Source organism: Stomoxys calcitrans, chromosome 2 (assembly GCF_963082655.1).
Source record: "Stomoxys calcitrans chromosome 2, idStoCalc2.1, whole genome shotgun sequence".
In the NCBI taxonomy this organism is placed as follows: Eukaryota; Metazoa; Arthropoda; class Insecta; order Diptera; family Muscidae; genus Stomoxys; species Stomoxys calcitrans.
The window spans coordinates 81,803,725-82,322,596 of NC_081553.1; the positions used below are offsets into that span (position 1 = coordinate 81,803,725).

Below are 518,872 nucleotides of genomic sequence, written 5' to 3' on the forward strand. Positions count from 1 at the left end.
CAATTCCGAATATAGGACTCAATGAGCTGCAAATCCAGCATTGCCTCCAGGCCTGCCTGCGGTGCCCCTGTGACTCCGTCGAAGGCCAGTCTCTGGACCTTCTCGAACTCCCTCGCACTCGTCCTCTTCTCTATGGCATTCCACCATACCAGTGTTCCATAGGCCAGTACTGGTCTCACGATGGCCGTATACATCCAATAAACCATCTGTGTGCCAAGTGGCGGGTAGGCATTGAACATCCTTCTGCAAGAGTAAAAAACGCACAGTGCCTTAAGGCTTCTTTCCTTGGTGTGCCTCTTCCACGACAGTTTCTAATCTAGGACTGCCTTGATACTTTGCATCCTTTGACACCCGTAGGGTAACCCCGTCCAAGGACGGGAGTCTGAACTCCGTTATCTTCTATCGACGCGTCAAGAGCACCAGCTCCGTCTTCCCTGGGATAGTCTTCAATCCATTTCTGGTAGCCCATCGCGACAACCTCCTCAGTGACCCACGCTTCATAATCTCGCAGATCGTCGACAGAAACCTGCCTCGGACCAGCAGCACGACGTCGTCCGCATAAGCGATAATCCCGTGCGGTCTAGTACGGCGACTATCGATCCTATCAACCACATTATTGAAGGCCCCCTCAATATCTACGAAGGCCGCCAAAGTGTATACCTTCTATCGGAGAGACGTTTTGACTTCCTGTACTACCTCTTGAAGGGCCGCCGTTGATCCGGCGTAAGTCCCCCTCTCACCTTCAGGTCAATTAGTCTTTCCAGTGTTTTCAGCAAAAGCGATGACAGACTAATAGGCTTATAGGTCGAAGGCCTATAATCCCTCCTCGAGATATCGCATAACTAAAACCGAATTCTTTGTAGGTATAGCCAGCAAAAAAAAAAAAAAAAATTGGAAATCGGACCACAAATGACAAAAAAAGTTTCGATATGTCGAGGGGGCCAACTCGGAACCGGCTATTGAAGGCGATCTTAAACACCTCAATTAGTCTTTCCAGTGTTTTCAGCAAAAGCGATGACAGACTAATAGGCTTACAGGTCGAAGGCCTATAATCCCTCCTCGAGATATCGCATAACTCAAACGGACTTCTTTGTAGGGATTTTTGAGCATTAGCCAGCAAAAAAAAGAATTTTGGAAATCGGACCACAAATGACAAAAAAAAATTACGAAATGTCGAGGGGGCCACCTCAGAACCGGCTATTGAAGGCGATCTTAAACACCTTAAGTTGAACAAACTGTTTGTGTATAACACCATAATTCCAGTGAAAACATTGGAAAGACTGATTAACGTGAGGGGGACTAACGCCGGATAATTTCTGTGGGGCACAACACACATACCCCAAAGGCGGCCCTTCAAGAGGTGGTACAGGAAGTCAAAACGTCTCTCGGACAGAAGAAATACACTTTGGCGGCCTTCGTGGATATTGAGGGGGCAGTCGGTTGTACATGGCAGTCGGTTGTACGTACCGGATTGACCCGATGGAGTTATTCATTGGCAAGGGCTGCTCCCTCAGTGTACAACACACTGCTACAACAATCGTTGCCAATCGACATGGTGGTGCAACAAAACCTGAAATGGTTTGGCGAGTGAAGACTTTATTGAGTGAAATCGTAGACACCGTGGCAAACAAATTGCTAAAGAAAGGAAAATATCCCGTGAAAGGATGCAACATATATGGAAAAACAAACTCAAGGTAAAGCCTTAAAAGTTCGAAAAGGCGCACGAGCTTACGCCAAAGCAAAAGCAGTAAAACTCGAAAGAGTAATGGATTTCGTGAGCTTGTACGAATGTAGTGAATTGCCGAACATCGTATTCTCCGATGAAGAAAATTTCGCAATTGAACAAGTCGTAGACTGCCAAAATGAACGTGTTTAAAGAACATCACCCGAAGTAATATTCCATCTCAAGTGATGGCAGATGTGACGCCGCTCTCCAATCGTTTGCATCGAGCCTGGTGTGAAACTAAATGCGACCTATTATCGGGAAAACATTTTGGAAGCTACTTTGGAGCCATGGGTACGACAACATTTCGGTTGTAGAATATGAACGTACCACCAAGACCCGGAATTATAACTTACTTTGTTTTTTTATAAAACCCAGAAGGAATAGGCTGGACCCATTGTAATATGGCTTAGCATTAACACATACAAATGAGTTTTAAGTGAAAGTCAACAACAATCCTGTGTTAAGTAATTTTCTCATTTTAGTATGTTCTAGTTCGAATTTTAAAAAAATCCAGCTTTATCTAGCACCTTTGTACCAAGAGTGACCTTTATGCAAAATTTCATTATCGTAGGTTCAGTCAATTCCTCTGGGTGAATATCGGTCAGTAACACTACTCGTTTATAGTGAAATTCATCCAAATTTGAGTAATATTGTATCAATGGTGTGATTTGTCAACCGAGTGTCAAGAAAATTGGCAAGTATAATTTTCTTATGACTGCAGACATGTATTGTTAAATTTTATCAAAATCGGTTCAGATTTATATTCATATTTATTGGATTGCCCAAAAAGTAATTGCGGATTTTTTAAAAGAAAGTAAATGCATTTTTAATAAAACTTAGAATGAACTTTAATCAAATAGACTTTTTTTACACTTTTTTTCTAAAGCAAGCTAAAAGTATCAGCTGATAACTGACAGAAGAAAGAATGCAATTACAGAGTCACAAGCTGTGAAAAAGTTTGTCAACGCCGACTATATGAAAAATCCGCAATTTGGGCAAGCCAATATTTAGCTTCTGTGTACAGTTATGCCAACCTCATTTGCACATATAGAGCCGTAGTTATTATAATTTTGAACACATTTGCTACAAATGTGATACGGATTGTTTTATAACCCATCTGAAAACCTCCACCGAAGTCCATTAAATTCGCTTCAGAAAAAGATATAGCTCCCAATTTCCGTTTATAGGGTAGGTATAGGGTGTTATATAGCCAGCACCACCCCCCATTTACCTTTCCTTACTTGTTGTCTTTTGAATCAATAAAAAATATTTTCCCACAAAAAAAATGTGGACGTTTGAATTGATAATATTTCGTTTCAGCTTCCCCGTAATGACACTCCTCGATTGCAATTTAAATCTCTGCAAATGTATAATGTGTAAGAATGAATGGGTGGTAAGCAAAATAACACATTTCCCGAGAGTTAAATTAATTTAACGCTTTACGCATTTTCTGTCTAGTTGGACGCTTTGTGTGTGCGACTGTTTATAGTCGGAGAGGCTGAATATGCATAACTGTCAAAATGTGTGTGTATATGTGTTAACCTTTGTGCGGGTAGGTACGTATGCATACAATGGCGCAACATCCGTTTCCGTTTTTTATTCACTATTCGCCATAGAGCAACAGAGACCGGAGGCATGCTTGACACAAACAGAAGCCACACGTCCCCATAACAGGCCCATTGTACAAACACATAATAGGTGCAGATGCAGCAATCTAGTATTATGTAATTACAATATGTGTACCCAAACACAGTCATCATCATGTGGACACACACATATACAAATATGTATATATAATACAATATGTGTATTGGTGTAGAATATTATGTTATGCTACAGCCTCACGTTTCTTTTTGCTATTGATTTAGTATTTAATGGACGGACATTCCGTTTGTCATACAACTTATTGTTGGCATCAGAAAGTGTATTTCCGTTCAATTTGCACTCGATTGTACGGTGTTTGTGAACATATGCGTATATGCGTTAAACCCAGTCATCCATGCACACTAATACACATGAACCCACACAGGCACATGCATTAGACCGTCTCATGCTATAAAGGAGAAACACATTTTTTACAAATAGAGAAACGCATACCCTGCAATTTTTTTCCTTATGATTCCCATAAGCAAAATACTAATATTTTGGCGATCGTTTAACTGTAACCCTTGCCGACATGACTTCCAAAGTTGGATTAAATGCTTTTTAAGGAATTCTGTTAATTATTTTGGTCCTAGAATGAAATTGGTAAACACACCTATTCCGAATTTACTACAAAAACACGAACTTTACCCTGCACCACTATTGTGGCTGTGATAAAATGTCTAGTTTGCCTCAGAAATTGCTCCTGAATTGGCTTAACTTTGTCCGTCTGTCCACATATGGAAAATTTTTCAAAATACTTCTGTAACTGTGAAATGGATAAAAAATACTTAAAATTTTTATACCCTAAACCACCACTGTGGAACAGGGTATTATAACTTAGTGAATTTGTTTATAACACGCAGAAGGAAGAGAGCTAGACCCATTGATAAGCATGACGGTTGACAAAGAATCATTTTTTGATTTGATCTAGCTATGTCCGTCCGTCCATCTTAATTTGTGTACAAAGTACAGTTTGCAATTTGCATTCGATCATCTTCAAATTTGGAATGGGCATCTTTTTAGCCTAGAGACGAAGCCTATTGAATTTGATTAAAACGGTTCAGATTTGGATATAGCTCCCATGTATAAGTTTGTCCGATTTGGACTACTACTGCAATTAGTATCGTCATTAGTGAACCGATTCTCACGAAATTTAGCACAAGGCAGTCTTATATAAGTCTCGATATTACTGGTGAATTGGATAGAAATCGGTACATTTATATCTCTCTCCCGATTTCAACTTCTAGAGCCATTGCAAGCGCATGTATCAACCGATCTTCGCAAAACTTTGCACTTCGCTTTGTTCTACCACTACTTCAAAACGTACGAATTTTGGTCGAAACCTTTTCAGATTTGGATATATCTCTCGTGTATATATTCGTCTAATATACATGAAATTTGGCACAAAGGATTCCCTTATGACTTCCGGAATTGCTGTTGAATTTCATAGACGCCGGTTCATATTTAGCCCCCATCTTATATATACAAAAAATGTGTGTTGAAGGGGGAGCGGATCCTCCCCCCTACCCCAATTTTCAGAAACGCCAGATGGGTGGTGCGATTTAAGCGAAATTTTATGTGCTCTCTTGTAGTAACCTACAAACAAAAAATTGGTATTCAAATTTTGGATGGGGTACATAGAGAGTTGGGGGAGGGGCGCCCCACCCCAAATCCTACCAAATATATATATACACCAATCACGACAATATGGGGCTCAAATTAAAGGTATTTAAGATTAGAAAACGTATCTGATATCCAATTTTCAGTCCAAGTGTTTGGGGAACCACCACAAAACACCCCTAAATCGGACATATTTACTGACCATGGCAATGTGGGACTCAAATGAAAGGTATTTGCGAGTTAAATACTAATCTGCTATCTAAATTTTGGACATAGTTTCTAGGATCCACCCCTTTCCCAAAAACCCCAAACAGGACTTATTTACTGATCATGCCAATATGGGGCTTATTTGTATTTGAGTGTAGAATACGAATCTGATATCCAGATGTGGGGCCAAGTTCTTGGGGGGCCGCCCATCCCCGACAACATACCCCAAAGAAGACAAATTTATGACCATAGCAATATGGGACTCAAATGAAAAGTCTTTGGAAGTAAAGCACGAATCTGATATCATTGTTCGGGAAAAGTGTCTATGGGGCCACCCCAGCCCCATAACACCACCCAAATAGAAAGTATTTGCTGACCATTGCAATATGAAGCTCTAATAAAGTCTATTAGAGTAGAATACGAATCTGATATATACTTTCAAAGCCAAGTCACTGAATGACCGCCCGATCCCACAAAACATCCCCCAAACCCATCATATTTGCCGACTATGGAAAAATGGAGCTCAAATGAAGGGTATTTGGGAGTAGACCATGAATCTGACATCAACATTCGGGACCAACTGTCTAGGGGACGTCCCTCTACCATAACTTCCCCATGTAGGACGTATTTGCACACCAAGACAATTTGGGTCTTCAAGACAGTGGAGCTCGCTATTCATAGTATTTAGGGCCCATACCCCAAACCGGACATATTTGCTGGCTTTTCCAATAAGGGTTTAAAGTGAATGGTATTTGAGATAAGAAAACAAGTTTAATATCCATTTTTAAGGCCAATGGCATTAGGGGGTTCAAGGGTTCAAATATATAAGGATAGAGCACGTTGATGATATATTTCTAGGGCTTAGTGTTTGGGAGACCACCCTACTCCCCAAAACACCCCTAAATCGGGCATATTTACCGACCATGCCAATTAGGGGCTTAAATGAAAGGAACTGGGGTCCACTTTCGGGACCAATTTTCTGGGGGTCTACCCCTTTCCCAAAATACCCCACAAACAGCAATTTTTTACTGACCATCGCAATATGGGGCTCAAATTCATGAGAATATCGGGCTGAATTAAAGTATTTTAAGAATGGAGTACACCTTACATCCAAACTTAAATTCGTAGACCAATAGAGATGGGATTCAGATAAAGGCACTTATATTGTTAAACTGTTTGTCAAGCGATATACTATTTTCGTAGCAAGGTATTTCACTAAAAGCTCTTTAATTGTCGAAAATATATATTCCAAGGAAAATTTTGTTCCATGTAAAGTAAAAGAAGGCGCATCGGAGCGGGCCCTCTCCAGCTAGTATATGTATATGTGTCAACCGATTTTCACTTCTTTTTCATCGTATTTCTTAACAGATTTTCTTTGAATTTTGCACAATGTCTTTTTCTACGATTTTAAATGTGTATGCCAGTTTTGGATAAAACCTATTAAGATTAAGATATTGCTCTCATATATATTTTCGTCTGATTTTGACTAATATTGCAATTATTTGGTCATTTGCAATCCGATCCTCACAAAATATGTCACAGGTTTCTTTTATGAATGTAAGCAAATTTTAGTTTCGATGACTTAACCTGCATACCCAATGCAGTGTAGGGTTTAAAAATGTCGGCTTCGCCTGACATTAGCCCGTACTTACTTGTTTTATGAAAATTTTTTGTCGCTACTGGGTCCAGGGATGAACCCATCGGTAGTCTAATTAGATTTTCTGTACTGATATCTTTGCTTTATAGTAAGATTGAGCTGTTCAATGTGTGTAAAAATTTCATGCAACTAATCGTATTACTCAATATGTCCATATCTAGCATAGTGTCTTCAAAATGTTGCTAATTTTGGTGAAAAACAAAGATGTTAGAACCCAAAAAAAGAAACAGCTGACTAATTGGGTTTAAAAGAAATATCACCAGTTTAAAGCCACTTCCCCATTTGGTTACTTCCCCGTTATGATATCGACAGCTATACTGATTTCCTTCTTATTTCTGTTCAGTAATAGTCTGTTCACGACCTCTTTTTTTATTTTCTACGTACGGGAATAAAAAGAAGTCATTCGGTGCCACGTCAGGACTATACGGCGGATGACTCATCAAATCGATGTTTTGAGTGCTCAAACATGCAGTTATTTGAGCCGATGTGTGAGAATTCACATTGTCGCGGTAAAAAGTGATCCGTCTTCGGCGATTGGTTTTCCTGATTTCTTGGAGGACAACTGGCAAACAAATGATGGTGTACAACTCAGAATTGACTGTTCTGCGTTGTTCTAGTGGTACGATTGTGAAATGTCCAATTTTTCCGAAAAAACAGCCGATCTTTTTTTAGGAAGTGTTTCGTGCGCGATCAACTTTTGTTGGATTTGGCTCATCTTAAACTGCTGTTTACTTTCGGGTTCATACACGTAAATCCTCGATTCATCACCTGTCACGATATCATAGATGTGTTTCCAAGCACAGCGATCGTAATTTTTTGAGCGATTGACAAATTGTGTGGGATCCAACGCGAACAAATTTGGTTGACGGTCAAATGTTCATGCAATATTGAATGTATGCTGGTCCCACTAATGCCTAAGGTTGTCTCACGATACCTCACATGACGATCTTGCAATATCAGTTGGCGCACAGCATCAATGGCTTTTGGAACAACAACTGATTTTGGGACGACTTTCACGAAATTCGTCTTGGAGTGAACTACAACTTCGGTTGAATTCAACATACCATCGATAAACACTGGTCCTTGATGGAGCTGCATCGCCAAAAATTTAATTATGTTCATCGATACGCTGTTGTTGAGTTAATCCACGTCGAAAGTTGTATAAAATAATTGCATGAAAATATTCACGATTTATTTTCCGTTTTTGGACGAGATGAATCTTTTAAGTTATTGTAAACTTTTTGAGTACGTATAACCTCAAAAATGTCAAGCTTTGCGATAGAGCTGTCAGTTGGCAGATTTAACAATATAAGTGCCTTTATCTGAATCCCATATGATTGGGCAGAGGTGGTCCCCCAGATACTTGGCCCTGAAAAAATATCAGCATCGTGATTTTCTTTCAAATACCATTTATTTAAACCCCATATTGCCATTGGCTTAGGGGAGTTTACACGATGAGGCGTTCCCCAAATACATGATTCAAAGTAGGTTATCAAATTCGTTTTCTAATCTCAAATACTTTTCATTTGAGCCACATATTGTCATGGTTGAAAATTTTTTCCCTTTGGGGGTGTTTTGGGAAAGGGGTGATCCCAAAATACATGGGCCTAAATTTGGATATCAAATTCGTATTCTACTCCCAAATACCTTTATTTGAGCCCCATATTGCGATGGTCACTAAAAAACTGTTGGTTGTGGGGTATTTTGACTCCCAGAAAGTTAGTCCCGAAAATGGGTATCGATTCTTGCTCTACCCCCCAATACCTTTCATTTAAGCCCCACATTGTCATGGTCGGTAAATATGCCCGATTTAGGGGTGTTTTGTGGAGTGGGGTGGTCCCCCAAATTCTAAGCCCTGAAAATATATCAGCAATGTGCTCTATTCTCATATATCTATATATCATTTATTAGAACTCCATATTGCCATTGCCCTCAAAATTGGATATCAAATTCGTTTTCTATTCTCATTTAAACTCCTTATTGCAAAAGTCAGCACATATGTCCGGTTTGGGGTATTGGCCCTAAACTAGGAATATTTAGTCCCACTCTCTTTAAGACCCAAATTGTCTTGGTGAGCAAATACGTCCTATTTGGGGGTTGTTGTGATGGTGGGACGTCCGCTAGACAGTTGGCTCCTAGTGTTGATATCAGATACGTGGTCTACTCCCACATACCTTAAATTTGAGCCCCATATTTCCATAGTAGGCAAACAAGACCGGCATGGGTTGGCCTTGAAAATATATATCGGATTCGTGTTCCACTTTAAAACCCCTCTTATTTGAGCCTCATATTGGAATAGTCAGAAAATACTTTCTATTTGGGTGGTGTTGTGGGGGTGGGGTGGCCCCATAGACACTTTTCCCGAATATTGATATCAAATTCGTTCTTTACTCCCAAAGACCTTTCATTTGAGCCCCATATTGCTATTGTCGCAAATTTGTCCCCTTTGGGGGATGTTTTTGGTGAGAGGCGGCCCCAAACACTTGGTCCCATATTTGGATATCAGATTCGTATTCTACATTCAAATACCTTTTATTTAAGCCCCGTGTTCCCATGGTCTTACTGACCATGTCTTGTTTGGAGGGTGTTTTGGGGAAGGGGTGGACCACCAGAAACGTGGTCTCACATTTGGATATCATATTGTATTTTACTCTTAAATACCTTTCTTTTGTGTCCCATATTGCCATGGTCGGTAAATATGTCTGATTTAGGGGTGTTTTGGGGCTTGGGGTGGTCCCCCTAGCACTTGGTCCGACAATTGGATATCAGATACGTTTTCTTATCCTAAATACCTTTCATTTGAGTCCCATATTGTCATGATTGGTCTAAATATATGTTTGGTAGGTGTAGGGTGGGGCAGCCCCCCAAGGTACCCCATCCGAAATTTGAATACCAAATTTTTATTTTTAGAGTACTATAGGAGAGCACACAAAATTTCGCTTAAATCGCACCACCCATCTCCGAGATATGGCGTTTCCGAAAATTAGGGGAGGGTCCGCCCCCCTTCAAATATCAAAAAAATGTTGTACCCTATTTTCACCACGGGGTCATTATGAATCATCAAAATCGTTTCAGCCGTTTCCGAGTCTATAAGGAACACACAAACAAACAAACCTACAATCAAACACAAATTGATTTTTATATATAAGAAGAAGATATTGGGTTGCCAAAAAAGTAATTGCGGATTTTTTAAAAGAAAGTAAATGCATTTTTAATAAAACTTAGAATGAACTTTAATCAAATATACATTTTTGCACTTTTTTTCTAAAGCAAGCTAAAAGTAACAGCTGATAACTGACGGAAGAAAGAATGCAATTACAGAGTCACAAGCTGTGATGAAATATGACGACTATATGAAAAATCCGCAATTACTTTTTGGGCAACCCAATATTTGTTTTCTTTCAACTACCATCATTTTATATTTTGTAAAAAAGATCATTTTCATAAAATTCCTTCGAAATAAGATGTCATAAACGTTTTTGTTAAAATTATATATTTTTTTTTTCTTTTGAAAAAAAATCTTTCACACATAGTTTACAAAAATTGCTGTCATTCCATCTCCAGCAGCGAAGCCATCCATCCATCGTTTACAAATGCCCAAGTGTAAATGTTATTAAGGTTTTATGAGTAATGTATGCATACTCATACAACAATAAGACAGCCTGGGGTAAAATTTAGTTTATTTCTATGTTGTCACTTATAAAAATTTCATCCATTAGTTTAAAATGCAAAAATTAATTTGTGTTGAACAATTAAACAATCAAACAAGGCAAAGCTAAATCAATGTATCAAAACGGCCATATTCAATATGGCATTTATGGACACTTTTTTCATTAGTACATGGCCATGTGGTGGAGGAGATGGATGACAATAGCTAAGAGATGCTCTTTATTAATATTCAGGCTTGCGGTGCAATTAACGATCAAACCGCGTTGTGGTTTTATACATTTTCGCTTGATTTCTATAGGATTTGAATAAACACTAAATGAGTGTGTGTGTGCATATGAGTGTGTGTGTGTATGTGTGCAGTGTGTAAAACAATTAATAAATTTTAAGTGATTTCCATTGTTAGTGGTTATCTATTGTTATAAACTGCGTTAATGTAACTATTGTTGTTACCAGAAACCATCTCCCGAATGAGTGAATGGTCGAACTGACTGACCTACACATAAATGTAAAATCCAAAAATATACGTACCACCACCACCACACATTTGGTCAAATACGGTTGCATGGACATTGGGGAGGAACTTGAGCAGTGGACTTTTACTCGAAATTAAAAAAAAGCTTAAAAAAAGATGTGATCCCCCGGATGACCGGGGAGATTCGCAATATTGGGAAAGAGGTCCGTAGACTTTGTAACAGAGCACGTCGCAAATAAGCGAAAGTTTATTGGGAAAGATAACCAGAGCGGCAAAGCGTGCCTCCTGAAAGCTTTTCTGCGAACAGGTCGAAAAAGTTTCTCTCAAAAACCCATGTTCAAACTGAAACTTTAATAGACGTCATGGGATTGAGAGCAGAGACAACAGAGGATATGTTGAGGCTTTTGATGAAACCCCATTTTCCACAATGTCTCTGAAGATAAATTAGTTTATATCACCTATCTATGACCAGTCCAGCACAGTGGGCCATTATGTTAAATTCAAATATAACTTTTGGGGCGAAATTTCTCCGATCTGAAATATACAATAATTTGAATATGGGGACTTCTGATTCTAAAAGCTCTAGGTAGGGGTTAATTCTGGTAATATTTTGTATCACCTATCTATGACCAGTCCTGCACAGTGGGCCATTATGTTAAATTCAAATATAACTTTTGGGGTGAAATTTCTCCGATCTGAAATATAATTTGAATATGGGGACTTGTGATTCTAAAAGCTCTTGGTAGGGGCTAATTCTGGTATTAGTTTGTATCACCTATCTAAGATAAGTTCGCTGCAATGCCGCTTTAAAAATGGGTCTTATAGGTCTTACAAAAATATTTTTGACATAGAGGTTTGAGGATTTGGTTATTATTAAGCATTTTATAGTTGTGGATAAATTCTTTAGCGAGTGGTTTTAGAAAATATTAGGTGGGAAAATGCTAAAAATTATTTTTTTTATTTAAAATATAAAAGAAAATTATTTAACAGTGCTCTGTTAATCACTTAACATAGCCCTGTTAGAATGTCAGGTTTGTGTCTTGGCTAAGTTATATTCAAATTTATCTTCAAGGACATTTTTCCAAAGGATACGATGCAACTCACAGTGACACCGGAATCTTGGAATAATGAGATTGATCAAGGCTTATCATAACAAAATTTAAAGTCAAGGAAGCCTTGAGGATCTTCAAACCATTTAAGTCATGAAATTGATGTGTAAGAAGTTTGCGTCCGGTCACAGCTGCTTAGACCTCATTCTGCATAGGCGGTATACCATTATCCAGCCAAATCTAAGTTAGAATAGGTTCAAGTGGCTGTCTGCCATCAGACTAGCTAAGACAATATCGTCCATTGTGGTACCAAAGGAATAGAGCAGAAGTGCAGATCACTTTTAAAAAGCCCAAGAAATAGGCACCCAAAGTGGAACACCTTCTGACTGCCTGTGGGGACACTTACGCAGTAGATGTTCTATAGTCTTTTTCTTCCCCGACGTCCTCACAGCATCGGCAACAGTCGCTGTTATTATGATTACCTATAAGACAGTGATCTGTCATGGCGGACACAATGATTAATTCATCTGTTCTTGCAAACGACATCAAAGCGATCTCTTCAAGTCTAAATTGAGTCATATAATTTTATCGTTCTGAAGACTAACATGTCGGAGAAAAATAGACATACATTACGGAGCGTTACAAGAAGGAAAGAAAAACAAAACGAGAGGGTAGGATATCGACAGCCAATTCAGGTCTCTACAGAACTTCAGAATGACAGGAGTTCTGGTGGTAGTCCAGGTACCGAAAGATATGTTCACCCATTATCTTGGCTCTTCTCCTCGCAATGTGTGGAAATAACACAAAAAGTTGCTCGACCGTCTCTAACTCCTCTACGCATAACACGTCCTACAGAGACCTGCTTGTCCTAGCGTCCATTGCGAAGTCCTAGACCTGACGTTGTAATTACCAGTCAGAATGCTTATCAGCGGTTCTAAGCCATAATTTCTCAGCCCCAGAATAAGCGACGCGCTGTTCCGAGAAATATTTGGCCACAGGACCTTTGGGACCACAACCTACATCACCAGCATACGCCTTATTTGCGCGGTCATCGTAGAAGACGTCCACCCTACCGAAGAGCTCGCACAGTGGATGGCTCACGGATAAGCGAAGTGCTGTTCCGCGAAATACTCGGCCACAAGACCTTTAAGATCCTACTACCTACAGCACCAGCCTATGCCTTATTTGCGAAGTCCATCCTACCAAGAATCTCGCACAGTGGAGGGTTTACGGCTTCCGTTGCAAAGTCTGCTGCAATCTGCGATCCATCTTTGGACACTTTGTCCACCGCCTATTTCTCCGTCCGTCCCGTCTCTATCCCAGTTTGGGACCTAGCAGAACCTTACAACCTTTTTCATCGTTCGAAGAAACACTTTGCATCTTCTTACCGATTTCGACTGCCACGGACCGACGCCAGAGCCTTCATCGCAAACTGACTGAGCATGTTTATCGTGACAGTCTGAATAGGCTGCCACTTCCGCCTCTAGAAAGTTTCCAGTGCCTTCAGGATTGCGAAGACCTCCGCCTGAAAGGCGCTGCACCCGTCCATAAGTCTATAGGATTTCCTGATTCCAAGGAATTTAACTCCTACTGCAGCGCCGCATCCAATTTAGATCCATTCGTGCATTCTGTGAGTGCTGGAAACAGCGAGTGCCCAGAGATCCCTTTTAGGAAAACCGCGTCCAACCTATCAACAAGAAAATATAGCCTTTGTATAGAATAAGTCTCGCCGCTTATAGGATGCCAAAAAACCACGCATCACCATACACCCGCAGAACAGAAGAATATCCAATATTAGTGGAGCGCCATCTACAGATGCCCTTAGAATTATGGCGACCTTTATTGCCACACACCAAACATACATACAGTGGATAGGCATAAGATCGATAATGGCTCTAGAGATCTGTACTGGCGCGATACGCTGTACTCTTCGGTCCTCCGGGCACTGTTGTCTAGAGGAATATTTCCGGCGATACTACACAAAGAGGCAAACTATCCGCCACCACACCTTGCCAATAGTTGCTCAGCGTGCCTGGGTCTTGCATATACTCCGAAAGCCTGGCAGGAAGCAAGGGTGGTGCTTATACCCAAGCCCGGCAAGGCAAGTTATGCGAAACCAAAGGCCCACAGGCCAATAAACTTTACGTCTTTTCTACTCAAAACATTGGAACGTATTGCTGACAACATGATAAAGAGTAGGACATCCAGCGAACTGCTTAAATACAAACAGCATGTCTATGTTACAGGAAGTTTGGTGGAGACTGCCCTGAACGAGGTTGTGCATAAAATAGAAGAATCCTTCGATGCTATGACATACAAATTGGCGGTTTGCAATGACATGAAGAGGGCGTTTAACAGGATGCGAACCGACACATTGATCCAATCCTTAGACCTGTACCGGGTGGATCGGGTCCTTAGAGACTGGATAAACCATATGGCAGAAAGTGACACAAGGCATGTCACAGGGGTGACCACCATATCGCCACTTCTATGGGTGACCGCCATATCGCCACTTCTATGAGTGACCACCATAAATTACCTTTTACGGATGCTGACTGAGGAGGGATTTGAGCCAGTCTGCTACGCAGACGATGTTATAATACTTCTAAGGAATAAGGATTCCAACTAGCTATGCAGAAGGGCCAAAAGGGTCTTACCATGGGAGGATCTATATCGTGAGAAGACAAAGCTATTACTTAAAGGAAGTAAGAAGGAGGTCAGTATAGCTTGCGGTATCATAACGGGATATATAGCACTACGAACTCACTTATGTAAAATTGGTATGACAAATAATACGCCCATGTGTAGGGCATGTGGGGAAGATGATGAGATGTTGGAGCATTTTCTTTGTCATTGTCCGGCTTTGCCGTCTAACAGATAGCGACAATTAAGAGGGGACACAATACCAGACATGAACCAAGTTAGGGGAGTGGCATGGAAAACAATTAAGGATTTTCTAAGTAGCACGGCATTGCTAATTTAGATTTTCTTTTTCGAGGCTACTTTTTTGTGTTTAGAGCGAACAACAAGCCGATTACTGGCTTAGGTGTATGTGCATAGTGGCATGGAGCGGATTAATAACTTCACCCCTTTTTCAACCTAACCTACCTTTGACATATTTCTTCGACTTTTTTCAAAGTAGGGGTGTTGGATACCAAGTAGATAACATGTGCTGCGAGTTTCAAAAAGTACAGCAATGGGTCGGTCACATATCTAAAATGATATTAAATAGGATTTTGAGGGTGGATTTGGGATTAGTCCCATATGAAAACATATCATTTACCACCACCCTAATACACGAAACAATATATAAACAGTATGTCTGTGCATAAATTACAACATTTCCGTTAATTGTTTTTAAATTTGTTTAATTACTGAAAATTACAGTTTTGTGGCTACGGGAATTTATGTGTATGTATAAATAATTGAATAAATTGATACACTATGAAGAAACATAAAAACTGCAGCATTTTATTTTTCCTATGGGAGTGGAATTTTATTGTTGCAGCAAAAGTAGCATATGGTTCATGAACTCAATGCATCTTTGCATAACTTCCTGTTTGCATGATTACCACCAGACTACCTTCCATACAGTCTAAACCCTCACCACACCCAACAGTCGAAACTTTGAAGTGAAAAAATAGTGTTTTTAACTCCTACGGTTTGTTCATCATCAAATAACAGCGCTGCAAAGAAATGGCAGGGAAAACATCTACAGCATCCATGGACCTGGTGCTAGTCCTGCTGCTGGTCAAAAAAAAAAAAAACACACACACATAGTAAAACCTGAAAAAGTGCCAAGTAAATCTACACCCACTCGCACACACACACACACACACACATGCACCCAAGTACTCGCTGAAGAAACAATGAATGACCAATGCAAAGGAGTGAAGTACGTAAACCCTTAAAATATGAACGTGTCTAAAATACCTTAAGCTAAGGGCAGTTACTCATCTGACTAATCCTTAATAAATCAACAAGGATCCAAATGAATGAGAAAAACAACAGCAAAGAGAGCAACAAACAATGATGTTGAGGTACTGCCCTCCATTCGACATAAAATGCCGAAGTATATTTTATGTTCTACTTTGAGTTTTTGTTTATATTGCCAAAGCGCTAAGACTCCTATGAAGAAGAGCGACGTTCAAAGCCAAAGGGAAACAAATGACAAGGAGTCAAAATATAAATAGGTCGATCGCGATTTCCACTATATGGCAAACTGCCCACAAGGGATAATTGTGAGTACCACACAAGCAGGTGCCGGATTCTGAGGCACGCGAGTCGCGACATCAAGGAATACATGTGTCCTCCCACAAAACCCAAGCAATTGGGGCGATGGGTCAGTATCCCGCAACCTAAAACTAAAAAATTGCTCTGAGAAATAAGGAAATAGTAAACACAGTTTCCCTTAACGTTCACGACCCACGTAAACGAAAAAAGGGATCTACGGACTCATTATCGAGCAAATGCATTATACGAACTGGTTATGGATATGTGATTCGCTGGAGACTGAAACACTTTGTCCCCAGCTTTACTCCTTATTAGCGCCCATGCCACGACGGAAGACAACGACGAGGAGACCAAGGATATATTTTACGAGCGCCTAGAGAAAGAGAGGAGGCCACCACGCCACCACCTAGACAAAGAGAGGAGGAGGTTAGCATATTTGTCTATGACGCTGAACGCATGGGTTCAAATCCTCCCGAAACCATCAGAACAAAAATAAATTTTCCAGCCGTGGTTTTCCCCTCCTAATGCTGGCAACATTTGTGAGGTACTATGCCATATAAACATTTCTCTCCAAAGAGGTGTCGCACTGCGGCGCGCTGTTCGGACTCTGCTCTAAAAAGGACTGTACTCATTGATACATGAGAAGTTTACCCCTGTTCCTTAGTGAAATGTTCATAGAGAAAGAATGTGGCCTTGCCTCGCCCATGATATTAAAATCGTTTTGGGAGATTTTAATGCGATGATACTGCAGGAAGACATCTTTGGTCCAACAATAGGAAAGTTTAGCCTACACGTGATAAAGTCCGATAATGAGTTGAGGCTAGTTTACAAAAAACATGGTAGTAAGCAGCACCAGATATCAACATAAAAATATTCACAAAGTCACATGGGTTTCCACAGAACAAGAAGTAAGGAACCAAATTGTTTACGTTATAATAACGGTTGAACTTTTAGCTATTATTGTGTCCAACGAGGAAGCTTATTTTTGGCTAAATGGATACGTTAATAAGCAGAATTTTCGAAGAAGATCAGCCAGAAGCATTGCAAGAGCTACCAATGCATCCAGAAAGTCACAGTTTATTGCGGTTTATGAGCTGGCGGCATCATTGGACCGCACTTCTTCAAGGATGATACGAATCGTAACGTAACTGTGAATGGTGAGCGCAGTCGTGAGATGTTATCCATTTTTATTTTTTGCACACAATGCAAGTGCTTGAGTTGCATGACATGTGGTTTCAACAAGACGGTGCCACATGCCACACAGTACGCGTAACAATGACCGGTGAACATTTCACGTTGGGACCGTTCAATTGGACGTCTATATCGTGCGATTTAATGCCATTAGCCTGTTTTTTGTGGGGCTATGTTAAAGCTCATGTCTATACAGACAAGCCCGCTACAATGGACGCATTGGAAGACAACATTGAAGCATTTATTCGTGAGATACCGACCGAAATGATGGAAAGAGTATTTCAAAATTGAACCAAGCGGATGGACCATTTGAGGCGCAGTCACGGTCAACATTTGCAAACATTAAATTATATGGACCGTTCTATCTATCTGTGTGCTTGGGATATAGAAAGAACATTTTTCTCAGCTGCTAATGTTCGAAGATGGCGGCGAAGAGGACACCGCAAATCCAATTCCTGTTGATGGTATACAATGTTTATTCCTAGTCAGAATGAGGTCCAAGTAGCAGTGACTATACTAAAGAATAACAAGGCAGCAGGAGCCAATGGATTGCCCGCAGAACTATTTTAAACCTTAGGAGACACGGTGATATGCGTGTGCATCAGCTCGTCTGCGCGATGTGTCTAGAATAATGCAATCCCGATGATTGGAACATCAACATACTATTGGGTTCTACCAATGTGGCATTAGACCTGTGCTAAATCCTGAAAAGGTCAGATCAACATTGACCTTTTATGTTCGTTGACTACAAAGTCGCTTACGACAGCCCTATACGTTCGAAGGTATTTCAAGCTATGACTTAGTTTGGAATCCCTGAAAAATTAATAAGACTGTAAGATGGCGCTAGCTGATACAAGCTCTTCAGTAAGAATAGGAAAAAATCTCTCCAAACCATTCAATACCAAACAAGGTTTCAGACAGGGAGACAGCTTATGCTTTTTTGGATGAAGCAGTTAAGAAACAAAGCCAACTCCGCACAGACGAAATTTACTCCATACAAGGCTATCAGTGTCTTGTAAAGTGTAATTTTCCCGTGTTGTTATATGGCTTCGAGGCATGGGTACTTTTAAAAGCGGACGAGGACGAGTGTTTGAGAGGAAGATTCTTCATAAAATGTATGCACCAATTCGCATTGATGAAGAATATCGAAGTGGTATAAACCACGAAATATATGAGCGGTATGACGACGTTAACATTTCGAAACGTGTCAAAATACAACGGAATGAAATGAAAATGCTCCAACAAAGAAGTCTTTTGAAGGCAAGCACTATACCGGCGCTTGGAGGCCAAATATCATTCCCTTACTTGCATCTGAGAGGCCAGGTCTCCGCATTCAATTTTTATTATACCCACCACCATATCGAAATCACGATAGCGGTCGCACGCGTAAAGCTAGCCGCTTGTCACCGCAATTTTTGTCCGATTTGGCTGAAATTTTGCACATAGTGTTATGTTATATATTCCAACAACTGTTCCAAGTACGGTACAAATCGGTCTATAACTTGATATAGCTCCCATATAAACCCATTTGACATCTTGAGCCCGTACAAGCCGCATTTTTTGTCCGATTTGGCTGAAATTTTGCATATTGGGTTCTGTTATGACTTTCAGCAACTGTGCCAAATACGGTCCAAATAGGTCTATGATCTAATATAGCTCCCTACATGGGAGGTCTCTCGATGATTCCTATTTGGTTCCGAAAAGCTTTAATTTTTGCTGGTTTGGCAGAAATTTGGTATGTAGAATAAAATTATCCCTTAGCAGAATTCATGGTGGCAATATCCCAAGATTCGGCCCGGCTGAACTTAGCACGCTTCAACTTGTATCTTTTTAACATTGATTGCCATTGTCTGGTTAGTACTAACTTCTCAAATACGAATATGAAGCGCCGCTATCAGGTGGTAAACGCAAACCGGTACGACCTAAATTACTGTAGAAAGTTCAATTGATAAAAGGCATCTCGCCCCAAGGAGCCCAGAAGATCGAGGCGCATGCAAATCTATTCTAAGTTCGTCACATGGGACAAATGTTCTGCCATAGCCAATTAAAGTAAAGTTAAAGCTAATGTCAGGGCAGTCGTCTAACAATCAAATCCTTCTGAACCGATAAGTGTACCGATTGGGATAACATGTGATTGAAATATTGGGTTGCCCAAAAAGTAATTGCGGATTTTTCATATAGTCGGCGTTGAAAAATTTTTTCACAGCTTGTGACTCTGTAATTGCATTCTTTCTTCTGTCAGTTATCAGCTGTTACTTTTAGCTTGCTTTAGAAAAAAAGTGTTCATTCTAAGTTTTATTAAAAATGCATTAACTTTCTTTTAAAAAATCCGCAATTACTTTTTGGGCAATCCAATAATATGCATTTATGAGCAGCAGTACTAACTTAGCACCAAATTTTGGTTCGAAATATCATGCGGTTACACTATTAGGTATTTCGGATTAGTGTACGAATCTGATTTCAAAAACAGTAGACAACTGCCAGCGAGTCTCAGCACTCCATAAACTATAGATATCGATTTTTCTATTCTTCAAGCTAAAAGATGTGATTAATTAATCATAGTGTACCAATTTCTAGCACTTATGTAAAAACTAAGTCACACACTTGCCTTGAAAACCAATATTTCCATGTCTTGCCCATAATGACTTCATGAGAAGATGTTTCCAAATAGAACACCAAATTAAGCTTAGTTTGATTAAAATACCTAAAATCTGTAGCTTTTGTGCTTCCATATGTCATTCAATGTCACCCAAGGACTAAACAAAGACTCTTAAGCCACCATTCACCAACTTAATGTAGGGTATAATGAAAACAATGGAAGGCCAATGGCAAAGCATCATCATTGGCAAGCTAAACGCAAAAAAACAAAAACATCAAGGAACACATAAAATCCTCGTCTAAGACTTTGTCATTGCACCGCAAGATAAATGAGGCAAGTTAAGGTGCAACAAACAAACAACAAACGCCCCTGCCCATTATCCCACATTCAGCACTACCTGCCATTGTGAAGCAGAATGTTGGTTCTTCGGAGTAGTGGACAATGTCGTCTTTCATCTTTGCCTTCAACCGTGTGTAAATTGTTACCTTTGCTAAAGCTGCAGGCGACACACTAAGAGTGACTAAAGACCGAAAGTATTATGCGACCAGAGTAGATTTTTTCGTTCATCATTTTGCTACTGCTGCTCTGCAAGCAACTTCAATATATTCTGCAGTTTTGCTTTTTATGGGGGTGTGCAAAGGCAATGAAGGTACACCGCGAAAAAGGCCAATGTCAATGTTTTATATAACTTAGAGTAGGTTAGGATTATTGCAGGGGAGGATAAAAAATAAAGCAATTTCACTGTGTAACAGATACGTGAGTTGGTATTCTTCCTCCTTTTTACAAAATTTCTTTAACGACTTCAGAGCATATTTTTCACAGTGTATAAAAGTTGTAAGAAAAAAAGTGGTGTTAGCTGGGTAGAATGATTTTTCTGCAAACGGTCGACGGCAACAAAGTTGTTGAAAAATGGTAGCAACATTTTACAAAGTATACCAAAATCTCAGATTAACAACAGAAACAAACAAACGGACAGACAAACAGACAAACACCCAAGCATACACTAAGATCAAGCCAAAGGACTTGCTGCTGCTTGCTACTGGTAATGATGGCTCTCACTCTGTCCTTCTTCTTATTACTCCCATTGTTGTTGTTGGTGGTATTTCTGTTTTCGGGATTGCAAGTAGTGCTTCCTTGTATTGATGCTGTTTTTGGCGATTGTGTGCGCTCTAAAGTCATGCTCCTACTAACTACACATGAGTATTTTTGCTTTTGTCTTCTGGTGCTTTTTGCATAGTACGTAGCAGCATCCTTAGAAAACAAGAGAGCATCATCGTATGCACAGTTACAAGCACATTAACGTTGTTTACACTCTTGCCACTGCAAGGACATTATCCGGTTTTAAGGATACACGAATGACCGAGCAATGACAATCATGCAACTCATGAGTATCCTGCTGAAAAACAGTGGGATCTTCATCCATCTGAGAAAAAGTTGAAAGGATGAGGAAAATTTTAGCCAAAAACAAGCTGAGACGAAATTTAATTAAAACAAAAAGCTCAAGGAGTTATTCAATGAAAATCCAGTTTCGACCGAAATTGGTATAAAAACAAAATTCAAGAGAAATTTTCTGAAAAAACTAAACTTCAAATAAAATATTCATGAAACTAAAAACCTTAGGGGAATTTTTTATAATAATGCTATTGGGACCAAATGTGTTCCAGAAGTTAAATTTAGAAAATATTTTTATATGAAAATAAAATTTCGGCAGTTATTTCTAAAAAATCAAGTTTAGACTAGTATGAATGTACCCCACTCTCCTTACACTCAATCGGACAAGGGAATCGTCTGAGACAATGAGGGCTAAGTGTCCGAATGAAAAGTATGTGGGATTAGAGTACAATCCTGGCTTTCAAAGTATGGTCAAGTGTCACAGGGCAGCAATATGAGTCTTAAATGAAAAACATCTGTCAAGTACGGATCAAATGCCACTGTAAACAAATCCCGAGGAAGTGATCAAGCTTCATCTGATGTATGTGTCGGAGGAAGCTCTTTCATTCCAATGACTCCGAACAGGCATGTTAAACGATCAGGACCAAACCCCACAAAGCGAAAAATGTTGACCGATATGAGACTTAAAAAGCATTCGGATGCTGAGAACGGATTCACTGTCCGCTGAACCCTTCCACCTTAAAGCACCCCGAGAGGGTGTGCATAATTTAGGACAAATATGCCCCTAGCGTGCGGTGAAATTCACCCCAAACCGAGCGGTCTTGTCATTCGATCAGGACCCAATCGAACTTACATGAAAAGCATTTGGTAGCAGAGAAAGGATAAAATGTCGGCGGAATAACACCTCGAAAGCGTAAACTTAATTTTGGCTTATTATCGAAGAAGAGCTGTTCTTCTCAAATCTCCCAAGCGGACGTGTTGACCTATAAGCATAACATGAGGTTTGAATAAAAAGCACATGCAATCAGAGTACAAAGCAAGTTGTGACTGATCAACAACCCGAGTAAGTAACAAAATTTATACTCGAGTGTTCAAATGAAGCTGCCCTCCCTAAATTTTACCAAGCGGACAAATTGATGAGCATGATATGGCACCTTTACCAAATTATATGGACGTAGAGTAGAAATCCTCCACAAATTCCATCAGTGGACATATTGGCCAATAAGGAAAAAATAAGACTTAAATGCAAAAAAAAAAAATAAGACAAAACAAGTAAAAGCGTGCTAAGTGCGGCCGAGCCGAATCTTGGGTACCCACTGCCATGGATTCCTCTAAAAATGAACCCTTATAAGCTGAGTTTGAATTTGAATTATTTTGGTCTCAAGAAGTCATAACGGGATATCGGTACTTAGAGGCGCCTATATCACCATATTGACCGATTTGGATAAAACTTGGCACTGATGTTAAAAGTCATAACATAGGGTATTGGGCTAAATTTCAGTCAAATCAGGTGAAAATTTAAGCTTCTAAGAAATGAAGAAGTCATATCTAGTGATCGGTTTATATGGGGGCTATATATGTTTATAGGCCGACTCAGATCATACTTAGCATGGATGTTGGAAGTCATAACACAAGTCTTTGTTCCATGTCGAATGAAAATTGAGGCTTCTAGGAGCTAAAGAAGTCGAAACCGGTATCGGTATATATGGGCGCTATATCTGTTTATAGGCCTTTTCGGATCATACTTGGCATGGATAACACAAGTCTTTGTTCCAAATTTCAGCCAAATCGGATGAAAATTGAGGCTTCTAAGGGCTCAAAAAGTCAAGTCTAGAGATCGGTTTATACGGGTGCATTATCTGTTTATAAACCGATTCGGATCATACTTGACATAGATGTTGGATGTCATAACTCAAGTCTTTGTTTCACATTTCAGCCACATCGGATGAAAATTGAGGCTTCTTGGGGCTCATGAAGTCAAATCTGAGATCCAGGTAGCAGTAAGCCGAATGAAAAACAACAAGGCAGCAGGAGTCGATGGGTTAAGAGCTGAACTGTTTAAGACCGGAGCTGACACGCTGATAAGCCGCATGCATCAGCTTACCTGCGCAATCTGGCTAGAAAAACGTAAACCCGATGATTGAAACTTTAGCATAGTATGTCCCGTACATAAGAAAGGACACAAGACGGTGTGTGCCAATTACAGAGGAATAAGTCTCCGCCCCATCGCATACAAGATACTACCAAGCGAACTGTGTGAAAGATTTAAGTCTAAAGTCAACGAAATAATTGGGCCATATACGTGTGGCAATAGGCCTGGTAAATCTACAATAGACCAGATATTTATGCTGCGCCAAATATTGGAAAAGACCCGAGAAGGACAAATCAACACCTACCATCACTTTGTTGACTACAAAGCATTCAAGCCATGCCTGTGTTCCGTATTTCTGCAAAACTGATACGACTTTGCAGGATGACGCTTGCTGATACACGTTCCTCAGGTAAGAAGAGGAAAAAACCTCTCCGAGCCGTTAAATACCAAACGAGGTTTCAGACAAGGAGGCAGCTTATCATGTAATTCCTTCAATATCCTGCTGGAGAAGATTATACGAGAAGCAGGTGTGAATGCTACTCGACTATGCCGACGACAACGATTTTTTGGGTCGGTCACCGAAAGAAGCAATTGCAATTGGCAGTAAATGGAGATAAAACAAAATGGATTCTATCAACTACCATAAAGCCCTGTAAATCCGAGCAGATAAGGAAGATGAAGAAAGTTGGGAACTACAACATCGAGATAGTCAGCAACTTTATTTACCTCGGCAACGCCATAACCGAAAAAATTTATACAGGTTTTGAAAAAAAAAAGAAGTATGATATTGGCTTACAAACGCTACTTTGAATTAAGCAAACAGATGGGGAGCAAAACCACCTCACAACAGACGAAAATTACACTATACAAGACACTGATACTTGCGAATGCAGATGCGGCAGTACTTGGAATGTTTGAGAGAAAAATCCTTCGTTAAATATATGGACCAGTTTGCGTTAATGGCGAATGTGGGTGTCGTATGACCCACGAGCTGTATGAACCGACGATAGCATAGTTAAATGCATCAAAATAGAACGTTTGCGGTGGCTAGTCCATGTTGTCAGAATGGATGAAGAAGCTCCCGCAAAGAAGTCTTTAAAAGGCGACCCTAAAAGAAAACGCAAAAGGGGAAGACCAAAAGCCCGATGGAGTGACCAAGTGGAGAGCGATATCTCGAAACTGGGTGTCAGTAATTGGAGAAGAAGTACTCAAGATCAAGGCGCTTCGGCTAGAGGAACAAATTTTCTGTAATGGCCAATTAATTAAAGTATGTTGAAGGGAAGATTCCTTTCCCCAAACCAAGCGGCCATACCGTTGGCTCTTAATCCAAAATCGAACTTTAATTAAGCATGTAAGCATTTGGAAACAGAGAAAGAACAAAATGTCGCACAATGGGAAAAAGCGAAAAAAACTAGTAAAAAACAAGTAAAAGCGTGCTAAGTTCGGCCGGGCCGAATCTTATATACCCTCCACCATGGATCGCATTGGCGAGTTGTTTTCCCGGCATCTCTTCTTAGGCTAAAAAGGATATAAGAAAAGAGTTGCTCTGCTATTAAAACGATATCAAGATATGGTCCGGTTCGGACCACAATTAAATTATGTGTTGGAGACCTGTGTAAAATTTCAGCCAATTCGTATAAGAATTGCGCCCATTGGGGCTCACGAAGTAAAATAGAGAGAACGATTTATATGGGATCTGTATCGGGCTATAGACCGATTCAGAACATAATAAACACGTTTGTTGATCGTCATGAGAGGATACGTCGTACAAAATTTCAGGCATATCGGATAATAATTGCGACCTCTAGGGGTCAAGAAGTCACGATCCCAGATCGGTTTATATGACAGCTATATCCGGTTATGAACCGATTTGAACCCTATTTGACAAAGTTGTTGAAAGTAAAAATAAAATACGTCATGCAAAATGTCAGCCAAATCGGATAGGAATTGCGCCCTCTAGAAGCTCAAGAAGTCAAATCCCCAGATCTGTTTATATGGCAGCTATATCAGGTTATTGACCGATTTCAACCATACTTGGCACAGTTGTTGGATATCATGATACTTCGTGCAAAAACTCATTCAAATCGGATAAGAATTGTGCCCTCTAGAGGCTCAAGAAGTCAAGACCCAAGATCGGTTTATATGGCAGCTATATCAGGTTATGAACCGATTTAAACCATACTTGGCAAAGTTGTTGGGTATAATAACAAAACACGTCGTGCGAAATTCCATTCCAATCGGATAAGAATTGCGCCCTCTAGAGGCTCAAGAAGTCAAGACCCAAGATCGGTTTATATGGCAGCTTATCAGGTTATGTACCGATTTGAACCATACTTGGCACAGTTGTTGGAATAATAACAAAACACGTCGTGCAAAATTTCATTTCATTCGGATAAGAATTGCGCACTCTAGAGGCTCAAGAAGTCAAGACCCAAGATCTGTTTATATGGCAGCTATATCTGGTTATGGACCGATTTGAACCATACTTAGCACAGTTGTTGGAATAATAACAAAACACGTCGTGCAAAATTTCATTCTGATCGGATAAGAATTGCGCACGCTAGAGGCGCAAGAAGTCAAGACCCTAGATCGGTCTATATGGCAGCTATATCAAAACATGGACCGATATGGCCCATGTACAATACCAACTGACCTACACTAATAAGAAGTATTTGTGCAAAATTTCAAGCGGCTAGCTTTACTCCTTCGGAAGTTAGCGTGCTTTCGACAGACAGACGGACGGACGGACAGACGGACCCTCCACCATCTTATGGTGGAGGGTATAAAAATATGCCGTGTGAGAATGGGTAGAGATATCTATTTGATTTGAAATGGTAAACGCTGAGTTGTAAGCGAGATCGTGTGCAAAATGTCAAGGCCCTAGTTTGTCCGGGCGCCTTTTGGCAGGCAACTAAAGTTGGCCAGCTCGGTATTTCAAAAATTTTTTGGAGCTGTTAAATCTACGTTCGTGGTATGATTCTCAAACTGTTTGTTAGTGCTCAAAAATTCCTACAAAAAAGCCCGCTTGTCGGGGATCCCCACTGGTTTCGGGGATATTTGAATTCCAATTTTTTTACAATTTTGCAATTTATAATTTACGAAATCATTCCTGGTTCGATTTTTATTTTTATGCATAAAAAAATTTGTGACAATATTTATAAAGACTTTGCAGCAAAAATTGTGCACATCTTAAGGTCAGGTTAGATTGAAAAGAGGAAAAATACACCTAAGCCAGTAATCGGCTTGTTATAGGCTCTAAATACTACAAAAAGAACCTCGCAAAAAAGAAAATTTAAGTTGAAAAATTCCGTGCTACTAACAGAATCCTTGATTGATGCTACGCCCCTAAGTTGGTTTGTGTCTGGTATTGTGTGCCAACCTTAGTGCTGGTATCTGTTAGACGCGAATGCCGGGCAATTACAAAGGAAATACTCCAACGTATCATCATCTTCCCCGCATGCCTTACATATGCTATCACTTGACGCACCGATTTTACATAAGTGAGCTCGTAGTCCTATGTGTCCCGCTATGATCCCAATAGCTATTCTGACCTCCTTCTTACTTCCTTTCAGTAATAGCTTTGTCTTCTCACGACCTGAATCCCACCATAGGATATTCGCCGTCCTACCGACCGTTTCGCTGTTCCATAGGGTTGCATGCGCATTCATCGCCCACGGTCTTAAATCGGACTGCGTCGACCCGAAAGGCTTCGAGTTAACCAAGTTTATTGACGGCTGTCCTCTGGCCTTCACCGGCAAATCATCTGCCCCAGGCCCAGTCTGTCCTCTAGCTTTGATCCATCCGTGTAATATGAACTTTCAGATGGCAATACTGAGGTTCCGTCAATCCACGACTGTGCCGCTGGCAGCAGTGCCTCGCACTCGACTTCACGGTTCATCTCAGGTATCCGATGGCAAACCTCTTCCCAACCTTCCAGGCTTCCTATCGTTGCCTCGATTATACCACGAAGGTATAAGCTGCTCCCTTCTCCTTTAATCCACTCTCCCATCGCCTTAGACTCATTGCCGCAGTGTCTGCCTCACACTTAATCTGTATGTCGATGGGTCGGATCTCCAGTGCCCTAGTGGGCGTGGTCCTCATAGCTCCTCCTATGCCAAGACAACATGTTCTCTGAACCTGTTGCATTGTCCTTATGTTGCACTTTTTCTTAAAAGCAGTCCACCAAACTACTGAGGCGCAAGTAAGTATTGGCCTAATCACGTTCCTGTAGAGCCAGACTACTATCCTCGGATTCCGGATCCATTTAATTGAGTTTACTGCCTAAATTGACAGTAACAATACCATGATTGAAATAAGAATGCGTTCACAAAATAAATTCAAAGTTATCAAGTCCCTATTGAATAACCCTTTACAAGCTACCAAGGTACGGCTCTTGAAGTCTTTACACCTAAAGATATCCGTTGATGAACTGCTTAACCAAGAGATCTTTTGGCTTTATTTTTCATCGCAAAAAAATCCTTCAATCTTGATTCAAAAGGGAAATTAAATGAAAATCTTGATCGAAGTTTTTATAAAAGAAAATGCCACCCACTGTTCCACCTTCACATTCATTCTCACGGCAAAGTACTTTCACCAAAGCCAGTCAGTCAGTCAAAGCCCAAAAGGACTGCAAAGGCGACCAGCATGATACGTGCAAGGGACACAAACAAAGGATGCAACTTAACGACACTAAAAGCAAAACTGGTTATCGTCTTTTTACGCTTGCCGTGTTATATTCACCAACCCAGAGATCAGCATGCAACTTACGGATAATGCATTAGTATTACTGCGTGTGCGTAAGTGTGTGTGTGTGTATGCGAGTGTTGTGTTGGAGAAAAGTGTTCCAACAAACTATCCAAATACCAAAGGACTTTCATATCTTGCAGCACCTTCCATTATGACTTTTGGTTGTTCTTTGTTGGCATTGCATACATCTCAGGCCAAAGGTTATTGTAAACTAAAAGAATTAAGTTTTTCTTCATATCCAAAAAAATAAACCAAAAACTGAAAAACAAAAACTAAGCAACCAGCGGTTCAAGATTTACTTTTTTGGTTGGTTTTTTTAAAACAATACCATCCCACACTAAAGGGCACTTTGTGCTCTCCAACGATTTTCAAAAGAACGTTCAACAGCGTGAAACGTGCTCTTTAAAGAAGTGGGACAAGGTTACTGATATCATAGGTAATGAACTTTGATTCATGGATTCGTATGTGACAATGAGTTGTCTTAAATTTGTGTTAACAACAGAATTAGGGCAGGGACATGAGCAAGTTGACAAACTTATTAGGTTTAAAGTTTTAATTAAATGTCGAATACAAGCTAAGGAGATAAATACTTTGGTAAAAATTGAAAGGGGGACTATTGCATCGGATATTTTTTTTCTTCCTTTGGTTACATCAGCGGATTTTTTGCAAATAAGTACAGGGTAGCAGACATGAAGAGTTACCAATTCAATTTACCTCATATCTCTTTTTTGTGAAAATATTTTTTATTGATTTAAATCACAAAAAAGTGGAGGAGTAATCAGAATTTCAGAATTCATTCACTTTTGTTCGATATGATCAACTTTTGCCTTGACTATCGCCCTGAGTCGGTCAAACAAGAATAGCAAGCTGTACGAATGTTCCTTTCCATACGCTGTACCATGGCAAAATAATGTATGCCCACGCCTCCAAGCAGCTTGCAAAGTGTTTTCCCTTCAAAGTGTTTTCCCCATATTAAGTCGCTAATAATTTGATGCCACGCTCGATGAAAACTATTGGAGCGGCCAAATAGTGTGCTGAAGACATGGAAGGAACTTTTTACCTAACTGCTAGTGTCCGAGTTTGGCGGCGAAGAGGAAATCGCAGAACCAATCAAAGATGATGGTACAGAATGTTTGCCTCCTGGTCAGAATGAGATCCAAGTAGCGGTAACCCGACTGAAGAACAAGAAGACAGCAGGAGCCGACGGGTTACCCGCTCAACTAGTTAAGACCGGAGGCGACACGCTGATAAGGCATATGCATCTGTGCAATCTGGCTAGAATAACGCATACCCGATGATTGGAACCTCAGCATTCTATATCCCGTACACAAGAATGCAGAAAAGACGGCATGTGCCAACTACATAGGAACAAGTCTCCTCCCCATCGCATATGAAATAACTGGGCCCTATCAATGTGGTCGTAGACCTGGTAAATCCAACCCTAGACCAGATATTCGCACTGTGCCAAATCCTGGAAAAGACCCGAGAAGGACTAATCAACACCTACCATCTCTTTGTTGATTACAAAGGCGCTTCCGATACCCCTTTACGTTCAAAGGTTTTTCAAGCCAGAGTTTGGTATCCCCACAAAATTAATAAGATTCTGCAGGATGACACTTGCTCATACGCGTTTCTTAGAAGAACCTATCGTGTGATCTCTTTAATATCCTGCTGGAGAAGATTATACGAAAAGCAGATGTGAATAATAAGCAGTTTAGAAACAAGGTCACCTCTCGACAGACGAAGATTACGCTATACAAGACACTGATACTACCCGTGTTGTTATATGGTTCTGAGGCATGGATACGTGTGAAAGCTGATAAGGCAGTGCTTGGAGTATTTAAGAGAAAGATTCTTCGTAAAATATATGGACCAGTTTGCGTTAATGGAGAATATAAGCAACGTATGAACCACGAGCTGTATGATGACGATAGCATAGTTACACGCATCAAAATACAACGGCTGCGTTGGCTAGGTTATGTTGTTAGAATGGATGAAGAAGCTCCAGCAAAGAAGTCTTTAGAAGGCAAACACGGTGGTACACGCAAACCGGGAAGACCAAAAGCCCAATGGAAAGATCAAGTGGTGGGAGACAACTCGAAACTTGAGTCAGAGATTTTAAAATGAGCGCAGAAGATCGAGGCGCTTGGAAAGCTATTCTACGTTCGGCTGGAAGAACAAATGTTCTATCATAGCCAATTAAAGAAAAGTTCTTTTCTTTTTCTAATCGTGTGGCTTTTGGATCTTTTAAAGTTTTAACTTGAGCTAATTTTTCAATATATGTTACATACTTTCAGAGATATTTTCAGATTATTCACTCGCCAAACCATAACAGATGTTGTTGCAGTGATTTTGCACCACCACCAAACATTTGGCAATGCTGGTAAATCGTTTGAATATTTATGTCACCCAAACAATTTGTTTACTTCGAGGTGTTTGAGTTCGCCAACAATAGCCGGTTGTGATTATTCAGCCAAATTTAACGCAATCACGCTATATGGTTGAACTCGATAACAAATAATTTTATTCTTAAATAAACTCGGAACAAATAGCTGTCAATGAAGCATATACAGGGTGCGCCAGAGAAACGTACTTATTCTATCAATATCCCATTTTTTTGCATGCTGCCTTGAAAATGACGTCGGGTAAATAGCGACCGCCATTGCGCATACACTGACAAAGTCAATTTGTGTAGATTCCACCATAGGATGGGCACTGTAGCGCAAAGGTTATCGTGTGCGCCTTTGACGCTGAACGCCTGGGTTCGAATCCTAGCGAGATCAGAAACAAATTTTGCAGCGGTGGTTATCCCCTGGCGACATTAGTGAGGTACTTTGGCATGTAAAAACTTTTGCCCAAAGATGTGTCGCTCTACGACACGCCGTTCGGACTCGGCTATAAAAAAAGGAGGCCACTTATCAATGACCTTAAAATTGAATCGGACAGCACTCAGTGATATGTGAGAAGTTTGTCCCTGTTCCTTTGCTTTTGCATTTTTTACCATAGGATGGGTGTATACTAATTTCGTCTAAGACCCCATAATGTATATATATATATTCATGACCATTATGACATTTAAAGTCAATCTAACTATTGTATGTCCGCCCGCCCGTGTGTCTGCCTGCCTGTTCGGTTGTCGAAAGCAAGCTTACATTCGAAGGAGTAAAGCTAGACGCCTGAAATTTTGCAAAAGTACTTCTTATTAATATAGGTCGGTTGGGTTTGTAAATGGGGCACATTGGTCCACGTGTAGGCATAGCTCCCATTTAAACCTATCTCCCGAATATACTTCTTGAGCCTCTAGAGGATGTACTTCTCATCTGATGTGGTCCTTAGTACATCTGTTTGATGGTCCTTAACCTGATATAGCTTCCATAAAACCCGATCTACCGCATATAATTCTTTAGGCTCTAGAGGAAGCGATTATTATCCTACCATATAAAAAAACCCATGGGGATTTCTTGTTATGACCTCCCATTATTCTTTTTCAGTTTCTGCCCATACAGAGAATCCGTCCAAACAATTTGACAGTTGTCATCCATGGTGGAGTCCGACCGGAGTCCGACTGGAGTCTGATATACCTCTTTTATAAACCGATCACCCCAATATACTTCTTAAGCCGCTAAAGACCGCAACTCTAACCCGATTTAGATGAAATTTTGCACGTAGACTTTTCCTATGACATCAAACAGATGTACATCTGTCGGTACTTAACCTGATATAGCTTCCATAAAACCCGATCTCTCGAATATACTTCTTGAGACTCTAGAGGAAGCGATTCTTATCCTAGCATATAAAAAAACCCATGGGGGTTTCTTGTTATGACCTCCCATTATCCTTTTTCAGTTTCTGCCTATAAAGAGTATCCGTCCAAACAATTTGACAGTTGTCATCCATGGTGGAGGGTATATAGGATTCCGCCCGACCGGACTTAGCACGATTTTACTTGTTAAACTTCGGGTCCACTCTTTGCAGCATATCAATCGGTATGTTGATAAGGGCGTCATAATGAAGTGGTTTCTGGTGAAGTACACACAGATTACGGCACTTCAGTAAACCATATTTTGCTTGTTAGAGTAGCCGGAAAGAACTACCGCGTCTTCAGACAGGTTGTCAATCGGCATTTGACATGCATTTTGACGGGCAACAAAATCGAGTTCAGTTAATTCTGCTGCCGGAAATTAGAAAAACCACTTGGAGACTTCCCCCTCTAGATGCGCCCCATCTCTACTCTCACGCCTACAAACTCACCGCTCAGAAATTTTTTCAAATAAGTAAGTTTCTCTGGCCCACCCTGTATCAAGTAGCTATCATTTCTAATTTGACAGATATACCAATACACAGTGTGAACTTGGTAACACTTTGTGTCAGCTACACTATAGCCCTTTGGCAACGGCACACTTACCATTTTTCATGGGATTTTAAGTTGATTTTCCAGTTTGGCCAAGTACCCAGGTATTTTCCGTTTTCACTACTCCTTCTTCTGTTTATGGCAGATTTACGCCTAGGCCATGTTCGGTTGCAGTTCGTAAAGCTTTTTGATGGATGTCTCGAGAGTGCCGGGAAACTTACCCTCAAACATAATAGCCACGTTATCAGCATAAACACCCACTTTTTTCTAAGATAGAAACAGGGATGCCAACTTAGTGCTTCTCGCAATAGATTAGTTGCTTTTTTCTCACCAAAAACCGGAAATGGAATTACCTGGTGCTAAACGAAAAAGACACTAAGTATACGCCTTTTGCATTTCTATTTCAGGTACCATTTTACAAGCCCTATGTCATTTAACATAAAATTTACCACAAACATTCCTCAAGAAACAGAAGACACTTCTCTCATATCCGATTAAATTTATAACCCAATGATAACGGGGCACTCATTGCTGCTTGCTGCTTCACTGCAACTCTTAGCACCCATCCTATAATGCTGGGTATAAAAAGTGTAACACTATGAGAGGGTTGGGGTGTCATTTGCAAAATGTTGTTCCGTAAAAGTGAAGGTCAGGTAAGGCTAGGTTTAAGTGGAAGTCTGCCATCAGACTCACTAAGACGTATTTATCCATTGTGATACCACAGGAACAGAAGAAGGAAGATGCCTTCTGCTTCCTACCGTTGCACCATCCAGATCGCTTTAAAAAGCGCAATAAATTGCAAATGTTCACATTCGCTACATCAGACAGGTTCTCAACGAAATGAGAACCTAATGTTTAACTCCTTCTAACTGCTAGTGCAGGACACACACACAAGGTGTTCTATAGTCTCATCTTCTTCTTCGATATCCTCACAGCTTCTGCAAACTTCGTTGCTGGCAACCTTCAGTCTATCAGCATGTTTTCCGATTAGACAGTGAGCTGTTATGACGGACACAATGACTGACACGTCTGTTCTAGCCAATGACAGCAAAGCTGTAGACCTCTTCAAGGCTAGATTAGGCCACACAATTTTGGAATGCTTACAGCCCCATCTTTGTGACAGTGACCTGTCATGACGGACACAATGACTGAGACGTCTGTTCTAGCTAATGACAGCAAAGCGGTAGACCTCTTCAAGTCTAGATTAGGCCACACAGTTTTGGAATGCTCACAGCCCCATCTTTGTGACCATCTATTATTCGTTGTCCTGCGTGCCTGATCCTGAAAACTTAGCTTACATGTCGCTAGAGGCATAGCCACAGATTCCAGTATCCCTGAAATGTGTAGGGTAGTTCTAAGTCTCGCAAGCTCGTCCGCTTTACAATTCCCTGGGATATCTCTGTGGCCCGGGACCCAGAACAGGTAAATTTTGAACTGTTCAGCCATCTCGTTGAGAGATCTGCGACAGTCGAGGGCGGTTTTTGTATTCAGAAATACGTTCTCCAGGGATTTAATGACCGCCTGGCTGTCTGAGAAGATATTATTGTCAATCGTCATAATGACATTATCCATTTCACCACTTCCTTAATTGCAAGGATCTCCCCTAGATACACACTGCAGTGGTCGGGTAACCTTTTTGGATATTACCAGTTCTAGATCTTTAGAGTACACCCCAAAGCCCACCTGGCGTTTACTTTGAAACCATCCGTATAGAAGTCTGTGTAAAGCCCGTTAACAGGGATATGGTAGTTCCAATCGGTTCTATCAGGAATAGTGGTACAATACTTTTTTATCAAAAAGCGGCTCCACACTGCCTGGAACATCGGATATTGCATCAAAGATAACACAGTGTCCGTAGCCGCCACATGACCTATGAGAAAGCTCCCTTAACCTCACGGCAGTGGTCGCTGCAATTTGTCTAGCCACAATGTCCAGAGGCATAAGATGTAGCATTAATTTCAGTGCATCAGTTGATGTCGTCCTCAGTGCGGCTGTGGTGCACAAACATGCCATCCTTAGATCCGGTTAAGTATTGAGCAGTAGGTGGACTTTTGAAACGTCGTCCACCAGACCACAACACCATATAGCATTATAGGTATGACAACTGCAGTATATACACAATGCATGGCGCGCCGTCTAAACCCCCAATTTTTGCCAATGGCTCTCTTGCAGGTGTATAGGGCAAGAGTTGTCATTCTTGTCCTTTCCAAAATGTTGGATTTGAAGTTCAATTTCCCGTCCAGCAAAAAACCCAGCTTTTTTGCACTTTCTGTAAATGGAACATTCTCTCTCCTTCTCTCCTCCTGCTGAGAAAAACTACTTCTGTCTTACATGGATTTATACCTAGACCACTTTCGGTAGCCCACTTCGCTGTTGCTCGTAAAGGTTCCTGAAGTATATCTATTAGAGTGCTGAGAAACGTTCCCCTAACCGCAATTGCCACGTCATCAGCAAACGCGACCACTTGTATAAGCATATAAGTGTAACATTAGAATAATTTTTTTTGCTGAATTGAAATCACCATAAGAAATCTACACAAAAATATTTAATCGGCAAGCATTACAAAGTTTAGCTTTTGTTGCCACCCCCGATGAGTCTCTCCCTGGACCCATTAATATTTCTATCCATTTAACAGTTAAATAATGATTTTGAGAATTTGTCGAATTCGAACCCCAGAGTGACAACGGCAGTGACTTTTATGCATCCGACTTTGTGATGAAGGGCTGTTTTTATGGACTTGCCCTTGCTGTAAGCGTGCTATTGTCGTGGCATGTTATTTTCATGAATTTATGCCTTAAGATATGTACTTATCACTTCTCTACCTCTCTAACTTCTCTAAAAACGAGGTTCTCTAACTCGAACCATTACTTTCGAATGGTTTGGTTTTAATGTTAATGGAATGACAGTGTCCCTCCAATCCTAGATGCTAATACAAGCAAAGTGAATCTTTGTTAGCTAGCAAGTCAGTAGAAACTGTAGAACACAGCTTCGAATTCAACTGATGATACTTGAATTGAGCTTGGTGACTGACAATTACTCCAAGATTTTGGTCGCCTCTAAGATTTGAGCCTCAGACACAATTTCCTTGTCAATCCCCGACGAACACATTTCAGTGACAACTTCTTCCGACGCCACGTGGTTCGTTGTGATTCTAAAAAACAGCGAAAACTTAGATGTGTATATTGTTTTCCCCAGATCCAGATCTAATACTATCATATGCTCTACAACGGTTTCAGAATTTGCAACTTGCAAAGTTGAGATGGGGAGCAGCTTAAATAATAACCATATTATATCATTTGTATAACTCAATTACTTTTTTCTTATCCTTAATCCTTTCCATATTTGTGGGATGATTTGCATTTGAAAACTTGATTAGACTGTAGCAGTAATTTACCAAACAACTAAAACCTTTTTTTTTTTGTAGACTTTAGAAAACTAAATCCTCATTTTTACAGCGAGGCTATAAACTAACAAAGTATCTCATGTATTGTTAGGATTTATGCAATGAAGCAGTCGTGGACATTAAAATAGCACAAACAATGTAGAGTGAGAAAAATAATGATAAGTTCTACACCGAAATTTTCTTTAACACAAAAACCCCCGCAAAAAATGGAGAAAAGTTTTGTTTATCAAGTTAAGCTCAATAAGAGAATGCCAACTCTCATATAGATTTTTACAAAGAAACAAGTCGCTCGAACATTAGTCCAAGAAAAGCACTCAAACTTCAATTTATCCTTTTCCATGCAAATTTGTCCATGAACATTTAATTAAGGAACGGAAGTAAACTCCCGCATATCAATGACTGCTGTCCGATTCAAGTTTTCAGCTCAATGAAAAGGGACTTCCTTTTAAAGACGATTCCGCTTCGTGGAAAAGTTTTTAGATGGCATAGTACCTCACAAATTTTGCCAGCATTAGGAGTATATAACCGCCGCTGAAAATTTTGTTGCTTTTGCCAGGTTTCGTACCAAGGCGTTCAGCGCCATAGGCGGACATGCTAATTTCTGCACTACGGTGGCCTCCAATATCTTTTTTCATACTGTCTTGAATTCTTAATAAAAACTCTGCTACCTTAACATACCCAACTGTGAAATTACAATGCACTGTACCTAATAATTTTTTCCACGGCAGAAACACCCCCAAAGCCTTGGAATATGAAAATAAACAAAGTCTACGTAACACTCGAGCTGGAATCGAAGAGCACAAATCCTTTTGCCCGGCCACACCACATAAAGTTTTGCATTGCGGCTTTTAGGCCTTTGCAATGGAAAAATGGAAAAAAAAAACTATGGAAAGTCAAAAGAATTCTAAGAAATTGTATAACGAGTTATACACTCTATACAACATAGCAATCAAAGTGATTTTACATTGTAGTGAATTGAAGCATTTTATGACTTCGTGTTAAAAATGAGTCTATGGGCCAAAAGGTGAAAGGGCTGAAACGGAACTGAATGAAATTTAAAAGTGTAAAATGTGTGCAAAATAGGTTAAGAGGAGCGCGCTTGTTCTACAAGAATGTTCGTTCTATTCAAGCGGCTTGCTATTATGCCTTCATTTTTAATGTTGCTTCGTTGTGTGGATACATATCAGGGTGGTATGGAATTTAAAAACAGTAAATTGAAACAAATTTTTAAGAAATATTTAATGAAAATCTATGAAATTTTCTCTAAAAAACAAATTTTGAAACATTTTCTATTGGAAACTAATTTGGAAAAAATTTTCTAATGAAAATTAATTTTGAGATAATTTTTTGCAAAAATTGGATTTATACAAAATCGTATATATGAAAGTCAAAGACTGTTTATTTGGCTGTGTGTCTGAATATCTGTCTGTTTGGTTGTTCCGTGCAGAATCCCAAATGACGGAAATTTCTTGAAATTTTCGCAGATTGTTTAGGATGATTGTTAAGCTATATAATTTTATACCCACCACCATTGGATGGGGGTATACTTATGGTCATTCCGTTTGTAACACCTCAAAATATTGATCTGCGACTCAATAAAGTATATATATTCTGGATCGTCTCGACATTCTGAGTCGAACTAGCTATGTCCGTTCGCCCGTCCATCAGTCGAAATCACGATAGCGGTCGAACGCGTAGAGTTAGCCGCTTGAAATTTTGCACAGATACTTTTTATTGATGTAGGCCATTGGGAATTACAAATGAGCCATATCGGTTTAGATTTGGATATAGCCCCCATATAAACCGATTCCTCGAATTGACTTCTGGAGTCCCTAGAAGCCTCAATTTGCATCCAATTTGGCTGAAATTCGAACAAGGACTTGAATTATGACTTTCAATATACATGTCAAGTATGATCCGAATCGGTCTATGAACAGATATAGCCCCCATATAAACCGATCGCTCGATTTGACTTCTAGAGTCCCTAGAAGGCTCAATTTGCATCCAATTTGGCTGAAATTCGAACAAAAGACTTGAGATATGACTTCCTACATACATGTCAAGTATGATGCGAATCGGTCTATAAACTGATATAGTGCATATATATACCGATCCCCGGATTTGACACCAAAATAGTTCAGATACAAACTCAGTTAATAAAGCTAAATTTTTAGCGGAATCCATGGTGCTGGGTACCCAAGATTCGTCCTGGCCGAATTGAACACGCTTTTACTTGTTTGATATAAAATGGAGGGTGGACCCTCCCCCTCCCCAAAAACCCATCTCAAAACGACATATAGTCCCATTTGGATAATATGGGATTCAAATGAAAGGAAGTTGAACACGTAAAATAAGTAACCCTAAGAGGGCTGCACTTCGCCCCTAAAAACAACCCACCGAACGGAAAATTAAACCAGAAGGAACGGCATGAGAACATTTGGCACTAAGTATCATAGAGCCTCCACTGCCCTAAAAATCTCCATCCATCTTTAAAAGCCCCCAACTGGAAATGTACTCCCATCGGGCCAATATGAGACTCGATCGATAATTGTTAGGGTGTAGAATGAAAACAAGTAAAAACGCATTAAGTTCAGCCGTGCCGAACTATTGATGCCCACCTCCATGGATATATTTATTATCAAAATTTATTATATTATTATTTTTTAATATATCCATATTAATATCCAAATATAGTCCGATCTTAATCATATTTGGTTCAGGTGCCCAGAAGCAACAAGTTCGAAATTTCAGTGAAATCGGGCGATAAGTGCGCTGTTCTTATGATTAAGCCCTAATTCGGTTGATCGATATACATATGACAGCTATATCTAAATATGGTCCTATCTATAGCTGTAATTTCTAAATATAGCCCGGTTTGGACTATTTTCTGGACAGATGTTGGGAGTCATAATACAACTCACTATTCCAAATTTCAGCGAAGTCTGGTAATAAATGCGCCTGTATAAGCCTAAGACCCAAAATTGGCAGATCGGTCTAAATGACAGCCATATCCATATATAAAACTCACTGTACTGAGTTTCAGCAAAATCTGGTAATAAATAAAAGCCCCTTAATCGGCATAGAGGTCTATATGGCAGCTATATGCAAATATGGTCCGATATACACCATATTTGGGTTGAATGTCAACACCCTTTGTGCAACTCACTGTTTCAAATCTCGTCTTTTTATGGCCTTTAGACCTTAAAGCTAAAAATCGGTTTAATGGCAGCTATATCTAAATATAGACCGATCTGGACCATATTCGGACAGATGTTGGGAGTCTTGATACAACTTACTGAGCCTGTTATAGGCCTAAGACCCAAGATCGGCAAATCGGTCTCTACGGCAGCTATATCCAAATATGTTCTGATCTAGACAATTTTTGGTTCGGATATCAACGGGCTAAATAAAAATCACTATGCCAAATTTCAGCGAATATAGGTAATAAATACGCCTGTTATAGGCCTAAGACCCAAAATCGGAAGGTCGGTCTATATGGCAGCTATAACCGCATATGTTCTGATATGGACCATTTTTGTTTCGCATATCGGCGGGCCTAATAAAACTCACTTTGTTAAATTTCAGCGAAAACGGTTAATAAATGCGCCTGTTATAGGCTTAAGTCCCTAAATCGCCAGATCGATCTATATCGCAGCTATATTCAAATATGGTCCGATGTGGCCCATTTAAGAACTTAACCTGCGTATAGAAGAAATACGAGTCTGTGCAAAATTTCAAATCAATATCCCCATTTTTAAAGACTGTAGCGTGATAACAACTGACGGACAGAAACACGGACATCGTTAAATAGTCTTAGAATTCTAAAACGATCCAAAATATATATGCTTTGTGGCGTAGGAAATGGATATTTCGATGTGTGACAAATGGAATGACTAATTAAATATACCTCCTACATATAATATGGTGGGTACAATTGCAAATGCAAATTTTGCCCATGAACATTCAATCAAGGAACAGGGGCAAACTTCTCACATATCAATGAGTGCAGTCCGATTCAAGTTTAAGCTCAATGATAAGGGGCCTTTTTATTGCCGAGTCCGAACGGCGTGCCGTAGTGCGATACCTCTTTGGAGAGAAGTTTTACATGGCATAGTACCTGTTGCCAGCATGAGGAGGGGAAAACCACTGTTGAAATTTTTTTCTGATGGTCTCGCCAGGATTCGAACCCAGGCGTTCAGCGTCATAGGCGGACATGCTAACCTCTGCCCTACGATGGCCTCCGGTGGATACAATTAGGTTTCTAAAATAGGATGCACGAGTGGCATGACCGCATCACCTAAATAACCTTAAAACTACCACAAAAAAAAAACCCACAAGGAATATGACGCTTAGCCGGGAATATAGGGAAATGAAATAAATGGTCTTTGGAAGTAGAATAAGAGTCTAAGAATAAGAATTCTAAAGACCAAGCGTCTGAGGACCGCCAAAAACCCTCTAGCGGACATGCTGCCGATCGGTACAATATTGGACTTTGAGAGTAGAGAAATAATCATACATTGAAATCAGGCATACACAAAACTAAACTAAACCCGGTCGACACGATATAACTGTGAGCATCACACAGGCTAAAATTTTGAGCTCCAACTTGTGTGGTGTTCATCGCTATCACGGAAAGCTTAGCTGTACTACTGGGCGCGTCCACCGGTTGCGGATAGTGGAAAGCTTCGTATTTATGCGGAGGAGCTGCAAATGCGACCGCGGCCAGACAGCGATTTCGAGAGGAGAGTCTCAGTGAGGGGTCAGGCGAAACTGGCTCTTCCTTAAATACTGAGAAAATATGGTACTCGAAATGGCAAGCGAGCTATTGGCGCCTTCAAATAAACAATGGCCATCATCAGCGTCTGTTCCCAGGTTAGAGGTGGCTAGAAGCGAGCGTTGGATCTTGAAATGTCCAGGCTTTTCATAGAGAGTGCCAATGGTACTCGAAATGACAAGGCGAGTTATCGGCGACTTCAAATAACGAATGGCCAACATCAGCGTCTGTTCCCAGGTTAGCTGGAAGCGAACGTCGGATTTTGAAGCAAGCGCCACGCGTCGTCGGGGAATACAGGTTCGATCCAACATAACCCATGCGGTTGGGGCGCTGGGCCAGTAACCGGAAAACTTTAGTAAGTTCTCTGAGAAACAAAAAGATAGTAAAACCGAACTTTTTATAGAGAAGGTGCAGTATACGCACTGGCGCATGTATTGGAGTAGAACAAGGCAGATATTACCGCGTCACATAAACACCAAATGTGACGAACTATTCTATAGCTGCCATAACAAGAGGCATGCATTAGGCTGTGGAGTTGTGGTAAGTTGGAGACTGAAGCACTTTGTGTCCAGGTTAAATCCATTGGATGAGAAGCTACACACAATTCGCATAAAAGGCAAATTATGCAACATCAGCTTTATTAGTGCCCATGTCCCGACGAAAGACAAGAACGAGCAGATCAATGATATTTTCTACGTGCGCTTAGAGAGAGAGAATACGACCGCAGCCCCATCTATTATATTAAAATCGTTCTTTTGTTCGTTCTTAGTACGAAGATAGGGAAGAAAAATGTCTTTGATCCAACAGTCAGAAAATTTAGCCTCCACGAGATAACATCCGATAGTGGGTTGAGGCTTATAGAGTTCGGCGCGGCAAAAAACCAGGTAGTTAGCAGCATCAGATTTCAAATCATAAGGCCACATGGTTATTCACAAATCAAGAAGTTAGGAATCAAATGTATCACGTTGTGGCAGATGGAAGGCGTTCATTCAGCGTGTTAGATGTAGGACCAATCTATGGAGCGGACATAGATTCTGATCATTACTTTGCTGCATCAAAAGTTCCCATCTATCGAGGCTGGACTTTAAAAAGCATCAAACACAAAAGATGGTAAACTCACATTCGACTAATCCACACTCCATTCGACTAATCCAACTGCTTGATGAAATCACTCCTTGTTCTGATGATATATGGAAAATGCAACGATATCCATACTTGGGTACCAGAAGCCTTCCCCAGGAGAGCCATGGAACAACCAAAGGTGTCGAAATACTACTGCAGCCAAGAATGCGGCATACAAAGCAACCCTACAATCAGTAGCAACGCGCATGAAATAAGGAGAGGTATCGGGAGAAAAGGAGAGAGAAGAAACAGGCATTCGGCAAAAAGAACCCTCTACCATGGATCGCATTTGTCGAGTTCTTTCCCGGCATCTCTCCTTAGGCAAAAAAAGGATAAATGAAAAGATTTGCTCTGCTATTAGAGCGATATCAAGATACGATCCGGTTCGGACCACAATTAAATTATATGTTGGCGACCTGTGTAAAATGTCACCCAATTCGAAAGATCACCCTTTGGGGGATCAAAAAGTAAAATAGAGAGATCGATTTATATGGGAGCTGTATCAGGCTATAGACCAATTCAGACCATAATAAACACGTATGTTGGTGGTCATACAAAATTTCAGGTAAATCCGATAATAATTGCGACCTCTAGAGGCTCAAAAAGTCAAGATCCCAGATCGGTTTATATGGCAGCTATATCAGGTTATGAACAGATTTGAACCTTATTTGGCACAGTTATTGAAAGTAACAATAAAAAACGTCTTGCAAAATTTCATTCAAATCGGATAAGAATTGCCCCCTCTAGTGGCTCAGGTGGTCAAGACCCAAGATCGGTTTATATGGCAGTTATATCAGGTTGGGAACCGATTTGAACCATACTTGGCACAGTTGTTGGATATCATAAGAAAACACATTATTCAAAATTTCATTCCAATCGGATAAGAATTGCGCCCTCTAGAGGCTCAAGAAGTCAAGACCCAAGATCGGTTTATATGGCAGCTACATCAAAACATGGACCATTATGGCCCATTTACAATCCCAACCAACCTACACTAATAAGAATTATTTGTGCAAAATTTCAAGCGGCTAGCTTTACTCCTTTCAAAGTTAGAGTGCTTTCGACAGACAGACGGACTGACGGACGGTCGGACATGGCTAAATCGACATAAAATGCCACGACGATCAAGAATAAATGCACTTTATGGGGTGTCAGACGAATATTTCGAGTTGTTACAAACAGAATGACGAAATTAGTATACCCCCATCCTATAGTGTAGGATATAAAAAGGAATTTTCCTTGACGTTACCGTGAGAGAATTGAAATGTACATGAGCCAGAATGAAGTCCGGAAATTTTACCAAAGTAGCAAGTCGTCGGCTTTGCAGTAGGAAAATGCTCCTGCGGAAACAAAGAAGGAAATCTGGAAACCGATACTGATAGTTGCTTAGGATATAGAAAGAATATTTTTCGAAGCTGCTAGTGTCCGACGATAGCGGCGAAGAGGATACCGCGGAACCAATCACTGATGACGGTACAGAATATTAACCTGGTAGTCAAAATGAGCATCATGTAGCAGTGACCCAACTAAAGAACATCAAGGCAGCTGGAGCCGATGTATTGCCCGCTGAACTATTTAAAACCGGAGGCGTCACGTTGGTAAGGCTTATGCATTAGCCCGACTGTGCACTTTGGTGAGAAGAACGCATACCCGATGATTGGAACTTCAGCATACTATGTCCCGTACACAAGAAAGAAGATAAGACGGAATGTGCCAACTGCAAAGGAATAAGTCTCCTCCCCACCGCATAGAAAATACTCTCGAGCGTTCCGTTGTAACCTAAAGATAATTAAGCTCTATCAATGCGGCTTTAGGCCTGATAAATCCACCATTAACCAGATATTCACAAGCGCCAAATCCTGGAAAAGACAAGAAAAGGGCAGGTCGTTTTCTCTCGAAACTTGGTGTTGGAAATTTTAGAAGGAGCTCAGAAGATGGAGACGCTTGTAACGCCTTGAAAAACTACTTAGGATGCAGCGAAACACACTGGACCAGCTACTTTCTCCAAAAAGAAAAACAAATGTGTACGAAATTTCCCGAACAGCATGTTTGAACTAAATGTATTATTAAACTCACATTTTTATACCCTCCACCATAGGATGGGGGGTATACTAATTTCGTCATTCTGTTTGTAACTACTCGAAATATTCGTCTGGGACGCATAAAGTATATATATTCTTGATCGTCGTGACATTTTATGTCGATCTAGCCATGTCCGTCCGTCTGTCCGTCCGTCTGTCCGTCCGTCTTTCCGTCCGTCCGTCTGTCTGTCGAAAGCACGCTAACTTCCGAAGGAGTAAAGCTAGCCGCTTGAAATTTTGCACATTTTGTAAATGGGCCATATCTGTCCATGTTTTGATATAGCTGCCACATAAACCGATCTTGGGTCTTGACTTCTTGAGCCTCTAAAGTGCGCAATTCTTATCCGATTGGAATGAAATTTCGCACGACCTGTTTTGTTATGATACCCAACAAGTGTGCCAAGTATGGTTCAAATCGGTTCATAACCTGATATAGCTGCCACATAACCCAACCTATCTTGGGTCTTGACTTCTTGAGCCTCTAAAGTGCGCAATTCTTATCCGATTGGAATGGATTTTGCACGACATGTTTTGTTATGATATACAACCACTGTGCCAAGTATAGTTCAAATCGGTTCATAACCTGATATATCTGCCATATAAACCGATCTTGGGTCTTGACTTCTTGAGCCTCTAGAGGACACAATTCATACCTGATTGGAATGAAATGCACGACGTGTTTTGTTATGACACCAACAACTGTGCCAAGTATGGTTCAAATCGGTCCAAAACCTGATATAGCTGTCTTATATAAACAGATCTGGGAACTTGACTTCTTGAGCTTCTAGAGGGCGCAATTCCTATCTGATTTGGCTGAAATTTTGCATGACGTATTTTATTGATTCTTTCAACAACTGTGTCAAATAAGGTTTAAATTGGTTCATAACCTGATATAGCTGCCATATAAACCGATCTGATATCTTGACTTCTTGAGCCTCTAGAGGTCGCAATTTTTATCGGATTTGCCTGAAATTTTGTACGACGGGTCCTCTCTTGACCATCAACATACGTGTTTATTATGGTCTGAATCGTTCTATAGCCCGATACAGCTCCCATATAAATCGATCTGTCTATTTTACTTCTTGAGCCCCCAAAGGGCGCAATTCTTATTCGAATTGGCTGACATTTTACACAGGTCTCCAACATAAAATTTATAATCATAAAATTCCGACCACTATATTGATTTAATTTTTGCTCATCTCCTTCCCAATAAACGTTTAAATATTTTGTATACTGTCCAGGATTTCATATAAAATGGCTTATTCTATCCTGAAGATTGTTTTTTTATTTTGTTTTTTTTTTTAGCAATATTATTTTTAGCCATTCATTTAACATTGTGGTGTTTGATAGCGGCTACTGCCAACGAACATAATGTTCCATTGAGGGATTTCATTATGGAACAGTCGCTTTTGTGTGCCTATATGTAACATATGTACATGTGTGTCCACTTCCTTGTAGGTCGTCATCATTTCTTTCAGTTTTTTGTTCCATGTTCCCCCCTTGTCATGGACGGACATTGTCCTTGTTGTTTCTACTGATGCCTTTCTGCTAGAAAGCTGCCAAAGCTGAAGCCAAGACAGGCCAGTGTGTGTTGTTTTGTTTTCGAAAAGTATTTATCGCTTAATATGTCTCACACGTTCCAATTACAAGTAAAATAATGGCGTGCAAAAGAGCCACTTAAGCGTACAACGGAAGTGATTGAAGTTATGTTGGTACACTTGTGTGTGTGTGTGTGTGTAAAAGTGTGCTAAAGCTTTTGTGAAATGAAGTGCTGGTTTGTATTGGTGTCGCCACTTGTACATTGGGAACGTTGTGTGTGTGTGCGTGTGTGTTTGTGTGTCCACATACATACGTGTTATGCTATTGCACGTATGTGTATTTATTGACATATGAACAATGTAAATGTGCTATTAGCCAACAAAAGCCAATACCAAGTCAACATCAGCCATATACACCAACACAGTGCAACTTGGACATTTTTATTTTTTGCACTTAACTCTCAAGAGTCCTTTTAACACCCTCTCCATCTCTGAATTGAGCTTCTGACATGAACTCAGTCATACGTCACAATCCTGGGAACAATAGTTCACAGTGGTACAAGATTTCAATTCAATTGGTTGCAAGGCATACACATTCATTGCTCCCCACCCTCTCAACTTTTAGGATTAGTGCATTGAACTTAAAAATAGTATATCCCCATACATTAAGGACACATAAACAGAAATAAATCTGATAAGTGCAGCTCATCAAAACGAATGTAAGTTATATTGAGAAAAGACATGTGTAAAAATAAATAAAAACTTACCTAAAATTGTGTTGTAAAACCTGCAAAAACAAATAAAATTATTTATGTAAAACAATTTAGTGAGCAAAACACGCTAAATAAATTAAAATAAAAATATTATATAAACACCTTTATCAAAAAAATATAAATTTTAACTAAAAAATTAATATTTACGCACTCATTGGCTGATGATGTTGTCAGCATGGATGAAGAAGCTCCACCAAAGAAGACTTTTGAAGGTTAACACGGTGGTACACGCAAACCTGGACGACCAAAAGCCCGTTGGAAAGATCAAGTGGTGAGAAACATTCTGAAACTTGGTGTCAGAGATTTTAGAGTGTGCGCAGAAGATCGTGGCGCTTGGAACGCTGTTCTACGTTTGGCTAGTGGAACACAAATTCTGCCATAGCCAATAAAAGAAAGTAAGTAAGTAAGGTGGTCGGGGCGCCTTAGGCATTCCAATAAATTAAGTCCTATCGGTATTTCGTTCGGGACGACAAAATTTCATTTGTGTGTCCGATTTCCAAAATTCCCTATTTCTGTGTAGTACTCAAAAGCTCCCTACAAGAAAATATATTAGTGATCTATTGGGTTGCCCAAAAAGTAATTGCGGATTTTTCATATAGTCGGCGTTGACAAATTTTTTCACAGCTTGTGACTCTGTAATTGCATTCTTTCTGCTTTAGAAAAAAAGTGTAAAAAAGTATATTTGATTAAAGTTCATTCAAAGTTTTATTAAAAATGAATTTACTTTCTTTTAAAAAATCCGCAATTACTTTTTGGGCAACCAAATACTTTCGACTTTGTATTTTGCGATTTGCAAAGACATTTGTGCATCAATTTTCACTTTGATGCAGGAGAACGAAAAAATTTATTGGAAAACATTTAAGTGAAGCAAGTAAAAGCGTACTGAGTTCGGCCGAGCCGAATCCTATATGACCTCCACCATGGATCGCATTTGTCAAGTTCTTTGAATGACTTTTTCAATATAAATATGAGTTACATCAAGTTATTTACGGATATTGATCATACTTGTCATGGCTGTTAGAAGTCCTAGAAAAAAAAACACCTCCAAAATTTCAGGCAAATCGAGTAAAAATTGCGCTCTCCAGAGGCTCAAAGTGTCAAATTGGGAGATCGGTTTATGCAAATTGCAAATTATGCCCATGAACATTCCGCTAAGGAACAGGGGCAAATTTCTCACTTATCAATGAGTGCAGTCCGATTCAAGTTTAAGCTCAATGATAAGGGGCCTCCTTTTTAAAGCCGAGTCCGAATGGCGTGCCGACACCTCTTTGGAGAGAAGTTTTACAGGGCATAGTACCTCACAAATGTTGCCAGCATTAGGAGGGGAAAACCACCGCTGAAAATTTGTTCTAATGGTCTCGCAAGGATTCGAACCCAGGCGTCCAGCGTCATAGGCGGACATGCTAACCTCTGCGCTACGGTGGCCTCGGTTTATATGGCAGCTATATCAGGTTATCAACCGATTTAGACCACAGTTGTTGGAAGTCATACCAAAACGATGTATGCAAAATTACAACTAAATTGGATAACAATTGCGCCCTCTAGAAGCTAAAGAAGTCTAATCGGGAGATCGGCTTATATGGCAGCTATATCAGGTTATAAACTTATTTAGACCATACTTGGCACAGCTCTTGGAAGTCTCTCGTGAACGATATGTGCAAAATTTCAGTCAAATCGGGTATGAATTACTCCATCTAGAAGCTCAAGAAGTCAAGACCCTACATCGGTTTATATGGCAGCTATATCAAAACATGGACTGATTTGGCCCATTTACAATTCCAACCAACCTACACTAATAAGATATTTTTGTGCTAAATGTCAAACGTCTAGATTTACTCCTTCGAAAGTTAATGTATTTTCGACAGACGGACGGACAGTCGGACAGACGGACGGACGGACAGACGGCCTAAAATGGCTAGATGGACTTATGTCATGACGATCAAGATGCATATTTCGAGGTTTCACAAACGGAATGACGGCGTAAGTATACCCCCATCCTATGGTAGAGGGTATAAAAATAAATAAAGTAAAGATATCTTAAACTATTTCAGCGTGATTGGCTAATAATTAAGATTTCTTGGCGGTTAAGCAGTCAAATTTGGGCTTAAGATGCTATACAACATTTCAGGGAGCAACAATCGTGGATTCTATTGGTTGCCCAAAAAGTAATTGCGGATTTTTCATATAGTCGGCGTTGACAAATTTTTTCACAGCTTGTGACTCTGTAATTGCATTCTTTCTTCTGTCAGTTATCAGCTTGCTTTAGAAAAAAAGTGTATAAAAAGTATATTTGATTAAAGTTCATTCTGAGTTTTATTAAAAATGCATTTACTTTCTTTTAAAAAATCCGCAATTACTTTTTGGGCTACCCAATAGATACGTTAGAAATCAAAAATACAAATTCACTAAATATTACAGTACCCGACATAGAAATGTCGTGAGAAGCTGTAGGCCATAATTGCGCACAATTACAATACAAAAATTAAAACACATAAAGGGTGATTTTTTAAGAGCTATAGGAAAGTTAAAAAAAAACATATAAAATTCAGAAAAGTGCATGAAATCTTTATTTGAATCGATAGTACGGTCCATATAATTTAATGTTTGAAGATTATTTCATGCAAATGTTGACCGTGACTGCGCCTCAAATGGTCCATCAGCTTAGTCCAATTTTGGCATACTCTTTCCAACATTTTGGACGGCATCTCACAAATAAATGTCTTTCAATGCGTCAATTGATGCGGGTTTGTCTGTATAGATATGAACTTTAATATAGTCCTACAAAAAATAGTCTAAAGCGTCAAATTGCACGATATAGGCGGCCAATTGACCGGTCCCGAACGTGAAATAGAATGTTCATCGAACTCGCCTCTCAATAAGCCCACTATTACGCATGCTATGTGTCATGTGGCACCGTCTTGTTGAAACCACATGTCATGCAAGTCAGGCTGTTGCATTTTGGGCAAACAAAAGTTGGATCTCATCTCACGGTAGCGATCACCATTCACAATTACCTTATGATTCGCATCATCTTTGAAGAAGGACGTCCCAATGATGCCACCAGCCCATAAACCGCACCAAACTTTGACTTTTTTGAATGCATTGTGGCACCGTCTTGTTGAAATCACATGTCCTGCAAGTCAAGCTCATGCATTTTGGGCAAAAAAAGTTAGATATCATCTCACAGTAGCGCTCACCATTCACAGTTACGTTACGATTCCCATCATCTTTGATATGAACGGTCCCATGATGCCACCCATAAACCGCACCAAACTGTGACTTTTTCTGGACATTACATATGACATGTCTGATCGTGTAATGACAGCTTAACAACCACCTTAAGAATTCCAAAACAACTGTCACATGTCATCTTCTCATGCAGTCCTTTAGAAATCACTGTTTCTTAAAAACAACTTAAAAAGGTATGCCTCCCTGTGCTTTAAATTAAACTTATGCTACATTTTGTTTACAACTACAAAATTGAGTGTCAGATGGGTTTATTTGTTGTCCTCGTATTCGTCGTCGTCTCCTTTGTCACACTTCTTGTATTGTTGTAACAACAGTAAAGTGCTAAACAGTGTTGATGGACTGACTGACTATGCTCGTGAAGGTTCGAAATGTAGTGCTTGAAACATCACCACCCATACATGCCAACAGCACTCAAGCTCAGCCGTCTTCTTTTGTTCTATGCTGTTGGCTTTTGTATGCATTTAATAGCTATAATGGGTCACTGGGATCACAAAAGAGTCTACCTGTAGTCCAGAGAAAAGAACAAAACACCCAACGACAACCCCAACTGACTCCCTCAATCCACAGTTAGCCATTTGCTAAGCACAAATGTTACAACTTTTGCTATTGCCGTCCTTTTGTGTTCTGTTTCAATATTCTATACCGGTTAAATTTGCCTCGCTTGGCCAATGTGACCGCTTGCTACAGTTTTGTGGGTTTGGGGGTAATGGTCGACAAATGTTTTCAATTAGCAGCTCTTGAATTTTTAACGAAGAGTTCACCTTAATAAAAATTGAACATATCCATGGATGGACGGATGAATAAATCGACAAAAAAAAGTGGAGGAGCCAGCAGGCTCAGCCAAGTCCATAGATTGGACTTTGTTGGATTTTTTTTTTCGTTTGCACAGAAACAAAAATGGGTTGTTGATATGTTTAAGGAATTACTTGTAATTGCTCTTTTAATTTAATAACTTATTCAGTTAAATGTTTCATGGAGTCCACGGTGGGGCATAAGTTGCAAATTTGGTCATTAAGGAAGATGTGGAAACTTCTCACACATCAGTGATTGCGGTCCGATTTTAGTTAAGCTCCATGATAAGGGGTCTCCTTTTTATAGCCGAAGAGAAGTTTCTACATCGCAAAGTACCTCACAAATGTCGATAACATAAAGAGGGGATATTCAACGCTAAAATTTTTTTTCCTGATGTTCTCAGCAGGATTCGAACCCAAGCGTGCAGGGTCCTAGTCGGACATGTTAACCTCTGCGCTACGGTGGCGCATAGGTTAGAATAATAAAAAAACGGTAGAGTTCTAATCTTGGCGAGACCATTAGAAACAATTAAAAGCGTGCCAAGTTCGGCCGGGCCGAAACTCATATACCCTCCACCATGGATCGCATTTGTCGAGTTTTTTCGCGGTATCGCTTTTTAGACAACCAAAGGATAAAAGAAAAGAAGTTCTATGCTAATTTAATTGAATGTTGGAGACCACAGTAGAAGTCTATGTGTAAAATTTCAGCCAAATCGAATAAGAAATTTGCCTTTTAGGGGCTCAAGAAGTAAAATAGGGAGATCGGTTTATATGGGAGCTGTATCAGGCTAAAGACCGATTCAAACCATATTTGACACATATGTTGAAGGTCGTGGGAGAAGCCGTTAGATAATCAGATAATAATTACGCCCTCTTGAGACTCAAGAAGTCAATATCCCTGATCAGTTTATATGACAGCTATATCTGGTTATGAACCGATTTGATTCATATATGGCACAATCGTTGGAAGCCATAACAAAAGACCTCATGCAAATTTTCAGCCAAATCGGATAGGAATTGCGACCTCTAGTGGATCAAGAAGTCCAGATTCAAGATCGGTTAATATGGCAGCTATATCAGGTTATAGACCGATTTAAACCATACTTGACACAGTTGTTGGAAGTCATAACGAAATATGTCATGTGAAATTTCAGCCAAATCGGATAGAAATTGCGCCATCTAGAGGCTCAAGAAGTCAAGACCCTAGATCGGTTTATATGACAGCAATATCAGGTTATGGACCGATTTAAAATATAATTGGCACAGATTGCGTCCTCCAATGGCTCAAGAAGTCAAGATCCTAGATCGGTTTATATGGCAGTTATATCAAAACATGGACCGGTAAGACCCATTTACAGTCCTACAAATAGACCTACACTAATGAGAAGTATTTATGCAAAATTTCAAGCGGATAGCTTTACTCCTTCGCAAGTTAGCGTGCTTTCGCAGACAGACGGACGGACATGGCTAGATCGACTTAAAATGTCACGACGATCAAAAATATATATATTGGGTTGCCCAAAAAGTAATTGCGGATTTTTCATATAGTCGGCGTTGACAAATTTTTTCAACGGCTTGTGACTCTGTAATTGCATTCTTTCTTCTGTCAGTTATCAGCTGTTACTTTTAGCTTGCTTTAGAAAAAAAGTGCGCGAAATTTTGTTTACATTTGTTTGTTTGGCGTCAATATTAATATGGATCCCACAAAGGAGAATTTTCGTCATATTTTACTTTATTATTTCCGTAAAGGAAAAAACGCGGAGCAGGTTGCTAAAAAGTTACGAGATGTGTATGGTGATAAAGCCCTCAAAGGAAGACAGTCTCAAAATTGGTTTCGCAAATTCTGTTCTGGAGATTTTTCACTTAAAGATGAGCCACGTTCAGGTCGGCCAAAAGAAGTTGATGTTTACCAAATCAAAGCATTAATCGAATTGGATCGTCATGTAACTGAGCGTGAGATAGGAGAGAAGTTAAATATACCAAAATCAACCGATCATTATCACATAAAAAGTCTTGGACTGGTGAAAAAGCTTGATATTTGGGTACCACATGTATTGAAAGAAATTCATTTAACAAACCGAATCAACGCTTGTGACATGCACCTTAAACGCAATGAATTCGATCCGTTTTTAAAACGAATCATAACTGGAGATGAAAAATGGATTGTTTACAACAACGTTAGTGGAAAACGATCATGATCCAAGCATGGTGAACCAGCTCAAACCACTTCAAAGGCTGATATCCACCAAAAGAAGGTTATGCTGTCTGTTTGGTGGGATTGGGCGAATATTTCAAAGTTACAAACAGAATGATGAAATTATTATACCCCCATCCTTTGGTAGAGGGTATAAAAAAATTCCTCTACCGTTATAACTGTGGCGGCTTAATGGACTCTATCATAAGTCACCTGTTCTTTGGCGATTGTTCAACCCGATATTAGTTAGAAGTAATAGAAGCAGAAGAAATAACCTCTGTTTCAATCAATCAAAATACGTTACGGAAATAAATTTTTTTTCAGTGTAGCAATATGATTTACACGCCAGTCTATTAAGTATACTCTGGCAACATTTACGATATGTTGAATACAAAACAGCACAAAAATCACTACAACAAAAAATTGTTGCAAACTAAAATGGATTGTAAAACTGTGAAAATGTCATTGTTGATATTGCCAGTTTTTCAAAAAAAAAAAAAAAAAGTAACAGAATTACATGTGTAAATGAATTTTAATCTTGATTTAATAGTTCTGGGAATTCCTTATTTTCGTATAGAGAGTGGGATTTGTGGGAGTAGCAGGAGTATAGTGTAGTGGTGGCGGGGGCTACAGGGGGTATTTCTAAAGTTTAAATGGACATTTGATTGGTCATACATTATTAAAGACCACTAGGACTATTTAAGGATAACCATGTTGATGGTGTTTTACATGATGGCCATTTTGTAATTAACCGAACTACCATTGAGTCTTCAAATTTCATGAATAGTGTTTTTGTAAACTATTCATGGGCAACTCTTTGGTAAACAAACTATGGGGAATTGTGAGCCATTAACACTAATTGCCGACTAAGAACAGGTATTACAGGGATATACATTGCTGTGGCAAGTTTAAGGATATAAATGGGTAAATGTATATGCCTTGAAAATAATCGGCTTATTGGTTCTGAAAATTGCGAGTTTAAAACGACTAGAAGTTTTTTCGACGCCATCAGTTGGTAAAGCATTTAAGGAGGAATTGTCCATACTATGAATTGCCAGCGCTCTTAGAAAGAGTGGTGCCGTATTTCTTTTAAGTGCGTCTGGATGTGTAAAGAAACTGATCAATGAACGAATCTTGTGAGGATGAACTATAGACGGACTAAGAAGACAGATATAACGCAATAGTGGTAGAAATTCTGAATCTTGACTATGGTCCAGTTTCTGCAGATAAGTCTCCCCTATTGTGAAGCCGCTGCGGTGGCACTATAGGTCCTTCTGATGGCAGGAGGATTTGACGTTGTTCTCACCCAGGAACCATAGGTGTGTGGAGAAGTGGTTCGTGGACTAAGAATTCTTGGATTTAAACTCCTCAATGGTATGGGAAATGAGAGACACAAAGCCTGTATTTTTGCAAAGAGTAGTCTAAATGTTCTATTTCTTGTGTCGCTAGGCACTGAAGATTCAGCAGTAGCCAGCTTTGAAATAAATAAATCTCATTATTGGCTGGCCTCCCCATATACAACGCAAGATTCAGAGATGTTGCATTCAAGCCTAAAATGGCAAGTGATGACAGGTTAGGTTGAAGTGGCAGTTTGACATCAGACTCACTTAGAAGCTTTCGTCCATTGTGATACCATAGGGATAGGAAGGTAACTCCTAGTTCCTACTGTTGAGCCATTATGATCGCTTTAAAAAGCCCAACAACTTGCGAATGTTCATATCCGCTAAATCAGACAAGTTCTCAAAGAAATCAGAAACTAAAGTGGAACTCCTTCTGACTGCCAGTACGGCACACACACAGCAGATGTTCTATAGTCTCTTTTTCCTCAACGTCTTCAATGATGGTAAAAGTCGTTACTGATAAAATTCAATCTTTCAGCAGGTTTTCCAATCAGACAGTGACCTGCCATAATGGACACAATGACTAAGACGTCAGTTCTAGCCGGTGACAACAAAGCGGTAAACCTCTTCAAGTCTAGATTAGGCCAGATTATTTTGGAACGCTCACAGCCCCCTCTTTGTTACCATCTATCATTCGTTGTCCTTCGGGCCTGGTCGCGAAAACTTAGCTTAAATGTCATTAGTGGCTTACCACAGTTTCCAGTATCCCTGGAATGTGAAGGGTAGTTTCTAGTCTCGCAAGCTCGTCTGCTTTACAATTCCTTGGGATATCTCTGTGGTCCGGCACCCAAAACAAGTGAATTTTTAACTGTTCAGCTATCACGTAGAGAGATCTGAGACAGTTGAGGGCTGTTTTTGTGTTCAGAAATACGTTCTCCAGGGATTTAATGGCTGCCTGGTTGTCTGAGAAGATATTTATGCCAGTTGTCATTATGACATTATATGTTGACCATTCCACCACTTCTTTAAATGCAGGATCACCGCTTGATACACACTGTAGTGGTCGGGTAACATTCTCAATATGACCAGCTCTAGATCTTCAGAGTACACCCCAAAGCATACCTGGTCGTCTAGTTTGAAACCATCCGTGTAGAATTCTATGTAACTTTTATAACCTGAGATATGGTAGTTCCAATCTGATCTGTCAGGAATAGTCGTACAGTACTTTTTATCAAAAAGCGGCTCAGGCAGGATGAAATCCCCACTGCTTGGAACATCGGATATTGTATCAAGGATAACACAGTGTCCGTAGCCGCCACATGAGCAAAGAGAAAGCTCTCTTAGCCACACATCAGTAATTGCAGCAATTGGTCTCGCCACATTGTCGCGAGCCATAAGATGTAGCATTAAATTCAGTGTACCAGATGGTGCCGTTCTCAGTGCGGATGTGATGCACAAACAAGCCATCTTTTGGATCCGGTTAAGTATTGAACAGTAGGTGGACTTTTGAAGCGCCGTCCACCAGACCACAACACCATATAACATTATAGGTCTGACAACTGCTGTATATACCTAATGCAGGACGCGCGGTTTAAACCAACTTTTGCCAATGGCCATCTAGCAGGTATATAGGGCAAAAGTTGCCTTTCTTGCCCTTTCCAAATTGTTGGATTTAAACTTAAATTTCCTATTCAGCAAAACACATAGGAATTTTGTCCTTTTTGTGAATGGAACATTATCTCCTCCCAAGGAGACAGGTGCCAATGTAGGCTACTTATATCTCCTGCTGAAAAAACTACTTCTGTCTTGCACGGATTTAAGCCTAAACCAATATCGGTAGTCCATTTTGGTGTGGCATGTAGAGCTTCCTGAAGTATATCTCTAAGAGTGCTGGGAAACTTCCCACTAACCTTTCCACTACACCACCTTCAGATCTTCCTCTGCGGACCCATCCTTTTAGACTCACAGATTCCAAGCCTGCCGTACTGCATCATTTAGTAATTAAGTTATTAATAAACTTTCGTACGATAGTGTTGATGACTAGAAACTACAATACATCTCCTTCATGATTGACGTCGGTTTTACATTATTGAAAGCACCTTCAATGTCAAGAAATGCTACCATTGTATATTCTTTGGCAGCGAGAGAACCTACTTTGTAGTCGACTAGATCGTGAAGGACTGTTTCAGTGGACTTGCCTTTACCATATGTATGCTGCTGCCGAGACTGGCGATCTCTACTGATCTTTGCCCCAAGATATATTTCTATCGACCTCTCAAGAGTCTTCAACATAAAGGATAACAGACTAATAGGAAGAAATCCTTTCACTTTCGCATAGTAAGGTTTGCGTTTGATCTTTGTGTTCCTCCATCCCACAGGTACATCCGACATGCTGATACAAGCAGAGTTTATCTCCCTAAGCCAAGGGGCCAGTCTATCGGACACAACTTGTAATTCAACCGGTGATACATCATCAGGTACTGGCGTCTTAAAGGAGTCGAAACTTCTTATCGAAAATCCCCAAGGATTTTCGGCTCAGACAAAATTTCCCCAATAATCTTCGACGAATGCATACCAGTGAAATAAGTATCAACGGGAAATGTGTACCAACGACTAGCTCTAGTATTCTCTCACTAGACATTGTCCATGCATTCTTCGGCTTCTGAATATGTCCCACCGTAATAGGTCTCGAGGACAAAATCTTCCATAGTCTGGAGGCCTCAGATGTATCCTCCTCGGAGCTGCAGAATTCCACGCAGTATTTGTTATAGAAGGGAGGCCAGTTTCTTTGTCCGGTCAGCCAGTGTGAAACTGAAACCCATCATTTAGTATTTACTCTGTTCTCATACTTTAAAATGAAAGAGCATGGCCCGACCAAATACAGAGTGGGAGAAATGATATCGCGGTGGTGGTTAACTTAGACGACCCAATCGTTTGGTGCCCTTGCGGCTATCGCTCTGTTGAAGAGTTTTTTGTCATCCTTCCTTGGACAAACCAGTTCTTGGTGTCCACCATGAACCTGTTTCCCCCTTGGCTTGGCAGAATAACATGCTAACACAAGCGAGTCATTCAGGGCCTTCGTAATCCGGACCCTAGTCAGGATTCAGAATTTTCACAACGTTAGCCTCTACCCCTAAGTCTGCCACGAGTTCGATTTTGTCATAAAGAGCTTCCTTACGCATTCAGGGGCAGTTGTGAAAGCAATGGAACTACTCATCCTCAGGACACCTCATCTAATCTATTTTTCCAGTCGGTGGTTAAAGCATTGTGACTATAGTTCCTTAGTCCCTCAAGTATGGATTCAGAATCTGAATCCTTGGTATCCAAGCGTGTGTAGCTAAATCCAGTGCTGCGCCTGGCCATATCTCGCCAATCTACCTTAGGGCTCAACGTGCCCCGAGGTTACCGCAGCCTTTTGGCTGACTACGGTGCCATTTTCGAATATAGCTGTGTAGCCTTTGGTGTAGGCAGTTCAGCGAATCTCCGACTCTCTCCTTATCAGTGAGAGTCTTAGGATCATTCGCACCAAGCCAATCAATAAGCCTGAGAGTTATGCGCCTCTTATTATTCCCACCTCTTAAAGAGCGTATTTGTGTGCCAAAGAAGGCCGATGGCCTAGGCAAATTATAGACACGATAAGATAAAATAGGTTCGGACTTATCCTTAAGATTCGAACCGGGTGTCTTCGTTAAAAGCCCCTGCGGACCAGTCATCTGTCGGCTAGTTGAGCCTGGCGCAACAGTTTCACCAGTCGAGGTCTTAGTAACAGACAACATGCCACGGCCTGGTATCACCACCGCAACTGTTGGGTCCATTCTAAGCCTACTCCAGGGCTCTAGATACGGCGGTTCCACTGGATACAGACGCAGATCATCATCAAGACTATCGTAGCTATCTTTGAATGACTAAAAAAAAAAAATTCTCCGAAAATAACAATCCATGCGAGAAGATATAAAAATACGTCCGATCCACTCAAAGGTTCAAACAAGTATCCCAATAGTCGACATGCTTTCCAGGTTCGAGGCCGTGCGATTTCAATATTGGGGTTATTTGAAATCCCCGGTTTTTGTCGATCGACCGCGGACCATAGCACACCTCAAGCACAACATTCCCGACGCCATTGCCAACATACCAATTTATATGCTGCAATGAGTAAACAAGAATTTCAATAACCGATTTAATCAGTTTATGCGTGATGAGGGTCACCTTTAATGCCATTCCAAGACTGCATAAAAAAAATGGGATATTGTATTCTCAAATAAAATAAGCACCCTGTAAAAATTTCTTAATTAAATCAAGATTTTTTCTGCGTAGAGAAGGTTTTAAACATCAGGACCATTGACATGCAGATAAGATGTTAGGGGAATCGTTTTATAATCGATGTGAGCGTAGGGGAGAACGGAATGAAATGGCAGAGGTATCGGACCGAATAAAGCAGACGACAGATGAGGTCAAGTGTAAAACACGAATAACAAGAAACCCTAGCCCAACTGGTAGATATTGCCACACGAATGACTCGAAACAGGGGGAGAAAATGGGTATGAGTACCTACATTAAGATCCAGCGAGAGAGTTCTTCTATCCCGTGCCAGACCCTATAGTCCATCAGGAGAAGATCCGAATGATCACTGAATATGTAAAGTGGTATAATGCTAATACGAGAACAGCACTTTCGCTACAATGTACACCATTCGGTTGTCGGGCCACAGTGGGATAAGGGGAAATAAGGAAGCAAACACCATAGCAATAGGGGTTTGCTACGCGATCTGAGTATATGACATCGGCGATGGACAGCCAATTCCATTCGATTACATGCCAATTTTTGGACACTAATATTAAGCAATAATGTCAAGTGAATAAAGTTCTTGCCGAATATAGTATTTGCTAATGGTACAAGCAAAAAATGTTGTAAATCATTCGACACCATAAGTATTTGGTACCAAACGAATTTGTCCTTATACTTTATGGAAGGAAAAACAATGTCTTTATAAATCCCTAACCACCAACTACCTTGGAATCACTCACTAAACAAAATGAGGGCGTACTTCCCCCTCTCCCACTATCTCTCCCTGTCCCTCTTTCCGTATAGTGAAAATGTAGGTTTTGCTGTCCTTATGGCAATTGCTTATAAATGACTGTTTATTATTTAAATGGCGTGCGAAAGGAAATCCAACTTAAACAATAACAATTTCAAAGGAAATTACATTTAAATTTTATTGTAGCAAATATCAAAGAAGTTACGCCAAGGGTTTCTTAAATCACCTGCGGACAGTAGTAGAACCACCAACCGAGTAGCACTGGAAGCGACGCAAAGAAACTTACATACCAATCTACAATACATATGTTGCCAACCGAAGAAACATTTAGCCTCCTTTGTTACTTGGCTTTGTGTTAACCCATATTTCAAAAAGCATAACAAAATGTTTTACACCTTTTACGAGCATAAATTTTTGAATAAGACAAAAAGGGATTACACCACATGCAAAAATTGTGCAAAAAATGACAAATGGCCCAAATAGAAACTTACACATCGTTACTATTGCTAATGCATTTTATGATTGTCACCTTCTGCCGAACCGTATTTCTGCAAAGGGATCTTCTCTCCTTGTACTTCTTCCACTTTTTGCACTTTGACGATTCAACGATTTGCATAGCCAATTCATAAGTTGAGGCAACAGTAGTAGATGGAGATATTGGTACGACATGGGTGAAGAACCTCGAAAAATTTTTATCAAATATAGACAGGTTTGGTCCGTTTGCAACACATCGAAATATTAATTTCCGACTATATTCCGCATATATTCTTAATCGTGAAATTGGAGGTCGGTCTAGTTCTATCCGTCCGTTTGCTTGTTGTAATCACGCTGCCTTCTTCAGAAACAGAGAATCTGAGCTGAAACTTTCCACACATTCCTTTTTTGTTTATAGACAGGTTAAGTTAGCAGATAGGCTTTATCGGACTATATCTTAATATAGCCCAGAGAGTTTTGTTAGGTCACACCACATTCATGCTGAATACAGTTCAGATCGGTCAATATTTGTATATACAGGGTGCCTCATAGGAACGTACTTATTTTTAAGTTCAATAAAAAACAGAGGAGGTTTCGTTATAGTTTTAATTTTTTTTATATCTGCCACCAAAGGATAGTTTGGAACACATTGAAATATCCATTTCCGACCCTATAAAGTACATATTCTTGATCGTCGTAAAAATCTAAGTTCGGCGGTCTGTCTGTTGAAATCACGCTACAGTGTTTAAAAATAGAGATAGTGAGCTGAAACTTTGCACAGATTCATAGGCAGTATAAGTTCGAAGATGGGTTACATAGGACTATTTTGGCTTACTGTTTCCAACATTTCGGTTGGTAGCTCACGCATAAATGCTTCAATGTTCTCTTCCAATGCATCAATTGAAGCGGACTAGTCTGTATAGACATAAGGTTTAACATAGCCCCACAAAAAATAGTCTAAAGACGTTAAATCGCACGATCTAGGCGACCAATTGACTAGTCCTGCCTACATCTGAGGTAGTGGTTATCCAAAAATCGGCCTTGCCGAAATTAATGCCATTTCGTTTGTTTCCCTTCATTTAAGGCACATTAAACCATTTTTCGCAAAGTGTTATACTGTTATATTATTATGTTATACAATATGATAGTGTGTTTTAATTTGCCATTCTAAAACAGAAGGCACATTCTCAGAAGTGATTTAGAAGAATTCTGCCATAAAACATTCAGCTTCATAATCTTCCCCATTTTGAAATTCCCAGACTGTGGCCGCACACTTAAACCACAGCACACCTTCATGAGTTTGTCCCCACTCACAAATGGTGTATGACAAACTGTGCGCATGGAATGTAGCAAAAAAAGGAGTTTATGAGAAATGTAAGCAAAGTTTTTATGTATTTCTACTTGAACTGTTCGTTCGTTGGTTCGTTTGCATTTTTTTTGCTGTTTGTTTCCACTCTCGATTCGATTTCTTTGGTAGTTTGGTTTGGTGAATGTGAGTGAGTGAGGTACGTGTGTGTTGGTTTCTACATTCGAACATGATTGCCACAAGAACTTTGAACTTTTTTCCGTCTCCACTTCGATTTAAAGGAAGACAAAAGTGACCAGTCACAACTTCCACACAAAGGTTGCAGAGGACGCAAGGGAAGCGATGATGGCAGAGAAAGTTTTGGTGGCAAGAAGCAAAACAACATCCGCAGCAACAATAACAACAATGCCAATAGCAATAGTTGCAACAACTATGCCATTTTAACAGCTTAATGTTGGCAGTAATATGAGCAACAACATCAGAGTGCAACCAAACAAAAATAAGAAGAATAATCCGAAGGAGAAATCCATAAGCCAGAAACCGGATAAAATTCATATTTGAAAAAAAATTCATTTTTAATTTTGATGAATTTTTTAATGAAAATTTAAATTGAAACGAAATTTTTATGAAATAAAATTTCGATGGAATTTTTATGAAAATAAAATTTTAATGTAATTGTCATGAAAATTAATTTTGAAATTTCCTATGAAGAACGAATTTTGACAAAAATTTTAACGAAAATCAAGTGTGGACGAAATTTTCTGAAAAACAAATTTTGTATTTGAAATTTCTTTAAAAAAAATTTGTTCAAAGTTTTTCAAGGAAACTACTGATGGAAGAGGTACATTTTGCAGGCAGCCAGGATAGGATTAGTGATTATGATATCGCAATATCCACAAACCTTGGCTCTACGAAAGATATGATTAAGATTTTCCTTGCTCGAAGGATTTTAGCACAGTAACGAGGCAATGATATTGGGTTGCCCAAAAAGTAATTGCGGATTTTTTAAAAGAAAGTAAATGCATTTTTAATAAAGCTTAGAATGAACTTTAATCAAATATACTTTTTTACACTTTTTTTCTAAAGCAAGCTAAAAGTAACAGCTGATAACTGACAGAAGAAAGAATGCAATTACAGAGTCACATGCTGTGAAAAAATATGTCAACGCCGACTATATGAAAAATCCGCAATTAATTTTGGGCAACACAATATAATGGCGCAGTGGCAAACTATTGCCCACTCCAAGGAAAATGCCGCGAAATCGGTACTTGGGTACCGGAAGCCTCCTCCAAGAAGCCCATGGTACGACCAAGAGTGTCAAGATGCTACTGAAGCTAAGAATGCGGCATATAGAGCAACGCTGCAATCATTAGCAACACCAGATGAAGGAGAGGTGTGAGGAGAAAAGGAGAGAGGAGCAACGCCTATTCCGCAGAAATAAATAGGAACTGGAAATACGTGAGTGTGAGCGAATTGAGATGTACAGGAGTCAAAATGAAGACCGGAAATTCTACCAAAGAATTAAACATCAAACCGATGACTTTGGTGCAGGCACATCCTCCTGCAGAGGCAAAGAAGGAAAACTGGTAACTGACACAGATAGCATGCTGAGGATATGGAAAAAACATTTTACCCAACTGCTAGTGTCCGACGTTGGCGGCGAAGAGGATACCGCAGAACTAATCAATGATGATGGTATAAAATATTTACCTCCTAGTCAGAATGAGGTCCAAGTAGTAGTGACCCGACTAAAGAACAACAAGGCAGCAGGAGCCGACGGGTTACCCGCTGAACTATTTAAGACCGAAAGCGACACGCTGATAAGGCGTAATCTGGCTGGAAGCTCGCATACCCGATGATTGGAACCTCAGTATACTATGTCCCATACACAAGAAAGGAGACAAGACGGAATGTGCCACCTATAGAGGAATAAGTCTACTCCCCATCGCATACAAGATACTCTCGAGCGTACTGGGTGAAAGATTAACACCTAAAGTCAATGAGATAATTGGGCCCTATCAATGCGGCTTTAGACCTGGTAAATACACCCTGGACCAGATATACACACTGCGCCAGATCCTGGAAAAGACCCGAGAAGGGCAAATCAACACCTACCACCTTTTTTGTTGACTACAAAGCTTTCGATACCCCTTTATGTGCAGAGTTTGGATAAAAAAGTTTCTCTCAAAAACCCATGTCCAAATTAAAACTTTAGTAGACAACATGGGAGTGAAAGCAGAGACAGCGAAGGACATGTTAAGGCTTTTAATGGAATCCCACAGGAAATCCACACAGGCACAGGAGACACCGGAATCTTCGAATAATGATGTGGATCGAAGGTTTATAATTAAAGAATTCATGGTGAAGGAATTCTTGAGGAGCTTCAAACCATTTAAGTCATCCGAATCTGATGGAATATTTCCGGCGTTACAGCAGACTATATGGCGTCCCACCTGGCCAATATTTGCACAGCGTGCCTGAGACTTGTATATACTCCGAAAGCCCGGCAGGAGGCAAGGGTGGTATTTATACTCAAGCCTGGCAAGGCAAGTTATGCGACACCAAAGGCCTACAGACCTATAAGCCTTATGTCCTTTCTACTCAAAACCATGGAACGTATTGTGAGCACAATAAAAAAGAGTAGGACATCCAGCGAACTGCTCAAATACAAACAACATGCCTATGCCAAGGGAAGGTCGATGGAGACTGCGCTGCACGAGGTTGTGCATAAAATAGAAGAATCCTTCGATGCCAAAACATACACACTGGTGCATTGACATCGAGGAGGCTTTTAACAATGTGCGGACCGACACACTGATCCAATCCATAGACCGGTACCGGGTGGACCCGGTCCTTAGAGACTGCATAAACCATAGGCTAAGGAACAGGTGGATAAATTGTGTGTTCCATGGTATAAATATAAGGGAGAACGTGGCACAGGGCACGTCACAGGGGGGCATTTAAAAGCTATTTCTATGGGTGACCACCATAAATAACCTGTTACGGATCTTGACTGAGGAGGCATTTGAGTTCGTCTGCCTAAGGGGTAAGGATCCGAACCAACTATGCAGAAGGGCCGAAAGGGTCTTGCATATGGCATATCATTGAGCTAGACGCAGAGGTCTCAATGTTAACCCAGAGAAGACTCAAATAAGCCTGTTCACGAGGAAGACGAAGGTGAATTGTCCCACCTTCGCACCACGTTTCCTCAATAGGACGATTTCGATATCAGACATGCTCAAATACTAAGATGTGATCTTGGACAGGAAACTGAATTGGAAGTGTCACATTCAGGAGCGTACTGGGAAGGCTCACAGATGTTGGGCACTATGCAGACGGGCCGTAGACACGAATGGGGTCTGAGTCCGAGGATATTCCACTTGCTCTACGGGAGCGTGATTAGACCAATTCTTACTTACGCCTCAGTAGTTTGGTGGACTGCTATTGGGAAAAAGTGCAACATAAGGACCATACAACAGGTTCCGAGATGTTGTCTTGGTATAGGCGGAGCGATGAGGACCACGCCCACTAGGACACTGGAGACTATTCTAGATATCCGACCCATTGACATACAGATTAAGTGTGAGGCAGCCACTACGGCTATAAGAATTAAGACGATGGGAGAATGGATTGAGGATGGGAGCAGCTAATACCATCGCGGTATAATCGAGGTGACGATAGGAAATCCAGATGGATTAGAAGAATTTTCCGATCGGATACCTGAGTAGGCACTTGAGGTCGTGTGCGAGACAATGCTGCCAGCGGCACACTCTTGTATTGACGAAACTCTGGTATTGCCATCTGGGAGATCATGTACCAGGGTTAGGTCAAAGCTAAAGGACAGGGACTGAGATCTGTTTGAGACTGCCTGGCCATAATACGGTCCAGCAGGCGGAGATCCGGGCGATGACAGAATGCGTGAGGTAGTGTGGTTCTAACGCGAGGACGTCGAGTGTGAACACATGTACCGACAATAAAATGGTCAAAAGGGATGGTAAGGTCACGAACAGTCTTACAGTGTAAGAAAGAGATTAACACAATCTCTGAAAATGGCAAAATGCGCATCGTTTGGGTGCCGGGCCATAAAGAATTAAGGTGGAATGAAAGGGCAGATGACATTTGACATTTCTCTTCAGTAAGGTTTGTCATTTCATGATGGAAAGATATACGAGCCAACCACGAGTCGAAATTATAAAAATTTACTACCGAAATTCGGAGTCACTGGCCTCATCGTTTTTTATCGAAAAATCATCTTCAGCGATTAGGGTCATTTCTGGCCGAATGGCTTCGTCAGTAAGCAAAATATCCACCCGTACCCCATGTGTCATCATTGCATCCCGAAAAACTTACGGTTCGGTGCGGTTTATGGGCCGGCGGCGTCATTGGGTCGTAGTTCTTCTAAGATGATCAATGCCGACTCGTTACTGTGAATGGGTATCGCTATCGTTTAATGACAACAGAATATATTTGACCCCAATTGTTTGATATGTACTTAGAGGACATGTGGTTCCAACAGAACGGCGCTACAAGCCAAACGGCGTATGTAACAATCAATTTATTGGAAACCAAGTTTGGAGAACGTGTTATCTCACGAAAAGGTTCAGTCGATTGGCCGCCTCGGTTAGACTATTTCCTGTGGCGCTACGTCAAATCTATGGTCTAGTCAACCACGACTGATGAACTTTATACGAGTTTCGAACGCGGAATTAAATCAATATGGGCCGAATTATGCTTGAAAACCGTCGAAAATTGGGTTCAGCGTCTGGACTTCTGCAAGCGTACCAGTTGCACCTCCTAAAACTCGGTTTTTCGATTTACAACCCTATTATTGAGTATGTCAGATTGAAATTGTTGAACGATTTTTGAGTTGCAGCAGAATTGTTAAAGAAACCCCAATGGCAATGTTGGCGAAGCAAACTAAACAATCACATGCTTCGTATACGAGTACGACCCAACAAACGAAAGGACAATCGAAGCAAAAACATGAGATTTATGTCCATACCCGTGAAAGGACATGTACGTGCACATGCATGTATGAGTATGTGTATTTTATGGGTTAGTGTGTGTCTGTTTGCTTAAGTGCGAATAAGTGCATAAGTAAATGTGGCGTATGTTCTTTCAAACACCTGCAGCAATTTCAAAATTGCACCAATAGACAAAGTGCAATGAAGCAAATACTCATCGTAGTAGACATAGCCTGTCACCCTGCCCGCTTACAAATCTGGCTGGCTTTTCATTTGTTTTGCAAGCGACACCGTACAATTTTAAATGGCTGGAGATGGGCGATGGGTAAATACCCGAAAGGCATTTGACTGGTAAATTGGCTAAATACCCGGATAATAAACATTTATGCCCAAAAGATGGGTATTCATAATTTCGCCGATATCCTGGGTAAAAATATATGTTCCAAAAAATTTTTGATGATTTCGAATTCTTTGTATATAAACCAGACTTTCTGATATCATAAAATCAGATTTTAGTTATATATAGCCGAACCAGGCTAGCTACGCTGCGCCTTTTTAAACTCTCTAATATCTTTTTAGGGTGGGGACACTTCGCTCTGAATGTGGATATCGAATTCATGCCATTGTAGCCACCGTAGCGCTGAATCGAATCCTGGCGAAACCATCAGAAAATTTTTCAGCGGTGGTTTTCCCCTCCTAATTTTGGCAACATTTGTGAGGTACTGTGACAGGTGAAACTTCTCTCCAAAGCTGTATCGCACTGCGGCATGCCGGTCGGACTCGGCTATAAAAAGGAGGCCCCTTATCATTGAGCTTAAACTTCAAGCGGACTGCACTCATTGATATGTGAGAAGTTTAGCCCTGTTCCTTAGTGGAATGTTCTTGAGCCAAATTTTCCTGGCGAGAACATCGGTCAAAGCGGTGGTTATCCCCTCTTAATGCTGGCGACAGTTGCGGAGTGCAATGCCATGCATGGTCATTTAAAAAATTTCCCCAAAGAGGTGTCGCACTGCGGGACGCCGTTCGGACTCGGCTATAAGAAAGGACCCTTATCATTGAGTTTAATCTTGAATCGGAAAGCACTCATTGATGTGTGAGAAGTTAGCCAATGCTCGGTTCCTGGTGTTTTTAAAAATTAGGGTAATGAGAAGTGCTTTTAGTGGAGGGATGGCACCTCAAACATTTCGACTCAAGTATGAATATCAAATTCGTGCCGCATTTGCAAATCCCTTTAATTTGAGCCCCATATTGCCATGGTCGGTAAATATGAACGATTTGGAGGGTGTTTTAGGGCTGGTGCGGCCACCGGCACTATGCACTGAAAATAGATATCAAATTCGTTCTTTGTCCCCAAATACCGTTGATTGGAGCTCCATACTGCCATAGTCAAAAATGAAGTTAAGTTTAGGGTGTGCTTTAGGGCGTATCCCAAAACACTTTGCTCCAAAATTGGATATCAAATTCGTTTTATCCTCTCAAATACCTTTCATTTGAGTCCCATATTGTCATATAGTCCTATGAAATCATTTGACGTATCTTTAGGAGGAAAAGCGCCACCTAGACTTGAACGCAAATTTTAAAGTCACATTCGTAATCTACTCCCAAATACCTTTCATTTGAGTCCCATAAAGCCATGGTGGGCTAATATGCCCATTTGGGGGTATTTATTACTTGGACCTACTTTTTTTATGCCATATTTGTAATCTACTGCCTAATACTTTTCATTTAAGTCCCATATTGACAAAAACTTCGAATATATCTGTTTAGAGGAGTTTTGGGGTAGGTACGTGGACCGAAATTTTAATACCACACTCGTTTTCTGGTCCCCAATGCCTTTTATTTGATACCCTTATTGTGCCCATCGGACCACTTTCGGATGTGGGTGGCGTTTTTGGGGTAAGGGGGAGGGTCCACCTTCATCCGTTATCAAAAAATTATACAGCCTATGTTTCCTTGCAGACCAACCTACTCAATCTATGAAAATTTTAAGAAAACCGGTTCAGCCAAGTCACATATATTTATAATGAGTCTTATACCGTTTTTGAGAGGTAGCGTGCCCTCCATACTTCGATCTGATTTTGTATGCCAGATCCGAAATCTACTCCCGAATACCTTTCATTTGAGTCCCATATTGACATGAAGGGTAATATGTCTGTTTGGGGGAGTTTTAGGGGTTGGGGAGGCCCGTTGGGTAATTAGACTCAAACTTAAATACCATATTCGTATTCTACTCTCCAATACCTTTCATTTGATACCTATACTGTCCCGATCGGTCCACTTTTGATTTTGGGTTGTGTTTTGGCATAAGGGGGAGAGTCCGATCCCCTTCCGATATCGAAAAATTATTGTATATACCATATGTTTCCTTGCAGACCAACCTACACAATATGCGAACATTTAGAGAAAATCGGTTCTGCCGTTTTTAAGTCTATACGGAACAAACAAACCGAGTCCTATATATCCGTGATTGGCTAATGTGACCGTTTAGGCGTTTTTGTGGGGGTGGGATGACCCTCTATACTTTGGCATGAATTTGTATGTCAGATTCGTTATCTACTTCCGCATACTTTTCATTTGATACCCATATTGCCCTTATCGGTCCACTTTTGGTGTTTGGTGTTTTTGGGGTACTGTGGAGGGTCCGCCCCCCTTCCGAAATCAATAAATTATAAAGCATATATTCCTACTTCCTGACCATATTCGTAATCTACTCCCGAATACCTTTCATTTGAGTCCCATGTTGTCATGATCGTCAAATAAACCTATTTTAAGGGGTTTTGGGTCTGGGGCGGTCTCCCAGGTACCTGGACCCAACTTTTATTATGAAATTTGTACTCTACTCTTGAATACCTTTCATTTAAATCCCATATTGTCTCGATCGCTGCACTCTTATTTGTGAATAGTACTTTTAGGGTATGGGGGAGGGTCCGCCCCCCTTCCGATATCAAAAAATTATTTAGCCTATGTTTCCTTCCAGAAAAAATTGATAATTTCAAGGTAATTGGTTCAGCCGTTTTTGTGTCTATACGGAACAAACAAACAAACACAAATTAGATTATATATAAGATAGCCGCTATATAGACCGATTTCCAGAATTAAAGTCTTGAGGCAATAAATGGGCTTTTTTTATCCGATTTCAATGATATTTGGCACAGTGAGTTCTGGTAGACCTCTACCCATTTCTGTGATGTAGGTCGTCGGAGATTGCAAATGGACCATAGCGGTTCAGATTTATATATAGCTCCCATATAAACCGATCTCCCGATTTGCCTTCTTGAGCCCCTGGAAGCCGCAATGTTTGTTCGATTTGGCTGAAATTTTGCATGTGGTATTCCGTTATGACTTCCAATAACTGTGTTAAGTACGATCTAAATCGGTTCATAACCTGATATAGCTCCCATATAAACCGATCTCTCGATTTGTCTAATTTGGCTGAAATTTTGTATGCGGTGTTCTATTATGGCTTCCAACAACTGTGCCAAATACGGTCAAAATCAGTCTATAACCTGATATAGCTTCCATATAAACCGATCTCCCGATTTGACTTCTTGAGCCTTTACAAGCCGCAATTTTTGTCCGATTTGGCTGAAATTTTGCATGCGGTGTGCCAAATACTGGCCAAATCAGTCTGTAACCTTATAGGGCTGCCATGTAAACCGGTATCTCGATATTTCCAGCAGAATCCATGGTAGTGGGATTCGGCCCGGCCGAACTTATTTTTTTCTAATTGAAGATCCGCCAGAAGCATTGCAAGAGCTACCAATGCATCCAGAAAAAGTCACAGTTTGGTACGGTTTATGGGCTGGTGGCATCATTGGACCATACTTCTTCAAAGATAATGCGAATTGTAACGTAACTGGGAATGGTGAGCGCTACCGTGAGATGATATCCAACTTTTTTTGCCCAAAATGCAAGAGCTTGACTTGCATGACATGTGGTTTCAATCAGACGGTGCCGCATGCCACAAAGCACGCGTAACAATGGACTTCTTGGGAGGCGAGTTCGGTGAACTATTTATTTTACGTTTGGGATCAGTCAATTGCCTACCTAGATCGTGCGATTTTACGCCTTTAGACTATTTTTTGTGGGGCTATGTTAAAGCTCATGTCCATACAGACAAGCCCGCTTTAATTGACGCATTGGAAGATAACATTGAAGCATTTTTTCGTGATATACCGGCGGAAATGTTGAAAGAGTTGGAAGTGTTGAAAATTGGACTAAGCGGATTGACCATTTGAGGCGCTGTCACGGTCAACATTTGTATGAAATAATCTTTAAACACTTTCGATTCAAATAAAGATTTCATGCATTTTTCTGAATTTTATGTGTTTTTTTTTAACGTTCCTATAGCTCTTAAAATCACCCATTATATAAGATTCTACCAAAATTTGATTATCATAAAAAAAAAAATTGAAAAGTTTGTCAAAAAAAGATTTTAGTCAAAATTTGATGGTCATAGAAAATGCTGTCCCAATTTGAATATTTTCAAAAAAATTTATACAGTTTACTAAAAATTACAACTTTTTCAGCCATGAATCGAATTTTATAGATGTTTCTGTTTTAACCTCCTACCACTTTTTAGTTTGGACATTACAGCCTTTTCTAAACTACACAATTTGAAGTCGGGCACTGGTTTCACAAAAAAAAGAAAACGAAAAACAACGTCGCCATCATCATAGAACACGTAAAAGTTGTTTTGTTTTGTTTCTCTTGGTTTCTGGATACTTGTAAAATAGTTTGGTGCAATTGCAACATAAAAACAAACCTGTAAAAAACTACAGGCCCAACAACTATAAACACTAGACGTGCCAACAACAAACCCATGTACCGGAAATTCATTCGAATGTTAGCTGTTTCCGTTTTCCTTTTAATGACCGGAAACGGTTTTTACAACCTCTGATCTCGTTGGTGTTTAGTTTTTTTCCTTTTGCATTTGTCTTTCAACTTGTTTTGCTTTCCTATGCCAATGGTATTGACGATGTTGGTGTTGTTGTTGTTGTTGTTGCCGGTGGTGGTTGTATTGTATCCAACAATATCCTTTATGCTTAGGAGAGGCGCATTTTAGCACAACAGCAAAAAAAAAACAGGTGAAAGGACTCTTGAATGGAACTTACAATGGTTGAATTCAAGTGTCAATAGTCTAAAAACAAGCAGGCAACAAATGCATATTTTGTTTAACCTAAATTTTAAACAGTAAGCCATGGCACCTCTTTCCAGCTCGGAGGCCAGAGGCTTGGCGGAGTACATACAGTGTGTTTGGGTACCGATAAAGCAAGAAAAAGAAAACAAAACTTTGATTGAGCTGTACACTGGCCATATTGAAATTAGGGGAGGATGGAAGATTGCATTTTCGGGAAACTTTGTTTACCCTACCAAGAGATATTTTGGAAACGTCATTTGAGTTCTCAAAAATGTATCTCTGAGACCGTCAAATTGCCAACGTATTTTTATTGCTCCAGATGAACGCAAGTTTATGTTAGGCCAACTAAACTAAAGAAAGAAAACCTGAAATGTCTACATAATAAATTCCGTTTTTCTCAGATAATCCGTAATCGTTTTCCATTTTATGTCCCTAACTCTGTTTATAGGATTAGGGAAGAGATTTTAGCTGTGACAATATATTCTGAAAATCTAATAGTTGAGGTTTATGATTGGAGAGTCGCCATCAAGCACTCTTTTACGGATCATCGCCACATTAGATTAAGAATAGCACAGGCAGTGTCGAATCCGATAAACTTCCATAATAAGTTGAAAACCAACTGGACCAAACTCGGAAGACAACTCAGAGGAAGACTTGGGCAAGCAACTTTAGATTATCCAAGCATAGAGGACATTGACGACAATGTCAACAGGATTACAACTGCATTCGTGGGGTCTTTCGAAGAAAGTAGTAATCTTTCAGAAAGGAAATCAATTTAAGAAAAACCCTGGATGACCGGAGCACATCGCACCTTATAACAGAGCACATCGCAAAAAGGTGGACATTTATTGGGATGTGTATTATACACGTCTTAAGGAATACAACAAAAAATGATCCCAACGGCAAACCATGCTTCCTGGAAGCCTTTCTGCGAACCGGTCGACAGAGTCAAGATAACAAATTTTCTATCAAAAATCCATGACCAGACTGAAACATTAGTAGATGACATGGCAATGAAAGCAGAGACAACGGATGATATGTTAAGGATTTTGATGAAAACCCATTGTCCACTGGATACGATGGGATTCACGGAAACACTTAACTCTTGGAATAATAAAGTTGATCAAAGGCTTATAATTACAGAATTTCAGTTAATGGAAGCCTTGAGGAGCTTCAAACCATTTAAGTCACCCGAACTTGATGGAAAATTTTGGACGTTACTATAGAAGGAGGCCGACTATCTGGAGCCCCAAACAAACAAACAAATTTTGCCCATTAACATTTCACTAAGGAACAGCGGCAAACTTCTCAAATATCAATGAGTGCAGCCCGATTCAAGTTTTAAGCTCAATGATAAGAGGCCTCCTTCTTATAGCCGAGTCCGAACGGCGTGCCGCAGTGCGACACCTCTTTGGAGAGAAGTTTTACATGGCATAGTACCTCACAAATGTTGCCAGAATTAGGGGGAGAAAACCACCGCTGAAAATTTTTTCTGATGGTCTCGCCTGGACTCGAACCAGGCGTTCAGCGTCATAGGCGGCCATGCTAACCTCTGCGCTACGGTGGCCTCCAGGCGCCCCATCGGAGCACTATTTTCACAGCGTGGCTCAACTATAAGCCCTACGTTCCTTCTACCCAAAACCATGGAGGGTATTGTGGATGCCATGATATAGAGTAGGACATCTAGCGAACTGCTCAAATATAAACAGCATGCCTATATCAAGGGACGGTTGGCGGAGACTTCTCTCCCCGAGGTTTGTGCATACAGTAGAATAATGCATCCAATTTCAAGACGTACACACTGGCATTATTTATTGTCATCAAGGGGGCGTTTAACCAGGTGGACCGGGTCCTTAGAGAATGTATAAACCCTATTCGAAGGTAGATAAATTGTGGGTCCCATATATGACATATATATGAGGAAGAAAGTGGCACAGGGCACGCCGCAGAGAATGCTGACAGTGGAGGGATTTGAACCCGTATCCTACGCAGGCGATGTAATAATACTCCTAAGAAGTAAGGATCTAAATGAGAATGCAGATGGATCGGAGATGGCATGCGACTGGGCTAGACCTAGGGGTTTCGATATTAAACTCGAGAGGACTGAAATCTGCCTGTTTGCAAGGTAGACGAAGGTGGGTGAAGTTGACACACCACGTTTCCTTAACGGAACGATTTGTCCGACCCACAAACATACAGATTTAGTGTGAGGCAGCCACTGCGGCTATGGGAGTAAGGCAATGGAAGAATAGATAGATAATAGGCGCAGGTCACACAAACGGGGTAAAATTGAGGCGACAATAGTAAGCCTCGAAGGAATGAAAGAGGTTTCGGATCAGATACCTGAGCCTACACTTGAGGTCGCGTAAGAGGCGCTGCTGCCAGCGAAAAGTGCGGCTATGGGACGTAAGGCAATAGGAGAATAGATAGAGGATAGGAGCAGGTCGCGTGCGAAGTTCTGCTGCCAGCGGAAAAGTCTTGGTTTGGCAAAACTCTGGTTTTGACACTTGGAAGATCATGCAACCAGATAGATAAAAGATTGATCACATAGTGGGCCTGGGGGCCTACATTTAGCACCCAGGGATTGAGATTTGTTTTCGACTGCCTGACCATAATAAGGTTTTGCAGACGAACATATGGGCAATCACGGAATGCGTGAGGTGGTTTGGTTGGCGTCGTGTGTGATCATCTTTACAATAAAATGGCCGTCAAGGCTGCCAGTGTAAGAAGTTGATTAACGCTTTGTCTGAGCATGACACGATCCGCATCGTTTGGTTGCCGGGCCATAACGGAGAAAGGGGGAGAATGAAAGAGCAGACGATTTGGCAGTGAAGGCCATAGGACTGTCGTCAAAAAACTTGTTAACCCGAATCCTCTCGTTACACTCGGGCATGTTACACTGTGGACCAGAGAAACGGTCAGTAGGACGACGAAAATTCTATGGGGAGCTCCGGAAGATGAGGCTAACTTTTGGTATCATAACGGGACACATAGGACTACCAACTCGCTTATGCAGAATAAGTGCAGCAAATGACAGCATGTGCGAGGCATTGTGGAAAAGATGATGAGAAACTGGAGCATTTCCTATGTCTTTGGAAAACCCGACTTTCGTGGCTAACAGACACCGTCACTTTGGTGGGACACAATATCAGACCTGGGCCCACTCAGGGGCGTTGTATGGTGAACATTTAAGGATTTCGTCATCAGCACGGAATTCCCGACCTAATTTTTTTTTCTTCAAGGTTACCTTTTAGATTTTAGAGCGAACAACAATCCGACTACTGGCTTAGGTGTACGCCTACAGTGGCACAGAGCGGATTGATATCCGCTCCCTCTTTTCAACCCAACATTTTATCTGCGTTGGTGTATGTCTGCTTTTTTATGCGCACCAAAGTGTGGGAAGCTGTTAGCCTCCAAAGCCGGGCATTGACTTTGGAAATGTTTCAACATCTCGTCTTTTTCCACAAACAACTACATCCGCTGTTATTTGCCGCATTTATGGTGAGTTGGTGTGGTTCTAATCCTATGAGTTCCGTAGTAAAACCAAAAGTTTTTCTGCACTTTTACTATCTATCCTTTACTTCGATTCGCATCGATTTATCATGATCCTCGCCGTCCTATCGATCGCTACAATACTCCACAATGCTCCATGCGATGTCAAATCGGGAGATCGGTTTATATGGAAGCTATATTAGGTTATAGACCGATGCCGAACTTGGCACAGTTGTTAAAAGTCATAACAGAACACCACATGCAAAATTTCAGCCAAATCGGACAAAAATTGTGGCTTGTGAGGGCTTAATAAGTCAAATCAGGAGATCGGTTTATGTGGGAGCTATATCAGGTTATAGACCGTTTTGGACCATACTTGGCACAGTTTTTAAAAGTCATAACTGAACACCAAGTGCAAAATTTCAGTCGAATCGGACAAAAATTGCGGCTTGAAAGAGCTCAAAAAGTCAAATCGGGATATCGGTTGGTATGGAAGCTACATCAGGTTATAGACCTATGAGGACTGTACTTGGCGCAGTTGTTGGATCTTGACTTCTTGAGCTTTTAGACGGCAGAATTCTTATACGATTAGGCTGAAATTTCACACCAAGTGTTTTATTTTGACTTCCAACAACTCTGCCAAGTATGGTCTAAGCCGGTTTATAGCCTGATATAGCTCCCATATAAATCTATCTCGGATCTTGACTTCTTGAGCCGCTCGAGGACGCAATTATTATGCGATTTGGCTGAAATTTTGTATGAAGTGTTTTGTTCTAACTTCTAACAACTGCGACAAAGTATGGTTCAAATGGTTTTATTACATGATATAGCTCCATTATAAACCGATTTTTCACTTCATCTCGATAGCACTTTAGCTCAAACCATTCAAAATTGCCAATAGTTATCTCTACCCATTCTCAAATTGAATATTTTTTACCAGTTTTTTCGATTCCATCCCACTATACAAAAATATTTTGTTAATTTTGAGGTGTTTTAGTTCGCCAACAATATCCGGTTATGGTTTTCCAAGCCATCACGAATATCCTTCTTGTTAAATAAACTAAAAAGCAAATGCTTTGTTGGCTGTCATTTCCGGTTCGACAGATAAACCCGTTGCAACTTGGTAACACTTCATGTCACCTACCCTATGTTTCTTCTGGGACCTTCAGTGACCTTGTTACGATCTCCCTAATTATTGACAACAATTTGCCTCTTACCAGCCGCACAACATCCTCGGCATAAGCGATTAATTTTGTGCTTTCGAAATCCATACGGATTTTATTTTCTACGTGGTCCCAGAGAATCGGCAAAGCAAGCCTCTTTGAGCCAATGCGCTTATGACAATAAACCAGGACCTCTAGATCTACAATGTTGACATCCATCCCTATTCTCTCGCCACGAGTAGTTGACTATCGTTGTGCCAAAAACAGGCATTTGACCCAAGGTTTTCCCAATTTATTTTTGTACTCCTGGAACACGTGCTTCATGCTCAACATCAACCCGTTCATCAGGTATCCGTTCAGAGACCTCAAACAGACCGTTTTCCAATCGCTAACTTTGTAAGACGGAAATGGGGCGATCTACATAAAGCTTTAATCCATATATCCATTGCCATTAGGTTCCTACTCTGTTTTCTACATAATCCATATACCTATGGGCTGGACGTCCCGAATCGTATAGTACCCTTACTGGCGTAGTGCTTACAACTCCCACTTATTTTAAGATTTTTTGCCGATTTGACTTTTTTTTTTAACTGACTTCCGCGCAACCAATTGACCATCTTTGAATGCTGTCCTCATTTCGAGCGTATGACTCTTCTGCATAGTGATCAACATACTCACTGTGCATATTCGCTGCCTCTCCTTTTACAGCAATAATAACTCTTGAAAAATGGAATTTTACAAATGAGACTAAGGTAAATGGCTGATGCATCAGTTTGAACCCAAAAAACGAAAAGCAATAACAACCAAAAATAAATAAATAACAAAACAAAGCTTTGTTTGCAAGTGTTACCACAACTGGCAGCCATAGAGTTATGAAAATGTTATAAATGTTCATTTTACATGCATTTCTTTCATTATTCTGCTGCCACTGCGGCTGTCATCTTTTAACCTCGTTTTCAGAGTACCATGTAGAAAGAAAGAAACAAAACGCCCCCTCTCAAAAAGAAGCAGAGAAAAAGAACAAGAAGGAAAGCAACAAAGAAGTGTTACCAACACCACCTCAAAAGAAGACAAGACAAAAAAGATTGAAAATTAAGTTTGTTTACCTTAAAACATGATTTACTTTCTCGAAATCATTGACGGGGGCACGTGTATGTCTTCATCAAATTAAAATTACTCTACCAAAGACACGTACCACAAGACCACATTGCTGTTGTTGCTTCTGCCATCTGTAAGGAAGCTACACCTCACCTTCCTCATAAGGGTTGCCGTTGTTATTACCTAAGGAGAAAGGTTAACTAAAGGTGTTTTTCGGGAAATTGGGAAATTTGGGAAATTTTTACTACAAACAAAATACTTTTATCACAAAGTTTTGCTTTTATTGTAATCGTGTTACGTTTCGCTTCAACATATCAAACGTTAGACATAAACGTGGTATTATTCAAAGTAACTAACTTTGTTTATTGTACAACCTTTAGCAGCTTCGTCTACGGTTAAAGGACATTTCTTTTGTTGTAAAACCAACAACTCTTTAATTGCAAAAGTGCTTCGATAGCTCCAAACTATTATTAGTGTACCGGACGAATAATTAGTTATTCTCTTGTGTATCACCTACTAGAGAAAAACAGTGAGTATTTGAGCGAATAGACTAGTGTTAAAAAAATTACTCACTCTATTACACATTACTTTGTACGTACACAAGAAAATAATCCCGAGCAGACCCATAGGCTTGCAAATAATTTCAATTGTGTGCTCGTCACTGGTATAGACACATTCTTACACACAAAATTTTAATCTTTCTTGTTTTGATTGAGCAAAGAGCAGTATATTGAGCAGCTCGGATGAGTGCTGATGGTAAACTCGGAAAGTGTAAATTTTTAAAGTTTCGGTACTAAACTGCTGGTATGACCAATGACAAAATTCATTAAAGCAACACACAAATGGCTGCCAGGTACAAGAAGCCCCAACAAGAATTCCAAAAACACAAACACTATTTGGTAACATATACACAATAAAGAAATATCCATCATAAAGTAGGTATTTAAATGTGCTAAAACAACAACAATTTGTTGTTTTATGTATAGCATAACGAATACAGTAAATAAATGGAAGGCTTTCAATAAAATGGTGTATCATAGCATCGAAATAAAGGCTGATACTCCGAACGAGTTTGAATTACCAACTGAGATCGGGCTATAGTTCATAAAAACTTGATTTTGACCTATATTACAACATTAAATTGAACTTGGCATAATAGACTGCTTGGTGCCACTTGTGAACATAGATAAATGAGAATTATCTAAAAAGCCATATCAGCTGAAAGATATATATGGAAGCTATATCTAAATCTGATCCGATTTTAACGAAATTTTGCACAGATATTGAGACGTCAATATAACATCTCGTGTTCAATTTTGTAAGGGTCGGACCAAAATTGTGGCTACTACAGCCTTAAAAGATTATATCGGATGAAACATATATATGGGAGCTATAGCTAAATCTGATCTGATTCTGACGAAATATTGCACACTTATTGGGACGTCAAAAATGCACTCCGTGTCAAATTTGGCAAAGATCGTAGCAGAATTGTAGTTTCTACAGCTTTAAAAGCCATATCAGCTGAAAGATGTATATGGAAGCTATATCTAAATATGATCCGATTCTGATGAAATATTGCAGACGTCACAAAAAGCACTTCATGCCAAATTTGGCAAAGATCGGACGAAACTTGTGGCTTCTAAAGGAAGTGATCTAGTCTAGTCGGTCGATCTAGTCATGTCCGTCTGTCGATATTACGACAGCGGTCGAACGCGTAAAGCTAGCCGCTTGAAATTTTGCACAGATACTTAATATTAATGTAGGTCGTCGGGTATTGCAAATGGAACGTATCGGCTTAGATATAGCTTTAATTTAAACTGATCTCCCGATATGACCTCTTGAGCCCTGGAAGCCGCAATTTTGGTCCGCTTTGGCTGAAATTGAGCATATAGTGTTTTGTTATCACTTTCAGCAACTGTGCCAAGTACGGTCCAAATCGGTCTAAAACTTGATATAGCTCCAATATAAACCGATCTCCCGATGTGACTTCTTGAGCCCTCACACGCCACAATTTTTGTCCGATTTGGTTCAAATTGAGCATAAAGTGTATTGTTATGACTTTCAACAACTGTACCAAGTACGATATATATAGCTCCCATATAAACCGATCTCCCGATTTGACTTCTTGAGACCATACAAGCCGCAATGGCTTGGCTGATTTGGCAAAAATTTTGTATGTATGTCCAAATCGGTCTATAATCTGATATAGCTCCCATATAAACCGATCTCCTGATTTGACTTCTTGAGTCATTACAAGCCGCAATTTTTGTTCCCTAACCCCAATTTTCAAATACGCCAGATCTCGGAGATGGGTGCATCGATTTAAGCGAAATTTTATATGCCACCTTATGGTAGCCCAAAAACACGAACTTGGTATAAAATTTTGGGGTGAAATAAGCTGGGGGACGCCCCAGGCATAAAAATGGCACCCTAAGTGTCGGGTAGTCCCCCACTCCTAAAAACACCACAACCTACATGACATTTTTACCGATTTGGGCAGTATGAAAGGTATTTAAAAGTAGAGTACAAATCGAGCATAAAAATGCATTCCTTGGCGTCTGAGGGGCCTTTCATCCACCCGCAGGACATATTTACCGATTCGGACAATATGGGACTCAAATAAAAGGTATTTGGGAGTTAAATACGAATATGACATTAAAAATTGGGTCCAAGTACTTAGGAGGTTGTTCCAGGCATAAAATAAATATAGGTCTCCAATGAAAGGTATTCGGGAGTAGAGTATGAATAAGATATTAAAAATTGGATTTAATAATATAGGGAGCCATTCCAAGCCCAAAACCGTGCCAAAAATACCGCCCAAAATCAAAATGGATCGATCGAGACCATATGGGACTAAAAGAAAAGGTATTTGGGAGTTAAATACGAATATGGTATTAAAAATTGTATCCAAGTACCTAGGAGGCCGCTCCAAGCCCAAAACCACATAAATATAAGACAATACGGGACTCCAATGAAAGGAATTCGAGAATAGTGTACGAATATGATTATCGAATATTAAATATTCGATGTAATTACCAAGGGAGTAGCTCCAAAACCAAAACCGTCCCAAGTCGGCATATTAGACCATCATGACGATATGGGAATCAACTAAAAGGTATTCGGAAATAGTTTAAGTATATGGTATTAAAAATTAGGTACAAATGATGGGAGGTTGCCTACCCCTTAAAACACCTCCCAAAATGTGAATATTTGTCAATCAAGGCTCTGTCAACAAGGCTTTGTCCCTCTCCGTCTCATTTTCTCATTTTCATTGACGATCTATTGAGCCATACTTTGAATCAAATCTACTCATTAGCGGATGACAGCAGCCTTTGTCATTCATACTCATTAGATCATAGGCCAAGTCTTCGGGAAACTGAAGACAGAGGCGTATTATGGATGTGACACTCTGCCAGGGCCTGCTGGCCATTTCCAAGTGGGTTCGAATGAACAGAGTAGATTTTAATGCACGCAAGACGCAGTGTTGTTTGTTATCACCCAAACGATTGGCTGACTCGATCCAATCGTCATTATCTATGGACGGTATAGATGTTGAACAGTCATATTCTCTAGAGGTTCTGGGAATGAAAATACAATGTGATGTCCGTCGGTCAAACCATGTATTTGAAGTGTCGAAAGAAGCATCCAATAATTACTTCACTGCGATTGACCTTCTCAATATCTACACTGCCTACATCAGTCCGAATATGGAATATAATTCACATGTATGGGCTGAAGCTTCCAAATCATCTATGGAACTTCTGAATCGAGTTCAGAAAAGAGCGCAGATGTTGATTGGCGATAGTAGGGTATCCAATTTTATTGTTTTCCTTGTGCATCGACGTAACGTGGTTTGTGTGACGCTTTTGTATCAACACATCCATGGTGTATGATCCACAGACATTAGCCTTCTTATTCCTGAAGTAAGGAGTAATAATAACAAAAAGTAATGTTACACCGTGACCAACCTCAATTCTTTGTACAATTCCATGGCAGCCAGTTGTACGTACCGGATTGACTCGATAGAGTTATCCATCGGCAAGGTCTGCTCCCCAACACACTACTACAACAACAACAATTTTTTGTATTCAGCAATTGATTCCATATTCATTGATTCCCAGAAGTTGTTTTCATACGTATACACTTCTGGCGCGATGAATACAAATGTGACGCCGTCAATTCTTAATAGCCTCCTTTGTCTGGTATTGACTTGATACCAAATGGTATTAAAAATCTTTGCCAATAACGCGAACAAAATAATACCAGGCGGTATTAGCAAAGTACCGTTATTTTTCTATCAGTGTACCACTTCTGCAGAAGCTGGAAAAAAATCAGATCTTCCGATAAGCAGAACAATGGGAAATTGCCTAAAAGAACTGCTGATCAAAATATCGATCTCCCAATCCATCCAGAATACTATGGAGGAATACAATATTGAAATGTTGGCAGCACTGCTTCCAAAGAAACTTCACCTCTACACACACGTGCATAACATTCTAACGGCAAAGATAACAATGCACACTCCCTAACACCTATACTGAAGGATGCACACCATACATATTCATATGCCAAAGAATGATTACAAAAACCATGCACAGGATTTAAAAGGATACACCATTGAGGATTGAGCAAGCATTTGGAATTTTTGGTGTTTTGTTCTTTGTATTTTATATTTGGTATTCAGCATTATGGTTTCACATTTCATCACGTTTAGTGCATAGATGTCGGATGGGGAGACTTTTCATGTGTTTGGTTATGGTTGGTTGTGTGTGTGTCTGTTTCTATGTAGGTGTGTAAATAAATGAAAATAAACGAAATTAAATAAATCGCTTATTGCAATGGATATGGCATGATTCCTTATGGTCTGTCCATAGCTGATGATGTTACAAAACTTGAATGAACCAGAAAAAGCAATACCATACGCTTTTAGTTTGGGAAGCATGTAAAAGACTCAACAGAGTCCAATTTTCCCCCAAAACTGTGGAAAATGGGAAACATAAGGGAAAATCTAAAATATCCACAGATGTATACACCAGGAATGCCATATAGTCACGAACATCATATTCTCTGACTGTAAATGCATTATGTGTTAACAGTTTAAGGTATTTTATTTCGTAAATTAAGTGGTTACATTATCCTTCACCTGTTTGTTTTCAATATGATGTAACATATTTGGCTTTAATCTGTTCTGTAAAAATGCATATTGGGAGTAGAATGAATGAAGAGAATATGAATGATGCACTGCGAATTTACAAGGGCCGAACTTTCTGGTCTAGGTAATACCAAGAGTTACCAGTTGCAATCTGAAATTTTTATTGGAAAGATTGACATTATATAGCATAATCGTACTCAGAACGTTATGATGTACGACCTTTATATTGATACTCATATCCCTTAATATTGCATGTCAAGGTCGGACGTGTTTGAATGGTTGTTTAGTTAGAACTCTTACTTGTACCATACAATGGATAATGAATCAGAAATAAAATTTTGTGTTAAAAGAATTTAATGCGCAACAAAACATAACAAAAGCGGTGGTAAAAAATGGATATTCATGAACAAATCTTTTTTTTTAGGACTGCGTATAATTTGTTCATCCATTGTGGACTCTTTGTCCCAAAGATCCCCAACAACTTTATACGGCTTTTTGTAAAGGTCAACTATCACTTTTTTGGTATTAAAACAACTAAAACGGCCGACACGAGATAACCATGAGCACCACACAGGCTGAAAATTTAAGCTCCGACTTGAGTGGTTTCCATTGTTATCACGGAAAGCATAGTTGAAGGCTACTGGGCGCGTCCACAGGTTGCGGTTTTTGGAAAGTTCCGTTTTAATGCGGAGTAGCTGCAAATGCGGCCGTCAACGATTTTTGAAAAGAGAATCTTAGTGAGAAATCACGTGGCGCTGGCTATTAATTGAATACTAAGTGCCAATGAAACTTGAGATGACAAGGCGAGTTATTGACGCCTTCAAATAATCAATGGACAACATCAGCGCCTGCTCCCAGGTTAGAGGAGGCTGGAGGCGAGCGTCGGATCTTGGATTAAGCGGGATACATGTGCGATGCGGTTGTGGCGCTGGGCTAATAATCCGCCCCCGGAAAACTATAAGAATCTCTCTGAGAAACAAAAGAATAGTAAAAACGGATCCCCTACCGTTGACGATCCACGCAAACGAAAAAAGTACCATGATTTGCGAATCTGCGCCTGGAATGTCCGCACTCTTTATAGAGAAGGTGCAGTATACGCGTTGGCGGATGTATTGGGGAAGTACAAGGCAGATATTACCGCCTTACAGTAAGTGCGATGGACTGGGAATGGCGTCACTACAACACCAAACGGTGACGAACTATACTATAGCTGCCATAACACGGGGCATGAATTTGACTGTGGATTTGTGGTTAGTCAGAGACTAAAACACCTTGTCTCAAGTTTTACTACGGTGGATGAGAGGCTAGCCACAATTCGCATAAGAGCCAAATTCTTCAACATCGGCCTTTTTTGTGCCCATGCACCGACGAAAGATAAGGACGAGCAGACCAAGAATATTTTCTACGAGTGCCTAGAGAGAGAATATGACCGCTGCCCACCCCATGATTTTAAAATCGTTCTGGAAGATTTCAATGCGAAGATAGGGAAGGAAGACATTTTTGGTTCAACAGTCGGAAAGTTTAGCCTCCACGAGATAACGTCCGGCAAAGGGTTAAGGCTGACAAATTTCGCCGCGACAAAAATCATGGTTGTTAGTAGCATCAGATTTCAACATAAAAATATTCACAAAGCCACAAAGGATGCCACCCGATCAAAACACGAGGAACCAAATTGATCACGTTGTGATAGATGGAAAACATTCATCCAGCGTGTTGGATGTACGATCGATCCGGGCAGAGAGTATATATTCGGATCATTATTTTGTTGCAGCAAAGGTTTGCACCCGTTTGACCATGGTGAGGAAATACCGATCTGGCATTGCACGGAAGCTGAACATTGAAAAGCTGCAAACACGGCAGATTGCAACAGCATGCTCCACTCGACTGGGTGCCGGAAGCCTCCCCCAAGAAACCCATGGTATGACCAAGAGTGTCGAGATGCTACTGAAGCGAAGAATTCTGCATACAGAGCAAACCTGCAATCAGTAGCAGCGCGCCAGATGAAGGAGACTGAATAACAACAAGGCAGAGGGAGCCGACGGGTTACACGCTGAACTATATAAACCCGGAGGCAACACGCTGATAAGGCGTATTCATTAGCTTTTCTACGCGATCTGGCAAGAAGAATGCATACCCGTTGATTGGAACCTCAGCATACTAGGTCCATAAGAAAAGAGACAAGACGGAAAGTGCTAACTAAAGAGGAATAAGTCTCCTCCCCAGCGCAAACAAGATACTCTCGAGCGTACTGTGTGAAGGATTAAAACCTAAAGTCATTGAGACAATTGGGCCCTATAAATGGGTTCTTAGACCTGGTTTATCCACCGTAGACTACATATTCACACTGCGCCAAATCCTGAAAAGGACCCGAGAAGGACAAATCAACACGTACCTTTTGCTTGTTGACTACAAAGCCGCTTTCGATAGCGATATACGTTCAAAGGTATTTAAAGTCATGTTTGAGTTTGGTATCACTGCAAAATTATTTAGACCTTGCAGGATGACACCTGCCGGTACACATGTCTCAGTAAGTACAGGAAAGAATCTCTTGGAGCCATTCAATACCAAACGAGGCATCAAACAGCTTATCGTGTGATCTCTTTAATATCCTTCTGGAGAAGATTATACGAAATGGAGATGTGAATAGATACAGTACACTACTCACAAGACAACACATGCTACTCGCCTATGCCGACGACATCGATAATATAGGTCGGTCATCGGATGTAGTAACTGCAGCCTTTGAAAGAATCGAAAGGAAATCAGTGTAAGTGGGTCTGGTAATAAATGGAGATAAGACAAAATGGATGGTATCAACTCCCAAAACGCCTTGTACAACCTAGCTGATAAAGAAAATTGAGAAAGTTGGGAACCACATTTTTGAGATAGTCAACAAGTTTATGTACCTAGGCAGCGCCGTAATCGAAACGAATGACACCAGTTTTGCAATAAAGCGAAGGATAATACTGATGACAGATGCTACTTTGCATTGAGTAAGCAGTTTAGAAACAAAGCCACCTCTCGACAGTCGAAGATCACACTATACAAGACACTGATACTCCCCGTGTTGTAATATGATTTTGAGGCATGGGTACTTGTGAAAGCAGACGAGGCAGTGCTTGAAATTTTTTGAGAAAAAGATTCTTCGTAAAATATATGGACCAGTTTGCATTGATGGAGAGTATTGGCTTCGTATGAACCACGAATTGTATGATCTGTATGACGACGTTAGCATAGTTCAACGTATTTTGGTTGTGTTCTTTTATGTTGATCTCTAAAATCTTTTCGTGATTTTTCGAACATCTTCAAGCTCGAGATCATATTTAATGTTTACAAGTTGAGCAAGTGTATGTTATTATTCAAAACATTTTGACTGGTTAGTGGATCGCGATTTCTGTTACGCAATGTGGCTTCATCAGAAACTTTGTCAAATTGATTTAGGTGCCCTACATATCCAAAGACTATTGAGTGCGCTGTAGATCACTTTTGTTTTAACAGGGCTCGATAAGTTCTCTAACTCGCCTTAGCGCAGCAGGAGAGAAGAAAGCCTTACTTTCCACTATTCCGATACAAACTAATCATCAATGCTAAGAATCAACATTTCCAAACTCTCTTTGTTGCACTAACCGGTCAAAATGTTTTGAATAATAACACACATTTGCTGAACTTTTATAAGTTCTTTGCCATGCTATTCTTTGAATAGAATACGTTTATAAGAACGTTACAGGTGGCGAATTATGGGTCTATGCGTATGAGTCCGAAAGTTGTTCGTGGTTTGAGTAAATGGTCGCCTGTTAATTCGACAAAACTGGTCATGTGACGACTGTTCCACTTGAGCAACGAAGGTGGTCAAATCTGAGAGGTACACTACAATTTGATTGTCTGAAGTCATGGGAGAAATTTGAAAAACCAACAAAAGAAATTGTTCACCCTGACAATGTAGGCTCTCACCTATGGGCTCTAACAAGCGTCTTTTTAAACCCGAAGCCTTTCGTTCAAGTCCGACGCAGTCCATGTTAAGGTCATGGGCAACGAACACTAAGGAATAGCGAAACGGTGGGTAAGACGATGAAATCGACGAATCCTATGGGGAGATTCGGATCATAAGAAGACGAAGCTTCTACTGAAAGAAAGAATGAACGAGGTCAGTATAGATTTCCGTATCATAACGAGACACATAGGATTACGAGTTCACTTATGCAAAATAGGTGCGACAATTGAAAGCAAGTGTAGGTTAGGTTGGGAAGATAATGAAGCTTTAGAGCATTTCTTATGACGTTGCCCGGCTTTCGCGGCTATCAGATACCGTCACTTAGGTTGGCACACAATACTAGACATGAACCGACTTAAGGGCGAGGTATGAAAAAATAGAGTATTTTGGTAGTAGCACAGAATTCTTTTCACACCCTGCACCATAGGATGGGGTTCACTAACTCCGTCACTCCGTTTGTAACATATCGAAATTTTGGTCTAAGACTTCATAATATATATATATTTTTGATCTCCATGACATTTCAAGTCACTCTAGCTATGTCCGTCCATCCGTCCTTATGTCTGTCTGTCTGTGCGAAGCACGCTAACATTCGAAGGAGTAAAGCTAGACGCTTGAAATTTTGAACAAAGACTTCCAATTAGTGAGGGTCGGTTGGGATTGTAAATGGGCCATATCGGTCCATTTTTGTATATAGCTCCCATGATAGCCCCTCTCCCGATTATATTTCTTGAGTCTTCAGAAAGCGCAATTTTTATCCGATTTGATTGAAATTTTGTATTATAACGTTTTCTATGACATTCAAAAAATATGCCAAGTATGGTCCCAGTCAATTCAAAACCTGATATAGCTTCCATATAAACATATCTCCCGATTATTCTTCTTGACCTCTAATCCTTAACACGAAATTTTGAATACATGGTCTGAATGGGTTCATGAGCAGATATAGCTTGCATATAAACCGATCTCCCGGTTTTTCTTCCGATTTGAATCTATGACCTTTAGTTAACCTGACAAATAAGGTAACAATGAGTCCATATCCTGATATAGCTCCCATATAAACCGATCTCCCAATTATACTTCTTGAGCTTGAATCGATTCATAACCTGGTACAGCTCTAATAGCATAGCAATTTCTATTCATTATTCTTTGTTTGCCTATAAAGAGAGACCGGAAAAAGACTTGACAAATGTGATCCATGGTGGAGGGTATATAAGATTCGGCCAGGACGAATTTAGCACGATTTTACTTCATTATACCACCACCTTAGGATGGGGGTATACTAATCTAGTCATTACGTTTGTAACACCTCGAAAAATTCGTTTAAGACCCCATAATGGATATATATTCTTGATCGTCTCAAAGTTCTGGATAGATTTAGCTAAGTCCGTCCGTCCGTCCATATGTCGAAATCACGATAGCGGTCGAACGCGTAAAGCCGCTTGAAATTTTGCACAGATACTTAATATTGATGTAGGTCGATGGAGATGGCAAATGGTTCATATAGGTTCAAATTTAGATATAGCTCCCATAAGCACCGATCTCCCGATTTGATTTCTTGAGCCCCTGGAAGCCGCAATTTTTCTCCGATTTGGCTGAAGTTTAGCATGTGGTGTTCTGTTATAGATCAAATCGGTCTATAACCTGATATAGCTCCCATATAAACCGATCTCCCGATTTGACTTCTTGAGCCCTTACAAGCCGCAATTTTTTATCGATTAGGCCGAAATTTTGCATGTAGTGTTCTACTAAGACTTTCAACAACTATGCTAAGTACGGTCCGAATCAATGTTTAACCTTATATAGCTCCCATTTAAACCAATCCGCAATTTTTGTCCGATTTGGCTGAAATTTTGCATGTGGTGTTCCGTTATGACTTTCAACACCTGTGCAAAGTACGGTCCGAATCGGTCTACAACTTGATATAGCTCCCATCTAAATCGATCTCCCGATTCGACTTCTGGAGTCCTTACAAGTCGCAATTTTTGTCCGATTTGGCTAAAAAAATTCCGTGCTGTGTTCTGTTACGACTTCCAACCACTGTGCCAAATACGGTCCAAATCAGTCCATATCCAGATATAACTCTCATTTTAACCGGTTTCCCGACCATCCTCGTTCGGTACCTATAAGCTTTAAGCCCTTCAACTTTGTATAAATTTTTTGCAGAATCCATGTTGGTGGGTTCCCAAAATTCGGCCCGGCCGAACTTAGCATGCTTTTAGATCGCACAACAAATCGATTACTGGCTTAGGTGTGTGTCCATAGTGGCATGACTAATACCCTAATGGCCGCAGCCTCTTTTCAACCTACCTAACCATCTCAAAATTGCAGTTCGCAACTTTCGCAACTTTCTCCATTTTCGCCTCGGCTGTACAGGGCTTTGCAGAAGTTGATACCATCCACTTTGTCCTAAAGGGTGATTTTTTTGAGATTAGGATTTTCATGCATTAGTATTTGACAGATCACGTGGGATTTCAGACATGGTGTCAAAGAGAAAGATGCTCAGTATGCTTTGACATTTCATCATGAAAAGACTTACTAACGAGCAACGCTTGCAAATCATTGAATTTTATTACCAAAATCAGTGTTCGGTTCGAAATGTGTTCAAATTTTGACAAATTTTGTTCAGCGATGAGGCTCATTTCTGGTTGAATGGCTACGTAAATAAGCAAAATTGCCGCATTTGGAGTGAAGAGCAACCAGAAGCCGTTCAAGAACTGCCCATGCATCCCGAAAAATGCACTGTTTGGTGTGGTTTGTACGCTGGTGGACCGTATTTTTTTCAAAGATGCTGTTGGACGCAACGTTACGGTGAATGAACACATTTCGAACCGAACACTGATTTTGGTAATAAAATTCAATGATTTGCAAGCGTTGCTCGTTAGTAAGTCTATTCATGATGAAATGTCAAAGCATACTGAGCATCTTTCTCTTTGACACCATGTCTGAAATCCCACGTGATCTGTCAAATACTAATGCATGAAAATCCTAACCTCAAAAAAATCACCCTTTATATCCATTTACTGACAGACCCACTTGCTCTGACTCTATGCCGATGTTTTCAAAGGCTGCTAATAAAACTTCCGGTGACCGACTCATAATATCGATGTCGTCGACAAAGACGAGTAGTAATGTTTCGCATTAGCAGCGTGCCATGCCTTTTTGGAGGAACACCGTAGCGCAGAGGTTAGCATGTCCGCCTATGACGCTGAACGCCTGGGTTCGAATCCTGCGAGACCATCAGAAAAATGTTTCGGCGTTGGTTTTCCCCTCCTAATGCTGGCAACATTTGTGAGTTACTATTCCATGTTAAACTTCTCTCCAAAGTGGTGTCGCACTGCGGCACGCCGTTCGGACTCGGCTATAAAAGGGACGTCCATTATCATTGAGCTTAAACTTGAATCGGACTGCACTCATTGATATGTAAGAAGTTTGCCCCCTGTTCCTTAGTGGAATGTTCATGGGCAAAATTTGCAATTTGCAGCGTGCCATGCCTATTAACACCTGCATTTCGTATAATCTTCTTCAACAGGAAATTTATAACGGGGTAAGCTGTCTCCCAGTCTGACAACTTGTTGGGTATTGAATGGCTCGGTAAGTTATCCCACAGAGTAAATAAAATTTTGCAGGGATGCCAAACATAGACATGGCTTGAAATACCTTTGAATGTATAGAGCTGTCGAAGGCGGCTTTGTAGTCAACAAAGAGATGGTAGGTGTTGATTTGTTCTTCTCGGGTTTTTGTCCAGGTTCAGGCGCAATGTGAATATCTGATCTATGGTGGATTTATCAGGCCTTAAGCCTCATTGAAAGGGCCCAACTATTAGGTTGCCCAAAAAGTAATTGCGGATTTTTCATGTAGTCGGCGTTGACAAAAAAAGTATATTGGATTAAAGTTTATTCTAAGTTTTATTAAAAATGCATTTACTTTCTTTTAAAAAATCCGCAATTACTTTTTGGGCAACCCAATATTTCGTTGACTTTAGAATTAAATCTTTGACACAGTAAGCTCGTGAGTTTGATGGGGAGGAGACTTATTTCTCTACAGTTGTCATATACCAGTGACGGGCACATTACCACTGTTGAAAATACCAAACTGTCTATAATCAAACATGAACTAAATAAAATAGCTTCGAAAAAGAGACAGCCGAATAAAACCACACAAAGTTGTTTACTTTGGCATTGTGCTTCAATTCGATTTTCCTATGCCCGCGTGCAAAGAAGTTCATGTGCGAATATGTATGCTGCCCATCTATGGTATATACTGTCTTGTCAGTTTCTTGTGTACTGGATATGGTATGCAGAGATTCTAATTATCGGGTATACGTCCAGGTCGCACATAGTAGGCACTGTGGCGTGCCCTCTCCCACCTCATCCCTTATCCTATTGTCATAAGACCCCTTATTTATAAAACTGATCTTTTGATATGACTTATCCAACGCTTAAGAATCCGGTTCACCCGATAATGGTCTAAGGATTGCATGTAATACTAACTTACCACAAAAACTTCCATACTTCCCTTAAATACTTAAACGTCCATTTAAAACAGCCTTATCTCATTTCAAGTTTCAAGAACTATTTAATCGCATTTAAATTTGTCTCATATGTTGCAATTAGAAAGTTACCTCAAGCAAACATCACCTTGGACATGTTCATAAGTATTTCATAATCCTTTAAATTGCAATTATTAAAACTGCAAAGCAGTTCCTTTTTTGCACAAACAAACTAATTCATAGGTGTCCTACTACTGCAACTCATTGTGGATTTTCAGGAAATCCGTTTGTGGTTTTGACAGCTACCCCTTACTTTTCCAAGAAGATGAGAAGAAGATGAATTTTTGTAATTTTCAGACAAAAACAAGAAGAAGTGATTCAAAAACTAATTTGCTTTTGATTACAAACATTAATGCATAGACTTTTAGGCAAGTGTAGAAGAGAAGAAAAAGGGTATGTATGTATATTTCATGAATTTCCATCGCTCATGTTACTTTCCACTTTTTTGTACTTTTATTTTTCTTTATTCATATGAGCTGAGGCTGACTCACATACACAGTAGATGTCAAAAAAAGAACACAGTCTTTTCGGGGAATTACAATATGGGATTACATGGGGTCTGCTCAACTCCGCAAGGAAATGTGGCTACAACAGCATGGGATCTGCTCATATTGGGGGAAAAGCTATACACAAGCCTTTCAAATCAGATATTTAGATTAAATTTTAATAAATCAAACAATAATAAAAACAAGTAAAAGCGTACCAAGTTCTTGGGAACCCAAATGCTAAAAATGTATACAAAATAAATTTGCTTGAAGGGCAGGGAACATCGATGCGGTCAAGACCCCCGTTATGGGGCCTTAGAGGTGAAACAAACGGAATTACTGTATTAGTATACCCCATCCTATGGTATTGGGTATAAAAAACAAGTAAAAAGGCACGGTCGTGCCGAACTTTTGATACCCACCACCATGGATATATTGGGTTGCCCAAAAAGTAATTGCGGATTTTTTAAAAGAAAGTAAATGCATTTTTAATAAAGCTTAGAATGAACTTTAATCAAATATACTTTTTTTACACTTTTTTTCTAAAGCAAGCTTAAAGTAACAGCTGATAACTGACAGAAGAAAGAATGCAATCACAGAGTCACAAGCTGTAAAAAATTTGTCAACGCCGACTATATGAAAAATCCGCAATTACTTTTGGGGCAACCCAATATTTATTATTATTATTATAACACTACTATATCCATATAAATATCCATATATAGTCCAATCTTTTGTTTGCCCCTGTTGCTTAGTGGAATGTTCATGGGCAAATAAAAAAAAAACTTCCAAATTTGGCGCATGAACATTCCACTAAGAAACAGGGGCAAACTTCTCACATATCAATGAGTGCAGTTCGATTCAAGTTTTAAGCTCAATGATAAGGGACCTCCTTTTTATAGCAGAGTCCGAACGGCGTGCCGCAGAGCGACACCTCTTTGGAGAGAAGTTTTACATGGCATAGTACCTCACAAATGTTGCCAGCATTGGGAGGGAAAAACCACCGCTGAAAATTATTTCTGATGGTCTCGCCAGGATTCGAACACAGGCTTTCAGCGTCCTAGGCGGACATGCTAACCTCTTCGCTACGGTGGCCTCCGGAATGTTCATGGGCAAAACTGGCAAATGCGCCTGTTATAAGCCTAAGACCCAACTCGGCAGATCTTTATGTTCCGATCTGGGCCATTATCGGTTCAAATATGGGCCTAATAAAACTTACTGTTCTGAATTTCAACTAAATCCGGTAATAAATGCGACTGTTATAGACTTAAGACTCTAAATCGGCATATTGGTCTATATGGCAGCTATATGTAAATATGGTCCGATATACACCATTTTCGCGTCGGATGTCGGACCGCTAATGCAAATGCGCAAAATTCATGGTCTTTAGACCCTAAAGCCGAGGATCGCTCTTTATACACTAAATATATGCCGATCTGAACTACATTCGGGTTAGATTTTGGGAGTCTTGTTACAACTCATTGTTCCAAATTTAAGCAAAGTCGGGTTATAAATACGCCTGCTATAGGCTTAAGACCCAAAATCGGCAGATCGGTCTATATGGCAGCTTTATACAAATATTTTCCGATTTTATTCATTTTTGGTTTTGATGTGGGGGTCCTAATAAAACTCACTACGCCAACTTTCAGTGAAATCGGGTAATAAATGCGCCTGTTATAGGCTTAAGACCCTAAATCGTCAGATCGGTCTATATAGTAGTTATATCCAAATATAGTCCGATGTGGCCCATTCAATAATCTGTTCAAAATTTCAACCCAATATCTTATTTTTTTAAGACTGCAGCGTGGTTACAACAGACGGACAGACACACGGACATCGTTAGGTTAGGTAAGAGAGGCAGTCCTTCGATGTCGATGTGTTACAAACGGAATTACTAAATGAATGTGGGTATAAAAAACAAGTAAAACCGTGCCTAGTTCAACCGACCTGAACCTTATATACCCTTTGCCATGGATCGAAATTGTCAAGTTTTTCTCATTATAGGCAAACAAAGGGTAATGGATAAAAATTGCTACACTCAACTAAATGTGTAATTAAAAACAGCAAAAATGTTTGCTAAAACAGCAGTTTTTGTCTGCTGAAAAAAGGAAAGCAGACATTACTGCTGTTTCAACAAACATAAGTCTGCTGCAGTAACAAACATTTCGGTCAGGTTAATCAGCAAACCAAATCTGCTGTTTTAAGTACAAACATTTGCCGAAAAAAAATTGTGCTACTGTTTTATGTTTGCCTGGTACTTGTTTTGATTTTTAGAAATTTTGTTAGAAAAGATTATTTAAATTTGTGGAATATTACTGTAATCTACCTGATCCATGCAGAGGGAGAGAAGTCAAATCGGAAGACCGGTTTATATGGGAGCTATACCTAAATCTGAACCGATATGGCCCATTTGCAATCTCCAACGACCCACGTCAATAGTACGTATCTCTGCAAAATTTCAAGTGGCTAGTTTTATGGGTTCGACCGCTATCGTGATTTCGACACACGGACATGGCTAGATCGACTCGGAACGTCGAGACGATCAAGAATATATACATTTTGTTGGCTATCAGATCAATATCTCGAAGTGTTACAAACGGATTGACTATTGTAGATTAGTATATCCCCATCCTATGGTGGTGTGTATAAAAACACGACAGACGGACTATCAGCACAGAAAGGATATGCGGATAGACGGACATGGCATAGCTGAAACTGTAGGAATTTCTGAGTCGAACTATACGTTTAATCACAGCTAGAGTAGTGGTGCAGGATACATTTTGTGGTTTTGTAATAAATTCCATATTTTTTTGTTCTTTCCAGACGATCTCAATGATTGGAGATGCAAATGGAAATTTTAGATCGATCTCGTCATGTACGTCCGTCTGCCTGTGCATCCGTTCGTCCCTCCGTCTGTCGAAAGCACTCTAACTTTCGAAGGAGTAAAGAAAGACGCTAGGGGGAATAAATTGAAAACCAATTGGACAAAATTCGGAAGGCTACTCAGAAGAAGACTTGGGCAAGATAATTTAGATTGTCCAAGCATAGAAGACATTAACGAAAATGTCAACAGGATTACGACTGCACTGATGGGGTCCTTCGAAGACAGTTGTCCTCTTCGGGAAAGGAAATCAGCCCAAGAAAACCACTGGATGACCCGGGAGATTCGCAATATTGGGAAAGAGGTCCGTAGACTTTTTAAGAGAGCACGTCGTAAAAAAGCGAAAGTTTATTGGGAAGTGTATTACACACGGCTCAAGGAATACAATAAGATTAGTGCCTCCTGGAAGCTTTTCTGCGAACAGGTCGATAGCGTTAGGGCACGACACAGGGGGACATTTTATCGCCACTCCTATGGGTGACCACCATAAATGACCAATTACGGATGCTGATTGAAAAGGGATTTAAACTCTACAGCTACGCAGACGATTTTATAATGCTTCTAAGGGGTAAGGATGCGAACGAGCTATGTAGAAGGGCCAAAAGTGTTTTGCAAATGGCATATGACTGGGCTGGACCCAGAGTCTCAGTCAATGTTAACCCAGTTCAGTCAATGTTAACCCAGAGATGACTGAATATGGCTGTTCACGAGGAAGACGAAGGTGGGCCAATTTAACGCACCACTTTTCCCTCAATAAGACGATTTCGATATATGACAAGGTCATATACTTAGGTGTGATCTTGGATAGGAAACTGAATTATAAGTATCACATTCAGGAGCGTACTGAGAAGACTCACAGATGTTGGGCACTATGTAGGCGGGCCATAGGCTCTAAATGGGGCCTGAATCCGAGGATAGTCCACTGGCTCTACAGGAGCGTGAATAGACCAATACTTGCTTACGCCTCAGTAGTTTGGTGGACTGCTATGGAGAAAAAGTGCAACATAAGGACCATACATCATCAGAACATGTTGTTGTTGGCGGAGCGATAAGGACCACGTCCACTTGGGCACTAGGGACTATACTAGATATCCGACCCATTGACATACAAGTTAAGTTTGAGGCAGCCAATGCGGGTATGAGACTTAAGGCGATGGGAGAATGGATTGAGATGGAAGCAGGTCATACCATCGCGGTATAATCAAGGCGACGATGGGAAACCAGGAAGGAAGGGAAGAGGTTTCCGACCGGATACCTGAGATGAACCTTGAGGTCGAGTGCGAGGCACTGCTGCCATCGGCACAGTCTTGGATTGACGGAACCCTAGTATTGCCATCTGAAAGATCATGTTACACGGATGGATCAAAGCTAGAGGACAGAGTGAGCCTGGGGGTTTACATTGAGAGCCCAGCAACTGAGATCTGTTTTAGACTGCCTGACCATAATACGGTCCTGCAGGCGGAGATCACGGAATGCGTAAAGTGGTGTGGTGCTAACGCGAGGACGTCGTGTGTGAACATCTTTACCGACAGTAAAATTGCCATAAGGGTAATAACCCCCAGGACGGTATGGTCACGGACAATCTTGCAGTGTAAGAAGGAGATTAACGCCTTCTCTGAGGATGGCAAAATCTGCATCGTTTGGGTACCGGGCTATAACGGAGTAAGAGGGAAATGAAAGGGCAGACGATTTGACGGTGAAGGCCAGAGGACTGCCGCAAACCGAGTTAAGGGAGTGGGCAACGAATGCCCATGCAACATTGTGGAACAGCGAAACGGTCGGTAGGACGGCGAAAATCCTATAAGGGGATGCAGATCGTGAAAAGACGAGGATATTACTGAAAGGAGGCAAGAAGGAGGTCAGAATAGCTGTTGGTATCATAACGGGGCACATAGGACTACGAGCTCACATATGAAAAATCGGTGCGGCAAGTTATAGCATGTGTAGGGCATGCGGAGCATTTCCTTTATCATTGCCCGGCTTTCGCGTCCAACAGACGCGACACAATATCAGACATGAACCAACTTAGGGGAGTGGTATTGAAAACAATTAAGGATTTTGTAAGTAGCACGGAATTCCTAACTTAAAATTTTATTTTTAAAGGTTACTTTATATTGGGTTGCCCAAAAAGTAATTGCGGATTTTTTAAAAGAAAGTAAATGCATTTTTAATAAAACTTAGAATGAACTTTAATCAAATATACTTTTTTTACACTTTTTTTCTAAAGCAAGCTAAAAGTAACAGCTGATAAAAGACAGAAGAAAGAATGCAATTACAGAGTCACAAGCTGTGAAAAAATTTGTCAACGCCGACTATATGAAAAAACCGCAATTACTTTTTGGGCAATCCAATAGTTTTTAGAGCGCACAACAAGCCGATTACTGGCTTGGGTGTATGTCCATAGTGGCATGGGGAGGATTCATATCTGCACCCTCTTTTCAACCTAACCTAACCTTAAGCTAGGCGCTTGAAAATTTGCACCAATACTTTTAGTTAGTGTAGGTCAGTTGGGATTGTAAATGGGATAAATCGGTCTATGTTTTGGTATAGCCATATAAACCAATCTTGGGTCTTGACTTCTTGAGCATCTAGAGGGCGCAATTCATATCCGATTTGGCTGAAATTTTGCACGTGATGTTTCATTACTCCCAACAACTATGCTAAGTATGTTTCAAATCGGTTCATAACCTAATGTAAATGCAAATTTACCCATGAACATTCCACTAAGGAACAGGGGCACACTTCTCACATATCAATGAGTGCAGTCCGATTCAAGTTTAAGCTCAATGATAACGGCGTGCCGCAGTGCGACATCTCTTTGGAGAGAAGATTTACATGGCATAGTACCTCGCAAATGTTGCCAGCATTAGGAAGGGAAAACCACCGTTGAAAGTCTCGCCAGGATTCGAACCCAGGCATTCAGCATCATTGGCGGACATGCTAACTTCTGCGCTACGGTGGCGTCCATAACATGATATAGCTGCCATATAAACCGATCTCCCGATTAGACTTCTTGAGCTTCTAGAGGGCGCAATTCTTATCCGATTTGGCTAAAATTTGTCCCATATCGTTGAGATATGACTTGCAACAACTGTGACAAGTATGGTCCAAATCAGTGCATAACCTGATATAATAGTCTTCAAATAAACCGATCTCCTGATCTGACTTCCTGAGCCTCTAGAGGGCGCAATTCTTATCTGATTTGGCTGAAATTTTGCAAATGTCGTTTAGGTATGACTTCAAACAGCCAAGTATGACCTAAATCGGTTGTTAACCTGATAATACTGTCATATAAACCTATTTGACACTGGAGGGCGCAATTTTTAATCGATTTGCCTGAAATTTTGGAGATGGTGTTTTTCTATGACATCTAACAGACATGAAAAGTACGGTCCATATTGGTCTATACCCTGATGGAGACAAATGCGAGCCATGGTGGAGGGTATATAAGATTCGACACGGCCGAATTAAGCAGGCTTTTACTTTTTCTCTCCTTATTTGCTGTCGTGTCGTTCTGTGGTATATGTTTATCTATTTTTTCCATCGTCGACCAAATTTTCCACGAAAATAAATTTTCAAAGAAATGTTCTATGAAAACTAATTTGAAGTGAAAAATTTCATTAATTAAAATATTTGGGGAAAAAAGCTTGTTCATAATTATTAAAGTTTTAATAAGTTTAATTTTTTGGTCATTAAATCTAATTGAGAATCCTTTGCATGATTTAAAAAAAATAAGAATGTAAAAATTAAACATTCCACCCGAAGCCCATACAGTTTAATAACATATTTCCTCTCCCCACAATAATCAAATACCACTTACCTTTTGGTCTTGATTGCTATTCTTTTCCCCACAGCTGTTGACTGGTTTTCGGAGTACTTGTTAATGCCAGAACTTGTTTCCGGTTAGGTTTTTTTTGGGGGGGGGGTGTTCACTTTTTGCCTGATTTTCTTTGTGCCATACCACTTTAATTTCGAATGAGTTTATTCTGCAAAGAAAAACAAACCAGCCACAGATGTGGTCTTGTCATATTGTTGCCCAAAACACAAACAAATAATCATAGATGAGCATAGAAATGACAGGAAAAAGGATGCAGAGGTGGTAGAAGAACAAAAAAACAAAAAACAACAAAGGAGAAGAACATAAAAATACAAAAAGACACGATTTTTGAAAACAAAAATTATAACATTCCTTGTAGAAACCATATTGTCGTAATCCTTTCGTTTGTCATACTTTTGTGTTGTCTTGTTTTTGTTTGTGCTGCAATACAAGTGCGGGTGTACTTTTTCTACAGAGACTGTGAAGAGGAATCATTCCCCCACACACGCACACAAACACATCGTAGTGCTTGCATTTGAGGAAAGGAAACCCATATCTACACATTCATATACGCAGGAGCACGTAAACAAACTCTGAGGAAAATTACAAAAAGTAATTTTCAAAATATTTCACCAGAAATGATAAAACCCTAAGAGTTCGGTGCATATGCTTACAACCTAACTATTCACAGATCCTTTAATAATGAACCCTACATAGCAAAAGGTAGGCAATAGATGACTATTTTGTAAAATGCTAAAGAAATATCAAACCGGCGGTTAAAAAAATCCCGGAAATGAAATAGAATAAGAGAAAACATTCTAAGGGTGTACCAATACCATACTAGCGTACCAGAAGAGTTAACTTTGCGCCCTTGAGAATCTAACCAATGTAGAAACATTACCAATAGCATGTTCGATACTTTCAGAAAAAACACACCTTAATATTTCGACCCTTCTAAAAGATGCTACGAATTTGTGTTATGCATTTTTTATCAGCTGTAATGGACAGAGCAGAAAATTATATGTCGCAATCCAATAAACCACTCACCATTACCAAAAATTAATAAACATATCATACCTCATTCTGACACGTGGTTACGAGTACGTTCTATTGCCGTGGTACCCAGCATAGGGTCACATTGTCCTACAACAATCATAGACTATTTCCACAACGGTGGCAAACCTTAGCCTAGAACTCATCCCATGATTGCCTTTAGCTCCTTCTAACTGTGGCAGAATATACAAATGTCCATATGGTTGATATAAAAAGATATGTATAGTAGACTGAGGATATGGAAATAATGCCTTTCCCAGCAGCTGGTATCCGATGATGGTGGCCACGATTTGTCCTTCTTGGGTCTTTTCCAGGATTTGGCGCAGTGTGAATATCTGGTCCAGGGTAGATTTACCAGGTCTAAAGGCGCATTGATAGGGCCAAATTATCTCATAGACTTTAGGTTTTAATCTTTCACACAGTACGCTCGAGAGAACCTTGTATGCGATGGGGAGGATACTTATTCCTCTATACTTGGCACATTGCGTCTTGTCTCCTTTCTTGTGTACGGGTCATAGTATGCTGAGGTTCCAATCATCGGGTATGCGTTCTTCTAGCCAGATTTCGCAGATAAGCTGATGCATACGCTTTATCAGCGAGTCACCTCCGGTCTTAAATAGTTCAGCGGGTAATCCGTCGGCTCCTGCTGCCTTTTTGTTCTTTAGTCGGGTCACTGCTACTTGGACCTCATTCTGACTAGGAGGTAAACATTCTATACCATCATCAGGGGTTGGTTCTGCGGTATACTCTTCACCGCCAACGCCGGACACTAGCAGTTGGGTAAAATGTTCTTTCCATATCCTCAGCATGCTATCTGTGTCAGTTACCAGATGTCCTTCTTTGTCTCTGCAGGAGGATGTGCCTGTACCAAAGCCATCGATTTGATGTTTAATTCTTTGATAGAATTTCTGGACTGCATTCTGGCTCCTGTACATCTCAATTCGCTCACACTCACGTCTTTCCATTTCCTTTTTCTTTCTGCGGAATAGACGTTTCTCCTCTCTCCTTTTCTCCCGATACCTCTCCTTCATCTGGCGCGTTGCTAGTGATTGCAGTAGCAACTCTTGGTCGTACCATGGGTTTCTTGAAGGAAGCTTTCGGTAACCAAGTATGGATTTCGCGGCATTTGCCACTGCGCCATTATTTCATCGAAACAAGGAGTGCTTTCATCAAGCAGTTGGGTCAGTTGAGTGGAGTATGCTGTTGGCATTTGATGTGTTGCAGCTTTTCAATGTCGTACTTTCCTCACCATGTTTTAACGGGTGCGAACCTTTGCTGCAACAAGGTAATGATCCGAATTCGCTCCACGGATCGAATGCCTGGAACGAACACTGGATAAATGCATGGAACGAACACTGGATAAATGCCTTTGTGAATATTTTTATGTTTAAATCTGGTGCTACTAACTACCAAGTTTTTTGCAGCGGCGAATTCTATCAGCCTCAACCTATTACTGGACGTTATCTCGTGGAGGCTAAACTTTCCGACTGTTGGACCAAAAATGTCTTCCTTCCCTATCTTCGCATTAAAATCTCCCAGAACGATTTTAATATCATGGGCGGGGAAGCAATTATATTCTCTCTCTAGACGCTCGTAGAAAATATCCTTGGTCTGCTTGTCCTTTTCTTCCGTCGGGGCATGGGTACAAATAAGGCTGATGTTGAAGAATTTAGCTTTTATGCGGATTGTGGCTAGCCTCTCATCCACCGGAGTTAAGCTGGAGACAAGGTGTTTCAGTCTCCGACTAACCACAAATCCACAGCCAAATTCATGCCTCGTATTATGGCAGCTATATTATAGTTCGTCATCGTTTGGTGTTGTAATGACGCCATTCCCAGTCCAGCGCACTTCCTGTAAGGCGGTAATATCTGCCTTGTACTTCTCTAATACATCCGCCTGCACCTTTTCTATAAAGAGTGCGGAAATTCTAGGTGCAGATCCGCAAACCATGGTCCTTTTTTCGTTTGCGTGGGTCGTCAAGGTTAGGGGGTCCGTTTTTACTATTCCTTTGTTTCTCAAAGTAGTTCTCATAGTATTCCGGGGGCGGGTTACTGGCCCAGCGCCCCAACCGCATGGATTTTGCGGGATTGCATATATATCCCTCGTTGTGGCGAGCCGCTTGCCTCAAGATCCGACGCTCGCCTCCCCTAACCTGGGAACAGACGCTGATGTTTGCCATTGGTTACTTGAAGGCGCCAATAACTCGCCTTGTCATCTTGAATATCATTGGCACTCAGTATTTAATTAGGAGCCATTGCCACCAGACTGAGACTCTCCTCTCAAAAATCGCTGACTGCCCGCGGCCGCATTTGCAGCTACTCCGCATAAAAACGAAGCTTTCCACCAGAACAAGATCCACGTAGCAATAATCCGACTCAAAAAAATAAGGCAGCAGGAGCCTATGGGTTGCCGGCAGAACTGTTTAAGGCCAGAAGTGACACTCTGATAAGGCGTATGCATCAGCCCTATTGCGTAATTTGGCTAGAAAAACGCATACCCAAAGATTAGAACTACACAAGAAAGGTTATAATACAATAAATCTTCTCCCCATCGCATACAAGATACTTTGAGCGTACTGCGTACGCCTGAATCTAAAATCATCGAAATAATAGGGCCCTATCAGTGCGGCTTATAAATCAACCGTAGACCAGACATTTACGCTGGCCAAATCCTGGAAAAAGGAAACAAACCATCTCCTACCATCTTTTCGTTGACTACAAAGCCGCCTTTGATACGTTCAAATGTAATTTAAGCCATGTTTGAATTTGGTATACCTGCAAAACTGGTACGACTTTGTATGGTGACGCATGCTGATCTCCAAATTATTCAATACCAAACGAGGTTTTAGATAGGAAAATGCAGGTTTGAATAGGCATGGCACACTACTTACAAAAGAATATATACTACTTCCCTATGCCGACGACACAAATATTATGGGTCGATCACCGGAAGAAGCAATAGCAGCCTTTGAAAGTATCGAGGTAGAATTAACAAAATCGTGTCTGGCAATGAATAGAGATAAGACAAAGTGGATGGTATCAACTCTCACAAAGTCCTGTACACCCGAGCACATGAAGGAAATGGAGAAAGTTGGGAACTACAACTTTGAGATAGTAAGCAACTTTATCTACCTCGGCACCGCCGTGATGGAAACAAATGATACAGTTTTTGAAATAAAACAAAGGATAATATTGTCTAACAGATGCCACTATGGACCTCTCGACAGACGAAAATCATACTTTACAAGACACTGATACTACCCGTGCTGTCTATATGACAGCTATGCATACCAATCTCCAAATTAAACTTCTTAAGCTTGATATGCTTCCGTAATTGCTTAAATACAGTAGGTAGAAACAGTGGTTTAGATTTTTATATAGTCAGCTTGATATGCTTCTGTAATTGCTTAAATACAGTAGGTAGAAGCAGTGGTTTAGATTTTTATATAGTCAGCTACGCCAATTTTTTATCTTTCCTTACTTGTTAAGATTCCAGTTCAGCTCACTATCAAGTATTACACCAACAAACTTGGTTACTCCTTACTAATACAGTGCTTCCCCTCACAGTTTCCCCTCTTCGTTTTTTTTACAATTCGCATCTCCCTATAAGATTAGCGTCGACCTTTTGATGGGTTCACTCATCCACAATGACCCTTACTCTTCCAAGCCCCTAAAGATAAGTCGCCTGTCCTCTCATTTCTCCTTCCCTATGGCCCGGCACTAAAATGATGCCAATTGTACCTGCACCTAGAGATGTTCACACTCAAAGTCATCGCATTAACGCCATACCAACCCACACATTCCTTGATCGCCCGAATTTCCGGATGCATGACCGTCAGGCGGCCGGAAACAGATCTCAGTCCCTGGTTCTCCATGTAGAGCCCCAGACCGACTCTGTCCTTTAGGTTTGATCCATCCGTGATGGCAATACTATAGTTCCGATAAAACAAGTAAAAAAAAAATAAGTGTGGCCGTGCTGAACTTTGGATATCCACCACCTCGGGTTTATATGTAAAACACCTTTCGTTATAATCCGGTGAAAAATGCATAATGTATGGTCCCATAGCAGCTTTATCGGTATATGGTCCGATTTGGACCAAATTCTACACGGATATTGAGTGGTTTAATAAGCACAAATCGTTTTTCAATTTTGCAGTCTTTTTGGTAGCCATATCCAAATATAGACCGATATGAACCATATACAACACGGATGTCGAAAAGCCTAACATAAGTAATATTGTCAAATTTGAGCGAAATCGAATTATAAGTGTGTCTTTTATGGGGCCAAAACTTTAAATCGAGAGATCGGTCTATATGGCAGCTATATCCAAATCTTAACCGATCCTAACCAAATTGAAGAAGGATGTCGAAGGGCCTAACACAACTCACTGTCCCAAATTTCATCAAAATCGGATAATAAATGTAGCTTTTATGGGCCTAAAACCCTAAATCGGCGAATCGAATAAAATATGGGGGCTATATCAAGATATAGTCCCATATAGCCCATCTTCGAATTTAACCAGCTTATGGACAAAAAAAATAGAAACTGTGCAAAGTTTCAGCTCAATATCTCTATTTTTAAAGACTGTAGCGTGATTTCAAAAAACAGACGGACGGACATGGCTAGATGGTCTTAGATTTTTAAGCTGATCAAAAATGTATACACTTTATAGGGTTGAAAATGGATATTTCGATGTGTTGCAAACGGAATGACAAAATAAATATATCCCCATCCTTCGGTGTTGGGTATAAAAAATCTAATAACTAAATATTTAATTGTTCTCCATACCACTTCCCTAAGTCGGTTCAAGTCTGGTATTGGTAGTTAATGCCCTGATGGCCAGTTTACTTTCCGTAGAGATGTTCACACTCGACTTACTCGCGATAAAATCATATCCCCATACTCATTCCGTGATCGCCCGGATATCCGGCTGCAGGACTTTATTATGGTCAGGCAGTCGGAAGCAGATCTCAGTTCTCCGGTTCTCAATGAAGATGCCCCGGCTCACTCTGTCCTCTAGCTTTGATCCATACTTCTAGATAGCAATACCAGCAGTGCCTCGCACTCGACCTCAAGTGTCGTCTTAGGTATCCGCTCCGAAACCTCTTCTATTCCCTCCAGGTTTCCTATTGCAGCCACAATTGTACCGCAATGGTGTACCCTGCTCCTATCCCCCATCGCTTTAAGTCTCATACCGCAGTAGCTGACTCACTTAATCTGTGTGTTTATGGGTTAGGTTAGGTTGAAAAGAAGGAGCGAATATAAATCCGCCCATGCCACTAAGGACATACACCTAAGCCAGTAATCGGCTTGTTGTGCGCTCTATGTGTTTACAGGTCGGATATCTAGAATAATATAAAGTGCTCTGGTGGGAGTGGTTCTCATCGCATTGCCTATGCCAAGGAAATATTTTCTCTGAACCTGTTGAATTAACCTTATGTTGCACTTTTTCTCCATCACAGTCCAACAAACTACTGAGACGTAGCTAAGTATTGGTATAATCGCGCTTCTGTAACGCCACTGACAGAAGAAAGAATGCAATTACAGAGTCACAAGCTGTGAACAAATTTGTCAACGCCGACTATATGAAAAATCCGCAATTACTTTTTGGGCATCCCAATACATAGTGCCCAACATCTGTGAACCTTCTTAGTACGTTCCTGAATGTGGCACTTCCAGTCCAGAGGAAACCTGGTGTGTCAAATTGGCCAACCTTCGTTTTCCTTGTGAACAGGCAGATTTCAGTCTTCTCTGGGTTAACGTGGAGACCCCTAAGTCCAGACCGGTGGTATGCTACCCCAAGACCCTTTTGACTTTTCAGCGTAGCATATTCGGATTATTTTTGTAAAGCCAGTGGACTATCCTCGGACTCAAGACTCATATCGAACTTACGGCCCTTCTACATAGTACCCATCATCTGTGAGCCTTCTCAGTACGTTCCTGAATGTAACACTTCCAGTACAGTTCGTTCAATTGAGGAAACCTGGTGCGTTAAATTGGGCAATCTTCGTTTTCCTTGTGAACAGGCAGATTTCAGTCTTCTCTGGGTTAACGTGGAGACCCCTAAGTCCAGACCGATGGTATGCTACCCCAAGACCCTTTTGGCTTTTCAGAGTAGCATATTCGGATTCCGGATGCTCACTCATAGGATTTGTTGATGGTGCTCACTCATAGGATTGGAGATAAAATTCCCCCCTGTGGCGTGTGCTGTACAACTCTTTTTAATCCTTATGTCAAGGGACCCACAATTATTACCCTGTTTCTGAGAATATGGCTTGTTCAGTCTGTAGGGATATGGCCCCCGGTATTTATGATCGTTCCATTTTTTTATGATCGTTCCGTTACGAAACAGGGGACAATATTCTCCCTTCTAATTGAATGAAGTTCAATTGCGAACGGCGTGTCACAGGGCGATACCTCTTTTTACATGGTTTTTACATGGCATAGCACCTCAAAAATATTTCAGAGCATTAGGAGGGGAAAACCACCGCAGAAAAGTTTTCTGATGTTTTCGTCGGAATTCGACCCCTAGATATTCAGCGTAGTAGTCAGACATGAATACCTCTGCGCCGCGGTGGCCACCCATGATATCATGATATCCATGCTTTTTTGATTAAGTTATTTTAAATATACGTCTTAGTGAACTGCCCCTATTTTACGGCGCAAAGTGTTGCATAATCAAAAAAACTTGGAAATAATTCTGGAACTTTTGAACGGGTAGAGATATGGAGACGAAACTAAACACAGTCAATGTTGAGGTGTTTTCCAATAGGCATGTAAAATTTGTGAACCAGAGCCAGGGACCAGTGGGTCCAGCGACTGATCCATGGGGCTTGAAATTGGGTAACCTCGAGCATGTCAAATTTTGAATTGCTTGCCAAACAGTCATTTATGAGCGGACCGGCTCGCTTCTTTTTTAAAAAGTAAGAACTCGTACGCTCACTATGGCATACCTTACCACACCATAATTTTTAACTAGTTAAGGCGAATGATATAATCTATTTGCCTTACTGTAAGGTGCTCTTGCTTATTGAAGAGTGCATTCTCAATTCGCCATAAACTATTCACCCCTTTTTTTGAATTCATGAATGTTTTTTTTTTTTTTTCATTTTCATGACTGATTGTTTTTTATTGTATTTGTCACCCTTTTTACGATTGCAAATAAGTTGCCACAAACAACAGTTACTAAAGTGCGATAGGAAGGGAGAGAGAGAGAGGGCGACAAAAGTATGGAAACAACCCCATAGCTCTTAAAGTAAAACAGACTACACGGAGTAACAAAAATCTTAAGTCATCTTCCCACCCAACCACATGCAGCTCCATTGTACCCATCTACTTGTAGTCAACATCATGTGTTTGGTACGGCAATGTTTTTCCTATAGTATGGAGGGGAAAACTGGCTAGTCAGTATCGCCATGGTAAAGATGATGGCAAAAATATGAATTGTCGTTGTTGCTGCTCTACAACAGGCTTTGTGTGTAAACGACTAGTAGGATATTGTACTTGTATATTTGACTTGAAGAGGTTCTTGGCCATAAGAGAATGTTTATAACAGACACACTCACACACACAGATCCACCACAATCTCTCCCCATACGTTGTCACACAATATGAGTATCATAAAAACAACAAAGGACACAGTTGAAACTACAACCGGCTAAAATCTACAAGTAATCAAACACTCATCTGTGTGAAAATCTTTTGCTTGTAGTGTTACCATAGATCTTCTACTAAGATACACACATGCACCTTAATATTTGCTGCACTTTCTCCTCTTCTCACTCTCTTTTTCGATTACATGTGGTGGTTTACAAGAGCATATTTTGAGGAGGCGCTAACGTCACTTCTTGCCGTTGAAGTTTGTGTGTTTGCTGCTTTACATGCTTCTTAAGTTCAAATTCTTTTGTGTTACATTTTCAAGAATAGTACTCGACTTAACATTTTCCTTTCTCCATACACAAGTCTTACACCATTTCATAATAACAAATATTGGTGCATACATATGATGATGTGGAAAAAACATGTAGTACAATGTAACAAGCAGCTTATACCAAAGTCCTTTAGTGGAGATGGGGTATTTATCATTAAATGCCATCAAATGCATCAAATGTTTAAAAAAATGGAAAATGCCTAAAACTTTAAGACGTATATATAGTCAAAAAGTCAGTAAGGAAGGACAAAAGACGGGCGGTGCCGACTGTATAATACCCTACACCTACCCTATAAGTACAATGTGGGAGTTATATCTAATTTTCAAACAATTTTGATGGACCTCGGCGAGCAAATATGTTCAAACTGTAATAACTACGGTTGACAAATGTCAACATTATTGCAAATTGCCTAAAATCTGACGAACATATATATAGGAGCTATATCTAATACTGAACCAATTTCGAGCAAACTTCTCAGATAATGTGATAATCGTCGAGGAAAGCGTTATGCCAAATTTGGGCAAGACTTGTCAAACAATGCGCTTGCAGTGGCTCAGAAGTGAAAATTGGGCAATATACATATATGACAGCTATGTCAAATTTTCACCGATTTCTATGAAATTCATCAGTAATATCGGGAGTCATAAGAAAATCCTTCCTGCAAAATTTCGACAGAATCATTTAACAAATGAGCACTTTCTTGCAATATTTCTCAAAATCGGAAAAAAATATATATATGTGAGCTATATCTAAATCTGAACCGATTTCGAGCAAACTTCTCAGATACTGTGGCAGTCGTCGAGGAAAGCGTTTTGCAAAATTTTGGCAAGATGGGTCAATAAATGCGCTTGCTGTGACTCCAGAAGTTAAAATCGGGCGATATATTGGGTTGCCCAAAAAGTAATTGCGGATTTTTTAAAAGAAAGTAAATGCATTTTTAATAAAACTTAGAATGAACTTTAATCAAATATACTTTTTTTACACTTTTCTTCTAAAGCAAACTAAAAGTAACAGCTGATAACTGACAGAAGAAAGAATGCAATTACAGAGTCATAAGCTGTGAAAAAATTTGTCAACGCCGACTATATGAAAAATCCGCAATTATGTTTTGGGCAACCCAATATTTATATGAGAGCTATATATAAATCTGAACCAATTTCCATGAAATTCACCAGTAATGTCGAGAGTCAAATCAAAGTCCTTTCTGCCAAATTTAGAGAGAATTGGCTTACAAAGACCATTCTATTGCAATATTACTGCAAATCGGACGAACATACATATGGGAGCTATATCTAAATCTGAACAGATCTCGAGTAAACTTCTCACATACTGTGACAGTCGTCGAGCAAAGCGTTTTACGAAGTTTTGGGATGATTGTTCTATAAATACGCTTGCAGTGGCTCTATGAGTGAAAATCGGGCGATAAATATATATGAGAGCTATATCTAAATCTGAACCGATTTCCATGAAATTCACCAGTAATGTCGAGAGTCATAAAAAAAATCCTTTCTGCCAAATTTCGAGAAAATCCGTTAACAAGTGACCATTTTATTGCATTATTACTGAAAATCGGACGAACATATATATGGAAGCTACTATATCCAAATCTGATCCGATTTTTTCAATATTTCGGATTTCAATAGGCTTCGTCTTTAGACCGAAAAACATGCCTGTACCAAATTTTAAGACGATCGGATGAAAACTGCGTCCTGTACTTTGTACACAAATTAACATGGGCAGACGGACAGACAGACAGACGAACATAGCTAAATCGAATCAGAAAGTGATTTTGAGTCGATCGGTATACTTATCAATGGGTCTATCTCTCTTCCTTTTGTGTGTTACAAACAAATTAACTTAGTTATAATACCCTGTACCACAGTAGTAGTGTAGGGTATAAATATAAAATTTGAAATATTAAACATTTTTACCTTGACCAATTTTTGTCCTTAGTACAGCAGATGGAGACTTGCACAGCTGCGATGTGCACGGAAAGCATTCTAATCTAGTTTGTTGAATTTTTAAAGCGACACATTAGGCTGGATCTTAAATAGTATACCGATTATTCAAACTGACAAACGTTGCACAGTGGGATGGGGTTGGAAAAAAAATTTTCAAATATAAGAATAAATTACTTTTTTTGAATAGATACTAGAGTAGAGGTGCTAACGAGATGATGTTCACAATTTCAAGACCCTTGGTGCTGCGGGGGACTCATGCGAACAAATTTGTGCTGGACACCTCGGTCTTCCGAAAATTTCTTCAAGCTGCTAAATCTTTATTTTTGATCCAACTTCCAAAACACTATGAAAAACATTATGAAACCAGGGAAAAAATTAATTTTTTTTTTAAATTGAAGAATTGCTTTCATCTCTATTTATTCACTTCACTCTTTTAATCACATATCATAATAGTCAAGCTCTTGCATTTGAGGGCAAAAAAAATGTTGGACATCATCTCACGATAGCGATCACCATTCACACTTACGTTACGATTCGCATCATCTTTGAAGAAGTACGGTCCAATGATGCCACCAGCCCATAAACCGCACCAAACTGTCACATTTCCTGGATGTATTGGTACCACTTGTAATGCTTCTAGCTAATCTTCACTCCAAAATCGATAATCCAGCTTATTTACGTACCCATTGAGCCAAAAATAAGCTTCGTCGCGCCAAAAAAAAAGAGCGCGCGATGAGCTTTCTTAATACAGCACACATTTGGATAAATCAATTCAATGATTTGCAAGCGCTGTACGTTTTGTTTTAGAATTTCGCAAATAAAAAAGCATCCAGCTCAATTTATTCACTTCACTCTTTCAACCACATGTCATACTCTTTCACTTCACTCTTTCAACCACATGTCATTTTGCCGCAAGAAAAACTTGGATATCATCTCACTCCACTATTCACTGTTACGTTACGATTCGCATAATCATTGAAGAAGTACGGTCCAATGATGCCACCAGTCCATAAACCGCACCACACTGTGACTTTTTCTGGATGCATTGGTAGCTCTTGTAATGCTTCTGAGTGATCTTCACTCCAAAATCGACAATCCTGCTTGTTTACGTACCCAATGAGCTAAAAATGAGCTTCGTTGCGCCAAAAAAGAGCTCGCGATAAACTTTCTTAACAGAGCACGCACTTTGATAAAAAAATTCAATGATTTTCTAGCGTTACTCGTTTGTAACTCGATTCATGGTTAATTTATGAACCAAACTGAAGATGTTTTTATAGCCGAGTCCGAACGGCGTGCCGCAGTCCGACACCTCTCTGTGGAGAAGTTTTTACATGGCTGCCATACAAAATAGTACGGCACTCAAAAAATATCGCCAGCATTAGTAGGGAATAACCACCACTGAAAATTTCTTCTGATGTTCTCGGCAGGATTCAAAAGCAAGCGTTTAGCGTCATATGCGGACATGTTTACCTCTGCGGTACAGTGGTCTCTGAGTACGGCTGATGTCGTTTCGGCAGAAAACAATTGCGCCCACGTTGGTGAGCCAATTTCGCCTTCCGTTAATTCTCTATGAGAACCTTTTCTTGCCAACTGCAGTAACTGAACTCCCCCTTCTTCTTCTGCTGGTTCCGATCATCGGCCAGCAGTCAGTCTGCAATCCGAATAAGCCGGTGTGAGTGTGAAACTAACTCTCCACTCGGTATTTGCACTGCTTTCATACTTCGAATCGCAGAGCATGGACAGACCAAATATTAAGTAGGAGCAATGATACAATTGGGTGGCTATGAGGTGTGTCATTAACTTACACATTTGAAAATCACAACACGAGCTCACAATTTATACCCGTACGTTGTCAATATTTCAACAACGCCTTTTTATGATAAAGACACCATTGGAGCATGATTTTTGTTTCATTAAATTAAAGCAAACATTTCATAATGCAGACAAGAGTATATGTGCAAAGCTAAACTTAACTTTTGCCACCAAGACAAAACTCTTAACTTGAAGCCGGAGTTCGATTCAGAGTTGCGGAAGTTTTCTCCCACACCGTCTAAATTGTAGTCTGAAATAACAACGTACGTAATGTACAAATTGAAACTAATTGTAGCCGTTGAGTGAAGCGGACGTGTTTTTATTTCGCTCCTCAAAGAAAAAAAATATATCCGTATCTCGGAATAGTTACTGCTTATTACGAAAAAAACATTGCAAGGCCTTTTGGAGTAGGCTATAAATGGACTCCATAGGCTCAACATCTGCGGCGATGGCGTCACACCGTAGCGTGTTGTCCTCCCCTCCTATAGGTATGGGTGCCTTATCATCTGTAGTCGAGAGTAATGAGTCAAGCGCACAACTAGTCGTCAGACTAATTAATGAGGAAGAGACAGATAAAACAGGGGGATGCAAAGTTCGTCCCCAGCCTTTAAGTAAAGGTGGTGTTTCTGACTCGGATGCAGACAAAGACGGTGTCAATAAAACAGTCATCGCAGCAGAATCGAGAGATGAGGGCATCGGGATGACGGCAATGGTGAGCGATGGCTTTGCTAAGCTCACAAGCAGATTGAGAAAGCGATTCGGTGCTTGACGAAGGAGACAGAAGAGTATGTACCGGCAGCATATTCGGGCAAAAGTGCAGGATGCTGGAAGGGATAGAACTGACATTCCAAGCACTTCTTCGGAAGCTAGAAAAAGAATCAGATCTCCCGAAGAGTATAACACTGCTAAAATACTGAAGAAGAAAAAGAGCTCCCCGCTTTCAAGTTTGCTTTAATTGGCTATGACAAACTATTTGCTCCCCTAGCCGAACGTAGCATAGCGTTCCAAGCGCCTCGATCTTCTGCGATCATTCTAAAATCACTAACACCAAGTTTCGAGGTGTCTCCCATCACTTGATCTTTCCATCGGGCTTTTTGTCTTCCCGGTTTGCGTGCTCCACCGTGTTTACCTTCAAAAGACTGCTTTGCTGGAGCTTCTTCATCCATTCTGACAACATGACCTAGCCAGCCGTCGTATTTTGATGCGTGTAACTATACTATCGTCGTCATACAGCTCGTGGTTCATACGTCGCCTATATTCTCCATTAACGCAAACTGGTCCATATATTTTACGAAGAACCTTTCTCTCAAATACTCCAAGTACTGCCTCGTCTACTTTCACAAGTACCCATGCCTCAGAACCATATAACAACACGGGTAGTATCAGTGTCTTGTATAGTGTAATCTTCGTCTGTTGAGAGGTGGCCTTGTTTCTAAACTGCTTACTTAGTCCAAAGTAGCATCTGTTTGCCGGGATTATTCTTCGCTTAATCTCAAAACGGGTGTCATTCGTTTCGGTTACGGCGGTTCCGAGGTAGATAAAGTTACTGACTGTCTCAAAGTTGTGGTTCCCAACTTTCTCCATTTTCTTTATCTGCCCCCGCTTTCAAGTACTCGGGGAAAACCAAGCCAGCCATCCTGCAATGGAGACTCCAGACAGTGTTCTGCATAGGTAGACAAAGTCGAAACCGGAACGAATGATGCGCTCGCGACCCCTGAGTCTTCATGGAAGACTGTGACTTCCAAACTGAGGCCTCAGTCATCACGGAAGGGGAAAATGGTCGCTGAGAATGGTAAGGAGCCGCCCTCTTATTCCAGAGTGGCAAGGAAGCACAACAGAGATGATCTGACTTATGCAGTCATCAATATCGGCTGTGCATCCGGTAGGATTTCACCACATCATCGGTCGATCGATCTGGTTAACGATCGGATTTTCGAACATCTGTGAAACTCTGTAGAGGGTCCACCCATACAAATGATGAGCTGCGAGTATAGAGGGGACATCTTTACGCTACGTTTTGCGTCGACGGAATGTATTCATACCGTCAAACAACTCGTCAGAGGTATTCACGCTCCCTGGGAGGGAGCAAAGCTCGACCTGGTGAGAAAGATGGATATCCCCCAGCTCACAAAGGCGACGGTCTGCATCAAGGCATGGGGCAGTAAATTTGCGACGGAACGCATGTTGGGATTCTTGGGCAAGCAAAAACAAGATTTGGTCGCAGAGAAATGGAAGGTTTTCCACAGGGATCAAAATGAGGAAAGCACTCTCCTTGTGGTTGGCATTGATCAAGTATCTGCGAAGAGTTTGGCCAAGACTAAAGGCATGACGCACAACGGGAGCAAATCTGTCTTTTTCATGATTGGAAAGACTAGGATAGGAGAAATTCTCATTTTGAGACATCAGCCCGTGCTGTGGCAGGTAACTCAACACTGCCCAACAAACAGAGGGCTGAAAACGAGACAATCACGGCCTCTGTCAATATTGGAAAGACTAGGATAAGCAAAGATCCCAATACTAAAATATCAGGCACTTCAGTGGCGAGAGACTCAATACAGCCTAACCAAAAGGGACCCGACGACGGACCCATCACCGACTTCAAGATTCGGAATACTGGGATAGGCAAAGATCCTAATATTGAAACATTAGGCAGCGCAGTGACTGAAGTCTCAATGCAACTCAACGAACAGGGAGCCGATGATGGTACATCACCTACTTCCAAGAAGCCCATTTTCTTAAGATTTTGTAAGAAGCACGGAATTCTTAACTTCAATTTTTTTTTAGAGGTTACTTTGAAGTTTTTAGAGTGCACAACAAGCTGATTATTGGTTTAGTTATATGTCCATAGTGGCATGGGGAGGATTAATATCTGCACCCTCTTTCCAACCTAACCTAATGTAAAACTTATTACAGGTGATTTTAAGTTTAACATTACATCCAACATCTGAGAGACCTTTTAATAATTTTTTTATTGTTGTTCTTTTTATTTGTACTTCCAGGTGGCACACACCGGTGGCATATACAAATATGGCTTTTGTTTTTCCATTAGTTACACAGGAAGAAAGTAAGTAAAAGAGGAAGTTCGCCTGTCTGTTTGATGCAAAAAATAGCAGAAAAACATGATTCAAAAATTCACTAATGAGCTAAGGCGGCTTGCATAAAACTTTTGAAAGCAAAAATAAAATTCACTTTACTCTTTTTTGTTTGTATATAGTTCACCTTACCTCGACGTATCTCAATGTTTCTCTCATACTCATAACTTCCATTTTAGATTAAATGCAAGAGCGGGTGATAGAAAGAGAGAGGGAGCGAGAGGAAGGGAGTAGTATGTGGAGCTGAAACACCTTTTACTCGAGCCTCACCACAAAACGTGTGACAGATTCAGGCAAAGTTGATGTTTATTTGTGTTTGTGGATTTTGTTTCTATGTAAAAGTGTGTGTGTGTGTGTGCGTGTGTTTATGTATGCGTTTGCTAGCTACAAACTAATTGTGCAATTATTTTTACATAAAGTGGCATAAACATGACAGAAGTGGCATTATGAGTAGCTTGACTTATGCAAAATGGGTACCTGTATGGCTCGGTGGTGGGGTGGTTGGCTGGAGGCAAGCAATGGAAGCCGCAGTAGTAACATAAAGATTTGCTGCTTCACTTTCAGTTGCAAGCATGTACCCAACAAAATACAACAATGTATGTAAAAGTTGATGCCATGCAGCAGTAGCTGCAGCTTATTTAAATCTGTGTGTGTAGTAGAAAGATTCAAGTATTCGTAGGTCTCTGAAATCCAATGTTACCACATGTAGACAATTTTTTCTAAGGGAAATTCCTGTAAAACCGTTGAAATAAAAGGTGTTTTTTTAGCTATTATCTTTTTGGCATAACTGGTTTAAACAGCTCACGCACGTTACGTGTTTTGTTTCACTGTCAACCATCTTCAGTTTGGTCCATAATTTAACCATGAATCGTCTTACAAACGAACAACGCTTGCAAACTAAGAAGAAAGTTTATAGCGCGCTTCTTCCATTGAGCGACGAAGCTCATTTTTGGCTCATTGAGTACGTAAATAAGCAGAATTGTCGACTTTGGAGTGAAGATCAGCCAAAAGCATTGTAAGAGCTACCCATGTATCCAGAAAATGTCACAGTTTGGTACGGTTTATGGGCTGGCGGCATCATTGGACCGTACTTCTTCAAAGATGATGCGTATCCTCACGGAACTGTGAATGGTGAGCGCTACCGTGAGATGATATCCAACTTTTTTTTTGTCCAAAATGCAAGAGATTGACTTGCATGACATGTGGTTTCAACAAGACGGTGCCACATGCCACATAGCACGCGTAACAATGGACTTATTGAGTGGAGAGTTCGGTGAACATTTTATTTCACGTTCGGGACCGGTCAAATGGCCACCTAGATCGTGCGATTTAACGCCATTGGACTATTTGTTGTGCGGCTATATTAAAGCTCATGTCTATACAGACAAACCCGATTCAATTGACGCATTGGAAGACAACATTGAAGCATTTATTTGTGGGATTCGTGAGATGAGAAATAATCTTCAAACATTAAATTATATGGACCGTACTATCGATTCAAATGAAGATTTCATTTTATTTATTTATTTTTGAAAAAGTTTCCTACAGCTCTTAAAAAATCACCCTTTGTGTACCTAAAACTAATACTCTATATGATCTGCGACTGTTCTCCACTGACAGTATAGAGAAGAAAATTGAATTGAAGATTTTCCTGAATTAGCGGATATGATCATTCGCAAGTTATCAAGGTTTTTAAAGTGATATGACTTGTTTAACGATAGGAACTACAATAGAAGGCATCTTGGCTGACTTCCAACAAAGGCCTGCGCAAGACCATTAATTTCTGCTTTCAAGACACACTAACAATCATAAAGTATTTCAAGAACTTAAATCTTCGTTTACAAATACAACATTGTATGAGACAATTTATAACTGAGTCAAACAGATAAATAAGGTACCAAGTAATGAGATGAGTGAATACATAAAATGAGCCCTTCACTAAAAAAAGATTGATTCGGATTTTAGTGAGAGCTTTTGTGCAGGCACATCCTTCTGCAGAGACAAAGAAAGAGATCTGGTAACTGATACAGGATACTGCAGAACCAATCCCTCCAATCGAAGAGGATACTGCAGTACCAATCCCTGATGTTGGTATAGAATGTTTACCTCATAGTCAGAATGAGGTCCAAGTAGCAGAGACCCAAATGAAGAACAACAAGGCAGCAGGAGCCGACGGCTTACCCGATGAACTATTTAAGATCGAAGGCGACACGCTGATAAGGCTTATGCATCACCTTGCATGTCCAAGCTGGCTAGAAGAACGCATACCGGAGGAACCTCACCATACTATGTCCCGTACACAAGAAAGGAGACAAGACGGAATGTGCCAACTACAGAGGAATAAGTCTCCTCCCCATCGCATACAAGATACTCTCGAGCGTTTTGTGTGAACGATTAAAACCTAAAGTCAATGAGATAATAGGGCCCTATCAATGCGGCTTTAGACCTAGTAAATGCACTCTAAACCAGATATTCACACTGCGCCAAATCCTGGACAAGACCAGAGAAGGACAAACCGTGTTGACTACAAAGCCGCTTTCGATACCCCTTTACGTTCAAAGTTTTTCCAAGTCATGTCTGAGTTTGGAATCCCTGCAAAATTTATAAGACTCTGTAGTATGACACTTGCTGATAGGCGTTTCTTAGTAAGAATAGGATATCGAACGAGGTTTCACACAAGGATATCTCTTTAATCTCAGTGACCTCTTTAATATCCTGCTGGAGAAGATCATACGAGATGTGAATAGAAATGGCACACTAATCACAAGAGAACACATGCTACTCGCCTATGCCGATGACATCGATATCATAGGTCGTTCACCGAAAGTATTGTAGTAACTGCAGCCTTTGAAAGAATCGAAAGAGAGTCAGTGAAAATGGGTCTGGCAGTAAATGGAGATAAGACGAAATGGATGGTTTCAACTCCCAAAACGCCTTGTACAACTGATCAGATAAAGAAAATGGAGAAAGTTGGCAAACACAACTTTGAGACAGTCAGTAACTTTATCTACCTCGGCAATGCCGTAACCGAAACGAATGACACCAGTTTTGAAATTTACTGCCCTTAACGGCTAAAATGGGAAGTAAAAGGGCATTTCTGGGATCAAGCACGTAAATCGGGAGATAGCTTTATCCAAACTCGGCACGGTTATATTTTGAAATCGGGGCAAAAATACGACACTACCAATTCAATATTTCTTTTCGGAAGATCGGTATAAAGGGTGCTATATCAAGATGCACGCCATCATGAGCATAAAACTGCAGAGTGATTTCAACAAGCCCATGTCTAAATTCTCTAAAAAAAAAGCTACGTCTAGTACTCTGCAGTCTTAAAAACGTATATTTGATGTGTTCCAAATGGAACTGCAAAATGGCCAAGTCTTTTGTGATGCGTATAAAAATATATTCCGCATATTTGGCTTGCAGAACATTTGTTAGGTTTTGGACGGGTTTGGTAGGATTTTTCTTAAATTTTGGTAGAAAATAATTTTCTGGAGTGGCAACACTGGTTCTGAATAATGCACAAAAAACCCACCCACGTTACTCATTCATGCATTCATTTACAACATCTACTATGCAACCAGAACAAAGTGAAGACGTTAATTGAACGCGGCGGTTATGTAAAATTGGTTGTTTTTGTCACTTTTCCGTTATGTTGTAATGTAATTCAAACTCCTATATTTCCTTTAGGGCTTGTCATCCCACTCTCTCTATTGCTCGCTCCCATCTCCAATCATATCTCCTACTCTTATGGCATATGCCAGGTATATTTTCCCCTTTTCATACACATTGGTTGTAGTAGCATAGCCGGCGGCATCTCTAAGCCACAAGGACAGAAAAGGGTGAATGCCGGGAGTATGGTTTATAGCCCCTACCCAATTTAAAGAGAACTATAGTGTGTTCACAAAGTGATTTTAATTAGAACAGGTAAAGAGGCTTTTGACACAGAGACACACATCTACCGACACAGAGACATCGACCACAACGCAGTAATGATGATACAAGCATTTTGCAATTGTTAATTTAACCACATTTTGCAGTGTGGCATTAGTGCGTGTACGAGTGCGTGTGTGTAGGTGAAAGCTGTGCTATTTTCGCAATGATTGTTACCAAGATAATTTGCACAAAAAGGGAAAAACAATTGAAGTTTTAGTGGTTTCTATGAATTTGGAATTTAGTTTATCATCTGCAAATTCAAGTATTCCAGTAAGTGGTTACTGATTCCTGAAAATAAATGATTTGCCTATTCTCTATTCTATATCTTCTTCTATTATATAACAAGTAAGAGCGTGCTAAGTTTGGCGGGGCCGAAACTTATATACCCTCCCTCTTTGCGCGGAATCTCTTTTTAGACCAACAATTCTTTAGGCAAACAATTGAATGCTGAACATTGTAGAAGTCATTGTGTTATATTTCAGTCGGGTAAGAATTGCCCCTTGTAGGGGTTTAAGAAGCAAAATCGGGAGACCGGTTTATATGGGAGCTGTATCAAGCTATATATCGATTAAGACCATATTGAAGCTAATGGGAGAAGCCGTTGTACAAAATTTCAGCCAAATCGGATGAGAATTGCGCCTTGTAGAGGCTCAAGAAGTTAAGATCCCAGATCCGTTTATATGGCAGCTATACCAGGTTATGAACCGATTTGCACCATACTTAATACAGTTGTTGGTAGTTATGTCAGGTTATGAACTAATATGAACCATACTTAGCAAAGTTTTTGGAAACGATACCAAAACACCACGTTCAAAATTTCTGTCAAATCGAACGAGAATTGCGCTCTTCAGAGGCTCAATAAGTCAAGACCCAAGATCGGTTTATATGGCAGCTATACCAGGTTTTAGACCGATTTTAACCATACTTAGCAAAGTTTTTGGAAACGATACCAAAACACCACGTTCAAAATTTCTGTCAAATCGAACGAGAATTGCGCTCTCCAGAGGCTCAATAAGTCAAGACCTAAGATCGGTTTATATAGCAGCTATACCAGGCTTTAGACCGATTTGAACCATACTTAGCACAGTTGTTGGAAGTGATACCAAAACACCACGTGCGAAATTACAGCCAAATCGGAAAAGAATTGCGCCCTCTAAAAGCTGAAGAAGTCAAGACCCAAGATCGGTTTATATGGCAGCTTTATCAGGTTATGAACCAATATACCATATTTACCAAACTGTTTGGAAACGAAATCAAAACACCAAGTGCAAAATTTCTGTCAAATCGAACGAGAATTGTGCTCTCTAGAGGCTTAAGAAGTCAAGACCCAAGATCGGTTAATATGGCAACTATATCAAAACATGGACCGATTTTGCCCATTTACAATACCAACCGACCTACACTAATAAGAAATATTTTTGCAAAATTTCAAGCGGCTAGCTTTACTCCTTCGAAAGTTAGCGTGCTTCCGACAGACAGGACGAACGGGCTAAATCGACTTAAAATGTCATAACGATCAAGAATATATATACTTTATGGGGTCTCAGACACATATTTCGAGGTGCTACAAACAGAATGACGAAATTAGTATACCCCCATCCTATTGTGGAGGGTATAAAAATTAAATTGTTGGGCATTGTTTGTTTGTTTGTTCCGTATAGACTCAAAAACGACTGAAACGATTTTCATGATAGATTTTGAGCCCCCGATGAAAATAGTGTATCTGAAAGGGGGCACAGCCTCCCCCTTACCACCACTTTCAAAAACCAGATCTCGGAGATGGGTGCACCGATTTAAGCGAAATTTTGTATGCCACCTTTCGATGCATGAAATTGGTATAAAATGTTGGGCTCATATAACCTAGGGGGATGCCCCATCCCAAAACCCACCCGAACGGGCATTTTTACCGATAGGGACAATATGGGTATCAAATGAAAGGTATTTAAGAATAGAGTACGAACTTTTCATTGTTGTCGGGGGTCCCCAATCTCCAAAAACACCACCCAACAGGACACTTTCACCGCTTTGGGCAATATGGGTATCAAATGAAAGGTATATAAATTAAGAGTACAAATCTGACACAAAGATGCATTCCTTGGTGTCTGGGAGTCCTCCCCCACCCCCCAAAACCACCAGCAGAACATTTTTACCGATTGGGACAATATGGGACTCAACTGAAAGGTGTTTGGGAGTTAAATACGAATATGGTATTAAAAATTGAGTCGAAGCAGTTAGAAGGCAGCCCCAGGACGAAAACCGCCCTAAAAGTAGCGCCCAAAATCAAAAGTTGGCCGATCGGGACAATACAGGACACCAATGAAAGATATTCCGGAGTAGAGTATGAATATGAAATTTAAAATTTGATCCAAATATTAAGGAAGCCTTCCCAAGCCCAAAACCGCCAAAAATCAAAGTGAACCGATCGGGACAATATGGGACTCAATTGAAAGGTATTCGGTTCTAAAATTTAAATATGATGAAAAATACTTAATCCAAGTAGGATTAAATTTTGTACATGACCAAAACCGCACCAAAAGTACTGTACAAATCAAAAGTGGGTCAGGTACTGCCGTTCAGCAGGAAATGTAGATCGCGAAAATAAAGGACTCAAATAAATTGTCTTTTGGGTCTTTGTCTTTGGGGAGACCGACCCTTTTCTAACAAAAAAAAAAAACCAAGCGTCATGAGGACGACGCAGAATATATTGTGTTCAAATGAAAGGAAGTGTCGGAGCGCAATCCATCCTAACCAAAAAGAAAGGAACTAAAAAAAGTAAAAAGGCGTTAAGTTCGTCCGGGCCGAACTTTGGATACCCACCACCACATATGTACCCGAGATATGTAAAACACCTTTTGTCCCAATCCGGTGAAAAGTGCATAATTTATGCCCTCATAGCAGATATATCGAAGTAAGATCCGATTTTGACCAAATTCGACACGGATATTGAGTGGTTTAATATGTACAAGTCATTGTTGAGTTTTGGAGAACAAAAAATTTTCCTTTTTGGTAGCCGTATTCAAATATAGACTGATCTGAACCATATACGACACGGATGTCGAAAAGCTTAACATAAGTCACTGTGTCACATTTCGGAGAAATCGGATTACAAGTGTGGTTTTTATGGGGTCCAGACATTAAATCAAGAGATCGGTCTATATGGCAGATAAATCTAAATCTGAACCGGTCTGGTCGGGGTGTCGAAGGGCCTAACACAACTCACAGCCCCAAAATTTCGGTGAAATCGGACAATAAATGCGATTTTTATGGACCCAAAACCATAAATCGAGAGATCGGCAGCTATATCCAAATCTGAACCAATCTGGGCCAAATTGCGGAAATTTGTCGATGAACCTAACGCAACTCACTGTCCCAAGTTTCAACGAAATCAGACAATAATTGCGCCTTTTATGGGTCCAAAACCTTAAATCGAAAGATCGGTCTATATGGCAGCTATATCCAAATCTGGACCGATCTGAGCCAAACTGAAGAAGAATATTGAAGGACTTAACAAAACTCACTGTCCCAAATTTCAGCAAATCGGATAATAAATGTGGCTTTTATGGGCCTTAGACCCTAAATCGGAGGATCGGTCTATATGGCAGCTATATCTAAATTTGGACCAATCTGAACCAATTTGAGGAAGGATGTCGAAGGGACTAACACAACTCACTGTTCCAATTTTCAGCGAAATCGGATAATAAATGTGGCTTTTATGGGCCTAAAAGCCTAAATCGGCGGATTGGTCTATATGGGGGCTATATCCAGATAAAGTCCGATATAGCCCATCTGCGAACTTAACCCGCTTATGGACAAAAAATAATCTTTGCAAAGTTTCAGCTCAATATCTCTTTTTTAAAAGGCTGTAGCGTGATTTCAACAGACAGACAGACGGACGGACATGGCTAGATGGTCTTAGATTTTTACAGTGATCAAGAATATATATATACTTTATAAGATCGGAAATGGATATTTCGATGTGTTGCAAACGGAATGACAAAATGAATATACCCCCATCCTTCGGTAGTGGCTATAATAATATATGAAGGCCGGTCAGGATAGAAAAGGACAGCAATAAAAGGTCTTTGTTAGTAGAGCACACGTTTCGGCCTCAAATTGGGATAGACCCAGGAGGACCTGCGGATCTTTAAAAAAGTGGTATCCCCAGTGGTAGTTTGGAAAAAATATTTTGAATGTGCAACCAATACAAAAGAAAATTGATAAGTGTGGATCTGCACGAGACGCGTAGCCCTGAATTTCATTCACCGCCACCTTCAAAATTCTTGATATTATGGGTCTCATACTTGCTCTAACACGATGCTGATATTATTCAAGGGTCCGCCACCTAATCTTCTACCCTCAAACTGGGCATTTTAGCTTACTATGGCAATAAGAGACTCAGATAAAAGGTATTTTATATTAGATAACGAATTTGATATCCAATTTTGACGCCAAGTATTTGGGGGTCGTCTCACTTCATAAACTCCCCCTAAACCAATGGCAATTGGGGTTCAAATAAGGAATATGAGAGAAGAGCACGATGCCCATATTTTTCAGGGCTAAGTGTGTGGATAGCCGCCCCACCCTACATACCCTTTCAACTGTACATATTTGTGGACTATGGCAAAAAGGGGTTCAAATCTAGGTATATGTTTTATGGCCAAGTGTTTCAGGCACGTCTCCCTCACACATATATATCGACTATAGCAATATGCAGCTTAAATGTGGTTTTTGGGAGTAGAATCTGATATCCACTTTCGGGGCAAATGGTATGACTACTCTAATACATCACCAAAATCAATAGAATGAATTAGATCTAACATCCAAACTTTAATGGGCCGACCCTTTCCTTACCTTTCGTTCAAAAAAGCCAGATCTCGGATATGAGTGGGGCAATTTAAGCGAAATTTAGAACAGAAATTTGGTACCCTTATTTAGGGTGGGATATCTAGGGGGGCCGCGCCACCTTCAAAGTCCGTCAACTGGATATATAAAGCAATATATATGGCAATGTGGGGCTCAAATGAAAGGTAATTGAGGCTATAGCAGAAATCTGATATATGGGGATCCACCTCACCCCACAAAAATACACCCATACCGGACATATTTACCGACCACAGCAATATAAGGCTCAAATGAAAGGTATTTGGGAGTAGAGCACTAATAAGATATCCACATTGGGGCGAAATATCTCAAAGGCCGTACCAGCACTTCTACACAGGACTTATTTTCCGACCGTGCGACTCTGACCATATAGGACTCTGATAAAATTAGAGTGGGAAAGAAGGCGCAGTAGAGCGGTCCCATCCAGCTAGTTACGATATAAAATTCTCTTTCAAGAAATGAGGACAAAGTACTCGATTCTTTATAGAGTAGGTGATTATTTAAGAGCTTTTTACGAAACATGGTTTTAAGAAATAAGGGGAACACATCGAATATTTCTGTCTAATTTAAAATCAGTTCAATAATAAAGGATTCCTCTTTAATGATACGTTCATTTCATGACTTTAATAGAAGAAACAAGAAAATAATAAACTAGTGATGGAAAATAATAGACATGTATTTTCCCAACATAACAAATTTGTTTTATTCCCTCACTGACAATGGACTAAGCCTTAGCATTTTTTTTTAACAAAATAAATTATTAATTGTATCAAACTTGGTCTAATTTGTCGAAAGACGACCTTTTATGCTTTAAAAAAATTTGGGATTATTGATATTTTTTATATTTTTATATCACATGCATCAAGGCCTTATAACATTATTTTAATTTTTACTATACATAATTTGTAAGTAGGGCAGGCAACTGCTTTTGCTATATTTTTTAAGTTTTTGTTTTCACAATCATATTCATTAAAGAAACAAAAAAAAACACTACAGCCAAATTCTCTAAAAATATTTTTTTAGAAAACTTTTAACAACCACGTAGCTGACAAAGTTTTTAAGAGTTTTACATGTTTATTGTAAACATGAAAATGAATGTGAAATTTCGCATGTGAGTGTGTGTGTGTGTGTGTGTGTGCGTGCATATAAAAGTGTGAGTGCGCCCGCATGACGATATGTGCATGTGTTGGTGTTTGCAAACTTACTAACATGACTTCATAGTAGTTCACAAAAATTACTTTACACGGATGAGAAAAATCAGTTTCAGTACCATTGTGGCAAGCAGATGCCATGTGGCATCTGCCATCTTCTTTCAGCTGTCGCCAGCCACCAAAACAAGCAAGCAAATGTCTATGTCCTCCTCAATGTATTATTCTACAATTAAATGTTTTTGAGCTTAATGTCGTCTTTTTATCCTCGATAACCTGATACCTTATGTGAAATCTGGTATGTGTGTGCGTATGATGTGGCATACAGGGAGGCACACTGTCAGCCAACCAGCAAGTCTGCCTGGTAACCAAGTCATGTGTATTAAGGTTGAAGCGAGTTAGATTTGAAAAGAGAAAATCAGTTATATTGTGGTTTTCCTGTTGCCTTACAGCTCTTCTTATAGTAGAAGGGGTCGGAATAGCATGTTGTAATGGTAAGAAAAGACATTGGAAGTACGGACAAGTAAACGTTGAGTGGAGCGGACGTGTGTTCATATTGCTTCTCGAAGAAAAAAATTATCCGTATCTTGGAATAGGTAGCCATTACGAAAAATTTTTAAATTTGAAACAGGGAGTTATTTTGAGCCTCCCGACATCCGACTTTAATATGGTTCAAATCGGACTATATTTGGATATAGCTGCCAAATAGACCGATGTCCCGATTAAAAGTCTAAAGCCCATAAAAGCTTAATTTTAATCCGATTTTGCTGAAATTTGAAACTGTGAGTTATTTCTAGCCTCCTAACATCTAATCTAAATATGGTTCAGATCGGACTATATTTGGATATAGCTGTCATATAGACCGATCTTCCGGTAAAGAGTCTGAAGCCCATAAAAGGTTTATTTTTTATCCGATTTCGCAGTAATTTGAAACAGTGAGTAGTTTTAGGCCTCCCGACATACAATCCAAATATGGTTCAGATCGGGCTATATTTAGATATAGTTGCCATATAGACCGATCTCCCGATAAAGGGTCTGAAGCCCATAAAAGCTTTATTTTTATCCGATTTCTCCAAAATTTGAAACGGTTAGTAGTTTTAGGCCTCCCGACATCCGACCTTAATATGGTTCAGATCAGACTATATTTCGATATAGCTGCCATATAGACCGATCTCTCGATAAAGGGTCTGAAGCCCATAAAATCTGCATTTATAACCCGATTTCGATGAAATTTTAAATGGTGAGTTATTTTAAGCTTCCCGACATTTGAAATATGAATAGGATCAGACCCAAATATGAATCAGATCAGACTATACAGATATAGCTATCATGCTATCATTACTTCTCATTTTCGTTTGAAATATAGGTGATGGGAAATTAATGATACTATCGATATTTTTTATTTAAAATATCGAATGTTGTGATTGTCGATAGATTGCCAGCTCTAGTTCTTTGGCACCTGTATTTGAGATTAATGATTCAAACGCTGAACCAGTCGTCAGACCAACACGAGGCGAAGAGAAGGATAAACCAGTGGGATGCACAGTTCGTCCCCAGTCTTTAAGTAAATGTGGTGTTTCCGATTCAGATTCCCACAGAGTCATTGAAACATTCATCGCAGCCGAATCGAGAGATGAGGACAACGGGATGATGACAGAAGTGAGCGTTGGCTCTGCTACGCTCACAAGAAGAGCAATCTGGAGCACGACGAAGGAGACGGAGGAGTATGCACCGGCAGCGCAATTGGGCGAAAGCGCAGGATGCTGGAAGGAATGGAACTGAGACTCCAAGCACTTAGATAGAAGCTGGGAAAAGAATTAGATCTCCCGAAGAACATAACACTGCTAAGACGCTGACGAAGAAAAAGAGCTTCCCGCTTTCAAAGTGTGTCCTGTGGATAGAGACAAAGTCGGAACAGAAACAAAGGAAGCGCGCATGCCCTCTGAGTCCACATAGAAGACTGTGACTTCCAAAAGGAGGCCACAGCCATCACGGAAGGGGAAAATGGTCGCTGAGAATGGTACGGAGCCGCTCTCTTACGCCAGAGTGGCAGGCGTAAGAGGGAGGCTCCTAAAGTTGGTCACCTCGGTATTTAGAATTTTAGTTGAGGCTGCCAAATTTCCGTCTGCGGTCCGATTTGCAAAATTTCTATTGCTACATAGTGTTTAAAATCGCTACAAAATGTGCTCTTGATGTCTAAAATATCTCGCCTCATCTCTGTTTCAGGAATATTTTTGTAAACCCTTCACCATAGGAAGGGGTATACTAATTTCGTTATTCCGCTTGTAAAATCTCGAAATATGCGTCTTAGACCCCATAAAGTGTATATATTCTTGATCGTCATGATATTTTAAGTCGATCTAGCTATGTCCGTCCGCCCGTACGTCTGTCCATTTGTGGAAAGCACGCTTACTTTCGAAGTAGTGAAGCTAGGTGCTTGAAATATTGCACAAATATTTCCTTTAAGTGTAGGTCAGTTGGGATTGTATATGGGCTAAATCGGTTCATGTTTTGATATAGCTGCCATATAAACCGATTTTGGGTTTTGACTTCTTGAGCTTGTAGAGGGCGCAATCTTTATCCGATTTGGCTGAAATTTTGCACGTAGTGTCTTGGTATGACTTCTAACAATTGTGTTAAGTATGGTTCAAATCCGTTCATAACCTGATATAGCTTCCATATAAACCGATCTCCCGATTGACTTCTTGAGCTTGTAGAGGGCGCAATCTTTATCCGATTTAGGTGAAATTTTCCACATATCGTTTTGGCATGACTTCTAACAACAGTTGGAGGTTGATAATCGGTTGATAGCCTGATATAGCTGCCATATAGACCGATCTCCCAATCAGACATTCTGAGTCTATGGAGGGCGCAATTAATACTTGATTTGCCTGAGTTTTTGGAGGTGGGGTTTTTCTATGACTTCTAATAGCCATGGTAAGTGCGATTATATCGGAATGTCTGTCCGCCTATCTGTTGTAATCATGCTACAGGCAGCAAAACTTGAGTTATTGAGCTGAAATTTCGCACAGATACGTCTTTTTGCTAAACGCAGATTAAGTTCTTTAACGGGCCAAATTGTACCATAGGCACGATAGGACCATATAGACCAATCTACCGAATAAATGTTTGAAACATATAAAAGCTGCATTTATTACCCGATTTCGCTGAAATTTTAATCAGTGAGTTGTTTAAAGCCTCCCGACATCCGACTCAAATATGGCTAGGTTAGGTTAGGTTGAAAAGAGGGTGCACATCTCAATCCGTTCCATGCCATTATGGGCAAACACCTTAACCAGTAATCGGCTTGTTGTGCGCTCTAAAAACAATGGTTAAGTCGGTCTGTATTTAGATGTTGCAGCCATATAGACCAATATACAGACTCCCGACATCCGTCACAAATATGGTTCAAATGAGACTATATTTAGATATAGCTGCCATATAGACCGATCTGCCAATCCGGGATTTTAAGCCCATAAAAAAGCTTTATTTATTACACGATTTCGCTGACATTTTAAAGGGTAAGTTTTTTAAGCCTCCCAACATCCCGTCCAAATGCCGCCAAATGTTGCCGAATAAGGGTCTGAAGGCCATAAGCTTTATTTATGATCCGATTTCGCTGAAATTTAAACAGGGAGTTATACATTGAGACTCCCGACATCCGACCAAAATATGGTTCATATCGGACGACATTTAGATATAGCTACTGATCTGCCGACATAGTGTCTAAATCCCGTAAAAAACGCAGTTATTAACCGATATCCCTGGAATTTGACATTTCCCTGGAATTTGACTTGTATTAAGTCTTCCGTCATCCGACCAGAACATGATTCTGGTCATAAAGGGTTATTTTTAGCTGTTATCTTTTTGGCAGCACTGGTTTAAACAGATCACGCACGTTTAGTGTTTTGTTTCTCTGTCAAACATCTTCAGTTTGGTCTATATTTTTACCATGAATTGTCTTACCAACGAACACCGCTTGCAAATTATTGAACTTTATTATAAAAATTCGTGATCTGTTATGAAAGTTAATCGCGCGCTTCTTCCATTTCATCGACGAATCTCATTTTTGGCTCAATGGGTACGTTAATAAGCAGAATTGTCAATTTTGGGGTGAAGATCAGCCAGAAGCATTGCAAAGCTACCAATGAATTCAGAAAAAGTCACAGTTTGGTGCGGTTTATGTGCTGGTGGTATCATTGGACCGTACTTCTTCAAAGATGATACGAATCGTCACGGAACAGTGAATAGTGAGCGCTATCGTGAGATGATATTCTACTTTTTATTTGCCCAAAAAGCAAACGCTTGACTTGCATGACATATGGTTTCGACAAGACGGTACCACATACCACACAGCACGCGTAATAATGGACTTATTGAGAGGCGATTTGGGTGAATATTTTATTTCACATTCGGAACCGGTCAATTGGCCGCCTAGATTGTGCGATTAAACGCCTCTACACAATTTTTTGTGGAGCCCGCTTCAATTGACGCATTGAAAGACAACCCGTGCTCCGAAGCATGGGTACTTGCGAAAGCGTACTTGGAGTATTTGAGAGAAAAATCATTCGTAAAATATATAGACCAGTTTGCGTTAATGGAGAATATAAGCGTCGTATGAATCACGAGCTTTATGACAACGATAGCATAGTTATATGCATCAACATACAACGTTTGCGTTGCCCAGGTCCTGTTGTCAGAATGGATTAAGAAGTTCCAGCAAGGAAGTCTTTCGAAGGCGACCCTAAAAGAAAACGCGAAAGGGGAAGACCAAAACTCCGATGTAGTGACCAATTGGAGAGCGGCATCTTGAAACTGGGTGTCAGAAATCGGAGAAGAAGCGCAGAAGATCGACACACTTGGACATCTATTCTACGTTCGGCTGGAGGAATAAATTTTCTGTAAAAGTCAATTAAAGTAAAGTAAGTAAGAAGACTAACATTTGAGCAGAATCTATTATGGTGGGCCTTTTTTGTACCCACCACCATAGGATAGGGGTATACTAATCTCGACATTCCGTTTGTAACACTTCGAAATATTCGTCTAAGACCTCATAAAGTATAAGTATACATATTCTTGATCGACTCGACGTTCCGAGTCGCTCTAGCCATGTCTGTCCGTATGGCCATCGGTCCGTCTGTCGAAATCACGATAGCGGTCGAACGCGTTAAACTAGCCTCTTGAAATTTTGCACAGATATTTACTATTGATGTAGGTCCTTGGAGACTGTAAACGTGCCATATAGGTTCAGATTTAGATATAGCTCTCATATAAATCGATCTCCAGATTTGACTTCTTGAGCCCCTGGAAGCCGCAATTTTTGTCCGATTTGGCTTCCAATAACAGCGCCAATTATGGTCCAAATCATTCTATAACCTTATATAGCTCGCATATAAACCTATCTCTCGGTATGGCTTCTTGAGCCCCTGGAAACCGCAATTTTTGTCCGATTTCGCTATTCTCTGTTACGACTGGCAACAACTTTGCCATGTACGGTCAAAATCGGTCTATAACCTGATATAGTTCCCATATAACGTCTTTAGTCATTAGAAGCCGCAATTTTTGTCCGATTTGGCTGAAATTTTGCACAAAGTGTTGTGTTATAACTTTCAATAACTGTATCAAATACGGTCCAAATCAGTTTAAAACATGATACTGCTCCTTTCGGTTCCTAAAAGCTTTATATTTTGCTGGTATGTATAATAAAATTATGCCCTCCAACTAAATTATTTTGTATACACTTTTAGCAGAATCCATGGTGGTGGGTTCCCAAGATTCGGCCCGGCCGACATTTTTAAAATTGATGGTCGACCCCGACCTCCAGATATTACAGAGAAAAAAACCAGCTCACCAAAGCATGCTACTGGCTGTTGCATAGTTACACGCATTAACCACAATGTAAAGCATTCGCAATATCCTTCAGCGTACATTTTTAACTTTTTTCAAAAGAACAAAAACGCGAAACACCACAAACTTTTGTGGTTACGGCTAGAGTCGCGGTAATCCTTCTTCTAGCAAGTTGACGATTAGAAAAAGTCTGTCGAGTAAAGTGTCATGATGATTTGAAATTTAGTTTCATATTCTGTTGCCGCCGCCAGTGAAGGTGTTGATGTCCTGTAGGTAGTAAAGCAGCATGTCTATCTTCATATGATCTAAAGTTGTATTACTGCAATTCGTTACCTCAACAAACTGGCATTCACAAGCATCACTGCAGTTCATCGACCCTAAGTAAAGTTTTGTAGTTTTAAAATCAATGTGGCTGTAGTGGCATTACGAATAAGGCCTACCACTGACATGCCTGTGAATTTTCATGACGCATTCGTAGGATGCGCAGTGACAACAATTAACGCTACCTATGCATAATTTCATTCATTTTTACCCTGATTCATTTGTGGTCGGGTAATGTGATGCAAATGATAGCATCAATTATGCAACGATATTATACTCCAAAAAAATTACTATGGAGTTGTAAAGTTGTGCATAATTAAGTGAAACTGTTGCATTTTCTTTTGCAATTTTCTGCATCACAGCAAATGGAAATCGCTGAAGGGTAAAATTGTACAAACTGTGACATTTGAGTGCATCCAACTCAGCAAGTCTTTTATGAGAAGGAAATAAGGGAACCATATTCAACCAATTGTAAGGACAATGCATTGTTTAAGTCTTGTAAAGGAGATATAACCTATAAGTTCATCCATTCCTAAGCTTGAACTGTGGCCGAAATTGAGATAAAAAATTTTGAATTACGGCTCTCAGAGACTTGATGATATAGCCCATGTTAAGCAATATGTGGCATACGATAGAGGTAGGAGACGTGGTATCGCAAGGCACCCCCCTGGGAGAGTTATCCCCACTTCTGTAGATACTTCAATTGAGGACCCACGCCTAGGAGGGACCAGTCTGTTATGTGAACAATATTATCAAACTTCTATGTTCTGCCTATAATGTTAGGATTGGAATATCACTAAGCCATATCGTAGGATCTTAACGTTAACGCGGAGAAGGCGGAGACGTCTGCATTCCACCAGAAAGATATGTTAATACCAGGTTTCAGGCTTTCTAGACAGAACGATCTCAATATTGGATAAAGTACAAAACTTGAGAGTGATCTTGTACAGTATACATACCTAAAGTACCACAGAAGAGCAATATACTCAAAATGGAGGCTGAGTCCCATAATGGTTCACTGGCTATACAAGATTACGTTCAGGCTGATTCTAATATACACATTGGTTGCAAAGCGCAATGGGAAGATGGTCAATACAAGGATCCACGGTCTCTAGACAGAACGATCTCAATATCGGATAGAGTCAAATACCTAAAAGTGATCTTGGAAAAAAAAACTAAACGGATAATACCTCAATGAACACTATGCTTAGGAGTCAAAGGCTTAAAATGCGGATTGAATACCAAGGTGGTTTACTGTAAGACAGCGATTGAAGTGCAACATGCAAATGCAAATTTGCAATTCCATTCAGGAACAGGGTCAAGCTTCTCACATATCATGAACGCAGCCATAGCAAATGACACAGTACCTCACAAATGTCGTCAGCATTAGGAGGGAAAAACTACCGTTGAAAATTCTTTCTGATGTCCTGCTAACCTGCTAGCCTCTGCGTAATATATGAAAACAGATCAATTAACTTGTTTGGATAGTAAATGTGGGGCTAAAGAACGCCCCCAACTTGGTCGAAGAATACCATTTTTGACGCAAGTCCTATATTAGATAACAGACGCTGTTAAGAGATCAAAGGCAATTAATGGACTTATGAAAGATAAAAGTGGGTCATCACCGCCGTATACATGATGTGATGGTACGGCAAAGAGAACGAAAAGAGAATGTTTCGCATTAAATACCTGAGGCAGGAGGTCACCGTAGCGCAGAGGCTCCCATGTGCGCCTATGACGTTGAACACATGGCGAGAAGATCAGACAAACATTTTTCATTTTTCTCCTAATGCTGGCGACATTTGTGAAGAACTACGGTATGTAAAAACTTTACTCCTAAGAGATGTCGCACTGCGGCACGCAGTTCGGACTCGAATAAACCCAAACACAAATGCCACTTGTTGCGTGATAGCTGTTGCAATGCATATGGAATGAAGCTATGTGAAAGAACGGGTATGGGGTTTTACATTATAGATCAAGAAAACGAGCTCATCTATCGCCTGCCGGAACATAAACCGCTCTTGCAAGGGATAAACTGACCGATCAAGTAATGATGGACCTAGATGGAGAGGAAGTACAATAAAAGAATAACACAAGTTAAACAGCCTTATTGGTATTAGAACAATGCAGACAAGGGCGATAAAAATGATTTTGGACGTCAGACCCATAGACATATGCATAATTAATGAATTTGAATGAATTGAATTTGAGGATAGTTTGATGTTGTTGTTGTAGCAGTGTATTGTACACTGAGGCAGCAGCTCTTGCCGATGAAGGAATCCATCGGGTCAATCGGATACCATTATCGGATATTCGAGATGATGATAGGTAAACGTGGTGGAATAGCGGAAGTTTAGTTTCTGACACCTGAGATCGAATGTGGTTGAGTGTAAAAGACAATAATCAAGTGCGCAGAAATAGACGGTATGAAACCTAGCACAAATGCCACCTGGTGAATGTTTCAATGGAGGTATGGGTGTCTTTGCATTGTAGATTTCGAGCATCAGGTCAAATGAGATGATGAAAGAATGGAATGTTGGGAATAGCTCGCAGCTCCGTCGGATTTGGATTGAAAACCGGAGACGCCGATTAAGGTCATGTGTCACTTGAGACTAATTCCGAAGATACAGGAATGGATGGAAGAAACCGTAGCCTACAATGTTGGTTCAGGAACCTAACTCTTCTTTTACCTGCCAGATTAGAATACGCTCCTGCAGGCGAAGGTCTGACCCGCAAAGGAATGCGTATACTGGCAGAATGTCCTGTGTGGACACAATAATATGAAATCAGGGCACGGACATGTTGCTATAAGAAAAATGCCTACAAGGGATAAGATAGGCAGACGATTTTAAGGTAGAATAGGTCGACACGGACACTGTGTTATCCCTGATACAATATCCGATGTTCCAGACACTGTGGATAACACCCTACCAAAGGCGCTTTTTGATAAAAAGTACTGTGCAATTATTCCTGATAGAATCGATTGGAACCACGATATTCCTCGTAATAGAAGTTTCATAGATTGCTTTAGAGATGGTTTCAAACTAGACGACCAAGTGAGCTTTGGGGTGTACTCTAAAGATCTAGAACTGGTCATATCGAAGAGGTTACCCGACCACATATCGAAAAGGTTACCCGACCACTGTCATAACGACGATTGGCATAAATATTATCTCAGATAGCCATTGAAAAAAGTATTTCTGAACACAAAAACCGCCCTCGACTGTCGTAGATCTCTCAACGAGATGGCTGAACAGTTCAAAAATCGCCTGTTCTGGGTGCCAGGTCACAGAGATATCCCAAGGGACTGTAAAGCGGACGAGCTTGCGAGACTAGGAACTACCCTACACATTCCAGGGACACTGGAATCTGTGGGTATGCCTCTAGCGACATGTAAGCTAAGTTTTAAGGACCACGCCCGAAGGATAACGAATGATGGATGGTCACAAAGTGTGGGCTGTAAGCATCCCGAAATTTTGTTGCCTAATGTAGACTTGAAGATGCTGCCATTGGCTCGAACGGACGTTTCAGTCATTGTGTCCGTCATGACAGGACAGTGTGTAATCGGAAAACATGCTGACAGACTGAAGGTTTCCAGCTACGACTTTTGCAGAAACTGTGAGAATATCGAGGAATAAGAGACTATAGAAGATCTTTTGTGTGTATGTGTCCCGCACTAGCAGTCAGAAGGAGTTCCACATTAGGTTCTCATTTCTTTGTGAACCTGCCTGATTTAGCCTATTGAACACTATGTGCAAAATTTCAACCAAATCGTACAAAAATTGCGGCTTCCAGGGGATCAAAGAGTCAAATCGGTAGATCGGTTAATATGGGATCTACATCAGGTTATAGACCGATTGAACCGATAGAACCGTACTTAGCATAGTTGTTGGAAGTTGTAACAGAACACCGCATGCTAAATTTCAGCCAAATCGGACGAAAATTGAAGTCAATCGGAAGAGGGGTTTAAATGGGGACTATATTTAAATCTGAACCGATATGGCCCAACCAACCTACATCAATAGTAGATATCTGTATAGCATTTCAAGCGGCTAGTTTTATGCGTTCGACCGCTATCGTGATTTCGACAGACGGACAGACATGGCTGTATCGATTTAGAATGTCGAGACCATCAAGAATATATATACTTTATGGGGTCTTAGACGAATATTTCGAGGTGTTACAAACGGAATGAATAGATTAGTATACCCCCAATGTGTATTTAAAGGGCTTTAATTTTGCCGGAGCGTAGAGGATTTTGGGGATGGAAACCGCTCCGCTTCGGATTCTAAAAATGACGCTTCCGCTCCAACAAAATTAGGCCTGCTCCGTTTCGCTCTGCTCCGAATCCCTGGTTGACACCAAGTGTTACCAATTCAAACGACAGCATATTTTTGTGTCGTGTGGAAATCATCTAAATTTCAGAATGAACAACTTTTGCCTCGACTTTATCTCTGAGTAGGTCAAAAAACGTGTTGTAAGCTGCACGAATGTAATCTGTCGGTATTTTGGTCAAATTCCCTATAATGGCTTTTTTCACTGCGTGCATACTGCCAAATTTGTTAGTTCGTTGCTTGCCATCTAAAATGGCTCAAATAGAAAAGTCCTTTGTTCTTTCGAGATCATGTGCCTTTTGGATCTGGTAAGGCCTTAACTTGAACTCGTTTTTCTTTATTTGTTGCTTCTTTTCACAGATATTTGGGCATTTGATTGTGGATTTCGTTGAATCCGAACCTTTATATGCCAAACCATCTAAGGTATTGCTGCATTTTTTTACAACCACCGTGCGTTTGGCCGCGACCAGTGTCATTAAAACGATTTATGATTATTCACTTTGAAGTGTTTGAGTTCGCCAACAACAGCCAAATATAATGCAATCACACCATTATTTTTGAACTCAATCACGACTAACTTTCTTTTTATAAAATTTAGCAAGATATGTTTTTATATCCACCATTGAAGGATGGGGGTATATTCATTTTGTCATTCTGTTTGCAACATATCGAAATATTCTTTTCCTAATCCTAAAATGTATATATATTCTTGATCAGCGTAAAAATCTTAGACGATCTAGCCATGTCGGTCCGTCTGTTCGTCTGTCTGTTGAAATCAAGCTACAGTCTTAAAATATAGATATTGAAACTTTGCACAGATTTTTTTTTTGTCCATAAGCAGGTTAAGTTCGAAGATGGGTTATATCGGACTATATCTTGATATAGCCCCATATAGACTTATCCGCCGATTTAGGGTCTTAGGCCCATAAAAGCAACATTTATTATCCGATTTTGCTGAAATTCGGGACAGTCAGTTGTGTTAGGCCACTCGACATCTTTCTTCAATTTGGCCTAGATCGGTCCAGATTTGAATGTAGCTGCCATATAGACCGATCTCTCGACTTAAGGTCTTGCGCCCATAAAAGGCGACATCGGACAATAATTGCGCCTTTTATGGGCCCAAAGCCTTCAATCGGTGGATCGGCAGCGTTTATTGTCCGATTTTGCCATAATTTGGGACAGTGAGTTGTGTTATGCCCGTCGACATCATTCTTCAATTTGGCCCATATCGGTCCAGATTTGGATATAGCTGCCATATAGACCGATCTGTCGATGTAAGGCTTTGGGTCCATAAAAGGCGCAATTATTGTCCGATGTCGCCGAAATTTGGGACAGTGAGTTAAGTTAAGCCCCTCGACATACTTCTGCAATATTGCACAGATCGGTCCAGATTTGGATGTAGGTGCCATATAGACCGATCTCTCGATTTAACGTTTTGAACCCATAAAAGGGGCATTTATTATCCGATATCGCCGAAATTTGAGACAGTGAGTTGTGTTAGGCTCGTCGACATCCTTCCTCAATTTAGCCCAGATCAGTTCAGATTTGAATATAGCTGCCATATAGACCGATCTCTCGATTTAAATATAGACCGATCTCTCGATGAAATATTAAAATTCTTAATCGCATACCCTGCTAATCCTTAAACTAGAAAACTTTTCTTACTCCTTAAGACAAAAAAAATCTCCATCAACATTTTGTTTGCTTTAATACAATATTACAAAATAAAGAGGTTAGGGATTTTTTTTCTAGTGCTCAGCTTAAGGGTCATCGTTGATATGGCTTAAGTTATACTTCTTTTTGGCAATTTATGTCAAAAACAATGTTTTCGCTTGCAGCTAATATGGGACCATGGCCTTAGCTCCTCTGCTCCCAAACATCCGCCCAGAAGACATACAACAAATATGTATTAACTTTCATATCCATCATTTGACTCTAGCATCAGAACCTGGCAAATATCGTATGTTTGTATGTAAATATATCTGGGAGTGTGGGATGGTGTAGTTTATTTGAATTTGTCTAGTGTTACAGAAAGTCGACGGTAAATCGATCCCTGCCGCATGAACGGATATGAAAGCCGAAAGGGGTTTTTATGGACAACATATGCACATCAAAATACCTTGGCTCATCCCGCAAAAGCGTTCAACGTTGAAGGTGGAGCAGAACAAAATTCATTGCAGAGAGAACGACAAAACAAAAACGGAAGTGTGAGGAAGTATGCTTATTTGGATGGATTTCATCCAATAGCCTAAATCTGGTTTTGTTTAGATTACTTTGGGGCCACATTGGCATGACAAACAAATGACGGGGTGGCACGTGTAAATGGGATATTCAAAGAAAAACTAGACAGTACAGATTTTCATGGGAAATATTCGAGACATTCAATTCATTGGTAGTTTTTTTGAAATTTAACCATCATGTCAAAATATTGTTTTCGAGAAAGTTTTAAGGAAATTTTATTTCCTAGAAAATTTGGTCGAAATTTCGTTCTATTGAAAATGTTGTCCAAAAATGGTTTTCATAGGAATTTTTGTTTGGCATAGCAAACGAATGACGGAGTGCCACGTGTAAATGGGATATTTAAAGAAAAACAAGTGAAAGCGTGCCAAGTTTGGCCGGGCCGAATTTTATATACCCTGAACCATGGATCGTATTGGACAAGTTCTTTGGCCGATATCTTTTTATAGACAAACAGAGAAAAGTAGATAAGAAGTACTATGCTATTTCAGCTATAGCAAGTTATAAACCGATTGGAATTGCGCCCTTGAGTGGCTCAAGAAATAAAATTGGGAGATCGTTTTAAATGGGAGATATAGCTATATCAGGTTATGAACCGATTTGGACCATACTTGGTATAGTTGTTGGTGGTCAAACCAAAACACTCATGCAAAATTTCAGCCAAATCGGATAATAGGTGCGCCCTCTATCGGCTAAAGAAGTCCAGATCCGAAATCGGTTTATATGGGAGATATATGAGGTTAAGAACCGGTTTTGACCATACTTGGCACAGCTGTTGGTGGTCAAACCAAAAACTTATGCAAAATTTTAGTCAAATCGTATAATAGTTGCGCCCTCTATAGGCTAAAGGAGTCAAGATGCGAAACCGATTTATATGGGAGCCATATTAGGTTAAGAACCGAGTTGGACCATACTTGGCAGAGTTGTTGAAAGTCAAAATGACACTTATTGCAAAATTTCAACAAAATCGGATAATAGTTGCGCCCTCTATCGGCTAAAGAAGTGAAGATCCGAGATCGGTTTATATGGGAGCTATATGAAGTTATGAAACGATTTCAACCATATTTGGCACAGTTGTTGATGGTCAAACCAAAACATACAACATTTCAGCCAAATCGGATAAGAATTGCGCCCTCTAGCGGCTCAAGAATTCAATATCCGGGATCGGTTTATATAGGAGCTATATCAGGTTATGAATCGATTTTGACCATACTTGGCAGAGTTGTTGGAAGTCAAAATAAAACACTTGGTGCAAAATTTCATAAAAATTTCATTTCATAATCGTATAATAATTTTGCCCACTAGAGACGCAAGAAGTCAAGATCCGATAACGGCTTATATGGTAGCTATACCAAAACATGGACCGATTTGGAGCATTTACAATCCCAACCTACCTGCACTAATAAGAAGTATTAATGCAAACTTTGAAGCACATTTCAAGCACTCCTTCGAAAATTATCGTGCGGACGGACATGGCTAAATCGACAAAGAATGTCAATACGATCAAGAATATATATATACTTTGTTGGGTCTCATATCAATATCTCGATGTGTTACAAACGGAATGACAGAATTAGTATACCCCCATTCTATGGTGAAGGGTATAACTAGACAATATAGATTTTCACGGAAAATATTCGAAACATTCAATTCATTGGTACTTTTGCTTGAAATTTAATAATCATGTCATAAATTATTTACGGGAAAGTTTAGACAAAATTTTATTTCCAAAAAAATTTTATCGGAAATTGGCTTTCCATAAATACCATAATGCTATGGGATAAAAAGGAGTTTTTGGGATGAGGCGTCCTCAAATACTTGGTCCCAAAAATGTGTACTATTTGGGGGGTGTTTTGGAAAAGGGGCAGTGCCCCAAATATGTGGTACTACATTTGGATATCAGATTCGTATTCTACTCCCAAATACCTCTATTTGAGCCCAATATTGCGATGGTCAGTATATAATTGCTGTTTGTGGGGTGTTTTGGGAAAGGGGTAGACAACTAGAAAATTTTCCCTGAAAGTGGGTATCACATTAACGTGGTCGGTAAATATGCCCGATTTAGGGATGTTTTTTGGGGAGTGGGTGGTCCCCCAAACACTTAGCCCTGAAAATATATCAGCATCGTGCTCCACTCTCAAATATCATTTATTTGAACCCCATATTGCGCTTAGTCTCAAAATTGGAAATCAAATTTGTTTTCTATTCTCAAATACCTTTCATTTAAACCTCATACTGCAAAAGTCAGCATATATATCTGGTTTGGGCCCAAAAATAACGAGATCCATTTCCCAAATTGTCATGAACTAATACCTCCTATTTGGGAGTTGTTATGGTGGTAGGACGTCCCATAGACAGTTGGTCACGAATTTTGATATCAGGTGAGCCCCAAATTTCCATAGTCGGCAAACACGATCTTTCATTTGAGCCCCATATTGCTATGGTCGTAAATTTGTCCCCTTAGGGGGATGTTTTTGGTAAGAGGCGACCCCCCAAACACTTGGTCCCCTATTTGGATATCAGATTGGTATTCTATATTCAAATACCTTTTATTTCAACCCCATATGGTGGACCCCCAGAAACGTGGTCCCACATTTGGATATTAGATTTGTATTCTACTCGCAAATATCTTCAATTTGAGTCCCATATTGCCATGGTCGGTAAATATGTCCGATTTAGGGGTGTTTTGTGGGTTGGGATGGTCCCCCTAACACTTGGTTTGATAATTGGATATCAGATACGTTTTCTTATCCTAAATACCTTTCATTTGAGTCCCATATTGTCGGGATTGGTCTAAATATATGTTTAGTAGGTATTGGGGGTGGGGCGGCCCCCTAGGTATCCCATCCGAAATTTGAATACCAAATTTTTATTTTTATGGTACTATAAGATCGCTTAAATCGCACCACCCATCACCGAGAGCTAGCGTTTCTGAAAATTAGGGTAAGGGGAAGGTTCCCATCAAAAAATGTGGTACCCAATGGTCACCACAGGATTATTATGCACCATTAGTGAAAATTTCATGAAAATCCGTTCAGCCGTTTTTGAGTCCGTAAGGAACACACAAACAAACAATCGGACAAAGTCCTGCTTCAGTCTTTCTTTACATTCTAAGTCGAGCTGTCCTCCGTTCGTCGGTTGAAATCGCGATGCCAGAGGAACGAATAAAGATATCCGCTTGAAATTTTGCACAGAGATTTTTTTTTTTCGATGTAGCTCCCATAAAAATATAGTCCTCTCACTTGGTTTGGTGCGCCCCTAGAAGCCGCAATCTCCCCAAAGTGGTGTCGGAGGTCCCTTATCATTGAGCTTGACATTTAATCGGACAGCACTCATTTGTTAAAAGGTTTGCCCCAGTTCCTTAATGGAATGTTCATGGGCAAATTTGGAATTTGCATTACCATGGAATGGGGTATACTAATCTAGACATTCCGTTTGTAGCACCTCGAAATATTGATCTCAGACCCCATAAAGTATATATATTATTGATCATGTCGGCATTCTAAGTCGATATAGCCATGTCCGTCTGTCTGTAGAAATCACGATAGCGATCGAAAGTATAAAGCTAGCCGCTTAAAATGTTGAACAGATACTTACTACTGATGTAGGTTGGTTGGGAGTTGCAAATGGGCCATATCGGTTTAGATTTGGATACAGCTCCCATATAAACCGATCTCCCGATTTGATTCCTTGAGCCCCTGAAAACCGTTATTATTGTCCGATTTGGCTAAAATTGCACATAGTGATCTATAATGACTTCCAACAACTGTGTCAAGTACGGTCCGAATCGGTCTGTAAGCTGATATAGCTCCGATATAAACCAATCTCCCGATTTAACTTCTTGACCTGGAATCTATAATTTTTGTCCGATTTGGTGTTCCGTTATGACTTCTAACAACTGTGCCAAGTACGATCCAAATCGGTCTATATCCTAATATAGCTCCCGTATAAACCGATCTCCCGACGTCACTTCTTGAACCCTTACAAGCGGCAATTTGTGTCCGATTTGGCTGAAATTTTGCTTGTAGTGTTCTGTTGTGACTTTCAACAACTTTGCCAAGTAGGGTCCAAATCGGTCTATAACCTGTTATAGCTCCCTGGAAGAAACTCTCGAGTTCTCAAATTTTAAATTCCAGATCCCCCATTTGGGTTCTTGTTTTTTAACACCATATGTCTCCTAAACCCAAACCCTCTACAGCAAATTTAGTAAAAAATGCCGATTGTCCGAAAAGGGTATTTCTGTAATAAAAATCGGGCAGTTTTTTTTTTTTTTTTGAGTTTTTGAGGACACTTTTGTCTACAAAACTCAGAAAAATTTTTTTTTTATTCATTTTTTTTAGAAAATTTTCAAAATTTTGGAAATTGGATTACAAACGTAGATTTGGTAGCCCCAAACAAATTTCCGAAATACCAAAGTGCCAAAGGGCGCTCGGAGAATCTAAGGTCTTGCTAGAACCTCAGATCTAACCATTCTGAACATCCGAACTTTGCATACCCACCACCTCGGGAGTAGGTGTAAACCCCCTTTCGCCACGATCTAGTGAAAATTGGATAACTTATGCACCCTAAATTCGGCACGGACATTGAGTGGTCTAATAAATATAAGTCACTGTTGAATTTTCTATTGCAAATTTCAGGGAAATCGGATAAAAAATAAAACTTTTATGAGCTTCAGACCCTTTATCGGCAGATCGCTCTGTATGGAAGCTACATCTAAATATTGTCCGATACAAACCATATTTGGGACGGACGTCCCGACGGGAGACCTAAATCTACCCGCTGTTTCAAATTTCAACGAAATCGGGTAATAAATAGAGCTTTTATGGGCTTCAGACCCTTTATCGACAGATCGGTCAATATGGCAGCTATATCTAAATATAGTCCGATCTGAACCATATTTGGGCCCTATGTTGGGAGGCGTAAAACAACTCACTGTTTCAAATTTAAGCGAAATCGGTTAAAAAGTAAAGCTTTTATGGCCTTCAGAACCTTTTTCTGGAGATCGGACTATATGGCAGCTATATCTAAATATAGTCCGATCTGTACCATATTTTGGTCGGATGCTGAGATGCTTAAAACTTCGAACTATTCCAATTTTCAACGAAATCGGCTTTAATGGGCTTCAGACCCTTTATCGGGAGATCGGTCTTTATAACAGCTATATCTAAATATGGACCGATCTAATCCATATTTAGGTCAGATCTCGGGAGGCTTAAAATAACTCACTGTTGCAAATTTCAAAGAAATCGGGTAATAAATAAAGCTTTTATGGTCTTCAGACCCTTTATCGGGAGATCGGTCTATATGGTAGCTATATCCAAATTAGTCCGATCTGAACTTTTTTTGGGCCAGTTGTCGGGAAGCCTTGAACTACTCGCTGTTTCAAATTTCAGCGAAATCGGATACAAAATAAAGTTTTTATGGGCATTAGACCCTTTATCGGAAAATCGGTCTATATAGCAGCTATATCCAAATATGGTTCGATTTGGCCCGTTCAAGAACTTAACCAGCGTGCATCATAAAGACGCATATGTGCCAAATTTCAGCTCAATATCTCAATATTTGAAGGCTCTAGAGTGATTAAATCGTCTTAGAATTTTACGACGATCCGAAATATATATACTTTGTGGGGTCGGAAAATGATATTTCGATGTGTTGCAAACGGAATGACTAAATGAATATACCACCTATCCTACGGTGGTGGGTATAAAAACTATATATTCTCTTGAAATGTTTCATGGAATGCCCCATATCTAAATTGACATAGCTTGTCAATGTCTAAAACAGCATAATCTCTAGGGGAAACGGCAAACCATTGGCGTTTTAGGATTTTTAATATTTAACAACATTTAATACTTGAAAGTTAAATATTAAAGGACAAGAGGATTGTCACAATTACATACTCAATCTAGAAATTTAAGGAAAATCCAAGCAAAACTTTACTAAAAACATATGATATATCCTTTGGCATCTACATAACAGAAACTATTGTGGGGGATTATTTTGGCATTGAAGCAACATTTGGGCAGAAAACGCTTTGAGGGAACGAAAGACCTTCTTTGCATGAAATGATTTACCTTCTAAGATGTGTTGCATAAATTTCAAATTTCCTTTCAACTGCCATTGCCAAACGTTTTCACTCCTTCTCTGGGCTTAGGCCTAAGAAGGATATTGACATCAAAGGAATGTCCTTTGGAATATTTTTAAATAAACTTTTCGGCAGCTTAACAAAAGAGACATTCTTCATGAGATTAATTATTGAAAATTTTAATTAAAATCAATGCAATTCAATGTTAAAGTGTTGATGTTGTGCATGCATTTGACAATGAGGGGAAATTCCTCAAACCAAAAATGAATTAAATTTTCTAATGGCATTCATCACATTCATAATGAGGTTTTCCTTTTTAAATAAGGACTGAATTTTTGATTTAAATTACTTGCTTATGCACACATTCTTCATTATGCTTAATTTGCTTAATTAAGTTACATAACTTTTGTTATGAAGCATCAATCGATTCGAAAATGCCATTATCTGCCAAAAATCTCATATCTAAATGGGCAGTTAAAGGACACGATATTAAGGATAAAGACATCAACAAAAATTATTACTTTACAAGGACACAACAAAATTGGCAGGTTAGAATTGGAAATTTCTATGCAATTTTCCAAGAATATCAAAAAATAAAAGTTTCTAGGAAGTTCTTATTTTGATGATATTTTCTATGATAATAAAATTTTGGAAACATTTTCTATGAAAATAAAATATCGAAAAAAAATCTACAATCGGATCAGGGAACAGTTTAGAGATATAACGCTTGTGACGAATAGAGACTCGGTGGAGATTTTGGACTGAACGTTTGCACCGACTGATCCTTTTCGGATCACTATAGGATATGTTTTCGGGTCGAGCACGAGAGGGGGAGGAGATACCCGAGGAGGACCAACAGGGAGAAATTCGGTGAACAGATGCAGAAATCGAGCCCCCAAGGGGCCCTCTGGGGGACGCAAGGGAACTGCAGACCGCAATCGATCTTGTCACGGGATGCCTGAACGAGGCCTTTATGAAGGCATGTAAAACCAACCAGTCATGGTGGTCACCGGAACTGAAGGTGCTCAGGAGGGAGAGCAGAAGAATTTTTAATAAGGCCAAGAGAGAGAACACGGCAGAGGGCTGGGACGAATGTCGTGACGCCCTTGGCAAGTTCAAGAAGGAGACGAGGAAGGTGAAGAGGAGTTCCTGGGCGACATTTTGTGGGGAATTGGAAAGAACTATTGAGGCATCTGGGTTGCACAAAGTACTCTCAAAGAATCCCATCACACCTAGCTCCCTGAGGAGGGAGGACGGGACTTACACTGAGAGTGGGCAGGGTGGACAGTGGAACTTTTGATGGATACTCATTTCCCAGGTGGCCTAGAAGAGGTGGGCGATCAAGACATCGCAATACCTACACATGTAGCCTTAACGGATAACCTCATCAGGGACATCGTTGACGAGGAGAAGATTATCCCGGTACTGCTGTTGGAGTCCTTTGGAGTCACCCTGCACTGGCTTGAGCTGATCTTTCGAGCGAGCCTGGCATGGTCCTATATACCGAGGAGATGAAGGGAAGTCAAGGTGGTCTTTATCCACAAGGAGGGAAGCATAAACAACAGTACGACGAAGGAGGAGACGAGGAAGGAGAAGAAATGTGGGGAATTGGAAAGCACTAATAAGGCATCTGGGTTGCACAAAGTGCTCTCAAAGAATCCCATCACGTCTAGCTCCCTGAGGAGGGAGGACGGGACTTACACTGAGAGTGGATAGGGTGGACGGTGGAACTTTTGATAGAGGCTCATTTCCCAGGTGGCCTGGAAGAGGTGGGCGATCAAGACATCGCAATACCTACACATGTAGCCTAAACAAATAACCTCATCAGGGACATCGTTGACGAGGAGAATATTATCTGTGGGAGTACCTTGGAGTCACCCTGCCCGGATCTTCCGAGGTAGCCTGGCATGGTCATACATACCGAGGAGATAGAGAGAAGTCAAGGTTGTCTTTATCCCCAAGGCAGCAAGAATAAACCACATTACGACGAAGGATTATAGGCCTATTAGTCTGTCCTAAATTACCTAAGGGTATGAGGGGGACTGACGCCGGAAAACTTCAGTGGGACATAACACGCATAGCTCAAAGGCAGGTCGGTGGAGGCGTCACTTCACGAGGTGGTACAGGAGGTCGAGACGTCTCTCCATCAGAAGGAGTACACTTTGGCGGCCTTCTTGGATATTGAGAGGGTCTTCAATAATGTGGAGATAGGGGCGACAGTCGCCGCACTGGACCGCACAAGGATTCACCCCTTAATCTCCCAGTGGACCAATATGCTAAATGGCAGGATTATTAATGCGAGCCTGGGAGATAGTATGGTCAGAAGGCGGGTGACCAGAGAAACGCCCCAATCAGGGGTGTTCTCGCCGATTCTATGGAACCTCGTGATTAATGAAATCCTGATGGATATGGGTGGGAACGTCACGAGGATTATCGCTTATGCGGACAAAGTCGTGCTGCTTGTCCGAGGCAGGTTGTCGACGATCAGCGAGATCATGGAAGGGTCACAGATGGGCTACTAGAAATGGGAGGAGGACCAATCCAGAGTAGACGGAGCTGGTGCTTATCACTCGTCGAAGGAGGCGAAGTACCTACGCATAGTCCTCGATTCGAAACTGTCCTGGAAGAGGAACACCGAGGAAAGAAGCCGTAAGGCACTGTGCGCTTTTTACTCCTGCAGGTAGATGTTCGGTAAGAAGTGGGGGTTAACTCCCAAGTTGATTTATTGGACGTATACGGCCATCGTGAGATCTGTACTGGCCTATGGAGCATTGGTATGGTGGAATGCCGTAGGGAAGAGGACGCGTGCGAGGGAGTTCGAGAAGGTCCAGAGATCACAGAGGCACTGAGATCCGCACCGCAGGCAGACCTGGATGGCGATGCTGGATATGCAGCCATTGGGGCCTATATTTGGAACTGCGCCGCCAGGGTCGCGCTTAGGCTGAGGGAGCTCAGCATGCTTAAAAAGGATGGTTGCGGCCACAGTTCGATTCTGGGTGTAATGGATGCGGAGGGTAGACTGAGGAGGATCTCCGACTACCTGGCACCAGTGCCGACTGGAGTGAGGGCATTCGCGATTCGATTTCCAGAGAGGGATGAATGCTGTACTTGAAGCGGATGAGACCTCGATTTACGCCGATGGCTCCAAGATGGAATCAGGGACTGGATTGGGCGTTTACTGGACTGGATTGAGGGTCGACTGGATTGGGGGTCTGATGCACTCAATATTACTATGTCTCTGAGACAAGAGTGCGGTCTTTCAGGCAGAGGTCTGTGCAATTGCAGTTGACACAAGAGAAATTCTGGTAAGGGACTTACCACCCTCGAAACTCAGAATTTATGTGGACAACGCCGAACAAGTATGCGCCCTTTTAAGCAGAGGTCTGTGCAATTGCAGTTGCCGCAAGAGAAATTCAGGTAAGGAACTAACCGCCCTCGAAACTCATAATTTATGTAGACAATGCTGTCGGCGCTCAAGGACTTAGAGCGATGATGGTGAGGTCGAGATGGGTGGCGGATTGTTTGAAGTCCCTGGATGGGCTCCAGGCCCATGATGTGAAGCTGACATGGGTTCCTGGGCATGAGGGGATTTCAGCAAATAAGAGGTCTGACCAGAGCGCCAGGAGGGGTTCGTCTGTGCCGGATGGACCAGTCATCGGTCTTGCCAACGTACCTTTTGTCGAACTACTGAACACAGTAGAGGGGATTGCCAGGGCGGCGTCGGTGGGGAGGTGGATGGTTGCCGGACTACAAAGGCGCTATGGCCAGTCATTCACAAGAATAGGACGAGGGAGTTTCTAGCGTTTCTAGCGGGTGGACCAGTCATCGGTCTTGCCTACGTACCATTTGTCGAACTACTGAACACAGTAGAGGGGATTGCCAGGGCGGCTTCGATGGGGAGGTGGATGGTTGCCGGACTACAAAGGCGCTATGGCCAGTCATCCGCCAGAAGAGGACGAAGGAGTTTCTAGCGTTCAATAAGAGGTCGATGAGTACCTTGACAGTGGTCATAACCGGACACCGGCCTCCCACTGAGACTCTCCGCTTGATACCGATGATTGTCCGCGACTGCCGTTGCAACTACTCCGTATAGAGCATTCCACTATCCTCAACCTGTCGACACGCTCGGTAGCTCGCAGCCAAGCTTCTCGTCGCAGTAATGAACACCACACAGATGGGACCTCAATATTCTAGACTGTGTGGTGCTCACTGCTATTCAGAGCCGGGACCAAAGAAGGGTAACCTCACCCAGTGTAAAAACTATAAGGGGATTTCATTGCTAAACGCAAAAAATCTGCAGCGTATTTCGCCTGCACTTGACAGGATTTTGAGGAAGGAACAGGCAGGATTTCGGCCAGGACGTTCTTGTCCCGACCACATGAACTCCCAGCGCATAATAATTGAACAGCCTGCAGAATTTAATACACACCTATACCTTTTATTCATCGATTTCAAGCGTATTTTTGAATAAGGGCATCCCTGAAAAAACCGTGACACTAATTGGGGAGCTGTACAGAAATGCTGAAGTTTCAGTCCGTTTCAATGGAAAAGAGCGCCGATCTTTGGGGATTGACAAAGGAGTGAAGTTGCATTCTGTCACCGACGCTATTTTTAATTTTATTAGACTCCGTATTAGCAGCAACTAATGCTGAGGCATCCTATGACATACGGTGGGGTACGGTATTATATAGTCGACCCCGCCCGAATTTTTCCTTTGCTTACTGGTTTTTATTCTGTGTATTGTAGAAGGGGAGCACGCCTAGATGAGCTAGTATATATAATTCACCCGACTTAGGCGTATAAGGCCGTAGTTACTGCATTTTTTAAGCGATTTGCACGAAATTTAGAACAGAAGATTTTAATACCCTATGCAAAGTTTCATAAAAATTGGTTCCGATTTGGGTATAGCCCCGGCAGCCGAGTGTGATAGTGTGCTTGGATTTCCAGTGCAGGGGTCGTGGGTTCGATTCCCGCCAGAAGCCTTGATCTGTCGCTACTGTAATATTACAATGGACTTAAGTGAATCTGGGAAAGGACTGCCACTCATACCTAACCCAACCTAGGTATAGCACGCGTATAAAGAAAGTAGCCGATGTTCAAATATTGGGCTGCTGTGACTGTAGGTTGAAAACTTCAATGGGAGCCATATCAAGTTTTGCCAAAATTCATAGCGCATCTCTTCGGCTTAAGGATGGAAAAAATCCCGATGAAATTAGGTAACACTCTCAATTTAAAAAAAAATATTTTTTTTTTCATTAAATATAATCATATACTGTCTTTGTATATAGAGCAGTAGTCAACCCTTATCAAAATCTCTTACACTATTTCCCATGTTGTTGTCTCAACTGCAACTAACTTTATTAGTAACACATTACCAATGTTTTTTCTCTCTCTTTTTGTTACAATTTCCTACACACAAGTAGTAGGAGGGCTTTAAATAAATGCTAAAATAAAACTAAAAGCTAAAATAAATTATCCAAAAAGTCTGTATGCCCAACACTCTTTGGGGCTTTTAACTTAATACCGTAATTAGTTTTAATGCACACAAAACACTAATTAATTACAAGGACATTAAATATTTGCAAAAAAAAAAAAACAAAAACAAATATACCCACACCACATTCCCACAACAAAAACAAATAAAACACACTCGTAGAGGAACATTAGCGCAGTTGTAAACGCTAATATGGATTTGAAAGTGGCCTAATAACACAACTGTGCCAAAAAGTGAGCAACATATACTAGTTTCAATGCAAAAAAATAGGAACTATTTTGGGGCATTTCAATGTATTACAGATAAAAGTAAATAAAAAAAACGACAAAAGAGAAAGCTCCCTTAGCCTCATGGCAATGGTGGCAGCAATTTTTTTTTGCCACAACGTCCAGGGGTATTAGATGTAGCATTAAATTCAGTGCATCAGATGGTGTGGTCCTTAGTGCGGCTGTGATGCACAAACAACCCATCCTTTGGACGCGGTTGAGTTTTGAACAGTAGGTGAGCTTTTGAAGCGCCGTCCACCATACCACAACACCATATAGCATTATAGGTCTGACAACTGCAGTATATACCCAGTGCATGATACGCGCTCTAAACCACCAACTATTCTCAATGGCTCTCTTGCAGGTGTATAGGGCAAAAATTGCCTTTCTTGCCCTTTCCAAAATGTTGGACGTAAAGTTCAATTTACTTTCCAACAAAACATCCAGGTTTTCAGTAAATGAAACATTCTCTCCTCCCAAAGAGACAGGTGCTAATGTAGGTAACTTGTATCTCCTGCTAAAAAGAACTATTTCTGTTTTGCACGGATTTATACCTTGACCACTTTCGGTAGCCCACTAAGCTGTTGCACGTAGAGCTTTCTGAAGTATATCTCTTAGAGTGCTGGGAAACTTTCTCCTAACCGCAATAGCCACGTCACCATAAGTGGTCACACATTTTTCCTCCATGGATAATAATATATTGTTTATGGCTATATTCCAAAGTAGAGGAGACAGTACACCTCATGGGAGGTGTCCCTCTGCTGACCCACCTTTTTAGATCCATATATCCCAAGCCTGCAGTAGTGCATCTTTAAGTAAGTAAGTCATTAATAAACTTTCTTACGATAGTGTTGATGCGTAGAAACTCCAAAACTTAGGTGAAAGCGTCTTCAATGTCAAGAAATGCTACAGCCCCATAAGTTCAATAAATATATATAGGAGCTATATATATGGGAGATATATATATATGGGTGCTCTTACACGATATTGATGCAATCTTCCATATATGTTAAGATCAATAAAAAAACAAACCGTGACAAATTTTGTGCATATCGGTTTAAAATTGTAGTTAGTACGGCCATTTAAGTGCAAACTGGACGATACATATATATGTGAGCTATATCTAAATCTGAACCGATTTTTACTAAAATAATAATAGCGTACGTCCATGAGCCAAAAAAGTGACTTGTAAGGAATTTCGTGAAGATTGGACAGCAAATACGACCTGTAAATTGATTACAAGAATACATAGACTCACAGACGGACAGACAGTTATGGCTTAATCGAATAAGAAAGTGATTCTGAGTCGATCGGTATACTTATCAATGGGTCCAGATGCTCTTGCAAATAAATGCACAAACTTATAATACCCTGTACCACAGTGGTGATGTAGGCCAGGTCGAATCTTGAGATCTCACCACCATGGATTCTGCTAAAAATGTTTACAAAATAAATTTAGTTGAAGTACAAAATTTTATTCTACATACTAAATGTCTGTCAAACCGGTTTATATGCGAGCTACTTCAGGTTATAGACCATACTTGGCAAATTTATGCAAAATTTCAGCCAAATCGGACAAAAATTGTGGCTTGTAAGGGCTCGGACTGATACATTTATCCAATCCTTAGACCTGTACCGGGTTGACCGGATCCTTAAAGACTGCCTAAACCATATGCTAAGGAACAGGTAGATAAACTGTGGGTCCCCTGACATAAATATAAGGGAGAAAGTGGCACAAGGCAAGCCACAGGGGGGCATCGCCACTACTTTCGGTGACCACCATAAATAACCAATTACGGATGCTGACTGAGGAGGGATTTGAACCCATCTGCTATGCCGACAATGTTATAATAGGTCTTACGGGTATTGATCCAAACCAGCTATGCAGAAGGGCTGAAAGGGTCTTGCATATGGCATATGACTGGTCTAGACCCACGGATCTCAATGTTAACCCAGAAACTGAAACATGACTGTTCACGAGGAAGGCGAAGGTGGGCTAATTTAACGCACAATGTTTCCTCAGCGAAACGATTTCGATATCTGACAAGGTCAAATTCTTAGGTATGGTCTTCGACAAGAAACTTAATTGAACGTGTCACATTCAGGAGCGTACTGAGAAGGCTCACAGATGTTGGGCACTATGTAGACGGGCCGTAGGCTCGAAATAGGACCTGAATCCACTGGCTCTGCAGCAGCGTGATTAGACCAATGCTCACCAAGGCCTTAGTATACAATTTAAGTATAACGCAGCCTCTGCAGCTGTGAGACTTAAGGAGATGGGAGAATGGATAGGATAAGGGACAGGTCATACCATCGCGCTGAATCGAAGCGACGATAGGAAACCTAGGAGGAAAGGAAGAGGTTTCTAATCGGCCACCGGGGTATTGCCATCTAGAAGATCATGCTAAGCAGATGGATCAATGCTAGAGGACAGAGTAGGCCTGGAGGTCGCCATTGAGAACCCAGGGACTGATATCAGTTTTAGACTGCCTGACCATAATATGGTTCTGCAGGCGGAGACCCCGGCGATCACGGAGTGCGTGAGGTGGTGTGGTGCCAACGCGAGGACGTCGAGTGTGAACATCCTTACGGACAGTAAAAAGGCCATAAGGGCAATAACAACTAGGTAACACGGTAAGGTCACGAACAAACTTGCAGTGTAAGAAGGAGATTAACGCCTTCTATGAGGATGGCACAATCCGCATCGTTTGGGTGTCGGGCCATAACGAAGTAAGGGGGAATGAAAAGGCAGACGATTTGGGATTGAAGGCCAGAGGACAATAATCTTGCCAACAATAAACTTGGTTAACCCGACACCTTTCTGGTCGACGCAATCCGAGTTAAGGGCGTGGGCGACGAACGCATGTAACACTGTGGAACAGCGAAGCAGTCGGTAGAACAGCGAAAATCCTATGAGGTGATCCGGATCGTATAACGACGAGGCTATTACTGAAAGGAAATAAGAAGCCGGTCAGTATAGCTTTCTGTATCATAACGGGACACATTTAACTTAGAGCTCACTTATGCAAATTTGGTGCGGCAAGTGATAGCATGTTAAGGGCATGTGGGGGAGCTGATAAGACGTTGGAGCATTTCCTATGTCATTGCCCGATTTTTGAGGCTAAAAGACACCGGTATTTAGGTGGGGACATAGTACCAGACATGACCCAACTTAGACCCGGCATGTGATAGCTGTGAGCCCCACACAAGCTGAAACATTCAAGTCTGATCTGTGTGGTGTTTATTGCTGTTTACGAGAAGCTTAGTTTCGAGCTACCGGGCGCGTCCACAGGTTGCGGATAGTGGAATGCTCCATACGAAGTAGCTGCAACGCCAGTCGCGGATAAGCAGCGGTATCGAGCGGAGAGTCTCAGTGAGAGGCTGGCGGCACCGGCTCTTGCACAAGTACTGAGTGCCTATGATGCTCGATATGACAAGCCAAGTTAATGGCGCCCTTTAATAACCAACGGCCACCCTGTTCCTGCGGCGATCGGGCATTTGGAGCGGAACAAGCTTGCTCACCTACAGGAGCTTGACGAAGATCGCCACCCCCACATGCAGACGTGGCTAAAACAACAACAACCAACTCAGGGGAATGGTATGAAAACAATTAAGGATTTTGTGAGTACCACAGAATTCCTTACTTAACATTTGCTTTTTCGATGTTACTTTTTTTAATTTTTAGAGCGCACAATAGGCCGAATACTGGCTTAGGTATATGTCCATAGTGGCATGGGGCGGATTAACATACGCACCCTCTTTTATACCTAACCTAACCTCATCTAAGGGCTCACTAAGTCAAATTGGGAGATCGGTCTATATGGGAGCTATATGAGGAAATAGAACGATTTGGACCATACTTCGCACAGTTGTTAGGACAAAAATTGCGGCATCCAGGGGCTCAAGAAAGTCAAATCAGGAGATCGGTTTATATGGAAGCCCAATCAGGTTATAGACCGAATTGGACCACATTTGGCACAGTTTTAAGTCAAATCGGATAAAATTGCGGCTTTCAGGGACTCAAGAAGTCAGATCGGGAGATCGGTTTCTATGGGAGCTATATCCAAATCTAAGCCGATATGGCCCATTGGCAATCTCAACGACTTACATTAAAAGTAAGTATCTGTGAAAAATTTCAAGCAGCTAGCTCTACGCGTTCGACCGCCATAGTGATTCCGGCAAACGAACGGACGGACATGGCTAGATCGACTCATATCGATCTGTCGAGGCGATCAAGAATATGGGGTCTTAGATCAATATTTCGTGGTATTATAAACGGAATGATTAAATTATTATACCCTCATTCTATGGTGAAGGGTATCAAAATATTTTCTACAATTAATAAATTTTTATATTTTCAAATTAAGTCAACTTTGTTTTTAGTATGTTGTCGTCCACTAGCATAAAATATCCAAACTAATTAAAAATTTTGTATTTTTTTTTTAATTTACTTATAATCCTTCATTTTACTTATACATTAAGTTCTCTTTTTATAAAAATGCTTAATGAATTGTAGGGAAGCCATAAAAGACCAAATTGGTTTGGCCAGACCATCTGCGCTGCCTAGATTGAACATCATACTCATTTTTTTTTCTTACAGTTTTGATTTGTCTCCATAATTGAAAATTTATTGAAAAATTATTGAGCCAGTATTGTAAGCATTTTGTTTTGAGTATAATATTCGATAAAATTCATGTTATATTGGGTTGCCCAAAAAGTAATTGCAGATTTTTCATATAGTCGGCATTGACAAATTTTTTCACAGCTTGTGACTCTGTAATTGCATTCTTTCTTCTGTCAGTTATAAGCTGTTACTTTTAGCTTGCTTTAGAAAAAAAATGTAAAAAATGTATATTTGATTAAAGTTCATTCTATGTTTTATTAAAAATGCATTTACTTTCTTTTAAAAAATCCGCAATTACTTTTTGGGCAACCCTAATTTTTTTTTTAAAAAAGCTTCCCCAAAAATATGGATATATGAAATTAAAAATACCTTTTTCTCGCGGAAATTTTTGTAAGGACTGTTTTGTTGCAAAATCGAAACGTTGAAACATTTCACGGAATCCATTCATATGTTGTGCAGGCTACCACTTAGTAAATGTGTGAATAGGGTGGGCAAAAAGGAACTGAAAAGAAAAAAAACTAAAAAATTAAAAAAATGTCAATAATTTAAAATATAATAGTTGTGTTTGTTTGATTTTTCTTTTTAATATCACGAAAGACATGGCTGCACTCAACCAAATTTGTTATTCAAAATAGCAAAAATGTTTGCTAAAACAGCAGTTTTTGTCTGCTAAACTTACTGCTGTTTCAGCAAACATTGTGCTGCTGTATTAGCAAACATTTCGGTCAGCTATATCAGCAACCAAAATCTGATGTTTTATCTATCAAAACACAAAAGTTTCGTTGGCTTGGTCATGTTGTCAGAATGAATGAAAGGGGCTTTTCGTCGTCCCGCAAACCGAAAAGATCAAATAGCGAAAGATATCTTTAAACTTGGTGCCAGAGATTTTAGAAGAACACTATTCTAAGTTCGGCTAATTGGACAAATGTTCTGTCAAAGCCAATTAAAGTAAAGTTAGTATTTTGTGTCGCTCTGCGACTCATCTTTCCATTGACTTTCTTATCATATCTTATCTTATCATTGCTCAGACGTAGTCAAGACTTAATTTAAGGGATGTAATTTCGCAGATTGAAGCGAAGAGTTCTCCAAGGTAACATCTTCAACACCGGTTATCCTACCACAGCTGTCTTCCCAGTTCACATTTGGACTAACTCGATGAGGAGACAAAGATCTCCTCTTCAAATACAAGGTTAGGTTACTTTTGAAACAATGTGATAAAGGACCTGGACACTAGGTTGACAATTTTTTATTTCTTTGTTCCAAACTGTAACCCCTTTCCTACAGAATGCACGCTAAAATTACTTGACCCATGCACACATTTCTTTCCGCACACTTTAATCACACAAACACACTCAAAAGAGCATCGTGGTGGCCCACATTTAGTTGAGGTGAGAATATATTCGTACAATTTGTTGCTGTTAAACTTTTTTCTTCTTATTCATTTTTCGTTGTTTGTTTTTGGGGTTTCATATGAAGGCACACCAACTCACACACACACACACTAGCAAATATGCAGTCGGATTAATAAGTGAAAATTATGGTACTCTGTGGAAACATAAAACATTTACTTTTTTGTGTGTTTGGTCCAGAGATGGCATTTGTTGTTTTTGTTATATTTGCTCCTTCTGTTTGAACACTTTTTGTCGACCAGATGGATATTTTTATGGGTTTGTCACTTTGCCAAGTTATATAAAAATATGAGTGGAGCAGAAACGGCTACAGTGGGAGGGGGGGATAATGGATTTACTTAAATATGACACAAGGAAATAGAAAATAAACGAGAAATTTTTTTAAAAACTTCATAATTAGATTCTGTTTGAAAAATTTCGTCGAACTTTAATTTTTTTAGAAAACTTGCGGAACCGGGCCCACTCTTCTTTAACGTTTGCATTTTATTTGAGCCTTATATTGCAATGGTCGATATATTAGTCGCGTTTTGGTAGTTTTAAGATGGGGACATTTCGCTCCGAATGTGGATATCGAATTCATGTATTTGAAACGCAGAGGTAAGCAAGTCTGCCAATGATGCTAAACGCGTTAATTCGGTTTGAAGTGTATTTCTGGAAGTGAGGTGGCCACCTAAAAACTTGGCCCTTAAAGTAAATATCAGCTTCGTCCTATACTCTCATATTGCCATGGTCGATAAGATGACCTGTTTCATTTCTGCCCTATATTGTGGTGATTGGTCTATATATCCATTTTAGGGGGAGTGCTTTTTGTAGGTGGGATGGTGCTTCAGACATTCTCCCAAAATATGGGTACTCCCAAATACCTTTCATCGCCATGGTCCACAAATACGTACAATTTCTAGCGTGTGTTGGGCTGGGGCTGACACTTCGCCTCATTGCCAAAAAATAGGTATCAAATTCGTTCTATACTCCCAAAAACCTTTCATTTGAGCCCAATATTGCTGTTTGTAAAACAAGCGCTTTGGGGCTTACCCACGAACACTTGGCCTCAAAACTAAATTCCTTTTCAACTCCCAAATACCTACTATTTGAGTCCCATATTGTCATGATCGTCCAAAAAACCTATTTTAGGTGATTTTGGGGTTGGGGCGGCCCGCTCCAGTTACTTGGACCCAACTTTTAATATCAAATTCGTACTCTACTCCTAAATACCTTTCATTTGAGTCCCATATTGTCGCGATCGGTCTACTTTAATGTTTGGGTAGTACTTTTGGGTTAGGGGGGGAGGGTCCGCTCCCCTTCCGATATCAAAAAATTATGTAGCCTATGTCTCCTTCCACAGCAACCTACACAATTTATGAAAAATTCCAGATAATCGGTTCAGCTGTCTTTGAGTCTAAACGGAACAGACAAACACAAATTGATTTTTATATATAAGACTAGCTGGACCGGTGTGCTTCGCTATACCCTTAAGTGTTTCTGGTCTTCTTTTGATATGGTCCAAATTTTAATATAATTTATATTCGCATATAACTCTCAAATACCTTTTGTTGAAATTTCATGTTGTTGCCTTTGGTACACATGACCTTTGGGGTGGTCACCCTACTCGTGGGGAATTGATCCAGAATGACAATTTTCGTATTTTACTCTTAAATACTTTTCGTTTGAGTCCCATATTGTGCCGAACCGTGTGCATGTCCATTTCGGACATAATTTTATAATTGGGTGACCCGCCTCGGAATAGACCCCAAGTTTTTATATAGGTTTTATATTCTACTCTCAAGTAGCTTTCGTTTGAATCTCATATAGTTCCGATTTGCCCACATGTCCGTTGGGGATGGTTTTTGGGTTGGAGCGGCCACCGGGGAATTTTACCCCAAATTTTTATATAAGTTTCGTATTCTACTTCGAATTTCCTTTCAATTGATACCCATATTGCTTCAATCGGTAAATATGTCATTTTTGGTCCAATTTTGGGGTTGGTGCATGCCCCAAACACTTAAGATCAAATTTTTATATCAATTTTGTTATCTATTTTTTAATTCCTTTCATATGAGTTCCATATTATCCCAATCGGTTAACATATCCGTTTGTGTGATTTTTGGGTTGCCATAAGGAGACATTCAATATTTCAATTAAATCGATGCAGCTATCTCCACGATCTGGCATTTTTGAAAATTGCGTTTAAGGGGAGGGTCCGCCCCCTTACGGATATTCACATTTTGGGAGGGGTTTAGGGGAGTAGGAGGGTCCCCATTAATTGAACATATTTTTTAATGTCATACTCGTAATACACTACCGAATACTTTTCCTTTAATGATCGCCAATATGCCAATTTTGGACGGCCCACTATGTACTTGGAGCCAATTTTTAGTTACATATTCATACTTAATTCCCGTATGCCTTTTATTTGAGTCCCATACTGCCGCAATCAGTACAATTTTAATTTCGGACGGTACTTTTGGGGTGGTTTTGTGCTCGTGGCAGACACCTAGACAATTGAATCCAATTTTTACTATCGCATGCGTTCTCTACTCCCGCATACCTTTCCTTTGAGTTCCATATTATCCTGAGCAACCAACTTTTGATTTTGGGCGGCACTTATGGAGCGGGTTTGGGCTTGGGATGGTCCTCTCGGCACCGAATTCGTATTCGTCTACTCCCGGACACCTTTCTTTTGAGTCCCATATCTTCCCTATTGGTCCACTTATATTTTTGGGTGGTGTTTTTGGGGGTTAGAGGGAGGGAATCATAGAAGATTTCGTCAATATTGAATTTTTATAGAAAATTTCGACAAAAAAAGTTTGCTAAAAACAGCAACACTGTCTGCTAAATATTTGTAGTTAATTTTGCTGCTATTATAGCAGTTGTTCTGCTATTACAGCAGTCTGGAGATCGGTCTTTATATCGGCTATATATAACTAAATTACGAACAATTTATGAGATCAAAAGGTCAGGTTTATGTACAGAGAATACGAAATCATCAAAAATTTTTTGGAAAATTTTTTCATTACAGTAAGTAACTGAAATTTTATAAATACCCAAATAATTACCCAAAAAGGTATTCATTGGGTATTTACCTAATATATATCCAATCATTGGGTATTTACCCGGTAGAAACCCATCTCTATAAATGTCTCCAGCAGAAGGAAGAGATAACCACCACTGAAAAATTTGTCTGATGTTCTCACCAAGATTCGAAATGCTAACATCTGCGCAGAAAGAAACGTTACAAAATTTTTTCAATTAAAAAGTTAATTGAAAATAAAAATTATTCAATTAAAACCTTAATTTAATCAATCATTTCCTAACAAAACTTTAATAGTTTACAATTACGATCGTGATTGAAATGTAGGCAATTTTCTATTAAAAAAATAATTGTATCAATCATTTTTTTAATTGAATCAGCACTTTTTCAATTGCAGTCATTATTGAAATTTGTATCATTTCAATCAAAATATTAATTGAGTCAACCATTTACTACCACTTTAGTATAGGGTATTTGAACTTTGTGCATTTATTTTCAACGCCAAGAAGTATAAGAGCTAGACCCATTAATCGGCTTAGAATCACTTCCTGATTTGATTTAGCTATGTCCGTCTGTCTGTCAGTCCACGTATTCCTTTAACCAAGGTACAGGTCGCATTTGTTGTCCGATTGTCATGAAATGTTGCACAAGTCTCTCTCTCTCTCTTAATCCAAGGACGAAAGCTATTAATTTTGAAAAAAAATCGGATCAGATTTAGATATAACTCCCATACATATTTTTCGCCCGATATGTAAAATTTAGCCTAAGATGTTTTACTTGACGTCCTGGTAGGTGTGCTAAATATCATCAAAGTCAGTCCAGATTTAGATAAAGATTTCATCTGATATGGCATTTTAAGGCTGTAGTAGCCACAATTTCGGTCTGATCTTTACAAAATTCAGCACGAGATATTGTATTTGACGTCCCAAAACTTTAAATATACCAAAATCAACCGTTCATTATCACATGAAAAGTCTTGGACTGGTGAAAAAGCTTGATATTTAGGTACCACATGTATTGAAAGAAATTCATTTAACAAACCGAAGAATCAACGCTTGTGATATGCACCTTAAACGCGATGAATTCGATCCGTTTTTAAAACGAATCATAACTGGAGATGAAAAATGGATTGTTTACAACAACGCTAGTCGAAAACGATCATGGTCCAAGCATGGTGAACCAGCTCAAACCACTTCAAAGGCTGATATCCACCAAAAGAAGGTTATGCTGTCTGTTTGGTGGAATTGGAAGGGTGTGGTATATTTTGAGCTGCTTCCAAGGACCCAAACGATTAATTCGGATGTTTACTGTCAACAATTGGACAAATTGAATACAGCCATCAAGGAGAAGCGACCAGAATTGGTCAATCGTAGAGGTGTCATATTCCACCAGGACAACGCTAGACCGCACACATCTTTGGTCACTCGCCAAAAACTGAGTGAGCTTGGCTGGGAACTTTTGATGCATCCACCATATAGCCCTGACCTTGCACCATCAGACTACCATTTATTTCGATCTTTGTAGAACTCCTTAAATGGTAAAACTTTCGGCAATGATAAGGCTATAAAATCGCACTTGGTTCAATAACCTTTTGCCAGGAAGATGGCAAAAGGTTATCGAACAAAATGGCAATTATATATTTGATTAAAGTTCATTCTAAGTTTTATTAAAAATGCATTTACTTTCTTTTAAAAATTCCGCAATTACTTTTTGTGCAACCCAATATTTTATCCGAAACGAGCTTTAACGGCTGTAGTAGCCACAATTTTGGTCCAATCTTTACAAAATTTAGAACGAGATGTTTTATTAGATGTACCAATACGTGTGCGAAACTTCATTAACATCCAATCAGATTTTGATATGGCTCCTATATGTATCTTCCATCCGTTATGGCCCTTTAAGGCTGTAGTAGTCACAACTTAGGTCCTAAGAAATAAGACTTTCTCATTAGAAAATCTTACAAGGTTATATTCAATAATGCAAAAGGTATGCAAAATTCAAGTCCGACTAGATTGCAACATAGGTTCCAAGTATTAAAATTAGGCAAACTCGGTGGTGTAGGGTACTATATAGTCGGCCCGACTTTTTCCTCTTCTTACTGGTTTTTTAAATAGAACCTTAACATTTTGTTAAATTTCTATAATTATGATCATATTCCTATTTTCAATGTCTTCAATTAATTTTTTAGTTGTATCAATTGCCATTTTTTATTTTTTTCTGTGTGTGCAACGGTGGCCTCGATGCCACCCAGTTCATCCATCAGATTAGCCTTTCCCCTAGAGCAATATCCGTTTCTACGCACCTGCCTTTGCATATGGCATAGAGTGATATGCAACCCGGTTTTTGCTGTTATATCCACACATGCAATGTTCAGTGTAATATACCTTCCAATCCTATCTCTGTTGCCATAGATGTAGGTCGCAATATATGGGAATCCCGCGCTATGCTATGAGAGAGAGCGACCACCAACCAACCAACCAATCCACACACATGTATGGTTGGGTTACAAAGTAACCATTTAACATTTTGGTGATGCTGTGTTGTCTTTTTTTTTTTATTCTTGCCCATCTCATCTGATGACCCCATGCTTGGGATAACTACAACAAAGACGCTTTACGCATTAAAACTATTTGCTGTATTTTTTTTTTTTTTTTTTGATGTGAGGGTACTGAACGCGTTAAGTGCGAAACCCCATTTGGTAGAACTTCAAAGCCCGGTTCAGTGAGTTTGAGTTGAGAAATTAAATAAAATAAAAAACTTCATTTTAATTTATATTTATATGAGTGGACAAACGAGGTTGACTACAGGAATTAGGGTACATGTAAAGAAAATTTAGCCGAAATTATCTATGGAAATGAAAAGGATAAGTGCATCGTCAACCATTCTGAAGCCAAACATGACTTGAAACACGAAACTGCCTTTCGAAGCAATAAAGCAAGGGAATTATTTTTCTCATTTAGACTATTTTTGTCTCAGCTTAAAATATTGATGATTGGGTAATTCGTCGAAAAATGCCGCTGAAGAAAGGATGGAATCACAGAAACTGCAGTCCTTTCGACCAAATTTTTGAAAGTATTTTTGATTTTATTAATAAAAAAAACTAATCACTAAGTTAGACAACCATTGGTTTGATAGTTACCCGTGTGGCAAATGCCAGCCAAAAAAAAGCTGATCTTGAACGCATGGACACCAAAAAGAACTATGAGAAAACAAGTAAGAGTGTGCTGAGTTCGGCTGGGCCGAATCTTATATACCCTCCAGCATGGATCGAATTTGACGAGTTCTTTGCGCGGTATCACTTTTTAGGCAACAAAGAATAATGGATAATAATTGTTATGCTATTGGAGTCCGATTCGGACTGGTTAGGTTAGGGCCTTGTAGGGGCTCAAGAAGCATAATCGGTTTATATGGGAGCTGTATGAGGGAAAAGATCGAATCGGACGTATGCTGAAGTTCATGGACGAAGCCGTTGTACAAAATCCCAGATCGATATATATAGCAACTATATCAGATTATGAACCGATTTGAACCATACTTAGGAAGTCATAACAAAACACTTCATGCAAATTTTCAGCCAAATCGATTAAGAATTGCGCCCTCAAGAAGCCTATGAAGTCAAAATCCCAGATCGGTTCACATGGCCGCTATATCAGGTTATGGATTGATTTGAACCATACTTAGCACAGTTGTTGGAAGTCATAACAAAACACTTCATGCTCAATTTCAGCCAAATCGGATAAGAATTGCGCCCTCTAGTGGCTCAAGAAATCAAAAGCCAAGATCGGTTTACATGGCAACTATATCAGGTTATGAATCGATTTGAACCATTCTTAGCACAGTTGATGGAATTCATAACAAAACACCCCATGCAAAATTTCAGCAAAATCGGATGGGAATTTCGCCCTCTGGAGGCTCAAGAAGTCGAGACCCCAGATCGGTTTATATGACAGCTGTATCAGATTATGGACAGATTTTAACCATACCTAGCAAATATGTTAGAAGTCATAACGAAACACTTTATGTAAAATTTCCGCCAGATCGGATATGTATTGCGCCCTCTAGTGGTTTAAGAAACCAAGACCCAAGATGGGTTTATACGGCAGCTATATCAGGTTGTGAACCGATGTCAACCATACCTAGCACATGATAGAAGTCATAACAAAACATCTTAAAAGGCACACCACAGGGGGTATCGCCACTCCTATGGGTGACCACCATAAATGACCTATTACGGCTGCTGACTAAGCAGGGATTTGAACCCGTCTTCTACGCAAACGATCTTATAATACTTCTAAGGGATAAGGATTCGAACCAGCTATGCAAAAGGGCCGAAATGGTCTTGGAGATGGCATATGACTGGGCTAGAACCAGGGGTCTCAATGTTAACCCAGAGTAGACTGAAATCTCCATGTTCACGAGGAGGACGAAGGTGGGCCAATTTGACGCACCACGTTTCCTCATTAGAACGATTTCGATATCTAACAAGGTCAAATACTTAGGAGTGATCTTGGACAGGAAACTGAATTGGAAGTGTCACATTCAGGAGCATACCGAGAAGGCTCACAGACGTTGGGCACTATGTAGGCCCATAGGCTCGAAATGGGGCCAGAATCCGAAGATAGTCCACTGGCGTAGAGCCAGTGTACTATATTCAAGGAGCGTAATTGGAAAAAAAGTACAACGTAAGGACAATACAACAGGTTTAGGGAACATGTTGTCTTGGCATAGGCGGTGAGCGATGAGGACCACAACCACTAAGGCACTGGAGAATATTCTAGATATACGACCCATAAACATACAGATTAAGGGCGAGGCAGCCATTGCGGCCATGAGACTTAAGGGAGATGGAAGAATGGATTGAGGATAGGTGCAGCCCGTACCATCGCGATATAATCGAGGCGACGATGGAAAACCTGGAAGGATTGGAAGAAGATACCTGAAACGACACTTGAGGTGGAGTGCGAGGCACTGCTGCCAGCGGCACAATCTTGGATTGACGGAAACCAAGTATTGCCATCTGGAAGATCATGTTAAACGGATGGATCAAAGCTAGAGGACAGAGTGGGCCTGGGGGTCTTTATTGAGAACCCAGGGACTGAGATCTGTTTAGGACTGCCTGACCAAAAAATGGGCCTGCAGGCGGAGATACGGGCAATCACGGAATGCGTGGGGTGACGTGGTGTTAACGTAAGGACGTCGAGGACAATAAGGGCAATAACAACCAGGATGGTAAGATCACGAATAGTCTTGGAATGTAAAGAGATTAACGGCTTTTCTGAGGATGGCACGATGCGCATCGTTTAGGTTGTTGCTGTTGTTGCCACATTTTCAAGTGGTGGTGGCGATCCTCGTCAAGCTCCATTGGGTGAGCAAGATCTTTCCGGTCCAAAGGATCGATCGCCGAAGGAACAGAGTGGCTATTGAGCCAATAACTCGCCTAGTCATCATAGGCACACAGTATTTGTGCAAGAGCCGGTGCCGCCTGGACTCCCACTGAGACTCTCCGCTCGATACCGCTGATTGTCCGAGATTGCCAATGTAACCACACCGTTTGGAGCATTCCACTATCCATAACCTGTGGACGCACCCGGTCGCTCGCAGCTAAGTTTCTCGTGACAGCAATGAACACCACACAAATTGGAGCCTGTTTGGTGCTCACAGCTATCCGGTGCGTTGGAACATCGTTTGGATGCCGGGCCATAGCGGAGTAACTAGGAATAAGAAAGCAGACGATATGGCAGTGAACGCCAGAGAACTAGAAATGCCATCAATAAACTTGGTTAACCCGAAGCCTTTCAGGTCGACGCAGTCCGAGTTAAGGGCGTGGGCGACGAATGCGCATGTAACCATATGGAATGGCAAAGCAGTCGATAGGACGGCGAAAATCCTAAGGGGGGATCCTGGTCGAGAGAAAACGAAGCTATTACTGAAAGGAAGTAAGAAAGAAGTCAATATAGCTTTCGGTATCATAATAGGACACATAGGACAACGAGCGCACTTATGTTAAATCGGTGCTGCAAGTGATAGCATGCACCCTCTTTTCAACCTATCCTAACCTATCGCACGGTGCCTCGCGGTCACTGAGCTTACCTTGAATCGAGCAGCACTCATTGTTATGTGAGAAGTTTGACCCTGCTACTTAATGAAATGTTCATGGGAATTTGCATTTTATTGCGTCTAGATAATGAATATATGAATTTGATCCAAATCGATTAATGGAATCGAGATTCGGGCGTTAATTAGCTGAAGGAATTAAGAATAGATACTTGGTATTCAATATCCCCGACTTCAGACTACTCAAGCACAACTTAAGGCCTTTAAGAGCTCAACAAGTTAAACTGGATGAAAGGTTAATGTTTTGTACACCAAATCGATCCAAAACTGAACCTTCTAGGGACTTAAGAATTGAAATCGAAGATCTCGGTTTAATTTTGTTAGGGCTATTTACATCCGTTTTGATGTAAATGTTAGAGTTGCTATATATATACTCTATAAACGAAATGACAGGAAAATCAATTAGAAACTGAGGATTCTAAGAGATGAAAAAATCCCGAAATCAAGGATGAGCTTTTATGGGGGATTTATCTTATATAAACCGTTTATCGCACATCTAAGTTCTGAGACCCAACAATCAAGAATATTGTCTTGACTTTCTAAGTCGATTCAGCCGTCCGCCTGTCTTTCGAAAGCATACTAACTTTCGAAGGAGTAAAGCTAGGCGCTTGAAATTTTGCACAAATACTTTCTATTAGTGTAAGTCTGTTGGTAAGGTTCATGATTTTATATAGCTTCCCTTTAAACCGATTTCTAACCTTGAATTCTTGAGCCTCTAGAAGGAGCAGTTCTTGTCCGATTTGGTTGAAATTTTATATGAGGTATTTTGTTTTGACTTCTAACAATTGTGCCAAGTATGATCCAAATCGATTCATAACTTGATTTAGCTACCATATGAAACTATCTTCAGATTTGACTTCTTGAGGGCACAAACCGATTTGCCTGAAAATTTCCACGTAAAGTTTTGCTATGGCTTTCAACAGCCGTATCAAAACGATCCATAACCTGATATAGCTCCTATATAAACCGATCCCCGATTTGACTTCTTGAGCCTTAGAAGGCGCAATTGTTATCCAATTTGGCTGAAATTTTGAAAAATGGCATTCTATTATGACTTCTAATAGTCATATATTTGAAAAAAGTCATTCAAAGAAGGTGTGACGCTTCTCGTGTTAAAATTGAAATACAATCATTTTCATTTAGGACACCTTTTCTTTTTACCCTCGTTTCCTCAATGTTGTTATTTTTTGCCCGTTATCCTTATGCGGTTTGTTAGTTACTTTGTGTTACTGCCACCACCCATCTGGACAGATTAATATTTATGGATTTTTGGCTTTTAGCTAAACTTTGCTTTTGTCCTGAGTTGAGTTGACGCTTGGGATGCGATGCGTTCAGCTACGTTTCTCGCTCTCTCTTTGTTTTTTTTTTTTTTTTGTAATGTGGCTTTCAATTGAACTAATGATCCTTGTTTGAAGTGTATGCGAAAGGACACTGGCAACAACAGTAACAACCAAACAACTTCCACAGCATCAGCGTCAGCATCATCTACAACAAAACGGTAGCCACCAGCCAGAAAGCAGAAAGTTAATAGTGAAAGTGTTTTATAGTTTTGTTTTCAGTTTGGCGTTGATGGTCTATTAAAGTCTTATTATAACATTAAAACTTTTTTTTGGGTTCAGCATTAATGCTGCATGATGGTCCGGGCTCTGGCTTCTCCTTTTTCTCCTCCCCTCTGCACTTAACCAAATGGACTTTGTCCCAGTAAAAAGGGGAGAGAAATTTATTTTAAGCTTAAATCGCATATTAATTTATTAACATTTGGGGAATTCAAAGAGGTGGGGATTTAAATGTGTGTAAACACATACACATTCATAATGGGCTCATATGTCCCATATAGTTTTTTTTTGGTGTTTTGGTTAATATATGCTATTTTCCCTTTTTTACCTCCAAGTTAACACAAACAACAATTTAAGGCTGTAAAAGAGTTAAATTAATTGTCGGAAATTGTAAATTGTGATGTCATAAAAGTCGTAATTGCCCCTATTGCCTAGTTATTTGATTTGTGTTTAAGTTACGTGTTGCAGCACTTGAAGGATATTTTTGGGTGCAAAGTGTAGGGAGAGGGAATGTCATGTAACAAAAACCCCATTTGGACATTAAATACCTTTCTTTGTTTGCTTTCTAAACAATGAGATTTTAATGACCTAGATGACCCACATGTTGAACAACCTACAAAAAAGTAAAAATGTGCCAAGTTTGGTCGGTAGGGGTCTTGGGTATCCAACACCATAGATTTTGCCAAAAATGTTCACTCATTGAGGCTGCTAAAGACTCAAGAAGTCAAATCGGGGTATCGATTCAAACGAGGCTGCACATATTTATGCACCTATCTAGAAAGAATTTGCTTCCAGTAGCTTGGGTTAGGTTATAGTGACAAGTCCTAATGGTGTTTAATGCAGGCACCTGTCGTGTTGGCTCAATCCTGCAGGACTTTTAACCCCGGGTGAATGCTATGCGTCCACCTATGCCCCCACACATAGACTAGATAGTTGCAGAGAAAAGGATGAACAGGGTCTCTGACTACCTAGCCCGAGACCGATTTGAGATTCTCAGCATTCCTTTTCCCGACAGAGGAATTGGGCAGCTAACCCAAATCCGGTCCTTGCATTTGGGGAAAGGGGGTCGAAGTGCGTGGCGAAATGTTTGGAAACCCTGAATTAGAGGACAAATATGCCAAAGGGTTCGGCCTTGGCGAGCGAACCGGCTAAGGGTATCGTATACGAGGCTTGTCTTTTATATTTCAGGATTTGAGAAGAAAAACAATTTTAATCATCTAAAACCGCTTTATTGTTTTCCAAAATATTCCCCATTAAGATCTATACACTTTTGCATGCGTTTGAATCAATTGTCACACCACTTTTACAACTCTGATTGAGGTATCTTCAAAACATACATTTTGAACGCTTCAGCCGCTTCTTCAGATGTCGAAGATTGACCTCTCATTTTATATTTTACGTACGGGAATAAAAAGGAGTCATTCGGTGCCAAGTCAGGACTATACGGCGGATGAGTCATCAATTCGATGTTTTGAGTGCTTAAATATGGAGTTGTTTGGGCCGATGTGTGAGAGCTCGCATTGTTGTGGTGAAGAGTGATCCGTCTTCGGCGGTTAATTTTCCCGATTTCTTGGAAGACAACTGGCAAGCAAATGGTTGTGTACCACTCAGAATTGAGTGGTACGATTCCAGTTTTTCTGAAAAAACAGGCGATCATTTGCTTGGAAGTGCTTCGTGCGCGAGCAACTTTTGTTACATTTGGCTCATCATAAAACACCCATACAGTCGTATTCTGTCTACTTTCGGGCTCATACGCGTAAATCCACGAGTCATCACCTGTCACAATGTCATAGACGTGTTTCGAAGCATCGCGATCGTATTTTTGGAGCATTTCTTTCGACCAATCGACAGGAGCCTTTTTTTTGTGCGATTGACAAATGGTGTGATATCCAATGCTAACAAATTTTTTTGACCATCAAATGTTCATGCAATATTGGTTGTATGATGGTCCCGCTAATGCTTACGGTTGTTTCAATCTTTCGATAGATCACAAGACGATCTTGCAGTGTCAGTTGGCGCACAGCATAAATGGTTTTTGGAACAACAACTGATTTTGGACAACGTTCGTGAAATTCGTCTTTGAGTAAACTAAGACCTGGGTTGGATTCACCATACCATCGATAAAAACTGGTCCTTGTTAGAGCTTCATCACCAAAAATTAAATTAAGTTCATTGATGCATTGTTATTGAGTTAATCCACATTGAAAGTTTTAAAAAATTATCGCACGAAAATGTTCACGATTTAATTCCATTTTTTGGGCGAGATGAATCTTTTAAGTTACTGTAAACAAGACAAATAGCGCTCGTATGTCAAAACGTTCTGTGTACGTATAACCTTATAAATGTCAACCTTTACGACAGAGCTGTCAGTTGGTAGATTGCAACACAAGGGTTGTCCAGTCCCGAAATATAAAAAGCAACCCTCGTATTTGCTATGGCCTATCTACTGAAGGGAAGTCCAGCCGACCGGAAAAGGACAGACGTAGTAAGCAAATTTAGGCAAGAGGTAACTAAGCACCACGACAGGAGTCATAGAGATCAGTACGCTCGGTATGGTGAAGGAGAACGGAGCAAGCTCGGAAGCCCGAGCAAGATCTCATATTTTTCAGGATTCGTCCGTGCAGTAATGACAAAGAACCCTGGACCCTAGTTCTGTTCGGTTTGGCAGAACCGCTTCCATCATCGGCCGTTGTCGATGAGGTGTAAACGGTGCATGATGTGGGTGCCTATCCGTTCTTGCTCTGGCCTTATGTGGGTCGCCTTCTGCGTTCTCGGCCTATGCTATCCTCGCCCTAACAGCCAAAACCCCAAAACATAATGCACACACTCTTTATCTTAGGAGTTCTGGGTTATCTTAAGTAAGGTTGAAGTATAGCGGATGTGAACATTTGCATGTTGTAGGACTTTTTAATTCCATCTGCATGGTGCAACAGTGGGAAGTAGAGGGCATTTTCCGTCTTCTGTTCCTGTGGTATCACCAAGAACGAAAACGTCTGAGTCTGATGGCAGACTGCCACTTAAACTTAACCTAATAATCTGGGCACGATTCACTGAGCGAACTCACCTTGATGGTGGGTTACCCATTTAACCTACACCTGGTTTTAACAGAGAAAATCCTAAAGTTACATTAGCCTGGCTTTAATAGAGAGAGTCCAAACCATTTCACTTTGAATTGTGCAGTCTAAAGGATCGATTTTCTTTTTAGACCCATGAATTCTTCCGCAAAACTTGGTTTGTATTTTTTGGGTCCTTATAAATTGAACCAATCTAAATCACAGGCTCGGTATCATGGTTTATCTGGGTTACATAAAGGTAGGTTATAGGATAAAGGAATAGCTACCATGAAGAAATGAGAAAAAAGACGAAGAATATCGATAGAGAATCCACCATAGTACGGTGTAAGGCAATAGAATAAACGAAGGGTAAACCACGATACAAAAACCAGGATACCAGGCAGATCATAAGGCAGCTTTTATAGGTGAGAGCTTTGTTTAGTCAGCCATTTGAGGTTTCGACAGCAGTCCATTATTGAGTAGCCTAAGTGTCTGAAAGGAATCCAAGTACAGAAAGATGCGTTTACCCACATTCATGTAACTTTTCCTTCCAATCCTCTTCATCGCAACAGGCCCTGCTGAAGCCCGCCACCTTTTTTGTCCAATCTGATGCAAAAGACTTAGCCATACAATGACCAGTCAGGACTCCTATCCTATCTCCCTCAACTTCTTTTCGTCGCAACAGGCCTTGCAGAAGCCTGCCTCCCCCTTTGTCCAATGTGACGCAAAAGACCTAACCACGCAAGGACCAGTCAGGACTCCTATCCGTAGTTCGAGCTCATGCTTGGTCAGCTCTAGGATAAGTGACGTCTTGTTTCGCCACACTGCAACGCACGTCCTCAGGCCACGCCTCATTCATGCTGTTATAGGAAAAAGCGTCCACCCTATCAAAAGCTCGAGTAGGGGATTCGCTGATTCAAAAGCTCGGTCGGCTGTCATCAGCGATACATTCCTGATTAGCTCAACGGCATTCTACCTCTTGACGGCCCGGGAAGCTTCAGCACCAGAAATGCTTTCCCATGGATGGATTGAAATCCACTCATCTCCTAACCAGCCTTGCCATCATATGCCCTGTCGTCGGAGCCTTGAGCGCTTGATAACTATACACGTATATCGTGACAATCCGATCGGGCGGCATTATAAAAAACGCTACGCCTAATTTAGACTATTTGGTGTCCTGCAAATGTTTTACTTACAGATATTCACAAATACATTTACATAACAGCCCCTTCACTCAGTCTTTTATGTGCAGATGCACGGTGAAACTTTTTAGCGCACAATGAAGATAAAAATGGCTGGGTGTCGATCAGTGCTGCTCCGGAGGTGAGTATCGGATAGACGCTTGACCACTTGCCTTTTCTGCTCATTCTTTCTGTCATCTCCAGATCAAATCTTTCTTATTTTCTCATCTTCACTTTTCTAGAATACCGAAACTGGTTAAACTAACCTGGGTTAACAAGATAGGTCACTGTCTGTTAGCAAAACCTGCTGACAGACAGAAGTTTGCCAGTAACGACATTTGCAAAAGCTGTAAGGACTTCGAAGAAGAAAAGACTTATAGAACATCTAGGAGGTGTGTGTCCTGCACTGGGAGTCAGAGTTCCACTTTAGATTTCTTCTTCTTTGAGAACTTGTCTGATTTAGCGGAAGTGAACATTCACAAGTTGTTGGGCTTTTTAAAGTGATCTGGATGGTTCAAGCGTAGGAACCAGAAGACATCTTTCTTCTCCTGTTGCTGTGGTATCACAATGTACGAAAACGTCTATGTGAGCCTGATGTCAGATTGCCACTTTAACCTAACCTAACTGAACCATCTGGGTTCAATTCACCAAGTGAATTCATCTTGATGGTGGGTTTCCCAATTAACCTACACTTGGCTTTAATGGAAACAGTCCTAACAGTAGTATTAACCTGGCTTTAATGAAGAAAGTCCAAACCAATTCATGTTGAATTGTGCAGTCTGAAGGCTCACTAAGTCATATGTGTGGGTGTTATATGGAAAGAAGAGCCAATCTTAACTGACATACATGAATTACAAGTATTTGTACAAAATTGGAAGTAGATGGTTCTCTTCTTTTGAAAGATATTGCTGCATATTTCTGACGGATGACATCGCCAAATAGACGAAAACCTCCAATTATTTTTATTCTTTAATGCTTTTAAATATTTTGCCCACTATTCGACAAAGTTTCACGAAAAATCATGAAAGTTTCCAACATTTACAACTGTTAAAATTACATTAAGAAAATTTTCTCTGACTTTATCATGGGTTAACGAATTCATGTGTGCTTATGTGTTTGTTTGCTCGCATCAATATTTTACCACAAATATGCCAATAGGAAACGATTAACATTATCGACAATGAAAATATCCCGGAGCCAAACGTAATCATGTTAACCAAAATGAAAAGGACAAACGCATGTATGATGGCATGCATAACCAAGGCAAGTCATGGCCTGCCATGGAATGAAATGGAAAAACGTTCGTAGCAAAGAAGGTAAATTATTTCCAATCAATTGATTATTTCCGCTGGCCCATATCGTTTCATTGTTTGGACATGCAAGCTATACGGCCAGGCAGTAAGACAATATGGCAGGCAGACTGTGTATACAGGCCAAAAGTAAGATTTTCGTGTTTGAGCATTAAACCTCTTAAATATTCTAAAGCTAATAACAATCCAATGCACGCTCCTAGACATCCAGCCTCCCAAGATTTTTGTACTATGCGTGGAGTTCATTCTCCAATTATGAAAAGTATTTGCACTTTCTTTAGTGGATATTGTTTCAAGCACAAAAATAACAAATATTTCCAGAGTTACACTTTGAGCAAATAGAAAATGGACAATGGGAAAGTTTTGTTAATTTGTTGGAACAAAAACTTTCTATGTAGAAAATGAAGAGGGTGCAAGTAGGGTCACGTTCAAAATATCAGCCATTTTGGGCAAAAATAAAAGCTTAGAGGACTTTAACAAATCATGTGTGTGTGGGTTCGAGTTATATGGGGACTTGCAATTTCGACAGACGGATGCATATTAGGGTGCAATTTGTGTGGGCCAACAAAAAATCCGCCGAACGTTTATCAATATCAAAATGTACGACGACTAATTAGAAGGTTTTTCCATGAAACCATTGGTCTAGAATCAAATTCGAGCTTTCGGTTTTTAACGACAAAGTCCGTCCATAACTAACTTCGACGCCTAGACGAAACGGCTGAAGGATGCTTAGCTATGTCTGTCTGTTACTGTTGTTATTCCATATCGTTTGTCCGTCCTTCCTTTTTGCAACCAAGTTGGAGGTCCTATTTGTTATTCAATCATCATGAAATTGTGCATATAGCCCTTTTTAGCCTAAAGAAAATCGGTATGAACTTTAATAAAATCGGTTCAGATTAATATATAGCTCCCATATATACAAATCAAATCGCCCGATTTACACGCATAAGTAGGTAGTGGCCACAATTTTTCACCGATTTGGACTAAATTTGTTTTGGAATGTACAAGGGCTGCTAGGCAACACCAAGTTTGTAACATTGTGAAAAACTGGTTTAATTAATTCAGTCGTGGCCGATACTCGTTTGAAGTCGAATTCCGTTAAGGTCGTCCAAAAATGGCCATTGTACCTGAAAACATTGAAATCGAGGACAAATTTATGGTGCACGATCATCTTGCGACATACCATAGAGGCATCCTTGTGCATTTCTCCCATTAGCATACGAGGGTTGCCTTTTATATTTCGGGATAAGAGAACAAAAGCACTTTTGCCACTCAGATTGAGGTATCTTCAAAACATGCATTCTGAACGCATCAACCGCTTCTTCAGGTGTCGAAAAACTTTGATCTCTGATTTTATTTTTTACGTACGACAATAAAAAAATGTCATTCGGTGCCAGGTCAGGACTTAACGGCGGGTGATTCATCAAATCGATGTTTTGAGTGCTCAAAAATTCGGTTGTTGGAGCCGATGTGTGAGAGCTCGCATTGTCGTGGTGAAGAGTGATCCGTCTTCGGTGGTTGGTTTTCCTAATTTCTTGGAAGACAACTCGCAAACAAATGGTTGGGTACCATTTAGCATTGACTGTTCTGCATTGTTCTAGTGGTACGAAAGCGACATATTCAGGAAGTGCTTTGTGCGCTAGCAACTTTTATTGCATTTGGATCATATTGAAACACCCATACAGTCGACTGATGTTACTTTCGAGCTCATACGCGTAAATCCACAATTCATCACCTGTCTCGATGTCATAGACATCTTTTGAAGCACCGCGATCATATTTTTGGAGCATTTCTTTCGACCAACCGACACGAGCCCTATTTGAGTGATTGCCAAGTTGTGTGGGATCCAACGCGAACAAATATTTTTGACAGTCGAATGTTCATGCAATATTGAAGGTATTCTGGCCCACTAATGCTTAAGTTTGTCTCAGTCTCACGATAGGTCCCATGACGATCTTGCAATACACAAACACATCAATGGTTTTTGGAACAATAACTGATTTTAAACGACCTTCACAAAATTTGTCTTGGAGTGAACTAGGATTTCGGTTGAAACACTGGTCCTTGGTTTAGCTTCACCGCCAAAAAATGAATTAAGTACATCGATGCACTGTTGTTGAGTTTATCCACGTCGAAAGTTGTAGAAAATAATCGGACAAAAATTTTCACGATTAAATTCCATTTTTTGGGCTGATGCAAGTCACTTTAAACAACCTAAATAGCTCTCGTATGTCAAAACGGTCTCAGTACGTATAACCTCAAAAATGTCAAGCTTTAGGATGGAGCTGTCAGTTGGCAGATTGCAAAACAAGGGTTAGCCAATCCCGAAATATAAAAAGCAACCCTCGTACAGTCGATATTGCATGACTATCTGGCCGTAAAGCACGTTTGTTCTTTAAGGATTCCCCATAATTTGACAATCGCTCAAAATAAGGCTCGTGACGATAAGTGGGAAATGTTGAAAAAATAATATCGCTGTGCTCCAAAATACATTCATAATATCGTTACAGGTGGCAAATCGTGGATTTATGCGTATGAGCCCGAAACAAAACAACAATGGACCGTGAGAGTCTTTGAAGTAGAGCCAAATCCAACGAAAGTTGTTTGAGGAAGTAGCACTTCGAAGCAAATGGTCGCCTGTTTCTTTGGCAAAACTGGTCATGTGGCGATTGTTCCGCTTGAGCAACGAAGGAATCATTGGCAAATGGTCGCCTGTTTCTTTGGCAAAACTTGTCATGTGGCGATTGTTCCGCTTGTGCAAATTAGGACAGTCAATTCTGAGTGGTGCATCACAATTTACCTGAAGTCTTAAGAGAAACTCGAAAAACGAACAAGAGAAGACGAATCATTGTTTATCATGACAATCGGAGCTCTCACATATCAGCTCTAGCCAGCGCCTTTTTGACCGGCCAAAACGTCGACTTGATGAATCATCGGCTGCGTTGCCTAGGTCATGTTGTCAGAATGGATGAAGAAGCTCCAGCAAAGAAGTCTTTTGAAGGCAAACACGATGGTAAACGCAAACCGGAAAGACCAAAAGCCCGATGAAAAGATCAAGTGGTCGGAGACACCTCGAAACTTAGTGTCAGAGATTTTAGAACGAGCGCAGAAGATCGAGGCGCTTGGAACGCTATTCTACGTTTGGTTAGTGGAACAAATGTTCTGTCACAGCCAATTAAAGTAAGTAAAGTACCCATGGTTTCTTGGGCAAATTTTATGAAATCCAAACCAACTGCATTTTTAGTTAAATAACCCTTAAAAGAGATATCAAGTAATCATTTAAAATATATGTCTATTGCACACATATTCAAAATATAATCCTACCTATTACATTCGTGCATAGTGTACATTTCAGAAGTCAGTTAATGCGTAGTCCATTTCAGGAATGTTACTCCTACTCTTCCAATCATTGTATGCGTAAACGCTTGTTGTTGATGATTGCCAAAGTTTGGTACAATAATTTCCTTTGATTTGTCCAAACAACCGCCTACTTGGCAAAAATACCCAGCACATACACAGGCACACACACGCATATATCGAACAAAGAGCAGAGAAAAAGGAGAAAATGGCTTTTCTATTTCTTTATGTTTTGTTAGCACAAACATAAAAAGAAAGTGATTTGAATCTTTAATTTGCTTTGATTAATTTTATATTTACTCTAGCAGCACACAATGCTAACAATAAAAGCTACAACAGCTACTACACCAACACGAGAAATACACACAAATAAAGTGAAATCTTTGCCAGGATTCAGTATGGGTCAATACTCTGAATGGGAGATTTGGCAGCTATGCTATTGACCCAAGCTAGCAAAAGCTAGTAATTGTTTACACTTAAATGGCCCAAAGAAAAGTATTTCACAGAGTATTATTTGATTTCTTAATGAACTGCTGCTAGCCTACTTCGCCTCCTTGCACACACCACTACACGCATACACCCTTACACTTACCCAAGCCTAAGGGACATAACATGCTCATTATGATAGTGCCAGCGAAGGTACTAAGCAATTGAGATTCTGTGATTTTTGAAAATACCTGGACTATGAAATCAAACATTTTTAGTTCTGCATCCAATTGAAATTGGTTCGTTTTAATTGACCAAACGCCTGTATTGGTATTTCGGTTATGTACATAGCAACTCATTACAGGCTTTTCTAAGAACCAGACACTCGAGAGCATACTACTTGTATGGCTTGCCTTCTCAATTCAGTATTGTTAATTAATATTCAAAATACGCTCTATCGCATTCGCACACAAATGTAAAAGAGGACAGCCTTTACAGACCAATTTTCAATTAACCTTCTGCGATAAGTTACATTTTGCCATAAAGTGTCTGTGCAATTATGATGACAATGTTATCAGAGAAAAGCAAAATTGCAATTATTTGAAACATTTTAACAAAGATATTCAAACAATTAGGGCAAGGCTGGGATTCTAACGTGTTATGTAATTCTTTTGGGCCCAAAATGTCAAAATATTGAATCTGGGTAGAACCCAACATGTGCCCAAAACCTACATTTTTGTGACAAAAAGGAAAAGAAACAGTTGGCGGTAGAAGTATGAAAATTAACACTTTCGTGAAGAGTGGCAATAAAACATATGTTTCAAGTTTCGATCCGCAACGCTGTTTAATTTGTTTTTATTGGAGCACTCAAACGTTAGCGATCACCTTATGCGCCAGATTTAGCTCCATCGCAATCTTTTATTTTCTCGTCTCATCGGAAAAAGGATTCCCAATAATGAAGAAGTGGAAGTTGCGGTTGATTGCGAAGCTATTGAAAGTCGATGGAAAAAGTGTATCGAGCCTTAAGGAGATTATGTTGAGAAATTTTTCCAAATTTGTTGTGTTCTTTGTTAGGTCGTCCACTTTTAAGCAAAGTAATATGGTGACAAACGCATAAGCTTCAGTAGTTTGGTGGACTGCTATGGAGAAAAGGTGCAACATAAGGACCATACAACAGATTCAGAGAACATGTTGTCTTAGCATAGTCGGAGCGATGGACCACGCCCACTAAGGTACTGGAGACAATACCGACCAATTGACATACAGATTAGATACCCGACCCATTGACATAGAGATTAAGTGTGAGGGAGCCACTGCGGCTATGAGACTTAAGGCGATGGGAGAATGGATTGTGGATGGGAGCATCTCATACCGTCGCGGTATAATCGAGGCGACGATGGGAAACACCTGGAAGGTAGGGAAGAGGTTCCATATCGGATACCTGAGATGAACCTTGAGGTCGAGTGCGAGGCACTGCTGCCATTCGTGTAACATGGAAGATCATGTTACACGGATGGATCAAAGCTAGAGGACTGATTTGGCCTGGGGATCTATATTAAGAACCCAGGGACCTGTTTTAGACTGCCTGACCATAATACGGTCCTGCAGGCGGAGATCCGAACGATCACGGAATGCGTAAATGGTGTGGTGCTAACGCGAGGACGTCAAGTGTGAACATCTTTACGGACAGTAAAATTGCCATAAGGGCAATAACAACCAGGACGGTAATGTCACGAACAGTCTTGCATTGTAAGAAGGAGATTAACGCCTACTCTGAGGATGGCAAAATCCGCATCGTCTGGGTAAGGGGAAATGAAAGGGCAGACAATTTGGCGGTGAAGGCCAGAGGACTGCCGTCAATAAACTTGGTTAACACGAAGCTTTTCGGGTCGACGCAGTCCGAGTTAAAGGAGTGGGCGACGAATGCGCATGCAACATTGTGAAACACCGAAACGGACGGTAGGACGGCGAAAACCTATGGGGGACCAAATCGTGAGAAGACGAGGCTATTACTGAAACGAAGTAAGAAGGAGGTCAGTATAGCTATTGGTATTATAACAGGATACATAGGACTCAGCTCACTTCTGTAAAATCTGTGCGGCAAGTGATAGCATGTGTAGGGCATGCGGGGAAGATGATGAGACTTTGGACCATTTCCTTTTTCATTGCCCGGCTTTCGCGTCCAACAGATACCTGCACTTAGGTGGAGAGACAATATCAGACATGAACCAACTTAGGGGAGTGGTATTGAAAACAATTAAGGATTTTGTAAGTAGCATGGAATTCCTAAATTAAAATTTTCTTTTAAGAGGTTACTTTCTAGTTTTTAGAGCGCACAACAAGTCGATAACTGGCTCAGGTGTGTGCCCATAGTGGCATGGGCGGATTAATATATGCACCCTATTTTCAACCTAACCTAAGGTTTAAGCGGCCATCAGACTCACTTGGACATTTTCGTCCATTGTGATACCATAGGAACGGAAGAAGGAATATGCCTTTTAGTTCCTACAGTTGAACTATCCAGATCGCTTTGAAAAGCCCAACAACTTGCGAATGTTCACATCCGCTAAATCAGACGGGTTCTCAAAGAAATGAGAACCTAAAATCGAACTCCTTCTAACTGCTAGTGCGGGACACACACACAGAAGGCGTTCCTAGTATCTTCTATGTCCTCACAACTTCTGTAAAAGTCGTTGCTGGCAAACTTCAGTCTGTCATCACGTTTCCGATTAGACAGTGACATGTCATGATGGACACAATGACTGAGACATTTGTTCTAGCCAGTGACAGTAAAGCGGTAGGCCTCTTCAAGTTTAGATTAGGCCACATAGTCTTGTAATGATCACAGCCCCCTCTTTGTGACCATCTATCATTCGTTCTTCTTCGGGTCTGGTCCTGAAAACTTAGATTACATGTCGGCCGAGACATACCCTCAAATTCCAGTTTCCCTGGAATGTGTAAGGAAGTTCCTAGTCTCGCAAGCTCGTCCGCTTTACAATTCTCTGGGATATCTCTGTGGCCCGGCACCCAGAACAGGAGAATTCTGAACTGTTCAGTCCTCTCGTTGAGAGATCTGCGACAATCGAGGTCGGTTTTTGTGTTCAGAACTATGTTCTCCAAGGATTTAATGGCTGCATGGCTGTCTTGCAAGATATTTATGCCAATCGTCGTTGGGATATTATATCTTAGCCATTCCACCACTTCCTTAAATGAAAGGATCTCAACTTGGTACACACTGCAATGGTCGGGTAACCTTTTCGATATAAACAGTTCTAGATCTTTAGAGAACACCCCAAAGCCCACTGGGTCGTCTAGTTTGGAACCATCCGTGTAGAAGTCTATGTAACTTATATTACCAGGGATATCGTAGTTCCAATCGGTTCTATCAAGAATAGTACGCTAGACAACGAAAGCTAGACAACGGCAAGGGCTCTCGCTATTGCTCCGTGTGCCCAGGTTCGAATCCCGGCCGGGCTCTGCCGAATCGTTTTCATTTTTCAAGTTTTTTACCTGTTAGGGCGAAGATTTTTAAATTTTACAATTATTGTTTGTTTTCTCTTTCCAAACGAGCTCAATGATCGGAGATGCAAATGGGAAAGGAAAACCAAAGACAGCAACACACACCAATCACTATGGCACGCGTTTCGTCTTTGGTTAGAAGACGTAATTTGCCACAGAAAGAATGTCTGTCATTACACAAAAATACATGCATTGGGAAAAGGTACAGCTATTAGACAGGGTCGTCGAGCGTGGTTAATGTGGTAATTGTATCATAGATGCGTTTTCGCTATTAATACGATTCAAATACAACATACCAACGCATGGGCCTTGAAGCCATCACACCTAATATGGCTGAAAAGTCTTCTTACTAAAGTCGAAAAGCATCTCATAGTGGTTGGTGTGCGTTGCTATCTTTGGCTTTCCTTTTCCATTTGCTTCTCCGTTCATAGAGCTCGTCTCGAAAGAGAAAACAAACATGAATTCTAAAATTAAATGATCTTCGCCATAACAGGAAAAAAACCTGAAAATTAAAAAATAATACTTTTTATCAAAAAGCGGCTCAGGTAGGGTGTAATCTACACTGCCTACACTGTATCAAGAAAAACACAGTGTCGGTAGCCTCCACATGACCAAATAGAATGCTCTCTTAGCCTCACGGCAGTGATCGCTATAATTTGTCTAGCCACAAAGCCCAGAGGCATCAGATGTAGCATTAAATTCAGTGCATCAGATGGTGTCGTTCGCAGTGCGGCTGTGATGCACAAACATACCACCTTTGGATCCGGCTGAACATTGAACAATAGGTGAACTTTTGAAGCACCGTCCACCAAACCACAACATCATATAGCATTATAGGTCTGACAACTGCAGTATATACCCAATTCAAATGGCTCATAAGGTCCAGATTAATTTTTTTTCTTAGTACGGACTTTCAAACGGTTCGAAAACTTGCCTTTTTCAAACAACGGGTGGAAGTTTTTAAAATTTGTATGTCCAACCCCACAACTGTCGTACGAGGAAGAGAGAAAGACGCTTAAACAAGCATGTCGATGGACTCGGAATCACTTTCCGAGTCCATGGAAGTCATAACACAAGTCTTTGTTCTGAATTTCAACCAAATCGGATGAAATTTGAGGCTTCCAAGGGCTCAAGAAGTCAAATCCGGGAATGGGTACATATGGGGGCTATAACTGTTTATCCCCGGTAGCCGAGTCGGTAGCGTGGTCGGATTTCCATTGCAGGGGTCGTGGGTTAATTCCCACCAGAGGCTTTGATCTATCGCTACTGTGGTATCACAATGGACTTAAAATTGTCTAAATGAGTCTATAAAGGACTGCCACTCTAACTTAACCTAACCTGTAAGTGTTTATAGACGTATCGGATCATACTTGGCATGGATATAAAAAGTCATAACACAAGTCTTTGTTCCAAATTTCAGTCAAATCGGATGAAAATTGAGGCTTCTAAGAGCTCAAGAAGTCAAATCCTGAGATCGGTTTATATGGGGGCTATATCTGTTTCTAGACCGATTCGGATAATACTTTGCATGGATGTTGGAAGTCATAACACAAACACATCCAAATCGAATGAAAATTTAGGCTTCGAGGGGCTCAAGAAGTCAAATCGGGAGATCGGTTTATATAGGAGCTATAGCCAAATCTGAACCAATAAGGTCCATTTGCAATCCCCAACGATCTACATGAATAAAAAGTATCTGTGCAAAATTTCGATCATTATCCACGCACTTCTATCTTAATGTGTGCAAATAAATAGAAGTCATTGGGTAACAAGTCAGGTCTGTAAGACGGATGACCGTACAGACCTGACGTGGTCGGTCAATCAGGCGCTGGTATGAGAGCTCGCATTGCCATGGTGAACAATGAATCGTCTCCTCTTGTTCGTTGTTTTAATTTCTCCGAAGACTTCAGGCAATCAAATTTTGATGTACCACTCATAATTGACCATTCTATGTTGCTCAAGCGGAACAGTCGCCAAGTGACCAGTTTTGTCGAAGAAACAAGCGGCCATTTGCTAAGAAGAGCTTCTTTCACGAACAACTTTCGATGGATTTGGCTCAATTTTGAAGACCTTCACGGTCGATTGTTGTTTTGTTTTGGGCTCATACGCACAGATTCACGATTTCCCACCTGTGACGATATAATAAACGTATTTTTGCAAATATTTCTTCGCACTTCGCGTTCGCCACGACTGAATTCATTAAACCAGTTTTTACAGTGCTAAAGGATGGTGCTTCATCGCCACACAAAAGTAAAATTCAGCAATGACCTCTTGTTGGGATAATCCACACACTTGCACTGGATAGAACTAAAATAAAACAGCAAATGAATTAATTATAAAAACCATAGGTTTTTCACTGTGTAACATGAGCACTGCTTATATAGTATTGCGTCATTTGATTTCAAACTACGTGGCGCCATCTAGCAGTCAATAGCTGTGAGCAAATACATGCAGTAGCTTAGCAAATATTTCAACCATAAATTTTTAAAGAAATTTCCCATGCATGGAACCAAAACGTCTGAAAACTATAGCCGAAAGGGAAATTCGTGCTCTTGACATTTGTTTAAAGAATATATGTAGTTTAAATGTTACAGCAGGGTGTTTTATATTACTTGGTGGTAAATTCAAACACAAGAACAATATCAAATGGCTTTAAAATCTTACAGTCATGGCTCATGAGAAATGAAGGACGGGTGTATTTTAACTTTGTGCATATGTTTGCTTTGCTAAGAAGGAGATGAGCTAGGCACACTGTTATACCCACCACCATAGGATGGGCGTACACTAATCTAGTCATTCCGTTTGTAACATCTCGAAATATTCGTCTAAGACCTCATAAAGTGTATATATTCATGATCGTCTCGACGTTCTGAGTAGATCTAGCCATGTCCGTCCGTCTGTCGAAATAACAATAGCGGTCGAACACCCCAAAAACATGAATTATTTTCTGACCACCGCTATATAGGGCTCAAATAAAGGTATTTGGGAGTAGAATAGAAATCGGATATCCAAATACAGGACCATGTATTTGGGGCACCATCCCTTCCCCAAAACACCCCCAAAGGGTAAAAATTTAACGACCATGCCAATATGTGGCTCAAATGAAAAGTATTTGATATTAGAAAACAAATTTGATAAACAATTTTTGGACCAGGTGTTTGGCGGACGTCTCATCCTATAAACTCCCCTGAAACCAATGGCAATATGGTATTTGAGAGAAGAGCACGATGTTGATATATTTTTAGGGCCAAGTGTCTGGGGAACCACCTCACCCCCGAAAACACACCTAAATCGGACAAACGTATTTACCGATCAAGGCAATATGGGGTTCACATTGCCAAAATCCCCATGAGAATGTCGGGCTCAAATAAAGTCTTTAAGAATGGAGTACATCTAACATCCAAACTTAGATGACCCTAAAACCGTAGAGCGAAATTACAGACCAATAAAGATCATATGGTATTCAGATGAAGGCATTTATATTGTTATACTGCAAGTCAAGCAAGTCATAGCATGGTATTTCACTAAAACCTCTTTGATTGTCGAAAATAATTATTTCAAGGACAATTTTGTTCCATATAAAGTAAAAGAAGGTGCGGAGGAGCGGCCCCGGTTCAGCTAGTTTTCTATTAAAACAAAGCATGATGAATTTCAATTGTAACAGCTCGAAATATCGGGGTCTTGGGTTGAAAATATTCTTGGTCAAGAAGTAGATAAATTCAAGTTTTGAACAGATACTTCTAATTGATGCTATTCATTGGGAATTGCAAATGGGTTATAATGGTCATAATGCTCATGACGACTTCCGTCATCTTCATTGTCAGAGCTCCGGCTGACATCTTCAGCGACACGAAGCACCGATTTGGAACTACATGCTTGAATTTTGGTACGTAATGTGCATATAAGATGTCTTACATATCTACTCATACGGCCAAATAATAGGACTATAAATGGATGTAGCACAAATATAAGCCGAACAACCGATTTAATTTTAATTTAGGAAGATCCGCCTTACTTACTTTACCATACTTTAATTGGCTATGACAGAACATTTGCTCCACTAGCCGAACGTAGAATAGCGTTCCAAGCACCTCGATCTTCTGCGCTCATTCTAAAATCTTTGACACCAAGTTTCGAAGAGTCTCCCACCACTTGATCTTTCCATCGGGCTTTTGATCGTCCCGGTTTGCGTGTACCACCGTGTTTGCCCTCAAAAGACTTCTTTGCTGGAGCTCTTCATCCATTCTGACAACATGACCTAGCCAACGCAGCTGTTGTATTTTGATACGTGTAACTATGGTAGTGTCGTCATACAGCTCGTGGTTGATACGACGCCTATATTCTCCATTAACGCAAACTGGTCTTTATATTTTACGAAGAATCTTTCTCTCAAATACTCCAAGCACTGCCTCATCTGTTTTCACAAGTACCCATGCCTCAGAACCATATAACAACACGGGTAGTATCAGTGTCATGTATAGTGTAATCTTCGTCTGTCGAGAGGTAGCCTTGTTTCTAAACTGTTAACTTAATCCAAAGTAGCATCTGTTTGCCAGTATTATTCTTCGCTTTATCTCAAAACTGGTGTCATTCGTTTCGGTTACGGCGGTGCGGAGGTAGATAAAGTTGCTGACTATCTCAATGTTGATTTTCTTAAAGTTCTTTCTGTCTTTCTGTGGTTCTTTATCTGCTCGGTTGTACAGGGCGTTTTGGGAGTTGAAACCATCCATTTCATCTTATCTCCATTTACTGACATACCCAATTTTCTCTGACTATCTTTCGATTCTTTCAAAGGATGCAGTAACTACTTCCGGTGATCGACCTACGAGTAGCACGATTTTTCTTGTGATTAGTGTGTCATATCTATCGACATCGGAGGCCACCGTCGCGCAGAGTTTAGCATGTCCGCCTATGACGCTGAACGCCTGGGTTCGAATCCTGGCGAGACCATCAGAAAAAAAAATGTTCAAGTATAATCTTCTTCTCGTATAATCTTCTCCAGCAGAATATTAAAGGGATCACATGATAGGCTGTCTCCTTGTCTAAAACCTCGTTTAGTATTACATGGTTCGGAGAGATTCTTTCTTATTTTTACTGAGGAAGGCGTATCAGAGAGTGTCATCCTGCAGAATCTTGTTAATTTTGCAGGGATACCAAACTCAGACATGGCTTCAAATATCTTTAACCTTATAGGGCTATCGAAAGCGGCTTTGTAGTCAACAAAGGGAAGGTAGTTGTTGATTGGTCCTTCTCGGGTCTTTTCCAGGATTTGGCGCAGTGTGAATATCTGTTCCAGGGCGGATTTATCACGTCTCAAGCCGTATTGATAGGGCCCAATTATCTCATTGACTTAAGGTTTTAATATTTCACACAGTACCCTCAACAGTATCTTGTATGGGGAGCAGACTTATTCCTCTGTAGGAGGCACATTCCGTCTTGTCGCCTTTCTTGTGTACGAGACATAGTATGCAGAGGTTCCAATCATCGCGTATGTGTTCTTCTAGCCAGATTGCGCAGATAAGCTGATGCATACGCCTTATCAGCGTGTCGCCTCCGGTCTTAAATAATTCAGTGCTAACTCGTCGGTTCCTGCTGCCTTGTTGTTCTTCAGTCGGCTCACTGCTACTTAGACCTCATTCTGACTAGGAGGTAAACATTCTATACCTTCATCATTAATTGGTTCTGCGGTATCCTCTTCGCCGCCAGCGTTGGACACCAGCATTGGGTGAAATGTTCTATCCATATCCCCAGCATGCTATCTTTATCAGTTACCAGATTTCCATACTTGTCTCTGCAGGAGGATGTGGCTGCACCAAAGCCATCGGTTTGATTTTTGATTCTTTGTTAGAATTTCCGGCCTTCATTCTGACTCCTTTACATCTCAATTCGCTCACACTCACGTCTTTCCATTTCCTTTTTCTTTCTGCGGAATAGACGTTTCTCCTCTCGCTTTTTTCCCCGAAACCTCTCCCTCATCTGGCGGGTTGCTACTGATTACAGAGTTGCTCTAAATGCCGTATTCTTGGTTCCAGTAGCATCAAGTACGGATTTCACGGCATTTTCCATGGAGTAGATTTTTATAGGGTCTGGCACGGTGCACTACTATCAAAGCTTGTCGCATTTGGTGTCGGTAATGGCTTCGTTCGATTTATTTCGAGCTTTCTCAGAGATCGCACTATTCGAGTCGTTATAGATGGGCTCTCATCCAATGAGCACAAATTGACCACAGGTGTACCCCAGTGCTCTGTTCTATCTCCTTCTCTTTTTCTATTTTCATCAACAATCTGTTGGGTCAGACATCGAATTCGATCTCCCCATTTGAAGATGACAGTAATCTCTGTAATTCGTATACTTTCGACCATAGGCCGAGTCTTCGAGAGATTGAGGACAAGAAACGGGTTATGGACGATACACTCTGCCAGGATTTGCTGGCAATTTCTGAGTGGGGCCGAATGAAACGAGTAGATTTTAATGCACGGAAGACTCAGTGCTGCTTGTTGTCACACAAACGATTCGCTGACCCATTACGATCATCTTCGTCTATCAACGGTGTAGATGTTGAGCAATCAGAAGCTCTTGAGGTTCTGGGCATGAACATACAAAGTGATGTTCGTTGGGCTAAACATGTATTTGAAGTGTCGAAAGAGGCATTCAAGTGTTAGGAAGCCTTAACACTTGAATGCCTCTTTCGACACGGTGTAAGAATTACTTCACTCCGTCTGATCTTCTTAACATCCACACCACTTTCATAAGGCCGAAAATGGAGTGCAACTCACATGTATGGGGTGGAGCTTTAAAATCATCCCTGGAGCCACTGGACCGTGTACAGAGGAGAGCGATAGCGTTGATTGGGGACAGTGGGGTATCCAACTCTTTTGCCTCCCTTCATTATCGTTGCAATGTGGGTTGTTTGGCGATGTTCTATCGGTACTTTCATGGTGTGTGTTCGTCTGATATTCGTCTTCTTATTCCTGATGTAAGGATTTATGTCAGGGATACTAGACATTCCAGGAGCTCACACCCGTTTGTGATTGGCCAGCGGACCGCACAATGCATTACAGAGATTTTTTCAAATTTTTAAGTGCACGTAACTGCTTATATACCTAAATTCTTAAACTATCAAAATATTTGTATGGTCTAAGATATTTAAGTTAATAGTTTCTGCTTTGACCGTAGCTGTTTAGTAATATTTATCATCTTTTTAATTATTTTACTTTTTCTTCAAGATTTTTAATCGCTGACATAATTTTCATTTTTATTTTCATTTTTTTTTGTTTTGATTTAAGAAGTTAATGAACTTTAAATACAGATTTGGCAAACAGATTTTTTTTTTTGCTGAACATAGCAAAAACAAAAAGTTACATCATGATTAAATCAGTAAACAAAAAAACAACAAGAACAGTAACAAGACAAGTTTAAGAACTTAATTCATATCTTTTATTAAATATAAGAGGCAAAAATTGACAATGAGCACGTTTCGCATTTCAATCGCAACCTGAGCTCATACAAAACATCCAAGTGTATTTTTGTTTAGTCTGAATTCCGAAGGGAGAAGATTGTTTCACGTTTTCGTGTTGCAAAAGAAACGCAAAAAAACTAAAACCAAAGATTAACCCAATTATCTAAAGTGTCTAACTATTTGGTCGAGTAAGTAGTAAACTGAAGAGCTATTTACCCAATGCAAGTTCAACAAAATATGAGTATACGAGTAACAAGCACGATGGTATGAAGTGGGAGAGTAGATGATGATAACTAGCAAAATATTTTTCATGCCAACAATGAAAAACGATGATTAACTGCAGTGACTGCTGCACTGTGGTTTATATAGAGCTCTATTATGTGGCGTAACGATAAGAAACACAACTTGATTGCTGTCGGATTCCACTCTATAATGAGGAATCTCCTTTTTTTGGCAAGACGCAGCGCAGCGCGACACATCCAAAGAGGAGTTTTCAAAGCCTAAGGCAGATTTTATCAGCCTATTAACATTAGATCTGTTTGAGCGTAGGTGCGTCATCCTAAAACGCTTCCATCTACGGTATGCAGTGTTTCGGGTCTCAATTGCAACACGAATATCTGCCAAAAATCAAGATTTGGTCGTTGAACAGATTCGTTCCATTCTGACCGGAAGCATAAGATCCTAGAGCACTCACACATTTCTAGATAAAAAGTTCACATGATCGTCTACCGATTCTATATCGCACAGCAAACTCCAATCGATATCAGAAATTAAAGAAGGCAAGGATTCGTAGTCCAGACTATTGAATTCTCTAAATGAATAAGACTCCATCATTCTAAGGATCGTAAGACAGAAAGATCAAATCATGTTTATAGAAGCACGATGCGATACAAGGAAACATTAGAAATCTCACTGACAAAGAACAAATCTTGAAGGGTACTAGAACTGGACGAAAAATGAATTGGCATGGATGTGTTGGATGGTAATAAGCCCAATAAGGACATCTGCTCAGAGAAACTTGTGTCCAAAAGGATGTTCGAAATACTGTCACCTGCTATAATGACATCCGAGTAGCAAATTGTGAGGTGTTCCACTGTTTCCAAGAATCGTCGCTTGTTAATGTTGTTGTTTGGCCTATAGACACATCCAAGTAATAGCTTCCTTATCGCTGCAGATATTTCTTCTGATCTGGCACACATGCGAGACCGTAAACCGGACATAAACCGTTGTGCCGCCTCCTCTGCGTAGTCTATCAGCCCTAAACACCGTATACCCCTCAAGATTAATGAAAGAATCAGGATTTGTCTCCTTCAGCCAAGCCTCTGATACACAAAAAGCATGCTAACCTGAATTCTCAAAAATAAATCGAAGCTCATCAATCTTATTATTTAAACTCTAGGAGTTGATGTGACAAATCCTCAAACTACTTCATTGTCCTGTCAGAACTGTAATCATATTGGTCAATTCAAGTCTCTAGTGGTATGGTTAGCTTGAACCACCATTTTTTGGACCAGGCTAGCACTAGTCCAAACTCCATGATTCGAATCATTTCGTCCAGCATTATAGGGGGATATTTACAAACGCCACCGGTCCCGCCGTTTAAAACTAGAGATCGATTTATATGTCGATGCATCAGCTGAAACAAGCTTATATGAACACGGTGGATTTTTGAGGTCCTCACCTTTTCTATAGTGAGGCCATAAGAAAAACTATACTGAACATAGAACGCATTGAAGTATATTTTTAAGTTTAGTCGTTAAAGTTGGAATTAGACCGAGAAAGCTCAAAATGTAAACGGAGGACAGCTTAGGCCAGAGTTCATTTTTTAAAATGGTACACCAGGAAAAGCTGGTTAAGGCCTCAGACTATCTAAAACCTAGGCCAATTGATAATAGGGAAGTTTACAGGGAAGGAAAGGTTGCTGTTTATGGTATGGGCAGGTAGAGATCTGTACCATAACGATTGCCGCAATCGAAATCCTAGCGAGGAATTTTCCACCTTCAATGCTTAGAACTTGTGTTGAAATCATGGCAGCATTGAAGGCTTTGCTGGAGAAGTATATGAAATGAAATGAGTATCTGATATGGGAGCGGACGAATATGCTGGAAAAATCGATTTCGACCTGTGAAGCAGTGACTACGAGCTTCATATATGATTATTCATACAACTACCATATGTGGGGAGGATGATAACACGTTGAAGCATTTCCTATGTCATTGCCAGGCTTTCGAGGCCAACAGACACCGGCACTTCTGTGAGGGCGCAATATCAGACATGAACCAACATAGGGGCGTGGTATAGAAAACGATTAGGGATTTTGTAAGTAGCACGGAATTCCTGATTTAGATTTGCTTTTTCGAGGTTACTTTTTTAATATGTAGTGTGTACAGTAATGGCACGGATTTATATCCGCACCCTCTTTTCAACCTAACCTCATGGATGAAATTACTAGTGTGGATAGAAAGTTAAGGTGGGAACTATGAAATTACAAGGAAAGTAAAGTCTGACATGAATATTTTAGTGGTCACCTTTGGGTGATTACCTATTACGGATGCTGACTGAGGAGCAATTTGAACTCGTCTACTGTGCAGCCGATCCGAACCAACCATGCAACTATGCATGTGACATATAACTGGGCTAGACCAAGGGGTCTTAATATCAACCCAGAGAAGACAGAAATATGCCTTATTACATGGAAGACGAAGGTGGGCTAGTTTGACGCACCACGTTTCCTCAACAAAACGATTTCAATATCTGACAAGGTCAAATACAAAGCAGTGATCTTGGACAGGAAACTGAATTGGAAGTGTCACACTCAGGAGCGTACTGAGAAGGCTTACAGATCTTGGGCACTATATAGACGGGTCGTAGGCTCGAAAAGGGGTCTGAATCCTAGAATAGTCCAATGGCTCTACAGGAGCGTGATTATACCAATACTTGCTTAAGCCTCATTAGTTTGGTGGACGGTATAATCGAGAAGACCGAAGGAAGAGAAGAAGTTTCCGACCGGATATCTGAGACGACACTTGAGGTCGAGTGCGAAGCATTGCTGTCTGCGTATTGTCATCTGGAAGATCATATTACACGGATGGATCAAATCTAGGGATGGGAATTGGTCGCCAATGTCCAAAGATGATATTAATTTGTAGGACGTCGCCAATAGAGAAGTAGCTCGTGAAAAAATTCATTGGGCAGTGCACACTTTCAGACCTTTTAAATTCGCAGACCCGGATGGCATTTACCCAAAAATGTGGGTGCCTATGTTCTTAGATTTTGAAAGGGGGTTAAGGTGCTTGTTATACCGAAGACAGGAGAAATACAATACAGTTAGGCCAAGGACTTATTTCCTTGTTTAGATGCTGGATAAGATTTTGTATCTCTATATACGAAGAAAGTTAGGAACATCTTACTTCTCCAGCTGCCTGCAAACTACTAACTACTAAATTTCCCATGAGCATTTCACTAAGGAATATAGGACAGTTCTCTCATATCGAAGAGAGCAGTCCTATTTAAGTTTAAGCTCAATGATAAGGAGCCTCCTGTTTTATGCCGATTCCGTACGGCGTGCCGCATAGCAACACCACTTGGTGAGAAGTTTTAACATGGTAAAAAAAAATCGGTTTCAATCTCGAAATTAAATTATCCAAATAAATTTTAAGTTGAAACAGCTATAATCACAAAAACGGCAATATTAATCACCATTTTCCAAAGGTAATTAAACACATTTTCAATAAAAAAAATTGCATATTCAATTAAAACAAGTAAAAACGTATTAAGTTCGGCCGGCCGAATTTTGGATACCCACCACCAAGGATATAATAATCATCCAATTTTATTATAAATCCACTACTATATCCATAGTTATATCTAAATAGGGGCCGGACTCGATCATATTTTATTCAGGTACCGAGAATTCATATACAAGAAACAATTTCAGCGAAATCAGGCAAGAAATCCGCTTTTTCTGGGATTAAGACCCAAAATTAGAAGACAGGTCAGATGTCGAAAGGATTAAAACAACTCACTATTTAAAATTTCAGCGAAATCGGGCAATTAATTAAGCTTTTATGGGCTTTAGACCCTTTATCGGGAGATCGATCTCTATGACAGCTACTTCTAAATATAGTCTGATCTGAACCATATTTGGGTCGGATGTAGGGAATCGGGTAATAAATAAAGCTTTTATGGGTTCCAGACTTTTAATCGGCAGATGGGTCTATATGACAGCTATATCTAAATATAGTCCGATCTGAACCATATTTGGGTCGGGTGTTGGGAGACCTAAAACTACAGACTGTTTTAAATTTCGGCGAAATCGGATAACAAATAAAGCTTTTGTGGGCTTCATACCCTTTATCGGCAGATTGCTCTATATGGCAGCTATATCTAAATATAGTCCGATCTGAATCATATTTAGGTAGGATATCGGGAGGCTTAAAGCTACTCACTGTTTCAAATTTCAGCGAAATCGGATAAAAAATAAAGCTTTTATGGGCTTCAGAACCTTCTTCGGGAGATGGGTCTTTGTGGCAGCTATATCTAAATATAGTCCGATCTTAAAGATATTTGGGTCAGATGTCTTGAGGCTTCAAACAAATATGGTCCGATTTGGCCCATTTAAGAACTTAGCATGCATCAAAAAGACGTATCTGTGCCAAAGCTATGTTGAAAGCTATGTTGCAGTAATTACAAAAGAAGGCCTATAGGGTCTAAGACCAATTCGTAATTAAAATTGTTTCGGTCCAATTAAAAAAATGATTGAAATAATTAATTTTTTATCGTTCGTTTCTCTTTCAGAACGATCGAAAATTTGCAATTAAAAAGGAAAGACGGAGATCTCAACACGGCAACCACTGCGGGGCGCGTTACGTCTTTGCTTCGAAGACTTATTCAACCACATTAGGTGTGGAGACTTCAAGGGCTACACATTGGTAGGTCGTACATATCGAATATACAGCGAAAACGTATCTGCGATGTAAGTAAGACTCTAACCAAGTTTGACACTTTTTACATTAGCTGTTATTTTCCACCGCATTTGTTTTCTTTCTTAAAATTTTAATTGAAGAATATAAAATATCCAATATAAAATATCCAAATATCAGATTCGATTAAAAAAGTGATTGAATCAACTATTTTTTAATTGAAAATTACAAATCTTTCAATGATTGAAAAATTTTTCAAATTAAATAAAAAAAAATTATTGAATCAATCAATTTTTTAATTGAAAAATAAAAAAAAAACTTCAATCACGATTGTAATAGATTATTGTTTCAGATTCAATAAAAAAATTAGTTGAATTAAATAGTTTTTTAATAGGAAAAAAATTCATAATTAAAAAAAAAATTATTTAATCAGTTAGAAACTATTTTATTTTCAATTAAATTTTTAATTGAAAATTATTTCCGTTTTTTTCTATGTATTAAGGGGAAAACCACCTCTGAAATTGTTTCTGATGTTTACGCCGGGATTTGAACGTAGGCGTTCGGCGACGGACATGCTAACCTCTGCGCCACGGTGACCTCCCCAAAATCTGATATAGCTCCCATATAAACCGATCTCACAATTCTACTTTTGAGCATTTAAAAGACGCATTGCTCATCCGATTTGGCTCAAATTTTGCATTAAGACTTCTCCTATGACTTTTATCCTACGTGCAAAGTATGGTCCGAGTCGGTCGAAACCTGATATAGCTCCTAAATAAACTGATCTTCCCTATTATACTTCTTGGGCTTCTAGATGGCACAATATTTATTCTATTTTGCTGAAATTTTGCACAAACTAACTATGACCTTCAATATACGTGCCAAGTAATGAATCACTTTACAGCCTGATGTAGCTTCCATATAAACTGATCTCCCCATTGCACTTCTTGAGCCCCTAGAGGGCGAAGTTCGTGTCTAATTTGTGTGATATATTGCACAACGACTTCTCCCATGACCTTCAACATAAGTGCCATGGTCTCAATTGGTTTATAACCTGATATAGCTCCCATATGAATCGATCTCCCGTTTTTACTTTTTAGGCTCATATAGGTCGGAATCCTTATCCGATTTGGCATAAATTTTGCACAATGGCTTTTACTATGGGGTCCAACATTCAAACCCAGTGTGTCCATAGAAATCGGTCCATAACCTGATATAGCTCCAATAGCTTAGCAATTTTTATCCATTATCCTTTATTTGCCCAAAAAGAGATACCGAGCAAAGAATTTTGATAAATGCGATCTTTTGAGAAGAGTATTTAAGATTTGTCCCGGCCGAACTTTGCATGCTTTTATTTGCTTTTTTTCATTTAAAAATTATGTCAAAATATGATTTTTCTGCATAAAATAAATTTTTGCATCTTTAGAATTGGTCGCACCATGAATTGTTCAAACCACTGTGCAATCAATATTTGACATTACCTTTCACAACTGCCAAAGAAAACCAATAATGGTCGCAGTAGTTTAGGAGTGCGTATACAGAACATCAATTCGCTCAATTGGTGGGAGATTTCTTTTGTGGTTGCAAAAAAGAGAGTATTTAGTGCGGGGGTGAATGTTTAGTCTTCAAGAGATTATGGTTTACAATGGCAATTTGTTGCTTGTTTTCAGCAAAACAAACACACCTTAAGCTCTCACTCTCTCTCTCCCTCCTTATGGTTCTTGTTGATGATGCTGAGCCTAAAGTCAACCACATTGACAACAACCAAACCAGCAGCAAATGAAAACAACTGCAGCAGCAAAAACAAATGCACCAATTAAACTGCATGCGTGTGTATGATGGTTAAAAGGTGTGTTAGTGGAGGCAAATGCAGATACCATAGGTATGCAACTGTAATACTTCCGTATATAACCATTTGATCTTAGAAATATAGCAAACAGTTGCTCAAAGCACTAAATTAGCCCCAGTATTCTCTCGCGCTTCATCGTACCCAGTGGTCGGTCTTGTGGTATTGGTCAACAGATTCGAAACAGACAAAATTCAATAGTAATAGAAAAAAAAACAAAAACACACTACAAATGTTGCAACAACGTTGGCTTATTTACCCATTTGCCCTACTAACGATTTTGTGGTTCCCTTCGGGTAACGCTGGCTATGCTACCAATGAAATCGGCAGCTTTGTGAAAACATGTCCCATTGATGGTGTTCCGGTTTGTGGTGCCCGAGACAGAGATTATTTCCTTTTTCCCAATCAATGTTTGCTGAATGCAGCCAACAAGGATATCTTTATGGGCGGGAGAAGTATGTGAAAGTAGTGGCTTTAAAAAAAACGAACAGTGTTGGTGTTAATTCTGGTTTTTTTGTGCATTTTCTCCTTCTAGATTTCAAACAACTTCCATTGAGATACTGTATACATGGCTGCCTAATATCCTGTCCCAAAGATCACAGGCCCGTGTGTGCTTTAAATCTTCACACCCGTGAAAAGAAAGTGTTTGCAAATCTTTGTGAAGTTACAAAATTCTCTTGCCAAACGAATATGGGTAAGTTTGCAAAAAGGTGGTATTTTAATGCATATTAATTTATAAAATGGAAATATGAAAAAAAACATATTGTGTTTCAAGATTGCGTGAAAACGAAAAAGAAGCGAAATAAAAATTTAATTTTGGTAGAAATTTTATTAAAAATTTAAGTTTTATAGAAAATTTTGTTGAAAATTGCTTTTCAAAGAAATTTTATCATGGAATTTATTTCACACCTCAAATTTTGAATTTAATTTCACAGAAAGTTTTGTCGATGTTTGATAAAAAATATACCGAATTCTTGATTCTATTTAAAAACCAAAACTGTTATAAAAGTCAGACAATATGTGCGGAGGCCACTATAGCGGTTAAGTTGCATGTCCGTCTATGACTCTGAAGGCCTGGGTTCGAATCCTGGCAGGAATATCACTTCTGCCCAAAGAGGTGTCGCGATGCAGCCACCGTTCGAACTCGGCTATAAAAAGAAGGTCACTTGAGCTTTGAACTTAAAACTTGTATCGGACAGCATTCATTGATATGTGAAAAGTTTGCACTGGTTTCTTAGTGTTCATGGGCAGAAAAGCCCATGAACATGCCACAAAGTTCAACAAAAATGTTATTCCTTCCACCATAGGTTAGAGGGTATACTCATTTCGTCATTCAGTTTGTACAACATCGAATTATTGATCTGAGACCCAACAACATATATATATTCATGTTAGTCTTCACATTCAAAGTCGATTTGATCGTGTCCGTCCTTCCGCCTGTCTGTCGAAAGCACGCTCACTTCCGAAGAAATAATGCTATGAAATTTTGAACAAAAACTTTCTATTAGTGTAGGTCGGTGGGGATTGTAAATCGTATAATAATTGGCGTAAGACCCTCAATCGGCAGATCGGTCTATATGGCAGCTATATCTAAATATTATCTTATCTGGACCATAGATGAGGTGTGATGACTGAAGGTTTTAAGTTTCAGCGAAATCGAGCAATAAATGCAGCTTTTATGAGCTCAAGACCATGCAAGGCAGATAGCTCTATATGGCAGCTGTATCTGAATAAAGTCTGATCTAAACCATATTCGATTCGAATATCGGGAAGCTTCAATCAGCTCACTATTTAAAATTTCAGCGAAATTTTTGATCCTCTTGACATTCTGACTCGATTTAGTCCGTCTGTCCGTCGAAAGCAGGCTAATTTCCGAAAAAGTTAAGTTAGACGCTTGAAATTTTGCACAAATAATCCCATTAGTCTAGGTTGGATTGTTAATCGGTCCATATTTTGATATAACTGTGATATAACCGGATATCGGATCTTGACTTCTTGAGCCTTTAGAGGGCGCAATTCCTTTCCAATTTGGCTAAAAAATCGCATGAGAATTTTGGTTTTGACTTCCAAAAACTGTGAAAAGTATGGTGTAAATCGATTAGTAATCATATCGATTCATATAGCTCCCATATAAACCTGTCTTTAGAATTGTCTTCTTGAGCCTCTAGGGGCGAATTACCCAACGATTTAGCTGACATTTTGCACGTAAAGCTTGCTATGGGTTCCAACAGCTGTGCCAAGTAAAGTCCAAATAGGTGTATAACCCTATATTGCTCCCATATAAACCTATCGGCCGATTTGTCATATTGAGCCTCTAGTGGGCACAATTATTTGGCTGAAATTTAAACATGGTACATTCGAACTTCTCTATGATGTAGCACTACGAACCACTACTAAGATTTGGTAGCATGCAAAATTTCTTTTAAATGGCCTGCTGAGAGGCGCCTGGACGGTTTATACATTAACTCTACCCGTTCTCCAAATGCAGATTTTTTACTGTTTTTTTTTATTCTAACCCATTGTAAAGCATCCGAATATGCAGGCATCCTAACATTCTGAAATATACTGGATACAGTAAGCTGTGGATGGCGTTTCCATTTTTAAATACATGAAAGTCCTTCTTTTTGTAGATAAAATAACTACACAACTTATTATACCCACCACCACAATTTATTATACCCACCACCGAAGAATGAGGATATATTAATTTGTCATTCCGTTTGCAACACATAGAAATATTCCGACCCTATTAAGTATGTAAATTATTGATCAGAGTAAAAATCTTAGACGATCAAGCCATGTCCGTCCGTCCGTCTGTCTGTTAAAATCACGCTACAGTCTTTAAAAATAGAGATATTAAGCTGAAACTTTGCACAGATTCTTCTTTTGTCCATAGGCAGATTAAGTTCGAAGATGGCCTATATCGGACTATATCTTGATATAGCCCCCATATAGAGCGATCCGTCTATTTAGGGTCTTAGGCCCATAAAAGCCATATTTATTATCCGATTTTGCTGAAATTTGGGACAGTGACCTATGTTAGGCCCTTTGACATCCTTCTTCAATTTGGCCCAAATCGGCTCAGATTTGGATATAGCTGCCATATAGACCGATCTCTCGATTTAAGGTTTTGGGGCCATAAAAGGCGCATTAATTGTTCGATGTCGCCGAAATTTGGGACAGTGAGTTAAGTTAGGCCCTTCAACATTCTTCTTCAATTTGGCCCAGATCGGTTGAGATTTGGATATAACTGTCATATAGACCGATCTCTCGATTTAAGGTTTTGGGGCCATAAAAGGCGTATTTATTGTCCGATTTCGATGAAATTTGGGACAGTGGGCTGTGTTTGGGCTCTTCGACATTTTTCTGCAACTTTGCCTAAATCGGTCCAGATTTGGATATAGCTGCCATATAAAACCATGTCTCTATTTAAAGTCTTGGCCCCATAAAAGCCGCATTTATAATCCGATTTCACTGAAATTTGACACAGTGACATATGTTAGGCTTTTCGACATCCATATATACTCGAGGTGGTGGGTAAACAAAGTTCGGCCCGGCTGAACTTAACTCCTTTTGACTTGTTTTAAACTGATATTTTTCCATATTTCGTCCGTAATTATCTTATCAGTCATCAGGCCACTACAAAACTTATGTTAAACTTATACATATTACGTTACACACCACTGTTTTGTTTGTTTTTGAACACGCAAAGCTAATACAAAGCTTTGCTCAATCCCATGGCAGCCGGTTGTACGTACCGGATTGACCCGATGGAGTACTTCATCGGCAAGGGCTGCCGCCTCAGTGTACAATACACTGCTACAACAACAACAGAAACTAGGCTAGTAGTCAATGTAAATGTAACGTATTTTATAGCACTTTTTATTTGTTGGCTGTCTGCAAGTGCGTTAATGATAAACAATGGATGAGTTTCGATTTGTTCCACCTTTTTATATGACTTCTAATAGTCATGACAAGTACGGTCCATCTGTATCTGTAGAGCTATATCCTATATATTTAAAAAAGTCACTTATAGAACGTGTCAAATGCGATGCATTGTGAAGGGTATATAAAATTCGGCTCGACCGACGTTAATGCGCTTTTACTCGTTTTATAATGGATTTTTCGAGGGAAATATTTGAATAAAAGTAATTTTGTATACTATATGTATACAACATAAATTTTATGTCTCACAAACATAAATTTTATGTCTCACAAATTTAGGAATTTAAAATCGTTGTGTGCAAATATTCTATATCAATTTTTTTTAATTATATTGTTTTCAGAATTTTTTAAACTAAGAGATTCGGATTGTGAACCTCCCAAAACTGTAAGGCCTTACGGAAGGCGTTCGCATCGCGTTAGAAGAGTGCCGATTCCCTGCACAAATATTTATAGGCCAGTATGTGGTACATATTTAGGTGTCAAATCAACCTTCAGAAACGAATGTCACTTAAATGCGGAAAATGTGAAATACGATAAAGGTTGTAAAAAAAAAACACATCGACAAAAATTGAACGCGGTTGTAGGCAAAATAGGCCAAAAACTCACATAAATAGAAAAATTCAATAAAAATTACATATAAATTTGATTTTTAGTTGAGGGTATATATGATTGATTTTTGTTTTATTGCCCAGACATTAAAATCATATAAATTAAAAATACCAAAAATATTTTGTGGAAATTTTGCTTACAACCCGTTACACCATACCATAAATTTATTAATTTTGGTATTCTTATTTACCTTCAGATTGGCGTGTGGTGAAAAATGATATCTGTGATGAGGACTATTCCAACGCCAGATTACGGCTACCCACTAAATCCCCCAAGTCACATTCCATACGGAAGCGTAGCTATGACAGTGGTAAAAACTATGAGCAATATCAAAATTTAGCTAAGCTTGACGAATACAAATTTCAATCTCCCGCTGCTGCAGCATATAAAGCTCCATCCGAAATGCCAAATATCAATCAGTATTCCAATGATTATACAATGCAAACCCAGCCCTTCCAAACTTCACCTCATGCCACCATAACTTCCGATCTAAAAAGTGTATACACAGAAGAAGATATAGCCAAATTACTTTCAAGTTTGTCACAGTCATCAGGTAATGATCACTCATCCTTGACAGTTGCTGATCAACAATACGAAACAACCGATGCTAAGCCTATGCAGTATGCTGTAGAAAATGATATGGCCTATAGCTATATGCCTCAGATGAAAGCAAATCTCCAACACCAGCAAAATCGTTCCCAAAATCAAGTTTCTTCTAATCAAAGCCCTGCAGTTGAACAGCGTTATGGCGAGAATACTAGTGGCAAAGGACCCTACTATTATCCCTATCATCAAGGGCCACAACCAGGCCAAGCTCCACGACATGAGAGGGAAGAGACATCAAAGGAATCGTCCCCAATGGATAGCGTTATGAATATGATACGCTCCGAACTGAAGCCTATACAACACCAAGAAGAAGAATCACCGAAAAAATCTGCCAAAGAAAAGATCACCAAGAAAATCATTGAATGCAAATATGGTTCAGAGCCAGTTTGTGCGGCTCTCAGCAACGGCACCGTGAAAACTTTTGAAAATCTATGCGAAATGAGGACGACAAATTTGTATCTAAAAAATAGTAAGTATGAGCACAACATTTACAAAGAATCACTATAAAGGGTACGAGTACCTGAATGTTTATCATTGAAAGTATTTGTGTCATCCAAGAACCCCCGAATAACAGAAAAAACATTTTTTTTTATATATTTCATACCAACACCAATGAATGGGGAAAATATTCACATTGTCTCTGGCCAATATTTTCTATGCCGGACTATTTTTGGGTACAGCTGGCCTGCGCAATTTAGACCTCCATATCGACGAAACTATTTATTTTGCTTACATTGATGTCTTTAATATGAAAACAAAGTCCCTTGTCGTTCAAGTAAAAAAATATTGGGGATCCCTCCGATATGGAAAAGTTTTTTGAGTTTCCTGATATAATGTTTATAGGAAACGCCGGGCTCCGTCTTCACGAGCTAAACCCGTTTTTTCCCTCAATGATGGGAAACCTAAGCATCCACGTCTCGCGTCCACTTTTAAGCTTATATCGCTCACTTTCTCTGATAACACACTGACCTATGTAATATGTCATTTTTTCTGGATTACGAAATGTTTAGCTTTTCCAGTCGTATATACTCTAATGTGAATTCCAGTTAAGGAGTCTGCCTAGCGGCATATCAAAATCTACTCTAATGCCTGTAGGTCTCCACATACTGGCAATAACGAGAACTGTGAGTTCAAATATTGTCCGGTAAAACGACGCACAGTGGGCCAAACGGCAAAAAATTGGAAATGAGTCTACAAATTTTTACCTGTTAATCTTAGCGGTACAAAATGTTCTGCACATTTGTAGAGGAGGAAATAGGCTTTCAGGAAAGTGATGTAGGTCATTATCTTTAGTAAAGGGTGTCAAAGTTGACCACTTTTAGCTTTTCCAACCTTTTGGGAGCTATAACTTTTGATCTATTGAACCGATTTGCATGAATTAGGACTCAAGAGAAATATCTTATGCCATCGACTATCGTTAACGAGGTATGAATTGTTTAATTTTAAAATGTCAAAATTTGACTTGGGGGTTTTCAGTATTTTTTTAATAACTTCGTGAGCTATAAATTTTACACAAACTGTGCCAATACATGTATAGACAAAATAAAAAAAGAATCATGTCAATATATTAAGCTGTTTAAAAATGACATCGTTTTCAATATGAAATTTTTTTTGTAAAAAATTTGAAAATTTTTCCAAAAAGATTCTAACATTTCCTTCAAGTTTTCGCAAACTTTGGGAGTGAAAGTATTATCATTTTTTTCCATTTTCACAAAGTAGAGGTATTGAGAATATTTTTAAGTGCTATTTTGAATCATTTTAATATCAAACCACCCCGTTATCCCACCCCGTTTAGGCTTGAATTAATTATTAAATGTTCCTAACAACTTAAGGTATGTCTCGACATATCCTAGCCATAAATGAGTTGGTGGCAGCCAAAATACTAAAAAAAGTATTCGATGCTGCTCTAAGGATTGGATCAGTGTGTCGGTCCGCACATTGTTTAAAGCCCCGTCGATGCCAATGCATACTGTCAGTGTGTATGTTTTGACATTTTATGCACAACCTCGTGCAGGGCAGTCTCCATCGACCTTTGCTTGACATAGACATGCTGTTTGTATTTGAACAGTTCGCTGGATGTACATTAATGATCATGGTGTCCACAATACGTTCCTTGGTTTTGAGTAGAAAGTACGTAATGTTTCTTAGGCTTATAGGTCTGTATGCCTTTGGTGTCGCATAACTTGCCTTGCGGGGCTTGGATATAAATACCACCCTTGTTTCCTGCCAGGCTTTCGGAGTATATGCAAGTCCCAGGCATGCTCTGAAAATATTAGCCAGTTGCAGTGCTGCAGTAACGCCGGAAATATTCCATCAGCTTCGGGTGATTTAAATGGTTGGAAACTCCTCAAGGCTTCCTATAAATTTTGTAATGATAAGCCTTCGGTCAACCTCATTATTCCAAGATTTCGGTGTATTCGTGAGTCCCGTTGTATCCTGTGAAAAAGGCATTTTCATCAAAAGCCTCATCATGTTCTTCGTTGTCTCTGCTCTCACTAGCATGTTGTCTACTAACGTTTCAGTTTGGACGTGGGTTTTTGAGAGAAACTTTTTCATCTTGTCGGCGTCATTAATGTGAATCTCCATCGTCATCCAGGGATTTTCTTGCGCTTATTTCCTTTCTTGAAGAGGACAACTATCTTCGAAATATCTCACTAGTGCAGTCGTAATCCTGTTGACATTGTCGCCAATGTCTTCTATGTTTGGACAATCTAAATTATCTTGCCCAAGTCTTCTTCTGTATAGTCTTCCAAATTTGTCCACTTGGTTTTCAACTGATTACGGAAGCTTATCAGATTCGGAGCTGGCCGTGATATTCTAAACCCAATGTAGTGATGGTCAGAGAAGGAGAACTACCAGGACACCCTCCATCCTCATGGATTAGATTTTCTGAACATATTGTCACATGTTAAACCTCATTCCTAATCCTATTAATAAAGGTAGCGGTGTTACCAATATTAAGTGTTATTAGGTCGTTTGCATTCAAAGAATTCTGCCAGGACTTGACCCCGCTTATTAATGTTAGTACTACCCCACGAAATGTGGTGGGAGTTCGAGTCGCACCCTATTAGTATCTCATTTGCTGTCTGTTTTGTTTTCTCAACAGGCATTGAAGCTCCGACGTGTCTGGCGGTGTCGGAGATTCGAAAGGTAGATAAAGTGATGTCAGCTGTGCTCCACCGTCTCCTGTCTTCCTGTCTCATCACTGTTGCACCCGACGATGACAATTCTGGGGAAAATATATAATTCCAATTTTTATGACAAATAACGTAGGTCCTCGGCCGAGTACCTGTGTTAGCATAGAATAACTGATAGTTGACATGATCCAGTACGGAAACTTTGTTCTGGGTTATCCTTGCTGATTTTCTCCATAGGAGCGTGTGTAGCTGTCTCGATCCGGTGGAGGTATATCTATATGACCCCAACTATTAGTCCTTCAGTAAATGAGCTTCTTGGCAGTGGGTGAAGGTCTCATCTTCTGCTCCCAGTTCTTTAGGCAACTTTGAGTTTACTGTCACTGCACTGTCTAATTTTTCATTATCAAGATTTTTGCCTATCCTAATCTTCCGAATCTTGAGAAAGTCAGTAATGGTTCCATCATCGGGTCCCTAGTCTTCCAAATCTTGTGGGCTTCTTAGGAATAGGTGATGGTCTCTTGCCACTACATTGCCTGATGTCTCAATATGAGAAGCATCGCCTGTCTTAATCTTCCTAATCTTGAAAAAGACTGCCTTGCCTCCGTAGAAGTCTAGTCTAGTCTTGGCCAAACTTGTCACTGACACTTGATCAGTGCCCACCACAAGTAGAGTTTCTTCCTCCTTCTCCTCCCTGTGGAAGACCAGCCATTTCTCCGCCACAAAACCTTGGTTTTTCTTGCCTAAGATACCTTGAATGAAGACCGTCGCCTTTGTGAGCTGGGGGATGTCCACCTTTCTCACCAGGCCGAGCTTTGAACCCTTCCAGGGAATGTGGATTCTTTGAACTATTTATTTTACGGTATCAATGCATTCTACTGACGTAAAGCGCAGCGTTAAGAAGTCCACTCTTCAGAGTTTCACATATGTTTGAAAATCCGCTCGTTAACTAGATCCTCCACTTGGGAACGATGATTTGGTAAAATCCTACCGGATGCTAATCTCTGTTGTGTTTCCTTGCCACTCTGGCGTAAGAGGGTGACTCCTTACCTTTTTCAGCGACCATCTTCCCCTTTCCCCATTGGAAGTCAAAGTCCTCCATGAGACTCAGGGGCTGTGCGCGCTTCATTCGTTTCTGTAGCGACTTTGTATCCGTACGCACGATACTGTCTGGAGTGTCCATTGTGGGAGGGCTGGCTTGGTCTTCTCAGAGTACTTGAAAGCAGGGAGCTCTTTTTTTACCATTTTGGTAGTATTATACTCTTCGGGAGATCTAAATACTCTTTTTAGCTTCCGTTGAAGTGCTTAAAATGTCAGTTCTATCGCTTCCAGCATCTTGCACTTTCGCCCAATTGCGCTGGCGGTGTATTCTCCTCCATCTCCTTTATCATGCCACGGATTGCTTTCTGTAGGTGAGCAAGCTGTTCCGGTCCAAAGGATCGATCGCCGCAGGAACTGGGTGGCCGTTGTTATTTGAAGGCGCCAATAACCCGCCTTGCAATATCGGTATTTATACATGAGCCGGTGCCGCCCGGCCTCTCACTGAGACTCTCAGCTCGGTACCGCTGATTGTCCGCGACTGCCCTTACAGCTACTTCATATGGAGCATTCCACTATCCGCAACCTATTGACGCACCCGGTAGCTCTCAGCTAAGCTTCTGGTGTTCTCAATGTTCCACCCTGTGTGGTGCTCACAGCTATCCCCTGGTCCCGGGGACAACCTTTTATCTTAAGTGTAAGTGCAGAAAATGGCCTTTTCTATCAGATAGCTTTTAAAGTCCCTTCACACCATAGTCAGCAAGACGTCTACCCATCTGAGACTATTGAAAGCGTTTTAAGCATTTAGTGTTGCCCTGGCCCTAGATATTTTGTCAACTTTCAGTCCTGCGACAGCGGTATATGCCTAGAGCCCAACATCTTTCCCGCTGTACCCAGCATAAACGGTTTCCTGTAAAATAATTGGAATCTGATTCTTCTTCACTCTATTTGACCAAAACTAAGCTCTAGAGTTCAAAAAGGTTTTGAGCCCATAAAAAGCGCATTTATTGTCCGATATCGCCAAAATTTAGTACAGAGGGTTGTGTTAGACTCTTCGACATTTTGCTGAAACTTGGTCTAAATCGGTCCAGATTTGGATATATCTGCCATATAGATCGATTTCTCGATTTAGATTGAAATTGGAAAAAATCGGTTCAGATTTGGATGGCTCCAATATATATGTTTGTCCGATTTGCAGTAAAATTGCATTATTACTGCAATTCGGACGAACATAAATGGGAGCTATATCCAAATCTGAGGAGACCGTAGCGCAGAGGTTAGCATGTCCGCCTATGACGCCGAACGCCTGGTTCGAATCCTGGCGAGACCATCAGAAAAAAAATGTCAGCGGTGGTTTTCCCCTCCTAATGGTGGCAACATTTGTGAGGTACTATGCCATGTAAAACTTCTCTCCAAAGAGGTGTCGCACTGCGGCACGCCGTTCGGACTATGCTATAAAAGGGAGACCCCTTATCATTGAGCTTAAAACTTGAATGGGACTGCACTCATTGATATGTGAGAAGTTTGCCCCTGTTCTTTAGTACAATGTTCATGGGCAAAATTTGCATTTTGCATTTGTCAAACATCTTCTGTTTGGTCTATAAGTTAACCAGAAATCGTCTTACAAAGGAACAACGCTTGCAAATTATTGAATTTTATTATCAAAATGCGTGTCTGTTAGGAAAGTTCATCACGCGCTTCTTCCATTTTAACGACGAAGCTCATTTTTGGCTCAAAGCAGAATTGTCGATTTTGGAGTGAAGATTAAACAAAAGCATTGCAAGAGCTACCAATGCATCTAGAAAAAGTCACAGTTTGGTGCGGTTTATAGGCTGGTGGCATCATTGGACCGTACTTCTTCAAAGATTATGCGAATCGTAACGTAATTGTGAATGTTGAGCGCTGCCGTGATATCCAATTTTTTTCGGCCCAAAATGCAAGGGAATGACTTTCATGACATGTGGTTTCAACAAGACGGTGTCACATGCCACACAGCTCGCGTAACAGTGGACTTATTGAGAGGGGAATTCGGTGATCATTTTATTTCACGTTCGGGACCGGTCAGTTGGCCGTCTAGATCGTGCGATTTAACGCTTTTAGACTATTTTTTATTGGGCTATGTTAAAGCTCATGCCTATACAGGCAATCCCGCTTCAATTGGCGTATTGGAAGACAACATTGAAGCATTTATTCGTGAGTTACCGACCGAAATGTTGGAAAGAGTATGTCAAAATTGCATTAAGCGGATGGACCATTTGAGGCGCAGTCACGGTCAACATTTGCATGAAATAATCTTCAAACATTAAATTATATGGACCGTACTATCAATTAAAATAAAGATTTCATGCATTTTTCCGAATTGTATGTGTGTTTTGTTTTTTGAAAAACTTTCCTATAGCTCTTAAAAAATCACCCTTTATTACTTTCCAGTTAAGGATTGTATGGTCCTTATTGCGATATGAGGCCTCTTTAGGTGCTGGAGCAGCCACTCTGAGACTTATTACTAAATTGAGTCTTACATTGCGCCGATCGGTGTAAATGTCCGCTCGAAGGGTTTTTTGGTCGGGCGTTTCCCTCAGTTACTTAATCCATAATTTGTATATAAAATTAACGTGTTTTGGAAAAACTATTTAATTGACTTTTTTCTTTACAGCTTGGGTAAAACTCCATGAAGGCCCCTGCGATAAATGTAAATATGAGTGTTCTCGTGAATATGAACCGATTTGTGTGCAACGTAATGGAGCCAATTATACCATGGTCAATGATTGCTACTTTAATATGGCCATTTGTTTGGATAAGATAAGCAGTAAGTGGTAGACACTTATTGAAGAAAAAAATTAAGCTTTTATAACTTTTTTCTAGACTGGACTAAAATTGCCGATGGAGAATGTCATCGTGCCACACCAGTTATTGATAGATATGCAAATATGAAACCTGGTTTTCAATATACCAGCAGCTATTTTGCGTCTGCACCCACAGAGAAAATGCCTGCCAGTACTACCGAATCGATCACAACCTCCGACGCGAATCAAGGTGGTGAAGTAGAATCCACAACTCCTGCCAACGACAATGATTCATTTGATGATTCTGAAAGTGATGAAGATTATGGAAATCTGGATATTCCAAATCACGTAATCATTAAACGTTCCAGCGATGGCTCAAAGCTTTCAACAAAATCGCATATAATGCACTTAGGGCGATCAAAAGGTAAAGAATCGATAGATGTGATTAAATTTCAGAGCGTGATTTTGATGTTTCTTTCTCTTTTCTAGGTGTTCTTAAACGTGCCCGTTGATTTTGACATGGTTCAATAAATTTTGATATTTAGCTTATATTTTTGTACTTTTTTAAAATTTTTGGGATATTTTTATTAATATCTTGAATTACATTTTTTTATCTTTTAAAAAAAATTTTTTTGGGGTTTTTTTATTATTGCAAGCAACGCATATTTAATATATTGCGTATTTAATATATTGCTATTTACAATCCGGGTTTTTATGCGGTTTCAAAAATGTCGGAACAAAAAACAAATAAGAAGGCATTAAATTCGGCTGGGCCGAACTTTAGATACCCACCACCTCGGGTATACATGTTGTTGCTGTTGTTGTTGTAGCAGTGTGTTGTACACTGAGGCGGCAGCCCTTGCCGATGAAGGACTTCATCGGGTCAATCCGGTACGTACAACCGGCTGTCTTGGGATTGTCGGGTATACATGTAAACCGCCTTTGCTCACAATTCTGTGAAAACTGGATAACTTAAGCACTCAAATTCGTCCGTGCCGAATTGAGTGGTCTAATAAATATAAGTTACTGTACTATAGGACACGTATGGCGAAGAGCCTAACATAAGTCACTGCGTCAAATTTCAACGAAATCGGATAATAACTCCGCTTTTCATAGCGCCACGACTTTAAATCGAGAGATCGTTCTATATGGCACCTATAACTAAATCTGGACCGATCTGTACCAAATTAAAAAATAAACAAGTATATAATAATCATCCTATTTTATCATAACTCCACTACTATATCCGTAGATATATCTTAAAAGTGGCTGGTCTCTATCATATTTTGTTCAGGTCCCGAGTACTTATATACAATTAATATATTCAGACAATCAATCTACTTTTCAAGGGATTAAGACCCTAAATTGGAAGATCGGTCTATATGACAGCTATATCTATATAGTCTGATCTGATTCATATGTGGGGCGGATGTCGGGAGGCTTAAAACAACTCACTGTTTCAAATTTCAGCGAAATCGGATAAAAGTAAAGCTTTTATGGGCCTCAGACCCCTTTTCGGCAGATCGGTCTATATGGCAGCTATATCTAAATATAGTTCGATCTGAACCATATTAAAATCGGATATCAAGAGGTTCAACACAACTCACTGTTTTAAATTTCAGCGAAATCGGGTAATAAATAAAGCTTTTATCGGCTTCAGACACCTTATCGGCAGATATAAATATAATCCGATCAAAACCATATTTAGGTCGGATGTTGGAAAGCCTTAACCTACTCACTGTTTCAAATTTCAGCGAAATCGGGTAATAAATTAAGCTGTTATGGGCCTGAGACCCCTTATCGTAAGATCGGTCTATATGACAGCTATATCTAAATACAGTCCGACCAGAACCATATTTAGGTCCTATATTGGAAGGCCTTAACATACTCACTATTTCAAATTTCAGGGAAATCGGGTAATAAATGAAGCTTCAGACCCTTTATCGGGAGATCAGTCAATATGGCAGCTATATCTAAATATAATCCGATCTGAACCATGTTAGGGTCAGATGTCGCTAGGATTAAATTATCCCACTGTTTCAAATTGCAGAGAAATCAGGTAATAAATAAAGCTTTAATGGGCTTTAGACCCTTTATCTGCAGATCGGTCTATATGGCAGCTATATCTAAATACACTCCGATCTGAACCATATTTGCGTCAGATATCGGGAGGCCTAAAATTACTCACTGTTTCAAATTTCAGCGAAATCGGGTAATAAATAAAGCTTTAATGGGCTTCAGACTCTTTTATCTCCAGATCGGTCTATATGACAGGTATATCTATATATAGTCCGATCTGAACCATATTTGGGTCAGATGTCGGGAGGATTAAAATATTCCACTGTTTCAAATTTCAGCGAAATCGGATAATAAATAAAGATTTAATGGGCTTCAGACCTTTTATCGGCGTATCGGTCTATATGGCAGCTATATCTAAATGTAGTCCAATCTGAACCATATATGTCGGGAGGCCTAAAACTACTCACTGCTTCAAATTGCAGCGAAATCGGGTAATAAATAAAGCTTTAATGGGCTTTAGACCCTTTATCTGCAGATCGGTCTATATGGGAGCTATATCCAAATATGGTCCGATTTGGCCCTTTCAAGAACTTAACCAGCCTGCATCAAAAAACCGTATCTGTGCTAAATTTCAGTTCAATATCTCAATTTTTGTTACAACAGACGGACAGACACACGGACATCGTTAAATCGTCTAAGAATTTTACGACGATCCGAAATATATATACTTTTTAGGGTCGGAAATTTATATTTCGATGTGTTGCAAACGGAATAACTAAATGAATATACCCCCTACCCTACGGTGGTGGGTATAAAAAACGCATTAAGATCGGATACCCACCGACATGTTGGATTGTGGGTATGAATATTATTAATAGCGTGCATGGGGTACAAAGAAGCTCATTGTTGTTCCAAGTTTCTTCGATATAGGAAAGTAAATACGCCTTTTAAGGGCCTAAGAAATTAAATCGGGAAGTCGGCCTATATGCTGCTATAACCAAAAATTGCTTTTCTAGACCATATTGGGTAATGCATTCGTTGGTTAAGAAACAACTCACAATTGTAATTTTAATAGAAATCGGAAGAGCGGTCTATATTGCATCTATATCCAAATACAGCCCGACACGAGATAGCTGTGAGCACAACACGGGCTGGAACTTCGCGGACAACCAGCGGTATTGGCTGGAGAGTCTCACAGAGGCCGGGCGACACCGGCTGTTGATCTATAAAGCTGGCATAGTTAAAGACAGTATTATGTGGACAGCAACATTATTCAGCAACATCGTTCGTCCTTAAGCTTGTAACACTTTTGGCCGATCCATCCTAAAATATGCTCCTGCTCACCCTCCCTCTGCCAATTTGCGGCTACACTAACAACGTGGTGTCATTCCTAGACACCTGATGAATACCAGCATCACAACTATTAGATACTGTCTGTAAGGATGCACATCATCTTCTTACAAGCCAACTTACGCACCAACAATGCATTGAGACGTTAAGCAGCCTAATCACGATAGATTAAGAGAGCGTCGTCGCAAAAAACTTTATATGTCAGATTTGACTTAAGAGAAGAGCTTTGGAATTTGCAAAACATTCAGATGTGGATCCAAGACACCAGTGTTGGAGGTAATAAAGGGGCACTAAAGCAGTTGCACTAACAGCCATTACCTTATAAGGTGTTGAGAATTTCGACAAGCTATTTAAGATGAGGGGATAGATAGCATATTAATATTGTTGTTGTTGTAGTCACATTTACATATGGAAGAAACGATCCCTGACAAGCTCGTTCTGGTCCATAGGAGCAATCGCTACGGGAACACTATGGCGATTGGTTATTTAAAGGCGCCAATAACTCGTTTTGTCATATCGTGTATTATAGCCAATCAGTATTTAAGCAAGAGCCGGTGCCGCCCAGCCTCTAGCTAAGAATCTGCACTACATACCGCTGATCGTCCGCGACTGCAGTCATAGTCATCATGTGCCGGGATTCATCTTCACACAGTGCGCATTCACCTTATAAACCCAGGCAATTCTTTGACTGTCCACCAAAACCGCACAAACACACCACGCTTAATGTCAACATAGCCTTTCATATTTTTCTCTTCCTCTCTCTCTCTCTCTCTTTGGAGCTCGCTCCCTTTATTACGGGCTGCACCAATACCTCGGCCGCAGGAGTGAGCAGTGGGAATACCTGCAGACCTATCCCGATTGTGACCAGGGACCACACGACACACGTCACCTGTTTAACTGCCCAGCCAGAGCCACTCGACTCAGACCCATATCCCTCTGGACGCACCCCATCTTAGTCGAAGAGTTCCTGGATCTGGATAGTCAATAGTATGAAGCAGACAAAAAAAAAGCACAATACAATGCTACAACAACAACAACCTGCAGACCTGCTAAAACGCTCCCTTAAAGATCGTCTCGGACTGTCTCTTATTGCCAAACATCTCCCATCTAGACGAGCAGACCAAGATCCTTAATACTTAAAGATCATTGTGAATTTCTCTCTATAAACGTTTTTCTTGTGCTGCCATCGGAGATATCACACGCATTTTTAACTCACCTAGCTGGACCTATACCGATTGTAACCAGGGACCACACGACAGACGTCACCTGTTTAACTGCCCAGCCAGAGCCACTCGACCAGACTATCCCGATTGTAACCAGGGACCATACGACAGACGTCACCTGTTTAACTGCCCAGCCAGAGCCACTCGACTCAGACCCCATCTTAGTCGAAAAGTTCCTGGATCTGGATAGTGAACAAAGTGAATCAGACAAAAGATAATCACAATACACTGCCACAACAACAACAAACCGCAGACCTGCCAAAACACACCCTAAGGATTGTCTCGGACTGCCTCTTAATGCCAAACATCGACCATTTAGACGAGGAGAGCAAGTCTAATACTTAAAGCTCGTTGTGAACTTCTCTCTAAAAGTTTTTCCTGTGCTGCCATCGGAGATATCACACAAATTTTCAACTCGCCGAGCTGGATCACCCACCGACAAATGTCAGTAAGAGTATCTAGATGTTTAGAGAAGCCTTCAGACACCACGCCGATTCACTTACAACCATCTCATACAGAACGGGCTTGCGGAATATTTAGAAGGATGCTGTAGCCAATTCGACATTATCAAAGCATTCAAATATAGTCCTTGGTCGCCAATAACCACTGCAGATGACAAGAAAGACCACTGCTACAATTGTCCTATTAAGATCCAGTGTGTCAACTGAACTCGAAACTAAACTGAAAAGGGATTGGACGATACCATCCGTGATGTCTGTCATGCATTCAACACAGGACCCCATGGCATCAATCAACTTTTAACATGCAAAATTTCTCATTAAGAAATCGGAGAAAACTTCTCACATATCAATGAGTGCTGTTTGATTGAAATTTAACTTCAACTATTTACTAACCCGTAAAAATCAACTAAAATGACTATGGACCGTCCCAATTGGAACAACCAAATTCCTAGAGCTGGCACGACAAAGGGATTGCAAATGCAAATTTGCCCATAAACATTCCATTAAGGAACAGGGGCAAACACTCGCTGGCAGCACTTGGGGTGCAGACAAAGAAACCTTGTTGACCACGTACAAAGCAATTGGCCGGTCTGTGGTAAGTTATGCAGCGCCAGTGTGGTCACGTCAGCTTTGTGACACGCAGTGGAATAATATTCAGATCTGTCAGAATGCCGCCCTCCGAACTGCGACGGGCTGCCTCCTTAGTTCTCATGTGGACCACCTTCACCAGGAGACAAAGATCCTACCAGTGCGAAGACATAACTACATGCTGTCTAAGCAATACCTTTTGGGCTGTTATCGCAGAAATCATCCAAATCATCATCTTGTGGATAGATACCCACCGCCCAGAAGCCTTAAGGTAGATCTACATGATCTAGAGCGTGAGGTCCAGCGCTACAAGAGAGAACCTCTAGATCAAGCGGCATATCAAGCGGGTCTGAACAACATTCATGCAGACACGGTAGCAGACGCGTTAACTGGCTACCGGGTGAATGTAGTCCTTGGAGTACGACCGCCACCCATTGCACCCGAAGAAATCGACCTCCCCCGGCAAACCAGAGTGATTCTGGCTCAATTACGTTCCGGCAGATGCAGCCGCCTCAATTCCCACAGAGCTAGGATTGATGCCGACGTGCAAGATGTATGTCCCGACTGTAACCAGGGACCGCACGATACACGTCACCTGTTTAACTGCCCGGCCAGACCCACTCGACTCAGACCCAGATCCCTGTGGACGCACCCCATCTTAGTCGCGGAGTTCCTGGGTCTTGACACTCAACAGAATCAAGCAGACGAAAGATAGTACACAATAAACTGCTACAACAACAACAACAACAGGGGCAAACATCTCACATATCAATGACTGCTATCCGATTCAAATTTAAGCTCAATAATAAGGGATCTCCTTTTTATAACCGAGTCCGAACGGCGTGCCGCAGTGTGACACCTCTATGATTTGAAGTTTTTGCATAAGGAGTGAGTTATGGTTTGGTCATAGTATGGTGTCGTGCGTGCCGCCCGTTATGGCATACTACGTCCGTACCATAACTGTTAGCCACCGCTGACAATTTTTTCTGATGTTATCGCCAGGATTCTAACCCAGCTGTTCATTTTCATACACGGACATGCTAACCTCTACGCTGCAGTGGGGATGAATTAAGAAATTTAGAAAAATCATTACGAATTAACGTTTCCGCTTCAAAACAAAATTCTGTACACCCGAGATGACCAACTTAAAGGATCCATTAATAAGTCGTCGAACGCTCTAAAGCCTTAAATAAATGTCTGATGTATCAAGCATTTGTTTTCCCACGGGTGCGTTCAACCAAAAAAACCTATCGAACCTTTTGTTTGAGAACCATACTGCCTATGTTACAGGTAAAATGCAGTTTATAGCGCGAACATCTGATTTTCCCTTTTTTCGTACAAAAAAGAACCTCTTAACCTACATGCGTGCGTTCGACAACAACAATGATCCATATGCAACCGAAAAGTCTGCTGTTGCTGCGATTACATATTTGCATGTGGATTTCTTTCCGGCCCGTAGGACCAATCACCGGGAAAACCTAATAGCAATTAGTTATTAATGACGCCTGTAGCTCACCTTATCATATAAAGTATGACACCATTCAGTATTTTAGTAACAGTCGGTGCTGCCCAGCTTTGCACTAAGACTCTCCATATGAAACAGCTAATTTTTCGCGATAGCAGTTGCAGCTACTCCGCAAACCTATGGTGCATTCCACTTTCCGGAACCTGTGGACGCGCCAGGTAGGTGTGGCGCTACCGTAGTCTTTCCAAAAGCCTATTAAAACTTTGTTTCAAGTATCATACTGTCTAAGTTGGAGGCAAAAAAATACACATTATAGGGCAAATCCCCTTTACTACACCTTTTAATTTTGACCAAAGGAACAGAAATCCGATCTACCTTTCATTTAATACCTGCAAAAGTATATTACATGGATTGGGGCATTTTTCCTCAAGGTCAACTTTCAACACTTATAGATTCAAGGGGTGCCACTGGCATATGCCTAAAAAACGGACTTGGAAAAATACATTACTGGGATCAAGGTAACTGAATTTTTACTTACATGGGTATACTATATCTTTCTATTCTGGGAAATTCCAAACCTGTATAAAACTGCTTTTTGTTATTGTTGTTGTAGCCACATTTTCATGTGGAGGTGGCGATCCTCGTCAAGCCTGTAGTTAAGCAAGTGGTCCAAAGGACCTATCGCAGCGGGAACAGGGCGACCATTGGTTATATAAAGGCGCCATTTACTCGCCTTGTCATATCGAGCATCATAGGCACTTTGTATTTGTGCAAGAGCCAGTGCCGCCCGGCCTCTCACTGAGACTATCCGCTCGATACCACTGATTGTTCGCGACTGCCGTTGCAGCTACTCCGTATGGAGCATTCCACTATCCGCAACCTGTGGACGCGCCCGGTAGCTCGCAGCTAAGCTTCTCGTGACAGCAATGAACACCACACAGATCGCACCTCAATGTTCCGGCCTGTGTGGTGCTTGCTATTTCTAACCATTTTGTAAAACCTTGGTTTTAAGTTTTTTTTCAGCAAATCTTTCAAGAATTAATTTATAAGTAGTTATTTGGAGAAACTTACCTTACTGCGCACATTTTGCAACACTTTTCACACAATTTTCATTAGTTTAATACAAATTTCTTTTTATTTCACCACTTCCCGATTTGTTAATTTTGGCGTTTGTTTATTAACTGAGCTCCGTTATTGGGCTCCAAAAACACTTGGCAGCATTGCCAGATATTAGTTAGCATCAAGTGTTGCCACCGTGATTGCTTATTTGGGATAGCATAAACCGAATTAAGTATTCGGTATGTTGAGATGGTAAAATGATTGTTGGCAACAATAGAACGATTTAAAAATTGCAAAACGTCATTTTAAATTTGAACTTAAATTAATTGTTTGAAAAGTTTAAATGGGTACTAAAAAAACAAATATACAACAACAAATAAATATTATAAACCAAATACAGCTTTCGCTGAATATGTATATACTGAATGAATAACTACAACGGAGCAGAAAATTATGTATGAAAGCATTTATGTAAAACTTAGTTAAACACCAGTATTCACAAAACTTAATGTAGATTTAAAATAGATTTATTTGATAGATTTCCTTTTTTGAACTGTCAAGTCAACCTATTTTAAGGCTTTGCGTAGGAGCGGGGCTACGACCTTGACTACTACTGATCCTGCTGGATAGATCTCAGTATGTAAACCCGACTGAAATGGTGCGTAAACCCGCCTCTTACTATTTATTTTTCCTAATAATTGAGTTTTTTTACCGCCCGTATGGCTTCGTAACGCTTAATCTTGTGGCCAGTGTTTTTCGCCCGTTACACTGTTACCCACCTATTCAAAGTGCTCTTTCCAATCTAACCATCTGGCAAGCCCAATAAATTACATGAGGCCAAACAGCTGTGTTGGTAACATCTGATGTTTGTTTGCCAATCCGTAAAATACCAGCAGCGGATGAAAAACGCAAAATTGTATTTGTTTATTTTTATCTCATTTCTATTGTGTTAAATTGTGCGGAGAGAAAGCTCCCATGCTAGCGGGAAAGAATAGCTGAGGAAAACAAATGAAACAAACCCGAAAAGTGGACGACACCAAAAATGTAAGAGAACGCTAGAATTGGAAGACAAACAATGTCATTGGCAGTGAAGTGAGTGAGTGAGTGATTGCCTGCTTTTCTGTTTAGAACAAGTGGAAGTGTGTCATCGGTGCCGTTTGTGTGTGCGTAAAAAAAATTAAATGACCTGCCTACAATCAGAGTGCATTCTTACCTACAAATAAAATAAATTTCTGTAATAAATTATATAATACGTGTGTAAAGCAAAAGCAACAACGACGACGACGCAACATTTTGGCATATGTCGAACACCGCCATACCACCCCCACCTGCCCCGCCAAATGTCTTTAGATGTGCAAATAAATCCACTACACGCCAAGGCACTCCACTCTTGGAGGGTTGTTTATGGTCTATCGATCATCCGGAGCTGCAAAAAGCTTGTTTTCTGGCACGCATTTGTGCGCTGAAGAAACCCAAATCATGTGCCTTTAATAATATTGACAGCATACTGCAAGTGGGTCCAACTTGTGGTCTTACTGCGGTCAGCATGCTGTTTGGGGGACGACTGTTGCCGCCATGCGTTGTACTAAAAGAAGCTAAAGAAAGAAATTACACCTACAATGGTGAGATGTTTAGTGCTCGCGATTTGTATCAATTGATCTGTGATTATATGCCCCTCATCAACAACAACAACAACAATAATAACAACAACGAAAGCAATGGGGATCAACAATTGTTGCAGCAGTGTGCCAATGGCATAGAAATGAATGGCTGTGGAAAAGAAAGAAAACCACAGCAGACACCAATCGAATGTCAAATACATGAAGGTCGTCTAAATTGTGCCAAGGTTAGAGAAGCTCTGCAGCAGGGAGCATGTGTTTTTGTACCGTATCCTTTTTCAAAAGACCAATGATTTTATTTATAGAATACTTAGCATATGTATGTAAGTATCTGTGCATATATGTATGTGTTTATACATTCGATGTCAAATAGCTAGCAGTTTTTTTTTCGTTGGCAAGAGCGTGCCTGGCGAGTTGCATACAAGCTTCAATAGAAGTGTTTCAAAAATATAAAAATAAGGGTATATTAAGGTCAATATGCGACACACCCCTAATATGATTTTTTTATAAATGGCGCTTGGTTGTCGTATTACATGTCCTGCAAAAATAAATCCTAGCAATGAAATGTGAATAGCGTCTTGAATAGCGCCAATAGGGTCAATATACGATTCTTCTCAAAAACACCCACATCGTATTTTCATATACATACGAGTACTATAGCATTTGAAAATGCTATCAGCTCATAGATTATAAAAACTTGGAGGCGGGCACCAAAAGATGTTTTAATACACCAACAATATGAAATAAAAAAACAACAGACATACCTATGTACATATATCATGGCCAACGCATAGAGTGCAATTTGTGAGGAAAAATCACCAAAACAAATACATATATATTTCTCATACTTTTTAAAATTACCACAAGAATATAAGGCAATATAGCAAAAATGGAGGAAAATGCAAAACATTGTACTGGCAGACTGCCAAAAAGGTTCCCACATAGTTCCACAAGGTAATAACATAGCTACCAGAGCAATCCCATGGCAGCCGGTTGTATGTACCGGATTGACCCGATGAATTCCTTCATCGGCAAGGGCTGCCGCTTCAGTGTACCACACACTGCTACTACAACAACAACAACATAGCTACCAGAGATAATGCATTATTTAAAATCCTAGGCGCTGGCGACATATATGACACCTTCAACCATGTTAAACTTCTCTATGCAGTGGTATTGCAGAACCGCACGAAGTTTGTTCTCGGCTATAAAAATGATATTTTTTTTCTGTCAGCCAACACGAAGGGGATGTCCCCTATGAATGCAGCGCATTGCGTTGGCGAAAGGAAATTAGGACTTAGAGGGGGGAAATGGGTGTAGTGCTTATCGCCATTTGTCTTAAATATCTGGTTGTTATAGTGGGTGGGACAAAAATTAGCCGAAAGTCGATTCCACATACGAACGGTTCGGGTGACATAAGAATTCTCTCTATAATGCAATGTGCGGTCCGCTGGCCATTCAATTACAAACGGGTGTGAGTTCCTAGAATATCTAATATCCCTAACATACATTCTTACATCAGGAATACGAAGACGAATATCAGACGAACACACACCATGAAAGTACCGATAGAATAGCGCCAAACAACCCACATTGCGACGATGATGAAGGGAGGCAATAGAGTTGGATACCCCACTGTCCCCAACTAACGCCATCGCTCTCCCATGTACTCGGTCCAGTAGCTCCAGGAATGATTTTAAAGCTCCAGCCCATGCATGTGACTTGTACTCCATTTTCGGCCTTATGAAATTGCTGTAGATGTTAAGAAGATCAGACGCAGTGAAGTAATTCTTACACCGTTTGCAAATTGCAAATTTTGTCCTTGAACATTCCACTAAGGAACAGGGGCAAACTTCTCACATATCAAGGATGTGCAGTCCGATTCAAGTTTAAGCTCAATGATAAGGGCCTCCTTTTTATAGCCGAGTCCGAACGGCGTGCCGCAGTGCGACACCTCTTTGGAAAGAAGTTTTACATGGCAAAGTACCTCACAAATGTTGCCAGCATTAGGAGGGGAAAACCACCGCTGAAAATGTTTTCTGATGGTCTTGCCAGGATTCGAACCCAGGCGTTCAGCGTCATAGGCGGACATGCTTACCTCTGCGCTACGGCGGCCTCCATACACCTTACACCGTTTAAGGAAGTCTAAACACTTGAATGCTTCTTTCGGCACTTCAAATACATGTTTAGCCCAATGGACATCATTTTGTATTTTCATGCCCAGAACATCAAGAGCTTCTGACTGCTCAACATCTATACCGTTAATAGACAAAGATGATTGTAATGGGTCAGCGAATCGTTTGTGTGACAACAAGCAGCACTGAGTCTTCCGTGCCTTAAAATCGACTCAATTCATTCGACCCCACTCAGAAATGGCCAGCAAATACTGGCAGAGTGTATCGTCCATAACCCGCCTCTTGTCCATAATCTCTGGAAGACTCGGCCTATGGTCGAATGAGAACGAATGAGAGAGATAACTGTCATCCGCAAATGAGTAGATCGGATTCGATGTCTGACCCAACAGATCGTTGATGAAAATAAGAAAAAAAGAGAAGAAGAAAGAATAGAGCCCTGGGGCACACCTGTGGTCAATTTATGCTCATTGGATGAGAACTCATCTATAACGACTCGAATATTACGATCTCTGAGAAAACTTGAAATAAATCGAACGAAGCCTTTACCGACACCAAATGCGACAAGCTTTAATAGTAGTGCACCGTGCCAGACCCTATCAAATGCCTTGGAGATGTCTAGAGGCACAACCTTGCTCTCACCAAACTGGTGGATTGAGCAACTCCAAAGTTCCGACAGAAGTGCCATGAGAACCCACACTGTTGGTCGCTAAGAAGGCCATTAGACTCTAAATACCTTCCTACAACATTAGGAAGATTGTGATTAGAGAAACACCGCAATGACGGTTTTTATTCCCACTTTGGTGACATCTGGTTAACAATAGGATTTTGAAGTCTGTCGAGAGAGAGAGGTTGAAAGTCGTTGCCAACGCGAATAAATGGTCATACTAGAGGGACGACAATGACAACTAACCTTTAACACCTTTGAGTGGATGTTTAAGGAGCTGTCTAGGTTAGCATGGGCTTCCCACCATTTGGCGAAAGCTGGATGTTTGCAGGGATCTGTCCTGGTGGAGCTGCTGTTTTCACAGGAGGCTGAGTACCTGGGGTTGATTATTGGCAGAAAGATAGTCGGGGAAAGGGTCAAAAGAAACTGAATGCGCTCTACTCCTGTCGCAAATCGAAAAGGAGTTGGGGTCAGAAATGATACGCTGACTGTTTACTACGGTTGTTCGGCCGATTCTCACCTATTTATCTGAATTAAAATTCTTCCTGAGTGAGTGAAATCCCGCTCGCGATACTAATCACAACTGCAACAAAATCAGATTCCGGTGCTGATCTCTGGGGAAAGAAGGATTGTCTCGAGATAGGCACCTTTATTGGCCTAAAACTAAGGGAGTCCGAAATATAGCGCTCATTTTACTTTGAGCCATCTTCTGTTTTGCTGGGGAATGGATATGCGGCATGGCGGTATGCTATAGGCGGCACGACGTTTGACAAACAGGTTCGATTTTTTTTTTAAATATTCCCAAGTGGTGGAATGGCTAAGATATAATCTAGACATGCAGAGGTCTACCGCTTTGCTGTGGCTGGCTAGTACTGACGTTTCAGTCATAGTGTCCGTCATGACAGGTCATTGTCTGATCGAAAAACATGCTAAAAGACTGAAGGTTGCCAGTAACAAAGAAGAAGTCGTTACAGAACATCTGCTGTGTGTGTGTCTCACACTGGCAGTCAAAAGGAGTTCCACTTTAGGTTCTCATTTCTTTGAGAACTTATCTCTTTAAAGCGATTTCATGAGTCGGGAGCGTCACTTGAGCCGCGAAGAATCCTAATTCAATCACGGACAGGCACGATCACAGTTCACTGCCTCACACTTCCTCCCATGTCAAATAATCGCTTTACCTCCATGTCTTTCTTCGTTGCCTCACACAATTCTTTGACAGTAACTGGACAATTTTCGATTAAATCCATTTCAATCTGATCCACTTCGCTGATAGTCTTGCTGGTTTCCGGTATGGGCAATCTCGACAATGCGCCGGCATTACCATTGTCTTTCGATCTACGCAGCCGAATCTTGAAATCAAATAATCGCTTTACCTCCATGTCTTTCTTCGTTGCCTCGCATAATCCTTTGATAGTAGCTGGCAAATTTTCCATTAAATCCATTCAATCTTACATAGCAGCAATATTCTATACTTTGTTGTAAAAATTCGGACTTACTCAGATTTACATTCACGTTGTACGTGTCCAATCTTTTTAGTACTTCTTCCAACCGCTCCAAATGAAAAATGTCATCTCTGGCTGTCACCTTCATTTCGTCCAAAAACACTTTAACACCAGCAATGTCGGCCAACACTTGTTCCATCAATCTTTGCCACTGTCTATTGTTGGCAATGGATGTTTATCAACTACTAATACAGGATTGATTGTTATCTTATAATCCCCGCAGATTCGTACTTTATTGTCTTTCTTTCTTACTACCACAATCGGTGTGGCCCACTCACTCTACTTTCTTTAGCAAACCATCCCTCACCTGATTATCTAATAATGGAAATTGCACTCGTCGTTAGTTTATGCATTTCGGAACGGCATTGTCTTTAACGTTTATGCGAGCTTGAAATCCGTGCTTCGAATCGGAGCTTAAATCCAGGGCGTCTCTTTACAGCCGAGTCCAAACAAAGTTCCGCAATGTGACACCTCTTCTGAAAGAAGTTTTTACATGACATAGTACCTCACAAACGTCACCAGCATTAGGAGGGGATAACCACCGCTGAAGTTTTTTCTGATGTTCTCGTCAGAATTCGAATCCAGGCGCTCAGTGTCATAACCAAGCATACTACTTCACAAAATTTCATTGAAAAACATTATTACTGATTCAGGTAGATTCACGAGTGTACCGATACAGTTAAGAGGCGATGAAGGCAGTCACTAGTCATGTTCACTGAACGATTGTTAGGGAAAGCCTCGAGACCACGGAAGCCAAGTTAGTACAATACAAGGGTTATTAATGCGGTGGTCGGGGATTCGAATCCCACCAAAAAATTTGGCCATTTGCTACAAAACTAAGAACTGCAGAATCACAACTTGCTAAAAATGGGAAAAACGTTTTTCCCATTTGTTGTCACATATATCATTCTGACTTATGAAGTTCTCAATTCGCTTTTGGTAACTCTTTTTCCACTCCACTTAAATGTAATTTAAATATAAATTTAACAGTTATACCAAAAAAAATGAGGAATGATTGTTTAGTTAATAAATTTTTAGTTATTTTTGGGAATTAGATATTGTAAATATTTTAAATACCTATATTCGAAATATTTTGTTTTGGAATATACATATATTTTGAATTTAATATGTTGTTTACTCAATACTTTTAATACCTCATATATATCAGTGGTGATATATTATATGTATGTTTTGTTTATAAACAACTGATGCTTGCAAAACTGTTCAAAATATCTATTTTAAATATATGTCTAATAAAGATTAGTCGTTCCTTCATAATAAACGCAAATTACTCAAGTATTCGTTTAAAATTTTGCTCCCGGACAAATATCGGGTGCCATGACAAATGCGTAAATAAATAGCTGCAAGCAAGTTCGAATATACACATTTAAAATCAACGTTCCATTTCTGTATGGCAGTTGGTTTCTTTTCACGAGTGTTTACCCTAGACACCAACCTACAACTTTTTGGTGTTACCATACTTTCTTTTTATCGATTATAGACAGCCCAGCTGTTTCTGACATTCGCACACCGTTTTGTGAGGTTAGGCTTAGCTAGCGTTTGCAAACAAATCGTTTAGCATTTGTGTCACAAAAATTCTTTAAAATTAATAAAAGAACAGTATAAATAATTAAAATAAAATGGCCACAGAAGAAGAACAAGTATGTAATCATTAATAGCATATAAACAAATGAAGAAAAACTAATGTTTGGTGTATTTCCTCGTTTGTATAGACTCAAGTTGTTTTGCCGGTCAAAGAGCCCCTGGATTTGATACGTCTCAGCTTGGATGAAAAAGTTTACGTTAAAATGCGTAATGAACGGGAGCTACGAGGACGTCTACATGTAAGTTTTTATCTAAAATTTAACCTACATATATTTGATGGAAAAAGTTCCCAAATACAATAAGTCTTATGTTGGGAGATACAACAAGTCATAAATGCATACATCTTTGCCAGAGGCAGTTGACTAACACTAGAAACATGAATGATAGGAAATATTAAAGAAAAGAGAAAACAAAAAATGCTATAAGCGGAACCTCTTGCTAAACTACTAAATTTCCCATGAACATTACATTAAGGAACAGGGGATGTAAATTTGTCCAAGAACACTCCATTAACCTTGAAAAGTCATTCTTATTTTGTTAACTATAATAATAGCCGTCGCGCGTTATAGTTTTGACAAAGGATGATTGTCCAGTGCTAAGGAGCAAGGGCAAACTTCTCACATATCAATGATGGCTGTCCGATTCAAGTTTTAATCTTAATGATACGGGGCCTCTTTTTACAGCCGAGTCCGAACGGCGTGCCGCAAAGCGACACCTCTATTGGGAGAAGTTTTTATATGGCTTAGTACCTTACAAGGTCGTCAGGTAGGCCCATCACAGTGGACAAAAGTTAAAGCTATAAGTGTTTCGGATTTACACAAGTTGCGATTTTTGTTGTTGTAGCAGTGTGTTGTACACTGAAAGGCATCCCTTGCCGATGAAATACTCCATCGGATCAATCCGCTCCTCCACCTCCACATACAAATGTGGCAACAGCAACAATTTTGTTACTACCACAATTGAAGCTGCAAGATTTCTGTAGCTACATCTGGGGACTAGAGTTCGTCTTCATCCTGTGATTGAAAAGAACTCCGAACCTTGGTTCTGTTTGGTTTGCCAGAACCGCCTCGCATCATCAGTCGGTGTCAACGAGGTGTAACCGGTACATGGAGTGGGTACATTTCCGTTCTTGCTCTGGTCCTACTTCGCTACTGGAGTATAGTCCCACTGAATATGATGCAAGGTTCCGACTCAACATAGACAGCAGTGGGTCACAAGTGTCGTCGCCTTCTGCGTCCTCGTTGTTGGCCTATGTATCCCCCCGTGCGGCATTATACGCAACAGCAGCATCCCATTCCCAATGTTAACAGGCCAGTGCCAGGACAAGATCGACGAGAATGTGGATTTTATGAGTGGGAAGAACATATTGGTTGCAGCGATCCAGGAAACAAAGGCAACCAACATCTGATGCACAATTGTCACGGATACAATGGGCTACGTAAGAATCACTTATGGAATGGAGGAGGGGGATTGCCCTTCGTGATGCACCATTCCGTGCAGTATAGACCCATCTAGTGACACCAACATGGATTGCATGGGGATAGCAGTCAAGTCCGGTACTGCCGAGATAGAGCTACACAAAGTGTACATTCCGCAGGTTGGTAGTTGTGACCTAGTTAATGGCCAAGCTCACAAGCCCGACATAAGTGGGCTACTGTGTTGCCATAGTCGTCTGGTTCTAGAAGACTTTAATGCGCATCACGTTCCATGGCATTTTCCCCTAGGTAACGACCAGCGGAGCATAGCATTGGAGGAGCAGATTGAAGGCTTCACATTTTGCACGGTGAATGAGGATGCCCCCACTAGGATTACGAGGAGGTGTAGCAGCTCGCCAGACATTTCCATTGCAACCTCTGATCTCCTGAGTGACGTAACCTGGCAAGCCGTCATTTCTTTAGGATCAGATCACCTCCCCATAATTCTCACCACCAAACTTCATAACCAAACTTCATAATCTCTGAACGTCGAACGTTTATCAATCAAAAGAAGGCCGATCGCATCGGCTTCAGAGAGAAAACCAATCGCCGCTTCAGTGAACTGACACCCCTCTCAAATGGGCTAGTTGCCGAGAGAAAATTTCGAGACATCATCAACGCAGCAGCCGCTCGCTTTATATCAGCTGGTCGAATACTCTAAGTGCGGCCCAATTTACCGGCGCAGGCAGTGTTACTCGCAGACGAGCATGATAGGATTCGTTGCATGGACCCCATTTATCCCAGAATTGGCGAGCTGAATAGGGAAATTACCAGGGTAGTCAACTAACATAAGTTTGTAGCTGGAGCAATGTAACTTAGTTACCGATTTAGGCAAGTTGTGGTCTACTGTTAACTCTCTCTTGAACCCCGGTGGACGGGACGACAGGACCTCAGTCACTTTTAGCAACATAACCGTGACTGAACCGAAGAGGTGCGCCAGATTGTTCAACCATCAATTTATTGTCCATCCCGAAAGTGACAGGGCTAAGAGGAGAACCATTCGCCGTTTCCGTGGTCTCCGAGCCGATGGACAGCCATCACAATTTACCGTGGGCGAAGTTACGAATGTCATCCGAGGCACCAAATCATCCAAGGCGTTGAGCCCCGACGGAATCTCTACATTGATGGTTAAGAATCTAGATCAACCTGGAGTCGAGTACCTTACAACGGTCCTCAACCTGTCTTTGAACACTCTTTTTAGTACCCGACATCTGAAAAATCGGGAGAATTATCCCGCTACTGGAATCTGGAAAAGATCCGAGGAAGAGGGAGTCGTAGATCCGAGGAAGAGGGAGGACGCCAAACTCTTTGAGGACATCGCCAATACGTCCCTCCCGCCTGAAACGCTGGGTGGCGAATTATCTGTGTGGTCGCCAGGCATTTGTTGAATTTAGGGATAAAAAATCGAAACACCGTAGAATGAAACGGAGTTCTCAAAGGCGGGGTGCCATCTCCGGCACTGTAGATAGGTATCCAACGGCGAGAAGCTTTATGGTGGATCTACATGACCTACAGCTTGATTTGCAGCGCAACAAGAGAGAACTTGTAGAACAAGAGGGTCTAGACAACGGTAGCAGATGCGGTGAATAGCTACCGGGTGAATGCGGTCCTTGGAGAATAGCCACCTTCCTTTGCACCTGAAGAAATTGACCTCCCTACACGTGTCAAATCCAGATACCTTTGAACACACCGCACCTTAGTCGCAGAGTTGCTGGATCTGGATACACGACAGAATCAAGATGAAAGATACAACAAAACTCACATGGGATAGCTGGGAGCACCACACAGGCCGAAGCATTGAGGCCCAATCTGTGTGGTGCTGTCACAAGATGCTGCGAGCTACCGGGCGGAAGCTCCATACGTAGAAGCTGCAACGGCAGTTGCGGACAATCAGCGGTATCGATCGGAGAGTCTCAGTGAGAGGTCGGGCGGCACCGGCTCTTGCATAAATACTGAGTGCCTATGACAAGGCGAGTTAATGGCGCCTTTAAATAACAAATGACCACAAATGTTCCCGCGACGATAAGTCCTTTGGATTGGAACGAACTTGTTCACCTACAGGAACTTGACGAGGATCGCCACCTCCCCATGAAAATGTGGCTACAACAACAACAACTTCAGATATGTCAGATTGGATCTTTATATTCCAAAACCATCGATACGTAAGAGAAAATGCAAAATAAGCAACATGCCAGGTAGGGTTGAGCAGTATGCATGCAGATAAAGTGTATCGCAGTGCAAGAAAGTAGGGCTAAAACAAGAGAGCTTAGAATGATTGACACATAAAAGCCTTTGTCTTCTCCCTGCTATTGTTGGACAATGACAATGACCCTTGAAGCCCGGGCTTATTTTGACTTAGCCCCAACATAGGGACCCTTCATTTCCGCAAGAAACTCGCCCATAGGGCCTTGGTCCCCCTGCAACACATAGCATCGTTTTATGCTTTATTCGCTTAGCCATTCTAGAATGTGTCTATCTATTAAAGAGATCGCAAAGGGTGTTCATAACAGTCATCAGCAACGCTGCCTAGCTAGACAGCCGCCTTACTTCCCGCCACCATTTGACGGGCCTGGAACTAACAAAGTCGGATAGGCTGTCCCAAGTTGTGGATAGCCCTTGCCGATGAAGGACTCCATCGGCTCAGTCCGGTACGTGCAACCGGTTGGCATGCGTGTCATGGGATTGAGATGTTAACCCCTTAGACCGTTTTTGGCGTTAAGTTTATTTTTTCTATCTAAGATGTAAAGTATACGTCATATAAAACTTTTACAATTTTAATTAACATATAAAAGTTTTATAGCGAAAATATTTCTGTTCTAGGCTTTCGATCAACATTTAAACATGGTGCTAGGTGATGCTGAAGAGACCGTCACAACAGTTGAAATCGATGAAGAAACCTACGAAGAAGTTTACAAAACTACAAAACGAACAATACCCATGTTGTTTGTCAGAGGAGATGGTGTAATTTTAGTATCACCACCCATGAGGGTTGGTTAATAATATGAAAGAGAGTTTTCTAAATAAATATTAAATGATTTTAAATACTCTTATATGAGTTCATTCTTGTTCAAAAATGTTATTTCGGGTAATTTGTTATAATTGATTTTTTTTTATTTTTTGGGGTTTTTATCTAACATGGAATTCTGCAATTTGAGCCGGTCAACCACATTTCTTAGTTAACTTTATTGAACTTCTCTCACTTCCAATCCAATGGTTTTCGTTAAATATTTTCTTACCCCATAAAACTTTAGCTATGATCCGGACTACAATCATTCACCATGCTTAAAATCAGGTCATAAAGCCCACTGGGCTTTAGTAATCGGCTACTTGATTAAGGAAAACGATGAGGTAATTTCAATTGAGTTCTTTCAACAAAAATATCTTTGATTTCTAATACAGCTTCATTTTTTATAGTTCTTCGTAATAGCTCGTCATGGTAAAGCTAAAAATCTTGCCGTTTGGTCTTTACAATCCTTAAGTGATAGCAATGCAAATTTAATTGAATTTGCCCAGCCAAAAGGTTATCCCGATTGTGATTTTCTTTTGCCACCTGGTGGCATAGGTGGTAATTTAGGTTTAAGAGAACGTGCCATTATTGTTAAAGGTCTGCCGTTTAAAGTAACAACGATTAGTTAGAATATGTCTTAATTGTCCTACATATTCGATTTACAACGATTTTAGTTTTTTTGTATACAGTCTCAAGCCATTTGTGTAACTTTAATTTATTTTTTTTTGCTCAAAATTTTTATGTTTTTTATGTCATACCTTGCCATAGCCAAACATGATTAATGTGAAATATTTTTACATGTCTTTTACGTTCGTGGAAAATGGTGTTTGTCATATTTATATAAAAAATAAATATATATATTTTTTTTAATAACAGATCTTTTTCTATGTCATTTTTTAAGCTGTTTAATGACCAGGTGAGACGCTCACATAATTTTCATGGAATTTTTTCTTACCTTATATATGTTTTAATTCTTCAATGTAATGAGGGTCTTTTTTGGAAATGTAACTTACATAGAAAGTTGTCACCAAATTTAAATTTTGACGGATGATTTTTCAAATTGTATCGCTATCTGTTTTTCTTGATCTCTTTCAGGACCTGTGGTATGGTAAGTCAAAATCGTAATCAACGAAAAATTCTAGTTTTTCACATGAAAACATGAGTCTAAAATCAAATCGAGCTTCCGGTTATAAGGAAAAAATCGAAAAACTGACTGATTTGGGAAGAAAAACAGAAATTTATCTACCTATGGAATAGCTGCAACTGCAGTCGTGAACAATCAGCGGTATCGAGTGGAGAGTGTCAGTGAGAGCTCGGACGTCTCGAAAAATTCTAGTTTTTCACTTTAAAACATGAGTCTAACATTAAATCGGTTATAAGGAAAAAATCGAAAAACTGACTGATTTGGGAAGAAAAACAGAAATTTATCTACCTAAGGAATAGCTGCAACTGCAGTCGTGAACAATCAGCGGTATCGAGTGGAGAGTCTCAGTGAGAGCTCGGGCGACATCGGATCTTGCTTAAATAGTGAGTGCCCATGATGCTCGATATGACAAGGCGAGTTATTGGCGCCTTTAAATAACCACTGCGCATCATGTCCTACGAGCTTGCTCACCTCCACATGCTTCACGATCATAGCCACCTCCACATGCTAATGTGGCTAAACAACAACAATAATAGTCTAAAAATTGTCTCTCCCCGATTACATATTAAACTCAGCGAGTGCGATTAGTTGGAGGCTACCGTCACGCTTCCGCCTATAGAAGCTTGGGTTCAAATCTTGAAATGAATAGAAAAAAAAACAAAGCCGTGTTCAACTGGGCGGGGCTGAATCTTCTATACCGCCCACCATGGAACGTATTTGTCACGCTTTTTGCAAGCTTTGGCTGGGAGGTTTCATCAGGCAAATCGGAAAAGAATTGCGCTCTCGAAAGCCTCAAGAGTTACAATCTGTAAATCGGTTTATACGGGAGCTTTATGTAAGCGTGGACAATTCCAAAACGACCTACATTACTTAGTAGTATTTATGCATAAGACGAGGTTAGTATATGCACTGGCGGATGTATTGGAGAAGTACAGGGCAAGGCTCCGGAGACCACCGTTGAGCAGAGGTTAGCCTGTCCGCCTATGACGCTGAACGCCTGGGTTCTAATCCTGGCGAAATATTCAGCCGTGGTTTTCCCCTCCTAATGCTGGCAACATTTGTGAGGTAGTATGCCATGTAAAACTTCTCTCCAAAGAGGTGTCGCACTGCGGCACGCCGTTCGGACTCGGCTATAAAAAGGAGACCCCTTATCGGACTTCACTCATTAATATGTGGAAAGTTTTTCCCTGTTGCTTAGTGGAATGTTCATGGGTAAAATTTGCAATTTTTACATGGCAAGGCTCCACATCAACGCCTATTGATGATGGCAAGGCGGCCGGTTGTACGTACCGGATTAACCCGATGAAGTCCTGCATCGGCAAGGGCTGCCGTCTCAGTGTACAACACACTGCTACAACAACAACAACGCCCCATGTTATAGCTGCCTTGAGACGAAGCATGAATTTGGCTATGGATTTGTGGTACTTTTCTCCAAGTTTACTCCGGTGGAAGAGAAACCAGCCACAATCCGCATAAAGGCCAAATTCTTTAACATCAGCCTTATTTGCGCCCATGCTTCGACAAACAGACAAAGGATACGAGCGCCTAGAAAGGGAATATGACCACTGTCCCGCCCATGATATAAAAATCGTTCTAGGGAACGATTTGTCCCGATGATATTACGACACAGTGGCAATCCATTGCCCACTCCATGGAAAATGCCACGAAATCCGTACTTGGCAAGGCAGCAGGATCCGACGGGTTACCCGTCGAACTCTTTAAGACCAGAGGCGTCAGCTTGTCTGCGCAATCTGGATTGAAGAACGCATACCCTATGATTGGGACCTCATCGTACTATGCCTTGTGTACAAGAAAGCAAGCAAGACGGAATGTGCCAACTATAGAGGAATAAGTCTCCTTCTCATCGCCAAACCCTGGAAAAATTCCGAGAAGCACAAATCAACACCTACCACCAAAGCCGCTTTCCACCAAAATTAAAAAGACTCTGCAGGACGACAAGATGTTACACCCGGCACGGGATTGTTGTGAGCACCACATAAGCTCGGACATTAAGGTCCGATATGTGTGGTGCTTATTACGGCCACGAGAATCTTAGAGATGCGAGCTACCGGGCGCGTCCACAGGATGCGGATAGTGGAATGCTCTATACGGAGTAGCTGCAACGGCAGTCGCGAACAATCAGCGGTATCGAGCGGAGGGACTCAATGGAAGGGCGGGCGGCACTGGCTCTTACGCAAATACTGAGAGCCTATGATGCTCGATATGACAACGCGAACTATTGGCGCCTTTAAATAACCAATGGCCACCTTGTTCCCGCGGCGATCGCTCCTTTGGACCGCTACGAGCTTGACGAGGATCGCCACCTCCACTTGAAAATGTGGCTACAACAACAACAAGTAGTTACAAACTGAATGGCGGCATAGGTATGTTGGAGGTATAAAAAGAAAAATGTGTTAGGCGATGGTTATTCCCTCCTAATCCTGGCGACATTTCTGATGTTTTAAGCATAGTAAAAACATTTTCCTTAAAGAGGTGATGGAATGTTCGTGGGCAAATTCGAAATTCCAATGCCGTTAGTTTGTATCTGCATTTGGTGAGGTGTGGCCCCATGCTATGCTATCCAGACTATGCTGTTTGTGTGTTGTGTCTATATCTAATATATAATATTCAATTTGTGTTTGTCTGTCGGTTCGTTTGTTTGTTCCGTATAGACTAAAAAACGTCTGAACCGATTACCTTGAAATTTTCACAGAATGTGTAGGTTGGTCTGGAAGGAAACTTAGGCTATATAATTTTTTGATGTCGGAAGGGGGCTGACCCTTCCCCAAAAGTACTACCCAAAAATAAAAGTGGACCGATCGGGATAACATGGAATTCAAATGAAACCTTTTCAAGAGTAGAGTACGAAATTCATAATAAAAGTTGGGTCCAAGTACCTGGAGGGCCGCCCCAGCCCCAAAACCCCTTAAAATAGGCTTATTTGACGATCATGTCAATATGGGACTCAAATAAAAGGTATTCGGGAGTAGATTGCGAATATGGTCAGGAAGTAGGAATAGGCTTTATAATTTATTGATAATGGAATGGGGACGGACCCTCTCCCTTATGCCAAAAACACAACCCAAAATCAAAAATGGACCGATCGGGACAATATAGGTATCAAATTAAAGGTATTGGAGAGTAGAATACGTATGTGGTATTAAAATTTGAGTTTAAGTACCCATCGGGCCGCCCCAACACCAAAACTTCTCCCCAAACAGACGTATTGGACGTTCATTTCAATATGGGGCTCAAATGAAAGGTATTTGGGAGTAGATTTCGATCGAAGTATAGGGGGTCACGCCACCCCTAAAAAAACGTCATTAGACCCATTATGACTATATGATACTTGGCTGAGCCGATTTTCTTAAAACTTTCATAGATTGTGTACGTTTTTCTGGAAGAAAACGTAGGCTATATAATTTTTAGATATCTGGTGGAGGTGGACCCTCCCCCTTGCCGCACATGGGCACAATAAGGGTATCAAAGGAAAGGTATTGGAGATTAGAAAACGAATATGGTATTAAAACAATGACTTGAACAATGACTTGTACTTATTAGTATTTGGTCCAGATCGGATCATATTTCGATATAACTGGTATGGGACATAAGGTATGCAATTTTCACCGGATTTTGATGATATGTGATTTACATATATACCGGAGGTGGTGGAGTTCGGCCCGGTCGAACTTAACGCCTTTTTACTTGTTGTCATATGCTTTTTATTTATTTTTTTTTTTTTCATCCATACAAATAAACCCGCCCTATTGTTCAGGCTTTTTGTACGCTTTATCAATTCTAAAATTAATTCCCAATTTGGATTTATGTACTCTGAAAAGGCTATGCCAAGAATTCTTTGCTCTCCCCATACTCCTTAAGTACCATTTTTGCTGTAGCTATGTTACACGTCCCCTTATTGTTGATGGTTAGTCATCACTTATCACTTATTAATGTAGAAGTCACTTTTTTTAGGTAAACTCTAAAGGAACTTCGTATGCGGTAAAGATGAGTATTTTGTGTATAAGGGCCTGTTTGCATTCTATTGATGATGGTCAATGATCAATAAACCCGCCATGATCAATAAATGTCGTATTTTGATAATATGGCCGAGCCAAAGCTTTTATTTTCAGTGTTTATGTCCAATAGACGCCAATTTGGATTCACTATTTATGTCCATGTAGTTTGTTTGGGACAATTGCTGCCATGATCACCATTGATCTAATGATGTGATCAGTGTAATTTCTGTCACATGTACAATATAAGTGCATACAACTATCCTCAAGTCCTAAAATCCCTCCCTTCAAAAATGGACGTTTTAGTTATAGTCCTTTTTTTTAAACAATTTATGTGCTTACAGATACCAATAAGAAGTTTATAACTAATTGAGATAAGCTTTGCACATTTACTTAAGTGCTTGCAGTAAAACCTGAAATTCTGTAGTTCTTCTTTGTTTCTCTTTTTAAAGCTGGTTGGTGATGTAGCATTAGCTTCGTTATCTAGGAATATGTTTTTGTTGGCGATATTATACAAAAACTAAAACTGAAACTACGTGCTACAAATTAATCTGTAATTTGAAATTCCCTCCCCTTCCACATGCTTCATTGAGCGCAACTGGCTGGCTGTGGGAAAACCAATGGACTTACCTTTCGTTTTGACCTTGCCATGCGTTGGTCTCTGGAATTTTCTGCCTCGCCTGGTGGTCTCTTGCCCCAAACGGCTAATGCGATGCGGGTGTAGGTAAAAATAAGCACTGACAGTGGCACAATAAATTGTAGTGTCAGCAGTGCCCATGTGTAGTAACAATTTTGCTCGGCTGTGGGCCACTCTTCTTTACAGATGTATCTGCAATGAGAAATGCACAAAAGATTGTTAGCCACTCAAATGGAAACGACGAAATGAAAAACAGAAACTGATATGAATTATGATAGGGCTTCAGGTTGTATGTTTGTATATAGAAAGCTGTCTAAAGTCAGTCGCTTTATAATGCATTACATGTGTGGTACAAAATAAGCAAAATGAAATCGCTGAAATTTGCAGGTAATTTGCAGAGTAGAAGGTATAGGAAAATAAACAATTAAGCTGTTGATAAGTTCTCGGAAATACTCATTAGAGAGTATGAAAGCCTTTCGTACCCTCCACCCTAAGTGACAAGTTACACTCAAATTAGACCTCAACAACAGTCAGGCCGGGCCTTGCGGAAATAAAACCAGATTAAAACAATCGGTTTGACTGCATGGACAAAAGGAAGCAGTTAATAAAACATCCATAGAATTTTTTACAGAATCCTGCCTTAAAACAACAACTTTTTATTTAAGTTTTTTTTAAATATTTATTATTGTTTATTTTATTTTGTTTTGTTAAATATTAAAAATTCTTTCACACTACATAATAGCAAGCTGAAATATAATTATAATTTATAATTTTAATAATAATTATAATATTTTTGTAATTTTTGTTTTTTCAATATAAATTTACACACAGAGTCCTTTTTTATTTTCTTTTTTTACTTAACGCCTTTTTTAAACAAACAATTAACTCACATTTTTTGCTATTTAGTATACAAATATCATATACGGTCATATAGATATATATATATATATAACTTTATATAGACTCATAATGTTGGTATGTATGTATGGATGTTCGTGTAAATACATTCCTTATGAAATTTGGGGAACGATAGTTTTCAGCATTAAAAGGGGTTTATATTTTTATTCAGTTATAAATTTGTAGGGAAAGTTGTAACTTCCAACATTGCCGACGCAGCTTAAGTCAGTCAATTTATTATTATAGACAACTATTTATTTAGTTTTATTATTTATTACATAAGCATACATATGTAATTTCATTATTTGGTATATTTTATTTGTATGTAAATGGTATGTATACATATGTATGTTGGGTATACTCTTTATTTATATATTATTATTAGTTAAATCACAACAATAAGAGTTAAGAGATGTCTGCTTGCTTCGTTTGCTATAATTTTTTTGTAAATTGTTATGGTATTATTTTTTTTTTGATGAAACGTCCGTCAATTCCATTTATTAAATACTCGTAATAGGGCCTACTCCAATGCTAGATGCGTTAAAAACTCCTTTTTTTTAGTTTAAAACTGTAAAATGCCGAGATTTTCAAAACGCAACAGCCGCTTGCTTTGTATCAGTTGGGCGAAAACTCGTACCTCGGCTAAGACCTAATTTCCTGGTATAGACAAGGTTCTCGCAGCCGAGAGTAGTATATAATTCCAATAATACTTATACTAGAATTGGGGAATACATCAGGAAATCAGAAGGATGGTCAACGAACATTTGTCATTACGGCATTGGAAATCATTTGCTGGTTTTTGATGTTGTAGCAGTGTGTTGTACACTGATGTGGCAGCTTTTGGCGATGAGGAACTTTATCGGGTCAACCCGGTACGTACAGCCGGCTGCCATGGTTTTGCCGGTATTAGTAGGTTGTGACCTCTCAGTTTACTTTCAAGCCGCGGAAGATTCACTGAGTAATCTACAGAGATGCGCCAGGTTGTAAACTCTTAAATTATAGAACATTCCGAGAATGTTCTAGCGATATTAAGGGGTTTTCGTCGCATCTGTGCTTCACCAGCCGATAATCGACCAACATAACTAACGATGGACGAAGTTACAAGTGTCATGCGCAACGGCAAACAATCTATTTCGCTGGATCCCAAAAAAACTCTACTCTAGAGTTTTAGACAGACCGGGATTCAAGCGAGATTAAGGGGTTTTCATCGCATCTGTGCTTCACCAGCCGATAATCTACCAACATAACTAACTGTGGACGAAGTTACAAGTGTCATGAGCAACGCCAAACAATCTATTTCGCTGGATCCCAAAAAACTCTACTCTAGAGTTTTAGACAGACCGGGATTCAAGTACTTGACTAAGGTCCTCAACCATTTTCTGAACACTCTTATAAATCTCGATCTAAACAATAAGTAGCGTGATCCAGCTACTGAAACCAGGAAATAATTGAAATAAAGTAGAATTGTACACACCGATTTCCAATCTTTCCCCAGTAGCCTTGGGGCATTACTCCTTCAAAGTCTTGTTGGAAAATATGCAACTAATTAGCAACAACGTCTGCTTGGCCGACAACGTTATTAGCCGTCATTAGCGGAAGTAAGATGTTGTAGTCACATACGCGTCAGAGAATAGCATGGGACCTAAAGTTTGGTAAAGCCACTTTGGCCAAAGCAAATGTCTGTTACGCATGCCACCTAAAAACAAACACACACATATACACACACACGCCCATATACAATTGAGTGAGAGATGCCCGAACGTTTTTGCAATCGTTCAGTGGATGGGTTTTTCAATTTGGTCGACGGACATCGTGTGTTGTGAGCAAATGAACACCACTCAGATGAGTGGCATGTGAAGCCAAAGCAGGCAGAGGCATGAGACATCAAGTTTTGTTGAGATATACACCGTTGTATTTTGCACTTGTTTTTTTATTTTTGAATGAGAATTGCTTTTATCATTGACTTACGTGTTTTCTATCTCCGCCTGTTAAAAAGTGATAGAATAACCTCCATTTTTTTCTTTACCCAAGCCATTACAAAGCACGCAAATTAATTACACTTCTCATAACTTTGAAGGGTAGGTGGTGTGTGTGTGTCTTCTATTCAGTTACGGTTAATGTGAGCCCTCGTGAGTATTGCTCAAAATGTTAATACGGCCATTTTATGCTAATCAGCAAAAATTCTTACAATAGCTCACCAAATTTAAAGGAGTATTTTATATTGGTCGTTGAGAGTCGTAAGCAACAACAACGATTGCTGGTATACGGTGTGAGCTTACCATTCGCTGCATGTCTACCAAGTACACTCACCCAAAGTGTTATTCAAAACAGCAAAAAATTTTGCTAAAACAGCAGTTTTTGTCTGCTGAAAATGGGAAAGCAGGCATTACTGCTGTTTCAGCCAACATAGGGCTACTGTATTAGCAAACATTTCTTACTGCTATTTCAACTTACAAAATCGGCTGTCTGCTGAAAAAAATTTTATGCTACTTTTTATGGTTGCCTGTTACTTATTTTGATTACTTTGGGCATTTTTTAGAAATTTTGATGGAAGAGATGATTTAAATTTGTGGAATATTACTGTAAAGAAGCTACCTGATCCATCAATTGGTATACATTTCGAAATGTGTTTGTGTGCAAGAATTAACTGAACGAGATTTTGTTGCCTGTCAAAATGCATGTGAAATCCCGATTGACAACCTACCTGGGGTAGTTTTTTTTTCCAGTGACGAGGCTCACTTTTACATTTCCGACTGCGTCAACAAGCAAAACATGCATTATTGGGGTGGTGTAAATCCGATCATGGAACATTTGTTTTTGCCGCCTTTCAAATAAATAAGTTTCTCTGGAGCACCCTGTATGTCATTCAAAGGAAGTTTCCCTTAGCATGACATGAACATGACATATCATAACATGGACATGACGTAGCATGACATGGACATGACATTGCTTTAGATGTGTCTTTGTTAAATGCTTTCAACAAATTGAAATGCGACATATACAGACCATTAGAATTGATGCTGACCAATCGTTTGAAATCAGTGTCCAATGTGTCACAGCAAAACAGAAATCTTTGTGGAAAAACTGAGCAACAATACAAACACTAAATTGATAAAATGCACTTTCGGAATTGGACGATCACAATTTAATAATTGTTGGTTTTGCCTTTATGTGTAACTGTCAATAGTAACTTACTTTAATGATACGTTTTATTTTATTTGTATTCATCATTATTGATTTTTATGTTAATCTATATATGGAAGTTTTTAAAACTTTTTCATGGTTGGGTTGATTTAACATACATATATTAGTTAGTTTCTGTATAAAGATGGGTTAAATGTTAATATTTCATTTGCTAATTGTAATTGCTCTCAGTTGTTATTGTTTCACATACAATAAGGATATATCAAAGGTTTGGATATCCATACACAACAATAATAGTGTTCTCAATCAGAAAAATTTGTGAAATCAGTTATCGGAATTTGCTGTGCAAAGTGGATACCAATCAGTCAATTGATTAAATGCTGAATCCTAAAACTGAAATTTTTGTACGCAACATTTTTTTCTAAATTTTCTAAATCTTGATTAAAAAAAAAGGTTTTAAAATATTTTGCGTAAACAAATTGTGCTTCAAAAAATGTTGCGCGAACATAACATCGCTGGTAAAACATGAATTTTTCACGGCCAAAAATTTCAACAGAAATTTACCAAAAAAATATTTACCCGAATACTTCTCACGCGAATTGTTCACATAGAATTAGGAGGAAGCAGGTAATTTTGTGGTGGCATTGCAAGCCGATGAGGCCCCTAGTAAGGCCGAAATCGCGCTCCTTGTAGTCCGCCCTAGTACATTTCGCACACCACAATTGCTCAGACTCTTTAAAGAGTTTTTGTTGTTTTGTTTTTCTATTTGAAATTTTCCTTGATAAAGTGAAAATTCTAACAACACCTTTTCACGTAGAATCTTGTCACTCGAAAATTTCGAGGAGAAAATTTTCTTGCAAAATTGCTGGAATTTTGAAAATCTAAAAACATTCTGAAATCAGGGAGATCACAAGGAATCATTTGGTATTTGGAAATTTTCGAGCATCCATTTGGATTTTCGAAAATCCAAAAATTGTTCGGATTAGCTTTTCGAAATGCAGTTTATGGCTCAATTATTAAAAATAAAGCGGAAACTAATTTTTTTCATTCAAAAACGCATTCATTTGAAAAGTATTTTTGGTAAAATTTTACTCCGAAAATAACTAACTCATAACTCCCTCAATTCTATGAATTTTGAAAATCTGATAATATCCGCAATTCGGGAGATCACGAGGAATCATTTGCCATTATAAATTTCTTGGAAATCAAACTTTAATTTTTTTTACGAAATATACTTGCTCGAAGTATGGCCTATCGAAATTTTCGATTTTCGAAAATCCAAAAATTGTTCGGATTTGCATTTCGAAGTGCAGTTTATGGTTCAAAATTAAAAACGCAAAATGTTTTGTTTTTGTTAAAAAACAGCCATAAATTTGAAAAAATTTTTTGCTGAGATTTTACTCCGAATATTCCTTAACTCTCTCAAATCTTTGAATTTTGAAAATCTGAAAGCTTTCCGCAATTGGGGAGATCACAAGGAATCATTTGGCATTCACAATTTCTTAGAAATCAAACTTTTAATTTTTTGCAAAATTTTCAAGCAAGGGTATAGCCCATTGAAAATTTCGATTTTCGAAAATCCTAAAATTGTTCGGATTTGCATTCCGAAGTGCAGTTTATGGTTCAATTATACAATTAAAAACGCAAAATGGTTTGTTTTTGTTAAAAAACAGCCAAAAATTTGACAAATTTTTTTGCTGAAATTTTACTCCGAATATTCCTTAACTCTTTCAATTCTTTGAATTTTGAAAATCCGATAGCGTTCCGCAATTAGGGAGATCACAAGGAATCATTGGGCATTCACAATTTTTTAGAAATCAAACTTTTAATTTTTTGTGAAATATTCGAACAAGGGTATAGCCTATTAAAATTTTCGATTTTCGAAAATCCAAAAATTGTTCGGATTTGCATTCCAAAGTACGGTTCATGCCTCAATTAAACAGTTCAGTTTTAATTTTTTGTGAAATTTTCGAACAAGGGTATAGCCCATTGAAATTTTCGATTTTCGAAAATCCAAAAATTGTTCGGATTTGCATTTGGAGTTGAGTTCATGCCTCATGATACACATTAAAGCGGAAACTGACTTGTTTTCGTTGAAAAACAGGCATACATTTGACAATTTTTTTTACTAAAATTTTACTCCGAAAATTCTTTATCTCCGTCAATACCTTGAATTTCGAAAATCTGGAAGCATTTCGCAATTCGGGAGATCACGAGGAATCATTTGCCATTCATAATTTCTTAGAAATTAAACTTTTAATTTTTTGCAAAATTTTCAAGCAGGGTATAGCCCAATGAAAATTTCGATTTTCGAAAATCCAAAAATTGTTCGGATTTGCATTCCAAAGTGCAGTTTATGGCTCAATTATTAAAATTAAAGCGGAAATTAGTTGTTTTCGTTGAAAAACTGGCGTAAATTTTACAATTTTTTTTTTGCTAAAATTTTACTCCGAAAATCCCTCACTCTCTCAATTCTCGGAATTTTGAAAATTTGAAAGCATTCCGCAATTCGGGAGATCACGAGGAATCATTTGCCATTCACAATTTCTTAGAAATCGAACTTTTATTTTTTTGCGAAATTTTCGAGTAAGGGTATAGCCCATTGAAATTTTCGATTTTCGAAAATCCAAAAATGGATCGTATTGCATTCCAAAATGCAGCTCATGCCTCAATTATACGGTTTAAAGCGAAAACTGACTTGTTTTCTTTTAAAAACGTTAAAAATTTGGAAAAAATAATTAAAATGTTTCTTTGAAAATGCCATTACTCACCCAAATTTTAGGATTTCAAAAATCTGAAAGCATAGAGTAATTCCGGAGATCACAGGGAATCATTTGCCATAAATAGTTTCTTGGAAAAATAACTTTAATTTTTTTGCGAAATTTTTCAAAATTCCAGAAAAGTTTTCGGATTTGGACAAAGTGGATTGCCATAGTGTTTTTCGATAACATTTTTTCATTTTATAATTGAAATACTCGTAAATTAAAGATTTACCTTCACAATGTGAACACTAAAATAATTGTGTATAGATATATGCTATACATACATAATAACAACTTCGTTTTAACGGTTAATTTTGTTGTTTTTATTATCATTTATAATATATATATATCATTATTATTGAGTCTATGCCTGTATTTTTTTGTTTGCTCAGTTTTTAGGGCGTAGGCCCAGGGGTTTTGTTTTTGTTTTTTTTTTTTATTGTATTATCATGTGGTATATATATATAATGATACAATTTATAATTATATTATAATTTTTTTTTAAATATTTTTACAATTAATTTCTACTGTTTTACAAAGTAAATTAAAAAATAAAAAGGAAAATTATATGTATATATAAAAAAAATAATACAAAACAAATTAAAATTTTTCAATTCCAATATATATATATATAAAAGTCATCATAATCAGTATCATGAACAAATCATTAAACCCTCGACTTTTAAAAGTGAATAATGTTTGCTTGTACCGTCTTTTTTTCTGTTGTTGTAGTTTTGTTTAGCTTAAATTTGATAAAATATTAACGACGGTCTTGGTTTTGTTTAGTTTTATCAACTTTAGTTTTTATATGGTATTTTTAATATGGGGTTTGTGGTATTCTTCTGTGTTTTTGTTTAGCATTTTAAATTTAGTTTTGTTTTTCCTCACGATGTATAGATGTTTGTATGTTTTATAAATCTATGATATTTACTTAAGAAAATGACTAGGATAATTCCGAACATGACATGGGTGTACAACCAATTAGAGCAATTGGAAAGTTTTTAACATGTGTTTGCCATTGCGATGATAATTGGAAGAATTTAACGCCTGTCCATTCAGTGCCATCAATGTAAACTGGAAGAAAAGAAGAAGAAGAAAGATTAATATATAACATAATTTATAATTTTTAAAGAAAGTGGAATTATTAATAAAAACAGGTAAAAGCGTGCTAAGTTCTGCCGGGCCGAATTTTATATACCCTCCACCATAGATCGCATTTGTCGAGTTCTTTTCCCCATATCTCTTTTTAGGCAAACAAAGGATAAAAGAAAAGAATTGGTATAATTGGTCCGATTCGGACCATAACTGAAATGAATGTTGAAGACCATAGTAAAAGTCATTGTGTAAAATTTCACACAATATGAGTAAGAATTGCGCCCTTTAGGAGCTCAAGAAGTGAAATCAGGAGATCGGTTTATATGGGAGCTGTATCAGGCTATAGACCGATTCAGACCATATTTGACATGCATGTTGAAGGTCATGGGAGAAGCCGTTGTACACAATTTCCGCCAAATACGATAATAATTACGCCTCTGGAGACTCAAGAAGTCAAGATCCCAGATCGGTTTATATGGCAGCTATGTCAGGTTATGGATCGATTTGAACCATATTTGGCACAGTTGTTAGAAGTCATACGTCATGCGCCATTTCAGCCAAATCGGATTAGAATTGCGCACTCTAGTGGCTCAAGAAGTTAAGATTCAAGATGGGTTTATATGGCGGCCATATCATATTATGGACCCATTTAAATCATACTAAGCACAGTTGTTGGAAGGCATAACCTACCCCGTCGTGCAAAATTTCAGCCAAATCGGATGAGAATTGCGCCCTCTAGACGCTCAAGAATTCAAGACCCCAGATAGGTTTATATGACAGCTATATCTGGTTATGGATGGATTTCAACCATACTCAAGACAGTTCTTGGAACTGATAATAAACCACCTCATACAAAATGTAAGTCAAATCGGATAAGAATTGTGCCCTCTAGTGGCTCAAGAAGTCAAGATCCAAGATCGGTTTATATGGCAGCTATATCAAAACATGAACCGATATAGCCCATTTCAAATCCGAACCGACCTACACTAATAAGAAGTGTTTGCTCAAAATTTCAAGTGGCTAGCATTAGTCCTTCTAAAGTTAGCGTGCTTTCGACAGGCAGACGGAAGGACATGGCTATATTTCGAGGAGTTACAAAGAGAATGACGAAATTAGTATACCCCCTTCCTATGGTGGAGGGTATAAAAATGTTTAGACGCAGTTTTTAATTATTTTTTTTTTTCAAAAAAAATTTACAATATCTTTTGCAAAGTAAATCTTACAATAGTTTCAGTCACTCGGTGTCTAATCGACTATCGAAGTGAAGAGAGCTCTTAAGGGAAGAGAGAGGCGACGCCTTCGTCTTGATTGAAGGCATTAAGGATTCTGGTCTAACTGTACTTGGTCTAGTCTAGGTTTACTAGTCAGAGTGTATATCTTTATGGCCTTTCGCACTACCGACAGTCTTTTTTTGACAAAGAACCAGGTGCCGAAATTCTCAATCTCACCAATTTTTGATCAGATCGGAGTTCTCCGACTCAAACCTACATAGCACGTTTCGCGTTTCGTTTCACCCTCAAGCATCTTCAGTTTGGTCTATAATTTAACCATGAATTGTCTTACAAACGAACAACTCTTGCAATTTAATGAATTTTAATGAATGAATCAAAATGCGCGAAATGTTGAAAAAGTTCATCGCATGCTTCTTCCATTTTACGACGAAGCTTCATTTTTGGCTCAATGGGTACGTAAATAAGCAGAATTGTCTATTTTGGAGTGAAGATCCGACAGAAGCATTGTAAGAGCTATCAATGTATCCAGAAAAAGTCATAGTTTGGTGCGGTTTATGGGCTGGTAGCATCATTGGACCGTACTTCTTCAAAGATGATGCGAATCGTAACGCAACTCATTGGTTGGCTAGATTATAAAAAAAAAGTACCGCATAGAGAACTTCGAACCAATAACTGCGCTCCCCCTCAGCAACAAATCTGCAAACATGCCGAGAGGAAATTCCAAAATTAAAGAATACTCCGATACGGCCCAATTTCCCGGCGCAGGCAGTGGTACTCGCAGACGAGCGTGATGGGATTCGTTGTATGGACCCCACTAACCCCAGAATCAGCGAGCTGAATCTGGAAATAAACAGGGTAGTCAACGAACATAGGCGGAATTTGTGGCTGGAACACTTGGAGCAATGTAACTTAGGCACCGGTTTAAGCAAGCCGTGGTCTACTGTTAAGCGAACCCCGGTAGACGGGATGACAGGACCTCAGTCACTTTTGGCGAAGTAACCGTGATTGATTCGAAGAGATGCGTTAGGTTGTTCAACCGTCAATTTATTGTGCATCCCGAGAGTGACAGGTGACATGGTCTCCGAACCGATGGACAGCCATTACAATTTACCGTGGGCGAAGTTACGAATGTCATCCGTGGCGCCAAATCATCCAAGGCGTTGGGTCCCGACGGAATCTCTACATTGATGTTGAAGAATCTGGATTTACCTGGAGTTAAGTACCCATGTCTGGAAAATTGGCAGAGTGATCCCGCTACTGAAACCTTTAAGGACCCGAGTTTCGGGGAGTCGGACAGACCGATCTCCCTTCTCCCACCAGTAGCCAAGACGCTTGAGTTATTACTCCTCCCGAGCCTCGTAGGAGGAGTATTTAACAGTGTGGTAGTCGTGTATTCAATTTACACCAAAGGCTTTGGTCTGTCGCTACTGTGGTATCACAATATCACCAAAGGGTCTATGTTAGTCCGATTCTACCATAGACCATAAACAAGCCTAACCTATGCTGCATGTCCGCCATGAGCTAAGGTTCGAATCTTAGTCTGAATATGAATCAAATGTTTAGGGGTTATTATCTCCTCATTAAGGATAAAGGCACTTGGTGGTAATGGTGGCCAATTAAAACGTCTCTACGAAAAGGTGTCCGTCAAAGTTAAGCAGTGCAAATTTGTCCAAAAATAGGAGGTGTCTGATCATTTTTATTCTAATTGAACTTACCTCTTAATGGCACTGGATGTGATTGCTTAGGTGAGCATATTAAGCGAGCAACTCCCTCGACACATTGCTCCTTTTCGAGATCACGGTCTTTTTCCTTCTTCTTACCCAAACGCATAACTGCAAAAAAAGAAGCAGCAAATTTTAACAAAAAAGTTTTTACACTTAGGTTCTGTGTTTAACTCACTTTGCTTTTGTTTCTTTTCTTTGGTTGCAAACGAAACGGTCAGACCATTCGTTATTTCGCCCAATTGAGCATTTTGTGGCAGACGCCATACCTGTAGACTTCTAAATGTACTCTTTATGCTATTTTTACCACCCTGATCACCGCCTTTGGTGGTGCTCTTGTCTTTGGAACTGGTATGTTCACCGGGTCGTATGACGGGCCAATAGTCCACTTGCAATTCGACAGCTTCGCTAGACATATTGCCCTGTAAATGTTGGGGTGTGGCACTAAAACTATCACCCATACGGCCGCCGCCTTCGCGATGCGATGATGCCGAGGAGGGAGGTGTCTGCAGGGGTGGTGATATGCGGCCACTTTGGGGTGGTGAACCCGAAACAAAACCTCCGCCACTATTGCTAACCACACCTTGTTGAAGGTTGGAGGTTAAATTTTGTGTGGCAATATTTGAGGATATTTGAGAATTCGAGTTGCCAATGGGTATGGCTACACTGGGATTGGGTGACTGTTGTTGTTGTTGTTGCAACTGCTGCTGCGTTAAGCCTAACATGGAGGATTGAGCATAGTTTTCTTCGAGATCGAGGGAGGCCGTGGGACCTTCTAAACAACCAATACGTACATCCTGTTGACAAACAAGAGGGGGAAAGAAAAGTTGAATTATTTTTTTGCTTGTTATAGTCATAGACGAACAGACTTTTGAATGTTATTTTCACTTACACTAACAAATGGCACAAATATTTGACATGAGTCTTCATCTTTATAGTTGACCATAGCCTCGGCTATGGGTATTTGTGTGCAGGGTCCAGCCGCATGCAAATATCGTTGTATACGATTAACTAACTCTACAATATCCGATTTATTTCCTGTAACCGCTGCAGCATCAGCCAATGCTGTGGCTGACAAGGCTGCCGCATTTGCTGCATTTACAGCGCTTACTGCTGCCGCTGTCTGGGCAGCTCTCTCACAAAGTTGATACCAATTGTCTGAACCGAACATGGCCGCATAGGTCTGATCCATTTGACTAAGATGGCGAGCTATGGTGCTGCTACCAATGGGCACAATATAGAAACGCAAATGATTAAGCCAATCGGGAGGTCGTACACCCATCAATTCCACATAATGCCGCAGGGCAGCTCCCTGCAACCAATCACCGCCGATTAATAGGATTTTCACTGTGGTGGGGGGTTTGGCATTTGAATTGCAGCTGTTGGGATAAGAAAAAATGAAAACAAAGTTCCAAGGAATTGCTCTGGTTTCACAGAATACTTACTATTTCTGTATCTTGCCCATGAGGGCTTGTAACACCGCCTTCACCTCGGCCGTATTCTGGGGCACAAAGGCCGGTTTAAAGGAATTCGCAAACAATGTTGTCAATTTGGGTACTAAACTACTACCGCTTAAAGCTTCCGGTGGACTGATTATTGTCACCTCATCGGGTATAACCGAATCCTCACTGGCAAATATGCGGCTCAACTGATCCAGCAGCATTTTACGTGGTTCCACATTGGTGGGCGACAAGCAAGTCTCTAATACTGAGCGTGGTTCTGCACTTAGGCTAAGCGTTTGCTTCTTCTTACCACCGCCCGGTGTACTACTCGAGGAGCGGAATAGACGTGAGCGTTTCTCATTGGATGAGGGTGTTGTGGCGGCGGCGGCGGCATTATTGGCATTTTGTTGTCCCACCATTGAAGCCAATAAATTGGCACTGGTATTGACCGGTGTCAGGGCTGGATGGGCTTGCATGCGCATAAAGTCTTTATCTCCGCGTGGAGGACTATTTTGCGGATCTGAAGTTTGGCCATCAGTGTAGACGGCATTACCTTCATTACCGGAACTATCATTACGATTATCACAAATACGATCTGGAGGGGAGAAAACAAAAATTGAGGAAAAATATAAGAATTTAAAACTAAATTTTGGTAAAAATTTTACGGAAATGATTATGGTAGATTGATAAAATACTATTAGTAAGATAATAATTAAATTGTGTAAAAAATATACACATTGGAAGAATTGGAAGTGTACATAAAAACCAAAGAATTCGATTTTAAAGTGCTGGAGTTATATTTACAAATCAATAAAGGTTCTTAGGTGCTGAAGTTCTAGGTGATGCCAAATTAGTAGAAAATATAAAAATAGCTTGTGGCCTATAAAACGGCCTTCTCATGCTACCTCCTAAAAACGTGTCAAATTTTGGTAATAGTTGGTAAGGAAGTTGGCAGCCCTGGTAGCCGAGTTGGTAGCGTGCTTCGATTACCATTGCAGGGGTCGTGTATTCGATTCCCGCCAAAAGCCTTGGTCTGTCGCTACTGTGGTATCACAATGGACTTAAAATTGTCTAAGTGAGTCTGTAAAGGACTGCCATTCCTTCCTAACCTAACCTAGTAAGGAAGTTAAGCGTCTTGATAGCTGAGTTGGTAGAGAGCTCGGATTATCAGTACGCGAGTCATGGGTTCGATTCCCACCAGAGGATGGGACAAAACATTGTCTATGTGAGCCTGATTTTGAACGAACACCTTAACCTAATCCAACGTAAGAAAGAAGTTTACAAGTTTTTCACACATAGATATAGACAAGAGTGCATTTAGACTACTTCCTTAGAAGGCAAATCAATCTCTTTGACCCAATTTAGATGGATTGAACAAGTAAAAACGTGCATAGATCCGCCGGGCCGAATCTTGGGAACCCCCCACCTTGGATTCTACCTCCAATTTATAACAATTAACTTAACTGAAGGGCAATGAAAATTTGACCATAAACCTTGCATAACGAACAGGAGCAAACTTCTCACATTTCAGTAAGTACTGTCTGATTCAAGTTTCAGCTCAATGATATTTGAAGGGCTCATGTCTACTTTACCTAAAAAATTTCTACCAAATCAGCCAAAAATTTAAGCCATAGCAGACTAATCAAGAGATCGGTTTATATGGGAGCTATTATATCGCGTTATACACCGATTTGGATCATACCTGCCACGCATGTTAGAAGTCATAGCAGAACACTACGTACAAAATTTTAGGCAAATTGGGTAACAATTGCGGCTTCCAGGGGCTCGGGATCTCAAATCGAGAGATCGGTTTATATGAGAACTATATCAGGTTATAGACAGATTTGAACCGTTCTAAGCACGGTAATTGGAAGTCGTAACAGAACTCCACGTGCAAGCTTTTAGCTAAATGGGATTACAATTGCGGGTTTCAGGGGCTCAAGATCCCAAATCAGGAGATTGGTTAATATGGGAGCTACTTCTGAATCTGAACCGATATTGCCCATTTGCAATCCATTACGTCAATTAGAAATATCTGTGCAAAATTTCAAGCGGATGTCTTTATTCGTTCGACCGCTTTCGTGATTTCCACATACAGACGGACAAAAATGACTGGATCGACTTTGAATAGGTATAAAAAAGAGTGAGGATTTAAATCCATCCGATACCACTAAGGGCATACACCCAAGCCAGTCCCGGCACGGAATAGCTGTGAACACCACATAGACTGAAACATTGAGGTCTATTCTGTGTGGTGTTCATTGCTGTCACGATAAGCTTAGCTGCGAGCTACCAGGCGCGTCCACAGGTTGTGGACAGTGGAATGCTCCATACGCAATGTTGCAACGGCAGTCGCAGACAATCAGCGGTATCGAGCGGAGAGTCTCAGTGTGAAGCCGGGCGGCACCGGCTCTTGCAGGGCGGCTGAGAGCCTTTGATGCTCGATATGACAAGGCGAGTTATTGGCGCTTTGAAATAACGAATGGCCATCTTGTTCCCGCAGCGATCGGTCCTTTGGATCGGAACGAGCTTGCTCACATACAGGAGCTTGACGAAGATTGCCACCTCCATACAAAAATGTGGCTACAACAACAACAACCTTAGCCAGTAAATCCCATGGCAGCCAGTTATGCGTCCCCGATTTACCCGATGAAGTCCTCCAACGGCAAGGGGTGCCTCCTTAGTGAACCAACACAGTGCTACAACAACAGCTTAAGACAGTAATCGACTTGTGCGGTCTAAGTAATGAAAAGAAAGCTCGGTACTACTCACATAATATTTTATCGTTTCCGTTTCACCCCTGAAAGTTGGTTCAAGTCTGGTGTCGTATCAACACCTATGTGTCGATACCTGACTTTGAATTAGTAACTCTAAGGTATTTCGCCTGCTGGACTGCTAAAGCTAGCCGAGGAAAATGCCGAAACTAAATGATCTTTGGTAACGTAGACGTGGTCATGATGAAGCGTTTTTTGAGAATGCTGCCAATCGACGCAAGAAGAGCAAAATAATAAGATGGACCCTATGGTTCTCTACCTTCGTTCTATATACTTTTGACTGTACCGCCTGTTTCTATTGCAAACCCTTTCCTATCCCAAAAGTAACTGCGTTACCATTACCCATTTTAGTGTGCAACGTATTCCATGAAATACAGGAATTTGATTCTCTCAGATAAGTAGGTTAGGTTTGGTTGAAAAGAGGATGAAGATATAAATCCGCCTCATATCACTATGGACATACACCTAAGCCAGTAATCGGCTTGTTGTGCGCTCTAAATAAAAGAAAATTTCGAAAAAGAAAATCAAAGTTAGGGATTCCATGCTACCTACAAAATCTCTAATTGTTTTCTATACCATAGCCCTATGTTGGTTCATGTCTGGTATTGTGTCCCCACCTAAAATACCGTTGTCTGTTAGCCGCGAAAGCCGGGCAAAGACATGGGAAATGCTTCAACGACTCATCATCTTCCCCGTATGCCCTACACATGCTATCATTTGCCGCACCGATTTTGCATACATGACCCGTTATGATACCAATAGCTATACTAACCTCCTTCTTACTTCCTTTCAGTAATAGCCTTGTCTTCTTACAATCAGGATCCCCCCATAGCATTTTTGCCGTCCTACCGACCGTTTCGCTGTTCCATCACTGTCCGCACCGATGTTACATAAGTGAGCTCATAGTACTATGTGTCCCGTTATGATACCAATAGCTGGATCACCCCCCATAGGATTTTCGCCGTCCTACCGGTCGTTTCTCTGTTGTAGAGGGTTGCATGAGCATTCATCATCCACGCCCTTAACTCGGACTGCGTCGACCCGAAAGGTTTGTGGTTAACCAAGTTTATTGACGGCAGTCCTCTGGCCTTCGCCGCCAAATCGTCTACTCTTTCATTTCCCTTTACTTCTTTATGGCCCGGCAATCAAACGAAGCGGATTGTGCCATTCCCATTCTTACACTGCAATACTGTTCGTGACCTCACCGTCCTGGTTGTTATTGCCCTTTGGCAATTCTACTGTCCGTAAAGGTGTTCACACTCGACGTCCTCGCGTAAGCTCCACACCTCCTTATAAATTCCGTGATCGCCCGGATCTCTGCCTGTAGGACCGTATTATGATCAGGCAGTCTAAAACAGATTTTAGTCCCTGGGTTCTCAATCTAGACTCCCAGGCCCACTCTGTCCTCTAGCTTTGATCCATCGTTGTAACATGATCTTTCAGATGGCAATACTAGAGTTCCGTCAATCCAAGACTATGAAGCTGGCAGCAGTGCCTCGCACTCGATCTCAAGGTTCATCTCAGGTATCCGATCGGAAACCTCTTCCCTTCCTCCAGGTTTCCTATCGTCGCCTCGATTATACTGCGATGGTATGAGCTGCACCCATCCTCAATCCATTCGCCCATCGCCTTAAGTCTCATAGCCGCAGTGGCTGCCTCACACTTAATCTGTATGTCAATGGGTCTCTGGGCCTCGACCTCAACGTTCATCGCAGATATCCGATCGGAAACCTCTTCCCTTCCTTCCTGGTTTCCTATCGTCGCCTCGGTTATACAGCGATGGTATGAGCTGCACCCATCCTCTATCTATTCTCCCATCGTCTTAAGTCTCATGGCCGCAGTGGCTGCCTCAAACTTAATCTGTATGTCAATGGGTCGGATATCTAGAATAGTCTCCCGTGCCCTAGTGGGCGTGGTCCTCATCTCTCCGCCCATGCCAAGACAACATGTTCTCTGAACCTGTGGAAGGATCCTTATGTTGCACTTTTCGATCGACTTAGAATGGGTATAAGTCGATCGAAAAGAAATTGCCAGACACGCAGGCGGATCAGACACAGAAACAAACACACCATTAGTGGACGTTTCGGCGGTTGGTTGGTTGGCCGCCATCTTTGGCACCATGGTGTTTTCTCTGGGCCCACAGTTCATAACTTGATTTGGTCTGGTATATATGGTTAGAATCGTATCCCTCCCCTTTGGGAGATTATTGAAAAATTTATATTGGTTTTGGGACACTCTAGTGTACATCTGGGTATCGAAGGACTCTTCTATTTTCTGCACTACCTCGTGCCGGGCGGTCACCGCGGACCTACAATTGACATAGACATCGTGATTGTATCTGAACACAACACTTCATTCCATGGTAGTGAATACAAAGGACGTCAGGCTTAGGCCTTTGGTATATACACTATCCTTGCCTTCTGCCAGGCTTTTGAAGTGTGGTTTGAGAACCATGCAGATTAGACCGCTGGACGAACTATGTATGGGGTAGCCCTTCGGTCTGTGACATTTAATACGGTAACGGATTGATGATGATCATAGTCCCGTTAAATTGGGCATTCATACTTCTGAATACGATCGGCAATATTTCTAAAGATGGAGGGTCTTTACAAACTCATTCTAATATTTTTTTATTTTTATCTTTCTGAAATTTTTAGTTATTTAAAAAAAAACCAGACTTATTTTTGCAATATATTCTCTCTGTGTACCACTTGCATGATGAAGGCACACTTTCTACTCGTCCTACATATGTTTAATATTTTTCTCAAGATCATTGCGCACCACACCACACCACCCCCACCATGCAGTTATTACAAATAACGCCGTCTAACAATTCTTTGCAATTTATAGGAACATTGAATTACATTTTTCACACACCATAAATAACAAGAAAATAAATATTGTTCTATGAATTTACCGCATAGAAACAAAATTTTTAAAAGGTAAAATAAGTAAAAAAAAAAATAAAAATAAAATTGTCTTTACTTTGTCTATTTTGGGAGTTCTTAGAAACAATCAACACTTGACTGATATTCAAAACAAATTCTAAATATATGATTGTTTGTTCATAGAAAATTTGGCCAAAAGTTTATATTTTTTTATGTTCTTGAAATTCGATTTGTTTGGTTTTTCAAAAATGTTTTCAAATTTTGATATTCATAGAAAGTTAATGAAAAATTTTATTTTTAAAGAACATTTTTTAAAAATTAAAGGAAGGGCAACAGTCGGGCCGTGCCGTCTGTATAACACCTTACACCTACCCTACAGGCCACCGTAGCATGTCCGCCTATGACGCTGAACGCCTGGGTTAGAATCCTGGCGAGACTATCAGAAAAAATGTTCAGAGATGGTTTTCCCCCCTAATGCTGGCAACATTTGGGAGGTATTATGCCATGTAAAACTTCTTTCCAAAGAGGTGTCGCACTGCGGCACGCCGTTCGGACTCGGCTATAAAAGGGAGGCCCCTTATCATTGAGCTTAAAACTTGAATCAGACTGCATTGATATGTGAGAAGTTTGCCCCTGTCCCTTAGTGGAATGTTCATGGGCAAAATTTGCAATGAAAGCTACGATGTACTATGTGGAAGCTATATCCAATTCTGAAACAATTTTAATGGACCTAGGCGGATGTTTTCAGATGGGTTATTAAACAATCCTTACAAATTTGGAGCAACTATGTTCAATATGTAATAAGTACGGTTGACAAATGACATATGTATGGGAGCTATATCTTAATCTGAACCGATTTCGAGCAAACTCAAATATTGTGGTAGACGTCAAGGAAAGCGTTGTAGAAAATATTGGCAAATTGGTCAATAAATGCGCTTGCAGTGGCTCTAGAAGTGAAAATCGGGAGATGTACATATATGGCAGCTATATCTAAATTTTGACCGATTTCTATAAAATTCACCAGTAGTGTCGAGAGTCATAAGGAATTCCTCCCTGTTAAATTTCGAGACAATCGGCTAACAAATGAGCACTTTATTGCAATATTTCTCAAAATCGGACGAACATATATATGGGAGCTATATCTAAATCTAAACCGATTGCGAGCAAACTTCTCATGTACGGTGGTAGTCGTTGAGGAAAGCGTTGTACAAAAATTTGGGAAGATTGGTCAATAAATGCACTTGCAGTGGCTCTAGAAATGAAAATGGAGCGATATATATGTGGCAGCTATATAAAAATCTGAACCGATTTCTATGAATATCACCAGGAACGTCGAGAGTCAAGAGAAAATCCTTCCCACAAAATTTCAAGAGAATTGGTTAACAAATGACCATTTAATTGCATTATTACTGCAAATCGGACGAACATATATATGTGGGCTATATCTAAATCTGAACCGATTTCGAGCAAACTTTATAGAAATTGTGAAAGTCGTCAAGGAAAACGTTATACAAAGTTTTAGGAAGATTGGACAATAAATGCGCTTGCATTGACCATAGAAGTGAAAATCGAGCGATATATATATAGCAGCTATATCTAAATCTGAACCGATTTCTATGAAATTCACCAGTATTGTCAGGAGTCATAAGAAAATCCTTCCTGCCAAATTTCGAGGGAATTGATTAACAACTGGCCATTTTGTTGCAATATTACTCTAAATCCGACGAACATATATATGGGAGCTATATCCAAATCTGAACCGATTTTTTCCAATTTCAATAGGCTTTGCCTCTAGGCCGCAAAACATGCCTGTACCAAATTTGAAGATGATTGGATGAAATATGTAGTTTGTACACAAATTAACATGGGCAGACGGAAAGACAGACAGACGGACGGACAGACAGACAGACGGACGGACAGACAGACGAACATATCTAAATCGAATCAGAAAGTGATTCTAAGTCGATCTTATCAATGGGTCTATCTCTCTTCCATCTGGTTGGTACAAACAAATTCACTAAGTTATAATACCCTGTACCATAAAAATCGTATAAATTGGAATTTTTAATAAAAATTTTATGGAAATTTAACTTTTATCAGAAATTTTGTTACAATTTCAATTTTATCAAAAATTTGTTAACATTTGATTAATTTTTATACCCTCCACCATTTCGTCATTCAGTTTGTAACGCTTCGAAATATACGCCTAAGACCCCATAAAGTATAAATAATCTTGTTCGTCGTGACATTTTAAGCCGATCTAGCCATGTCGTCCGTCTGTCTGTCAAAAGCACGCTAACTTTAGAAGGAGTAAAGCTAGCTGTTTGAAATTTTTCACAAATACTTCTTATTAGTGTAGGTAGGTTGGAATTGTAGATGGGACATATCGGATCATTTTTTTGATATAGCTGCCATATAAACCGATCTTAGAACTTGATTTCTTGAGCCACTAGAAGGTGCAATTTCTATCCGATTTGGCTGAAATTTAGCATGAGGTATTTCGTTATGATTTTCAGCAACTGTGCTAGGTATGGTTGAAATCGGTTGAAACCTGATATAGCTGTCATATAAACCGATCGGGGGTCTTGACTCCTTGAGTCTCTAGAGGGCGTAATTCCTATCCGATTTGGCATAAAATGTTGCATGAGTTATTTCGTTATGACTTCCAATAAATGTACTAAGTATGGTTCAAATCGGTCCATAACCTGATATAGCTGCCATATAAACCGATCTTGAAACGTGATATCTTAAGCCAATAGAAGGAGAAATTCTTATCTGATTTGGCCGAAAATTTGGCATGACATATTTTGTTATGTCTTCTAAAAAACTGTGCTAATTATGGTTAATTAAGGTCCATAACCTGATATAGCGGTCATATAAACCGATCTGGAATCTTGACTTCTTGAGCCTCTAGAGAGCGCAATTATTATCCGAATGGACTGAAATTTTGTACAACGGCTGTGACCTTCAACATAGTCAAATATGGTTTGAATCGGTCTTTAGCCTGATACGGCTCCCATATAAACCGATCTCCCTATTTTACTTCTTGAGCCCCTAAAGGGCGCAATTCTTATTCGAATTTGTTGAAATATTACACAATGACTTCTACTAAGGTCTGCAATATTCAATTCAATTATGGTCCGAATCGGACCATAACATGATAAAGCTCCAATAGCATAGCAATTCTTTTCTTTTGTCATTTGTTTGCCAAAAAAGATTCGGCCCGAACGAACCTAGCACGCTTTTACTTGTTTTTTGTTAATTTTGATTTTCTTAAAAAATTTCATCGAAATCTGATGTGTGTTTTGAACTGTAGTCTGGTATGATGGATGGATATAATCCACAATGGTGTTTAAAATGATTGTCTAACATGTTAACGAAACGCGTCCACCAGTTGTGTGGTAATTGTGTCCTGATTTGTCTGAAAAAACTCTCAATTTAGTTTTCTTCAAAACTCATTTAAACAATCTCCCATTTGTGGGTAACATTCGATTGGCCATTTGAACTGTAGTCTCGTCTGACGGACGTATAAGATCCACAATGGTGTTTAAAAAGATTATCTAACCAGTTAACAAAACGCGTCCACCAGTTGTGTGGTATTTGTGTTCTGATTTTTCTGAAAAAAACTGTAATATTTCTTTTCCCATTTGTGGGTAACATTCGATTGGCCATTCAACTCGACTAAAACACACGAATATATGAAAAGTTGATTTTAAGGGAAAATTAGCTCTTCATAAAACAAAAATCATCTACATGTAGAAAATTTCACAAAAATTCAATTTTTATTTAAAAATTTCCTCAAAATTTGATTTCCATAAAAAATTTATCGAATTTTTTTCCCACTGCAACACGCTGCCACCTATCACATAAAATATTAAAAAAATGCATCGCATTTTGAAATTGTTGTGGTTTGGCGGCCTCCCCAAATAGTACTTGGTTGCAACAAATAGCTGCTGTGATGATGATGGGTTTTGGGGCGAAGGGCTTTTGTGGCCAACCATGATGTACATATATCGAGGGCCATTTGTTGTGTGACATTGATTTAGATGCTAGCTGCTCTCTTAGCAAATGCATTCGCCTGTCATAAAGCGATAATAATGATAATGGCGGTCGTGGTCGTGGAATACTATGTCATTTTCACACGCCTTGCTATGTGTGGTGAAAAAGCCATAAAAAATTCTTCTTCAATGTCTTATTTTTAGATAATGACGACGATGAACTTTTCAGATAAAAAAATTATGTTGAGTTCAAAGGATGGGTACGGAAATTGGGGGCAACTACTTTGTGTTGAGTGTAACATATTAAGGATGTGAGCCCCAGAATCGGGAAGACGTTTCCTTTAAAATTTAATTTTTAAAGGATAGCATCAGGATGTTTAAAGAGACATTTTTTCAAAGATCTATGCTTGGTAGACCAACAGCTCTAACAGATGGAAGAAATTAAAATTCTCAGATGTGCAAGGATGGCTCTCCACAACTAAGCGCCATCTATGAAAGTAAAGAACTAAAAACGTACTAAGTTTGGGCGGGCCGAATCTTTGAACTATTGGGTTGCCCAAAAAGTTATTGCGGATTTTTTAAAAGAAAGTAAATGCATTTTTAATAAAACTTAGAATGAACTTTAATCAATTATACTTTTTTTCTAAAGCTAGCTAAAAGTAACAGCTGATAACTGACAGAAGAAAGAATGCAATTACAGAGTCACAAGCTGTGAAAAAATTTGCCAACGCTGACTATATGAAAAATCCGCAAATTACTTTTTGGGCAACCCATAAAAACGTACTAAGTTCGGGCGGGCCGAATCTTTGAAACCCACCACCTGCGTAAAATTGCAAAATTAGTTGAAGGGCATAATTTTACTCTTCGTTCCAAATTTCTGCTCAAACTAGGCAAAAATGAAAGCTTGCAGGAACCGAACAAGGATAATCGAGAGATCGGTTTATATCGGCGCTACATCAGGTTAAAGACCTATATGGGCCGTATATGGCTAACTTCTTGTAAGTCGTAACAGAACACCACCTACAAAATTTTAGACAAATCTGATCAAAATTGTGGCTTCCAGGGCATCTAGACGTGAAATCGAAATATCGGTTTATATGGGAGCTATATTAGGTTATAGACAGATTTTAACTATACTTGGTACAGTTGTTGGAAGTAGTACCAGAATACTACATGTACAATTTTAGCCAAATCGGACAAAAATTGCGGCTTCAAGGGGCTGATGATGTCAAATCGGGAGATCGTGTTATATGGGAGCTATATCAGCTTATAGACCGATTTCAACTGTACTTGGTACAGTTATTGGACATAGTAACAGAATACTCCATGCAAAATTTCAGCCTAATCGGAAAACAAAATCCCTAACAAAATATGTCAAATCGAGAGATCGGTTTATATGGGAGCTATATCCAAATCTGAACCGATAAGGCCCATTTGTAATCCCTATGACCTAAATCAGTAAGATGTATCTGTGCAAAATTTTAAACGGTCAACTTAATGTGTTCGACTGCTATTGTAATTTTGACAGACGGACGGTCATGGCTAGATTGACTCAAAATGTCCAGATGATCAAGAATATATATACTTTATGGGGTCGAAGATCAATATTTCGAGGTGTTGCAAACAGAATGACCATGTTAGTATACCAGCCATTCTATGGTGGTGGGTACAAAAACGATTGGGAATTTAAATGTTGTATATCTGTTAAGGCATTTAATGTAGCAGGGTTTTATAAAAAAAAGCGGACTGAAGACAGCTAATCTAATAACAAGCGACATTAAGAATTTGGATAAATCAACGAGTTAGGATTTTATAGGTTAACCGTTAATAATCTGACCATGCCTAACCAATCCTAGTAAATAATTATTTATTTTTTTACAAGTAATTTTTCCTTAAATTATTCAAAAATAAAATTAATTTGTTTTTAAATTTCCATTGAAATAAAACAAACGGTGGACGTTTCCATAGTAAATTTAAATAATTATATAAAGAAATAGTAATAAAAAAAATAAAAAAAAAATATTCATCGTATGATTTGAAAACACTACAAATAGCATTAGCACAGCATGCATTCATACACATACGCAATCAAATTAATATACAAACAAATAAATAAAAACAAATTATTTTCAAGGACAATAAGAAAATAATAATGAAAAAATAAATATATCACATGATTCCTATTTATAACGCTAAGTTCATCACAGACCATTATTTGATAAATAATACTATGCGAGGTCTGATCACACAATAAACCTTATGTTCGATTTTCGCATTTTTATACCCTTCACCATAGGATGAGGGTCTACTGATTTCGTCTTTCTGTTTGTAATACCTCGAAATATGCGTCTGAGTCCCCATAAAGTATAACTATTCTTGATCGTCATTTTAAGTCGATCTAGCCATGCCCGTCCATCTGTCTGTCGTAAGCACTCTAACTTTAGCTAGCCGCTTGAAATTTTGCACAAATACTTTTTATTAGTGTAGGTCGGTTGGGATTGTAAATGGGCCAAATCGGTCCATGTTTTGATATAGCTGCCATATTAACCAGTCTTGGGTCTTGACTTCTTGATCCTCTAGCCACGTGGTGTTTTAGTATAACTTCCAATAACTACGCTAAGTATAGTTCAAATCGGTCCATGTTTTGATGTAGCTGCCATATAAACCGATCTTGGGTCTTGACTTCTTGAGACTCTAGAGGGCACAACTCTCGTCCGATTTGACTGAAAATTGGCACGTAGTGTTTTGGCATCACTTCCAACAACTGTGTTAAGTATGATTCAAATCGGTTCATACTCTGGTATAGCTGTTATATAAACCGATCTTAGATCTTGATTTCATGAGCTAATAGAGCGCGCAATTCTCATCCGATTTGACTGAAATTTTGCATGAGATGTTTTGTTATGACTTTCAATAACTGTGCTAAGTATGGCGCAAATCGGAACATAACGTGAAATAGCTGTCATATAAACCGATCTGGGATCTCGACTTCTTGAGCCTCTAGAGGGCGCAAATATCATCCGATTTGGCAGAAATTTTGTACAACGGCATGACCTTTAACAGAGTTCTATCAAATGATGCAAACATTTAAGCTTCTAGGGGCCGTAGAAGACTAATCGGGATATGGAATATGTATCATCTTATTGACCGATTTAGAAAAATACTTATCATGGATGTTGGAAGTCAGACCTTAGATACCAAATCGGAAGATCAGTTTTTATCGGAGCTATATTAGGTTAATGACCGATTTGGACCGCACTTAGCACGACTATTTCAGCCAAATTGGACAACAACGGCGGCTTCTAGAGGCTCAAGAAGTGAAATCGGGAGATCGGTTTAAATGGGGCTATATCCAAATCTGAAACGATAAGGTCCAAATCTGAAACGATAAGGTCCAAATCTGAAGCGATAAACTAATCCCCAATGACCTACATCAACAATAAGTCCATGTGCAAAATTTCGAGCGGATATCTTTATTCGTTCGACCGCTATCGTGATTTCCACCATCCTATGGTGGTGGGTTTAGACAGTCTTAGCTTCCAATATGTGCATCTTTCTATCTTTTTTTTATTTTTTGTTTCTATTTTATCTAAATTTCATTTTTTTAATTTTCTCGGCAAAGCTGCTTGCTTTGAAGAAATATTTAAATAATTACCGACTCTTATAAGCTTGACATTTGCTGTCAAATTTTGAGAGCACAAAAATGTCTCTGTTATTTCAATCCTCTTTGCTACACAGTGAACTGTGCACTAAGGTGACAGCCCTTGTCGATAAAGGACTCCATTGGGTCAATCCGGTACGAGCAACTGGCTGCCATGGAATTGCACGTCATCCGTGAAAGTGAAAAGTGTTCAGTATACTCTGCTATTTCATCATGATGAAACGCACAAACGAGCAACGACTGCAAATCGTTGACATTTATTATCTGTGACAAATGTGACTGAACAAGGATAATCGAGAGACCGGTTTATATGGGAGCTATGTCAGGTTATAGACCGATTTGAACCATACTTGGCACAGTTGTTGGAAGTCACAACTGAACACTATGTGAAAAATGTTTGACTAAATCGGTCTAAAAATTGTAGCTTCCAGGGGCTCAAGAAGTCGAATCAAGATCGGTTTATACGGGAGCTATATCAGGTTATGGACCGATTTGGACCATTCTTGGCACAGTTATTGGAAGTCATAACAGAACGCTATCTGCAACATTTAAGTCAAATTAAGCAAAAATTGTGGCTTCCAGGGGCTCAAGAAGTCAAATCGGGAGATCAGTTTATATGGAAGCTATATTTATATCTGAACCGATATAGCCCATTCGCAGTCCCCAACGACCTACATCAATATAAAGTATCTGTGCAAAATTTTAAGCGCCTAGCTTCACTCCTTCGAAAGATATCGTGCTTTCTACAGACAGAAGAATCGAGCCAAACATGGTTTCAGTTAAGAAGATATTTCTAATATGCTGATAGTTAAAGTTCTCATCCTTAAAGGCACCAACTAAAATCAAGCCAATGCTGAAGGAAAAGGCGAAGCTAACACTAACTAAGAAGAATCTGTGAACATTGAATGTTGGTAACTACAACTTTGAAATTATCAGAGACTTTACACATACATAAGGCGCCCCGGTAGCCGAGTTGGTAGCGTGCTTGGATTACCAGTGTTGGGGTCGTAAGTTCAATTCCCGCCAGAAGCCTTGGTCTGTCGCTACTGTGGTATCACAATGGACTTAAAATAGATAGAATGTTGCGATCTCCAAAAACGCCACTTCCACCGGACTAAGTAAGAATGTAAAAGCCACCTCTTGACTGACAAACATCTTTCTCTAGAAGACACTGACTATCTTGCCAATTTTCACAGTTCTCAATTTTCACAGTTTTAGTGAAGAAAAGGCTGCATATTTGCAAAGTGTTATACAGTCGAAACTGGATAAACAAAACGCTAAAATTTCGTAAATTTGGTTTCTCTTATCCGCAATTTTCACCATAACGTAATTCGGATAAGTCAAATAAATTTTGAGTTAAGCGATATAACCATAAGTGAAGGCTAAGGATTGGGATTATCAGTGTAACAGTTTCTGTGTATCTGTTATAAAAAAGTTTCTTATTGTACCAAGAAGTTATCAGTTAAACAGTTTCTGTATCACACTTTAAGTTAACTCAAAGCGTATCAAAGTATCAAACTTTAAGTTAACTTAAAGGTTGAGTACAAAATTAAAGTGTTATACTGTTATAAATTAATTAGATTTTTAATTATTCCGTTGGGGAGCTAAAGAAAACTTTAACGTTAAGTAGATGAAGACGACAGATTTACAAAAAAATTTTTTTAATGCCAATAAGACATAATCAATTTCAGTTATAACAGTATAACACTTTGCGTTAATGTGCCTAATGCACGAATTCACCAATTGAATATCTTCCGCTCATACTTCTCTTTTTGATTTCTTATCTTGAATGATGGTAAATTATAAAAGTTGAGTTACTAGACATTTAAAACATTAGGGTGGGACGAGAAATACATAAAACATATTTTTTTAAGACTATAGACACAATGCTACACAAAAACAACACTAAAGGATGATATTGTACAAATATATTTTTAAATAATTATAAACTAATTTTATGATAAAAACTAATATTTAACAACAATTACAACTTAAAAGAAAAGAACTAAACGCAATGAACATGGCACAGAGAAAGTCAGCAAATTAACAAGAATACGGACTTAATTATTGCAGTAAATAAAGAGGCGGGGAGAAAAGTGAATAAAATTTTCGATTTGTTTTTTTTTTTTGGCATTGCGAAGCGTTATCCTTTTTTGTTTCTCTTTTCTTTGAGGGGGAAAAAACATATAACAGTGAAGGGGTGAGAGGCAGTGGATAAAACAATTTAGGTGGTGGTGGTAGTAGCAAATGTTAGAGAAAAAAAAGTAGGAGGATTTTACACAAAAATTGGTTTTGTTGCTGAAATTTTTTTGTTAAATGTTTTTTTTTTCGATTCTATTTTTTGTTTGATTTGTTAAGTTTATTAATTACACAGACCTGGTGTTGTTGCCGAATTGTTATTGTTTGTTAAATGAATGCATTTTTGCTTGTTATTTTCAATTTGAAATGACGAATTTGTCAATTGGTCGCTTTTGTCCGATGATCTGCGCTCAATGTTGCCTGCAAAAGAAATTCCGAATTCAAGCCATGCAATTACAATAAAATTAAAAATCAAATATATTTATAAAAAAATAAACATTTTCAATATATATTAAAAAAAAAAACTTTTTGATAGATATAATTTCAACGAAAATAAAAAAAAATAAATAAAAATAAAATTATAGTTATATAAAACAAAAAAAAAAAAAAAAACTTAAAAACTATGAGTGCTAATTAGTTGTAGATGCAAGTATGAATGTTCTTAAGCAAATTAAAAATAATTATGTATGTAAATGGCAAAATATAACAAATCCAGCACAATGTTACCCAAATAATGAAGGCATTTAAAATAATAAAAAAACAACTATAGAACCTTTTTAGCAATATGTATGGAACATGGACAAAATTTTACAATTCAAACTAAAAAAAAACAAGTAAAAAGGTGTTAAGTTCGGACGGGCTGAACTTTCGATACCGACCACCTCGGGTATATATGTAAACCACCTTTCGTCAAAATAGGTGAAAAATTCATATATTATGCCCCATAGCAGCTATATCGAAATATGTTTCGATTTGGACCAAATACTTATAAGTACAAGTTATTGTTCAATTGTGTATAACAAAATATTGGTTTTTTTATTAGCTATATCTAAAAATAAACAGATCTGAACCATATACGACTCGTATGTCGAAAAGCCTAACATAACTCTTTCAAATTTCAGTGAAATCGGATTCAGCGACATCGAACAATAAAAGCGCCTTTTATGGGTCCAAAACCTTAAATCGATAGATCGGTCTATTTGGCAGCTATATCCAAATCTGGACTGATCTGGGACAATTGAAGAATTTGGAAAAATCGGACAATTAATGTGCCTTTTATGGGCCCAAAACCTTTAATCGAGAGATCGGTCTATATATATTATTAGACCTATTATATTCATATCTGGACCGATTTGCGCCAAATTGCCGAAAGATGTCAAAGGGCCCAATACAACCCACTGTCCCAAATTTCATCAAAATCGGATAATAAATGTGTCGTTATGGGCCTAAGACCCTAAAACGGCGGGCAGGTCTATATGGGGGCTATATCAAGACATAGTCCGATATAGCACATCTTCGAACTTAACCTGCTTATGGGCAAAAAAGAATCTGTGCAAAATTTCAGCTCAATATATTTGTTTTTAAAGACTAGCGTGATTTCAACAGACAGACGGACGAACATGACTAGATCGTCTTAGATTTTTACGCTGATCAAGAATATATATACTTTTTAGGGTCGGAAAAGGGTACTTCGATGAGTTGCAAACGGATTGACAAAATGAATATAACCTCATCCTTCGGTGGTGGGTATAAAAAATAGAGATTATATATGAACATTAAAGTTTTTGATTTAATGCCACTTTTACTATGCTTTAAAAGTGTTGGGAGTTAGCAGGAGGAACTTTTCGTGATGCATAATAACCTAATCTAAATTCACAATTTTACTTTTATAAGAATATGTATTATATAAAATTGAAATTGTTGTGCTTTGTTTGTTAGTTTGTTTGTCTGTTCCGTTTGGACTCAAAAACGGCTGAACCGATTTTCATGAAATTTTTACAGATGGTAGAGGGGTCCATTTTTCGATATCCGAAGGATGGGCGGACCTGCCCTCTTACTCAAATTTTTCAAAATGCCAGATCTCGGAAATGGATCCACCGATTTAAGCGAAATTTTGTATGGAACCCCAAAAACACGAAATTGGTATAAAATTTTAGGGTCATATTACCTGGGGGAACGCCCCATCCCAAAACCTACCCGAACGGACATGTTTAACGACTGCGACAATATGGGTATCAAATGAAAGGTATTTTGGAGTAGAGTAGAGTACGAACTTGGTATAAAAATGTCGCCTTAATTGTTTGGGGAGGTGGGCCTCTTCCCCAAAAAAACCCCCCAACAGGACTCATTCACCGCTTTGGGCAATATGGGTATCAAATGAAAGGTAATTAAAAGTAGAGTACAAATCTGACATTAAAATGTATTCCTTGGTGTCTGAGGTGCCAGTATAGGGCTCAGATAGAATAAGAGAATGAAAGAAGGCGCAGCGGAGAGGGCCTTGTCCAGCTAGTAATTGCTAAAGAGAACCTTATCAGTTTAAATTTAGCGAAAATATTATTTATTTTAGAAAATTAAAAAAAAAATAACGTTCTAATCAAACCATATCCTTAGAGTAAATTGCGTTGCAATTTTGTCTTTAGAAAAAATTCATTAAAATTTCATTTTTGAAGAAATTTTAAATGTTGTCATTCCAGACGTTTTCATAGAATTATTATTGATAGTTGAAATAATTTTCAAATTCTTTTTGCATTACTCATTCAAAACGCCATTATTTCATAAAAAGTAATCAATCATATTTTTAATAAATTACTTCAAATTGAATAAGTCCATTGTTTTCCGAAATTCGAGTAATTCGATTTAAATTCATTTATAGTCTAAAATGACTGTAAGTTTTATTTAAGAAAACTTGTTTGCCCAATGACCGCGAAATGATTTCTTATTTTGTGTATCATTCATAATATTTTTTTTATTATAAATTTTTTGCATATACAAAAAAATACCCTCGAGAGCTCACAAAGTCAATCCCTCATATGAGATTTAAAGTTAAAAAACAATGATTGAATGCATAAAAAATGTTATGATTTGTATTTATTTTGTTGTTTTGGCCATCTGTGTACCAGAAAATGCAAAACAAAAAAATAAAACAAAAAAATGGTGTTGTCAGCACCAAACCGAAAAGATTTTATAAAAGCTGTTTATCTATAAATCCTTAAAATTTAAAAAAAAAATACGTTTGTGAAATGTTTCTTTTTTTTAGATATGGTATTCATTTTTGGCATGATGGAAAAGAAGATAGTGTGGGCGCCTGAATGGCAAATGGAATTGTAGATTTTTTTTACAAGATTAAGTCGACATTTAATTTTTATAGAAAACTAGCTGAAACGAGCCTGCTCCGCTACGACTTTTTTTACAATAAATGGAACAAAATTATCCTTCGAATATATCTGTTCGACAGTTGGATTCGATGGCATTGAAGCAAAATTTCTTAAGGCACTGTTGTCATATATTTTGCCATACATTACCCACATTTTTAATAGTATTTTAACTAGGAGTTCATTTCCGGTCGCATGGAAGAACACTAAGGTTAAACCCTTATCCAAGAATTCCAGGCAATTTCGGCCCTTTTCCATTTTGTGTTTTCTGTCCAAGGTATTTGAAAAAATAATATATAGGCAGATGTTTTCGTATATATATATGAAAACTCTTTTTTTATATAAGAAGCACTCAGGTTCCGACCCAGGCGTAGCTGTATAAGTACTCTCGCAGATGTCGTGGAGGATATTAGAAATAATTTGGAGAATGACGAATTGAACCTCCTTGTTCTCCTCGACCATTCAAAGCCATTCGATATAGTCGATCACAATTTGTTGGCGGCATAGTGAAAACACCTGTTTCGTTTCTCGTCTTCGTCTGTTCGCTTAATTATGTCATATCTCTCCGATCGTACCCAATCCGTGGTTTCGAAGTCAACTGTTTCTAGTCCCTTGCCTGTTATTCAAGGAGTGCCCCAGGGATCAATTTTGGGTCCTATTCTATTTTCTTTATATAACAACGACCTGCCAGACCAGCTCTCATTTTGCAAGGCCCACATGTATGCGGATGATGTGCAGGTCTATATATGTAGTCCTAAGGAATATCTAGAAGACCATGTCGGGATGCTGAACCATCACCTGTCTCGGATTTATGAATGGGCAAATGCTAATGGTTTGTACCTTAATCCAAAGTCCATCACGGCAGTGGACACGGCAAATTTGGGTAGCCACAATGTCCAGAGGCATTAGATGGAGCATTAAATTCAGTGCCTCAGATGGTGTCGTGCTCAGTGCGGCTGTTATGCACAAGCAGGCAAGCCTTTGGATGCGGTTGAGTATTGAACAGTAGGTGGACTTTTGAAGCGCCGACACCAGACCGCAACACCATATAGCATTATAGGTCTGACAACTGCAGCATATACCCAATGACCGGTCTAAACCCCAAACTTTTGCCAATGGCTCTCTTGAAGGTGTATAGGGCAAGAGTGGCTTTTCTTGCCCTTTCCAAAATGTTGGATTTGAAGTTCAGTTTCCTCTCCATCAAAACACCCAGATATTTTGTACTTTCTGTAAATGGAACTCCCAAGGAGACAGGTTCCACTGAAGGCAAATTGTATCTCCTGCTGAAAAGCACAACTTCTGTCTTGCACGGATTTATACCTGGATCACTTTCAGTAGCCCACTTTGCTGTTGCACGTAGAGCTTCCTCAAGTATATCTCTTTGAGCGCTGGGAAACTTTCCCCTAACCGTAATTGCCACGTCATCAGCATACGTGACTACTTTTACGCCTCTTTCTTTCAGAGGCAATAATATATTGTTAATGGCTATATTCCAAAGTGGAGGAGACAGTACACCACCTTGAGGTGTACCTCTGCTGACCCATCTTTTTAGATCCACAGATCCCAAGCCTGCCGTAAGGCATCTTTTAGTAAGTAAGTTATTAATAAACTTGATGCCTGGAAACTCCAACTCCTTCATGATTGACGTCGGTTTAACATTATTGAAAGCACCTTCAATGTCAATAAATGCTTACATTGTACATTTCTTGACAGCGAGAGAACCCTCTATGTAGCCGACTAGGTCGTGAATGGCTGTTTCATTAGATTTGCCTTTAATATATGCATGTTGCTGCCGCGACAGGCGATCTCCAGGGATCTTTGCCCTAAGATATGTTTCTATCAACCTCTCAAGAGTCTTCAGCATAAAGGATGATAGACTAATAGGACGAAAATCTTTAGCCTTCGTGTGGTGGGGTTTTCCTGCTTTTGGAATGAAAATGACCTTCGTGTCCCTCCATTCGTGTCCCTGACATTTTGATACAAGCAGAGTATATCTCTCTAAGCCAGGGAACCAGTCTATCAGACACAGCTTGTAATTCAACCGGTGATCCATCATCAGGGCCTGGTGACTCAAAGGAGTCGAAACTTCTTATCGCCCAAAAGATTTTCGGCTCAGACACAATTTCACTAATGGCCTCCGACGAATGCATATCGAATGGCATCAAAATTGTATATCAAATTCGTTTTCTATTCATAAAAACCTTTCATTTAAGTCCCCCCTATGAGCAAATATTTCCGGTTTGGGGTCGGGTCCTAAAAATTATCAACATCGTGCTACACTCTCTTTGAACCCCAAATTGTTATTTTATTCTTCTTATGGAGGTGCTACTCTACTTGTGTTTTGAAACAGGGCTCAACACTGTACTGAATAGTCTTTGCGTATGTAGGACACCTTAATCAATTTGCCAAAGGTGTTGATGGCGTATCAGAAATCGCGATCCACCATGCCAGTCAAAGTGTTTTGAATGATAACACACACTTGCGCAACTTTTATAAGTTCTTTGCTATGTTATTTTTTGAATAGAAAGCATTGAATATGATATCGAGCTAGAAATGTTAGAAACATCATGAAAAGATTTTAAAGACCAAAATAAAAGAGCGCAAAATTTTATTTGTATGGAAAATTTTGTGAAAATTTTATTCCATAGAAAATGTTGTAAAAATGTTGTTTCTATAGAAAATTTTTCCAGAATTTTATTCCATAGAAAATTTTTTCAAAATTTTATTCCATAGCAAATTTGTTCAAAACTTTACTCTTCACTTTACTACTACAATTAAATATAGGGGGCAGCACAGTAGAAAAATTGGGTATAAACCAGGGCTGTGGAGTCGAGCAATTTTCACTCGACTCCAACTCCAAGACTCCGCAGCCCTGATATAAACGAATAAGACCCCCTTCAAATGTGTATTGACTTGAGTACTTTGCTTGGGGTTATCATAGCAAATGAACCTTTATTCTTTATAAATGTGATACTTTATTTCCCAAAAATAAACTTTAGAGTGCATATTTAACGCCATAATACCTACAAATATTTGTCATGCTCTCTTATCTTAAAAAACATAAAATATTATGGCTTTCTTAATTACATCTCCATCGTCATCGTCATCTTCATAAAAGATAAGAACTAATTATTCAGTCACTCAAATAATGCCTTAATCCTTCAAATTCTCTACTGATAAAATTAATGAATAAAATAAAAAAGGACCCCCTAAAGACCCATTAATAAACACACTTGACTGGCATACAACACAACCATCTATTATGACTCAGGAAACATTAAAATCAAACATTGAAGTTATTGGGTTATGTAAGTGTAGCAAATGAATGCAACTAACAGAAAAAGCATCATAAGATTATTATAAAGGGTGATTTTTTTGAGGTTAGGATTTTCATGCATTAGTATTTGACAGATCACGTGGGATTTCAGACATGGTGTCAAAGAGAAAGATGCTCAGTATGCTTTGACATTTCATCATGAATAGACTTACTAACGAGCAACGCTTGCAAATCATTTTCAGTGAATGGGCCCTAGAAAAGTTGGCAGAAAATCCGCTTTTTTATCGACAAATTTTGTTCAGCGATGAGGCTCATTTCTGGTTGAATGGCTACGTAAATAAGCAAAATTGCCGCATTTGGAGTGAAGAGCAACCAGAAGCCGTTCAAGAACTGCCCATGCATCCCGAAAAATGCACTGTTTGGTGTGGTTTGTACGCTGGTGGAATCATTGGACCGTATTTTTTCAAAGATGCTGTTGGACGCAACGTTACGGTGAATGAACACATTTCGAACCGAACACTGATTTTGGTAATAAAATTCAATGATTTGCAAGCGTTGCTCGTTAGTAAGTCTATTCGTGATGAAATGTCAAAGCATACTGAGCATCTTTCTCTTTGACACCATGTCTGAAATCCCACGTGATCTGTCAAATACTAATGCATGAAAATCCTAACCTCAAAAAAATCACCCTTTATGAACAAAACCAAGTGCATCAGGGGTTTTGTGGCATAATATGGATATAGGGTTATTGAAATGGGGCAGTACTTTTAAAGAAAAATATCATAATTTTTTGATAGGTATTCCATTTTATGTTTATTTTTGATATATAACTTTTATGAGCCACAAAGTTTGCTGGGAAATTTCAAATCATAAAATTCATTAATGGGTTGAAAGGCAGATCTTGGTATAAATCGTAAATGTAAAAACACATGGGTATTCTTTTATCGTTCGACAGTTCCTGGTCTTTAGCTGACGACATTTATAACACTTTGGAGACTTTAAGAAAAATATTGTAGCTTAAAAGTATAGAAAATGTCTTTATGCATTCCAATAGAATTCTGGCTAAATTCTCACATTTAAATAGCGAAGACCGCAACCATATTTATCTCCATTAAGGCCACAGATATGACGATTCAAATCTGTCATATAAACCGATCTTGGATCTTGACTTCTTGAGCCTCTAGAGGGCGCAATTCTCATTCGATTTAGAAGAAATTTTGTACAACGGCTTCTCTCATGATCTTTAACATACGTGTCTAATATGGTCTGAATCGATCAATAACTTGATACAGCTCCCATATAAACCGATCTCCCGATTTTGCTTCTTGAACCCCTACAAGGCGCAATTCTTATCCGAATGAACTGAAATATTACCCAATAACTTCTACAATGTTCAACATTCATTTATGGTCCGAATCAGACTATAACTTGATATAGCTCTAATAGCATAACAGTTCTTATGCAATATTTTTTGTTTGCCTAAAAAGAAATACCGCGCATAGAACTCGACAAATGCGATCCGTGGTGAAGGGTATATAAGATTCGGCCCGGCCGCACCTAGCACGCTCTTACTTGTTTCCTTCTTTCATTGCTGTAGCTCTATTTTAATAACCACCCTATTCGCATGTGTTACCGCTTATAACCCATCGACAATGTACCAAATGAAGACCACCCTCGCTTAAGTTAAACAAATATCATGTACGTATTATTATTTCAAGTAATGGATGATGAACTGGAACGTACATAAATGAATGCATGGTTGGTGGGATGGATGGATGGATAGATGGTTGAATATGTTGTTGTTGTGTTTTTCTTGATTTTGGTTTCTGTTCGAGTTTATACCCACTTTGACTTATCGTTCAAATATGACGTGGCAATGTCATGCATTTATGAATGTGAATCGTTTTTGTTGCTACTGCTGCCAATGGCTATGATGAAATATTCCACTGCCGTTTTGTTGCATCACTAATAGCAATATAGACTTCGGCCATCCCCACTCAATGTAACGGTTTAATAAAGAAATATAAAAATGTCATATTTGTTGTGTCGATAGCTGTCGTAGTAATTGTCATGGAACTATTTTTGTGATATGCTCAACAAATTGCAATTACACTTCGAACTATGGCTGCTAAAACTTTAGCAGGGCAATAGTGTATTAGGGTGTAGAAATTAAAAAAGAAAACTTAGATGGAATTCTTTGTTCTAACTCTAAAGGTGAACTAAAATTCCATGAACACCAATTTTTTTTAAATTTTAAAACATTTTGTAATAGAAAATTTGACCGAAGTAGATTTTATTGAAAATGTTGACGATATTTTTATAGTTTCGACGAAATGTATGACGCATTTGTTTTCTATTGCGTTTGTGAATCAAGTCGTCTTAAAGAGCCCTGTTCAAATTCAGATGTATGCTTTACAATCTACACTAGTTGGGATGGTTGTAAAGCACCATGATCCAATTGACATCGCCCGCTGATGATATTTCTTGGTCGAAATGGAAATCGCGATACGGGTAACCAGTCAAATACTTCTAGCAACACTTTTGCCGACTTTTAAATGCATTTGTTAAGTTTTTTTTCCCGGTATCTCTTTATAGCCAAACAAAGGATAATGGTCTATTGAAGCTTTATCAGGTTATGGACCGATTCGGCCGATACTTGGTTTAGAAGTTGGGGACCAAACTCGGTAAAAATTTCAAAAAATTAAAAATTAATTCGAATATCCTCAAAAAAGTGGAGATATTTTATACTAACCAGACATATTTTATAGATAATTGACCACTAAAAGCAAAAACAGAATTTTAACAAGTAAGAGCATGCTAAATTCCGATTCGGACCATTGTGTAATATTTCGGTGCATTCGGATAAGAAATTCGCGTTATAGGCGCTCAAGAAGCAAAATCGGGAGATCGGTTTATATGGGAGCTGTATCAAGCTATAGATCGATTCAGACCATATTGAACACGCATGTTGAAGGTCATGAGAGAAGCCATTGTATTAAATTTCTGCCAAATCGGATTAGAATTTCGCTCTCTAGAGGCTGAAGAACTCAATATCCAAGATCGGTTTATATGGCAGCAATATATGGTTATGTACCGATTTGCGCCATACTTAGCACAGTTGTTGGAAGTCATAACAAAACACCTCATGCAAAATTTCAGCCAAATCGGATGAGAATTGAGCCCTCTAGCGGCTCAAGAACTCAAGATCCAAGATCGGTTAATATGCTGCCATATACCAGGTTATGAACCGATAGATTCTTACTTAGCACAGTTAATGGAAGTTATACTAGAACACCTCATCCATAATTTCAGCCAAATCGGTTGAGAACTGAGAACCGATTTGGACCAAGTTCGGCTCGGACATTGAGTGGTCTAATAAATATAAGTTACTGGTCAATTTTGTAGATGCCTTTTTGGCAGCTATATATATATAATGGAAGTTATACTAGAACACCTCATCCATAAATTCAGTCAAATCGGTTGAGAACTGAGAACCGATTTGGACCAAGTTCGGCTCGGACATTGAGTGGTCTAATAAATATAAGTTACAGGTTAATTTTGTAGCTGCCTTTTTGGCAGCTATATCCAAATTAAACCGATCTGAACCATATGGGATACGGGTGTCGAAAAGCCTAACATAAGTCAATGCGTAAAATTTCGACGAAATCGGATAATAAATGCGCTTTTTAAAGGGCCAAGATTTTAAATCGAAAGATCGTACTATATGGCACCTATAACCAAATCTGGACCGATCTAGACCAAACTAAATAAAGATATTATAATCATCATATTTTATTATAACTCCACTACTATATCCGTAGTTATATCTTAATATGGGCTGGTCTCGATCATATTTTATTCAGGTCCCGTGAACTCACATACAAGAAACATTCTCAGACAATAAATCAGCTTTTTATGGGATTAAGACCCTAAATTGAAAGATCGGTCTATATGACAGCTATATCTATATAGTCTGATCTGAGCCATATTTGGGTCGAATTTCGGGTAAAAATAAAGCTTTTATGAGCTTCAGACCCTTAATCGACACATCGGTGTAGATGACAGCTATATCTAAATAAAGTCGGATTTTTACCATATTTGGGTCAGATGACGGGTGGCTTAAAATAACTCACTGATTTAAATTTCAGCGAAATTGGGTAATAAATGCAGCTTTTATGGGTTCCAGACCCTCAAACGACAGATCGGTCTATATGGCAGCTATATCTAAATATAGATCGATCTGAAACATATTTGGGGCGGATGTGTGGAGGCTTAAAACAACTCACTGATTTCAGCGAAATCGTGTAATAAATAAAGGTTTTATGGGCTTCAGACACTTTAAATAAAGCTTTTATGGGCTTGAGACCCCTTATCGGCAGATGGAAGCTATATCTAAATATAGTCCCATGCAATCCATATAAAGGCCCAAAGCTGCTCACTGTTTCAAATTTCAGCGGTATTGAATAAAAATAAAGCTTTTATGGTCTTCAGACTCCCTATCTCCCGATTAAGGGAGATCGGTCTATATGGCAGCTACATCCAAATAAAAACCGATCTGAACCATATTTAGGACCGATGTCGGGAGGTTTATAATAACCAGCGTGCATCAAAAGACGTCTCTGTGCCAAATTTCAGCTCAATATCTCGATTTTTGAAGGCTGTAGAGTGATTATAACAGACGGACGGACAGACAGACACACGGACATTGTTAAATCGTCTTAGTCGTTTACGACGATCCGAAATATATATAGGTTCGGAAATTGATGTTTCGATGTGTTACAAACGGAATGACTAAATGAATATACCTCCTATCCTACGGTGCTGGGTATAAAAATATTTCATAAAATTGAAAAAAAAAATGTTTATAGAAAATTTCGACGAAATTTTAGTTTTACTCCTAAGTTTTTTGCCTGTTAGGGCGAAGATCATTAAATTTTACGATTTTTTGTTAGTTTCTCTATCGATACGAGCTCGATGATCGGACTTTTTTTTGCAAATGGAAAAGGAAAACCAGAGACAGCAACATACACCAACTAGTATGGGACGCGTTTCGTCTTTGGTTACAAGACTTTTCAACCATATTAGGTGTGATGGCTTCAAGGTCCTGGCGTTGGTATGTTGTATTTGAATTGAAATTAATAGCGAAAACGCCTCTATGATACAATTACCACAGTAACCACGCTCGACAACCCTGTCTTTAAGCTGTACTTTTTCCCAATGCATGTGTTTTTGTGTAATGACAGACTTTCTTTCTGTGACAATTACACTACTTCCGTGGTACACTTGATTCTGTGCATCTGGTGGAAGTTGTATTGATGGCTTCGAAAGCTAGACAACGTCAACGACTCTCACTGTTGCTCCCTGCGCCCAGGTTTTATTTATTAAAAAAAAATATTTTTATGGAAGTTTGGTAGAGTATGGAAAATATTGTCTAAATTTTATTTTATAGGAAATTTTGTCAAGAATTTTCTCTATACGAAATGTCAATGTGTCAAAATTTCATATAAAATTTCAGCAAAATTGGATTTTTATTTATCCTAATTTATATTTATTTATTTATTATACCCATATTTCTGTTATAAATCAAAAAAAAAAAAAACGCTAAAATCTCTGCTGTTAGTATAGATTTAAAAAAAACAGTATGAAATGTCATTGAATGAGAGCAGATTTGGATAACAAATGCCAAAAAAAAACTATGAGTAGAGCATACGAAGGATGAGGCTGATTCTTGGCAACACCCACCTTTAGTTTTGGAAGTTAAAAACTTTTGTAGAATCTTAACAGACCAAGTTCGGTCGTGGTCGTGTATTGGCGAGGTAGGATGATGTACCATTTCTGAAAAAAGTCAACAATGGTACACAGGAACATAGGTTATAAATATGGCCAAATTGAATGCAACAGATATCTATCAGGTGAACTCTTTGATTTGGTTATTAGCTATCTATTAGTAAGGGCATTTTGCTGAAGTAAGCTCTAGCACTTAAATTAGCTCTAAACTAATTGCTAGGGAATGTTAAGTATGAGCGATCAACAATGGTGGAGCATGTAACTAAACATTTATAGTTCTGTTCCTCATGTTAGTATTTCGTCTACATATGAGGGTTGTTTTGAAGGAGTATCACAAATAAAAGCTGGCTAAGTCTGAAATGAAATAGTAAGTCAAATACATGATTGGCTATATAAAAAAGTTAATCATGATATTTAGAAACCTTTTTTTTTTGCTTTAACATGGTCTAAACACACATTGGTAATGTGGCTATTTGTATCTCATAGGACTTGTTAGCATTAGGTTAAAATAGGTTTGAACATAACAACTTCTACAGAGCAATGATTGATGCCGATTTGCAAGATGTAGGTCCCGATTGTAGCCAGGGACCACACGATACACGTCACCTGTTTAACTGCCCAGCCAGACCCACTCGACTCGAGAACTATTGGGTTGCCCAAAAAGTAATTGCGGATTTTTCATATAGTCGGCGTTGACAAATTTTTTCACAGCTTGTGACTCTTTCTTCTGTCAGTTATCAGCTGTTACTATTAGCTTGCTTTAGAAAAAAAGTGTAAAAAAGTATATTTGATTAAAGTTCATTCTAAGTTTTATTAAAAATGCAATTATGTACTTTCTTTTAAAAAATCCGATTACTTTTTGGGCAACCCAATAGATCCCTGTGGACGCACCCCATCTTAGTCGCAGAGTTTCTGGTTCTTGACGAAAGATAAAAAGCAACAAACTGCTGCAACAACAACAACTGGCAAAAAGATGCTATTTGGATTAAGTAAGCAGTTTAGAAACAAGGCCACCTCTCGATAGACGAAGATCACACTATACAAGACACTGATACTACCCGTGTTATATGGTTCTGAGGCATGGGTACTTGTAAAAGCAGAAAAGGCAGTGCTTGGAGAATTTGAGAGAAAGATACTTCGTAACGTTTGCGTTAATGGGGATTATAGGCGACGTATAAACCACGAGCTGAATGACGACGATAGCATAGTTAAATACATGTATCAAAATAGAACGGCTGCGTTAATGCTCATGTTGTCAAAATGGATGAAGAAGCTCCAGCAAAGAAGTCTTTTGAAGGCAAACATGGTGGTACGCGCAAAGCGGGAAGACCAAAAGCCCGATGGAAAGATCAAGTGGTGGGAGACACCTCGAAACTTGGTGTCAGAGATTTTAGAATGAGCGCAGAAATCGAGGCGCTTGGCACTCTATTCTACGTTCGGCTTGTGGAACAAATGTTCTGTCATAACCAATTAATGTAAGTAAGCCAATCGTTTGAGTGCGAATGTGATATTTCTGCCAACAATTAAAAATGTGAATTTCTTTTCAATTTTCTATACAAATGACTCTTTCAACGTCCAATGGTTTAAGTGCGAATTTTGTTTAACGACCAACAATATCGGATAACTGCCTCCTTTTGGCGGTTAGACACATTAAAGATAAGTGCGAATTGCGCTTTGCTACCATATGTAGGTCAAAACAACTGTATAAGAATAAATGCAAACGAATTTTCACGTCATCGTTCTAATTATGCATGAAATAATTTGAGTTGAAAAACAGCAACGCTCAGTAGAAGGGAGGTCACTGTAACGCAGAGGATAGCATGTCTGCCTATGACGCTTAACACCTGGGTTCGAACCCTGCGAGATCATCAGAAACAATTTTTCATTGGTGGTTTTCCCTTCCTAATGCTGGCAACATTTGTGGGGTACATTGCCATGTAAAACTTCTCTCCAAAGAGGTGTCGCACTGTGACACGCCGTTCGGACTCGGCTATTAAAAGGAGGCCTCTTATCAATGAGCTTAAACTTCATTTGGACTGCACTTATTGATATGTGAGAAGTGTGCCGCTGTTCCTTAGAGGAATGTTCATGGGCAAAATTTGCAAAAATTTGGATTTTATGCTCAGTAGAAAAATCAGAGACAATCATAGACGATGTTTCCAAATTTGTATTTACCAAGCAAATTTATAAAACTCCAGATAGTTTCTCATAGAAATAACTTTTTCATTTAGGCAATTTCAGTTTCATAAAAAAGCGGAATGTGTGGTGTGAAAACTTTTTCTGTTTAGGGGTATTTTCAGTAAAGCGATTTTTACTTAAGCGAATTCAATTGCATTGAATAACACCAAATATGTATGGTACTTTCCATTAAGTTACACTTTAGCGAAATTTTTCACTAAAGCGTATTACTGTTATGCGGTTTCGACTGTACTTAGAGAGCTCTTACCAAATGAATGCAAATAGGTTGCATTCCTGAATTCTTAAAATTTTTATAAATATATTTTTTTCATTTAGCAACCTAAATACCTCAATACAAAACTATTGTATAATATTCCCCGTTCTTTAAATGAAACAAAAAAAATCATTAAATAAAATCCTCAACAAAAAATTCCACAAGTGACCTCAAAAAATCTAAACACCCATTGTTGTGTCATACAAAAATACTGCATATATCAAATATGTGATATGATTAATAATAAATACTTGTTTTAAAAATATTTGACCCATATAAATCTAGCGTTAATTTTACATTTTTTTTTTGCTTTGTATTGTATTTTTGATTTTCAATTCCATGAATGCCAAGAACAAAAACAACAATCATTAACCCAAAAGAGAAAGAATGAATGAGAAAACAACATGAACGTACAATCGAAACCTAATTGTTAACAATGAAAACAAAAGTGAAGAACAATTAAAAATAAGTTGAAATAATAAAACAAAACAAAAATACAACTATAAGTGGCTCTTGGCCATATAAATGGATCAAAGAAACAAATTTAAAAGAGGCGGTATTGCTCTTAATTGTTATCGTAGAAATGTTTTTGTGTGGCATACTAAATTTGAATATTTTGGTTAATAGATTTGCATAGCATGGTTGGTTGACTGTAATTAAAAAAAAATAATGAAGGCTATAATAATTATAAACTCCCTCTCTACGCGATATAACAAAAAAGAACTTTCGCTTTTCAAATTGGATGAAAAAAGTAGATAGTGAAGAAAATTAAGTTAAGTAAGTTAAAGGAGAGGGTCGACATTGTTGTACTCTTCACTATTCGTTACAATAGTAATGTAGAAGAAGATCTGTAGACTTGTATTTAGTCTTTATTTAGTCATAGTAGGTATAAAAAGGAGAATAATATACGCCAATGATTGCTACTATTGACCACGTTAGGTTAGGTTGAAAAGAGCGTACATATATTAATTCGCCCCGTGACATACACCTGAGCCAGTATTCGGCTTATTGCGCGCTCTAAATACAAAAAAAGCAATCTCCAAAAAGAAAATCTAAGTTAGGAATCCCGTGCTACTTACAATATCCTTAAATATTTTCCATGCCACCCCTCTAAGTTGGTTCATGTCTGGTATAGAGTCCGCATCTAAGTGCCGGTATCTGTTAGACACGAAAGCTAGGAAATGCTCCAACGTCGCATCATCTTCCCCGCATGTCTTATTGACTAAGTTACGAGTTTAGGATCGGAGGCCACCGTTGCGCATAGTTTGAATTCTGGCGACAACATCAGAAATAGTATTTAGCGGTAGTATGTAATAAATGTTCCCCCTACTCTTTGATGCAATGTTCGTGGGCAAACTTGTATTTGCGTTTTTACAAGTTTAGGATCAAATCCAAATTACGTTCCGCAGTGCGACACCTCTTTGGAGAGAAGTTTTACATGGCATAGTACCTCACAAATGTTGCCAGCATTACGAGGGGAAACCCACCGCTGAACATTTTTTCTGATGGTCTCGCCAGGTTGCGGATAGAATATTATAAAGGGTGCTTTTTAGCTATTATCGTTTTGGCTACGCTGGTTTAAACAGCTCACGCACGTTTCGTGTTTTGTTTCACTGTCATACATCTCAATGGGTGAAGATCAGCCAGAAGCATTGCAAGAGCTATCAATGCATCCAGAAAAAGTCACAGTTTGGTGCAGTTTATGGGCTGGTGGCTTCATTGGATCGTACTTCTTCAAAGATGTGAATGATGAGCGCTACCGTGGGATGATATCCAACTTTTTTGGACTTGCATGAAATGTGGTTTCAACAAGCCGATGCCACATGACACACAGCACGCGTAACAATGGAACTATTGTGGGGCGAGTTCGGTGAACATTTTTTTTCACATTCAGGACCGGTCAATTGGCCGCCTAGATCGTGCGATTTAACGACTTTAGTCAAATCTTTGTGGGTCTGTGTTAAAGCTCATGTTTATGAAAGCATTGGAAGACAACATTGAAGCATTTATTCGTGAGACACCGACCGAAATGTTGGAAAGAGTATGCCAAAATGTTCCCCTCCTAATGCTTGCAACATGAACTAATCTTCAAACATTAAATTATATGGACCGTACTATCGATTTAAATAAAGTTTTCATGCATGTTTCTGAATTTTATGTGTGCTTTTTTAAACTTTCCTATAGCTGTTAGAAAGATCCCCCTTTTTGTTTCATAAGATGGCTATGCTGAAGTGGAAAAGAATAAACACATCTCAAAACTTGGAGTTGGAAAGTGACGGAGGAGAACCCAAAGCTGAACTTTCATTCAGCTTTCGAATCAAACAACATTTAGCCTGCTAATTTCAGAAGGACATAGAGACACTAATGATGCAGAAGGCAATAACCTTCAAATAAGGTTTTACCTTCAGAAAATAATGCTAGAAAATCTAAAAGACAGTTTGTAATTATTGAAATGTAAGTGTTAATAACGTGTTGGACTTTTTTTTTGAGTTCCTGATTGCTTTCAGATTTACCGAATTCTTTGCTTGCTCACAATACATTTTCCTCAATTAATGTGTTCAGTAGTGAAATTTATGGCTATATTTTGAGGGAAGCAACATATTGTTCTATGAGAATGCCCTTGGTAAAGGCTATAACGATTAGAACATTGACTTATTGAATAAGTTCATGTAAATTCACTCTTTCTTGTATAATGTTGAAAAGTTTTGACAAACCGAAACAAAAGGAGTAGAGGGATCGACTTTGCCAACAAACAGTTTGTTTATATGGTAAAACAAGAACTTTAGTTCTAATACCCAATGCCATAAAAATGCTGTAGGGTATACAGATCTTACTTTTATGTTACAACAGACTATAACTTAAAATGTATTATTATGTGTTATTAAATAAATGTTTTTTCTTAATGCTTTACTTTCATTTTTTCTTCATTCAACAAATGCGCATGAAGCAGTTCAAAAACACAAGTATATGAATGCATATGAATACGATAATTTACGAATTAATATGGATATTAATAATAAGTTACAGCTAATTAAAAAGGTAAATGTAGTAACGTTATACATGAGGTTATATATGTAGATAAATATGTTATGATGCTATGTTATATATGATGAATAAATATGTATGTATCGATAGTATACTCAAAATAAAAAGCTCAGGTGATTAAAAAATAATGGAAAAAAATAGATACATAAATTTATCTAAATCTCTAGCCAAGGATAAATCGAAAAAAGCAAGAAAATTTAAATTTTTTCAACTTACCACCAGCAGCATCGTGCAACATTATGCGTGAGTTGGTAAAGAATGGCCTTAGGGAGGGTTTGGGTGTCGAACCAATCGATAGACTGTCTATATCTGGCCCCGAATCATCACCCTCACAGCATGACAATGATTCGAGCTCTTGAAATAAAGCATCCAAATCACGTTCACCACGTAGAGCGGCTGTGCCGCGATTCACTTCACCTTCCAATTCCTCAGAGGCTTTGAAACGTTTCAGCAAAGCAAAGATTTTTTGCTTAAAATTACGTTGTTGCAAGGAAATAGTCTGTAACAAAAAAAAAACGAGTTTGGGGTGAGTAAGAGATAAATGAAAGCAATGAAGACATTTGTTATGAGTCATGAAAGAAGATTTTGTTTTATTTTCGTTCAGCGGAGAAGTAAATTGAAGTCATTAAGTAAACTGTATTAGGTTGTAAGTAGTCATAACAATTACTCATAGCTTTTTTAAGAATAAAGTAAATCGGAAAAAATTTTCACCCATTCAATGCAAACTATCATGCAATATAGTAAATCGCGAGGTAAATTGTAATTCAAATAAATCATACTTCAAAACACCACACAGAAAAAAATTACTCTAAGGAAACACCAACTACCAAATTTGTATGTGAAACTTCAAATTCTCAACGAATTTTTGCATTGAATTGAAGACATTATTTGTCGAAGTAGTTTTGTAGAGACTTGACAGACAAAATAATTGAAATTTTGTGGATTTTCAACAAATTCTTTAGTTGAGGTAGTTGTTAAAGAAGCCGTAATATCATGTAGCGCACCAAACTCCCATGGTATTCATGACTTGCAGGTACGAATCCCCCGGCCGGTCAAACAAATTTTATTTTAATATTTGTCATGATGTCAGTAGGTTAGAGGATGCGTGAAGACAACCATACAAGAGATCAAGAGTTCAATCCTCAGCGGCGACAAAATTATTAACATTTGTTTTAAAGGGTAATGTTACAGAGAGTGACACAGAAAACACTGAGTGCAGCAATAACGAACGAGAACAAGCAGCGCGTACCGAACAAAGAATCTAGAACTAACAATACACACCGAAGCTGTGCAGCAAAGCAAGCGCATGTGTGGCGTCGTTGGTAAAAGGGTTTTTTGTATTGCTTTTGAATAATATTGTTGTTGCTGTTTTGTTAGCTTGGAAGGCGAGTACATTTCAACAACAAATTTGTACTTTGGGTCGTTGAGATTCATAATAAATTGTTGCAGGAAAATTAACAAATTTCTTCTTTTGCGACAAAAGTTATTGTTTTCAAAATTATTTTTATCTGTGCAGTCTAAATGCTAAGTGGACTAAAATGAACTCAGGGACTCCAAATATTCTTTTGCACAGACAAGTGAAATGACGTGGTACAATGCAAATGCAAATTTGCCCTGGAACTTTCCAATAAAGAACAGAGGCAAACTTCTCACATATCAATGAGTGCTGTCCGATTCAAGATTAAGCTCAATGATAAGGGGCTTCCTTTTTATAGTCGAGTCTGAATGGGGTGCCGCAGTGCGAAACCTTTCTTGAGGAGAAATATTTACATGGCATAGTACCTCAAAAATGTCGCCAGCATTAGAAGGGGAAAAACTACCGGTGAAAATTTTACATTGGCCAGGAATTCAACCCAAGCGGCATAGGCGGACATGCTAACCTCTGCGCTACGGTGGCCTCCTGACGAAATGACGTGTCTGGAGGTTCTCTCTTACAGCGCTGAACCTCACGCTCTATATCATGTATATCCACCTTAAACCTTCTGGGCAGTGGACACCTTTCTACGAGATGACGGTTTGGATGGTCGCGCGATAACAGCACAGAAGGTATTGCTTAGACAGCATATGATTTGGATGGTGTCTGCGATAACAGCCCAGAAGGTATTGCTTAAACAGCATGTCTTCGCACGAGTAGAATCTTTGTCTCTTAATGAAGGTGGCCCACTTGAGAACTGAGGAGACAGTCCGTAGCAGTTCGAAGATCGGCATTCTGATATATCTGAATATTATTCCACTACATTGGCACTGTATAACTTACCACAGACCGAACAATTGCTTTGTTCGTAGTCAACTGTGACTTGAGGACCTTGTTTCTACTTTTGACTTTATAGCAAATTGATGTGGCATGTGAGCAGAATGTGGAGGAGCTGTCAAATATGACACCAAGTGTTTTGGGTGGTCAAATGGTAAGAATCGTTGCTCCATCGACTTTCACTTTCAATTCTTTATTCACCACACGCGTATTTGTATTGAATAATGTGGTTGAAGATTTGGTGGCAGATATCTTCAAATCTCTTGCAGCGAAATAAGCGGAAAGTTCGTTGAAGTAGACGTTTAACCTGTCGCAGATGTCATCAATGGGTGGCGGGCCTAATGCCATGCTAGTACAGTCATCACCTATAGTGATCATATACTATGCCGTCTAGAGGGACGGCATAGGGATCGTGGTCAATTTCTCACATATCAATGAGTGCTGTCCGATTGAGATTTAAGCTCAATGATAAGATGCCTCCTTTTTAAAGTCGAGTCCGAACGGTCTGCCGCTCTGCGACACCTCTTTGGGGAGTAGTTTTTTATATGGCATAGTACCTCACAAATGTCGCCAGAATTAGATAACCACCGCCGGAAAAAAATTCTTGTCTTATGTTCTCACCGATTTCGAACCCAGGCGTTCGGCGTCATATGCGGACATGCTAATCTCTGTGCTACGGTAGCCTCCAGAGGTTAAACAATGTCGGAGCACTATTAGAGTGTTTTAAGGTACTCGACGCCAGTAAGATCCAGGTTCTTTAACATCAGTGTAGAGATTCCGTCAGTACCCAACACCTTGGATGGTTTGGCCCCACAGATGACATTTGTAACATCGTCAGCGGAAAATTGTGATGGCTTTCCATCGGCTTGGAGACTAGGCCTGGCTGGAGAGACATGTTGGCGATGTCCTCAAAGAGTTTGGCATGGCTGATCATCGATCGAATGCCACGAGGGCCCAACGCCTTGGATGGTTTGGCGCCACAGATGACATTTGTAACATCGTCAGCGGTAAATTGTGATGGCTTTCCATCGGTTTGGAGACTAGGCCTGGCTGGAGAGACGTGTTGGCGATGTCCTCAAAGAGTTTGGCATGGCTGATCATCGATCGAATGCCACGAGAACCGCCCTATTACATGACCTGGGCAGATTGAAACCACGGCAAATGTGTGCGGTGATGACATGCAAAGCTGTTGTTGTGCTTTGAAGTCTTCGAAATCTATGCTGATGCTCGGCGAACGAAAATTCTCCAACGAAGCACAGGAGGAGTAGGGCCTCAAGCGTCTTGGCTACTGGTGAGAGAAGGGAGATCCGTCTGTACGACTCCCCCTTACTAGGGACCTTTCCAGGATTCAGTAGAGGGTTCACTGTGCCCATCTTCCAGACGTCGGGCACTATTAGAGTGGTCAAAGACAGTTTGAGGACAATTGTAAGGTACTCGACTCGAGGTATATCCAGATTCTTCGGCAACAGTGTAGAGATTTCGTCGGGGCTCAGCACCTTGGATGACTTGGCGCCACAGATGACATTCGTTACTTAGTCCACGGTAGTAGAGATGGCTTTCCATCAGCTTGGAGACCAAGCCTGGCTTTTTTGCCAGAAAAAAGATTTTAAGATTTTCTCTTTAGAAAAAAATTTAATAAATGTTAGCATTTTACAACACTTTTCTAGAAACATTGCTTTAATATTTTAAATGTTCTCTCTTTTTGTGGAAAAAAGAACACTTTCCAAGTCCTTTTCACCTCTAGAGAGCCATTAAACCATCATAAATCCATTGTTTAATCCTAATTGGCATTTAATGGGCATAAACTTTTAACACCTGTTTTATAATTTTTCACATTTAACCATTAAGCCGACTACTCCCCACCATTCATAACATCCACAAAAAAAGGTGAGAACAAAAAAATGGCTACAGACGTCATCATCATAAGCCAACAACACATCTTCTACGAGTCTAATTTGGAGCAACCAACAACCAAAAGTGTTCAAGTGGGTATTGTACAAAATATAAACTAAATGTCCTCAATTAATTTTGTAAAATTAAAAAAAAAAAAGGAAAAGAAGAAGGAAAGAAACCCATGAACATGCACACACTTCCCCCATACCATACACAGGTAGGTACACCGAAAAGTATCCTACTTCAAGTTGCTGACATGTGGCAACTGGGTAGCTAACACCGGGTATGGTTATACCAGCCTGTTGGCCATCATGCCACAACGCACATCTATTTATGTCCTCACTTTTGTACACATCCGCATACGTCCGTCGGTCCGTCCATGGCTGGCATACTACATGTATACGGATGTAGGTGCTAATTTACCAAAGACACACTGCCACACAATGTGGCATTCATTAATTCATTCATATGTGGTGCATGCATTTCTTATAATAGGTGTGCTTTATACATAACGCATTTTGAAGTAGGTGGTGTATGAGAAGCAAGGAATATTTGGGGAAAAACTACGTCAATAGAAGAGCGTTGCTATTGTGTGTTGAAAACAATGAGTTGTGTGCTTAAAGTTTATAATGATTTTTTAATTGCACCTTAGTTTAAGAGTTAAACGTCGTGGAGGCAAACAAAAATATTTTTTTTAGTTAAAACAAGTAAAACTAAATACTTGTCCGAATCTTATCTTATTCTCCACCATGGATTACATTTGACACATTCTTTAAATGTCTTTTTCATATTTATATGGCTAGGGACCGTATTTTTCCACCCTCCACCACCGGATGGGGGTATACTAAATTCGTCATTCCTTTTGTCACACATCGAAATATTGATCTGCGACTCAACAAAGTATATTAAGGGTGATTTTTTAGCTATTATCTTTTGCGAAACACTGGTTGAAACAGCTCATGCACGTTTCGTGTTTTGTTTCACTGTCAAACATATTCCGGTTGATCAATAATTTAACCAAACGAACAACTCTTGCAATTTATTGAATTTTGTTAACAAAATGCGTGCTCTGCAAGAGGCACGAATGTATCCAGAAAAAGTCACAGTTTGGTGCGGTTTATGGGCTGGTGGCATCATTGGACCGTACTTCTTCAAAGATGATGCGAATCGTAATGTAACTGTAAATGGTGAGCTACCGCCACCGTGAGATGATATGCCACTTTTTTTGCCCAAAATGAAAGAGCTTGACTTGCATGACATGTGGTTTCAACAAGACGGTGCCACATGCGTAACAATGGACTTATTGAGAGGCGAGTTCGGTGAACATTTTATTTCACATTTGGGACCGGTCAATTGGCCGCCTAGATCATGCGATTAAACGACTTTAGACAATTTTTTGTGGAGCTATGTTTAAGCTCATGTCTATACAGATAAGTCCGCTTCAATTGACGAATTGGAGCATTTATTCATGAAATACCGGCCGAAATGTTGGAAAGAGTATGCTAACATTGGACTAAGCAGATGGACCATTTTAAGCGCAGTCATGCTCAACATTTGCATGAAATAGTCTTCAAATATTAAATTAAATGGGCCATACTATCGATTCAAATAAAGATTTCATGTATCTTTCTAAATTTTATGTTTTTTTTTTGAAAATCTTTTCTATAGATCTTAAAAAATCACCCTTTATATACGTTGTGGGACCTCAAGTCTTTATTTAGATGAGTTACAAACAGAATGACGATGTTCGTATAGCCCCATCCTACGATGGGAGGGCATAAAAATTAAATGATAACCTAAAATCTCGCTCATACTAAAATCTCTGACTGAGTGACGATGTTCGTATAGCCCCATCCTACGATTGAGGGTATAAAAATTAAATGATAACCTAAAATCTCGCTAATTCTAAAATCTCTGACACCAAGATTCGAGGTGTCTCTTATCACTTGATCTTTCCATCGGGCTTTTGGTCTTCCCTTTGCGTGTACGAACGTGTTTGCCTTCTAAAGACTGCTTTGCTGGATCTTCTTCATCCATTCTGACATGACCTAGCCAACGCTGTCGTTGTATTTTGATGCGCGTAACTATGCTATCGTCGTTATACAACTCGTGGTTCATGCGTCGCCTATATTATCTATTAACACAAACTGGTCCATATATGTTACGAAGAATCTTTCTCTCAAATACTCCAAGTACTGCCTCATCTGCTTTCACAAGTTACCATGCTTCAGAACCATATAAGAGCACGGGTAGTGCTCGAAAGCGCCACCAGCATTAGGGGGATAAAACCACTGCGAAAAATTTGTTCAGATGTTCTCGCCAGGATTCGAATCCAGGCATTCAGCGTCATAGACGGACATGTTAACCTCTACGCTTAGGTGGCCTCCTGTGTTTAGTCAAATGCAAGTTTGACCATGAATATTCCATTAAGGAACATCCGTTTCGGTTATGGCGGTGCCGAGGTAGATAAAGTTACTGACTGTCTCAAAGTTGTGGTTTCCAACTTTCTCCATTTTTTTTATCTGCTCGGTTGTGCAGGGCTTTTTGGGAGTTGAAACTATCCATTTCGTCTTATCTCCATTTACTGCCAGACCCAGTTTCACTGACTGTCTTTCAATTCTTTCAAAGGCTGCAGTTACTACTTCCGGTGACCGACCTATGATGTCGATGTCATCGGCTTAGCCGAGTAGCATGTGTACTCTTGTGATTGGTGTGCCATATCTATTCACATCTGCATCTCGTAAAATCTTCTCCAGCAGGATATTAAAGAGATTACACGATAGGCTGTCTCCTTGTCTGAAATCTCGTGTATCAGCAAGTGTCATCGTGCAGAGTCATATTAATATGCAGGGATAGAAAACTCAGACATGGCTTGAAATACCTTTGAACGTAAAGGGGTATCGAAAGCGCCACCAGCATTAGGGGGATAAAACCACTGCGAAAAATTTGTTCAGATGTTCTCGCCAGGATTCGAATCCAGGCATTCAGCGTCATAGACGGACATGTTAACCTCTACGCTTAGATGGCCTCCTGTGTTTAGTCAAATGCAAGTTTGACCATGAATATTCCATTAAGGAACAGGGGCAAACTTCTCAAATATCAATGAGTGCTGTGCGATTCAAGTTTAAAGCTCAATTTGTATATTCGGTACCTGTCCTATCAAATGGTACAGTAACCCACAAATGTCCCCAGCATTAGGAGGGGATAACCACCGCTGAAAAATTGTTCGGATGTTCTCGCCAGGATTCGAACCCAGGCATTCAGCGTCATAGGCGGACACACTAAGCCCTGAGCTGCCGTGGCCTCCTGTGTCTGATCACAGACACAAATAATGTGTTGAGCATATGAATATCAAAATTGCCAATGTTGGCCAAAAACAGACCGGAATTTTCAAAAAAAGAGCAGTAATTGGGGCTTTATTTCGATTTGTGGGACTTTTTTATTTGAAAATCAGTAAGGAAAGGTAAAAGTCGGGGGGCTGATTATACAATACTCTACACCATACAATACTCTACAGCCTTAAAAGTCGAAACGCATAAAAGATACATATGGGAACTTTACCTAAATCTGGTTCGATTTTGATAAATATCAAATAAAACATACCCTGTCAAATTTGGCAAAGATCGGACCAAAATTGTGCCTTCTACAGCCTTAAAAGACCATATCGGATGAAAAATATATATGGGAGATATATACATATAAATATGATCCAATTCTGATGAAATTATGCACACATATTGGGACGTCAAAAAAAATACTTCATGCCAAATTTGGTAAAGATCGGATCAAAATTGTGGCTCATACAGCTTTAAAAGGGCATATCGGATGAGAGATATATATGGGAGCTATATCTAAATCGGGGCAGATTTCAATGAAATTTTGCACACATATTGGGATGTCACAAAAAGCACTTCGTGCAAAGTTTGGAAAAGCTCAGACCAAAATTGTGCCTTCCACAGGCTTAATAGGTCAAATCGGATGAAAGTTATATATGGGAGCTACATCTAAATCTGAACCAACTTAGATGAAGACGTCACACGAAACATTTCATGCTAAATTTGGTAAAGATCGGACAAAAATTGTGGCTCCTACAGCTTTAAAGGGGCATATCGGATGAAAGATGTATATGGGAGCTATATCTAAATCTGGACCGTTTTTATTCAAAATCAATAGCGTTCGTCCTTGGATCAAAAAAGAAAGAAAAAAGAGAAGAGGAAAATTTTGTGAAAATCAGACAACAAATGCGACCTGTACCTTGATTACAAGAATACATGGACATACAGACAGACGGACATAGCTAAATCGAATCAAGAAGTTATTCTAAGCCGATCCGTATTTTTAACGATGGGTCTAGCTCTTCTCCTTCTTAGCGTTGCAAACAAATGCTCAAATCTATAACACCCTGTACCACAGTGGTGGTGAAGTGTATAATTAGAGTAAAATTCACAGAAATAAGACTCCTTAGCAACAAACCTAATTTTTATTTCGTTTTACAAACGTTTAAAATAAAACAGAAAGTAGCACATTTCGAAAGATTTACCCGACATCGGTCAATCACCCACTTATTGGGTTTTTATTTCATTTTAAAATTGGGACTACATTTCATTCCCGAAATTGTGGAGCCATATTTAATTTCAATTTGGGGTATTTTTCATTTACGGCCTTATTTCATGTTTACTTTTGGGGTCTTATTTCATTATGAAACAACCCCAATTTTTGGGTTGTTATTTCATTTCTATTCCCCATTTCCATTTCCTAAACTGTGGGGCCATATTTTATTTTAGTTTGGGGTATTTTTCATTTACGGCCTTATTTCATGTTTACTTTTGGGGTCTTATTTCATTTTGAAACAAACCCAATTTTTGGATTTTTATTTCATTTATGGTTTAGGGCTTTATCGCATTGGGGCCTTTTTTGGATTTTTATTTTATTTCCAGTTCAGGCCTTTTTTGCATTGGGGCCTTACCGTCTTCGAAAATATGTATTATTCTTTCTTTAACAATTTTTAAAGACATTTGTTTGTTGTACCTTCTTATATATTAAAGACACTGTTCATTAGGGAAAGGGAGAAAAAGAGAAAAGGGAAGGTTTTCCTACCTCAAGCCCAATATTTTCCCTTCTTTCAGAATATAAAACATGTCTTATATTTTGATTTATTGCCTCCGACTAACCCCCACCTATTTTAGGGGATTAACACAGATGATTATTACGCATTGCGGCATATGAAGGAGTCCAAACGTCTGCCGGTCCACCCGCCAGTCTGCCTACGAATAAACCTCCTATATGTATATTTATAGATTTTTGTTGTTGCTGTTGTAGTAGCTGTTGTTGTTGTTAGTATTATTTTCCCCTGAGACAAGTTCATTAGCTTCTAAAAATAAAACTAAACTAAAATGAACTATTTTGTTGGGGGGGTTTTTAATGTCGGCATATTTTCAAATACACACTACACAAATAATATAAAATATTTTGTGTTTTTCGTTTTGTACATGGATTTTGTCCCTCGATGCATTATGTTGTCTCATTGTGTCAAATTCTACGCATTTGTTGGTGCTAGAACACGGCCCATGTGATTTATGATAGGCACAGAGATAATTTTTTCTAATATACATTTTAAATGTTAACGATCTTGCAGGAGATTTAGAACGATTATTATTACTATTAATAGATAGATGGCGGTAGCATGAAAAAAGTCTTCAATAGTGAATGAACTTTTTTTTTAATTGAATGACTAGCAGCTTTATGGCATGTAAACGTGAACAGTTTATAAGGGAGATTTAGAAATTTAAACTGTATATGAGCTTTGAAAATTCTGACAGGTCACTTATTTTCAATTTGCACTGATGTAGGTCACTGTGGAGATTTTCAAAACTTGTGAAATGTTGTGGTAAATGAATGTTATGCCACAAGGCGCTTAGGTTAATTGTGTAAAACATACCGCTTATCAGTAAAATACAGGGATTATATTCCAATTTGTGATTGGAGGTCATTTACATTATCAGAAGTACAATTTCATAATAGACTTGAAATGGAAAAACAAACAAACAATTTAGAAACAAAAATTTGAAACTTTGGTTGACAAGTCGGAAAGTCTTCAAACCGAAATCTGACAAAGCTAACATTTTAATGAAACTTTTAGAAAACGAAAATGTATTTTAGTTGGATTTCTCTCCAATGTGGAGTTAAGCTGAATGACCGTGAGCATTATGTTAGGCGGAAAAATTGGATTATTTAAAAGTTACTGCAAAGTAACTGGCTGATCGCCAGGTCTTTGGATATAAACATAGCAGCCATTGGTAAATGTTTCGAAAGGTGCCTAGGGTTTCTTGTTCAATACCATCGCTATGCTCATATCTACATGGCTACTGGGGCTCCCGGTTCTGTAGCACATTTTTGTGATACTTATTCAAAATCCTATGAAATTGGCATTTGTGATTCGGACAGACCACAGAGACTACCATCCCCGTTTACCAGCAGATAGAGTTTTACGATCTCGGGAAAATGGGAATTTTTTTCACTTCCCTGGTTCTCGGATATCCTCGGGAATTTTTGTTCTTTTATTTCAATAAATATAAAAACTGAATGGACGTTGAAAAAATTGTGTTTACGTATAAGTCAAAGGTAAAACAACTCACTTTGTCAAATTTCAGCGAAATCAAGTAATAAATACGGCTTTTATAGACTTAAGACCCTAAATAGGCAGACCGGTCTATATGGCAACTTATCTAACTATGATCCGATCTGGGCCATATTCCAGTCGGGTGACGGAAGCAACTCACTGTGTTTAATTTAAGCGAAATCGGGTAATAAATGCGGCCTAAATCAGCAGATTGGTCTATATGGCATCTATATTTATATGTAGTCCGATTTAAGAACTTTACATGCGTGTAGAAAAAATAAGAAACTGTGCCAAATTTCAGCTCAATATTTCAATTTGTGAAGGCTGTAGCGTGAATTCAACAGACAGACAGACCGACGGACGGACTGACACACGGGCGTCGTTCAATCGTCTCAGGCTTCTATGACGATCAAGAATATATATATATATATATACTTTGTAGCGTCAGATATTTCGATGAGTTGCAAACGAAATGACTAAGTGAATATACCCCCTATTCCATGGTGCTAGGTTTAAATTTATAACATGGGATAGCTTGATGTCCATATTTCCTTCTGTCTGTTGGTTTTTGGCCACCGTAGTGCAGAGACAAGCTTGTCCGCCTTTGATCCTGAATGGTTGGGTTCAAATCAGCACAAGAACATCTGAAGATATAATTTCCACAAAATTTTCTCCAAAGATTAAATTTTCCCAAAGACCAAATTTTTACGATTTTTATTCAAGTCAAATTTTATGAGTTTTTTTAAACACACAAAATCTCATTGAAAATTTCTCGCGATCAAATTTCCATAAAATGTTCTCTAAAGACAAAATTTCAATAAAATCTGCTCTAAAGACACATTTTTAATAAAATTTTGTCTAAAGCCAAAATTTAAATCAAATGTAAAGAAAAAATTTCTACAACATATTTCTAAAAACAAGATTTTAATAAAATATTCTCTAAAGACAAAATTTTAAACAAATTTTCGATAAATTGTCAATGACATTTTTTCTAAAGACAAAACTTTAACGATGTTTTTTTTCTTGTAAAGATCAGCGCTTTAGGGGCTCAGTAGAAAGAAAGCTCTGATTAACTGTACGGCGGCAGTGGGTTCGAATCTTACCAGGGTCTTTGGGTAGTTGCTACAGTGGTATAGACTAAAATTGTCTAAATGAGTATGTCATGGACTATCTAAAGACAAAAATGTTCCAATCTCCCTATAGACAAAATGATGTGATCCTAACTTTAATCTGATTTTCTGATTTCTAACGTGCATCGCTGAACGCCACCCAGAGCCATCATTCTAGGGTTTCATGATATGGAGCAAAATATACACTGAAAAAAAAGGCCAAAAATTGAAGAATTTTCCTTATTCGTAGGATTTTAGCAACGAAAACGAGTTAAAGAACCAAAACTCAAAGAAAGGATGCTATCTTTAAATTAAATGTCCAATTTGCCAACGTACCTGACCACCCGTTTCAAATTTTGATCGCTGATTGATTTTTATTTTACTGTATAGATGATTGTCCAGCTACGATTTTTTGAAAAATCTTCTTTTAAACTTGGCATCTTAGCCGCATCTTTAAATACGGAACACGGTTGTCTTGTTCCAAAGTCAATTTCCTTACTTTCAAGGGTATTTTGAACTTCATTTTAGATGATTGTCTTTAATAACAAGCGCAAAGTTAAGTATTTATTGAACTACCATTTAAAATAAGAAATCCTTAATATCAAGGAAAATAAATATCATCTTTAAATTAAGTTAGCTAATCTTTGGCTCGGATGTTTAAAATTAGGGCAACATTTTTTTTCAGTGAATGTTATGTTGAATTTTGATATTATTCCGCCCTATGCTACTTTGGACATACACCTAAACCTATGGTTGGCTTGTTGTGCGCCCTTAATACTATCTATCCTATTTTAAATTCTATACCGATAAAAAAAAAACTTACGATTATTTTAAGAATTAAGAATTTTGTCTTATCTTAATTATCGTCATTGTAATTTTTTTGTTTTCTCATTATTTTTCTCATTTCTATCTTTTATACAATGGCGTTTCAACTTACCCTGCTTATCTTAGCACGTGATGAACTCTTATCCTTCATTTCGAATTCACTATCACTGTCGACGGGATTATTGGAGCCGGCTAATGCCACAACATCTTCAACTTCGGACCGTTGCAATTTGCGATATTTACGCATATCATGCTTGGAAGGATTATAATCGCGTTTCGGATCATAACCGGGTATGCCGAGTTCATCATTAAATTCACCAGAACTAAATTCACCTTCTTCATCCTCATCTGAATATTCAGCGACACGATCTAAAAGAGAGAGAAGAAAACCCAAAGAGATAATTAGTACAAAACTCTCAACACATTTTAATGGCTAATTGTTGTTGTGATTTTTGATTAAATTGTTAGTTTTAACATTTAACAGTAGACCCCTTGCTCTGCGTCACATATGAAATGTTTTTATACCTTTGTTATATTAAAATGAGATGATATAATAAAGAGAGCACCTGAGAGAGAAAAAAATGATGGAGTAGAATCAACAAAATCAATTTTAGTTAGTCTCAATTCAGACTAGGCAAGTACCGCAATTTGAATTTGTATGAGAGAGAGAGAGAGAGATACAAAGATAGCTTTCCTTTTTGAAGGAAAGGCAGATGCCTTCTACAAACTTACAATTGCATTAAATTTGCCTGAAATGAGTTGGGACCTATTTAAGTTACCTAAGCCTTTGACATACAGTGTCATTGTAAGTCTGGCTGTAACTGTAGTTAGCAACAATAATAACAACAATGAAGGCAAACTTTAAACAACACACATTGTCAAAATCAATTTAAGATTGTCTCTATCCAGACTAGGCAAGTACCGCAAGTTTGAATTTGTATGAGAGAAAGAGAGAGAGAGAGAGAGAGAGTGAGAGAGAGAGAGAGAAGTAAAGAGATAGGTTTCCTTCTTGAAGGAGAGAAAGCTACCTCATAATGAATCCCCTTGCTCTGCGCCCCATATAAAATGCTTTTGTACATATGTTATATTAAAATGAAATGATATAATAAAGAGAGCAGAAAGAGAAGAAGAAAGAAATTATGGAGTGGGATCTAGCAAAACCAATTTAAGATAGTCTCTATCTAGACAAGGCATGTACTGCAATTTGAATTTGTATGAGAGAGAGACAAATATAGGTTTCCTGTTTGAAGGAGAGGGAGATGCCCTCTACAAACTTAGAATTGCTTCAAATTTGCCTGTAATGAGTTGGGACCTACTTAAGTTTAAGTTACTTAAGCCTTTGACATATAGTGTCATTGTAAGTCGGGATGTAACTGTAGTTATCAACAATAACAACAACAATGAAAGCAAACTTTAAACACCACACATTGTGGCTAAAGAAAACAAGGGAATAAATCTATTTGTTGTTGACAGCTGCCTTTAATGAAAGGGTAACAAAAATTATATAAAAAAAATTATAAAATAATTAACAAAAAGAAATCTGGGCACATGCCATAAGAACAATAATAATAACACAAAAGAAAGCAATGTCGCAGAACAATTTCTATTTTTATTTAATTGCACAGATGCATTTTAAAGATTATACGTATACATGTGCCTACATACATGCATATGCTTGTAAATTAATTTACGATTTTAATTATTAAACAGAAGCACATGAACGACTGTAAACTTATATATAAAGAATGTTATGTATGTTAAAATTTACATAGATGATGCAAAAGAAAGAAATGTCATTAATAGTTGCGAATCGGGTGTTGAAATTCTTTTTATTTCTATTTTTATTAGTTTTTTATGGTTAGTTTCCTGGTATTCCTTAATCACATTGCGAAAGTTATATAAAAGGAAGTATTCTTATCAAACATTTACTATTAAAAAAAGTACAGTTATCCGCATTAAGTTTGAGTTTTTTTCAGTAAATTTTAAATGAATTAGTTCTAAGAAAAATGTTTTTTTTTTTTTTTTAATTAGTTTAAATCATAAAATGTCTATATTAGCTTTTCGGAAGAAATGTTTCCATTAAAATGTCAACATTAGCGGTTCGGGAGAAATGTTCTTCCTAAAAATCTCATTTAAATGTAATTGTTATTAAAACAAATTTCTTCTAATCATTCTTTAAAACTCAAAGAGTTTTAAAAATTCCGTTTTAGCAGTAAATTGAATAAAGAACTAATAAAAAGGCATTAAGTTCGGCCGGGCCGAACTTTGGAAACCCACCACCTCGAATATATATGTAAACTCCCCTTTGTCACAATCCGGTGAAAATTGGATAACTAAAGCACCCAAATTCGGCACGGATATTGAGGGGTCTAATATATGACACTATTCAATTTTGTAGAACAAAATATAAATCTTTTTGGCAGATATATCCAATTATATACCGTTTTGAACCATATTAAGGTCAGATATCGGGAGACTCAGAAAAACTCACAATTTCAAATTTCAGCGAAATCGGGTAATAAATAAAGCTTTTATGGGCTTCAGTCCCTTTATCGGCAGATCGGTCTATATGGCAGCTATATCTAAATATTGTCCGATCTGATCCATATTTGGGTCAGTTGACGGGAAGCCTTAAACTACTCACTGTTTCAAAAAAATAAAGCATTTATGGGCATTAGACCCTTTATTAGCAGATCGGTCTATATAGCAGCTATATACAAATATGGTCCAATTTGGCCCGTTCAAGAACTTAACCAGCCTGCATCAAAAAGACGCATCTGTGCCAAATTTCAGCTCAATATCTCAATTTTTGAAAGCTCTAGAGTGATTACAACAGACGGACGGGCAGACGGATCGACACACGAGCATCGTTATTCGTCTTAGAATTTTACGACGATCCGAAATACGTATACTTTGTAGGGTCGGACATTGATATTTCGATGTGTTGCAAACGAAATGACTAAATGAATATACCCCCTATCCTACGGTGGTGGGTATAAAAAAGGCAGCTGAAGCCCACGAGTTGCCTTCCAGCCCAGCGGTTTATGGCGAAGTTTTTGCTTATCCATAATGGGCCAACTAATTATGGCGGAATCGAAATCCATTGACCTGAATGAATTATAAGAAGAGTAAAATAGGGTAATGACTGAAACCTATAGAGGCTCAAAATCTCATATCGAGGGATAGGTTTATAGGAGGTTTCAAACTATCTGGGTGATGATTGGTGTGAGTATTGGAAGGTTTAGGTACTAAGTTTCAGCCAAATCATGGCTTAGGTGGTCTCGAAGTTGAATCCATGGACCTATCTGAGTTGCATTTGGAGTTATTGTTAGAGAGCATTTGTGAACATAACGCACTAAATTTCAGCCAGATAGAAGATAAGTAAAGGATTCTAGCGACTCACGAAATCAAATCCGTGGATCGATTTATACTGGGAGAACCCAGGGTCTGAGATCTATTTTAAACTGCCTGACCATAATACGGTCCTGCAAGCAGAGATCCGGGCGATCACGGAATGAGTGAGGTGAGGTATGGTACTAATGCGAGGACGTCGAGTGTGAAGATCTTTATGGACAGTAAAATGGTCATAAAAGCAATAACAAACAGGAGGGTAAGATCACGAACAGTCTTGGAGTGTAAGAAGGAGATAAACGAGGACGGCACAACCCAAATCGTTTGGGTGCCGGGCCATAAAGGACAAAGGGAGAATAAAATGGCAGACTATTTGGCTGTGAAGGCCAGAGAATTGCCGTCGATAAACTTGGTTAACCCGAAGCCTTTCAGGTCGACGCCGTCCGATTTAAGGGCGTGAGCGACGAATGCTCATGCAACTCTGTGGAATAGTGAAACGGTCGGTAGGACGGTGAAAATCCTATGGGCGTGATCCGGATCGTGAGAGGACGAGGCTATTACTGAAAGGAAGTAAGAGGAAGGTCAGTATAGCTTTTGGTGGCATTACGGGACACATAGGACCACGAGCTCACTTATGCAACATCGGTGCGGCAAGAGATGACATGTGAAGGGAACATGATGAGACGTTGGAGCATTCGGCTAACAGACACCGGTACTTAGGTGGGGACACGATACTAGGCATGAACCAACTTAGGGAAATGGTATGAAAGGTTAGGTTAGGTAAGAGTGGCAGTCCTTTACAGACTCACTTAGACAATTTTAAGTCCATTGTGATACCACACGACAGATAAAGGCTTTTGCCGGGAATCGAACCCACGATCCCTGCACTGGTAATCCAAGCACGCTACCAACTCGGCTACCGGTTCGCCCTAAGGTTAGTGTGGGCATAATATCGATGGCACTATCGATATTAAATTTTATGACTGAATATCGATTGATATTCTAAATTTTTTGCAAAACTGAACAAAAATAAGCAATCCGAAAATGAATTAAGATACATTGTGCCTATAGAGGGCGCAGTTTTCATCCGATTAGGCTAACATTTTGTGCAATGATTTTTCTCATGACTTCTAACTGACTTAATACACCTTGGTTTTATTTGGTCAATGCATTGATATTGCTCCTATTTAAATAAATCGATCTACTGATTTTTACTTCTCATTTTTGTTTAAAATATAGGTGATGGGAAATTAATGATAGTATCGGTACTATTGATATTTATTATTAAAACTATAGAAAATATCGAATGTTGCGATTATCGGTGGTTTGCCAGCTCTAATGAAGGTTTCTCTTCTTCTGATGATTGATGAATTTCATAAAAATTAAAAAAAAATGTGTCTACGTTCATTTTTTGCCTTATTTGGCAGAAGTTTGTGTACATAAAGTACATATATGCCCTTGCTTAGTTCTTTTGTCCAAACTTTAAGCATGGAATCAATGGTAAAGGTTTCCCAATATTTGTCACCGCACGTATTTACTTCTATATAACTGCCACAAAATAAGAAGCCTATGACGCTGAACGCCTGGGTTCAAATCCTGGCGAGACCATCAGATAAAATTTTCAGCGCTGGTTTTTCCCTCCTAATGCTGGCAACATTTGTGAGATACTATGCCATGTAAAACTTCTCTCCAAAGAGGCGTCCCACTGCGGCACGCCGTTCGGAATCGGCTATAAAAACGAGACCCCTTATCATTGAGCTTAAAACTCGAATCGGACAGCGCACTCATTGATATGTGAGAAGTTTGAGCTGTTCCTTAGTGGAGTGTTCATAGGCAAAATTTGCATTTGCATAACTCCAGCAACGAACATAGTCGATGGCGAGGAAAACTTCTGTCTCGCCCAAAATTTAAGCATGTCCATAAATTTTCTGCATAGTAGCCACCTTCTTATGGAAAAATACAACTTTGTACAGACATTCCATCGAGAAAAAATTTTACGATGTAACCTCAGATACTCACACCTCCTACTATTTTTGGCTGTGCTATCGGGTATGGTAGAGCTCCCTAAAACCCTGAAGTCCGATTTTGTTTCAAGACCCATGGTTTCTTAGGAAAAATTCTTAAAATTCGTATATTTGGAATTTGACAACTCCCAATATTGACCCACTCTAATGAGTATGGTAATGCACTGGGTAATACAAATTCCCAAATGTCCTCTTTATTTTTTTCTCACACATTGAAGATCAATTACCACTTAAACTCGAAATGTTCATGAATAATTATTATAAGGTTTGATATATCCCAGCAAACTTAGTAAGTTCCATACACATAAGTCGAAAGAAGATAACAATGCAGAATCATTATGTTAGTGCACATGTAGTTTTTACTTTTTAAAAACATTTTAAAATATTTTCATATTTTCTACTGATTATTACTTTTCAAAAAGAAACGCATGAGTTTCGGTGGTTTTATAACTGTTTCCTTCATGTTTAATCTTTTGTAGGTACTTTTTCTAGCCGTATCACAATTTGTTTTCAAACTTTTTCTTTTTTTTTTTTGATGATTCACAATCTACCAAAACACACACCACACACGTTTTAAACTTTTTTTATTTATTTATTATTTTTGTTGTTATTGTTTTGGTAATATTTTGTTTAATTGTTTATTAACTGCTTTGTAATCTTCTTTTTTTGACGAAAAGTAAAACGAAAAAAAAAACATTGACCGCTTTTACGCCTTAATTATTTCTTAACGATTTTTTTTGGTAATTGGTATTTAAAAAACAACGCGCCGCGATGCGCTGCGCTGCGCTTGATATCTGGTTGTGAACTGTTATATCTTGAGGCGCATTCAAAACTGAATACTGATTGCCTGCCTCACTGACTGTATAAGTGAATGAATGAATGCTGATATGACTTTCAATGGATTTTCTCAATTATAAGAAAATACACTTCATTATCTCTTGTTTTTCTGGCCATTACTGCTGCTGCTGCTGACGCCGCTATGATTGTGTCTGTGTGTGCTCGGCCAAGATACTGTGCACAGACGAGAAGGCGGCCAGAGCAGAACACAACCACAGATATAATAGGCAAGCAATAACAGAGAGCCAGCAACCCAACCACAACAACTACTTTCATAGTACAAAGCGTCAAATGAGAATATAATTTGAAATCAATTTATTTTATTTTTTTTTCTGAGCGTAAAATGTATTTGGCTTCGTTGTTATACTCTTGCCGCAGCACGCATTCAAAGAAATGCTCTTCTGCTTCGCTATTCAATCACATAATTATTGAATTGACATCTCTCCCACGTTATGGTGGGAGAAACAACTATCTCACAGTTTGCCTAGTTGAGCAGAAGAAAGACAGGCACATGTTTATTTACTGTGAACAAAGGCGCGAACAGTGTGACCAACTGCATTAGAAGAAAAAAAAAATGAAGAATCTGGTCAGATGACATTTTGTATTGATGGCACCTAGCCAAATGTGCCGTCATTTCAAGAAATGTTGTCATCCAAAGAATGTGAATGTTTTCTTGAATTTGTTTACATCGAACTAAAAGAACACTGTAGCGAAATTTATCAAACTAATTAAAAAATAAAATAAAAAAAAATATTATTTTATAAGAAATTATATGATAATCAAATTTAAAATAACAAAAGGTTACATTAAAACTTCTCCAAAATTTATTTAAAAATTGAACCAACTTTGTAAAAACTAGATTTTATCATTGAATTTTTATAGACATTAGGTTAATCAAAACAAGTAAAAGCATTCGGGTGGGCCGAATCTTATATACCCTCCACCATGGATCGCATTTGTCAAGCATTTGTCCGGTACCGCTATTTAGGCACACAAAGGAAAAAAGAAAAGAATTGCTATGTTATTAGAACTGTATCAAGTTATGGTTCATATCGGACCATAATTGAATTGAATATTGGAGACCATAGAAGAATTCATTGTTTAAATTTAAGCTAGTAAGAATTGCGCCCTTAAGGGGCTGAAGAAGAGATCAGTTTATATGGGAGCTGTATTAGGCTATAAACCGATTCAGACCATATTCGACTCGTATGTTGAAGGTCATGGGAGAAGCCGGTTTACAAAATTTCAGCCAAATCGGATAATAATTGCGCCCTCTAGGCTAAAGAAGTCAAGACCCCAGATCGGTTTATATGGCAGCTATATCAGGTTATGAACCGATTTCCACCATACTTAGCATAGTTGTTGGAAATCATAACAAAACACGTCATTCAGAATTTCTGCCAAATTTATTATGAATTGCGCCCTCTATTGGCTCAAGAAGTCAAGATCTAAGATCGGTTTATATGGCAGCTATATCAAAACATGGACCGATATGGCCTATTTACAGCCCCAACTGACTGATTGGGGAGGTCCTATGAACCAAATTCTTATTACATATACATATGTACTCGACATCCAAATATTTTTCATTTGATATCCATATTGTCCCAATCGGTAAATATGGGCCATATTTGGTTGGTGAGTTTTGTGGGGTGAGGTGACACCCACCACACATTTAGAATTAATTATATGAATCAGATTTGTACCTTTTGCTTCTTACCCATATTAACCCAAGCGGTAAACGTGTCATTTTTGGGGGTTTTTTGGTGGAGGGGAACGCCTTCAACACTTGGGATAAAATTTTTATATCAAGTTGTAATCTATTCTTAGATACCTTTCATTTGATACCCATATTGTCCCAATCGGTAAAGATGTCTGTTGGGTGGGTATTGAGGAAGGGCGTCCCCCCAATAATTTGACCTCCAAGTTTATACCAATTTTGTATTTTTGGGTTACCATAAGGCGGCATACAAAATTTTGCTTAAATCGGTGCACACATCTCCGAGAGTGAATCCGCCCCACCCTTTCGGATACCAAAAATTAAGTACCCTATTTTTAACGGGGGCCAAATTCTATAATCTGTGAAAATTTCATGAAAATCAGTTCAGCCGTTTTTGAGTCTACACAGAACAGACAAACAAACTAACAAACAAATTGAAACAATTTAATTTTTATATAATAGATTTGGCAACATTTTATGTTTATAGATTTTTTTATATATATATAATTTTAATAAAAAATTTAAATTTTTATAGAAAATCTTGTTTAAATTTTATTTTTATAACAAATTTGTTCAAATTGTAATTTTTTAATAAATATGTGAACATAATTTAATATGTGATAATTTTATATCTTATATTTAGTTTTTTTTTTTTAAATTCAAGCTTCTTTGCTTAAATTTTGTTCGCCACAGTTATGCTTGTTTTTCTTTTTATTTCAGTTGGCACACTGTGCATTGATTTACAGCTGTTAACATAGCTCACTAAATTCTGTTTGACAGTTGCATTATGTGTGGGCGAATCATGTGTTAGCTCTCTAACATCTGGCTAAGATATCAAGAGAGAGAGAGAGAGAGAGAGAACGAGCGATACAAGAGAGATCCCACTTGGTTTTTTACTAAAGTAAACAAATGCAGAGTCCGTCCATGTGAAAAGATAAAATTTTTTGAATTTGTTTTTATTTCTTTGGTTTTGGTGTGTGAATTGTATTTTTCAAAAATAAATGAAACACTCATATTTCCTTCAACTACACTCCTACACAGACGCATGCAGCGCCAAACCATGCTCCCAGGCAGTTTCATGAAAATTAAAAATATGTCATCACCCTGAGAGGGTACCCAAGCAAGCACTTGTTGTGGCTGCAGCAATGCAAAGCACTGTTATCAATGGAACGAAATAATTCTTACAATCAGTAATGAAGTGTCTGTGCGCTAATATCGCCTTGTGTATCGTTCGTCACTAAAGGTGCTCCTTCAACAGTTCCCCCATTTCAAATGTCCGCCTACCCGAAACTCTTCAAGACTTTTGGAGTTTTTCTGAAATTCGTTGAAGCTTTGCCCACATCTCCAGAGAAATCGAAAAAGAAATTGTTTACAAAAACAAACTAAGTGAGAATTTATAAAGTGAGAATGATATCTCTTGACTCGCACACAAACACACACACGCACACATTTGCAGCAGCAACAAAGTGTTCTCCACAGAGTTACTAGATTGTATTTGCTTCCCACTTACTAAAGGGTGTTTTTTCTTATCTCTTGTTGTAGCCGGCCGGCCGGCACTCCCTGTGTTAGGGAGGAGAGGAGGTAAGAGGGAGGTTTATAAGTTATGATGTTACTTCATATAATTGATATTTGCTGTAGATAGTGTCAAACGAACCACAATGTTAAACGCATTGGACAATTGAAAAATTAATTATTGGAAAAAAATTGAAGATGTCGTTTTTCTTGAGTGGCCATACTATGACATATCGATTTTCTTTAAACCTTATCTAAGGCGAGGTTATTGCGGCTAGATGTGATAGCAATAATTTACAATTCTTTTTAATTAAAAATTCCCACAGCAGTACAATTTTATGTTATAGGGCGTTAAATCTTAGAAAGAAAGAAGCCTACAACGTATCCTAACTGATGTTTTAATACTCCTAACTGATGTTTTAATACTTCTAGAAGCAATCCCATGGCAGCCGATGTATCGGATTACCCCGATGGAGTCCTTCATTGGGGTTGTCCTTCATAGGGCTGCCGCCACAACAACAACAACTATGCGGAAGCGCCGTAGGTTCTAAGTAAGTTATGAGTCCAAAGATTGTCCACATACTCTACAGCAGCGTGGTTATATCAATTTTAACCTACGCAAAGAAAGCATAGCGAGCTGCTGTGTTAGAGAAGTGCAACATAAAGACATTGCAACATATATTTTGTCTAGGCATAGGCGCAGCGTTAAGAACCACACTTACTGGGGTATTGGAGACAAACCTGGCGACTCCTGAAAAGGTTTCGGATTGAATTACTAAGAAGACACTTGAAGCCAAGTAAGAAAGGGAGTCTGGCAGCGAAACACCCATTGTTTGATGAAGCTCTGGTAATGGTATCTGGTGTTGGTTACGTTTGAATCGTAACTGGGGGTCAGACAACGGAAAGCGTGCAATGTGGCGCCCGAGCAAAGACAGTGAATAGAGAAGATAGAAAACGCATTGAGAACATTCGGGCAACACCGCCCGTTTAAATTCAGCGAATGCAATATAAAGCCTAGATATAGCAGAAAGCGATCGCAGTGGCGCCCGAGCATGAACCGTTGGAAATGACAAGACCGCCATAGGAGCCAACTGAACAGCATATTCTACGTAAAACAGAGTTGGGGAAATTACCTAAACTAGTTAGAGATGAGTTGAGAATTTAGAGATAGGAAAAACTACTTATTAATTAAGACGAGTTAAGACAGTTGCAGCTACCGCTTTACATGTCCTTGGAGCGTTTAAACGAGACCAGAAGTTCAGTATTTCAACCTTGAAAATCTCAGGCAAAACTCATGAACATTCCACTAAGGAACAGGGGCAAACTTCTCACATATCAATGAGTGCAGTCCGATTCAAGTTTAAGCTCAATGATAAGGGGCCTCCTTTTTATAGCCGAGTCCGAACAACGTGCCGCAATGCGACACCTCTTTGGACAGAAGTTTTACATGACAAATGTTGCCAGCATTAGGAGGGAAAACCACCGCTAAAAATTGTTTCTGATGGTCTCGCCAGGATTCGAACCCAGGCGTTCAGCGGACATGCTAATCTCTGCGCTACGGTGGCCTCAGGCACCGACCCGTTTAACGAGAACACCGCTGAGTGTCTCCATCTCGGTCTGCGTCGCAGGTACACGCACCGGTTTCAGCCAGCCACACCGCAGCGGAAGCATCGCCATCTATCACCGCCGTGCAAGCTTACGCCAATCCGTGGCGTTGAAATTTATCTAGAGAGTATGAAAACTGACCTATATGTAAGGCGTTAATCCAAACATCTTGCCAGAAGAACTTGTAAAAGCATCGATTTGGTAACACAACAGCGACGAAACGCGATGCAACCTACCAATAGGCAATTGCCTAAACATTGATGTCTTACCACATTTCTATGTAACATTACTTACTTAAAAGTCAATAACAGGCAGTGAATTTCAAATCTAAATCAACGTCTTTCTCTACTCCAGTCACAGCGTATATACATTTATTACACGTAACAAACACGTTTTAGCCGATACTAGGGTAGAGATAAAAGAGCGTTAACAGTGGCGCCCGTGCACAGACAGTGAGCAGAGAAGACACAAGACCGCCATAAAGGCTAATTGGACGGCACTGGCTGATAAAAATCCAGTGAAAGGTTTCGTCGCCTCATTACGTAGACGAATACCTCATGGGCATATAGCCTTTGGAAAAGTTAATGTCCCAACCCTAACAACGTCAACGCTCACATGATTGTCTGCTCGATGAGAGCTAACCAGTGGTCCTGGGTTTGAATCCTGGCGAGAACATCAGAAAAAAAATTTTCAGCGATGATTTTCTCCTATCCTACCCATCTGCGCGGCTGGGTTCAAACTCCCCTAATGGTACTCGGTAACCTCTTATAAAGGCCTTCATTCTTCTTGGGCTAACACTGGGCAGAGTTCAGTTTGTTCGGTATTTATGAACAGATTCCAACCTAACCAATGCCTGCGCCCTAGCCATCACCTCTACTATGTGCAGGAGTTCGAAAAAAGCGCGTATGCAAGACCGACGACTGGTCCACTCTCAGTGGAAGAGCCCATCCTGTCATATCGTCCTTCTTCTCATTTCCCGAAAGACCATCTTGTACGAAAACTTACAGCATTTTGCGATATCAAACACTACGTCGCGCACTTCGGCCTCACTGTATTCGAACCCAAGGCTCTAAGGGCCGCCATACTGTCCACATACATCTAGAGTTTCGAAGGCGTTCAATCATTTCCCCCCACTTTCCCACTCTCAGTGGAGGAGCCCTTCCTGTCATATTCGTCCTTCTTCTCATTTCTCGACAGAAAATCGTATCAGGGAACTCACGGGATTTATGGATATCAAACACTCCACCACGCACTTTGACCTTACTGTCTTCGAACCCAAGGCTCTGAGGGCCGCCATACTGTTTACATACATCTAGAGTTTCGAAGGCGTTCAATCACTTCCCCAGAGTTTATTTGCGGCTATCATAATGGGGGCGACCTCTGCTTGAGGAACCGTACACTTTTCCGGTAATTTCACCGACCTATCCATGCCAAGTGTCTCGAAAAACATCCCAAATCCCGTCCCTGACTTCATCTTGAAACCATCTGAGAAAACCGAGGTTTCATCCTCCTCCAACAGCATCTACCTCATATTTGTTGGTCGATTATAATTTAGCTCTATTGTGAGAAGGGCACCCGGCAGGTGAGTAAGTTGAGTGCTTGGCTTACTGTGCTGGGTTACTGGGTTCGAATCCCAGCAGAGACCTTGTGACTTACTGTGCTGGGTTACTGGGTTCGAATCTCAGCAGAGGCTTTGTCTAATTAACATAAAACGCATTGAATCAAACTCTTGACAAAAAATTAAAATTTCTGCTCTGGGGAAACTTTGTTGTTAATTTGCAATAAAAAATTAAAATTACATCCAATAGCTATGATGGAAGACATCACGCTAAGATAAGCGTGGGCAAAACAGTTTTTTTTTTGTTTTTTTTTTTTTTTGTTTTAATTGAAAAACCCATTCACAAGTCAATTTTGGCGATAAACACAGCACATTACTCACAACGAAGTAGTGAATTAAAATTATTAATGTTGTGACTACCAGAAGACATCGTGAAAATTTATTGAGATGAATCATTGGCGACGCTTGAATTTTTTCCTCATGCCCATCACCATCCCCACCATTAAGAAAATGAAAAAGAAAACATTTCATATTATTAAAATGATTAAACATGTGAATTTCCATGAATTTTGGTTGATTTTCCCATGACTTAGTCAATATAAATTTTCACGAAAATACATCTACAAACATACATATGTATGCAAAGGCATGTTTGTATGTTGCTTTTATTTAAGCCAAAGATGTGATGTGCGTATCTGTATGGTGTCAGTGATTTAATGAAATTATAAACCATCATCTGCAAATACATACTCGTAGATACAATGTATTGGGGTGTAATGGAAAATATTTAGCGTTTTTGAAAAAAAAAATTAAAAAAAAAATGGAAAAACCCTAAGCGATCACGTGGCGCCTAGATAAGCATTTTCAGATATAACGCTGAATGCCTCGTTTCAGAAACCCTTGCTTTTGTGAAGCTTCCAGCCATATAAAATGTATCTAAAAAATCTGATTGAAAACAGCTGATATAGGGAAATCAGCTGATTTCGTTGAATTTGCGAATTTCAGAGGTTTTAGTAGTTATTTTTAGCTCAAGGGATTGCCGCCGTGATATTGGCAGCAAGATCGGATTACAGATATGACAAAGGTCTCCTCATTATTGGTATGTTCAGAGAAAATTTAACAGTTTGCATTACACCCTATTACACACATTGCATACATTCCAAAAGATATACTGACATTTTGTTTATACAAAGAACAGGAATCAAGATGAACAAAATGTTATAATGAATATTGGTATGTTCAGAGAAAATGTTGCAGTTTGCATTACACCCTATTACACATATTGTATACATTCCAATAGATATACTGACATTTTGTTTATACAAAGAACAGGAATCAAGATGAACAAAATGTTATAATGAATCTTATTGTTATATAAATATATATATTTTTTTTGTTTTATTCTTTTCTTTTCATTATTGTTGTGTATTTAAGTAAAAGAACATTGAGAGCAAATAGACACCCATAAAAACGTGTGTGCTTCGCTGCATGCACATCATATTTGGCTCTACTGGTGTGGTGAGCATGAGAATGTGGGATATTTTTTTTTTTTTTGCTAAACAGCGAAATCTAAACTGAATGATTATCATCAGCAGCCAACAATGCTGCAATAATCACATGCCAACCATTAGACGTCTTTGGAAATAAACAAGAACGAAGAATATGTTGAATTGCGTTGAAACATAGTCCGAGGGGACCTTCATACATATTATAGCGGGTTTAAGGAAAGTCATTATGTCAATAATGATGATGAAATGTTGTCATATGTCAATGAACTTGGACATGAATATTGACAAATACTTCAAGGGCTTCTGTGAGATAAAACGGGGTCATATTTGCACTACGTTAAAGTTTTGAAAAAAAAATTTTTTTTTTTAAATATTTTATTTAGAAAACAATATTAACACAATTTTCGATGGCAAACAAATTTTGACAAAATTTTATAGGAAAAAGTTTGACAAACGTTTAATGGCCCGGGATCCGGCAGAGCTTTGTAGCCTTTCTCATGCTTAGAATAAACAGAATCCTTCACACATCCCACAGTGTTGCCAAATTGAAAAAATAAATAATTCTAGAACTTTTAAACGGGTAGAGATATGTTCATAGTCAATGTTGAGGTGCTTTTCAATAAGTATGCAAAATTAGACCACCCTAGTGGGTCCAGAAGCTGATTCATATGCCTTAAAACAAAATGTTATAATGAATCTTATTGTTATATAAATATATATATTTTTTTTGTTTTATTCTTTTCTTTTCATTATTGTTGTGTATTTAAGTAAAAGAACATTGAGAGCAAATAGACACCCATAAAAACGTGTGTGCTTCGCTGCATGCACATCATATTTGGCTCTACTGGTGTGGTGAGCATGAGAATGTGGGATATTTTTTTTTTTTTTGCTAAACAGCGAAATCTAAACTGAATGATTATCATCAGCAGCCAACAATGCTGCAATAATCACATGCCAACCATTAGACGTCTTTGGAAATAAACAAGAACGAAGAATATGTTGAATTGCGTTGAAACATAGTCCGAGGGGACCTTCATACATATTATAGCGGGTTTAAGGAAAGTCATTATGTCAATAATGATGATGAAATGTTGTCATATGTCAATGAACTTGGACATGAATATTGACAAATACTTCAAGGGCTTCTGTGAGATAAAACGGGGTCATATTTGCACTACGTTAAAGTTTTGAAAAAAAAATTTTTTTTTTTAAATATTTTATTTAGAAAACAATATTAACACAATTTTCGATGGCAAACAAATTTTGACAAAATTTTATAGGAAAAAGTTTGACAAACGTTTAATGGCCCGGGATCCGGCAGAGCTTTGTAGCCTTTCTCATGCTTAGAATAAACAGAATCCTTCACACATCCCACAGTGTTGCCAAATTGAAAAAATAAATAATTCTAGAACTTTTAAACGGGTAGAGATATGTTCATAGTCAATGTTGAGGTGCTTTTCAATAAGTATGCAAAATTAGACCACCCTAGTGGGTCCAGAAGCTGATTCATATGCCTTAAAACTTGGTCACTTCAAGCATGTCAATTTTGAATTCCTTGCCAAACAGTTGTTCATGGGCCGATCGGCTTGATTCGTTTATGAAAAAAAAAGAGTTAGTAAAACCCTGAAGTCGAGTGCAAGGCACTGCTGCCATCGGCATAGTCTTGGATTGACGGAACCCTAGTATTGCCATCTGTAAGATCATGTTACACGGATGGATCAAAGCTAGAGGACAGAGTGGGCCTGGGGGTTTACATTGAGTAACCAGAGACTGAGATCTGTTTTAAACTGCCTGACCATAATACGATCCTGCAGGCGGAGATCCGGGCTATCACGGAATGCGTGAAGTGGTGTGGTGCTAACGTAAGGACATCGAGTGTGAACATCTTTACCGACAGTAAAATAGCCATAAGGGCAATAACAACCAGAACGGTAAGTTCACGAATAGTCTTGCAGTGTAAGAAGGAGATTAAAGCCTTCTCTGAGGATGGCAAAATCCGCATTGTTTGGGTCCGGGCCATAACGGTGTAAGGGGAAATGAAAAAGCAGACGATTTGGCGGTGAAGGCCAGAGGTCTGCCGTCAATAAACTTGGTTAATTCGAAGCCTTTCAGGTCGACGCAGTCCGAGTTAAGGGAGTGGGCAACGAATACGCATGCAACATTGTGGAACAGTGAAACGATCGGTAGGACGGCGAAAATCCTATGGGGGGATCCAGATCGTGAGAAGACGAGGCTATTATTGAAAGGAAGTAAGAAGGAGGTGAGTATAGCTATTGGTATCATAACGGGACACATAGGACTTCGAGCTCACTTATGTAAAATCGGTGCGTCAAGTGATAGCATGTATAGGGCATGCGGGGAAGATGATGAGAAGTTGGAGCATTTCCTTTGTCATTGCCCAGCTTTCGCGTCTAACAGATACCGGCACTTTGGTGAAGACACAATACCAGATATGAACCAACTTAGGGGAGTAGCATTGAAAACAATTAAGAATTTTGTAAGTAGCACGGAATTCCTAACTTAAAATTTTCTTTTTAGAGGTTACTTTATAGTTTTTAGACTGAACAACAAACCGATTACTGGCTTAGGTGTATGTTCATAGTGGCATGGGGACATACATCTCTTTTCAGCATAACCTATATCTTTATATAGCCCCCATATATACAGATCTCCCGATTTAAGGCATTAGACCCATAAAAATCGGATTTATCGCCCGGTTTGGCGGAAATATGGCACAGTGAGTTGTAGTAGGCCCCGCGGTATTCTTGCTGAGTATGTCCTAAGGGGATCCACGTTACGATATTTCTGCCATATATACCGATTTCCCGATTCAAGGCCTTTGGCTCATAAAAGGTGCATTTATTATTCGATTTCACTAAAACTTTACAAAGTGAACTGTGTTAATCCCTTCAAAGTCTGTACTGAGTTTGGTTTGGATATAGCCCTCATGCAGACCGATCATCCGATTAAAGGCCCTTAACCCAAATATGGAGTATTTATTATCCGATTTTGCTGAAATTTAGTACAGTGATATATGCTAAACCACTACATCCCTATGGGTTTAAACCCTTTTTATTGCTTAATACATTACATTTTTCATAGCATTTCGACGAAATGTGGTTAGTATATATACCCGAGGTTGTGGGTATCCAAAGTTCGGCCCTACTGAAATTAATGCCTTTTTAATTGTTAGTTCCTAAATTAAATGTTTTAAGTGCAAACTAACTATGCTAAGTTATAATGTCATAACGACGATTGGCATAACAATCTTCTCAGACAGTCAGTCAGCCATTAAATCTCTGGATAACGGATTTTTGAACATAAAAACCGCCCTCTACTGTCACAGATCTCCCAACCAGATGGCTGGGAGAGAACAGGTGAATTTTAAACTGATTCACCTGTTCTCGGTGCTGGGCCACAGAGATATCCCAGGGAATTGTAAAGCGGATGAGCTTGCGAGACTAGGATGTGGGTATGCCTCTAGCATACCCAGACATGTAAGCCAAGTTTTCAGAACCAGTCCCGAAGGACAACGAATGATGGATGGTCACAAAGAGCGGGCTATGAGCATCCCAATGTTATGTGGCCTAATCAAGACTTGAAGAGGTCTACTGCTTTGCTGTCATTGGCTAGAACAGACGTCTCAGTCATTGTGTCCGTCATGACAGGTCACTGTCTAATCGGTAAACATGTTGACAGACTGCAGGTTACCTGGAACGACTTTTGCAGAAGATGTGAGGTCATCGAAGAAGAAGAGACTATAGAACACCTTCTGTGTGTGTTTCCCGCACTAGCAGTCAGAAGGAGTTCCACTTTAGGTTCTTATATTTTTAAGAACCTGTCTGATATGGCGGATGTGAACATTCGCAACTTGTTGGTCTTTTTAAAGCGACTTGGATGGTTTAACGGTAGGAACAAGAAGGCATCTTCCTTGTGCTGTCCCTATGGTATCACAATGGACGAAAACGTCTAAGCGAGTCTGATGGCAGACTGCCACTCAAACCTAACCTAACCTAACATGGACAGGCAGACAGACAAACCGACGGACATAACTAAATCGAATCAGAAAGTGATTGGTCGATCGGTATACTTATCGATGGGTCTTTCTCTCGTCCTTCTGAATATTACAAACAAATGCACTAAGTTATAATACCCTGTACCACAGCAATGGTGTAGAGTATAAATACGGGAAAATTTTCTTTAACACACAAATTGTAGCAAAAATTGCATTGTATGATAATGAAGACCAGGCCATGTGTTGGCAACATAACAACACTTCAAAATCAGTGGCATCAACAAATTCTCTGTTGTGGATCAGTGCCTATAGATGTTCTACATTGCAAAAGCATCGAAAAAATTTTTGTGTTAACATTACAGCAGCAAATGTGGCATAAACCGAAAAGGAGAGGAAATCAAAGTGAGAAAAAAATAACATTTAAAAAAAAAAGAATGCTTTATGCAAACATTTGCAAGACAACTGTTTTTCGTTCTTTTGCGAGCTATTATTATTGGTGCCACTGTTGGCTGTTGATGCCCCCGGCAGTGGTTGGGTGGCAAAAACAAATTCAAAGTGATTGCTTAAGGAAAACCATATTTTCATGATGCGTCATCAGTTGTTGAATACCATGAGCAAAACTTATGTTCTTCGACGATCCCCACTCAAAATGGGGGAGGGGAGAAGAGCAAGTAGGGACAGGGAATGAAGAAGAATTTACATTGCCAGCCAACAACGTCATAAAATTTTATGGTGTTGTAAAGTGTGCCCGTGGTGTAGTTGGTGCGTAAATTTTTCCCTTCTTTGTGTTGCTATATGGGTATCTGCAACAAATTTCCACACTCACTCACACACTTGCCCGCTGACTGACTCAGTTGCCTTCTCCTTAGCTAGAGGAGTTTTTCATCATTTATACACATACTTCCGGTTACATTTATAGTTTCGATTTGTTGTTGTTATTATTGTGTGTGGAAAATGTATTTAATTTCCTTATGGCAAATACGTGAGCTCGTTATTGCTTTGGCCAGCCAGCTAGGACTGATGTTGCACCAGGAAAAATTAGATTTTGTTAGATGTTCGAGGAGAAATATTTACATGTTTATGGAACAAGATTTTTAAATTTCTTACCAATAATCTTTTAGTAATTGCGAAAACAATGTTCTTAAATTAAGATTTTCTTCTTCGATTATGAAATTCGTTGTTTAGATCATGCGTGCACGAAAGTGACAAAGTGTGAGCGCCAAATAGACAACATTGGTTCACGAAATTAACAAAATACGTGCACAAATGTAACTATCCGCGTGCATGAAAGTGATAACATGTGTGTACAACAATGACAACATGTGTGTAACATCTACACCAAAAGTGACACGAAAATGACAACATATGTGAAAAATAGTGACAACACTTGAGCAAGAATATAAAAAAAACTTAAGTTACAACAAGCGTGCACGAAATTGACTACGGTTGTACAAAGCCAGTAGCTCTAGGTGTCAGGCAAATATATCAACTACCTCCAATAGCCAACCATCTTTCGAGCTTTAAATGGACCATATTAATATTTTTACAGTGTATCTGTAATGTTGATGGTGATGCACCATCATATCCATGACGTTAGCAATGGAAAATTTCATAATAGAAGCAAATAGATATGAACGTTATGGCATTTGAAAGTTTTTTATTCAGGATTTTATTTGTTGCCATAATTACATTGAGAGTATTTATGCTTTATTTGTTTACAAGACATTAAAAAAACTCAGCATGAATTTTTTTGGTTTTGCCATTTGGTAGGTTAGGTCAGGGTGCGTCATGTGTTTATGTGGTAGACCATTTCCTGTTGATAGAAAATGATCTGTGAAAAAATCTCAAATTCTGAGGAAATTTTATTGTAAGTTGTATTTTAAAAATGATTTCCAAGAAAATGGGAAGTCATAAAAAAGTGTGTTAGTGTGGAAATTGATTTAAATGTAAATTACAGATAATCGATATTGGGGTAAGCTAAGAAAAAGTTTTGATTAATATGTAAACAAAAATCGTTTTAGGTAAATTATTGGGTTGCCCAAAAAGTAATTGCGGATTTTTTAAAAGAAAGTAAATGCATTTTTAATAAAACTTAGAATGAACGTTAATCAAATATACTTTTTTACACTTTTTTTCTAAAGCAAGCTAAAAGTAACAGCTGATAACTGACAGAAGAAAGAATGCAATTACAGAGTCACAAGCTGTGAAAAAATTTGTCAACGCCGACTATATGAAAAATCCGCAATTACTTTTTGGGCAACCCAATATATAGAATTTTAGATTTGAAGAATATGTAGACAAAATCGTTTACATGGTTTTAGCGAAATTTTGTTAAAATTTAAATTTTTTTAAAAATTTAAAAAAAAATTTCTAGAAAATTTTATCCAACATTTATTTTACAAAATAAAAAAAAAATTGGAAATTGGGTCGGTGTGCGGTAATATTTCTGAAGTACTATGCCATGAATAGAAGCCACTTAAAACCTTCTCCCCAAAGAGATGTTGCACTGCAGCACGCCACTTGGACTCGGCTATAAAAAGTGATAAGGCGACTCATCACTGAGCATAAAACTTGAAACCGACAGCATTCATTCATGTGTGAGAAGTTTGCACTTCTTCCTTGATGGAATGTTCATGGACGAATTCGCATTTGCACATGATCGTTTAGACATTCTAAGTCGATGTAGTCATGCCAGTACATAACAGGGGTCGAACGAATGAAGATGTTCGTTTGAAATTTACCTCCTATTGCTGTAGTCGGTTTGGGATTGTAAATGGGTCATATTGCTCCAGATTTGGATATAGCACCCACATAAAATGGTCCTTCGACTTGATTTCGTACGCCCCTTAAAATCGCATTTATTACCCAATATGACTAATATTTAGCATAAAGTTTTTTTTATGACTTCAAACATCAATGGCAAGTATGGTGTTAATCGGTCTTTAACCTTATATAGCTCCCATATAAACAGATCTTCCGATTAGTCTTCTAAAGCCGTTAGAAGCTAAAATTTTTGGGTGATTTCCCAGAAGTTTGGTACATAAAGTACACATATTCCCCTCAACTAAGTTAATTTGGGTAAGTTTGTGGTAGAATCGATGTTGGCGGGATCCTAAGACTCGGCACGGTTAAGTTAGCTTTTTGCAAATACAAATTTGCCCATGAACATTCTATTAAGGAACAGGGGCAACTTTGCAGATGTGCTTTCCGATTCAGTGCTAAGAGGCCTTATTTTTATAGCGAAATCCGAACGGCGTGCCGCAGTGCGATACCACTTTGGGTTTTTACATGGCTGCAATACCATATTTATACCCTACACCACACTTTGAAACAGGGTATTATAACTTATTGCTTTTGTTTGTAACAAAGAATGTATAGAGATTGACCGATATACCGATCGACTCACTTTCTGATTTTATTTTTCTATGTCCGTCTGTCTATGCTAACCGTGTACAAACTACATTTCGCAATTTTCATCCCATTATCTTTAAATCGGTTTAGGTTTGGACATATCTCTCATATATATGTACGTCCGGTTTTTAGAAATATTCCAATAAAGTGCTCAGTTGTTAATAGATTCTCTCGAAATTTGAAAAGAAGGATTTTCTTATGACTCTTTATATTACTGATGAATGTCATATAAATCGGTTCACATTTCGATAGAGCTGTCATATATGTATATCGTCCGATTTTCACTTCTAGAGCCACTGCAAGCGCATTTATTGACCAATCTTGCCAAAAAAAAGAAAACACCCGCCGAGGTCCATTAAATTGGTTCAGAATTATATATAGCTCCCACTTTGTACTTATAAGTCGGCACAGCCCGACTTTTGCCTTCCCTTTCTGTTTTCAAATGATACAGTACCTCACAAATGTCGCCAGCAGTAGTGCAGCAGTGCTAACCTCTGAGATTCAAAATATTTTGAAACTTGTGACCGGAGGGTCAAGACTTTTATGGCCATGGGTTCTTGTTGCTTTCTTTCATGTCATAAGATACCACATCGGCTAAAACATTTATGAAGAGTGTTATTTCTAGAAAAATAGCCTTCATGTAAGTCCAATATTGTTGTGATATGTCTACATGGCAGTTTAGGAGGTTCTTGGTGGTAAATATGTCCGGTTTGGGGGAAGTTCTGGGGGTGGGAAATCCCGCCAAACATATGAACCCACATTTAGATATCAGATACGTTTTCTACTCTCAAATACCTTTTATTTGAGTGCTATATTGCCATGATTGATCCATGTATCTCTATGTGGGTCTTGGGTTTGCGGAGGGCCTCCCGATGCCCCACAACAAATTTTGGTACCAAGTTTTTGTTTTTAGATTACCATAAGAGCGCAAATAAAATTTCGCATGAACTGCACTCTTCTTCGATATCAGACATTTTTTTGAAAATTAGGGTAAGGGGGAGGGTCCGCCTATTTTCAGGACCTACACACCTGTGAAAATTTCTACACCTTCTGTGAAAATGTCAAGAAAACAAGTTCAACCGTTAATGAGTCTATACGGAACGAAGAAACAAATACAAATTTATCTTTTTATAAAGGGTGATTTTTTAGCTATTATCTTTTTGGCAACACTGGTTTAATAAGCTCACGCACGTTTCGTGTTTTGTTTCACTGTCAAACATCTTAAGTTGGGCTATAATTTAATCATGAATCGTCTTCCAAACGAACAATGTTTGCAAATTATTGAATTTTATTATCAAAATGCTTGCTATGTTGAGAAAGTTCAAGCGCGCTTCTTCTTCGAAGCTCATTTTTGGCTCAATGGGTACGAAAATTGTCAGCTAGAAGCATTGCAAGACCTACCAATGCATCTAGAAAAAGTCAGAGTTTGGTGCGGTTTATGGGCTGGTAGCATCATTGGACCGTAGTTCTTCAAATATGATGCGAATCGTAACGTAACTGTGAATGGTGAGCGCTACCGTTAGATGATATCCAACTTTTTTTGCCCAAAATGGAAGAGCTTGAATTGCATGATATGTGGTTTCAATAAGACGGTGCCACATGCTACACAGCACACGTAGCAATGGACTCATTGAGAGTCGAGTTCGATGCCTAGTTTGTGCGATTTAACGCCTTTAAACTAATTTTTGTGCGGTTATGTAAAAGCTCATGACTATACAGACAATCCCGCTTCAATTGACGCATTGGAAGATAACATGGCAGCATTTATTCGTGAGATACCGGCCGAAATGCTGGAAAGAGAATGCCAAAATTGGACTAAGGGCATGGGACATTTGAGGCGCAATCAGGGTCTACATTTGCATGAAATAATCTTCAAGCATTAAATTAAATGGACCGTAGTATCGATTCAAATAAAGATTTCATGCATTTTTTTTTGAGTTTTGTGTCTTTTTGAAAAACTTTCCTATAGCTCTTAAAAAATCGCCCTTTATAGGTCTAGCTTATGTGTATATGCTTAGTGGTATGGGTTGGATTAATATTCTGGTCACCCCCATACATACTTACAAGGTGTACCTTTCTCCGAAATTTCAAAACTCTAGCTCGATCAGTAAAGAAAGTACCAAATAGTACCAATTACAGCACTAGAAGTACGTTTTCTAACACTTCTTTGTTACAACATATCGTATTTTTGTCAAGACTTCGATCGTTTTCAACCAATTGCTTAATTCAAGCTATCGCCGTTCGCTGTAGATGAGAAGCTATTTTGTTCTATTTTGCACTTTTTGACAACAATTTCGTGTTCTACTGGTAGATAGCTTTCATTGAAGCCCCATATTGTCATGATCCAAAATTAGTGCGATTCTGTGCGTCTGTCAGCCTGTGGAAAGCACACTAGCTTTCGAAGGGTTACAGCTAGGCGCTTAAAATGTTTTACAAGTACTTCCTATTAGTGTAGGTCGGTTGGGATTGTAAGTGGGTCATATCGGTCCATTTTTAGATATAGCTCCCATATAAAATGATCTGCCGATTATACTTTTTAGACTCTAGAGAGCGCAGTTCTTATCCGATTTGTCTGGAATTTTGTACTATGACATTTTCTATAACATTTAAGAGATGTGTTAAAATACGGTTCGAGTCGGTCCAAAAACTGATAAAGCTCCCATAAAACCCAATCTCCCGATTTTACTTCTTGAGCCTCTTGAGAGAGTACTTCCTTTCCAATTTGGCTGCAATTTTGCAGAGTGGCTTTTTCTATGATCTTCATCAAACTTAGCAAGTATGGTCTGAATCGCTCCATACTCTGATATATTGGGTTGCCCAAAAAGTAATTGCGGATTTTTTAAAAGAAAGTAAATGTATTTTTAATAAGACTTAGAATGAACTTTAATCAAATATACTTTTTTTACACTTTTTTCTAAAGCAAGCTAAAAGTTACAGCTGATAACTGACAGAAGAAAGAATGCAATTACAGAGTCACAAGCTGTGAGAAAATTTGTCAACGCCGACTATATGAAAAATCCGCAATTACTTTTTGGGCAATCCAATAGCTCCCATATAAACTGACCTTCCGATTTTACTTCTGGAGCCTCTAGGCAATTCATATCCTATTTGGCTAAAATTTTGCAGAGTGACTTTCTATGACTTAAAAATAAACGCTAAATATGGTTCATAACCTCCCTACGGGAAATATGTAATCAATTGCCCCAAATATATCGGTTCTAAACTGTTGAACTAGTTACCTGTCACAGGACATATCCACAGGGAATGAAAAGTTTCAATTGTCATACCTTATGATGCTTAAATATTTTTTAAAGAGTCACTTCATTATTGTTCAAAATTGCATATCCGTTATATATATTTGCTAACCAATGCTATCTCCCTTAAAAATACTTGCAAAGTATACTCATCCTTTTCGAAATGTCCCAGGATCTATCCTACGGTATTGGAATGGTGGCAATTCGTCACCTCGAGTGGCGAACCCTTATAAAAGTGATAGGTTTTGTTTATATAAGGGGACGAGAACTGGGACCGGTCCCAATCACAAGAGGACCTATCCCGTGACTGGTTTGGGACCTGTCCAATTTCTCGTAGGGCTTATATAGCTCCCATATAAACCAATATCTCGATTTAACTTCTTAAGCTCCTATAGGGCGCAATTTTCGTCTGATTTGGATGGAATTAAGCACAATTGCCCAAATCGGTTCAAACCCTGATATATTGGGTTGCCCAAAAAGTAATTGCGGATTATTCATATAGTCGGCGTTGACAAATTTTTTCACAGCTTGTGACTCTGTAATTGCATTCTTTCTTCTGTCAGTTATCAGCTGTTACTTTTAGCTTGCTTTAGAAAAAAGTGTAAAAAAGTATATTTGACTAAAGTTCATTCTAAGTTTTATTAAAAATTCATTTACTTTCTTTTAAAAAATCCGCAATTACTTTTTGGGCAACCCAATATATAGCTTCCATATAAACCAATATCTCGCTTCTACTTCTTAAGCCCCTATAGGGCGCAATTCTCGTCTGATTTGGATGGAATTAAGCACAATGGCATCTACTATGGTCCGCAATATCCAAGCCAAGTGTGACCCGAATCGGTTTAAAACCTGATATAGCTCCAATACCATAGCAATTTTTATGAATTATCCTTTATTTGCCTATAACGAGATAACGAGAAAAGAACTTGACTTGACATACGGTGGAGGATATCTAAGATTTGGTCCGGTCGAACTTAGGACGTTTTTACTTGTTAGGTTACTATTATAGTGCAAAGAGAATTTCGCTGAAATGGTCCCACACCCATTTCCGATACCTGGTATTTTTTTAAAATTAGGGTAGGGGTGAAAATCCTTGAAAATTTCGTAAAAATTCAATATTTTTTGAAATTTTATCGAATCTTGATTTCAATAAAAAAAAATTACAAAAATTTTTTCGTGATTTAAATTTAAAATTTTGTTTTTTAAATTTCACATACTTTTTTCTACAAAATTTCCTCAAAATTAAATTTTCCTATAAAATTTCTTTGAAATTTGATCCATGTACAAATAAGTTCCCCAAATTGTATTCCATTAACAAAGGGGGTAATGGAAGAAGTAAATATTTAACCTTTCGTTCTTGCTTTTTTTTTGTCCTCGTGACACATCCTTTCAGAAATTCCAAAGTGGCTATATTTTTGCTTTTTTATCTACTACATGCAAAACATGTGCCACAAGAAGGTCCTTGCTGGGGTGTTTAAAAATAATGTTAAGGAAATGTGCATATAAATTTCAAATGTTATTTTTCCTTCTGTTCATCCTAAGCAAACACAATGTAATAACGAAAAAAAAAAAACACACACACATGACGACTACGACTTTTAGGGCAAATGCATAAAATTCACACATGGGCCAGCAGTGACAGTGTACACATAGAAAAAAAATAACACTGCCGATTGTCATTCAGTGCCTTTTGGCAATTTGGCCATTTGCCAAAATAATTGAAATTCTACTGTAAAAGTACTCGAAAAGCAGGAGGGACAGACTGACAGAGATTCAAACAACCAAGTCTAAAGGCACTGACAGCTTGAGGGTCAATTGTTTCGTTGCACTGAGGCAGGCGGCTTCTCATATGATGAAGGAAAAATAATAGCATAGCGTTTCGTTGTTGTTGTATGGGATAATAGTGGCACATCTTCTATGACTCGGTCACCAACCCTCCGCCAGGTGTTGCGAGTGCGAAAAAAAAAAACAAAACTCAAAAACCCAGAAATGTCGTTCATTGTTCTTAGCGTGCGCTGTCAGTGTCATTCGATTGGCAACTCACTTACACATGAGTGTAAGGTAGCACTCATATATTTTTATTATAGCCCGATTTTTGTTTGTTTCTTTTTCTCAGTTTTTCTTTTCATTGGTTTAGTGGTGTGTTTTTCTGGCGATGAAAAGAAAAAGTGAGACCTTCACTGTTTTATTTGCGTATTTTGAATCGAAACGACAAGGAAAATGTAGGTTAATGTCGCCAGTTTTTGTTTTTAGATGCCTATTAAAAATATGCAAATATTTGCATAGGCAAGTATTAGAAACGGAACGCTGCAATAATTTTCAAATGTCACCAAGGGTCATATCCTGCAAACTCTAGGAAATTTATGTTCATAGCATATTTGCTGGTAAGGCTTTTGGCCTAATGGAATAAAGGGTTAGAGATAATGAGTTACAGTTTTCATTTTAAGAATTTATAATAAGGCCATTGATTTTGTGGTATCACGAAATTCGAACAAAAAATAGGGTGATAAGTTTGGCTGCGACGAATTTTCTACACCCTTCCTAAAGGGGGGTTTTTTGCACGATATCTCTTTGTAGGCAGAAAGTAAAAAAGGATAATGGGAGGTCATAGCAATAAATCCCCATGCAATATGTATATGTTTGGATAAGGAATTGCTTCCAGTAGGTGCTTCAGAGAGATCAGTTTATGTGTGAGCTATATCATGCCAAGACCATACTTGGCACATATGTTGGAGGTCACAATAGAAAATCGAGAAAAATATCAACCAAATAGGTTATGATTGGATTATATGGGAACTATATAAGCTTATGCAACGGTTCAGACCATACTTGATGTAGACGTTGGAGGTCAAAGAGGAAATCATCGTGGAATTTTCAGCAAAATCGGAAAGAAATTGCGCCCTCTAGAGGCTCAAGAATAGAGATAGGTTTCCACCGGGTATGCTTGAGTATTTACTTGGGAATTTATAAACTTTCAGATATCTTGGTAATGAAATCATTTTCCAAAAATTTTTTAATGATTTTGTATTATCTGTATATAAACCTGACCTTCTGATTTCATAAAATCGTAACTAAGTTATATATAGCCGACATATAGACCGAACTCCAGACTTAAAGTCTGGAGGCAATAAATTGGTCACTTTAGATCCGATTTCGATGAAATTTGGCTGAGTGAGTTCTGGTAGATCCCTACGAATTTTTGTGAAGTGTCATCCAGATCGGACCATATTTGGATATAGCTGGCCTTTAGACCGACCGCCCAATCTCCCGATGTGGGGTATTAAGGTCATAAAAGATCCTTTTATTAGCCGATTTCGATGAAAGTTGCAACAGTGAGTTCTGGCAGACCCCTACCCATTCCTGTCAGATGTGGTCCACATCGGACCATATTTGGATATAGGTGCCATATAGACTGATCTCTCGGTATTGTGTAATGAGACTATAAAAGGAACATTTTCATCCGATTTCGATGAAATTTGGCAAATTGAGTTCTGGTAGACCCTTACAACTATTTGTTGAATGTGGTCCAGATCGGACCATATTTGGATATAGCTGCCATATAGACCAATCTCCCGATATATAGTATTGAACTCAGAAGAGGAGCATTATTCATCCGATTTCGAAAAATTTTGGCACAGTGAGTTTAGGATAAAAAATGCTCCTTTTATAGGCTCCATACTCTATACCGGCAGATATATCTAAATTTGGTCCAATATGGACCACACTTCACAAAAATGGGTGTAGGTCTACCAGAATTCGCTGTGCCAGATTTTATCGAAATCAGAAGAAAATTGACCAATTTATAGCCTCAAGACTTTAAGTCGTTCGGAGATCGTTCTATATAGTGGCTATAGGAGGCCACCGTAGCGCAGAGGTTAGCATGTCCGCCTATGACGCTGAACGCCTGGGTTCGAATCCTGGCGAGTATGTTATTTACCCATCGCCCATCTCCACTCAAGAAGTAAAATCTGAAGATAGGTTTATACGGGAGCTATATCTAAACATGGACCGTTGTAGCCCATTTTTCATTCCAAAGGAACTACATCGATGAGAAGTATTTCTGGAAAATTTCAAAAGGCTAGCTTTATTCCATAAGACAGACACATGACTAGACATGGCTAGAACGACTTTAAAGATCATGAGGATCAAAACCATAGACCAATATATCGAGATGTTACAAACGGAATGATGATGTTAGTATACCTCCAACCTATGGTAGAAGTTATAGAAACTAACGACGTGCTTAACAACCAAAGGCTTTAATAAGAACAACATGTAAGAGTGTGCTAAGTTCGGCCGGGCCGAATCTTATATATGCTCCACCATGGATCGCATTTGTCAAGTTCTTTGCGCGGTATTTCTTTTTAGGCAAACAAAGAATAATGGATAAGAATTGTTGTGCTATTGGAGATATATCAAGTTGTAGTCCATTTCGGACCATACGTGAATTGAATGTTGAAGACCATAGTAGAAGTCATTGGGTAATATTTCAGTCCATTCGGATAAGTATTGCGCCTTGTTGGGGCACAAGAAGCATAATCGGGAAATCGGTTTATATGGGAGCTGTATCAGGCTATAGATCGGTTAAGACCATATTGGACATGTATATTGAAGGTCATGGGAGAAGCCGTTGTACAAAATTTGAGCAAAATCGGATAAGAATTGCGCCCTCTTGTGGCTCAAGAAGTCAAGATACAAGATCGGTTTATATGGCAGCTATATTAGGTCATGGACCGATTTGAACCATACTTAGCACAGTTGTTGAAAGTCATAACAAACAAGTTTATGCAACATTTCAGCCAAATCAGATATGAATGGCGCCCTCTAGTGGCTCAAGAAGTCAAGATCCAAGATTAGTTTATATGGCAGCTATATCAGGTTATGAACGGATTACAACCATACTTAGCACAGTTGTTGAAAGTCATAACAAAACACTTCATGCTGAATTTCAGCCAAATTGGATGAAGTTGCGCCCTCTAGTGTCTCAAGAAGTCAAGATCCAAGATCGGTTTATATGACAGTTATATCAGGTTATTCCCCGATTTGATCCATACACACTTGTTGGAAGTCATAACAGAACACCTCATGTAAAATTTCAGTCAAATCGGATGAGAATTGCGCCCTCTATTGGCTCAAGAAGTCAAGGCCCAAGATCGTTTTATATGGCAGCTATATCAGGTTCTGAACCGATACTTAATACAGTTGTTGGAAATGATACCAAAACACTTCAAGCAAAATTTCAGCCAAATCGGACAACAATTGCGCCCTCTAAATGCTCAAGAAGTCAAGACCCAAGATCGGTTTATATGCAAGCTAGATCAAAATATGGACTGATTCGGCCCATTTAGAATCCCAACCGACCAACACTAATAAAAAATATTTGCGCAAAATTTCAATCGTCTACCTTTACTCCTTCGAAAGTTAGCGTGTTTTCGACAGACGGACGGAATTAGTATACCCCCCATCCTATGGTGGTGGGTATTAGAAGAAGTCTCCATGTCCAAATTAGCACAATTTTTTCTTTTTGTATTTTTGAAAACTTGATGCATTTCATGACATTCTTAAAGTGTTGCTTGTGCTAATGCCCATTATTGTCCATGACAATGTTGACGACAAGAACAGCAACAACAGGCGGCAATGAGAATTATGATGATGTTCCACTTCAAATGTCTAATGGAAGATAATGCGTAAACCGTGTCAAGACAAAGATGTAACCAACATTCTTCACTTCTTCATAGTCGACACCACAGCAACATCAACTTGTCATAGTGTCCTTCAAGACCTGTTCTGTTCATTAAACGCCCACAATCAGCCACCCACTACTTGAACACAACTAGGCTTTATGCCATTCGTCTCACATTACCGTGGCAATTGGTGCGGTATTGTTCTCTTGACATTGCCTTTAAGTGATTCTGTTTCTAACTTTCTTATTTTTTTTGGTTTCTTCATCGCCTTTGAATTGTATCGTTGTCGCTTTGTGTTTTCTTTAATTGTCAAGTTTGGTCTCTATCCTTCTATTTTTGTAGCCTTTAACGCTACTTTGAAGGGCAGGGGTATCATATCACTAGTCCATTGGGTTGCAACAAAAAAGTGGAGGTAGAGGAAAAATTCTGCTTCAGCAAATACAAAACTTTGAGGTGTTAGCTTCAATCGAGGTCGTGGAGACACGGATGATGCAGGCCATCGATAACGTCCAAATGAGGCGGAAAAAGCAGGCTCCAAGAAAAAAGGAGATGTAGATGCATATAGAGTTAAACAAGAGATAAATCAGACATGTCATGAATGTGGCTTCAATCGAGGTCGTGGAGACACTGATGATGCAGACTACCAAGAACGTCCAAATGAGGCTGTAAAGGCATATACCAAGAAAGATAAAATAGAATAGAATTCCAACTTCAAGCATGTTCGAGGCGAAACTGAGTAGAAAATCATGAAGGAGGAGCAACTGGCAAGAGATCAGGTAGCATAAGTAGAAGCCGGGGCTCCCCGAGGAGCTTTATCGAGAACCAGGGATATGAAGTCAGCAGCTGGTCTTGTTACGGAGTGTCTGAACGATGTTTTCCCGAAAAAGGATCTCTGGGCGGAGGGTAACCCGTCCTTCCCGGCACCATCTGTATATACAGATGGAAGTGCACATTGAATTGCTTGCAATCAGAGAAGTCTATAGCGGTGGAAGTCATCGCGGTCTAGAAGACACTGGAGACGTTGTCTATGAGAAAGTGGCGACTTGTGATCAGCTTGTGACAGCTTCTTGGTTCGCTGGGCGCTATCTACGATAACCGCGTGAATAGGGCGTGGTATGTAGCTGTGTGTTGAAGGGGGACAAAGACCTTGTGTCCAAATATTTCGCGGAACAGAACGTCGGTTATTCTGGGGCAACGTTAGGTCTTAAACGTTACGCTGGAGGCAGGGTCTTTGACATAACGCTGGACACTTTTGCAGGTGTACAATGACGAGGAGGAATTGGAGACGGTCGAGCACCTTTTGCGCCATTGCCCCGTAATTGTGAGTTAAAGACGGAATAATGAATGCATACCTCTTTCCATGCCTGAATGCCCTTCCGAACTAAGCTCTCTTGTCATTTTAGATTTCTGTAAAAGCTGACTATACTCTCACCTCTAAGAATATCTTTCCAGCCAGCCTGGTTTCATACCTTTTTTGTCATAAGCTTTAGCTTCTGAACTGAGGGTACTTAGGGAAGAAAATAGAAGGGTTTTTAGTTAGACGAAGATATAGAACAGGAAGAGGGCTGGTAGGTGTATCACGAAGCCCTGGGTAGTTTAAAGAAAGATAACGAGGAGGAGTTCTTGGGCGAAATTCTGTGGAGAATTGGAGGGCACAAGTGAGCCATATATGCAGGTTGAGCAAAGTGCTCTCTGAGAATCACAGCACTCCAAACTCCCTGAGGAGAGAGAACATAACACCGAGAGTAACCAGGAGACGTACATTCCAGGCACCCAGGATTAGATCGGCAGTCAAGACACACCCACGGGAGCGGTCTCTGTGGAAGACCTCCTTGGTGACATTGTCAACGAGTAGAAGATAGTGTGGGCTATTCGTATGTACTTACAAATGCAAATTTTCCCATGAACATTCCATTAGGGAACAGGGTTTAACTTCTCACATATCAATGAGTGCTGTCCGATTAAAGTTTAAACTCATTGATAAGGGGCCTTCTTTTTGTAGCCGAGTCCGAATGGCGTAAGATCTCTTTGTGGAGAAGTTTTTACATGGCAGCCATACCAAATGGTACAGTGTCTCACAAATTTCGCCAGCAATAGAAGGGGATAACCACCGCTGGAATTTTTCTGATATTCTTGCTATGATTTGAACTCAGGCGTTCAGCGTCATAGGCTGTCATGCTAACCTCTGGTCTACGGTGTACTTTCCAGTCATTTCAATCTGCCGGACCGGAAGGAATCACCGTGACACTACTGCAGGAATCCCTTGGAGTTTCTTTGCCATAATTGAGTCGAATTTTCAAGTCAAGCTTGGCCCGAGGACATAGAGAAGGGACTCGGTGGTATTTTATTCGCAAAGCGAAACGACTAAACAAGCCAAAGAAGTATAGGCCCATTCGTCTGTTCCTGTTTTCACTTCTACTTGGATACCGAGGGGGGTTTTAACAAAGTTGAGATAACGTGGATAATTGCCACCTCTCGATCGACGAATTATATGCTATGCCAGGATTCGTACTCAGGCATTCAGCGTCATAGGCGGTCATGCTAACCTCTGTCGGACCGGACGTAATCATCGTGACACACTGCAGGGATCCCTTGGAGTTTCTCCGCCATAACTGAGCCGAGCACATAGAGAAAGGATTCGGTGGTACTTCATTCCCCAGGCGAGACGAATAAACAAGCCAAAGGATTAAAAGCCCATTCGTGTGTCCTCATTTTTACTTAAATCACTGGAAAGACTGATAGGCCTGAAGCTGAGGGAGGGAGTGACACTGCAGAACTTCACGAAGTGGTGCGAGAGCTAAAGATTTCTACTTGGATACCGAGGGGGGTTTTAACAAATTTGAGATAAGGTCGATAATTGCTGTCTCTCGATCGACGAATTTATACTAAGCGGCCAGGTTAAAAACCCGGATTTCGGAGAAAGTGTGGTCAAGAAGAAAGTCTCAAAGATAGGTGTTCTCATCGATTATCCGGAACTTGGTATTTTGAAGGTGAAAATACGAGTGGGACTTGGTGGCGATGCCAAAATTGAGGTCTTTATTCGGAATTGTGTCGCCAAGGTTACGCTTAAGCTGAGGAAGCTCGCCAAGCGAAAGGAAGACAAGTGCGACCACGGTTCTATTCTGGGTATTATGGACGCGGAGATTAGATTTAGGAAGGTCTCAGACTACCTGGCACCGATACCGATTCAGGATAGGATCTTCTTAATTTGCTTTCCTGAAAGAGAGCATTGAGATACGTGTGATGTGCTTGAGAATAATGAGGAGTCGAAATGCTGAAGAAAGATGTCTACGGCTACAGTTCTATTTTGGAAAGTTTGGATGCTTAGGGGAGACTGAGAAAGGTGTTGGACTGACGCGACGCACATGGGAATCTCGTAAAATGATAATTGCAAAAGATGTCTTGACGAGGATGAGAGAAGACTTTTGGGCACTTGCTTTGTTAGTCCCAGGGTCTTAAGGGCCTAGATTTTCCATATTAGGCAAGCAGTATATCTGCTGTGTCTGGGATGGTTTTGACGAGGAACGCAATGAAATTCTTACATATCGGAAACACGCTGACTTCCCAGTCTTTTCTTACATTTCTTTATATGACTATGTCGTCTGTTTTTGGCCTTTTATATCAACTTCTCGCTAGGGTGTCACAAAGGGCCATACTGGCCACCGAATGAATTCACCTTTGTAGTGTTTTAGATCAGAACATAGTCGACTTTGCTCCACCGTTTGATCTCATGTTACTACTTGCTCTTTGACAGCAGAACAAAAAAAGAATACGGCGGTGTGAACCCAAAAAAGATGGTAAGTATTTTTAAGTGTTTTTTTTTTGTTCGCTTTATGTTTTTATCGCCTTGAAATACTTGTTGTTACCCCAATGATGATGAAAAGAATCCTTGGCCGAGTTGCTATAGGGCTGAGGTTGCTTTGGGACATTAGTTGCCAAGGCAGTGGCGAGTAAATTGTTGAGTGATTGGTGGTCGTGGGTGGGTGGTATTATGAGTAAAGATGTCACATTATTTCTTGCCTGCTCGCAGCAACGCTAGTGACGGATTAAAGCATGTACTTGTTGGTGAAATTAAAAATAATGGAATTCATTAAAAATTTCATTGGAAATTTGTACTTGAAAAAGTTTATTTCCGTTTTTTCTTGTTTTCGTTGGGTGCTGCCTGTCTACTACAGTTCATTAGCAGGGCAGAGTGGGCAGTGGGGGAAAAACTGTGGGAAAATGTATTTCCGTACTACGCAGTAATGCGATGAGAGTAAAATTCTATTTTTCGATACGCAGCGGAATATAATAATGACATCAATTAGAGCTTATTAAAAGGTTGGGAGTGAGGGAGAAAAGTAAAAATAAATTTATGAAAAAAAAACATTTCCTTGAATTTTTCGTTAAAAACAAATTATAAACAAAAATGATGCAAAACCCCGAGAAATTTTCATGACTTTAACAAAATTCATAAAATATTAAATTTTAAACAAATTTATCTGAAAACAAGTCAAAATACTTTTACTTATGAATTAACATGGGTAAAACTTGTTTATTCTAAAGGTTCTACAAGTTAAATCATAGAGTCTCTCTCACAAAGTCCCTGAAAGGCCACCACTATACCCAAAAACCACCTTTTCCCATAAACCTCACTACCCAATATGAGAATAAATTAAAAGGCATTCGGAAGTGGCATCCAAATTCAGGACCAAGCGAGACAATGTTGTGATAAAAATTCATAGGAAATAGAGTACGAATCTGACATTGAAATTAGGCACTAAGCGCTTGGGCAGCAGCCCGACCCAAGTGCATGTGCATATTTGTTCATGTAAATCAGATGTATACCAAATTTTGACAAAATCTTATATATACAAATCAATTTGTGCTTGTTTGTTTGTTGGTTTGGTTTTCTAATTTGGGTGGGATCCCTAGAGGGCCGACTCACTCTGAAACCCCGCCAAATGGATATAAAGACCAATCATATCAATATGGGACTCAAATGAAAAGTTTTCGAGAGTGGAAAACGAATATGATATCCAAATGTGGCGTCAAGTGCTTGGGGGGCCGCTCCACCCCAAATCACCCCACCAAATCTGATGTATTTAACGAGAATGGCAATTAAAGGTCCTTGGGAGTTGAACACGGAATTAGATTCCACTTTTGGGACCAAGTGTCTGGGTGCCCGTCCTTACCTAAAATACCGACTATGGCAATATAGGTCTCAAAGGCAATATCACCCCCAACAAGACTTATTTACCGACCGTGCCAGTGAAGGGCTATCCCAGGCACGGGAAAGCACCACACATGCTGGAACATTGAGGTCCGATCTGCGTGGTGTTCATTGCTGTCACGTGAAGCTTAGCTGCGAGCTACCGGGGAATGCTCCAAACGGACAAGCTGCAACGACAGTCGCGGACAATCAGCGGCATCGAGCGGAGAGTCTCAGTGAGAGGCGGGGCGGCACCGGCACAAATACTGAGTGCCTATGATGCTCGATATGACAATGCGGGTTATTGGCGCCTTTAAATAACTGATGGCCAAACAGTTCCTGCGGAGATCGGTTCTTTGGACAGGAACGAGTTTGCTCACCTACAGGAACTTGACGAGGATCTCCACATGAAAATGTTGCAACAACAACAACAAGGGCTCAAAAAATGCTTAGGAAAGTGAAAGAAGGCGCAGCAAAGCGATCCCGGTTCAGCTTGTTTTCTTTAAAAACCAAATTTTGATGCAATTCCAATTTTTTTGGTGGAAACTTCAAGATCTTTTTTTTAACAAAAACTTATTTAAGGAAATATTCCATCAAATCCATCAAATTTCAATTCCATTTGGAGCTGGTGTTCAAAGATTTTAGATATGGGATTCCCGATTCCCGTCTTTGGGCTGGACCACTCTGCAGTTGTCAAAGGCCTAGTTCTCGATTTTAAAGAAGACAAAATGCGATGTGCGCCTTCTTTTACTCCTGCAGAAGCATGTTTCGTAGGAAGTGGGAAGTTAGCCCGAAGTTGATATACTGACATATGGAGAGCTTGTTTGTTATAAGACTGTGGAATAGAGGACATAGTTCAAGGCTGGCCTGAATCGGAGTCTGGGGAACGATGAGATCCACACCGCAGGCGGGTTTCGAGGCGATGCTGAAAAAAATTAATAAGCCCAGGATCAGGCAGGATGAATTAGATGGTACCTTTGACCACAGGAAATACTGCAGAAGTGGTCCCTCGGCCAGACACCACAGATTCTGTAGCGGAAAATGCGGAGGACATAGGGTATTTAGAGTTCACAACAAGCTGTTAAGTGGCTTAGGTGTATGTCCATAGTGGCATGGGGCGGATTAATATCCGCACCCTTTTTTCAACCTAACCTAGACCTTGACTCGCTTGTGTCAGCATGCCTTAGAGCCAAGTCAAACAGCGATCGCAGTGGTGGACGCTGGAACTGATTTGTCTAACGAAGAGCTGCAAAAAACTATTCAGCAGGGCGAAGGCCACAAGGGCACCACACGATTGGGACGTCTATAAGGCTGAGCTAAGAAAATACAAGGGCGAGATTAGAAAGGCTAACAACAAATCCTGGGCGGAATTCTGCACCTTCGTGGAAGATACATGAGAGTCCTCTACGCTAAGAACGATCCTATTCTCGAGACCTATTACGGTGGGATATATTCAGAAGTCAGAGAATGTATGGACCGTGTATAAGGAGGAAACACTAGAATTTCTCGTTGATACACATTTCCCGGGAAACTCTACAACGGACGACGTGGCGATAAAAAGTTTCAACTCATTTAAGTCGCCAGGCCCCGATGATGTATCACCGGTTGAATTTCAAGCTATGTCCGACAGACCAGCTCCTTGGATTAGGAAGATTTTCGTCCTATTAGTCTGTCATCTTTACGCTGAAGACTCTTGAAAGGTTGATAGAAACATATCTTAGGGCAAGGATCCCTGGATATCGCCCGTCTCGGCAGCACCATGCATATAGTTAAGGCATGTTCACTGAAACAGCCCTTCACGATCTAGTCGGCTAGGCAACTCTTGTCCTGTAACCCTGCAAGAGAGCCATTGGCAAAAGTTGGGGGGTTTAGATAGCGCGTCATGCTCTGTGTATATACTGCAGTTGTCAGACCTCTAATGCTATATGGTGTTGTGGTCTGGTGGACGGCACTTCAAAAGTCCACCTACTTTCTAATACTCAGCCGGATACAAAGGATGGCTTGTTTGTGCATCAGGACGACAACATCTGATGCACTGAATTTAAAGCTACATTGTATGCCTCTTGACATTGTGGCTACCCAAATTGCAGCGACCACTGCTGTGAGGTTAAGAGAGCTTTCTTATTGGTTATGTGGCGCCTACGGACACTGTGTTATCCTTGATAAAAAATGCGATTGAATCTCCTGTTGCGTTTGAGAGGAAATATACTTAAAGATGGGTCTTTTGAGGTTTCTAACAGAATTGGCAACATGGAAATTGCAATCCACGAAGCGCATCAAATGTTTTGACAACAAGTACACTTTTGAAAAAAAAAAGGTTTTTTGTTATTCTATTTATAATAGAAACTGATAACGCTGAACGCCTGGGTTCGAATCCTGGCGAGAACATCATGATAATTGTCAGCGGTGGTTATCCCCTCCTAATTTGGTATGGCAGCCATGTAAAAACTTCTTCACAAAGAGGTGTCGCACTAAGGCACGCCGTTCGGACTCGGCTATAAAAAGGAGGCGCCTTAGTATTGAGCTTAAACTTGAATTGGGCAGCACTGATTGAATAAATTTAGCGCAGAATGTGTGAAATTTCATTAATATTTTGGATGAATAACGAACGAACGTAAGCAAAACTTTTATTGCCATTATTCGGATATTCAATTTAAGCCTCATGACATCCAATTCATCATTGCAGAGACATTTTTCCCAAGCGCACGTTACTTCATAGCTTTAATTTCATTCAGGTGATGCATATGTTAACAGCTAAACAATTAAATTTTAATTAGACAGACAGTATATTTTTATAGAGCTGCTAATAAATTGTTGGTTGGTTTCATTCTTAATTTTAAGCACTCTTCAGGAACAATGCTTTGAGTTAAGAAGGTTTTGAAAGATTTCACAAATATGTGCCATAAACCAAACCAGACAAAAACGCGTCACTAAGTCAGACCCCGCTACAAATGCGTCACAAAGCCGGCAAAAAAATATGTGTCATGAAACTGGTTTTATTGTTTTGTTCAACGTCAAGCGGAATGACGATGAGTTTAACACTGTTATGGGTCACAACAAATGACTGTATGCTGTAGCCTTACTCATCACCGGGTTGAATATGGGTGGCAAACTGATAACAAAGATCAGAGAAATGACTACTGAACAGTAGTTCCAAATCATATTCAAGTGTATTTTTGAGCCTTGCAATTTGAGTTGAAATGTTGCCAAAATTTTAAATATTTGCATCAGCGCTTAAACGATTTCGCAAAGAAGGGTTGCCTGTAGCTGCCTCAATCAGCTGTTTTAAAAGCTCGAAATGATCTTTTTCACCCAATTACCTTGAAATTTTCACAGATTGTGTAGGTTTATCTGGAAGGAAACATAGGCTATATAATTTCTTGATATCGGGAGGGGGCGGACCCTCCCCTTACCCCAAAAATAAAAGTGAACCAATCGGGACAATATGGGATTCAAATGAAAGTCTTTCGGGAGTAGAGTACGAATTTCGTAATAAAAGTCGGATCCAAGTACTTGGGGGGCCGCCCCAGCCCCAAAACCCCTTAAAATAGGTTTATTTGACGGTCATGATAATATGGGTCTCAAATGAAAGGTATTCGGGAGTAGATTACGAATATGGTCACGAAGTAGGAAAAGGCTTTATAAATTGTTGATAACGGAAGGGGGCGGACCCTTCACCGCTACCCCAAAAACACCACCCAAAATCTAAAATGGACCAATAAGGACAATATGGGTATCAAATGAAAAGTATGCGGGAGTAGATAACAAATCTGGCATACAAATTCATGTCAAAGTATAGGGGCTCACCCCACCCCCACAAAATCGTCCAAAATGGGCACATTAACCAATCACGGATATATGGGACTTGGTTTGTTTGTTCCGTATTGACTGAAAAACGGCTGAACCGATTTTCTCGAAATTTTCGTATATTGCGTAGGTTGGTTTGAAAGGAAACATAGGCCATATAACTTATCGATATCTGACGGGGAACGGACCAATATGTCTGTTTGGGGAAGTTTTTGGCATTAGGGGGAGGTTATGCCGAAAACACAACCCAAAATCAAAAGTGGGTCCATCATGACAATGTAGGTGTCAAATGAAAGGTATTGGAGAGTAGAATACGAATATGGTATTAAAATTAGAGTCAAAGTACCCATCGGGCCGCCCCAACCCCAAAACTTCCCCAAACAGACATATTGGACGTCCATTTCAATATGGGGCTCAAATGAAAGGTATTATGGAGTAGATTTCGAATCTGGCATTCAAAATCAGATCGAAGTATAGGGGGTCACGCCACCCCTCAACAACGCCATAAGACCCATTATGAGTATATGATACCTGGCTGAATCTTAAATTTCCTTAAAATTTTTATAGATTGTGTACGTTTTTCTGGAAGGAAACATAGGCTATATAATTTTTAGATATCGGGTGGAGGCGCACCCTCCCCCTTACCATAAAAACGCCATCCATATCCAAAAGTGATCCGATGGGCACAACAAGGGTATCAAATGAAAGGTATTGGAGACCAGAAAACGAATATGGTATTAAAACTTGGGTCAAAGTAACCAGCGGGTCCCCTCCCCCAACCCTTAAACTCCTCTAAACAGATATATTCGAAGTTCATGTCAATATAGATTACAAATATGACAGATTACAAATATGGCATAAAACATTAGGTCCAAGTAATAGAAGGTCGCCCACCCCCAAATACCCCCAAATGGGCATATTAGGCGACCATGGCTATATGGGACTCAAATGAAAGGTATTTGGAGTAGATTAGGAATATGACATTAAAATTTGCCTTCATGTCTAGGTGGCGCTTTTTCTCCTAAAGATACGTCAAAAGGGGTTTTTGGCCCATTATGACAATATGGGACTCCACTAAAAAGTATTTGAGAGTAGAAAACGAATTTGATATCCAATTTTGGAGCCAAGTGTTTTGGGGTACGCCCAAAAGCACCCCCTAAACAGAACTTCATTTCCGTTGGGAATAAAGAACGAATTTGATATCCAATTTTCGGTGCAAAGTGGCGGTGGCCGCCCCAGGCCCAAAACACCCCCAAACGGTTCATATTTACCGGCCATGGCAATATGGGGCTCAAATTAAAGGGATTTGGAAGTGCAGCACGAATTTGATATCCATATTTGAGTCGAAATTTCTGAGGTGCCATCCCTCCGCTAAAAAGCACTTCTCATTATCCTAATTTTAAAAAACACCAGGAGCCAATGTGGTAAACTTCTCACACATCAATGAGTGCTTTCCGATTCAAGCTTAAACTCAATGATAAGGGACCTTTTTTATAGCGGCGAACGGCGGCCCGCAGTGCGACACCTCTTTGGGGAACATTTTTTAAATGACCATGCATGGCATTGTACCTCGCAAATGTCGTCAACCAAAGCGGGGGTTGGCCCATGTTCTCGCCAGGATTCGAACGCGTTCAGCGTCATAGGCTACAATGGCACGAATTCGATATCCGCATTCAGGGCGAAGTGTCCCCATGGCATTAGAGAGTTGAAGAAGGCACAGCGGAGCGGGCCCGGTTCGGCTAGTACTTTATATTTTGCTTAGATTCGTGTTCTAGAAAATTAAAAATCAAAAAAAATTGGAAAATTTTCATATTTTCCACCGTGTCAAAATTTTTTCCCTACAAACTACCAAATGTTTTCAAGGTTAAATGGATATTAAAAGTTTAATTGCCAAACTAAATATTTTCAAATTTTCTCATCGATACTTGGCGCGATAGAATTAACGATCTCAAAAAGCACCATCATCTATTTCCCCTAAAACATTTACGATACACATAATTTGTGTATATAATAAATGTCTTGAATCGTATGTTGAACGGATACCCCTAAAAATGAAAGTAAAATCCAAAATTCATATAAAAACCAAAGAATTTTTGGTGAAGCATTCTCATTATGTGTGTGTGTGTGTGTTAAAACGAGAAGAAACATTTCAAAAACGATAAAAATTCCATTAAATCGACATTATATTTAGAAAGTTCACATAAATCTGTGTAAGATCACGAAAAGAGAGGCCAAAACCAAACATCCCAAAGAAAGTGTGAAGAATTCTAAAGATACAGCAACGGTGGCAGGGGCCAACAAAAAGAAAGTTCTTATAAAAGGCTTTTGCTGTGTACAAATGGTATATCCAATCCATGTAGCAGCATGTCGCTAGTTGGCCAGTCTGTACTCCATTCATGCATCCAGCCAAACAGTCTTTCAGACAGCCCCCAGTCATCCAGCCAGCCTGCCAGCATGCCTGACAGACAGCCAACACCTAAAATGAGGCATGTGAATGAAAACATCTGTTTTTACTCTTGTCTAACCAAAGAGTCAGGCATTTTTTGCCTTCCATACTCCTTCTCTGCCATCTTTGGTAGCCATGGGCAACATTTAGGGGCCTTCAAAAGCAGTTTAGAGATTTTTTTTTTTAGTTTTGGAAAAACTAAAAAAGAGAAAATCAAATAACTTAAAACACATTTTGATTTATTTCATTTTCCAAATGATTGACTTTGTTGTGGAACAGCAAAAGCTGCTTTTGGCTCTGTGCGTAAGTGTTCCGGCACATGTTTTGGAGAAGCACCTTCATTCGAAATTTATGGGTTTCGTTATATTGCCCCTCCACCACTACCGCCATTTATTTACCACAAAAAATATTTCATTGTTTCCCACTTTTCTGCATGATTTGTATTTTATTTATTGCTTTTGTTTTTCATTTCCATTTTTTGTGTGTGTGTGTCTTTTTTTCGTCATTTTTCCTCTTTTGACGTCAAACTCGTCTAATAATCATTTTAGTCAAGTGGAAAAAAAGGGGAATAAATTAAGTGACTCTTGAGAAGGAAAATGCGTTGAAGAAAATTGAATTTGACAATTTAATTTATCAAAAACGCAGTTTTTTACCTAAAACAAGCTCAAGGGGTGACAACAGAAAAATTTCACAAAAAACGAATTGGAGGCAACATCTTAAATTCAAACAGCATTTTAAAAAAGAAGTTTAATGGAAATTTCAATTCACAGGTGTTTATGCAAATCAGAAAAATTTTATTTTAGTCGAAATTTGATTTTAATCAAAAATTTAGTCAAAATTTGATTTTCTTTCTGCTATTGGCATTGCGACCAGTGTTTTTGTTTCTAAAACGGTTATGGAAAATGTGATGAGCTAAAATCATTGGGTAGGCCACTTTGATCGTGATTTTGGCCTTACCAAGAAACTCATCAGTCCGTTTTGAAACTAAAACAACTAATAGATTACAAAACAGTCTGATGAGACTCTTGGTAAGGCCGAAATCGCAATCATTGTAGCCTGCACAATGTATTTTGCACACCACATTTTGTTAAAAAAAAGAAAAAAAAATTAGACTAAATTAAACAAAATTGAGCTAAAAGCTTGGGTAGACCACTGTGATCGTGATTTCGGCCCTACCAAGGAACTCATCAGACCATTTTGACACTAAAACAACTAAAAGATTTCAAAACAGTCTGATGAGACCCTTGGTAAGGCCGAAATCGCAATCATTGTAGCCTGCCTAATGCATTTTGCACCCCACATTTTGTTTAAAAAAACAAAAATTTGTCTAAATTGAACAAAATTGAGCTAAAAGCATTGGATAGGCCACTGTGATCGTGATTTCGCCTTATCAAGGAACTCATCATACCGTTTTGAGACTAAAACAACTAAAAGATTACAAAACAGTCTGATGAGACCCTTGGTAAGGCCGAAATCGCAAACATTGTAGCCTGCCCAATGTATCTTGCACCCCATATTTTGTTAAAAAAAAAAAACAAAAATTAGTCTAAATTGAACAAAATTGAGCTAAAAGCTTGGGTAGGTCACTGTGTACGTAGTTTTGGCCTTACCAAGGAACTCATCAGACCGTTTTGACACTAAAACAACGAAAGGTTATAAAACAGTCTGATGAGACCCTTGGTAAGGCCGAAATCGTAATTACTGTAGCCTGCTCAATGCATTTTGCACACCAGATTTGGATTAAAAAAAAAAACAAAAATTAGTCTAAATTGAACAAAATTGAGCTAAAATTATTGGATAGGCCACTGTGATCGCGATTTCGCACTGCGGAACGCCTTTGGGACTCGATTATAAAAAGCAGGTCCTTTACTATTCAGCTAAAACTTGAATTGGACAGCACTCATTGAAGTTTGCCCCTGTAGAGAGCAAATTATTGCTCTACTTCATTATACCTTTCTTTGGACTTGTATATTGTAGTGGGTAAAGGTGTCTGGTTTGGGGTGTATTTTGGAAGCGAGGTGGCCACCGAGACACTTTGGCCTTAAAGTTAATATAAGTTTCGTGCTATACTTTCAAATGCTTTTTATATGAGCTTCATATTGCCATAGTCGGTAAATAAGTCCTGTCTGAGTCCTTTATTGTCGTGATTGGTTTATATATCCATTTGACGGGGAGTGATGTTTGGGAGTGGGATGTTACCTCAGGTATATGAATTTCGAATTCCTCCTCTACTCATAAATACCATTACCATTTAAGCCCAAAATTGTCATTGTCGATAAACATGTGTGGTTTCGAGGGCGCTTTGGGGCTAGGGTTGGCGCTGGCACTCTACCACCTTGCCCTAAAATTAGAAAATGTTAAATGTTCGGGAAAAAGTTCAGTTTAGGTGGTGACAAACACTTGGCTCTAAAACTGGATTTCTTTTCTACCCTCAAATACCTTCCATTTGATGTGTCAAATAACCTATTTGAGGTGGTTTAAGGAGCTTTAGCGCCACCTAAAAACCCTTAACAAAAATTTTAATGTAATTTTCCTAATCTACTCCCAAATTGCTTTCATTTGAGTCCCATATAGCCATAATCGGCTAATAAGCCCATTTGGCGGTTTTTGGGGGTGGCTCCCATTTTTTCCTATATTCGTATATCCCATATAGACATGAACGTCCAATATGTCTGCTTGGGAGAGTTTTGGGGTTGAGACTCAAATTTTAATAGCATATTCGTATTCTTTTCTCCAATACCATTCATCTGATACCCATATTATTCCGATCGGTCCACTTTTTGATTTTGCGTGGTATTTTTTGGCGTTAGGGGGAGGGTGCGTACCCTTCCGATATCGAAAAAATTATATAGCCTATGTTTCCTTTATGACCAACCGTTACAATCTGTAAAAATTTCGAGGAAATCGGTTCTGATGTTTTTAAGTCTATACGGAACAAAAAATAAATCGAGTCCCATATACTCGTGATTGGCTAATAAGCCCATTTGGATCGTTTTTGGGGGATGGATGACTCCCTATACTTCGACCACATTTTGTATGCCAGATTGGTAATCTACTCCCTAATACCTTTAATTTGAGCCCCTTATTGATAAGAACGTTCAATTTGTCTGCTTGGAGGAGTTTTGGGGTTAGGGGGACTACCTGGGTACTTAGACCCAATTTTTAATACGATGAGTAAATATCCGGGTATTTACCTATTTATACCCCAAAGCTGGGTTTGTATAATTTTGCAGATATTTTGGGTATAAAAATATTTTCCAAACAATTTTTGATGATTTCGTATTCTTTGTATATAAACCTAATCTTTTGATCTCATAAAATCGGATTTTCGTAATATATAGCCGCTATATAGGACGATCTCCAGACTTAAAGTCTTAAGGCAATAAATTGGTTTTTCATCCGATCTCGATGAAATTTGGCACAGTTTGTTCTGGTAGACCCCCACCTATTTCTGTGAAGTGTGGTTCAGATCGGGCTAAATTTGAACATGGGTGCTCTATAGAGCGACCGCTCGATCTCCCGATATAGGGTATTGAGGCCCTAAAAGACCCATTTATTACACGAATTCGATGAAATTTGCCACAATGTGTTCTGGTAGACCCGTACCCATTACTGTCAAATGTTGTCCAGATCGGACCATATTTGGATATAGCTGCCATATAGACCAATATCCCGATATAGTGTAATGAGCCATTAAAAGGAGCATTTTTCATCCTATTTCGATGAATTTTGGCTCGGCGAGTTTCGGTACCCTTTAAATTCTTTTGTTGAATATGGTCCAGATCATACCATATTTGGATAAGCTGCCATATAGACCGATCACCCGATATAGAGTATTGGGCCTATAAAAGGACCATTTTTCATCCGATTTTGATGAAATTTGAAATAGTGCGTTTTGATAGACCTCTACACCTTTGTGTCGAACATCGTCCAGATCGGACCATATTGGGATATAGCTCCCATGTATACCGATTTCCGATATAGAGTATTGAGACCACAAAAAGGATAATTTTTCATCCGATTTGGATGAAATTTGAAACAGTGTGCTCACACAGAGTTGCATGCGCATTCGTCGCCCACTCCCTTAACTCGGACTGCGTCGACCCGAAAGACTTTGGGTTAACCGAAGGTAAATGTAAAATTTTGGTTTTTTAAATTTGATTTTCATTGAAAATCTCTTCGAAATTTGTTTCTCATAGAAAATTACTTAAAATTTCTTTTTTAATTTTTTTAATCTTGCTAAATTTACTTTAGCTTACAATTGAAAAAAAAAATGCCTTCTTTCTTTCTTACTCCCAAATTAAAAAAATTCGTCTTGGAAATTGAATTAAATCATGTAGTCGATAATATCTCTTTTCTTGTAGCCAACACATCCGCTTCCATTTAGAGTTTTATATTTAAGACATTTGGGTGCTGCCATTTCCTCCCCCCCTTTAACTTTGAATATCAAATTTGCGATTTAAGTTTTGATTAAAATGTCACGAGAACAAAACAAACCCCTTTTTTGCTTTTGTTTTTTCCATTGTGATTATTTTTGCGGCGAAAATTTGCATTTTCACCTTATTCCCCATTAAGAGTCAAACCTCAAACGCCAGGGGTTACCTTACAGGCTTGATGGGTAGCATACTTCTTGAGCGTTTCCTGCTTTAGCGTTTGTGGTTTCTTGGATAAAGCGTTTGTTTTTCCTCTAGGCAACCACATCCGTTTGTCTTAACACTTTGCATTTTGGTGCAGGGCACCGAGAGGCATTCAACGTCGCTATTCGCGCAGGTTAACACTTTTTCTGTCTAAGCTTCCTAACTTCCATCCCCTCCCTAACGTTTTTGTGTGTGTGTGTGTCTTTATCTGTTCTGTTTATGCAAGAACATGTAATGCCAAGGCATTGGTGAGGTTACTTGGGAACTGCTTCTTTTCCTCGTTTTTCTTGTCTCGAGCGCCTACTCCGGCCCAAAACAACCTCAAAGAATTTCTAAACTTTTGCGGTTTACGATGTTCTGAGTTCTTGGGAGAATATTTTATGTAAGTTTTGCCCTGTTGTGGTTTAATTTGGGTTTTACGCGCCTTAATGCAAATATTTGCTGAGGTAGAATTTTGATGACGTGGGACATTTTGCAAATGCCTCTCATAATGGCATACGTTCTGAAATAACCTCAAAAGGAAAGGGCGAGAGAAAATCTCAAAGGCATAATGGGTTTCGTTTTCATGGATGGCGATGGAGAAGGTTGAGTGGTAAATTTTAAAATGAGCAATAGAAAATCTCTGAAAGTAATTCTCATGAACTATAAAAGAAAATACGACTTAATTTGAGTGTAAAGTTTTCGCCCATACTCACACTAGGGTCTAAGCATAAAAAAATACACAAGAAGTTACTTCAGTTTGAAATATTCGAAAAAGATTTGCGAAAATTGTTTACAAAAATTATATTTTAGCAAAACTTCTAAATCAAAAGAAATTTCAACGAAATTCCCAAAAAAAAACAAAATTCAACAAAAAAAAATTTCAACAAAATTTCCTTTAAATATTAAATTTATAGCAATCTTACATATAAAAATCAATTTGTGTTTGTTTGTCTGTGTGTTCCTTATAGACTCAAAACGGCTGAACCGATTTTCTTGAAATTTTCACAGATGGTGCATAATGATCCCGTGGTGAAAATAGGGTACTACATTTTTATACCCTCCACCATAGGATGGGGGATATACTAATTTCGTCATTTCATTTGTAATACCTCGAAATATGCGTCTAAGACCCCATAAGACCCAAAAGTCGATCAAGCCATGTCCGTCCGTCCGTCTGTCGAAAGCATGCTAACTCTCGAAGTAGTAAAGCTAGGCGCTACAAAATTATTAGAGTAGATCGGTTGGGATTGTAAAAAGGCCAAATCGGTCCATGTTTTGATATAGCTGTCATATAAACTGATCTTGGGTCTTGACTTCTTGAGTTTCTAAGGGAAGCAATTCTCGTTCGATTTGGCTGAAAATTTGCGGGTGGTGTTTTGGTATCACTTCCGACAACTGTCCCAGGTATGGTTTAAATCCGTTCATAATCTGATATAGCTGCCATATAAACTGACCTTGGGTCTTGACTTCTAGAGCTTCTAGAGTGCGAAATTCTTATCCGATTTGGCTGAAATTTTGCACGAAGTGTTCTGGTATGACTCCCAAGAACAGTGTCAAGTACAGTCTAAATTAGTCCCTAACCTGATGTAGCCGCCATATAAACCGATCTCCCGATTATACTTCATGAGCCTCTAGAGGGTGCAATTCCTATCCGATTTGTCTGAAATTTTGTATGACGTGTTTCGTTATGACTTTAAACAACTGTGCTAAGTATGGTTTAAATCGGTCTATAAAGTGATATAGCTGCCATATAAACCGTTATTTGGTCTTGACTTCTTGAGCTTCTAGAGGGCGCAATTCTTATCCGAATTACTCGAGGGTCTTGACTTCTAGAGCTTCTAGAGTGCGAAATTCTTATCCGATTTGGCTGAAATTTTGCACGAAGTGTTTTGTTTTGACTTCCAACAACTGTGTCAAGTATTGTCTAAATCAGTCCATATCCTGATATAGCCACCATATAACCAATCTCCCGATCAGACTTCTTGAGATTCTAGAGGGCGCAATACTTATCCAAAATGGTTGAAATTTTGCATATGTATGTATTGGTATGATTTCCAAAAACTGTTCCAAGTATGGTCTTAATCGGTATATAACCTGATATAGCTTAAATACGAACTGATCTCACAGTTTGTCTTTTTGAGCTTCTTAAGTGCGCAGTTATTACTCTATTTGCCTGAAATTTTGGAGGTGGTAATTTTCTATAACTGATGTTTTTATACCCTCCACCATAGGATGGGGATATACTAAATTCGTCATTCTGTTTGTAACACCTCAAAAAATGCTTCTCAGACCTCATAAAGTATATATATTCTTGATCGTCATGTCATTTTAAGTCGATCGAGCCATGTCCATGCGTCTGTCCGTCCGTACGCCCGTCTGTCTGTCGAAAGCACGCTAACTTTCGAAGTATTAAAGCTACGCGCTTCAAATTTTGCACAAATACTTCTTATTAGTGGAGGTCGGTTGGGATAGTAAATGGGCCAAATCGGTCCATGTTTTGATAAAGCTGCCATATAAACCGATCATGGGTCTTGACTTCTTCAGCCTCTAGAGGGCCCAATTCTCGTCCGATTTGACTGAAAGTTTGCACATGGTGTTTTGGTAACACTTCTAACAAGTGCGCTAAGTATGGCTTAAACCGGTCCATGTTTTGATATAGCTGCCATATTAACCGATCTTGGGTCTTGACTTCTTGATCCTTTAGAGGGTGCAATTCTCATCCGATTGGACTGAAATTTTGCACGGAGTGTTTTGATATCACTTTCAACAACTGTACTAAGTATGATTCAAATCGGTTCATAATCTGGTATAGCTGTGATATAAACGGATCTTGGATCTTGAATTCTTGAGCCAATAGAGCGCGCAATTTTGCATGAGGTGTTTTGTTATGACTTCCAATAACTGTGCTAAGTATGGCGCAAATCGGAATATAACCTGATATAGCTGCCATATAAACCGATCTGGGATCTTGACTTCTTGAGCCTCTACTTCTATTTGCAAATGTCATTCAAAGAACTTGTTTGATATCTTAAGGGGGGCGGCGGACCCTCCCCCTTACCCTAATTTTCAGAAACGCCAGATCTCGGAGATGGGTGGTGCGTTTGGGTTATTTAATGGTGCATTTGCAATTTATACTTGAGCAGATAAATTATTAAAACAAATGTTGACCTCTTCTTGTCCAAAACATAAAGACCAATCACGAAACCAAGTTTTTGGCACGTGAGTTTCCCTAAAATTTCTTACTTTCCAATTGATCATTAAAATCTCATGGTAAACAAATTGATAGCTACCATAAAATAATAGTTGCTCTATGGTTGCTCTCTTAAAAATCTGTCAATAATATTTAATTTTCAAAAATCACAATCAACGCAAATACGAGTATCGTTTAGTAATGTCTAGTTATAACTTTATATGGGTTTTTACATTCGCAATACATACCTGCCAATAGGACACTATTATTATTTTTATTGTCATGATCAACGGGAATGGACGAGACACGTTCGGCACGCAGACAGGCTACGGTGGTGCCAGGACGACCATTTTTGCCGGAAGCTGTCAATTCGACAGTCATATCCATTGATTTCTGCAAAACAGCATCCATGCGTATGAATCCTTCGGCCAGTGTTTTATAGCCCAAAATGGTGCGTGACTTATATTTCTTGCGTCGTTGTAGTAGTATAACCAGTCTATGTGGTGGAAAGCGTTGTTTTTGGTCATGTTGGTATTGGTGTTGTTGATAAGGCAGGGAAAAGAAGGAGAAGAAGAAAGGCAATTGATAACCATAACGTGTGCTACAAAATTGACAGGATATTTTTATTGATTTTATTGGTGGATGGATATTTTTGTGGCGGTTTTTTTTTGTTTGTTTCATAATTTACGGTTGTCATTTAGCCCATATCGCGTAGAGAAGGGTTTTTTGTTTGGTGGCAAGCAATAATTCGCAGTAGCATTAAACATTATTGTTGTAGCGAACATAAAACGTAGAGAAAAGCCAAAAAAAAAGAAGAATACCAAAATTAATTGTACTCAGATTCGAAGAGAACTAAATTTGACGGTAGGAAAGAAAAGCTTGGAAGTTTTATATTTTACTATTGGTAAACTGCAATGATAACAAACGGAACAAAAAAAATGTTTCGAAATATTTGAAATAAATTGGTGGTTAAATATTTGGGGGAGATATTTACAGAAACCCTGGTTTCGAAATATTTTGAATAAGCATTCTGAGGGATTTAATAAACAACCCTTGGGTTTACTATTAACAATTCAAATGAAAAACTTTAATATTAACGATAAAAAAAATTTCGGCACAGTTATTGGCAGTGATACCAAAACACCACCAGCAAAATATCAGCTAAATCGGATAAGAATTGCATCTTCTAGAAGCTCAAGAAGTCAAGACCCAACATCGGTTTATATGACAGCTTTATTTAGTTTTACTCCTTCGAAAGTTAGGGTGCTTTCGACAGACAGATGGACGGACGGACATGGCTAGGTCGACTTCAGATGTCATGACGATCAAGATATTTATGGGGTCTTAAACGCATATTTCAAGGTGTAGAAACTGAATGACGAAAATGGTATACCCCCATCCTATGGCGGAGAGTATAACTAGTAAAAGTGCAGCCATGCGAAAACTTCTCCACAAAGAGGCACGACTGGGGCACGACATTCAGACCGGCTATAAAAGGAGGTCCCTCATTATGCTATGAACTTGAATCGGACAGCACTCATTGATATGTGAGTAGTTTGCCCCTGTTCCTTAATGGAATGTTCAAGGAATGTTTGGTTTGTATAGGGACTATATCAGTTTATAGACCGATTCAGATCATTAGGTTGGGTTAGGTTTAAATTGCAATCTTAGACGTTTTTGTCCATTGTGATACCACAGGAATAGAAGAAGGAAGAAGCCTTCTAGGTCCTACCGTTGAACCAACCAGGTCGTTTTAAAAAGCTCAACAACTTGCAAATGTTCACATACGCTAAATTAGACAGTTTCTCAGAATCAAAAGCTTTCTGGCTGCTAGTGCGGAAAACACACACAGAAGGTGTTCTATAGTCTCCTCTTCTTCAATGTCCTCACAGCTTCTGTAAAAATCGTTACTGGAAACCTTCAGTCTGTCAGCATTTTTCCGATTAGACAGTGACCTGTCATGACGGACACAATGACTGAGACGTCTGTTCTAGCCAGTGACAGCAAAGCGGTAGCTCTCTTCCAGTCTAGATTAGGCCACATAGTTTTGAAATGCTTACAGCCCCTTTTTCTGACCATCTTTCATCTGTTTTTCTTCGGGTAGAGGCATACCCACAGATTCCAGTATCCCTAGAATGTGTAGGGTAGTTCCTAGTCTCTTTAGCTCTTCCGCTTTACAATTCCCTGACATATCTGTGGCCCGGCACCCAGAACAGATGAATTTTTAACTATTCAGCCATCTCGTTGAGCGATTTGGGAGATCTGCGACAGTCAAGGGCGGATTGGATCAGTGTGTCCGTCCGCATATTGTTAAAAGCCCCCTCGATGTCGATGCATACCGCAAGTGTGCACGTTTTGGCATCGAATGATTCTTCTATTGTATGCATAAGCTCGTGCCGGTATCTGTTAGTGCCGGTATCAGTTAGACGCGAAAGCCGGGCAATGACAAAGGAAATTCTCCTACGTCTCATCATCCTTCCCTTAAAGCACCGAATTTACATAAGTGAGCTTGTAGTCCTATGTGTCCCGTTATGATACCTTTCACTAAAAGCCTCGTCTTCTCATGATCTGGATCCCCCCATAGGATTTTCGCCTTCCTACTGTTTCGCTGTTCCACAGGGTTGCATGCGCATTCATCGCCCACACCCTTAACTCGGACTGCGGTGACCCACAGTTCTCTGGCATTCATTGCCAAATCGTCTACCCTTTCAATTCCCCTTACTCCGTTATGGCCCGGCACCCAAACGAGAGCCATCCTCAGAGCAGGCGTTAATCTGCTTCTTACACTGCAAGGCTGTTCGTCCGTCTTGCTTGTTATTGCCCTGAAGGCAATTTTAGGCAGTAGGAACTGATGAATTGCCGCTCAAATTGTTTAAGGCCACAAAGTGTACTGGGACTCATGAAGATGACACGGGACCAATTTTTAATGACTGTGTTTAAGGTGTAGACAAACTCGGTTTAAAAAAAATGTGACTAGCCTGCAAAGGCAGTAGGAGCCGATAGACCACCTGCAAAGTTGTGGGCTTAAACAATAAATAAGCCAATACTGTGAGATAACTTATGCCAAGCTGGGGGCAGTAAGAATAATCTGGTTAGAATGAAATAATTATGTATGAATGAATTAACGTGAATTATATCTGCCCCAATATTCACCAAACTAAGAAGCTAATGGCCTTTGTCAACAAAATTGTCGAAATAGACGGTATGTTTGGAACACTAAATGATCATTTCATCGAAACGGTTGAGTCATATTTCCTTACTATTGGGTTGTCCAAAAAGTAATTGCGGATTTTTTAAAAGAAAGTAAATGCATTTTTAATAAAACTTAGAATGAACTTTAATCAAATATACTTTTTTTTACACTTTTTTCTAAAGCAAGCTAAAAGTAACAGCTGATGACTGACAGAAGAAAGAATGCAATTACAAAGTCACAAGCTGTGAAAAAATTTGTCAACGCCGACTATATGAAAAATCCGCAATTACTTTTTGGGCAACCCAATATTTCTCCATTGTAACAGTTTAAATACTTTGCTTCTTATTTCAACAAATTATTATATTTCAAATTAAATCTCAATTCAACTAAGACGTCTTATTTTTAATTGCATCTTTTCACAAAGTCCATTTCATTAATAAGATCTCAAAGACTTTATAGGATATAGTCAATATCCTTTCAAGTTTTCCCCTAGTTTTTCCATCCATTAGGGGAGATTATCAAATTACAAATTAACCAAGTGATAAATTTGCCACCAACTCAGCGGGACGAAGGACGACAAAGTATTACCATAATAAAATCATGTTCTTTAATGCAATATAGGATTGATGCTAATCATCATGAGGACGGAAAGTTACCTTAACTAGCATTCAGGCAATTAAGTAATAACATCATAATGGTAACGCACTCACGCAGGCAGGTTGGTACTAAGGCATCGATGGAGCCGCAGTCAACGAGTTAAATGGGAAAACTTTTGCCAATTAATTAAGGTTGCTATCACTGTTGCTATGTCTACTCTACGGTGCTTCATCAATGAATGCAAGAATAATATTCGCTCTTTGTACAATAATGTTTAACACAACTCGAGATATAACTGTTACCAGCTGTTGGTTGCTGTTAATGTTGCTACTTGTATTACTCGGGCTTTACGAGTTTGAATCAATTTTCCGACAACACAAATGCAAAGAAAGAAAAAAAACCCACAAATGAATGATGAATTACAGGAATAACAGGATGTGTGGTATGATTGTAGTCGAGAGTGATTGGTAATTAAAGGTGAGTATAAGGAAACGAATATATTGACTACGTAAGGGTATTAAGCTACTGTAATGGAAAATATTGTCAGATTTTACCCAGCAAACAATTTTAGGTGGAAATGGCAGCTTCTAAAAACAAGTTCGCAAAAAGAAGCGCGATCGAATTCTTAGCAGTTGCATAGCTGATTGCATTTTTTACTGTGAATTATTTACTTTGGTTTACATTTACATTTGTTTTTATAGTAAAAGAATAATACTTGAAACTGCACTTTTCTTTTTGCTTTTATTTTGCTTGGTGGTTACCAAACCACAACATTAGACACATAAACAAATTTAACTAAATTTTACAACAGACTTATTGTTATCATGTAAATGAATAATTTTTAACTGTAGGAAAAAGATTCTAAAGATATCCCTGGGGTGACATTTCTTGTATCAATATTTCATTTTTTTTTTTTAAATGATGAAAAATTTGATCATCAATAAATTATTTTTTTTATTTTGATGTCCAAATCATTAAATCCTTATTTTTTTCAGTTTAGACCTCTCATTCTTTATACTGACTATGGTATTTGGCATACTGCTATATGCCATCTAAAAATGTTTGCTGGGTTATTTACTATATGTAACATTCACATGGCATATGCAATCATGTTAACTTTATGCTTTTGTCGGCTTTTCTCTTTCTACTCACCTATTGCCATCACGTTTTATGAAATGTGGATATTGAAGACTAAAATTTAAATCCAGCTCAGTTTCGGACAGTGGTAAACTGCCACCCAATAGCATGCCACCACCACCACCATTTGGATTAGTTGCTGTACCAATGCCAGCATTACCAATACTACCCGGTGTGCCAACCATATGTGAGTTGCCACCGCTGCTGATGCCACCACTGCTACCGCCAATGGTTGACTGACCGGAATTCATCATGGATACAGAAATGGGTGAATTACCCTGTTGTTGCATCATGGAAAGATTTCCGACGCCTCCACTAATGTTATTGCTTGCATTGGCAGTGGCACCACTGCCACCACCACCACCACCACTGACACCAAGTGAAGCGGTTGCATTGCTGCTTGAGGTTATTTGCACAAAGCTAGCCCCACTTATGGGTATTTCGTGGGAGCGTAGCGTACGCTTGGAACTTTGCATTTTCACCGCCAGCGATAGCGATGTCATATCGCCAGGCAGGGGTGTTAAAATTGTTAAACGGGTTATTGTCAGCGAACATAATCTGCAAAGATAAATGGAGAGAATAAAAAGAGATGGAAATTAGTATAAAAATTAATTCAGCGGGGTAAATACAAATAAGGGGTAGGTAGGGGGTAAAAGAGTGTCTTAGCAGTCCTTAGAGAACAATTTACGTAAATAACGACAAAGGAAAAAAAAAGCAAAAGAATTTTTCAAAAGGAAATCATAATATTCCATGAAGTTGGTAATTCAGTTATACAAGGTACTTAGTTTCCTGGAAGATTGTCTAGCCGTAAATCTGATGAGAGAACCACCAAAGGGGTCTCAAAAGTAGCAAAAAAATTCACATTCTTGAAAAAGAAAACTTCAAAAAGAATATTTGGGAAAGGGCAAAAAAGACAACACTTATCTTACCCATCTGCTAGGAGGAGGAGGTATAATCCACTTGTTTTTTAGTTGTAAACTGCAGTTGTCAAGTCTATAATGCTCTATTGTATTGTATTATAGTGGACTCGTATACAGCATATACTGCATATGAGTGCAACTTCAGACTTGATCAGGTTCCTCCGATATAGAAAAGCATTAAGGGAGGCATGTCCAACCAGTAGGAAACCCAGACTTAGACCAAAGCCGAAGCTTAGACGGTAATGCTATAACACTGCGCCACGAAGGAACTTTAAAATTTTTATTGAGCTGGCCAACATTCGCAGTAATCCCATCTTCAAGCACTATTGGAATTTCCCTTCAAACACTGTGCACACCAAGGATAGAAAATGCAAATTTAGATATGGTACTAAAACGGTACTTTTTGGACCAAAAGAATACTTTTTAGCTTTTCATAAAGAATTCAAAAGTATGCAAGTGCAAATGTGTAAATTTTGTCTATGAACATCCCATCAATGAACAGCGGGAATACTTTTCTCATATCTAACAAGTCTAAGCTCAATGATAAGGAGCCTCCTTTCTTACGGCCGATTCCGAACGGCTTGCCGTAGAAGAGAACTTTACAGGGCTTATTACCTAAAGTAGTTACTTCACGTATTGCCAGCACTTGAAGAGGAAGCCACCACTAAAACAATTTTTCTATTCACCGTTAGATGCAGACATGCTAAAATCTGAGCTACGGAAATACTTGCCTATAAAGATAAATAGGATTGAAAAACATTGAAAATAGTTCAAAAATTCATTGTGCTTGAAAAGGCTCGAAATCGATCGCGAGGTTACTATGGTATTCCATGGATCAAAAAAGTACTATAGTACTGACTTTTCCATTCCTGGTGCAGACATGTAACTCAAAAGTAGATGAAGCGCGGTTGTACCAAGCCAAGCCTACATCCGCAGAAACGATCCAACATATAGGGAAACCCTCTACCATAGGCAGAGAGGATACAAGAGAGGATCTTCTTCTAACTCAGAACTGTATTGACTTTACTACGCAATACAGGTGCTCCACAAGATACTTAAACACTAAAGAAACCACCATGCATGGTACGTACACCAGAACGAATTCAAGATTCGCTTGACAATTCTTCCTGCTACAGTCATTATTTTCTTATCCCAATCTGTCTGACACAGCAACGCAGAGACATTTCTAGACCAAAACTATGGCTTCATTCCCGCAGGTAGTATTTAACAAAATGTGGAAAAGGAACAGCAGGACATTCCCATATACCCGAGTCTTAAAGAACAGACAAAGGCCTAAATTATAGATCCATTTCGTATATTTGTTTATGGAGCTTAGATGAAGCTCTAAGGGCATCCTCGCTCTTTATCTTACAAACAGCATCTTCAGCGTCAGTAGCAAAAGCATTTATAGTATAGGGCTGTAGCAACATTGTAACTCTGTTGGAATCTCTCCAATACCATAATAAAGTACGACGAATAGGCTGATGCCACAACACCATCTTAGAATGTTCCTTAATCGATTGAATTCAAAAGAACCACAACTCAGGTATATTTCTAGACACTCGGAAAAACGTCGTCTTCTACACTCCGCGTGAACATTTGCGCGACATTATTTATTATGGACTATAAAATGGTTTTACAAATCGTATCGTATCAGTATCGATATAGAATCTTCACGCTTTAAAAACTTGAAAGAAGAACAACCATCTCCACATTATTGGCCTTTTCGTGTTCATCCCTATTACCAAAGTACGTAAGATCTTAAATCGGTAGATCGGTCAATATATAGTCCGACATAGCCCATCTTGGAACTTAACTGCCTATGGAAAAGAAGCTGTGTAAAGCTTCAGCTAATTATCTCCCTTTTAAATATGGTAGAGTGATTTCAGCAGATGTAAGGCCAGATGGACGGGGGTGTTTTGGGGAAGGGGCGGTGCCCCCAAATACATGGTTTGGATATCAGATTCTTATGCTACTCCCAAGTACCTTTATTTGAGCCCCATATTGCGATGGTCTGTAAATGATTGCTGCTGATGGGGTATTTTGGGAAAGAGATAGACCCCCAGAAACTTGGTCCAGAAAATGGGTTTCAATTCGTGCTCTATACCCCAATATCTTTCATTTGAGCCCCACATTGACATGGTCGGTTATTATGCCCGATTCAGGGGTGTTTGGGGTGGTCCCCCAAACGCTAAGCCCTGAAAATATATCAGCATCGTGCTCAATTCTATAATATCTATATATTATTTATTTGAACCCCATAATCTCAAATACCATTTATTTAAACCACTTTTTGCAAAAGCCAGCTAAATTTCGGGCCCTAAAAACTATGAATATCGAACAACACTGTCTTGAAGACCCAAATTGTCTTGGTGAGCAAATACGTCCTATTTGGGAGTTGTTATGGTGCTACGACGTCCCCTGGACAGTTGGTCCCGAAAGTTGATCAGATTCGTGGTCTGCCATAGACGGCAAACATGACCGGTTTGGGGGATATTTTGATGGATGGGGAGGCCACTCAGCGACTTGGCCATAAAAATACATACCAGATTCGTGTTCTACTCTAAAATACTTCTTATTTGAGCTCCATATTGCAATGGTCAGCAAATACTACCCATTTGGATGTTGTTATGGGGGTGGGGTAGCCCCATAGACACTTTTCCCGAATATTGATATCAGATTCATGCTTTACTTCCAAAGACCTTTCATTTGAGCCCCATATTGCTATGGTCGTAAATTTGTCCCCTTTGGGGGATGTTTTTGGGGATGGGTAGCGCCCCAAACACTTGGTCCCACATTTGGATTCGTATTCTACTCGCAAATACCTTTTATTTAAGCCCCTAATTGCCATGGTCAGTAAATAAGTCCTCTTCAGGGGGTGTTTTGGGCAAGGGGTGGAGCCCCAGAAACTTGGTTTCACATTTGGATATCAGATTCCTATTCTACTCGCAAATACCTTTCATTTGAGTCCCTTATTGCCATGGTCGGTATATATGTCCGATTTAGGGGTGTTTTGGGGGTTGGGGTGGTCCCCCAAACACTTGGACATCGGTTACGTTTTCTAATCTTTAATACCTTCAATTTGAGTCCCTTATTGTCGTAATTGGTCTATATATATATTTGGTAGATTTTGGGGGTGGGGCGGCCCCCTTAGGTACCCCATCCAAAATTAGGATACAAAATTTTTTATTTTAGGTTACTCTAAGAGAGCACACAACTTGAATCGCACCATCCATCTCCGATATCGGGCGATTCTTAAAATTAGGATTAGGGGGAGGGTCCACTCCCCCTTCAGATAGCAAAGTTTAGTACCCCATTTTCACCACGGGATCATTATGCACCATCTGTGAAAATTTCATGAAAATCGTTTCAGGCGTTTTTGAGTCTGTAAGGGACACACAATAATAATGAGGGAGTAATTGTCTACAACTGTGGGTTTAGAGGCGCTTATGGATGTCTTGAGCCGCTGGATTTTTTTTTCTTTGACTATATCAACAAATCCACCAACTATTTTTATTGCCTTTTTTCGCTTATTTTTTGCAGTGTACTTCATTACCTCATGTTGTAATGGAATTGCTACCGTCATTATATCACTTCAACAAAACAACTCTCCGCGGTGTGTCATTCGGTATGGTGGCAATGGGTGAGCATTAGGTTGCATATGCATCACAGACCAGACATTGAGTTGCCTCATAAATTAAATAAAACACTTTATTTGAATAGTTTCTCTTCATGCACTTTGTGCACAGATTGTGCTGCCGACTATCACCATGTATGTAAGTATGATACACCTAACCATTATTAGTCACTCACAGGAAATCTTAATTCTATACTTCCACCCAATCTATTCAATGGTATCCCGTAGGGAAGTTCATAGTTATGGGGGCTGAGGGAAAAACTGCAGGCACATTTACAATAGAAAACCACATAAAGACTATGGGAAGGTGTATTGAAAATAAAGGAATAGAATAGGATGGAAAGAAAAAAAAAAGTTTGTTCTTAAGTAAAAACCGTTTTATGCTTACAAAATTTCAATTGTTATTAATTTTTCTAATTACTCTGAAACATCTTGAATTAAGAGTTAGCTTGTTGACACTGAACGCCTGGGTTGACATACTGGCTGGCGGGTATAGGTCACTTCTAAGTTATGATTATAATCAAAATGATTAGAATACAAAACCCCTAATATGGGACATTAAAAAATATGTGTCACCATATTTTACGATTTGTATTCTTCAATAATTTCATTCTCAACCCCAAAGCAATTGACTTGTAATAATTTTCTGTCCACTTAATTACACTCTCAAATTTTAATGGGTTTTCCTGTTTCTTCATCGCTTTCTTTGGATAATAGAAACATTCACAATGTCGTAAAATTTCAAAATTGTCTCGTTAAACTACAAGTTCTATAATTCCATCACATTCAATGCGTCTTGGCACTATGATTCAAATTTAAACAACACCCCATTTACAAATAGTGCCAGCAGCAAGCCATTGAGTGCGGAAAGTGTGATGTTGGCGTAAATGACTTGTAATTGTAATCTTATTACCATCAATCGCGTAAAAGCAAAATGATGTCATAAAATACCAGAGCAGCAGCACACCATGTCTTGGCATTGCTATACATTCTTCAATAATACATTTCTTCAATACAGCATTACTGTTGTACATACATACAATTCAATACAATATTTCAATTAATGGTAATTTTACACTAATTGTTATCAACTTTATTGTCGTCGCCACTGTCACTTATGGATAAGCTTGAGGAAAGGGAACTATTGCGCCCTCCCTTCCCACCATATTGAAATAAATTAATGCCCAAGAATGTTTGGGATTTTATTACATTCAATAGATAATAAGACGATTATACTCTGCTATCCAAATTGGAGCTCTTCAAATCAAGTCCATAGCACACACAAGGGCGCACACTACTTATGTTAAATGTGTCATGTCATATAGACAAGTCCCATGATATATGGAATTTGATAATCCCTTATTTCAAAAGAGCAATATAATCCATGACACATAAGTCAAAATCAAGAGTTCATAAGTAAATATAATGGCAAAAAAATTTAAGAAGAAATTCTTTATAAAAGTTAAAGAATGAAGGAATTTGTCAATTTCAAACAATCAGGATTCAGATTTCACACCATTGGCGTTCCGTAATTTGCTGAATCATGAAGTTAACTGTATTGTTGAACCTCGAGATCTATTTGCAAATAATATAATTAATTAACTATGAAACTGTGGATCCTGAAGGATTACCGACTGAGGTTACCCAATAACAGGCTCCAATTTTATCTGAGTGTTCAATAGGCGCCTTTTTGAAGAATTTTTCTCAACGTATGAAAAAATAAGAGCTATTGCTCATAAGTACGGGCAAATGTGGGAAAACAGGGAAATCCACAATAGAAAACTTTAGAGGTCAAGGTAGTAGAGGATATTAGGCAGAGAAACCACTATTCCAGTCTTATTGTCCCCTTGGCCAACCTGGCAAGGGCTGCCACCTAAGTGTACTACACACTGCTACAACAAGGACATTTGAAGGACATTTGTTTACTTTACATACCAAATTTCTGCCAAAACAGGCGAAAATTTCAGCTTCTAAGGACGATAAAAGACTAATCGGGGGATCGGTTTATATGAGAGCTATATCAGGTTACAGACCAATTTCGACAATACTTACCATAGATATGGAAAGTCAAAATAACTCACTGCGTGCAAAATTTCAGCCCAAATGTATAACAAGTACGGTTTCCAGGGGGCTCAAGATGTCAAATCGAGAGAAACGTTTATATGGGAGCTATATCAGATTATGGTCGGATTTGATACGTACTTGGCACGGTTATTGAAAGTCATAACAAAACACTCTGTTCAAAATTTCAGCCAAATCGGACCAGAATTGAGGATTATAGTAGCTCAATAAATCAAATGTACCACTTTAAGTGGAAGTTATCCAATCTCATGCTATGGTGTGGGGTTTAAAATGATTAACAACTATGTTATTGCAGGCAGATGCAGCAAGTACGAGGGTTGGCTTTTATATTTAGGGATTGGATTGTTGCAATCTGCCAACTGACAGCTCTATCGTAAAGTTTAACATTTTTGAGGTTATATGTAGTCAGAACGTTTTGACATACGAGCGCTATTTGTGTTGTTTACAGTTACTTAAAAGATTCATTTTCGTGCGATTATTCTGTACAACTTTCGGCGTCGATTAACTCAACAACAGTGCATCGATGAACTTAATTCAATTTTTGGCGATGAAGCTTCATCAAGTACCATTGTTTATTGATGTTATGGTGAATTTAACCGAGGTCGTAGCTTACTCTAAGAGAAATTTCGTGAAGGTCATACAAAATTAGTTGTTCTTCCAAAACCCATTGCTGTTCGCCAACTGATATTGCAAGATCGTCATGTAAACTAACGTCAGATTGAGAAAATCTTAGGCATTAGTGGAATCAGCATACATTCAATAGTGCATGAATATTTGGCCGTCAAAAAAATTTGCTCCAGTTGAATCCCACACTATTTGTCAATCGCTCAAAAAAAGGCTCGTGTCGATTGATCGAAAGAAATGTTCCAAAAATACGATCGCGGTGCTTCGTGGATTTATGGGTATGAGCCCGAAAGAAACCAGCAGTCGAATGTATGGGTGTTTCAAGATGAGCCAAATTCAACAAAAGTTGCTCGCGTACACAGCACTTCTAAGCAAATGATCGCCTTTTTTTTGGAAAAACTGGGTATGTCGCAATCGTACCACTAGAACAACACAGAACAGTCAATTCTGAGTGGTACACAACCATTTGTTTGCCAGTTGTTTTCCAAGAAATCAGGAAAACCAACCGCCGAAGACGGATCACTTTTCACCGCGACAATGCGAGCTCTGTCACATCGGCTCCAACAACAGCATTGTGAAGCACTCAAAACATCGAATTGATGAGTCATCCGCCGTATTGTCCTGACTTGGCGCCGAATGACTTCTTTATATTCCCGTACATAAAAATGTTTTTCGACACGTGAAGAAGCGGTTGATGCGATCAAAATGCGTGTTTTGGAGATACCGCAATCAGAGTGTCATAAGTGCTTCGACAATTCTTCTTTTCCCTATTCCCGAAATATAAAAAGCAACCCTCGTACTTTTACAGGTTCAAAAAAAATACTTTTTAAGACTTAAAAATCAAAAAATCTTTTTTGAACAAATTTTTTCCTGATCTACTTAAGTCGTGGAAGTGAATCTCATTCTACGACTTTGTCTTACTAAGTACTTCAGCTTTGGGTAACTATAAATTCCATATCCACGAGCTGTATGACGACAATAGCATACTTACATGCATCAAAATACAACGGCTGCGTTGGCTAGATCATGTTGTCAGAATGGATGAAGAGGCTCCAGCAAAGAAGTCTTTTGAAGGCAAACACGGGGGGGGTACACGTAAACCGGGAAGACCAAAAGTAGTGAAAGTCACCTCGAAACTTGGTGTCAGAGATTTTAGAATGAGCGCAGAAGATCGAGGCGCTTGGAAAGCTATTCTACGTTCGGCTAGTGGAACAAATGTTCTGTCATAGCCAATTAAATTAAAGTAAGTCACATTATTTACATTTCATACTAAACAACTGACTCACTTTTATACCGACCGTTACTTGAAATGTTAAAATTTATGAGAACAGACGCAGTTTTTAATTTTCGTCATTAAACAAGGAAAAAAGGCATAACCAAAAATGATTGGATTTGAACCCGTATATACACAAAACTACTTGACATATTGAAACCAAATTTTACATTTACAGTAAATGGAATCCAAAAACTTTCATTCCAAACATGTTGACTTTAGACATTTTTAGCCACGGCCGTGACACTGTGCACCGTCCTGTTGAAACCACATGTCGTCCAGGTCCATATCTTCCAACTCAGGCCAAAAATAATCAATGAGTATGGTGCGATAGTATTGTCCGTTCACGGTAACGTAACGATTGGCATCGTCAATAAAGAAGTATGGCCCAATGACGCCGCCGGCATGCTTACTGCACCAAACAGTTATTTTTTGTGTTGATTCGTAAAGAACATTTGGATTTTCACCTGACCTGGGGGGAGGGGGGTGGCTAAAACCCTTCGAATAGGAATACAATTTTGCCGAAAACAATGAAATTTTTAAAATTCTGGGGGTGCGTCGCCCCATAGGCCTTTCTACGCTTATGCCAATAACACATATTTTCCTTATTGACGAACCCATTAAGCCAAGAATGAGCTTAGCCACTGAGTTTACGTCACTGGAGTTAACGCTTTTAAAGTAGCTTTCACCGAATCTGAAATTTTATGATTTGCAGACGTTGCTCGTTCGTGTACTTTACAATGATGAAAATGTTGTGTTTACTGAACAAATTAACAGTGGCAATTTGAAGATTAGTGTAAGAGTGAATTCACAAATAAATTCAAAGTTGTCGAGATCCTTTGGGAAAACCCTTTCCTTTATGAGGTCTTAGAACTATATTACAAAAGGAATGACGAAATATGTATAAACTCCCCACCCAATGGTGGAGGATATAAACAACTAAAATATCACATTTTTGAAGATAAGATCGTTTGGGGCCAAAGTTATGCGTATGGTGAACACCACTGAAATCGATAGAGTTGAAATCCTGGCAAAAACCTACAAAATAACTTTAAGTTTCATTCTATGCCAAAAACAAAAAAAAATATTTTTTGAAAATCATGCTTTGATCAGAGTATCGACCTTAAATATTCCCATACCTTCTTTCACATGTAATTGCTCGGTACAAATGTATTTTTTTGCCAACTCATATAAAATTGATAATAATCTGTTTTTTTTTTTTCAAAGAAATTGTTATCAATTAGATCAATAATAACCATTAAAAATTCTTTTAACTGTAACTTTTTTGAACGATCTTTTGCCGAAAAGATTGTAAAAATTGATTGGCTGTTTGTAAACAAGCACTTCAAGTTCAATGAACTAAAATTGAAAAAAAAAACAAAAAAAAAAAAGAAATGCCATATAAAATGAAACAAAAGGTAAAGGTAAACAACAAAAGGTGAAATGAGTTATTTTTTTCTGGTATCAACGAACATTTTGGCTTTGTTCAAAAAGTGGGCATTATCGAATTGCTATAAATTTCCCATACAAAGATTTAAAAATACCGCACAATATACTCGCCCAGCAAGCAATTGGCATAATAATAAGGAGATAATGGGAAACATTATATTTATTATGACATCAAGAATTGAGGTTGAAAAATATTTCTTTGTAAAAAATAAAATAATGGGTGGCGAAAGAAATTGTAATTCAAAAGATTTTAAAGCAATATTTAAAAGGTTTCTCTTAGGTTTAAACTAAAAATAAACTTTGATCACATTTTTTAAATGAAAAAAAGTTCAATAAAAATCCTACGAATATCAAATTAAAAAAAAACAGTAAGGAAGGGCAATAGTCGGGCGGTGCTAACTGTATAATACATTACACCCACCCTATAAATACAATATGGAAGCTATATCCTATTCTGAACCAATTTTGATGCATCTCGACGGATGTTTTCAAATGGGTTAGTAAACAATCCTTATAATATTTCGAGCAAATATGTTCAAACTGCAATAACTACGGTTGACAAATGACAACATTATTGCAAATTACCCAAAATCTGATGAAACACATACATGGGAGCCACATTTAAATATGAACCGATTTCGAGCAAACTTCTCAGATATTGTAGTAGTCGTTGAGGAAAGCGTTGTGCAAAATTTTCGCAAGATTGGTCAATAAATGCGCTTGCAGTGGCTCAAGAAGTACAAATCGGGCAATATATATACGTGACAGCTATATCTAAATCTGGTCCGATTTCCATGAAATTCACCAGTAACATTAAGAGTCGTAAGAAAATCCTTCCTGTCAAATTTCTAGAGAATCGGTTAACACATGAGCACTTTATTTCAATATTTCTCAAAATCGGAGGAAAATATATATATGGGAGCTATATCTAAATCTGAACCGATTTCAAGCAAACTTCTCAAATATTGTGGTAGTCATCGAGGAAATCTTTGTAAAAAATTTTGGCAAGATTGGTCAAAAAATGCGCTAGCAGTGGCTCTAGAAGTGAAAATCGGGAGATACACATATATGATAGCTATATCTAAATCTGAACCGATTTCTATGAAATTCACCAGTAATGTCGGAGGTGATGAGAAAATCCCTCTTGCCATATTACGAGAGAATCGGTTAACAAATGAGCACCTTATTGCAATTTTTCTCAAAATCGTACGAACATATATATGGAAGCTATAGCTTAATATGAACCGATTTTGAGCAAACTTCTCAGATATTGTGGAAGTCGTCACGGAAAGCATTGTGGCAAGATTGGTCAATAAATGGGCTTGCTGTGAGTCTAGAAGTTAAAATCGGGCGATATATATATATATATATATATATATATATATATATATATATATATATATATATATATATATATATATATATATATATATGAGAGCTATATCTAAATCTGCACCGATTTCCTTGAAATTCACCAGAAATGTCAAGAGAAAATCTTTCCTGCCAAAATTCGTGAGAATCGGTTGACAAATAACCATTTTATTGCAATATTACTGCAAATCGGATGAACATACATATGGGAGCTATATCCAAATCTGAACCGATATTACTGCTAATCGGATGAACATATATATGGGAGCTATATCCAAATCTGAACCGATTTTTTCCAATTTCAATAGGCTTCGTCTCTAGGCCCAAGAAAATGCATGTGCCTAGTTTGAAGACGATGGGAAGAAAATTGCGACCTGTACTTTGTATACAAATTAACATGGACAGACGGACAGACAGACGAACAGAAAGACAGATGGACAGACAGACAGACAGACAGACATAGCTTACTCGAATCAGAAAGTGATTCTGAGTCGATCGGTATGCTTATCAAGGGGTTGATCTCTCTTCCTTCTGGTTGTTACAAACAAATGCCCTAAGTTATAATACCTTGTAGCACAGTGTAGAAAGAAGTAAAATTTTTTTTTATAAAAATCAAGGCGTAGCGTTATTTGGGCTTTAAAGCATTAGGTCTTATGACATTAATAATTTTTTGTTTAGTTGGGTTATATCGATTTTCATTAATGGTCCAAAAATCACTTTCAAAAAATGTCATTGTGCCCAAAATAAGGTCATATCGCCCAAATGTGTGCAAAAACAACTAACATTGTCATCGTTGGGGCGATATCACATTTGTCGTTTAGGGCGGAAATGTTTTGGGCGAAATGACGCTATGTCAAAAATCAATAGAGAAATTTGAACAAAAAATAAAATATTGGATTTTTTTACAGACCGAAAATAATTAGGTTAGGTTAGGTAAGAGTGGTAGTCTTTTTTCCAAACAAACTCACTTAGACAATTTTAGTCCATTGCGATGCTACAGTAGCGACAGACCAGGCCTCAGGTCGGAGTCAAATCCGAGCACTCTAGCAACTCGGCTACCGGAACAACCAACAGACTGACAATATTTAAAAACATACAATTTGAATATATTTTTAAGCTGCATTTTTATACCCTCCACCATAGGATGGGGTTATACTAATCTAGTCATTCGGTTTGTAACACCTCGAAATATTGATCTAGGACCTCTAAATTATATATATTCTTGATCGTCTCGACACCTTGAGTTGATCTAACCATGTCCGCCTGTCCGTCCGATTGTCGAAATCATGATAGCGGTCGAGCGAACTAGCCACTTGAAATTTTGCACAAATACTTTATATTGATGTTGGTCGTTGGGGATTGCAAATGGGACATATCGGTTCAGATTTGGATATAGCACCTATATAAACCGATCTCCAGATTTGACTTCTTGAGCCCCTGGAAGCCGCAATTTTTGTCCGATTTGACTGAAATTTTGTTATGACTTCCAACAGCTGTGTTAAATAAGGTTGAAATCATTCCATAACCTGATATAGCTCCCATATAAAACGATCTCCCGATTTGACTTCTTGAGCCTTTAGGTTAGGTTAGGTTGAAAAGAGGGTGCAGATATTAATCCGCCTCATGCCACTATGGACATACACCACAGCATGTAATCGGCTTGTTGTTCGCTCTAAACACTATAAAGTTACCTCTAAAAAGAAAATTTTAAGTTAGGAATTCCGCGCTACTTACAAAATCCTTAATTGTTTTCCATGCCACCCACCTAAGTTGGTTCATGTCTGGTATTGTGTCCCCACCTAAGTGCCGGTATCTGTTAGACGCGAAAGCCGGTCAATGACAAAGGAAATGCTCCAACATCTCATAACCTTCCCCGCATGCCCTACACATGATATCACATGCCACACCGATTTTATATATTGAGCTCGTAGTCCTATGTGTCCCGTTATGATACTAATAGCTATACTGACCTCCTTCTTGCTTCCTTTCAGTAATAGCCTCGTCTTCTCACGATCTGGATCCCCCATAAGATTTTCACCGTCCTACCGACCGTTTCGCTGTTCCACAATGTTGCATGCGCATTCGCATTTGTCCGATTTGGCTGAAATTTTGTACATAGTGATTTGTTATGACTTCCAACAACTGTGTCAAGTACGGTCCGAATCGGTTCATAACCTGATATAGCTCCCATGTAAACCGATCTCCCGATTTGACTTCTTGAGCCCTTACAAGCCGCAATTTATATCCGTTTTTGCTGAAAATTTGCATGCGGTGTTCCGTTACGACTTGCAACAACTGCGCCAAGTAGGTCCATATCGGTCTAAAACCTGAAATAGCTCCAATATAAACTGATCTCCCGATTTGACTCCTTGAGCGCTTACAAGCCGGAATTTTTGTCCGATTTGGCTGAAATTTTGTACTTAGTGTTCTGTTATGGCTTTTCAACAACAATGCTTAGTACGGTTGAAATTGTTCAAGAACCTGATATAGCTCCCATTTAAATTGGTCTCTCCATCATCCTTACTTGGTTCATAGATGCTTTAATTTTTGCTGGTTTGACAGAAGTTTGGCATGTAAAGGGTGATTTTTTTGAGGTTAGGATTTTTATGCATTAGTATTTGACAGATCACGTGGGATTTCAGACATGGTGTCAAAGAGATAGATGCTCAGTATGCTTTGACATTTCATCATGAATAGACTTACTAACGAGCAACGCTTGCAAATCATTGAATATTATTACCAAAATCAGTGTTCGGTTCGAAATGTGTTCATTCACCGTAACGTTGCGTCCAACAGCATCTTTGAAAAAATACGGTCCAATGATTCCACCAGCGTACAAACCACACCAAACAGTGCATTTTTCGGGATGCATGGGCAGTTCTTGAACGGCTTCTGGTTGCTCTTCACTCCAAATGCGGCAATTTTGCTTATTTACGTAGCCATTCAACCAGAAATGAGCCTCATCGCTGAACGGTGAATGAACACATTTCGAACCGAACACTGATTTTGGTAATAAAATTCAATGATTTGCAAGCGTTGCTCGTTAGTAAGTCTATTCATGATGAAATATCAAAGCATACAGAGCATCTTTCTCTTTGACACCATGTCTGAAATCCCACGTGGTCTGTCAAATACTAATGCATGAAAATCCTAACCTCAAAAAAATCACCCTTTACAATAAAATTATGCTCCTCAACTAAATTTATTCTATACATAAATTTTTACCAAAATCCATGTTTTTTTTTTTTACTATAAGGTGCATAGAAGTCAAACAACGATTTTTCTTTGCAAATTATGAAAAATTAAATTTTTCCAAAAATCGTATGTTGGAAAACAAACATTATCGATCAAAATCCAATTTCCCTAAAATTTTCTTTTTAATATATGAAGTTGAACATTTACTGTGTAAATTGTCATAAATAGACCATTAATATGAGTGAATAGGAACTCCCTTTTTGTGATTTCTTTTTTTTTAGTGTTCATTAAATTTTAATGTTCTGGACATATGTATTGTATGTATCACCATTAACATTTTAAATGTCTGCCCATAAAAAATTCTGACGCATTGAACACATTGAGGCAGCATGTGTGTAGTAATCCATATCATCAAATGGGTAGCAACAACGAAGCATTCCAATACAAAATTCGCAATTAATTCATACACATTCTTGTGTATCCAACACATTCCTAACATAATTGCAAAAATTATTTCTCATCTGGCTGGGCATTGTGTGAATATTAATGTGGAGTGATTGTGCAAACCTAATTTGCCATCACAAAACCGGCACACACAACCACGCACAGACCAAATATAATGAAAAGGTTCTTCCTTTTGCGTAAAGTATATGCCATGATTCGTTATCGATTGTGGATGGACGGATGGATGGACATCAAAGCCAACATGGCTTTGAACGGACTGCAGTCATCACATGAAATGACCGAATAACAAACTGAACGACTGGCTGACTGCACTGGACATTGGAGGGAAACTGGCGCAATGGCATTTGAATTAGTCGTCTTTTGCCATTTTCGTCGATATATCCAAGCCGAAGCTCGCAACATTCTGAAATGGCAATTCATTTGCAATTGTTGTATAATTTGCTTAAAGAATTTTATGTAAATTAGCTCAAGCAACGAGTAGAACGCAGCCATACATACATGGATATTCATTAACAAAATTAATTAAGTAAAGGGTAAACGGATAATGGGGTGATGGAATTTGAAGAAGAATAAATTTTAAAAAGGGGCGCTTAAAAGAAAACAAACATGGGTAAGATTAAGAACGGGTCTATAACTGATAAAACACAAGAAGAAGAATGCAATGTTAGCGAAAAATTAAAAAAAGATATAAAAAAAATAAATTAAAAAATATAAAAAAATTAATTAAAAAAATAAAAAAAAATTAAAAAGGAAATAAAAAAATTATTTAAAAAATTATAGCAAATTTAAAAAAATAAACCTAAATAAAATTGAAAAAAAAAATTAAGAAAAAAACGTTAGAATTTAAAAAAGTAAAAAAAAAATTAAAAGAATGCGTAGTTCGTATCTAGGGTACCCACAACCATAGATTCCCCTAAAAATGTAACCTTATTAACTGAGTTTGTATTTGAATTATTTTGGTCTTAAGTAGTCATATCAGGATATCGGTACTTAGGTGGACCTCTATCACCATACTGACCGATTTGAATAAAACTTGGATTTTGGGCCAAATTTCAGTCTAATCAGGTGCAAATTTAGTCTTCTAAGGGCTGAAGAATTCAAATCCGGGGATCGGTTTATATGGGGATTTTATCTGTTTATAGACCGATTCAAATTACACTTAGCATGGATGTTGGAAGTCGTAACTTGAGTCTTTGTTTGAAGACCGATTCTGTTTAAAGACCGATTCGGATCGTACTTGGGATCGATGTTGGAAATCAAGTCTTTGTATCAAATTTCAGCCAAATCGGATGAAAACTGAGGCTTTTAAGGGCTCAAGAATTAAAATCCAGGGATCGGTTTATATGGGGGCTATATCTGTTTATAGACCGATTCGGATAATGGATGTAGGAAATCATAACACAAGTCATTGTTTAAAATTTCAGCGAAATCAAATGGAAATTCGGGTTTATAAGGGCTCAAGAAGTCAAACCCTGCGATCGGTTGATATGGGGGCTATATCTGTTTATAGACCGTTTCGGATCACACTTGGCGTATTAGAATTGGAAGTTATAAGACAAATCTTTCTTCCAAATTTTAGTCAAGGATGATCGAGAGGCCGGTTTACATGGGAGCTATATCAGGTTATAGACTGATTTGGATCTATTTTGCACAGTTGTTGGAAGTCGTAACAGAGCACCGCATTTCATCCAAATCCGACAAAAAATGCGGCCTGTAGGGGCTCAAGAAGTCAAATCGGCAGATCAGTTTATATGGGAGCTATATCAGGTTATAGACCGATTCGGACCGCACTTAAAACCGTTGTTGAAAATCTTAACAGAACAGTATTTGCAAAATTTCAGCCACATCGGACAAAAATGTCGGCTTCCAGAGCTCAAGAAGTCAAATCAGGTTACAGATTGATTTGGACCGTACAGATGTTGGAAGTCTTAACAGAATACTACACGCCAAGTTTTAGACAAATCGGACAAAAATTGCGGCTACCAGCGGCTCAAGAAGTCAAATCGGGACGTCGGTTTATATGGGAGCTATATCAGGTTCATCAGGTCAGAAGTCATAACAAAATACCAAATGCAAAATTTCAGCCAAATCGAACAAACGTTCCAGGGGCTCAAGAATTAAAATCGGGATATCGGTGTATATGGGAGCTATATCTGGTTCTTGACCGATTTAGACCTTGCACAGATGTTGGAAGTCATAACAGAGCACTATGTGCAAATTTTCAGCCAAATCGGACATAAATTGGGCTCAAGATGTACAATCGGGGGATCGGTTGATTTGGGAGCTATGTCTAAATCTGAACTGATATAGCCCTTTTGCATTCCCCAATGACCTACATCAATATAAAGTATCTGTTCAAAATTTCAATCGGGTAGCTTAACGCCTTAACTACTATCGTGATTTCGACACGGCTATATCGGACTATATCTTGAGGTGTATATGGTGTTGTGGTCTGGTGGACAGTACTTTAAAAGTCCACCTACTGCTCAATAGCCCACCTACTGAAAGTCAACCGGATACAAAGGATGGCTTGTTTGTGCATCACAGCCGCACTGAGGATGACACCATCTGATGCCCTGAATTTAATGCTACATCTAATGCCTCTAGACATTGTGGCTATCCAAACAGCTGTGACCATTGCCGCGAGGATAAGGAAGCTTACTCTTTGATCATTTGGAGGCTGCGGACATTGTGTTATTCTTGATACAATGTCCGATGTTCCAGGCAGTGTGGATTACACTCTGCAACAGAAGTTACGTTGATTTCTATACGGATGGTTCCAAACTAAACGACCAGGTGGGTGTATTCTAAAGATCTAGAACTGGTCATATCGACCACTACAGTGTGTATCAAGCGGAGATCCTTGCAATTAAGGAAGTGGTGGAATGGCTAAAATTTCGTTACGACAATTGGCATAAAGATATTCTTAGACAGCCAGGCACCCATTAAATCTCTGGAGAACGTATTTCTGAACACAAAAACCATCCTCGACTGTCGCAGATCTCTCAACGAGATGGCTGAACAGTTCAGAATTCACCTGTTCTGGGTGCCAGGCCACAGAGATATCCCAGGGAATTATAAAGCAGACGAGCTTGCGAGTCTAGAAACTTCGTTACACATTCCAGGGATTCTGGAATCTGTGGGTATGCCTCTAGCGACATGTAAGCTAAGTTTTCAGAACCAGGCCCGAAAGACAACGAATGATAGATGGTCACCAAGAGGGGGCTGTGAGCATTCCAAAACTATATGGCCTAATCTAGACTTGAAGAGGTCTACCGCTTTGCTGTCATTAACTAGAACAGACGTCATGACAGGTCACAGTCTAATCGGAAAACATGCTGACAGACTGAAGGTTGCCAGCAAAGACTTTTGCAGAAGCAGTGAGGACATCGTAGAAGAAGAGACTATAGAACACCTTCTGTATGTGTATCCCGCACTAGCAGTCAGAAGAAGTTCCATTTTAGGTTCTCATTTCTTTGAGAACCTGTCTGATTTAGCGGATGTTAACGTTCGCAAGTTGTTGGGCTTTTTAAAGTGAACTGAATGGTTTAACGGTAGGAATATAAGGCATCATCTTTCTTCTGTTTCTGTGCTATGACAATGAAAGAAATCGTCTAACTGAACCTGATGGCAGTCTACCAGCTAAAATCTAACCGAACCTGTGGCATATATGTTTCAGATCGGTCTATATTTATAAATATAGCTGCCGTTTTGACCAATATTCTGTTCTACCAACTTGAACAGTGAATTGTGGTTATTAGACCACTCAATGCCCCTGCTGAGTTTTGTCCAAATCGGACAATATTTCGATAGATTTGCTATAGGTTCATAAATGATGCATTTTTACCGGACTACGGCGAAAGAATGTTAACTTATATACACGAGGTGGTTGTATCCAAATATATAAATTTTTACTTGTTGTTGTTTTTTTTTTTTACGTGGTACATCCCCTACTCTTGTTGTTAAAAAAAAAACGGAAATATTTTCTGCCATTGTTGTTTATTTCATTAATAAATAAAAATATAAAAACACAATTTAGAACATTACATTGCACTTTATTTGGAGGCTATTTGCAATCGCTCTTCGTTTTGTATTGAAATATTAAATTCAATTGTGTTTTTTATTTTCCACACCGGAAATGTCGATTATGGGAAATGGGAAATAAACCATATCAAGGAAATGATTCTTAAATGGATATGCAACGAAATTTTAAGAGAATCAAGTAAAAACATGCCAAGTTCAGCTGGGCCGAATATTGGGAACAAATCACCATCGATTCTACTAAACATTTACACAAATGAACTTAGATGAAAGAGCACATATGAACTTAGCGTACAAAATTTCTGCTAAATCAGACAAAAATTTGTTCTTCTTAGGCCGAAGAAGTCGAATCAGAAGATCGGTTTATGTGGGATTAATATCAAGTTGCAGACCGATTTAGCCATACCTTCAACGGATGTCGGAAGTCATAGCAAAATTCAAATTTCAGCCATAATTGTACGACAATTGCGCCCGGATGGGGATATAAATCCGTTCACTACATTCAAATACCTTTCATTTGAGCTACATATTGTCATGGTGGGTTAATACGTCCCGTTTGGCTTTAAGTGGTGGATAGAGGTAGCCAGACCCTTCACCCCGAAAGTCGATATTAGATTCGTACTCTTCTCCCTTATATCTTTAGTTGGAGTCTCATATTGCCACGATCAGTACATACTTCCTACATATATGACTGATTTAGGGGGAGTTTATGAGATGAGGCGTCCCCCGAACACTTGGCCCTAAACAGATATCAGATTTCTGTTCTTCTCTTAAGCTTCTTTCATTTGATCCTCCTATTGTCATAGTTGCAATATATGTCCAGTTTGGGAGGTGTTTAGGGAGTTCGACGGCCACCCAGACCCGTAGCCCTTAAAAATATCAGCATTCAGAGTTACTTCCCAATACGTTTTATATGAGCCCCATATTGCCACCGGTTTAGGAGGAGTTTATGAGATGAGGCGTCCCCCAAACACTTGGCCTCAAAATTAGATACCAAGCTCGTTCTCTACTATCAAATCCTTTCATATAAGCTCATTGCTGTCATAGTCAGCAAATATGTTCGGTTTGGGAGGCGTTAAGACGGTGGGTTAGCCCCGAAAAAAATATCAGCATTCAGCTCTACTCCCCAATACGTTTTATATGAGCCCTAATATTGCCATGGGGTTAGGAGGAGTTTATGGGATGAGCCATCCCCCGAACTCATGGCCCAAAATTAGATGCCAAGCTTGTGTTCTATTCTCAAATACCTTTCATATGATCTCCTTGTTGTCATAGCCACCAAATATGACCCGTTTAGGGGTGTTTAGAGGGTGGGACATGAAAAAATATCAGTATTATGCTCTGCTCAAAAACCTTTTATTTAAGCCCCGCTTAGTTCAATTTTGGCATACCCTTTCCATCATTTCGGTCGGTATCTCACGAATAAATGCTTCAATGTTGTCTTCCAATGCGTTAATTAAAGCAGACGTGTCTGTCTGTACAGACATGAGCTTAACCATAGCCCCACAAAAAATAGTCTAAAGACGTTAAGTTGCGCGATCTAGGCGGCCAATTGACCGATCCCGAACGTAAAATAAAATGTTCACCGAACACGCCTCTCAATAAGTTCATTGTTACGCGTGCTGTGTGGCATGTGTCACCGTCTTGTCGAAACCATATGTCATGCAAGTCAAGCTCTTGCATTTTGGGCAAAAAAAAGTTGGATAGCATCTCACGGTAGCGCTTACCATTCACAGTTACGTTACGATTCACATTATCTTTGAAGAAGTACGGTCCAATTATGCCACTAGCCTTTAACCCGCATCACACTGTGTCTTTTTCTGGATGCAATGCTTCTGGCTGATCTTCACTCCAAAGCCAAAAATGAACATCGTCCATTAAATGGAAGAAGCGCGCAATGAAATTTCTTAACAAAGCCGGCAATTTGATAATAAAATTCAATAATTTGCAAGAGTTGTTCGTTTGTAAGGCGATTCATGGTTAAATTATAGACCAAACTGAAGGTGTTTGACTGCGAAACAAAACACGAAACGTGCATGAGATGTTTAAACCAGCGTTGCCAAAAAGTAATAGCTTAAAAAGCAACTCTATTCGGCTCGCCTGCTGCGCCTTCATTAGGACCTCGCCATGATACGGGCATGATTGAAAAATATTCACATTTTGGGAGATGTTTTGAGGTTTGGGCAAACTCCTATCACTTGAACCCCATTTTAACTACCATATTCGTAATCTACTTTCGAATACCTTTTATTTGAGCCCCATATTATTATGATCGTCTAATATGCCTACTGGAGGCCACCTCAGCGCAGAGGTTAGCATGTCCGCCTATGACGCTCAACGCCAGGGTTCGAATCCTGGCGTGACCATCAGAAAAAATTATTACTGATGGTTCTCCCCTCCTAATGCCGGCAACAATTGTGAGGTACTTTGCCACGTAAAACCTCTCTCAAAAGAGGTGTCGCACTGCGGCACGCCGTTCGGACTGGGCTAGTAAATGGAGTCTCCTTATCATTGAACTTGAATCGGACTGCACTCGTTGATATGTGAGAAGGGGAATGTTCATGGGCAAAATTTGCATTTACTAATATGACTACTTGGGACGGTTTTGGGACGGCACCCTGGTTGATATCCGATAACCATATTCGTACTCTACTCTCGAAGTCTTTTCATTTGAGTCCCATATTATCCCGATCGGTCAACTTTGATTTGGTGCTGTACTTTTGAGGCGATTTTGGGCTTCGGACGGCCCCCTAGATACTTTGATCCAATTTTTAATATAATATTCATACTTTACTCCCGAATACCTTTCATTGGAGTCCTACTTTCTCGCGATCGGTCCACTTTTTATTTTAGGCGGTACTGTAGGTACGAAGCCCTAGGGATTTAGATCCAATTTTTGACACCATGTTAGTATTCTACTCTAGAAAACCTTTCATGTGGGTCCCATATTGTCCATATTGTCGATCGGCCCCACTTTTGATTTTGGGTTCTACTTTTGGGGCGGTTGTGGACCTGGGGTGACCATATTCGTATTTAACTCCCAAATATCTTTCATTTGAGTCCCATATTGTCTCAAGCGATAGGAAGGCTCCTCCGATTCAAAGGAATAAATTGTTATCTCAGATTTGTACTCGACTTTTAAACACTTTTCATTTGATACCCATAATGCCCAAAGCGGTAAAATTGTCCTGTTGGGAGGTGTTATCGGGGATTGGGAACCCCCCACATTGGTGTGACATTTTTATACCAAGTTCGTTCTCTACCCTTAATTTAATACCCATATTGTCTCAATCGGTAAACATGTCCGTTCGGGTGGGTTTTGGGACGGGGAGTCGTCCCAGATTATTTAACCACAAAATTTTTGTTTTTGAGGTACCATAGGGGGCATACAAAGTTTCGCCTTAATCGGTCCACCAATCTCCGAGATCTGTCATTTTTGGAAATGGGGTCAAGGGGGAGGGTCCGCCCCATTTTCACCGGGGGCTCAAACTCTACCATCTGTGAAAAGTTCATGAAAATCGGTTCAGCTTTTTTTGAGTCTATACGGAATAGACAAACAAAGTACTACAATTTCATTTTATATAATAGATAGATATAACTATCGTTAAAATTTAGAAAAATTTTGGTCCAAATATCACTTTCGCAGAAATTTTTATCGATATTTTTTCATGTTCTTACCAATTCTATTCCAACATTAATTGCACTTTAAAATTAAGTTATTAACACCTCTATTAATGCATATTGAAAATTAGAAAACGTTTAGACTCTTGAGAATTCTAACTTGTCACCCTTTAATTAGCCACTATCAAATATAATATAACACTAAGGGAATACTAAAATTATTTTTTTCAATAGAACTCAAAGTAATAAATCACTAGAACACGCAACAAAATTGCACTTGCTGCTGTCAACAACTGTCAATTATTTCAGTTTTTCTTCAACGAGAATTATTTCGTTGAAAACTTAATTGCTGTTTGATCAAACAAAGCTGAAAACAAAAAATGCACAAAAAATGTCAAGCATTTTCATCGTGTGTTGACACGTCAACTAAATATTTTATAGCACTAAGTGTGTTAAGAATTTGATGTCGTTTAGAAAGTACAGTGGGAAGCAAAATTGGTCGGAAATAAGATTTTTAATCTTTACAAAATAAAAATTACTATATTAACTTGAAGCCTATATATAAAGAGAAGTCTAAAAAAGCTCTGCTCCAAAGTGCAACGAAGCCGCGTAAAAATATATCTTTGGCAAGTTGAAGAAGTTATCACCTGTTGTGGTCCTTCCCAAAGACCGAGAGGAGGAGCCTCAATAATAATCAAAAATAATATTGAACACCAAGAAGAAGAGAAAATAGAGAATGAAATGTTTCAAATTGCATGTGTATCAGTGAGCTTAAAAAATAATAAGACCTTTAAAATATGTGCTATCTATTCACCTCCAAGGCATAACATTAAAAGCGAACACTACATTGAAGTTTTAAAAGGTTTTCAAAATCACTTTATATTAGGAGGAGATTTCAATGCTAAAAACAAACTCTGGGGTTCTAGATTAACTACACCCAAAGGACACCAACTTCACAAAGCATGCAGAGCTCTAAAATGTGAGATATATTCAGGAAACGAGCCTACGTATTGGCCATCGAATGAGCAACGTATTCCAGATTTAATTGATTTTTTTGTTACTAAAAATATACCTAAAAACTTTATTTACATTGAGAACACAGCTGCATTATCATCATCGGATCATTCTGCAGTGATAATGACCGTCAGTGATAATTTTATCGAAAAAGAAACTCCAAGTTTTCTCTCGAATAATCGTACTAACTGGCAATTTTTCAAATATATATTGTCTGAGAAAATTGAACTAAAGATTCCCCTTAGAACCAAAGATCAAATTGATGAAGAGTTGACAAGCTTCATCAACGCAATACAAACGTCTGCATGGGAAAGTACTCCTACTACAAGTCATACCAACACTACTGGCACATATCCGAAGGAAATTAGAGACCTTTTATCGAAGAAAAGAAAAGCTAGGAAGAAATGGCAAAGAGAAAGAACAATCGAAAATAAAAGAACATTGAACAGGCTTGTTAATGAACTCAAACGCATCACACAGGAGTCAAAAAATAAGGCTATGTCTAGATACTTAGGAAACCTAACAGCAACCAAAGAAACCAACTACAATCTATGGAAGGCCACGCGGCAATTAAATCAAGCTTCCCCAACCATTCCACCACTTAAAAATGTAGATGGATCATGGGTAAAAAAAGCCGAAGAAAAAGTAGATTTGTTTGCAAATTATTTTAGCAACATATTTAAACCACTTGAATGTAGGTCTGACAATGAAGAAACTTATAAATTAGAAAAATGTGACAACCAAGTCATTAAACCAGCTACAATTAAAGAGCTAGAAAATCTCATCGCCAAAGATCTGAGCGCTAAGAAATCTCCAGGTTATGACTTAATAACAACCAAAATACTTAAAAAGCTTCCACATATAGCTGTTAAAAAGCTTTTATTTATAATAAATGCATGTTTTCGTCTGCGACATGTTCCATTAGAATGGAAAGTTGCAGAAGTTATCGTAATCAAGAAACCTGGAAAACCTGATCATGAAATAACATCATACCGTCCGATATCGCTACTACCGGTTATGTCAAAGATATTTGAAAAGTTGCTATTAAAAAGATTGCGTCCCTTATTAACAAGTAGGCTTCTCATACCTGACCATCAGTTTGGATTCCGAAATAATCATTCAACTATACAACAAGTTCACCGAATAGTTGATATAGCCGAAAGAGCCATTGAAAACAAACTCGTCTGCTCTGCCGTGTTTTTAGACGTGGGACAAGCATTTGACAAAGTTTGGCACCAAGGGCTCTTAACCAAACTTCATAACGATCTCCCAAAGGAATTTTATGAAATCTTGGAATCATACTTAACCAACAGACACTTTCGAGTAAAAATAGAAAATAATTATTCAAAACTGAAACCAATAAAGGCTGGAGTACCTCAGGGGAGTGTCCTAGGCCCTGTTTTATACCTTCTTTACACCAGAGATATACCAAACCCGCCTGATGCAACAATTGCAACATTTGCCGATGACACTGCAATTCTTACGACTGCCAATAGTGAAATTGAAGCTACAAATAAACTTCAAGCAGCTCTGTCGGACATTTTACTTTGGATAAACAAATGGAGGATGAATCTAAATGAAAACAAGTCAATCCACATACTTTTCACAAACAAAGAGCTTCGTTATTTACCATTATATCTAAATGGTAAAGTAATACCATTCGCAAACACAGCAAAATATTTGGGAATGACCCTAGACACTAAAATTAAATGGAAAGAGCACGTGAAGAAAAAAAATAAGGAAATAAAAATAAAATTCTCAGAGCTGTACTGGATGCTAGTGGACAATAGAATATCGATTCAAAACAAACTTCTTTTGTATAATCAAATGATTAAACCAATATGGACCTACGGAATACAACTTTGGGGTTGCGCTGCCAAGAATGAAGTAGAAAAGATTCAAAAAACCCAAAATTTAATCCTTCGTACCATTGCTAATGCACCTTGGTACATACGAAACACCGATCTGCACAGAGACTTGGGAGTGAGGACAATATCAGAGGAAATATCCATTCACGCCCTGAAACATGCGAACAAGTTACATAGTCACGTTAACTCTGACTTAAATAATATTGTTCGAAACTATCCAGCCACCAGAAGACTTCAAAGAACTATACCAATGGATCTAGTCCCTTAAGAGGCCCTAAATCCCAAGAACTAGGATGTAGTTACTGAACTATTTCCACAAAATGAATTCGAACTAGGCTAAATTCTCTAGTTTGTATTATTTATCTATACGCTATCTTAAAATTACTAGATGAGTGTAACTCAGTTGTAATGAAAATAAATAAAAAAAAAAAAAAAAAAAAAAAAAAAAAAGTTGAAGAAGTTTAAGCTGCAGATCGATCTATAAGGTAACTTTATGCTTATTATTATTCTTGATCATCTTTACATTCTAAGTAGTTTAAGCCTTGTCCGTCCGTTGGTCCGTCTGTTTAACCGAGGCACTAACAATTATTTACAAATACTTTGTAAATTGGGAGATTTGGAGCGATGTCCCAATTCGAGAGTTAGACCGATTTCCCAATTTGACTTCTTGAGCCTCTAAAAGGTTCAATTATTACCTGAATAGAGTGAAATATCAGTTTAAGGCCGATTAGGATCAAGCTAATACGACTTCCAAGGGCTCAGTATATCAAGTCGGGACATCTGTTTATATAAAAGCTATATTAGGTTATGGACGGACTTGGAACACACTTAGCTCAGTTTTTGAAAGTCGCAACAGAATACTACATGAAAAATTTCAGCCAAATTAGATAACAATTGGGGCTTCCAGGGCCTCAAGACGTCAAATCGGGATATCAGTTTATATGGGTGAAGACATATCTAGTTATAGACCGATTTGGACCAAGAGTGTTGAAAGTCATCAAAAAAAAAAAAAAATACCACGAAGTCAACATGTCCGTGACGATAAAGTTAACTTTAACTAGCAGAGACACAAACCCATTCAATTAGCAGCACTCTGTTACGAGCTTGGCAGAGCTATGCTAACAATTTAACAGAAACGATCTAAAAATTAAATCAAGAAATATAATGAAACAATTCAGAAGAAACAACAAAAAGAGCACTACAGGACCACGAACATTTTGAATTTTGTAAAAAATTAAGTAACAACGTAAAAAAATGCATAACGGACAGATCTACAACACCAACAAGTCTAAAGCGAAAAGTACAAAAATTGAGAGGGATGCGCGGTACCCACTTATTGTAAAGGAAGCTCTCGATGCCTAGGATCTAAATCAGAAAGCAGAATATCCAAAAAGTCTACAGTATTTGAGATATTTAGCATTTAAAGTCAAAGTTAGCATAAACAGAATGGCACACTGTGTAAAACCTAAGAGGGATGCGGGGTACCCACTTATTGTGAAGGAAGCTCTTGATGCCCACAATCCAAATCAATCAATGAGAGAGCTAAAACTTTGGAATTTGGCACAAGCGACTGGCGTTTTCAAATCGAAAATGTTAACCCAGGATTTTGATTCAGAAGTAGAGACCCCCAGAAAATAGATTTGTTGCCTCAACAAATTTTTTGGCCAACCCCAATTTTGCTGTTGTGACAACCAACTTTGGTGTTGAGGTTAATGTCTAGTTTATGTCATGATACAAAAACCAAAAATTGCTTTAAGCCGTGTGTCGTCTTTCGGGTGCGCTGCGCTTATTCGTTCTTTTCTGCTTGCTGGTTTTTCTCTCTCGACTTATTGCGCTTTAAAATTAATTCTATTAGTTTTGTCGGTGGTCGAGGTGATATTTGAACTCACGATGCCATGTTTGGTAGTCTTTGACGCATCCTCTAGCCTACCGACATCATTTTAGTAATGATGATACAGGGCAATAAGCATTGCTGTATAGAAATTAGTTTCTCAATTAAATGAATCTAAAAAGTGTAGAAACCATTTTTTAAAAACATGTTTTATAAGAAATATATATTTTTTTAAGCCGAATTTACTTAAAGTTTAAAATTTAAAGCACAAATTACAAAAACTAGAGGCTCAAGATGTCAAGATCCCAGATCCGTTTAAAAGGCAGCTTTATCAGGTTATGGACCGATTTGAACCATACGTAGTACAGTTGTTGGAAGTCATAACAAAACACGTCATGCCAAATTTCAGCTAAATCGGATAGGAATTACGCCCTCTAGAGGCTGAAGAAGTAAAGTAGGGAGATCGGTTTATATGGGAGGTGTATCAGGCTATAGACCGATTTGAACCATATTTGATATGTATGTTGAAGGTTATGGGAAAAGCCGTTTGTCAAAATTTTAGCCAAATTGGATAATAATTACGGCTTCTAGAGGCTCAAGAAGTCAAGATCCCAGATTGGTTTATATGACAGCTATATCAGATTATTGCCCGAATTTCACCATACTTAGCACAGTTGTTGGAAGTCATACCGAAACACGTCATGGCAAATTTCAACCAAATCGGAAAAGAATTGCGCCCTCTAGAGGCTCAAGAAGTCAAGTCTCCAGATCTGTTTATATGACAGCTATATCAAGTGATGGACCTATTTGAACCGTAATAGGTCCATAACTTGTTGGAAATCGTAAAAAACACCTCATGCAGAATTTCAGCCAAATCGGATGAGAATTGCGTCCTCTAGAGGCTCAAGAAGTCAAGATCCTACATCGGATTATATGGCAGCTATATCAAAACATGGACCGGTATGGCCCATTTACAATCCCAACCGACCTACATTAATAAGAAGTATTTGTGCAAAATTTCAAGCGGATAGCTTTGCACCTTCGAAAGTTAGCATGCTTTCGACAGACAGACGGACGGACATGGCTAGATCGACTTGAAATGCCATGACGATCGAGAATATATATTCTTTATGGGGTCTTAGACGAATATTTCGAGGAGTTACAAACAGAATGACGAAATTAGTATACCCCCATATTATAGTGATAGAAATAAAAAGGCATTCAAAGAACTTGCGAAATGTGATCTCTGGTAGAGGGTATATAACATTTGACCCGGTCGAATGAAAGGCACTTTTACTTTTTTTTATAATCTTTAAAAATCCCTTCATTTTCATAAGATTGACAGTTTACTTAGCAAGTCTCAACAAAGTTTCCAAAATATTTTCATACTTCTAAAAATCCTAATATATTGCTGATAGATTTGCAACAGCTGTTAACTTTCCCGCAGTTTGAATAAATCATGAATATATTTTGCCTATGAATCAGTACAATTATTGTACATACAAAAATAGATTTGTAGCTACTATTATGGGGTTTGTTGTTTAAAGTCATTAAATGCACGCAACCCAAGTGCAGGATCAATGACACTTCAACGTCATATAAGATTATGAATATGAACAGAATTGTTCATAATTCATGTCAATATGAATGAAAATTTTTCTATTGAACCAAAGCGATAACCAAGCCATTTAGTGGTGCACTAAATGACAAAACTTTATAGATGTGCATGTCTAGTAAACATGGCAAAAATCTGAGTATTTGAGACTTTAGGACAGAAGTTCCCCTAAATGGGTGTTCCCCAAGAGTGATGAACGATATCAGTTTATGTTTGAGAATTCCCTTTAAACATTTTCACAAATGTTTCTTGTTTGAATCTTGTAAATTGACTCCTCAAGAATATCACTACACCTAAAGTTCCTTTATTCCCTCCCTTTCATATCAATGAGTGCAGTCTGATGAAAGTTTAAAGGACACCCAATAATAGTTACATATTTACGCAAGAAATTTTACAGTCACTAAATAATATCTACAGTATTATCCTTTAAACAATTGATGATCAACATCTGTCTCCAAGGGAGCGGCAGACCTAGAGCGTGGGTATAGGCTTATAATGTACTCCATATATCCAACAGCTACGGTGGGGGTTGTTGCAGAAAAAAATTTTTTAGAGTGTTGAGATACTTATTACTGTGCAACAGTGCTTTTTGAGTTATTTCATCATAAAGATGATGTCGGTAGGCTAGTGGATGCGTGCAAGACTACCAAACATGAGATCATGAGTTCAATCCTCTGCAGCACCAAAATTATTAAAATTTGTTCTTTAAGGGTAATAGTAGAGAGAGTTAAAGAGAAAAATCCGAGAGCAGCAGTAAAACGAACGAGTCAAAGCAGCGCGAGCCAAAGAAAGAAAATAAAAACACCACCACCCGAAGCAAAGCTCATGTAGGGGTTGGTTGAATGGTTTTTTGGCCTGCTTATGGATATATTGTTGTTGTTGTTATATGTTGGCTTGCAAAGAGTGCCTGTCAACAACAAATTTGTACTTTGGGTCGTTTAGATTCAAAATAAGTTGTTGCAAGAAAATTAACAACTTTCGTAGTTGTTTATTCGACCAAAGTTGTTGTTTTTCAAAATTATTTTTATCTGTGTATGGCAATGATCGAAAAGCTGCAAGTCATATGCAATGTTCGATATGCTGGCTTACGGAAAAAATACTTAGCTTATCTCAGAGTATGTTGGCATAAATCCCCCTATGACGGAAGTTTTTCTTGTCAAAAGAAGACCACGGTAGCACCAGTCTCCTTGGGAGGTGAGAATGATCCAATTACTGAAAACGCAAAATAGCAAGGTGTTTCGTAGGACCGCAAATTAATTTTAAATCGAACATTTTAGAAATGCGAAAATAAACTCAACCAACAATCCAAATTTGTATCAAGCAGAAATCTTTGCAACTAAAGGAGTAATTCAGAGGTTAATATGAAACTCCTATGGTAATGATCGAACAGTTGTAAGTTATAAGAAAGAAATCTCCCCGCTGTTCTTTAATAGAATGTTTGTGACAACATTTTTTAATGGCTATGATGTGTATAATGTAGGGCGGCTTGACTTTTTTTGAATTGCATAGAAAAACTTGGTCTCTCGCTTTTTGAGTATTGGCCGGAACAAAAATCTCAATCTTTGTGTTGGTCATTAAACGGATTAGCTAATATGAAGAGTTACCAAGCTCACACTGATATATCTGTCAAACAAGAAATGGCGCCATATGACATTTGTTTAATTGACATCTTATTACATTGTTAAGAAGCCACCAAAAGCATTTGCTTCTGAGGTTATTTGAAAAGAAAGTCTTTGGTGATGGAGTTCAAGCATGTTATTGTGATTGCGTTATATTTGACTGGACAATCACAACCTGCTATTGTTGGCAAACTCAAACACCTCAAAGTGAACAAAATGTTTATGTGTCGTACCATAAATCGTTATAATCATACTAGTGGTGTTGCCAAACGACATAGTGGTGGTCCAAAAAAATGCAACAACATTCGAAATGGTTCGGCGAGTGAAAGCTCGAATTCAACGAAATCCATGCCGTAGTGGAAATCAAATAGCTAAAAATCTAAAAATATTCAACGAAAGGAAGCAACATATACTGAAAAATGGCATCAAGGGCATGAGTAAACCAAGAATGGCCAAAAGTTATGTTCCCAAATTCTGCCACATGAGTAATGATTTGTGCAGAACCTTTAAGGATGTCGAGGAAGAGAACATATCTGATGCTTGCATATTCAACACTGCCAAGCAGAGGTAGTTTCACTTTAGATTCTTATGTATTTGAAAACAAGTCTAAATTAGAGCATGTGAATATTTACAAGTTATTAGGCCATTTGGCTAGGTATACGGAAGGAACCTTCACCTTTTCCTGTGGGACTCTTTTGTGAAGTGAAATGAGATCCAATCAGCAATCGAAGTAAAAGAATGTTTATACCGACTTGAATTGAAATATATTTATTTAAAGTATTGCTTCATAGACTCGAAATCAAAACCAAAATCATTTAGCCAAAAGAGGACACTGTCTAGACTATTGCAGTTCCATTTGCTAAGAAGAAGTCCAGTCAGAAATACCCTATACTAGACACCACATTGAACGATCTGCAGACGGACTTACAAGTAGAAACGGAAAAAGTGACTCTGACGGAATGGCTGAAGGGTTGTTTTAGTTTTATATAAAGTAATATATTTAAGGATGGATCTAAAATAGAGAATGGGACCGGTTGTGGCATATATTGCGGTGAACTTGGCATAAAGCGAAAAGGTGAAGATAACTAGGGCAGTGGGATTTGTGCTATCCAGATGAATAAATCGATCTGACGTCTTTATCAATAGCGATAGTCAAGCACCATTAAAGGCTTTAATTTGCATAAATATAAGATCTAAAGTGTTGGTTGGGTCGTTGGCGAGAGGTCTTAGATTGTCTACAGAGGTATCATATCCTGGTTAAATGCTGGGTTCCTGGAAATAAGGCTATTTTAGGAAACGAAAAGCGGACATGCCTGCGAGATCGGGTGTAAACCTTGATCATGTGTTAATACTGGACGTACACCCATCACAATCGAAAAGTTTTCATGTAATTAAGGAGCGTTATAAGGATACATGGTCGCTGGAACATAACAGCCAGATGTGAACAAACTAAGCTATTGTGGAACGAACGCTCGAAATCGAACCTAGATAGTCTGCTGTCAGTAGAGAAGGCACATCTGAATATGGTTATCAGAATAATAACAGGTCAGTAATAAGCTAAGAATGATGAAATCTATCAGTGGTGTTATGAGATCGACGCTTTGGAGGACAACTTTCGCTTTCTTTGTCAATGCCCTGCTTTATGATAAAGTAGAAACAGAATACTGGGTTATATTTTCTTTGAGGCACTAGATATCCGTGCAGGATTAAGGCATTTTCCTTTTCAAATGGGTGACACCAGAAAGTACGTCAACGAACGGTTAGCTTTTTGAAGAGAATTCATCGGAGGGAAAAGCGGGAACATCAGGAATCACAATAGGCCTTAATGTAGCCAAAGTGGATGTCTAGTCGACTCTGCCAATCTATCCTTACCTATTCAGCTCAAAAGGATTTTAGTGATGATATGAATTAATTTAACTGCAGGTAAAGACGATCTGCCACTCTATCCTCACCTATATTCAGTCAAAAAGAATTTTGGTAATATTATGAATCATTTTAACTGCAGGTTATTCCTTGGCTAGAAATCTATTTTAAAATGTTCCTATTTTTCTTACAAATTAATTTCAACTACTCATATTTACTAGCTAATAATTAATGTGATTTACATTTTTGAGGTCTAATCAAACTGATGAATAATTTATAGACATTCTAACAATATGTTGTTGTTGTATAACTTCTTGGAAAATATAAATAATCGTTGCTTATAAAAAATTAATGTTAAAGGGGCTTGTTTTTCTTCATTTTCCTATAGTTTAATGACCGTTGGTAGTTACCACCACCTCAATTTTAGGCGAAATCAAGTCAACAGCAACAGGCCTTAATGGTCACAAAAAAAAAATCATCGTTTATCGGTGGTTGGTTGGTCAAATCAAGCCGGGAAGTTTGTAGCTGGCGCTGACTAGGCGCTCACTATGTTAGGAAGGAAGCAGGTAAAGTAATCACGAGCCTAGTTGGTTTTCCGCCCCAACACGAAGAGTTTCTGGTGAATAGTGAGTGTCTTGTGGCGTTGGCGCTTTGGACGCATTTGGCCTAAACCACTATTCCACTCACATACAAAAACACAACACAACGGTAGTGGGCCACCAAATGCATGACTGGTTTATGGAGGAAGTTTCTCCTTCTCGAAAATGTTTCATATGTCAGGTTGGTTGAATATCGTTTTTGGCCAAACAAGTCGTGACTCATGGCCATAGTCTACTGTTGTCGGCCGACCGACCGACCCAGCACGTTCATTTGTTTGGCCGATTAACGATAGATTAATTTTTTTGTTTTAGCTACTTGCAAGCAGCGGGGGGGCCAAGAGCAGATACCTATCTACCTTACCACATTGTATGGGTGTATGTGGGGGCCAATACTACGTTTTTACATTCACTAAATCATTCATTCATTCATTTGTACGGTTTATTCATTCACTTGGACGTATTCACCCTCATCACTCCATGCCAAGTGTCTGTGGTGCCTATGTCTGTGACGCTTAATTCGTTATTGCCTGTTTTGGCGGCAGTGGCTGGCCAGACGACTGACATGCAATGGGCTCGTATTATTTGTCAACAACCACATCTAAGCGAATTTATTTGTTATAGGATTTGTAGTACTCCCCCACTTTCGCAGTGGCATAAAAATACAACTAAATCATGATGAAGCCTTAGAAACAGCAACAACCACAAATACAAAAAACCGAAATCCTTTAATATTTTATGAAGCTCCGAAAGGCGAGTGGAAGGGTTAAGGGTGAATACAATCCAACAAGTAATTAATACGATTTTTTTAATCTTAAAAAAAGGGAAAATCGAAACCCTGTCACAGTTCGTTGATAAAGTTTAGGAGAGTTTGTGACAAATATGACACTCAGAAAAAAGGACACCCACCTTTGGAAGACATTGACAAATGTGGTAATATTGGCACAATTCATTTGAATGAAAAACATTTTGAAAGACCACATTTTATAATTGGAGATTATAAAAATGGGTGTTGGGCTGAAATGAAAGGATTCTATCAAACCTCATTACAAATTAGTTTATTTTTATTCAAAATTTATTTTTCTTAGACATCGCCATGTATATGATACTTCTATGTTATCAAAAAGTGAAATCAGTGGTTCAATTTTTATGGGAGCTAGTATATCTACTTGAGGACCTATGTTAGCAATACTTAGTGTTCTTGGTAGTATACTCCACATGCCACATTTCAGCCAAATCAGATAACATTTTATTTTTCGAAAGGCTAAAGAAGTCAATCATATGGACCTCTCTGTATCATACTTGGTATGAGTATTAAAAGTCATAAGGGCACTTTTCGTATCAAATTTTGGTCTAATAAATAATTTGAGATTTCTGAAGCGGCCATTTGTAAAGGCCCACATACCTTTGCGCATTACCCTTTACGTACACAAGACCTTGGGCTTGAATAATATATGCCCTGCAAACATTTTTGATCGCCAAACAATCTTCCGCGAACCTTCTACATGAAGGTCTGCGTCTGCGGACGAGCTCGTCTAAGAGTCGTAAAGGATTCCCCAGCCATGAGAAGTTGTGTTGTCAAGATGAATCTTCTGGAGGAGTGTTCCGCGAATATTCCAGATGAGTTACTAAAGAGTAGGTCAGGAGGGTCCTGGAACACTCGCACAAAAATCGTGTGGACGAGTAACAAATGAGTGTTTTAAAATCATTATATAATACTCTTCTGGAAGAGTTGCGCATTACTCTCCTGGACTCTCCCCTCCGGAACGTGAGAGGGCGAGGCTATTACTAAAAGGAAGTAAGAAGGAGGTCAGTATAGCTTTTGATGTCTTAACGGCACAAATTTGGTTTCAAAGTTGCATTTTTTCGCAAAATGGGAAACGAGACTTAGGATCAACGATGTCCTACTGAATTTTTTGGCACCCTTAGTAGCTTTCGTCACTTTCCAAACGTGTACGAAGAAAGGGATCTACTTAATGGAAGACATGTTATGATTTTCATTAAATAGTTTGAAACTAAGGAAGACGAGGTCCTCGTTAAATATATGCTGGGGTGCCTATCTTATCCTTGAGGTAGTTATTAAAACTCCCCTGCAGACGTTTTCGTCCAATGTGATACCACAGGAACAGAAGAAGGAAGATGCCTCTTAGTTCCTGCCGTAAAACCATCCAGATCGTTTTCAAAAGTCCAACAAGTGGAACTCCTTCTGACTGCGGTACACACAGGCAGGTGTTCTATAGTCTCATCTTCTTCGATTTTACAGCTTCTGCAAAACTCGTTGCTGGCAACCCTCAGTCTGTCAGCATGTTTTCCGATTAGACAGTGACCTGTCATGACGGACACAATGACTGAGACGTCTGTTCTAGCCAGTGACAGCAAAGCGGTAGACCTCTTCAAGTTTACATTGAGCCACATAGTTTTGGAATGCTTACAGCCCCCTCTTTGTAACCATCTATCATTCGTTGTCCTTCGGACCTGGTCCTAAAAACTTAGCTTACATGTCGCTAGGGGCATACCCACAGATTCCAGTTTCCCCGCAATGTGTAAGGTACTTCCTTGTCTCGCCTGCTTTACAATTCCCTGAGATATTTCTGTGGCCCCGCACCCAGAACAGGTGAATTTTGAACTGTTCAGCCATCTCGTTGAAAGATCTGCGACAGTCGAAGGTGGTTTTTGTGTTCAGAAATACGTTCTCCAGGGATTTAATGGCTGTCTGAGAAGACATTTATGCCAATCGTCGATATGACATTATATTTTAGCCATTCCTACACTTCCTTAAGGATCTCCGCATGATACACACTGCAGTGGTCGGGCAACCTTTTCGATATGACCAGTTCTAAGTATTTAGAGTACACCCCAAAGCCCACCTGGTAATCCAGTTTGGAACGATCCGTATAGAAGTCTTTGTAATTTCTATTATCAAGGGATATTGTAGTTCCAATGCTTCTATCAGGAATAGTGGTAGAGCAGTTTTTATCAAAAAGCGGCTCAGGTAGGTTGTAATCCACACTGCCTAGAACATTGGACATTATATAAGGGATAACACAGTGTCCGTAGCCGCCACATGACCAAAGAGAAGGCTCCCTTAGTGTCACGGCAGTGGTCGCAGCATTTCGTCAAGCCACAATGTCCAGAGGCATTAGATGTAGCTTTAAATTCAGTGCATCCGATGGTGTCGTCCTCAGTGCGGCTGTGACGCACAAACAAGCCATACTTTGGATGCGGCTGAGTATTGAGCAGTAGGTGGACTTTTGAAGCACCGTCCACCAAACCACAACACCATATATACCCAATGCATGAAGGGCGGTCAAAACCCCAACTTTTGCCAATGGCTCTCTTGCAGGTGTATAGGGTAAGAGTTAACTTTTTTACAAATGCAATTGTTGCCCATGAATACAGATGGGTTTCTACAGGTAAATACCCAACGCTTGGGTATTTATTGGGTAAAAACCCCAATAAATATCTCTTTCGGGTATTTATAATTTTGCAGATGTTTGGGGTACAAAAAAAAGTTCCAAACAATTTTTGATGATTTCGTATTCTTTGTATATAAACCTGACCTTCTGATCTCACAAAGTCGGATTTTAGTTATATGTAGCCGCTATTTAGACCGATCTCCAGACTTAAAGTCTTGAGGTAATAAATTGGTAATTTTTCATCCGATTTCGATGAAATTTGGTACAGTTAGTTCTAGTAGACCCTTATTCATTTCTGTGGTGTGCGGTTCAGATCGGACTATATTTGGATATAGCTGCGCTTAGACCGATCACCCGGTATAGGGTATTGAGGCCATAAAAGATCCATTTATTGCCCGAATTCGTTGAAATTTGGTACAGTGTGTTCTGATAGACCCTTTCCCATTCCCATCAAATGTGGTACAGATCGGACCATCTTTGGATATAGCTGCCATATATACCGATCTCCCGATTTTGTGTAATGAGCCTATAAAAGGAGCATTTTTCATCCTATTTCGATAAAATTTGGCACAGCGAGTTCCGGTACCCCTCTAAGCCTTTTTTTTGAATATCGTCCAAATCGGACCCTATTTGGATATAGCTGCCATATAGACCGATCTCCCGATATAGAGTATTGAGCCCATTAAACGAGCATTTTTCATCCGGTTTGGATTGGGTTCGACAAATTTCGGACTTCATAAACATTCAGCCAAACACTTTCCGACAAATTGAGGTATTCATTTTTTCAGGTACGGACGGCTATCATATACATTAAGGTGCGTTTGAGTTTGTTTGCCTTTGATGGATATGGAGCATATCTTCTTAAAACTTCCCAATTTAATTTCGGTCAATTTAAGAGATTTTGGATTCCGCAATAGGTTTCTCAGCAAGTGCCGCATAAATCTAGAGAACAGATCTATAGCGGTGGAAGCAGCAACAAAGGAACACCGCCAAGATCCTCGAGGGGTTTGTAGGTCCTGAGGACGTAGGTCATCAGTCACACTCACAGACAAAGCGTGTCACAAAGGTCAACAACATTTACACAATTGCTCGACACTTGTGGGCAAAAACACAAACAAATAGACATTTTTGGGGCGATAAAATGGTAGGAGAATCACAAAGGGTCTTTTGTCTGTAAGCCCAAGTGAACTAAGCCCATAAGGCTTCATAAACCTTATCTTAAACTCTCCTCTTAAAAAAACCATATTGCCCGCAGAATTTTTCAAGGTGAGAAATTTCACAGAATTTTACTGTCCCCAGTTATTTCCTCGCACCGTAATTTTTACAACGTATGCCATAAAAATGTAACTACAAAACCTAATGGGGCCCAATTGTTGTTTTTGCTTCCCCCCAACGCGCGACGTGTGTTAAAAACACACTTATGTACGCACACACTCTCAAATACGACGACGGCACATGTCAAACACTATAGCAAACTTTAATTAGTTATTCCAATTTTAACACACTGCATACACATACGATTTTTATTATATTTGCTTTAATATGGGGCTGTTCGGTTGGCAGACCGATATGTCTAACCCCCCACAAAAGGGTCCGAAAAAATTTACATACATAAATATTAGAGCATGCCAGGCGACAGGGCAAATATGGAGGCGGCGAAGCTTATTTTGCTTAGATTTTTAGCTTGTGTGGAGTGAATAAATAATTCGAAAGTTTTTATTTTGATTTCCACCCTTAAGCTCATATAGGAAAATTAGCCACCCTAGTGTGTCGATTCGATGGGGGCGTCAATGGGGTGAGGTGATGGGTGGGTGGGTGACTGGATGGGTTGGGATTAAATTGCAAAATGCATTCAAGCGAAGCAATACAAAAATGGGGGGTGCTTGACAGCAGCTTTTGGCTTTATGGTTAATTATTCGAATCACGTTTCAAATTATTTTTTGTATTTACCGTCAATCGAATGTAGTTGCGATCGAATATTCGATATCTCCCGCAATGGAAAAACAATATTTATTCAAAATGACATATTTAAAGATGTCAGGGTTAGATATAATTATAATAAACTTAAACAGATTTGGTAGATTTCAAAATATTGAAGGAGCCTATTTAGGTTTAATAAGAAAAATTTCCCAAAGTTGTTCAGAGATATTTTAAACTAGTGACAACTTTTACTCCCGGCCGACAAGGGATAACAGGGTGGAACTTTGAGCTCCTACTTGTGTGGTATCCTTCGTTATCAAGGGAAGCTTAGCTAAAAGCTACTGGGCGCTTCCAAAGGTTTCGGATAGAGGAAAGCTCTACTCTTATGCAGAGTAGCTGCAAATGCGGCCGCGGGAAGTCAGCGATTTCGAGAGGAGAGTCTCAGTGAGGAGTCAGGTGGCACTGGCTCTTAATTAAATACTGAGTGCCCTTAATACTCGAGATGGCAAGGCGAGTTTTTGGCGCCTTCAAATAACCAATGGTCAGCATCAGCGTATTCCCAGGATAGGGGCGGCTGGAGGCGAGCATCGGATCTTGGAGCAAGCGGCTCGCGACAAAGAGGGATACATGTGCGATCCCACAAAACCCATGCGGTTGGAGCACTGGGCCAGTAACCCGCCCCCGGAAAACTATAAGAATCACCCTGAGAAACAAAGGAATAGTAAAAACGGACCTCCTAACGTTGCCGATCAACGCAAACGAAAAAAGGACCATGATTTGCGAATCTGTACCTGGAATGTCCGCTGGCGGATGTATTGGAGAAGTATAAGGCAGATGTAGCCGCCTTACAGGAAGTGCGATGGACTGGGAATGGCGTCACTACAACATCAAACTGTGACGAACTACGCTATAGCTGCTATAACACGAGACATGAATTTGGCTGTGGATTTGTAGTTAATCGGAGATTAAAACACCTTGTCTCCAGCTTAACTCCGGTGGATGAGAGACTAGACAAGCAGACTAAGGATATTTTCGAGCGCCAAAAGAGAAAATATGACCGCTGCCCCGCCCATGATATTTTAATCATTCTGGGAGATTTTAATGCGAAGATAGGGAAAGAAGACATCTTTGGTCCAATAGCCGGAAAATTTAGCCTCCACGAGATAACGTCCGGCATGAATTTGGCTGTGGATTTGTGGTTAATCGGAGATTGAAACACCTTGTCTCCAGCTTTCCTCCGGTGGATGAGAGGCAAGCCACAACCTTCTTCTTCAAATTCTTCAACATCAGCTTCATTTGTGTCCATGCCCCCGACGAAAGACAAGGACGAGCAGACCAAGGATATTTTCTACGAGCGCCAAGAGAGAGATGTGACCGCTGCCCCGCCAATGATATTAAAATCATTCTGCGAAGATAGGAAAGGAAGACATTTTTGGTCCAAAAGTCGGAAAGTTTAGCCTCCATGAGATAAAGACCCGTAATAGGTTGAGGCTGATAAATTTCGCCGTCTAAGATTTCAACATCAAAATATTCACAAAGCCACATGGCTGTCGCCCGAACAAAACAAGAGGAACCAAATCGATCACGTTGTGATAGATGGAAGGCATTAATCCAGCGTGTTAGATGCACGATCAATCCTTGGAGCGAAGGTAGTCTCGGATCATTACCTTGTTGTAGCAAAGGTTCGCACCCGTTTGAACATGGTGAGGAAAGTACGATCTGACACTTCACGGAAGCTGGACATTGAAAAGCTGCAAACACAACAGATGGCAACGGCATGCTCCACTCGACAGGCCCGATGATATTATGGGGTAATGGTAAACCATTGCCCACTCCATGAAAAATGCCGCGAAATCAGTACTTGAGTACCAAGAAACCCATGGTACGACCAAGAGTGTCGAGATGATACTGAAGCCAATGCGGCATACAGAGCAACCCCGCAATCAGTAGCAACCCTCTTCAGATGAAGGAGAGGTATCGGGAGAAAAGGAGAAAGGAGAAACGTCTATTCTGCAGAAAGAAAAGGAAATGGAAAGACGTGAGTGTGGGTGAATTGAGATGTACAGGAGTGAAAATGAAATCTGAAAATTCTACCAGAGAATTAGACATCAAACCGATGGCTTTGCTGCAGGTACATCCTCCTGCAAAGACAAAGAAGGAAATCTGGTAACTGTAACAGATAGCATGCTGAGGATAGGGAAAGAACATTTTACCCAACTGCTAGTGTTCGACGATGGCGGCGAAGAGGATACCGCAGAACCAGTCAAAGATGATGGTATAGAATGTTTACTTACTAATCAGAATGAGGTCCAAGAAGCAAGGATCCGACTGAAGAACAACAAGGCAGCAGAAGCCGACGGGTTACCCGCTGAACTATTTAAGACCGCAGGCGACACATTGATGAGGTGTATGGATCAGCTTGTCTGCGCAATCGGGCTAGTAGAACGCAAACCCGATTATTGGAACCTCAACATACTGTCCCGTACGCATAATGTCTCGTACGCAAGAAAGGAGACAAGACGGAATGTGCCAACTACAGAGGAATAAGTCTCCTCCCCATCGCATACAAGATCTCTCGAGCGTTCTGTGTGAAAGATTAAAACCTAAAGTCAATGAGATAATTGGGCTATATCAATGCGGCTTTAGACTTGGAATATGTCAGAGGAATAAGTCTCCTCCCCATCGCATACGAGATACTCTTGAGCGCACTGTGTGGAAGATTAAAACCTAAAGTCAATGAGACAATTGGGCCCAATCAATGTGGCTTTATATCTGTTAAATACCCAAATCTTCGAAAAGTCCTCGGGACAAGTCAACACCTACCATCTCTTTGTGACTACAAATCCGCTTTCGATACTCCTTTACGTTCAAAGGTATTTCAAGCCATGTCTGAGTTTGGTAACCCTGGAAAATTAATAAGGCTCTGTAGGATGACACTTGCTGATAACATGTTCCTCTGTAAGAATTAGAAAAAATTTCCCCGAACCATTTAATACCCAAAAAGGTTTCAGACAAGGGGACTGCCTCTCCTTGTGATCTCTTTAATATCCTGCTGGAGAAGATTATACGAGATGCAGATGTGAATAGATATGGCACACTACTCACAAGACAACAAATTCTACTTGCCTATGCTGACGACATCGATATTATAGGTCGGTCACCGGAGGTAATAACTGAAACCTTTAAAAGAATCGAAAGAGAGTCAGTGAAAATGGGTCTGGCAGTATATGAAGTAAAGACGAAATGGATGGTTTGGACTCCCAAAACGGCTAGTAACACCGATCAGATTAAGAAAAAGAAGAAAGTTGGGATGCACAGCTTTGAGATAGACAGCAATTGTATATACCTCGGCACCTCCGTAACCGAAACGAATGACACCAGTTTTGAAATAAAGCAAGGAATAATACTGGAAAACAGATGCTACTTTGGATTAAGTAAGCAGCTGAGAACCAAGGCGACCTCTCGAAAGACGAAGATTACACTATACAAGACACTGATACTACCCATGTTGTTATATAGATCTCATCTATGGGTACTTGTCAAAGCAGACGAGGCTGTGTTTGGAGTGTTTGAGAGAAAGATTATTCGTAAAACAGCTTGCGTTAATGGAGAATATAGGCGTCGTATGAACCACGAACTGTATGAACTGTAAGACGACGAAAGCATAGTTACACGTATCAAAATATAACGGCTGCGTTGGCTAGGTCATGTTGTCAGAATGGATGAAAACAGCTGCAGCAAAGAAGTCTTTTGAAGGCAAACATGGTGGTATACGCAAACTGGGAAGACCAAAAGTCCGGTGGAAAGATCAAGTGGTGGTAGACACCTCGAAAATTGGTGTCAGGGATTATAAAATGAATGCAGAAGATCAAGGAGCTTGGAACGCAATTCTACGTTCGGCTAGCGGAATAAATGTTCTGTCATAGGCAATAAGAGTAAAGTAAGTCAACTATTACTTTATAAGATGTTCTTCTGTGGTTTTCACATTTATATTTCGCTTGAAGAACAGTATTTTACTTTCACATAACTTTCATTAGAGCTTCATATTGTTCTGATGGTATTCACATCCACTTCGGGGGTTCTTAGGGAGAGACGGCCCACCGATCGCTGAGAACAAAATTTTAATATCAAATCCGTACTCTTAGTCCAAATACACTTCATTTGACTCCCATATTGTTATGATCGGTCAACAGGTCCGCTCGGCGGGGTTTGGATGGGGCGATCCCCCCAGTAACTTAATTTCAAATTTTATTGTCAATTTCGTTTTTAAAAATTGGGGAATGGAGGAGGATTTGTTCCACCTTATTTTGCAAGAACTCGAAAATAAAATTTGAATAAAATTTTCTTAAAAAAACAAAATGTCAATGAAATTTTCTCTGAAGAAAAAATTTTGACTTAAGACAAAATTTTTAAAGGAAACCAAGAGTAAAAATTTTTTTTTTGTTTTTAATTTACAATTAAGTGTTCAGATACTTTTCTTTGGTAGAATAAGATATTTTTAAGTAGTATTTTAGTTGGTTTGCTTCCCGTTTTATCCACATTCCCCTTTTTTGGGTTCCAATTCAACCAAGTTCAAGTGTTCATTAAGTCAAATACTGTGTTTGTGTTTTAAGTGTTCGTTCTTAATGCCATATTAGACGCATTTCATTTAAATTTTTCATACGACAACTAAACGAAACTAATTTCAGTAATTAGTTGGCGGTGTTGCCGCAATAGCCCGAGCCGTTGCTTTTGCTGTCATAGCATTTAGTAATCCATACCTGCTCAAACTGAATTAACAAAACGAAGCAAATGGCCCATGAGTATGAGAGACAACAAACAAGTATTCGAGACTGCCTCAACTCAACAACGAACGAGTACAGGGGAGGAGGAATTAGAACAGTGGTTGTGAAAACACACATTTTAACAATCATTTTGGGAATAAAGTAGTAAAACTTTTAAGAAAGGAAGTCATTAAAAATATGGTAACAAACACATTAAATTTCATTTAAAACGCATAAAAAACAACCAATGTATGAATTCTGGAAGTCAAATCGGGGGACCGATCAGATAGGTGAGGATTATATCCAAATTTTTTCTAAGCAGCCAAATTACAAGAAGCTTTTGTAATTCATCAGATAAAAAGAGGATATGAAAATGACTATATGAGAGAATATATCTAAGGGGATTGCATAAGAAAAGAGTATAGAATCTTTCTTCGGTTTTATATGAAAAACAAGTCAAAGCTTGCTAGGTTCGGCCGGGCCGACCACCACCATGAATGCTGCTTAAAAATTTACACCAATGATTTGTACGTTACGTGACACGATTCACGATTGTTGGAAGTCGTAAACACTACGTACAAAATGTCAGCTCAATCGGATAACAAATGCGGCTTTGCGATGGCAAAATGCGAGATCGGTATATATAGGAGCTAAATCAGGTTATAAAATGATTCAAACCATAATTGACGCGATTGTTGGAAGTCGAAACGGAACGCAAAATATCAGCTCAATCGCTTAATAACTACAGCTTCTAGGAGCTCAAGAAGTCAAGTCGAAGGACCACTTTATATGGGAGCTTTATCCGAAACTGAACCGATATGGCGCATTTGCAATCCTCAACGGCCTACATAAATAAGAAGTATCTGTGCAAAATGTGCACTCGACCGCTATTGCCATTTCTACAGGACGGACGGACGGACATGACTAAATCGACTTAGAATGTCAAGACGATCAAGAATATATTGGGTTGCCCAAAAAGTAATTGCGGATTTTTCATATAGTCGGCGTTGACAAATTTTTTCACAGCGTGTGACTCTGTAATTGCATTCTTTCTTCTGTCAGTTATCAGCTGTTACTTTTAGCTTGCTTTAGAAAAAAGTGTAAAAAAGTATATTTGATTAAAGTTCATTCTAAGTTTTATTAAAAATGCATTTACTTTCTTTTAAAAAATCCGCAATTACATTTTGGGCAACCCAATATATACTTTATGGGGTAGCAGTTCAATATTTTAAGGTGTTACAAATGGATTGACTAGATTAGCATACGCCCCATCCTATGGTGGTGCGTAAATTAACCATTTTCTATGAAAAACAATTTCATCCTGAACATTCCACTATGGAACATTACTTTACTCTAATTGGCTATGACAGAACATTTGTTCCACTAGCCAAACATAGAAATTTCAAGCGTCTCGATCTTCTGCAATCATCCCAAAATCTCTGACACCACATGATCTTTCTATTGGGCTTTTGGTCGCCCCGGTTTGCGTGTACCACCGTGTTTGCAATTAAAAGGCTTCTTTGCTGGAGCCCTTTCTCCAATCTGACAACATCGCCAAGCCAAGTCAGCCGTTGAATTTTAAAACGTGTAACTATGCCATCGTTGTCATACAGCTCGTGGTTCATACGACACCTATATTTTCCATTAACACACATATTTTACGAAGAATCTTTCTCTCAAACACTCCAAGCACTGCCTCGTCTGGTTTTACAAGTACCCATGCCTCAGAACAATATAACAACACGGGTAGTATCAGTGTCTTGTATAGTATAGTCATCGACTGTCGAGAAGTGGCCTTGTTTCTAATCTGCATACTTAGTCCAAAGTAGCATCTCATTCGCTTTGGTTACGGCAGTGCCGAGGTAGATAAAGCTGCTGACTATCTCAAAGTTGTAGTTCTCAACTTTCTCCATTTTCTTTATCTGATCGGTTCTATAGGGCGTTTTGGGAGTTGATACCATCCATTTTGTCATATCTCAATTTACTGTCAGATCCATTTTTAACGATTCCTTCAAAGGCTGCAGTTACTACCCCCGGTGATGATATCGTTGTCGTCGGCATAGGCGAGTAATCCATTAAGGAACAGTGGAAATATTTCTCTCATATCAATGAGCGCTGAAGTTAAACCTAATGGTATTTCTATTATTTAAAAGCCATATATGACATGAATACTGTGTTAGGATTCAGTCATTAAAACATCTTCAACCATCTAAGACCACTGTGTGCATTTTCCTTATTTTCCTACAATTTAAGTGTAAACATCTTTCTGCCACAAAGACCATTGAGGTGAAAATTAAGAACAAACAAAGCAACACTTTTTGTATGCCAAAGAATAAAAACAGCTCCATACCTGACGGAAGCTCCTAAAAGATGATACAACGCCATAATACCACAACAAAGTTTAGTATGTTCACCCGGAGTGCATTCATCCGTATTGGATGGATGGATAGAAGTACGGACGGATTGACAGACATATGAACGGTCGTATGGACAATTGTTTTAAGTGTGCTCTTCACTTACTGGCCCTGTTCTTGTTAATCAGCACCACCTTTGGACTATGGTTATTAATATTTTTTTTTTTCTTTTTCTATGTTTTTTCCTTTGCTATACTTTGTGGTGTAATTCTTTGCTATTTTCTATTTGATGTTCTTTTTAATCAGCATAAGCCAGAAATGAAAACAATCAATAATACAATGACCTATACGTACAATGAACTAAACGTTAAAACCCAACATATATGTATGTATATGAAGCGCCATAAAATACTAAACACAGTTCAATTACCGGCAAAATGGAATAATACGAAAGAATATTGAGAAAGCGCTAGCGAGAGGAATGCCTATGACTATACATTAGGTTAGGTTAGGTTGAAGAGAGGGTTCGGATATTAATCCGCCTAATGCCACCATGGACATACATCTAAGCCAGTAATCGGCTTATGGTGCGCTCTAAATACTAAAAAGTAGCCTTCTAAGTCAGGAATTCCGTGCTACTTACAAGATCCCTTTTTGTTTTCCATACCACGCCCCTAAGTTGCTTCATGTCTGATATTGAATCCCCACTTCAGTGCCGGTGTCTGTTAGCCGCGAAAGCCGGGCAAAGATATTGGAAATGCTCCAACGTCTCATCATCTTTCCCACATGCCCTACACATCCCATCACTTGCTTCACCGATTTTGCATAAGTGTACTCGTGGTCCTATGTATCCTGTTATGATACCGAAAGCCATACTGACATCCTTCTTACTTTCTTTCTGTAATAACCTCGCCTTATCACGATCCGGATCATCTCATAGGATTATCGTCGTCATTCAGACAGTTTCGCAATTTCACAGTGTTATATACGTGTTTGTCACCCACGCCCCTAACGCGGACTTCGTCGATCCGAAAGGCAGTCCGAGTTAGGCCTTTACTGCCAATTCGTCTACTTTTTTATTCCCCCTTACTCCGCTATGGCCCGGCACGCAAAACGATGCAGATTGTGACATTCTCTAAGAAGACATTAGTTAATCTCCTTATAACACACCAAGACTGTTCGTGACCTTACCGTCCTGATTGTTATTGCCCTGATGGGCAGTTTACTGTCAATAAAGATGTTCACACTCGACGTCCTCGCATGAACACCACACCACCTCACGCATTCTCTGATCGCCCGGATCTCTGCCTGCAGGATCGCCTATGACCATACGATAACAAAACTTACGCTTAGTGCCACGATTTCGTGGTATGAGCGAGAAAAACCTAAGAAAACCCCGCTGAAAACAAAAATTAACTGGGGGAATGCCGCACTCTAAAACCCTCCAAACGGACATGTAGACCGTCAAGAAAAGTGTAGAACGTGTTTGGAAATAGATCATGTATCTTATATATAAACTTGAAGTAACATGTTTGAAACGCTTCACCGCGTATAACTTCCAAACCGGAGCAGCTGGGACAGTGAGAAACTCAAATGAAAGGTATTCGAAAATTTATTTAAGGCCATGTGTCTGGAGAGCCGTCCGCTTCCGAACTCCATAAACAGGAGTTCGGAGTTCCTGATTAGGACAATAATTGACTGCAATCTAGAGTACAAGGAGAAGGCCGCATACCTTCCAAAAACTCCGAAAAAATTTTAAAACAATTGACAGGAGGTCCGCCCTACCTCAAGATGGTTGTATAAACCGATTAGCATAAAACATAACTCAATTCCAACGTAATTAGAAGAAAATCACAAACTTGAAATCACAATTTGGGACCATTTATAACCAGATTTCGCTGAAATCAGGCACATTGGGTTGCGCAAAGATCCCCAATATTCCTGCCGTCTATGATCTTAATCTGTGGCGCGCAAATGCACACACACTATTACACATATTTGTGCAAGCGAACAAGTACCCAGTAGTCCAGCCCACTAGTTCTAAACCTGTTTATTCACTAGTTCCAAAGTAATCAGGACTAGTTTCACTTTTGTATACTTTCAGTGTAAATAATTGATGAATTTAACATGGGTTTGTCCCCTACGGGATATGGGACAGGTCTCAAACCTGTCACGGGATAGGTGCTCTGGTGATAGGGACCGGTCCCAGTTCTCGTTCCCATACATGGAAAAACCTTTCACTTTTGTAAGGGTTTGTCGCTCGAGATGACAAATTGCCACCATTCTAACACCGTAGGACAGGTCCTGGGACAGTTCGAAAAGGATGAGTATACTTTGCAAATATTTTTAAGAGAGACAACATTGATTAGCAAATATGTTTAGCGGATATGTAATTTTAACAATAATCAAGCGACTCTTTAAAAAATATTTAAGAATCATAAGTTATGAAAATTGAAACTTTTCATTTTCTGTGGGATGTGTCTCGTGACAGGCAACTAATCCTTCAGTTTAGGACCGGTATATTTGGGGTAATTGACTACACATTTCCCGCAGGGTCATTGGAGTAAAAAGTTGACCATGGAACTAGTAATTCTGATAATTCCAACAAACTAGTTCCATAATTCATTTCTTGTCCACTGGTTAATGGCTGGATAAAAGGGAACATAAGTCCATGAGTTTGAAAATATAACGCTCACTAACACATGTGCTTAACGCTGGCGTAGTTCATAGATGGGCAGCATACATAGCCGCAGATAAATTCCTATGCTCGCGGACAGAGGCACACGGACAGTGTAAACAACTTCTTGTGGCTACATTTGGCTGTTTCTATTTCAAAGGTTTTTCATTTGGTTCATGTTTGATGACACTCACAAAAACACAGTTTGATCTGTTCAGCAGTATTCGTGTGCCCATCACTGGTCTAGATCGGATTATATCTTAATATGGCCCCCATATAGACCGACACCCAGTTTTCAGGCCTTAACTTCACAAAAATATCATTTATTGACCGATCTCGCTGAAATTTAACATAGTTAGCTGTGCTTTGCTCTTTGACGTCCGTGCCGAATATGGTTTAGATAGGACCATTTTGGGTATATCCACCATATAGGCCGATCTTCTGGTTGAAAGTCTTTCTCTCATAATTGGGCAATTTATTACCTGATTTTGCTGAAATTTAGTTCAGTGAGCTACCACTACACATCCTTCCCGAAAATTGCGTAGTTAGAATCATAGCTCCCATATGTATTTATCTCCCGATAAACAGTCTTGAAGCCATATAATACCCATTTATTACCCGATTTCACTGCAATTTGGAACAAAGAATTGTGGCGAGTTTGGTTCAGAACAGAGCATATTTCGATATAGCTAATATGGTTTCATAAATGAAGCATATTTCAACGGATTTGGACGAAATGTTGTTTATATAAATACTCAAAGTGTTGGGTGGTATGTTGTTTATATAAATCCTCAAAGTTTCCATGGGTATCCATTTTTATTTGTTTTATTTGACTATTTTGGACCATGGAACATACGGGTAAACAACCGGGTTTTCAAGGTACTTCGTAAGAATCAAACAAGTTATATAACATGTGTCTGATTCTTTATTTACTTACATGTCAAATATATTTCAAAATATTTTGAACTTACCTAAAAAGAGAGAAAAAAATACAATTTTGTTATTTATCAAGAACTTGTGATATATACATATATATTTAACGGATATAAGATACGAAATTTAAAATTTTCAAATTTATAACGAGAGGACAGCAGATGATCGATAAAAACAAAAGTTTTGATAACATCTTAAAAAATTTCTCAAAGAAAATAACATTATATATGTATTAAACAGTCATTCCACCCGCATATAACCCAGCGAAATCTTTGGCAAGAACCTAACAATGAACCTAATATAGACAACCCTAAACATAATATCTTACCTTTTGCTTAAGTCTGGCGCTTTACCATAACGTCGATTGCCCCACATGACGATTTGCCCAAAATTATATTCGCGACCAATTCCTAGGATATTTCAAAATTGATTTTTCCAAAGATTCTTAGGATTACACTTTCAATAAAAAAATTAACAACAACAAAAAACTTTTTACAAAATATTTGCCATGCGTAACACAAGCGATTTCGCCACAAAATCTATTTCACTGACTAAACGATAAATATATTTTTTGGTTTCTGTCAACTAAAATAAGCCCTACGACAAATTTATCATAAGAAAACATCTGAAACAATTGTGGTGTCAACTCGATTCTTATTAATTGTTTCATATTTATTTAGCATATTTACTCGTGCTTTTTTTTTGTTGTTACTCTCTGTTCTATGGAAAAAAGAATAATAAAAAAAAAAACTTGAATGAACCGACAGTTTCTGTTTTCCCATTTTTCAAATGTTTGCTCCGCTTTTTTGCAGCAGTAATTGAAATATTTGGGCAAATTTTAATACATTTTCAAAAGAAATATTATCTTTGTCACTGCGACAGTAGTGAAATTGGGATGATTTCATTCAATATCCAAGAATGATTCATTTAAACTAACAGCAAAAAAAAAACTCATTAACCGCGCAAACATTTGGCGCAGCAAGTTTCCATTTGTATTGCCATTAAATTTAGAGAAATAATTTTTTTTATTATAATTAGCTGGCTGATGGAGTATGAAGAGTAACACGACATAACCACCTTCCCAAAAAAAAATTCAATTATTTTATGGCTGTTTTAAAGCAAGTAATATTGGGTTGCCCAAAAAGTAATTGCGGATTTTTCATATAGTCGGCGTTGACAATTTTTTTCACAGCTTGTGACTCAGTAATTGCATACTTTCTTCTGTCGGTTATCAGCTGTTACTTTTAGCTTGCTTTAGAAAAAAAGTGTAAAAAATTATATTTGATTAAAGTTCATTCTAAGTTTTATTAAAAATGCATTTACTTTCTTTTAAAAAATCCGCAATTACTTTTTGGGCAACCCAATATATGCCAACAATGAATTTCGTTTTAATAATGGGAAAGTTAATAAAAGAGTTAGAAAAAAAGCAAAGTAAAAAAAAATATTATAGAAACTAATAAAGTTGCAATAAAAAAAAACACACACAGTAACAAAGAGACAAAACAATAGTTAAAAAAATGAACAAAATAAAAAAATTACGAAATTATAAAAAAATTTACAAAATGAAGAAAATTAACTTAACAAAAAAGAAGTAAGAAGTAGAAGTAACACCGTGTTAAGTCGTGCTGAATTTGGATATCCACCACCATGAATAAATTAACCATCCTCTTTTATAACAACTCCTCTATCATGTCCATAATAATATACAAGTCACAATTCCAGGGAAATCGGGCAACAAATCCGCTTTCTATAGGTTTAAGACCCTAAATTGAAAGATCGGTCTATATGGCAGCTATATCTAAATATATTCCTATCTGGACCATATGCTGATCGGATGACGAGAGGTTTAAATGAAGCTTTTATGGTCTCTGTGTCTAATTCAAGCGAAACCGGGTAATTAATACAGCTTTCATGGGCTTAAGACTCTTAATCGGCAGATCGGTCTATATGGCAGCTATATCTAAACATAGTCCGATCTAAACCATATTTGCTTCGAATGTCGGGAAGCCTTAATCAACTTACTACTACAAATATCAGCGAAATCGGACAAACATTACGGCTTTTATGGGCTAAAGACCCTAAATCGGCAGATCGCTCTATATGGCAGCTATATCTTAATAAAGTCCGATCTAAACCATATTTGCTTCGGATATCAGGAGGCCTTAATCAACACACTACTTCAAATTTCAACGAAATCGGACAATAATTGCGGCTTTTATGGCCTCAAGGCCCTTAATCGGCAGATCGGTCTATATGGCAGCTATATCTTAATAAAGTCCTATCTGGACCATATTTAAGTGTGATGGCGGAAGGCTTGTAACAACTCACTATTTAAAATTTAAGCGAAATCGGATTATAACAGCGGCTTTTATGGGGTTAAGACCCTCAATCCGCAGATCGGTATATATGGCAGCTATATCTTAATAAAGTCCGATCAGGACCATATTTAAGTGTGATGACGGAAGGCTTGAAACAACATACTGTTTCAAGTTTCTGCGAAATCGGGTTATAAATGCAGCTTTTATGGCTTCAAGGCCCTTAATCGGCAGATCGCTCTATATGGCATCGGACAATCGGACAATAATTGCTGCTTTTTGGGTTTAAGACCCTAAATTTTCAGAACGGTCTATATGGCAGCTATATCTAAATATAGTCCGATCCAAACCATATTTGCTTCGGATATCGGGAGGCCTTCATCAACCCACTACTTCAAAATTCAACGAAATCGGACAATAATTGCGGCTTTTACAGGCTTAAGACCCTAAATAGGCAGATCGCTCTATATGGCAGCTATATCTTAATAAAGTCCGATTTGGACCATATTTAAGTGTGATGACGGAAGGCTTGCAACAACTCACTATTTAAAATTTCAAAGAAATCGGACATTAATTGCGGCTTTTTGGGGTAAGACCCTAAATTCTCAGAACGGTCTATATGGCAGCCATATCTAAATATTGTCCGATCTGGACCATATTTAAGTCGGATGTCGGGAGGCTTACATCCACTTATTGTTTCTAATTTTATCGAAATCGTATAATAAATGCCCCTTTTTACGGGCTTTCACCTGTAAACCGGCATATCAATCTATATGGCAACTTCATATATGTAAATATGGTCCGATATGGGCCATATTCGGTTCCAATATCGGGCAGAGCTGTGGAGTCAAGTTTTTGAGGCCGGAGTCGGACTATTGAGTCGAAGTCGAAGTTTGGTTCGAAGTTGTGGACGCTTGCCCCGACTCCGTCTTAGACTATGACCCGGGATCCGAGTCAAGGGTTAGACTTCGCAGCCCTAATATCGGGGCCCCAAGTACAACCTCCTGCTTCAAATTTCAGCAAAATGGGACAAAAAATTGGTTTTACGGGCTAAACACCCTTAATCGCCAGATGGTAGCTATATCCAAATATAGTTCGATGTGGCCAAGTCAAGGACTTATCTTGCGCATAGAAGAAATACGTGTCTGTGCAAAATTTCAACTCATCATCATATCTCAATATTTAAAGACTGTAGAGTGATTACAACTTATGGACGGACAGATACACAGTCATCGTTAAATCGCCTTAGAATTTTACTACGATAAGAAATATTTATATTCTTTGTAGGGTCGGAAATGGATATTTCGATGTATTGCAAACGGAATGACTAAATGAATGAAAAATGCTCCTGCAAAGGCTCGAGAAGTGAAAATCGGGCGACACATTTACACGGGAGCTGTATCTAAATCTTAACAGATTTCTATGATATTGCAGTGTCAGTCCCAATCGGACGAATATATATGGGGGCTTTACCTAAATTTCATTTCTTCCAATTTCAAAACATAAAGACAGACGGACAGACAATTCTGAGTCGATCGGTATGCTTATGGGTCTATCTATCTTCCTTGTACCACAGTAGTGGCGTAGGGTATAAAAGTATTGCATCAGTGTCTTTAATAAGCTTAATTTTCGAACAGTTTGAAATTCCATACTCAGAAATGTAATACGAAACCAGTTTTTTAGTATTTTTAATTTTTTTTTTTTTCATTTTTTATGAACTAAAAAAAATCAATCTGATCCAAATGACCGATTTGCAAGAGCCAACGACCTACCTCAACAAGAAGTATCTATGAAAAATTTCTATTGGCTATCTGTCTGTTGAATGAACGGACCAAAATGGGTAGACTGATCTAATCCATTCACGACGAATGGGTAGAAAAATACCCAAGAATAAAACTGTCTTAGAAAAATTATAGCACGAGCTAGGAACGAGGTGTCAAAATGAAATTCGGATTGGCGTAAAGTAGAGAACTAGTTAAAAACAAATGTTTCGTCATAAAAGGTCTTCTCGAAAATCGCCCAGTTTTTATAGCTCAAAAAATCTCAAAATTCTTAGCAGAGAGACTTCTGGAAACCACGAATGTCGTGTGCGGAGCACTACCTAAAACTCTTTCTGATCAATGGGTCACGAAGCGTGTATTCATGCCTCCACTAAGTTTTGTCCGTCTCCTAATAAATACTTCCCGGGAAAAGGTGGCCAGCATTGCAACTGTCGTCTCGTCTTCAAGGGCCCTACTGAAATTCCACAATCCACTATCCCAATCACTTCTCAGAACACGCTTCACCGTTGCAGCTACTCCAGTCGTCTTCTCCTTTCCCCGATACAAATTGACCAGGAAACCCATTCTCTCTGAAACAGTCACCTCCCAGATATTTTACAACTGCTACGTTTCTGACAGATCGAATCGGGGGTGGACGATTCCATGACAAGATGCCCTTGAGCAACATTATCGCGGTTTTGTCCTCCGCGACGTCAATACCAACACGTTCGCTCCATTCGCGCACAATGCCCTTGGCCAGCTCGTAGCGAGTTTCCAGCGCAAGTTTCGAATCTCCTTAAACCAGAATTAGCAGGTCATCCACATATGCACTGATTTTGAAAAATTCAGTGAGACGCAGGAGATCCCTGAGGGCAGCCACGCTAAATATCCTTCCAAACCTTATCGCTAGCACCATCCACGCAAGCTCTTCTATTGCAGAAGTAACTACGCCAGAGAGATAGTTCCCAACAACCTACTTCGCCTAATCTCGTAAGTACACTACGCCATGAAAGGTAATCAAATTGACAAATATGTCAAGGACATATTTGGCGATCGAGTCTCTCACAGTTCTGCACATGGAAACAGGCATCCACAAGGCTCTTTTCTCCCCGAAATTCGAACTGGCAGGGAGAAGTACCCTTCTCGTACCCCTCCCTAAGTCTTGTCACTATTACACTATTTTTGAAAAATTCAGTGAGACGCCGCAGCAGGAGTTCCCTGAGGGCAACCACGCTAAATATCCTTCCAAACCTTATCGCTAGTACCAACCACGCAAGCTCTTCTATTGCAGAAGTAACTACGGCAGAGAGAAAGTTCCCAACAACCTACTTCGCCTAATCTCGTAAGTACACTACGTCATGAAAGGCATCAAATTGACAAATATGCCAAGGACATATTTGGCGATCGAGTCTCTCACAGTTCTGCACATTGAAACAGGCATCGACAGTGCTCTTTTCCGCCCGAATTCCGAACTGGCAGGGAGAAGTACCCTTCTCGTACCCCTCCCTAAGTCTTGTCACTATTATCCTCTCCAATTTTTTGCAAGCGCGGGGAGGAGAGTGATGCCCCGATACTATTTTGGATTGTTCCTCAAACGATATGGCGATTTCAGAAGGATTACGACACGGGCACATTTCCACGTACGAGAGAATAACCTACTTGAACATATCGTTTGAGGATCAACTCGACATGGTCATTTATAGCCTTCCAGATGATTTTTCACATCTGTCAAGTCATACCGTCCATGACAGGAGACCTCCCGCTTCTAATCCGGCAGACACTGTCCACTTTCTTTTCAAACTTGGAGGAGGCACGACATCTCCACACTGGGAGCCTGTTCGTGCTCATCCGCATCAGGAGAGAACGTTTCCATAAACACCCTAGCGCACTCATTCCAAGAAGTCAACACATTATCACCCACTCTAAAATCGCGCAGGTCACCCTGAGTAGAACCATGTTGCCCACTGCGCTGGCACGAGCGATATACCTTGATCTCTGTTCCCCTACACAAATCTTCTAAAGTGATCTTCCTTTCGTCTAATCAACAGTTGCTTGTACATCCTCAAATTGATAAGGTAGTCGTTTCGGCGTGAGACAAGATCCTCAGCATTGGAACTTCTGGGCCTTTGGAATTGCTTCCTCAGACGCCTGAAGTTCCGCCGCTTAGTGTTAAACTCACGAGTCTACCACTTGAACTTACTTGATTTCGCCTTTCGATGTTTGCCAAGGAGCACATCATTCACCATGTTCATCCATTCGTCTATCTTGGCAGTTTGACCATCTATAGTCATCTAAAGACAATGCTGATATAGTCTCTCTAAAACTTTCCACATAAAGGTCCCAATTCACGTCTCGATCTTTCCAGCACCAACACCGTTCAGTAATAGCCCGAGTCCGTCGATCTCTGGAAGTGACCATAATCTCTATTGGATTATGGTCACTTGAACCTCATTCGTCACAAACCCTCCATCTAAACTGATTAGAAATAAATGTCGCCCGTTTGCATCTGTAACGTCAATGTAACTAACGCCGAAGGCCCATCAAAGGTATACTCCTCGCGTCATTCAAAGTCAACCATTCGCTGAGCAACTGCCCACGATGATCTTGTTGCACTTGATGGTTTTTATATTAAAAATAACTCCTACTCCGCACATGTTGTCAGTTTTTATGTCAAAGTCATTAATATTCACTTTTCTTCGCTAAATGGTCATCAAATATAAAAAAAAAAATTATTATTTTTTTTTTAATTATTTAAAAAAAAAACTTGCTCATAGTCGACTCCGAAGTCGGAGTCGAGTTCAAATTGCTCGACTTTGCAGCCCTGATAGAACCCCTAGTGAAACTCTTACCTATACTTTGTCCTTATGAAAATTTAATGAAATAAAATATTTATTAACCACCGCACATGTATGGCTGACAAAGCCCCATTTCCCTTCAAATACGGGCGTCTACACAAACACCCACAGGCATTGCATTCCAAGAGAATTACAAGCATTGACCCAAAGTGGAAATGGCTACCCCCTTTTGAGAAGCCAATGAACCAATCTAATTATGGGGAATGTATATCTAAATATAAAAAATGCAAACATTTTCTATGGTTTAAGAATATTTGCGTGTTGTAATTCCAAGAGAATCGATGTGTAGTGGGTATGTACGCTTTGAAATACTGAACCGCCATGCATACATGGGGTTGATGTTAGTTCACCAAAGTGATGAACCAGCAACATTTTACTTGCGAACCCTTCACAATCAGACAACCTGCTGTTTTTTCCCTGCTTTCTTTTAATTGTGTTTCTTGGCCAAGATAATCATGGCAAAACATAGTTAAAGTGCACACTAACATTAAATATGTATATTGAAAGTTTTGCTTACAGTGTTGTAACAGTAAGCAATTCTTGAAATAGGAGAAAAAGGAAATTCCAGTAACAGAAAAATTATATGGAAACCAAGAGACACGATAGATGTACTTTGGGGGCCTAAAGACAAACTGAATTTCTCATAAAAGAACTTACTATACATCTTTTTCAAAATTTCATACAGAATCTCATTTTGTTGAAACAAGTATTTTGACAAACTAATTTTAGCTTGAATTAAACCGATAAAATTTCTAGATTTGGACTTGGTGCAAAGTGTTTTCCATACCACTCCCCTTAGTTCTGATATTGTGTCTCCACCTAAGTATCGGTGTCTTTTAGCCGCGAAAGCCGGGCAATGTCAAAGGAAATGCTCCTATCATCTTCCCGACATGCCCTACACTTGCCGCACCAATTTTGCATACGTGAGCTCTTACTCCTATGTGTCCCGTTATGACACCGAAAGCTATACTGACCTCCTTCTAACTTTCTTTCAGTAATAGCCGTCCAACCGACTGTTTCGCTGATCCACAGTGTTACATGTCATCGTCCAGGACCTTTACTCGGACTGCGTCGACCCGAAAGGCTTCAGGTTAACCAAGTTTATTGACGGCAGTTCTCTGGCCTTCACTGCCAAATCGTCTGCCCTTGCATTCCCCATTACTCCCATATGGCCCGGCACCCAAACTATGCGGATTGTGCCATCCTCAGAGATGGCGTTAATCTCCTTCTTACACTCCAAGACTGATCGTGACCTTACCGTTGTTATTGCCTTATGGTCATTTTACTGTCCGTAATAATGTTCACACTCGATGTCTCGCGTAAGCACCACACCACCTCACGCATTCCGTGATCGCCCGGATCTCCGCCTGCAGGACCGTATTATGGTCAGGCAGTCAAAAGCAGATTTCAGTTCCTGGGTTTTCAATGTAGACCCCCGACCCACTTTGTCCTTTAGCTATGACCCATCCGTGTAACATGATCATCCAGATGGCAATACTAGGGCTCCGTCAGTCCAAGTCTGTGCCGGTGGCAGCAGTGTCTTGCACTCGACCTCAAGTCTCGTCTCAGGTATCCGATCGGAAACCTCTTCCCTTCCTATCAGGTTTTCTATCGTCACCTCGATTATAATGCGATGGTATAGCTGCTCCCATCTTCTATTCATTCTCCCATTGCCCTAAGCCTCATTGCCGCAGTAGCTTTCTCATACTCAATCTGTATGTCAATGGGTCGGATATCTAGAATAGTCTCATGTTCTCTGATCCTGTGGTATTATCCTTATATTGCAATATATCCAATCACGCTCCTGTAGAGCCAGTGAAATATCTTCGGATTCGAGCCTACGGCCTGTCTACGTTGTGCCCAACATCTGTGAACCTCCTGAATGTGATACTTCCAATTAAGTTTCCTATCCAAGAGCACTCCTAAGTATTTGACCCTTTCAAATATTAAAAATTTTGTCCATGAACATTCTACTAAGGAACAGGGACAAACTTCTCAATATCAATGAGTGCAGCCCGATTCAAGTTTAAGCTCAATGATAAGGGCCTTCCTTTTTATAGCCGAGTCCGAATGGCGTGACGCAGTGGGACTCCTCTTTGAAGAGAAGTTTTACATGGCATACAGGGTCACAAATTTTGCCAGCATTAGGAGGGGAAAACCACCGCTGAAAATTTTTTCTGATGGTCTTGCCAGAATTCGAACCCAGCTCATAGGCGAACATGCTATCCAGGTCCGAGTACCATGGTTCAGTCCATAAACATTGTTACGGGTCGTCCATGGGTCCTGAATTAAGGCAATATGAATCTGATTTTCTCCCTCAGAGCGTGAGTAGCTGTCTCGCTCAGGCAGAGTTTTATCTGAATGACCTCACTCATTGGTCCCCCAGTAAATGGACTTCTTGGGAGTAGGTGATGGTCTCATCGTCTGCTCCCCGCTCATTAGGCTCCATTGAATTTCACGTCACTGCACTGCCTGATGTTTTAATATAAGGGTCTTTGCCTATCATGGTCTTCTGAATCTTGAGAAAATCGGTAATGGTTCCATCATAGGGTCCCTGTTCGATAGGCTGTATTGAGCCTACCCTCCCTGCACTGCCTGATGTTCCAATATTAGGATCTTTGCCTATACTAATATTCCAAATCTTGAGCAAATGGTCTTCTTGGTAGTATGTTGTGGTCTAATCGTCAGTTCCCTGTGCGTTAGGCGGCATGAGTTCCCAGTCACTGCACTGCCTGATATTTCAGCATTAGAATCTTTATCCATCCTTATATTCCTGATCCCGAGTAAGTTGTTGATGGTTCCGTCGCCGGGTCCCTGTTCGTTAGGCTGTCTTGGGTCTCTCGCCCCTACACTGCCTGATGTTTCAGTAATAGGATCTTCGCTTATCCTTGTCTCACCAATATTGAGAGAGACGGTGATAGTCTCATCGTTGGCCCCATGTCCGTTAGGCGGTATTGAGTGTTCCGCCACTGCACCGCCTGATGGATCAATATGAGGATATTTATTTGCCAACTGTTGTCTTTCCAATCTTGAAAAAGTATGTCATGCCTTTAGTCTTAGCCAAACTTGTCACGGAGACTTGATCAACGCCCACCACAAGGAGAGTTCCTTCCTCCTTGTCCTCCCTGTGGAAAACCTGTCATTTGTTAAAGACTTTCATCATGCGTTCCGTCGCGATATCGCCGCCCACATCCTTGATGACCATAGCCTTTGTGAGCTGTGGGATGTCCATCTTTCTCACAATGTCGAGCTTTGCGCCCCAGGTAGTGTGGATACTTTCAACGAGCTTTTTGACGGTATCAATAAATTCCGCTGACGCAAAGCGCACCGTTAAGATGTCCTCTCTATACTCACAGCTCATAATTTGTATGGATGGATACCATTCAGAGTTCAATACATGTTCGATAACCCAATCGTTTACCAAATGCCTCACCAGAGACTGACGAACTGGTAGTACCTACCGGATGCACAGCCAATATCGATGATTGCATGTCATCTCATCTCTGTTGTGCTTTCTTTCTACTCCGTCGTAAGAGGGCAGCTCCTTACCTTTCTCATCGACCATCTTCCTCTTCCGTGATGGCTGTGGCATCCTTTTGAAGTCACAGTCCTCCATGAAGACTCTGGGGCCTTGAGCGCTTCCTTTGTTGCTGTTCCCACTTTGTCTCCCTCCACTGTCGGGTGTCTCAATTGCGGGGGGCTGGCTTGATCATTCCAGAGTACTTGAAAGCGGGGAGCTCCTTATCTTCTTCAACACTTTAGCAGTGTTATGCTCTTTCATTAAAAAATTGTTTAAAAATTAATTTTTATTCCAAAATTAGCATTTAGTGGGACTTTATATCTTTATTTCTATATATTTCTGATTAAAATCTCAATTCTATCATTTCGTCTTTAGTGTTTCAATGGCCTCAGACAAAATCGTTTAGTCTGACTATGGCAATGCCCACTTAAGAATTTGCATTTATGCAAATAAGCACCGTTTAATGCATAATTGAAATAGTTAATCAAGCGATGAATCATTATCTTTCCTTCTTCTAGAGAATAGAGCAACAAGTAGCACCTCAACCAGCGACACGACATTAATGCAAAATAAATACATCATCGAGAATAGGTGTGGTGTCCGTCGACAATTCAAATTTCAATATGATTTGCATTTGCAGCTTAATGAGTTGCCAGCAGCAGCATATTGCGTCTTGATGGAGACAGAATAGGCATAGGAACTGCAGCAGCACCTAGGGACCTAGATCACAAAACGACAGGTGCCAAATGAATAACTTTTCTGTGAATTGTCTTCATATTCATGAATCTTTTGGTGTAATTGCTCAACGTCGTGGCGAGCGATGAATGCACAATGCCATAAAACAAACGCAACGTGCCGCCAACAGACGCCAAGCCATATGAATTCCGCATTGACTAATTAAAATTAAGTACAGTTTTTATTCTTGACGAATGTTTATGTTTACACATGTCGTATTGTTGATTAAGATCAACAGTTGAAAAGTATGGTCGTATTTAAAACAACATTAAAAACTTATATGGGAGAAGATAAGAATACAAAATGGAATAAGGACTACCCCAAGAAAAAAAGTATGATGATAGAAATCAAATTACTATTGTTTATTAAAGAGAGGCATAAAACTATGAATCTTGAAACTTACACTTATAGAAAAAAGTTTGCTGAAAATAGCAAATACTGTCTGCTGAATATTAGTTGTTAATTTTGCTGCCATTGTAGCAGTAGTTCTGCTATTACCGCAGTAATTCTGCTATTACAGCAGTAGTTCTGCTATTACAGCTATTACAGCAGTAGTTCAGAGCAGCAGGCTTACTGCTGAAAAGTCTGTTGTTTGCTGAAAGTGACAGCTGCTTAATTATGAAGGGGATGTTAGAAGACAAAATAAAACACAAATGTTAATGCGTGTTTCAGTGGAGGTTTATAATCACCACTAAATGTATACTTTCCATAACCTTTTTTCTTTAAATTTAGATACAAAAGGCCATGGCAGTCAAGTACACATTGGTAGAGCAATAACAAGCGAGCGAACTCAGCCACATTTCCAAATGTATACCAATGGATGGAGAAAGGAAACTTCCTTACAGTAATATTCCACAAATTAAAATCATCTCTTCCTACTAAATTTCTAAAAAATTATTAAAGTAATCCATACAAGTAAGAGGCAAACATAAAAAATAGCATAAACATTTTTTTTTCAACAAATTTTTGTACTTAAAACAGCAGATTTTGTTTGCTGATTTAGCTAACCGAAATGTTTGCTAATGCAGCAGTCCTATGTTTGCTGAAACAGCAGTATTGTCTGCTTTCCCATTTTCAGCAGACAAAAACTGCTGTTTTCACAAGCATATTTCCTGTTTTAAATATCAAATTTGGCAGGGCCAAACTTTTCACATATCAATGAGTGCAGTCCGATTCAAGTTTAAGCTCAATGATAAGGGGCCTCCTTTTTATAGCCGAGTCAAACGGCGTGCCACAGTGCGACACTTCTTCGGACAGAAGTTTTACATGGCATAGTACCTCGCAAATGTTACCAGCATTGGGAAAGGAAAACCACCGCTGAAAATTTTTTCTGATGGTCTCGCCAGGATTTGAACCCAGGCGTTCAGCATCATAGGCGGACATGCTAACCTCTGTACTAAAAAGTATCTGGAGATCGGTTTATATAGGAGCTATATTAGCCAGTGAACCGATTCATGCCATATTTTTCACGTATGTTGAAACATATTTTTCACGTAGTCGTTGTACAAAATTTCACCGAAATCGGATAATAATTCCTTTAGAGGCTCAAAATGTCAAGATCAAAGATAGGTTTATATGGCATTTAAATAAGTTTATGGATAGATTTGGACCATACTTAGCACAGTTGTTGGAAGTTATAACAAAACACCTCATAAAAATTTTCAGCAAAATCGGATAAGAATTGCGCCATTAGAGGCTCAAGAAGTCAAGATCCAATGGCAGCTATATCAAAACATGGACCGATATGGCCCAACCGTCCTTCACTAATAGGAAGTTTTCATGCAAAACTTCAAGCGCCTAGCTTAATTCCTTCGAAATTTAGTTAGCTTTCCACAGACCGACGGGCAAGGCTAAAGCGACTCAGAATGTCGAGGCGATCATGAATATTTATTTAGGTTCGAAAGTCCACCTACTGCTCAATATTTAACCGGATCCAAGGGATGGCTTGTTTGTGCATCACAGCTCCACTGAGGACGACACCATCTGATGGACTGAATTTAATGCCACATCTTATGCCTCTGGACATTGTGGCTAGACAAATTGCAGCGATCACTGCCGTTAGGTTAAGTGAGCTTTCTCATTGGTCGTGTGGCGTCTATGGACACTGTGTTATCCTTGATACAATATCGGATGTTCCAGGCAGTGTGGATTACACCCAACCTGAGTCACTTTTTGATAAAAAGTACTGTACCACTATTCCTGATAGAAGCGATTGGAACTACGATATCCCTGGTAATATAAGTTACATAGAATTCTATATGGACGGTTCCAAACTAAATGACCAGGTGGGCTTTGGGGTGTACTCTAAAGATCTAGAACAAGTCATATCGATGAGGTTACCCGACCACTGCAGTGTGTATTGAGCGGAGATCCTTGCAATTAAGGTAGTGGTGGAATGGCTAAGATATAATGTCATTACGACAATTCGCATAAATATCTTCTCAGACAGCCAGGCAGCCATTAAATCCCTGGAGAACGTATTTCTGAACACAAAAACCGCCCTTGACTGTCGCAGATCTCTCAACGAGATGATTGAACAGTTCAAAATTCACCTGTTCTGGGTGCCGGGCCACAGAGATATTCCAGGGAATTCTAAATCAGACGAGCTTAAGAGAATAGGAAGTACCCTACACTTTCCACAGATACTGGAATGTGTGGGTAAGCCTTTAGCGACATGTAAGCTATGTTTTCAGGACCAGGCCCGAAGGACAACGAATGATAGATGTTCACAAAGAGGGGGCTGTGAGCATTCCTAAACAATGTGGCCTAATCTAGACTTAAAGAGGTCTACTGCTTTGCTGTCATTGGCTAGAACAGATGTCTGTGTCATTGTGTTCGTCATGACAGATCACTGCCTAATCGGAAAACAAGCTGACAGACTGAAGGTTGCCAGCAACGACTTTTGCAGAAGAAGTGAGGACATCGAAAAAGAAGAGACTATAGAACATCTTCTGTGTATGTGTCCAGCACTGGCAGTCAGAAGGAGTTCCACTTTAGGTTCTCATTTCTTTAAGAATTTGTCTGATTTAGTGGATGTGAACGTTCGCAATTTATTAGGCTTTTTAAAGCGATCTGGATGTTTCAACGGTAGGAACAAGAAGGCATCTTCCTTCTTCTGTTCCTGTGGTATCAATATGGACGAAAACGTCTAAGTGAGTCTGATGGCAGACTGCCACTTAAACTTAACCTAAAATCAAACAAATGATGGTCACACGTCAAAACGTTCTGAGTACGATTATGCTAGAAAATGTCAAGGTTTCCAATTGAAATGTCAGATTGCACCTGGCAACACTTGGTGTTGCCTAGGTCAGAAACTTTTATAGCAGCCTTCGTGCAGAAACATGTGCTAATGATGTGATGTCTTTAAGTTAAAATTCATTGCATCCTATAACCAAATTAGGATTTTATAACAAAAATTTAAAATCTCCAACAGCCCTTATTTGCTTTTATTATGACCCATAACAATATAATTCAAAAACAAAATAAAAATGAACTAAACTACGTCTGACTCACATTTCCCTTGCATTATAAAATTGTTTCAAAACAAATTGTTTATGATTTGTACGTCGACTAGAAACGTCGACTAAACTAAGAAGAATGAAGCTAAATTCAAAACAAGAAAACAACATATTATCGCATTTATTATTAACACTACAAAAATGAATCAAAGCAAAAAAGACAAATTGCAATGCCAATAGATGTTGGATCCATAATAGGCCTGAGACAAAATTTCCGCGCACTCTCACTGAGGTTAATGCCGCCGCAAATTCATATGACGTGAATTGCCTTGTTGTTTGGCTCTTCACCAATCCAACTTTTACTATAAATTATGCAGGAACTAAACTAAATTGTCGAGCAGTAGGAAATTTTTATAGTAAACAGCAAAAAGGAATAGAAAAAACATGCCGGCAATAACAAAAGTTTCAGATTGCTAATAAATAGCAAAGTATTTACAACAAACAAGAAAAAAAAAACATTTTTCCATTAATACACATTGCCAATAAGGAAAAAGTATTTTGTATCATTACAAGCTGAACCGGGTCCGCTCCGCTGTGCCTTCTTTTACTTTATATGGAACAAAATTATCCTTTAAATATTTATTTTCTACAATTAAAGAGCTTTTAGTGAAATACCATGCTACGAAAATAGTATTTGTATGCACATCGCTTGGCTAACAGTTAACAAATTTTAATGCCTTTATCTGAATCCCTTTGGCAATTTATGAATTTGCTCAACGGGTTTAGGGTCATTTGATTTTGGATGTTAGATGTACTCCATTCTTAAGAGACTTTATTTGAGCCCGATATTCTCATGGGGATTATGGGAGTAACAAGGCTCTCAGGGTGGCGGTTGGTGTGTTTAGGGGGTGGTGTGGACCTCCAGAAACGTGGCCCCGCAAGTGGGTATGAATTTCGTGACCCACTTCCAAATATCTTTCATTTGAGTCCCATATTGCCTTGACCCGCAAATATGTATGTCCGATTTATGGGTGTTTTCGGGGTGAGTTGGTCCCCAGACACATGGCCGTGAAAAAAATATCCACATCATGCACTTTTCTCAAATACCACAAAATTGGTTATCATATTTGTTTTCTAATCTTGAATACCTTTCATTTGGTGGGTAAATTTGTACTCTTGGGGAAGGGGAGGTGCCCCAAATAATTGTCCCACATTTGGATATCAGATTCGTATTCTACTCCCAAATACCTTTACTTGAGCCCCATATTACGATGGTCAGTAAATAATTGCTGTTTGCGGGGTGTTTTTAGGAAGGGCTAGACCCCAGAAAATTTGTCCCAAAAATGGGTGCCAATTTCGAGCTGTACTCTTAAAACTTTGCATTGAAGCCCCACATTGACCTGGTCGTTAAATATATCCAATTTAGGTGTGTTTTGGGGATTGCGGTTGTCCCCCAAAAACTTAACCCTGAAAATAAATCAGTATCGTTCTCTACTCGCAAATATCATTTAATTGAACCCCATTTTGCCAATCGACTCAAAGTTGCATATCAAATTCGTTTTCTAATCTCAAAAATAGCTTTCATTTAAACCTCTTATTGCAAAAGTCCGCTTTGTGGAGAGCTCAACTCTCTTTAAGACCCAAATTGCCATTGTGAGCTAATACGGCCTATTAGGGTGTTGTTATGGGGATGGGACGTCCCCTAGACAGTTGGTCCCAAATGTTGATATCAGATTCGTGGTCTACTCTAAAATACCTTTCGTCTGCAGCCCATATTTGCATAGTCGGCAAACATGTCCGGTTTGGGGGGGTGTTCTTGGGGATGGGGCGGCCATCCAGTGACTTTCTCTGAAAATATATATCAGCTTCGTATTCTACTCTAAAGTACCTCTTATTGGAGCCCCTTATTGGAGTAGTCAGCAAATACTTAATATTTGGTTGGTGTTATGGGGTGGGTTAGTCTCATAGAAACTTTCTGCCGAATATTGATATCAGATTGGTGGGGTAATTCCATAGACATTTCATTTGAGCCCCATATTGCTATGCTTGTAAATTTGTGCTGTTTGGGGGGTGTTTTTGGGGAGGGGCGGCATCCAAAACACTAGGTTCCACATTTGGATATCATATTCGTATTCTACACTTAAATACCTTCAATTTGAGCCCTACATTGCGATGGTCAGTAAATAAATTCTATTTCGGGATGTTTTTAGGGAGGGGCGCCCCCCAACACTTGGTCGCACATTTTGATATCATATTCGTATTCTACTCGTAAATATAGGGTTGCCCAAAAAGTAATTGTGGATTTTTCATATAGTCGGCGTTGAAAAATTTTTTCACAGCTTGTGACTCTGTAATTGCATTCTTTCTTCTGTCAGTTATCAGCAGTTACTTTTAGCTTGCTTTAGAAAAAAAGTCTAAAAAAAGTATATTTGATTAAAGTTCATTCTAAGTTTTATTAAAAATGCACTTTCTTTTAAAAAAACCGCAATTACTTTTTGGGCAACCCAATACCTTTCATTTGAGTCCCACATTGCTATGGAGGGTAAATATGTCTGATTATAGGGGTGTTTTGGGGGTTGGGGTGGTCTCCCAAACACTTAGTCCGACAATTAGATATCAGATACGTTTTCTAATTTTAAATAACTTTCATTTGAATCCATCATTTGATTGGTCTATATATATATATTTGGTAAGTTTTGGGAGTGGGGCGGCCCCCCTAGGTACCCCATCCGAAATTTGGACAACAAATTTTTGTTTTTAGCTTACTATAAGAGAGCACACAAAATTTGGGTTATATCGCACCACCCATTTCCATGGTCTGGCGTTTCTGAAAATTAGGGTAAGGGGGAGGGTCCGCCCCCCCTTCAAATATCAAAAAGTGTAGTACCGTATTATCACCACGGGATCATTATGCACCATCTGTGAAAATTTGAAGAAAATCGGTTCAGCCGCTTTTGAGTCTATAAGGAACACACAAACAAACCTACAAACAAACCAAATTGATTTTTATATGTATAGAAGATTCTTTTATATATGATACCAAACTACACGCAGCAACTGTATGCAACCAAGAATGCAACATACTTATACTCGTATATGTATTCGTATGCCGGGGTCATATGATTTGTGCCGGCTACATGCAGTTCTCTTCAGAATTAAATTAGAAAGCCCCAAAAAGGGGCTGTCATTTTCTTGTGTTTTGCGACAGGTATAATTGCAATGACCATTTTGTGATTATTTTGTTATTGTTATTCGTTTTCAATCAATAACATTGTAATCTGAATAATTGAACCAACTACAGTTTACAAAAAATTAAAACTAAGAAGTGGAAAGTAGAAATGTTTTCGAAATTATTAATAGTTTCTTCGGAGTACTAACAAATACAACATCAACTTTCAAGAACTGAACACAAGAACTTTTCACTTATTTACTAGTATTTATCGAAACATAACCTTGTTCAGCAATTTAAATAGCTGAACAACACAAATATAAAATAAATGATGCAATAAACGAATCAATTGCAGCAATCTAAATTCATAATTTTGTTACTAATTAAAAATATTAAATTCAAGTTGACTTTAGTTCATTAAGCATCAGTAAATTAAAAATTAAATTTCGTGACTAAAAGTAATTTCTGATTATTATTTTTACATGCCATATATATAAAAAACTTTTTATACAAAAGTTCATTTTTTGTTTATTTTTAAATACAAAATAGAAAAAAAAAAACTTTTTAAATGAAATATCTATTGTCACGAAGAGTCATATGAGAAAATTGTGTCACATATCTTGTCACTTCAATGGGCGACAATGGTGACCTTAACTGAACACAAAATTGAATAAATTTGAATTTCAAACAAAGGCAAAAAAAAAAGAAGGAAAACAACATTACCATACATTGTGAACTTTACATGGCAATGCATCACTATGCATCACTAACATAGTGATTTTATGGATGGCAATGGCGGCATAATTTCAATAAAATTCATTGTGGTATAAGTACTTAATTCAGAAAGCAAATGCATTGCCTTCAAATTCAAAGCAAAAAAAAAAATTATGGAAACATGAATTTTTATTAAACTAAAAAAAATTAAAAAATATTAATAATAATAAATCTGGTAAAAATACACAAAAAATAATTAGATTAGAAATCAAAAAAATAATAGAAAAAATTCAAAATATTATAATGGGGTGCCCAAAAAGTGATTGTCGGTAATATAGTAGTAATTTAGTCGGCGTTGACAAATTTTTTCAACGGCTTGTGACTCTGTAATTGCATTCTTTCTTCTGTCAGTTATCAGCTGTAGCTTGCTTTAGAAAAAAAGTGCGCGAAATTTTGTTTACATTTGTTTGTTTGGAGTCAATTTTAATATGGGTACCACATGTATTGAAAGAAATTCATTTAACAAACCGAATCAACGCTTGTGATATGCACCTTAAACGCAATGAATTCGATCCGTTTTTAAAACGAATCATGACTGGAGATGAAAAATGGATTATTTACAACAACGTTAGTCGAAAACGATCATGGTCCAAGCATGGTGAACCAGCTCAAACCACTTCAAAGACTGATATCCACCAAAAGAAGGTTATGCTGTCTGTTTGGTGGGATTGGAAGGGTGTGGTATATTTTGAGCTGCTTCCAAGGAACCAAAGGATTAATTCGGATGTTTACTATAAACAATTGGACAAATTGAATACATCCATCAAGGAGAAGCGACCAGAATTGGTCAATCGTGTCATATGTGTCATATTCCACCAATGTCAATGGTGTCATATTCCACCAGGACAACGCTAGACCGCACACATCTTTGGTCACTCGCCAAAAACTGAGTGAGCTTAGCTGGGAACTTTTGATGCATCCACCATATAGCCCTGACCTTGCACCATCAGACTACCATTTATTTCGATCTTTGCAGAACTCCTTAAGTGGTAAAACTTTCGGCAATTATGAGGCTATAAAATCGCACTTGGTTCAGTTTTTTGCAGATAAAGGCCAGAAGTTCTATGAGCATGGAATACTAAATTTGCCAGGAAGATGGCAAAAGGTAATCGAACAAAATGGCAATTATATATTTGATTAAAGTTCATTCTAAGTTTTATTAGAAGAAATAAATGGATTTTACTTTCTTTTTTCTTTAAAAAATCCGCAATTACATTTTAGGCAACCCAATATGTAACAAATAAAAAATCAAAAAACTATCTATATTATTAAAAAAAATAAAAATCTTAAAATTAAATCAAAACAATTATTAAATAATTTTTTTAAACAGTATTAAATCAAATTTAAATTAAACAAGTAAAAATGCATTAAGATTGGCCGGCCCGAACTTTGGATACCATCATATCGGATATATATGTTAGCCACCTTTCGAGATAATCCGTGGTGAAAAATGCATTATTTATGCACCCATAGCAGCTATATCGAAATATGGTCCGATTTGGACCAAACTCGCCACGGTCATTGTGTGGTCTAATAAGTACAAGTCACTGTTCAATTTTGTAGAACAAAATATTAGTCTATCCAAATATAGACCAATCTGAGCCATATAGGATACGGAAATAAATGCGCCTTCTATGGGGCCAAGTCTTTAAATCGAGAGATCGGTATATGGCAGCTATATCAAATATGGACCGATCTGAGCCAAGTTAAAAAGGATGTTTAACACAACTCACTCTCCCAAATTTCGGCGAAATTGCACAATAAATGAGCCTTTTATGGCCCAAAACCTTAAATAGAGCGATAGGTCTATATGGCAGCTATATCCAAATCTGGAACGATCTGGGCCAAATTGAAGAAGGATGTCGGGGGTCCTAACACTACTCACTGTCCCAAATTTCGGCGAAATCGGACAATAAATGCACCTTTTATGGGCCCAAAACCTTTAAACCTCAGATCGGTCAATATGGCAGCTATATGCAAATCTTAATCGATCTAGGCCAAATTGCATAGATATATAGAGGGGCTTAACTTAACTCACTATCCCAAATTTCGGCGACATCGGACAATAAATGCGCCTTTTATGGGCTCAAGACCTTAAATAGAGCGATCGGCGATATGGCAGCTATATCCAAATCTGGACCGATCTGGGCCATATTAAAGAAGGTTGTCGACTGGCCTAACACAACTCACTGTCTCAAATTTCAGCAAATTCGCATAATAAATGTGGCTTTTATGGGTCTAATTGAAAATAACACAATTTTCAATCATTTTTTTAATTGAAACTATTTTTAATCACATTTTTCAAAAACTGTGATTGATATTATCATTTTCATGATTGGAGCAGTTTCAATTAAAAAATTAATTGTATCAATTAATTTCGTGATTGAAACCGATTTTTAAGGATGGCAACTCTGAAAGTTGAACTTTTTGTGTCATACCAGCGAAACATTTAATATGATAAATAAATTTGGAATAATATACAACTCTTTCGATTAAAGCGAGCTTTTATTTTACAGAACATACATACATGTCTATAAATACAAAGTACAATACGTATGAGAATACATGCTAATAAAAGCGCAGTCTATTCGCATTTGATGTATGTAAGGAAAGGCATATGCAATAAAAATCTTTCAGATTTTATAAGTTAGTCACTTTTGCTTTTTTACCTAATCAAATGACTGATGAGCTTTACTTGCATCCACCACGCTACAGCAAAGATAGATATTCGAGTACCATTGCAGTGATTCGAGTGCCAAACAACCGCAAAGTTGATGTATTGTTCTTCGCATACGTACAAACGTTACATGACAAGCGTAACACGAATAACCCTCGATACAATATAGCGAATGGGGGTGGGGGCATTTCTATGGACAAGGGACGACATATGGAAATGATTCGCTACACATAACAATGGGGCTACCCATAAAATAATACCTAGAATTTTATTTTTTAGATTTTTCTTTGAAGTGTTTTGTTTTGCAAATTACATGAACCTACTCTGGTCTAGGTGGAATGAATGGTTGATTTGAACGGCATGTTGCCCCAGTGACTGATTGTCGGAACTCATGGCTGCCGGTTTGATATTTTTTCCTATATTTTTGTAAGTGACATAACAAATTATTGCAGAGTTAAAAATGTATGGTGCTTCTCAAATTTCCGACAAAACTAAACAACTAAGTGTGCTATTGGAACTAAACCACCACCACCATTATTAAGGTGGCAGCAGTAGATATGATAAATATGATGTTCGGCATTATCCAATTAATCAACGTTTTCATCATGATGAATTATTATTTTGAGTGCTTGTAAAATATTATTTTTTTACTTATCTGGAGGTCAAGGTGTAGCTATGGCTGAGGAGATTCATGACCAACTTTTTTAATTAAGTCAAGTAATTTTTGAAAAATCATCCCATCGTTGTGGCGGCAAGGTTAAAAATATTTGTATTCTTAAGCGTAATAGCTTAAATAAGTTGCGCTATGTTTATTACTATCGAGGTGCAAAAGTAAGCATGAATGCCTTCTTTTTTTCATACCTCATCTCAACAGATTCTTTTAATTAAAATAGGTGCCAAATAGTTTTTAGTTCTTAGTATTCTATGACATGTCATATTGTGAGTGTGTTTTTAGGTCATTTGCCTCCAAAAATTACACATTGCATGCTATGGGGGCATATTTTTCTCGTATATCCATTGTTGTTCCTTTATATCTGCTGAACACAATGTTTTTAAATGCAGTGCAAATAAAATTATTTAGAGAAAATGAAGATAAATGTTAATGCCAGTGTGATACACTATATTGTTGAGAGATAAAGAGAAAAATTACAGGGTTAAAAAGTTTATTTCTATGGGCAATTTTAATTCTATGTAGAAAATATTGACGCAATTTAATTTTTAAGAAGAACTCGACAAGCACTTGTGACACAGTGGCGAAAAATTTAAAATAAATCCAAAAAATTTTATGATCCGAGCGGTAAAAATGGTTTTAGACATTTGTAGAGGAGAAAAACTTTCAGGAAAATAGAGTCCTTGGTCTATATCTTTGATACAGGGTGTCAAGTGGCCCATTTTCGATTTATCCAACCTTCTAGGATCTATAACATTTGATCTACTGAACCGATTTGCATGATTTAGGTCTCTGGGCGACAAAAACAATCGTATATTTTCATCGAGCACTGTTTGCTGAAATTTGGAACAAAAATTTATAATACAAACCATTATGATCCCAATCGGCCCGTATTTCGATACAGCTACCATATAGCAGGGATGGAAAAGACAGTACTATAGTATTTTTATACCCTCCACCATAGGATGGGGGTATACTAATTTCGTCATACTGTTTGTAACACCTCGAAATATGTGTCTGAGACCCCATAAAGTATATATATATATTCTTGATCGTTATGTCATTTGTCATTTTAAGTCGATCTAGCCGTCCGTCCGTCTGTCTGTCGAAACCACGCTAACTTTGAACGAGTAAAGCTAGCCGCTTGAAATTTTGCACAAATACTTTTTACAAGTGTAGGTCGGATGGGATTGTAATGGGCCAAATCGGTCCATGTTTGGATATAGCTGCCATATAAACCGATCTTGGGTCTTGGCTTCTTAAGCCTCTAGAGGGCCCAGTTTTCGACCGATTTGACTGAAGTTTTCCATATAGGGTTTTGGTATCACTTCCAACAACTGTGCCAAGTATGATTTAAATCGGTTCATAATTTGGTATAGCTGTCATATTAACCGGTCTGGGATCTTGACTTTTTGAGCCAATATAGCGCGCAATTCTCCTCCGAATTTCGCATGAGGTGTTTTGTTATAACTTCCAATAACTGTGCTAAGTATGGCGCAAATCGGTACATAACCTGATATAGCTGCTTCATAATGTACAATATTACCTTAAACAGAAATCGCGAAAAAATTCCTCATTTCCGTCCCACTATAGAAGTTGCATTACGCATGTCGTTTGAGGATTGCGATTTCCCACTTTCTCGGCTTATGTCTAGACAAAGATTCAATATACATGAGTCATATTATTTGACTTATTGATCCCCTACAATGCTTAACTATTATCGAAATTTCCATTGAAATTGGCAACGGGAAGTCTTTTGGTGCCTTCCCACATTCACCCTCAATAGATTACCCATGGATCCAGAAGAAGGCGCATATTTTAAGCTAATTCACCGAAATGGTAAAGTACTCTTATACCATGTAATTGGTAAACGTACCTGGTTTGAAATTATTAAGAGTAAAACAAGTAAAAAAGTTCAGCTCGACCGAATCTTGGGTACCCACCACTAAAAATGTACCCTTATTAACTGAGTTTGTATTTGAATTATCGGGCTATCGGTACTGAGGGGGCCTATATCACCATTTTGACCGATTCGTATAAAACCTGACATTAATGTTCATAAGATAGGGGTTTGGGCCAAATTTCAGCCAAATCAGTCGAAAAAGAGGCTTCTAAGAGCTCAAGACAGCAATACAAACAGCATGCCTATGTCAAGGGAAGGTTGGTGGTAACTGCCCTACACGAGGTTTTGCATAAAATAGAAGAATCCTTCGATGCCAAAATGTACACCCTGGCGGTATGCATTGACATCGAGGGAGCTTTTAACAATGTGCGGACCGACACACTGATCCAATCCTTAGACCAGTACCGGGTGGACCCGATCCTTAGAGACTGGATAAACCATATGCTAAGGAACAGGTAGACAAATTGTGTGTCCCATGGCATAAATATAAGGGAGACTGTGGCACAAGGCACGCCACAGGGGGGGCATTTTATCGCCACTCCCATGGGTGACCACCATAAATGACCTATTACGGATGCTGACTGAGAAGGGATTTGAACCCGTCTACTACGCAGACGATGTTATAATACATCTAGGGGGTAAGGTCGAACGAGCTATGCAGAAGGGCCGAAAGGGTCTTGTATATGGCATATGACTGGGCTAGTCCCAGAGGTCTCAATTTTAACCCAGAGAAGACTGAAATATCTCTGTTCACGAGGAAGACGAAGGTGGGCCAATTTAACGCACCATTTCTCAATAAGACGATTTCGATATCTGACAAGGTGAAATACTTAGGTGTGATCTTGGACAGGAAACTGAATTGGAAATGTGACATTCAGGAGCGTACTGAGAAGGCTCATAGATGTTGGGCACTATGTAGACGGGCCGTAGTTTCGAAATGGGGCCTGAATCCGAGGATAGTCCACTGGCTCTACAGGAGCGTGATTAGACCAATACTTATTTACGCTTCAGTAGTTTGGTGGACTGCTATGGGACCATACAGAGAACATGTTCTCTTGGCACAGGCGGAGCGATGAGGACCACGCTGCAGCAGCTGCCTCACACAGAGACGAACCTTGAAGTCGAGTGCGAGGCACTGCTGCCATCGGCACAGTCTTGGAATGACGGAACCCTAGTATTGCCATGTGGAAGATCATGTTACACGGATGGATCAAAGCTAGAGGACAGAGTGAGCCTGGGGATCTACATTGAGAATCTAGGGACTGAGATATGTTTTGGACTGTCTGACCATAATACGGTCCTGCAGGTGAAGATCCGGGCACGGAATGCGTGAGGTGGTGTGGTGCTAACGCGAGGACGTCGAGTGTGAGCATCTTTACTGACAGTAAAATTGCCATAAGGGCAATAACAACCAGGACGGTAAGATCACAAACTGTCTTGCAGTGTAAGAAGGAGATTAACGCTTTCTCTGAGGTTGGCAAAATCCGCATCGTATGGGTGCCGGACCATAGCGGAGTAAGGGAAAATGAAAGGGCAGACGATTTGGCGGTGAAGACCAGAGGACTGCCGTCAGTAAACTTGGTTAACCCGAAGCCTTTCGGGTCGACGCAGTCCGAGTTAAGGGTGTGGGCGACGAATGCGCATGCAACATTGTGGAACACCGAAACGGTCGGTAGGACGGCGATAATCTTATGGGGGGATCCAGATCGTGAGAAGACGAGGCTATTGCTGAAAGGAAGTAAAAAGAAGGCCAGTATAGCTATTGGTATCATAATGGAACACATAGAACTACGAGCTCACTTATATAAAACCGCATGCCATGCTGGGAAGATGATGAGACGTTGGAGCATTTCCTTCGCCATTTCCCGGCTTTCGCTTCTAACAGATACCGCCACTTAGGTGGAGGCACAATACCAGACATGAACCAACTTAGGGGCGTGGCATGGAAAACAATTAAGGGTTTTGTAAGTAGCACGGAATTCATAACTTAAAATTTTCTTTTTAGAGGTTATTTTATAGTTTTTAGAGCGCAAAATAAGCCGATTACTGGCTTAGGTGTATGTCCATAGTGGCATGGGGTGAATTAATATCTCACAAATGTTGCCAGCATAAGGAGGGGAAAATCACCGCTGAAAATTTTTTCTGATGGTCTCGCCAGGATTCGAATCCAGGCATTCAGCGTCATAGGCGGACATGCTAACTTCTGCGCTATGGTGGCCTCCATAGTAAGTCCTACCAATGAAAGTAAGTATTACCAATTTTGGTAGAAAAAGCCCAAAACGGCTATGCTGACGGCGACGTGAAAATTCATTTTTACTTTTGTGCTATCGCTAAACTGGAAATTAATTTTGCTTATACGGATCACGCTTAATTGCAAACTGCGGGTAAGTGAAGCAAAATATACGCATTATTGATGTTTCACTTATTCGGAATTATTCTAGCGAAATTCAATGGTGGTGGTCACCCAAGATTAGGCCCAGGCAAACTAAGCACGTTTTTAATTGTCGATTTTTTCCTCATTGAAAAGTTTACTTTTCAGTTTCACACATTCAATGTGAAATCCTTGATAGATAAAATTTAAATATTTTTGAGTTTAAAAATAGCATAGCTTCAGTACTTCCTTCTTCTTGATTTATCAAATCCCTGTAATAAAATCGATCTAATATTTCAAAACTTTGAAGGTAAAGCTGCGATTGCTTGTCCTTGTCAAATTTCTAAATTGTAATGAAGGTTGGGAAATTTAAAACTTTGAAACAGTAATAATAGCAATTTTAGTTTACCAATTTACCCAAAAGGCATTAAACAAAGTCTTTCTTTGTTCACCTCTGCCCCCCAACCCTATGGATACATGCAATGCTGGTTCGATTAGTAACCAAAAAGCTTGAAAGTGTTGCCTTTGGAAAAATGTTTATCTACATAGTACATGCGATATCCTTTCAATGAAACAAACGTTTCAACACTTTAACCACTCCCAGTTTGTTTATAGACAAAAGCAATCCTACAACCATTCATTTACTCACCCCTCCCCCCCCTCCAACAACAACTGGCCAATGAGTTGGAAACCTCTTACACAAACTTTCTTTATGGTATGGAAACTTTTAAAATTTTAATCGCATTTGTTAATGGAACACAAGCATAGCCATCACCATCATCATCATCATGACCATCACCAACTTCTTGGCTTGCCGCCTGCCGCCTGCTACTAAAAATATAAGCTTAAGAAAATAGCATTTAGAAACATTTGGGCTTTTGATAGCCGTCATTCATTCAATACAGCACCCAACAGCAGGCAATTGCCATTTTGTTATTTGATAGGCTCCAGCACACAACAAATTAAGACCGACGAGTGGGAGTAACAACAGATATTGATTAAACGAAAAATTCCTTGTCTGGTTGAATAGAGTTGAAGAAAAATAAAAACCAAGAGAGAAAAAACACCAAATAATTTGGTATAATTAAAAATCTCTTCCTTTCAATGGTTCGTATTACATTACAGCAATGCTATTAAATAGCACAGGACATTTTAGTTTTATGGGTTTTGGAAAATGACTTGAAGACCCATTAACCATACCAGTCCTGTGTTAACAAAACAAATATGTAATCACCAACAGAATTAACAACAATTACCAAAGGGGACAACCCCTACAGCTACTTCTAGTCCACAAAATCTGATTTGTTTAGTGTCCTTTTTTTGAGATATTTTTGTATGAGGAAAAGGTTTCCATTACCTGTATTTTATTATTGATAGTTATTAGAGTCAATTGAAAACTAGGAGTTGGACAAATGATATATGATTGCCACTGGACGTCAGCGAATGAAGACGCCATTGTCAGCAGTTGAGGAAATTGACATTAATTATAAGAACGTGCCAAATATTTGAGGGGTGACTCACACTCATCATCAAATAAAGTGATTGAAAATCATTTTTGTTTAGATAGTGATATGAGAATGACTTGTCATAACGGAATTTAGGAAATAGGCCATGGAAAGAAGACAAAATTTGAGTGAATTTTTCCTTAAAAAATTCGATGAATTTTCTCCAAACAAAAAATGTCAATAAATTTTTTGTAAATTCATTATTTCTATGAAATTTTCTCTAAAGGACCAAACTACAATCGAAATTCACCTAAAGTTAGGTTAGATTAGATAACCATTTGAGAGCGGATAGAGCAATCTCTATGAAATTGTTAAAGCCGATCATTATCAAGATCATAATCAAGATTACAAGGCCTTAGGCAGTCCAGACGCCTCTTAGCATGCCCCTAAAGTTGATCACCTCGACATGTGGAAAAATTGTTCGGGCTGCCAATTCTTCATTTATGATACGATTTCCAATTTTCTTGCTGAATAGTACTCAAAATTCGAAAAAAAATCTTTGTTGGTTTTTTTCTTAGAGTTTTTTCTTCAATTTGAGTATTCCTTTAAAAAAAAATTATCGTACTTCGTGACCACATTTCTCAAAGCGGATTTTTTAAAAAATCTGTTCACAGAGATATTTTTTTGTCTATGAACATTGAAGTTCTCAAATAATTTTATGGGTAATAAAAAGTTTGGACTACTTTAAGTCGCCAGGCCCTGATAATGTATCACCGGTTGAATTACAAGCAATGTCCGACAGAAAGTAATTGCGGATTTTTTAAAAGAATGTAAATGCATTTTTAATAATACTTAGAGTGAACTTTAATCAAATATACTTTTTTTACATTTTTTTCTAAAGCAAGCTAAAAGTAACAGCTGATAACTGACAGAAGAAAGAATGCAATTTACAGAGTCTCAAGCTGTGAAAAAATTTGTCAACGCCACTATATGAAAAATCCGCAATTACTTTTTGGGCAACGCAATATAATCTTCATGCATCACCATGTCATATACACCTGTGAGCTGGAGGGACAAAAGGGTAATTATCATTTCAAAAGCAGGAATTTTCATTCCATACGAAAGCGAAAGATTTTCGCCTTATTAGTATGTCATACTTCATGCTGAAGACTCTAGGGAGGTTAATAGAAACATATCGAAGATTTCTGGAGATTACTGGAGATTACTGGAGATTACTGGAGATCGCCTAACTCCGCAGCAGGATGCATATACCAAAGGCAAATCCACTGAAACAGCCCTTCACGATCTAGTCGGCTATATAGAGGGTTCTCTCGCTGTCAAGGAATATACAATGGTAGTATTTCTTGACATTGAAGGTGCTTTCAATAATGTAAAACTGATTTCAATCATGAAGGAGTTGGAGTTTCTAGGCATTAACGCTACCGAAAGAAAGTTCATTAATAACTTACTTACTAAAAGATTCATTACGACAGGCTTGTGATCTGTGGATCTAAAAAGATGGGTCAGCAGAGGGAAATCTCAAGGAGGTGTACTGTCTCCTCTACTTTGGAATATAGCCATTAACCATAAATTATTGTCTCTGGAAGAAAAAGAGGTAAAAGTGGTCGCGCATGCTGATGACGTTCCGGTTAGAGTAAAGTTTTCCAGCACTCTTAGAGATACACTTCAGGAAACCCTACGTGCGACAGCGAAGTGGGCTACCAAAAGTGGTCTAGGCGAAAATCCGTGAAAGACAAAAGTAGATCTTTTCAGTAGGAGCGCCCCGGTAGCCGAGTTGGTAGCGTGCATCGTCGGTTCGATTCCCGCCAGAAGTCTTGGTCTATCCCTACTGTGGTATCACAATGGAGTTAAAATTGTCTAAGTGAGTCTATCAAAGGACTGTCACTCTCACGTAACCTAACACAACCAGTAGGAGATATAAATTGGCGACAGTGGCACCTGTCCCTTTGGGAGGAAAGAATCTTCCATTTACTGAAAGCGCAAAATACCTGGGTGTTTTGCTGGACAGGAAATTGAACTTAAAATCCAAAATTTTGGATAGGTCAAGAAAGGCAACTCTTGCCCTATACACCTGCAAGAGAGCCATTGACAAAAATCGAAATCAGATCTCGTCCCTGGGTTCTCAATGTAGACCCCCAGGCCCACTCTGTTCTTTAACTTTCATCCATCTGTGTAGCATGAATTTCCAGGAGGTCTATCCAAGACTGCGCCGCTGGCAGCAGTGCCTCGCACTCGACCTCAAGTGTCATCGGAAATCACTTCCATTCCTTTCGGGTTTCGTATCGTCGGCTCGATTGTTCAGCGATAGTATGATCTGCTCCTATCCTCTATCCATATCCATCTAGCCGCAGTGGCTGCCTCACACTTAATCTACATGTCCACGGGTCGGATATCTACAATAATCTCAAGTACCTTAGTCATTGTCCTCATCACTCAGGACAATGCCAAGACAATATGTTACCTGAACCTGTTGCATTATCCTTACATTACACATTTTCGCCAACAAAGTCCACCAAACTATTGAGGCGCATGTAAGTTTTGGTCTAATCACGCTCCTGTAGAGCCAGTGGACTTTCTTCAGGTTCAGGTCCCTTTTCAAGCCTACGAACCGTCTACATACTGCCCAACATCTGTGAGCTTTCTCGGAACGTTCCTGGACACTTCCAATTCAGTTTCCTTTCCAAGATCACTTCTAAGTAGAGATGTGCACGTGAGTCATGAGTAGTTGTGTCTCACGCGTGTAGTCGTGTCACGTGATTCATGTGTGAGATCCAAATCTAATTATGTGATGGTGCGTGAGTGTGATTGATTAAAAATTCTTCATGAGTGATCGTGTATCACAACTGACAACGTTAATCACGACTCACAACGATAATCACGACTCACAAGGAAACCACGAACCACGAAAAATCACTACTCAAAAAACTATTTTTCGCTTCATGGAAAAATATTTTTTCAGCCACGATTGGCAAGTTTTTCGTGATATTTAATTTTTTGTGAGCGTGCTTGAGTAAAATGTTTGTATCGTGAGTGTGCGTGAACGTGAGTCGACATAAAAAAGTCGTGCGTCAGCATGCATGAATATTTTTTTTCTCTCCTGAGCGTGCGTGAGTGAAAAATCACTCACTCAAAATCGCTCAGGAGAGACGCTCAAGAGAGACGCTTAGGAGAGACGCTCAGGAGAGACGCTCAGAAGAGACGCATGCTGACGCACGACTATCAAAGTGAAAATTCACTCACGTGCACATTTCTACTTTTAAGCATTTGACCTTGTCAGATCTCCAAATCGTTCTATAGAGAAAACGTAATGCGTCGAATTGGTCCACCTTCGTCTTTCTCGTAAACAGACCGATTTCAGTATTTTCTAGGTTAACATTGAGACCCTTAGGTCTAGCCCAGTCATATGCGATCCCCAAGAAACGTTGGTCATTTCTACATAGCTGATTTGGATCCCTACCTCTTAAAAGTATTATAACATCGCCCGCATAGCAGACGGGTTCAAATGCCTTCACAGTTACCATCCGTAAAAGGTTATTTATAGTGGCCACCCATAGGAGTAGCGATTAAATGCCTCCCTGTGACACCTTTTCCCTAATATTTATGTCATGGGACCCACAATTTATCCACTTGTTAGTAAGCAAATGGTTTATACAGTTTCTAAGGACCGGGTGCACCATGCGCTGGTCTAAGGATTGGATCATAGTGCCTGTCCGCACATTGTTAAATGTTCCCTCGATGTCAATGCATACCACCAATGTGTACGTCTTGGTACCGTAGGATTCTTCTATTTTATCCACCTCGTGCAGGGCAGTCTTTACCGACCTTCGCTTGACATAGGCATGCCATTTGTATTTGAATAGTTCGTTGGATGTCGTACTCTTTATCATAGTATCCACAATACGTTCCATGGTTTTGAGTAGAAAGGACGTAGGTTAGGTTAGGTTGAAAAGAAGGTGCAAATATTAATCCGACCCATGCCACTATGGACATACACCTAAGCCAGTAGTCGATTTTTTTAGAAAGGACCTGAGACATTTGAGTTTCTTGGCGTTTGGTGTCGCATTACTTGCCTTTCCGGGCTTGGGTATAAATACCACCCATGCTTCCTGCTAGGCTTTCGGAGTATATGCAAGTCCTAGGCACGCTGCGAACATAGTGGCCAGATGGGGCGTCATAAAGTCGCCCTCCATCGGGTGCTGGTGACTTATATATTGGGTTGCCCAAAAAGTAATTGCGGATTTTTCATATAGTCGGCGTTGACAAATTTTTTCACAGCTTGTGACTCTGTAATTGCATACTTTCTTCTGTCAGTTATCAGCTGTTACTTTTAGCTTGCTTTAGAAAAAAAGTGTAAAAAAAGTATATTTGATTAAAGTTCATTCTAAGCTTTATTAAAAATGCATTTACTTTCTTTTAAAAAAATCCGCAATTACTTTTTGGGCAACCCAATAGTTGCAACAAGCTCCTCAAGGCTTAATGATAAGTCTTCGATCAACCGACTTATTCTAAAATTCCATTGTCTCCCTGATTCCCGTCGTATTTTGTGGAAAAGGCTTTTTCATCCCAAGCCTTAACATGCCCTCCTAGTCTCTGCTGTCATCTTAAGTTAAAATTCCAATAAAATTATGCCTAAAGACAAAATTTTTGGAAAAATTTCTCTTAAGATAAAATGTCAATGATTTATTTTCTCCTTCCCATATAGCTCTTAAAAGCAAACCCCTAATCTATCTATAGTAGCAATATTATTTTAAGTGTATAGCAAAAAACGCAAACATTGTCTAAAACCAGTTAATCCTCATTGTCTAATAAAATAAAAAAAAAAATCCCCTTAAAAGTACCACCCCTCTTTCTATAAACGTTAAGTGTAATGAACCATTTTCGCCACATGGTTCAAATATTTGGAATATGTTGTAGGGCCGCAAAAAAAAAAATAAAGAAAAATGTGCCGCTCCCTGCCGTGCTATTGAACATTAACGTTTATTTTTTTCAAGTCATGGAGAGTTTACCACCACCCTGTCTGCTGTTTCCCATTAGCAATTCAAACCTTTTACAAAAAATAAGAGAAAAAACGGCAAGTCTTATTGTGATCTTATCCTGCTGGATATGTAAGATACAAGAAATAGATTATTTAGAAACTTTTTACGCCCCCAGATGCCTTTCCCTCATGCAGAGAGTGAGTGTGCGAATGAGTGAAAGGTAACATGGTTGGGGCTTTTATTTTTGGCACTGTAAGAAATGTGTAATTGATAGTTACAGGAAGACCACAGCCAGCCAGCCAGCCGGTTTCGACTGTCTTCTTTTGGCTTGTTTCTGGAAATGGAAATGAAAATGAAAATGTTTACAGCCAAGGCCATGAAGTAACTCATTGCAGAATTAAATTGCAATTCATATCCAGCTGCGCCGTTTTTTTTTTTCCCCGAAAGACAAAAAAACCCACGTATCTGTGTTCTTGCCGTAGGATAATTTATTTTGGAACCTTAATGATGAATGAATTGTTTTGAATCACTTTTGTTTATGGCAAACGAAAATGAAACTAACGATATACACTTAGAGAAAAATAAAGCTTAAAAGTGAGAGACACGAGTTTTATGAAAAAAAAACCATAATATTATTTTAATTAAATAAGAAACCCTTCAAAACTAAGTTCAAAGCCACGTATTTCAATTATAAAATATTCGACATGCTAACTTCAAACTTGGTTCCACAGATACTGAAGTTGCAGGACACAGTGGAATCTCAAATAAAACGTTAGCACCAGAAAATATTGAATATATTCAACATTGATTTTAAATAATCCAAAATTCATGTTGCTTGCATTATTTGACATTAGTGAGTGAGATAGAGGGAATGTGATACTGACCTAAATGTGGTGTCACCATGCGTAGTTACCCTTAACATCCGTTAGGTTGGGGTGGTGTGTTCTGTGTTTGACTTTCACATATCCCCTCAACTTAGTGTGTTCTTATCACGTGAATGAAGTGTAAAAATTTCATAAGTTTTTAGCTTGAGATTTTTAAATAAAACCAAAAAAGTATCTCATCCCAAAAATTAATTGGATGTTTATGATACAAATAAATTGGTCTGAAGGGAGAGTGAAACTCCAAACATACACAATTAGAGTAGGAATGTACCAATCATAGCAACAATTTATCGAACCCACGACTCCCCACTGGTAATCATATCACGCTTCCAGCTCGACTGCTGGGAGGCTCAAGTTCCAATATAAAGACTCTTAAAACATGGTTGAGGCGTCGGCCTAGTACACACCTTTATAAAAGAGCAAAAATTCTTTGATGTTGCAAAGTAAAATTGGGTCACCCTATTGTTGGTGAACCTAGCAACTCATTTCAGGACTATTTCCGAATTATTTGAAAATCTACACCAGGAATGCCCGAACTCTAAACAAAGAAGTACTGCAACTTCATCGCACTGGCGGATATATGGAAAGGTGCAAGATCCCCATTACCGCCTTACAGCAAGTGCGATGGATTGGGAGAGGCGTCCGAACCGAAACGTTTTTGGGATGCCTTTTCTGTCCTTACTTAGGATAGAATTAGTTCTTAGGTGCTTAATGTACGTTTCGTTTCACCCTAAAATGGAGTCCTACTTTGGCCCGATCGGGTTCTTTAGGAGTTTCTTCAAAGCCCATTCGAATATTAGATACGTTCGCTACTTTCATGGCCATTTCATTGGAGTACCTATTCATCCGATCGGCCTTCCTGTCCGGTTGGTAGTTGTTTTGGAATAAAGCGGCCTCCTAACACTAAGTCCTAAATATTAATAACAAATTTGTATTTTACTCTCAAAAACCTTACATTCGAGACCGATGGAAGGTTTTTAAGGGTCGGGTGAATCCGCGGATACTTATTGCTAATATAATATCATATTCGTATATGACTGTACGTCCGTTTGGGTTTTTTGTGGGTTGAGCGACCCCTGATTTTTGAATTCCAGTTTTTTTTTATCAGATTCCTTTTCTAAACCGATATACCATTTATTTAAACAAATATTATCCCAATCTGTCCTTTTAGGGGTTTTTTGGTGTGGGGTTATTAATATCAAATTCGCATTGGCTTTATATGGCACTCATCTGAATGATGTTCATTTGCAAACAACACCCGATGTCCGTCGACCAAATTGAAAATAACATCCACTGAACGATTATAAAACGTTCGCGCATCTTTTGATGTATTGTATTTGTGCGTGAGTTTCTAGCTTTGTTTTTATGTGGCATGCGACACAGACAATTGCTTTGGTCAAAGTGGCTATTAAGTGCCAAATTTTGGGTCTCATGCAGTTCTCTAACTCGAACCAGTTACAGTCAATATTAAAACTTTATCATTTCAGAGATCAGAACTTTTTCTTCGAGATTTGAAACAGTGAGACCCCTTGTAACCGTATAGGACCCCCGACATCCATGGTTTTATTCTGTAGTATAAATGAATACACAGTGGCGACAAGAAGTGAAATAATTTAATTTATCCCCGACGATTTGTTCAGTAATTCGCTTGGTATTTATACGTTGGTGAAACCTACCAAAATATGAGGTCAGCCTACCAACCTACCAAGAGAATAAAAACCTATCAATTTTGGCAGGAACCTACCAAAAACGGCAACACTGGTCACAAATGCTGATGACATGGCTATCACTATGTGAGACAACGGAGTATATCGATGCCGCTTGACAAAACTTGATGTCTCACTCCTCTCCTTGCTTTGGCTTTATATGGCACTCATCTGAACGATGTTCATTTGCAAACAACACACGATGTCCGTCGACCAAATTGAAAATAACATCCACTGAACGATTATAAAACGTTCGCGCATCTTTCAATCTATTGTTTTTGTGCGAGTGTTTCTAGCTTTGTTTTTATGTGGCATGCGACACAGACAATTGCTTCGGCCAAAATGGCTATTAAGTGCCAAATTTTGGGTCTCATGCGGTTCTCTAACTCGTACCAGTTATAGTCAATATTAAAATTTTATCATTTCAGAGATCAGAAGTTTTTCTCTGAGATTTGAAACAGTGACACGCCTTGTAATAGTATAGGACCCTCGGCATCCATGGTTTTATTCTGCAGTGGCGACAAGAAGTAAAATAATTTAGTTTATCCCCGACGATTTTTTCAGTAATTAACTTGGTATTTATATGTTGGCGAAACCTACCAAAACCTATCAATTTTGGTAGGAACCTACCAAAAATGGCAACACTGGCCACAAATGCTGATGACATGGCTATCACTATGTTAATCTGTGAGTTTCGAGGTTCCAATGGTGACAACTGTCTCCTGCATTGAACTTCAAATCCAACTTCAAACTGCAAGTCCTGGCTTGCCCTAAACCGAGTGTCATGCATTAGCTGTATACCACAGTTGTCAGACCTATAAAGCCATATGGTGATTTGGTCTGGTTGACGGCGGCCAAAGATTCACATACTGTTCCATACTCAGCCTGTTCCAAGGGATTGCGTTCTTGAGCTTCACAGCCACATTGATGACGACGCCATCTGATGCACTGAATGCTTCACTTAATGCCTCTGGACATTATGGATAGACAAAACGCTACGAACACTACCTCGAGTATAAGATACTGGGCATTATGTCAAGCTTAACGCAATGTCTAATATCCCACGCAGTGTGGACTACACATTGTCCAAGTCGCTATCTGTTAGGAAGAGGAAACCATAGAATATTTGCGGTGTGCCTGTTCATCACTGGCAAAAAAAAAAGAATTCCTATTTTAGGTTTTTCTTTCTCCGAGGACTTGGAATTACTGAATGTAAACTTTAGGAAGTTATTAGGCTTTTAAAAGACAGCGATTTGTATAACCATCACATTATGGCTAGACAAATCGCTACGAACACTGCCTCGAGTATAAGTCGAGTATAAGAGAACGAACACTGCCTCGTTCTTAGGAACTTCATTAGAAAGTAATTACGGGTTTTAAAGCCATCTGGCTGGTTCAACGGTAGAAAGTAGAAGGCATCCCTTTCTGCTGTTGCTATGCTATCACGTTAAATTAAAATTCCCAAAATATTTCCGAAATTTTCATTCAATGTTTAGTGAATTTAAGATTCAAATTTAAATATATACCCGCAAACAATCACTTAGTCAATCACGCACCTCTTTCACATCACATACGTATAAAACAAAATAAATCGATTTGAGTATTGCAATATTTCTATACAAACACAATAATGTTTATTGACGTCTTTAGTTTGAATGCGTTCAATTGTTCGATTACTATGGATACAATAAACAAAACCCCCATAACGCAATTTGGGTTGAGGCAATTGCAGAACATTAAAAAGATGAAAACGAAATGTAGTTTGGCAAAATACAAGAAACAACTTACCATCCAAGTGAAAATAAACAAAGAATGAATGAATGGGAAGATTTCTTACCTGAAAAGAGATCAAAGAAAAGAAAACATATTAGACATAAAAAACCTTAGTTTATAAATACAACAGCAAATATGGTTTATGGGGGGGAAGGACGGACATAATCTCATCTCACTTCATAAATCAGCTTTAACATAAGAAAATAAAATTAAAAAACTCAGCAAATCATGGACCACATTATCCATGCCAATTATAACTAAGAGAAAAGAAGAATTAAAACCAAACGCTCTTAACATAACATTAAATTTAAGTCTTGGGGAGACCAAAGAAAAAAAAACAAACGAACGTCAAGAAAATGCTACAAAAAGACTAGAGATAAATCACCAGAAGTTTGTTATTTGACCGCATTACTGTCTCATATTTTGTTGGTCTGTTTCAAAAGTGACCATCACCTTTTCTTGTTAATTCCCAGCCCTATGCTACCATCATTCACGGCACATGGAAACATGAAACAAAAACAAAATAGATTTTTAAATTCTTCCTTATCGGGGAGTATTCATTGTGGAACAAAACTTGATATTTTAATGGACCTTTTAATACTGATTTCATGGGTATTTAATTTTAATTAAAATTCCCAATTTTGTGGGCAATAACTTAGAATTATGGGTAATCGGAAGCCAAGATTAACGATTTGAAATTACAAAACATATATTTTGTTTTATAGAGGAAGCTATACATATAAACAATATAAAAATGATATATTGAACAATAACTACGAATGTTGACCTAGGGGTTGGTGATTTATTTGCCTCAATTTTTCCATTGTATAACGAAATCCTAATACTTTAGCTAAGATCCACCAACCCTACATATCAATGGCAGTAATTTGTCTTTAATATAAGGCATATCTATACATAATACATTCCAATTGTTAATAAAGGACATATACAATCAAATAAATTAACGTGCACTTGTGCAATGCGAGCATCCTATTGATCTCGTGTAAGTAGTGTGCCTATACCTATTACTTCTGCATCTCGTATAACCTCCTTCAGCAGGATATTAATGCGTTCAGACCTCGTTTGTTATTGAATGGTTGGGAGAGGTTCTTACCGAGGAACGTGCATCACCAAGTGACATCCTTCAGAGTCTATTCAATATCAGGGAACTCAGATTGAAATACATTTGAGCGTATAGAGCTGTCGAAAACGGCTTTTAGTCGAGGCAAAGGTGGTAAATGTCGATCTGTTTTTCGAAGATCGTTTACAGATCTGGCGAAATTCGAATAGCTGGTCTATGGTAGATTAACAAGCCGCATTGAGGTCCTAAGTGCCCAACCATCTGGTTGATTTCAGTCTCCCATACTGTACACTCGAAAGAATCTTGTACGCTATGGGAAGGGTACTTTTACACTGTCTTGCCGACTTTCTTGTATACGGAACTTAGTATGCTGAGGTTCATGTCGTTCAGGATGTCTTTTCTAGCCAAATCGAGCATACGACCTGATGCAAATGGTAACTTTGCCCATGAACATTCCACTAAGGAACAGGGGCAAATTTCTCACATATCAACGAGTGCAGTCCGATTCAAGTTTAAGCTCAATGATAAGGGGCCGGCGTTTTATAGCCGAGTCCGAACGGCGTGCCGCAATGCGTCACCTCTTTGGAGAGAAGATTTACAGGGCGTTGTACCTCACAAATGTTGCTAGCTTTAGGAGGGAAAACCACCGCTGAAAATTTTTCTGATGGTCTCGCCATAGCGTCATAGGCTGACATGCTAACCTCTGAGCTACGGTGGCCTTCTTATACGACCTGATATAAACGCTTAATCATAGTGTCGCTTCCAGCCTTAAATAGTTCAGTCGGCAACTCATCGGCTCCTGCTAGCTTGTAGCCGGGTAACTGCTAAGTAGATCTTATTCTGATTTGGCGGTATAAATTTCTATGCCATCATCTGAGTAACTGCTAAGTAGAACTTATTCTGATTAGGCGGTATATATTTCTATATCATTGTCGGACAAGAAGTGCTTTCTTCAAGCAATTGGATCAGTCAAGTGAAGTATACCATTTTCAATTTCTGTACAGTTTCAGAACGTTCGTTTCTCGCTACGCTACGTCTGATGCGAACTTTTGCTGTAACATCTAAGACGCAGGATTTATGCCCGTCCCCTATAACAACGTGATCAATTTGGCTTATCACTTGTTGATCGGGGATATTCAGGGGGCCTTTAAGAATATGTATGTGTCTGCGATAGAGAGACCTTTACGTGAGGCAGGTGTGGATGATAACGTGATAGTTTAATTAATGACAATGCTGCATGGATCATGGCTAATATTGGTCAAACGTTAGTATGACGTCATATATAAATATATATATATATATATATATATATATATATATATATATATATATATATATATATATATATATATATATATATATATATATATATATATATATAACTGCTAAGTAGATCTTATTATCGTAGTATATCTTACATATCGTAAAAATTTGAGACGATCTAGCCCTGTCTGTCTGTTGAAATCACGCTACAGTCTTCAAAAATAGAGATATTAAGCTGAAATAGATTTTTTTTTTGTCCAAAGGCCGGTTAAGTTCGAACATAGGCTATATCGGACTATATCTTGATATAGCCCCCATATAGACCGATCTCTAAATTTAAGGTCTTGGGCCCATAAAAGGCGCGTTTAATGTTCGATTTCGCTAAACTTTGGGACATTGAGTTGTGTTAGGCCCTTCGACTTTTCTTTTTTCAATTTGACCCAGATCTGTCTAGATTTGCTTTGCCATAAAAGCCGCATTTATTGTCCGATTTCGCTGAAATTTGAGCCTCTACAGGGCAAACCTGGTCTATAACCTGATATAGCTCCCATTGAAACCGATCTCTCGAATGCACTTCTTGAGACCATAGAGGGCGCAGTTCTTGTCTGATTTTGCTGACATTTTGCACCACAACAACTTCACTTATGACCTTCGATATACATGCCATATATGGTTTGAATCGGTTCAAAACCAGATACAGCTCCCATGTAAACCGATCTCCAGATTTTATTTCTTGAGCCTCTAGAGGGCGTAATTCTTATACAATTTGGCTGAAATTTTGCAAGTGACTGTAACTATTACCTTTAACATACGTGCCAAATATGGCCTGAATTGGTCTATTACCTGACAGCTTCTATGACCAAAAAACTTGTCAAATAGGGTTTGATTCCGATCACAAGCTGATATATCTCCAATTTCCAAGTTTACCACCCACTCATCACTTTTTATACCCAGCACCATAAGATGGGGTTTACTAATCTAGTCATTCAGTTTGTAACACCTCGAAATATTGATCTAGGACCCCTAAAGTATATATATTCTTGATCGTCTCGACATTCTGAGTCGATCTAGCCATGTCCGTCCGTCTGTCGAAATCAAGAGAGCGGTCAAACGTGTACGGCTAGCCGCTTGAATGAAACTAAATATTGATGTAGGTCATTGGGGATTGCAAATGGGCCATATCGTTTCAGATTTGGATACAGCTTCCATATAAACCGATTTTCTGATTTGGCTTCTTGAGCCCTTACAAACCGCAATTTTGTCCGATTTGCCTGAAATTTTGCACATAGTGACTTGAGCCTCAGTGACTTATGACTTCCAACAACTATGCCAAGTACGGTCCAAATCCATCAAGAACCTGATATATTAGGTTGCCCAAAAAGTAATTGCGGATTTTTTAAAAGAAAGTAAATGCATTTTTAATAAAACTTAGAATGAACTTTAATCAAATATACTTTTTTTACACTTTTTTTCTAAAGCAAGCTAAAAGTAACAGCTGATAACTGACAGAAGAAATAATGCTATTACAGAGTCACAAGCTGTGAAAAAATTTGTCAACGCCGACTATAGCTCCCATGTAAACCGGTCTCTTATCATCAAACTTGTTCGGTTTCTTGAGCTTTCATTTTTGTTGAATAAAATTATTTGCCTCAACTATTGTAAATTTATTTTGTATAAATTTTTAGCAGGTTCCCTTTTACTTGTTATCCATCACTGGTCTATACGCTTAAATACCCACTCTCTTTCTCTTTATTAGAAGAGACACAAGAGAATAATTATTGGTCCGGTAAATGAATAATCGTTTGAGGCTATCGAAACACTTTTGCCGTTAAAGAGTTTTTGGTTTTATAACGAAAGAAAGTATTTTTACCGTAGGCGTAGTTACTAAAGGGTTTAGAATTAGCAAAGTTAGTTATATTCAATAATGCTACTTTTAAGGCCAACGTTTGATATGTTGAAGCGAAATGTTAAATGGTTACAATAAAAGAAAAACTTTGTAATAAAAGTATTTTTGTTTCTCTCGTTAATGTCTCAAACATTTTATGGCGTCGCAAACTGGCGAAAGTTCAGGATGTTCCTAGGGATATAATAGCCACTTCTACAGAAGCTGGTAAGAGGATCAGGTAGGTCTCCCTATGAGCAGAACTCTGGGAAGCCGCCGTACAGGTAATCTTCTTGTGGTAAGCCTTGACCAAGTCTCCATGACAAGTTTGGTTAATACTGAATACATGGCGTTCTAGGTGCCTTAATCTGTCTTTTTCAAAATTGACAACCAGCGGCATTAGGCACTACAACGGCAGGATGTATTATTATTGCCTCAACCATATTTGTATAGTTTACTGAATGAGGCATCCCAAGATCTGTCGACTGTTCAAATTTCGAACAACCATCAAAAGGATTATAGTCATTTATCTTAAAACAAAATTGATTTTAATTTAGTCTATAGGAATTAAGTTCACAATTGCACATCAGGAGGGATTTTGGCTTCTGTCTCGGCTGTTTACATTCATTTTTAAATTTACACATATCTTCATGGGCTCGAATTTTATAATGTAATATAAAATATTATGCAGACAATTGTTTCCTCTACTACTCAAAGTGTAGTTGTCATTAAATAGAAAGGAAATACATTTCATTTCTATTACCCTTAAGTATATTTCTAATACTTCATTACTTGAGAAATTAAAATAGTGTCTTCTTTCCTTCTATGTAGAAAAACAAACAATCAAGTTCTTTGTTAAGATTGTCTTGATATCTGCCTTTAAATAACTATATCTACCATTATTACGAGAGCTTTTGTTGAGGTCTTCTCTTTATGTTGTAATGCTCACAAGAAGAAAAAAAAAGAGTAACCAACTAAACTCAAGTCATAACTGAGAGTACCTATGCCCATACTTACGAGTAAACATACAGTCATTCATTCATTCCTTGTTGAAACTCGTTTCAAATGTAAGGTTCAATGGGTGATTGGTAGGTTGAATGCTGCTTGGGGTTTCTTTGTTCATTGTGATGACTGCGTTTTTGGGGGGGGGGGACGAATTCATTTGGCTTTGTTGTTACTTACCATGGTTGAGGCGCTTTTGTCGTGTCTTTGTCTCGTCTCTTCTGTTTGCATAAATGATGGTTATGACCACACAACACAGACAAAGGAATATCGGGAAACATTATTACAAATTGCTTCATTCTTAACAAAGTGGTATTTTATTTTATTTTCCCATTTTGTTTGGGCTCAAAGGCAAATGATTTAAGTTATTGAGTATATAATAAATATACTTCAGATTTATTTCAAAATTATGCAGGCGGCATTTGTATATGCAATGTATTGTATAAACAAATATGACAAACATAATGCAAGACGGATCGGAGTTTTGATAGCTACCACCATGGATGGAAAGCTTACTTATCAATTTTTCTTTTAAGTTAGAAATTAAAGAATACCGACAATCTGGGTTTTAAAGTTATAACGAATTTCGATGACAACTTAACCAACAACCAAACTTTTTCAAAATATTGAACTGTATCAATAGCAGCATATGGACTAGGTTAGGTAGAAAAGAGGGTACAGATATTAATCCGCCCCATGTCACTATGGACATACACCACAGCCTGTAATCGGCTTGTTGTGCGCTCTAAAAACTAAAAATTAACCTCGAAGAAGAAAATTTTTAGTTAGGAATTCCGTGCTACTTACAAACCAAACCATACACATAAGTTGGTTTATGTCTGGTATCGAGTTCTCACCTAAGTACCGGTGTCTGTTAGCCGCGAAAGCCGGTCAATGAAATAGGAAATGCTCCAACGTCTCATCATCATCCCCACATGCCCTACACAGGCTATTACTTGCCGCACCGATTTTGCATAAATGAGCTCGTTGTCCTATGTGTCCCGTTATGACACCAAAAGCTATACAGATCTCCTTCTTACGTCGTTTCAGTAATAGCCTCGTCCTCTCACGATCCGTATCACCCTATAGGATTTGCGCCGTCCTACCGACTGTTTCGCTGTTCCACAGTGTCGTTTGTCACCCACTCCCTTAAATCGGACTGCGTCGACCCGAAAGGCTTCGGGTTAACCAAGTTGATTGACAGCAGTTTTCTGACCTTCAATGCCAAATCGTCTGCCCTTTTCTTTCCCCCTTATTCCGTTATGGCGCGTTACCCAAACGATGCGGATTTTGCGATCCTCAGAGAAGACGTTAATGTATTGGGTTGCCCAAAAAAGTAATTGCGGGTTTTTCATATAGTCGGCGTTGACAAATTTTTGCACAGCTTGTGACTCTGTAATTGCATTCTTTCTTCTGTCAGTTATCAGCTGTTACTTTTAGCTTGCTTTAGAAAAAAAGTGTAAAAAAAGTATATTTAATTAAAGTTCATTCTAAGTTTTATTAAAAATGCATTTACTTTCTGTTAAAAAAATCCGCAATAACTTTTTGGGCAACTGCAAAGACTGCAAGACTGTTCGTGACCTTACCGCCGAGCTTGTTATTGTTCTTATGGCCATTTTACTGTCCGTAAAGATGTTCACACTCGACGTCCTCGCGTTAATACCACACCACCTCACGCATTCCGTGATCGCCCGGATCTCTGCTTGCATACCGTATTATGGTCAGACAGTCTAAAACAAATCTTAGTCCCTGAGTTCTCAATGTAGACCACCAGGCCCTCTCTGTCTTCCAGCTTTGATCCATCCGTATAACATGATATTCCAGTTGGCAATGTTAGGGTTCTGTCAAACCAAGACTGTGCCGCTGGTAGCAGTGCCTCGCAATCGACTTCAAGATTCATCTCAGGTATCCGATCGAAAAACTCTTCCCTTCCTTCCAGGTTTCCTATCGTCGCCTTGATTATACCGCGATGGTATGAGCTGCTCCCATCTTCAATCTTTCATAGCCACAGTGACCTCACATTTAATCTGTATGTCTATAGGTCGGATATCTAGAATAGTCGCCAGTACCCTAATGGATCCTCATCGCTCCGCCTATAGCAAGGCAATTGTTTCCTGAACCTGTAGTGGTCCTTATGTTGCACTTTTTCGCCATAGCAGTCCACCAAACTACTGAGTCGTAAGTAAGTATTGGTCCTAACACGCTTCTGTAGAACCAGTGGATTATCCTCGGATTTGGGCCACATTTTGAGGCTACGGCCCGTCTACATAGTGCCCAACATCAATGAGCCTTCTCAGTATGCTCCTGAATGCGACACTTTCAATCCCATGGCAGCCGGTTGTACGTACCGGATTGACCCGATGAAGTCCTTCATCGGCAAGGGCTGCCGCTTCCAAATATATACAACAACACTTCCAAATATATTTCCTATCCAAGATCAATCCTAAGTATTTGACCTTGTCAGATATCGAAATCGTTTTATTGAGGGAACGTAGTGCGTCAAAATGGCCCACCTTCGTTTTCCTCGTGAACAGGCATATTTCTGCCTTCTTCGGGTTAACACTGAGACCCCTGGGTATAGCCCAGTCATATGCCATATGCAAGGCCCTTTCGGCCCTTCCGCATAGCTAACATCGTCTGAATAGTAGACGGGTTCTAATCCCTCCTCAGTCAACATCCGTAATAGGTTATTTATGGTGGTTACCCAAAGAAGTGCCGATAAAATGCCCCCCTGTGCCACTTTCTCCCTTATTTTTATTTTATGGGACTCGCAATTTACCCACGTGTTCCTTAGCATCTGGTTTATCCAGTCTCTAAGGACCGGTTCCACCCGGTACTGGTCTTAGGATTGGATCAATGTGTCGGATTGGACTAACTTCCTTTTTAGGCTTTAACGCCTCGAACTATTTACCTATCATCCTAATAAGTTTATAAAAAAATGCTAGAAATAATAGATTTTTCCAAGGAGAGAAGCGCGGATTAGGGTTTTGATTTTAGATCCATGGTTTTTTCGGAGAATTTTCTTATATACGTTTTTGCTATACTGTTTTTAATTTTTTTTCATCCATACAATTCAACCCGCCTTAATGTATAGTCTTGTTCGTTATGAAACTTTATGTGGTATCTCGTGACGTATGTCCTTCCATCTGCCTATCCAAACGAATAAAACTAGCCGCTCGAATTTTCCACAATAAAATTTTACGGAGATCACCGTGGCGCAGAGGTTAGCGTGTCCGCCCATGACGTCGAACTCCTGGGTTCAAAGCCCGGCGTGAACATGAGAAAATTTTTCAGCGGTGGTTTTGCCCTTACTAATGCTGGCTACATTTGTGAGGTATTCTGTCATGTTAAAACTTCTCTACCAAGTAATGTTGCTATGAGGGTCGCCGTTTGAAATCGGCAATTAAAAGGAGGCCCCTTATCATTGAGCTTAAACATTAATCAGACTGCACTCATTGATATGAGAGAAGTATGACCTGTACATTAATGGAATGTTCGTGGAGGTAGATAGCAATCCGGACCGATTTTGATGAAATTTGCACACATATTGGGACGTCAAATAGAACTCCTTATACAAAATTTTGCAAAGATTGGACCAAAATTGTGGCTTCTCCCACCTTAATAGGCCATATCGGATGAAAGATATATATCTAAAACTGAACCGATGTTGATGAAATTTTGCACATACGACGATGACAAAACAATCCATTCCAAATTTTGTGCATATCGGTTTAAAATTGTGTTTACTACGGCTTTATAAGAGCTAATTGGGCGATACATATATATGGGAGCTATGTCTAAACCTGAACCGATTTTTACCAAAATTAATCGCATTCGTCCCTAGACCACAAATATGACATGTGCGAATTTTCGTGACGATTGGACTTCAAACACACCTGTACCTAGATTACACATGGACTCACTGATGGACATGGCTAAATCTAACCAAAAAGTGTTTCTAAGTCGATCGGTATACTTATCAAGGGGTCTAGCTATTCCCCATCTTAGCGTTGCAAATCAATGCACAAAGTTATGACACCTTGTACCACAGTGGTAGTGTAGGGTATAAAAACGTAAACCCAATTAGCCAGAAGAAAACCTGAAGCCTTTACCGATAGTCAGTTAGAATGACAAACTCTTAGTCAAAAAGACATCCAACACTCTTTCTGTTCAGCAGACGGTCCTTGAAAACTCCTATAATTTAAAATAAAAAAAAAAGTGAGGCCTTATGTTCGCTGCAAAATGTCAACACGAAAACAACTAAAATGTCAACTAAAAACTTTCCACCAAAAAACTCGCAAACTTTTATGCACACACTTCCTTCACATTCAAGACCACATAACAATTTCTCTCACCCAAAACTTTTTCCACCCTTCCAAAGATGTTGATAGTTTTCTCACAAGATAAAGTTTTGTCTTATAAAATTTACCATTGATTTTTCAATTATCGTTTAGCAATCACAAAATCGTCTTATGGCCAAGGTTATCCATCGGTGGAAAAACTAATATCCTTCAATTGTTTTGTTGATAAATTTCAAAGCATAACTTTTAGTGGCCATAACTTTGGAGTACGTCAAGTGAACAGAAATATTTCTGTCGCCGACTGTTTCCAAGTCATATTTTACAGAAAAGATTTATTACTACCGTTAGCTGGAAATACTATATCAACGGTTATGTATATTTTGCTCATAAGTTGTCTTAGTTTCCTTTTATTTCGTTTCCATCTCTTGACAACGACAAGTGTGGAAAATGTGGAAAACTACTTTTTTTTTGTTTCTTTTGTAAACTTGGCCATAATTCTTTTTGAAATGCCTAGGCGCTTGATAAGACAAACCCTATTGCAATGGGGGGCTAGCTGGCTTTCTTTTTATGTGTGTGTGAGGCAAATTTATTGGTTTCCTTTTCCAAGCCGGCCAAGTTCATTGCATTTGCTGTAGTTTCCAATGACCATTTTTAGTGGATGACTATCCTGGCAAAACAAAAAAAAATATTAAATTGAGCAAACACCAGGTTAATTTATTAGCAGCCTTAGACCATATTTTCTAAAGTATGGCCCATAGGCCAGTGAAAGGAAACTTAATGTAATTATTCAAGTAAATCACTCAATTACACTGAGAGAAAAGTAGACCAACATGTTTTTTTTTTTTCGAAAAATGGGACCTCTCAAAGTAGTTTACAAAAATACCAGATCTAGACGATGCTTGCACCGATTTAAGCGATTTTTCTCTGGGTTAACTAATTAACCTCAAGTAACTGAGGGGAACGCCCCACCTCAAAACCCCACCTAGGAAATATGTAAACCTATCGGAACAATATGACACTCAAATGAAAGGTATTTGGGACCGGAGTGCGAATATGACAAAAAATGTAACATCAGTTGTGTGTATCATGGAGGCCACCGTGGCGCAGTAGTTAGCATCTAAGCCTATGACGCCGAACGCTTGGGTTCAAATCCCGGCGTGAATATCAGAAAATGTTAATGATTATCCCCTTTCTAATGTTTGGCGATTATCCCCTTACTAATGTGGGCTACATTTGTGAGGAATTCTGCCATTTCATAACCTCTCTACCAAGTGGTGTTGCTATGCGGCACGCCGCTCGGACTCGGCATAAAAAGGCGGCCCCTTATCAGTGAGCTCATTGATATGAGAGAAGTATTACCCGCTCCTTAATTGGAATGGGTATCAAATGAAATGTATTGGAGAGTAGAATACGAATATGGTATTTAAAATTGGGTTTAAGTAGCGAAGGGGCCGTCAAACCCCAAAATTCCCCAAAAAAGACATATTGGACGCACATATAAATAAACGAATACCCTTTTAGACGACTTGGACCGTATTTGGCACATTTTTTAGAAGTCATAACAAAAATAGGAAATAGGACAAAAATTGAGGCTTCCAGAGACTCAAAAAGTCAAATCGGGAGATCGGTTTATATGGGAGCTATCCACCCCAAAACCACCCATGAGGGCATGTTTACCGATTGGAACAATATGGGTATTAAATGAAAGGTATTAAAGAGTAGAGTACGAAGAAAATAGAACAGAACACAGACAGATAGACAGAACACAGAGGGATATGCAGACAAATAAACGGAAGAAATTGGTCTATAATTTGACCATGAGTGGTCTTACAAAAGAACAACACTGGCAGATTCTTGAATTTTATTATCAAAATGAGTGTTCTGTCAAGAAAATTCATCGCGCGCTTCTTCCATTTTATGACGAAGCTCACTTTTGGATCAATGAGTACGGAAATAAGCAGAATTGTCAATTTTAGGGTGAAGGTCAGCCAGAAGGATTGCAAGAGCTACCAATGCATGCAGAAAAAGTTACAGTTTGGTGCGGTTTATAAGCTGGTGGCATCATTGGACCGTACTTCTTTTAGGGTGAAGATCAGCCAGAAGCATTGCAAAAGCTACCAATGCAGAAAAAGTCCTAGTTTGATGCGGTTTATAGGCTGGTGGCATCATTGGGCCGTACTTCTTCAAAGATAATGCGAATCGTAACGTAACTGTGAATGGTGGTGAAAATGAAAGAGCTTGAATTGCATGACATGTTGTTTCAACAAGACGTTGGCGCATGCCACACAGCTCGCGTAACAATGGACCCTCTGATGGAGGGGAGTTCGGTGAACATTTTATTTCACGTTCGGGACCGGTCATTTGGCCGCCTATATCGTGCGATTTAATGTCTTAAGACTATTTTTTGTGGGGCTATGTTATATTGACTCATTGGAAGACAACATTGAAGCATTTATTCATGAAATACCCGCCGAAATGTTGGGCAGAATATGCAAAAAATTGGACTAAGCGGATGGACCATTTGAGGCGCAGTTACGCAGTGAACATTTGCATGAAATCCTCAGAAATATACACCGTTCGAGCTCGGTTATAAAAAGGTGGCCCCTAATCAATGAGCTTAAGCTTGAATCGAACAGCACTCATTGATATGTGAAAAGTTTGCCCCCGTTCCTTATAGGAATGTTCAAGGGCAAATTTGCATTTGCAATTTCGAGTATATTTTTTAAAAAAACAAAAATTTTTGTTTTATATGTAGACAAAATGTTAAAAAAATTTTCATATTTATTAACTTTTTTAGGTAATCCTCTACAAATAAAATAAAAAAAAAATACTTTTTAAGAGTGTAGTTCCTCAAAATTGAAAATTCATTGTAATGCTGACATTTTAGAAGCTCACCCTGCCAAGACCCTTACTTAAAAATGATTAATTTTTTCTTTTCCAACAATACATTTATCATCATTCGCCATTAGACTTTCAAAAACCTCAACTGCACACCCCCTTTCATTAAAGTCCTAAGGCTTCACTTTAGAAATTACTCATAGGAAATTCAATATTGTCAATTTTAATGGAAGGAAAATAAACTAAATTGCTTTAAACTTAATATATATACTAAACAAGCAATTTATACAAATTAAATTATTTCCCTGTCTACATTTCTTGTGAACGACCACCCCCTTGAATGGGCCTTTTTAAATGTCACAAGTGTAACCAAATGTTTCCTGACGAACATGATATGTTAGCTTGCTTTCACTGTGAGGTTTTGGCATGAGTTAATTTGGCATAATGAATGAGTGACCAACACGTCAAGTCACGAATATTGTGTTACACTTTTGCTAAAAATAATGACAGGAACACATTACACAAATTTGGTAGGCTGGCAACTTAACGAACGATTACAAACTATACAATGAGTCACAATTAAATCTGATGTATGAAAATGAGTCAAAATAGGAGAATATTCTTAGCTAAAAGGACTAGATTGAAGTTTAACAACAAAAATGAAGCATTTGCCAAAAATTTTTTGGCTAAGAAAATGTTGTCGAAATCTCTTTGCTAAAGATGTTGTTAAAATATTGGGTTGCCCAAAAAGAAATTGTGGATTTTTCATATAGTCGGCGTTGACAAATTTTTTCACAGCTTGTGACTCTGTAATTGCATTCTTTCTTCTGTCAGTTATCAGCTGTTACTTTTAGCTTGCTTTAGAAAAAAAGTGTAAAAGTATATTTGATTAAAGTTCATTCTAAGTTTTAATAAAAATGCATTTACTTTCTTTTAAAAAAATCCGCAATTACTTTTTGGGCAACCCAATACTTTTTCTAAAGGAAATTTTGTCAAAATATTTTTGATGTTAGATAATTAGTCAAAAAGAAATTATGTGAAAATTTCATTTATATAGGAAACTATCTGACCCGGAGTGCTTCGCTACACCATGTAATGGCAATTTTTTTTAAAGCATTTTTAAGCTGATGGTCAAGACATTCAGAGCTAGGGCTATCTTTCACATTTACACAATTTTTTTTGTATTTGTTATCTACTTTCAATTTCATATTACAAAGCTACCACTTGGGATAGCACATGTTTAAAAATCCGCAGGTCCTTCCTGTGTGTATTCCAATTTGAAGGCTAAAAGTGTACTCTACTACCAAACACCTTTTATTATCATCCTATTCTATCCTGATCGGCCTTCATATATTATTATACCCTCCACCATAGGATGGGGGTATACAAATGTTGTCATTGCGCTTGTAACACCCACCTCGAAATATTCTTGAACTTCATGACATTTTAAGTCGATCTAGCCATGTCCATCCGTCTGTCCGTCTATCCAAAAACACGCTTTTTTGAACGAGGAAAGTTAGGAGCTTGAAATTATGAACAAACACTTCTTATCAGTGTAGGTCGGCCGGGATTGTAAATGGGACGTATCGGACCATGTTTTGATATAGTTGCCATATAAACCGATCTGGGATCTCGTCTTCTTAGGCCTCTAGAGGGAGCAATTTTTATCCGCTTTGGCTGAAATTTAGCACGAAGTGTTTCGTTATAACATCCAACAACTGTGCTAAGAATAGTTCAAATCGGTCCATAACCTGATATAGCTGACAGATAAACCGATCTGGGATTTTGACTTCTTGAGCCACTAGAAGGCGCAATTCGTATCCGATTTAGCTGAAATTTAGCACGAAGTGCTTTGTGCATGAACTATTTTGTTTTGACTTCCAACTACTGTGCTGAGTATGGTACAAATCGGTCCATAACCTGATATAGCTGCCATGTAAACCGATCTTGGATCTTGACTTTTTGAGCCACTAGAGGGCGCAATTTTCATCCGATTTGGCTCTAATTTTGCACGAGGTGTTTTGTTATGAAATCCAACAACTGTGCTAAGAATGGTTCAAATCGGTACATAACCTGATATATCTGCCATATAAACCGATCTGGGATCTTGACTTCTTGAGACACTAGAGGACGCAATTCTCATTCGATTTGGTTGAAATTGTGCATGAAGTATTTTGTTGACTTCCCAAAACTGTGCTAAATATGGTTAAAATCGCTACATAACCTGATGTAGCTGCCATATAAACCGATCTGGAATCTTGACTACTTAAGCCTCATGAGGCCGCACTTCTTATCCGATTTAGCTTAAATTTTGTACAACATCTTCTTCCATGACCTTCAACATACGTGTCCAATATGGTCTTAATTAATCTATAGACTGATACAGCTTCCATATAAACCGATCTCCCGATTATGCTTCTTGAGTTCCTATAAGGCGCAATGCTTATTCGAATGGAATGAAATTCCACCCAATGGTCTTCAACATTCAATTCATTTATGGTCCGAATCGGACTATAACTTGATATAGCTCCCATAGCATAACAATTCTTATCCATTATTAAAAATAGAGATATTGAGCTCAAACTTTGCACAGATTCTTTTTTGTCCATAAGCAGGTTAAGTTTGAAGATGAGCTATATCGGACTATATCCTGATATAGCCCTCATATAGATCGATCCGCCAATTTAGGGTCTTAGGCCCATAAAGGGTTCATTTATTATCAAATTTTGCTGACAGTAAGTTGTGTTAGGCCAGTCGACATCCGTCTTCAATTTGGTCCAGATCGGTTGAGATTTGGATATAGCTGCCATATAGACCGATGTCTCGATTATAGGTCTTGGGCCTATAAAAGACGAATTTATAGTCCGATGAGTGAGTTATGTTGGGGTTTTCAACATCTTTCTGCATTTTGGCCCAGATCGGTCCAGATTTGGATATAGCTGCCATATAGACCGATCTCTCGATTTAAGGTCTTGGGCTCATAAAAGACGCATTTATTTTCCGATTTACCAGAAATTTGGAACAGTGAGTTGTGTCAGGCCCCTCGACATCCTTCTGCAATTTGACCCAGATTGGTTCAGATTTCGATATAGCTGCCATATAGACCGATCTCTCGATTTGAAGTCTTGGTCCCATAAAAGACGCATTTATAATCCGATTTCGCTGAAATTCGATACAGTGGCTTATGTTAGGCGTTTTGACACCCGGTCTATATTTGGATATAACTACCAAAAACACTAATATTTTTTTCTACAAAATCAAACAATCACTTGTATTTATTAGACCAATCAAAGTCCGTGCCGAATTTTTTCCAAATCAGACCATATTTCGATATAGCTTCTATGAGGGCATAAATTATGAATTTTTCACCGGATTATGACGAAAGGTGGTGTACATATATACCTGAGGTGGTGGGTATCCAAAGTTCGGCCCGGCCGAACTTAACACCTTTTTACTTGTTTTTAATACCTTTTGGCTTTGGTAAAATGTGGGAAAAGGTATTGCCCTTTGCGTCCAACATGAACAATTTGGTTTTGTTTATATTGGGAGGAGAGGGTCGGTCCCCCCAAACCTAAGACCCAAAATACTATTTATTTAAGTCCTTTATTGGCGATCGAACTTTACTGTCATAGACCTTTCTTTTAATTTTCATACTATCCCGATTAAACTACACGTCCTATTGAGTGGTAATTAGTGGGTGGACCGGTTTCAGACTCTGCCAAATGTGAATACCAGATTCATAGTCAGCTCCCAAAGAACTTTCATTTGCTACACATTTTGTGACGTTGGACATTCATGCCCATTTTGGGCGTTTTTAAGATTGGGGAGGCCCCCAGTAGATACCTGGGACCAAATTCTTATAACATATGTGTACTCAACTTCCAAATACCTTCCATTTGATACCAATACTGTTCCAATCGGTAAATATGTCCAGTTGAGGGGTTTTGGGGGGTGGGGAGGCGCTTCAGACACAAAGGAATAAAATTTTATATGAGATTCTTACTCTACTTTTGAACACCTTTCATTTAATATAAATATTGGCCCAATTGGTAAATGTGCCCTGCTGGGTGGTTTTGAGGGTGGGGAGGCGCCTCAGACACCAAGAAAAACATTTTTATGTCAGATTCTTACTCTACTTTCAAATACCTTTCATTTCATATCCATTGGTAAATTGGGGGTCTTGGGAGGTGGGAAGACCCCTCTGACACCAAGGAACACATTTTTATGTCAGATTTGTACTCTTCTTTTAAATACCCTTCATTTGATAACCATATTGTCCAAAGCGGTGCAAGTGTCCTGATGGGGGGATTTTCGGGGGTGGGGGACCGCCTGAACACTTGAGAGGAGAAACTTGTATACCAAGTTCGTACTCTACTCTTAAATACCTTTCATTTGATACCCATATTGTCCCAATCGGTAAACATGTCCTGTTCGGGTGGGTTTTGAGATGGGGAGTCCCCCCAGGTTATTTGACCGTCAAAAATTTTATACCAATTTTGTGTTTTTGGGGTACCATAAAATGGCGTACAAAATTTCGCTTCAATCGGTGCACTTCGAGATCTAGCGTTTTTGGAAAATAGGGTAAGGGGGAGGGTCCTCCCCGGATATCAAAAAAGTAGTACCTTATTTTCGCCGGGGCCTCAAACTCTACCTGTGAACATTTCATGAAAATCGGTTTAGTCGTTTTTCAGCCTATACGGAACAGACAAACAAACAAAGCGCAACAATTTAATTTTTATATAGATTAGATAGATAGATTTTTTGAAAATTTCATTTCTATAGAAAATTTTGTCAAAATTTCATTTCTATAGGAAATTTTGTCAAAATTTCTTTTCTATAGGAAATTTTGTCAAAATTTCATATCTATAGGAAATTGTGTCAAAATTTCATTTCTATAGGAAATTTTGTCAAAATTTCATTTCTATAGGAAATTTTGTCAAAATTTCATTTCTATAGGAAATTTTGTCAAAATTTCATTTCTATAGGAAATTTTGTCAAAATTTCATTTCTATAGGAAATTTTGTCAAAATTTCATTTCTATAGGAAATTTTGTCAAAATTTCATTTCTATAGGAAATTTTGTCAAAATTTCATTTCTATAGGAAATTTTGTCAAAATTTCATTTCTATAGGAAATTTTGTCAAAATTTCATTTCTATAGGAAATTTTGTCAAAATTTCATTTCTATAGGAAATTTTGTCAAAATTTCATTTCTATAGGAAATTTTGTCAAAATTTCATTTCTATAGGAAATTTTGTCAAAATTTCATTTCTATAGGAAATTTTGTCAAAATTTCATTTCTATAGGAAATTTTGTCAAAATTTCATTTCTATAGGAAATTTTGTCAAAATTTCATTTCTATAGGAAATTTTGTCAAAATTTCATTTCTATAGGAAATTTTGTCAAAAAATGTTTTGCTATTAGAAATGTTTTAAGAACATCTTTGCTATAAGACATTTTGTCAACATTTTTAATGTATTTTGTGAAAATATTTTTGCTATAGGCAATTTAGTCCAAATTTTTATTTTTGTCAAAAAATTTGGTTAAAATTTCATTCCTATAGGAAATTTTATGAAAATTCGTTATCTGTAGGAAATTATTTCCACAATACATTGTTATAGGAAATTTTGCCAAAATTTCTTCTCCACAAAATGTTTTGCTAAACTTTCTCTCTGCAAGTTTTTTAAAACCCCTTCATTAGCAATATAAAGTAATTTTTGCTAATATTTAAAAAATTCTACTGAAATTCTTTTAAAATTTGTATGTGCAACAAAGTGCAGCAAAAGTTAACTTCAAATTGCTATTATTCCACATTTTATATATTGTATTTATACACCCACATGTTGTACAACACCACAATAACACAAAGTGATAATCTAATAAGGTGCTATTCAAATAGAAAATATTTGCATTTGATATAAAAAAAATTAGATAACATATGCCCTGTGTGAACAAGGAGTACGAGGGAGGTTCTCAAAGTTGCTGTGTTTAAGCTTCCATCATTGGTACATTTCTACCATGGTAGTGGGTCAGTGCTCCTACAAAAGTAAATGGCACGGCAGCACACTGTCATGTTGAATTCATTTTGTGTATCATCATGGTTTATACTTAAACGCATTATGATAAAAATTCTTCATTTATTTCATTGATAAGATTAATTTGATTACTCGGCTGTGGAGTAGGGAAGATAGACATGAATGAAAATGTCAAAACTTTCAAGCAGCGAAATAAATCATCAGCTATGACAGGAAATACGTTAAGGTGGCAGAATATATGAGCTGATAAAATCGAAAAACAAAAATTATGACAAGTGTACAGTGTGAAAAAAAAATGTGTTGCAAAGATGGGAAGAAATAAAACAATAAGGGAAATTTTGTTTTAATATAAAAATTAAGCAGTTTGCAGAAAATTTTCCTGAACAATTTTTTTAAAAGATTTCCAAAAGTAAATTTTCATAATTTTTATTTGGAGTATACCCCAAAGAGCATATGTTAATGATGTCTGGTATTTGTGATTTTGATTTTGTTCGATTCGATGGGCCATCTAATGTAATGGCAAGGCACTTTTGCCAACTACGGCTCATACAATCTCATTGCCTGGAATATCTGACATTGTACCAAGGATAATACCATGCTCCATCCCATTGTTGCCCTTATGGCTATGGTCTTATTAAAGACTTTACGAAACTCTTCCTTGCACTTAAGATTTTGTATGCAATATTCTTTATTTATCAATATTTTCTTAACCACAACCTCTTTGTCTTTAAATGAAAAAAACAAAAAACTCATAACATTGACGCATTCATTACCTTAAACGCCAAACAAACGTTTTGGACTGGTTTATATTAATTTTAACACTTTATTTTACCACTTCACAGTTCAAACCGCTGTAACTCAACTGAGTCGCTGTCTGTTGTTCTTTGTTTCGATCAATGCCGTGTTGTGGTTTTTCAATTGAAATTCAATTCCCACCACCATTGACGTCTGTTTTAGTTTTTGTTAGTATTTAACGTCACATGTAGGATGAGGCTTTACATTAAGTTAAAATCGTTGCAAATGAGAAACATAGTTCAAGACTGTTTTCTATGCAGTTTACAAACACCTTCAAATTTATCTGTAGTAGAGAATTTTTGGAAAAATTTCCTACCGCAATATAATTTTGATAAAATGTCCTATAGCAAAGAAATTTTGACCCAAATTCTCATAGAATACAAAAGCAAATCCAAAATTTGGCCATGAACATTCCATTAAGGAACAGGGAGGGGCAAACTACTCACATAGCAATGAGTGGTGTCTGATTCAAATTTAAGCTCAATGATAAGCGACCTCCTTTTTATAGTCGAGTCCGAACGGCGTGACGTTTTGTGACAACATTTTGGCGAGAAGTTTTAGCATAGTTCATGGCTTTTTTCCATGACATAGTACCTCACAAATGTCGCCAGAGTTTTTGAAGGGTGTAGTTGCCGCCAAGAGTCGAACCCAGGCGTTCAGTGTCATAGGCGAATATACTGGCCTCTGCACTACAGTGGCCTCCAGAAATAGAATATTACATTGACAAATTTTCTACAGCAAAGGAATTTTAACAAAATTTTCTAAAACAACGAATTTTATAATTTTTGTTTGTTTCTTTTTCGAGACAAGCTCAATGATCGGAGATGCAAATGGAAAAGGAAAGCCAAAGATAGCAACACACACCAACCACTATGGAACGCGTTTCGTCTTTGGCTAGAAGACATTTCAACCATATTCGGTGTGATGGATTCAAGGGCCGTCCATTGGTATGTCGTATTTGAATCGTAATAATAGCGAAAATGCATCTATGATACAATTACCACATTATCCAAGCTCGAGAACCCTGCTTATTAGCTGTACTTTTCCCGGATTTTTTAAAAAATATCTTACAGCAAATAAATTAAAAAAAAATCAAATTTTGTCAAAAGTTCATAAGCGAAGAAACGTTAACAAAAATAGAAGCAAGAAATAAAAACACATTGGTCTAAGCTGGTCAATCCAACAACAAAGTGAAATATTTTTTTGACCAAACTTAAGAGGAAAATGGATGAATGCACGGACAGCACATCGAAGAATGCGTAGCTGTGCTCATATTGAACGGTTATTGTATGGGAAACAGAGATTGGCTTCGTGTTGTTCATATTAGATGTCTTTTTGAACAGATTTTGACTATTAGATTGTATGACTTTCGGGTCATTCGAAAGACATATTTCTACCATTACACTACTCACTAATTAGTGAGTAGTTTAGTAGCATCGCAATCTGATGAGCCCTCTGGCAAAGGACGAAATCGCGATCATTGCAGCATGCCTCTGATACATTTAACACACACTCTTTAAAGGGTTTTTGTTGTTTTGTTTTGACATAGAAGCAAGAAATAAACACTTATTGGTCTTAGCTAGTTTGGTAGCATCGCAATCTGATGAGCCCTCTGGCAAAGGACGAAATCGCGATCATTGCAGCATGCCTCTGATACATTTAACACACACTCTTTAAAGGGTTTTTGTTGTTTTGTTTTGACATAGAAGCAAGAAATAACAACATATTGGTCTTAGCTAGTTTGGTAGCATGGCAATCTGATAAGCCCTCTGGCAAAGGACGAAATCGCGATCGTTGCAGCATGCCTCTGATACATTTAATACACACTCTTTAAAGGGTTTTTGTTGTTTAATTTTCACATAGAAGCAAGAAATAAAAACATATTGGCCTTAGCTAATTAATCCAATAATAAAATTAAAAATATTTGTACTAAATTTCCCACATTTTTTAAACTTTCCTACTGCGAAGAGATTTTGACCAAATTTGCTAATGCAAAAAAAATTGTATTAAATTTCCTAAACACATGAAATTTGGACAAATATTGCAAGAGCCAAAATTTATACGAGTAAAAAAATTTCCTATAGAAAAACAAGCAAGGAAAGACAAAAGTTGGGCAATAACGACTATATAATACCCTACACCTACCTTATAAGTGAAAATTAGGAGCTATATGTAATTCTGTATCGAATTTCATGGACTTCGGTGAAGGTTTTTAGATGGGCTATTAAAAAATCAGTATCAAATTTCGAGTACGTTAGGTAAGGTTGAATAGAGGGGGCGGATATTAATCCGCCCCATGCCACTATAGACATACACCTAAGCAAGTAATTTAAAAACTAAAATTAACCTCGAAAAAGAAAATTTTAAGTTGGGAATTACGTGCTACTAAAAAAATCTTTGATTTTCTTCCACTCCACTCGCCTAAGTTGGTTCATGTCTGTTATTGTGTCTCCACCTAAGTACCAGTGTCTATTAGCGACGAAGCCGGGCAATGACAAAGCAAATGTTCCAACGTCTCATCATCCCATTTCCCACATGCCCTACACATGCTTTTTCTTGTTGCACCGATTTTGCATAAGTTAGCTCGTAATCCCATGTGTCCCATTATGACACCAATAGCTGTACTGACCTCCTTCTTTCTTCCTTTCAGTAAAAGCCTCGTCCTCCTATGGTCCGGATAACCTCATAGGATTTTCGCCGTCCTACCGACCGTTTCGCTGTTCCATAGTGTTTGTCGTCCACGCCCTTAAATCGGACTGCGTCGACCCGAAAGGCTTCGGGTTAACCAAGTTTATCGACGGCAGTTCTCTGGCTTTCACTGCCAAATTGTCTGCCCTTTCAATTCCCCTTACTCCGTTATGGCCCGGCACCCAAACGATGCAGATTTTGCCATGCTCAGAGAAGGAGTTAATCTCCTTCGTACACTGCAAGACTGTTCGTGACCTTCCCACTTGGTTGTTATTGCCATTATGGCCATTTTACTGTCCGTAAAGATGTTCACACTCGACGTCTTCGCGTTAGTACCACACCACCTCATGCATTCTGTGATGGCCTGAATCTCTGCCTGAAGGACCGTATTATGGTCAGGCAGTCTAAAACAGATATCAGTCCCTGGGTTCTCAATGTAGACCCCCCCCGGCCAACTCCGTACCCTAGCTTTGACCCATCCGTATAACATGATCTTTCAGAGGGCAATACTAGTGTTTCGTCAGTCCCAGACTGTGCCGCTGGCAGCAGTGCCTCGCACTCGACCTCAGATGTCGTCTCAGGCATCCGATGTGAAACCTCTTCCCTTCTCTTCAGGATTTCCATCGTCACCTCGATTATACCGCGATGGTATGAGCTGCTCCCATCGCCTTAAGTCTCATATGCGCAATGGCTTCCTCACATTTAATCTGTATGTCAATGGGTCGGATATCTAGAATAGTCCAGCAAAGAAATATTGAAAAAATTTCCTATAGCAAGAAATATTTTTGAAAATGTTTACTGGGTTTTCTGGCATGTCTACCATTGTCAAATGCAAAAAGCCGTTGTTTTCCCTATCTTCCCCATCTTTATATTGCAGTGGTTATATTTTAAAGTGGTTGAAAAATTTCTCTACTATTCACCGCCCACATACAAATATTGGGACCACTTGAAATATTTGTCTTTCTTCAGACATTTCATTTCCATTTTCCTAGGGATTTATTTCTTCAGTTTCTTCTTGAGTGTTTTCTTGTACATTTGTAAATTTGCAATTTGTACGTCTTTGAGACAGTTGGAATACAATTTTGATACTTTAATTGAGTTTCTTTTCATAAAATCAAAGCAAAGTAAATTCTATGGAAAGCTCTGAAATCAAATGAATTGTTGTTATGATTGCTAGTCCTTAAAAAATCCATTACAACTTGGCAATGCGACTTGAATTTTAATATATTTTGAGAAAAGTCCCAAAGAGTCCCAAAGTTGTTGTTTCATTTCTTCAAACAATTATAACATTCAACCTTCTCAAAACTCAATTTAAATTGAAAATATCACATCTCAGCATAAAAGGTGATTTTGCAAAATTGCTTTTTACCTTTGACCAAACAGGCCAACAAAGCTTGGAGTGAGCAGATAATTAAAAAATATAAAATCTTTAAAAATTGTTATATCAAAACTACCGCAAAAAAACTGGATTTTCTCCTTTCATACAATTTTCATAATACTGAACGTAATGCACAACAAAAAAAAAAAGAGACAATAATTGGACTATCTTTTACTTTCATTGCTGTGTCGCTGGCCCCCCCATAGTGGAAGAAGCTCTCACCATGATTTATCAAAATCTTTGTTGATGGCATTTAAATGCCCCATTGTGAGTGGCAAGTTGGCTTTTTCCTAGATTATGAATGAGTTGAACGCTTTTATAGTCGATTTCAGATGAGTTTATTTAAATTACCACACAAAGAGCCTCAATTCGCCTTGCAGTGGGTGAGATGATGAAAGGTATTCTCTGATCTGTGTGTCTACACTCCTCAAGCATCACTCAAATTCAATTAAATTTAATATGAGAAAAGTTTTCTCAAAAAAAAAAAAGACCCCAAGCTGTATAAAAAGACAAGAGGCAAAACAAATCAAAAGATTCAAAAGAGATTTTATTATTATTGTAAGTTATGGCATTAAATGGCTTTTAAATAATGATGAATGAATTAGGAAAAAATCAAACTAAACAGACAATTGTCTTACATTTGATTACTATGGAAAACTTCAGACAAAATGATTTTCATTTTGACAGTTAATAGATTTTTACAAAAAAATTATACAAAACTCCACAAATGGGTTGAAAGATGGATATTTTGAAGAGTTACAAAAGGAATCTTTAACACACAATAAAACGTCAAATAAATGCATACACCCCTCTGTTCACAGAAAAAATATCGAGAAAATATTTTTCAATTAAAAATTTAATTGAAAATATAAATGTTTTCAATTCAAAAATTAATTGAATCAATCATTTTTTTAATTGAATCCAGATTTTTTTCAATTACCATCGTGATTGAAAATTTGGTAAATTTCAATTAAAAAATTAATTGATTCAATCATTTTTTTAATTGAATCTGAAATTTTTCCAATTACGATCATGATTGAAATTTTTGTCATTTTCAATTAAAAAAATTTATTGATTCTAATATTTTGCTAATTGAATCAGAACTTATATTTCAATTACGATCGTAATTGCAATTTTTGAAATTTGGAATTAATAAATTAATTGATTTAATCATTTTTTTATTGGATCTTAAAAAATTGTATATATAAAATGTAATTGGAAATATAATCTTTTCAATTAAACAAAAACGGACTAGACCACCAACTTTTTTTCTTTTTACTTTCTAAAGGGTGATTTTTTTGAGGTTAGGATTTTCATGCATTAGTATTTGACAGATCACGTGGGATTTCAGACATGGTGTCAAAGAGAAAGATGCTCAGTATGCTTTGACATTTCATCATGAATAGACTTACTAACGAGCAACGCTTGCAAATCATTGAATTTTTTTACCAAAATCAGTGTTCGGTTCGAAATGTGTTCAAATTTTGACAAATTTTGTTCAGCGATGAGGCTCATTTCTGGTTGAATGGCTACGTAAATAAGCAAAATTGCCGCATTTGGAGTGAAGAGCAACCAGAAGCCGTTCAAGAACTGCCCATGCATCCCAAAAAATGCACTGTTTGGTGTGGTTTGTACGCTGGTGGAATCATTGGACCCTATTTTTTCAAAGATGCTGTTGGACGCAACGTTACGGTGAATGAACACATTTCGAACCGAACACTGATTTTGGTAATAAAATTCAATGATTTGCAAGCGTTGCTCGTTAGTAAGTCTATTCATGATGAAATGTCAAAGCATACTGAGCATCTTTCTCTTTGACACCATGTCTGAAATCCCACGTGATCTGTCAAATACTAATGCATGAAAATCCTAACCTCAAAAAAATCACCCTTTACATATAGAAGATAAAACTCGACAACAAATAGTCTTTCGACTGCCTTTTTAAATTTCTAGACCCAATTCCAATTTTACTAATGATCAAAATATGCATATTAATGACATAACGACTTCTTTAGCGTCGATATAATTATATGTGCTTTTTTTCACTCTCTTATTTTATCTGAGCCCTATACTGGTACGGTCAGGAAAAAAAGTCCTGTTTGGGGGTGCTGGTAGGGCCTTTCAGATATTTCCCCCCAATGTGGATATCATATTGGTGTTCTACTCCCAAATTTCTTGCATTTGACCCTTATATTGATGTGGTCAGTAAATATATCCAGTATGGGGGTGAGGTGGATCCCCATGTATTAGATTTGTGCTCAAGTCTCAAATACCTTTCATTTGAGCCTAATATTGTCACTATTGGTACAAATTTTCATTTGGCGGGCTTTGAAGTGGCTGCCGCCCTAGACATTCTACCTAAAATAAGTATACCACATTTCTGTTTTTGAGTTATTGTAAACAAACTAAATTTCGCTTAAATCGCCCCATCTATCTCCGAGATCTGGCGTTTTTGAAAAAAGAGTAAGGGGAGGGTCCGCCCATTAAAGTTTGGATGTTAGATCTACTTCATTCTCTTGGTTTTGGTGGTGGATTTGAGTAGGCAAACCCTTTGCCCCGAAAGTGGACATCTTACTCATACCCTACTCCCAAAAACTACATTTGATCTACATATTGCTATAGTCGGTATACATGTGTGGTTTAGGGGGGAGTTTATGAAGTGAGGCGTCCTTGAACCTTGAAACACTTGGCCACTTTGAGCCCCTTTTTGCCATAATCCACAAATATGTAAAGTTTGGATGGCATGAAGGGTGGGACGGCCACCCACGTACTTAGCCCTGAAAAAATATCAACATCGTGTTCTACTCTCAAATTTATTTTATTTGAGTCCCAATTGTCATTGGTTTAGGGGGAGTTTATGGGATAACACAACCCCCAAACATTTGACCTCAAAATTGGATATCAAATTCGTTTTCTACTATCAAATACCTATAATTTATTGCCTTAGTAGGCAAATATGGCGGGTTTGAAATAATATCAGCATCGTGCTAGAATACGATTTTGTTTGAGCCCCATAATGTCAAGCATTTTAAAGGTGGCTATTTTATAATCTAAATACCTTTCATTTGAGTCCCATATTGTCCCATTTATAATCTTAAATACTTTTCATTTGAGTCCCATATTGTCGTGATTGGTTTTTATATATATTTGGTTGGTTATGGGGGTGGGCGGTCCCCTATGTACCCCATCTGAAACTTAGATACCGAATTTTTGTTTTGGGTTACAAAAATTCGCTCAAACCGCACCATTCATCTCCAAAAAATGGCGATTTTGAAAATTAGGGAAAGGGGGAGGGTCCGCCACTCCCTTCAGATATGAAAAATTTAGTACCCTATTTTCAACACGGGATCATTATGCACCATCTATGAAAATTTCAAGAAAATCGGTTCAGCCGTTTTGGGTCTATACGGAACAGGCAAACAAACAAACACAAATTCATTTTCATATATAAGATTCTAAATAAATATTTTTGTTTGGTTTTCTTCCCGAATGCATGTAATTCATAAAGTTACTGCCTCGCTACTCTTTCTTTTATAGCTAGGAAAACAATATTTTCCATTTCATTTTCGGAAAAACCCAGGAGATGTTTTATTTCTAAGGAGTGATCAAGGACCCAAATAATTAATATTCCGGGGGTTTTACATATAAGAACAATATTTCATCGAAATTGAGTATAACATTTGAATATTTTCAATTAAATTTTTAATTACTCCTATAAAAAAATTAATTGGATATTTCGAAAATTTCAATCATTTTTTTAATTGGATCAATTAAAAAATTAATTGAAAATTTTTAAAAATTCAATCTTTTTGTATTTAGAGCAATTGAAAAATTAATTGGAAATTTAAAAAATTTTCAATCATGTTTTTTAATTGAATATGCAATCTTATTAATTGAAATTATTTTCAATTTATTATTATTATAGTCGGCGTTGACAAATTTTTTCACAACTTGTGACTCTGTTATTGCATTCTTTCTTCTGTCAGTTATCAGCGGTTACTTTTAGCTTGCTTTAAAAAAAAAAGTGTAAAAAAAATATATTTGATTAAAGTTCATTCTAAGTTTTATAAAAAATGCATTTACTTTCTTTTAAAAAATCCGCAATTACTTTTTGGGGAACCCAATATTTTCGTGATGAAAGCTGTTTCAATTGAAAAATTAATTGGATCAATTAATTTCGGGATTGGAACCGATTTTTATTTTTTTTTCTATGTACAGGTGAATATGGTTATTTGATATCAATTTGTAAAAGCTATATTAACCAATAAAACAGATGAAAAGGAACATACATCCAAATTTAAGCCCCCAACAGTTCAAAGTACCAGTAACCGACGGGCAAGTTACAACCGAAGTTTGCCATTCAAACTGCGTGCCATGCATTTGCTGTTAAGTGCAATTGTCATACCCACAATGCTATATGGTGTTGTGATATGGTGGAGGGCGTTAAGAAATTCTCCTACTGTTCAATACTCAGGCTGATTTCATAAAATCATTCCAATCAAAACAAAAATTTTTTAACAAAAAAAAACTTCAATAGATTTCTGAAAACAATCGAATATTTCTCAATGAACTTATATGCGCCAAAAGCCAATCAATAAATGTGATATAATTTTTTTTTTTGTTTTATTTTTTTAATTTAAATTTCAAATTTATATAACCACCAAATGCTACCACATTTAGTCATCACTTTCGAAAATGCGAAGGCGTTGGTTGCTGTGTTTTGGCATTTTTTTTTCTTTGTCGTCTTCTATTATTTATGTATGCAAATACAATCATATTTCGTTTATCAATTAATTTTCAATTTAGATCAAATAAATCACAATAGAAGGCAGCAGAGCAAAAAAACAAGGTGAATTACAATGTTTGTGTGCTCAAACAGAGAAAAAACAGCTAAAGAAATCCAAAAACAACAATAAAACAACAGAAGGAAAACATTTGTGTTTTTTGAGATGCAGGAAAAAACAACAGAATGGCGGCATATTTGTCACCAAGTAGAGACCATAAAAAACACACCCCCCTATTGCGATGATGATTCATCAGCAGTAGCAACCCCCCAGTGAGTTGACAGCAGCAGGGAAGGCCAAGCAATACATTGAACGTAGAAGAAGAGTAAAATTCTGAAATGGTTATGCCATTATTTTAGCTAATGTCAAGATAACATATTTTCAATACAATTTAAAAGTTTGAACAACCCTAATTTAGATAATTTATAACTTTACTACATTATGAAAAAAAATCTCATTTGACAGATGGGCATTCCTCTGCTTTTCCATAGATTTTTAAAGTTTCCTTTAGAAGTGGACCGACATCTTAAAAGAGTCGCTATTTACATTCCGTTTTTTGACAATGGCGGTATTTGCAAAAGCAAATTTTCCCACAAAACTTTCCCTTAAGGAACATAGAGGTACCTCTATATTCAATCAAAGAGTGCTATCCAATTGAAGTTAAGCTCGATCCGAATGCTCCGTGACGCAGAGTGACACCTTTTTATGGAGCTAGTTAAGAAGGTTGAAAGTGGACCAGATATTTTATGAGCACGGTGACTCCCGGCCACTATAATCCGCCAGAGAAAAAAATCAGTCTCGGGCACCATTTACTACAGAATAAATTTCGTGAAGGTCGTCGTTTTGCCGACAACCATTGCTATGCGTGAACTAATAAAGCAATTGTATAACAGTTAACCTAACTTTCTGAAAATTGAGTTACTGTAATACATAAATGTTTTAGCAACCCTACGAATATATGTAAATTTATAGGTTTTTTTTAAATCCCCTTAAAATTTTTGTTTAAAAGAAATTGACAAATTTAGCAAAAGTATAACAGTTAAAACAGCTTAATGAAAAGTGTTATACGTGCATATTTTCAACATACTTGCTGCTAGAAATTTCTAAGCTTTTTCAAGTTGGTTGAATTGGTTAAAAACATTACTGAAATCAAAGTGTTATACTCTTATGTATAGCTGTGTTCAAAATAATAGGAGTGCTTCCTCCTCATATTTTGAAAAGTCAAATTTGTTGGCATATCATTATTCCAATTGATATTCTTAGGATACTTAGAAGGATGAGTAAGAAGTTAAATTACAAATTACGATATCGGGATTGGAAAATCCAAGACAATTTCTAATTACCATGGTGATATGAATAAATTGAATGAAACTTTTGTTAATATTCCGACCTTAGATATAGACTCGACTTTTTACCAAGACACTTACAGGCTTCCGTAAAGCACAAATCTTGATTTTAATTTTGAGTTTAGATGTGTATCGCACGAAGAAGTTTTACATTGTCTTAGATCAGTCAAGTCAAATGCTATTGGTGTTGATAACATTGACCCAAGATTAAGTAGAATATTCATCATACTCATCTCCTTAATTCAATTCTAATCACCAGTGCATATCTGACCATTTGGAAAAGATCAACGATAATCTCAATCCCTAAATCGAATAATGATTTCCGTCCAATTTCTATATTATGTTACCTCTCGAAAGTATACGAGAAGGTTTTGCATAAACAAATGTCCGAATATCGCCATCATGAATCTTTGTTGTCCGATAGACAATTCAGGTTTCGTGCCCATCATAGTTGCGTTTGTGCATTAGTTGAAGTTTCAGAATCAATAAGAAGCGAAATTGATAATGGCAATGTTGGTTTTCTCGTCCTACTACATCATTCAAAGGCTTTCGACTCGGTTGACCATCATAACTTATATATAAAGTATCAAATATGAAATTGTTGGCACACACAATTATCCATATTTGCAATCCCCAGGTGTTAAATTAATAACACAAAAATCTCAATTTATGCTGCTTATTTTCCATCACGGTTTAGTGTTAAATGCATGCAATTTGATGATTTCTTTAATAGTCTTGGCAACTCATTTCTAGTCGATGGCGACTTTAACGCCAAGCATCCAAGGTGGGGATCTAGATCAGTAAATCCAAAGGGGCGCGAAATTCATAAATGCATTACTAATAATCACTTCAATGTGTTATCTATAGAAAGTCCTACCTATTGGCCTAGTGACCGAAATAATACTACAGACTTACTGGACTATATAATTTACAAAGGAATCTCGTCATCCTCTGTACAAATAAATGAGAGTTACGATTTGAGCTCCGACCATAGCCCGATTGTAGTTAACTTGCCCGCATCTAAATGCACTCGTTTAAAGACCTCCAAAATGTTTTCACAAAAAACAGATATTAAATTTTTCCAAACCTGGTTGGAAAATAATATAAATTTAAACATTTCGATTAAATCAGAAGCTGAGCTGAGCTATGGAAATATTTACAAAGCTGATACATGAGTCCGCAGTTTTGTCAACACCACAAAGTGAGACCAAAAATGATGCTAAGTTTTCTACTTCATTTGAAATCAAGAAATTAATTAAACAAAAGCGGCGACTACGCAAAATTTGGCAAGTAACGAGATCTTCAGCGAAAAATTAAATCAACAAATTTTCTCAAAACTAAACTTAGAGAATACAAGAATAATTCTGTAAACTACTTTCTACGTCATCTAAACAAATCGGACAAGAATGATTACAGCTTGAGGAAACCAATAAAATATCTTAAAAAGCCCCAAAAAGAAATGTGGCCCTTAAAGATACATGTGGTTCGTGGTGCAAAACGGATAAAAGTAAAGAATAAAAGTAAAGTAAAAAGAACTACTTGAAGAAACGTTTGCACCTTTCTCTATGTGTAACACTACACACGAAAATGACCTTCTGAATTTTTTAGAAGTTCCTTGCCAGATGTTTAGACCAATCAAAGCTTTTACGGTAAATAAAGTTCAAAATGAATTGAAAGAACTAAATACCAAAAAATCTTCAGGATATGACCTTATTGATGGGAAAGTGCTGAAAGCATTACCAAAAAAAGGCATAATTTATTTAACTGTAGTTTTTAATTCTGCATTACGACTAAGCTGTGTTCCTATCCAATGGAAACTTTCTAAAATTATTATGATTCTTAAGCCAAACAAACCTGAAAATTCCGTTTTTTCCTATAGGCCCATAAGCTAGTTACCAATAATTTCTAAAATATTTGAAAGACTGGTGCAAAAGACGATGGTATCTATTTTGAACAAACTAAATATCATTCCCAACCATCAATTTGGATTTCGGCAAGGCCATGGTAACTCGGAACAATGCCACAGTATAGTTCAAATAATAAGAGATAGCTGAGAGAAGAAACAATACTGCTCATCGGTCTTCCTGGATGTAAAACAAGCTTTCGACAAAGTTTGGCACAACGGACTGTTGTATTAGCTAAAAACTCTCTTGCCTACACCTTTTTATTTACTTATGAAATCTTACTTGAGCGAAAGACGATTTTAAATAAATGTAAATATCAATAATGAAGATTCTGATATAGGCCATATAAACTCGGGAGTACCCCAAGGAAGTGTATTGGGACCTCTAGTGTTACAGTAGCTACCTATGCGGATGACACTGCAGTTTTGGCCGTTAGTAATGACCCATTAAATGCATCACAATTAGTACAAGGCCACTTAAACACTGTAGATACGTGGCTTAAGACTTGGAATATTGAAGTCAATGCTGATAAATCAACTCACGTAACTTTTACTATGAGAAAAGGCGATTGTCCCCAAATATCTTTAAATGGCGATGCTATACCAACATCCACATTCATTAAGTACTTGGGCTTAAACATAGATAGACGCATGACTTTGAAGCAGCATATCAAATCAAAAAGACAGCAGCTTGAAACGAAAACAAAGCGAATGTACTGGCTATTGGGCTCAAGATCGCAACTAAGATCGCAACAATATTACTGTATAAAACTATTCTAAAACCGATTTGGACGTATGGAGTTGAGCTCTGGGGCACTTTAAGCCATTCAAACGTTGACATTTTGCAGCGTTATCAATTTCAAACGTTGCGAATGATATCTAACCCTGGTTCATGAGCAATAAAAATATTCATAAGGATCTCGGCATTCCTTTCGTTAAAGATGAAATACGAAGATACAGCACGAATTACCTCACCCGACTAAGTAATCATTCAAACATTTTGGCAATTACTCTCCTCGATGACACAAACGAAACACGACGACTGAAAAAACTTAATGTTCTTGACCTTCCCTTTTTGTCATAAATTGATAAATTTGAAAACAAAAATGTAAATATATTAAGTTAAAGTATGTATATCTATTATAAGCAATGCAATAACTTAAATGATTGCTAAGGTCAATGGGCCTTAGCATCTCTATTTGAATTTAATTTTATGAAAATTTGCTTATTATTTGCTTTTGTAAATAGATAGCAAATAAAAAAAAGAAAAAAATTAATATTAACAAAAGTTTCATTTAATTCATTTTTATCACCATGGTTATTAGAAATTGCCTTGGATTTTCCAATTACGATATCGTTTATAACCCTTCACTTTCCTTTCGTGTCTAACGGCGAATAATATTTGGAGAAATAATATCGCAATTTTGCATCAATAGTGAGTGTATTAACTTTAATTATTGCCGTGCGAAATTCCTCATGAAGTTCAGGCGTTTTAAAACGTTGGAGTAGCTAGGTATCTGTTACGAATAAAAATCCTAATAGTGGAATTAAACCAAGGCTTAGTATCCGATTTCATCATGTTAGTCCGAATGGGGACTGTTACATCATAGATACGACCAATGTTATCTTGAAGAAAGCTAAATTTCTAATCGACAGAAATAAGATCATATTTTCCATTCCAATAGACTTCCTAAATCATTTCATCTATGACAGAATAGTCAAAATTTTTGAAGTCGCGGTATGACACAGTGATATTGTAAGCTAGATAAATAAAATCATATCTTGAGAAACAAGAGGCAGATATTTGATCATAGAGCGAAATATTAGAAGTATTATTCACATGGTAAATATCCATTCTGTCTTTTATTAATATAATTTAATAATTTTTTGTTATTTGTTTTGTTTTCTTTCTTTTTAGTTTTTAATATTTTAAAGTTTTAATTGTTTCCTATTTTTTTTCAGAATTTTTTTGTTCATTTTTAATTTCGATTTTTTTTTAAATTTAACTTTTAAAAATAATTCATATTCGATGGCATTTTTTCCAATATGAATTATTTCTACAGGTGTGGTGAAACACCATTAATCCCATACAATCATCATCATCATTCATAATCGTTTAATATCAACAATCAATTAATCAATTCACTCATATATTCTAATATACATATATATATTCACATTAATAAATTATTACCTATTACTCAAAAGTTTGAAAGAATGTTGATATAATAATTATTGATCTATTTTGTTTGTAATATTCTCTCCTCTTTTTGTTATTTCTTCGTTGATCGTTAATCTTATAAAGGTGATAATTTTTCTTCATAAAATGTCGCCAACAACGCTTCAATTCAGTTCAGTTCAGTTCAGCGAGTGTTGAATGTGTATATAACCCCTTGTGTTTTATTATATTTTTGCAAATATGAATGTTGTTTATCTTTGTTTTATTTTTGTTTTTCCTATATAGTCACAACAACAGTGAATTATTTGCTTTAATTATTATTTAAGATACGAAGTAAAGCCATGACAACTGTTTTTGTTACTGCCATTTAGGATATTTGTGTTAACCACCCGCGTCGGTTGTATTATTTATTCAGTTTATCTGCAATGACTTTGACATTCAAAATTATCTGCCACAAAAAAATAAAACACAAATAGATTTGTGTCATCTAAATGGCACCAAACACGTGTCAGAAATAATAGTAAAGAATTTGATATATAGTGTCTGGCATATTAAACATTAAGTATAATAGATGAGAGAGAAAGTTTTGCCAACTTCTTTGGCTATGTACATAGATTATTTTGCTTAATTAGTTCTTCTGCAAATCTGCAGAAAACCATCCCTCTTATCAATGCGTGCTGTCCGATGCAAGTCTAAGCTCAATATCAGGGACTTGCTTTTATTGCCCAACCCGAAAGACATGCCGCCGATTACTCTTTAGAAGAGAAATGTACGCAACTGAACGGAACGGTAAGAGTAGATATGTGCTACATATGCAAGCGATATATACAGTGATCCTTTTTCGGGCCAAAGATACACAAAATTGAATTTGATTTTGTTTATAGGTTGATCATCATACAGGAAGAACTGAAGCCGTTATACTGAATGATTTAGCAAGCAACTACAAACCGTGAGCTATTGCCCCGCTGATGTAGCGAGCTTGAATAGGGAATGAACATATTAGCAAGAACGCTGTGAACAGCATTGCCGTTTTTGGTAGATTCCTACCAAAATTGGTAGGTTTTTATTCTCTTGGTAGGTTGGTAGGCTGACCTCAATTTTTGGTAGGTTTTTCTAACAAATATATAAAAACCAAGTTAATTACTGAAAAAATTGAGGGAATAACTCAAAATTAGTTCACTTTCTGTTATCTCTGTGTATTCGTAAAGAGTGTAGAATAAAACCATGTATGTTGAAGGGCTTAATACTCTTGCAAGGACTCTCATTGTTTGAAATTGCAGAAACTGCGTATGTTCAGGTATTGACTGTAATTAGTACGAGTGCCAAGGGATCTGTTCCAAATTTCATAAATTCTTGATCAGAAATGCGGTCTTTTGCGTTCAATCGGAAAATTAAGCTATACGGAAGCAACATATGTTGGATCTATAGAGATCTTGCAGCTCAATGTTATCACCAATATGGGTAGTAAATGCCCATTTTGGACTCAAGACCTTAAACCGGGTGATCGCTTTATTCAAACTCGGCACGTTTGTTCATTGAAATCGGGATAAAAATACGACTTTTATTTATGAACTCAAGATTTTTAAGAGCTATAGGAAAGTTAAAAAAAACACTTAAAATTCAGAAAAATTCATGAAATATTTATTTGAATCGATAGTAAATTGCAAAATTGCAAATTTTGCCCATCAACATTCCACTAAGCAACAGGGGCCAACTTCTCACATCAATGAATGATTCAAATTTAAGCTCAATGATAAGGGGCCTCCTTTTTATAGCCGAGTTCTGCCTCTTTGGAGAAAAGTTTTACATGGCAAAGTACCTCACTAGTGTTGCCAGCAATAGGAGGGGAAAACCACCGCAGAAAATTATTTTTTTGATGGTCTCGCCAGTATTCGAACCCAGTTACGGTCCATATAATTTAATATTTGAAGATTATTTCAGGCAAAGGTTGACCGTGACTGGGCCTCAAATAGTCCATTCGCTTAGTCCAATTTTAGCATACTCTTTCCAACATTTCGGCCGGTGTCTCACGGAGGCCAACGTAGTGCAGAGGTTAGCACGTACGCTGAACGCTTGGGTTCGAATCCTGGCGAGAGCATCACGAAAATTTTAAGCAGTGGTTATCCCCTCCTAATATTGGCGATATTTGGGAGGTATTGTACCATTTGGTATGGCAGCCATGGAAAAACTTCTCCACAAAAAAGAGGTGTCTCACTGCGGCACGCCGTTCGGACTCGGCTATAAAAAGGTGGCCGCTTGTCATTGAGCTTAAACTTGAATCGGACAGCACTCATTGATATGTGAAACGTTTGCCCCTGTTGCTTAATGAAATGTTCATGGGCAAACTTGGAAATTTGGATTATCTGCAATAGCATAAAGGCATGAAGTCGCACGGTCGAGGAGGCCAATTGACCGGTTCCGAACGTGAAATAAAATATTCACCGAACTCGCCTCCTAGTAAATCCAATGTTGCGCGTGCTGTGTGGCATGTGACACCGCACAGTGGGCCAAATGGCAAAAAAATTGGAAATAAGTCTACAACTTTTTATCTGTTGATTTTAGCCATACAAAATGTTATTTTTGGTTTTCTCCGTAACTTCGTCGTATGCTTTGCTAGGCCGGCCGGGAATCAGCGGTTTAATTTCAATAAGTAGATCCGATTTCAGCCACTTCTCATACATTTTGAAAAACTTGATTTTTGCGAATGAACATTCTGGCAACCTTCTCTCAAATGATTTGTAGAATTTTTCAAGTTTGTCTAAAGCGTCTTTATTTAGCCTTATTCCATATATGTGGTCCAAAGTGTAAACAAGTTCCTTAAATGACTCCGTGTATGATTTGGAATCATTTTTGATGTCCCATACAATTTTCGAAAGAGTGGAATACTTCAGTATGACTTCCATAACTTATAAATGTCCTTTACGCCTCTACAAAATATAATGAAGAAAATTTGGATTTTGTTCAAATATTTATGCAATATATTCACAATTAATGACCCATTTCAGGTATCAGACGCAATCGTAAAAAGGGGTCCAAAGTGCCTCTTTTTACTTACTCTTCTATAATTATTTACCTGGACTCGAATTTGGTTAAAAAAAATGACAATGAATTTTTTATGGGTAGGTTTTTTCACATTCATTGATACGGTGGATTTCCTGGGAATTCGACATAGCGAAACAGGTAACATTTGTCTGCATCAAATCTTAACACAAATATATATATATATGCAGGTATATTTCTAGGTTACTTTTTATTCAAAAATCATCAGCTTACATTAAAAATAGATGTAGGTACTATACAAACGCACGCCGATGCGAAGTGTTTTCGCTCTAAAACACATATTTTTATTCCAATTTTTTTAAACTTTGGCAGGAGACCTTTTTTATTCTAACACATTTGTATTGTAAACCCTGGGCAAATCTATCAATGTTTTAGTGTAGGCCCCATATAAGGTTCCATTTCACAAATAGACATTTTTATATAGAGTTTAATGAAGTGTAAATGAATTTTAGAGTAGATAGAATCCGAGTTGAGAAATGTTTTATACATCGTTGGAAAGGTATGAAAATTTCCTTTACGATAAGGTATGTTGCGTAAATATGGCTATAGTGTGTCATGTGCAATTAGGACAACAAAAACAAAATTTGGGAAATTCGACTTTTTTGAAAAATTGACTTTTTTATTGCCGGTTCCATAAAATGGAATAGAATAGAGATATTTCCATGATTCTTTTTGTGTTTTGTAGAAGAAGTGTTACCAAATAAAAGTTTATTTAACATCTTTGCAATAAAATGTGACGTAATACTTGTTTTTTAGCAATGAATATAGCACTACTTGAAAATTGACTTTTTTCAGTATTTTGATAGCTACGATCTCATTTATGGCTAGGATATGGCGAGACATACCTTAAAATGTTGGGAACATTTTAAGCTTTCATTTAAGTTCAAAAAAAGCGAAAAAATCCCCGTGGAACTTTTTTTCCAGTGAGAAACTTTTGAAGTTTAGTAAAAAAATTGGCCATTTTGGTCTTAAGATAACGGTGTTGTTTGATATCGAAATTAGCCAAATTAGCACTTAAAACTTTTCTTAATACCTCGACTTTGTGAAAATGGAAAGAAATGATAATGCTTTGATGGCCAAAGTTTGCGAAAACTTAAAGGAAATGGGAGTATCTTTTTTGAAAAATTTTGCAATTTTTTGACAAAAAAAATATTTTTCATATTGAAAACGATGCCATTTTTAAACCGCCAAAGATATTCACGTGATTCCTTTTGTATTTTATGCACACATATGCTGGCATAATTTGTGTGAAGTATGAAGTTTATAGCTTTAAAATTGACGGAGTTATTTAAAAAACACTGAAAAAAACCAAGGCCAAATTTTCATATTTTAAAATTAAACAATTCATAACTCCTTAACAGTACACGATGGCATGGTACTTTATGCATAAGTTTTTTAGATCTTGTCAAGCTCTTTCTCTAGAGTCCTAAATCATGTAAATCGGTTGAGTAGATCAAAAGTTATGGCCCCCAGAAGCTTGGAGAAGTCAAAAGTGGTCAACTTTCACACCCTGTAGCTCACCCTGTATTAAAGATATGGACCAACAACAGCACTTTTCTGAAAGCCTATGTCCTCCTCTACAAATGTCTAGAACATTTTGTATGGCTAAAATCAACAGATAAAAAGTTGTAGACTTATTTCCAATTTTTTTGCCATTTGGCCCACTGTGCACCGTCTTGTTGAAACCACATGTCTTGCAAGTCAAACTCTTGCAATTTTGGGCAAAACAAAAGACGGACCAATGATGCCACCAGCCTATAAACCGCGCCAATCTCTGACTTTTTCTGGATGTATTGGTAGCTTTTGCAATGCTTTTGGCTGATCTTCACTCCAAAATCGACCCATAGAGCCAAAAAAAAATGAGCTTCGTCCATAAAATGGAAAAAGCGTGCGATGAACTTTATTAATAGAGCACGCATTTTGATTAAAAAAAAAAACTCAATAATTTGCAAGCGTTGTTCGTTTGTAAGACGATTTATGGTTAAATTATAGACCGAACAGAAAATGTTCGATAATGAAGCAAAACACGTAACGTGCGTCAGCTGTTTAAACCAGTGTTGCAAAAAACATAATAGCTAAAAAATCACCCTTTGTATCAAGATATAAACCATCTTTAAACTATGCGTATGTTTATAGACTGCAGTGATTATACCGGGATTATACAGCAGAGACCCCACGATTACCCGACGACGATAGGAAACCTGGAAAGAAGGGAGGAGGTTTCACTGTTGCCGGCGGCACACTCTTGGATTGACGAAACACTAGTATTGCCTTCTGGAAGATCATATTACACGGATGGATCAAAGCTAGAGGACAGAGTGGGCCTGGGGTCTACATTGAGAACCCAGGGACTGAGATCTGTTTTAGATGGCCTACAGGCGAAAATCCGGGCGATCACGGAATGCGTGAGGTGCTGTGGTGCTAACGCGAGGACGTCAAGTGTGAACATCTTTACGGACAGTAAAAGTGTCATAAGAGCAATAACAACCAGTACGGTAAAGTCACGAACAGTCTTGCAGTGTAAGAAGGAGATTAACGCCTTCTCTGATAGTGACAAAATCCGCATCGTTTGGGCGACGGGCCATAACGGAGTAAAGCGGAATGAAAGGGCAGACAATTTGGCGGTAAAAGACAGAGGACTGTCGTCAATGAACATGGTTAACCCGAAGCTTTTCGGGTGGGCGCAGTCCGAGTTAATGGCGTGGGCGATGAATGTGCATGCAACCCTGTGGAACAGCGAAACAGTATTTAAGACGGCGATCCTATGGGTGGATCCAGATCGTGAGAAGACGAGGCTATTACTGAAAGAAAGTAAGAAGGAGGTCAGTATATCTATTGGTATCATAACGGGACACATAGGACCAGTTCACTTGTGTAAAGCACGCTAACTTTCGAAGGACTAAAGTTAGCCGCTTGAAATTTTGCACGAATACTTCTTATTTGTGTAGGTCGGTTGGGATAGTAAATGGGCCATATCGGTCCATGTTTTGATATAGCTGCCCTATAAACCGATCTTGATTTTGGCCTGCCGCTTTTCTTTTTTCTATGACTTTGTCATAGTGTTCGTTATGACCCTTTCTAAGTGGTAAACATGCTGATAGTCTAAAGGGTTCAGGTAAAAATTTTTGCAGAAACTGTGAGAATGTCTAGGAAGCAACAGAACATAGCATTGAGCAAATGCAACTATGAGGATATCGAGGAAGTAATAGAACATTGCATATAGCAAAAGTGCTATTGCTTCTTCGACATCCCCATTTTTTCTGCAGAAATTTTTATATGCACCCTTTAGAGTATCAGCATGTTTACCAGTGTGTTCTCCACTGACAAATAGTTAGGATTTGCACTATACATTCTCATTTATTTGAAGACATGTCTTAACCAGCAGATGTGAACATTTGCAGGTTAGTAGGCTGTAGCGATCTAGCTATTTACCAAATTCCTTGTTTTTTCAAAAATCAATGTTAATACCTTATTGCAATTTAATTTACCATAGATGTCATAAACATTCAGGAAAAACACATCATTTCGACCATTGCCATAAAATTGTACGTTGTAATACCAAAAAAAACAAAATGACAACCAAAACGACATGAAAAATATAAACAAAACCAAAAACAAGAGGAAAACACTATTATTCTGCGCTATAAATATTTATAGACGTTTTTTTCTCGGCCGCAAGTGGCGTTTAAATTCATCTGTTTTGACAAAAAGCAAACACAACTACTACATTGTTCCTAAAAATTTGGCATGGTCGGTTGAAGGTATAGCCTATACATGTGTACTCGTATGGCAAGGTGTTAGTTAGTTTGTGTGCATGTGTTCTGCATTTGGCGACAAAGACTTTTGAGCTTGACTGTATAAGTGTTCAATGATGAGGTTTGAATGTTTGCTATTCGTTTTTTTTTTTGTTTGTTTATGCAGCCATCTATTGTCACATACACCCAGTTTAATAGGAGGCATTGCCAATTTGGTTGGTTTGTGTCATTTGGAGCATTGTTATTGTTGCTGTTGTTGTTATTATACTTGTTCAGAAGAGATTTTATGAGGTGTATATGTGTAGTTGGTGGTTTTTTTATGATATTTTGACACACACTTTTGCACATTTACACAAACACACACACACACTTGTACTCATATATATTATACACAAACCAAAGAAGAAGAAATCCACAACAACAATATTGAGAATAAAAACAACTTTAATAGACCTTGAACTTTTCGACAAAAATCTGTGTGCCGACATTTAAGTGGCGGTGTTTGGATGCATGCATACGAGTTACATACATGTGGTAAACATAAGTGTATGTATGTATGGGCGTGTGTGTGTGTGCCTAAATGTTGCAGACACAATACTCATATAGCCAGCCCTCCACTCAAATTCTTAATAAAAACGAAAGGAAATCCCCTCGAACAATTCACATGTCTTCTTTTTTGTTCTTCTATTCCCAGCCCTCGTAAATATTTATGATGACATGAGTGGGGAGAATAGTTCGACGAAGCATTCTCATGTTTGCAACATCACCACTTGCGAAAAAAAACACAATCGTTGGCGAATCAATTCTCCAAAGCATGACGACAAACAAAACAGCAGTCAGACAAATCCAACTAACGAACGGAAGGCTACCTAAACCATCGCCTCCATCGACAATTAATGGACTTGTCAAATGCACAGTGGCAAGTTTTTTTTTTCAATTCAATAAAATAAAAATCAATAGAAAAATTAACAAAAAATTGTCAAATTTTGCCCAACATTTATTCGGCCTTGAAATAATTCATGCAATTGGATATTGTCTGGCTGCAGACCGTAGGATAATCAGTTTCTATTAGAAATACAATAGAAACACAAAAAAACCTTTTAATTAAATTTTAAAATTTTTTGTTTGTTTCTTTTTCGAGACGAGCTCAATGAGCGGAGATTTTTCTTTGCAAATGGAAAAGTAAAGCCAGAAATAGCAACGCACACCAATCACCATGGGACGCGTTACGTAATTTGGTTTAGAGGCATCAGGCATATTAGGTGTAAAGGCTTCAAGAGCCGTACGTTGGTATGTTGTACTTATACAGAATTGATTGCGAAAAAGTCTCTATGATATAAATACCACAGTAACAACGATCGGCAACCCTGTCTAATAGCTGTACTTTTCCCAATGCATGTATTTTGGTGTAATGGCATATTTTTTGTCTACACAAATTACACTACTCCCACGGTATACTTATGATTCTGTGCATCTGTTGGAAGTTGTATTGATGGCTTCGAGCGGTAGACAAGGGCAACGGCTCTCGCTGTTGCTCCGTGTGCCCAGGTTCGAATCCCGGCCAGACTCCGACAAATTTTTGCATTTTCAACACTTTCTTTATTTTTTATGCAGAAAATGGTTTTCTAGATCGCGATTTCGTTAAGTACTTCACCAAACTCATCAGGATCTTTTAAAAAAGATATGTCTTCTAGGTTGAAACTATTTTCCTTTTGTAGCATAAAAAAAAGAAAATTGCTCCACCTTATATATGTTTAGCGTATTGTCGTAAAAGGAAAAAACTAATTTTTTAAAAGTAAGGCGAAATATGCAAATATGCATAGTAGCATAGTGGCCCATATTTTAGTAAAGCATTTCAATAAAATTTCAAATTCAAAACATTTTTTTGAAGAGTAAGATAAAATTTGCGTTGCTTCAAGCATGGGCAACTCAGATTATCAGATTGAATAACTTGCAGAATTTTCAGCAGCTTTGTAAGGGAAGGTGAAACCGCTTAGCGGGCTTCATTTGTTATACCCTCCACCATAGGATGGGGTATACTAATTTCGTCATTCTGTTTCTAACTACCCGAAATATTCGGCTAATACCCCACAAAGTATATATATTCTTGATCGTCATGACATTCTAAGTCGATCTAGCCATGTCCGTCCGTCCGTCTGTCTGTCGAAAACACGCTAACTTTCGAAGTAGTAAAACTAGCCGCTTGAAAGTTTGCACAAATACTTCTTAATAGTGTAGGTCGGCTGGGATGGTAAATGGGCCATATCGATCCTTGTTTTGATACATCTGCCATATAAACCGATCTGGGATCTTGACTTCTTGAGCCACTAGAGGGGGCATTAATTTTTTAATTGAAACTGCTGCAATCACAAAAATGATAATATCAATCATGGTTTTTTAAAAAGGCGATTGAAAATGTTTTCAATTAAAAAAAAATGCATTCAATTATAAAATTATTGAAATTTTTTAAGTTTTCAATCAATTTTTTAATTGGATCAATTAAAAAAAATTATTGAAATTTTTAAAATCTTCAATTAATTTTTTAATTAATTAATAATTAATTTAATTAAAAAATTATTGAGATTTTTTGAATATTCCAATCAATTTCTGATTTTACTTTAGCACCATACTTAAACATTTTTTAAAATTCGATTATAAAAATTATTGAATCAATTAATTTTTTAATTGAAAATGAACAAATTTTCAATTACGATTGTGATTGAAAAAATGTTCAGATCAATTAAAAAATTAATTAAACCAATTAACTCAAAATGGCAAAAATTTCAATCACGACAGTCACTGAAAAAAATTCATATTCAATTAAAAAATGATTAGATCAATTAATTTTTTAATAGAAAATGATTTTATTTTCAATTAAATTTTTAATAGAATTTTTTTTTCTTTGCAGGTGGCTCTTGCTTCTATGGAATTTGTTTTCATACTCAAATTTGTTGTTACTAAATACTGTTATTCAATAGAAACTCATATGATATCTAAAAAACAAACATACAGCGGTCAAAAAAAGTATTCATCATTAGCAAAATTGATAATAAATTCACTTATTTTGGGTAATTGAAGAAAATTTAAAGTAAACAAATAATGCAGTTTTATGCAATAGTTTATTTTTCGTAATATGTTTTAAAATAAATTCAAAAAATAAATTTAATTAGCGCAAAAAATGCAATTTTATATAATAACACCAAAAACAGAACAAAAAAAGTATTCATCATTGATGTGCTATCATCAAAGTCAAATTCAAATATTATTTGGGAATCCCCCTTTTCTGTTTTATTTAGTAAAGGAGGCTTTGCCCTTGACAGCAAATATTTAATTTCATTGAAAATATAGTTTTTGTCAAAATGGGTCGTAAGCAAAACGAGGTTTCTGATGAGGTAAAAGTTTTGATAATAAAACACCACAGGAATGGTTTAACTCAAAAAACTATCAGTGAAATATTAAATAGACCACGATCTACTATACAATCCATCATCAGAAAGTGGACAGAAACGAAAACTGATGACAATAAACCAAGATCTGGTCGACCAAAAGCACTTTCAGTTGGAGATGTGCGTTGGCTAGTGCGGCAAGTTCAGAAAACTCCGAAGACAAATGCGACCATTCTTCGTAAAAACACTATGGAATATTTAGGGAAGGAAGTTACTACACAAACAATTCGAAATACACTCAAAAGGCATAGTTACAGAGGAAGAACTGCACATAAGAAGCCCTTTATAAATAAAATAAACCGAGTGAAAAGGCTAAACTTCGCAAAAATGTATGTAAAACAGCCCGAATCATTTTGGAAAACAGTCATTTTTGCAGACGAGAGCAAGTTTAATCTTTTTGGGTGCGATGGAAAGGTCATAGTGTACAGAAAACCAAATACAGAGCTTGAAGAACGAAACACAGTTGCTACTGTAAAACATGGTGGAGGTGGTTTAATGGTTTGGGGGTGTATGGCGGCTTCAGGAGCGGGAAATCTTGAAATTATTAATGGAGTAATGGATCATAAGTTTTACATTGACATTTTAAAGAGGAATTTAAAAGATAGTGCTGTAAAACTTGGGCTTGGTAATAACTTTCAATATTATCAAGATAATGACCCCAAACATTCTGCTTTAAATACCAAGATGTGGATGCTGTATAACTGCCCCAAAGTCATTAAAACTCCTCCTCAAAGTCCCGACTTGAACCCAATTGAACATCTTTGGGAACATCTCGAACGCAAATTGAGAACGCGCAATTTTTCGAGCAAGAGTCAAATGCAACAGGTGATAATGGAGCAATGGACTAATATAGACCAAAATATAACCGCTAAATTAGTCCAATCGATGTCAAACCGTTTAAAAGAAGTTATAAGACGCGGTGGTCGAATAACAAAGTATTAATTTTTTTAAATTATTGTGGGAAAAGTTTGAATGTATGTGTGTTTGGCTTTGGTAAACACAAAGACGAGTAAGCGAAGCACACAGAAATCAGTCTATCCGCAGCCGTGACGACGTAAAGACGCGAGTTAAAACCGAACGCCATTCCAGTAGTTTACATTGATTACTGTTTTACTTTTCTATTGATATCAAACATTTTATTGTACTTTACTCTTAAACTTTAACTAAATATAAATAAAATAAAGGGATTTAAAAGAAGAAAAAAAGTGTCCACAAATTGGGGGCTCAACCGAAATAGAGTCGACTCAGTGAACTAAAACGACGATCGGCCAATAAAAGCCGCAGTGAAAGAAGAAACCTCGCGACGCGACTCGGTCGAGACGAACGGAGTAATTCAATGGTTAATGTGGAAAGGCGACAATCAGCCTGAACGGTTAAAAAAGAAAGAAAAAGAAAGGAAAAGACTCGACGAGGAAGTATATTTATTGTCTGCATCAAGCACATCAAAAGAGAAGAAAAAAGCAGAATAGTTTCTATCCACGAATGTCCAAGCACGGAATCACAGGTGTACAACTTCTTTAATTCTGCAACGCACACACTCTCACACAATCACGCAAAACGACGGTTGAATTTGAAAATACGGAGGTGGTTTAAATAACAACAGACGACGAGTGTATGTGTTAGTGAGAGAGAGACGGACTCTCGCAACCATACACAAAACGACGGTTAATTTTCAGAAGTGTATATGAGAACGCCGACATCCCAACGTTGTGTGTGTAGAGGCAAGTTGAGGAGAAGAGTGTGATTGTGTGTAAGACATTGTCAAGACACCTTAGACATTTGATACAATATCTGATTTGAATTGAGTGCACGTTTATGTGTTTGTGTGCAGCGGACAGTTCTTGTGAATATAAGAAAATAAAACTATAACAAAGACGCACACACACACTTGTGTAGAAAGAATACTCATAATAAATAAAAGAGAACCATGGCATGTTTAGGGGATTTTACGGCGGTTGACAATCGTTTAAGAACTGCCAAGCGTACGGTGGTGGTTGCGATGCATAAATTCATTTTTGGAAGAGAAGGAGATCGTGACAACCGAAAACGACTACGCTTGTTCGACGGCTTCGACTACGATGTAGACAGCGAAATGTATGCAAACAAAGCAACGTACATAAAGGCAAATTTGTGTCAAGCTGACCTGGTGTCGATATGTAACGCTTTGGGTATCGACTACATCGATGGTGATTTGTGTTTACACATCTTTAATAATCTGCGAAAGGGTGCAATGTTAGCTGCTGCTGTTGATGACGACGAAGACGATGATGAAGGCGACGACGACGACGGCGAAAGCAACGAAGACGACCGCACAATAATGAGAGCAGATAGCCAAGCAAGTGTTAGAGAATCAATTGGTGGTGGTTCACATAATGACAAGCTGTTGCTTGCAGGCGATTTGGTTCGCGAACAGTGTCTCAAAGCTGAAAGTGTTCACGTACAGCAAACAATGAATTGCGAACTGCCTAGTGGTGTAAATAGAGAGGTTTCATCGTGTCAGACGCATCAATACAATGACGTTCCCAGATTTACTTTAAATTTCCGAGATATTGAAGACTCCATTCGACCTTTTGATGGAACTGATGACTTACCCATTGGCGCATGGTTGGATGAATTCGACGAAACTGCTTTTGTTATGGGATGGAATGACCTCCAGAAATTTGTGTTTGCTAAACGCTCATTGAAAGGGCTTGCGAAATTGTTTATATCAAGCGAACGTGGTATAACATCTTGGAGTACCCTTAAAAGCAAATTGGTAGAAGAATTCCAGTCGACGACAAACAGCGCACAGCTTCATAAACAATTGTCCGAACGACGAATCCAAAAAGGCGAAAATTACCTGGAATATCTTTTAAAGATGAAAGAGCTAGCTTCTCGAGGCAACATAGAAGACGACGCTTTGATACAATACGTAATCGACGGCATAAATGATTTAGCAACAAATAAGGCGATGCTGTATGGTGCCAGAAATCTTAAAGAGTTTAAGGAGAAATTAAGATGCTACGAGACGATGCAGGAAAAGATTAAACCAAGGTTTAATTTTAACCAAAAACAACCTGACAAGACGAAACAACCTGATAAGACGAAACAACCGGATAAGACAACAAACAAGGCCGAGAAAAAGGAGTTGTGTTACAACTGTGGCGAAAAAGGGCACACGTCCCGAAATTGCAGCGATAAAGATAAAGGGACCAAGTGTTTTGGATGTAATGAGTTTGGCCACATATCAAAACAATGTCCGCGCAAAAATGAAAGAGCCAATATGCGACGTTTAGTTCCTGATGACATAATGAAGAAAGTTGTTAAATTTTCTGATTTACAATACATGGCGATCTTCGATACAGGCAGCAGGTATAATGTTGTCAGCGATAAAGTTTACAATGATCTAAGAAGACCAACTCTTAAGAAATCTGATTTTTATTTGGTTGGATTTGGTGAAAGGACTCTCAACAACCGAATAAAGCCGCTGGGAAACTTCACGCATCAAGTTGAAATCGACGAGGAGGACTACCAATTGACATTCCACGTAGTTCCAGCAAATTCTATGGATATCGACGTGGTGCTAGGAAAGGATTTCTGCTCCGATGTTCGTGTTGAAATTACGGCGAATAGTTTAAAGTTCGAAAAGATCAAAGACGACGTTACCTCCCAGCAGCACAACATTATGCTCATAAGAACAGCTGACGAGCCAGAGAGTCAAGTAGACGTGAATTTAATGGCAAGTGATGGTGCAAAACGCGAAGTTATGAAGCTCATTGATAATTACAGACCTGAGAAGAACAAAACTACGAATGTCGAAATGAATATCATCCTGAGCGAAGACACTAACATATTTTCCAGACCTCGTAGATTACCAATGATTGAAAGGGAAGCAGTGGATGAGCAAGTGGACAAGTGGTTGGCTGATGGCATCATTGAGGAATCTGTGTCTGAATATAGCAGTCCAGTGGTGATGGTTAGGAAGAAGGATGGTTCGTATAGACTATGCGTTGATTTTAGACGCATGAATAAGATCATAGTTAAAGACCGATACCCCCTACCACTCATCGAAGATCAGCTAGACCGACTGCAAGAGGCTACGGTGTTCAGCACAATTGACTTAAAGAACGGATTCTTCCACGTGAGTGTAGCCGAAGCAAGCCGTAAGTACACCTCATTTGTTACTCACAACGGGCAATACCAGTTTTGTAAGGTGCCATTTGGTTTGTCAAACTCACCTGCTGTGTTCCAGAGGTTTATTAACACAATTTTTCGTGATTTGACACGAAGAGGCGTTGCACTTCCTTACGTCGACGACGTTATTATTCCATCGAAAGACGAAGACGAGGCCCTGCGAAATCTGAAGGAGGTAATACAAGTTTGCAAGGATTATGGACTTGACCTAAACTTGAAGAAAAGCCAATTTTTAGTCAGACGCGTGGAATTTCTTGGCCACGTAATCGAGAATAAGCAGATATTTCCATCGAACAGCAAGGTCGCCGCTATATTGAAATTCCCAATGCCGAAAGACGTTAAAGGGTTACAGAGTTTCCTAGGGCTTGCTAGTTATTTTAGGAAATTCATTCCAGATTTTTCAATATTGGCTAAACCTTTGAGCGACTTAACGAAGGCAGGAAGATTATTCGAGATGGGTCACGAACAGATTGCTACGTTTAACGCTTTGAAAAAGATTTTGTCAGAAGGACCCGTATTAAATATTTTTAATCAACGATACGAAACAGAAGTTCATACGGATGCATCGATGGACGGGTATGGCGCAATCTTATTGCAACGATCTCCAGATGACGACGGTTGGCATCCAGTATACTACATGAGCAGGAAGACGACGGACGCCGAAAGGAAATATTCCAGTTACGAGTTAGAGATACTCGCAGTTGTGGAGGCACTGAAGAAGTTCAGAGTATACTTACTTGGAATTCATTTTAAAATAGTATCCGACTGCAATGCATTCACCAAGACGATGGAGAAAAAAGATTTATGTACACGAGTTGCCAGATGGGTGTTGCTACTGCAAGAATTCGACTATGAAGTGGAGCATAGACCTGGTGTAAGGATGAAACATGTCGATTCATTAAGCCGATTTCCAATAATGACGATAGTGGAGGATAGTTTACTAACCAGATTGGAGAAAGCTCAACAACAAGACGATGAGTTATTGGCAATTATAAGCATTCTTCAAGAAAAAGACGTTCATGATAACTATTTCATGAAAGGAAATATTTTGTGCAGGTATGTTGATGACTATGAGGTAATGGTGATTCCTAAGGGAATGCAGAGGGAAGTAATACGAGCTGTTCATGAGAAAGGGCATTTTGCCAAAGACAAAGTCAAGGAGATTGTAAGAAGGGAGTATTATATACCCAAATTAGAAGAGAAGGTCAAATATCATTTGCAGAATTGTATTCCATGCATAATGGCTAACCGGAAAAAGGGAAAACAGGAGGGCGAACTCCACCCATTACCGAAAGAGTTTCAACCATTGCATACCTACCACATTGATCATCTAGGACCATTGGAATCAACTAGCAAACAGTATAAACATATTTTTGCCGTGATAGACGCCTTCACAAAGTTCTGTTGGTTGTACCCAACAAAGACAACATCGACGAACGAAGTTTTATCTAAGCTGAAGTCGCAAAGTGTTCTATTTGGAAATCCCCATCAAATAATTTCGGACAGAGGAACTGCTTTTACCTCAGAGGACTTCAAACTGTATTGTGAGACGGAGAACATCAGACATTTCCTGATAACGACGGGCTTGCCACGAGCCAACGGGCAAATTGAGAGATTGAACTCGACGATTATAGCCGTTTTGTCAAAGTTGAGTATGGATGACCCTGTAAAGTGGTATCGACACGTTGCAAAAGTACAGCAAGTCATAAATTCGACAATTTCCAGAAGTATTAGCACTACACCTTTTGAACTAATGTTTGGAGTAAAGATGAGGACTCCCGAACAATCTGAAATTCTGAAGATGATTGAGGATGAGCTGAATTCGAATTTCGTTGAAGAAAGAAACTTTTACAGACAAGCTGCGAAAGAGCAAATTTTAAAAGTCCAACAGGAAAACAGATTGTATTACAATCTACGACGACGTAAGGCCACTAAATACCAAAAGGGTGACTTAATTGCTATAAAGCGCACGCAATTTGGTCCAGGCCTTAAGCTGAAATCGAAATATTTGGGACCCTACGAAGTGATGAGGGTAAAGCCAAATGATACCTACGATGTTTTCAAACGTGGTTCTGGTGAGGGACCGATGAAAACTACAACTTGTGCAGAATACATGAAGAGGTGGTGCGATTTTGAGGGCGAAGATGAAGAATTCGAGACGAATTCCCCGCAGGATGGCCGAATTGTGGGAAAAGTTTGAATGTATGTGTGTTTGGCTTTGGTAAACACAAAGACGAGTAAGCGAAGCACACAGAAATCAGTCTATCCGCAGCCGTGACGACGTAAAGACGCGAGTTAAAACCGAACGCCATTCCAGTAGTTTACATTGATTACTGTTTTACTTTTCTATTGATATCAAACATTTTATTGTACTTTACTCTTAAACTTTAACTAAATATAAATAAAATAAAGGGATTTAAAAGAAGAAAAAAAGTGTCCACATTATGTTATTTATTTTTTTGTTTTTTTGCAATGATGAATACTTTTTTTGTTTAATTTTTTGTGTTCAGCTGTAAAATGGCCCTTTTTGTTCCAATAAATACTATTTTTTTCTTTAAAAACAATGAAATTGTATACATATATATCACACAAGCACTACTGCATCATTAGTTTAATATGTTTTTATTCCAATTGTCTTTTGTAGACTTATTAAAAAAAAAAACATTGAATGATGAATACTTTTTTTGACCGCTGTATATGGTAAAAAAATATTAGAACAACCTTTTTACAACCTTTTTGGCATAAAAATACCTCTACCAGCCAGGGAAGTCGTAGTAGGTATATAGGATATCTGCTTGATTATTTAAATTAAATCAAGTACAGATTTATTTATTATATAAATATTTTTTTATATATACATATGAGCATACACATATGTCTACGCGCCCATGCAAATACACATAAATAAAATTTGTAGATAGATATTTTCTGTCAATTTCTTTTTTCTCATTTCTTTGAATGACAACACAAGTGGCCGCATGTGGCATTTCAATATGATTTTTGGTTTTTGTTTGTTTTGGCCATAGAATTGAATATGAAAGCGCTTGTTAGGTCAATAACAAAAACAACAACATTGACAACAATAAATATAAAAAAATATATTTTGAAAATGCAAACAAAATAAAAAGTTGAAAGCAAACAAAGAAGGCATACAGATTAAATGGCCAAAAATTTGGTTTTAAAAAATATCGCCAACTGATGCCTTGCATTCACAGTAAACTATGGGGGGTCAAAAAACAGCAAATATTACTCGTCAAGGGTAATGCTCAAAGCAATGTTTGGTCCTTCGTCAAACTTTCAAATATGTTTCTCTGCTGATTAAATTGACAATATGTATGTATGTCACTTCTTTACGCTTGGCCAGGGTGATGGATGCGTGTCATAAAAGAATAACTTGTAGTGCGGTCATGTCATGAGTTCAAGGGCAATGTATAAAGATGATGACTACTAGTAGTGAAATTCCGAGTGGTACGAGGGAGGCATGCCATGGGTATTTACTATAGACCCATAGACTTAGGAATGCCATTTGCCTCTGTAGGTAATAATGAGAATACATTCAATGTCAATGCTGTTGTTAGCCCGTTTGCCATATTTAACCCAAAAGCTTGTTATTTAATTGCAAACATTCATGTCGTTGCCGCTTTCTCAAAAACCAACAAAACAGAGATGTGATAATCGGGCCTTCTTGGAATTAGATCATCTTTTCGGTTGTTTTTATATGGAAATACTTGTGCTGGCTGTCTTTGTTTTTAATTAATTCACAATAAGTGCAAAATATGACACATACAAAGTTGAGTAGTATGTGTGAGTGTGTATGTGTGTGTGTGTGTGTGTGTGATTTTATATTGCCTGTCATTTTGTTTTATGTTAAGTACGCGCCGTTTTGTTCATATGAAATAGCGGTTTGAGCAAGATACTCGTACTCGTTTTTTAGTCTATTTTCTGCAAGTCTAGCCACAAGAAGACCTACATGACTGGAAACCGCAGTAAGACTTTGAAAATTGTTGTAAAACCAATGAGTCCGTCCTCAACATTGAGGTCATTTTTAAGGGGGTGTCCCTTGAATAACTTTGGTTTGATTTTAAAGGGGAAGAAAGCAGTCAAGAAAAAAATCAGCATTAAAAAAACGACACATATTTTTATCGAATATCATCATATTTGGCTACTAAAGTGGCACATAGATTGGCTTGGCTGTATGTAAGTATGGGTTTGAGTGCCTTCCTGAACTTCTGACATTATTTTTAACCAAAAACAACTCTTCACAAAATGCTGGCAATATTTGTAACTTGTAACTCTGGCTTGTTTAACTATTTTTGAAAGAGTTATCTTCGCGGCGGAGAAATCGGAAATCGAACGCCTATCAAAACAAAGTCGGGTGGAGGCGACTATATTATATCTATAACCACCGAGTCGATGGAAATTACGTCTAAATCTGTTTTGATTTTGGTTTTGCACTTCTGTACGAATAGAACTTAAACTCATCGAAATTTGTCTGTAAAAACAGCAAAAATGTTTGCTGATACAGCAGAAAGTCTGCTGAAAATGTGGACAGCAGTAGTTTGTTGCTAACATAAGCAAACATTGTCTGCTGTTTTTAAATTTTAAAAAGTTGGAAAAGCTCAAAAATTTCGCTAATATTTCAATAAATTTTATATTCCAACTTATTTTTATACCCTCCACCATAAGATGGGGGTATACTAATTTCGTCATTCTGTTTGTAACACCTCGAAATATGCGTCTAAGACCCCATAAAGTCGATCTAGCCATGTCCGTCTGTCTGTCGAAAGCACGCTAACTTTCGAAGGTGTAAAGCTAGCCGCTTGAAATTTTGCACAAATACCTTTTATTTGTGTAGGTCGGTTGGGATTGTAAATGAGCCAAATCGGTCCATGTTTTGATATAGCTGCCATATAGACCAATCTTGGGTCTTGACTTCTTGAGCCTCTATAGGGCACAATTCTCGCCCGATTTGACTGAAATTTTACACGTAGGGTTTTGGTATCACTTCCATCAACTGTGCTCAGTATGGTTTAAATCGGTTTATAACGCGATATAGCTGCCATATTAACCCATCTGGGGTCTTGACTTCTTCAGCTTTTAAGGGGCGCAATTCTTATCCGATCTAACTATAATTTTGCACGTGGTGTTTTGGTATTACTTCCAACAACTATGCCAGGTATGGTTCAAATCGGTTCATAACTTGATATAGCTGCCATATAAATCGATCTGGGGTCTTTAGCTTTCTGACTGACGATCTGACTTCTTTAGCTTTTAGGGGACGCAATTCTTATCCGATCTGGCTGTAATTTTGCACGTGATTTTTTGGTATTACTTCGATCAACTGTGCTAACTATGGTCCAAATCTGTTAATAACCTGGTATAGTTGCCATATAAACCGATCTGGAATCTTGACTTCTTGTGCCCCTAGAGGGCGCAATTCTTAACCCATCTAGCCATGTCCGTCCGTCCATCCGTCCGTCTGTCGAAAGCACGCTAACTTTCGAAGGAGTAAAGCTAGGCGCTTGAAATTTTACACAAATACTTTTTACTAGTGTAGGTCGGTTGGGATTGTAAATAGGCCATATCGGTCCATATTTTGATATAGCTGCCATAAAAACCGATCTTGGATCTTGACTTTTCGAGCCTCCAGAGGGCGCAATATTTATCCGATTTGGCTGAAATTTTTCACCTAGTGTTTTAATATGACTTCCGTCAACTGTGCAAAGTATGGTTGAAATCAGTCGATAACCTGATATAGTTGCTATATAAACCGATCTTGGGTCAAGTATGGTCTAAATTAGCCCATTGCTTATATAGGCGCCATATAGACTTCTTGGGTTTGTAGAGGGCCCAATTATTATCCAATACGGCTGAAATTTTACATATGTTGTTTTGGTATGACTTTAAACAGCTGTTCCAAGTTTTGTCTAAATCGGTAAATAACCTGATATAGCTGCCATATAAACCGACTTCCCAGTTTGACGTTTTCAGCCTCTGGAGGACGCAATTATTACTCGATTTGCTTCAAATTTTGGAGGTGGTGTTTTTCTACGACTATTTTTTTTTTCTCATCAGATCAGCCAGAAGCACTGCATGAGATACCAATGCATCCAGAAAAAAGTAACAATTTGGTGCGGTTTATGGGCTGGCGGCATCATTGGACCGTACTTCTTCAAAGATGATGCAAATCGTAACGTAACTATGAATGATGAGCGCTACCGTGAGATGATATCCAACTTTCTTTTACCCAAAATGCAAGAGCTTGACTTACATGGCATGTAGTTTTGAACGTGCCACATGCCACAGTTTGACGGTGCCACATGCCATATAGCACGCGCAATAATGAACTTATTGAGAGGCGAGTTCAGTGAACATTCTCGGGACCGGCCAATTAGCAGCCTAGATCGTGCGATATAACACCTTTAGACTATTTTTTGTGGGGCTATATTAAAGATCATGTTCATCTGGAATGGAATACAACATTGAAGCATTTAATCGTGAGATAACGGCCGAATTTGTGAGATGGACCGTACTATCGATTCAAATAAAGATTTCATGCATTTTTCTGAATTTGTTGTTTTTTTTTTGAAAAACTTTCCTATAGTTCTTAAAAAATCACCCTTTATGATGAGCGATGTAACAATGCTCATCATAACAATAACAATTTTAAGTAGAAGGGAAAGCTACATTTATCCGCAGACAGCGTTAGCTATAACAGTCGAACTTCTCTACAACGAACTTCCCTATAACGGATTTTTACTCTATAAGGAACTTCCCTATAACGATTTTTTGTCTATAATGAACATTTTTCTTTATAACGAACTTCCCTACAACGAGTTGTTCGCTATAACGAACGGAAATTGAAAACACAGCTTTTTTTCAGCCATTTTCACCTATTTTAACTTCTCTCTAACGAACTTCTCTACGAATACTTTTTGTAACACAGTATTCGTTTAAGGCGATTTTATTAGTCGATGGCAACATTGTTAACAAATATTTGCAATATTAAACTTCACTCCATGAGGTGTGGCATATTACAATAAGTTGGCCCCCAAAGCAGTATGCTATCCTCTGCATTACAATAAAAACAACTTTGGCTCTGAATCCCCGAACTTAATCATCTACAGTGTCTTAAATTCCTACTGTATCCATCTACTACACAAGAGTATCCCTATTTTTGGCTTTGTATACATCGGTTTTTAACAACCCGTTCAAGATCACCTGACATCACGATTCCTTTCGTCTCCCCATCTACACATACAAAAATCACCGCGAATAAAGCAGTTCTTTGTATCTGCTCAATCTGTCCATTGTACCACAGCATTCATTAAATCAGCTAATCCTCTTAAATCTCACTTTCGTTCTAACAACCAACATGATTTGTCAATGACAGTTGTTTAAAGCCACAAAAACAATTTCTCATGTCACAAATGAATCACCAAAAAAAACCCAAACAAAACACAAAACGCCATAAGATCAAAAAAAAAAAAAAAGAATCCTTAAATGCGTTCAAGTAATACTTGAAAGGTACTTTTTCACAATTTCTGTTAATAACTTTTAATTCACTTTCTTTGTTCCAAGCAAGGTTTAAAAATAAATAATATTTTTTATATACAGGGTGGCTGATGAAAGCCGCTACCAAAAAAAAATGTAATAACTTTTTTTCTATTTAATAATAATAATTTAATAATTAATTTAATTAATTAATTAATTAATTTAATTAATAATAATTTAATAATTAATTTAATAATTTAATTTAACATGAATAAAAGAAAAATGTATTCCATACACCGAAAAAAAAATGTAGCAATATTCATCATTGTAGCAATATTCATCAGCCACCCTGTACATATGTAATATTTTCCAGCGCCTTGATAATAATGTTATTATTGTCTGAACTTTTTTTTTATTTATTTTTATAGTCAAAGAAAATCTACGGCGTCTTTTGATAACAAGAAAAATAAATATGCAAAAATAAATAAAAAAAAAATAAACAAACTTTGTAGAACTTACCTCGGTATACAATTCGGTGGTGTACGATCAACTTCCCAAGCAGCAAATAACTTCATTGGAACTGGTTTTTGACCGTTCTGATGATGATGATGTTGTTGTTGATGGCTACTACTGCTACTACTCTGATGCTGTTGTTGCTGTAGCTGTTGCTGATGCTGCTGCTGCAAGGCATGATAATAATAACCGGTGACATTAGAGCCACTATTACCGATACCGACTACACCAGACCCACTGCCGACGACGCCGCCAATACCAGCGGCCGCCGCTGATGTGGAAGCGTTCATATTGGCGCTATATTTATCCAATTTTGATGACTTATCAACCATTTTCATTTGTGCGGTTTTTGTTTGCTCTTGCCGTCGGTGTTGATGTTGTTATTGTACTTCTTTCTCCCAATTCTCTGGGTTTGTTTTGTTATGGTTTTTTTGTTATTTATTTGTTGTTTTTGTATTTCTTATTTTTTTTTTTATAAGTAGATAGCTATATTAACAAACGCGAGAGGATAAACTGAATCAACAAGAATTTTTTCTACACGATGTTAAACAATGATGATGATTTTAATGCCGAGGTGCACACACACACACACATTCGCGAAACAATTGAGTGTGGATATACATATGCGTTGACGGCAACGGCGATGGCGTCGACGACTTAGCTTGGGGGGTGCGTATTCTTAAAGCTGTCGAAGAAAGTGGGTGGTAAAAAAGGGGGAGAACGAACGAACGCGACGACGTTAACGACTACGAAGAAGGCTACCACGACGACTTCGTGCCTTGAAGAGATGTTGTTCAACTCAACACAACAAAGGAGCATACAAGAAGATACCCAAGACGATAATTTCAATGGTGCTCTTGATGTTTGTTGTCTTTATTGTTGTTATGGGTGATGCCAGCTGATGGCTATGATGTTGATAATGACGATGGCAACGTTGAGGATGATTATGTTGCGCGCGCTCTGAGCAACAAATAACAATAATAAAAACAACTACAATTTGTACTTCTCCGAGTTGCTTGCTTTGCTGCCTTTTTCTCTTGTTATATTAATTGTATACTTTCGGCACATACACACACACAGTAGTGGGTTAGTGTGGTGCTACTAGCAGCGCTTTGGTTGTTCACCCAAAGATTGATGTTTCACAAAATATATAGACAATGTTGTTGTTGTTGTTGTCTGTTTAGTTGCTGTTGCTGCCGTTGTTTGGTTATTTCGTATTTCACAAACATTTTGAGTTAGGTATTTTAAACGAATCGTTTCATGTTATGTATTGCTGTTGATGCTTTTTTATTGTTGTTGTTGTTGTGTTTTTCTTTTTTATTTTTATTTTTTGCAAATCTCCGATATATGTAGCCAAAAGCTTTTTATATAGGTAGTATATGTCTTAATATTTTTATTTTTTGTTAATTGGAAGACAATTTCTTCGTGTTGTCACCAATTCTAAACGATCTACACACTCTTTAGCAAAAGAAAAACTTATTATTTAGATATTTTCTTTCTTATTTTTTTTTTTTTTTTTGTTCAAATCTAGAATAGAAAATAAAGAAAAAAACATGCATATAAGCATATATTGTATTTATAAACACTGGCTGGTAAAAGGCGTTTGGTCACATTGATATTTGCATTATTTATCACATCACATTTCGCAAATTTCTTTCATTTCAAAAACATTTGTTCGACTTTGTCAATTTGTTTTTTTAATTTTTTTTATGTTTTTTGCATTATTTAGTTTGCAAAAATTGCAAAGGTAGGTATAAGCGCAAACAAATGTACATTTGCAATTTCATCTCTCTCTCTCTCTCTTACACACGCACACACTCGAAGTAAAACCTTAAGCTGAGAACGATGAATATTTATCGATAGATACTGCATTCACTGTGCTACTGCATTACACTGCTGCCGCTGTTGCTGAGAGTTACAAGGGCGTGCCGCTACAGCCGTTGGTTTACTACTGTTTGTGCTTGCCACCTCGCTGTACTGTGAATGGTAGTTGCCGCTTGTCGCACAACCGACCGACAACCACTCTCGCGCTCAACTCAATGAACGTAGTATAGACGACAACGAAACGAAATGACAACGACGAACACTCAGAATTTAACGATGATAATAAGTTGGGGATTTTATGTAAAATACGAGTGCTACATACATCCATACATTCAACTTCCCATCTACCATTATGTGTGAGACAAAACAAATTACAAGGATGCCAATTTAGTTGAAATTTGGAAATCCCTTCTGGGTTTGAAGAAAATATCTCCAATATTGTATTTTACGAAAACAAATTTCAGACTTGGGAGTGTTGAATACCAAGCAATGGTTCTGCTTGTCAAAACACTTGGCAATCCGAAACTTATCAAGGCCGTCCTTCATCTCAAATGTGGACACAAACCTCCCAATGGTTTCACCTGGGGTCTACTACCGTTGGCAGTGAGCTAAAATGTGTCTCTAAAGTTTGGGTTCATGCGTCGGGTTAGTAGTCGATCACTCAAAAAAAAGGGAACATATTACTGACGCGAGTTCATCCATAGTTGGATATAAAAAATTTGATTGAAATGTCGTGTTAGTAGCCCATCACTCAGAAAAAAGCCTGGATTCGAATCCTAACCATCAGAAAAAATCTTCAAAAAAAGCCTCCCCCGACACCCATGGTACGACCGAGAGTGGCGAAATGCTACTGAAGCTAAAAATGCGACATACAGAGCAACGTTGTAATCAGTAGCAATGCGCCAGATGAAGGCGTGGTATTAGGACAAAATGAGGGGAGGAACGTCTATACCGTAGAAAGAACAAGGAAATGGAAATACGTTAGTATAACAAATCGAGATGTTTAGGAGCCAGGCATATCCTCCTGCAGGGACAAATATCCTCCTGCAGGGAAGGAAATCTAATAACAGATATAAATAGTGTTCTAAGCAGTGTTTTCCAAGCTGCTGGTTTCCGAAAATTGGGAAACCAACCAACCCCTAATGCATCTACAGAATGCGTACCGCCTAGTCAGATAATGCGTACCGTCAAGTTCACGTTGCAGTAACCCGGCTAGAAAACCACATGGCAGCTGCAGCTGATGGGTTGGCAGCTAAATTATTTTAGACCGAAGTCGAAATGCTGAAAATATGTAAACGTCAACTTGTCTGCGCATGCCCAATAATGGAACCTCAGCAAACTATGTCCCGTACACAAGAAAGGGCACAAGAAAGACAGAGGAATAAGTCTCCTCATCGCATACAAGTTACTATCGAGCGTACTGTGTGAAAGATTAAAATCTAAACTCAATGACGCAATGCGGCTTAAGACTTGGTAAATCTACTGGAAAAGACCAGAGAAGAACAAGTCAACTCTTACCATCTCTTTGCTGACTACAAAGCCGCTTTCGAAAAACCTATAAGTTCAAAGGTATTTGAAGCCAGGTCTGAGATTGGTATACCTGCAAAATTCCTCTCCCAACTGTTCAATTCCAAACGATGTTACAGACAGGGATACAGCTTTTCGTGAGATCTCTTTAATATCCTGATGTAGAACATTTTACGAGATGCAGGTGTTAATAAGCATGGCACACTACTGACAAGACAGCATATGCTACCCGCCTATCGACATCGATATTATGAGTCGGTCACTGAAAGTCGTTGTTGTTGTTGTAGCAGTTTGTTGTCATCTATCTTTCGTCTGCTTGATTATGTTGAGTGTCAAGACCCAGGAACTCTGCGACTAAGATGGAGTGAGTCCACTGGGATCTGGGTCTGAGTTGAGTCGGGTAGGTCTGGCTGGGCAGTTAAACTGGTGACGTGTATCGTTTGGTCCCTGGTTACAATCGGGACATACATCTTGCACGTCGGCATCAATCCTTGCTCTGTAGGAGTTGAGGCGGCTGCATCTGCCGGAAAGTAACTGAGCCAGCACTACTCTGGTTTATCGGGGGAGGTCAAATTCTTCAGGTGCAATGGGAGGCGGTCGCTCTCCAAGGACTACATTCACCCGGTAGCTATTTACCACATCTGCTACCGTGTCTGCATGAATGTTGTCTAGACTCGCTTGATATGCCGCTTTATCTAGAGTTACTGAATGAAAGTCGTAACTGCGACCGAAAGAGAGTCATTGCAAGTGAGTCTGGCAGTAAGTGGCGATAAGACAAAGTAGTTGAAATCAACTGCCGCTAAGCTACCTACCTCCATATCTATCTACCTCGGCACTGCCGTAAATGAAATAATAGAACCAGTATTCAAATAAAAGAAAGGATAATTTGGCTAGCAGATGATCATCAGACGAAAATCACACTATACAAGACACTGATAATACCCTTGCTGTTGTGTGGCTCTGAAGCAGATGAGTCAGTACTTGGAATGTTTGAGAGAAAGATCTTTCATAACATATTAGACCAATCGGTATTGATGGAGAATATAGGAGTCATATGAAACACGAACTGTATGATGACGTCTGCATAGTTAAACGTACCAAATACAACTGTAACGTTGGCTAGGTGATGTTGTCAGATTGACTGAAGAAGCTTCAGCTAAGAAATGTTTTGAAGGCGAGTGTAATAGAATACGTAAAAAGAGAAGACCAAAACTCCAATGGAAAGAGTAAGTACTCGTCAAACCGTGTCACATATTTTACCTTTCCAATTCTCCTGTACGCTAATTGTCTAGTTATAAATCCTGGAGGTAGCATTAGTAATACTTTTCAATAGTGGTTATTCTCTCACAAGCCACGTGAAGCTTATAAACGAATAAGTGTCACTCAGCGGCACGTTGTGCACTTGACAACAGAACCCACCTCCCGATTTGGCTTCTGGATGTCACAAAGAACGTACTTCCCATATGATTTTTAAGAGATTACACATCTTGAGAATATTATATAAACCTTATTGGTTTTATTACTTCTCTACATTTTAATGTCACGAAAGGTATATTCGAAAATTCAGGGCTGGATTTTTCTTTCAATATTAATACAAATACCACTCAAGCCCCCCATTTTGCACCAACATTATTTTCACAACAGTTTAATGGTGCATTGAAGGGAATGAGGGATTTTTCGAGTTTGTCGATATGGCAAGTCTAACCTCAATCTGTAAGAGGATTGATTGAAATAATTTGCAGATCACCGGTGACGATAAAGTTCCTTTATACTTTCTCAATTGTTGGGCAATATCCAAAACCTCCCCATTATTTTTCCCCAATAAATGGCATCTTTGCTTTGTTGTTGTCTTGAGTATGGTCCTAACGAAAAGTATCCAAAATTCGTTTGTTTGTACACTACTAGTTGTGTGGTAGTTACCGCCTTAAGGTTGCCCCAAAATGTTGGTTGTTTTAGCACAGTAATAGCAAATGACACATACACTAGAAGATGGAAACCTAACACTATACAATAACTTCTAACTGGCAGTAGTGACAAATTAAAATGGCATTAACTTGGCCATTAAACGCATCCCAAAAATATTTGTATTTTCCCAAGTACAAAAAAGGGTGATGGCGCACAAAATTATAATAGATGTACGATTAAAGAGAAACACACAGCACACACAATCATATAAACACATTTGTTAGTTATTTTATTTTGCACCATTATGGTTAATTTTTTTATCGTTTTACACATTAAAAAGAATTTAAATTAATATGACACACACTTTCATTGAAAAAGTGAAAAATTTCTTTGCAAAATTATGTAGGTATATTTTTCCACAACAAACCAACTAAAAACACACACAAGACCAAAAATGTTAGAAGTATAGTCCAGTAACATAAGCAGCAGCGACCTACAATTCTCTATTGCGCGTTATTGCTACCTTTGCCGACACGTTACTGTTGTGTGTGCCACAAATACACATTGGAGCTGTGTTTGGTGTTCGTTCGTACATAACTCGAACGTGTGGGAGCTATTGTATACACTCTCCTCTGTTGTATTGTGCTCTTTTCGGCTTTGTTCTGGTGGTGGGACCATTGTTGTTATTTTTTTTATTTTGCCTCTGTTGCGCTCTGCTATTGCCTGTCCAATTCACTTTATACCATACAGGAATTATGCTCAATTCAAGCTAAAATCGAGTATGGTGCCCCATAATTGTTGTCAATTTGCAAACAGTAGAAATGATTCTCTTCTATTTTACACTTTCTCTCTCTCTCCCTCTCCCTCTTTCTCTTTCTATCTGTCTCTCTCGGTCTACTTCGCTCTCACGCCGGATTATTTCAATCCCACCAATGTAGTAAACTTGTTTATGAATAAGAAACGCCAAACGCCTTATTTTGTGTACGACGGACAGATACATACAGTGAATGAGCACAAATTCATTTCGCATGCACATTGAACATAGCGCAAACATTTGTAAGATGTGGGGAAAGAGAAAGCACATAACTTGTTGTTTTAAAGGGGGGGTCATACATTTTAAATGTTGCCATCTTCAGAATAAATTAAAGTAAAGAATGGAAACCGCTAATCATTGAAAGGGATAAGAACATATAGGCCTTGCAATACAATTTGTTTTCTAAAATTGCACTAGATTTGGCAAAAAAATTCAAGACAAAAAATTGCAGGCCTTTATGTTGCACACTATAAGAGGTATCCCATACGTGGGAAAACAAGGAATCAAATTAAATAATTGAAACATCAACCGAGAAAATTTCAAAAACCAAAGAAGACTAATTTGAAGCCGAAAATATAGCCTGGGAAGCAATAACACCTGAGATAATTATAAATGTAATATCCCCTATGTCTTAAAGATGTGCGTGTTTCATTCAGAATATAGTATTCGCAACGAAATGTTGATTTGAATAGTTTGTTTTGTACTTGAGCCCATGGAGGCCAAAATTTTTGTCCGATTTGTCTGAAATTTTTCACATAATGTTCTGTTATGACTTTCAACAACTGTGCCACGGTCTAAATCGGTCAAGAACCTGATATAGCTCCCATATAAACCGACCTGCCGATTTGACTTCTTGACACCATGGAAGCTGCAATTTTTGTCCGATTTGGCTGACATTTTTCTTTCAACAACTGTGCTAGGTACGGTTCAAATCGGTCAAGAACCTGATATAGCTCCCATATAAATCGATCTCCCGATTTGACTTCTTTTGGCTGAAATTTTGCATATAGTGTTCTGTTATGACTCTCAACAACTGCGCCAAGTACGGTCCAACTCGGTCTATAACTAGATATAGCTCCCATATTTTAGCAGAAGCCATGGTAGTGGGTTCCTAAGATGCACACCGGCCGGTTTTTTATATTTTTAGAAGCAATTACACCGTCAATATAATGATATAAGGATAACGCAACAGCTTAGAAAAAAGATATATTTAACGAAAAAAATTAGAAATAATTTATAGTATTAAATTAAATTCTTTTTCGTTGTGAATTGATTCTAAATTATTTTGCTTTTTTATGCAATGAACATTTCCTATGGCATTGCCCGGCTTTTGTGGCTAACAGACACCTGTACTTGGGTGGGGACACGATACCAGACATGAACCAACTTAGGGGAGTGGTGTGGAAAACAATTAGGGATTTTGTAAGTACCACGGAATTGTTAATTTAAAATTTTCTTTTTCGATGTTTCTTTTTAGTTTTTAAAGCGCACAACAAGCCGATTACTGGCCTAGGTGTATGCCAATAGTGGCATGGGGAGGATAAATATATGCACCCTTTGTTCAATCTATCCTAACCTATGTAATGAAATTAGCCATTTTACTTTACTTTTATCTTGATTTTATTTTTTGTTTATGTTTTATGTATGAAACAAAAATTCTGAAAGAATTAAAAAATTAAATGAACTAAATAAACAATTATTAAAAAATTGTCCAAACAGGTGAAGTGATGTGTTTGCCTTAATGTGGCAAATGACTTGTTTTTTGAAACCGTTGAAGTTGTGGGTGTTTTAAACCGGAGAAATTAGCGATTTTTCAAACCGGTGAAATCGCCGATTTTTTTAAATCAGTGAAATGACCAGTGTTTTTAACCGATGTAATGACCGGTTCAAATTTATTGGTCCCTTAGTATGACATGCCCATATAAAAATATCTGGTAATATGGATAGTCAGAGGACCAGTCACTGAAAACCGGTGAAATCACCAGTTCTGGACCGGTTCAAAGTCCTGCAGGGTATACTTTAAGTTCGAGCGACCTGATGAGGTGCCCACTCCAGAAATGGTTAAAAAAAAACATATATTAAAAGAAAAATTAGATTATGAGAAAGCTGTGCGCAAGATAGAAAACAGAAACAACGCCGTAAAGATGGATCAATTGAATGATTGGCAAAGCTTTACCGCAAATAAGCAGGCTTTTCGCGGCGATTTTGCAGAGTGACCGAAATGACCAATCTCCCAGGAATGCTTCGTGCTACGCCAGATTTCTTGAAGGTAAAAATTGGCCAGATATGTTTTGACCAAAGTGGTTTTTGTAAAAGAAGTTCCTTAATGTTAGTGTTATATCAATCAATGTAAGGACTAAGTGCTTCGTGAAGGGAATTTTTTATGGTCTGTCTGACACCATTCAATAAACCTTAATTTTTGTGGGAATGTGCACTTTGACAACAATGATATATTAGATGTATTTTTCTTTTCTACTTTATAAGCTTTATAGAAACTTGCCTATGATGTCATCAAAAGCTCGTTTGTCAAAGGTACTTCAATTATTGACGGATCATTTTTGAAACTGCCGGTGAGCAGAATATGATAGAAACTCTTTTTCTTTCCTCTTCATTTAAACTTCTGCTTGCTAATCTTCGAAAATCTTTAAATCTCAGTAGAATTTGTAGTTTTGTTTGCCCTTTCTATAAATAATTTGTTTTATAAATAATAATTTTTGGAGGCCACCGTAGCGCAGAGGTCAGCATATTCGCCTATGAGGCTGAACGCCTCGGTTCGAATCCTGCGAAAACATCATAAAAATTTTCAGCGGTGATTATCCCCTCCTAATGCTGGCAACATTTGTGAGGTAATGTACCATTTGGTATGGCAGCCATGTAAAAACTTCTCCACAAAGAGTTGTCGCACTGCGACATGCCGTTCGCCCTCGACAATAAAAAGGAAGCCCCTTATCATTGAGGTTAATCTTGAATCAGACAGCACTCATTGATGTGGGAGAAGTTTGCCTCTGTTTCTAATTGGGATGCTCATGGGCAAATTTGCATTTCACAGTGCGAAACACGTGTTATTGACTGTAATTGCATGATAACGATAACAATCTATCTAGTCCAACTTGGCAATGGTTATCTTTCCATTACACTTGACTTGAACGGATAATGCTAAAAAACAGACCCTATATCGCTGTGCATTTTTTACAACTTAAAAAACTTTATATCCGTGCCTTCATGTGACTCGCATGCCTAGTCGGTTTGGTCGACAGTAGAAAATATTTTTTTTTTTTCAGTAATGAATTCTATGTTTGTTTTATAAAAAGCTTTTTAAAATTGTTTGGAGATTTTTTGGATATTTATTTGTAATTTGGGACTTTTGGGGACAACGGACTGAAAAATACTGACAAATACGAAATTTGGGGACAAGAGACGGAGAAATACTGGCAACCCTGCATAAATTTGTTCAAACAGAAGCCTGTAAATAAAATGAGAGACATTTAGAACGTTTTCTCTTTCCCATTTTTTTTTTCTCTCTTGGCATGTAAGGAAACACTCTCTCTCTCTCTTTCAAAAAAATCTCTTGATTGTTACCAATTGCAAATTTGGTGCACATAAAATGACATTTTAGCATAATTTACTAGTGAGTGCATTTCATACGTATTCGTTGCCATTATGTATACATGTACGTACATACTACACCTATATTTATTTTAGTACATACTCGTAGATACTAGCAACAACAATCTTTATTGCAACATATCTATTTTTCATCAGTCTGCTGCTGCTGCTGTTGTTGACGTTGATGTCGTTAATGGTGGTTGCTCTTGGTCTCATTTCTACATTTGTAGGTATTTGACACACTGTGTCTGTATTTAAGGTAGGTACGGTTTTATTCTAAAGGAGAAAGAAACAACAAAACCACCTTCATTTTGTGTATCCAAATTGCAAAATGAAGAGATAGATGGCACAGCATAATATTTTGCATTTTCCATATTCTGCAGCAGACGGCTTTGCTGGCAAATTATAGAGGATATTTTTCACACCCACTCAAGAAATATGCAACTGCGGTGATGTTTTTGACTTCGCTTGTTTCTGGAATCATTTTTGTCAATTACCCCACTAAAGGGGGAGACGACGTTTTTCTATTATAGCCGCCGACATCAATTGATAGCCTACAATCGCTGCATGCCAAAAGATAAGAGCCAAATGTGGAACATACAACGAAATAAACATTTTCAAAATGTCCAAAATCGCCTGATTGTTGAAAGAGGAGTGAGTGGGTGTTGTACTAATATACATACATCTGTATGTGTGTTGTGTGTTCGTGCTTAATGTGAGAGTACTATTTGACTTACTTCTTCAACATCTAATGAGACATTAAATGGTTCAGTGGTTGTTGGATGAGAAAAAAATGTAAATGAAATTTTAAATTGTGGGAAAGTTTAGCAATTTCGTAAATTGAGTCAAAAAAGAATTGTAATCAATCGTGAAGGGGAAATTTTTGTAATATGATGTTTAATGGAACGTATATAAAGTTGACGATATAAAGAATTGGAAAGCTACAATTAATAACATAGCTGAAATGCAGAAATGGGTAACAACTAAAGTTTAAAAAAATCTATAATCAGTTATATCTGATCATTAAAAATTTATAGCGATAGATTTAGCCGGGCCAAACATTGGATAATACCCACTATAATTTACTTAATTTCTATACAGCTTTACCCACTATGTCGAAAGCCCTGTAAAATATACACATACGTATTAAAGTGTGATAGTGTTACTGAGTCGAAAAAACCTTGATGTCAACTCTACTGCATACCGTTAAGGAAATGATCGGTAATAACTACTTGACGACTCAGCTTAACCAAAGAAAAGTGTAATCCTCACATGCAGATATGTAGCTGCAAGAACAACAAACATGCTCTCAGTAGCAACGCGTATAATGACAAGATAAAGAGTAAGAGGAGAGATAGATATATGAATAAATCGCGTGAGATGAAATAATTAGAAAGATATGAGTATGACCACATCCAAGTGCATATGATAAATCACCAAGGCGACACACCCACATATACCCCTACCGATATATTTTCGATATTTTTTCAATTCTTGTTTTTTGACGGTTATCGATAAAGGGTATCCAATTACGTCATCTCTGCAAATATCGGAGCTGTACCAAGTACCGTTATGCAATGAGAGCGAAAATGATTGTGGTGTAAGCGCCATTTGAGATTTGTTTACATTTTTGTGTGACACTGTCTGCTGATATTAAATTAAAATTTTTAACTTTTGGATGGATCTATTATTTAGACTAGGTTGAAAAAAGGGTGCAGATATTAATTTGCCCCATACCACTATAGACGTACACCTAAGACAGTAATCAGCTTGTTGTGCGCTCTAAAAACTAAAAAGTAACCTCGAGAAGGAAACTCTAATTTAGGAATTATGTGCTACTTATAAAATCTTTATTTGTTTTCCATGCCACGCCCCTAAGTTGGTTCATGTCTGGTATCGCGTTCCCATCTAAGTGCCGGTATCTGTTAGACGCGAAAGCTGAGCAATGACAAAGGAAATGTTCCAACGTCTCATCATCTTGCCCGCATGCCCTACACGTGCTATCACTTGCCGCACCGACTTTATATATGTGTGTGCTGTTCGGTCAAAAATGTTAATCCTGAGGCGAAACATAAGGTCGAGGACGAGGCAGTGGTGCTAGCGTCACAGTCTTAGGTTGGCGGAACCCTGGTATTACCATCTGGAAGTTCATGCTACACGGGTGGATTAAAACTAGAGGACTGAGTGGGCCTGGAGTCTAGATTGAGAACCCAGGCAGTGTATTATACACTGAGGCGGCAGCCCTTGTAGATGAGGGTCTCCATCGGGTCAATCCGGTACGTACAACCGGATGCCATGAGATTGAAATGACCATTTTCGTATATTGCTGCCACACAGCACTGTTTGCCAATTGTAGGCATTGAACGCAAAAAAGGCACTTTTCCTACCAAGAATTTACACAATTTGGAAAGTCTTGAGACGCTGACAAGGAACCTAGTCGTACCTTCTCCTTCTTTTTAACGAAATTTGTTAGGTATTAAGCCATGTAAAAACTTCTCCTCAAAAAGGTGTCGCCCAGCGGCATGCCGTCCGGACTCATCTATAAAAAGGATCATTGAGAATATATTAGAATTGGGCAGTACTCATTGATATGTGAGGACTTTGCGCTCTGTTCCTTTATGGATTGTTCTTGAGAAAATTTGCATTTTTCTGTAGACAAGGTGAAAACCTGAACTCAATTGAGCACATGCTGCGTCAATGTTCGGCACGGACCAGACGAATAAAAATTTTTATAACGGAGTACCTAATCCCGACTCTATAATATCTGAATGCGTGTGAATTTACAAAGATTTTGAGTCTTCACTTGAATCTGAAGTGGCTAGGGACGAAAGGAAATCCTTTGGGATAACTGACCTACGTATGACTAAACACATAAACAATGAATCTAACGAGTGGAATGAGGCACAACAACAATGCCGTAACTAACCAAAGTGTTGCTTGATCCACGAGGTAGATAAGCTATATCCTAATCTAGATCCACAATAGTGAAGCGTTATAAGTTACACCGAAGCGTTGTTATAAGTTGTGCCTCTACGGAGGAAAATAACCTTAATGTGATATAAAGGATAAAGCCCCTATAAACAATAAACCCAACGTGTGGAATGAGGCACAATACCAATGTCATACCAATGACCTAGATAAGCAATATGCTAATCTAGTTCCACCATAGAGAAGCGTTATAAGTCATACCGAAGTGTAATAAGTTGTGCCTCTACTGAGGGTAACAACCTAGATGCGATATAGGGGCTTAAAACTTGAACTAGTTGCTTGAAGCTTTTAACCATGAGAGCGCTGCGGCTTTTATCGAGCTACGATGTCAATGCCGGGCGATCAAAGGTTACCCCTTGGCAAGAGTGTAGCATGAAGACTCTGACTGACATATGGGACTGTCTCCAAAAATCTGGAAAAAAACAGGATAGTCAGCGAAAATAAGCGGAATTCGTGGCTAGAACACTTGGAGAAATGTTACTTTGGTACCGGTTAAGACAGGACCTTAGTCACTTTTGGCGATGTAACCGTGACTGATCCGAAGGGATGCGACAGGTTGTTCAACCGTCAATCCGAGCCGATGGACAGCCATCACAATTTACCGTGGGTGAAGTTACAAATCCGTGGCGCCAAATCATCCAAGGCGTTGGGCCCCGCCTCGTAGGCGAATTTCCATTCGCCGAGCATCAGCATGAATTTCGAAAACTGCATAGCACAACAACTGCTTTGCTAGCAACACCGCACACATTTGCCTTGACTTTAATCAGCCCAGGCCATGTGATAGTACGGCATAGAGATCTTATCATATGCCAACGATTTTACGATCATGGCACCAGTTCCCCGACCCATTGATGACTTCTGCGATAGGTTGAACGTCTACCTCAACGAACTTGGCTCATATTTCGCTGCAAGAGATCTGAATATATCTGCCACCAAATCTTTAGCCATATTGTCTACTATAAATACGCGTGAGGTGAAAGTGTTGATCGATGGAGAAATGATTCCGACCAGCTCTTACATATTCTCCCCACATGTCACAGCAATTTGCGATAAAGTCAAAAGTAGAAACAAGGTCCTCAAGTCACTTGCCGGCAGCTTTTGGGTTGCTGACAAAGAAACCTTGTTGAGCACGTAAAAATCATTTGGCCGGTCTGTGATAACTTGTGCAGCGCCAGTATGGTCTCGTCAGCTCTGTGACAAGCGTTAAAATATTATTCATACCAGTCAGAATGCCGCCCTACAAACTGCCACGGGCTGTCTCCTTAGTTCTCATGTAGACCACCTCCATCAGAAGACAAAGATCCTACCAGTGCGAAGACATAACTACATGCTGTCTAAGCAAAAACTTTTGGGCTGTTATCGCAGAGACCATCCAAATCACCATCTTGTTGATAGGTATCCACCGCCCAGAAGCCTGAAGGTAGATCTGCATGATCTACAGCGTGGTTCATCGCTACAAGAGAGAACCTCTATCCCGGCATGGGATAGTTGTGAGCACCACACAGGCTAGAACATTGAGGTCCAATCTGTGTGGTATTTATTGCTGTCACTAGAAGCTTAGCTGGGAGCTACCGGGCGCGTCCACACGTTGCGGATAGTGGAATGCTCCAAACGGAGTAGGTGCAAAGGCAGCCGCGGATAATCAGCGGTATCGAGCGGAAAGTCTGAGTGAGAGGCAGGGCGGCATCGGCTCTTGCACAAATACTGAGTGCCTATGATGCTCGATATGACAAGGCGAGTTATAGGCGCCTTTAAATAACCAATGGCCAACATATTCCCACGGCGATCGGTCCTTTGGACCGGAACGAGCTTGCTCCCCTACAAGAGCTTGACGAGGATCGCCACCTCTACATGAAAATGTGGCTACAACAACAACCTCTAGATCAATCGGGTTTAGATAACGTTCATGCAGACACAGTAGCAGATGCGGTAAATTGCTACCGGGTGAATGTAGTCCTTGGAGAACGAACGCCTCCCATTGCACCTGAAGAAAGTGACCTCCCCCGACAAACCAGAGTAGTTCTGGCTCAATCACGATGCGGCAAATGCCGCCGCGTCAACTCCTACAGAGCAAGGATTGATGCCGACGTGCAAGATGTATGTCCGGATTGTGACCAGGGACTACACGACACACGTCACCTGTATAACTCTCGACTCAGACCCAGATCCTTCTGGACGCACCCATCTTAGTCGCCGAGTTCCTGAATCTGGAACTCAACAGAATTAGGCAGACGAAAGATAGAACACAACAAACTGCTACGAAAGATAGAACACAACAAACTGCTACAACAACAACTACCTAACAAGATCACTCTGGACGCACACCATCTTAGTCGCATACTTACTGGATCTGGACACTCAACAGAATCAAGCAGACGAAAAATAGAACACAACAAACTGCTACAACAACAACAACAACCTAAACAAATTTGTATTGCCTCATTCGAAATTTTGATGGCTACTCTGGAAGTTTAGGCGGCTCCATAATCACATCTTTATACATAAATTTCCTGTCAAGAAGTACTTGCATTGTTTTGCAAAATTTGCCTATTCATTAGCATTCGTATGCGATTATTAAGTAAGGTATCTTCTTATTAATCTAGTATACCCGATAGTATGCTTTGAGATAAATTAATTTGTTAATGCAATAATCCACAAATATATATGTATGTATGTATAATAACAAACAGATATAATCCAAAACGGCGACTTTTCGGACAGCAGCAACGGCTTGCTTGCGACGTAGAGATTTAATTTCTTGTATACAATTTCCAATTGGAACACATATTACTAGCAGCAGCACAGGGTATTAAACTCTCGCCTCGCCATTCAAATGTTATTTCCTCTTATATTTCTGCTCACTTATTTATGCACACTCTCACTTTATCAAGTACTACAATATTATGTTTGTTTGTTTGGATTGGTAAATTGCATAGACAAGGAATTTTTATTTTCTTTTTCATAGCACAGATAATGCGAAAGCAGAGATAATTAATTTTTCTTGTAGAATTTTATATTGAAATTTCTTGAGTATTTTAAAGGAGAAACTGCAAATTTATTGACTTTAAAACATTAAATAAATTCTTAATTATCCATTTACCCGCAACAAAAACTATCTTCAACACACACTCACACCTTATTAACAATATGACAGTTAGAAAACTGAGGCAACGTTTGTATTTACGACGCCGTTATTTGGGAATGGTTAGTACCAAGCCATATTAAACTAGGTAGTGCACAGAAAACAGCTGAGTACAATTTGTTCTCGACAAGGACCAAAGCGGAATTAAAAAGGTGGTCTCACGCGAACAGCTGTTAACAGCCGGCCAGGCTGTATCATGGCCAAACAATTAAAGGTGGTTTCACAACAAATTTATGTGCGTGTGTGTAAACGTGTGCGTACATGAGCAGAGAATATGCGAGAATGAAGACGACAATAAAGAGAATGCAAACGAAAATCTGACACCTTAATACCGTTAAACTTGGCCGGCTGTTAACATCTGTGCGCATGAGACCAGATGTTAACAGAGACCAGATGTTTGTCACCTTTATAAATCCGCCTTGGCGTATAGTGAAGAAATGGCAAAAAAAATCAAAGTGGCAACACTTGAAACTATACTATATTTAAAAGTTTCCGTGGCTATTCCGAAAGCAGAATAGAATACCAACCCTTATAGTGAGGAAAATGGCAAAAAAAATAAAGTGGCAACCATTGCCGGCATCATTTTTGTATGTTTTATTGGTTTTAATGTTGCGTTTTTTTATTTCCATGGTACAATGGAGAGGTAGTGTCATTGGCACAACAACAAAAAACTACCCCCAACTTAACTACCTTGAGTGTCAAATGCCGTAAATTGAAATGTCAAAGTGGTTTTAGAAATACACTTTGTTTTACAACTTATCTTTTACAAATGTGTTTTATATTTGTATTTTCAATATTATAACACAGTTTTTTGCCTATGTGTGGAAAATCAGATCAAATAAAACATCCTTTTAAGATTTTAGAAAAATATCACCGCTGTGATATCAAGCTTTGACATTTAGATTTACTGCAAAATCGAAACAAATATAAACAAATGGTACTCAGCTGTTCGCATGACTTCACCTTATTGGTGCTTCCTCCAGCTTACTGCCGGAATATGGTGGCTGCTCACTATCACGATTTTCTGTACGATTTATGAGAAGTTCTTTAAACTTCAAAATGAATATACTCCTTATTATGTTACAGAGAATATGCAATAATTAATATAAACCAATATAATTATAGTCAATACATAATATTTGAGCAAAAAGCTTTTTATGTTAGAAATACAAGTACGCCTGTTTTGTCTGCACTTTCCACCTCTGATATGTCCCGTTGTTAAACAAGGAAATCTGGCATCATTCTGAAGTAAATTCTTGTAAATGTTGACAGAGATGCGCTGGTGGTTCAGCGAACGCAACAAAACAATTTGCGGTTTTAGTGTTTTTCTTCATTTAATAATAAAACGTTAAACATAATGGCCGCCAAAGGACGTGGAAGTTTTCTGAGCCACTATGAGCAATCGCTATCAACAGAATCGTCCAGCGATGCACCATCTACCAAAGACAGTGGATTGGGTTCACGTACACCAACTTCATTGGGCGATTATCGCCGCTTGGGACGTGGTAAATTGATCGATGACTTGACATCCTCGTGCTCAAATTTGTCACTCGGCGGGCGTGGACGCAGTAGCCTGAAGTTTCTGGAAGAGACACAATCATTAACGGGATCCACCGGCGGTGGTGGGCGAGGACGTGCAATGTTTTTTCAAAAACTACAACAATTCGAGTCAACAACGTTAACAACAACATCTGAAGAAGAGGGAGCTGTGGTAGTAACCGAAAGCCAAAGCCGGGCTACGGTATCTGAAGATAAACACGAGCCAAAAGATGACAGTGATGGATCAACTTTCTTTAAGACCGTTAAGACCACACGTGGCGACAAGGGAAAACCTATTAAGTTGGCCTGCAATTACATTCGACTGCACTCAGACCCCGACAAAGGGGTTTTCGTGTATGAGGTACGTTTTACGCCAAATGTCGATTCGACAAGTCTACGCATGAAATATCTGAACGAACACCGCGATAAATTTGGCGGTGTCAAGACTTTCGATGGCGTCACTTTATATTTGCCCATACTGCTGCCAAATAAATTGACCACATTCGTTTCCAACAACAAGATGGATAACTCAGAGATAGAGATTCGTGTTATGTATAAGAGAAAGGAGACACTCAAAAATTGCATTCACCTATACAATGTATTATTCGATCGCGTCATGAAAACTCTCAACTATGTGCGTTTCGACAGGAAGCAATTTGATCCCACTTCTCCCAAGATTATACCACAGCAGAAGCTAGAAGTATGGCCTGGTTATGTGACGGCCGTTGATGAGTATGAAGATGGCCTAATGTTGTGTTGCGACGTATCTCATCGCCTGTTGTGCCAAAAAACTGTGCTTGACGTGATGGTAGACATACATAGAAGCAATCCTTCGAGTTTCCAGGAAACTGCCAAAAAATCCCTCTTGGGCAGTGTGGTCATAACGCGCTACAACAATCGTACCTACCGCATAGATGATATATGCTTTGACAAAAATCCCATGTCCACATTTCCCACCAAGGACGGCGATATTTCGTATAATGAGTACTACATCAAACACCACAACATCAATATACGGGACAAATCGCAGCCATTGCTGATAAGTATCAAGAAACAGCGCCAAGCCAATAGCGATCAAACCGAGGACATTGTATTCTGTTTGGTGCCTGAAATTTGCTTCCTCACGGGACTGCGAGATGACATGAGATCAGACTTCAGGCTCATGCGAGAGATAGCCACTTTCACACGAGTCTCACCCAATCAGCGACTGCAAGCATTGGAAAAGTTTTACACGAATATCAATAATTCGCCCGAGGCCAAACAGATACTCAAGGACTGGGGATTAACGCTAAAGCAATCCTATGAGTGTGTTACTGGCCGTGAATTCGGCGAAGAAAAAATCTATTTTAGTACAAAGGCATTTGATTCGGGTCCCCATGCAGATTTTGCAAAGTATGCCACTTCCAATGAGTTGCTGGATGTGGTTAATTTGCACAACTGGATATTGATGCATTGCAAAAATGACAGCAAAACGGCGCAGTCATTTTTGGATCATGTGGATAAGTGTTCGCGTTCACTGGGCATGAAAGTACAAAAGCCAAAGTTAGTGGTTTTAAACAGCGATCGTGTAGATGCCTTTGTCAATGCGCTGCGCGAACACATAAAACAGGAGACCCAAATTATAGTCTGCATCTCGCCCACAAATCGTGAAGATCGTTATAATGCCATCAAGAAAATATGTTGTGCCGAAATGCCGGTGCCCTCGCAAGTTGTAAACTCACGCACCCTGTCCAATGAATCGAAGAATCGTTCGATTGTGCAGAAGATAATCCTACAAATGAATTGTAAGCTGGGCGGCTCATTGTGGTCGGTGAAGATACCATTTCGCAGTGTCATGATATGTGGCATTGATTCGTATCATGATCCAGCACAAAAGGGAAATTCTGTGGCTGCCTTTGTGGGATCTCTCAACGATTCGTACACCAAGTGGTACAGCAGAGCGGTTATGCAGACAAAGCGCGAGGAAATAGTAGGTGGCCTCTGTTCGTCCTTTGTAGCGGCCCTACAGGCCTATCACAAGCAAAACCAAAGATTTCCGGATAGTGTAATCATCTATCGTGACGGCGTGGGCGATGGTCAACTAGCATTGTGTGAAAGCTATGAGATACCACAATTTGAACTGGCCAGTGAACGCATGCTAAAGATTAAAATCAAAATCACCTTTATTGTTACCCAAAAACGCATAAATACCCGCTATTTCTCGGTAATTGGAGGCAACATAAATAATCCAGCTGCGGGCACGGTGGTGGACTCCACCATTACGCGCGCCAAGTACTATGATTTCTTTTTGGTTTCACAATCCGTGCGTCAGGGCACTGTCTCACCCACTCACTATGTGGTCTTGAGGGATGATTCGGCCTACAGTCCTGACATTCTACAACGACTGAGCTACAAACTATGTTTCATGTACTACAACTGGCCAGGCACCATACGGATACCAGCATGCTGCCAGTATGCCCACAAAATGGCCTATTTGGTGGGCCAGAATATGAGAAGAGCTCCAGCCGAAGAATTATCCGATAAGTTATTCTATCTGTAGACCACATCGACTGATTCCAAGGATATTGAATTGTTTTTAGTTTTCTTTTGTTTTTAAGATCCGACACACATATCCATTATCATTACTTGTTAATTCCTTTTGCATTTCATTTCATTTTAATACTTTTTGACTTTATCTTAAGCTCTTCATAGTACATATATTTTTGTAAAATATATAATTAACATTATAGCTGCACTAGGCATGTATAGACAATTGAATTCACGAAGCAATGCCAAAACTAGTTTGCAGTTTTTATTTATCATAATAGCCCTTATAACATAACAAAAATCAACAAAAAAGTATATGAAATCGTAATTTAATTTATTATTTTTTTTTAGAAATCGCAACCCTCCATTAGCTTTATACCATAAATGAGGTATATTTAGAGAAAAAATCTATTTTTTTACATATCTAAAAATAAATTGCAATATACTCTTTACAGCTCATTAATTCCAGGACTAAACTGTAAAATAAAATAATTTGGGTATATTTTTCTTACAAAAAAAACCGTCAGGTGCCTTTATTGTAGATTTAAGAAACCATTGATGATAAATGACGGATATGTAGGACAATTTAACAAATTTTCCATTTAACCCAACCACACTTCATTTTGTATTCTGCTACAAAGGATACGGGTACTATGTGTTCTTTTCGCTGGTGAAATCTTATTATCAAAAAGGAGAAAATCTTGAACATTTCTTTTGTTTCTAGGACAGAAATGGTGTCTACAAATGACAAATTACAACATTGCAACTTAGGACTAAAGTTGTTACTTCGCAAAGCTCTTACTTTCAATCCTGTCTGAAATTTTATGATTTTAACATTGGTTTGTCAAGGGAAGGGTGCTGCTCCACAAAGAAAGAAAAGGCCGGCAATCTTAGATTAAAATCAATCAAAATTGGATATTTGATTGGAAAGTAAAAGATTTGCTGGGACAATTATAACAAAAACATACAGCGAAAAGTGGACGTGGTACCATTCTCAACTAAAAAGCAACTCACAGCCTGTATATTACGTTGTATGACTTCAGTTGTTTTGCTTTAGAAATTAAATTGCAAAAAATTTTAACTTGAATTGAAATTTTTCTTTTTCGTTGGTTTTAAGCGAATACTTGAATTTTTTACTTTTTTACACAATATATATTTTCAATAAATTTTTTCATATTAATCTCTCTTTTTTATTGAATAAATGAATTTTGCTAAAAAATTTAAAAATAAAACAATTTTGTCTATTTTTATAAACAGAAATTTTAGAATTACTCAAATGAAGTATTTTTAAATGAAGGCATAACGCCTCCCTTAAATAAAAAAAAAATGTTTTATTAAAAATATTAAAAAAAACTGTGTATTTGTTTTAGTAAGTTGGTCGTTACAGGCGTTGGAACTTGATGTTATTGTAGCAGTTTATTGTGTTCTATCTTTCGCCTGCTTGATTCTGTTGAGTGTCAAGACCCAGGAACTCTGCGACTAAAATGGGGTGCGTTCAGAGGGATCTGGCTCTGAGTCAGTGGGTCTGGCCTGGCAGTTGATCAGGTGACGTGTATCGTGCGGTCCCTGGTTACAATCGGGACATACATCTTGCACGTCGGCATCAATCCTAGCTCTTTGGAATTGAGGCGGCTGCATCTGCCGGAACGTAATTGAGCCAGAACTACTCTGGTTTTCCGGGGGAGGTCGATTTGTTCAGGTGCAATGGGTGGCAGTCGTTCTCCAAGGACTACATTCACCCGGTAGCCAATTATCGCATCTGCTACCGTGTCTGCATGAATGTTGTTTAGACCTGCTTGATATGCCGCTTAATATAGAGGTTCTCTCTTGTAGTGCTGAACCTCACGCTCTAGATCATGTAGATCTACCTTAAGGCTTCTGAGCGGTGGATATCTATCAACAAGATGATGATTTGGATGGTTTCTGCGATAACAGCCCAAAACGTATTGCTTAGACAGCATGTAGTTATCTTGTCTCCTGATGGAGGTGGTCCAAATGAGAACTGAGGAGACAGCCCGTCGCAGTTCGGAAGGCGGCACTCTGACAGATCTGAATATTATTCCACTGCGTGTCACAAAGTTGATGAGACCACACTGGCGCTGCATAACTTACCACAGACCGGCTTATTGCTTTGTACGTGGTCAACAAGGTTTATTTTTCTGCACCGCAAGTGCTGCCAGCAAATGACTTGAGTACCTTGTTCCTACTTTTGACTTTATCGCAGATTGCTGTTGGAACTTGATGTTGTTGTCGGTGTCGTAAGCACATTTTCAAGTGGAGATGGCGTTCCTCGTCAAGCTCCTGCAGGTGAGCAAGCTCGTTCCGGTCTAAAGGACTGATCGGCGCGGGCACATGCTGGCCATTGGTTATATAAAGGCGCCAATAACTCACCTTGTCATATCGAGCATCATAGGGACTCAGTATTTGTGCAAGAGACCGTGCCACCAGACCTCTCGCTGAGATTCTCCGCTCGATACTGCTGATTGTCCGCGACTGCCGTTGCAGCTACTCCGTATGATATTTGTCTATTCAATGATCTGTGTGTGATCAACGGTATACGTAGAAGTCTCACATGGAACCTATACTCCAGAGAAGACTAGAGTCTATGTTTACGAGCAGAACGAAGATTAGATGATTCAAGAAGCCACGTTTCCTCAACAGATTTTAGGCACATGTATTCGAAACAGAAGGCCGTAGATAAGAAATTTGTCCTGACTTCGAAGATAGTCCTCTGGCTCTACGGTAGCATGGTTAGACCAACACGAACATACGCCTCAGTAATAGTAAGAAAAAACTTCTCCACAAAGAAGTTCAGACTCGCCTATCAAAAAAAGGAGGCCCCTTATCATTGAGCATAAATTTGAATTGGATAGCACTCAGTAAAAAGCGTGAATTTTTCCCCTATTTCTTAATGTAATGTTCTTGGGTAAATTTGCATTTGCAATAGTAAGGACAAGGGCATTACAAAAGGTTCAGACAACTTGTCTAGTTGGAGACAATTCTAGATGTCTAACCTATGGACATACAGATTATGTATAACGTAGCCAAAGCGGCTAGGAGACTACACACGATGGAAGAGTGGATAGGAGTTAGGAGAAGGTCATACCATCGCTGAAAAAAGATATTTCAAATCGTATACCTGAGGTCGAGTGCGAGATATTGGTGTCATCGGTGTAGTCATAGTTTGAGAGAACTTTGGTATTGCCATATGGCAATTCAAGCTTAGGGTAGAACAGGCCTGAACTTGTGCTTTCTGCTGCCTGAAATCGGGCGGTTTTTTAATCTGCAACCTCTGTCAACTCAACCCATTGGGTCCTACACAACGTATATAAACTGGGGCACAACCAGTTGTTAGTTGGGCCACAGGTAATAAAACTGAAATCAGTAACCTGTCCTCCGGCTATAATGGAACAGGGGTAAAATTCTCATATATAAATGAGTGATATCCGATTTAAATTTAAGCTCAATGATAAGTGACCTTCTTTTTATACCCGAGTCCGAATTTTAGCCAGAAAGCGAAAACTGAGTGTCTTCAAAGGATCTGTCCTGAATGTGGTAGAGCAGCCGCTCTCTCCGGAGGCCAAGTACCTGAGCATTATTCAAGACCGCAGACTAAAATGGAGAATGAACTTCGAGGAATGGAACAAAAGCGGATTGAATATGGAATTAAATAGGGTTCTGATCGATTCTAACCTCTTTGAGACGAGACCGCAGACTAAAATGGAGAAGGAACTTCGAGGAATGGAACAAAAGCAGATTGAATATGGAATTAAATAGGGTTCTGATCGGGTGTAACCTCTTAGAGACGAAGATCTTCGCTGTCCTGAAGCACTGGAAATGATTTCGATTTGGAATCGGACACCCATTCGGACTGTCACGATACACATACGAGAGCAGTCAGGCGGCGCAGAAGGCTTTTGTTTTGGACTTTGTGTTACGGTATAAGTGACCCCTGTGCGAGCTTCTTGGGATTGAGAACGTTTTCTACAACGACCACGACAATCGGGCATAAGCTTGCGCAGGGTGGCTAAAGCCCTATGACCGATTGATTCAGGATGTCACTTATCCTGGGGCTGATGAAACATGACCTCGTACTACTGGAAGGTATCCTGACTGGTCATTGCAACGATGGGTTTTTAATGTTGCGCCGGTCACAAGAAGAGAAGGTCCTCTAGAGAGTGCGTAACAACAAGCAGCAGTTTGAGCCAATCGAGCATCTTTTGGGTCACTGGCTCGTCCACAGGTTGCATATAGTGGAATACTCCATGTGGAGTAGCTGCAACAGTAGTCGCGGGCAATCAGCGGTATCGAGAGTAAAGTCTCAGTGAGAGGCCGGGCGGCACCGGCTATTGTATAAATACTGAGTGCCTAGTATGATCAATATGAGGAGAGTTATTGGCGCCTTTAAATAGCCAATTGCCATCCTGTTCTCGCTGCAATCGGTCCCTTGGACCGGAACGAGCTTGCTCACTTGACGATGATCACCACCTCCACAACAACAACTACAACAGCGATGAACACCACACAAATCGCAGCTTTGAGTACAAACTCGTGTGGTGTTCATAGTCGTCCCAAGGGTGAAAACAGTTTTCTGTGCCTGGATTCATTCCAAGCACTTAGTCCTCTCGTCATTCTGAAGTTCTATGGAGGATATGTAGAGTTTTGAATTGGCTAACTTCAGCTTTTTCTATGGTGTTTATAAGGTTGGCAGTTTTCAAACTTTAGCGATAGCGACTCGAACGACAGAGGCAACGAGTAAATGTTATTCTGGGACTGTGGGACATTAGGTTAAAACGCGGGAAATACAATTGCCTCCATTCCTATGAGTGTATGGTTTGTAATCAGTATCCATTCGACAAAATTAACGAGTTTATTTTGTCTGAATAAGTCATTCTATGGTAGTCACCCATGCGTCCCGCAGGACCAGCGATGAAGGCAATTATATTTCTAGCTTTCTACACTCGATGCATTGCTCATACTAGGTTTTGAAAGTCTCCAAGTTTTGTTAACATTTTTGGATATTTATCGAAAACAACGAGTTATGTTTAGGTTTTGACAATTTTTTGTTTTACTAAATAAACATAAAATAGAAAAATGGTTTTAGAACAGTATGTTTCGAATGAGAACCGAAAAAGAAAAATATAATGGCTATGGAATTGTAAAATTTAATACGTCTACAGTGATATTTGTGACCTTCTACACAACACGTTTTACTTCGAAAAAGCGTTTCAAATAGTACACTTGACCCACGGTCATTAAAACCAAAACCAAAGCCTCAAATGTAGACCACAAGACCACACGAGAGTTTGTGCTTTCATTTACAGAGCGATGGATTTTGTCGCGAACCTTAAAAAAAACACACAAAAATTGGTTGGGAATTATACATAAATATCGTGTTCACAACTTACATGCATATATTCTTGTTCATGCTTAACACTGGTCAATGTGCCCGACAATTCGCGAATCATGTCTTCCAGCTTGGTGTGACCAACCTCATCTTCACCCGGGGCACCGGGAGCACGATGTGGTGACTCGCCCACATCAATGGAGAACATCACCATTTTGGGTGTCATACTGCTCTTTGAATTATCGAAACAGACTGTGTAAACACCTGTGGCGACGGCGGCAAATGTTAATCTGCTGGAAGATTCTTTGACGCTCTGATGCATAATACCCTGATCAGGTCCAGTTACTTTGATATCGATATCCAGAAATCCACCATCAATAACTTCAAATGTTACACCTAGAATAGAAAATACCTATGTTACTTAACATATTGTGACATATAAAATAGCCAAAAACTTACTAAATTTAGTTCCTCCCTCGATTTTCTCGAAAAAGCATTCCTCACTATGGGCATCGACATTGACAACAAAAGCCTGTGCGATGTGCATCAGTTGCACTAGAGCTACTAGCACGACTGCCAACGTTAAGTTTCTCATGATAGTTTATATTTTTTATGACTACGCTAAGTATTGTTGCTTATTAATTGTTATATATTTTTAATAAAAATGAGATTTGCTATTTTTTCTCCCCCAACACACAGCCACGTATCTTGTCAAAAAAAGTGTTGCCAATTTTATTTGTATCAGATGTCAAGAAATGTCATTTTTAAAGATGCCGCATTTCCAGTTCAGAAAATTGCCGCCAGATGTCGTTGTGTGTGCGTCTCAAACTTCAAATAATAAAAGAATATTATTTTGTGAATTATTTACCAAAGTCGCTTTTAAATAATATAACTAAGACAAAAGCCAACCAGTACACAACAAAGACAACAACATTGATGTTGAATGTTGGCCAGTTTGTTGGAAAGGAAGGTAAAGTATTTTTATTTGTTTCAAGCGACAACTGTAGTATTTGTTGCAGGGATATGGAGCTTTCATACTGTACAAAAAAACACATTATTACTTCTGCGAGCAACATCAAGCATTGACTAAAACGAGTTTAATCCCGGAGTACTTTTTTGATACTCATTTATTTCTTCAAAATCTCATCCTTATATAAATTATTTTTAATGAATGGATTAAACTTTATTCATTGAGTATGAGTTAAAAACTAAGCTTACAATAATGCTGTTACTTAAAACTAAGCCACCACATTATGTTGCGCCGCTGTCGCTCTGCCAACGTTGCCATTGCATTTCTTGCTGACACAGTGGCCCGTGTAGAATATTGGGCTATTAACCTGTAGTGGGGTGTTGAATAGGCGGCTCGTGTTACTTGTGGGAATACGGGAGCATGAAGGTTTCCCATGAATGGTTGTAAGTAGTTGGTTTGGGTGCAACCAAATGAATAAGGTGTCTAGAATAAGGTGTCCAATGCGCTGACTTAGCAGCTCGTGTGGGGTTTTTGGTTGCCTTGGTGCAGCTAAACTGAGGGAATACGGAAACACGAGGGTTCCTCATGAAAATAAACAAAAAATGGAAAGTATCTTATCTATTCGTTCTCAAGGCTAAAACATTTCCATGACACACATCAACTAATATCCAATGTTTAGAAATCTAAACATTCTGCGGGCGGCCAAAACTAATTATGAAATAGCTCTACTTATAAACTGTAAAAATTCAGCAAAATGGACTGTAATTCAAATATATATGTTAAAATCTAAACATCCCGAGGACGAACAACAACTATGTTACTTTCTCTTGTTAAATACTTATAGATTACATAACTTAAAAATAATATTATTAAGATTAGTGAAATATGACCACTGATGTGATGCCATGATAGCTCCTTAAGGTGGATCGGATTCGCCTTCATCATTTTAATTTCTTCCTCCAATCCTTGAATCGTTGACGAATGATCGATTTTATTGTAGTTTAGCTCGTCCACCATCGCTATGTCCTTCACCTCTCTCAAGATATATGATGTGGAATTATAGGACATCTCAGTTTTTGCTTCTTGTGACGCAGTTAATACGGTTCGTCCAATCCTAGCAGTACACCCAGGCTGGAGAGTGATGATACCTAGGCCTGGTAATTCAAATACTCCTTTAGTGCGCTCAGCACATAGAATATGGGCCGAAACTTGATCTTTAGTTTTAAACAACCATGACCCTCTTGTCTTCAGCTCAATCCAAAAATTCCTGTTCTGAGTCTTCAAAAACTGGCAGCCATATTTACTTGTTGGCTTAAGCGCTGCTAGCTCACATGAATGATCGTTGGCGTCTTCCCAGGCCCAGTTGCCTCTGCAAAGAAATTCATCTTCACCAGTTAGCTGACATTGGTTCATCAATGACTGCGACAGTAGATGATAAGCATCCATTTCATAGTTGTAGGCCAGGAACTGCTGTCTTAAAGCTGCTACCATTGCGGTTCCGTTTCTCACCATCGGCAGTGGTACGACGCGGAATATTTCTGCTGATGATTTTTCTACCAAGGGAATCTGCACGTCAATCACTAATTTTTCTTCCACCAGCAGACCATGCGCCGTCATCACCTTGTATATTGCCTGCAACACATTGTCCTTCTCACCAGGCAACCTTAGTCCTTTAGGTAGCTGATCCTTTATTTTCATCACCTCTGCCTGCAACTGGTTTGGCCGTACTAAATTTGGATTTACTTTTCCATGGTTGATGTCAATTAATAAGCCAATTACCCTGGCTTGAATATGTTCCACTTCAGTAAACAAGCTGCTAAGTTGATCGGCTACCGCGAAGAAGTCCATCGCCTTTTTGAAGAGGGAATAGTCAGTGTTCAGCATCTGACTTATGTTTTGCACCTTCTCATTCAGCTCTTTAAACTGTCCATTTATTTCATCCGTGGTCTTTTTCAGCACATTAAGCGTTGCTTCCACCACAGACGTTTGCTTCTCAGCCAAATATTTCAAGTTGTGCTGATTTTCAAGTACATTTTTCATATTTGCTTCCATACTCTCTCTGTCGTCCGCATCCATTACTCCGAAAAGAATGTGGAAAAGAGACCCAACAAACTCTAAAGGAGCCCTTTTATTTCGTTGACGTTTTTTGTGTGAGAGTAACAAGTGGTTCTCATCTATAGTGTTCAGTCTGTTCGTCATAATATCCATCTGCGTGTCGCACTGCTGCTCGAACGATCTCAGCCGAACACATAATGATTTACACGCTTCTAGACCCTTATCCAGATGATTCACCGTGATAAAATACCCGTGCAGATCGAAATATGTCATAAGGTTCCATGACGATGTTACTCGGTTGATTCTGCCAATTTTATCCATATAAATGATTGTGTCATTTCCCAATTCTTTTATCGCACCGCCGGTAATTGAGGTTGACATCGATTGAACACTTGCCATCATTGCCATGATCATCCATAACATCATTGCTACGTTTATTTTTCTTTTTTGAGGTAATTTGCAAATATATGTCTGCGACACTTCAATGTCGGCTTCCTTTTCACCACCATTAGCGAATATCTCCAGCGGGCATAACTTGTGTATGGGCCGTTTTAACAACCCCTTTTGTTTAGCGACCTTTACTGTAGCGACTCGAACCTTTCCATCTTTGCCTTTATGTACTTCCGCAATACTTCCCAAAGGCCACCTTCCAGGAGCAGTATTTTCATCCCTCACTATCACCATCTGTCCAACCTTGATATTTGGTACTGGAGTTTTCCATTTTACTCTCTGCTGAAGACTACTCAGATAGTCATTGCGCCACTGTTTCCAGAAATCATCCCGCATTCTTTGAATTATTTTCCACCTGTCTAAAGATCCCAGTTTATTCTCCACGCCTCTTTCTGGAATACTTAGCAATGGTCTTCCGACTACAAAGTGTCCTGGCGTTAAAATCTCGCAGTTGTCCTCACTGAGTGGACACAAGGGACGAGAGTTGAGAACAGCTTCTATCTGCGACAAAAACGTTGCCATTTCCTCATACGTTAATTTCGTTTCACCAACAACCCGTCTCAAATGGTGCTTCACAGACTTCACGGCAGCCTCCCACAATCCTCCGAAGTGAGGAGCTCCGGGCGGAATAAAGTGCCACTGTATTCGCTCAGATGCTAATATATGAGCCACGTCTGAATTTTGCTGCACCGCTTTGACGAACTCTTTATCCAGATGTCTTGCCGCTCCCACGAAATTAGTGCCATTGTCCGAATATATATGGCTACTTTTTCCTCTTCTACTGAAGAATCGCCGTAGCGCAGCCAAAAACGCTTCTGTTGTTAGATCGCTGACTGCCTCCAAATGTAATGCTTTGGTTGCCATACAAACAAATACAGCTATGTATCCTTTGTAAGCTCGCTGTCCTCTTCCTTTAGACACCTTCATTTGAATAGGACCTGCATAATCAATTCCTGTGTGATCAAATGGATGAGACACACAAACTCTGCTTTCTGGTAGGTTACCCATTAATTGAGCCGCAGTTTCTCGCCTATAACGCAAACATTTGACGCATGACCGAACTGCTCTCTTGATGGCATTTTTGGCACCAATCACCCAATATCTGCTGCGTAGTTCATTTTCCATGAGTTTCGCACCTCCATGTAGCGTTTCTGTATGGATGCCATCAATTATTCGATCCACCAGACAACCTTTCCCCAATAGAATTGGATGCTTTCTGTTGAAGCTTAAACCAGAATTCTCCAGCCTGCCTCCAACTCTCAACACTCCAGCTGCATCAATGAACGGTGTTAGTCCACATATCTTGCTCCTCGTCGGTACTTCGCTGCCATTCCTTAGACACGAAATCTCTAACGAAAATTGGTTTGCCTGCACGCTCGTAATTATTAATTGCTCTGCCTCGTTTATTTCTTCCGCAGTTAATTCATTTTTTCCTGGTTTACGCTGAGCACGTTCAATAAATCTTCGCACATATGCTATAATTCTTATGAGTTTTTTGTAGCTAGAAATCCTCGTAATTAACTGCATGATGACATCGTCTTCCTGTTTATTTTCCTTTAGAACTCCAACAAAGGGTTGAACCGTCGATATGGGCCAATTGTTTTTCTCCAGCAGCCAATGTGGACCACTCCACCATAACTCATCTCCTTTTAGCAGCTCTGGCTTCATCCCTCTTGATGCAGCATCCGCTGGATTCTCCTTGGATCGCACATGACCCCATACGGCACCAGGAACAGACTTCTTAATTTCCTCTACTCTAACCCGAACAAATTTGTCTTTAATATTTTCAGCCTTTGCGATCCATGCTAGAGCAATAGTTGAATCGCTCCATAAATATTTCTGTTGTTTTTGGACTATTAACTTTTCCACATTAAGCATCAATTTAGCCAACAGATGCGCTGCACACAATTCAAGTTTTGGCAGTGTTTTCCTATTTTTCACTGGGTTTACCTTAGATTTTGCTGCTACCAACGTAACTTTGTTTGCGGCCCGGATGTATATGACAGCTGCGTACGCCTTTTCCGAAGCATCAGCAAAACCATGCAGTTCTATTTCCATTAGTGATGAGGTAGACAACCAACGCGGTATTCGGATTTCTGCTAAGTCGGGCAATTTCCTCATGATGACATCCCATTCCTTTATCATCTCAGAGCTTAACTGGTCGTCCCATGCCATATCCATTACCCATAGTCGCTGAATGAATAGCTTGGCTAGAATGGTTACAGGAGCCAGCCAACCCAAAGGATCATATATCTTGGCCAGTGTGGAAAGCGCCTTCCGCTTAGTCAACTTGTTATCTTCAATGATCTGAAAATAGAAAGCAAAATTATCTGTATGGGGATCCCATTGAACACCCAACGTTTTCATTGTTTCGCCTTCCTCAATCCTAATGACTTCATTTTCGCCAACATTTGGTATTGCTTCCAATATGTCATTTTCATTAGACATCCATTTACGCAGCTTGAAACCAAACTTATCCAATTGTTGGCTGATGTCATGATGAATTCCAATGCATTCCTGTACTGAATCAGCACCTGTCATCAAATCATCCATGTAAAAATCATTTTCTATGATGGCTTGAATCTTTGGATTCCGTTCGCTGCACTCTTTTCCAATTTCAATTAGAGCTCGTTTTGCCAGAAATGGAGCACATGCTGTTCCGTAGGTAACAGTCGTTAGCGCAAACTCCTCAATTGGCATATGTTTATTCTCGCGCCACAATATGCATTGGTATGACTGATCTTTATCTGCTACTAACACTTGTCGATACATTTTCTCCACATCCGCTACCAAGACAAATCTCCATAATCGCCATTTCAATAGAATTTGAAATATATCTTGTTGTAGTTTTGGACCAATTTCAAGTACGTCGTTTAAGCTTTTACCATTCGATGTCTTGGCTGAAGCATCAAATACCACCCGAACTTTTGTTGTAAGATGGCTTTCTCTTATCACCGCTTGATGTGGTAAATAGTACTTTCCACTATTTCTTCTTGAGACCTTTTTCATATGCCCCATCTCCAAATACTCCTTCATAAAAGCACAATATTGTTTCTGTAACTTTTCATCCTTTTCCAATCTTTTTTCAAGATTTAAAAAACGTGCTAACGCCATTTTCCTTGATGCGCCCAACTCGATATCCTCCTTAAACGGCAATCTCACCACCAATCTCTTATCCTCATTTATTGTTGTTGTTGTTGTAAAGAGCTGCTCGCATCGATCTTCCTTGACGTCGTCATCTTCACATACTTCCTCCATCTCCCAAAATCTTTCCAGCTCTTTCGTAACCGCCATCACGGCATTTCCAGATTCATGTCCGCAAACGCAACCACAGATTATGAGACCAAGTGACGTCTCTTGTCCAGACAAAGAGCCAATTTTGACTACCCCTTCTTGAATGATTTCATGATATAAATCTGCACCAATTAATAAGTCAATTCTATCGGACTTATAGAACAGCGGATCAGCCAAACAGTAATTTCGCCAGCTCTCCACACTGACGTTCAAATTTCTATCAGGTTGCGCTGAAGATAATGTTGACAACACCATAGCATCTATAACATGAACCGCATCGCTCTCAAACCGTGGTTTGATTTCAATTTGCATGATGGCTTTTGATCTGCCGACTGTCGTGTTACCCAGACCCACTAAATCTGTAACTAACTTCTTTCTGGGTAACCTCAGTATTTGGGCTGCCTCTTCCGATATTGAAGTGCGTTGAGAACCTTGATCGATTAAGGCTCTCATTAAAATTTGCTCACCACTTGCAGCCTTTACTCGTATTTGTGCTGTTGCCAACAGAGTGACAGCATTGCCTTCCATGATTAATTGAGCTTTGGAGTTTGATCTCTGAGTTTCCTGCGTTTTGTTTCCTTCGACGTGAAGCATAGTAATATGTTTTCCGCCGCACTTTTCGCACTTGGTGTTAAATTTGAAGCATTTCTTTTCCGACGGGTGACTCAAACAAATTTTGCACATTTTCATTTTTTGTGCCCACGCACCTTTTTCAGCTGGTTGCAGTTTCAAAAATTTGTAGCACTCTTTTAACCCATGTCCTGATGCTTGACAAAATGCGCACGATCGTTGAGTTGTTTGGTATGACTGTGTTGTTTTTGCTCTTTGATGCGTGTTTCCTTTTTTGCTGTATACCGCTTCCAAAGCCAAGTATTGCTGCTCCAGAAAAGACAGGACATCCTCTAGCCTTTGGACTTCTTTTGATTTCTGGACCCATTGCTCATATTTCAGCAATCCTTCCTTATCTAGCTTTCTAATAAGGATCCGAGCAATGAATGGATCTGCCTCGTTTACCTTCATTCCCATAGCTTTCAATGCATGTAATGATTCCGTAGCCGTATCCAATAGCTGCTTTATACTGTTGCTATACTGAATATTTATTATGCCGTGGTCGATGATCTTGTCAAACAATGTGCAGAATAACAGCCGCCGGTTATCGTATCTCTGCTCCAGTATCTTCCATGCCGCACTGTAGTTCTCCCCTGTCACTTGAAGATGTTGTATTAAGCGAGCAGCATCACCTTTCACCACACTTTTAAGTCGATAAAATTTTTCGACTTCCGATAGCCTTCTGTCCTCCTCTACTAACTTTGTAAATATTTCTTTGAAGGAATTCCAATCGTTGATATACCCACTGAATATGGGCACTTTTAACTCTTCCAATCTAATTAAACTTGTTGATCCTGTATTTTGCATTGTTTCCACACGTTCTTCAATTTCCACACAGACATCCACGTATCTTTCCCTGATACAGTCCCAAGCTTCAATCATGTCTAAATCATCTTCGTCATCATCATCAATAATTATTTCCACTATTGATTCCAGTTGTCCATACTCTGATTGCAACGCCAGCCATTGCATATTTAAATAACTTTTATTCGCAGTTGGCAATCTGCTTTCTATTACTTCCAGCTTTCTTGTAATAGTTCTATACTTCAATTCAAATTTTCTTCTTAGCTTCGACACAGGCTTTTCTTGCTCTCTGCTAATTGCCTGATCTCTCGGCTGGGTGTTACTCTCATTTGCCGTTTGTTCGCTAGGTGCCAATGCAGCTGCACCTTGCGTTACCATTAATTTTTTCTCCGCACTGCCTTGCGTTATCTCTGCGTCCTGATTAGCTGCCACTTTGGCTGAGGCTCCTTTTTCTTGCTGCTCAAACCCTTGCACAATTTTATCCATTTTGCTAATTGCTTCTTCTACTCGTCTTTGCAGCTCCTGGACCTCTTCTTCATGCCCACTGGACGACTTTCCGATATCCTTGTTTAACTTGTTGTAGCCTACAATGATTTCCTGCAGCCACTTTCTATTTTTCTTGACAACTGGCAGTAACATTTCCTCCACATCGAGGTCAACTGCTTTTA

General features: G+C 38.9%; 6 protein-coding genes and 3 long non-coding RNA genes across 16 annotated transcripts; 4 read left to right on the top strand and 5 right to left on the bottom strand.

Annotated features, from left to right (window-relative positions):
• Positions 1–97,470: 97,470 nt before the first annotated feature.
• LOC106084922 (uncharacterized) lies at positions 97,471–229,932 on the bottom strand. Of its 3 annotated transcripts, none has more exons than XR_009397140.1 (3): positions 229,744–229,932; positions 152,859–152,991; positions 97,471–97,632 (listed from the first exon to the last, which is right to left on the bottom strand). It is a non-coding gene; the product is annotated as an uncharacterized LOC106084922 (long non-coding RNA). The 3 variants fall into 3 exon arrangements; XR_001220886.2 differs by lacking the exon at positions 229,744–229,932 and adding an exon at positions 217,864–218,133; XR_001220885.2 differs by lacking the exon at positions 229,744–229,932 and adding an exon at positions 211,962–212,074.
• Positions 191,781–204,360, top strand: LOC106084918 (uncharacterized). 3 transcript variants are annotated; one of them, XM_013248887.2, is made up of 8 exons: positions 191,781–192,124; positions 192,205–192,363; positions 195,956–196,153; positions 196,420–196,533; positions 196,606–197,298; positions 203,655–203,807; positions 203,864–204,208; positions 204,274–204,360. In XM_013248887.2, the coding sequence occupies exons 1-8, from the start codon at positions 191,902–191,904 to the stop codon at positions 204,294–204,296; spliced, it is 1,908 nt and encodes a 635-aa protein (XP_013104341.2). In that variant the 5' UTR covers positions 191,781–191,901; the 3' UTR covers positions 204,297–204,360. The 3 variants fall into 3 exon arrangements, with proteins under 3 accessions (XP_013104341.2, XP_013104340.2, XP_013104342.2); XM_013248886.2 differs by having other exon boundaries at positions 196,420–197,298; XM_013248888.2 differs by lacking the exon at positions 195,956–196,153 and having other exon boundaries at positions 196,420–197,298.
• LOC106084920 (actin maturation protease) lies at positions 212,748–224,786 on the top strand. The gene is made up of 3 exons (XM_013248889.2): positions 212,748–213,836; positions 224,201–224,297; positions 224,364–224,786. The coding sequence occupies exons 1-3, from the start codon at positions 213,250–213,252 to the stop codon at positions 224,583–224,585; spliced, it is 906 nt and encodes a 301-aa protein (XP_013104343.2). The 5' UTR covers positions 212,748–213,249; the 3' UTR covers positions 224,586–224,786.
• On the top strand, positions 219,290–223,999 carry LOC106084921 (U6 snRNA-associated Sm-like protein LSm3). The gene is made up of 3 exons (XM_013248890.2): positions 219,290–219,530; positions 219,603–219,713; positions 223,770–223,999. Exons 1-3 carry the CDS (start codon positions 219,510–219,512, stop codon positions 223,944–223,946), a joined length of 309 nt encoding a protein of 102 aa, XP_013104344.1. The 5' UTR covers positions 219,290–219,509; the 3' UTR covers positions 223,947–223,999.
• A 6,920-nt stretch (positions 229,933–236,852) lies between the features above and the next one.
• Positions 236,853–486,316, bottom strand: LOC106084915 (phosphofurin acidic cluster sorting protein 2). Of its 4 annotated transcripts, XM_013248884.2 has the most exons (12): positions 484,811–486,316; positions 342,747–343,289; positions 338,053–338,300; positions 288,185–288,441; positions 275,592–275,874; positions 269,834–269,926; positions 257,741–257,863; positions 242,047–242,638; positions 241,494–241,980; positions 240,780–241,398; positions 240,596–240,712; positions 236,853–237,627 (listed from the first exon to the last, which is right to left on the bottom strand). In XM_013248884.2, the coding sequence occupies exons 1-12, from the start codon at positions 485,140–485,142 to the stop codon at positions 237,497–237,499; spliced, it is 3,825 nt and encodes a 1,274-aa protein (XP_013104338.2). In that variant the 5' UTR covers positions 485,143–486,316; the 3' UTR covers positions 236,853–237,496. The 4 variants fall into 4 exon arrangements, with proteins under 4 accessions (XP_013104338.2, XP_059219468.1, XP_059219469.1 ...); XM_059363485.1 differs by lacking the exon at positions 269,834–269,926; XM_059363486.1 differs by lacking the exon at positions 257,741–257,863.
• Positions 352,087–352,581, bottom strand: LOC106084916 (uncharacterized). The gene is made up of 2 exons (XR_009397267.1): positions 352,407–352,581; positions 352,087–352,330 (listed from the first exon to the last, which is right to left on the bottom strand). It is a non-coding gene; the product is annotated as an uncharacterized LOC106084916 (long non-coding RNA).
• A 15,571-nt stretch (positions 486,317–501,887) lies between the features above and the next one.
• On the top strand, positions 501,888–504,733 carry LOC106084923 (protein argonaute-3). The gene has a single exon (XM_013248892.2). It carries the CDS (start codon positions 501,968–501,970, stop codon positions 504,686–504,688), a length of 2,721 nt encoding a protein of 906 aa, XP_013104346.2. The 5' UTR covers positions 501,888–501,967; the 3' UTR covers positions 504,689–504,733.
• Positions 504,734–505,173: 440 nt separating this feature from the next.
• Positions 505,174–505,872, bottom strand: LOC106084924 (uncharacterized). The gene is made up of 2 exons (XR_001220887.2): positions 505,478–505,872; positions 505,174–505,413 (listed from the first exon to the last, which is right to left on the bottom strand). It is a non-coding gene; the product is annotated as an uncharacterized LOC106084924 (long non-coding RNA).
• A 3,847-nt stretch (positions 505,873–509,719) lies between these two features.
• LOC106084913 (transmembrane emp24 domain-containing protein 2) lies at positions 509,720–510,746 on the bottom strand. Its single transcript, XM_013248880.2, has 3 exons — positions 510,482–510,746; positions 510,084–510,418; positions 509,720–510,021 (listed from the first exon to the last, which is right to left on the bottom strand). The coding sequence occupies exons 1-3, from the start codon at positions 510,615–510,617 to the stop codon at positions 509,872–509,874; spliced, it is 621 nt and encodes a 206-aa protein (XP_013104334.2). The 5' UTR covers positions 510,618–510,746; the 3' UTR covers positions 509,720–509,871.
• Positions 510,747–518,872: the final 8,126 nt, after the last annotated feature.

Bases quoted from the DNA above. Each gene is read 5' to 3' on its own strand.
- LOC106084920 (XM_013248889.2), top strand. From the start codon at position 213,250: ATGTCGAACACCGCCATACCACCCCCACCTGCCCCGCCAAATGTCTTT. The intron at 213,837-224,200 runs GTATCCTTTTTC...ATAAAACTTTAG, and splicing joins GGAGCATGTGTTTTTGTACC to CTATGATCCGGACTACAATC. The intron at 224,298-224,363 runs GTAATTTCAATT...CATTTTTTATAG, and splicing joins TGATTAAGGAAAACGATGAG to TTCTTCGTAATAGCTCGTCA.
- LOC106084923 (XM_013248892.2), top strand. From the start codon at position 501,968: ATGGCCGCCAAAGGACGTGGAAGTTTTCTGAGCCACTATGAGCAATCG.
- LOC106084913 (XM_013248880.2), bottom strand. From the start codon at position 510,617: ATGAGAAACTTAACGTTGGCAGTCGTGCTAGTAGCTCTAGTGCAACTG. The intron at 510,419-510,481 runs GTAAGTTTTTGG...TTTCTATTCTAG, and splicing joins CGAGGGAGGAACTAAATTTA to GTGTAACATTTGAAGTTATT. The intron at 510,022-510,083 runs GTAAGTTGTGAA...GTTTTTTTTAAG, and splicing joins ATGAACAAGAATATATGCAT to GTTCGCGACAAAATCCATCG.
- LOC106084915 (XM_013248884.2), bottom strand. From the start codon at position 485,142: ATGAAAATGGTTGATAAGTCATCAAAATTGGATAAATATAGCGCCAAT. The intron at 288,442-338,052 runs GTATGTATTGCG...TCTCTCTTTTAG, and splicing joins TAATAGTGTCCTATTGGCAG to ATCGTGTCGCTGAATATTCA. The intron at 241,399-241,493 runs GTAAGTGAAAAT...GTTTGTCAACAG, and splicing joins TATTTGTGCCATTTGTTAGT to GATGTACGTATTGGTTGTTT.
- LOC106084921 (XM_013248890.2), top strand. From the start codon at position 219,510: ATGGCCACAGAAGAAGAACAA. The intron at 219,531-219,602 runs GTATGTAATCAT...TCGTTTGTATAG, and splicing joins TGGCCACAGAAGAAGAACAA to ACTCAAGTTGTTTTGCCGGT. The intron at 219,714-223,769 runs GTAAGTTTTTAT...TTTCTGTTCTAG, and splicing joins AGCTACGAGGACGTCTACAT to GCTTTCGATCAACATTTAAA.
- LOC106084918 (XM_013248886.2), top strand. From the start codon at position 191,902: ATGTTGCAACAACGTTGGCTTATTTACCCATTTGCCCTACTAACGATT. The intron at 203,808-203,863 runs GTAAGTGGTAGA...ACTTTTTTCTAG, and splicing joins TTGTTTGGATAAGATAAGCA to ACTGGACTAAAATTGCCGAT. The intron at 204,209-204,273 runs GTAAAGAATCGA...TCTCTTTTCTAG, and splicing joins GCACTTAGGGCGATCAAAAG to GTGTTCTTAAACGTGCCCGT.